The sequence below is a fragment of the Pan troglodytes genome, chromosome 1 (assembly GCF_028858775.2).
Source record: "Pan troglodytes isolate AG18354 chromosome 1, NHGRI_mPanTro3-v2.0_pri, whole genome shotgun sequence".
In the NCBI taxonomy this organism is placed as follows: Eukaryota; Metazoa; Chordata; class Mammalia; order Primates; family Hominidae; genus Pan; species Pan troglodytes.
The window spans coordinates 143795150-144351068 of NC_072398.2; the positions used below are offsets into that span (position 1 = coordinate 143795150).

At 39.8% G+C, this 555919-nt stretch overlaps 3 protein-coding genes, 1 long non-coding RNA gene and 2 pseudogenes across 6 annotated transcripts; 2 read left to right on the forward strand and 4 right to left on the reverse strand.

Moving 5' to 3' along the window:
- Positions 1 to 40956: 40956 nt before the first annotated feature.
- On the reverse strand, positions 40957 to 113510 carry LOC134807758 (uncharacterized). The gene is made up of 4 exons (XR_010148991.1): positions 113188 to 113510; positions 104782 to 104896; positions 56038 to 56313; positions 40957 to 41657 (listed from the first exon to the last, which is right to left on the reverse strand). It is a non-coding gene; the product is annotated as an uncharacterized LOC134807758 (long non-coding RNA).
- Positions 113511 to 207031: 93521 nt separating this feature from the next.
- Positions 207032 to 404840, reverse strand: HS2ST1 (heparan sulfate 2-O-sulfotransferase 1). Of its 3 annotated transcripts, none has more exons than XM_524759.8 (7): positions 404280 to 404840; positions 243922 to 244160; positions 232777 to 232862; positions 224373 to 224511; positions 219125 to 219222; positions 213426 to 213583; positions 207032 to 212548 (listed from the first exon to the last, which is right to left on the reverse strand). In XM_524759.8, the coding sequence occupies exons 1-7, from the start codon at positions 404401 to 404403 to the stop codon at positions 212322 to 212324; spliced, it is 1071 nt and encodes a 356-aa protein (XP_524759.2). In that variant the 5' UTR covers positions 404404 to 404840; the 3' UTR covers positions 207032 to 212321. The 3 variants fall into 3 exon arrangements, with proteins under 3 accessions (XP_524759.2, XP_009422916.1, XP_054540669.1); XM_009424641.5 differs by having other exon boundaries at positions 209199 to 212551; XM_054684694.2 differs by lacking the exon at positions 404280 to 404840 and adding an exon at positions 360898 to 360918 and having other exon boundaries at positions 210794 to 212551.
- Positions 270545 to 273415, reverse strand: LOC129144027 (SUMO-activating enzyme subunit 2-like; annotated as a pseudogene).
- LOC107967200 (SUMO-activating enzyme subunit 2-like) lies at positions 273354 to 274291 on the forward strand (annotated as a pseudogene).
- A 166-nt stretch (positions 404841 to 405006) lies between the features above and the next one.
- On the forward strand, positions 405007 to 454971 carry SELENOF (selenoprotein F). Its single transcript, NM_001145843.2, is given in 5 exon segments — positions 405007 to 405412; positions 415993 to 416160; positions 436747 to 436810; positions 449314 to 449363; positions 453815 to 454971. Coding segments are annotated over 5 exon segments (498 nt in total). The 5' UTR covers positions 405007 to 405328; the 3' UTR covers positions 453947 to 454971.
- Positions 454972 to 532439: 77468 nt separating this feature from the next.
- Positions 532440 to 533054, reverse strand: LOC100611230 (large ribosomal subunit protein uL22-like). Its single transcript, XM_054678281.1, has one exon. The coding sequence runs from the start codon at positions 533016 to 533018 to the stop codon at positions 532464 to 532466; it is 555 nt and encodes a 184-aa protein (XP_054534256.1). The 5' UTR covers positions 533019 to 533054; the 3' UTR covers positions 532440 to 532463.
- Between the last annotated feature and the right edge of the window lie 22865 nt (positions 533055 to 555919).

Sequence of the window (555919 nt, forward strand, 5' to 3'; positions counted from 1 at the left end):
CTAAGCTAGGTTCTTTCCATAGTGCAATTCATTTAATCATAATAACTACCTAATACAATAGGCATCATTGCCATTGCCTCCATTTTAACACTGAAGAAACTCAAATCATAAATGTTAAGTGATTGCCCAAGAATAGCATCAAAGCTGAGGTGCAAAACTTGGAATTCAGCAAAGCTTAATAGATTGAAGAAACCTTCCACAGTCCACTCCTACATGCTAATAAATTAGTCTGTGCAACTTTAGCTTCTAAACCCGTGGTTCTCAACTGGGGATGGTTTTTGCCCCCCAGTGGACATTTGGCAATGTCTAGAGACACTTTTGGTTGTCACACTGGGGAAACGGAGTTGCTACTAGCATCAGTGGGTAGAGGCCAGGGATGCTGCTAAACATCCTGCAAGGCACAAGAAAGCCCCCCACGACAAAGAATTATTCTGTCCCAATTTTTTTTTTTTTTGAGATGAAGTCTCACTCTGTTGCCCAGGCTGGAGTGCGGTGGCATGATCTTGCCTCACTGCAGCCTTTACCTCCTGGGTTCAAGCAATTCTCCTGCCTCAGCCTCCTGAGTAGCTGGGATTACAGGCACCTGCCACCAAGTCCGGCTAATTACTTTGTATTTTTAGTAGAGATGGGGTTTCACCATGTTGGCCAGGCTGGTCTCAAACTCCTGACCTCAGGTGATCCACCCGTCTCAGCCTCCCAGAGTGCTGGGATTACAGGCGTGAGCCACTGCACCCAACCTTCTCTGTCCAAATGTTAAAAGTGCCTAGATTGAGAGCACTGCTCTAAACCATTGTTCCATCATTGGACTGTCATAGTAGAAGTAACATAAGCTATGACACACTTATTAATAATCTTTCATTAAGATCTAAAACTAAGGAACTTTCTATAGTCAGAACAATTTCAGTGTGTTGGTTGGGTTTAAATTTATAGTCATCAAGGGAAGTTGTACCCAGTATGCCCCATGGCACAATGCTGTGTGCTTATATAAGCTCAAGAATACAAAAGCAAAACTCTAAAATGGAAGTTAATAAATATCCAACTAAATGTCTACAAATGGTAGTGAATTAACTTGACAATTGCAATATATTTCGCTTCTTATATAGGCACGCTCAAATTATATTATTATGGGATGTGTTTGATATGATTTGGGCAGATACTCCAAAAGTAAGATTTTTCTAGGCTCCACAGCGTTCTGATAATAGCTCTACAGTCATTGTTTTAAAGAGTGAAATCAGGAACAGGGCAAGGCTGTACCTGAATGAAGTGAGATGCTAAATTGTGCCAAGATTTGACAGAAATGCATTCAGGCAACAAAAACAGCAAATGCAAAGACTCTGGGGTGGAAATAAGTATGGCATGCTTAGTGTTAGCTCATGTTGCTAGAATGGAGTGAGAGGGACAGAGTGTAACAGAAGATACTGGAGAGAGAAACAGAGCCTTTAGATTTTAATCTGAGCATATTGGGAGGCCATTGGAGGGTGTTAAGTGGGGTTGTGCCATAATCTGATTTAGTTTTTAAGAAGTTAACTGGCCTTTGGGGAAGAATTGATTAGAGGGATATGTGGCAGAAATTACTACAAGCTTACCACAGGATTCGTTTTTCCTTAGAAATAGAACCCCAATTTAAACTGTGTATATTGGCATCTGGAATAAAGGGCTGCATTTCCTAAACTTCTCTTGCAGCTCAATAGACCTTGTGACTACCTTTTGGCCAATAAATTCTATGTAAGAGGAAGTGTGGATAGGACTTCTAGGAGTGTGTTTAAAGAGAGCTCATTCAGCTCTCTTCTTCTCTTCTGTTTCTTCCTTCTTTGGGCCTGAAATGTGGACCTAATCACTAAAGCTTCACCATGAGATGGCCTTGAGGATAGAAGTTGCATACTAAGATGATGGAGCAGACAGATGAAACCTTGTACTAAGATGATGGAGCAGACAGATGAAAGATGGAGGCCTTGGTGAAAGGCAGGTCCCTGGCAATACTATGAAGTTGTCAAACCAGCACTGCAATAGTTACTTCCAAACATATGAGACAGAAATAAACATATCTTGCTTACAACTTTTTAAATTTTTTGCAGAGCGTTGAAATTAATTCTGACACAGGAAGCAAAAGTGGAAGTGAGAAACTAATAAAGAGATGACTGCAGTATTCCATGTGAGAGATGAAGTTGATGTGGACCAGAGCAAATGGTGGAAGTGCTGGGAGGTGTAAGATACCAAATATACTTTGAAGGTAATGTTAAGAGCACATGCCAGTGTCCTTTGTGGGGAACTAAAGGGAAAGAACAAAATCAAGGATGACTTCATTTTCTGGGATAAGCAGATGAAAGAGAGCTGTCCTTTTCTGAATGGGAGGCCTGGGAAAGGATTATGGGGTAAATCGAGATTCTGTTTGGGACCTAAGCATAATAAGATTGAGATCCCCATTTAACATCCATGTAGTGAAGTTGAGAAGTCAATTAGATATGTAGGTCTGGAGCTCATGGGATAAGTCTATGCTATAGAAGTAGATCTGGAAATTGTTAATATATAAAAGGTTTCACAACCATGAATAAGACTATAAGAGGCCAATAATTGAGCCCTGGGTTGATCCAACTTTAAAGGTCATGAAGAGGAGGAAGAGAAGTCCAGTACTTGAAAAAGAGGAGGTAACAAAGTTGGAGGAAAACCAGAGGATAAATGAAGAAAATGTTGTAAGAAGAACACTAGTCAAATCTGCAAATGCTGCTAAGAGGCTAAGGTGATGATTGAAAATAGGTCATTGATTTGGGAGGATGGCTTTATTTGGAAGGGAAGTTTCTACCCATTGGACTTCCCTTCCCCTTTATGTCTCACTGGCTAGAACAAGATCATATGCTCAGCCCTAAGCCAATCCTGATTAAATCCCTGGGCCAGCCAAGGAGAAAAACACCTTCTCTTGAATCAACTGATCTCTGCCTTGAAAAAAATCAGGAATTGATTAGCAGAGAAGTGGGGGCAGGGAAATGGCTGATGGTTAGGCAATAAACAGTATCTGCCACAGTGCTTTTTATTGTGACATAAAAATTCCAAGCCTCATCACAGTTAGGGCTGGTAATACATTGGGCACATGTAGTAAAGTGATCTGGTGCTCTTTTCGCTGTTGCCATTGATCTTGTGATGAACTGCTTATCAGGCATTTGTATACTATTAATTGCAAAATAATCACTCCCATCTTCAAGAAAGTCAACACACCAAAGACTTCTAAAACTAAATAAAGATGCTGTCAAGTGAAAAAAAAGAAAGGAATCAACAGCATGGATTTTTTTTCCCTCTAAAATTCTAGAGCCACCTGCTTGTCAGCTTGGAAGAGTAAAAACATGTTTACTTTTTGGTCACGTGCATGAAAACTACAAAGTTATTACTGACCAAGTGTTTAAAAAATGATGCTAGAGATTATTTTTTAAAAAGCATCCAAGAGAATTCTCCATGTTTACCTTAAAATTTGGATCTCTTACTGTCTACTTCTCCATTCTCTGGTAAAATCACCCTTACTTGCCTTGATAAAGTTCCTTAAAGTTAGCATTACATTGTCATTTGTCTCAAAGACTAAGACAGGTTATGGGAACTAGTCTCTCTTACTTCCTCTAACTCTGCTACCGGATATGGAAATTGTGCTTATGAAATGAGGGGGTAGCGCTGGGAAGCAGGGAGTGCTGCCTTATTCACAGCAAATGTGATCCTGTGAGACTGGGCCGGGCCTCATCCTCATAATAATAATAAGCTACACACGTATTACCTGCACCTTAGGAATGCTACGTTGCCTCTCGTAAGAAAATGTGAAGACACCAAAAGCTGCTGGAGCAAAATGAATAAGGAAATAATGACAGAGGGCCCACTATGTCTGAGCAAAGCCCTTCACACAGTGTACAGCACCGAGTAGGCCCTCAATCAATGATAGCTCAATGAACACAAGATACGGCAAAACACACAGAGGGGTCATGTCCTCTGGGCTTTTAAAATCTAGTCTAAGAAGAAAGAGTTAAAGGATAAAGAAACAACTAAAGGCAAGTAGAGAATTTTGGCATGCTGTTTGTATCAGCTGCAAAGAGACAAAGGAGACTACCAGATGGCAGTGAGTAAAGTGGAAAATCTATCAGATTCCAAGGTGAGAAGAGACATTAAGTTTTCTCTGACCCAACTCCTTCATTTCACAATGAAGTCAGGGAAGTGCAGAGGTCCAGGATTCAGTAGCAATCACCTAGCAAGCTAGAGGCAGAGCCTACCCTGGGCCCCAGGTTGCACTCTTCCCACCTCATCAATTGCTGGCTACACCCCCTTCCAATCCCAGGACACGATTCCCTTTATTGACGGGTGATTTATCAAGAGAACAGGTATGAGAGCCACAAAAGATCGAACCCCATGCTCAACTTTGTCTTCTGACTTCATACTTTACATTGACCCTTCACTTTTGACTGGAGGTCATTGAGATAGGTTACTTAGAATAGTAATCTCAAGTGTGTGACAGGCATTGTTGTTTATCTTTCCAGCAAATCATTCACAACCATCCCCTTTCTCCTCTCTAGTGGAAGCTTGGTTTTGTTCAGTTACCAAGCCAAGCGGTTTACCAGAACCTAAAACTTCACAGACTACAGAGGTGAATCATGATTGGTTGAAACCTGGAGCACTCCTTGCCAGTGATTGGTTTAGGAGTAGGCATGTGCTTCCTTTTGACCAGTAAGATGTGAAAAGGTATTTCCAGGAAAGGTATCCTTGCTCTTTATCAGAACAAACCCAGAAAAGTGGGAAGGAAATGGTCCCATATCTTATGCCTTTAGATGGTGTTATGTGAGGACCACATACCTGGACCTCCTGTTATCTGGTGACCATGAAGGGAGTCACCAACGCCATGAGGCAAAGGGAGTAAAAAGATAGTAAGAACTGTGTCTTTAATAATGTTGGTGGGGGCCTGAATTAATCCAACTGGAAACTTGGGATTTCTAACTTCTTGTTACTGAGTAAATAAATACCCCTATTGTTCTAGCCACTTTAATTTTTTATTTTAATTTATTTTTGAAGACTAAGTCTCACTCTGTCGCCCAGGCTGGAGTGCAGTGGTGCAATCTCAGCTCGCTGCAACTTCCGCCTCCCAAGTTCAAGTGATTCTCCTGCCTCAGCGTCGCGAGTAGCTAGGATTACAGGTACATGTCACCACGCCTGCCTAATTTTTGTATTTTTAATAGAGATGGGGTTTCACCGTGTTGGCCAGGCTGGTCTCGAACTCCTAATCTAAGGTGCTCCGCCCACCTTGGCCTCCCAAAGTGCTGGGATTACAGTCTAGACACTTTTAACTGAGTTTTCTGATCATTGCAGCCAAAAGCATCCTAATTATTATAAAGTAAGAACCAATCTTCAGAATTTCTGATAATCCTGAAGAGGTTTATTTTGTTTTCTGAAAACAACAACAATGACAACAAAGAGGGCTGCCTTCAGGATGATGTTTCTGCAAGTAGGCTTTCCCAGTAGCAAGGCCTCCCTGGCGGCCTGATTCCACCACATGCTATCTCCTAACACTCTTGTTTCCAGAATGCCTATTATTTTTAATGTGGGATTTTGGCCTCGGCCAAATCTTGTTTATACCATTAGGATTTAACATGCCTCATGCCTCTGTTGGGTTTCTCTTGTTCCTTACCGCCTGTTTCAGAAGGCTAGGGAGACCTTGAAAAAAACATAGACATTGGGAGAGGAAACAAATTCTCCGTATCAGTCTTATGGGTACTAATATCTATTTCCCACCAGATGGATGAGATTTCAGGGTCTGCTAAATTCATGATGTGTGCATTTGAAATGTATAAAACGTTCCCTTTGTTTCATCTGTTTGAATGGGGGCAGTAATGATATTCCTTCACGGTATATAGTTATTAAGAGTCCTTTGCTTATGTTAAGGGGGCTTATGGAAGGTTTCAGCCAGACACAAAACCACTTATTAGGACAAACAGGGCTTTTAAAAGAATACTATACTCTCATGAATAAACTAGTTTCTGATTGGCTAGAGTTGCAATTTAGCTTTTATCAGTAATTAAGGGCAAGCCATGGAGCAAACTCGTTAGTTGACACCAATTACAATTGGTAGACGAACTAATGAGTCCAAGAAAAAAGTTATTTATTTCTAAACTTTTGAAGCATAATTGTTGTGTAAATCGGATAGCGAGCAAATCTTTTCCATACGTTTAGGTTGGTAATTGAGAAATAAAATGGTTACCAAATGTACTCTTTGTCCAGTTTTGTTCTGCAGCCGGTCTCTCTCGGGACTCTTTAAAGTGTAAGGAAAAGGTGATGTCAACAGCAACGTACTCTGGGCAAACGGAGCCAGGATTAATTAATAGAGATGAAAGGGAAACACTAGACCTTTCTAAACCATCGCCTTACAGTCCCCACAGTTAGATGCTTGCTGTTCTGCAGATGACCAAACACAGTGCCGAGGATGAGGGCCAGGGCCCAGAGACTGCCTTGTATTTAAAAACAAAACAAAACAAGAGAATGGAGAATGAGCCTTGTCTCCATCTCATTTCCAGCATGTAGTCTTAAAAATGAGGAACTCTCAAGAGCTTTTCCCTTTGAAGTTTAATATGTGGGACTTTACATCAGTATAACATTTCAAATGTGTTAAACAAATTAGTCTCTGGTTACAAAAGTTTTGAGACATTTGCAAGTTGCTGTTTAACTAAATTTAATATGTGCCAGCAAAGTTGATCGTGCACTTGTTCATTTAGAAGAATGCACATTTGGAATGATTAATAAATAAACCAGCCTCCCATTGCTTCAACCTCTGTGTTTATTTGAAGGCAATCTACTTTAAAAAGACATTAATATTCTTAGAATTATTATTAGAATAATTGCTTTTACTCTGCTCAGAACACACATTTTTTCTCATTTCCCTTCAGCACAGACAGCTTTTCACTCAGATATAAACTTCCCATTATTATTCCCCACCCCCCAAAAATGAAGAATAGGAATTATACATTTTTCACTAAGGAATAATTAATTTGTCTCAAGTATTAGAACAGAGAATTGTAGAGTGACTTTGAATGGTAGTCTCTGAGGAGTAGCATTGTTTGTTCTCTCCAGTCTTTAATGAGCTTTAGTAAATGGCCAGGAAAAATTACCTTCTTTCTGTAATATGAGAGAGGCGAAGAATGAAGGAAGCTATAGAATCCCTAGGAGAAAAAAGAACACACACACACACACACACACACACGCATATGCACACAAATATACACCTCCTTCACAACAGCACTCTGGTTGGTTAGGAGAACACAGTTCTCCTTTAGACTTATTTGAGGACAAGAGATCTGGTTACTAAGTGCATTAAAACAGAAGCATGTCCCTAATTTGTATTGATTATTGTTATCGTTACCACTGTTGAATCTGCTGGGGAAACCATCCATTCTACAATTCCATGGGGCTGGATATTTGTTACACCCGCCATGTTAAATTTCTTTCCCCTTTAATGACTGAAAGAAAATTAGAACTAGAGCTTTAACATAAATTAGCTTTAAAGAAGCCGCCCCTCCCCCACAGGTCACTGAACTCCATAAAAAGATCCCCCACATTGTAAAGGTCCTACCCTAAAGGAGACTCAGTACAGCCAAAAGACATTTACAAAGAGCTAGATCATTTTTCCCAGGTTGCCATAGACCCCTGGGCTTGCACTCAAGAAATGGAAATATTTTTAGTCCTAAAATTCCTCAAATAAAGGGGAAGTTTTACACTCATTTAAAGGTGGCCTGGAAAGTGGCTACTCAGGAGACTCTGAAGTTCATCCCCTCAAGCTCATGCTGGGATCTAAGGAGACCATGAGACAACACCCCTCTTCTTGCCTGACTGCTGAACCAACTAAGATATAACCCGAAGGGACAAGGCAGGAGGGGCCCAAATATCACCCCCAGACTGAAGGAGCAAGTATCTGCAAAAATGACTTCTATCTGGAGTCCAGTAAGCTTTTTTTTTGGTTGGGGGAGACAGGGTCTTGCTCTGTCACCCAGGCTGGAGTGCAGTGGTGCAATCTTGGTTCACTGAAACCTCCTCCTCCCAGGTTCAAGCGATTCTCCTGCCTCAGTCTCCTGAGTAGCTGGGATTACAGGCCTGTGCCACCACACCTGGCTAATTGTATTTTTGGTAGAGATGGGGTTTTGCCATGTTGCCCAGGCTGGTCTAAAACTCCTGAGCTCAGGCAATCTGCCCACCTCGGCCTTCCAAAATGCTGGGATAATAGGCGTGAGCCACCATGCCCAGCCCCAAGTAAGCTTTATAGTAGCAAATGGCACAATTAGACTGACTTCCCAACATGGTCTCAGCAGCACAGGCCTCTCCAGAGCAGCTGAATGCACAGCAGCAGGCAGGACACAGTTTGGCCCCCCCAGGTGACTTGCTCTTGAGAGTAAAGGGAGAGGAATGCCGGGACTCTCCCCTTTCTCTTTTTAGGCATCTAACATCCCCAAGCCCGGCATGAAGGAGTGTCCACGCCAGTCCAGCTCTGTACTTGCCTCTGTTCCCTGGATTGTGTGCGTCTTCCTTTCCTCATCCCTAGTTACTGATCTCAAGCTTTATTCTAGCAGGATCCTAAGCTGACCCTTTGACAAGTCTTATAAACTGGTTCCCACTAAAATTGTAATGACTGATAGAAGCTTAATATATTAGGTGCTGTCAAGGAGTTGGGATAGAGAGACCCATGGGTTTTGGAATTAAACAAACCTCTGTGAATTTCAGCTTCACTTCTTACTAGTTTTGCACCCTTTGGAAATGTCCTTAATCTCTCTGAGCCACAGAATCCTCATCTATAAAAGGGTTAAAGTCACTGCTGGTGAACTTTGCAGGTCAATGTGCTGGCCCAATGCCTCACATTCAGTAAATGTGCATGTCTTTCCATTCATACTCAGATTTAAGGAGATGGTAATAACAACCATAGTTTCTAATTGTATCAAGCTCAGAGTTTACAAAATGCTTTAATGGAAATATTATGTAAGAACTGTGAGAACTGCATGAATCCTACAATACCTCTCGTAAGGCAGGAATTATCTTTGTTTTGCAGATGAGGAAACTAAAACTCAGAGAATAGAAGTTACTTGTTCAAGATCATTTAATTAGGAATTGGTAGAGTTCATATGTGAATATAACTTATCTGCCTCCAAATCCTACTTTCTGTCTACTCATTGAACTAGGTCTTAATAGTAGGTTTTTGTAACACTGAAAAATTGGAGACAGTATCCCCTAAATCAGAGGAGGAAAACTGGCAACCCAGGAATTTAATCCAGGCACCAAATGTGCTTTGTTCAGCAGACAGAGTTTCTTAGAAGTTTAAATTTTTTGCTAACATTTAAAAATCGGGATAACGTTTGTGAATATTTAGATTTACAGATTCTTTAAAAAACCAAGAGGTCTGAAACTTGCATGTCCATTAGGCCCCATCACCTACTGGTGCTGTGACCTTGAGGAAACTACCTGTTTGTACTTCCTCACGTGTAACATGAGGATAACAAGAGTCCCCCTCTCAGAGGGTGGTTGAGAATTAAATGAGATAAAACATTCAAAATGTTTAGAATATTCCCTGGCTCATAGGTAGATCTCAATCAACTTTAGATGTTATTTTTATTCTTTTTACAACTATTTGCCAGCAAAGTGGAGCCTGGGAATTTTCCTGGAGACCTGCAAACTGTACTTATATTTGAAGAAATGCAAGATGGAAGTGTTGTTTCAGTCTGACATACAAAGCCAAAGTTGGTTCTTAGGCAGAAAGTACAGCTTAACCCGGCATTAATGCTTGAGCTGTTCCAGCTGAGGTTCTGAGAAAAAGATTTGTCATGTCTCACATTTATGATATTTAAAGCAAACAAGAAAAAAAAAAAAGCCTAACTCTTGAGCTGGCATTTTGCATGACTTTGCTAGGAAGGAAAAAAAGAAGAAAGACAAGGAGGAAAAGTGGAGGGGGAAGGAAGAGCTTTTCTTAGTTTTTCTTAAACAAAAGAAAGGAGGGAGGAAGAGAGGAAAGGAAAGAAAAGCAAGGGAAGCGAAGAAGAAAAAAGAGAAGAGAAAGGCAAAGAAGATTGTTCTGAATATCAGGGAAGGTGACTCTTACTGGTGCTGCTAGAATACTTTAGACATGCTATGCCCTCTGGTAGCAACTTGCATTATGCTTTGTTTTGTTTTCAAAAACTTCAAAGTTTCTCCAGGCTTCATCCCCAATTAGAACAAATGTCAGTAACATGCTTGAAGAAAATTTGTTTAGAGATGTGTGTATGGTTGAAAATTGCACATTACACATGCCCCATGCATGATTTTCCACTAAATTTTAACGATGAGCGGAGGTACATGGTTCCAGATAGATGAGTGAATCTGAATGTATATATCTGGTGCTTTGCACGCTGACATAAACACAGCTGCTTTTATACATTTGAGAACATTTGTGTTTATTTGAATGTGTGATGGGGAGGTCATCAAAATGAACACACTCGTTGTGTTTATTTGAATCTCACATCGCTCATAAGAATACATGCTGTGTTTGAACATGCAGTCAAACACCAGCGTCTCTAAAAGGCAAATCAAACCCCAAAAGGCAGTTCAATGCAAAACCCCATTAATGCTGCATTAGAGGTGAAATTCCTTTCACAGAAAGCCAGGGAATTTAGTTAAAGATTTTCAACCGCAAGTTTGTTTCTAATAGCTCCAGAGAAGTACACTGGAGAAAAGTACATGGTTTCTTTCCATTCCTTTATCACAGTACATAGAATTTGTATTTAGTAAGATGAAAAGAAAGATAGACAGAAAGAAACCAAATCCAAGCACTAAAGTACCAAAAATGTTTGCAGGGCACTAAGAAATGACACACAATTGCAATATCAATAACATAGAGAGCACATAAGCTTTGTATTTGGAGGATGCTGCTGGTGGTGTCAGTGAAATGAACAGGACTTAGGTGATGGTTATGGTTATGGTGATAGGGATGGTTTGTATACATGTCTGAGTATCACTTCTACAAGGGTGTTCTGAGCCATTAAAAAAAAAGGGAGTGGGGCAGGTAGGTACAGATATGGTCCATGAGTAGAGGTACTTGTATGTAAGTATGCTTGCTTCAGCCTTTAAACAGAGGCTATTGCCAAACTTAGTAGTCCATGACTTACAATTTTTTGCACACTTCAAGAACAACAACAGCATTATAATACAATCCTGATAAGAATTCCCAGGCTCAAGCAATCCTTCTGCCTCAGCCTCCCAAGTAGTTGGAGCTACAGGTGCACACTACCATGCCTGGCTAATTTTTAAAAAATTTTGTTAGTGACAGGATCTTGCTACGTTGCCCAGGTTGGTCTCCAACTCCTGGCTTCAAGTGATCCTCCCACCTCAGCCTACCAAAGTGCTGGAATTACAGGTGTGAGCCACTGGGCCCAGCCCAACCCTAATACTTTGAAGCAATGCAACCTGCTACATATGACTGAGAATGCTTGAGAATGTGCTGGTTCTCAACTCTTGCTCTAGTTAAAATTAAAGCCCCTCTCTGTTATGCTAGGTTAGCTTTTTAAATTCTTCATCTTTCTTGTGCTGTAATTTAGAAAGAGCAGATAGCCAGGAACTGAGGCATCTGCCATTAAAACCTTCAGGATTAGATTCACAAAACTTGTCACCTATGGTTTTCTTTGGAAAAAAACTTAAAAAGCAAATAAATAAACAGAAAGGAGGAAAGGGGAACACAAAACAGCAAGATGAGGTTCCTCTGGAAATTAAATAGCTGATGCAGACGATTAAACAATAACAAGAAAATGCGTGTGTTTCTCTTCGGCTTATAAGAACTGACAAGATTACAGCCGATGGTGGTTTGGCTGGAGAGTAGGAATTTTATTGTATGGTATTAATTAAAACCAGAGGGAGTGGGATACCAGGAGCAGGAGGTGATCCCGTTTCCACAGAGCCACAGAACACTAGGGTTTGGCCACCAGGCAAGACTTCAAATATGTGAAAAACGTTCAAAATAAAAGACATAAAAAATCTTTAAAGGCCCGTGTTATCATAACAAAACAGGCTTAGAATAACATAATGTCTCCACTGGTTCCCCATTAGAACAATTACAAAATTCAAAATTGCTTAATTGGTTAAATTAGATAAGATCAGATTGATTGAGACCAGAAGCAACATCTACCCCTTTCTTCCATTTCCATTGACAGTAACTACGTCTTTATTTCTCTATCAAGATGCATTTTCATCTACCTAAAATATTATTACTGCATGGCAGTTTGTTACTCCATTAGTTTTAACACTTTTTAAAAATGTTTTAGAAATGACAAATGAAAAGAGGAGACAGAAGTTGCATTTTAAATCAAGCAATTTTCTGAGTTTTATGTGGAAAGCAAGACTATCTCAAAACTCCCCTTTGATGAGGCCCCAAATATACGAAGGGATCAAACTCCATATAGACAAAAGGATTTTCCCCCTGACTTTGGAGTGATATCTTGTTACACTAATGGCTCTTGACAGCTGTCATAAGACCCTTCGTTTACAATCTTCAGAAAAAGGGAAGCTAGAGTCTGCCATTGAAACCTCAGTGTTTCCCAATCAGAAACAAGCAAGCTTGCCTCTTAGAAAGAGACAGGGACTAAGGTAAGGGAAAGTAGAGTAGATTTAAGTGAAATAGGAAGTTTCAAAATCCTATGTTTGGCTGAGCATGGTGGCGGACGCATGTCATCCCAGCACTTTGGGAGGCTGAGGCGGGAGAATCGCTTGAATCCAGGAGTTTAAGACCAGCCTGAGCAACAGAGTGAGACCTTGTCTTTACAGAAAATTAAAAAAATTAGCCAGGTGTGGTGATGAGCACCTGTAGTCTCAGCTACTCGAGAGCCTGAGGCAAGAGGATCGCTTGAGCTCAGGAGGTTGAGGCTGCACTGAGCTGAGATTGAGCCACTGCACTCCAGCCTGAGCAACAGAATGAGACGCTGTCTCCTTAAAACAAACAAAACCAAAAATAACCCCATATATTTGATATGATCTCATTTTCATTTTTGAAAATAAGATATTTGCACATATGTGTATATATGTGTATGTTGAGCATTTTAAATTTGAAAATCCGAAATCTGAAATGCTCCAAAATCCAAAACTTTTTGAGTGCCAGCATGATGCTCAAAGGAAATGCCCATGAGAGTATTTTGGACTTTGGATTTTCAAATTTGGGATGCTGAACTAATAGGTATATATAATGAAAATATTCCAAAATCCAAAAAAATTGGAAATCTGAAACACTTTTTGTTCCAAGCGTTTCAGATAAGGGATATTCAAACTGTATATATAAAAAAGCTTAGAAAGCTTACAGACCAAGGTGTTAATGATGATCCTTCTTTTTCATTAACTATATTTAGTGCTTTTCTCTAATAAAATATGCATTACATTTATAATATGGAAACTTTTAAAAAATATTTTTCAAAAACGGAGATGTTAAAAATTACTGACAGCTTCTGCATCTGTAAAATAGGAGTAATAATAGACCTATCTTATAGGGTTGCGTTGGGGACTAAAGGGGTTAATATACACTAAACACATAGTTCCTGGTCCCTGGTAAGTATACATAGCTTTTGGCTATTATTATTAACTAGGAGGACAATTATCTTATCTGTTTCACTTAAATTAATGAAATTTATTTAAAAATAAAAATAAAAACATGTTTTTAAATTATTGCTACATATTGCAGCTGCTTGAGAGCTCTGAGGATGAGGCCTATCCTCTGTTAAGAAAAAGAACTAAATTATTTTAAAAGTGTTAAAGATACATAGCACCAACCGAGATAGTCTCCTAGAATTAATATGAAGGATTGAAAGTGCTTTAAATGGAATAACTTTCTTATTAAACAAAGCAATATATTTTAATAACTGTGTACATGGAACACCCCAAATCACCTTAACTATAGTGTCCCACCCTTAGGACACATTGATAAACTGTTGGTGCCTAATGTGGAAACTGGACTATGGGACAACATGTGGATTCAAGGACAGGGGTATCAGGTTGGTTAGTCAGATATAGGATACAGGATCTCATTCTTCTGGTTTCAAGCGGCTAAAAATTCAGTCATTTTGGTAAAATCTTGCTCTCTTTGTTGCTGTGGCAAGGTGTGGTGTCCATGTGAGGCAGCTACCCTTTCCCTTTTCCTCAACTTTTTCCTCTTCTTAAATGCCCTCCCTACTTCCCACTGGGCTTCCCACAGGAAAAGGTGAGCCAGATCCCTGCTAGGCACTGCGAGCAAAGTTGCTCTGTCTCTCTGGTTCCTTGTTCTTGTCTGCTGTACAGTGGATCAGCCTTTTCTAGCATCCTAACAGTAAACTCCAAAACTGGTGCATGGGTGCGGAGAAAGAAAAGAGAGCAAACATTCAAGCCTGCTGCCATCTAAGGCTACCCAGAGAGAGAGACACATCAGAGGGGGTCCACCTTCCATGCGGTCCAGCCCAGCCTTCCAGATTTCTCTGCATTGGGATTGAAGGCCAAAACTCTGGCTAATAATAAAGTATAATGTCCATTCATTTCTTGTTCCCCCTCATTTTCCCTCCCTCGGAGTGAGAGTGCCTCATCAGAAAGGATTTCAGGATTCCTGGGTCCCTGAACATAATATCATACAATATCATCCCATGGTTACCCCAGCATTAAATCATGACCTACTGGCTCTCTCAGGGGACTTTCCAGAGCCAATGTGGCTCTGACTGTGGGACCATCAGGCTCAGTGGCAGGTTGTGGGAGGAGACTCTTGAGCACAGGTGGTTAGCCACGATTCGATGGGGTGGCTTCATTCCAGAGTGTGAGCTTGCCGTGCAATTTTGGAGGAAAACTTCCGGAGGAGGCATTTATGGTGGAGTTTTTGCTTTGTTGCCCATTCTGTGACTCAGATGGGAGGACAATCAAAACTAGGACAGACAACAGTCTGACAGAAGTACCCCAGGCACATGCCTGGCCAGCACCTGTCAGGATTAGAGCAGCCTCTCTGGAAGTCTTTTTCAGTGATGTGAAGCCAATGCCATTTTTTGTTTGCTTGTTTTTGTTTGTTTGTTTGTTTGTTTGTTTGTTTTGAGATGGAGTGTTGAGATGGAGTTTGGAGTTGTTGCCCAGGCTGGAGTGCAATGGCGCAATCTCAGCTCACTGCAACCTCCGCCTCCTGGGTTCCAGCGATTCTCCTGCCTCAGCCTCCCAAGTAGCTGAGATTACAGGTGCCTGCCACCATGTCCGGCTAATGTTTGTATTTTAGTAGAGATGGGGTTTCACCATGTTGGTCAAAGTGGTCTTGAACTCCTGACGTCAGGTAATCCACCCACCTCAGCATCCCAAAGTGCTGGAATTACACGTGTGAGCCACTGCGCCTGGCTAACCAATGTGGTGGTTTTTTTTTTAAGTTTTCAAATTGTTTTTTTCTATTCAAAATGAAAATAGCTTCATTGAGTTCTACAAAAATGATACATAGTTTTTCTATATATTATTTATGTATATCAATCTAGGTTATGTTCTTAGAATGTCAATAAAAATATTCGCACTGCTTTTATCAGACACATTTAGAATGACGTGTCTCTGTTGGTTTAAGACATTTTCATGATTTCCAGTTGTTCTTCGGGTGAAGACTAGTATCCATGCTGCGCCTTCCTTTTCATCTTCATCCCTCCCGTGCCCCTTCCCTCTGTGTTGCTGCCACAAATGAAGCCAGGGTTAGTGCATTCCCCTCAGGACAACATCCAGCAAGGCCCCTTTCATCTCCCGGTGTACACTGGTCCAGGTCTCCTTCATGGGCCTCCTCATCCAAGGTTGAAGATCCCCACTCTGCTTGGCAAGGCAGGCAGCGGAGTCCTACAGCCCAAAGCAGCCCAACTGAGGCCAGCTTTCTGGAAGAATCCACAGCCGGGGCGGCACTGCATTCAGATAGCTCTTCTATCAGACTCATTACCAGTGATTCTGGAAAGCTCCTTCCCTGAGTTTTCTCTTCAAATGTCTTTGCCATACCTGAGCTGAAGCTCATCATTAGAAAGACAGGAAGGCTGAAGATGCTCAAGAGGTGGCTTTTTGCCACTCCAGGCACTTCACAGCCAGCATTGTCCCTCTACCTCTCCTTGACCTCCAGGCCAACAAAAGGATGAAGACAGGAGCTGCCGACTTCCACTTGGTCCATACTTTTTTTTTTTTTTTTGAGATGGAGTCTTGCTCTGTCGCCAGGCTGGAGTGCTGTGGCGCAATCTCAGGTCACTGCAACCTCTGCCTTGGTCCATAATTTCACAACAAACATATCTCTTGGGCAAACTGAGAACCTCAAACCCCCACTACCCAGAAATGGAACCCAATCAGTGTCCCCAGTTTACCACAGGGTTGCCTTTTAAAAATCACTCCTTGGGCCACCTGCCCAGCATCTATCTCCTCTCAACCTTCTATGATCTGACTGGTAGACTCAGGGGTCCTGAGAAACTGCATCTCTGAAAGTTTGAAAATCTAATTCGTGCTACTGTTGTTCAATGATGGTAACTCATAACCACTGAATTGGAACTCATTAGCAGGGCAGCATTAAGGAGTTGCTGCCACATTTGAAATCCATTTCTTGGGGGAGTCTGACTGCCTTCAGGGACTTTCTCATGGGGTGATTGAAGTCACTCCCTTTAGAAAACAAAGTATTCTATATAACCACCTCAAGGCCCCAGCCTGCTTTCTTTTAGGAATTTAACAGAGGCTTATATAAGGTCCAATAACTGAATTAATTAAGAGTAAAATGAAGATGGTGACTTCATATTTCTTTGGTCAGTGAAAATTTTAACATTCTCATAACCCTTTTTATTCTCTCTTCTCTTTGTGAATGCTAATAGAAAAATCCTTTTTAAATGGTATTTTGTTAGCAGGGGCTATGCCGACAACTCCACAGTATCTTCCCACAGATCACTGCTCACATCACTCAGATGTTGAAAATTTTAAATGAAATCAATACTGGCCTATTCATGTCAACAGCACTATCCCTGGCGATGTAAAAATATAGAGAGAAACTGCAACCCAGGCTACTTACCCAGCGCTCTTTTCGTTACAGGTCGTCAATTAAATTATTTCTACAATATTGTATCCGTCCACAAAATGTTACGCAATATTCATGCACATTACTTCAGCTACACAGAATCCCTGTAAAATAAATGAGGGCGGGCAAGGAAACTGAAGAGACCTAGTAAAATAGGAAGGCATTTATAGTAAGTCCAGTCACTTGGCCGCCAAAATTGCCCCCACGATGATGCTTTTATTATCACTTGAGAAACAGCAATGTCTTCATTCTTGTGATTCCAAATTATTCCATGCTATAGGAAAGAATATCCTCAGAGAGATTTCTTATAACAGTGAGTGGGAACTGTAACTAGGAACTTGAAAGTCAGCCTCGTTTGCAATGGACCAAGCTAGTGGGCTTTCAGAGAAGCTGGACGTGTCTCTGTTTCCCCGGATTCAGCTGCAGCGCCAGATTCAGAACCAGGAGCCCATTACCAGTCAAATCCTCCAGTCTTCATTGATGATACCCCAGGAGGTTCTGCAGCTCCAATTGCCCCTGGCGCTGAGCAGGGGAAGCCAGTGGACTGTGCTAAGGCTTGGCCCCGGAATTAGTGATCCAGCCAAGATGCATCTCGGCAGGAGGATGAACTGATTGAATCAATAATTTCAATCACTGCCTATTCCTGATAGAAACCAGGGAGGGCAGAGTAGGATGGGGGAAGGGAAAACCCACAAGCCTGGAGCAGAGAGGCCAGGGCTAAGCCCAGCCTGAAAAGAAAACAATGAAAACATCCCCATAAGGAGAAGAGGATTGGAAAGAAGAAAAATGGACCAGGTTCACTGAGTAAGTGCCTAGGAATTATCCTCACCTAAAAGAGCCAACCTGCAAGCAATCTGCCATCTGAAAGCCACCTCCTTCTATGGGGCATAGAATTTTGAGGCTTTTATTCTGAGGATGATGATTACTATGGGTTTGGAAATGGCCCACAAAGCCTGCTGCTCCCAGTGCCTCGCCTGTGACTTCCTCAGCTATGTGGCCATCTCTATATGGCTATGTCAAGCCACATGATCTGCCTAGGCCTATTTCCTCCTGTTAGCTATATGACCTTTTTAGGCCTATTTTCTGCTCTTAAAAGGGAAGCCTGAATCAGATAATGCTTTGAATCCAATCCTTGTGGGACTAACATTGGAGAATTCTGTAGGCCCGAGTTTTAGCTTGCCTGCTGCCATCACTGTCTCTCTGGCTGGTCTGGTCCTGTTTGCAGTGGAACCCAGGCACAGATGGTGAGAGTAGCGGGAGCTGCCTCCTTTAGTAAGACTAGCTGCCTTTTATTGAGTGCTTACCATGGAAGATCTCAGCCAAGTTTAATCCTCCTTGGAACCTCCTGAGGCATTATGTATGTCCCCATTTTATAGATGAGGAAAGTGAGGAACAGAGGAGTTAAGTAACTGTCCTAAGTCACCGAGCTAGTTCCTAGCAGATCCAGAATGAAAACCTGAGTCTGTGAGGCCCCAGAGTCAGAGCTTTTAATGGCCAGAGTATACTGCCTCTCTCCCTCTTTGCTCCTTAATGGAGCAACTTGGGAATTAAGTGCCTTCTTTTGCAGGGTGACCTTCAGCCACCAGCTGGAAATCCAGGAGGGGCCTCAGCCAAGTTTACTCTCGGCACAATAAGGAAGCAGAGGGCTCCCAGAGACGTTCTTCCTCACCACCCATCTTCTCTGTCTTCCATTCCCTATGCCCTGCCTAGGAGTCTCAGCTTCATCCGCCTTATCCATGTCCCGACCATCTTTGCTGACACAATCCTCTCTTCACTCACCCCCAACACCTAGACCTGGAGCTAGCTCCAGGTCCCCATCTTTCTGGGCCTTGTTCTCTGCTATGAAGCTGCCAACAAGTTATGCCACGGGTGTAAGCATCAGGTATAGAGCCTTTGATAGCGTATCCCATGCCCCCATTTGTTTAGAACACTTTGGAAAACAATGCTTTTAATTCAAAATTGCAGGTCAGAATTTTTGGCCTCAGGAAAGGTCATTTGAAGGAGACTTGGGAGAGGAGCAAGTCTGCTACATCTGCCACCAATCCAATCAATGACAGAGGATGTCTTAGTCTCATTGAGTTGCTGTAACAAAATACCATACACTAGTGTCTTATAAACAACAGGAATTTATTTCTCACCGTTCTGGAGACTGGGAAGTCCAAGATCAATGCACCTACAGATTCAGTGTCTGGTGAGGGCCTGGCTCTAGATGTGTCCTCGTGTGCATCAGGGGAGTTCTCTAGAGCCTCTTTTATAAGGGCACTGATCCCATTCACAAGGCTCTGTCCTCATGACCCAATCATCCCCCAAAGCCCCAACTCCTAATACCATCACATTGAGAATTATGTTTCAATGTATGAATTTTGGGGAGACCCAAACACTCAGATCATAGCAGAAGGCTACTCCAATCACTCACAAAACTCACATGACCCACCCCAGGGACTTCTCAGGTCACATTGCAGCAATTGAAACACACCGAGAAAAGAAAGCTTCAGTCAGGAAGGCTGTTGGTGGCTTGAGCAGTAGGAAATAGAGAATAGGAACAGATGACATAGGAGGTGGCCTGGCTCTGTTTCTAAATGCCAGAGTGGGAGTGACCCCCAGACTTCCTGAGAGATCTACTTGGAGCGTGTAGCACATAATTAATGGAGCCCACAATTCCAGCACACTGTTTTTCAATTCAATTCACCAAAAAATTTTTAAGAGCTTGAATGCGTAAGGTCCTGGTCTTGCATCTGGAGACGTGGACATGAATAAGACATGGTCTCTGACCCTAAAAACCTTAGAGTCTAGTGGGAGAGACAGACACACACAGAAGTAACCATGATACAAAGCAAGCGGTGATTACTGCTAAATAGAGATATACACAGAGGACTGTGGGGGCTCAGAGGTTGGCTGATTATACTGTCCACAGAAGGAATTTGCAGAGGAAGGGACCTGAACTGGGCTTTCAAAATAAAAAATACAGAAGCCTTGTGATATGGTTTGGCTGTGTCCCCATCCAAATCTCATCTTGAATTATAGCTCCCATAATTCCCACATGTCATGGGACGGACCCAGTGGGAGGTAATTGAATCATGGGGGCAGGTCTTTCCCATGCTGTTCTCATGATAGTGAATAAGTCTTACAAGATCTGATTATTTTATTTTATTTTTTTGAGATAGAGTCTCACTCTGTCGCCCAGAGTGGAGTGCAGTGGCATGATCTTGGCTCACTGCAACCTCCACTTCCTAAGTTCTAGTGATTCTTGTGCCTCAGCCTCCCAAGTAGCTGGGACTATGGGCATCCACCACCATGCCCAGATAATTTTTGTATTTTTAGTAGAGACAGGGTTTTGCCATGTTGGCCAGGCTGGTCTCAAACTCCTGACCTCAAGCAATCCACCCACCTCAGTCTCCGAAAGTGCTGGGATTACAGCCACCGTCTCAGCCAAGATCTGATGGTTTTATAAACAGGAGTTCCCCTGCACATGCTCTGTCTTGCCTGCTGCCATGTAAGACATCCCTTTGCTCTTCCTTCATCTTCCACCAAGATTGTGAGGCCTCCCCAGTCATGTGGAACTATGAGTCCATTAAAACTCTTTCCTTTATAAATTACCCATTCTCGGGTATGTCTTTTTAGCAGCATGAGAACAGACTAATATACCTTGCCACTCTCTGAGTACTTAATACGTAACCAGCTTTTGATGTGTATCACACCAGAAAACCAACATAGCACTGTGAAGAGGGAATTTGCCCCACTTTGCAAGTGGGGATAGCTGAGGACCAGCCTGGGCAAGAGCCAAACCCAAGCCTATCTGCCTTCAGAACCCAAGAGACCTACACAGCCCAAGAGAACAGAGGTAGCCAAGGGCCCATGGTGGGAAAGTACAGGGTGGGTTTAGAGAAGAGAAGGGGTGCAAATCTTCTGTGGCTGAAGTTCTCACGGTGAGGCATGGGATGGGGCTGGGAGAAGGAAACATGGAGAGGATGAGACAGTGTCAGGTGGGGCTATGAGCAGGGACTCTGCATCCTGCTGGGCACACGCCTCGCTTCTACCCCTTACCAACTGTGGAACAGTGAGTAAGCTGTGTCATCTTCCTATGCCTCAGTTTGCTCATCTATAAAAGGGGAATAATAAATAGCAACCCCCTCAGCCCCTCCTAGCATTGCTGTGAGAATAAATGAGCTAAATAGAGAGTAATAAATATATATTTTCATAGGGCAGTGCTAGGAGCATGGTAAGTGCTATATGTGTTTATTATCGAAAGATCTGGATGGCCTGGTTCAAACCTTGGCTCTATCCCTCAGTAGCTACGTGACCTTAGTCGGCTTACATCAAGGTTTGCACCTCGGTTTCCTCATCTATAAAACAGAAATAACATGCCCGTCTCACAGAGCTGTCGTAAGGCCTCAGTGAGACTCCGTTTGCAAAAATGGGAGGTCCGGCTCCACATGGGAAGTGATTTTCTAAATCATATTCTCACTTCTACCATGTCGGCTTGCTAGTTACGGGCTAAAAACTTTCTTCACAATCAGTTGTGCAAGTGTCCTCGTGGGAAAGTCAATAAAAAGTTCAGCAAAAGAACTGTAAATTCTTAATCGTAGGGGATTAATAAGGCTGTATTATGGTAAATTTACCTCACACATAATTTATTAAGTCAAAACTACATTTTCTAATTAAAAACCTAAGAAATCATGCATGCTGAGTCTTATAACACACAAATTTTAGTCTGAAACAACTAACTCAGGAAACCATAAAAGACAGGGCAGTGTATATAAATCATGGCTTGGGAAGAGGCGAGTTTTAGGAGGCAGGTAGATCTGTTTGGGGATTTATAGCAGGCCCCTCAATGTAGCATCTCAACCCTTTGACATCTGTACTATTCAGCCAACCCTAATATACAGACAACAGATCCGGGGCAGAAGGAAAACAAATGTGCAAATAGTGGCCCGCCCATGTTGACGCCCAGGCTCAGTTTTCAGTTTGGTGCCAGCCTCCCGCCCGCCCACAGCCCCTTGAGCAAAGCCTTCCACACAGATGCTAATTACGTGCCTTCATTTGAACCCACAGATCTGGCATTAATTTGTATTGGAGCTATGAGTCCTTTTTGTTCAAGTGGTAAAAAAGTCAAAATGGTGGTGAACTTCTAGAAGATTCTCAAGGTAACACAGAGTATATTTTGATCAGAAGACTGTGTTGCATAGAGGTTAGACAGACAGATGGACGGACCCAGAGTGGAGGCTGACTCTACTGCTTACCGGCTGGGTGGGACAAACTCCCTCTGCTCTCTGAACTAGACTGCAAAATTAATTTATTCTGCAAAATGAAAGAAATAGTCATAGCTCCTACCTCTTAGGGTTGTTGTGAGAATTAAATAACTGTAAAAGCATCTGCCTGGTACATGGTAAGCATTTAGTATTTATTATTATTATTACTTATTTTAGGGAAAAGGGTCAGGAGGAAGGGGGGATAGAGAAGGGGAGACCCCAAAACCCTCAGCACCCTTTGCCTTGTCCTGAATCACAGAGGCATTTCTTCGCTGAATAAGGGATGCCTTTTTGAGTTAGAAGACAAAGACAATAAGAATTGTAAAATTCAACAAGTTATCCAGTAGTTTTGGTCTTTGGCATAAAAGTTGAGCTTTCACTTAATGTTGTGCCTGACATTTCTCTTCAAAGGAAAGTAAATTGGAAGTTTGTTTCAAAGTTATTTTCAGAAAGAAAAACAAAGCAGAGGGTTAACTGATTTGAAAGCTTTAGTGGTAAGACATCTATGAATTGCATTTCTAATTGTTTTAGTTGTAAATCACATTTAGAAACATATTTATGTGTGTGTGTACATTATGTATATACACACACACACATTTTTATATATCTGTATATCTGGTTTGATGTCACAGAGATTGAAGTTCTTTGTTCATACTAATGCCAATATGTGAACAAGAAGGGAAATCTCTCACTGTAATTGCCCGGAGGTCAGGGTCACGAAACCCCCGTGAGACCTTGTGGCATCCCCCTTGATTTCAGCCCTGGGAACAGCCGTCTCTGGTGGTAGGGGGGTAAATAACTCTCCATTTGTTTGACAAGACTTCCAGCTGGGGTGTCATCAAGTGTCACTTGCTGGGGCATTGCTGTCTCTCTGCACCCCCACCCCCACCACAGTCCCTGCCTTGTCCCCAGAGGAAGGGACTGAAACCAGCCAGGCTCACAGTGGCCCTTCATTCGCTCATTCATTCATTCCTGTCCTCAGAGAGGGGGTCCTGCCTGCCGGCTCCTGCTTCCGTGTCCATTGTCCTCAGAAAGGTGTCTAGGTGTGTCCTCCCCTTCAGCTCTGGGTCCTGGACGGTGGGGAGCAGAATGTCCGGTTCGTCTTGGGAAGATATTGTTCCTCTGCATTGCCAGCAGCATGCATTCTAACAATTAAAATTTCTGTTTTAAGATAAACAGATTTTTTTTTTACCTTTAGGGCATTCTGCAAGCGATTACGTGACACTGATTACGTGAACGGATTCCAATCACGGCCCCAGTTTTGGAGTCTGCCACCGGGAGTTAATGAAATCAGATTAATTTGTAAGTCTGGAGTCTCAGAGAGCTAAAACTTATGAGCAGAAAAAAAGAATAGGGAGCTGACTGTGGTTTCCCGCAGTAGTGTCCTTGCTAAATAAATGCTAGCCTCGTCCATTTTTCTTCATGAAGAGTAGGGAAGTGTTTTCAATAAGAGGGTGGGAAGCCAGTCATTGTCATTAGAGCCATCCGTGAGTGCTGAATGCTTTGATTTAAAATTCAGGCAGAAATACCACACAGGTGTCTCTTGCAGAGTTGACACACAGCGTCCTGTCCACCCTCCCCACCTCACACGCCCACCCCCACTCATAAATGTGCGCCCCTTCTGGCCTTGAACATTTGTTGGGGTTTGGATAGGAATCCGGCTACTCTTTCCAATTGCCATAATTATGTTGGTCAAGGCCTGTGTTCTTGACAAAGAAAACATTCCTCTAACTCAACCTGAGTAATCCTTAATGAGTCCTTGTATCTTGTGATAAATTTCATAATTATTCAGCCCCTACCACTAACACCGAAATTCATCAGTCAAAGCAAATTAGCCGAGATTCATTAGAATAAGACATCTAGTAGGCACATGTACTTTATTAGCCTCTTACACCAATAGTTTTAATTAGGTACATATTTCACAGCTCTCGAGCTACTCCAGTGAAGGGCTGCCTTTATCTCTTTTATTTACAGTAACAAGCTATCAAACACACACCACCATAATTAAACTTGGATATAAAAAACTTGTTTTATTAATGGCAGCCTATTCTGGCCTTGGATTTCTGAAACCTGCACTAGACAGATATTTTTATTAATTAAATAAATATTATTCAATTAAACTGAAAAGATGGGGTGACGTGAGAGGGGCGAAGAGCTCGGTTTAAAAGTGAGATTCTCTTTTTTCTTCCTTGCTGATGGTTTCCTCTGTCTCATCTTCAGCAGGGGAACAAACATCTCTTCATCAGATATTTTAGTGATGAGAAAAGTGATTAAAATCCAGAACATTTTTAAATTATTAATAAGGAATTTAAATGATGTTATAAAAAAGGAAATACAAGAGAAAATGTTACACATTCATAGAATTTTGGCTCATGCATAATAAACAGTAGAAAACACTTTACTTATAATACTATCCAAATTAAAGAGGCAAGAAGCCCCCTGCTTTAGCCGTGGGTAGTAGCGTCAATAAATGACAAATGGCGCCATCTGCTGGTACTTAGATTAAACACTTAATTCAGAGCACAATTGTCAGAGCAATCAGTTCTTGGGTTGTCAAAACAAAAAAGTGATAAAACTCTGTGCCTCCTGATATTTTCATATGGTTAGACAAGGTATAACTCTGTAAGAAAGACAAAGTTAGACCTTAACATCCAGAGGCTTCAGGCAAGACACTGCAGGGAGATCTCTAGCCTTCCTGGTCTCTTGAGCTCTCTTTGAGCTCTCCTTGAGGTATATGCAGAAGGATCACAGCCAGGTCCTTAAAAGACAACATGCATGCAAAAAAAAAAATAATAAAAAAAAAATTAAAAACCCTGCAAATCACACACTCATTTGAGGGGCTGCCCTTGAACCCTGAATTCCTCGGTTGCTGTACCACAGAGCACACAGGACTCTAGGAAGCTACCTTGTGCTGTCTCTCACAGATTCTGTGACACCATAACCACCATTCCCTAGTCCTTCTCTGGAATGGCTTTTCTTCACTTCCCCTCCCACCTTTCTCTTAGTTGTTTGTGTCTCTGGTGCATGAATAAGAGATTCCTCACTCTTTAGACCTCTCAGGGGCTGGTGTGAAACCAATGAAATAACATTATTTTAATATAAATGATCATATTGATTGACTGAACCCATTTACACAACTCATTGAACAAAAATATATGTGCAATAACTTTAAATAACATCTTTTAAAATTCAAATCCTCAAAAAGAAAAAAAAACTTTATCCATTATCCCACCTTCTTCAAAGAGTCTCTTTAAGCCTGACCAATGAAGTCAGTCCTTCTGAGGCCACCAGCGCTCACAAATTGAAAATCTGCATTTTCAGACACCACAGTCACTGGGATCTTTCTTCCTGGCCACATTTTGGCATAAAATGTGAAATTAGATCATTTTTAAGATTCCTTTATTGTTGTTATAATATTTTTCATAAGTAACAGATGACAGAAAAAATAATTTACATTTTTATAGGATATTATTTAGAGGTTATTGGAATAAAAATATTAACAAAATCTGAGTAAACTTGTATTGCTTCTGCCCTTTCTGTGAGGTAGGACTGAGCTAGGCTTTTCCAATGGGACCTCCATGAGTACATAAGGTGGGGTAACTCCAGCTATAGGCTGCATGATATGTGGATGATAATGTGGGTTACTCACATTGTGTGTGTGTGTGTGTGTGTGTGTGTGTGTGTGTGTGTGTGTGTGTGTGAATTACTCCAAGTCCCAAGTCCACCTGTTCAGGCTTATATCTCCTATGAAAATAGAAAACAGCATAGGAAAAACTTCCTGCTAGGGAGAATCTCCTACCCTTGAAATCCTCCTTATTGTGGGCAAATAGTCCCTTTCAGTTCCACAGTTTTCCTGCCAGGATACTGCCTTCCTGAATGGCCCTCTGCCTTGAATAGGGGTCCATAACTACAGGCCACTGGTGGCCCACTGTTTGGCAGCACTGGCTCCATCCCCAGCCCTCAGGTCTCTGCTTTTCTCAGCCCACCCTTTCAGAGTCACAGATCATTCACCGACCCCGGGACTCCAATCCTCAATCAGCAAGATTCCTATACCCGTTTTCTGTCTCCCCTATGCCTCCTTGCTGCTTACTGACCCCTCATGCCACCCTTAATTTTAACTTTTATAGGAGCAAGAGGCTGACTTAAGATCTAGCCCCTGCCCAGACACTTCAAGGTGGCCCTCCCTCTTCTCAAACTCAAAAGAATGAACAGAAATGTGGTCATTGGTCATACCTGATATGAAAGGAATGGAAAAGAAAGAGGCTGGGATGCATTGAATGCCTGTGGTGTGTCAGGCTCTGGATTAGAGCTTTATTAATGTCTCAGTGAAGTCTCACAACAATCTTACATAAATGGGATACCATCTGCATTTTATAGATTTGGAGACTGAGACTCAGAGAGGTGGAGAGACTTGCCAAACATCTCCCAAGCACTACAGGGCAGAGGTGGAGTCTGACTTCATGGCACTGCACTACCTCCCCAAGGCAAGGTTGAGCAAAAACTGCTTCTCACCTGGCACCTGCTTAGAGACCTCTGAAGTGCCCTGTCCAGCCTCACTTGAATGGCCTCACCATTGCTTTTGACAGGGTTGAACACTGCCTCCTTGTAACATTCCGTGCCTCCTTCCTAACTCTCTGCCTCTTCCTTCTTTATCTCTTGGGTGGACTCCTCTTTCATCAAAAAACAGTTTCGTTGAACACCGATGTTGTAGAGTTCCCTTCTGTCCCTGCTCTTCTCTACAGACTCACTCAGAGTTGTCTAATTCACCCCCAAGGCTCTAAAGGCCAGACAACACCTCTCAGACCTTCATCTCTAGCTCTGATCTTTCATCTGATCTTCTAACTCATTTACGCAAATTTCTGCTAAGCATCTTGATTTGAGCATCCCCCAGGCACCTCAAACTTAACGTGTTCAGAATAGTTCATTTTTCCATCAAACTACACCTCCCTACATATTGCTTATCTTAGCCAATGTCATCACCAACCCCAGACCTCAAGGCCATAAAGATGGGATCATTTTGCTATTTCTTGAGTGCCCAGCCCAATCAGCCACACAGTTCTGGGCCTCCCATTTCCTAAATATGCATTAAACCCCATCCCCTTCTCCCTGTCCCTGCTGGCACTGTCCCACTTGATATCACAGCCATCTCTGCCTCTGTCTATTGTAATAGCTTCATAACTGTATCTCTGCCTCCAGATTTGCTTTCTCAAATCTTCTCTTCCCAGAATCATCAATATATCTTTTAAAAATGCAAATCTTTATATATCAATCTGAGTTTTTCAGGACTCTTGACTGCTAGTGTCAGAAACTAATTTCAAACTGACATATGCAAAAGAGAAAATGTATTGGTTCTTGTAACTTGGAAAGTAGACCCAGGTGTTCAGATGAAGACAGCAGTCCATCTATCTTCAACTCTCACTCTGCTGTCCTCTGGGTTTAAGGTTGGTTTATTCTCAGGAAGGCTCTCCTTGTAGTGACAAGATGGTGATTAGCAGCTCCAGGTGTAAATTCTAGCTGCTTAGCAACCTCAGCAGAGAGAATGCTGTTCTCAAGCGTTCCAATATAGTACCAAAGTGGTTCTAATATGGTCCATCTTGGCTCACATGTTAGCCTCTGAGCCAATCACTGTGGCCCAGAGGATGAAATATTGATGGTTCAGGTGCATAGTACATGTCCACCACCCCTGTACTTCACTGATCCACAATATCACAATATCCAAAAGATGGGAGCAATGCAAATGTTCATCAATGGGTGAATGGAGAAACAAAATGTGGTGTATACATTATTCAGCCTTAAAAAGGAAGAAAATTCTGATCCATGCTACAACATGAATGACCCTTGAAACATGACGCTAAGTGAAATAAGCCAGGACAAGTATTGTATGATTCCCCTTTTATATGGTCCATACAATAGTCAAATTCATTGAGAAAGAAAGTAGAAGAGTGGTTACCAGGCGCTGGGGGAGAGGTGAATGGAAAGTTATCATTTGAGGTCTACAGAGTTTCAGTTTGTGATGATGGAAGTGTTCTGGAGATGGATAGTGGCAATGTTGCACAACAATGTGGATGTATTTAATGCCACTGAATTTACACTTAATAAAGGTTAAAATGGTAAATTTTATGAATGTATTTTATTATAATTTCAAAAACCTTTCAATAGCTCCCCATCAATTTCTGGATCAAGTCTGAGCTCCCAAGCATGCTGCACAAAGTCCTTTTTGATCCAACCCCACTCACTTTTCCAGCTTGTGCTGCCCTTCGTACCTCACCCTGAAAGCGCACTGTCCAGCAGATCTTTCTGTAATGATGGGGAAAATGTGCTGCATCCGTTCTGTCCTATTTAGAAGCCACTAGCTCTATGTGGCCACTGGTCACTTGAAATGTGGCTAGTATGACTAAGGAACTGAATTTTAAATCTTAGTTAATTTAAATGTCAATACCCACGTGTGATTAGTGGTTACTCTATTAGACAGCAGAGTTCTAAAACATAGCGTTATATCAGGTTACTTTATAATCATGTGCCTTTGCTAATTCTCTTCTTTTGTCTTTGGTGTCCTCCCCTCCCCTTTTTATTCCCAAACTCTCAACTATTCAAGAAAACCTCAGGAAGATGAGGCTGGGAAGGACTCCCAGACACTTCGTGTCGTGATAATCTCTCTCATCCTGGTTTTCTTTCAAGCATTGATTTATTCATTCCTACAGCTCCTTGTTAGGCACTGGAGATGGAAAGATAAATCCAGCTGTTACTATAGAGCTCACAGCCAATTCCTCTTCCAACAATCCAATCACTCCTATGCTACCCATTAGCCAGGTCCTAACTTCCTTTTCTTATAAGGACACTAGTAATATTGGCTTAGGGCCCAGCCTAATGACCTCAATTTCTCTTAATTACCTCGTTAAATACCCTGTTTCTAAATACAATTACATTCTGAAGTATTAGAAGTTAGGACTTCAACATCGGAATTTTTTTTTTTGAGACGGGGTCTCTGTCGCCCAGACTAGAGTGCAATAGCATGATCTCTCTCCTCACTGCAACCTCTGCCTCCTGGGTTCAAGCAATTCTCCTGCCTCAGCCTCTCTAGTAGCTGGGATTACAGGTGCATACCACCACACCTGGCTGTTTTGTATTTTAGTAAAGACATAGTTTCACCATGTTGGCCAGGCTGGTCTGGACCTCCTGACCTCAGATGATCCACCCACCTCGGCCTCCCAAAGTGTCGGGATTACAGGCGTGAGCCACCGTGCCTGGCCAACATATGAATTTTAAGGGAGACACAATTTAGCCCATAGCAGCACTCTGCTTTAAGGACTAATACAATTCTTCCTTGCCCAAAGTCCATAGCGACCTTACATGCACAAATTTAACCTCACGTCAGGGAATACCAGCACACTATTCTAACTAAATCTTTCTCAAAAAATCTCTTCTGCTCTTCGTTCAAAAGCACAGCAAAAGACTCATTCAATTTAAATAACTAAGTAGAACATCGCATTATCTGCCAAGAGATTTCAAATGTCCTCAGGGCTTACTGAAAGGATAATGGGTGGAACTTGCCTTACATTTCTACAAAAGAACCAATCTTAGAAGAAGTCAGAGAATCAAACAGCTACCAAACAACATCCAACTACCCATGGCTGCATCTTTACAAACATTTTAATGGTAATAATATAACACACACACAAAAAAAAACCCTTCTCTAAAACTAGCCAGAAGATTCTGGTGTATTTTCTTTCTTTCTTTTTTTTTTTTTTTTTTTTTTTGAGATGGAGTCTTGCTCTTGTCACCCAGGCTGGAGTGTGGTGGCGCGATCTTGGCTCACTTCAACCTCCGCCTCCCGGGTTCAAGTGATTCTCCTTCCACAGCCTCCCAAGTAGCTGGGATTACAGGCACCTGTCAGCACGCCCAGCTAATTTTTTGTGTATTTTTAGTAGAGATAGGGTTTCACCATGTTGGCCAGGCTGGTCTCAAACTCCTGACCTCAGGTGATCCACCCACCTCGGCCTCCCAAAGTGCTGGGATTACAGGCGTGAGCCACCGCGCCCGGCTTATTTTCTTTTTAAAAATCAATGTCATTCCTTGGAGTCATCCCTTACTCATATGTACACACTTGCAAGAATACACATGCCCTGTGCACACTGTGTTAGGACAAAGTTCTTCAGGGAGTAGCAGAAAACTCAAGACTGTGAAGCTTACACAAGGTAGAAATTTTTTTCTATCTCAGGTAAAATACAGTCACAACATTCAGGGTTTCAATGGATTGCCACAGGGTCAGGGACCAAGTCCTTATCTTAGTGCACCACTATGTGGCTTCCATTCCTAAGGTCATTTCTTTTCCACCATGACTACTCCAGTTCTAGCTTCAATCCTACATTTCAGCAAACAAGTGAGAAGAAAAGAAAGAAGTTGTACATGTGACCCTTGCTCACATCCCATTGGCTAGAACTTTATCACATGGTCACACCTAGCTGCAAGGGACTTTGGGAAATGTAGTCTTATTTATGACAGCTATATATTCTGCTAAAAACTAGAGAGTGGTCATAAAAGAAAGGAGCATCAAAATAAATTGAAGTAGTATTGGATTATAACCCAAAGTATAAAACAAATATCTATGAGACCGGCTGATAGAAATAAATGATTGCATAAGTAAATAGAGGGGAATAGACAAATCTCCTATGCAGAAAAATTCCAAGCACTGTAATTTATTTACATATTCTACCCTTAAAGAGAGGAAGCATAATTCTCCACTCTTTTTTTTTTTGAGATGAAGTCTCACTCTGTCGCCCAGCCTGGAGTGCAGTGGTGCGATCTAGGCTTACCGCAAGCTCCGCCTCCTGGGTTTACTTATGCCATTCTCCTGCCTCAGCCTCCCGAGTAGCTGGGACTACAGGCAACAGCCACCACGCCCGGCTAATTTTTTGTATTTTTAGTAGAAACGGGGTTTCACCGTGTTAGCCGGGTTGATCTCAATCTCCTGACCTCGTGATATGCCTGCCTCGGCCTCCCAAAGTGCTGGGATTACAGGCGTGAGCCACCACGCCCGGCCAATTATCCACTTTTAAGTGTGGGCTACATGTAGTGACTTTCTTCCAAAAGTACAGTTTGGAAAAGGAGGAAAAAAAAAAAGAAACTTTACAGTGGAGAAACCTGACAAATACTACCTGAAGCCAGGTAATCAAGGTTAACATCAACAGTGATAAATCATGTTGATAGTATGTACCCTTGATATAATATGGTTAGAATGGCATTTTACCTCTGTGGTCCTCTTCCCCAAAACACATTACTTCAGTCTAATTATAAAAAAACATCAAACAAATCCCAGTTGAGGGTCATTTTACAAAATACCTGACCAGTCGGTATTCCTCACAACTGTCAAGGTCATCAAAAACAAGGACAGTCTGAGAAACTGTCACAGCCAAGAGTAGTCTAAGGAGACCCGACTAATAAATGTCATGTGGCATGTTGGATGCGATCCTGGAACAACAGCAACAACAACAAAGGACATTAGGGGAAAACTGAGGAAAACAGAACAAAGCATGGACTTCAGTTAATAAGAATGTATCAATACTGGATACTGGTTGATTAACATTATTTTTATTATATTATTTTGAGACAGAGTTTCGCTGTTGTTGCCCAGACTGGAGGGCAATGGTGCCATCTCGGATCACTGCAAATTCTGCCTCCCGAGTTCAAGCGATTCTCCTGCCTCAGCCTCCCAAGTAGCTGGGATTACAGGCATGCACCACCAAGCCCAGCTAATTTTGTATTTTTAGTAGAGACAGGGTTTTGCCATGTTGGTCAGGCTGGTCTCGAACTCCTGACCTCAGGTGATCCACCTGCCTCAGCCTCCCAAAGTGCTGGGATTACAGGCGTGAGCCACTGCACCCGGCCCTGGATACTGGTTTATTAATAGTGACAAATGTGCTGTACCAATATAAGGTATTCATATGGGAAGCTTGGCATTGGATATATGGGAAACTTTTGTACTATCCTTTCAATAATTCTGTAAATCTAAAACCATCCCAAGACTAAGTTTATTTTTAAAAATAAAGGTAGACTCAAAATTGGAGGACAACTAGCAATTAATTAGTTGTCCCACCCCACCTAGAAGCCATATCTTTCTCTGTGCACCTACAAATCCAAGAGATGTTCATGCTAGAGAGGACTTTCAAGGCCATTTGACTTATCTCTCAAGATGAAGAACAGAAAGCCTAAAGGTCCCATAGAAAGAGCTTGCGTCTTGCTGCCCAGCCAGCTGATGGGTAGAACCAGAAGCTAGATGGCTTGACAAGGGGCCAAGTGTTCTCTCCACCCCTCCACATTGCCTCCCAGTTTTCCAAATTCCATAGAAGATAGAAGTGGACTGGGGAGATATCTGTTAACTGCCTGGTGAAGGAGAAACCTCCACATAGTGGAAAGTGCTCTACCATTAACTGTCCTTTTAACAATAACGAGTCACTCCATCTCTCTGAGCAATAATTTCTTCACCTTGAAAATGGAGATAGCGCTAACTGCCCTGCTTATCTTCACGGGACTGCTGTGAGACACGAACCCTATGTAAACGTCTGGCATTCCTATGTTGTAACAGACCAGCAGGGGCCTTTTGACATACTGAAGTTTTGTGACACAGTCCATCAGAATGGACCCAAATGCCATGTGTAGGCAGTATTATCTGTCTTTCAAAAATGGAATACAGAATCTGGTCATGGCACTTTTACTGTTTCTAATTCATTGCCGGAGGCTCTTTATTAGTAGGATGCTCCAGCGTCTCTCGGACACTGTCCTGCTCACTGACCAACTGTTCAGGAGGTCCTTGCAGCCTCGTGTATCAGATCAGGAAAAATACGGAAGCCTGTTCAGTCCTCCATTGTTGCTTGGCTTCTTGTACCATACAGTGTTTCGACTGAGTGGCAGTGCTGCGTCATCTGTCACGTGAAAGTGATTCCCTAGGGAAAACTGCCTCACAGGTCCAGATCTCTGCACAGGCCTGGCAGGCTTCTCCATGAAAGGATGGTGCCATTTCCTCAGTGCTGGCTGCAGCCAAGAATATCCCACTTCTCTGCTCCCACCATGCAGCTCCCAACGCCCAGCTCTTCCCACTGGCATCCCTGGGTACTCATTAGCTGCAGAGGCACTGAGCTGGTGTTGGTTCCACTGTGTACTACCTCTGGGATCCAGAGCCACCTTCTCCCTTCCTTCGCAGGGCTCTACGTTTGCAGTTCAGTTGCTTTGTTTTTTTTTTTTCTCTTAAAGCTTAAACATCCAAAGTACTCTGCCCCCTTTTCTAGATGTTGAAGCTATTCACTTTCCCTATGATAGGCTGAGTTCCATACCTCTAGGGCACCTTATACCCACTCTTCGGAGAGAAACCACCTTCAGCGACTCCAAGACATTTTAGCCATCTAAGACAGACTCCCCTACCCTTTGAGGGAGGTGGTGCTACTCTCAGTGATTTCCAGTGATTGAGGGTGTAACCCCTCAATGAAGAAAAGTGAGGAGAAGCTGATTGTACTATCCGGCAAGACATTTTGCTATAAACAAATAAAAAATAAAATTGAGTGCCTACAATGTCCCAGGTATTGTGTTTGGCATAGGTAATCAATCAGAAATCAATGAAATTTCTAGAAATTGTTCATAGAGATTGATAACACACTGTCCCTGTCCTCAGAGAAGTTCGGAAACAGCTTAGGAGAGAAAGCAGACAGACGAGCACCATGCTCTTCACAAATATTATAAGAGGCAACTAGAGGACATGATGCCAACACAAAGGAGAAGCTCCAACCTGTCTTGCAGAAAACAGTCACCCACAACTAGTTTAGGTCTTCAAGGACCTCCTCGTGCCATGCCTTGGCATGGATAACCATCTGAGTATCAAGTAGAGGCACAGAAGGTGTGCACATCTCAATACTAACATCATGGAGAATAAACTTAATATGAAATCAGATAAGAAACACAAAGAAGGCAAGACTCTTATATTAGTCTGGATTCTTTTGGTTGTAAGTGACAGAAACTTGATTCAAACTAGTTTAGGCCACACTGGGATTTAGAATGATACTGGACCATAATCAGGAATAAGAGCAGGGACCCAGAAGCAACTTGAAAGTGAAGCTTAAACACCACCATGACTCTCTGTCATTCTTCACAGAGGAAGGCTTCGCTGTCTTCCACAGACTGACTGCCTTCATGTGGTGGGGATCACAGCTCAGAAAGCCCCTGAATCCGGCATGCAGGGGCTGCTGCCATCAGAGGGAGAGAGGCAATCTTCTCTTGGTTCCAATTCAGAAAACCCCAGGGAAAGATTCTGATTGGCCTGTTTTTGATGGGTGTCCATCCTTAGACAAATAAACCATAGGCAGGGTTTGGGGAGAAGATAGGGTTGCGCTGCTTGGAAAAAGCCATGGCAACCCTTGTTGGTGTCAGTCCCAGAGATGGGGGAACTCTGAACCAAGAGCCACCCCAGCAGATATCTACTAATTCAATGCTCAGAACACTCGGGAGTGAAAGGTATCATTACTAAGAAATTGCACCCAGTTTTTTTTTTTAATCATTTCACAATTAAAACCTTAAACTAGCCCTAAAATACTGGCATAAATAGGCTAAATCTGTGTAACTACAAGCATATGGTAATACTTTCCTAATTATTTTCTAATCACCAGGAAGTTGACTAGGGTAAATAAATATGAACTGCTTATGTGTGTCCAATATTTCGCTGAGCATTAAGGGGATCGTGTGGGAACAGGAGTTGGAAAAAGTAAGTTTCAATGCCTGCCTCAAGGAGCTTACCCACTATGGAAGTTACCTGGGACCAGAAGTAGATCATGGAGATCATCTAGTCCACAGATATTTCCCTGAAAGTTCCTGAGAAGCCACCAAAGAGTTGGGGGAGGGGAGCTGGAGTGGTGGGGAGGACGGATCATAATAGGTTGAGCTGATGAGTTCTGAGCTCCCGGTTCTTCTTCCAGAATGTCTCCTGCTACATCTGCTCTGTATAGAGGCATATCACAAAAAATAGTGTTTGTAAAAAAGGTTTTTACTCCTTTAAAAGTGTTTGAACACTACAGATATAGTCCAGCTTCCTTATGTTGCTCCTGCAGATTTCAATGCCCAGATCTGCCTCTTACATGCATTTAATTGCCACATTTAAATAAGAACTGGCTGGCTAAGGCAGGCGTGGGTCTAGAGCCCTCTCCTCCTGACACCAGGCCACCACTGTTCTACCACCAAGCCTCACTTCACTTACATGAACAGCCAGATAAAACCATTGTCAAGAGCTCTCATGCAGAAATTCAAAGAAGAAAGATCCTTCTCCTGAGTCCTTCACTATTCTACAGGGTAGTGAGTAGTATTGTATTAGGGTTCTCTAGAGGGACAGAACTAATAAGATAGGTGTATATATGAAGAGGAGTTTATTAAGGAGAATTGACTCAAAATCACAAGGTGAAGTCCCACGATAGGCCTTCTGCAAGCTGAGGAGCAAGAAAGCCAGTCGTGGCTCAGTCCCAATTCCAAAACCTTGAAAGTAGGGAAGCTGACAGTACAGCCTTCAGTCTGTGGCCGAAGGCCCAAGAGCCATTGCTGTAAGTCCCAAAGTCCAAGAGCCACAGTTTTGGAGTCTGATGTTCGAGGGCAGGAAGCATCCAGCATGGGAGAAAGATGAAGGCCAGAAGACTCAGCAAGTCGGCATCTCCCACCTTCTGCCTGCTTTATCCTAGCCACACTGGCAGCTGATTGGATGGTTTGCACCCACATTAAGGGTGGGTCTGCCTCTCCCAGTCCACTGACTCAAATGTTCATCTCTTTTGGCAACACCCTCACAGACACACCCAGAAACAATACTTTGCATCCTTCAACCCAATCAAGTTGACGCTTAATATTAACCATCACTGTTATACTTTGTGGAAGGTGGGATAGGGGGAGAAGAGGAGAATAGAAGGGAGAAGAAAGCTGGCACATCTGAGGCCTGCACCATGCAAGGTGTCAGGTGCTTGGCCTGTGTAGAAGAGCATGAAGTGAGACAGGAGCTGACAAGGAAGAATATAAAGGAGAAAGGAGTAGAGGAAAGAAGGATGGGAGAGGCAGGGGCCACACCAGCCAAGAAGTTCCAAGAATCACACTTAAAACAGCTGTTTCTTCCTTTGTTTTTGTGTCACAGGTTTGAAATCCTCAAGTCACCTACTCAACATTTTCTCAGGAATTCATAATCAGACCCTTTAAAATTTGCTCTAACTGCAAATGCTTGTATTCTAACAGCAAATGCTTATTGACAGTCATTGTGTGGCAGGCACTGCGCTCAGGGCCAGATAGAATATGGGCAGCTTGGGTTGACTCACCGTTTGGTGTCACTACAAACCAATATCCTATTGACCAACAGTCGTTGCTGAGGGTGAGAGAAACTGATTTTCTGTTAATATAATTCATATTCATCGATCTTGATGTTCAAAATAAGAGACTTATTTCATGTACTGAAACATTTTGACTTAATTAAAATTGCCTTCCATTTCACTTATTTCACTCTCACAACTGAATAGTGTTCTTTTCAAAGCATTAAGATAACATACTGATAGAGTTGTAAAATCTTGTTCAAATTTTGCTTAAAAATCTAATTTCTCTGACTTTCATGTTGACAGAATGTTTCCCGTGTTTTTGTTCTTGTTTTCTGTTATGATTCTTTAAAAGCAGACAACCCCGTTTGGGAAGCCTGGTATCAGGATTCTAATTTAGATAATAGCATAATTCTCCAGAATACAGCCATAAGCCCGGCATCATTTGGTTTTAGATTTTCAGCTGGCTATGACTTCCAGCTTCAGGCTGGGTGGTGGCAGAACCTGCATGTGTCCCATGCAACTCAGCCACACTGGCCAATCAGGATAGTTTTTTTCTCTATTCCAAGGGGCTGTCTATTCTGGCAGGACAGAGCCAATTCCATTTCGCCAGGATGACGTGTAGACACCTGAGTTACTGGCACCATGTTTATCATTTATTCCTGGGGTATTTGGTCTCCCTTCAGCATGGACCCATAGACCCTCAGGCAGCTGCCCTGATGGCCAGCTCTTAATCTGGCTTTGACTGTGCCAACTGTTCACATGCATTTAATCCTCACAACAATGGTAAGAAAATAAGTATTATTATACCCATTTTACAGATTAATAAATTGAAGCTGAGAGTGATTAAGTAACAAACTAACTGGAAAACAGTAGAGTCAGGGTTTGAACCAGAATATGTCATTTCAAAGCTCATGCTCTTACAGTATACACCACTCTATACTGACACCTCTTGGTAAGTTAAGTACATCTTTCACTTATATTCCTATTTTAGAGTTTCTGCCAAAATTGCTGTTTTTAACTTGAGACCTACAAAGTCAACAGCATTGACTTTGGGTCACTAGCTCTGTCAGTTCTACCAAGACAGCAGTGTGTGGTGTAGTAGTAGTAAGAGCCCAGGACTAGGAGGCCTAGTCTATGGGTCACAAGGCCTAACACATAGTAGGTGCTTTGTGTAGAATTATGAAGCACAAGTCACCTGTGTACATTTGATTATGACTTTCTTCTGAGTATTTAAGAGACCACTTTAATTAAAGATCCTGCAGTTTATACCTGCATCACAAGGGTTGTAAAACACTGTAGTGTAGCATCAAAAACTACCACCATTTACTGAAAACGTATTAAACTTCCTACATAGTACAGGAACTGAGGAGCAAGGAGAGTGTAGGAGACTTTTGCTCAAAGTAGCCTCTGCCTCTAACTGCTATTTTATTCAACTTGTCTTCCCTTCTAACTTTGTCCCAGAAAAATCTCTAGGGAAATGAAATTAAGCTGTTTCCCAGATTTACTTTTCAAAATTAGTCCTGGGCTGGCCTTCAACACTGCAAACACATTCTGTGTAGTCACAAGGGAGGACTGCATTGAATTCTTGGACCAACTATGAAGCTTTGGGGGCCAGACAAGCTGAACAGGCTCAAGAAAAACACAGAGTGGGTGTTTTGTGCTAATTACTGCCCACCACGCTGGTCTGTCCAGGGGCGGAAGCCTCTTTCCTGTGCCCTTTTGTTTGTCCTTGCCCTTTCCTGCTATTAGAAATAATATCTGTTTTCTGCCTGTGCTTGGGTTTTGGGCTGGGTAACTGTTACCCACAGTAACTAAATCAGGCCATAGTTTTGCACAAATACCCAGGGACCATCATCAGAATTAGGGCAGTTTCCCAATCTAAATGGTCCTTCTTCACGGAGGTGGGAGGTGGCATGGTTTTTCTTGACACATGGGCTGCCTGCTGTGGTTAGTCACCCTGTCTGAGGGCCCATCTGTAAAAGCTAGACATCGTCAAGGACTTGGCTTCATCATTTTCTTGGGACGAAGAAATTCAATTTTAAATCTGCATATTCATCATTCTGGAGAAATAAACACAGTGTGAAACTAACTAAAATATTTAATAGTCAACATTTAATAATTCCCCAATCATATGTGGAATGAGATTTCATTCTCAGGAATTGTAACACTCATACATATGTAATTATACAGGCAGTATTCAAGAAAGCTATCTTTCTTTCCCATAATAGATTTTCTTTCATTCTATGTGAGTTTTCAACAGATTGGCCCCAAGAGGAAAATACCGCCTACTCTGTCCTTTCCTTACAGTGCTGAGGTCATGGTGTTTTAAGCATTACTGGAATTTCCTTTGTATCCAAGTCTTTCTTATCTTCTCATCCTTAAAGTTATCTTTTCACTGACATTCTCTCTCAAAACAAACAAAGCAACAACAACAATTTTTTAGCAGAAAATATCTACATAAATTCGGATTTTGTTCAGGTAAGAATTACTCCAGAGGGAAGTCCTCATCTGACACCAGTCCTCTGCTTTTTCTTAGCCATAGAAAGATGCTCAGCTCTGGGCAAATGTAATCTCCTGGTGCCCATGGTGAGGAGGTGTTGAGGGAGCAAATTTTAGGAGTCTGATATCAGTGACCGTTTTGCCAGTAAAATTGTGGATTTCAACACATCTTCTTTTATAAATGTTTAACACAGGGGAGATTTAGAGGGACTGTTTGTGGTCAACTTTGGTAGAGTCTATCCATAAATGCCATTTATTTTTCATCACACAAGAAATTAACAAAATCTAAACCAATCCCTCTTGCAAAGACATTATTCAGTGGTAACAAGTCCCAATATGAAAAATTTGGGTTTCCTTCTGTCTAATCATATGGCCATTTTCCCAACTGTTTCACACATGCTAATGGAGTGTGACAAGTAAAACACATTTGGCTCAGTGTAGGGTCCAACATGAGATGGCTTCACAATGACAAAGCTTCTAATCATTTTTCCCCTAATCTACCACTGCTTTGGGGAGTTGGTGTCTTCCCTGTCATGAGTGATTTCAGTGCACTGATCAGGGTAGACTTGACAGATTCTTTATCAATGTCAAATGCCTTTTGTGGTTAAGTCCAGTAACGCTAAAACAAAACGCCTCATAGATATTAGATATATGGTGGCATTACGGAATTCTCTTGCAGGCAATATTTTTTGGTCAACCTATGAAAAGAAAAATGGAGCGCAAGCTAAAAAGCAAAGGAAGATGCAGTAGAAGTCCTGACAGTTATTTCCATGGAAAACAGACAATGTGAATGACGTGGGGCCAATCGCCCTTCCCCTCTTTTATTCATGTTAAAATAGAACAAAGAGAAATTGCCAACAAAGAAAGCAATGATCTAGGAGGAGGGGACTGAATCTCATCCACTCTCCCAATATTTAACTTTAGTGCAAACTGCCTTAGAAAAAGTAGAATCCAAGAATCTCTGAGCAAAATTGTCTGGGAGATATTGAGTGGTGTTTTCTTTTGGCAAGAAGGGTTTGCAATGCCATCCCTGTGCCTTTCTAGCAGTACGGCCATGACAATTGTATTATGGAGAATACTCTCTTCTTCAGTTCATAACAATGGTTATTCCATGGGCAGATTATTAAGGAATCCCTCACAGGTGCACACTGTGAGGCCTACATGTATATGTGAGAAAGATACCAACCACCCCTGCACTCCCCATCCAAAATAAATAAAATATCCCAACCACTTGCTGAATCTGAATTGTGCTAATCTAAAATTTCAGATTGCCACTCTCAGAATAACATGGACTCCAGGAAGCTTCATTTGCCTTTTTAGAAACCCCAAAGCCAAGGACAACAAAATTCTCATCAAAGCCACAAATGAACAGTGGAAAGAATTACTCCAAGTGCTGGGTGCTAACCTGAAATTGTTATGTGTTACACTATCAAACTGGTAAATTAATATGAACAAACAAGCCATACCGCACACCCTGAGTCCTCAGCCTTCAGATGCTCTTCTGTTTTATACAGTTAAAGGCTGAAGCTATTTCAATATTTTATATGATTTTTTCTTTTTTTTGTACTAATTTAGAAAGTTGGTACTTTAATGTAATTGAACTCACTGAAGCTAAAAATGTCCAGACCTTCTTAATAAGGTAGCTTTCAATATTAAACTTTGGGGTCTGTTTTCCTCCCAAGCAGGCACTTAATTCCCATTAGCACTAATGGCAAGTGTGCACAAACATTGAGTAGGAAATATATATCTCTTTGTCTCTTTGTACTGAGGTCCAAGAAGGGAAAAAAAGAAAGCAAGAAAAAAAACCAACAACTTTGAGATTGGATAAAAGAAGTAGAGCTGTAGATTCATTTACAAAGATGAAATTAATGCCTAGCACCCCCAAATTTCAGGGAGAACACATCTTTAATAAGCAAGATGAGGAGAAAATTTCTAAATCATTTCAAATAATACCCAAGCCATGCTTTTCTGAGAAGCCTGTTTCCCCTCCATCCCCAGCATATACATTAAACCCATTTTGCCCTTGTTATGTACATAATGATTCTGGACAACATAAGAAGATTTCATGATTTTTTCTTATCATTTTTACTTATCTACCAGTGAGCCAATTTATGCAGCTTAAACCATTGCTAAACAAGATGCATCAAAAATTGTCTGTAATCATTACAAATAATAGCACAGAATGTTCACAAGAAGCTGTTTTCTTATCATATTTTCATTAAAACATCTTTTCACCTGCTTTGCTTTTCCCACGTCTGGAACCTGTGTTGTAATCAGTCTTATTAACTGGGAACATAAATATGATTTATTATGGTCTGATAATGGAAGCTACGCGGACCCAGAGAAGGGCTATATTGTCCTTTGATAAAATGGCTCTTTTCTCTCAAATGGAGAACTCTATCATGAGAACATGCAGAATGTAGTGAGTGATTATTTCCTCAGGGTGAGTGATGGAAAAGCCCGACAGAAAATCTTCTTGTTGACCACGACAGCCTCAGAGGGTCCCCAAACCTCTCTGAGTTTGACAACCTGCAGACACTTTTGATGAACTGTATTCTTCTGTCAGAGACAGCCTGTCTGGGAGGAGAAAAGAGACCTTTATCGTCTGATCGGCTATTATTGTCTTGATCTTTTATAAGCAATCTCTAATGCACATGAATATAATATCCTTTCACACAAGTGCCAAGCATAATAGAAATGTAGTTAAAGGACTCTCTCCCTGGTTATGTAAATGTCCTTACACCAAAATTAAGAGAGATGGTTTGTGACTGATAGAAGAAGGAAAGAGTAATCAAGCTGTTTTAGCATTCTCTTCCTATATTAAAGACTTCAACCCAGGATAAACAGCATTTACGGTAGATATAAGGAACCAGGTTATTTTGAAGGCTTTGCCTAAAAGGAAAAAATAGTTTTGAATATGATATTAGTGTTATATTTTTATTAAACATGCAAATGGAAGCTGGTTTTTAGCCAAGAGAGATTACTATGCTGATATAACTTAGAAGAAAATGAGTATGTTTCTCAAAATCCTTGTCTGTGGCTTACAGCGAAAACAAAGACCTATTAATAAGGAATGGACTTGCACAAATAGGTCCTCAAGTCCAAATAAAGTTCTCCAATAAATTTCCCTCTTATCCATTTCCAGGAGCCTAAATATAGCAAAAATATATATATTTTTTCAATTAACAAATATATTTACAGGCAAAATGCCTGCAATTATTGGGCAATTAAATTCACTTTTTACATGGCCCCTGGGAACCATCTCCATTTCTGAACTGTGAAGGATAGTTCTAGATGGTATTTGTTTGGATCTGGTGGCAAAACTTTTCTGACCTTCCAGATAAAGCCCAACCAGCTCATGGAGGACAATAGCTTTGATGTTCAATCTCAGTTGCTGGCAGAAAGAAGAAAAAGACATCATCACCCCTCCTAAAATTTTTAATCCCCTCCAGCAAAATGCAATACTTAATTTTTCATTAGCCTTCTGACATCTGGACTTGGAATATCCCCACAGTAATCACTAATGGGTTTTGCATTACCAATTAGTGGAGAAAAGCCTCCAGTGCTGGTGCCAAAGGGTTAATCATTAGTTTCACACCACTGGGTGGTCAGAGTTGGAAGAGCAGCCCTTGAACCCAAAGGGGCGGAGAGCAGGGGCCCCAGGCTGGGGAGAGCTCTCATTATTAAGAAACGTGCAACTCACAGGCACTGACCTCCATACCCGCTCCTGGCATCTTGCCTTGAGGTGGATTTGAATATTACACACGGGCACGTGCACATGCGCACTCACACGTTTATGTACATGTCTGGGCCTAGAACAAATCACCAACTTAGCCAAACTTTATTGAACCTGTCCCATCAAAGGTAGCTCAGACCAGAGGAATTCCCTTTCTCTCAGCACCTCTGTCTACTTGCTTCTCTAAGCAATGACTTTCCCATGGGAATGAAAAAATTTGCCATTTCAGAGGGAGTTGGGTTTTGAGAAGTGTTTGATCTCCCTTAAGAGATACTTCTCTGAAGTTCTGCCAACCCTCGATTATCTGTACAAATGAGGCTTAAAGAAAGTATGGGTAGATTGATTCACAGATAATCTTCAAGCTCCAGTTTGGTCTATATTTTCGTTTCTTTCTGAATAAATTGTACTAGTGCAATTAACAAGCAAAACTGATTGGATGTTTCCTTCCTTTTATGGTCAATTTTGTGGATGTCAGCAGAGTAAGCAAACTATCAAAAAAGCTGGCAAACAAAAGAGAGGAAAGGGAAGAAACAAAATACCCAGATAATCTGCAAACTGATCATCTGCTCCTGAATAATTGAAAAGAATCTAATTTCAAAGATAATGCAAAAAAGGGGCCTGGTGAGCAATTCCATCTTGAAAATGCACAACCCCTTCCCCTAACCCCCAAACAGCTAGTAGAAAAACAAATCATCAACAACAACAACAACAAAAAACCCACAAGAAAAATTCCAACCTACTGTCCTCATCCACATTTTCCCTGATCTGATCTATATGTGTTCTAAGTAAAATTTTATTCTAAGGAGGATCAGAGCACGGAAGAGGAGAAGAAAGCGTCATAAACATTTCTTATTTCTGATCTGCCTAGCCTGTGCTGATAGCAACAGGGTTGCTTTCAAAACCGTGCTGGCCTAAAACTTCAGCAATCAATCCACCTCATTTCTAATTTTTTTTAAAAGGAAAACCAATATCCAAGAAAGGGACAACAATGACTCAGTACTTTATTTTCTTTTTTTCCTTTTTTTGGTCCCAAATGTGTGATTCCTTATTAAAAATAAAAAAAATGCTCAAGTACATTTGAGACCGAAATGAGAAACTGTTATGCTTGATTCTCCACGGTGCTTCCACTCAAGGTCAACACTTAGAGCTTTTCAGTTAAGAGAAGAAACGCTCCTAATGAGCCTATGCATGCACAGATTTTGGCCAGTCATTGACTGACTGCACTTATTTAGTTTTGCTTTAGAAATTAAAATCTAATAAAGTAACTGGCAGTTTAAATGTCACCGAAATTTTCTCCAACTTCCCAACTGGAATTGTGAAAACAGTCTCGAATTCCTCTAATCTCCCTGTCTTTCACCTTCAAATGCCACACTTCTGAGGTGAATCATTTCCTAAGAAATAGCAGAACTAGGCTGGGTTCAGAGGTCAGGGGCACAAGGTGGGGAGAGGAAGACTCTTTCTTCGAGTTGGAGGGGATTTGCTTTTTTCCCCACACCAAGGCAAGAAGGACAGGAATCTTGAGGCTGGGAATGTTCTGCCTCTTGCAAAGGAATTCAAAAGAGCCATTGTGTTTGATACTTTGCTTCCCAATTGGCCTCTGATAGCAACATCAGAAGCAACAGATACTTCAGTTCTACATCTGGAAAGAGGCTTTTTTTTGTTTTTTTTTTTTTTCTGGGTAAAAAAAAAAAAAAAACCCACACACACTCCTGAAAACATTGAAGCCTAATTACTCTACATCCCATAGTCTGAAAGATTGGGATCTCTCTGATAGTTGGTGATAACCCCTTGAGGAACAGGAGCGGGTCCATTAGAAACTCAGATAACATTTCTATACTTTACCCTCAATAAAACTGAGAGCCAAAATAGGCATATTGGCTGGGTGCTTTCATTCCCCTGGCCATTGAATTGTAATGATCATTATGCAAGACACAACAATATCATTCATTAAGCTATCAAATGGAAAATACATTCTTCACTAAAATGTAGAAGGTATTTAGGATGTCCAGGGCTAAATGACCAAGGAATTGGTTTAGGTTAACTATTGTCTTCCTTGCTTTTCTAGAAGTTATATAAATCAAGTCCTCATATACATGGTAGGAACTTTAAAGTTCTGAATGGTCTGAATCTTAGCATTATGAATACATTATAAGAGAATAGAAAGTATTCTATGCAGCACAGTAATTATATTCATGGAAGTTGGAACTGCTATACAATATCTCCTGGGAGAAGTTTACCCCATTTCTACTGCTACTGGGACACAAACGGAGATGAGCCACAAGCAGGAAAAGAGAAGAGAGAAAGAATAGGAGTAGCAATCCAGGAAGCATTGAGGGAGACTGAGGGTAGAGGCTGAAGCAGGAGAGAAGCCATTACTTAGTGGAGAGGGGTTTATGAAACCATTAGCAAGCATGGTAAGGAGGCAAAGAAAGCCAGCCACCAAGACAGAATGCATTCCTCACATTGTAGCCAAAGATAAAGAATCTTAGGCCATTTTAGTTGTTCTGCCAGCTAAGTCAAATCTCGAGCCTCTCTGAAGCCATTGAAAATGTCTCAGGTTTTCTCATTCTGCTATTTTGATAGAAATTAAACTTTGTAAGTCAAGAAGAACAGAATCAACTCTATATACATGCACTCCTTCTTTATACCCTATTCCTACCTACCTGATTTCATGCCCAAATGATTTAAGACTCCCAAATGCAAGTGAAAATTTTGAAGTTGGAGATATGCTTGTAAAACCACCTAAATGTAGGTCTAAGTTTCCTACTAAAAGTATATTTTAAAAAGATATGGAGAATAATTGTACAGTACTCTTGTACAAAAAAGAAAAATGGAGGCATACCCGTGAAAGGCTCATGAAATAGTCCTTGAAAGTGCTTGAAGTGATGGACAAGTGCGTCCTATGGGAATCTGCTGAGTCTTGTATAGACATAAACAACATTAGTGAACTTTTCTTGTCCAACTTGCCCTTGCGCATCATTGGCTGGTTCCCCTCCCCATCTACCTTCCCTCTGGGCATCTTTTATTTAAAAAATTGTTTCTTTACTCATGTCATCTGCTATCCTCTCCTCTAGATTTTGACCATCCATTACTTGGACACAACATTAAAGAAGTTCTCCAACTGAAGAAAGATGTTGATTCCCCTTATAGAAACAGCCACTCTCAGCTACCTTGTCACTCCACCAATTGAGATTTTCAACATCTGGAGCAAGATTAAGAGATGTATATCCATTGTTGACCTGTTCCAGATGCAGAAATGATGGTAGTTGCTGAGAAACCATAAAACAAATACTAAACAAAATGAAAGGATAACATTCTGAGCAAAGCTCAGAACCAACAATTAGATACTTGAACCCTGACTCTGAGACCCCAGGGGCACCCAGGGCAACCATATTTCTGAAAAGACTCCAGTCTAGTTCTTGAATTTTTAACTCTATGCCTTTAGCTACTGAAAAACTAGGCCAAATTTGGTGCAATTTCAGTTCCTAGAGACTTTGCAGTCACTTATTCTTTTGAACACTTCTTTGGGGCTTTGTCAACATCCTGCATTTTCATTCATTCCATCATAAAAGCTTCTTTTTAGCTATAAAGAAGACTTATGCCAATTAACATTGTATTTTGTCATCCTCTTAGAGGCTTAGCCTTTGCAGAGAGGATTGACAATGACTTCACCCTGAGTGGTGAGTGGTCTCTCTCAGCCATAATCACAGGCTCAACAGTGCATCATTCCCAATGCCACCTTTTCTTTTGTATAAGTGTTAAAATATTAAATATGTAAGGAAAATGTTCTATAATGCAGCATCATCTCATGCTAGTCATCAGGTTTAAAGTTAAGAAGATAGAAACTTCATATATTTGACAAAGATAAAACAAAAGAATGAAAGGGGGAAAGTATGAGCAGGGGTATTTCTTTCCTGGGATTGTTATTCAGATACAGTTAGACAACTCCTGCTGATTCTGCCAATGGAGGAGGCATTAGACTGATAAAGCCAACCCTTTAGTTTCAACTTCTCTATAATTCTAACATTACTGGGACTATTGAGAGATGTCAAGCAGCTGGGGTCATGTCCCAATACAGAGATCAATGTCTCCTAATATACTCACAGAATACATACAGACATACTCATGGAATTCTCACAAATTAGGTAGGCACTAGAGAGAAGAAAATAAAAATCACAAATAAGGTACTCCACACTGGAGAGTCCAACAGTGACGGCAACATAAAACCCAATTCGAAGCACATAAATACAAAACAGAAATCTACTGGCCCTGTAACTGAGAAGTTCAAGGCATGGTCTAGCTTCAGGCATGGCTCACTCAGGTGCTCAAACAATGTGGTCAGAAATCTATTTCTTTCCCACCATCTCTTTTCTCTATTTTACTCTGTGTTGGTTTTAGCTTTAGGCAAGATTTTTCTATTGGGTGGTAAAGAAAGGTACAGCAGCTCCAAGCTTACACTTTTACCAAGGACATTTTACCAGGGATCCTACAAAAAAAATATGTCTATTTCCCAGAAATTATATCAAATCCCCAAAAGGACTCTTAAGAGTGCTGCTTGGAACTCTTGCTGATTGGGCAGCCTGACCATCTGATTGACAGCCCTACCTGAGTCACAGAGAATTTAGGAAGGGTGAATCCAAAAGGAAGGAAAAGAACCTATCATCAGAAGGAAGGATAATGGAGGCTGGAAGGTCAAAGGCAAATGTCCTCCAGGCAGTGCCATTCCAGTCACTTTGAACCTAAATCATTTGCAGGGACCTTTGGAACTTATTAGCATCCCCTGGCTCAATGGCAAGATGGTACCTCACCTTTGCTCCAAGTTGCTACAATGTTTTTTCATATCTGAGTAGAGAACAGACCTCAGTGCCTTACGTACCTTACTACATGGATGAATAAGATCTACTCAGTAGCTTGCAATGGTTCTTTGACTGCCATTACTGACTATGATGTAAATAAGTAGTCACTGACTTAAGAACTCACTATTTACTCAATAACTCTTCATGGGAACTGTGATCCCCTTACACACTATTACAGAAGTACATAATTATAGACCTTTCAAAACGGTTATTTCTTTCAGGCATTTGCCTGTAATAGCTCCTTCAAAGCTGTTAAGCTTTTATCATGTGAAGACCCAAGTAGAAAATATTTGGTTCACTCCTCATTGACCTAATAGAGAAAAAATTCATCTTTAAGATGGTGTTAGCTTCCTGGCAAGAACACATGGTCAGCCTTGTCTGGCTTGGGCTATATGAGAAGGAAATCAAATTGCTATTAGATCATGCTCACCTCATTTAGTAATTAAATATTGACACCAAATGATCATTGGTCACTATTTCCTCAGTCTCCTCCGAAGGAAATCTTGTCACAGCCATTTGTCCTGACTCTATTACAATCTATCTAGCAAGGGTTCTATAAAAGTAAAATGCCAGGTAGGTCTGCTGGCTTCAACATATCTCATTGCTGAAGCATGGGGCACAATTCTTACTTTAATGAGAAAAAGTTTTTATGCATAGTAAATACATTGGTCTCACAGAGGAAACCACAGCTAGGATCAGGAGATTGATAGATGCCTGGCTCTGCCTTGAGCTCAAGAAAATCATGTAATATATGATGCAATGAACTGTATACAGTTTAGTCTGTTTGGGCTGCTATAACAAAATACCTTAGATTGGGTAATTTATAAACAACAGAAATTTATTGCTCACAGTTCCAGAGGCTGGGAAGTCCAAGATCAAGGTGCCAACAGATCTGGTGTCTGGTGACAGCCCATTACTCATAGATGGCCCCTTCTTTGTGTCCTTACAAGGCAGAAGGTGAAAAGGGCTTTCCCAAGCCTCTTTCATAAATGCACTAATCCTATTGATGGGGGCAGAGCCCTGATAATCTAATCACATCCTGAGTACCCCACCTCTTAATATTATCATATTGGGGTTTAAGTGCCAATATATGAATCATAAGGGGACCCAAACATTCAGACTATAGCAGTATATATCTGACACAATCATTATATGTGATGTGTATCACATTACAAAAATTATTGCTCTACCATGTTTGAAAGGTTGTCAAGATATATAGAAAAATGTGTTTAATTTGCTCAGTTCAAGTCAAGAAACTGGTGAGTATTTATAACCCTGTTAAAGGGACTAGGTTAAGTGAGGAAGATGCAAATATAAAAATAAAGTTTGCTTTCTTGCTTGCTCACCCACATCAGGACTCTATTTTTACTGCCCCATTTCCTACCATTCCCACTGACTCCCTCTCTAGGCTTCACTACTTACAACTTTCTCCCCAAGTCTCAGGTAAGCACGACTCCTTTTCAGCTTCCTGCTGTTACACGTGCTGCTTTTTCTCTTTTCTTCTGCCTAGACCTTACTAAAACATCACCTCTTCAATAAAGCACCTGCTGATTCATGTGGGCAGAGCTAGCCACACACTATCTCTGTTTCTGAGGCACATATAAGCATCTGTATTGTACCATCAGCATTTCTTCATGTGTTTTCTCCCCCATTATACTGTGAGCTCCCTAAAGGTCAAGATTATGTCTGATTCATGGCTATCTCCTCAGGGCCCTTGCACAGTACTTGGCACAAACAAGTCCCTAGTAAGATGTCGAGTAACTGTAATTTACTTGGCCTCATTCCTTCTGCACAGAAAACTACTTTGCTCTCCTTGCATTTCTACTGTCAGGCCTCATAGGTGACTAGAAGAGAGACACATGTGCATGAGCCAGGATCACAGAAACTGAAGTCAATGTTGTAATGGAAATTCAAACAAGCAATGAGTGGGAGGGGACTTAGAGGTACGGAGAATAGAAGGAGGAAGAGAGGAAGAAAAGGAGAGACAGAGCAAAAGGATGGAGGTAAGAGCATCTCAGGAGGAGGAGGCGGTATGAGCAGTGGCTCTGGTTGGGGAGGGGAAGGTGAATGGAACATGAAGAAAGGAGAAACACAGGCTCTTGATATGGGAGGAACAGGGGATAGCATGGGAGAATTGCAGGGTAACAAACCAGGATGTCATGTTAGAAGGGTCAGTTGAGGTAGGACTGACCATCCAAGATTTGCATTGCCAGGCTGAGGAATTTGCATTTTTGGACTCTGCAACGGTGGAGATTTGTGGAGGGGAAAGAGTAACAATGGAGGCATTTGATCCCATATGGAGGTTGGTAACCCAATGGGGAAATTATGAAGATTGGGGTTCTAATGCTCAGAACCAAAACACTCAGACTGTACTTTTCAAGAATTCAACCTCTCAGCCAACTTTAGTGAAACACAGGCCTTCCTGCACATATCAAATGAGAGAACAAATTGCAGGTGATTGGCCCTGATATTTCTTAGCCTTTAGATTCTCAAGCATGCCAGCAATTTGCAGATTCCTCTGCCTGGGACTCATGACCCCCAGGCATTCTCATGGCTGCCTCTCCTTTATCATTTTTACAGAGGTCCCTGCTCAAATATCATTTTTACAGAGAGACCCTTTCCTAACCACTGTGTCGAAAAAAAGCACCCCCAGTATTTTATCCTTTTATCCTGTCTTACTTTTCTTCAAAGCACTTATGTCTAATTGACATCATATTATATGTCTATATATTTACTTTCTTAATATTCATACCCTCCAATATGAGGATCATCAAGCTTTTTCTATGAACACCATAAAGACCCAGATGGTAAATATTTTAGGATTTGCAGACCATAAAGTCTGTTGTAACTACTAAACTCTGCCATTGTGGCACCTAAGCAGCTATAAACAATGCATAAATAAATGGACACAGTTGTGCCACAATAAATCTTTGTTGACAAAAATAAGCTATGGGCCATAATTTGCCAACCCCTGCTCCTGTAGAAAGCTCCATGAGGTCAGCAATACTGTCTTGCTCACTCTTGGGTCTCTAAGGGTTGACACGAAGTAGGCACTCAATTAGGAATTTTTAAAGAATAAATGAAGTCCTACGGGAAGCAGACAGGTGTAGGAATACTACACCCATGTGAATATATACATTTGCTTTGTGATGGCTAACCTTATGTGTCAACTTGACTGGTCATGATGCCCAGATATGTGTAAAACATTCTTCTGGATGTTTTTGGTGGAGATTATCATTTAAACTGGTAGACTTTGAGTAAAGCAGATTGTCCTCCATGCTGTAGGTGCTCCTTATTCAATCACTTGAGGGCGGGAATAGAACAGAAGGTTGGCACACACACTGCCCCCAAGTCATCCCTCAGCAAGCAGAATGCTGCCAGTAGATGGCCTCTGGATGTGAACTGCAGCACTGGCTCCTCTCCTGACTTCAGTCTGCCAGCCCACCCTGCAGATTTTGGATTTGCTAGCCTCCATAATCTTGTTAGCCAATTGCCTAAAATCAATCAGTCAATAAATAGACAAACAAATAAATCTCCTGTTGGTTCTGTTTCTCTGGAGAGCCTTGACTAATAAACACATAAGTACACCACAGATTTATTCCATTAGCAAAGCAGGAAACCAGTTGGCTCTGTAGAATTGGAAGCCTTACTTTCGGGCATGTGCAAATCCCCATCACAGCAGCTTTCAAAGATGCCCTGTGGTCTTCAGGGAAACATTCAAATGTTTCTTAGCACTAAAGTGACTTCTAAGCCTGGCTTCCACCCACCTTGACCTCTACATCCAGTCAGCATCAGTGTACGGTGTGCACAAGAGCCGTGCAGTGCTTCTCACTGCTCACTGCTTCCCGGAGGGCAAGATCTTGCAAGTTTCCATACCTTTGCACACACTGTAGCCTCTGCCTAGAGTGACACACCACCCCTGGTCACCTGGCTAATTCCTAGTCATTCTTCAAAACTTCCCCTGAGAACTCCCAGAGGACAGGGTTAGCTAGGTGCCCCTGTTACCAATCATTACCCAGTTACAAGTGACCCTGCATGATAGATGTTGGTTTCCTTCTGTCTCCCCCATAAAGCTTCTACCTCCTTGAGCACAGGGACTCCCTGTTTATCTCCCTACTTACCTCCTTCCACCTTCTCAGTCCCCATGTCTCTACCTAACATGCAACGAAGACATTAGTGGGCAGTTATATTAATAAACAAAATATTTCAAGAAATTAAACCATGTGTAAAATGGTGTCACTTATTTGCAATCTGTGAAAATAGAGCTTAGAATCACCCAAGGAAGATGCAAAGCCAAATCCCGGGGGTATTAACAATCTGCTCTGGGGGCCTCCGACTGGACAGAACCCCTCCTGACCTTAAGAAATATTGTCCAGAGTGAGCACCAAAAGTGAGAAAGCACTGCCCATGCCCTCTCCACTCTGCATCATGTTTTTTCCCCAACTTCTCAAAACACTACTGGGATGGGAGTAAGGTGGGAAGTGGAGAGGTCAAAAAACAACCAGAGCCTGGGCAACCACATTCGGTTCTCCCATATCAAAAACATTCAGCTCTAGGTATGGGAAGAATCTGGGGGTCCATATCGCTGATTTTTCAATAGAAATTAATAGGAAAATGGGATTTACTTTACAGGAATAAACAGACAACTGAGCTGAAACATCTGGTGGATAAAGGCAGGCTCTCCTGGGTGAGGGGAACTCACTAGCAGCAGTGTTTTCAGTGGATGGCTCCTAACCAGATTTTCCTTAGTGGATAGCAGCTAACCAGATTATAAGGCTCTAGGCTTCCTGTTTCTATCACTGACTTGCTCTGGAACTTTTATGCCTCATGCTTTTATTTCTCAGTGCCTCAGTTTCTGCATCTGTAAAACAGGAAGAATAATGTTTGCCACCTGCCACACAGGAGGGTAATGCTGATGAATGAGCCAGCATCTGTAAAGCGCTTCATGTTCCCATTCCTTCCTCTCTACGGATCTGAAGTTGTATTATTATTACTTCTGAAAATGTTAGCTATCATCCAAATGGGTTATTTCAATCAAAAGGCTTTCTTCAGGAAGACTTCATAAAGAAAAAGTGAAAGCATGCACATTCTCCTTGGAACCATCATAATTAGTCCCAGTAACAGTTGGGCCATTTTTTTTCAGTTCATTTATAGTCAGATTCGGCAAAATTGAAAACATCCAACATCTGGGCTGAAAAACTTATACAAAGACAGAAAGCCCCCCAAATGGGCACGTGTGGGCTTCAGTGGCAGAGGAGCCAGATGTACTTTTTGCCTCAACTACTCTTTTCAACCTTAAGAATGACTAAAATAATAATTAAATTTTCATGCTTACAAAAACCTTTGGTTTTCATCCCTAATTTTTTTAAAGTATCTTTTTGGACTAGTTGTAAATTTAAGATTCTCTCAAATAATCAGAAATTTCTACAAAAGGAAATCTTATAATAACATACAAAAGCATTCTGGGGTGCAGTTGTAACCATGTAAAATTTTACAGGGACAAATAATAGTTAACACGTATTGTCCCTAAACTATGGGCAAGCTGTCTTTTAAGCACCTTACAGGTATTATTTCACTTAATCTTTGCATTCAATTCATGAAATTGGTACTACTATTTTTTCTATTTTATAGGTAAGGAATCCAAGGAATAGATCAATTAAGTAACTTGCCCGAAGCACCATTAAGACAGAAAAAAGAAAAATGTTTTGGTTGATGTTTAAAGAAAAATTTCACTTAATTCAACCTTAATACAGCAAGAATCCAAGACAATCTTTGGTATAATAAGGTTATCCCAACCAGATTAAGCCACACCCTCTCCTGGGAAGAGCTGCAGAGCCTTTAATACAGCTTCCTGAGATCATAGTGTTTGGGCTTCAGGAAACAAGCCCAACTAGAGAGTATGTCCCAGTTCCTGCCATCTTCTTTAATGCTCTGGGGGAAGAAAAAACCCCACACATTCACAGTAACTTATTTCAGCTATTTGCTGAAGAAAAGCTGTCTTCAATTCCTGTTGTTTTCAGCATGCCACCCAACAGCATCTAGAAGCTTCCTCAGGGAAAGAGGGGAATTTGCTAGGTTGCCAAACATCCTTAGAAAATCTGCTGGGGAACTCCACAGAAGGGCTTTGTGAACAAGGATAAAGAGGGCACATTAGCGTTGACTTGTTTCATAAAAAAAGGGAACACACACAACAAAACTTGATTACAAAATCTCATTTTAGGAACTCTAGGTAAGATGAACCACCCTGGGACAATGGCATAGTCCCCACAGGTTGCTCTGCTGTGTGCTTTCTGAGTGAAGACCTGATTCGACTCCAAGGGCTGGGTTAGATAAAACCAGAAGGGTTTATGTGCACAGCATTTGACTTTAAACATTTCTTCATGGAAATTTACAATGCACATAATTTACATATTCAATACCAGTGACAATTTACTTCTCCCATCTGAACAGGGCTTTCAACTATGCCACTTGAACTAAATTAATAAACAGTAATTACAGAATGTTGTGTGAGCTAGCTGTTGATGTTGAGCAGATTCTAATCAACACCTTCTTTTAAGGGCCAATTAGAGCCGAATGTATGCAATATAAACATCTTTGAGTATTTAGACATGAACCACAGAACAAGGTAAAAAAAAAAAAATTAAAATCTCAACAATTAGACTGGGGATGAGCCAGTCAAAGCTGGAGCCATAGACCCTTTTCAGCCAGTCTCTAAAGTCAAGTTAATTCCTTTAAATCATGAGATTTTTTGTGAAATGGGGAGGGGCTCCAAGGACTTGTTAGGCCAAACCCCATCCGTTTAGAGATTTCTCCAACATCTTGTATTATTTTCCATATGCTTTAAGTTTCATGGCATTTCTTTTTAAATTGCCTCAAACACTTTTCTCCTTAATTCATGTGCATCTCAGCGAAAACTTAATCTCCATATTTCTGACTCATTTATGTATAAATCATCTACATGTTATTTGGTGTCTAAGAAACCTTTCCCTAGGCCCTATCTTTGGCTATCCAGGCGCTACACAAAGCTGGGAGTGCATCCCAGGCCCTACTATGAGGGTTTGCATCCCAAATAAGTAGAGGACACAAATCACTGAGGAACCAGATTAGAAGCTATAGGAAGGAGAAATCAAACAGCCTCTCAATCATTGGTTGTCCTCAGAACCTTGCCTCAGTTTCTTACCATGGCAGCATCCTGGCAGGCTTCATGACCTTGGGAAAGGGAGTGAAGAGGAGGCATTCCAGTAATAGTAAAAGTTCTAGGAAATGGACAGAACTGTGCTAGTTACCAATATGCATGCAGTGAATGGTTTTTTCCAATGCCTGAGAGATGTTGGTAACCACGTTTCTTTCAAAATACACATCTCAAGAGGATGGCTTGGGACTGAGTTGCCTGTTTGTAAGGGACAGATGATGGCCTCCCCAGGATGACCATGAGAAGTCTAGGATGAGCCTGGTCCAAGTGAATGTGTGAAGACACATTTATAGTCCGTGACCTGTAACCCTCCCTTCCTCTTTCTACCTTAGACCCCAAGGATGTACCTGGACAGTTCCCTGCTAACCTCAGGCTAATTGGCTCCCCTTCTTACAACACACCTGGACTATCTTTGCCTTCTCTTTTCCACTCAGACCTTCTCTCCCTCCTGGAATTGGCCTCATCTCTGACTGTCCAAATCCTACCCAATCTCAAGGCCAGCTTCAAGCTCATTCCTTTCTCTCATTCCTTCTCATTCTTCTCTTTCTTGCTCTCACTCTCAATGTCTGTCTGTCTGTCTCTCTCACCTCTATCCTTCTGTAATCTACACTTTCCAAGACTTAGCCATAAATCGCTTTGAAATAACTCTCAAAAAAGTTGATTTTGATCAAGTACCTCCTCCATTGATATTTACCTCTACATGTATGCTCACCTCCTCCTTATCTGGATTACAGACAGCCTGGGGACAGAGATTTTGTACCTACCTGGCTTCACCATTGTACCTAGCAGAGGGCTGTTTATGTGAGCAAGTGATAAATGAATATTTGTTGGATGAATATGAATAATGCTTCTTTTAAAGTCAACAAAATGAAAATCTCTCTTTGGCTTCAAATATTTTCTCAATAAAATTTGGAAGTATAATGATAGACTCTGGGCCAGAAATCAAAATTTCAAGATAGTTCTTAATTACTAGTCACATATTAAAGTGGGAGAATTATGGAGCCAAGGGGCTGGGAGGGACCACTGGAAATAATTTTATTCCACAGTTCTGCCTCTGGAGAAGTCTACACCAAATAGACTCTTGAAAAATAGCCACTTATTTTTGCTCTGTCCATGATCATAATAGCCACATTATTATGTGACAATGGCAGTGATCATTTATTGAGTACTCACTGTAGGAAGGCAAGGGCCCTCACTGTTCTCACTCAAGCATGGCTGGAAGCCAACTTTCTGTGGGTACAAGCCAGGTGTCCCGTGGACAAGAGCCACTGGGGAAGATGTCCCGGGCCCATCCATCTCTTATCTTCGATCCGTTTGACGAGTTCCTTTCTTGCCTTCCTTCTGTTCATACTCCACATGGTTCCCTGGACAAACTCATCTGTTTCCCATAGCATCATCCAACACTTCTGGAGTAAGAAGAAGGGAGTTCTAGAGCAGAAGCCTTTGTGCCTGTTAAAGAAAAAGGGCACAGAGGTTCACTTCTCTTCCTTTTCTTTCTAAGTGGTATCAGTACTCACTCTCTTGCCTTTACCAAAGCTGAGCTTTGTCTTTGACAACATGCTGTGGAGCAAAGAGCAGGGGATTTGGAGTCTGACAAGACTGGATTTGAAATTTGTTTCAACCATCAACTAGCAGTTCTGTGATTTTGAATAATTTTCTTAGCTTCTCTGAGTATGTTTTCTCATCTGAAAATATAAATATGCTAACAGAGCTATCACATATTAGGCCTTCAGGAAATGTTCATTTCCTTTCTTTCCTTCTCTCTTCTCTTCTCTCCCTTCCCACTTCCCTCCCTGTCACCAGCAGCAGCCACTGCTGCATCCTCCTCACCCTCCTATTCCTCCTGCTCCTCTTCCTCTGCTCTCTCTCTCTTTCTCTCTTTCCCTGTCGCTCTCCCTCCCCTTCCCACAACAAATCAGTCACCAAGCCTTATCAATCATGCTTCCTAAAGAACTGCCTTTTCCTCTCCATCCCTACTCTCCTCATCATCTCTCCTGCAATAGCTCCCAACCCAGTTTTACTGCCTGTTTCCTCCTCTAGTCTGTCCTGTTCTCTGCTACCAGTTGTCTGAAGACATAACTCCCTTATATAAACTCTACAATTGTTCCCAGTTGATTACAAGAGAAAAACCAAACTCTTTGACAATATATTCAAGGACCTTCATAGTCTACCGTCAGATTACTTTTCCAGTCTCATCTCAACTAGTTCCTGAAGCTCCTCCTGGTTTTCAGCTGGGTTCTTGCCATTGCCTGGCTATGCTATATTCTTCAGTACCATTAGTTTGTCATGCATGCTATTTCTTCTACCCAGAATCTCTTCTATCTCACCCAACACTCACACACCCGGTAAACCTCTGCAGAACTTCCCTGACATTGTCAAAATGTGAGATCCTCTTGAAAACCTTCCCTGGCTTCCTCTGAGCTTTCAAGGGCACTAATTAATTATGGTGTCTTGGCCTCCTTCCACTCCCATTGTCCCCTGGGTCTTGGCTTTGCCTTGTGTATTCTTATATCCCCATAGGTGACATCTTCCCTGAATCCAAATTTCTTCCATCCTGTCATTCTCTGTCTAATAATAAGCCCATGCCACAGTAATTCCCTCCTGTGACTGCAGAGTATTAACTTTCTAATCTGGGCTCTGGCAATAGAAAATCCAAATTTCTAGTCTCAGCTTCACTGTATACTAATTATATGATCTTGAAGAACATGCTCAAACTTCCTGAGCCTTTAAATTACTAGATACTAACCTTCGTCACATAGTTCCTATAAAGACTAAGGCACTGGCATTGGATAGACATACAGGTCAAAGGACTAGAATTGAGAGTCCAGAAATAAAACCTTGCCTTTTTTATGGTCAATTGATTTTCTATAAGGATGCTGAGACAATTCAACAAAGCATGCTGAGATAACTAAATATCAACCTGCTTTGAAAAGAAATAACTTAGACCCGCACTTCACATTATATACAAAAATTAACTCAAAGTGAGTCGTAGGCCTAAATATAAGAGCTAAACTATAAAACTTTTAAAAGAAGACATAGGAGTAAACAGTGACAACCTTGGATTGGACAATGATTTCTTAGACATGACATAAAAAGCACTAGTGACAAAATAAGAAATAGTTAAATTGGATTTCATCAAAATTAAAGAATTTTGTGCTTCAAAAGACACCACCAAGGTGAAAAACAAAATGTAAGAAAATATTTGCAAAGTATTTATCTAATAAGGGATTTGTATCCAGCATATACAAAGAACACTTACAATTTAAAAATTTTAAAAACCAATTACGAAATAGGCAAAGGCTTAGAATAGACAATTGTCCAAAAAGAAAACCCACAGATGGCCAATAGCACATGAAAGGATGTTCAACATTATTGGTATTAGGAAAATGCAAGTCAAAACCACAGTGAAATACCACTTCACACCCACTAAGGGAAAGGATGCCCTATTCAATAAATGGTACTGGCAGCAAAAGAAATAATCAGCAGAGTAAACAGAAAACCCACAGAGTGGGAGAAAATATTCATAAACTATGCATCTGACAAAGGACTAATATCCAAAATCTACAAGGAATTCAAACAAATCAGCAAGAAAAAAACAAATAGTTCTATCAAAAAGTGGGCAAAGGACATGAATAAATAATTCTCAAAAGAAGATACACAAATGGCCAATGAACATATGCAAAAATGTTCAACATCACTAATTATCAGGGCAATGCAAATTATAATCACAATGAGATACCATTTTTTCTTGCAAGAATGGCCATAAATAAAAAGTCAAAAATTAGCCGGGCATGGTGGCAGGTGCCTGTAATCCCAGCTACCAGGGAGGCTGAGGTAAAAGAATTGCTTGAACCCAAGAGGCAGAAGTTGCAGTGAGTCAAGAATGCACCAGTGTACTCCAGCCTGGGCAACAAGAGTGAAAGTCCATCTCAAAAAAAAAAAAAAAAACAAAAAACAACCTGTGTTGGCATAAATATACTGAAAAGGGAACACTTTTACACTGCTGGTGGGAATGTAAACTAGTAGAACCACTATGGAAAACAGTATGGAGAGTCTTTAAGGAACTAAAAGTAGAACTACCATTCAATCCAGCAATCCCACTACTGGATATCTACCCACAGGAACACAAGTCATTATATGAAAAAGGCACATGCACAGCCATGTTTATAGCAGCACAATTCGCAATTGCAAAAATATGGAACCAACCTAAGTGCCCATTAACCAACGAGTGGATAAAGAAAATGTGGTATGTATCTACCATGGAATACTACTCAGCCATAAAAAGGAAGGAAATAATGCCTTTTGCAGCAACTTGGGTGGAGCTGGAGGCTATTATTCTAAGTGAAGTAACTCAGGAATGGAAAACCAAATATCACATGTTCTCACTTCTAAGTTGAAGCTAAGGTATGAGGATGAAAAGGCATAAGAATGATATAATGGAGTTTGAGGTCTCAGGAGGGAAGGTTGGGTGGTGGGTGAGGGATAAAAGACTACTTATTGGGTATAGCATACACCTGCCCCAGTGATGGGTGCACTAAAATCTCAGAAAGCACTACTAAAGAACTTATTCATGTAACCAAAAACCACTAAAATGCCCATCAATGGACAAAGAAACAAAGCATGGCATATCCATACAATGAAATATTATAAGTACCAATACATACTACAACATGGATGAATCTTGAAAACACGCTAAGTAAAATAAATCAGACACAGACATAAATGGTTCCATTTACATGAAATGCTTCAAACAGGCAAATCCATAAAGACAGAAAGTAGACTGGTGATTGTCAAGTACAGGAAGACAGGAGAAATAGGGAGTGACTGCTGATAGATAGGTGATGAAAATGTTCTGGAATTAAATAGTGGTGATGGTTGCCCAAATCTGTGAGTACACTAAAAACACTGAATTATACATATTAAAGTGGTGAATTTTATGGTATGTGAATTATATTTCAATAAAGCTGTCATAAAAATAATTAAAACTAATTTAAAATGTTAAAAGATTTAGATAAGTACACAATAAATGCCAGTTACTCTTATAACGTGTACCTCTGTTGTTGCTGTATTGATCTTATCCTGTCATAATTCCAGATTGGTTTAGTTTTCTGTTTCCCACACTAGAACATGAGCTTCCTGAAGATAGGGACGATGCTTTGCTTAGAACCTATACCATGTTTATTTCTCTTTCCCCAGTCCTTAGAGAGATATTTGGCACAGAGAATACTGTACATAACATAACTGTGCATAAATTAAAATGAATGAGTGAGTGAGTAAGCAAGTGGGGTTTTCCCAGACATACTTAGCACCTCTATATTACAATTTGCAGGGTTTGGGTTTAGACATCTGCAGGAAAATGTAGACTAGTCTACAGGGATGCTTACTGTTCCAGAGACCCTCCATAACTGTTTGCAGCCCTGAGTTTGGAAGGAAAGAGAGAAGGGAGAAAACAGCAATGGATGAATCCTAGTGGTTATCCTTGAGGTCTCACTTGGTCTAACTTTCATGGAGTTTCTGTCTGTTCTCCTGGGTTAAAGTTCTTCAGAAATTAACAAATTCAAACCTTGGAACATAGAAGAGTTTAGTGCTAATCAAAAGCCAGGATCTTTAATTATTTTGATTCTAAATCACAACTTTCTTACAAAAAAACTGCCAACAGCTACTCCTGAGCTCTACTGAGATAGCATAAATTGTAATTTTGTTATTCTGTTACCATTTTATATAGGACTATACTCTCCCTTCTTGCCTCTATAAAGAGATTGGTAATCAGTCATAGCACATTTCCCACTAATCTTGGGTATTGCCTAAAAGTCTTTCTCAATACAGTGTTCCAAGAAGCCACCACCAACCTGTTTGACTTATCCTTGTGGCATAACAAACCATCCCAAAAATCTAGTGACTTAAACCAACCATTTTATATTTATATTTTTATTTTTTATTATACTTTAAGTTCTAGGGTATATGTGCACACCGTGCAGGTTTGTTACATATGTATACATGTGCCATAGCAACCGTTTTATTATCTCTCACAATCCAAGGGGTTGACTGGAATCAGCTAGATGGTTTTTCTACACCATGTAATGACACCTGGGCTGCAGATATCTGGGGGGTCAGCTAGGCTACAGTGTCCAAGATGGTTCACTCACATGGCTGATAGTTGATGCTGGCTTTTGGTTGGGAGCTTAATCTGAGCTGTCCACTGGAGAGCCTCAGTTCTTCTCCACCTGGTCTCCCTGTTTCACTTGGGCTTATCACAGCATGATGGCTAGACTTCAAGGGAGAGAAAGTGGAAGCTGCCAGTCCCAGACTTCACTTCCACCACATTCTTCTGATGAAAGTGAGTCACAACTGCAGTCCAGATTCAAGAGGAAGAGAAATAATCTCCACCTCTCGATGTGAAGAGCAGCTTGTGCATACTGAGAAGAGGAATTGTTAAGAGACAACTTTTGAGAGCTACCACAATCTGCTCTCTGACCAGAGAAATTCACATTCTTCTCAAGTGCAAAATATACTCTCTCTCCTACCCGAGATCCCCTAAAAGCCCCATCCTTTTAGCACTAGCTCAAAGTCTAAAATCTTATTAGCTAAATCTCAGGCATAATTATAGATGGTACTCTTAATGTGTGGCCCCATTTGCGCAGCTACTCAGGTATGGTTTCTCAAGTACAAGGACTGTGAACTAAAAAGATAAGTTCAGTGCTCCCCACACATGCAATGCACAACAGTGAGAAAGAGATAGAATAACTGCAATAGACATTTCCATTCATAAATGGAAGAGGGGTATAAAAGACATATAAAAGCACTGGTCCATTGCAATTTTGAAATCCTCCAATTCCAAAGTCAGGGAATGTTCCTGGAGTAAGATTCGGTTTGTAACAAAAGCCCGCTGAGAGCAGAATGGCTTTTGTTACAACGATGGCTATTGTGTCTGCCCTCTGAGCTCTTGGCTTCATCCTCTCTGAGTCATTCTTTTTCATTAGAAATGCTTTATGATTACAACTAAGTAGCTTTTTCAACTTTCTTGACCATAGGAAGTTAGGTCCTCAGAGACTTCTTTTCATTTTATCTATCCCTTTTAATCCAAGCTGAAATAATTCATTTAATTTTTTAGGCTTACTATATATAAAAGTATCCTGCAATCCATTAAAAACATTTCACACTCATAAATCTTTCAAAAATAAGACCCTTTCTACCTTTGGCTGAAAATAAGGGTGCTGTGAAAACAAATGCTATTATACTCTTAGAAATTATGTTTTTCTAGCAGAGGGAGTATAGGAAACAGTCCTCCAAGAGTCCTAAAATCCTACTGTCTATCTCGGAGGATTGATAAGACTCAAACTTAAATCTTATTGAGGTTTCCACAACAGGTCTTACAGCCAAAACCTTGATCTGATCTAGACCTCCAAGGCCATGTTTTCCTAGCAGTGACATGGAATTAATCTCTTCCCCCAGGTTTTTATTTACTTTGAGAATATTTTGTAGGCTGGGGAGGCCAAGAATGAGAACTGTTTTATTTTGTAACTCAGCAAATCCTGGATTAGGAATGTTGCTTCTTGATTATTCTTGAAAACTGAACAGTCCCTTCTTTCATTTATCTCTTTTTTTAATCTCTGTACTTTATCAGGCACAATTAAAAGCTATCACATGCCCTTTCAACATTCTGCCTGATAATCTCAGGAAAATCCACAAGTTCATTAGACATATATTTTATATTATTGCATTGCCGCTAACCACCATTTCATAATTAGAATCACCTTTTTCTCCAGCCTCCAACACAGTTCTCCTACAGTCATTTTAGTTTCTGTGAACAACCTCCTCAAAAACCTTCTGAATTTCACTCATTGCCTGGTCCCAAAACCAGTGCCACAGATTTAGGTTTTTATTACAGCAGTGCCCCACTTCTAGGTAAAAGTTACTGTTTTAGTAGTCCATTACTATTAAAAACTTAGTAGCTTAAGGAGGCATCATGCTACTGGACTCCAAACTATACTACAAGGCTATGATAACCAAAACATCATGGTACTGGTACAAAAACAGACACATAGACCCATGGAACAGAATAGAGAACTCAGAAACAAGACCACACATCTACAACCATCTGATCCTCGACAAACCTGACAAAAAACAAGCAATGGAGAAAGGATACCTTATTTAATAAATGATGCTGGAAGAACTGGCTAGCTATATGCAGAAAATTGAAATGGGACTCCTTCCTTACACCTTATACAAAAATTAACTCAAGATAGATTAAAGACTTAAATGTAAAACTATAAAAACCCTAGAAGAAAATCTAGGCAATACCATTCAGGACATAGACATGGGAAAAGATTTTATGACAAAATTGCCAAAAGCAATTGCAACAAAGCTAAAATTGACAAATGAGATCTAATTAAACTAAAGAGCTTCTGCACAGCAAAAGAAACTATCACCAGAGCAAACAGGCAACCTACAGAGTGGGAGAAAATTCTTGCAATCTATCTATCTGACAAAGGTCTAATATCCAGAATCTACAAAGAACTTAAATAAATTTACAAAAAAAAAACCCATTAAAAAGTGGGCAACGGACACGAATGGCACTTCTCAAAAGAAGACATTCATGCAGCCAACAAACATATAAAAAAAGCTTAACATCACTGATCATTAGAGAAATGCTAATCAAACCCACAATGAGATACCATCTCACATCAGTCAGAATGTCGATTATTACAAAGTCAAGAAACAACAGATGCTGGTGAGGTTACACTGTTGGTGGGAATGTAAATTAATTCAACCATTGTGGAAGACAGTATGGCAATTCCTCAAAGATCTAGAACCGGAAATACTACTTAACCCAGCAATCCCATTACTGGGTATACACCCAAAGGAATATAAATCATTCTACTACAAAGATGCATGCACGCATATGTTTATTGCAGCACTATTCACAATAGCAAAGACATGCAATCAACCCAAATGTCCATCAATGATAGATTAGATAAAGAAAATGTAGTGTATACATACCATGGAATACTGTGCAGCCGTAAAAAGGAATGAGATCATGTCCTTTGCAAGGACATGGATGGAGCTGGAAGCCATTATCCTCAGCAAACTAACACAGGAATAGAAAACCAAACACAGCATGTTCTCACTTATAAGTGGGAACTAAACTATGAGAATGCATGGACATGGACATAGGGAGGACAATAATACACACTGGGGCCTGTCAGGAGGGACAGGGAGGGAGAGCATCAGGATAAATAGGTAATGCATGCTGGGCTTAATTCCTAGGTGATGCATTGATAGGTGCAACAAACCACCATGGCACACGTTTACCTATGTAACAAACTTGCACATCCTGCACATGAACTCTGGAACTTAAATATAAAAATTAAACTTAGTAGCTTAAAACAACAACCACGTTTATTGTTTCTCACAACTCTGTGGGTCAGTAATTCAATAGAGCGCAGCAGAGATTGCTCATCTCTTCTTCTCATGTCTTCTGCTGGGACTAGATCATCCAAAATGGCTTCTTCACTTACATGTCTGATGGTGCTTCAGGTGAGATGGCTCAAAGGGCTAGGCGGTGGCTGGAATGACTTGCCTGCGGTCCTGTGTCTGGATCCTCAGTTCTCATTGGTGGCTGGATCTTCAGTTCTCCTTCATGGAGTCACAGGTTCCCTCCCTCTCCACATGGCCTCTCCACATGGTCGCTGTAGCACAGCAAACAGATTTCTTCTGTGGCAGCTCAGGGCTCCCAAGAGCAGAAAGCAGACTTCCAGGGCCTCTTAAAGTTTAGGCCAGAACTGGCACAACTCCACTTCTTCCACCTTCTACTGGTTAAAGCAAATCAGAGGAACAGCCCAGCTTCAAGGGGAGGTGGTTACACAATGGTGTCAATACCAGGAGAGTTGATCCACGGGGGGAAATTGATATAGCAGACTGCAATACAGACTACTGGAATTGGTAAGGAAGATGGATTCTATTTGCTATTCTTGACCTTTTGCTACACCTATTTGCTCAATTCTGAAGCATACACAGCTTGCAAACAGATGTGCCACATCATACAGTAACATTGCCACATGTTGGCTCTGAGGCATCATGCACTCATGAGTGTCCTCTTCATCCCCTTCCTTTACCACTAACCCCCTTGTTGCCCTTGACAGACTTATGTAAACCATTTGTGTTTGGTTTGGTTCCCTCATTCATGTTGCCTATAGAGCATTTGGAGAAAACTGCTTCAGATTGTCTCAGCCAAACATTTGCTATTTATAGCTATTCCCATTTCTGGAAGGCCAACTGCTTTCACCAAAAATGTAGAACATAGACACCAGATAACCCCTACCCACAGATGGGAGCACTTGTATCTTGTCTTCTCTGGGGTAAAAGGCAACTGAAAGCTCAATTCCAATATAAGATGTAAGGGACACAGAAAACTTATCTACCAGAAGTAGTCTTGCACAGAATTAACTGAGGGGCTGCAGGAGTCTGTGAGCCTTCAAAATAAAATCACAAGCCAAATTTTAGATGTTTGTGCACTTTGTGGAGGAAAGATTCATTAGCTTTCATCAGATTATTAAAGTGATTCTATGGACTCAGAAAAAAACTAAGAACCTGGTCTCACACAGAATTACGTCATATACTTTTCCCATTACTCAAAGGCCAACTTGCAACTTTTATTGTCTTAAGTCACATCTTCCTTCCTCAGTATGAAGAAATGTAGGCTTGATCGATCATAAATATCAAAGGAAATAGAAATGAAGCTCTATTATTCTCCACTGAAGGATCCTTTTTGGCTCCTATTTTTTTCTGTCCTCCATGTGTCCTTATTTTATTTATCTTTCCATATCCTCCCATTCCAGCTCACCTCCTGTGTATTCTATTTTTCCAGTGTTCCAGCCATATCCCTGGACATGACTTGACCTATTTCTAACATTCAATGACTTGTAATAGATTAGACTTTATAGCTGGAAGAAAGTAGATTACCCAACACCATGGAGTGACTTAATCTGAGATGAGAACTAGTAGATTATAATAAAACACTGGTGCATATTTCCAAATGCACTTTGTCTCACTTGGAGATAAACTTTTCCCTTAACAACCACAGAAGTTGAGTTGACATATGTTGTAGTATATTATTTTGATTAAATTCCAGTGAATTCCAGCAACATCATGTGTAGAACTGTAAAAAAATTCCCTATAATTTTCAATTTTCTGTTTCTTGTGTATATCTCATGAGACAGAGAGAGGAGAAAGAATTGATTGTCCCACTGTCATGGAAAAGTGGAGTTTCTTTATATAGATACATCCATTGACAAGTATCATCTGTTCTTGCCAATTTAATTCATTAAGCATCAAATGAACCAGGCACCCACTTAGGTCCAGTGGTGGATATAAAAGGAGTAAAACTGATTGTCTGCCCTCAAGTTGCTTATGGTTTAATGGGAGAGAATAATAAAAACAGATACAAAGAGCAGGAAGCAGTGGAGAATTAGATCAGAGATCTAACATTCTCAGAGAGAAAAGAGAAACAAAGAATTAATTCTTATCTCCCACATTTGCCTTCACTTCCTTCTAGCACTCTCTTGACATTTCTCCCTTGTTGCTTTTCTTTCTTTCTTCTTCTTCTTCTTTTTTTTTTGTTTTTTGTTTTTTGTTTTGTTTTGTTTTTTTTGGAGTCTTGCTCTGTTGCCCTGGATGGAGTACAGTGGCGCGATCTTGGTGCACTGCAACCTCCACCTCCTGGGTTCAAGCGATTCTCTTGCCTCAGCCTCCTGAGTAGCTGGGACTACAGGTGTGCACCACCACGCCTGGCTAACCTTTGTATTTTTCATACTGATGGGGTTTCACCATGTTGGTCAGGCTAGTCTCGAACTCCTAGCCTCAGGTGTTCCGCCCACCTCAGTCTCCCAAAATGCTGGGATTACAGGCGTGAGCCACTGTGCCTGGCCCCCTTGTTGCTTTTCTTAAATAAAGAAACAAAAACAACAAAAAGTGAAAGTAGAACTTCTCAGTCCAGCTTTTTGTCCTTCCCTCTTTCCTTCCAAGCATTTGTCTTCCTTTTTCTGCTCTTTGGCCAGGCAATGGACTCTGGCAAGTTAGCTTCTCTCGCTCTGGTTTCTTCCACTCCAGCACATTTTCCTTCTCTGCCACGCCATCTCCTAGGCACCTTTCACCCAACGAATATGGGTGGAGCAGCTCACACGTCCAAGCTCTGTGCTGGGCCCTGGAGACACAAAGGCATATCCAACCTCTGTGTAGAGAAAGCTTGTTTACAAAACTCTCCATCTCCTGGGGGTCTATCTTTCCTCCATATTATGTTCCTTTTTTATTTCTTCCACTGTCCTCAGACTATTTTTATTTCCATCTTGACTGCTGTTAGAGGTCTCCTATGAGAAGGAAATTATCTATAATGGAACAGGAACATTAAAAGCCTCAGTTTCCTTGGTAATTATTGAACTCATGAGGGGTTCACATTGGGTTTTGAATTTTAAGAACTAAGTTAGAAGAAACTTTGTTTTTCTAACTAGATTATTGTAACACTTGCCCTTTCTAGTTCTTCAGATATTGGTTTATAAACCTCAGACTGAGAATTTTCTGTAAGCTCCAGTCAATGCCAGTTTATGAAGAAATGCCTTTCCAAATTCCTAAACCTGAACTAAATATGTCAAAGGTAGGAAGCCTGGAAGCAACTGGTACCTGCATCTCTGTATGAGCAAGCTTGAATGCGTTTAGTCAACAAGGTATTGCCGAGATGACTCAGCTAGTCTGAGTCATCTGCTGGTGTGCCACTCAAGTTAAGGGGAACACTAGTAATAATTATCAATTTTTGATCATTTATTTATTTGTTAATTCACAAAAATATAAACACCTATGATACAGTAAGCATTAAACTGAGAGTTGGGATTACACCGAGACAGACATAGTTTCTCCTCTGATTGAGTTTTCATTGTGGCTGGGATTATGAACATGTACAGTAATTCTAATACAGTGTCCTGCATGTTATGACAACACCCACTATGTGCCAGGCATGTGCTAGCTGTGCCATATTCTTATCTCATTTAACGTATGCAACATCTATATCTGGTAAGCACTATTAATCTCTCCACTTTACCTGTGAGGAAACTCAGACTTAAAGATGTTAAGTAACTTGCCCCAAATCACAGATTCTGAACTGAGGTCTGCTCGACTCCATCACTGGAGTCCTTCCCCACCACACTACAGCATTTCTCACAAAGCTGAAATGTGGTGCCGTGCTTGACATCGTAAACTGACTGTCAGGACTGAGAAACAGTAACATGAAGCAGCGGTGGCAGTGTCTCAAGCTACTCATCTGCAGGAAGCTCGCTTATGAGAATTAGGAATAAAATAACAACATGCTTTTAAAAGGTCATTCTCTATGACCCAAACCATTTTCTAATTCCAGGGGTAGAAAAATCTCTGCAAAATGATAGAAGAATTTTTTTTAATCTCACCAATTTCCACAAAGATCATATTCATATTTCAAGTGCTTTGTCTTGAAAGGCCAGAAAGGGGAAAAAGTAAAGACTAGCTCCCCTTCTTAAGAGAGAAAAAAAGAATACAGAGAAGAAGTGATGATACATAAAAGCACAGTTAAAAGGTCTGTCTGCATCCAAGGTCAGCAGGCTGCCCAGATTCAGACAATTCCAAATGCAACCCAAAGTTGGTAAATGCCCCATACCTCACTCCCTGGGGCCTGATGGGACATATTCCTAACAGCTGTTATTACCATTTAGCAGGTCAGAGGAAAGATGATATTCTTTGGTTTTACCTGGAAAGATTTTCTTTTATCAGCAGAAAAGGATAAAAACTTAATTCTTGCAAAGGAAGAGGTTTCAATAAAGTGAATCTAAAAAATAATCCACTCTGGCAAAACATGCCTCATTAAAGAATTTTCTGCTACATATCGATTTGCAGTTTGTACATGATATCTTCAGATAACTGGTGCATGGTCTGTGAATTGGAATGTTCAGATTTTTGTTCCAGCTTTGGAATAACGAACATGGTGACTTTTTGCAAGTCATTTTACCTCCCTGGGGCTTGATTTCCTTTTCTATAAAATGATAGCATTTGGACTTTATAGCTCTCCTTTCAGTTCTAATAATCTGTGACTGTATTCCGTGGACCCTAACTAGATAGTTACTTATCAGGATCAGCATCTCCATGGGAAACCAGACTCCCCAAGCATTTATAGCAAGCCCTATTTATGTCTCTAAGGAGGTGGGCCACCCAGCCCTAATGGCCTTTCCTATGCCAGGAGAAGTTTGAAATAGGGAAAAACTAAAGAGAATATTAGAGTTAAAAACGGTTTGTTAACTTCCTGATCTGGGAAAACAATGAGGCTCAACCAACAGAATCTAAAGGGAAGGAAACTGATATGATTTGGCTCTGTGTCCCCACCCAAATCTCATCTCAAACTGTAATCCCCACAAGTCGAAGGAGCAACCTGGTGTGAGGTGATTTGGTCATGGAGGTGGTTTTCCCCATGCTGTTGTCATGATAATGAGTGAGTTCTCATGAGATCTCATGGTTTAAAAGTGTTTGACAGTTCCCCGCCTCATTCTCTCTCTCTCTCCTGCTGCCATGTAAGATATGCCTTGCTTTCCCTTCACCTTCTGCCATGATTATAAGTTTCCTGAGGCCTCCCCAGCCATGTGGAACTGTAAGTCAATTAAATCTCTTTTGCTTATAAATTACCCAGTCTCAGGTAGTTCTGTATAGCACTGTGAAAACAGACTAATACAGAAACTAAATATAATGATCTTTGTAACGGGGATAATATTCTTAAAATATTAATTCTTTGTGTATTTATTACCTCTTCTTCTAAATTATGTCTCACAGCAGCCACTCCACATTTTGAGCCCAAAGAAACAGAGTGAGTAAATGCCACTTTGGGCATCAGGAGTAAGTGATGATGTGTGTGTGACTGGGGACAGCAGGAGGGGTCCTCCCATCAGACTGAAGGAGGAAAATGCAAGTGTGCTCTTCTACCCCCCAGCAGGTTGTGAGAAGTGTAAAAGAGCTGGAGGAGGAGAAATAATGGACATGCATGCCTCCGACTCTCTCTCAGCCAAAGTTCATTGCTGCATAACAAGTTAGCAGCTTGTTATTTAAACCACAAATTTAGCAGCTTAAAACAATGGACATTTATTATCTTACAGTTTCTGTGGATCAGGATTAGCTGGATCCTCTGCTTAGGGTCACACAAGACTACAACCAAGATGGCAGCTGGGCTGCATTCTCATGTGGAGGCATGACTGGAGAAGAATCCATCTCCAAGCTCACTCAGGTTATTGGTAGTTTTCATTTCCTTGTGGTTGTAAAACTGGGGATCCTGGCTTCTTACTGGCTGGTGGCTGTCTTCAGGTCCTAGAGGCCACCCACAGTTCCTAGGGGTAACCAAAACCTACAGTTCCTCACCACATTGGCTTTCCCTAAACGGCCACTCCATCAAGTCAGCAAGCAAAGTCTCTTGCAAGTCAGCTAGCAAGATGAAATTTTTTATATAATGTAACATAATCACCAGAGTGATGTTGTATCCATTTTTTATATTTTATTGGTTAGAAGCAATCACAGGTCCCACCCCCACAACTCAAGAGGAGGGGATTATACAAAGGTATGTGCACCAGGATGTGAGGATCATAAGGAATCACCTTAGAGCCTGTCTGCCACAAAACCAAAAGCAAAGAGGCCCTTGTCCTTCTCTGAGTCTCTGAGAAGAAACCTTGCAGGGTACTGTCCCCACCCCCACACCCAACACGTGGTGGCCGTATCAGAGCAAAGTCATGATTAGGCTGAAAGCAGGCCTGAGTCGGTTTGCTGGAGTCTCCATCCTTGTATGGAAAATACTCAGAAATTCCTGGATGCTCTTTAGGAGGAATGAGAAAGTAACTGACTTGCTGAACAGTCAGCTCGCCAGAGTGGTCACCATGGGGGAGCAAAATGACCCTGTGGCCAAGGGCAGCCAAGGCCAGAGAGCAAGTGGTAGTCACAGCCAGGCCTCAGAAGGACACACAGCACCAGCTGGCTCAAAAGAGAAGCCCACCAAGCCCTTTCTAAGCTGAGAAAAGAAGAGCTCTCAAGTTTCCAGCAGCAGCTGCCACATGGGCAAGCACTAACAGTACAGGGAAAGGACACAACCCAGCAGGACCAGTGAGGACTCCGAGAGCAGCCAGAGGCCTGCACAAAGACTTCTGGGGCCACCTCTGGGCTACAGAGTAAACTCACCCATTGACCCTCTTGAGGGTGAGGATTCTGAAAGCCTGAGCAGTTACCTGAAAGGAACTATTTTAAACCAAAAGGAGACTGACATATTGTTAATTGGCTCATTTAAAGTTCACATTTGTTTCCCTGCTACCCCAGGGCTGGAGGATCTTGAAGAAAATTCAATCAGTTATAGAGAAATAAAGGAGTACATTTTCTTTGCACAACTGGATTGTGTGAGTGAATTTGTAATCTTGCTACACCTGCTATGTAACAGACATTATATACATATGTTTTCATAGAGTTCTCCCACCATCCTATGAGGTAAGTGTTATTATATTCCCATTTTACAAATGAAGTTGAAACTCTGAGAGGGTAAGTAATTTGTGCAAGGTCACCCAGCTGGTAAGTGGAAAAGTTTGTATAGAACCCAGAATTGTCTGATTCTAATACTTAGGCTCTTATTCACTGTGCCTCTGTATTAGTAAGGTAGGCTAAATTCTGTAATTAGCATTCCTCAAATCTCAACAGCTTCACACAAAAAAATTGGTTATTGCTTATTTCACAGCCAAGTGCAGGTCTTACTCTACAAACTCTTTGCTCATTTAGAGATCTACACTCTTTCTCTCCTCTGGGTCCACTATACTCCAAATCTACAGAGTCCTCTCCATTCAACCAGTGAATACAGGAGGAGAGACCATGGAGGGTTGCATAGGGTGATTTTGTGGGCCAGGCCTGGAAATGGTACACATTGCTTCTGGCAACATCTATTGGCCAGAACTCATTGACATGATGCCACCTAGTCACAAAAAACGCTTGGAGGTATAGTCTGGGTATGTGCCTAAAAGGCAAAGCGATAGGAATTGGCGGACACATAGTATTCTTTGCCACCATTCCATACTCATAACCTAAAAGACGTACACGTATGTCATCTTTTTCACCTTTCTTACTCCAGAGGAATCAGATTTTCCTTCCACTAAATATGAAGATCAAAATTCAAAACATTGGTCTGATAATACAGTGGCAAAGATAACAGATACATCCAGAAAACTTTTTAGATTTGGCTTCATGGTACTCTACATCTTGCTATGAGTTGTCTATCATTCATTTTAGTTTCATACCTGGGTGTCAGCAGCTAAAGTCCATGGCTAGCATGTGCCCTGGACTGTCTATAGGAAGAAAGTAAGCCATGGCTTACTCTAGTTGCTTAGGTGAAATCATAATGTGACCTGCCTTAGTGTTGTGTCTATGGTTTGGATGTTGGAGTTCCTGTGGGAAGAGAAATCCAACACATGATTGTTTTGCTATAATCTTAGAGAGGACCTAATTGCCTGGGCTTAAGCCATTCAGAAAACTGAGAATAATAATAATCATGATCATCATCTCATGACTTTGAAGTTACCATGTCATACTGAGATTTGTTTCCCCAGGGCTGGCAGGCACTAGACAAGTGTTTATGGATTTGATCTGACCAATATGTTTCTTTTAATGGTAATTATAGGAAGATGGGCTTAGAAAATATATTTTTGGCTGGAATGAGGACAAAACGTTGCTGCTGTTGTTGTTGTTGTTGTTGTTGTTGTTGTTGTTTTAACCATAGATGTCTTGGAATAATGTTATACTTGATAAATGCAAAAATGGAATAAACAACTATCCACCTAGTGAAGGTTGGTATGTGTTCCTGACTTAAGATGAGGTTAACTGATATTACAGCTGTGCTTTCAGGTGTCCTTCAGGGTTTGATGGAGGAACTGCAGAAACCATGGCTCATGGGAGGTAGAGCAGGGGCACAAGAGGGCACAGGTCCCTTATTGTGAATTCAACGAGAGTAGCTCGGTCTCGATCTCTCGTACCATGTAAAATGTGAAGAAAGGATGATAAAGACATTGGGAAGCCACTGGAGTAAACCAATGGATTTGTTTGGATGTCATATGTGACGTAGTTAATCCTACATCATTCTCTCCATGCCTAAGAAAGGAAAAACTGGTGAGGTGATAGCGGGAAACTCAGAGTCTATCTTCCTCAAAGGCAATTTGGAGAGTGGAAAAAGCATGGGCTTTGGAGGCAGGCAAGCCTGAGGTCAAAGCATGGATCTTATTAGGTCTGCACAGCAAAACACTGCCCTTGCGGGATACCTGTGAACAATAGGAAAGGCCACAGGCTTAAAAGAAGGACAATATATTGTAGTGATTAAGAGTAGGGCTTGGGAGTTGGACTGCCTGATTCAAGACTGCCATTTACTAGCTTAGTAACCTTGGGCAAGTTAAAATTAATTTCACTAATCTTCAGTCTCCACATCTGTAAAATGGGTTTATTAATAGTATTCGTGTCATAAGCTTGTTATAAGACTTAAATGAATCTATGTCTGCAAAGCACTTAGCACTGCTGGACACATAGTAAGTGTACAGTGATGACAATTGTTACAAATAATTATTAGTTCTAAGCACAGACCCAGACACACAGAAGACATTTAATAAATTATAGCTATAATAACTTTCATCCAAGATCTCCTCTCAGAAAAAGAAAATACTAAAGTGAAGAAGGAACAGGAAGGGGTCATGGGTTAATAATACAGAATGAAAGAGTGAGTTTCTTAAAGTATTGAATATGAGTAGAAAAACTGCATGAGTAGCAAAGAAAAAGATTAGGGGATGTTTATGGGCTTGGGAACCATGGTAGTGACCAGATAGACAAACATGGGGCCAATTTCATGCTCAGAGATAAGGCATTACCGTGAAAGAAGAAAAGCTAAACAGTCTGGCATGACTCAGTAGGCCTCATTCAAAAGCAAGGCACTATCTTCAGACAGGCTCCAATAAAATGTACATGGAACACAGAAGCCAGCTAACACAGATCATTTTCTCAACTTTCCAAACCCATACCTTATGTCCTGTGGGGTGGCCATCCTGCTCAGGGCCAGATTCAGGCAGGCAGTGGGACAAAGAAAGCCAGGAGAGATGTTTAGAATGAAGAATGGGGGTAACTCTCCAGCTCCCACATATCATTAACAGGCAAATGTGTGGTGCCCAGTCGTGCAAGGCTTTGCATTAAATAATAGACAAAGGGAATTGTCTATATGTAGCTCCTGCCCTCATGCACCTCAGGATCCAATATCCATCAGAGACTCCTTTTCCTAGGTGGCCCACCAGGCAATAAGATCAGATGGCAACTTTGCTAACTCATGTTTTATCTTCTTAACATAAAAGCTGATTCCCTCAAATTATCCATTAGAGGCAAAAGAAGAAGAAAAACATCACCCAACAGTAACCCTTAAAATCCAAACTGATTAATTTCTCAAATGAATAATTTAGATCTGAGACATGAGATCATTTGGAAAAGAGCTTCTACTTTAAGTCATTTCATTCTACACCTTTCAACAGCAATGGACGCCACTATTTCACAAAACTTAATGCTGGTCTCATCTGCAAAATGACTTCCAATATAACCAGTCAAAGGGAGAAAGCAGTGCCTAACAGCAGGGCAGGATTCCCTTCCAATTCTGAAGAGGAAAGGGCAGGACAAGGGTGAGCTATAGCCAGGTCAATCCCGTCCACTTAAGCAAATAGCTCCTTCTGGATGAATGGCCAGGAATTGAGATATTAATCTGCAAATGTTATCTGGAAACTAGATGGATGACCGATCCCCAAAATACTTGAATACAATAGAATAAATCTCCCAACAAAGACACAGTGTTATGTTTAATCTGTCTTTAGTGATCAAGGGCATCATATTACACATAAATTGTCATTATGTGGTAGTTGTGTGGAAGTACATGTCAATAATAGGCACGTTGGATATACATATAGCACAGAGGTTCAAATCCTACTCCATAGGTTTAAATCCTGGTTCCACCATTTACCAACTGTGTGACCTTGACTCATCTTTGTGCCTCAGTTTACAAATCTATAAAATGGGAATAATATTGCTTATCTCATAGAGTTTGACAAAGACTCTCTCCTTTGACTGAAACTTTAGTCAGGCTCCTCTGAGTCCTCAGCTTGACTGGGCCTGAACTTGGGCTTCCCTCTCTGTCTTTGTAGAATCCATTTTGAACAAGAATCCTACTAACAAAAATCCTCAGCCAGGCGCTGTGGCTCATTCCTGTAATCCCAGCACTTTGGGAGGCTGAGGCGGGCAGATCACCTGAGGTCAGGAGTTTGAGACCAGCCTGGTCAATATGGTGAACTGTCTCTACTAAAATTACGAAAATTAGCCGGGCATGGTGGTGGGTGTCTGTAATCCCAGCTACTCAGGAAGCTGAGGCAGGAGAATCGCTTAAACCCAGGAAGTGGAGGTTGCAGTGAGCCCAGATCGCGCTGTTGCATTCCAGCCTGGGCAACAAGAGCAAAACCCTGTCAAAAAAAAAAAAAAAAAAAAAAATCCTCTGCCCTTGGTATCTGATCACCCTGGCCTGCCTTCAACAATAAACCCATCAAGTTGGTTTAGCCAGAAACCCCCTTATTCTCAATGTTCACTCTTAGTAATTTTCTATCCACTGACCCCCACCCTACTCCATGGTTGTATACCCCTTGTCCTTGTTTTTGTTTTTGTTTTCCAGACAGATTCTTGTTCTGTCACCCAGGCTGGAGTGCAGTGGTGCAATCTCAGCTCACTGCAACTTCTGCCTCTCACGCTCAAGCGATTCTTCTGCCTCAGCCTCCCCAGTAGCTGAGATTACAGGTGTGCGCCACCATGCTTGGCTAATTTTTTTTGTATTTTTAGTAGAGACAGGGTTTCACCATGTTGGCCAGGCTGGTCTCAAACTCCCGACTTCAAGTGATCTGCCTGCCTCGGTCTCCTAAAGTGAAGAAAAGTTTTTATATGAGCTGCTGTGAGTTACTTCTCTAAGACTCAGAATCTAGAATCCAGCAGACTTGGTCTCAAGTTCCAGTTATGCCCATTATGAGCTGTGTGGCCTTGGGCAAGATGCACAACCTTATTAAGTCTCAGTTTTCTCATCTGTAAAGTAGGGATAATAGTAATAACTATTCAGAAAGAACTTGTGAGGATTAAATGAATTTATGTACTACAGACACTCAGCATAGTCAACACCATTATTAATATTAATACCATTAGAGTAAATCTCTCTGGCTTCAGGATCCTTTTCTCTAAAATAAAAAGAGTTAAATTATCTCTAAGATCCCTCTCAGGACTAACATTTTAAAAATTTCTGAATCTATTGCCACTTTACAGATGCAAAAACTGAGTCACATTTCACAAATAACAAAAGCCATGGTTTCCTAGACCATTACCCTCATAAGCAGACCCTAAATACTTTATTCTGTTTTAATTTACAGGCCTACCAAAAGCCCGGGCCTTTTGAATATTCAGCTGGAATGTTAATTATGGGAAATTCCAGAATCCGTGGCTTAGAGACAAGTTCTCATTTACTCTGTTCCCTGGCACTGGGATCCCTCCTGCCTTGCCTTCAGAACACCAACTTACTTTCCAAAGCCCACGCAACCAAAGCCAGATGGCAGTGCCACTCGGTCCCTGCTGCCCCAGGCCTCCATCCCTGCCAGCCCTCAGAGCTCCATCCACTGGCCTGGGTCTCCCGTTCTTACCCCTCCTCTACTTGCCCAGGTCTCAAAGGTGGCCCTAAAGAAAGGCTTCATTTATAACACTTCCAGAAACACATTCTAAGCCTTTTTCTGGGCCTGAGTCACAACAAACCAGGAAGAACCACAGGTTCACTTGTTCCTTATCAGATTTAAACACCATCCACTTATTGGAAAGAAATCATTTCTTTAGTTACGGAGCTTTTGTTTTTCCTTTGCTTGTTTTACTGGTGGTGGTGGCATTTTGCACACCGTAAAGGGCCATTTCACCAGCTGACTCAATGATAAGCTTGTTGGACTCCTTGTCCCATAACAGAGAAGCACAGGAAGGTTCCAGGAGATCTCAAAGCCTGGGGTTCCTGGAGGGAGCTTTGCACTGGCTGACCTGGGTCCCCATTTTGCCTGTTCTGCTGTCTGACTTCATGACAGTTTAACATGATGCGCAGAAAGGCCAGGCTTATTCCCTGGCGGGAGGCTCTAAACATCTGCTCTGCGGTAGGAGGTTTTAGGAAGACTGGGGTGGTGGGTATTCATAGAAGACTGAGGGAGTTTGGTGAAAAGAATCTAAAATCCTCAGTGTAGTCACAAGATAGGGGGGAAAAAAATCTCAGTTATTTCAACTCCCTGACTCACCATATTCTTCCAGGCAATGATCTTCATGTCCCAAGGCTAATCTTGAGGGGTGGGATCATCTTCAAGGGCAGAGACACTAATTAGCCATGGTGGGTGGATGGATGGTGTGACAGGCATCAGGCAGATCGTCCTCAGTTCCTTCAAGTGAAGGGAGGCTGAGGAGACAGATGGGGCATGTCTCTTGCCCCTGAATGAACTGAGTGATTTATGTCTTAAGAAACCCCATGGCCTTGTAGTGTCTTGAACAGTGCATGACTCTTGGCTTTTGACTTTCACAAATGCTTTCAGTTGACCCTCAATTTACAGAAAAAGAAGAAAAAGTAGCCTTTCAGGGATCAAGGAATTTTCTTTAGGTTATGTGGCCAGCTAAGCATAAGAAAGGACAACACCGCTGGCTCCTGACCCCTACCCAAGTCTTCTCCCCACGAGGTCACTCTGCATGCTTGGTGCAGGGTCAGGGCTCTGGGCATTGGCCTGAGATGCTCAGATGGGCCTGGCTTCCCTCCCTTCCCACAGGGAACCAGCCACCTCGACAACGGAAGATGAGTCTTGCTAGGACAACAGCCAGAGTCTTGGAAACCTTCATTTTTCTCCTCCAAGTACTCAACTCCCAGAGAGTCAAGCAATCTGCCTACTGTAGCAGAAAACCATGTCCATTTTTATTTGGAGCTATTTAATACGTATTAACCACATGCCAAGCACTGTTCCGTGATCCCCGAGAGCCTTCCTCCCCACTTTGAATTGATTTATGCTAAAACAATTACACACCCTGGAGCTTCATTCCTGAAGTCGGCTGGAGGGGACCCCCATGGGACCTCATGATAGTAAAAGTGTTACAGCAGCCATCCCCTTGGCATTTCTAAGGCAAGGCACCCCAGATGTACTCTCGGGCAGACCAGCTCTATGTCCAGTTTGCATGACATGCCTCTGCGTTGGCCAAGGTTTCAGTGCATTGTGATAAAAGGTGCTAGTGGAATGCTAGAAGCTCTCTGAACTCAGGATTAACCAGCTCTCTGGAGGACACACAACTGAGGCCCTCGGCACATGCAACCATCTAAAAGAAGAGGTCTCTCTACTTAGCCTGTGTGTTTGTGCTCCCACAGCCTCAATTATGTTCTGATCAAGAGGTAGTTGTGATGGTTCTCAAATTCCTCATTCCAAATGTCCTTGTTATCATAATTACATAATTTTGATCAATATTATGTAACCTGATGAAATATGAGTTCGGGGAAAAAAAGGACTGTTTGCATGAAAACTAAGTAGAATGATTTGAAAAGAATTGGTAAAGGCTATTGCTAAAAAAAAAAATATTGCCTAATGGTGTATGAGAAAGACAACTGTACAGGATTGGGGAAAACATAAAAGCCCGAAATGGTTCTGCATTCAGATTGCTTCACAGGTTTATTTATGTTTGCCTTCTGCATTAAAAGAACCTAAGCTGGAAATCATAAAATCATAGCTATTGAGTTACAGGTGTGGTTTATTCAAAACGAGGTAGGGGAGCTTCCTTCAGTGGGTGCTTACTCAAAGGAAAAGTCTTAGCCCTAGGTAATAATAAAAATAATAGAGATGGTGAATTAAAGTATATTTATTTAAGATAAATTAAAAACATTTAAGGTGTAAACCCATACTTTTCCATGGCTTACCTCTTCAACTAAATTTTTTCCACATAACCAACCCTAGACTGAAGAGGGGGCTTCTACTGTACTAAGAGGTAAATATACCAATGCACCCAGACAGTGAATTAGACAAAAGAATGTGCTGCCACCAACATGAAGGCTTTTGCTCCTTGATTGCTCACTGGGTCTTGTTCTTTCATTTGTTCATTTATGGAGTTCATCAATATCCTTGAGCCTCCTGAGAAAGGCATTGTGCCAAGGACTAGCAGTGTGGCAAGGAGCAAAGTTGATGGCAGCACCAGTGCTCATTTTCCTGGTGCCCCCATTCTCCCGTCCACCTAGCAGCCAACCAGATGCCACTCCTATCCAGCTTCCCTGCCCCCATGCTGTGGCAACCCCATGACTTGGCCTCTGCTGTGTCCTTTGCCTGGAATTCTCTACCCACTCCCAGCCTGCCCAAAGCCTTCCATCCCATATGCCACCTCCTCCATGGAGTCTGCCATGATCTCTCCAGGCAGAAATGATCTCTTCCCACCCTATCTCCCATGGAACTTTGTTTGTTTCTCTTTTATAAAATTTGTCATGTATTAACATTTATTACAAGTTTCTTGCCTTAGATTTAACCCCTTTCCTAAATTGGAAGGCCACCTACGTCAATGACCAAGACTTGTTCATTCTGGCATCTCCATGCTACCTGGTCCAGGGTCTTGTTCATAAATTCCAAACGTTGCTTTGAGTATTAAAATACTGCATATAGAGTTCGAGACCAGCCTGACCAACATGGAGAAATCCCATCTCTATTAAAAACACAAAATTAGCTGGAAGTGGTGGCACATGCCTGTAATCCCAGCTACTTGAGAGTCTGAGGCAGGAGAATCGCTTGAACCTGGGAGGCGGAGGTTGCGGTGAGCCGAGATCGTGCCATTGCACTCCAGCCTGGGCAACAAGAGCGAAACTCTGTCTCAAAAAAAAAAAAAATACTATATATATAAAGATTAACTAACATAGAAGATACCAAGAAAAAAATACTTGTTGATAGATTATGTGTCTTTTTATCTCTAAGAAACATTTTTGATTGACTATGCAAACTTCAAAGCTTCTCTTATTCACCAGCTAGTTTGCAAGTAATACCATGTGATCTGCTAAAAGGAGGATTCTTTTGGAAGTTTTATTTGTTTGGGAACCTCGCATTCTATGGAGATTTTCTTTCCTGCTGGAAAACATCTGGACGTAAAATGAAAGAAATTAAGTTTTTCCTCATATTTCTAGAAATATTATTCTGCCAGGGTTTATGTTTATTCTCACATGCCCAGAATGGAGAGCAAAGGGACGATGAAGAACATGATACCTCTGGAAATTTCAGAATGCTAAAAGTTTCATTCTCCCAACTTGCACTTTAAGAGTTGTGAATCTGACTCGTCATAATGTAAGCAACGGTAAATGAGGATGACTTAAGCAATTACCCAAGATGGCCATGATTCCACTTTCCAGGAGCCCAGAATTGCATGTTTCTGAAAAATAATCATTTCCAAAGAAAATAATTACTACTCAATAATGCTCTTTATGTTGCTAATGAGACTTGGTTGGTCACCACACTGATCCAGGCTATGTCTGCACAGCTTTGGCAAATGTCTATTACTGGGTGCACAACTGAAGTAGATTATGCCTAGGAGGAAGTAAATTCATCCGCCTTTTAAAGGACTTGGAGGGAAGCAGGATCCCATAGTGGAAAGATGGTGGGACAGGAGGTCAGCCATCCCAGGCTAGCATCCGGTTCTGTTCCTCATAAGCTGTGTGGCTTAAACTGGCAGAGCCTTATTCTCCTCCCCTGCTAAATGGGGAAAAGAATATGTGGTGAGAAATAAGTGAGATATTGAAAGTAAAATGTCTGTGCCTAGATCACTATGGAGGAAATAGTGATCCTCACTTTGATTCATTCTTGTTGTTTATAAAGCATTTGCACACTCAGCTCATTTGAGTCTCTTAAACTCCCTGTGAGAGAAGTAAGATAAGTACAGGTTGAACTTTCTGAAAAGGCTAATGTTTGGCTACTTAGACCTATTAGAATAGACTATGGATCCACCTGACATTATCCCCATTTTATAGATAAGGAAACTGCGGAACCCAGTAATTTTGACTCTCAGGCCAGTATGTCTGTCACCAAAAGTTTGTTCAAAATGAAAAAGGTGAACATACCAAAAAAACATAAGCACAGTCCTTTATGAGTAGACATCTAGCAGAAGAAACACAAATGGCTAATAAATGCAAAAAAATGGGCAAACCCACCAGAAATCAACGTATATAAATTAAAACAAAAGCCAGGTACTTTTTTTCCATTATCAAACTATCAATTTTTAAATGTTACTACTGTGGGAAAAGGTGAGGGAAATGTATATGCTCATTCATACTTGTGAGAAGTGTAAAGTGGTATAAATTCTCTGACATGAACTTAAATATGTATAAAAATCCTAGAACAGCTCAGGAGTCAATGTCCAGGAATTTATCTAAAATCACAATCAAAGATTTGAAAAATGAAAGATGCATATTACAGTATTATTTACAATACAAAATCATAAACAACCTAAATGTCCAAAAGAGAATTAAATACATTTAGCAACACTTACATATTATGAACTCTGCACCCATTAAAAATTATGCTTTAGAAGATTATTTAATGAATGAAAATATTTCATGCTAAATCAAGAACAGGTTTAAATGAGGTATATATATATATATATCTTATGGTTTTAATTTTATAATTAGTTACACATACATATACACACATCACACATTTAAAAATCAAACACAATTTTAATATTATTCTCACTGGGATGAGAAATTGTAGTTTTTTTCTTTTTGTATTCTTTTGTATTTTCTGGATTTTCTTTAATAAACATGTATTTATCATCAGAAAAAAGTTGCGCAAAATATTAATATTTTTACATTGAAGGCTTAATTCAAGCAAAAGAAATCATATTCCTAAACAACAAAAAAAGTACTCATAATCCTCATACATCATCTTAGATGAAACACTGATGTGCTAACATATTCAAAAATCAAACTCACCCTTACACCAAAAACAGAGGTACCAACCCTGGTTTTGTGCACATTCAGGACACAATTAAACCTGACCTACAATCAGCAATGGGATGTGGCAGATGGAGAAAGCTCAGGATGTGGAATTTAACTCAGCCACCGAACCAACAATCAGTGTTATCATGGCATTGAACACAGGCACCTGAGTTCCACAAGGAACCCTAGAGGTAGTGAAGATGAGAAGACCAGGCGGTTGGGAAGCTTCAAGTACAGGATTTAAAAACGACCATCTATTGAGCATATTTGTGTAACAAAAAGGGCAAAAGCTCTCTATTCCACACAGTCTGGTTGTTTCAGATTGCTTCTATTGTGGACATTTATTTTTTATTTTCCCTTCTTTTCATCTGTTACCCGTTCTATAACAACATGGCTCAATCTGTTCAGTTCAGGTAGGGCTGACATACCCACAAGTTGTGCCCCGCAAAATACACAGAAGGACTTTTGTGTTGCCTTACGCCTAGTTGATAGACTCCTCCGCCCTTCTAGCCATGGTGACAGGTGCAGAAGTGGGTTTACAACTCAATCAGACTAATCAGCCTTTCCTGGTATTTTACCAGAGTTCTTGAGACATATAATTATTTGGGGCTGCCAGCAGTCATCTTACCTATTCGTGAAGAGAAACTACTTGAAGATTAAGCCAAGCAGAGGCATAGAGATGAGAGAGTTTAGAGATAGAGATAGAGATGGAAAGAGGGAGAAACCTTATTTGAAGCACTAGGTCCAACTGTTCCTAAAGTTGGCTGTCTCTCATGAACTTCCCAGGTACCTGAGCAAATTAATATCCTTTTTAAAAATAAAGTTATGACCTAACCCTCTATCACCTGTAACTGCAATATTCCTAATTAATACAGCTTTTTCTCCTCTCCTCTGTCTTTTCAGTATTATGGCAGCTGCAATTAGACAGGATTTGGTCCCCTCCCACTTGAAAGTAGCCCCTATCCCTGAAAGAACTAGCAGGTATAGGAAAGAGGTCTTATGATTCATTTCTCCTTTAGCCATTAGCATAGTATTACCTGGAAGACTAAACAGGCATGCATAGCAGTAGAGGAAAAGGGCTTGGGTTTAAGCTTATAGGTCAAAACTAGTCTTTGTTCTTCCACGAGCTCCATCCCAGTTCACCAAGTGAGCAAACCAGATAGTAATTAAAGCCATACCCTAGCTATTAATGAAATATCTATTCCTTGGGAAAATATTCATAGTTACAAAAAAAAGGGTGTGGAGGGGACCCTAGTACCCCCACTATCCCCTTTCTCCTCTTATTCTCAGACATACAGCTAAACTACATTTTACAATCTCTCCTGCAATCAGATGGAGTGTTATGACTAGATCCAGCCAATACAATGTGAACAGAAATGCACTGTATTGATTTACTCTACAGTTGTTTCTGAGCAGGTAAAATAGAGCTCAAGGTGAAAACTAGGTCTTTCTTTAAAAAAAAAAAAAAAGGTAAAGGACCAATTTTCAGGATACAAGGGATAGAGCTGGCATTATTTTGACTCAAAGCTGATGGAAAGAAGTTTCTTCTATCACTTCTGCCATGGTCAACAATGTTCCTCAACCCTGATGGTGGAAGTACAGGTACAAGTCAGCAGATGCTGCTGGAGGGGCCTCAGGAGAGGGAGAAAATGGTTGCAAATGTCAGGAGCCAGACATGGTCTGACAAATGTGAGCAGGAGCTATGCCTACAATCTTTGCTGGTTAGTAGCCACCGCCTGTATCATTAGTCAGTTCTACTGACGAACCAAGCATGCACTCATTCACATAGTACCAAGCACTGAGGAGCTGCTGGCACCACAGAGAGGAGGAAGACAGTCTCTTCCCCTGTAATAAAGTTACACACAAGCTCCTCTAATACCCCAGGGTAGGGCCTGAAACTTCCAGAAAGTGTTTACAAAAGAAAAGTTATTTGGGTCGACTCCACAGTAGAAGTCCACATCAGACAAAGGAGTGGAGAGCACTCCAGGGAAAGGGAACAAGGGCAGAAGTCTGGAGTGCAAAAGAGCATGGCAAGTGCAGGAAATGGCCAGAACGTCTGTGTGACTGGAACCTAAGTTAACTCCATAGGGTGATGGGGAGGAAGGGCTGTATGATATGTGAGAAATGACATGCTATCCATTATATGAGCAGATATTGTAGGAAATCAGGCCAGAAGGATTAGAAGAGGAGAGAACTAAAAAAGCATCCACATGGATAGGACCAGCAGATATTCACTCACTCAACAAAGGTTTCTCAAGCTCCTGCTCTATGCCAAGGACTGTTTTAGATGTCTGGAATACATCAGTGAGCAAATCAAAGATACCTGCCCTTAAGGAGCCTACATGCTAATGCAGAGAGGCAAGCAGCAATAAACATAATAAATAAGCAAACTATATAATAAGGCCGACAATAAACTAAAAAACAGTACAGGAGGTAAGGGGGTCAGGAGTTGGGGGAGGGAGTGTTGCAATTCTAACTAGGGTGGCCAAGGCAGGCCCCAATGAGAAGTGAGATTTGAACAAAGACTCAAAGGAGGTAAGGGAGTCAGCCAAGCAGATACCTCGGAGAAGAGCATCTTAGACAGAAAAAAAAAAGTCCTAAGGTTGGAAGACCAACAAGGAGACCAGGGAGCCTGAAGGGAAAGGAGCAAGGAGAGAGAATCAGGAGGTGAGGTCAGAGAGAGTCTATGGGGCAGTTGGATTGCGAAGGGCCATATAGGCCACTGTGAGGACTTTGGCTTTTACTCTGAGGGCAAGGGAGCTGAGGTGACAGGAATGCTGCAGTAGAGAGTAAGACATTGCAAATGTCAGAAGGGAGAGGTGCTTGTGATGGTTAATACTGAGTGTCAATGTGATTACATTGAATGATACAAAGTATGGATCCTGGGTGTGTCTGTGAGGGTGTTGCCAAAAGAGATTTAACATTTGAGTCAGTGGGCTGGGGAAGGCAGATCCACCCTTAACCTGGTGGGCACAATCTAATAAGCTGCCAGTGAATATAAAGCAGGCAGAAACATGTGAAAAGGAGAGACAGGCCTAGCCTCCCAGCCTACATCTTTCTCCTGTGCTGGATGCTTCCTGCCCTAGAACATCGGACTCCAAGTTCTTCAGTTTTGGGACTCGAATTGGCTCTCCTTGCTCCTCAGCTTGCAGAAAACATATTGTGGGACATTGTGATCGTGTAAGTTAATACTTAATAAATTCCCATATATATACATATATATGTGTATATATGTGTGTGTATATATGTGTGTGTGTGTGTGTGTATATATATATACACACACACATACATGCTATTGGTTCTGTCCCTCTAGAGAACCCTGACTAATACAGTGCTGTAGCAATATCCTTGAGTAGAAGAGGGAGGCATGGCATACTGCACGGGCAGACGGACTGGCTTCAGAAGGGAGCACAGACAGATCATCTGTAAAAACAGGCTGCAAGGTGGAGTCTGTGGATACAGATGGTAGTAGGTAGGGGGAAGTAGGGCAGGAGTCTGTGGACTTTCTCTTCTGCCTGCTTCAGTTTTCTCAGTGAAGTACGAAGCAGGGTCATTAGCTGAGAGTGGGTATGGGGAGAGGAAATTAGTTAACTGGGAGAATGAAAGGACCAGGAACTAACAGAATGATTGCCTGGCAGCATTAAGGACCCACTTAGGGTTCATGGTCATGAATTTAAAGTGAGACCAGTCCGTGTGGCTGTGTTTTTCTCTAGTCATATTCAGCTGCATGGATGCGGGAGGAAGCGAGTTGGATTTAACCAAGATTGTGGTTTCACTAAATAAGTTTGAGGAAATGAGAAAGGGGCAAGAGGGGTCAACAAGATATAGCAGGATGTGACTATGAGGATTGAGCCTGAGATTTAAGCTCAGTAAGAAGAATGGGGACACCAAAGGGGTGAGGGACAGGGAAAAAGTGGAAATACCAATCGAGTATGGTCCTCGTGGCCAAGGGCATCATTCAGCATGGGTACTAAAGAGAATGAGCTGGAGGCCAGGCACAATGGCTCATGCTTGTAATCCCCACACTTTGGGAGGCCGAGGCAGGTGGATCATGAGGTCAGGAGATCGAGACCATCCTGGCCAACATGGTGATACCCTGTCTCTACTAAAATACAAAAAAATTAGCCAGGCATGGTGGCACATGCCCATAGTCCCAGCTACTCAGGAGACTGAAGCAGGGGAAGCACTCGAACCCGGGAGGCGGAGGTTGCAGTGAGCCAAGATCAGGCCATTGCACTCCAGCCTGGCAACAGAGCAAGATTCCATCTCAAGAAAAAAAAAAAAAAAAAGAATGAGCTGGAAAGATAGGAGCTGGGGGCCAAGAGTGGGGCAGTAATTTGAGAGTATAGAACAGCTGCCAGGGTTGGTAATGGAAGGGCACAGGAGTAAGTGGCTGGGGTAGGGTCAGACAGTTGAGAAACCCATCTGGGCGAGCCATGCTAGAGGTAAAGATTCACAGGTCCCGGGTGTTTGAAACCTTGTTGTTCTTGTGAGTTGCAGAGAGAGAGTACAGAGGGAGGAGAGAGAAGGGTTGAGCTCAGAGCCCTGGGAGGACAATGTTGGACAGAGGGGAGGCCCAGCAGGGAGGAGGTGAATAGGCAAAAATGCACACCACTGTCCTGGTAGTCAACAGAGAAACAGTCTGAAAAAGGAAATGCATGGCGGGCAGAGTCAGAGTCCTCAGAAAGGTCAGATCAGGTAAGGACCAAACATTGTCTATCAGATTTGGCAATTAACACTTCATTAGTGGATTCAGGAGCAGCTGGTGGAGTGAGGCGTGAAGGAGAGGTGAAGAAATGGAGCCAGCAAGTGTGGACCTCATTCTCTCTGAAGCAGCTCAGAAGCAAGTCCAGACAGTAGTGAAACTACATCTGATAGTTAGTCCCCTGTGGCTATAAGCTGAGCCTACTGACAGAACCTTTCCTGGAAATGCAAAATGAAAAGAGAAAATACAAAAATGACTTCATTGCTTTAAATCATGCAGATCTGTATGCACACATCTGTAAAACACTGTTGTCAAGACAACTGACAAACCCTGGAAAACCAATCCCTCACTTCATTCATCCATCACCTTGTTCTGTGCCGGTGGTGCCTGCCTTTTTCTCTGTTGCCATAGATAACCTTAATTTAGATGAGAACCTGCTCATTTAAGACACAGTGAAACCATGATCATTTTTGGATTGGATTATTGCCCATTTGAGAAAGTGGTTACTGAAGAGGACCTGTGATCGTGCATGAAATGCAGGGATGACAATGACCCTACATATCAGATAGCCAAGCCGCAGTGCTAACTGGGACACAGAGGACCTGAAGATCTCAGCCATTCATTAAAGCAAACATCCTATAAAGCCCTACTAGTCGCTTACTAGAGAAAATTGGAGTGAAAGTATGAACCACCTACTTCACAGGATTGTTGGAGAATATATTGTGAAGAGCTACAAAGTATCCTAAGGGAAATCAAGGCCTTATACATGATATTTTAGTTATTCTAGCTGTTATGAAACCTTCCTGGGTACTGGCTGGGTTTAAACTATAAATAAAGAAAACATCATATTTCACTTAAGTTACTGACAAGGCATATAGTAATAGGGTGACTTCAAGATATCCAGTGGAATAACCCTCTGAGTTTATGTTATAATAAACACAATCATTAATGTTAGACCTAAGTCTTGGATAGACAAGGACCCCTAAAAACTGAAGTAGTTAAAAACTAACACAGGAATAGAAAGCCAAACACTGCATGCTCTCACGCTTAAGTGGGAGCTGAATAATGAGAACACATGGACACAGGGAGGGGAACAACACACACCAGGGCCTATCAGGGGGCGGGGGAGGGAGAGCATCAGGGTAAATAGCTAACGCATGCTGGGCTTAATACCTAGGTGATGGCTTGATAAATGCAGCAAACCACCATGGCACACGTTTACCTATGTAACAAACCTGCATGTCCTGCACATATATCCTGAAACTTTAAATTAAATTAAAAAAAAAGAAAGAAAGAAACTACCTCAGTATCCCAGGTCAGCTCTACAAGGTCTTCAGATGTGCTCTAGCAGCAATTCCTTTTTTTGGTGGGGGGGTGGGTGGAGAACAAAGGCATTATCTGACCATTCTGGGGGCCAGAAGTTCAAGATGCCTCTTTTAATCAAGGAAGCTTTGCCTGTCCCTGCCCCCAATTAAGAAAATACCTCCCTGATCACTGATTCCTTTTTACCCCCCTTTTTTTTTTCCAAGCAACACAGAATCTTGGGCTCCTGAGGACTGGTGAACTCCTCTGGAGACATCTGAAGCCATAGCCTGGCTGCTGTGCCAGATTAAACCTTGGGAAACCTTCCCCTCAGCCAGGCTTGGGCACTGGGCATCCTGTGGCAAGGCTGTACCTCAGCCCCAGTGTCTACCCTCTTCCCATCTCTTTCTCCTCTCCCTCTACCATCACTGTCATCTGCCCTATCCTGGAGCACCTCTAACTTTCACTGATCCCCTCATTGCTCAGGATTCATATTGTTAAAAAGAGCGACCATCATGAGTGTCCTTCAAGAACATTGTTAACTCACATGTATATAGTGCATTATAATTAATAGCAAGCACTCCCATAAATTGTTTCATTTGAACCTCAGAGCAAACCCATGAGAGGGAAAGGATTAGTAGTAATACCTCCATGCTACAGTTGGGGGGACCGAGGCTTAGTGAGGCCAAAGTCACACATTATTCTATATTAGTTTCCCCTGGCTGTTGTAACAAATTACCACCAACTTGGTGGCTTAAAACAACACAAACTTATTCTTGTATAGTGAGGGGTTACCTTTTTTCCCTGTATCATCATCACACGGCCTTCTTCCTCTTCTGTAGTCAAATCTCTGCCACACTCGTGATTTCATTTAGAACCTACCTGATCACTCAAGACAATCTCCCCCATCTCAAGATCCCTGACTTAAACACATCTGCAAAGCCTCTTTTACCATATAAGATTCCAGAGATTAGAAGTTAATGTGTCTGGGGACCATTATTCAGGTTACCACACGCGTCAAATTTGTAGCAAGAGTTCTACATTCCCTGTTGAAGCATTTCCACTCATTTTCTTTCTCTTTGGAATTTGCAGTCATCACAAAGTTGCTACTTTTTCAGTTAAGTTCCTGGTCAAGGGCTGAGCAAGTGGCCCCTCCAAGCATGCTTCTGCAGTCAGATCACCAAATCATGCGGACAAAGTGAGCCTCATGGTGACCGGCATCACCCTGAAGTGGCCCCATAGGCTGCACAGTGCTTTCACGGTTCTACATCTTAGCCTTCAGTCCCCTCTGCCCAGGCACATCTTTCTCTTTTGTCTTTTCTCCCATTGAGTCTCATGCCCTTTTCTACCCCCAATCCTCCTCAACTGGACCCTATGGGCTGCTTCTCCATTTCACCAGGGCGGACACATTTAGTATCCTCTGCAGTTGTCACTGACATTCTGTTTACTCCCTGCAAGGCCTAGTTATTAATGGCACTTTCACCCTTTCATTGCAAATTGCAAAGACCTTCCCCAGGCCCCCAGATGGCCCCTCAGAGAAGACGCTCTGATTCACAACAACAAAATAAAGCAAGACCCAGCTCTTCTTTGGGAAGCTAACTTAAAATCCCCTTGTTCCTCTTTAGCCCCTATTAGTTTTTCTTTCATATAACCACCAAGATTAAAATATAAAGTATATTTTGCTGAGAATCCAACTGTCTCAGGTGGGGGCAGGACCATGCCTGCTGGCTGAAAGGGGCTGCTCCAGGAGCTCTGTGAGACAGCTGGCAGAGGTGGCCTCAGACTGCCGAGCTGTTCCCACAAGGGTCCTCCAGCAGGCAACCTACTCAGCACCCTCCATATCCTTCCAGGGCCACCCATCACCTAGTACCGGGCCCATCCATGGGGAGGGGACATTGTCTCTATTGGATAGATGAGAAGATAGTAGAAACGGTCCAATATCACACCCCTGTAAGTGCCAGAACCAGGGCCAGAAGCTAAATCCATTTAACTCCAGTGACAACAGTGAGTAAAATCTGGAGGCAAATTCCGTGAATATGTGTCTTCTCCAACCACCATTGCAGAGATCTACTTTTGGGATTTGATGCATTCCCAAACAGAGACATGAGTTAACCAGAATAGGTGAGCAAGAAATAAAACTAGACATGAAGAAGATATTCACAGTCTGCCTCCTCTTATCTCAAGTGTTCATTTTATACAATTACACTTGTTACCTGATAAATTTAGGTTATACACATTTTAAAAATCCTCCTCTTTCCCTTCATCCTGAACCTGCACCTCCCAACCCTTCAAAAATTTGTCTTAGGTTGAAAATATGGATTTCTTTTTTTTTTTTTTTAATTTGTTTTCCACTCAGGTCTTGGGCCACAAGTTAGATTGGAACCTAGTCATAGAAGGCTTCCCAGCTGTGTGTACACATTGCTTCCATCTTTTTTTTCCTTTTTACCTTTGGACACGTGCTTCAGAAAGCCCATCTGGGTCTTTGTGCTCACCTGGGTTCATATTTGTGGACCGTTTCCACGGCTTTGTCAATTTTCTGTGAACACCAGAGTTTTGTGCATAAGAGCAATGGGTCATTAGTCCAATTAAGTCTGCAGCCATTTCAATGGCTTCTGTAGGAGAAGATGGAACACAATATGTAATTTCAGCTTTTCTTGTGATGGTTTTCAATCCTTCCATGAACTAAATCATTATATCAGTTTTTTTTTTTTTTTTTACATGTCCCATTAAACTACAGAACTGGAACATACTTGTGAATGGTTTCTTTCTGCTTTAACTCAAGGAGTTCCTGACATAACAAAAACTGGTAATTAACTTGCTCAGAGACTTTTACAATAGCCTCTTTAAATAAGTTCCAGCATGCAGCCTCGCCATCCCACTCCACACTGCTGACAGCGCCGCAACGCACCCTCTATTAAACCAGCTATCACTGCTGCCATCAGCTCCCTCACTCTCCGCCACGCTGTTGTTCTGCCTGGAAATGCCCACCTCTCTCCAGTTTCCCTCCTTAGTGAAGTCATCCCTTGATGTGGGACTCCTCCCTCTCTGTTCTCAGCCAGGCCCTTTCTTCGCTCCCTGAGAATTCAACCTCAATAGCATCAGCATCACAGGGCCAGGGCTTCTGAGGTTCATTTTAAATGTAGATGACGCAAGGATTCGGTCCAGAAGAATGTCCAGAGGAATGTCACCCTGGCTCTCAGCCACACGCTGTGAACCCTGATCTGCTACTCCACTTCCGCTTTCTACTACCAGCCTCGGCAAGGAAAGCCCCAGTTTCTTTCTGGAAATAATCCAGTCAGTTCAACAGATTACCACAAAAGCCCCTTCCTGATCTTCCTGCTCCCAAACTTGCCCACCCCACCTACAGCTCCTTTTCCACAAAGCAGCCGTAGTGCTCTTTGAAAATGCAGCATTTCTCCCTAAGGTTTTCATTGCCCTTGGAATAAACCTAATTCCTTACCAGGGCCAGGGTCATCTCTGAACACTCTCCTCATGCTCACTGTGTTCCTACCTCCCTTCTGCTCCTCAAAGCCAAGCCAGCGTAGCTCTGGGGCCTTTGCATCAGCTGCACCCTGGGTCTGCAGTGCCAATTTGCATATGTCTGGTTCCCTCTTGCCTCAGGTCTCCACTCAGCAGTCATCTCCTCTGGGAGCCCTTCCTTCACCACCACCACCACACACACACACACATACACACACACACACACACACACACACCACAAACCACTGTATCCCTGTATTCTATTATTTACTTTTATTTTTAATAACAATCTCACTCTACAATTATTGCTACAATCCTTTGCCTATCTGTACCTGTGTTTCACCCATAGAATGTAAGCCCCTTGAGAGCAGAGACCATTTGTCTTGCTTGTGTCACATCTGCATCTGCATTTGGCACACAATAGATGCTCAGGAAATATTCCTCGAATGAAGGGTTTTGTAACAGGAGCTGTACGAAGCGCAGAAACTCCACCAATGACCAAGACCCCCCAACCTTGGGCTCCACAGCCTAGAGGGGTAAGCAGATAAGAAAATATTATCTGAACTCAAGTACACTTTAGAAGTGCAATGGGGATGCACTGTGGTGGTGAGCTGTACAGGGCCTTGGGGGAGCAGAGCTCTGCCCTTATGTTAAACCACCAAGGTGTGTGTAGATCAAAGATAGGTGATCTTTGGCAGAGGTTTGGTACTGAAACAAAGTGACTGAAGTTAAACACCAAACACCAAACTGAAATGAAGGCAGTTCCTGGTTAAATACACCAACTCTGTTACTAACTCACCCTGCTGTGCAAATTTATTAAAGCAGTCTCCAAATAAACAAGTCCTAAAACTAATCAGGAAGTGGAAAAACATAAAAATAATCCCCAGCCCACAACACACAACCATGAAAACAAGAAATAAAGAAAAATGTTCTATATAAAACCCGCGGGGCCAAACTCTGTCCTCAATTAGTGGTGCCGGCTGCCAGCTGAAGTCAATGGAGGTTTTCAGTCTAATAATAGAGGCAAGATTCGGGGCCCACGATGCATTTCATTTACTTTTAGGTAATAAATCAGTAATGTCAAGTAGATGTGCGTGGGCTTCGATGACGTGAAACTTAAACCTAACAGCACTATCCTCCATGTTGAGATCCACTGGAGCTCAGGGCAGCCAAGGAGGTTCTACAGTGTTTGTGAAGAGACACCTTGCGTGGGTTGTGCTAGGCATCACTAGGAGGAGGGAACTCGTCCGGCCAGGCCTACACCCTGCCCAGGACTGGCTGCATAATTTGTGGGCCCCAGTGCAAAATGAAAATAACTCCTTGTTCAAAAATAATTAAGAAGTTCAAGATGTTAACAACAGAACATTAAACCAAGTCCAAGGCCGTTCTGAGCACAGAGTCCTATACAGTTGCATAGTTTGTACACCTATGGAGCCAGCCCTGAGTAGGAAAAATTCTGGAACACAAGCTTGGGCTCAGATTTAGAGCTCTCCATCAGTGTCACAGCTGACAATTTTTAAGCACTTCCTATGTTACCAGGAACTGTTCTAAGTGCTTTACCCATATTAACTCACTGATGCCTCACAGCAAGCCCATGCAAAAAGAAGTCCAAGTAGCCCCATTATATATTGAACAAATTGAGCTGCCCAAGGTCGTACAGCTTGTAAGTGGCTGAGCCAAGATTCAAACCCACATGATCTAGCTGTTAGCCACCTTCTACTGCTTGTTAGCAGTAGTCATGTTAACTATGTTAGTCACTCGACACGTCATTGTGTTTCTCTCATTCTAACAAGCCTCTTACTCATATCTCATGAGATTCATTTCCATCACAACCAAGGACTGTCTGAATTAAATTATCCACTTTGTGGCTTGCTACTTGTGTGACTTTGAATCAGTTCTTTGGCCACTCTAAGTTCAAATTTCCTCATCTGAATAAAAGAGATTAAAATAGTACTGATCTCATGATTGAGTTTGTTGAAGGAAAATGCCAGGTGAATAGGCAGTACTCAATAAAATGTTAGCTCCTGCTATTGCTATTATTGTTTGCAAACCTTAAATAGATCTTAAGCTGACTGTAATAAAATAATAGTTACCATGTATTGAAACTTATCATATACCAAGAAATTTACATAGATCATATCATATATTACTACAAACCTAATGAAGGACACCAAGATAACTAAATAGGGAAAGAATATTCTTTTTAACAAATGATGCCAGGACAATGACATATCCATATATGTACAAAATAATAAAGGTAGACCCCTTCCTCACACCATATACAAAAATTCAAAATGGATTATAGACCTAAATGTAAGAATCAAACTATAAAACTCTTAGAGAAAAACATAGGACTGAATCTTTATAATCTTGGGCTAGGCAATGGTTTCTTATATAGGGCACAAAAAGTACAAGCTACAAAAGGAAAAAACAGAAAAATTGAACTTCAACAAAATTTTGAAATTTTGGGCAACAGAGGACATCATTAGGAAAGTGAAGAGAACCCATAAAATAGGAGGAAATACTTGCAAATCATATATTTGATGAGGAAATTGTATCCAGAATATAAATAATTCTTATAACTCAACAATAAAAAGACAACCCAATTAAAAATCAGCAAAGAATTTTAATAGACATTTCTCCAAAGAAAATATACAAATGGCCAATAAGCACGCAAAAGATCTTCAATATCATTTGTTGTTAAAGAAATGCAAATAAAAATCATAATGTGATACCACTTCACACCAAGATGGCTAAAATCAAAAGGACAGAATATAACAAATTTTGTCAAGGATGTGAAGAAATGGAAACTCTTATTTATTGTTGGCAGGACTATAAATGGTACAACTGCTTTGGAAAATAATTAGGTTCTCAAAAAGTTAAACATAGAATTACCTTCAGTTCCAGCAATTCCACTTTTAGGCATATACTCAAGAGATATGAAGATAGATAATTCAATACAAAAGCTTGTATACAAATGTTCATGGCAGCATTATCCATAATTGCCAAAGAAAACCCAAATGTCCATACACTGATGAATAGATAAACAAAATATGGTATATTCATACAATGAAATATTACTCAGCAATAAAAAGGAATGAAGTACTGATACATGTAAAAGATTGGATGAATCTTAAAAACATTATGTTAAGTAAAAGAAGCCAGTCACAAAAAACCACATACTGTATGGTTTCTTTTACATGAAATGTCTAGCATAGACAAATCCACAGAAACTGAAATAAGTGGTTGCTGGGAGGGATAGGTGAAAGGAGGAATGGAGAGTGACTATTAATGGGTATGAGTTTCTTATGGGGGTGATGAAAATATTCTGGAATTAGATAGTGGCAATTGTTGCATGACTCTAAATATACTAAAAAATCACTGACTGAAATCACTTTAAAAGGGTGAAATGTTATAGTATGTAAATTATATCTCGAAGAAGCTGTTATGAACAACAAAACCCCCAAATCCTAATAAGGTAGGTCTCATTTTCCCTGTTTGGTAGACAACGAACTGGGATTCAAAGTGGATAAGAAACTTTCTTAAGGTCAAAGAGCAAGGCAATAGGAGCTACTATTGAAACCTACATGCATCTCATTTCCACATCTACGCCCTTGATTAAACTGCTTCCAAAGCTCTGATAACGACAACAACAACAACAACAACAAATCCTTCTCAAAACAAGAAAGAGGTTCCAGCCACATTTGGTTTAGATCTGAGGTCACTTAATTCAAGCCTCATTTTCTCAAGTCCTTTACCACCAGCTTGATCCTAGGCCCCGGGCAGATGGGTGTGTGGTGAGACACATGGGAAGCCTATGAAAGGTCATAAACCTATGTCAGTCTGGCCACTGACCCAGACTGTGGCCTACTGGCTCTGATGGAGAAGTCTATCCCAAAAATCAATAGTGATGGCAGTGGCTCAATTCAATTGCTCACAAATCCCCATCCATCATTAGGACAGCAGAATGGCAATGCTGGCCTTGCTAGGACCTAGTCTTTCACATTTACAGGCTTCATGCAAGGAGATGGCCCTTTCACCCTTAATGATTCCCTATGTCAGAGCACTGACACGTCTCCTAAAGCAATACTCAATGTTTACTCCTATTATTATACATTGTATTTACTATGACCTGTATATGATAATTATCCACTGACCTGTCTTCTTCTACTCCCTCTTCAGTGAGATTCTTAAAGAAAGGACTGTGTTTCATTCATTTAAAATTTTTCCACACCATAGAAACTTCCCATCACGTATTAACAAAAGTTCTAGTACCATTTCCTATGTGTATACTGTATACTTGCTGAGTGTCAGGCTCTAGCCTAAAGTTTTATGACAGTGATCATATTTGATTCTCCCAACAACTCTATGAGGTAGAGACTATGACAATCCCGATTTTACAGCTAGTAAATGGCAGCCCAATAAATCTCCTTAAACTTCTGTGAACCATATTCTTGGTCAGTATAAACGCTATTCTTTCTGCGTCACTCCATAAAGACATGGGATATGTTTTCATTGATTCAGATCTTGCTGTATATGTACACCCTTAGCAAACATAGATGCTGGGCAGGGTGGTACCGACTGGGACATGACAGGCAAACAGCCCTGTCTTGGATCTGATCATAAACATCACGCCAGGGATCAGCTGCCTTAATTCCAATCTTTCCATTCAGAAGGCAAGTTTATACAATTGCATACTTGAGAATTACCTCCATTAGAATTTGTTACTACACTAACGCAAAGTGAGAAATGGTATTGTGTTTTTAAAGTACGAGTAATTTTGTTGAATGCCTTTATTCCCATTTTGGAGAGATTGGAATGTTTTCCCACCATGTGGGGCTATTTTACTGACTAAGGGCTGTGGCACCCACAGTCTGACGGTTTGTAACAATTTTCTGGGGTTTAGGAAATCACCTTCAGTGACTAAGGCAAGCCATTAAAAAATGGGACTATTCCTCTATTCACAATTGGCTGAAGAATTTGAGGTGTTTTACTCACATCCCAAGCATTCATAATGTCAGTGTTTAAAACCAGCTTTTCCAGTTCAAAACCCTCAGCCAGGACTTGAAAGGGGATCTCAAGTTCTCTCTTTGTGATGTCAGCCATTGCAGGATTCTCACACCTTTATCAACTCTCCACAGCACTCTTAAAGGCCCTTTTTAATGGGCCTTCTGCTTCAACTTCACACTCAGGGACAGAATTTAAGACATGGGTTCTCACTAGGTGTACCTGTGAACACTGAATAAGGCATGAAATATCCCTGTGGCCACCTTCTGCTGTCTTGGCCTAAAACTCCATCTTAGCTCATCGTTTGTGCCACGTGCAATGAGGTCACCCACACTTTGCTGTTGTTGCCTGTTCTCCCTTTACCTTACCACCGGAAAGTGGGGTTTTCTTGTTGTGGTGATGGTTTTTTTGGCAGGGGGGATCAGTTTTTTTGTCAGTTTTGACTTGGGACATGTATTTGTTTTGCTTTCTTTCATATGGTAGAGGGAGGGCTATGAAATGGAGCTTCTGCTTTCTTTACTGATTCTCCCTTTTCTTGGACCCTGTCTCTCTTCCACTGCCTGGTGCTCCATCTTTCCTTACCAGCATTCTCATACTACCAGCTGGTTCTCTTACGCCTACACACACTGCCCAGGTAGACACGTGGGGAGAAGGAGCAAGAGAATATTTGAGCCAGTCAAGACCAGAGCAGGCTGGTAGTTAGTTTGGAGAAGCTGTAGCTGTTGAGGGTAACACAGATGCCAGCCAGAGGCTCCCCAGCTCTTTGTGGGTATGAAGAAAATTGACCAGAACTTACCTCCCACCCATTCTGTGGCCTTTGGAAACCCAAAGCTCTCCTCCAGATTGCTGCCACTTCCAAGGGGCCTCTTCTCAAGGTTTTTAGCTCCAATTTCTGAACCAGCTACCTTTGTCCCACACATATCAATCCCAGTGTGGAATCCGGTACTTTCTTCCTTTTCTGCAATCAAATGAAAAAATCCTTCACCCAGCTCTTGCTCAGTTTTATAAACTTTACTGAACCACCCCAGGCAGGTTTCTGCTCTCTCCCTCCACTTCCTGTCTTCACTTCTAGATTCCATTCATCCACTTATCATGCCCAGCAGCTGCCTTTGCCCCAGGGGCCTGGGTGCCAGTCCAGGCTCCTCTCCCCAAGCACCCATCAGTCATCTCTTGGAACCAAAGACTCTTTTCCCTTAAAGAAACTCTGTTGTCAATTATTATAAAATTTTCTCTATCTTGTTACCCTGGAAAACCTTGGGACTGTTCAGAACACGGGAAGAGGGAGTGTTCTGCTGAGACGTCACTGGGAGCAAACGAAGTTACGTAAGAGGGAGGGAGGGCAAGCAGGAACTGAACAGGCAGATTAAGACATGGGCTGCACAGATGGCCAAATAAGAAAGGGAAAAGGAAGAGAGAGATTTCAAGGAGAGGAAAAACCAGTCTTTGGGGGTCTGCAGGAAAACCCCTCTGAAAAAGACATCAAGGCAAGGGCAGCAAGAAAATCTTTCACCAGAGCTAAGCCAGCAGAACTATTTCTCAGCACTGTGGAAACTCACAAGCACTCACTACCAGTGTTGCTGGGAATCTAGGCCTCCTAGGATGCTGGCATCTTATCTGACACTCTTCACAGGCAGAAATGAGGCGAAGCTCAGCCTCCAAACTTTGAGATCCTTGAGTCTTGCAAGAAGCATTGATGGTTTTTAGTTTCCCTCAGCATCATCCCCTCCCTGCAACCTCATGAGCTGATCTCAGCAACATTGTTTTCACTCAATGCAGGTGGGGAGTGTTGGGTTCTAGTTCTGATTGAACAATTAGCTACCTGTGTGGCCACAGGCAATTTTTTGACTTTCAGTTTGAGTCTCTGTTTCTTTACCTGTCAAATGTAGACAATAACACTGGCCTCTTAGGGCTGTTATGAGGACTACAGACAATCTATAACAGGTATAACAGGTACAGGGTCTGACACATAGTAGGGGCTCAGTAAAGGGCAGCTGGTTCTGCATACAAATGGATATGAATCATTCATGTTTAATTATTACTGCAAACAATAACAAATGTAATATGTCCCATTAATTTTATTGTAAGTTTTATTTCACTGTGATCAGTGATGTGTTGATAAATATATACTAACAATTATAGTTAAATCACAACTAGATCCCTGATTTGTATCATTTGCTGATTTCCATGATGTCAATACTACCACCCTGGCCGATTTCTAACTACCAATGTGATGGTAGTTAGAACTCTGGGCACAGAGTTGGGAAGAGAATGGAGCAATCAAGAGTCATGTGACAGGCCCAGGGCGCCTCTGACAGTAGTCTCAAATCTGCTCAGATGTATTCAGATGTCACATATTGGTGCTTACAAATTAAGTCATGCACTTACAACTAAAAAAAAAGGAAATATTATACAGCATTCTCACTAAATCAAGAATAGCCTCCTTACAGGAAACAGAGATTGCTCCTTTAGTTCCCCATATGCCCCTAATTCCACATTCTGCCACTCCTTGGTCACCATTTGAGTGTTCGTAATTTTTAAATTAACAAACCCCTGAGGGGTGTGTGTGTGTGTGTGTGTGTACACGTGTGTGCACGGGAACTGAGCTTTTCCCACCTCTTCTCTGACTATCCACATAAGTATGGATTATATTTGAAAATCAGCCTTGACTAAACTCTTATAATAGCTTGTAATATCAATTTAATGATAGATAAAATAAACGAAAATTACATTCTCCTTCATTTAAACACTAAGCCCTTTTAATTGTTTTATTAAAAAACCTCATTTCCCCCTGTAATTGTCAATATATTTCCATCACCCCAGGAAATAAAAAGGCTCCTTTCAGGGGCAATTTTAACACCTGTAAATCCCCCAGATGGTAGAATGAGTCTGTAAGAGCTAGAGAGGAAAAGCGTTTGTTTTATAGTCTGGCAGTTTCTCAGTTTGCTCTTTATTTTTTTAAATCGTTTCATTGCATTTTTGATTAGTGTTGGATAAATAATGTTTGGATTAAAAAATCCTACTGTATGATTGTACTCAGCATTCTTGCTACCAGTTTCCCAGATTCCACATTGAATAATATATCTCTGTCTCCATGTAACACTTTGGATGGTCACATACAGAACTGGAGCGACCCAGAAGATCATCTCACTCCAACTTTTACTTTGCAAATGAGAAAATCGAGGTCCAGAATGATACCATGGTTTGCCCATGTGAGGGCCTGGCCTTTTACAATTCTCCAGGCAGCCACAGCCACCCTTGCCCTCCATGCTTCCACCTCACCCCACCACACACTCACAGTGGGATGTACAGTCACAAAATTCAGCAGAAACTAAAACATCAGCTATGCCCCAGCCAAAAACAAAAAAAAAATCATTTATCTATTCAATAAATGCTTACTGGGATGGGCTTGGTGGCTCACGCCTGTAATCCCAGCACTTTGGGAGGCCGAGGCAGATGGTTCGCTTGAGGTCAAGAGTTTGAGATCAACCTGGCCAACATGGCAAAACCTTGTCTCTACTAGAAATACAAAAATTAGCCGGGCATGGTGGTGTGTGCCTGTAGTCCCAGCTACTTGGTAGGCTGAGGTGGGAGAATCGCTTGAACCTGGGAGGTCGAGGCTGCAATGAACCGAGATCGCACCACGGCACTCCATCCTGGGTGACGGAGTGAGACTCTGTCTCAAAAAAAAAAAAAAAAAAAAAAAAAATATATATATATATATATATGTATGTATGTATGTATTGGACACTTATTACTGGTTACTGCCATTTTGATGCTACACTTTTTAAGCTTATGATGGATACTCACTTCCTTAAGCTCCTGCATCATCAGTGTAACCCACAGCTCTCTCACATGGAAATAAACCTTGTTAAAGAAAACTTTTAGATATTTGCCTGTTATGTTCACCAGAAACTTGACAAAACCTTGATATTGTGCTCTGTGTTGTTTGTTTAACTCTAGACTTTATACAGACAACAAAGGATTTATTGAACTGATCAAATCCTTAGTGTGGAAGAACACTCTATGGTTTACTAAACCGTTCATTTAAACATAACTATGTGCTGTAAATGAGGTTCTCCTCCAAACCCCAAGTCATGCCACCAATGGAAAGAGGGTGGTTTTTTAAATAGACAGTTCTAGAAACATACCCAGCTCCAGCATGTGCTGGGTGAACTTCATCAAGTTACTCCATTCCTCTGGGACTCAGTTTCCTCATCTGAAAAAATAGGAATACTACTACTTAGCTCAAAGGTTTGTCAGGCGCTAAAACCTGATCACATCTATAAAGCTTCTAGCACAGCACCCCACAGGACGATCGCCTTGCACACATGAGCTCCCTTTCCTGTGTCTCCCCTACTCAGGAGATGGAAGGGGAGTTGACAGGAAAAAGAAAAATTAGGCGGATGCACAGGAGAAGGGGATGGATGCAAAAGGAAATGTGTGGTGGGGGAGAAGGGGAGAGAGAATGGAAAAAGAATGGCTTAGACATGGGGCCCAAAGAACAGGAAAGGAAGAGGCTGCTGCTGAAGAGCAAGTGGGACTCTGCCTAAGAGCCCTTCTTATGCAACGTTAATCACAGTTTCAGAGAAGGCAGCCTTGGCACAGAGTGAGAAGGTAAAAAGGCCTTCTTCTCAGTCAGAAAAGAACTATCATCCCCCACAGATTCCGCATTGGAAAAACAAATGCTAATCCACTCACAAAAATATTTCTACTAAAATGCTCTGCATTCTGAAGGAGTCATTTCCATATGGGCTCCTCATAGTTGGCACCCTTATTTGCAAAGCCTGCTGTCCTTCAGTGGTCATCCAAATTTGGTGAAACTCCAAACAGTCCTGAACTCAGAAAATAATTCTCTAATCCAACTGTTTTCTAGCAATTGAATCTTTAGGCTCTGAGCCTGGTATTTTTACCTATGCCATTTAAAAAATCTGATTAATTCATATAGACCGTACTATGGGGCATAAAGAACTTTCATGAGTGTTGTCATGGATCATGTAAAAATATTGGTTCCACACCAAGCCAGTTCTACTGACTAGAAAGCAAGATAGGAAATCATGCATGAAATGAACCCAATTCCTTACTAAAGGGCATGTTAATAAGGGGGCAATGGTGATGCAGGCCAAAGTCAGCTTATTTCCTAATACAGGATAAAATGTCTATTTTTGGTTTTATTTTTGTGTTTTAAATGATGTACAGGATTTGAATGGAATTAAATATGAGTAGTAAGAAACATTCCAGTCTCCATCCTGTGTAACAAACTACCTTAGAACTTACTGACTTAAAACAATGACCATTTTATTGTATTTCATGAATTGTCAGGTCAGGAATCAAACAGGGCTCAGCTGGGTGATTCATCTGCTCCTCATGAAGTCAACTGAGGTTACTGAGTGGTACTTAGTTGGCATAAGGGTAGGTAGTTTCAAGATGACTTTACTCACATGTCTGGTACCTTAAGGATAGCTAGAAGGCTGGGCTCCATTGTGGTTGCTGACCAGAACACCTACACCTGGCCTCTCCTGCATGGTGGTCTCAGGGCAGCCGGACCAGTTACATGACATTGACTTCTCCTAGAAAAAGTGTCTCAAGAGAATCTATGAGGAGCTTTATGGCCTTCTCTGACCTAATCTTGGAAGTCATGTGGTGTCACTTCCACTTCATTCTATTGAGTCTAAGCAAGTCATAAGGTCAACCCAGATTCGAAGGAGGGATATTAGGTTCCTCTCAAATAGCAAAGTGCAAAGTCACACTTTAGAAGATATGTAGGATGGGGATATTACTGCAAAATAAAATCTGTAACTGGGGACTGGGGACAAAAATCTCTGATTGCCTTCCCATGGCATGGTATCTAAAATATCCAATATCAGCTTTAAGGCCAAAAGTGGCTTTGTCTTCATCGACAGATTCTTTGCCCTGATCTGAAGTTGTTTGTTCACACAGTGCAATCCTATAATACCTACTTCCTGCCATCCCACTCAAAGACTTAGTGGATGTGGCTCTGGCAGGGCCAGCAAGGTAGTGACTTGGGGCATCAATCTATATAGGGTGCTAAATTAACACTTAGACCTAAAATAAAATTACCGGAAGTAAAATAATATGGAGAAAATTGAACACATCAGAAGTCCTCTAAGGCAGCATGCAGTGTATCATTGGAACGAATGGCTTGATAGACTCTCAGAGGTAGGAAGTGAGACTCAAAAGGAGGCATGCTTAAGTAACAGCAGAGGGTCACTGAAGTACATTCTCAGGAGAGTAGATCCAGGCAACTCAGAACTTTTGCCTTCCTGGATAGATTATGCAAGTCTGGGACCAGAGATGAATTGTTTGTAAAAGTAGAAAGCAGGCAGAGCGCTACCACCATCCCATCATCTCTGCACATCCCTCAAGTCAACCTCAACTTCTCTAAAGAAACATTAAACAAATAATTAAAGAGTGGCATTTCACTATCTGGCCCTGGACTCTAGACCCATTATTCTAGGCATCAAATCTCCCACCCAAGTAACCTTGGTTCAAGGTTGAGTGATGGACACAATGCTGAAGCAATGGGCTTGAGACTCAGGCTTTGATCTCTGACATTTACACTGCACTCTGGAAGCTTTTGTCTCAATTATGATCAATTTTTTGATTTGTAAAATAGGAACAATGATAATACTTACCTCCATAGCATTGTTGTATGAACAGTTTAGATAATGCCTGATAGCAACCAGTGAATGCTGGAAATCACATTATTGTTGTGTTATTGTTTTTGGTGCCATGGTGGGGGTAGTGTCTTTATCCTTCTTCCTAAACACTTGCTTGGCCACAGTACAATTTCAAAATGACATAAGTTTGGCCGGTGTCACCTTCCCCATTACTGACTTCTTGTTTATACAGAGTTTGGCGAATGGCTCTCAAATTAAATAAAATACAAAAGATAATCTACCATCTTGGAACACACAGTACTTGATATTGCAGAGCAAGGAGCCTGCATTCTCCTGGAGCTATTCTTTTTACCTTGGCAGCAGAGTAATTTTCAAATAAATATAAGTTCCAATAGGGACAGTGCCAAGATCCAGTTGTGACAAAGCGACCAGCCAAACGAATAGAGTTATTAGGGATGATCTCCTAAGAAGAGAACTAAATGTTGATTGAATGTGAAAACTATATAATGCTCGACCTTCACTTCAACAGCATGGTATTTTTTAGGATTTGGGGCCAGCCACCTAATTTCCAAATGCCTGGATGTATTCAGAAATCAAACCATCCTGATTTCTCTGAGAAAGATGAGCTAGACCAACAGACTCCCCTAACGATGATTCAGAGGAGATGCCTCCACTTCCCTATCTCTCTTGCTTCTTCTCCCTTTTGCAGATGTAAACATGCCACAAAACAGGGCAAGACATTTGCGAACCAGCTTTGCAGCTGCTTCATTACTCTACTAATATCAATATTAATTTTTGCAGGCTTCCTTTCTCAGCACATCAGGCTAGAGGTGCAACTTGTACGCATCCTGGTGTTTGGCAAGGGGATTTGTGAGCCTGCTCTAAAGGGCACCTCCTCTGCCACTTCTCCTGTGGCACCGTGCAAAAATCTCGTTCAAGCCCAAGACAGCAGGGAGAGAGCAGGGGAGGCAAAGTCAAGTCTCACAGGCCAGATCACAAAAGCTGAAAAACAAGTACCTGGGTATTATGTGCCTGCCTCTCTGGTGTTTTCGCCGCCAATTTCCTACTTGGACACATGTGCATGTTTAATTAATGTTCTGCTCATCACCTCCTGCAAGTCATTAATAATGATGCTCTGTAGACGCCGGCCCATCTCAGAGCCTGCCAGAAGCACGCCGCTGGCCACCAGCTCCCAGTCACTCCACGGCCGCCCACCGGCTGCTCACGTGGCCTTCCAGCCAGCTTTCAATACAGGAGACAGCTCAGAACCAGCCCCGTTGAATTCATCTTTCAAGTGAGATTTCTGGATGCATCCATTTCATTTCCTTCACCCACTAATGTTGTGGATTTTTTTTTAATTCTATTAAAAAATGCAATTAAATTTGTCTCATGGAATTTGCTCTTTAAAAATCCAGACAGCTGCTTGCTCATGGTGGCATTATGCTCTTGATTCTTACACATTTTTTTCCTCATCTCCATTCCATTACTTTACTGAGGATTAAAGACAGGCTTACCAGATGGCAAATGCCAGGATCTCTTCCCACCCCCACCTCCCGTTCGGAAGACTAGTATCATATCGGCCATAATACACAGCCCAGGTTCCTCTATGCAGCTTTTGGAAGACATGAGCAATTGCTTCATTTAAATTCATTAGTCAATGCCTAAAACACAATTAAAGGGCAGGAGGTTAGGAAGAAGAAAACCTGAGTACTGCTGGGAATGCCATGTCCGGGTCTCTCTCTGTGTGCCTCAGTTTCTTCATCTCTTCAGTCTCACTCGCTTCCTCCATCATTTCTCAGCCATAAAGCATTCATTAGGCTGTGAAGCAAATGAGGTAATGTCTGTGGTGAGATGGTTTGTGCGTTTCCAAAGAAAGACACCATATAAAAAGCATTCTGATTGCTAACAGTCAGGGATGCTGAGGATTGGGCCTGGCTGGCTTTATAAACTATTTAACTGCCTGCTTCTTGCAAAAACTATTTTTATCAGTTAATTACACATTTTTCTTATTAAATAACAATGTGAAAGCATTTCTTGCTCATTTTCCTGTCATGATTAATTTAATCTGCCTCCCTTTATTGAAAGTCCAGTTTTCTTCCCCTCATCTTATCCACCCTGATAGGCTAGTAAAAGCCCCACAACTCTTCAGCCCCTTTGATTAACATTAACCCATTCTACTTCCTTCTTTTTCTTATCCAGAGTCCCTGAAAGAGTTTCTTTTTCTCCCCAAACTGTGTGCCTGGTGCCTAAGGAAGCACCGGACGTTAAAGAATGGACCTTGCCCTCACAGATGACTTCCTTCCTCCTTTCCTTTCTTGTGCCCTCTCTCAACAGGCAAATTCCCAGAGGCAGAAAAGATTGAAACTCAGCCTCCAGCCATGTCCTGCAAGGGAAGGAGGCCAGAGAGTCAGCGAAGGGAAGAAGGCCAGAGAGTCAATCGAACTGGTCATGTTCGATTTCAAAACAGACACACATGTGATGTGAACGGGATTGGACAGGAGTGAGAGGGAACGTGCCAACACCACAGGTACTCACTGCCCTGTGGTACTCTTTTCTAAATTATTGGTTATTATTAACTAAAATTACTAATTATAATAAGCAATAATACCATTATTCCATGCTTAAGCCCCTGACATGGAAAGGGGACATGAGGCAGGCCCTCATACTATTGCTAAATGCACAGAAAGAGACTGAGCTTCAAGAAGATAAATCACAATTTTTGAAGCAAAATAGCCAACCATGACAATGACAGAAATGGTAACAGAAAAAGTAACTGCATGTTTTTTTCATCTGTTGCTTGTTGGGGGTAGAATACCGTACAAGTGATGGGATGGCCCTTCTGAGGTTGGGCTGCAGAAAGGCTGTGGCTTCTCTTCTGGATGCCTTCTCTAACCTGCTGGCTCACACCAAGGAAAGCAGCTGCCACAGGGTAAGTTGTCCCATGATGAGGCCCAGGTGGCAAGAACCTAAGGAACAGCCAATGAAACACGGAGGCCCTTTGTCCTAGAGGAACAGAACCCTCTGTCCATGAGGAACAGAATCCCACCAATAACCACACAAGTGGGCATGGAAGCAGATCCTTCCCCCAGCTGAGGATACAGAAAAGGACGCAGCCCCAGCCCCAAATTGATTGCCACCACATAACCAATTTTGAGACAGAAGCACTCAGCTAATCCATGTCTCTATTTCCACATCCCACAGAGACTGTGAGATAGTAAATACCTGTTTTTCTTAAGCTGCTAAATTTGTTACTCAGTAGTAGATAACTATTACACCATCCCTCCCACAGTCAAGATAATCCAGAAAGACCTGCCTCATGGCATACTACAGTCATGAGGAAAAGTACACTGCTGCCCTACCTCACGCCCACGAACTTGTTAATCAACCAAAACCCTCTTTCTTTTTGGATGTGGTCTTACAACCCTTCCCAACACAACTCTCCAAGCAGGCACCCCCAGTCAGTTGTTCGGAGATGAAAGAAAACTCTTGCTGTCCCTAGAACAATTCAAAGAGAAGAAAACTCCAAGTTAGAAGACCTGATTTCTACTTACAAGCCAACAGGCTTTGGGCAGGTCATTTATACTCTCTCAACTTCATTTTCCTCATTGATAAAGTAGAGATAATCTATTTGGATGCTCTGAGGTAAAAGGAACAGAATACTCAACTTAAAAAATCTAAAGAGAATTTTGTCTTTTCCTAGTCTGCCACCTTCTATGTGTTGGCATCTCCCCTTATGGCCACAGGACGGTTGTAGCAGCTCCAAGCCTCATGCCTTCCCAAAATAATGCCCCTGGGCACGAAAAGGAAGCATTCTTGTCTCCTGGTCTATGGGTATGAAAAAATTTCCCCAAAAGGTCCCCCAGCAGAATTCCCCAGGTGTCATCTTGGCCAGAACCAGCTTACATGCCTACCCCTAAAATCATCACTGGCTGAGTGGATCGAGATTATCCTGATTGTCTGAGACAACCCACATTTCACCCCTGAGGCTGGGAGAGGCCTGGCTTCCCCTGGAGCCAATGGCCATCCAGAGAAGAGCTGGCAAAATTTGAAGTTCTGTGCACGTGAAATGAAGAGGGGCAAGTTGCCGTTGGGTAAGTGTGTTAGTTTGCACAGGCTAGGCCATGCTGGAGTATAACATACATGATGATTAACCCAATAGAAACTTATATCTTGCCCGCACTACATGCCCAGCACAAGTCAGTGAAGGGCTCTTTCTTTTTGCACAGAGTGACTCAAGATCAGACTCACAGAGGCTCCATCCTATCAGCACAAGGCCTCAGGTTTACTCCAGCAGCAGAGGGAGAAGCTGGAGACGTCACTTTCCCTTATATTTCTTTGGACAGAACCAGTGAGTGACCCTACCCAACTGAAAGTGTAGTCTCCCATGTACTGGAAAGAGGAGAATGAAGCAGGAATTGTTCTGACCCTATTAGGCAAACAACAATGTCTGCAATAAAGTCTTATTTCCTCAGCAGGTTTTTGTGACATTCAAATAAGATAATGTATTAATTCATTTTTCAAACAATCATTAAGCACATAAGATCTACCAAGCACTGGACTGGATACAAGGATATAGATACAAGGATCAATAAGCCACAGTTGCCACCCTCCTGGCAGATATAACCACTCAGAAGACACCAAACTTATCAGAATAACATTCAAAGTTTGTTTGCCCTTTTCTTCCCCTTCCAGGCCCTGAGTGCTCACCTCACAAATTTTATCTCCCTATTGTTGGCTTAAAAGCTTTTGCAATGGTTTCAAGAGGGGTCATTGCCAGAAAAGACAGAGGACTAATCGAGAGTGGCACAGCATCCAGGGACTGTAGTAGAAGATGGTGAGATACTTACAGATGTCATCTTTTCCTTAATCTCTCTTGTCTCACAGAGTGTTAAAACAAATGAGTTTTTACATGGTTTCTTTCCAAAATCCTTTTTGTGTGGTTCATGAGAGAGAAGAGATTCCTGCCTGAGTCAGTTCTAACAGTCCACTCCCCTACTTCCCCAAGCCTGTCTCCTTTAGCCAGCATTATCAGCAACTCGGTGTTTGATGGCTTCACTCCTTTCGTGAGTGTGATCTTCCTCAAGAAGAGGTCATGATGCTGTTAGGATTGACTAACCTGCACTTACAGATAGACCCTGAAATTGCAGTGGCTTAATATAAAGTGCTCAGCAGGATCACCTGGTCAGTTCAGGGCTGAAGGGAGGGTTTTCTCCATATCGTCTTCAGACACCCAGGCTGATGGTGGTTTTCCATTTTCAACCATGGTTTCTAAGGTTGCCCTAGGCATTGAGAGCCCCACCAACCGGAGAGAAAAGATCACGGGCAGTGCGTGTGGGAGGTTTTCAGTGGGCTGGGCCTGAAAATAGTACCCAGCACCTCTGCCCACAAACCACTGGAGAGAACTCAGTCATGTGACCACACTTAACTGCTAGGGGGGCTGGGATATATCATTTAATCGTGTGCCCAGGAAGAAAGAACAGATTTTAGTGGACAGCTAGCAGTCTCCCCCACACTCACCCACACAACTTCCTATTTTTCAACTTGGCAAAAGCTGAGTCCAGGGAGTATTTCTATACAGCAATGTACTCTTTGGCCTGCCAAGAGGCCACATTTTTTATGTGAGAAGTTTCACAAATATCTTGGTGCGATTAATGGGCAAAGACCTGACTCCACCCATTTTTCCTGTGGTATCACTACACCTAGATTCTTGGTTAAGTCCTCCAATACTAGACATAAAACCTTAAGGATGTGAAGTGATCCAGGCATTTCCAACCTAAGGAGAAATCAAAGGATGCTTCCCATGTAAAATTCATCTTTTTCCAAATAGTAACCAAAAAGATAAAGGCTTATGTGACAATAAATTCAGCAGCCATAAGACTTGAGGAAGGGGGCTTCCTAGACACCTTCCATGCATTCACCCCCTGAACACATGTTTACTGAACATCCGGTGTGTGCCAGGCACTGTGTTAGGCACAAGAGATACACTGATGAACCAGAATGATGTGTCTTGTGGACCTCAGAGACTAGATCGAAGAAAGAAAGTACACAAGAATATAAATGAAACACATATCATGATAATTATAAGAAAAAAATCAGGCCAAGGCAGAGCATAACAACAGGAATGGGGAAGGGTGATGTGTAAATGAAGACCCTAAGGATAAGGTGTTAGCCACGCAAAGGGAGTGAGCGAGGAGGTGGGCACTGCAAGTAGAGGACACAGCGTGTGCAGGGGCTGGGAAAGGGAGAGTGCAGTGTGACCGAGGAACAGAGAGTTGCCAGTGTGGCTGAAGATGAGGAAGGAAGCATGAGTGGGAGATGAAACTCGAGAAGCCAGCCAGAACCAGATCATGAAGAGTTTTATATGTCATGATGGGAGGCATTTGAATTTGAATCTGAATGAAACAAGAAGCCATCAGGGCCTTTATGATGTGAAGGGACATGATTCCAACTGTATTAGTTAGCTAGGGCGGCCATAACAAAGCACCACAGGCTGAGTGACTTAAACAGCAGAAATTTACTGTCTCATCGTTCTGGAGGCTAGAAATCCAAGAGCCAGGTGTTGGCCGTGTCATTTCCTCCTGTAGGCTCTGAGGGAAGATCAGTTGCAGGTCCCTCTCCTAGCTTTCGGTGGTTGGCTGGCAATCTTTGGCACTACTTGTAGACGGTGCTTAACTGTGCCTTCTCAACATCTTTTCTCTGTACAAGGCTCTTTCTCTCCAAGCGGCATTCTTTTTATAAGGACAACAGTCATATTGGGTAGGAGCCCACTCTAATTCCGCATGACTTCATCTTAACTAACTATATCTGCAATGACCCTATTTCCAAATATGGTCACATTCTAAGGTACTGGGGTTACAACTTCGTATAATTTTGGGGTGGGGACACAAGTCAATCCATAAAACCCACATTTTAAGATTAGTCTCTGCTAAGTATGAATGGGAAGAAGGGGTGATTGGAGTGGAGGTGCAGAGGCAAGATCTGGGAGACTAGGGTCACTGCTGCCAAGGTGAAAGTTGATGTGGGCCTGGGCTTGGTGTCCCAGGAGATATTTTGTTGCTAAAACCAGCATGACTGCTGATAGACTGTATTTCACTGGTGACGGAAAGGGGTGAAGCAAAAATAACACTTCAGTTTCTGGCTTGAGCAAGGAGGAAGATGTTGATGCAATTGAGGAGATGAAAAGGAATTGGGGGATAGAGACATGTTTTGGGGTAGACTCCCATGGTTTTATTTGGGTAATGTTAAGTTTGAGATATGTATGAACCAGCCAAGTAGTTATACCAAGTAGACAGTTGCATATAAGGATCTGGAACTCCAAGGAGAGGTGTGCTCTAGAGATTTAAATGTGGAGTCACAAGTGTAGAGAGGAATTAAAGTCACCAAGAACAACTGAGGTGCAGAGCCATTGTTGCTCCTTCTCAGGGTTGGTCATTCTTCTCAGAGGGCTGAGATCCTGACTGTCAAACAAGCCAACCCCTGACTGTTCCATCTCAGGCTTCACACAGATTCTCTGGGTCCTTGGTTTCTAGAGAACATGAAGAGAGTGCTCCAAATTCTCTCCCAGGTTTATACAAACTATTCATCATCTACCTCCAAGAACACCCACACAGCCCAAGGTACACAGCTACCTACATCGTATGAACATTGGTGAACACACAGATGCACGCCCCGTCCCTTCAACAGAAATGACCTAAACTTTGTGAGGTTCACATGTCCCTAGAGATGATCTCATTTGCCTGCTTCAAAAGCGCTTTGGTCTGCACAGCCTGTAGCAGCAAATTTACACTTCAAAAAGCAGACAGCTTTTTCCACATCTTATTCACTTAATGGGTGAGAATGTAAAATTAGTTCCGTTGCTGATGAGGACCTTGAGCCAAATGAAAAGTGTTCATTTGTCAGCACAGACTTACAGCCTGAGACATGATTATATAGCTAATCCAATAATGGGTTTTGATGCTGAGCATTTATTTATATACAGTATGTCTTGTTATCTGTTGATAATCAGGACCTACAATTTACTCTTTCTTGTGCGTGTAGTGTGAAATAGCAACATCTTCCAGACATATTGCATTTAAGTACCAACATGCAAACACATACAAAAAGCGCCATCATCAGCAAAATATTTTATTTGCTTTCTTTAAGAAAGAGAGAGAGAGCCAATGCATGTATTCAGGCTTTTATATTTTTGGATATAATAGTAAATAACATATGAAGTCTCTTTCAAGGCTATATAAGGGTTAAAAAAGAACACTGAAAACAAAATTTCCTTTATCATTTTGATCCACCCAAATCAAGTGATTTCTTCCTCTTGCTCTCTAAAAATTCTATCTGCAGGTCAAATCCTACACATATTTTTACATATAATGGTATAAACCAAAAAGATACCTGGCGAAAATCTTCACAGTGCCACCAACTGACTCTCTGACTACCTGAATCTTTCAGATACTCTGCTTGTTGCAAAGGTGCGCATTATCACCATGTGAGCATGGGAACTGTAATAATTATCTCAGGCAAAATCTTTCTTTAAAAAATAGTAACTTAAAATTAAATATAAAACCACCACATTTCTACAAACTCTTGCAGAGACTACATACTGCTACATTATATTGTTTCTTACCCTGTGGATGAGCGTAAATGTCTGTCACTAAAATATAGGGACACTCTCATCCTAATATAAATATAAAATGCATAAAATCCAACATTTAAAACAAGCAGGCATTTTTATAGGTATGATGCCTTGTCACATATTCCAGCTATAATAAAGCCTACGGGAAGGGAAAGGCACGTCAGGATTAAGTATTCTGTTCATTGCAAATGTGTAGCACACCTGTAAAATCTGTGAAAAATCCCACATTTTGGAAAAGTCACTGCAAGTTCCTTTCCATGCTACCATCTCTTGGATAGGCCTAGAAAAATCCAGAACAAATGCAGCGAAGCATCAGAGAGCTGTTATCTCCAGCTGCCACTTTTCCCCACTTAGTGATCCCCAGCCCAAAGGAAGCTGAGAGGACTGGTCACTCTATGATATATGAGAATGAAGGGGGGCAAGCACGCTTTTTTAAACTGAAATTTATTCCACAATAAATACTTCAATGTTGGTGGGACATGATGTTTTATTGGATTACACTCGTTTGCTAGAGAAATCACACTGGGAATAGCAAAGCTTGCGGTTTTGTGGGTAATGCATTTGTAGATGTGAGGGTTTTACACTGGAAGTGTGTTGAAGAAGGATAACAAGCCAAATTAGGAAATAGCCAAATACATGCAAATCTATATTAGGGCAATACTTGGCCGCGTTAAGTCCAAGAGCTTTCTGCGGCAGTTGCTTTACCTAGGCCGGATAATTCATTAGGTTTTGACTCTGGTAAAGATTAAATGAATATAGCATACATTACATTCTTACTTTCGTCGCAGAAACAAATCTTCCTTGTACCAGCCAGTGTAATCTTCAGAGTTTTCGTTATATAAAACACCTCAAGAAAAATGCACCTCAGTAAGATTTACACTTTATTACTCTAATGATTCTACAAACACTACCACAATGTGATGAAAGACAGAGTAGTCCCGGACTGATTGAGAGCTAATAAAAATCAGTACTGAAAACTGAAAAGAGCACCCTTATCATCTTTCTTTCATTTAGAGCTGATTACTAGGGGATTATAATGCAATCACAGCTATGTGTGAGAGGTAGCTATGGGAACCAGTTTTAACTGTTTATCTAGCCAAAGATCTTAATTTAAGTTTGAACACTCTGATTCATTTATATGTAAGACACCAAGGAGACAAAATGCAGAAGAAACAGATGCGCACTTGTTCTTTCCATTTAACTTCGTAAGCTACCAGCCAATTTGTCTTTCAGGGACAAAATTAATTTCTGATGACAATGTGAGCAAGTAATAAACTAGAAGTTCCTGTCCTGGGAAACTTGTTAATGCCATGTAATGTTCTGGAGTTATTTAGGAGGGGAAGAAAGAGATTTGCTCCTGGAGTTACGGGGACGTCTGTAACAGACTTGCCTTTGTCCCAGCTCTTAGTCACCCCTGCAGAGGTTTATGACACCCTTTCTAGAAGTTGAATTGGGAAAGTTTAAAAGAAACCATGTTACTTACCATTTCTTTCCTATGGAGTATTTTTAAACTTCTCATTTTCCTTCATATTCTCCACATGATTCAGAATTGCTCAGAGCACAAACCTCTGGCCCATTGCTTCCCAGCCTTGGCATACAGGCAAGGCGAGTAATGATGAGATGAAAAATGAATCATAAGGCTTCCTTCGTGGGTCCCATGTTGCTGTACAACACAGCCCTTTGCAGACAAGTGCACTCAACCTGAGGGGCTCGAGGCCATGGCAAACACTTCACAGAGGGGCCCAGGATGTGTGCCAGGACATCTCAGGGATGGGATTCAGTGTGCTAATCCGCTGCCAGCCAGAGAGAAGGGTGCCAGTCAGCTAAATGAAAGGCATGCACATATTTACTTGGATGGGAATTGAGACTGGCCACCTCCTTGAAAGCTATCTATGATGCTACCTATTTCCTCATGTCAGCGAGAATAACCATAATGATAATAATAAAAGCTAGCACTTACTGAACATTTACTGTATACCAGAGAATAAGATGGACACTCTACATACATTACTTCGTTTAATTAGCTCAAAACTCTATGAAGAAGTCATTTTTATGGCCATTTTTTGGGCAAGGAAACTGAGTCACACAAAACCTAACTTGTCCAATGTCATGGCTAGCAAATGCAAAAGTCAGCGTCTGAACTCCATCTGTCAGACTACAAAACTGATGTTTTCTAGCGCTCTGAAAGGGAAACCTTGACAGCGTTCTTTATCTTGGCCATTAATGTTTTCCCATCTTATTACAGTAGTCACCTCTTATCTGCAGAGGTTGTGCTTCAAGACCCCCAGTGGATACCTGAAACTGAGAGTAGTACTGAACCCCATGCAGACTATGTTCCCACCTATACATACATACCTATGATAAATTTTGATTTCTAAATTAGGCACAGTGAAAAATTAACAACAATAACTAATAAAATAGAACAATTATAACAATATGCTGTAATAAGTCATGTGAATGTTCATTCTCTCTCTCTCTCTGCCTCTCTCTCTCTTTCTCTCTCTCTCCCCTCCTTCTCTCTCTCAAAATATCTTACTGTACTGTACTCACCTATTTTCAGACTCAGTTGACCACGGGTAACCGAAACTGTGAAAAGCGAAACCACAGATAAGGGGACTAACGTACATACCCAGTTTTTTCTGTCTCTAAATTGTGTTCGTCTGTTAACCCATAGGCTCTGTGCTCCGCTCCCCACTCACTCCCACCCCCGACTTCCCCAGCTCGTATTTTTCTGCTCTCCGGGGGAACTCCCCACGGCATAATGGCTATCCATTAGTGTGTTTTTAAAACCTCGCTTTCTCCTATCCTCTGACAGTTTTCATATGCTCCACATGAAGGATCCTTTTCCAGAAATACTTTTGAAGAAAGTCTAAAGTAAGCTGAAAAGTATTACATTTTTCATCTCAACGGGGAAATGGATTTACGAAAAGGAGAGAAGAGCCTGCAGGTCTTTCAGATTTTAAAAAGCATTCAACACACTGCTGCACTGGCACTGGGAACACATCTATCACAGAAACCAAGAGAGCATCTGCATTTACACACGGAAACGATTCCTTCGTCCTTGATCACGATAATGACTTAGAGTTCCGCTGAGCCTTTCATCCAGAGGGACGCCATGGCCCCTGCAAAAGCCAGCCCAGTGAGAGGCTCCTTCCACCACCAAGGCGCTGCTTCCTCCAAGGTGAAAGGAGGAAACGGCTCTATTAGGGGAAAATTGAAAATGACAAGCAAGCACTGTAAATTCTGTTTCCAAAGGCAGCTAAAATAACCCGACTGTCCGTCTTTAATTGCCCCATCTAGAACTTGGGCATAACAATGTGGTCCCGAAGAAACCATCTACAGAGCATTAATAGCAAGACATACATAAAAGAAGGGAGTTGCTTTCTGGGCCTAGAGAAAGCCATGATCTGTGAGCACTAGGACATTTTACTAATTGCCTTATTTCCGGTTTTTAAACCTAGGTCAGGCAACTGGGGGACATTCCCTAAACAATTTCCGCATGCTTCCCCTTGACCTCAGGAGTCCGGTGGGATGAGTGCAATGACAGACACAGGCTAGTTTACTGTTTGGGGCAGAGCAGAGCTGCTTCCCTGGCTGATTGTAAACGATTGGATGAAACATAACCAGCGTCACCGGCTATTGTTCTGCAGGTCCTGGAACCCAGGGTGAAAGTCAGATTCACGCTCAGCAAGGCACAACTCAGAAGTTGCCGTTCCAGCCAGGTGGCGGGTGGGCCCTGGGCTAGCCACACAGCCTTAACTAATCAGCAGGTGGCAACTTGCCTCTGTCAGGAGGCGCCGCTTGTCCTCTGCCTGGAATTCCTCTCTCCTATTTCCATCCTTATCCACCGCCAATACTCCACTCAGGTGTCATCTTCTCCAGGTAGCCTTTCTAGAACTCCTTAAAGTTGGGCTAACTGTGCCCCCTCTGTGTTTCCATAGCATCATGCACATACCTCAGGAACGCCATCGCCCACATTGTATGATAAATAGGCATCATTTTATTGAAGACACACGTGCCACTCACCATGCTAAGCACTTCACACATAAATATCTCTTTTCACCCGAGGTACTATCATCCCCATTTTACAGGTGAGGAAGTTGAAGGTCAACAAGATTGAAGTCCTGCAACTAGTAAATGGCAGAATTGGGATTTGAAATTAGGACTTTCTGCCCCCACAAGGCACACTTGCCCCCAATGATTTCAGCACCCTGAGGCTGGAATCCTATTGTATCCATTTCAGTAGCCCCAGCACTAGCACTTGCCAGGCACTTATAGGCCCTCAGCGCACACTTATTGTACTGACACCACAGGGGGAAGCCTATGGGGAGCTAACTGACCTATGTTAAGATAGCAAGTGAGCTGGCCTCGGTAGCCTGGCATGCTACCAAACTATTCTGATTTGTCTGGGTAACAATAGAGCTGTTTTTTGTTTGTTTGTTTTTGTTTTGTTTTTAAAAAAAAAAAGAAAGAAAGAAAGTTGAAACGTTTAGGCAGGGTCCTTGGTGTCATGCTGACACTTCAGAAAATGTGTTGTCTTCCTGAATTCAGGTGTTCTTTTCACTGAATTCAGTCAAACCGGTTCTGCAGATTGACACAGGAGGTGTAACCTATAGCAATTCAATTGTTATGCATCGCTGCATAATCACTTCTGTCCTCCATCCCTGTCCTTCGGCAAGGCTGCTGCCGCCACTGTGGGAGCAGCTGCATATTTCCCCAGAGACTGAGTGTGGTGGAGCACCCCGCGTGGCGTGCAGGGATCATGGTGGCAGAGCCCATCTCCGTGGGATAACAAGAGGCTATGCTGTCTGACAGGTGCGCAGCCCTGCTCATCCTTCTCCTTTCTTTTCCACATCCCAGAACTCAAGTCCATCCCTTCTTTTGTCTTCATAAGGGTCTCCCTTCCATCCTTTCTTATTGTCCCTGCTACTGCCCTGGCACAGGCCATAAGCAAATTGCCACTGGCCTCCTGACTATAGTTGGCCCAGGTCACTCTGCATGCTGCTGTCATGTCATCCCTACCCTGACCCACTGAATACCTCATCCTGCCTGATCTTCAAAAGCTAGTTTTGATTGCCTTCAGCATAAAGTCTACAGTCTCTTGATGCCCAAGCCCTCCACCAGCTACCATTCCAAGCTTATTTTCTACTATTCCCCAACTTAACCCTGCTGAGCTTTTAGCTGTTGTCCTCACTGGTCCCCAAACCAGCTCTGCTCTGCACTGGACCCCACATCCATACACACCCTGCGCTTTACTCAGGCCAGCCCAGTGCTTGCTCCTCTCTGGAATCATCAATGATGGTTGTCTTCTTTGAATTCTCGTAGCTCCTGTCCACTTTACAGTCAGTGATCTGGTATATCATCTTAGGTAAATGTATGTTGTTGTTTAACTTTGTAGATATTTGTGTACAATATTCCTAGGGAAATCATAGGTTCCTTGTGGGTGGAGACCATCTTTCTCACCTATCTCTGCCCCATGAGGACCTAGAACAGGCAGTGTTTTAGTGATTGTTCAATGCCATTTAGCTAGACTGTGCACAATCCATTCCAGGCATCCCAGAGTCCCTGTAATACCACAAATGTACCACTTTATCTCTTATTTCCAGGTATTTGCATGAGATGTTCCTTTTACCTGGAACTCTTCAACTTTCACACTCCCCACTCCTCCAGCTCTGGTTTTCCTGGAAAGCTACTTGGCCTCAGCTTAGATATCACTGCTTTCAGTGAGTCCTCCCTTACCTCCATGAGACCAGATGAGGGTTGGATCCTCCAGCAGCTATGTTAACTCCAATCAGTGATAGTTATACTATGTGTTCGTTAAGACCCTTTTGATTATGTGTGATGGAGAAGCAACTCAAGCTAAGAAAAGTAGGTAATCTATTGGCTCAGGTATCTGCAATGGCCAGGGCAAAGCTGGACTCAAAGTATGTGGCCAGTTTACATTCTCTCTTGGTTTCTCCTCATTCTCTTTCACTTTTTCTCTACCTAGTGGTTCTGCTTCTTATCCTCTATGCAGCAGAAACTAGAAGGGGGAAGAGAGTGCTAGAGGACAGTCTGACTTTGAGGATACTGGGTTTAATCATCACAACAGCCTCCAAGGAAATGGAGCTGCCTTCTCCCAGCAGCCACACAGTAAACCCCGGGAACTACTCTCATTGAGCTTGCTTCAGTTTGCAGGTTTATTCCTGGGCTAATCACTGTGGCCGCAGGTATGGAGATGAAGTCTGTAACCTGTCCCCCACCACAGTGTCATGAGGAGTAGAGATGAACTACTATGATTGCCACCCTTCCCAAAGCCACTTGGAATTGAAAAAGAGAAGTTCTCCATAGGAAAGAGAATCTTATTACCAAAAAAAAAAGATAGTAGATAAACAAAAACAATATATATTCACTATACGACATGTCTGCCTCTTGCATCTGCTGAAAGCTACTTGTGGATATAACTGAGCTTTGGTCATTATCTGTCCTTGGTACCTGGCACATGGGAATGCCCAATGAATATTTGTTAAATATATGAATGAATGAATTCTCTGAGTGCCAATCAAATACCCTAAGTTCTAGACAAGGGAACACAATGTCCTGTTTTAAAAAGCCTAAGAGTTCATACAGTGTCCACTGGCCACTGCTGTTTTGCTTTCCCAGCCAATGCAGTAGTGGCTACCAGTGGGTTTTTGGAGAACCCACGTTGACTGCTCAACAAATCCATAAAGTGTCCAAAGAAGGACCCTAAATTTACCTTAGATCTGGCAAGATGTGAGCCTAAGGTCACTCACCTACCTCCTTAGGCCTGAATCAATCCAATGCTGTGATTGCAAAAATATACAAAGCAGGACTCTATCAAGGCAGAGGACAACAGGAGAGATGCTTCAGAAAATCAACAAGATGCCTGTGTTTCTCACCAGATGGAAGTAAAGAAATATGGTAAGTGAGTTGCTTTATTTGACCATTCGGTTAGTATATGCTAACAACCTAAGAATATTCCACTCTGAGATTATAACAAAATTTGGCTTCTATGCCCCTACTCAATGGCAAGCTCTTAGAGCACAAGGACCCTATCTTTAACTACTTTGTTATTCCCAAAGTGATTGGCACAACAAAGATGCACAGAGAGGCTGGAACTAAAGTACCTCAATCTATCTGGAGTTTTTATAAATCTAATTCTGCAAACCCAAATCTGATATGCTACTGAATTTCAGAGACAGTGCCATCACCTTGATTGTCTCGTTGCTTCCAGAAGAACTTTATTTATAATGATGGAGTTCTTGTATTTCTTCTTAGGCCCTATCATTAACATAAACAAAAATGCTTTTAAAATCTATTTTAAAAGGTGCGTCTTACCCATTTTCTTGTCATCTGCCAAATGCCTGTAGTTTTTCTAATGAATTAGGCACCACAACATACAATAAATGTGGTGCTCATACCCACTGGTCCATCTTTACATAATTTTGGCCAAATGCATGTGTGTGCGCACACACACACACATACACACACACACACACATCTTTAAATAATAAGTTCCTTTGGAATCCCTATGGGGTATGATATGAGAAAGCTATATTCCTTAGTCTCAGGATGCCCAGGCATTACAAAAAATTTTGGAACAAACTTTAAGAAGGCTTATTTTAAACCTTAAATTCATTAAAATTTTTGGTTTATTACTGTATTAGTGTGTTTTTACACTGCTGATAAAGACATACTCAAGACTGGGCAATTTACAAAAGAAAGAGGTTTAGTGGGCTTACAGTTCCACATGGCTGGGGAGGCCTCATAATCACGGCAGAAGGCAAGGAGGAGCAAGTCACATTTTATGGGGATGGTGTCAGGCAAAAAGAGAGAGAGCTTGTGCATGGAAACTCCTGTTTTTAAAACCATCAGATCTTGTGAGACTTATTCACTATCACAAGCACAGCATGGGAAAGGCCCATCCCCATGATTCAGTTATCGCCCACCAGGTCCCTCCCACAACATGTGGGAATTATAGAAGCTACAAGATAAGATTTGGGTGGAGACACATAGCCAAACCCTATCAATTAATAAGTACACCTTGGTGTAAAACAATTGGTGATATTGTCATCTAATTTATTTTCCAAAGACTTCTGTTAACTTTATAACAAAAAATGGTAACTTTTTAATAAATACCAAAGATATAATTAACTAATAATCTTCTATCTGGTCTTTGCACCATCATTCTTTCTTCCTCCTTCACAACTTGGATTCACAAACGCTTCTTAAACACATTGTAGCCTCTTAAGGAGAACTCTAATTATGTATTTATTCTCCTAATCTCCTGGCAAGTCTATAATTCAACTATCTTGGCTGGTATTCCAGAACTTCCCTAAGCTCCCAGCTCTCTTGCTAACTGACCACTTCCTGCACTGTTACCACATGGACACTCTGCACTTGGCTTTCCGACTCACCCACCAAACACTGAATACAGCAGGCTCTGCCTCTTGGCCATAATATACTCTTGGCCATAATATATTCTTTGCCTCAATTATTTGGCCTCTCTTATTCACCAGTCAAAATTCTATTTTTTCTTCAAAGGACAAATTATGTCCTACAGACATAAGAAGGCTTCCTTGAGCCCCTAATCCTAGAGTTCCCAACCTGTGAATTCATGACTCTGAAGGTCTGGCCTCTGACCTGGCACTTAGGTACTGACATCTACCTTATCTCTGTTTTCCCCTAATTTTCCCTGCATATATTTGCAACTCCATTGGGTAATTAACATAATGAGCACAGAAATTAGTTTGTTATACTTCCCTTTGTTACTCAGCCCAACATTGTAATAGTCTCTCAACAAATGTTTAATTAAAAAAAAAAAATTCTGGCTGTTTTCTGATATACCCAAAGAACATTAGAAGAAAAAAGTCTTCTATTTTAAACCACTTAACTATTCCTTCTTGAATACAGGATAAGTATGAGCTAAAAAGACAGTTAACTAAAAAGTGAGTGGAGTTCTAATTAAGAAAGGTGTCTCCTGAGAATTGACTTCCTCATAGAGTATAGGGTTAGGAATTTATTTAGGAAAGGGGAGGACAGACTATAAGGCGGGAGTCTCCTGCATGGGTCTTTCCTGCTGTTTACTTTGAGGTAGTGCATACACCCAGGAGAGCAGATACATCCATATTCAGAGACAAATTCAAAATTATAGAACAAAGAGCTCTGGTTCATGATGATGTTCTGAGCACAGATATCTGCCTTCCCTTCCTCCAAAGATCCTATAGAAATTATAGAAAAGATGTCTTTGAAAATAATGAAACCAAAACTGTTCCAGAAAAGTAGAATGCAACGTAGCCTAGAAATGGAGGAATTCCTGGACAACACAAAGCACATGCCACTAGAATGACAGTGAAATGAGAACTGAGGAAGCTGCAAGGAAGTCCTGGACAAGTTCCAAGCTCAACAAATGCAAAGCTGGAGGGGAAGGGAGAGGTAGCAGGGTGGGGAGTGAGAAACCATGGAGCAATTAATTAAAAGAACTGCATTTGGAACAGCTGAACCAATGAGGCAAATGTTCCCCACACCCCTCGCCCGTGCCTGCAGATCAGTTAACAATTTAGTGGCTTTTGCCTTCCAGTTAAAGCCAGAAGAATTTCTCCCTAGAGAAGGGGAGTATTCTGCCTAGATGGGGGTCCTGTATTGGGGCTGGGCACTGAGGTAGAAGCAGAGTAGAGCTGGAGAGAATTCTGGACTTCTGCAACAGCTGCCAAGAAGAAAACTGTAAAATGTAAGGTGGCTCAGCCTTAAATATTAGATAACCAGTTATCCTGGGTGACTCAGATTGCTCCAGTTTATGTTATAATCTCCACACAATTAACATTTTTCCTTTCACTCTCAGATATATCCTAGCTTGAGTTATAAGTTATGTAGTCACTTTATCCATGAGTGAAAAACAATGAAGCCACATTTTTCAAACCCAAGCCCAGGCACTGTATAAGGATTCGATCCTTCCCAGACTTGTCTGTCTGTTCAAATCATCATCCATACATTGGGTTCTCACATCATTTGTCCAACACAAGACTTGGATGCCATAGTAAACACAAATGCAAATGTGGGTTCTTACATGTTTGTCATATTAGGTACTTCAGAATGTGCAATTGATATTTTAAAAGATTGTCACTAAAATGAAAACCAAATTTTAAGTTCTCTTAAATTTTAGGACTCGTCAACTCCTAAGAATATATAGTAGAGACACATTCCAAGAATTACTAAACATTTAAGGAAATGATGAAAGCAAAGAAGGAGGAACAATTTACCTTATAGGGAACAGAGATTATTCAAAAAATAAAATAACATTGTTTAAAAATTCAATTAATTTCAGAAGAGATTCAAGAAGACAACATATTCAATAACCAAAAACAAGGTGCTGTTTTTCTTAAATTGTTCAGAGAACAAAAAGGAATTATTGGAAATAGAAAAACATAATATCTAAATAAGAAATTTAATGGACAATCTGAATGAATACACTATGGATGACAAATGGAGATCTGGAAAACTCCAAGAAATCTGTCAAAATATGGCACAAACTGACAAGATAGTAAATGTGATAAAAAATAGAGATTATGGAGTCAGTAACTGGCTAATCAGAATTCTAGAAACATAGGACAAAATCTACAGAAGAAAAGAAATAACCAAAGACATAATACAAGAGAAGTTTTTGCTCTGGTGGAAGACACAAGTCTTCAGATTTAAAAGCCAGACCAGATGATGAGCAGTGTGAATTAAAAAAAAGAAAGAAAGAAAGAAAAAGAAAGATCCATTTCAAGATATATCCTGATGAAATTTCAGGAAGCCAAGGATAAAGAGAAAATCTTACACTACCATAGAGAAAAAATAGACTATTCACAATAAAGGGTAGATTGACAGATTTCTTAACAATACTTGATGCTAAAAAGTAAGTAGAGTAGTGCATTCAAAGTCCTAAGAAAAAGTATTTCAAAATTAGAATTCTGTATTCAACTGTGGGAGGGAAAGGTAATATTTTTCTTCACCCATCGCAAGGATCATGGCAGACACTCCTATAACAAAAGACAGGTTAGCAGGAGGAAAACATAACAAATTTATTCAACAAAGTTTTATGTGGTATAGGAGCCTCCAGATTTTCCCTGAATCTTCCCCAAAAATTCAGGGAAAACTGTATTTTTTTATGCTGAGTCTGATAAAAGAAGTGGCTAGTTGTGGAGAAACATGACTGGACAAAAAGGGTATGATCAAATGGTAACAAACTGAGAGAGGAACCCCACAAGGCCTGTTTGTTCAGATTCTTCTTGGCCTGCCTGTGTAGCATTTCTTACCTCCAGGTATGGAGTAGGACATGTGTCACATGAAGGCCTTATGACCTACTTTCAGAAGAGGTACTTTGGAGAGTGATTTTTCTAGGTTTTATGGCTTGCTTTGGGGAAGAGGAATTCTAGTTTCTTATGACCCGTCTCTGGGGAGAATGAGAGAAGGAGAAAAGGGAGTGGGGAGATCAGGAAGGCCTTGCTTCTGAAGTTCTCCTTTCTCTTTCAGTTCAAAGTACTCAGCATGCCACAGCGCCACATTTTGAGATATTGTGTTCTGAGCCCTGAAACAACTAAATGGTGTGTGTGTGCATGTGTGTGTGTGTGAGAGAGAGAGAGTGAGAAATGGGATAAAATAAAGATATCTGAAAAACTGCAAAGGCTAAAAAGTTTGCCATTATCAATTCTATGTGAAAAATTACTCAGAAAAGCAAACAAACAAAGAAGTCAAAGATAGACAACATGAGAGATTTTTTAAAAAGAGTCCAGTTTAGCCAGAAGACATGAATACAGCTAAAAAGGCATTTTAAAAGAATCCCTTTGACCTTAACACTCAGAATTCTCACTTGAGGGAAATACGATGGTGACCCAGGATTCGTTTTCTGTTCTTTAGACCCAAACACAGACTCATGGGTTGTGTAGTGAATAATATTTGCATAACCATAGGACTGTTTTTTAATTTTTTAAGTCAAACTATGAACTCAGTACAGAAAACATATAATCACCAAAAATGTAAATGTAAACTTTAACAATGTGAAAATGACAAAATTAATCAAAATTGGGAGAAAAAGAGAAGAATTACAAGAAAGTGTAAGTAAATTAATCTAACTTCATGTTGCATAGCAAGGAATCAATAGATCTAAAGTTGATAAATTAGTGGGTAGAAGTACACTACTTGAAGTTGTAACAGTAACTATGACAAGAACTAAAGAGTTAAACACTTTTAACAGTTATTACCTATGAGTGGCTTGTTATCTTATAGCACTCCCCACTTTACCATTCTTTACATGCATTTGTATTATTTTTCTAATTTAAAATTAATATCTTTCAAGCTTTGGATTATGTGCCTTCACAATCTCCAAAGACCAAAAGAAATGATTTATTTTGAAATATCTCTTTTTGACAAAAATTGAGCCATCCACCCAATTAGAATTAATCACTGTAGTTCTAAGGAAAACTCATCGTTGACTGGGCAGGCTGTTCTAACTAGGCCATGTGGCAGAATGAAAGGTCTTAGAAGGCCCAGTTGAAAGTAGAAAGGCTACTTTATGTGGCCAGCTTCCACCTAGCATCTTTCCATATTAATTGGTGACAGGGACAGCCACTAGTCACAGGATGGTTCTTATGGCGAGACTCACCCCTTTCAAGTGTGTTGCGTTTTTATGCAGACATTATCTCCCTGGGGTAGGTGTGGACAGAATTATTATTATTTCCACATCATAGATGATCAAATGGGCACACCAAAAAATTAAGTGGAAAAGTCCCAGGACTTAAACCCAGTTACCCTAACTCCCTTATCACACTCAGATAAGAGGACAGGATTTTTACATTGCTGAAGGCAAGGAAATGAAAAGGCTGCAGCTTCTATTTACTCAATGACCATAAGGTTAATGAGAAAGCCATCAACCTTCACCACACACATATTCCCAAACCATCATAAATTCGATTAATCAAAGTTTGGAAGAAACCAATAAAATATCCCTTTTTCTTAGCCTGATAGCTTGATCTGAACTATGAGTTCAAAAACAAAAATACTCTTCTGTAATCTGAAGAGATCTTAAACAATTATCTTTTGTACTCCTTTCTCTACTATGAACAGTTATAAAAACATGCTTTTAGAAATAACCAGTTTACTATTATTTAGTGACCAATTATGTAGTTGGTGCATTATCCAGACCTTTTACAATCTGTTCTTTTACATAATGATTTTAATGTTTCCTTTTGTTTTCCACTCTTTTACTATTCCCAATTTCCTCGATCATCATTACTATACGTCCTGTTAAGAGTTTTGACTGAAAAAAAAAAGTACACTAAGTTTGTGGTATTTGCTGGGAATTTCATCTCTCCATGTTATGCATCCCTCCCACTAGCAGAAGAAAGAATCAATGTTGGAAACAACCTGTTTCATATCAGATTTGAATACCATTGACTTAACTTGAAAATAAATCTTGATCCTTATCAAGGGAATTATTTTTCTTTTGGGGGTATGGGAAAGTTTTCTTTAATATTTTTCTATCAGTTTTATAAAAATGGGGGTGGGAATTGAAAAAATATTATGTATATTCTCCGAAGCAGAAACAGTATCCCTGAACAATTAAAAAAAAAAAAAAAAAGTCAGTGGTTACCAAGTAGACAAGATATGTCCCTGTGCATGCTCTCCCAAAGTCCTCCTCAGCCATGCATCAGAGAAAATCTGCCTGGGGAAAAAAATAAACAAATCATTTGTGGCTTGGTGGGTCATTTTCAACCCCAAGCCTCTTCCATTTCTTCCTCCGTTTCACTCTGGAAAAAAAAAAAAAAATTCTCAGCTTCACAACTGAAGACTTGAGGGCTAGCTGTAAAATGAAGTTTGTCTTCCTTTCCGGTTCTGCAACACTTTGCAAAAATGCACAGATTGTGGAGGGTTTAAAGCTAAGGAAAGAGCAAGAGCAGTTGAGATGACTGATAGTAAACTGATGTGGTTACTGGGTAGAAGGAAGGATAAGCTTTCCTTAGCTTGAGTCTTAAACTGGGCTATCTCTTCCTAAGGCTAATGAAGGGCTACAAGAAGGTATATTCTTTCCCCAAAACCTCTCCTCTCACATCCCAGCCCTCCTCCCTGTCACTGGGCCTGGAATCTGCTGAAAGTTTCAATCCTTGGGAAAAAGATCTGTGCTTTACCAGGCTTTCTCCTAAGTACAGATTGCCCTGAAGCACTAACAAATGAAGCTGTTGTCCGTTATCCTCTGGGATGAGTTTTTCAAGTTGTCTTCCCCAGAATAAATTGTAAAAGGAAATGGGCTGGGCAGGGAGAGGGAAGTTTTTGATGAGTAGTAAAATTGGAAGGATAAGCCCGGAGCTTACAGCCCTGCGCAGGCAAGGGAAAAGGAAGGAAACTGATATTTACTAATGATTATGTTTTCCAGGTGCTGTCTTAGGTACCTTACCTACAGCCTCATAGCAGCGCCTCAAAGTAGAGATAACTGTTTTCATTTTCTAGAGAAGAACATAAAGGCTCAAAGAGGTTGTATAACTTGCCTATTTCAGTTGTCTGTTACTGTATAACAAACTACCCCAGAACTTAGTGGCTTAAAACAATAATTGATTATTTCTTACAATTTTGTGGATTGACTAGGACTCAGCTAGACATTTCTTCCCAACGGTCTCACTTGAATCGCTTAGATGTCACTCACGTGACTGGTGCAAGGGACAGCCACTAGGCTGGGTGCAGCTGGGATGCTGAAGTCCAGGACTTAACTCTCTTTTTATGTAGTTGTAAGGCCCCTCCCTCTCCAGCAGAAAAGCCAGACTTCTTACATGGGGGATCAGGGCTGTGAAGAGAAGGAAGCAGAAGCTGCCAGTCGTCTTAAAGCCTAGTCCTGGAACTGGCATGACAGCACGTCCACCATATTCTATTGGTCAAAGCCAGTCACAAAACCAGCCTAAATGCAACAGCACCTCTGAAAAAAAGAGAGTAACTAGAAACTTGCAACCATCTCTAATCTACCCTGTTGCTTAAGGTCACACAAGGGCAACAGACTCAGAATTTTTGGCAGGACTTAATGCTTCCAGATCTGTGGGTGTGGGACAAGGATAATGCTGCAATGAGGACTCAAGGCTATAAGGGAGTTACGGGTGTGGGGAGGGTTACAAGACAAGGGCAGGGACAATAAACAGCTAGAGGAGGAGGCTAGTGAATGAAGTCCCCAGGAAGGCTCCATACTGTCCTGAATAGATGAATTAAGTGTTATTCATCTGGGCCAAGGCTTCAGTGCAGACTCAGATCTCCAGAGGAGATCATAGAGTCAATGGAACATTGCACAAGCATTTTGAGTAAATAAAAATGCCCATCTCCACTTGAGGAGCCATTTGGCAGGTGAGGCAGAAAGCTATGCAAGTGTGCCTCATCTATTCTGTGAAACCCAAATCACTAAACATAGGCTACAGTCACATTTATTCAACTTATACCTTCAAGGCAATGCCCTTTTCCCCACCTTCAACTCATTCATTTATTTATTTGTTCCCACAACAAAGTACTATTGAACATCTACTAAATCAAACACTGTGCTGAGGGCTGGGGATACAGCAGCAAACAGACTGCAGAGGGTTTAAAGCTGAAGAAAGCAAGAGCAGTTGAGATGACTGATAGTAAACTGATGCGGTTGCTGGGCAGAAGGAAAGATAAGCTTTCCCTTAGCTTGAGAATGGAGTCTTCAGTTGGGCTATGTCTTCCCAAGTCTAACGAGCGGGCTACAAGAAGGCACATTCTTTCCCCAGAACCTCTCCTCTCACATCCTGGCCCTCCTCTCCTTTACCTCCATGGAACTTACATTTTTAAGTGGAGTGATAGGTAATATACAAAACCAGCAAGTAAATAACAAGTATCTTCTGTAGTGATTCCATTGGAGTTTGAGAGTATGTGGTGGCGGGGAATGGGAGGGGGATCAATTTTATTTACAATAGAATGGTCAGAGAAAGCCTCATGGAGAAGGTGGCATTTGAACAAAGACTGCAGGAGGTAAGAGAAAAGAGCTTTCCAGACAGAGGGAAGAGCAAGAGGCAAATACCTGGAGCTGAAGGGCACAAACATTCACCCTTGGATTCATTAATTTAGCAATATTTATTAAGCACCTACTACTCACCAGCATTGTACTCAGCAATGAGTATACAAAGATACATAGAGGGCTCTACCCTCAAGGAGCTGACTATTTAGAAAGGGAGACAGGCAAACAAAAATTCCCCCATGGCATTAAAAAACGTGATAATGGGTGAAAACAATGTCTCAGCAGGCAAGCTGCTCAGCTTAGCTGAAAATTGTTCTCAGTCCATCTGTTGGTGGATCAGAGAGACAAGGGTGGTGCTTTCTACTCGACATATAATCTGCCTATATCCTCAAATATTACAGAATCACAATTTTTATTAAATGCAAGTTTTATTATTGCACTTTAAAGCAAAAGTGCTGGGTAAACTGCATAATATAATCACCATATGACTATCACTTTGAATTAGTATTGCAGATACTTCTAACTACTTAATTATTTATTTTTAAAATATATTCCAATATTTTAATTATGTTCAGTTAAGTGTACTTGAATATTTGCGGCACTCTGCATTATTTATATTAGAGAAAAAGCAGCCTAAATCAACTTGCCCTGGCATTCCATAATTTGTGCTTGCACATCTCTAAAATAGATTTATATATAGCTATCAAATGGTTATTCTGGATATGCTATGATTTAAAATTTTTATCTGAATTTTATTTTAATGTACCACAAAAATAAAATTTATTGGTTTCTTTATACTATTACATGTCTTATCTGATTATTCATATTCAATATTTACAGAATACTAACTAGAGCTGCACACTCTTCAATTAGATACAAATATGTAAATTTCGTGACACTCATCCTAACCCCCACTCCACCCTACCCCTGCCTCATTCCTGGAAATAGTCTAAATTTGGATGAATCAAATTCTCTGGCAGCCCAGGGGTAAAGAGTAAGGGAAACTTTGTCAGCTTCGAACAACACCATTACAACAGGGAGAAGGGAGATATCAGAGACCCCAAGGGCAGTTACTGTCCTGCACCAAGGAGCATAGCATAAGACTGCTTGAAAGGAAGAATCTGGATGGAGAAGCTTACACAGATGTGGTCTCTACTATAACTAGTCTGAAAAATAATGCAGGCTGCTCTGTTCTTTGGTATCTGTCCAATGTCTTTCCTAGTTTCTAAATTCATTTAGAACTCATTTCTATCTACAGGATAAAAAATATTAAAGTTACAGTATTTCAATAACCCTCTTTATGTCATACAAATCCAGTAGACAGACGCCCACTAAAGAGATTACAGCTTGAATACTTAATCCCAATTTGGATGTTTTTAAACAAGGCAAACCTGGCCTTAAATGCAATGTACGCAATTTAGCTAAGTATAAAATATTAATGCACAAACATGGCTTTAAATATAGCCAGAGAATCTGGCAGGAGGAAGCCACCCAACAGCCCCCTCTACACATCACTCTCTCAAATCAAAGGCTGGGTGAATAATGAACATACCCATTTCCAGGTCGAAAGTACAGGTGGATCGTGACAGGCCATCTCAAATCCTGGGAAGGGAGGGCTGCTAAGAATGACAGCCATTTCAGAAAACAGGCCTGGGTTAGCAGTTTTATTCAGACAGAGTTTGGCCTCCTAACCTCTCCTGCTTTCCCTGGACTCTCTTTGAAAAAGGGTGACTATATTCTTTTTTTTTTTTGAAACAGAGTCTCACTCTGTCCCCCAGGCTGGAGTGCAGTGGCGCAATATTGGCCCACTGCAACCTCCACCTCCCAGATTCAAGCGATTCCCCTGCCTCAGCCTCCCGAGTAGCTGCGATTACAGGCACGTGCCACCACAACCAGCTATTTTTTTGTATTTTTAGTAGAGACGGCGTTTTGCCGTGTTGGCCAGGCTGGTCTCAAACTCCTGGGCTCAAGTGATCTGCCCACCTGGGCCTCCCAAAGTTCTGGGATTACAGGCGTGAGCCATGGTGCCTGGCCAGGACCAGTATATTCTTGATGCTTAGAGATGTGGTTTGTACCCAGGGCAACATAGAACAGGGTTACAAGCATGGGCTCAGGTGTCAGATTACCTAGGTTCAAATCTCTCCCTGCAACGCTTGTTAGTTGGGCCAACTGGGCTTAATCTCTCTGTGCCTCCATTTCCTCATGTGTTCATTTGACACATTATAGTAGTAAATCAGACCCATGATATAAAGTCATTATGATAATTAAAATGCACATGGTACAATGCCTCGCCCATGGGAGTAAGATTTAGCTATTGTTATAGAGGTTACTACTAGAAAACCAGAGAGCAGGGCTTCTTGCACTGCGCTGCACAGTGGTAGTTTGCAGGGCGGAAAAGGTTATCATCCATTTCCCATTCCACCCCTTCATCTGCCCTCATCTCCTTTATTCACCTTGTGCTTTGCCTTCCTCTTTAATCACTGTACAGAATATTTGAGTCCAGTAAATATCTGTTGCGTGAGTGAACTCCCAGGCTACTAACCCCCAGCAACACTTCCTGCTGTGAAACACCCACCATATCCCCGAAAGGCAACATGAGTGAAATGCTCATAGCTACTCCTAGCACCAGCCTGGCACATTTTGGGTGAAGAAAATCATACTGGATAAGATACATAAAGAAGAAATAGAAGAAAAAAGAAAGGAGAGAGGGAGGAAGGAACGAGAAAAAGGGAGAGAGCAGGAACATAGGGTCCTATCATTGAGGAAGCTAGAAACTATACTCGCAGTATTGTGATAAAAAGGTGGTACTTCTTAAAATAACATACTATCCTTTCCTTCACTCACAATCAAGATTTACTTGCATTTTATACTGAATATGGCAATACAATTATAAATTTCATATTGTAAAATGCCTTGTTACAGGAACCTCACAATAATAAACACTTCTATTCTTCTCATCCATAAGTGGAAGTAAAACCCACACAAGAACTAGAAATGCCAGTTAAATAACTCCCAAGGGTTGTCTTTCCTTCTCTGAAAACTTCAATCATTTCATCAAAAATTAGTTCTATTAAAATATCACAGTTTTATCTTCACAAAGATAAAACTGATTCTTCCCACCTTGAGTTCCTCAGCTAACTCCGACAGTGGCCAATCCAAGCTTGGAAACTTGAAGGCGTGCCTGGTTCTTCCCTCTCCCCGCAGTGAGGGAATTGAACAGTCTGTCACAAAACAGGAAGCCAGAACAGCTAAGCTCTGGTCCCAACTCTATTCTTCCCTGAGCTCCTTAACAAGTTTCCTTAATTATAAAATAGAAATAATTTCTGCTTCATCAGTTGTTGCAAAAATTAGGTAAGGTAGGAACATATTGGTGAAGCAACTGGTATATAATAAGTGTTCACAAATGTTAATATCATTATCATTATTCGTATTTTTATTAAGCAGGGAGGTGAGTTCGGACAAGTCATTTAATTTCACTTAGTCTTGTCTTCTTGATCCATAAAGCCAGAGTTCTGACAAAATTCTCTCTAATATCATTTCTGGCTATAAAATGATACATTTTTAAAGAGCTTTATATTTTTAAAAAGCATTTTTGTGTACATTCATTCATTTTCACTGCTTTTGGGGGTAGGTATGGTTTCCATTTAAAAGTTAGGACATGGAGACTAAAAATAGCTAAGGAAATGATTCAAAATAATTTATGTCAACTGGTAGAAAAGTGAGGACTCAAATCCTGGTTTTCTGACACCAAAACCACATTCCTTCCTGTGCACAGCACTGATCATCTTCCCAAAGCTGCATGCAACCATCTCATCCTTCACGTTCCTAGTGTCACCGTCACTGATCCAACCCTCAGTCAGCCATCCATTCATTTGCTCATTCAGCAGATATGTATTGATTGGGAGGCTGAAGCAGGTGGATCACTTGAGGTCAGGAGTTTGAGACCAGCCTGACCAACATGGTGAAACCCCATCTGTACTAAAAATACAAAAATTAGCCAGGCATGGTGGCACACACCTGTAGTCCCAGCTACTCCAGAGTCTGAGGCAGGAGAATCACTTGAACCTGGGAGGTAGAGGTTGCAGTAAACTGAGATCACACCACAGCACTCCAGCCTTGGCGACACAGCAAGACTTCATCTAAAAAAAAAAGGGTATGTATTGAGTGTCAGGCAGATATATATACTGAGAATACAATGGTAAGCTAAAAAGATTTATTTCTTCCCTCATAGAGTTTATAGTCCAGTAGAGGAGGCAGATGTTAATTAGATAATCATGGAAATAAATATTAGATTTAAAGAATGGTAATAAGATACATGTAGGATTCTGAACACACATAACAGAAATCAGGCTAAATTGGAGAAGTCAGTGAATGTTTCCCTGAGGAAATGACTGTTAGGAAAGTTTCAAAGAATGAGGTGGAGGGAGAGTCTGCCACACAGAATGAACAGTGTGTGCAAAGGCCCTGAGGTGGGCGGAAGTGTGGCACATTTAGAAGACTCAGAGACGGTCATTACAATTGAAACTACAAAAGCAAGGGGTAACGTGATTCAACATCAAGCTGCTTTGTTTTTATCATAAGAACAATGAGAAGCAGAAGGGTGACATGATCAGATGTTAATTTTGCAAATGACATTCCAACTGCAGTGTCTGAAAGATGGATGGGGGAAGGGCAAGGGTGGATGCCAATGGTCTGGTTAGGAAACGTTTGCAGTTTGCGGGTGAGAGAAAACTAACAAAGCTAGGTTGGCAGTAGTGATGGAGAGACGCTGGTGCAACCTGGAGGTATATGAGAGGATAAACTAAAAGGATATAGTAGTGGATTCGATGTGGGATTATTTTGACAGGCTCCCAACTGTTCTTCCACTGTCTGCTCTTTCCAGTCTATGAGCCATTCCATGCGTCACTGCAAAACAATTGCTCCTTCAATACTGATTTTCCTCCAGATATTATTCATTGCCCATTTTTCCTCTTTTTTTTTTTTAACAGTCTCACTCTATTACCTAGGCTAGAGTGCAGTGGCATCATCTCGGCTCACTGCAACCTCTGCCTCCAAGGCTCAAGTGATCCTCCCATCTCAGCTTCCCAAGCAGCTGGAACCATAGGCATGTGCCACAACACCTGGCTAATTTTTCTTCTTCTTTTTTTTTTTTTTTTTTTAGATATGGGTTTTCACCATGTTGCCCAGGCTGGTCTTGAACTACTGAGATCTAGTGTCCACTCACCCCAGCCTCCCAAAGTGCTGGGATTACTATTTTTCTATATATGGTTTTCTCTTACTACTTAGATTCCCTCCCCTCTATTCTCCACATATACAAAGTATATCCATCTTTCAATGCTTAAGTCTTTCCTCATTCATTAAACAATCATCAAATGTTTATTGAGCGCCTATTTTACTCCACAAATTGTTTTAGGTGATAAGGATATGGGAGTGAGTAAAAAAATTCCCTGACCTCATGGAACTTATATTCTAGATCTCTCCTGATCCCTCATCTCTTCTGAACACACGCCAAACATATAGATTATATCTCACAAGTTCCTGATGTTTTTATACTTTTTCTATTTTTCCTACATCCTTAGGTAAAACTGAACTTCCTTGAAAGCAAAGACCAATGTTTTCGTTGCCTTCCAAATTTCCTACAACATCATCTGTAACATACAAATGACGTAAATGAAGCAAAAGATCAGTGATAGTAATATAGAAGACTAGGATTTGTAGAATTACAAAGTGCTTTCACATTCATTGTATCATTAGGACGATCTCCAAAGTATAAAGCACTATTGGAAATGCATAGTTGTCATTGTTAATATTGTTGTTGTTGTTGTTACCATTCTTTGTATTGTGAACCAATAACAGAAGCATCAACAACACTTACGTACTAGGTCTATTCCCAGTCCTGTTTCTGGCGAGTTGTAAATAATAATTATGCTTATAATGGAGAATTACATGTAAGACAATATTACTTTGAAAATCCAGTATCCATCATTGAAGAACAATGGACATCCACTGATAGTATTCAAAAATAACAGAGGTTGAAGGTATATAATTGTTTATTTACTGCTCCATTCAGCTACATACAGCAAGGCTAAGTTCCAAAAGAAAACCTCTCAATAGATGATCCCATCTCACCTTTTATTACAGCCCTTCTATTTGTGAAAGTATCATTTTCACTAGTTGGGAGATTGTCCAAACATCTCCAAGCACACTGCGATTCGAGGCCACAGACCCAGAAGGCTTTGTGATATCCTATCCGCAATTGTTAATATACACTCAGTCCCCCAACCTCCAGAGAACAAAGATTAAAACTGCCATCTTTTAGACAGGGATTACACTTTGTGGGAATCCATAGAATAACAGATTTGGAAAGAAAATGAAAACATAATTTGTGGACAAAGACATACTGTTTTCCTTTAAAAATTAGCTGAAAGTCAGTGTGTCAATAAAGTCCTTGTGTTGTCTTCTATCACAACCAATATCGCGCAGTGACCTGGCTTGAAGGTTTTCCATGAATTTTTAAGTGAGAGCTTTAACAAACAGTTCTAAGAATACCAGACACCCACAGTTACCACGCTTCATATAAAATAAGTAATATAGGCCTTAGGTGGCGTATTACTTCATATATTTCTAGAAAAATGTTAAGAAGTGATTATCAAGGACTTAAAGATCAACACAAAGAACCACATTAAAAATTATAAGGACCCCCAAATGCCTGTGAAAATTAACTTTAGAGGCACATGTTTTAATAAAATTTATTGTTATATGTGGTTACAAAAATCATTGTTTAATATATATAGCTTAGCCATTTGAACTCATCTCCAATTTGGCATTTAAATTACTCTCCAATTAGGTAATCATCCTGGTCACATTTGGGAGGTGCCAGTTCTTGCCCTGTTCTCTGGGAATTTCTGTTACTCCCCCAGGCTACAGATGATTAATCCAGAGCTGGACACTTGACCCCAGCTGGGCCAACCAAATTCTCTACTGGGTATTTAGAGTGGCAATCAAGGGAGCATTTATCAGACTCTGTAGAAGCCAAGACATGTAACATATAGTCTCTTCCTGTTATCTGAGAAGCAGAGAAACCCATAAGGAGAGAGAGGAGAGGAGAGGAAAGAAAGGAGAGAAAAAATAAAAAGGAGGAGGAGGAAAAGGCAGATGAATAAATCAGAGCAGAAATGAGAAATCAGATCCTTGCTTTTTAGGGAGTTTTCAGGTCCATTCTCATCCTACATCCTGGCTAAATTCCTAACCTTGGGCTCCATGAGATGTCCTGGAATTCTTATAATAACCTTCCTCCTTTTTGCATAATCAAGTTTGTTTCTGTTGCTTGCAACCCAAGAGCCTTATCCAAAATACTTTTTAGAAATGTAGCTTGGTCTCAAAGGCCATGCATTCATTTATTTCACAATCATTTGCCAAACCAGGCACTAAAAACACAGACGTGACTTAGTCAAAATCTTTAACTCCAAAACCTTATGTTTAATGGGGCAGACAGAAATACATTTGAAAAACACACACAATGTAGGTAAATACCCCAAGTAGGCAGCAGATGCAACGATAAAGGAATGCATAGTGAACAGAGGAGTTACAAAGCCAGGGTGGTGAGCCTCACCTGGGGAAATCAAGGAAGGCTGCTGAAAGGAGATCTCAGAAGATGGCTAGCACAGCCGAGGGGGAAGCTTATCCCACAGAAGGACAAGCACACACAGACATGAGCAGGATGGAACAATCTGGCATGCTTAGGGAGCTATAAAGATTCCATGTGCTGAAGCACCTGGTTCAGCAAGGGCACAAGGAGATGAGACAGGAGTAGGGAGGAGCAGAAGGGCAGTGTGGCATTCAACATGATGTTAGGCTCAGGGCACTCATCCCCATGGAGAAAAAGCTCAGAGCCTTTGTTGCCCCCTTGTTAGCCCTCTCATTTCCATGAGGATGTGGAGGTGGCACATACCTCCCTTTTCAGACAAGAAAAATGAGCCACTTGACAGACTTGTGGGACTTGTTCCTGTGATCATCTGGGAACTCTGGACCAAGAGCTCCAAAGCACAGTGAACGATGTTGATTCTTGCTCAGTCACAGATTCAAATGAGGATATAACCTGCGAAAGTAGCCCCAAAGCTCTGGAGTCTGGGGAAGTAACAGGATAGAAATTACAAATTGGGTTTCTTGGATATAGGCACACAATTATAAAAAATTACATCAGGATATAGATCTCAATAGAAGTGCCTTTTTGGACATTTTAATAAATGCTTTTCAGATATATCTGTGGGTCTGAGACTAATGGGAAAGAAAAACAGGGAAAGATTTTGGGAGGAGTATTAGATGAAGAGAACCCCAAAGTATCACAGGCTGAAACAGGAAGAAAGAAATAAAGGAGAAATCCAGAGACAGGAGAAATGTAGACAAAATAGTGAAAACAAAGTTCAGGGGAAGAAAGCAGTAAATTTTGAAGGAAGCACTACATTAGGATGAAATGAGGTAGAATCAGATACCCAAAGCAAGATGTAGAAATAAAACTAATTTCCCTAGTTGAATTCTCCACTCAAAGTTGTTGGGAAAAAATACTTTCAGGAGGGAAACAAAACAGGTGGGACCAAGAGTTTCCATTCTTAACTATTCTAAAACAGTGATTGACAATTGCTTCCTCTGAATTAAATTATTTCATCTTAGTGAACCAGATGGTCTAAGCTAGTCTTTTATTTGGAGGATTTAGTGAAGTTCAAACAAACTTTGCCACCACACAAAAGTTTAATAAAGTCAGAAGGAACAACTAGTACTTTCTCTTAGGCTGTGTTAGGAGCTCTAATCCAACAGCTCTGGCAGGCTGGCCTTGGTGCCTGGCCTGCTGTCTTTTTATGTTGGTCCTTGATTGCAAAATAGCTCCAGCTGTTGAAGGACTTATTAACTGTGTTCCGTTAGAACCATGCAAGAGAAGCAAAGGGTTCCTCTGGGCCCGCTCAGTAACTGGATCAACTAAATCCAATAGTAGGTGTTCTGCACCCAGGAACACTCAATCTGATTCCTGAAACCCATTGGCCAATGCAGTTTCCTCCTTCCAAAGTTGTTCTCGAACTTTACTGTGCATGTTAATAACCTGGAGATGGTGCCTGGAGGGGGCCTGAGACTCTGCATTTCTAACAAGAGCTACTGTGATCTTGGTGCTGTGGACAAGGCTTTGCATAGTGAAGTCTCAGGGGATTCCCAAGGACGAGCATCTGAGCACTCATTTAACAGACTTCAAACATGCATCTGGTTAGGACAGGTGAGTCTGAAGCAGACATAGCCATAAGATGAAAGCAGACATAGCCATAAGATGCAGGAACTTCTGTAAAGCTTTCATATCAGCTGCTGCAACAGTATCCCCAAAACAGTGACTTTCACAACGTGCCAGCTGGAGGTTGAGATAATCACAGGACTTCAGACATGGACTTTATTGCCAGGACAGATAATCATACCAAAAAGGGGAAGAGAGCCAGAAGGCATTCAAATCTCCGGGCAAATATGACTTGCAATTTATTATCATGTGAAAAGCCTAAGTGGCAGAAGCATTGTGATTTTTTTTCAGGATATTTGATAGCATCGGAGCTGAGCTATCTCCTGCCAGTCCCCCTCCCGATGCAGTCCCATTCTCTGAAGACCTGGAGGGCCTTCCTCTTCTTCGTCTATCAAGGGGGTCATGTGTGGTTACCCAAGTTAGACAGAAAGATTGCAAAAGAAGCGTGACAAGGAATGCACTCTTTGCACCACAAATAGAACGTTTGGAACAACAGACAGTTATCCCAGAGGTAGTGCTGCATCTGGGGTTCCTCCATTCCTGTTTAGGGAAGGAAAAGTCACAGTAATGATGACATAGAAACAGATTCCAGGGGAGAGGCTGGGATCGTGAGGCCTGGGTCTTCTTGCCTTCACATTGATTGCCCCTATCCCTTCAGCATCCCGGAGAGCTCTCCTTTACCAAGAAAGGTGTCCTGGCTCATATCATTAAGAGGCCTTGGCTGTCTTTAGGCAATCGCTCAGAATTTTTTTTTTTTAACCTTATTACCAATCTGCCTTTCTTAGCAAAGGTCATGATATGGGCAGGGGACGTCTCATCTTCCTTATAATCCACTGTTAGAAACATTTCAATTAAGCTTCAGATCAGGCCCCAGAACTGAGGCTGTTTTAACGAGGGGAAGTAATGACCTTCTGTTGCAGGTGGTTTCTGGCACACCATCAGTTTTAATTCTTCTTGATCTTTCTGCACCCTTTGATAGCCAGGATCAAGGGTTCTCTTTATATGCTTCAAGCACATTGGAGGACTTTTAGGGACTGTACTGACAAGGTTTTCATCCCTGCAGTCTCAGCCGAGCTGGTTGTCACCTGCAAGTTCTCCACGCTTGTTCAATTTACCAAAGATTAAAAGACAGCTGAAAAGACAGGGCCCATGTGCTAAACTGTGAGTATCTGCATGTGTTCCCAAAGCAAGTGAACATCAGGAGGATTCCGCTGAGGTAGTGCGATAACCCCTTTGATGCGTGCTCCCCGGGAGGAAGGAAGCCTCGCGGGAGGACGCAAGGGCAGCAGTGTAGGCTTGGTGGGTTTAATGGGACGCACACAGGGGTGTGCATGCGTGTGCATCTGGAGGCAAGACTTCTGAAAGTTGCACTGGTTTCATATTGGAAGGTCCTGGCTCTTGTGGAATTTCATTTTCTTAACCGAAACATGGATATTTTAAGGAAAGTAATCCTTTTGAAGAAGATTTATCTCTTTTCTCATCCTGGATAAAGGGCAGGAAAGATAGATAAAATACCTTCTTTTCCTTTCAGTATGGAAGAATTTCATTCATTTTACTTTTCTTTAACAATTCGTGAATCCTACTGTGTGCCAGGCTCATTATTGGGCTGTCACTGGAGGGATAGCAATGAATAAGACAAATGATCTCTGTCCCCAGCAGTTTATAGTCTATTTTGAAGGACTTCTATTTTTAAAAAATTATGCAAATGATTGTTTAGGGTAAAACTTGAACGCACTGTGCAGCTTCCTATGTGAATGTGTGCTGGGAAAACCAGCCGGGTTGGCACAGTCTTGTTTTGGTGCCTGCTCCTGGGGGAAGGGCGGAGTTGTCAGCTGGCACCATGGGGGTAAGGCAGGGCTTGGAAGCAACTAAAGGCATCCTCAAGAAAAGGGTGTCAGCAACAAACAGCCTTATGAGCTGCCAACATTTACTCCAACAGTTAAGTACCCATATGTTTCTGTTGCCCACAAGGTAGACTAGCTTACCAACTGTAAGCTCAGACTTTGGACCCACTCTTAGCTTGATCACTCACTAACCGTGCAATTTCGGGTGAGTTACTTAGCCTCTGTGTGTCTCCATTTCCTCAACTGTAAAGTAGGACTAATAGGAATACTGACCTCGTGAGGTTTATCTGTGGATTAAATGAATTAACAAGCATAAGGTGCTTACAACTGTGCATGTGAGTGTTTGCTATCATCATGAAGGTCACACACACTCTGTTCCTGTTGGGAGCCAGGATTGTTCTCGCCCTTCACGCTGCTTCTCACGCCTCTCCTTACCAGCAGTGCTCAGCCTTGTCCGACCTGCACCTGAGTAGAGTTTAGAATAGAGCCTTTCCCTGGCCAGAGGCATGTCCTGCCACAGATCTGCTTCCTGCTTTCCAGCATGTTCCCATCTTCTGCAGTGACGACTGTCCTCCCGCCAGGACACTGGAAATGGATCATTTGAAAGAAATGGCTCCCGGTGCCTTTTCATTCCTTAAGCTGTTCTCACTTGCAACCAGATGGTTTATCAGGAAGGGTATCAGCAAATACTGTGTGCTTTACTGCCATTAGACGGCACTGGCATTGAATTGAAAAAGCCTTAAAAATGGCCATCAATCATTTGATATACGTAGGCAGTGATCTATATTGATATGGCTCCAGCTACCATCTGAAATGGTTTGTCTTTCATTTTACCCTTTATATGAGGGTTATTACAGTGCACACCACTTACAACAGACATGGTTATTATGGACAATTGGTTATAGTGGACAAAAACTGATTTCCCAAACCAAACATATTAAATCCAATACATTTTTCATAGCTTATAACCAACAGAAACCTTGGTTTCAGCTGACATTTTCCAGAGGCTTTAATGACCTTACTATAGGACTCCAAAGAGGGAAAGGAGGGATGGCAGGTAGCGAAATGAGCCCAGGGAACACCAGAGGTTTCATTTCCAACAAAATAATTATCCAAAGGTGGGAAACTGTTTTGGAGTTAACCCCCAGAGTGCTCCTGCTCAGGTGGCAAGATGTCTGTTAGCAGTTTCTCTGCACACACACACCGTCCTAGCCGTGGGCCCCACAATGTGTGTCTCAGTGGTAAATCAATGGAATGGGATGCCTAAACAACACAGGCCTCCTTTCCAGAAGACAAGTGGGCTACAATTGGTCATGTCTTATCCATGAAGGTCATTGAACCAATGAGCCTTTTTTGTTCTTAATACACTCAGGCCAACAGATCTCTTAAAAGAGTATTTAAAAAGTTGAACAAGGGCAGGAGGACAGATTAAATGACTTTGGGAATCCATGCCTTATTCTCTGCTTCTTCCTAAACCTAACATCACAGGAAATGCATGGAAACCACCATCAGATTGTTTAATACAACCCAGCATGCAGTTAGTTCTCTTTTCTAGGACTCTGCCTGCCCCTCAGAGATTTGGGCTCAAGGATCTGCAGAGTTTACTAGCTCTTTGTCAGAGTTCAAGGTGAATTCCATTCTGCAATGTATCTGCTCAGCATTTGCCTGAAGCTCACTCCTATTCTCCCCTTTTTACTCCCTACACCCACCATCACATTTGCATGGACAAGGGAGAAAACAGGGCATAGTCTTGGTCTTAGCCCATTTTGTGTAGCTATAACAGAATACCAGAGACTGGGTAATTAACAAAGAAAGGTTTATTTGGCTCACAATTCTGGAGGCTGGGAAATCCAAGAAGCACGACATTGGCACCTGGTCAATTTCTGATAAGAGCCTCGTGCTGCATCCTACATGGTGGAGAAGCAGAAGAGGAAGCAGGTGCACGTGAAACAGGGAAGTAGGAGACGCAGCCTCACTTTGTAATAACACATTCTCTCAGGAACTAATCCAGTCCCTGGAAAACTAACCTAGTATCATGAGAAAGACATTAATCTATCTTAACCTAATCACCTCTTTAAGGTCCTATTTCCCAGCACCATTATATGGGCAATTAACTTTCAATCTGAGTTTTGGTAGAAACAAGCCACATCCGAACTGTAAGTACTCATAGGTAGAACAGATGAAAATGACATGGCCCTTTGATCACTCAAAATGTGGACATCTCAAACAATGTGAGCTTCAACATCAGTCAAATGTGTGTTTGAATCTTTCCTCTACCCCTTAAACCATGTCGCCTTGAGCAAGTTTCTCAACCTTGTTGAGCCTCAGTTTCACTTCTGAAAAATTGCATGATGATGTGAGACTCCTCTGAGGTACCATAGACAATGGCATCTAGAAAGTTCTGGCTAAGCGTTGGCCACATAGGAATTTGCTGCCCCTCCCCTGTGCCCCCACTGCACTCCCAGAGTGTTTCTCTAGGTGAGCCCTCATTAGTCTTTGTCAGAACTTATTTACATGTCTGTCTACCCACCCACTCTTACCAGGAGTTCCTTAAGGACAAGATGTATCTAATTCATCTCAGTGTCCCTGTTGCCAGGGGCACAGTGGTTGCTTATTAAAGGTTTGTCAAATGAATGTATGAGTGTTCGTTTCCTTTCCCACTTATGTTCCTCGCTTTGCTGGTGGTTAAAAATCTCGGCTTTAGGGAATCTATCTTGAGGATTTTATATGCAGGGCTTTCTACATAGTGTTTCCCAATAAAAAATGAAGTTACTACCTCTCTGTTTTGAATTCTTTCTTCATTGGTCCTATTCTCCCTCCCCAGGTCCACTCGGAAAAGGCTGGTCATATTTATCCTCTGGAGTTTCAGCCCTCATCAAGTTTGAACTCCCCATTTACGCACCTCCAGGCCCTTCTTGTCAGCAGTGAGAAAAGGACCTCTGTAAGCAAGGTGCAATGTCTCTGCAAGGGCAGGCACCAGGAGGCAGAGTGCCAGACCTGAACCCAACAGTGAGACCTTAGCCCGTTGACTTAAACTCACCAACTTCAGTTTCCTTATCTGTAAAATGCCCGGATCTCCCTGCTGAATCTGCAGATCTAGTGATAGGGTACATGGGAAACTGCATTGAAAACTATAAAATACTCCACAAAGGTTTGAAGACAAAATTACACTTGCCCTTTAAGAATGCTATTTGAATCCTTCACTGCTCAAGTGACTCTTAGAGCAAATGATTTATCAAGATCATGCTTCTATGATTGAACACTGAGCAGCAGAGTGCCAGTCGCTCATTACCAGAACCTGGTACTCTTATGAGCCCCATTGGCTAGTACCATCCATCCAAATCACCGTAGACATCACAAGCTACATCCTGGAGAAGACATGCTCAGACATGCTCAGCTGTACATCCAGGTCCACCCCTTCTGCATCAACAAATTCCACAAAATGCCTTGCCTAAATAATTCACTCCCACCCTCCATGCCTGAAAGAGGCTTCCACTGTGGGCAAAGAAAATTAGTTCACCATTGCTAGAAAGGTGCCCCACTAGCACCTCCTCCACAGAGATTTCTTCCTCCTCCTCTCCTTGTCCCTCTACCTGCTTCTCCAGACCTCCCCACCCACCCTCCGCAGCTCTGTTAAGTCAGCAGAAGCAAGAAGTCATGAGTTGAAAATGATCTTTTCACCTCCAGAGCAATACCTGTAGCAATTTAAATATTTTCCAAGGTTGGTCACTATTAAACATGTTTTGATTTGTGTGAGTTTTGCAAACCCATTCCAAAGAAATTTAAGCACTGCGTTCTTAGACATTTTCCTGGCTTTTCCTGCTTCTGTGTCATTTCCCATGAGAAGCAGTAGACTAAAATTAAAAGTGAAGGGGGACTCAGGAGCAAGAGTCCGGGTTCTAGTCCCAGCTCTGCCACACACTGGCAGGGTAAGCTTGGGCAAGCTACATACCTCCCTGTGACTTGGTTTCTTCATCTGGAAAATGGGAATAATAAAAATAGTAGGAGTAGTACACTCTTCATCGAGTTGTGACTATTAAAATATTTAATCCATTAAAGCACTTAGAACAGTGCCTGACACACAGTAAATTCTTAATAAAGTTAGGATTTGCTTTTAGGGAAAAATAATCATTCCTCCCTTATTGGGTCCTGGTGAAAGCTAAATGAGCTAGATACATATAAAGTACTTAGCATAATTTTGGCTAAAAGTAGGTGTCTGGCAAATGTAAGCTCTTTCCCCTGTCTGAAATGCCCTACCCTCAATGCTCTCTATCAGATTGCTCCAAGTCCCAACTTGAATCCCACCTTCCCCTTCCATGAAGCTTTCCCAGATCACTCCAGCTGAAAGAGAGCTTTCTCTCTCCCGACTTCTCAAAAGCCTTATATCACAGGTTGCTCACACGTGGAATTTATTATCCTCTTTCATGTAATAGAATTTGTGCACATAGCAGCTTTCCAATTTAACTAGAAACTCATAGAGGACAGTCAGGATTAAAATTACATGACCCTTACTCATCATAAACCCTGGATAGATATTTGTAAATTTATTAATAAATAAAAGTTCTGATGAAATGTAAATTCAATAATTTAATGAAAAAATAATCTTTAAGGGTGGAACTTTTAAAAATTCATTTCTTTCAAGCTTCTGTCTGTTTTCAAGTAGCTATTTTGGCGGGGGGAGCCGGGTTGCTAACAGCTGGTCCGTGATCCAGCCTTAGCTTTGTGTATGTGCATCTTCCCAGCCAGGCCCACTGAAGCCTTTCTTGGCCATGCTATGCAGCAGAATGAAACCAGCAAATCTCAAGTCCATTCAGCTCACAGACGGTAATTATGGTCCAAGTTTTGGGGGAGAATGGGTTTGAGTGAAGCTATTGGCTGAAATCAAGTTTAGGGATTTTCTGTGGATGTCACTTAGTCCAGTTATCACTCTTCTTCTCTTTCTGTCTCCCTCACACCATCCCCCTGCAGTCACCGTGACGTGAGAAATTTTAGTTTACCAAATGTGTCCTTTGAACCTGATTACCTTGAGCATTTTCCATTACAAACTGCTGGCCTTTCTGGGATCCCATTTTTTCAGATGAGATCTTCCCAGAAAGAGGCCCAGAACATTGGGTTCTTATCTAGCTTTTTTCCAGGCACTTGTGGAAATCGGCCCTCTAGGTAATTCCTTGTATTTTCTACTCAGAGACAATTTTACATTCAATGTTTTTGTGTTTTTAATGTGCATCTTGGATATAGTAGCCCTTCACATGAATACTGCGAAATGTTTGATGAAAGAACAAATGATTGTCCTCCTAAAATCACAACTCTTCCCAAATTACAGAGGCTATGTTCTGGTTGGATTATTAGTTTCCCCACTGCTCCCGGGTTAAGCTCAGCCCCCAGAGGGCCCTCATCTCACAGGTCCCCCATTTGCAGGGGACGGATTTTCTCACGCAGCTCCAGCCCTCTCATCCAGAGGACTCAAGGCCCAAAGGGCCACCCGGCATGTATCAAAGCCACCCCTGCCCGAGTCCATCTTCAACCACCTCCAAATGCTTCTCTGTTGTCCTGGGGTATAGGTGTCTGCTGAAATGGGCATAGGTGGAGAGAAACTGAGGCAGAGAGAGGGCTGGGCTAGCTGATGCATATAAGTACTTTATATGCATCTAGCTCATTTAGCTTTCACCAGGACCCAATAAGTGAGCGGCAGAGTCTAATAACAGAAATCCTCTTTTCTCTAAGTATTGGACTGTATTTCCTCCCAAACGACTTTCAGCCGCTGCACCTTCTGCCCCAGCTCTGGTCCAGGAATTCCAGCCCCGGAGTTTAGCACATAAATTCCCTGGGGCCTCAGCATAGACCCCCCCAGTATGCTGGAAAAGCAGAGTGATAATTACTTAGTGGAATAGATCAGACTCGCATTAAAAATTTTGTCAATTGACAAGCATGTGAATGATCTACCTTCATGGAGTTGTACTTACTAACTTATTAATCCATTATTTAAGTGTTCCATAATTTAAAAACTTTCTTGCTTTGTAAGTGGTAAGACTTTCCAGTTAAAGACAATTACTGTAGTCCCAACACCCACTATGTTCCTGATTAGCTCTGTAATTAAATTACCAATTAAAGGGAACTGAAAAAACTCTTCATTGGATAAAGTAAAATGTCCTTAATTATGATGTTGTATTCTCCATGAACAGAAGTAGAAATATATATACATACACACTCACATACAAGAAATTAAATATATATGTACCCATCTATAAATGTCATCTTTCATAAACTTTTCCCTACCCGCACTTCACACTCAAGTTTCACGTCAAAGTTGTGACTCTCCTTAGTTTTTCTTTTTGTTTTTTTTAAGAGGGTGGGTGGGAGGGAAGAGGGACAAAGCCAGACAACTTTATTGGTTTAAACTTGCCTCATGAAAATAATGATATTGATCAAATTTATAGGGCTTGATTCAAAATGGAATTGTTCAAGCTACTTCCAAATGAGAGCAATATGATTTTTTAAAAGCACATAAAATGCACTGTTGTCATCTAAAGGGCTAACTTTTGCTACCTATGAACCCTGCTTTTTCTCACACAAAAGCAGTTAGGATAGTCTACAAGATAGAACAGTGATCTAGAGGAATCCTGGGGTATTGTGCCTTATGAGTCTGAGGGTTGGACTCTCTAAAGCTTCATGTGGCTTTCACGTTCTTCTAATGCATAATACAAGAGAGGGAATAAAAACAGCTACGATCAGGACAGAAAGGACTTCCCTTTTGTTTCTGTAGTTACACTTTACAAAATTTACCATTTTTCCCTGAGGGTGCAGAATCACTAGTGTGTTAATTAAGTTCACAACAGCACACAGCAAATCAGGAAATAACAACAACAACAACAAAGCCAAAACTTCTTGCAGCAAAACTGAGTCTCTGAAGTTGCCCATGGCATATGAGGAAGTCATACCCTACCCTCCCGTACAAGCATTCCAAATACTTAATGTGCCAAGTAAATCATTTCTTAATTATTGGGAAGTTTTAATTCATTTCCCCAAATCTCCTCTGCTTTCCCCCTCTCCAGTCTCCTCCCAAGTTACTCTATAAATCTGTGCCTTTCAGTGTATTCAAGTCTTTAAGCTAGATTTTGTGTTGTATACTTCAATCAGGGAGAAAGGAATTTAACACAAACATTCCAAAGGAAATTCTAGTAGGACGATGAAATTTAGTGTGGAAATTTCTATCTCAAAGGAGACATGGATTGGGGAAAGTTCTTATTAAGCAGCAATTTTCCATGGACAAAAACTGAACTCTCATCACTGCTACTATAAGCATAATCACAGGCACATTTGTAAATGGCCTTTGTATACCCGTTTATAGCTTTTAATGAAACCTAGAAACAGAATCCTGAGGTCTATCATTGGGCACTTGCTACTTTAACGCTCGTACATAACAGATGACAAAGTGCAAATGGATTGCCCTTCTTTTCTATTCAAAGAAAAAAAAACTTAGCAGGTATGTCTTGGCTTTTTCCTGGTAAAACTGAAAAAAAAAATCCAAAAGAGAATATAGAACAGTACACCCATAGTTTGTAGCTGAAGCTCTGACCCACAGTTTCTAGTGGCCAGCACTTTCCTCCTTTCAGTTCTTCCATTTTATAAATGCGGAAATTTAGACCATCAGCAGCTTCCACAAACAGTCACAGAAAATGCTGTGCTGTCAGGCCAAACCCAAAAATCAGAGCAAAACTAAGGTCTAAATGCCCAAACCTGATCATCTTGACTCTGAGAAACTTGTTAAAGCCATTCAGGCAACCGTTTGCTCAAATTTCTTTAGAAAGTCAGCCTCTCATCACATAGGAGGGATGATTCGTCTTCCCATAGCATGTGATGTTCTGTTTTTGGCTGAGGAAGCTATACCCTGCGTCACATAGCTCTGCAGCAGGACCTCTCTCTACTAAACACGCTCGCTTCCCACACGAGCTGCCATATGTCTTACCCTTCAGAAGAAGTTGGGTGTGAATCCATTTTTATTTTAGCAAGGACTCTGATTCTGTTCATCATTAATCTTCCCCCTTTGTCTCATCCCTCATCTCTTGCCAAATGACTTTTCAAGTACTCACTGAACTTATTTTAAAGGACAAAGCATTTCTATACTCCCTCTGTTAAGAGATACCATGAGAAATGAAGAAAATGGCTGGAGGACTTTTTTTATTTAATGAGGGATTAATAGACATTTTTGTAAATGCCTTTCAATAAAGGAAACCCATTAAAGAAACTTAGTGAAAGTTACTCTCGTGATCTCTAAGTAGACATGGGGGCAGTGATTCTCAAACTTTCACATCCTCACAGAATCCTAGGAGATTTGTTGAAAAGGCACACTCCTGGGCCCTACTGCTATCTGACCCAGTAATTCCTGGGGCCCAGAAACCTATATTTTTGAAAGCTCAGCAAGCAATTCTGATGCAGGTGGTCCCAGGACCACACCTTGAAAAACACTGACCCAGTGAATGTTTATCCACATGGCAGAGATAATTTGCAGCCCTGGTTTGGGGAGAGCCTGGCTTCAGGATATTGGAATGTTAAGAGGTCAGGAACGAAGGGCTTGGGTGGAGACATGGGGGCCTGAGATGTCAAAGGTCACCTGCCCACTTCTTTTCTGAGTCTGACACATAACTTAGATTGTCTTGTTTGCATGAGTTCCAAACTCAACCATTAGGAAATAAAGAATGGCCTGTTCAAATTCTTTCTGTGAATCTTTCCCAGGTTCCTTTGGAGCAAAAGGCCTGTGTTCCCTCCAAGGAGTTGGCTGTGCTCTTTGTATAGCTGTGTGTTTTCTTCTTCCACTCAACTGTCAGTACTCAGCCAATACAAAGCAGTTTCCTTGTTCTGAATCACATTTTCAATGTAGACCATAACTAATCTGGACTTTGAAAATCAAAATGGGGAGCACAACATGTGACCTGAATGTGATTTTTTTTCCATAACCGGAGCTCTTAATATTTAGTTTTGCTTAATGACCTAAGACATGGATCCACACGGATTACTCTTTCTGCCCCATTCAATTCACACACAGAGTAGAATTCACATAACCAGGCATTAATTTTTCTCATATAAATAATTAATTCTACATTTAAAAACATGTTAAGATGTTTTATTTCTTAATCAGCTAATTTGACTGGGAAACAAAGATGCCTTTTATTCACATTTTCTTTGAGTCGTGTTACTGTAGTAAAAGTTCCCCACAAGATTTGGCCTTTGCTCACAAGTTTTGCGGCTGCCAATTAGTTTCCAGAGTCGCTATTTTACAAAAATGCTTCTCACTTTTAAAAAATGTAATTGAATGTCTGTTCATCAGAGTTTCTTGTGTTCAAGCCCAGGGTGTTAAACATTTTTCGGGTTGACTTGGGTCAGCTTTGAAAAATTTCAGACAGTGAAACTTGAGAAGGGACCGTATGCTATAGTGTGTTCCTCACATCCTGTTAAGTATTAAGTGGATATTTAAAATGGAGTTGTTATACCTCTTGACTGACTTAAAGTGAGCCATATAGTTTACAAGACTATTAATTAAATGAGAAGATTGCATGGGATGCACATGTATTTTCATAATCATTCACATTGGCCCAGAGTTGCCCTTTAATTTTCAGACTAATTAAAGTAACACATTCAACTGCAAAGGGTGGATGGCTGCGTTTCTGCATAGATGCTAACACTGATGAAAGTGAAATGGGGAATTTTTCTTTTTTAAAGGAAAAGGAGTGGGAGAAGAAAGAATCCGCCTGAGTGGACCTGACTCCATTCCATTCATGGCTCCCTATTTGTTCCACTCCTGGATCAAGTTTTTAATTTAACAAGACTGCATTTTGGGGGGAGTTTTCAACCCCATCTGTTTGGGGCCAGAGTGTGCCCCACCTGGTGGTGCAATTGATTTCTGAATTAACCGGGCTTTATTTCAGTACAATAGAGCGATTGTTTAGTTGCTTTTAAGCACTAGGATTCTTGGAATCTGATGGGCAAAAAAATAAATCAGACTGCAACGTGCGGTTCTCTGGGCTGCTAATTGCATCTGACCCATTATCCTCCACAGTCCTGGTTCAAACTTTGACACGGCTGACTTGGAGTTTGAAACGTAAATGGAAGGGCTGCTTTTGCAGGTCATCATACTGCAAAAAGTCCATTTCTGGAACACTTTCCAAGGCCTGGAAAGGAGAAGAAACAGATATTAGCAATTATAGCAGGACTGTGCAGCTGCTGGCATTTGGGACTGGCAGACACAGCCACAGGTCCCTCTCCCTCCAGCACCACCCAGTGTGAGGAGCAGAGATGGAGGGGGTCAGGCTGTCCCATGGAGTGGTGGCAGAGGTGTCAAAGGACCATGAGTTCATTGCATCCAGGGAAAGAGCGGCTGAGGGGAAGCTCCCCACCTCCTCCCACACCCCACCCTTAAAAAGTATGCTGTACTGGCATATAGTTAGCAACTCTTTTTCCTGCCTCTATAGCTTTATCCTTGCCACCCATAAAGCCTCCTTGAAAAAAGTCCAAGGTTTATAAAGATCCTCTCTTTCTTTACAAAGAAAAGTTCCTCCACTCCTAGGAGGCACATCCAAAAGAAATAGCTTGTGCTGCTCCCCAGCCTGGGTCTAATACAAGGATACAAGTGTTTGCCTTCAGCTCTGCTCCCCTGTAACCACGGCTCTCTCTCTGAGGGGGTCGGTCCTAAGTTTATTTAACAGTGACTTTTAAAATGTAGCCCAGACAGTGCTTTTAAGGGATGGAGCTGGGCCCTGAGAGGAAAGGAGAGGGCTGGAGAGCGCTGCTGGGGGAAAGGGCGATTCCAATTCAGGAGGGGTTCTGGGGGCTCAGAGGCAAATTGCAGCTGGGAAAGGGAATTGGATCCAATTCCTCAATCTGGAGAGAAAACAGGTCCTGGAAAGAGAGAGGAAGGAAGACGCCCAGGGAGCAGGGCTGCCGACAGCACAGAGCCACCTGTGCAGGGACAGGCCTCCATTGCTGGAGTCTGCAGTCACACTGGGAGCTGCACCCAAGGCGGTGGGCTAGACAGGGGCTTCATTCAGGGTGACCAGGCAGTTCAAACCCCAGCTTTGCTACTCACCAGCTGTATGACCTTGGCCAAGTTACATTATCCTTCTGTCTCAGTTTACAAAATGCTCAAATGGAACAGTGATAAATAATAACTACAAAATAGCACTGTTTTGGGAATTTGATGCTAAATTGGTACATAGTAAGTGGTACATCATACGTGTTTGATAAACTCCAGGTAATATGATCACTAGAACCAAGGCCTGGCCTCATCTCTTTGTTTGCTGAAGAAAGTTCAAGGTCTCCCAAAGAAGACCACAAGTCCACACACCCATCAGCAATATCAATATGGCACATATGTAGGGAGGCTTGGCTCCTGACAGACTGAGCTCCTGGCTTTCCAGAGATTACCAGCCATTGGAGGAGACAGAGGCAGCTACACCCATAAGAGAGCAAAGGCACTGGCATCCAGTGCCCCTTAAAGCCCCACAGACCTTCTTTAGTCCAACCTTGCAGAGCATTCCATACTGCCCCTATGGGATTCCTGTCCCACTCTGTAGCAAGGAGACAATGCCTTGATATGCTCCAGATCAGGCTGGGGTGAGTTCACTGACTTGGAGCATTCCATTCTCAAGATCGGGAGTCCAACCTAATCTTGCCATTTGCTCGTGTGATGGTTAACCAAATGTGTCAACTTGATTGGCCTAAGGGATGCCCAGGTGGCTGGGAAAACATTATCTCTGGGCTTATCTGTGTGTTTCTGGAAGAGCATAGCATTTAAATTGGTAGGCTGAGTAAAGAAGTGCTCCCAGGTTGAGGGTGGTGGCTCATGCCTATAATCCCAGCATTTTAGGAGGCCAAGGGGGGAAGATTGCTTGAGGCCAGAAGTTTAAGACGAGCCTGAGCAATATACAAAGACCCCATGTCTACAGAAAATAAAATAAATTTGCTTGAGCGTAGTGGCAGACGTTGGTATTCCCAACTACTTGGGAAGCTGTGGTGGGACGATTCTTTGAGCCCAGGGGTTCAGGGCTGCAGTGAGCTGTGACTGCACTACTGCACTCCAGCCTGGGCAACAGAGCCAGACCCTGTCTGAAAAAAACAAAACAAAACAAAAAAACTCCCTCACTCCCTCACCACCTTACCAACACAGGTGGGCACATCATTCAATCTGTTGGGTGATCAGATCAACAAAAAGGCAGAATGGTGAATTCCCTTGTTCTGCTTGAGCTGTGACATCCACATTCTCCTGAGCTTGGACATTGGAACTCCTGGTGTTTAGGCCTTCAGACTTGAACCAGGACTTACATCATTGGCTCCCCCGGTTTTCAGGCTTTTGGGTTTGGAATGGAACTGCACCACCAGCTTTCTTGTGCCTCCAGCTTGCAGACAGCAGATTGCGGGACTTCTCAGCCTCATAACAAATCTCATTCTATAGAGCTATATATATATATATCCTATTGGTTCTGTTTCTCTGGAGAACCCTGACTAATACAGCTGGACTTGACCCTGGTTTCTTATCTAAGTGGGTAATAAGAAGATGATGCTGTTGTGAGAGTTTAAGTGTAGCTCCTGGGTGTATTTTTTAAGTGTGTATGGCACTGACTTCGGCAGTATTGGAACAGAGTCATCCCAGACATGCTACTTGGCTCAGAGATGAAGAAATGTACTGTATTTGGGGACAGGTCTATACTGCACCTGGATTCCTATATTTGCTAGTAAATAGCAGCACATGGAGTTATTAATTAGCACTTATGAGTTCATTAGCATTTATAAATAATGTCAACAGAAGCTGATGAACTAAGCTAGGTTGTTTGGGAAGGGGACATGAAGGAGAAAACTTCTCCCTCCACTTGGATTTATATCAATGTTACTTCCCTAGAATCGACCGTCACCAAGGAGTCAGTAAAAATAAACACAAACACAAAGGGCAAGACAGTAAATTCCCTGTATATGAGGGTGGCCTCTCCCGAGTTTCTGGTTCCCATTACTAATCTACCTCATATTGAATGGATTTGAGACTTGGTTTAAAGAAAACATAACAGTAGCAATATAACCAGCCGGGGGGCCATATGTGATTCTTTTTCATAAAATTTTCAAGTTGAAAGGAAACTTGGAGATCATTGTATCATCCCTCCATGCTTCAGGTAAGGAAACCCAGGTCCTAAAGTTAATAACAATTGGGTCTAGAAACTTCACATCTTTATCTCGGTTTCAATGACTCAAAAATGGATGAAACTGACACATCAAATTTGGGGCTAGAAAGTCCATTTGGATCCAATGTTATCACTTCCTTGAAACAGTCCTTCTCTCCACCAAGAAAGCTTGCTTCTTCTACTCTCTCTATTGTCTTTTGGGAACCAAGCATCACTCACTTCCCTTTCAGTCAATCTTTCAGCCCAGCTCAACAAGAATCAATGGCAGTTGATGTCTATACTTCAGTCTCTTCTAGGCAGAGCAACCAAGTGAAACACTGTGGGAACCTCTGGGCTTCTAATGGAAACAGGATGAAAACTATACTGGGCTTAAAGAATTCAACTTACTAGCGACTGAAAGGAGCTTTAGCGACAGGAGAAGGAAGGGGAGGAGCAATTGATTGAAGGAGGGGAAAGAGACATGGTTAGAAAACTAGAAACTCCTAGAGGACTATCAATCCTCAGTTCTTCCATCCATTTGGAAATATGACCATTTTATGCAGATCTAAAACATTTAAATTAAATTTAACAGTTGCTTTAATAGGTTTAAAAAAAAACTTTTAAAAGCTTTTCTCACATTCAATCTATACCAGGTGTTTTGCTCACAAAAACTACTCACAAAAGGCTGGCCCCACAATTTTGGTTGTAGCATTCACCTTTTGTTGTTGTCTTATACAGTCTTTGCTACATTAAGCTTTTATCAAATTTCTAAAGGGCACTCTCTATCATCAATTATGATGTCTGGTTTCAAACTTGATTTTCAGTAGCAAAGCCTCACTCTGAGTCTCTGTGTGCAGTATGTAGGTTGACACCTTGGGCTATGCTGGAACAACATCTGGCATTTATGTCTATGTGGACTAGATGGGAAATGAGGGAAGACCAAGTACTAACCCGGGATACAAATGGTTCCGTTTTTAGAGATTTTTATGGATCTCTAATTTAGAACAGTTGCCCAAGTAGGACATCCTGCTGACATTATAATTTTTCAAAAATATCACATTTCTGCAAACAAACATGGTTTCTATCCCAGTAGACTGGCTGTAGTTCTCAAATTCATTGCCGATTATTCTAACCAACCAATATGTGTTCTGTATGGTTATTAGCAAAGAAAACAACCAAGAAACCAAAGGTTTCTACCTCATATTTAAGTTCATCTACAGGGAATACTGGATTCACCCTGTGATTCAATGTTGACCTTTAACTTGGTCAGGAGCTTATTGCGGAAATAGCTACCAAGTCTCCTTGTCTCCTAATACATAATGGTCTTTCCTGACTGTTTTTCCTTCCATGCCCCTCAGGTCATCACTAGATAACATATTGTCTGATCATCAGAGTTCATTGCCTGCTTTAAGCTCCCTTGGGATGCTGACATCTCAGGTTTTGTGGCTAGGATGATGTGACGATCTTGTATGGAGTCTCTGTCTTCAGAACTATCATCAGTGAATGTTAATGACTTAGCAAAGTAGCTCATGCCAACATGAGGCCTTTCAGAGCACTATCAAAGTGCAGGAGCTTCTGGATGACGATGTCAAAAAACCAGTGTTCTTTGGGAGCTCTGGGCCCATAATCAGTCACGACTTCCCCTGCTGTGCCTTTGAGCACTGCCATTTTAAATAACTTGCGGGAAAAGGGGCAATTTTCAGCAATATAGAAAAGCTGAAAAGGCATCAGCAACTCTGATGCTGAAGACCCTACCAATAGGTAGTGACCTTAAGGATGTCTTTTCAGCAGCCAGATTTGCTTGCTATCTGCCAGAACTGAGATTTGCTGTTAGTGTAAACACGTCATCCCCACATGCTTCAGGTAGGGCTTTTGTAAGATGCCACAGACAATGACTAAAAGACACTCAAGCAGAGGTGACTGCAAGCAGGAAGCTGAAGAAAATAGACTGAAGGACACTCGAGAACCACACTCCCCACTGAACATCTGTCAATGGCTCCACATCATCCACACAGTGAAGTTTATGCTCATTAGCATGGGCTATAAGAGCCTTCATTACCTGACCCTTCAGTATCTCTGACCTTGTCCTCTATGCTACAGAAACACTCATCCATGCCATTTTTCATCCTGTACCTTTGCTCTGCCTAGAATATTCTCCTGCCATATCTTGAGCTCTTTTTTTATTCTGCAAGGCTAAGCTCAGGTATCAACTCCTCCTAGAAACTTGCCTTTACCATCCTTCTCCAACTACATAAGGCATCACTCCTCTATGCTCAGCTCTACCACTGCATTCACCATAATGTTTACAGTAGTTAATTATCTTTTGCTCCACTTGACCGCAAGGCCCTTAAGGGCAAGGGCTATTTCTTATTTCTCTTTGTCATTTTCATATTCCCTGTACCAAGCACAAAGCCTGTCACACAGTAGATGCTTAATAAATGTTCACTGGATGAAAAATCGTCTTCAAACAATATGAAAAGGCTGTGGGAAAATGGTAACTACCATCCAACACATCTAATGTGGTATATCAGAAATGGGAGGCCTATTTTTGAAACAAATCATTGTGTAGACTGGAAGGTAAGGAACTTGAGTCACTAAGAGTAGCAATATATATCCCCACCAGCTCCAGCTGTGCAGACACAGCCCCTACTACTGTGGCTGGGGCAAACTACATCTGCTGGTCTCAATATTGCAATAGATATCATTGTCTCTCTCTTCTAATAAAAATTTTAGATTCTCTTCACCCTCAGCTGGCATCTCTTTTGTCTGTGCGCCTTAACTGGTGGAGTGACCCAGACCCTCATCCTTGAGGGATCTGAGACTCTCAGCCTCTTCTCAGGCCATGGTTGCAGCATTTGTCCATTTACCTTCAAAAACTGGGCAAGGGACCATCCAAAGAGAACATCCAAATGGCTCATCTGGGTGGTAAAAATAGGTCTTCCTGCTTCCATTGTGTAAGAGCAGCCCTCCTCTTCTTGATCAGGATCAAATAGTGCTGCTAAGAGGGTGGTTCCTCAGCACATGGAATCTGAAGTGCCCCACCAGTAACCATAGCTTAGAGTTCAATGGGACCCTGCTGTGTCCCCTGGTGGAAGCTTTCTCCCTTTGGAAGCCAAGACCTCTAAGCCTGCAAAACCTAGAATTGTAGGAAAGGAAAGTATAAATTCCCCAAGTGTGTTACCAGGAGTGATGGTAAGCAGAGCCACAGTGACTTTCACTCCTTGGTTCCTGAACTCATGTGTTCCGCCTATTGGCAAACAGCTCCAGGTAATGGTCATTGATTTAAAGTGTACACTGCATTCTGGAGAATAGTGCCTGATCCTTGCAGATACCATCTTCAAGCTGGTCCCTCCACTGTGCCTTCAACAGGCCATTCACTCCAGCAGACCAGATTCTTCTATGTGGTGCTATATGAGATAGGATCATTGGCTGTATTTCTTCTGGTGCACCCCCTTTGCCATAAAGTGAGTCCTGTGGTATGATACAATGTGATGTGGGATCCCTATTGATATATCAAATACTCTAAGCTCTTAGATGGTGGCGCAGGCTGAGGCTCTGCAGCAGGGAAAGGCAATCCCATTGTGAAATATCATTTTTTCAAGTTAAAATGAATCGGTGCTCCTTCTAGCCACGTAGCTAATTTGCCACCAAGTGGCTTCTTTTTGACCTCAAAAGATAGTATCATGTTGGTAATTGTTCTCTGCTGCTGACAATCAGACATTGAGCAGCAGCAAGAGCTATATTAATTTGGTGAGTATGAGCCATGCTGTGGACCCATATATCACCTCCAACCCTACCACTCTGGCTACTCTGCTTATGCACCCATTGTGCCAGCACTGCTGTGACCCATGGCAGAGGCTGGCTTACGTCAACTGGCCTGGTCATTCTATCTTTGTGTTCAATGCTTTCTGGTGGGTGTTAGTTAACATGTGATACAAAACTCTTCACACTTCATGCCCACTCCTGTATGTGTACCCGTTCCCTAAATCCCCTTGTCTTTTTCCTTCCAGTCCTCTGACCATTTGACTAAGCCATTTTCCACTGCCCATGAGCTTAGACATATTCTCTTTCCACACAAAGTGGATGAGCAGGTACACCACTTAAAGCTATGCCCATTGGGATGATTTCTACTAATTAGTGACTTCAAGGTCACCCTGAGTAGGGCTAAAGTGCAGCAGCAGTTCATTTTCAGCTTGTACCCACATACCAAGCCAACCTTCTCATAAACCAAGCTCAACCTTTCACATGTTCCATCAGCTGGCCATAAGGGACCCCCATGTGGCCACAGGTGTGCACTGAGGCAGAGGTATGTGATGGTGGTGGATGAAAACTTGGCAGTCTGAGCCACTGGATCCTGCAACTTACTGCTGACCTCTGGCCCTGCTCGTGTCCAGTCCCAAATGTACCCTTTTCGTCTTATAAGAATTACTTCTGGTCACCCACCAACCTTATAATGTATTTGGTCTGACAGTAAGAAGTTCATGATGGGCAGTTCTGGCTTCATCACCATTGGATGACTAACAGGTACAGTCCCAAAGCATACCAAGAGTTGCTTTTCAAAATGTGTGTAACCTCTGCTTTGAACCGTCTCACTGAACATAGTCATTTGGTGGGTTTTCTGGCCCATCCTGCCATGCCCATTTCTCTGAGCTTTTTTGTCCTTTCTCCCACCAACTGTCACAGTAATTCATTTCTACTTCCTTTTATGTGAGCTCTTACTTTCTCCAAGCTTCTGAGAGCCATCCTAGCAGTACATTAGCAGGATCCCAGGATCTTTGCCAGATGCTAAATCCTGTAGCCCAAGAGAGTGATCCCATATTGATAAATTTTCCCTTATATAACTTTACATTCCATCTACCTTGATCCAGTACTCTCAGAACCCAGTCCTTAAATAATGTTTGATATTCTGCCAGTGCCTGTTAGCTACATCCTGCAGTTCCTGCAGTACCTTTCCTTTGCTAGTGGGCCCAGCACTTCCCCAGCCAGGCAATGCTGTGATTTAACCCTATTTATTAGTCTGGCTGCCAAGAAAGGGACCGTGGGGGCAGATCTTAAAGTGGGAAGGACACATTTGTCTTCTAAGGCAGAGGCCCCTGCAAATTCTTCAAGCAAGAGAGGAGTAATGCTAGCCTTTAGCAGACAGGAGTAGGCCACTTCTGCAGGCCCAGAGAGTTTAAGGGAATCTGGAGACTCAAGATATTTAAGTGCATCAAGTCAGATGTCACCATCTAATATCTCAAGGGCTTGTTCTTTCCCAATCAGAACCTTGCCTGGCACAGCGCACATGCCTAGGTTGAGAATTCAACCTTCCCAGGAATTCTCTCAATCTTATGTTTAAGTCCTAGCCCTGATATCAACTTTTTCTGGCTTCTAACTACAGGATATGAGACTTACTTGATATCCAGTAGTGACGCCCCGTGGTTTACATACTAATTGCTTATGAATTACCTTCTTATCCAATGCATTAATTGCCTCCAGTAATATCCAACCGTTGTCATTGCTCTTATCATTACTATTTCCCCGTATTTCTCCAGTGCCTGGTACATTCACCTACTAGTGCATCCCCTTTCACCAGCATACCATTCCACATCATCACTGCAACCCTGTGCCAGGATCTACTCTGCTCCACCCACTCCTGCTCCCAGAGATGAGGTCCTCACTATCAGTAGCCAGCAGGTGATCTAGCTCCAGAATCCCATCTTAGCATTGCCTTTCTCGGACCACTCCTTGTACCAACTGTTTAGGTTGGGTTCCTTGAGAAGCAGACTTTGAATCAGGGATTTGCATAGGAAGTTTATCAGTGCCTGCCCTTGGAAATCACCATTCATAGAAGTGAAAGCACAGGGAAAGAAACAGGACTGGGTCAAGGGAGCAGTTGGGCTGTGATACAGTCACAAAGAAGGCATCAGTTAACCTCACAGAGAGCTCAGAAGCTGATTTGCACTTAGGAGTTTTCTGAAGTTGTGGTGAGGTGGAGAGACCTTTATAGCCCTGCAATATAAGGTTTTGGACACAGGCTAACCCAGGAAAGGGGTTATTACCTTGAGTGAAGAGGCTCACTTACATAGAGGGCAATGAGCAGAGAGGGAGACAGCTGAGGGCTGTCAGCCAATGGTACTCTCAGCAGCTGGAGGAGTAAGGCTTCAATCCTGAAGGGGGATCTGGGTGGTAGCAAATAGTGACTTCCATAGAACCTAGCTCTAGCTCTTACTAACTTTATGACCTTGGGCAAGTCAGTCATATTCTCTGGGCCTTAGTTTCCTGATCTGTAAAATGGAAATGACAAAAATGTCTACCTCATAGGGTTGTCATGGAGATTAAATGAAATAATAATGCAATACACATTAATCAGAGCCTGGCACATAATAAGGAACACTGTAGCTTCTAGATAGAAGAAGCCTGGGGCCTATATGAGAAGCTACTAAATTATGAGATGCAACAAAAGGGGTTGCTAAACTGTGGGCACTGGGAGCTTAGAAGAGGTAAAGATCAAGGAAGTAAATAAAAGCAATTTCAAAGAGCAGACAGTCAATTGATACATGGACTTTAGAAAGGTGTAACAGAAGAAGACAGCTTCCAGATGAGATATTAACAAGAGCAAAGGCCCAACAAACATGGTATTTGCAGAGCAATGATGAAGTCGGCCTGGCCGCTGCAGTGTTTCTTGCCCAGAAGTAGACTAGGAGGTGGGTGGATTATGGAAAGCTTAGACATCCAAGCAGAAACAGCAGCTCTGGACTTCCCAACAGACCATAGTTTAGTTGGACTCGAAAGTGGCTTGAGGGGCATTCCGGAGAAATGGAATGTCTTGGCAGGAGAGGGAAAGGAAGGAAGATGGAGGGAGACAGCGAAGAGAGAGGAATGAGGAGCAGAGAGACATGTGGAGGAGAGAGAAGGCTGGAAACAAATTGGGTATTAAAAGCCAATCCAGAGAGTGCAAAAGAAAATCAGAAGTGAAGAAAGTGAAGAGAAAATGTAGAGTAAATAGAGTTTTAAGAAATAATGGTCTTCCAATTTCAGAAGTTCCAATTCAAAGAGTCGGACTGTTCAGCTATGTTACCTCCTTGAGAAACAATACAAATACACTTATTAAGAAGCCAGAGCTTTGCTATATTATAAATAGTTCTGAATTAAGGTCCCTTCCCAAAATGCCTACTCTTCCAACAGGTGCAATATTACACCATCTGCCCAACAAAAGAATCTAAATGTCACTAACTTCAGAAGAAAATGTAATTGACTGCCTAGGACCCTAGTTTATTATGATATTTAATAACTTGTACTTATATAGCATGTAGGGGCATAAAAGGTGTTATAAATGTTAACCCTCTAATTCACACAATAACTCCTTAGAAAGAGAGAAAGCGTGACACTCCCTTTTTAACAGATCCATTCATTCAACAAACATTTATTGGGTTCCTACATGCTAAGCATTGTAATGATGTAGAAATTTGGCTACATGGAGTTTGATTCAGGCTGTTGGGTGCCTGCCTGCTCCCCCAGACACAATGAGAGCCTCCCAAGAGCAGGAACCATGACTTTTTCTCTCTGAAGTCTTAGAGCCCAAAACTGCACCTGGAAAGAAGTTTTATTCCATAAATATTTATAGATTTTTTAAATTAAATACCCAGCATTACCTATAAGTCTCTGCTACCATTATTAAAAAACATAAACCCCAAAACTCTTGACTTCTGAGGCATTGCTAGCCACTGGACCTTATTTCCTGTGGAACCCCATAATCTCCTCTTTGAGATGGTAAAACATTCACTCATCCTCTGAACACTGTGAATTGTGTGCAATTTCCACAGCCCTTTGCATTTACTGGTTACAAGGTACAGGCTGAGACGGGCCCCACACTAAGAGCTGCTCTTTTCTTAAAGACTTTTGGCTTCTATGAAGATTTTTATATTGGAAGGAAAAATAGAACTCTGGATCTAGAAATCACTCCAAGTCAATATCCTCTTGGTAGTCTGGGTTGGGTGTGGGAAAGTTCCACTTGGCGGCTCTGAGGTCCCAACTACTATCAAATGGCTAGCACAAAAGAGAAACAAATTGGATATTGAGCATCTCTCTGACTCAGGTCTTGGGGTCTCACTGTGTTGGTGAGATCATGCTCTAGTGAGATGCTTCACAGGTATCTGGTAATTTAACCAACTTGTACAGGGTCCAAAACAAAGCCATCTTGTGCCATAGCAAAGTCCCGGTGAACTGGGGAAGGAGACACTTACGAGTGTGTGCCTAAATTGTTCACCTTCTACCCCGCCCACATCCCAATGTGGATGCCATTAAAAATCTCAATTGCTAATATCTGGAAGGTATCCTGCGCTCTCAGAACTAAGGCCAGGGTGTCATCTGTCTCTAATCATGAAAGCAGACTCTCTCCAAGCCTGAAGACTGAAGTGGCACCAAAAGTCTCAGGGGCTCCAGCCCAAGCCTGGTGCTATCACCCTTGGGACAGTCACAGCAGATGGTCCATTTTCACAAATGTCAAAAATCAGGCTCCAGACACTCACGAGGCCAGAGTACACCCTAAATTAGCTGTCGGCCACTTAAATCATACAGGTTACACTTTCTCTTTACCTTTTGCTCCCTAACGTTGCTCAGTGAATGACTGTATGAACTGCCGCTCTCCAAAGAGCTTCAAACGAACTCCATGTAAACAGTGCATCTGAAGAGGCCCGCAGAACTTGAAAGAAGAGGACTTGGCTTCCCTCGTTCTTTGAAAAATATATCCTGTATCTCTTGGCTGGATCATACAGAAAAAGAAATCTGAGTTTCTTTCTTCTGCTCTTCCGGGGAGGAGGGTGGCACAGTCTGTCTATGGCTGAGCCCACAGTTGTACATGAAAGTTAATATTTCCAGGGCCCTGCGTGGGATACCTTTCCCAGAATTCATGTTCTCCATGGGAAACTGAAATAGCGCGTGAGAGTTGCCCTAAGTAGATTTAAATAATTAAATTCAAAAATTCTCAAACCACTTGCTGTTTCAAATTTATTTCTTTAATAACAGCTCAGACTCAGCAACAGACTGGATTAAGGTTTCATTTATTGGAAATTTAAGGTATATCCAGCTCTGGGTGTTGTTTTTAAGTATTTAAGGGGAAATTTGTGCTGGGTGAAAATGAAGAGACTGCAGCATTATAAATTCATTTCCTCTATTAGAAGCAGGGCTGCGCCTGCACGCTGCAGCTGTTCCAGGAGGCAGTCCCGACAGGCTGGAGGGCGAGCCGGGAGCAGACGACCCTTTGTTTCCCCAGTAGGGGAGATTTGGCCAGTCCAACACCCTCGGCAAGAACTATTTCCTCAGTGGCGCCAGGCAGTTGGGCAGGATCATCTGGGGTGGTTTTCATGTGGCAAAGTAAAGCATCCTTTGGGATTCCAGGGAAACTTCTAAGGGATCCATTTGCATCTGTGACCTCAAACCATGCCTTGCACCAGGCCCCAAAGATGGGAGGCTGCCATGGCCTGAGCCTAGTTTGCTGACCTCTGAAATAACCCATCCTGAGACATTCAGCAAAGCCTCAGAAAACAGGTGTTACATTGCAGGTAACAGCCCCACGGTACTTACTATTCATGCTAACAATTTTACAAACAAGTGAGTTTCTTATACATTCATCGCCACCCCCAGGCATTCATATTCTTTTTAAGTACAGAAACCTTAATTAGATTTTGACCACAGACCCGGATTTGACTTACCCTGACAGGGTTTCCATTAGTGTAATCTGTGGGGGAATTCGCTGTTTTAACATCTGTGTGCCTGAGGCCTATCTCACATTTACTGCAAAACTCTGAAAAGCCTCCCTTGTATGGCTGTATGTTTCCTCATGCTCCCAATTTCACAGAAGTCATTTCAGCACCAAACGGTAATTAGCAAAGGGATGGGCCTCAGCTGACATGAATGCAATTTATTGTTTTCCACGAGGCCCTGAACCAAGCAAACAAAGAACACAGTCTAGCTGTCTGGCATTTTATTAACTTGTATTGTGCGGTGCACCTTACTGAAGGGAGATCTTCAAGAGAAATTCAGCAGTTTGTGTGTGGCAACACACAGACTTTGGAAGAATATTAATTTCAGTTCAATTAGGCAAGTTTTGTGGTACCTCAGCCTGTAATAGAGGACAGCCACTTTTATAATTATCTTCCATATTAACTTTATCATCACCAGACTTTTGCATAAATTCAACCTTTCATCTTTAAAATGCCAACACTTCTTCAATTTTGGCAACCGTACAGCACTGCTAATTATTTGCTCATTATGTGTGGTTAACTGATGAATCATTAATAAATGAATGAATGGCTAATATATTTTTATGGTAATTGGAGATATAACTGATTGCAGACTTCCTTAGCTTCTCAAAACGGCATTGAATGAGCAGTGGCTGCCTAATTGTTTACAGATGATATTTATGCCCCCACCCAGCGTTTCCCACAGTTGTGGTTTATCCCTGGCATATTCTCATCAGTCCAGGGTGGCGGCTTGAACCAGTCTGGGCAGAGGGGAGTGGGCGGCAGCATAACCGAGCTTCCTTTATTGTGTTTTTGTCACCTCGTTTGTTTCAGCTCAGCTGACACGTAACCACGTACGAGCCGCATGACCATTTGCTAGCAATTCAAACAGTGCTTGTGGACTCTATTTGCCTAGCCATTGGCAGGGCCACAGCTATGACACTGCTGTGGTTACCCCTAGTCACAAACACATAAAGACTCAGATGCTGACACACAAAGACTCGGGCCATCCAACTGCCACTTGTCTTGCCTGGCACACCCAAAGGAGCAGTGGCCAGTGGCCACCCAGCGTGGTGTCTCTGTGGTCGAAGAGTTAAAGGGGACCCTTTGCAAAGTTTGACTGGGAGCCTGGAGTCCAATTTGCACCACTGACTAAAGTCCAGAAAATAAAATCAACCAGAGATCCTTTAACTCCATTCACTGACTCACCATTCCACAGCTGGTTAACGTGTTTGGAGATTAACTGCTGAATTACAAAAATTATATTTATCATGCTGCAAATCAGTCAGCACCTATAGGTTAAAAACAAAGAGTACGTATTTGTTGACAATTCTTGTGAAAATGAAAGATAGAATACTTGCCAAATAAGGCTTGTTTAGCTTCACACAAACAGACGGAAGATCAAGTTAAAAATGCAAAGGAGATTACCAATTCTTAATTATAATTATTTAACCAGGTGGGTAGTTTCTCCTAATGAACATTTCCATGAAAACAGAATAACTAATGACAGTCTTAAAGAAGCCTTTGTCTTTCCATGTACTAATGATCACATTTATAAATATGCAGCAAGGCCCCCGTGTACATTGCTAATGATAAGTAATTAAGTACCAGGCGTGGGAAGCCAGTGAAAAGGGTCATGTTAATGCAGGAGAGGAAATTAAAAATGCAATAAAATAAGTTGCCTAGAAAAGATTAAATAAACTTCTGGCTTCTCCTTCTTCCAGAAGTAAAAGAACAGTTTCCCCATTCTTGTAGTGAAGCCATGGCAGGCCAGTCAACAGCTGGTTATCAAGTCAGACAGTACCAAGTGATCCACTTGCTTTCTACCTCCATCCCCATTTTATCCTGCAGGATTTCAGGCAGAGGGTGTGGCTCAAAGTAAAAGGCATTTTGGGTCACCAAAGGAGAAGATGAGCCCCTTGGAAAAAGGAAACAGTTGGCCATCACAGATGGATACCTTCCACTGGCTAATTAAATAGGACTTTGGTTGCTGTTGCTAAAGTACCACTTGTTTATAAAACTGTGTTGACCAATCTGGGTTTTTTTCTTCCTTCTGGAAGAAAAAGAGAGGACAAGATCAGTGCCTTTTCCAGTAGAGCAGAATAACCTTCTCATGTTGTTGGCTTCCCCAGCAGACTGCAAACTCCTGGAGGGTGAGACCACGACTCTGTGTTATTAGACATTGTAGCCCTCACACCTAGCCCTGCACAGAGGCCGTGAATGCTTAATAAACACTGGTTGAATAAGTGAATGAATGAATGTTCAGAATAAACCATCCCTAAGCCAAGGAGCAGTTTGTCCAAGAGCCCTGTCACATCGCTCCCCATCCAAGCAGCCCTGCCACCCAAACGCTGGCCCACTCGAAAGATATAAGGGCTTTCTGTCATTCACTTACTGAGAAAGGCACTGATTCCTTCTTCAACATATCATCATCAAAAGGAACAGAAATTTGAAGCTTTAAGGAAAAAAAAAGGTCTTTGCAAAAAAAATCATATAGTTGGTTGTCAGACTCCTGTTTAGGAATTGACTAGGAATCCCAGCATCTCTTTTGAGCATTAAAGACACACAAAATGAATAAGGGCCTTCTTGGCAAAAGAAAAGGGACTTATATTTGGATCTCCAAAGCTCTTAAATAAGAGCAATTTTGATTTTTTTTTAAAGTATCTTAGTGAAGCTCTCAAACCACTGAAGATTTTTTTCTTTCAAACGTTTCGAACTCGTTGATCTCAAGTCTCTCCAGACCTCCACATTCCCTAACTGTTCTATGTGGTTAATCCCTGAGTGGGGGGAATCTAATTTTCTGCGGCTGCAGTCTCGGGTTAACAAGAAGGCAACCTTGATCTGAAGAAAATAGCAACCCACGAAAATCTAAACCTTGGTTGGCGATTTGGGGTAGCTTTTCTTGTTTAAATTTTCTCCCCTTTTTTCTTTAACAAGTTTAAGAAACAAGTCATAAGGCAGAAAATCTAGGGTTTGGCTGTCTCTGCCCTGTTTTAAGGCTCCTTCTGAATTCAAATGAATCATTTCCTTTTACATAAAATCTTCAACGAGGCCACACTTCTTTTGTTATCAGAGTGTTGTCATCGGCAAGCCTGCTCGACTCTCATAAAGGCAATTTAGTACCTGACATTCGAGCAACGTGTGCGCGGGCCTGGATTTGCCTTACAAATAAGGGCTGCCAAGGAAACCTCTGGGGAGGCCGGCGGCCCTGCTCGGGGACACCTAAGGTGCATCTTTCATCAACTTCTCCGACAGGCCTTTGCTTCCCAGGGCGTGCTGTTCTGTACACAGCCGCCTTCCCCTCCCGAGAAAGTTCAGGACCGCGGCGGGGCCACTCTGCAAGCTTATCCTGACCCCCAGCGGTCGACCCTGTCATCGGGCCCGCACCGGGTCCCTCTCTCGCTGCCGGGCAGAGGCGAGCACCGCCCTGAGGTTCCCTGGATCCCAGGGACCCAAGCACCATTCGCTTTAATTGACAATTAAAACAAACTTCGGTTCTCACAAGAATCAACCGAGTGAAATTTCACAACTGCAAGTTTCACAATTCAATTCCCTTGAAGCAAAACCAACAGTTTCCCTGAGGTTTCACTCCACACCTCTCCATTTGTTGTTTAACTTCCCCCTCAAGTTTCTCTTCCCACACACAATTTTATTTTCAAGTCAGTCATGGAAACAGTTTAATTATGTTTCTGGGGGTCCCCGCATCCTCCCTGCCCCGGTGCTGAGTCAGCGCTTCCGCGAGCCCCAGGATGAGGACTCCAGCGAGCGTATGTTTATTAACAGAGCAGCGTGGCGCTCCCAGCGACCAGGGGGGCCCCCGAGGTGGCTATTTATGGCTTCTGCCCACCGGCCTGCCTGTTCAAGCTGTTTCATATTGTCAGCCACCGGAATCAAACAACCTGAAATAAGGCCTCCGCGGCCACGAATAGAATGCAGTCAGCAAACAACGTCCGACCCCGGCGGTAGAGTCGCCGGATTTAGCAAGTAAAAATACAAGATGCCCAGTTAAGATTGAATTCAGATAAACCACAAATACGTTTTTAGTATAAGTATGTCCCAAATATTGCAAGGGATATGTTTGTACTAAAACATATTTGTGGTCTATCTGAAATTCACATTTAACTCGGGGCCTTCTATTTTATCTGGCAATCCTACCCAGTAGAGAAAGGAGAGGTTCTGTTTTATGGTTTTACAGCTCAGCTTCTGAGCAGATCGGGATAGTTCAGGGGGCCTGGGCCTCTCCTAAGAGTTAGGTGAGACTTATTTTTAAACGGTAGGAAAATAGTCCGAATGTGGATTCTCGGAGCCTCTCTGGAGGCTCAGACCTCCCTGGACATTGCCCCCCTTCTCAGTCCTACCGTCTTCTCTCCCTCCCTGTCTCTCCACTGTGGAGGCATGACCCTGTCCTGAAGGGTCCCGTTCCCACAGTCAACCTTCCCAATCAGCCTCAGGTGTCCTAGCTCGCAGATGTTGAAGCAAAAGTCAAAACCAAGGTAACTCTTTTTAGGGGGTAATAGATTAAACTGCAGCTGGGTCTTCAAGGGACAGGAGTAGCCATATTCTGAACTGCTATTTGTATCTACTGAAATGTAAACATTAAAAAATTTAAAAAAAAAACAAGTTTGAATTACTATCTTCCTTTAAAAAAAAAAGGCTACGGCCTTGGGAATACTGTACATATCTGTTACCGACAATTCTGAAAACCACCTCTGCAAGCCTGTCAGTTAAACCAAATGTTAAATGGAAAATATTTGGCGGGATTTAAAATTAGACCCGCACACATTACTTACAGATGTTTCCATGCAAAACACTTGAAACTGAACCACACCAAGTCATAAACCCCACAATGGTGTATTTTTTATACCCCAAGTTAATTTTTATTATATAAGTAGCCATATGAAGAAGGTATTGCATACAGCTTAAATTAAATACGGAGGAATGAAATCAGCAGTATCCCTTTACAGCATATGGCCCAGCAAATCAAATTACAAAGCTTTCCACATCTCATTAACTGCAATGAGTACAGTGAGTTTTCTAATAAGTCACATCTTTTTCATGTGAGTGGTGAGCAGTGACTTATTGTAAGAATTCACAGGATGACCCTTGTGCTGAAATTAAGAACTAATCTAAAATGGGCAGGGTCATCTGGTCAAGACTGATCATAACATTTCCTCATTATTGTTTTAGTTGGCATTGAAGCATATGTTTTCCTGGTGCCCCAGCTGAAAAATGCCTTTGATAATTTCACTGACAGCAAATAACCCACACACTGCCATTTAATGAGTTTGGGCAGGATTAGCTGACAATAAAGAATATAGTATAAATGTTTTTATTAGAACAGATTTATTTTTTAGCTGGGAAAAAAAAAGAAGTCACATGGAAATGCTGAGCTGATTTCTACCCTTGTGATAGCGATCGCCCTGTTAGTGATGCAGGTGAAGAGGCAGAAGCTGCACGAAGCCCAGGGCTGGCCAAGACAGTGCCTTCAGGCTACAAATGGTGAAAGGCAAATTCCAGCTGGAACCTATACTCAGATGTCTGGTTCCTCCTTTGCACAACAAGAAAAAAAATACTTCTACAATTGCTCATCATGTGGCCTTTGGTTGAGATGAATTACCAATTTACAACCTCTTGTGTTTGGAGAGAAGCAAACTGTGCTCTTTTGAGGCAAGAATCAGGAACCTAAAATCATTTAAGCCTTCTTGTTTATAAGGCCAGAGTGAGGCCAAAAATCCATTTTCCTCTGTGCTCTAAGCCCTTTCAATGACGAGTTTCTCACCATCTGCACTAATAAATATGGACTGGTGTGTGTATAACCATACACTGAGGAGAAGGGAAGAGTGAAAGGATTTTAAATGATTGCAAATTGCTCTCCTGCTGAGATAACAGCAGTTTGCATGTGAGCCTCAGTTGTCACACATTAAGAATGGGCATTTGGCTTCTTTTCACACAGCTGCGAGAGAGAAGGGGTAAGTTTCAGAACAACTAGAGAGAAAAGCGGTCTGTTGTTCTTAGGGAGGCAGGCTTTCTAGTGGCATCTTGCCCAGAAGCTCTTGCTTCGCAGCTCCAACCATGGGGACTGGAGACAGGATAAGCAGACCAGTCCCCAGAGCTGGGAGCAAGGGGAATCACTGAAGCCCTGAAACAGGATCATAAGCCTCAAGGCTCAGCAGAGATCAAAGGGATCAAGAATGGAAACAAGGCCAGAGGATTGAAGTAGCCTGGTGTGTAACAAAGTGATCCTTGAGTTAAGGTCAGTTTCTTGGGAAGACTTGGAGGCTTAAGACTCGTCCTTAGTCACAAGTGGTCACAGGGAAAACTCTGTCTTGGGAAGATGCAAACAGCAGTCTAAGAAGGTGGTGTAGGTTAGCAGAGGCGGACAGTGAGTGTGCCATAGGAAGAGTAAGGCCACCGAGGCAAAAGCCAGTCATCCAGGGACCCTGGAGCCTGACTAGACTCAGAGGTCTCCTCCCAGCCAGAGAGAAGTGACTCCCTGTTCCTAGCAAAATGTAATGGGCAACTGTGGAAGCTTCAAAGAGACTGTCCAGTGAAATAGGGAAGTGTCTCAACAGTAGAACAGCAGCCACAGTGAAAGTGGAGTGCCCACGCCATCAGAAAGTGCACTTTAGGAAATGCTGAGGAGCGTGAGAAGACCCCTTGGTCAGAACACTTCCAAATACATCCTCCAACAGAAGGACCTCCAACCTGCCCCAAGGTGGGGCTGTGAAACCCAGTCACCTACCTCTCCTCTCAAGTAATCAACATGGGAGAGGAAGGGACCCTGGGAAGCAAGGGGGAGTAGGAAGTATCAAGTCAAGGGAGCAGAAGGAAAGTGGGAACTGAAATGGAGCAAAGCATCAGCCGTTGAGCCCAGGCAAGGCAGTGGGATGAGCCAGGAAGACAGGCTGGAAAAGTCACCTGAGGAGGTGAGACTCTTAAGAAATACCTGTGGCTGAGCCCATGGGAGGAGAAGGCACTGTTAAGGGTGCCAAGCTTTTAGGACACCCAGGGGAAAATGTGGGGAAGCGGGGAAGGTAGGGGAAGGGAGGGCTGCCATTAAATACATGACCAATCCCTGGTGAGAAGGAATTGCTAGCTACCACCCAAAGCAACTGTTCAGGATTGTGAACTCATACAGGGTTCACTCTTAGTGTTGTCTTAGGTCCTCAACACAAAACCTATATTAAAGCCTTTATCACCTAATTTCACCCTTCAGTTGTAATTGAAGCTTCCAAGCCTAACACAGGCCCTGGTTACTTAAACTGGAACCAAACAAGGAAAATCCCCGAGTATTGCTAGGTAACAATAACAAGTAATATTTGCACCGCTTTACAGTTTACAAAGTGTTGTCATCATTTTTCTCATTTGCTCTTCATTACCAGGCTGTGAAGAAGGCAACTTACCTGTAGCTAGGAAGTAAAAATGGCCAGATCGCAGACCAAAGTCTTCAGATTCCAAGCCCAGTGTAACTTTTATTACAGCAAATATCTCTTATATACTGGTCAAATAACACTCTAAAATGCTCTGGCAGTCTGAGGAAATATCCATGTTGTACTCCTGGGGGAATGTATTCAGGGATTAAACCAAAGTTCTCCAGAAGAGACCATCCTTCCCTTACACCTTAGAATATCTCCAGATCTAAAGTGTGTGTTGGAGGCATTCTGCCTCCATTCCTCCCTGACTGGTGCAGATGGAATAACGTTGCCAAGATGACATTCTTCAGAAACATGCTTTCTAGGACCCTCTTGGTAGCTGCTCATTGACTATACTTGGAATAAGAGCCATAGTTGTTTTTTTGGCAAAGGAAGAAAATGAGGAAAGAAATCACATACAGACTTGAGCGACATCAACATGGCTTTCGAAGCAGCATCAGCCAGGGGAGCATCTAGCTCAAAGGAACTGGAGCTACCAAGTGCTATGTACCTTCCCCTTCCCCTCAAACCTTCTCTCTCTCTCTCTCCTATTTCTTCCTCTTTTTCCTCTCTCCATTACTAGATGATGCCCATGATATAGTCACTGTCTAAGAGGAAATAAGAAACTCTTTTATTTCTGCATTCTTCTTCCCCACCCCCCCACCCCCAACCCCACCCCCGCCAACTCTAGCAGGTGAATGGGGCCAAACTAAAGAGTGGTCTTGTTGAAGATATAAAGGCTTCAGGTGAATGTGAAAGGCTGGTTGTGCAAGTAGATTATACAAATTCTGGGCTGGACCCAGTGGCTCATGCTTGTAATTCTAGTACTTTGGGAGGCAGTGGCAGGAAGATCGCTTGAGGCCAGGAGTTTGAAACTAGCCTGGGCAACAGAGCAAGACCCTATCTCTACAGAAAAAAAAATTTTTTTTTTAATTAGCCAGGTGTGGTGGCATATGCCTGTAGTCTCAGCTATTAGGGAGGCTGAGGTGGAAGGATTGCTTGAGCCCAGGAGTTCAGTGTTGCAGTGAGCTATGAGTGGGTCACCACACTCTAGCCTGGGTGACCAAGCAAGATCCTGTCTCTAAGAAGAAGAGGAAGAAGAAAAGGAAGAGGAAGAAGGAGGAGAAGGAGAAGAAAAAGGAGAAGGAGGACGAGGAGGAAGAGGAAGAATTACCCTGCTCCCATGTGGGAGGCTTTGAAGGCCTCATCCTCTACCACCTGAACTTGTAATTAAACACTTCCCTTCCATTTTCCCAAAGCAACCGAAACCAGCACAGAAACCTTTTGTCAATTACTTGCGCAAGTGTCCCTTGGGTATGTTGATAAACAAGACAAAGTTTTAAACCTAGGGAAACATTCTTTCTGTCCTTATCTCCTCTGCTTTCCCAAACCTCCCCAATACTACCACTGGCCCTACAGCATTTCTTGCAGCCCTCCTTCATTCCAGCCAAGTCTAGCTTTGTGTGGCCCCACAGTTCTCCTTCATGTTACTTCCAAGCTCCCACCCAAGATACCCCCAAATGCTGGGAGCATCTCCTTCTTGTTTCCTGTGCTGCTTTCCTCTCTTCCTTGGAAGTTCCTCTCATTGACTCTAGGAAGGCTTCCTTTAGTACTGAATTCCCAAATATACAGCTTGTTAAAGCCTCTAACATGTACATTGAGTATCGGAAAATTCAACAATCACTTCCAAGTTAAGATTTCTATGTCTTGGGGCTGAAAGGGACTTTTGAATCAGAATTGGTCCATTTTCAAATATTCCTCTAGCTTATGACAACTTTCTAAGCTTCAGTTTTTTCATCTGTAAAATGAGGGTCTTCATTCTAAGGTTCTAGAAGTCCAAGGCTTGGTCAAGGTTACACAGCTAGAGGTATGACAATGCAGGCTAGAAGTGGAGCCTGCTCCCATCTGAAGGCCACACTCTCCACTCCATCAAGCTCTGTGTGCACATACAAGCACAAGCCAATTCATCTGCCTGAACTCCTCTGTTAAATACGTACCAAAACTAACAATGGAACTACCATGTGATCCAGCAATCTCACTTCTGGGTATATCCAAAGGAATTAAAATCAGTATGTTGGAGAGATGTCTGCACTGCCATGTTAATTGCAGTACTATTCACAACAGCCAAAAGGCGGAATTAACCAAAGTGTCTATCAATGAATGAATGGATTTTTTAAAATGTGGTATATATACACAATGGAATACTATTCAGCCTTAAAAAAGAATGAAATTCTGTCATTTGTGACAAAGTGGATAAATCTAGAGAATATTAAATTGAGAAGTAAAATAAACCAGGCACAGAGAGGCAAATACAGCATGATTTCATTTATATGTGGAATCTGAACTCTGAAAAGTAGAGAGTAGACTAGTGGTTACCAGAGGCTGGGGAGGAGGGAGTGGGTAATGGAGAGATGTTGGCCAAAGAGTCCAAGGTTTTAGTCAGACAAGAGAAACAAGTTCTGGTGTTCCATTGCACAGCAAGGTGGCTATAGTTAATAAGAACGTATTGTATATTTCTAAATTTCTAAAAGTTTGAATTTTAAATGTTCTTACCACAAAGAAATGATAAGTATGTGAGGTGATGAATATATTTGCATAATTTTATCATTTTATAATTTTATATATATATTTAAAATATATCAATTTGAGACTAAGGAGCAATTCTTTATTTTTATATCCTTAAATTCTTAATACAGTATTGCCTACTGAATTATGTCTCAAATGTAAACACCCTATGTTACCCAACTCTATAGCCATCTACCACCAACCACCACCCACTCCCTTGATCTTTGCACATCAAAGATGCCTACTAATAAATGCTTTTGAATGAACAAAGGCACTAACTGAATGAAGGACCTCCCATTTTTCATTGTTTCCATGAGTACTGCTCACCAATTGACTGAAACTGGACTCCCAAACTCCCAGGCAAAGCTAACCCTCCCCGATGTGTTCTGCTGGCTCCACTGTTAAATAGCTGTGTCACTCAGCATTTCTATAACCTTGATGTGCCTCCATTTCTTCATCTGTAAAATGGGAATAAAATAGTACCTACCTCATGGGGTAGCTATCAGGATTAAATGAATGAGTCCACTAAAAGCACTGAGAATAGTGCCTAGCAATATGTGTTAGGGTTCTCCAGAGGGACACAACTAATAGGATACATGTATATATGAAAGGGAGCTTATTGAGGAGAATTAGCTCACATGGTCACAAGGCAAAGTCCCATGATAGGCTGCCTGCAAGCAGAGGAAGAAGAAGCCAGTAATGGCTCAGTCTGAGACCAAAAGCCTCAAAAGTGGGGAAGCCGACAGTGCAGCCTTCAGTCTGTGGTCGAAGGCCCGAGAACCCTCGGGAAACCACTAGTGTATGTCCAAGAGTCCAAAGGCTGAAGAACCTGGAGTCTGATGTCCAAGGGCAGGAGGAGCAGACAGATGCATCCAGCACAAGAGAAAGAGGAATGCCAGAAGCCTCAGCAAGCCAGCTTATCCTTCTTCCTCCTGCTTTGTTCCAGCTGGGCTGGCAGCCGATTGCATGGTGCCCACCCACGAGGGTGGGTCTTCCTCTCCCAGTCCACTGACTCAACTGTCAATCTCCTCTGGCAACACCCTCACAGACACACCCAGAACCAAGACTTTACCAGCTATCTAGGCATCCCTCAATCCAGTAAAGTTGACACCTAATATTAACCATCACACAATACATAGCAAAATGCTCAGTAAATATTAGCTGTTGTTATTCTATACTTTCATCTAGCATAATCCTCATCACACATCACCGTGATGCCTATTTAATTTGTTAACTTTCCAGAATGAGTGGAAGCTCTATGAGGTCAGGGACCATGTCTGCCTTGGTCTTACTCCCAGCATGGTGGTCTGGCAGGTGGTAAGTAATCAATAAATTTCTGAATGCACCCATGCAAGAATGCAAAAATGCAAAGCTAATTCCCTGGGCTATGTGGATTGGTTGCTGATACTTTGTAACTAACAGAAAATTTTCTAACCTTTGAATACTGTAGGTAATTGTTCTGAGTTGCTCTCCTCTTTATTTAAGAATAGAGGAAATGAGAGGCACCATTGCAAAGTGGTTAAGAGCACAGAGAGCAAAGCCAGAGTGCATGGATTTGAAACCTGGTTCTACCACTTACCAAAATGTGACCTTATGTGACTTCAATAGAAATAATAAAGTACCTACCTCAGGTGGGTCTTATGGAGATTAAATGAGTTAACAGATGAAATGTGCATAGTGCCTAATATTACATAGCGTTAGCTACTATTATTATCATCACCATCACCATCATCGTCATCATCATCCTGAATTGTGAATAAGGATATGATACAAAGACCTGAGAGTGAAAACAGATGTGTGGTTGTAGGAAAATATTTTGTCACCAATACAGAGACATCATGGATGGCTAAAAGGCAGCATTCAATATAACCATGTTGTTGTGTTATGACAGTTTAGCTGTCATCAATATACTGTTGGAATGTTTTAGGTTCATGCAGTTTAGGCCACACTTGAGGGCAGGGAGTTACGGGAGGAAGGTTTGCAGAAGAGTGTCTACTTTGTACAGTATAAATGCTGCTGTGCCCACCAGCTCCCACCACAAGCCCTGCACTCCAATGAGGTGGGCACACATCTGTGGCCCAGCACCACCCCGAGTCCTGCTGTGGCCAGAAGGCCACTCTTCCCTCCTTGCCATCTTCTCCTGACACAGATTTTCTCATCACATTTTAGTTCAAGGACCCTCCAGAAACCTAAGGCACCATTCTGTTCTCTGATGCTGTGTCTTCAAAGTCATGGGCAGTGCAGAAGCCCAGCTGCCAGGACACCAGCTGTCCCCTCCCTGGGCCTCGCTGTGGCTGAACTGCAGGTCCCCTAGGATGTCCAGAAAGGTAGCAAACTGGGCTTCCCCCAAGTTGCTGAGCCACCAGCAGCCGGAAGCAGGGGAGCAGCTTCACCCGCTGTGTGAGGAGGGCGGCAGGACCCAGCTCTGAGAAGATGTAGAACACACTGTAGCTTCAGGAAAAGGAATCTTAAGTCCCAGAGCAATTAAAGAACAGGGATCGAATTGAAGCAAGAAATGAGGAAAGCTTTACATCTCCTGTTTCTTACTCTATTTCACCACAATGGCTTTTCCCCTCCACAGCCCAAAGCTGTGAAGCGATTTGAAATCACTACATTTAGCCACAAATGATTGATTTTAAAATTATTCATGAGTAGCCATCTCACCACTATCTACCTACCTCAAGATTAGATGCTGCCACTATCTTACAATTCTCTTATAAGGGGTTGAAATCAAAATCTCCTCATGAATGGAATTTATCTCACCAGCGGTGAATATACACTGTGATTTGTTATCATGGAGTTCTTTATCCTATTTGCTGAAGCTACCTTAAGTTTATAACATGCATTAATTTTTATATTGCAAATTCTGCATATATGCAGAAAAAAGAATTACAATAGCACCTGCCATAGTTCTATTGAATCAGTACTTTATATATTGCATGTATTACATAGCATGACCTTTTGATGTTTAATACCCAACCCTACCCCTGCCCCACCTTACACACACATACCAGCTAAAATGGTTCTCTGAAGTTACCTCATGTGTCAAATTTGCTCAAGATTCATGGCTCTTACCTGAAGAACTGGGGTGCCTATTTAAATAATTTTAAGAAGAGGTCAATATTATGAATACTATCTCCTTGAAGTAGCCACACTATGGCATCAGGATTGCAACATGAATGCTGACACTTGTGCCTGGCAGCCCACAGAAGTTAGGGAACTTGACACCAGGAAGTGTCCCAGAAAGGACCCAGGACATGGTCCACTTGGATCCTCACTCAACAGAGGAACATGGAAAGCGCCACTCCCTCATTTGTCTAATCATATACTCATTGCCTGACCCTGGGTGGGTGGAGTCCTTCCATGTAACATACAATTTTTAATTTTAAGGGCCGATATCCATCTTTAAATTAGCTAAGTAATGATACAACGACTGAAATCAAAATTCATCGTGGCCTTCCCATGAATGGCCTCACACCATTTGGTGAGAGAGGTAAAGAAAGGGTGGAAAGCTGGGTGCTGTGATGTGCTGGGTTTGCAATGACGCTTCCCTGGAATACAAGACAGGCTCAAACCTCTTGAAGCCAGTCGGAGTCCAAGGTAAACTGCTTCACAAACACTCAGCCAATAATAAAATGTTTTGAAAAGCACTTAAGCTTAATAGGTTGAGGTGTTAACTCAGTGGAAGCTTCTGTTACTATGGAGAGAGACTGCGAGAGCAGAGCAATGCCACGGGGTGGGAAAAGGAACGCCATTCGAAGGAGTCATGCCACACACAGCAGACATACAATTAGGCCTCCTGTATGCGATGGGCAGCCACATGGGGCCCAGGATGATGACGCTGGTCCAGGGGAGTACTGATTGGTATGGGTATGGTCTTCAGATCCCTCAATGCACTTGGTTTGAATCTTCCTCTTGATCCACCACTCTCCCCAGGCCTACTGTAGAGCAGACCTTCTAAGTCCAACTCCTCCACTTATTCTTCCACCCTCTCTTGGCCATCAGCTCAGAAGCCAAGGGCCATCCCCAGACATTCCAGAGTGAATAGACTGGAGTGTGCTCTACACCTCTGGTATTACAGGTTTTCATGTTACATTCCTGCAGACTCTCTGACACATGACAGGCCACAGAGGTATCATCAGGTCCAGGAATTTGTGCTGCAAGAATAATGATTTTAGTTCTCCATGACTACTAACTCAGTGGTCTTGATTAGTCTTATTGTAATGTTGTTTCCTATCAAGTGAAACATTGTCTTTAAAAGGATTTCAGTCTCCACACTTCCTTCACACAATGAATGCTCATGCCCTAGCACCCGGAGCCATCTGGCAGCCATTCTAGTTCCCTGGGGCTGTGCACCAAGGAAGAAAACTGGTTCATCCTAACACCATTCAACACATGCATTACTGATGGTCTTCTATGGTGTAAGCCATTGGGAGGGGCTGAGTTGCCAGTAAATGCCTTTCTGACCTGTACAGTTGAGTCATCTGATCAGCATTCAGAACCATTGCTGTTGGCACGACAACAATGTAACACCTAGAAATTTATTCTTTATCAGGGGTATCCAGTCTCCTAGCCTGAGATTTATGAGATTCATTGAAAGAGATAATATATTTTTTAAATGAAAGAGCAAAACGACATAATTACATATCTACAGAATAAACTGACCTCTGCCAACCCAGGTGGAGATGAAGAGTACAGGGTTTGATTCCTCTAATTACACACAGCTTTTGGATAGGGGTGGATGAAAGGACACTTTATTATTCTCCGTCTAGTCATAGTGCTCTGTTGAAGCTAATCAAACTCTAATTCATTAGAAACTGGGACAAGAAACAGAAAATATAAATAAATAATTGCTTCCACTGGCCCTTAAAGCCCAAGCGAAACTTCTGATTAAATCTGGCACCTGGGCCCTGCTAGAATGTGCACTCCATGAGAGCGGAAGCCTTGCCTAGCTTGTTCAGCACCTAGACGAATGCCCAGCACCTTGTGCTCCCCTCATAAGTACTTGTTGAGTGAAGCAATGAATAAATAAATGAATGAACAAACAAACAAGGCAGACTCATCTAGAGAAGCAGAGGAGTCATGGTAGATTGAATGTGCCATCAAAATCAAATGACTTGGGCTGATCCCAAGTCTTCTGACCAGAGGAGTTTGAGTGAATTACCTCACTTATTTCAGCTATTTCCCCCCAATAAGATGGAAATAACAATAATATGTTTTGCAGATTAAGTGATAAAATTTATGTAAAAGTGATAAAATTATGTAAAAGTATTTCATAAAGTACCAGTTACCCATATGAGAACCCTGTAAGTGACCCTGTATCCCACGGCCTCACTCACCCCTGCTACGTCCTGTTTGCCTCTTAATCCTACAGCTTCTACCTCCTAATATCTCCCTTCATTGCTTCCTCTCCATTCTCACCACCAGTATCTTCACTGTGGTTCTCAGCACTCATTACCAGATAGCTCTAGCCCCTTCCTGGTGAGTTCCCTGCCTTAAGCCTAGCTCTGCTACAGTTGCCTTGCTGCCAATGGGCTTCATGAAGGGTGAGTGATTCCTGTAGTCACAAAGCACAGGGATCCATGCTCAGAAGGGCCCATGCTTGAGGGCAAATGCTCTCTGGTTGCCATCTTGAAATTCTTAATGATTTACCGTTTTGGAAGTGAAGTCCATGGCACATGAACGTGGGCCGGGGGCTTAGGGTCTTGGCTCTCATGTGCAGCATCTCTTACCACCTCCCTGCCTCCCAGGACAGGTACTCGGCTACCCATTTCACTGCCCCTGGCACCCTGGGCCCTGCCCAACCTCCCCCACAACGTGTCCCAGTGACACTGTCCACTCCACTTCAGTGGAGGGTTGGGCGCAGGGTGGAGAGGGGCAGGGTTGGTGAGCGTGCTTCACAGTATCTTGCAAGGGGTGTGGCAGTGGCCATCCTCACCCCAGGCTGTCAGTGCTACCATGCACTTAGCAGGCAACTTGGTACAGGAAGCCTCAGGCTCAACCTTAACCAAGATGCCCAGTACATCTTGACAGGGAAGTTGCAATACCCTTGGGGGTTACCTGCTTACCAAGGGTGACAGCACCAGGCCTCCGGGAAGGAGAGACACCTGGCTGCATCTTCCTACCCCTAGCTGAAGCATGACACATCAGTCCCATGGCTATGGAGAGGAGGAGCCAGCTGCCAGTGGACCACATGTGTCCCAAGTCTTAGGGAGGGCTCCAGCTCCCGTGAAAGTCTGTACTTGTCCCACAAGTGTCCTGCCATGAGGACCGGAGGGATGTGACATTAAAGAGGATAAAAAAATGCCACGACAGATTGAGAGGCTGCAGAATGAAGGGAAATGCTCTGTATTTTAATGCCTTTAACAGCACCTTTTTTTCCTGGTTTTTGAATAAATGGCCCCACATTTTCATTTTGCACAGGGACCCCAGGATCCAGTCCTGGCTGTAAACATGACCCTTCTAAATTCTGACCCTGACACACTGCTTACCTGTGACACTCCTTCAGTGCTTTCCCCTTTCCTGTAACTCAGAGCAGAAAGTTCGAGCCTCCTGGCTAGGCCCCCTTGTCTGGCACGTGCTGATTTCCTCAGCCCCATCCCCTTCTGCTCACCCACACTCACCCTCCGCCTTGGCCATCTTGAAGCATTAGCAGCTTTTTGAACATGTCTTGCTGCTTTATGTCACTGCTCGTCACGTATTCTTCCCTCTGTTACCATTGTCTACCCCTACCTTTATCTGACTGTGTCTACTCAAGCCTCACTTCCTTCCATGGCCTTCCCTGACTACCTCAGCCCCCACCAGGCTCCCTCCCAGGAGAACTGTGTCATGGCCCCGATCACGTGTCCTAGAATCACAGATGTTCCTACCTGGCTTCACGGTCATATGTATGCAACATGATCCTGATGACAGGGACCATATGATCTTCTATTCCTAGCTCCAGCAGAGGGTCTGACACTTTCAGGGAGCATTGAATTCAACACTAAGCTGGACATGCTAGTTCTCTCTGCAATTCCCTTCTTTGCCTGCTTAGTGAGATGATCTGAATCAAACAAATCAGTCCCACTGGCCACTTTCTCCTGAGAGAGGAGGCTTTTCAATCACCAAGATGGCCAAGGCACCATTTTAAACCTATTTTATAGGCCTACCACTTTCTGATCATGTCACCTGCAATGATCCCATGGGTTTCCATTCTTGCTTATCACCAAACCTCAGCCACAGAAATTAGAGATCAAAAGCACTGGACTCATTTTTCTTATGAGAGAAAATCATTTTTCCCCTTCAACACATTCATAAAGCTTTAACAATGCAATCCTAGTACATGGACCTTGCCTCCCCCACTTTCCTATGGCGATCAATGCCCCATACAATGGGTTTCATGACCTTAGACCCGGAATCTAAAGATAGGCTATTCAATCATCTGGTCCAGATCCCTCATCTTACCACTGCGGACACTGGATGCAGGGGCCAGGGGTTGTCTCCATCCCAACCCAAGCCCATGCTCATCCCGCTGTTCCATGCAGTCTCTGTGAACTGGGAGTTATTGCCAGGCTCCTGATTCACCCTTCACTTCTCTGAGAGGATACAAGGTCATCCTTGCTTGTAGGTTTCCTTTCTTCAAGATCTCTAGACTATAATATTATCCCATCAATTGTCCAGTAACTCAAAACCTACCAGCCATACTAAACTAACCCATGATTATGGCATTCTCTGTTGCCACTTTTCACTGGTGCTTTATTTTCCTCCTGAATGTTCATCAGGAAGTTTGTTAAAAATTGGGAAGGGGCAGGAATGAGGTTATTGAGCTGTCAGTGATCAGACAATACAATTTACCTCACAGCAACAGTTTCCTTCACTAAATTGTGGGGGAGCCAGTGAGAAAGGAATGATCCTGGTTGATGCGCAGTATTGACACAGTAGCCACACAAACCACATTCAATATCTCTGTAAGCCAGCTGCTGGCTTGTTTTGGGGGCAGTGTAACTGCTGCTGCCATCATTTCATGAACGGTCCCCTCTTCATCCCACCACCATTCATGGATTAGTTAGTAAACTGGCAGGACTGTTTCAGACAGAGAGCAATCTGCAAATCAGAAGCTTTCCAACTAGACTGGAATGGGTGGCTTTATTAGACACATTCCCAGTCACCTTGCTAACAGCCCTCAGGTTTCAGAAATGTCATTAAATATTCCATTCAAGAAACACAGGAAACCCTAAATGCGATCTACCTCATCCCCATCCCCACCGCCTCCCCCACACCATCTCCACCCTTCAGGCACATTCTAAACTTACAGAAATGTGGCCAGGAGAGAGTTAGACTATTTTGTGTGATGCAATACAGCCTGTTCAACTTTTGCATAGCAATTCAGCAAACACAGTTTTAAGCATTCAATTCTACTTCTACAGCTTCTTAAAATTCCCTGCAATATAATTATACTGATGGGAATGCAGAAAGATAATTGCTTTTAGAGGAAAGTTTCTCCTTTGTTCCATGTTCATCTGGCTTCCAGAAATGGAACAAGAGCCCTTGAACAGCAGAAATACGCATCCATGTGTCTCTAGTTATCATTTATTTACAAAGATAGACCTTGACAAATGTAATTTGTTCAATAAAATTAAAAGGATGCACGATAATTCACTTAGACAAAGAGACTTGAAAGGGGACGTCATCGGCAGCAGTGCCGTCCATCATTCCAAATGATCAGCTGACTTTGAAGAAGTGGCAGGTGTTCCCCTTTTGGAATGCAGCATTGAAATAGTATTTAGAAGGGGGAAAGAAAGAAAGAGAGCTAGGAATTGGAGCAATTTTTTATTCAGGCAATAATTATACAAATTAGATCTATGAAAGCCAGAGAATGACTGTGCCTTGAACCCTGTCTGTGTGCATAGAACAATGGGGAAATTAATAATTAAATCTATTACATATGCTCATAATTCAATACAAAAGATACCTCAGTAGTTCAAACACTCCTGTATTTTCATTTGAATAAGGCTTTCACACATGCTCATTATATATGTATTATATTTTAAATTTAACAGCTTATTTTGTTGCCTTTATGTTTGAATTAATAAGGGCGCACTTTAATGCACTAATGGGGAATTGCATTAGCTGGCTTTGCAGACATAACTTTGAAAATCTCCCTGGTTTCCCAAGGGTGAAATCAATTTGCCCCATAACGTGTTGTCTCACAGACACATCTGGAATCTTGGAAGAATAGCTCCCCTCTACAAGCTTCTGATTTGGGCCTCCATATTTAAAAGAGGATCCCCTAGTAGAGACCCTTGCTAAATTGAACAGATACATCGAGATCATCTTCTGGATTTTGCAATCTTTTAGCCAGCTGACATGCTTTTTATGCCTGGCCCATGTTATTTTTCCAGAGAGCAAAAATAATTTTTCTGCAAAAAAGTAAAGGTTTATTTTTAATCCAATAATTCATTTCCTCCCTTTTTAAAATTTTTCTTTCTCACTCCCTCTCTCCCTCTGGCTTTCTTTATATTCCTATTTTTAACTCTTCATACTACCTCTGGCTCCATGGAGAGTGAAGAAGACAAGAAAATTAGAAAATAGAGAGAGAGAGAAAGAAAAGTATATACTATGGTGGGCAATGATGGAAAGGCCACCACAATTGTTGAGGAACCAAGTAATAGCAGCAGAAGTACTGGAGTTCAGGACAGCGGGATTGGTGGTTGAACTACAGCACTGAAATCCCAGAGAGCACAGTGAGTTCACAAAGTGAGAGTCTCAGTTTTCTAAAAAAAAAACAGGGTGACTCCACTGGAGGGTCAAATGCTAAAGTAATAATCAATGGAAAATATCCATCCCTCTGCAACCCAGAAAAGAGACAAAGAAGTCAGTATCTGTGAGAAAGAAAGAGAGGAAGCCTAACCAACTGCTCACATCTCAGTGCAAAGCGGCTGCCAGCATACCCGGACAGCCCGGCACATGCGGAGGCACTTGCCGCTGCTGCCACTGCGCTATGACAAGGAGTTTTGTGCCTTCGGAGGAGCGCCAAATCCAATGACGCTAATTGCATTGCAGATTTCTAGCATCATTAGCAATTCTTAAAATTACATTTGCCCTGCTTAAGTTCTCTATTTCCAGCCTGGTATACGAAGGGGGCAAGTCTCTAAAGGGGATATGGGTTACAGAGAAATTTGATTGGACATGCTGGCTTCAGGTGTGCAGGTGGAGGCTGGCCGGGGGGATTCACAGCCCAGGAAAAAATGCTTGTCTTATTTTAAATGCTGATTGCCGGGAGAATAAACAAAACCCGCAGCTAAATGGGCCTTAAAGGAACACTGGGAATTTTGGAAAGAAAAAAGCCTTACCGAATAACAGTTGGAACTAGCCCTGTGGGTCCTATGGTGACAAGCACCATCCAACCACCCCGAGCGATGGAGTAACTTGCATTTGAAATAGTTGGTGCAGAAATAACCACTCTCCTTTTGTTTGTTTGTATTTAAAACAAATGAATAAAATCCAGATGAATTGGTGTTTTTGCTTTGTTTGTTTCCTTAAAGAGAACATATTTGCTCATTAGGAAAGCTAGACAGCCAGCTCAAGAAACAAAAGCCCCAAGTCTGTGTCTCTCCTGAGCTTTGGCAAACACTTTGCCACAACATTTCCCGGCCCAAGTATCTCAACCCTGCTGGGAAGGGAAAGGCTATCCCAAGAGCAGAGCAGAGGTCAGGATCCGCCTCTCCCGAGGCTGCTGGCTCCTGAAACTGGGGCAGGGCTCTGTGCAGTTGGGACTTCCATTGCAGAGTCATTGAGAGATCACCAACACCAGCCTCTCCCAGAGTGGAGGGGTGGCCTCTACTCCGAATCTAGCAACAGAAAGGGGACCAGCTCCTGGGTATTTTTTCCAACAATTTATCCCATGTAATGAAATTGCTAAGCCTATATATTTATAGACACATACATACACACATATATATACACACTTACAAATATGTATTATATATACAGCTCTATGTATAAACACTCACATAGAGGGAGTGTATAGCTTTTAATTGGGCCGTCTTCTCAAAATAATTAAGCCAGTTTTAATGAAATACTGTTTAAGGCTGCTGGCAAGCAAAGAAGCCATCTTTAGCAGAGCATTAATAAACTGAGTCATTCGCACGAGGGAATGGCTAGCTGTATCAGTCACATTCATGGTGCTAATAAAAGAGCTCAGTTCTCTGTGGCAGGCCAAGGATTGGAGGGCCGGGAGGGAGCACAGAGCCCAGTCATCTCGGGCTCACTGTCACAGACAGTCCTTACGGCTGCAGTGGAGTTCACAGTCCAAGCTGGAAGAAGGGTCTGCTTGCCCTCAAAGGATCCCAGCAGGAATCTCTGTCCATAGAAGAGTGAGGTGACCAATCCCAGGGGCTGGTGAGGTCTCTAGAGCTCCTTACCATCTGTGGGTAACAATGGACCAGGATTGGGAACAGGGTGCAAGGGTGGCCAGAGTTTCTCCTTTTGGTGTCCCAGTTCCTCGTCTACAGTGACCTGCCAACCCCGTGATATCAATGAGATAAACATGTTGGGAGGGTTTTTCAGAGGTGTTAATGGGGGTAATGTTTAACTCATAAAATGAGGATAGTCATTCTCTAAACCAGGAATTTAGATAGGACTTCCCTTATCAATACCTCCTGCTGCTTTTTAGCTGCTGCTTTTTAGCAGCGGGAGGTACTGATAGGTAAAGGAATATCTGGTTTGGTTTTTAGTCAAAGGGATGGTTTAGCCATACTCACAATGAGAATCTTTACAAACTGGACTGACTTTCACCAAAAGCGATGAGATGGACTTGCTGCCACATATAGGTCCATGCCAATGAGATGGTGTAGCAGTATCTGGTGCTGGAAAGAAAGGGGCCTGTATAAGAGTCCCATTGTACCAACAAGGAAACTGACCTGCCCCAGTGTTACACCGTTTATCCCCAGTGGCACAGCCACATCCTGAATCCTTCTTCAAGAGTCCTGGGAGAAGAAAATAAGCCCCGTTACCCTCTCTTCCTTTCTGTCTTGGAGAGAAGAGGCCTATAAAACACTAATAGTGCAGGGGAAGTTTTTTCTAATTCCAAACAAGGTGGGAAAAGCAGGAACCTTTTGATTTCTGTAAGATCAATTTGGTGAAGGGCTAGCACGGAAGTTTAGACTGGACCATGATAACAGTTATCCTTTACTGAGCCTTTTCACTTGCCAGGAGGACACTGTAGATGCATAATAGTTCATAATCCTCACCACAACTCTGTGAGCTAGGAAGTTGTATTCCCACTTGACAGAACAGGAAACTGAGGCTCAAAAAGTTAACCAACTTACCCATAGTGCTAGAGCTCACAAACAGCAAAGGCAGGATTCAGACACCTCAAGGCAGTGAACAGGGGGCCCCTGGTTCTGGTCCTCCCTCTCCCGTTCTCCTCTACCCAGGCTTGATGCTGGGTCCATCCTCCCTTTGGCCTCACCATTAAAGCTAATGCTGACATTTCCATCAACTTCCCAGTCTCACACTCCCAGGAGTAGCAACATGTATCAAGCCCTGGCGCAGACATAGTCCTTACAAAAGGCAACTTCTGGGGAAGAAAAAGAAACTCCTTGTTCTCCGCTCACTTTCAGAACTGATGCCCTGGCAGACATGAAGCGTGCTTTCAGCACGAAGGAGGAAGAAGAGGAACGCGCAGGGCTTGATTCCCGGTTCTCCAGAATCCGGAAGTGGAAGAAGCCTGGGAGTGACAAGGGACCCCAGATCCGGCCTAAACCAGCGCCCTGGGGTCAAGCCCCTGCGTAGTCCTGGACAAAGGAGCCGCGACCTGGAGGGGGGACCGGGAGAAGGGAACGGAGACCCCAGTGGAGCCAAGGAGCCTGGATGGGCAAAGGAAATGGGCGACGGGTAAATGGAGATGCAGCCGGGGATGGGAGAGGACGACCATCGACTGGGAAGCGGAAACCCCCTTGCGGTTTGAGGGCCCTGAGGAGGGGAAGCGCCCCGCACCCGCCCCCCAGCCCGCCTCCAGGGGTGAAGGACGGCAGGGCCTCCCGAGGCCGCCGCGCCGGGACAGCCTGACCGAGCAGCACCGAGACGAGGCCGGCGCCCACCGCCCCTGCCCGGCCCCCACCGCCCCTGCCCGGCCCCCGTCCGCTCCTCGGGCTAGCACTAGGCCCCACCGTGCAAGCGCACTGTGCATCGCGCCTGCAGCCTTTCGAAAATAGAAAAATAGGGAGTATATGTAGTACCCCACACCCTTGTAATGATGCCGCTCCAAGCAAATGAGTCCTTAATAACAACACGGTGCTGGGGGCAGCGACCGATGGGGAGCAAACAGCCTGGCCCTGTGGTGTAGAACTCGCGGCACTGGAGACTCCCGACACTCCATGTGGCACAAGTCCCAGGTCCCGGCGGGCCAACACCCGGCCTTCCCCGGCGAGGAGCCGGGCTTCTGACGGGAGGGCAGGGTGGCGAGAGGGCGCCAGCAGGACGCCTGACCTTGCGTGAAAAACCAGAGAATTCCACAGCACCGCGGCGAGTGCTCCCCAGCTGCGACCGCGCCTCGGGCCGCGAGGATGTTCCTATGGCGCCACCTAGTGTCGGAGGTGCAGACAACGCTCTGGCGAGGGCTGCAAGGACGGCCTGCGACCAGCCCTGGGACCTCAGACTTAGGCTGGGACCTTGGGATGGGTCATCCCAGGGGCCCCAGCTGTGGACGAGTGATGCCCTTCCACCAGGCAAAAAGCCCCCCAGACGTCTCTCTCTTCCTGCTGCAACCAAAGCTAAAAAGAAAATTTGCCAGAATGAATGGAATAACTGACGGTCCCCTTCAATGAGACGTCCATGAGGTGATGTCTGGTTTTTCCTAAATACAATGGCCAGTCGATTATTAGTTCATCCAGAAAAAATATAGATGCTGTCATCGTATAAACATGAGTCTCCACATAGAACTGAGCCTCAGACCCACTGGAGGTGCTCTGTCTGGGAAACACTGAACTAGAATTTTGGGTGGAACGAAGTAGAAGCTTTACTTTTTATTTAACAGTAGCCTGAAGACCTCCTGCAGAATAATGGAAAGGATGAAGACCTGGGAGCCAGGATACTAAGGTTCTGGCATTAGCTCTGCCCCCCCAGTTGTCTGTTTGACCTCGACCAGAGGGAAACAGTTTTACTACCTCTCACAATACTGTGCAGTCTGGATTGGTATCTCCATGTAATCAATAAGGAAATAGGGGCTCCAGGAGTTTACCCAAGGCCGGGCAGCAGATCAGTGGCCAGACCAAGCTTCAGCTGCACGTCTGCCCGACTCTGAAGAGCACGTTGCCTTCACAAGCCATCAAATCCCTTCGTGCTTTGGCCTCTTCATCTACCGCTTGAAGGGGCTGTACCAAGTGGTCATGGTTCCTTCCAGATACAGCAAACCGTGATTCTAAGCTTTCACTGATCCCTTAAAACCCAGTTTTAGTGCTCACAAACGGCATGGTGATAACAAAAGAGCCTTTAAAAAGGATTTATCCACCTATAAAACCCATTAGATTTTATTTGGGGCTGTGGGCAAAGAACACCAAAGCAAACGTGTTGGAACATCAAACCTCCTTTAAAATTTAGGGCAGCAGGGACAGAGGAGAAAATCTGCACAGGGCAAGGAGGGACAACTTACAGATTCCATGGCTGGAACCAGACTGCAGGACACTGTTTATCTGCCATTGGCTTCCTGGGGGATAATTGCCTCCTGACAATTGTTTAGACTTGATAAATACATGAAATGGGACCGCCAACAGTTTATCTGGCTACCAGTTCAGATCCGGACAGAACCAGATGAAGAAGTCAGGCATATTTGCAATAACCTCAAAGATAAAACCTTCCTATCAGAGGCAGCTTATCTCCTCCTCTGGATCATGCTGCCCAGTAACTGCCACCTCCAAAAGAAGGAAGGGGAGAGCACTTCTAGCAGGGGGTTCACAGTGGGCCTTGCTTGCCTTGAACTCCCCTTCCTGCTCACACGACAGGCCACCTGTCTGGCAGCAAGGGAGTGGTACTGTGCCCTGATCTGGAAGACTTAGGAAAGATGTTGGCAAGGAAAGTGGAAGTAATGAGCAACTAGATCCCAAAGCCAAGGTCACCTAACTCTGAGATGAATGCGTTCCTCGTGGGCTCTTCCTCTGTTTCATATGGACAAGCTAAAGGAACTTCAGGCCTCCCCAGCAAAGATAACACCATGAATCGCAGCTCACAGGAGCTGGGACCCTGCTGGGCTACATACTCACCCCATGACCAAAGGCAAGTGGGACCTCTGGGCCTCAGTTTCCTCACCTCTCAGGGGTTTGAGCTAAATAATCCCTAAGATCCTACTGAGCCATTTTATGGACTGGAATCAAACCAGCCAGACCTCTTTATGGTTTAAAAGAGGCCAGAGGTTTCATCGAAGAACCATCTCCCTCCCTTACATTTTTCCTCAGCCCACTTGCTTTTCTCTTCTCCCTCCCCGACACCTCTCATTTGCCGGCCACAAACCTCCATCCTCCAACTCCTTTCCAACGTCAGTAGCTGGCTCCACCAGGCTGGCTAAGGAGCGAGGAGACCATCACCTCAGAAAGCAGCCCCGCTGGGAGGTCCACGGAGCAGTTCGCCGAGCTGTGCACAGGCCCTTTATTTTCCATCTGTCAAGAAAGGAAGCTGCCTGTTGCTTATTTCCTCCTCCCACTCTTCTCCCTTCCCGCCAGCAGACTCTTCCACTTTCAAAATATTCTGATGGGGGATCACAGGAGTTTTCCTCAAACAAGATCACTTGAGGTCAACTACTGAGCAACTCCCAGCCTCAGCCCCACCCATTTCCTCACCCTCCAGCTTGAGCAATAGCTCCAGTTAGTAAAGCAGTTGGATCAACAGGACAACAACCAAAAGTGACCTTCTACGTCCTAAAGCCCTTGCCTGACACCACCTCTTTTTTTTTTTTTTTAATTATTCGGGGGCCTTTTGGGGACCCCCTGTTGAGCTGTATTCTGCAGAAAGAACTTCCAAACGAAAGGAATAAGGCATTGTTTTACCAAGAGCCTTTTCTCCCTCAAGAAACACAATGTAAACTAGGAAACTTGCACTTTCTTTTCCCTTTGGGTAGATGAGCAGAAGGGAAGAGTTACTACCCAGGGTGAGGTCATTCCTCCATGGTGGTAGAATATCTGGTTCTTTCAGTTTCCCCATGGTGCTGGCCTCCCAATAGGTGTTCATGAGGTGCAGGCTAATTGGGTGAGTGGATGCAGTGCTCTGATGGATTTATTCAGTGTACAAGATTGCAAAGCCATGTGCCAGCAAAGGCTTAACCACCCCACCCTACCCTTCAGACCAGCTCCATAGCTTTCCATGTCCCTGTCTGCCCAGCCTCAGGCCAAAGCAAAGGCAGGGATCTGAGCTGTACCCACTGTGAACGCCCATCTCCTGACCCCTGTGCTAGTGTCTTGTCCCTGCATGCCTCGGCTGTCTTCTCTCTGGACTATGATTCATGGCAGATATTAAAAAGGAAACAGCATCCTTCAATTCTTTCTACCATTTCTCTTATCTTTAAAGGGTTCTTATTAAGCAGTATCTTCAAACTTATTTATGTGATGTCATGCTAGGAAGCAGCGTTGTCAATGTGCCACTTTCCATGAGCACTGAATTCAGTAAAAATAAAAGCCAAATAAATGATATATTGTCTCCATGCAGAATCTTCTCTAGTCATGACTAGCTATCCAGATAGTAGGGAATCCCTAAAGATAATCAGATAATGGTGACTTTTGCTTACTGAGGCAAGCTCCCCTTTGCTCTGCGCTTCTGGAGTGATTGATCCAGAGAGGCCAGCTTCTTGCTGGGGCACAGCTGCAATCCGCTGTAAGAAGCCAGCCCAGAAGCAGGGACACAAAATCATGGGGAGCCGACCATGGCCAAAGCATCATGCTATTACCCTTCACTTCACATTTTTTAGCTCTTTTTTGAATGTTATGAAAGATACACAGATGTATATATTTTATGTTTTCATATTACAAATGAAAGGGCAGGAGGAAGTGAGGAAGGGGAAGAAAGTAGCATTCAAACGCCAAGCATCATGCTGGGAACTTGGAGTTCTCAAGCCCTCCAGTCTTGGTCACTGGGGAAGGGAATGGGTATCACCCGCTTAGTTCATATTTGAATAACTGCTCATACTTGAAACTGTCTTCAACTGCAACAACATGAAGTGGGGAGCCCCCACAGGATCTCCACGTCTTCCCTGAGAGCTCTTGGACCATGCTCCTTCATCCTCCATGATTTTGATCTTGCAGTTCTGTTTACCTTCAGTGCCTTCTCACTCTTTACACCCTCATCCCAACCCCTTCCACTTTTCAAGACTCATTTAGACATCATCCCCAAGAAAGCTTCTGATTCCCCACTGTCCAGTCCCATCTGGGTGGGTACCCATAGAGATGTCCTGTACACCTTGTCCCCACGTGTTAGAATACTCTCTATATCTGTCTGCTTCCTCAAGGTACTGTGAGCTCTTTGAATGAGAGTCTTGTTCAGGTTTGCATCCCCAGTATCTACTGGTTCAGTTCTAGGCTACCACTTGCCCAAACAACACCTCTGTGTTCTAAGAAAAAGAAGAATGCAGCCCCATCCCTCCCACTCACGCCATACACACACTGTCAGCCTCCAAGCAAGGCCATGTGACTCCCTTGTTCAAGTCAGAAAAAGGTTCTCCCTCCTCATAGTGGGTGCAGCTCTACAGCAAGGAGCAAGGCGTGGTGAGTAGGAGATGAGCTGGATGTCAGCACCCACTGGGCCCAGGCTCCAGGTAACCTGCACAACTGTATTGGTTGGCTCTGGTTGGATCAATCACTCCATCCAGAGAGCAGTGACCCACTTCTCCTGACCTCTGGCTCAACTTCCAAGACACTAGGCTGCTTTTCTGCTCTACTACCAGCTACTCCCTCTAACTACAGCTGCTCCATGAGGTAGATAAGCCCCTGTGTCTCTTAACGGCACAGTGCCCCATGCAACCCAAACACAGACCCCAGGAGAGAGAAGCCGGGGAGGTCCTGTTTCTTCCAGGCCCATTGCCAGCCTCTGTCCGGGTCTGGGCACATGGGCTCATTTACATGGCTGGTTTGGAGCCTTTGGCAGATGAAAGTGTGCGGATGGTTTTATATGTGTTGCTCATCATTAAACCTCCCCTTCAGGGTTTCTTGCCGCCTTTGGTTTGTGTCTCAATCTGGAGCAAATTTAAGCAACGGTTTAGGCCTCTGCATTTCCTTGGTTTAATTAATAATTCATAATAAAAATTTAATCAAGGCATAAGCTTTTGTGGAAGGTTATAAAACACTTTTATTTGCCCTGGAGATCAGAATGACCACTTTCTAAATCTGCGAAATGATGGGTTTTTTTCCCAAATGAGGAAATTTTACTCTCAACTGTAAATTTCAGCTGTTTGCCATATGTAACCACAGAGAATCTGTTTATTGACTTAGTATATTAGGAGTAGTTAGGCAGGAAGAAAAATAAACCCAAACTCCAGACAGGAGAAAGTGTGGGGAAGGAATGAAGAGTTGAAGTTAGAGTCTAGCAAACCTCTAGCCTCAGAGAATAACGAGAAGAGATAAATGGTAGAACCCATCTCCCAAAGGAGATGATCATGATAGTAACCAGATTGAGAGACAAAGAAATGGCAGGACAGTCATCACAAGCCATTCAAGATCTTTGGAGACATAAGCAGAGAATGCAAAGGGAAGAGTAGAGCCGTGAGAGGATATTAGACACTATGTGAACTCTGCAGCAAGGTGTGGAGTCCTGCTTAGTGAAAACTGTAAACACGGGATGGGTTTTTACCTGCCTGAAATAGCAGAAAAGAGTTCTTGGTAAATAGCAGAGAGAGGGTCTAGACCAGGGGTAGCTCAAACGTGCGTCTATAGACAAAGCCAAACCACCAGGAAAGCCACCTAAAAATACGGAGTCCTCGGCCTCCACTTTAAATGCCTTTTAAAGCTCTGCAGGTGACTTTGATGTCAGCCAGCTTTGGGAACCATGGTCCAGATGACCTTTTAAAGTCCTTCAGCATTAATTCTCTGAGATTTGTAAAAATTAAGTCAAGAGAGGAAGCACAAAGTTGCTGCAAAGAGCTGGATTCAGGGGATAATGTCTAATAATCAGTTTTCTCCATAATAATTATTGTAAAAACAACATGTTATTAACTTTGTGGTTACTCCCTTACTCTGACAACAACTCTTAAAGAAGGGTATTATCATCCCTCTTTTAGAGCAGGAAATGGAGTTTCAGAGACGTGAATCAGTTAGCCCAAAGCCATGCTGCTAGTGAATGGCAGGGACAGGTTTTGAGTCTCCTGACTGCAAACACGGTACTCAACCCTCATGGCCTGCACGGACCAGTCCTCCTTAAAGTTAGCTAAGTGGGCTGGGCGTGGTGGCTCATGCCTGTAATCCCAGCACTTTGGGAGGCCGAGCTAGGCGGATCATGAGGTCAGGAGTTCGAGAGCAGCCTGGCCAACATGGTGAAATGCCGTCTCTACTGAAAATACAAAAATTAGCAGGGTGTGGTGGTGGGCACCTGTAATCCCAGCTACTCGGGAGGCTGAGGCAGGAGAATCGCTTGAACCTGGGGGGCAGAGGTTGCAGTGAGCTGAGATTATGCCACTGCACTCCAGCCTGGGCAACAAGAGCAAAACTCTGCCTCAAAAAAATAATAATAATAAAATAAAGTTAGCTAAGTGTAACAACAGGGTTTGCCAGGTGGTAAAGGTTATGAAGGAGAAGCCCCTGGAAGGCCCAGTGGCAGACCCCACCCAGCACTAGTTCAGGCTTAAGTGGTCACTCAAGGATGAGCAAAAAGAAACGGACTCCTCAGGGCCTAATGGTCACAAACAATTCTCCAGTGTGGAAAAATAACTCCAAGGAAAAGCACTCAGATCCTGGCTTGGTAGTATTGGCTTTAAATAAGAAGTCCTCATCTTTCAAGCCAGATCCCTCACCTCCAAGCCCAGCCTCAGCCCCAATCTCACCCGTGAAAGCCCACTGGTCAGAGTGGCTAACCCATTCCTGGATGCCAGGAACTTCCAAGAGAAAGTGTTTACTGGGGTCCCTAAAAGACCAAGGTGGTGGCGGCAAGACACAGAACACTTTTAGAAACCCACTAGCTTAGACCAGTACATTTAGTTATAAGAAAAGTTCCTGGGCTTCTAATTTGTAATCTGAATTCATTGACTTTGGAGCAGAGGGGGTCAGCATGGAAGAAGAGATTAGTGAGAGCAGCCCCACTGCCTGCACCTGCAACAGGAGGTGCCGTCCAGGGGCAAGGATGGGTGCAATTGGTTGGATGAGCCTCACATCGGCTGTGAGAACCCACTTCACTACGTGCTTGACCCAATCCCCTAAATCCCTCCATCAACTACTTGTTAATACAGACTGAGTATCCCAAATTCGGGTATCCCAAATCCAAACTGCTCCAAAGTCCAAAACTTTTTGAGTGCCATCAAAATGCTCAAAGGAAATGCTCACTGGAGCATTTCAGAGTCAGATTTTATAATGCAAACATTCCAAAATCCCCAACAATTTTCTAAATCTGAAATATTCCTGGTCCCAAGCATTTTGGATAGGGGCTACTCAACCTGTATTTTTAAATGTACATTCTTCTTCATTACAAAGAGGATTAAAGATGCCTTCTATAAAGAACTATTTAATAAATCACAGATGGGTCAGCAATTTTTAAAAAAACACAAGACTATAAATAAAAAATGGAATAAAGGATGAAGCTACATCAAAAATTTCTAGCACATATGCTTATTTTGGATCAGGCAGAGATTTGGCTTTGTTTTCTAGCTGCCATGGCAAAGCAAAAAATGGGGGAGGAGAGACATCTGATTTGTTAGAGAATTCAGTGATCATAACAAACCAGAACCATGAAATAAGCCAGTCACAAAAAGACAAATACTGTCTGATTCCTCTTAGAGGAGGTACCCAGAGGAGTCAAATTCACAGAGAGAGAAAGTAGAATGCTGGCTGCCAGGAAGTGTAGAGAAGGGGAATGGGGAGTTATTGTATAACGGGTACAAGGTTTCCATTTGGGAAGACGAAAAGAGTTCAGGAAATAGATGGTGGTGATGGTGGCACAGCAGTGTAGGCACTGACTGCTACTGAACTACACACATAAAAACGGTTAAGATGGTAAATTTTATGTCGTGTGCATTTTACCGCAATTCTAAAAAGTTATGACTTAAAAAAGAAAAGAAAAGAAAAAAAAAAAAGCCAGGCCCTGAGGAGCTGAACTACTTCTCCTTCTGATACGAAGATGAGGGAGAAGTTCTCTAATTAGAGTTCCACCAAAAGGAGACGTTTAAGGTTGCAAATGGCAGCTTCAACAACATGCTTACAGGAGACGCATTTCTCAGCCTTCAGTGGAGGTTGATGGCTTCATGCTAAAATGCAGTTCAGAGAAAGCACTATGGTGGGGCAGGGGGATATAATGGCGTCCAGGTAACCAAACGGGATGGTTCATGGAGGCAGGAGAGGACATCTGCTCACGTGACTGTGGGAGAGCAGCCTGCCTGGCCTTCTGCAGAGGCTCCAGCAGGAGGGAACTTGTGATAGCACCACTGCTGCCCAGTTTGAAAGTGAGACATGCAAATATGGCCACTTGGCCACCCACCAGAGTTAACACTGATGTGATACTCATGTCCCCAAGTTCTTCAGCCTTCAAGACTCGACTCTTCCCTTAACATGCAAACAGCTACAACCTTAGCTCCTATCCCAGGAGGCTGCAGGAAAGCCAGTCTTTAGTGAGCTTCTCCTACCCTAGTTGTTTCTAAGAATCACCCAGGAATGCATCCACATTCCAAAGATCAGGCCTGTTTGCCACATCAGGTTGCCCTGGATGGACAAGTTTTCCACTGCCTCTAAGTCACCCTTGGCTTCTCCAGGTCACTGGCTCCCCCAGTGCATACACCCATACCCCTCCTTTAGTCTCCCAGAACATAAGACCAAACTATAATATTGATCGAAATTTTCTGAAAGCTCAAAGATAGCAGAAGGGAATTACAAAATAGAAACAGAAAGGTTAAACCTCAGAGATAGGAAGTCCTAACTATCTTCGTCCTTAACTCCTAATTTGTCCCACATTTCAGGGGCCAGCCTGCTTTTCCCCAAATGCTTTGACCATGTTCCTTCTACCTAGAATCTGGCTTCCCTGATACATTTTGGGGTCCAAAAAAGAGAGAAATCTCCCAGAGGGTCCTCCAAGTCCAATGAAATAATTATCTCTGAGATGCAACTCTGCATATAGAGAAGACAACCCGTCATAGTATTTTACAGAGTTACTTGGCTCCTCTTTGTCTCAAATACCTCCATTCCAAATAGAGTTTGCTTGAACACGACCAAATACACATTAAAGTGCTGCTTTTCTTTTTTTTTTTTTTTTTTGAGACGGAGTCTGGCTCTTTCGCCAGGCTGGAGTGCAGTGGAATGATCTCGGCTCATGGTAACCTCCTACTCCCTGGTCCAAGCGATTCTCCTGCCTCAGCCCCGCCAGTAGCTAGGATTACAGGTATGCGCCACCACACCCAGCTAATTTTTGTATTTTTAGTAGAGACGGGGTTTCACCATGTTGGCCAGGATGGTCTCCATCTCCTGACCTCATGATCTGCCCTCCTGGGCCTCTCAAAGTGGTGGGATTACAGGCGTGAGCCACTGCGCTTCTTTCAAAACAAAGCGCCATTTCCCTCAATGTTGAATCATAAAGTTGCAGTGAGTTTGTCCCCATCCCTGGTTACCATGTTTCCAAAACTGTGGGATGCCATCTCAGTTCAAGCATCACTCCTATAACTCACTTTTACTGTGGTGGAGCAGTAGGGGGCCAGCCTCATTGGTTCTGCCAGGCATACTCCTTCTGGCAGTGGGCAGGATGGTTTTAAATGCTTGTGGCTTGGTAATTTGTGGACTCATTTGCAAGGCAAATGCAAGCTATCTAAAATTAAGGTTCAGTGAAATGGGGCACTAGCTAAGGATTTCTTTTGTTTCATTTTAAAACCACACTCTTGCTCTATGAGATTGTTACCACAGATCTAGCAAGAGGCCTGATTGCTTTCATTCACTGTATAAAATCTATTCCACCCTTCCCACTGAAGCTTGGATGAAAGAGTTGTAAGGGACGGGCCTATTGAGGTCGGTGGTGGCTAGTTGCAGCCGAATGTCAGTGCCATAAGGAAAAGGGCCAGGCTGGGAAGTTGGCCTGGCCTAGGATCTGGTCTCTGTATTCGTGTTATTGGTCACAGTCCCCAAGGGGGAGGCTTTGCGCTCTGATTCCTCTTGGTGAAATGTAGGGTAGAGTGTTTGGTCAACTTCAAAGCCCAGTGCAACTTCCTCAGCTCTTTGTCAGATTCTACCCAAGTCTGATCCAATCCTGGGGGGTGGAGGCGGGGAGGGGCGGTGCAGTATTCGACTTAGTTTACTCTTGGCAAAACAGATCTTCCTGAGTCTCAGGGAGGAAAACGAGCAGCTTAGACAGATGTAAACAGGCTCTGAGGCCCTTTGGACATCAAATAACACTAACAAAACAACGTTTAGATGAGTTAAGTGTAAATCAATCAGAAACATATGGACTACATTTAACTGAAAATACACAGGGGTTTACAAATTACAGGCACAGGGGCTTGGCAAAATGCAATTCAAGTTTTGCCAAACCTAAAATGTTTGGAGAAGATTAAAAGAAAGTAGTCTGACCCCAAATGCCTTCAACCCTGCCCATCTCTGACACTGATAATATCCCACATGACCATAAACATTTAAGGGCATGGATTTTAAGAGATTTATATGCTGAATAAACTTAACTACACAACGAGCTGAGGTTCTTTTCCAGAAGAATGTTCATAGAAAGCTGAAACTGCCAAGTGACTGTATTAAAAGGGAGAAAACATCTACCTTTTGAGTTGGGCCAAAGAGATACACCTACATGTTTTCACTTGCAACAGAGTGGGATATTCTAAGCTTAGATGCCCGTGATTGCAGATTCATGGAGCACAGGCTCTGCTTTTTCCTGGTGTGGGTAGTCTTTGCACAGCGAGTGGCAGGCAGCATCTTGCACCCATTTGCCACATATGGGGACAATGCAGAGACATATTCACTAGTGTCACTGTTGTGTTGTGACCCTCCCACATGTGGCATTTCTAGGTCAAAGAAAAGTTGTCCCAGTGGAACTAAAGCACCCAAGATCCAACTGTTTGAGTTTTGAGATTCAAAAGTGAAGTCTGTCTAAGATATAAAAGATTTGGTGTATCCACCCCACTTGCCACCCAAGATGAGATGGAGTCTCCAAAGGAGAGCAGAAGGAAAGAGAGGACTCCTCAGTGGGGTCCCTGAGAAAGAGCTGCATTACTGCTGCCCCCTGGAGGATGGAGGGGAATAAGAGAACAACAAAAGAGGTTGTGGGATGGAAGAGCAAAGACACCACTGTCTGTTTCCTGGGTGCCCAGCATGGACAGGAGCAGCAGAGTAGAAAGTGATTCCTGGTGTGCCCAGATCGAGAGGCCTGTGACAGCCCCATAGAATTCCCACAGCCCTAGAGTAGTTGTGTGGGGTATGGGGCGGAGGCATAGCAGAATTCCCTACAGGCCCTCAAAAGGGGGCACAGAAGTAGTTAAGAAAGAGTCAAATCTGCACAGACCTTGCAGTGGGGGGTGAGAGAGGGCAGCCACAAACCTGTGGGTATCAGTGATCAAGGGTGGGATGGGTTGATACAGACCTGGGAGGCTGGTGTGGATGGACAACCTGGGTCAGAGGGCCCCTCTGTGCATGCATGGACACACACACACACACACAGGCTGTTGTGATAGTAATAAGCCACCTACAATGGAGACACAACCCCCAGCGAGAGAAAGACTATCCAGCAGTAACTGAAATTGCCAATCAGCAAGCCAAATGGGGACTTGTAACGGATTCACTAAAACAAAACATAATGTTTCTGGCACACTTCAGCTGTTGAGATTCTTGCCTTCTCCTCATGTGGATAAGGTCACAAAGTTGGTCAGGGTGGTGTGACTGTTAGATTGTTTTGGATATTCCCTGAACTCTAAGAAGCAGACAAAGCTTCACCCCACTTCATTTCACCCTAAGGAAACTTGATCTGAGTCATCAGGGATGAGCTGAGGCTGTGAGAGGAGGTGGGAGTGGGTGCAGACTTCAGTTGAAGGAGCAAAGGGGTCATCAATGGAAGTGGCAAGAGGGCAACCCACCAGGGGCAGGTGAGGGAGACAAGTGTGTTGAACCCTCAGGGGTCAGGAGGCCGTCAAAGGCAGAGCAGTGTTCCATTGCTCCTCCAACACAAACCGTTTTCTAGGATATGCTCAGGCAGGCCAGCCAGCTTACCACATCCTCTTGCTCTGGAGGGACTAAGGGAAGGGCTGGGAGGCATAGAGGAGCTCCAAGATGGTTGGTCGGCTAGAACCAGGGCTCTGCATGGAGAGGGAGCTGCTGAAGCCAGAGGAGGGGCCTAGAGACACAGTAATTTTGAGGAAGGGAGGAACTTGGAATTGTTCATACTTGTGCCATTGGCTTTGTGGGGTAACCTACAAGTGGGAAGTTAACCAGAAGAAAGCAGTCATTGTCATTAGAGGAAATTCTACGTCTTCTCCTGTGTGGCACACAGGATGATTCAAGGGCCAACCCACAATATTTCTGTTTTCCCCTGCATCTCGCCTGTTGGTTAGAATGTGGTTCTAGACACATGGGGCCTGTAGCAATTGAATATGAATTTGCATCCATGTTTACAAAAACAATCAGAGATTTTACACGGGCCTCCTCAGCATGAAATATGCAGTGAAGCTGCAATAACCCCTGCTACCACCCACCTCCCTACTACCAGATTTGTTTTCTATGGCTGCTATAACAAATTACCAGAAATTTAGTGCCTCACAGCAAAACGAATGTATAACCTTACAGTTCTTGAGATCAGAAGTCCAAATGGGTCTCACTAGGCTGGTGTCACTTCCATCTTCAAAGCCAGCACTGAACAGGCCAGTCTTTTTCACATGGCATCACTTGACACTGATTTTTCTTCCTCTTCCATCTTTTAAGGACCTTTGTGATTACACTAGATAATCCAGGCCCACCTGGATAATCTAGGAAAATCTTTCTGTTTTAAAGTCAGGTGATTAGCAAACTTAATTCCATCTGCAACCTTAATTTCCCCTTGCCATGTAACATAGCATATGTGAAGGTTCTGGGAATTAGGAATGTGGACATCTTTGGGAGATTGTTCCAAGCACTGGCTGTTATGCATACATGCATGTACACACACACACACACACACACACACACACACACACCTGAGAGACTCCCAAAGAGGAAAGTTGAACAATGAGCTCACTCATTTCTAGAAGCTCCTGCATCTGCCAAATATCGTCCCGCTTCTAAATAAGGCTGGGCTTTACTTTTTCAGATGTCAGCGGTCTACCACTTGCTTTCAATCTTACATTAAGTTAAAAATGCTTTAGCCGGCAGGGCGCAGTGGCCCATGCCTGTAATACCAGCACTTTGGGGGGCCAAGGCAGGTGGATCACCTGAGGTCAGGAGTTCAAGACCAGGCTGGCCAACATGGCAAAACTCCGTCTCTACTAAAAAAATACAAAAACATTAGCTGGGCTTGGTGGCACGTACGTGTAATCCCAGTTACTTGGGAGGCTGAGGCAGGAGAATCGCTTGAACCCAGTTGGTGGAGGTTGCAATGAGCTGAGCTTGCACCACTGCACTCTAGCCTGGGTGACACAGTGAGACTCCACCTCAAAAAAATTAAAAAAAATAAATGGGCCAGGCACGGTGGCTTACACCTGTAAACCCAGCACTTTGGGAGGCTGAGGTGGGCAGATCATGGGGTCAAGAAATCGAGACCATCCTGGCCAATATGGTGAAACCCCATCTCTGTTAAAAATACAAAAATTAGCTGGGCGTGGTGGCACGTGCCTGTAGTCCCAGCTACTTGGGAGGCTGAGGCAGAAGAATCGCTTGAACCCGGGAGGCAGAAGTTGCAGTAAGCTGAGATCGTTCCACTGCACTCCAGCCTGGTGACAGAGCATGACTCTGTCTCAAAAAAAAAAAAAAAAAAAAAAGCTTTAGCCCAATTAGGAACAGCAAGTTGCATTTAGATGTGATGGGCATCAGCTGAACAGCCATTTTCTACCTGCACACTCCTGGAGCTGTGCTCGTGAGGGCCCGGCCTCTGCAGAACATGCAGTTGTTTTTCAGAGCGACTTCCTAGCAGTGGAAGTGTTAACTGCAGGATTAAAGATGATGAGAAGAAAGAAATATTTTATATTTTTAAAACCCCAGAGTTATCGATTTTTATTATAAAAAACATATGTGCTTCCTCCTCTGTAGTAGAAGTGTTCCTGACTGGTTATATGTAAATCAAATTCTTTATAGATTGAGTCATATTTTAGATGCACCAGGGGAGCTGGCTATTTAAAGGGACCCTGCTGTGAATCTTTCTGTCAAACCAAGAGGCTGTTTGCGATGCTAATTTTCACCCCTTAATTTGTCTGTTTTGTAGGTTCAGATTTTTATAAAATCTCCAAAATTCACCTACCAAAGCAAGGCACACCTGTATCCTACATTTCAAGGGTATCTTTTTCATAAGAGCTCAAAGAGCTGTCAGGTGGATTATCTCATTTATCTTCCCAACATTCTTCCAAAGGAGTTTGGGGCAGTCATTATTATCCTCAAAGTAGCTGTAACTGTCTCCCAAACAGCATCGCAGGGGGCCCCATGAAAGGCAAAGACATGCTCAGCTGAGAACTATTTATTTTCCAATTAACAATAGGCTCCGTCCTGGGAGGACGGGAGCATATGGGGAGTTTTTCTTTAGAGCCCAGAATGTTCTTTTTTGCTATTCTTTTTCACTACTGTCCAGATAGAGAAACTGAGGAACTGAGAAATTAAGTGCTTTCAATGTTGTAAATGTTTAGTGAGTGTCCCTATACAAGACATGGTGTTGGAGTTGGATGGGGTCAACATCAAGAGCCAGAAAAGGCCCTCACCTGGAGTTTGCCACCTAAGGGGAAGAAGTGCAGGTGGACAATACCAAGAACAAAATGTTAGGGAACGCTGACGCCTTCAGCTCACCCACAATGTTCTTCTCCCAAGGATTTTAGAGCTATGACCTCATTCAATTCTTACAACACATAAGGTGAAGTTGGCTTTGGTTTTACTTTTGGTAGAACAAGGAAACTTAGAGATTAGTGATTTTCCAAAAGGCACATGACAGGTGAGCGAGCCAGGACTTAAATTCACGTCTGTCTTATTCAAAAAGCATGTGCTTCCCATGTCACTATTATTGAACATAGGAACAAGCAATGGGCTTTGTGAGTGTAGTGACAAACAGTAAATTCTGACTTTCAGGATCAAAGAACCTGTCCCAGAGAGATGCTGTTTGAGCTAGGTCTTGAACGGTGAGAAAGATTTCCATAGAGAACTGGGAGAAGAACAGGGAGAAAGGTATGAAAGCAGGCATAAGTGATCTGGTTGGTCCAGGCTACCAGAGAGCTGTGGTGATAAACAAGGCTGAAAGGGAAGTTAGGGACCTAGCATAGAAGGTCTTGAATGCTACCTTAAAGGAGCCGCACCTCTTCCCACAGTGGGTGGGAAGCCACTGAGACTTTCTGAGGGAAGAAGCAACATGAACTTTCTCTCTGGAAGACAGAAACTTTCTTTCTGGCATCAGTGTGAAAATGAGTTTGAATCAGGAGATCAGATCTTAATACTTAAAGTTAGATAGCATTTTCTCCTCCAACAGAAAGAAAGCAACCTGGTGGACATTGAGGGAATGCCAGGTGAGAAAAGGTGCAGTCAGAACGGGAAGCTATGTTGCTTGGCATCAAGATGAATTCTCTTTCCCTTACATTAAACAAGGTGGCTGGACCCTTGAAAGGAGGGCACATCCTGGCCAAGCCCAACCCTGGTGCTTCTTCCCTTCCTCTGCACCCAGCAGTGCCAGGCATAGAGGAGTGGGCCATGATCTGTATTTCTCTTTGCACTCTGAGATCTTCACAGGTGCTAAGGATAGGGGTGTGTAGCCAAACCTAATGCTTGCCTTTTAAGCTGACTCCATCCTTCAAGGTTCCTTGTTGTCTGTCCTAAACCACGCAATGACAAGCTGAGCTCAGTGAGCATCTGTTGGGCCCATAACCTCTGGGGGTATGAGAGCCAAACATCTTCATATTGAACCTTATCTCTTCTTCTAAGATACCAGTTTATTAGACTCATCCAGATGTAGTTTCAAGGTCTTTGAGCTGCAAAACCAACGAAAGATAAGATGGTGAAACTGGTGGGGCCTCAGGCAATAAGAAAGCCTATCTCCTTTATCCACCCCACTCACCCACCAAAGCTTATGAATCTTTAAAGATCCATCCTTCAAAGCAACTATGTAAGGCCATGAAGGAGTAGACTTGGAATAAGGAATGTATTTTCCTTCAGTTTCTATTTTTTGGACAGTAGTGTAATTCTTGCATTTGTTAAAGACCTTGGGGTTCCTGGAAGAAAGGAGATTTAAGTATAAAAGCCATTATAATAGCATTACTATTAGCAGTAGTGAGTTTGGCATGACGCCTAGGCCACCCGGACTCCAGAGTCCTAAGTTGCTAAATGGGAGGCTCAGTGTGACTCAGATGGATCTGATCTGTTAGCCAGGGAGGTGCTAGGAAATGTTTTGTGCTAAACACAAAAGGAATGTTGTGGTGAGGGACTGAGGAGGAGGAGGGAGACAGGAAGAGGCAAGAACAGAGGGTAAAACCAAATTCAGGGATATCTGGAGAGCTCAGAGCAGGTGCCACTTATGAAGTGAGATTTCTGGAGTCAAGAGGCTGTCCTACCCACCTGCCACCCCTCCTGCCTAAGCATGCCTGGACTCCCATGAGGCAGAGGTTTTACTCCTTTGGCTTCAGGCCTTGTATCCACTGTAAAACTTCTGCTCTGCCCTCCCACCCTGAAAAGGTTAGACTGGCTGGTCATGGATATCTCTGAACCCCTCTTTGCAGAAAGGCCCTCAGGCATGTGGAGGGAGAGAGCTGTAAGCAGCATGCCACAGTGGGAAGTGAGGGGATGGCTGGGAGGGCTGCAGGGACACCAGGAGACAACCAGCCTTTGCTGGGTGCCCATGTGGGATCTGGGCCAAGCCTGCTCCATACAGCACTTAGGAGGAAGCATCAACTTCTCAGCACCTTTCACCTCCCCAGAACAGCTTGGTCAACCTCCTGCCATGGTGGCTCTTGTGCAAAGGCAAGGTTTGCACATGGAGACCCTGCTAAAACCAGAGAGCCCTGGGAGAATTCACAAGACACTCTGGCTGAACCGCTGGGAACTGATGACTTGAACTTGGCCTGTACTCACTCCCCAGCACATTGAAAAGTGGACTCAAGGTGGTTTTCCCAACATTGAATCTGGGAATCCTGTTAGTCTTTAGACATCACCACTACCACCACGAATAACTAACTGCCATTTATTGACCTGGGACTGAATTTAGGGACTAGGAGGAAGCATTTCAAGAAAACAAAATGGCCTAAATTTGCCCCTCCAAACTCCCAGTCCTCGTCGTTGGAGGCCGCACTGAGTTGCAGCCATAGCTGTAGCCCACATGGGTGACTGCCATAGCCCTAGGTCATGCTTTTCCTGTTGCCAAGCCCTGTGGGGCTGTGTAAAAGAGGCAGAAAAGACATGGCAAGACTTTTTTTTTAGACGGAGTCTCACTCTGTCACCCATGTTGGAGTGCAGTGGCGTGATCTCGGCTCACAACAGCCTCCATCTCCTGGGTTCAAGCAATTATCCTGCCTCAGCCTCCTGAATAGCTGGGATTACAGGCGCACACCACCACACCTGGCTAATTTTTGTATTTTTAGTAGAGACAGGGTTTCACCATGTTGGCCAGGCTGGTCTCGAACTCCTGACCTCAGGTTTCACCATGTTGGCCAGGCTGGTCTCGAACTCCTGATCTCAGGTGATCCCCCCACCTGGGCCTCCCAAAGTGCTGGGATTACGGGTGTGAGCCACTGCACCCAGCCTATGGCAAGACTTTCAAAACAACCCCCCACTACTGCCTGTCACAGCTGTCAGAGCCTATGCAACAGGATGGTTAAGAGCAGAAAATTTGTAGCTAGACTTGGATTTGAATCCTGCTCCACCACTTTCTAGCTGTGTGACTGTAAGAAAGCATCTGAACTTCTAATTTATTCTCATCTGTAAAATGGGGCTGCTAGTAGTACCTTCCTCAGAGGATTAAGAGGATGAAATGAGGCCAGCCATGGGGGCTCAAGCGTGCTATCTTAGCACTTTGGGAGGCTGAGACTTGAGCCCATGAGTTCGAGGCTGCAGTGAGCCATGGTTGTGCCACTGCACTCCAGCATGGGTGACAGAGTGAGATCCTCTTTCTCTTAAAAAAAAAGGGGGGATGAAATGAGTGTTAACAAATGCATAGCACTTGGTACAGTGCCGGCACATAAGAAGTACACTATACATGGGCAACAATCTTCCTCTTTCAAAAAGAATGTGTTGAGGAAATGCATTGCACCCGAAGGCTCAGTCCACTGCCCTGCTGATCTCTCAGTGTGTGTGGAAGGAAGCCTATAAGCATTGCTATGCACGAAGATCAGTTCTGATTTCCCTGGAAGTCCCTTGAGCTATCAACTAACCGTTGGTCTGGGCTCTTGCTTCTAGGAGAAAAAAAAATGCAGGTAGAATTTGTGAGAAACAAGTGGGCACTTCTGTTTAAGCTGCATGACTGGAAGAGTTCACATGTGACCACAGACTAAGAATCTCGGCTGGGAAGCACTGCCAATGATGACAGCAACAGGGATTTCCAAGTAGCCACAAGTATTCCCACACTACGTCAACCCATGGCTCCACAGATATTGCCAAGCCAGGGCAAGGAGCCCTCTTGCCATTAAATCCATCACAGTAAACTATTAAGTATGACCAAAGAACACTGGGACCAGAAAGTCCAGATGAAATGCACTTAGTTTGGGTAGCCATTTTGTTGGATTCTCGGCTCTGTCCCTGAATTTCCTGAGCACACTAGTAGCCACGCTGAGGTTTAGCCCCCACGTTCACCTCACACAGAAAACAGAAACTCATTAGAAGGGGTGGCATTGTTTGCCTTACTCCAGAAGAGCACATTGGGACTTTTTTCTTCTTATTGACCTGCTCTGTGGTCCCCCAAAACGATATTTCAGAGAGGAATTTACCAATAATGAAATATATAAGATACACTATAGTTTATAACGCAGTCCAATGTAGAAAACAGATGGTGTTGGAGCCAGACTGACCGGGGTTCACATCCTAGTTCATAACTTTTGTTATGAGAAGCCTTAGGTTACTTAACCAGCTAGGTTAAGCTCAACTAGAGCTTCAGTCGTCTCATCTGTAAACTGGTGCTCTAGACCAGTGGTTCTTAACTTTAGTCTTGGTCAGAACCACCTGAAAGCTTATTAATAAACATAGTGCTAGGTCCTACTCAGAAGGCTAGGGCCTAAGAATCTGCCTTTCAACAAGTTCCTAGGGGATGCTGACACTATTGGTCCAGAGATGGGATTATAGCCTAAGAACCACTGCAATTGTTTAATCTGTATTACAGCCCTTGCTCACTTTGAGAGACAGGCACATAGCAGGAAGGGCATCAGGGTTTGATGGACTAGGAATCTTGAGGGCTGGGGAGCCCATCTTCCACCTCCTAGCTATGTCAGTTTCAACTGTAAAACGAGGATAATGGTATCTACCCTTCCACGTGAGAATCTAATGAGAGGATAAATGTGAAATGAAAGCGCCTTGTAAATTATAAAGTTCTAAACAGTTGTAAAGGATTGAATATGAGGATTACTGAAAGGTTAAAGCTCATGGTGCAGAGAGAGCCTGTAGTGCAGTGCCTGGCAAACAGTGGGGGCTCAATAAATACTAAATGTAGAAAAAAAAACCCACAAAAGTAAAATTTGCCACTGACTCCATGCCAGAGATTTCAGTCTTTGTCATATATTAAAATAAGAAAAGGTAATAAAGTTGTAACACATGAAGTTCACATTCCAATCGTGGGTGGCAAGGACCTCCTTCCTGGATTCTGATCCAATATTATTCAAATCTCCACTACTTAATGTGGAACCACTGTGGATCTTGATAAGAGGAAAAGGCTGGGCTCTGTTTCCACTTTGCTCTTGGCAGTCCTCAGGCCTCCAGTATAACTTTCTTAGAAAATGAATAGGGCTGGCTCCCAGAGAGACTAATCTAATCTCATCTTGTCCACTCAGAAGATCCGTATCAAACATTACAGACTGTCTGACTGCAGGACTACAGCAGGAAGGAGCATCTAATTCCATCTGGATTTGGATCAGTGATTAAACGATCAAGTAGAGAGCCATTAGCATGGTAGAAATAGAAAAGCAAAATATAACTGGCCTATTTCTTAAACATTGTTCTCATCTAAGGTGTTATTCAAAGAGCCCCCACATGAAACAAAGAGCAAGCCTGCGAGAGAGGAGTTTAAAGTCCACAGCCTCCTTTAAAAACAGACATGAATGGATCAACATGCTGCATTTTCACTGTTTATGGGCATGACAGTCTGATCAGATAACCATGCTATGCCAAGGGACCTAATTAGTAATCCTCTGGCGAATTTTAAATTACTTTTAAAGGAAAAAAATATGTCTCTGGTAACTCTTGGTTGAATAAAATGTCACTCATTTCTGATCAGCCATTTTCAGAAAGGCTCTGCCCGCTTCAAATGGAATTACTGGTGAGTTCAGTTACGCAGAAAAGGTATATTTCAGCTAATCAATTTTGAGAGATCCAACAGTTTCAAACACCTAAGACTGAAACCTCTACATTGTTTTTTGTTTTTACAGCACAACGTGGCTGCCTTATCAAGAGGGCACCCAGAATCATCAAAATGGGTACAAATGAAATGTTATTGCCACAGGCACTTTAAATACATCTCTCAAGATGCTACATGAAATACCTAGATTTAGGTCAAATTGGCTCACATTTGTGAAAGCAAAACAAAGTTCAGAAGCCAGATCACTTGGGGACTGTAAGTCTACTCTTTGCCAGATTTTAATATTTAATTAGATACAGGTTAAAGCTTTGATAGTTTAAGGCGGCACATGCTTAAAAAATAACAAATTAGCAAGTTTGACAGTTCTTTGATGTTAAATTTCTACTAAGAGACTGAGTGATTTTAAACTGGAAAGAAAGGAGAGCGGAGGGAGAGGGAGAAAGAAAAGAATGAACTGATTCTAGAATCCCAGAATAATCACTCTTCGATCTGCTGCTCAGGGACAGAAATTTCTTAACATTCTTACAGTTCAAAATACTTATGTTGTCTGTTTCATGGAGGGCGTATTTAGCAAGAAAACCTAGACAGGGGTCAGTTACTGCACTTACAGCTCATCCTCTTCCTTTTCCAGCATCACCGATAGACAGGCTGAAGGCTCTAGAAATCTAGTTGCCCACACCCTTGATCTAAAAGAAAATTAATCCATATACGTTTTCTCTATTTCCCTGTAAACGCTGTCAGTGCTAATGATGTGAAACATTTCCAGGCATGACTTTCATTTTTAAACTTCAGGTTTAGAGAAGTAGAGGTAGAGGCTTAGAGTTGATGTGTTTTATTAGAAGCCTTCATCATCAAACCAGAGAACATCAGAAAAGTTTCTAGGGGGTTCTTTCTAAACTCTAACCCAGGTCACAAAATCTGGAAGAGCAAAAGAGGCAAGGAAGCCAAACATCTGATAGGGAGACAGTGAATTCCTTCTTTGTGATCCTATGTTCTTTGGGAAAACACTAGTCTGTTTTATAAGCTTTGACACAGGAAGTAATCATCATTGCCTAATCGAGGCAAAAGCAAGGGGTGCTGAAAATTTGCACAGATGCATTGTGTTACAAACCCAAGTTAATGCCTTCATTCCCCATTTATTGATTATATCCCACCTGTCACCAAATGTTGGCGTTTCTGGCTCTGAGATCTGTCTGCTTCTCCCCAACCTTATCTCTACTTTTCTTGACAACTGCAGTCAGGTCCTCAGAGGTTTTCATGTTCTCAGTTTTTAGCTTGAGAGCCTATTCCTTACACTGCTGCTGTCCTTTCTGTTCAAAGAGTGCAAATCATTTCACTCCTGTGATCCTGAATTTTATGTGTGTACTATTTAGCAGTCCTTACTGTTCAAATATACTAAGATATGAACTCAGTCATTTCTGGAATAAGCAAGTCCTATCTTCTTTAGAACAGTCAGCGTTTCCCCCCTTTAATCTGTACAAATGAGTGATTTGTATGTGGAAAGAACAGCAAGAATCAGAACCAGGAATATTTATGCTACAGGTACATAAGTGAGGCGGTATTAAGATAATCAGTAAAAAGTACAGTCATTCAAAAATATTTATAAAAATATCATTTATGAAATGACAAAACCAGTATTCTGCAGGGTGAGAACGGCACATCAGCTTGGTAACAATATTCCAGCACAGCATATAAATGCCATCAGTTATTAGTCTACCCTGGCCAGTACTTTGCATACATCATGCCCAACCTTTACAACAATCCTGTTATGTCCATTTACTGACATCACATTGCTAAATGCAGATCCCTTTGATTCTCAAGCCATGCTCTTTGTTCAGCCACTGCAAGTACAAACCAAATTCTGTTAAAAAAAACTCATCATTGAACTGGTATTTTATCAACCCAATATCATATAATATAAATAGAATCAATCAAGCATTGCTCAAAGCAATGAGCCAGTGGCTAAGAATTGAAAATCAATGGAATTGAGACTTTCTTCTTTAAGGGTAAAAAAAAAAATCAGAAACGTGTGTTCCCAAAAAAAATTATGGATATGTCCAAACTGTGCCATAAATGTTAGATTAAGTTACTTTCAAATTTTTTTATTCTAATAGCCCTTTCTCTATTTTTTTCTTCTAATTAAGTATATATTTTGTAAGTTTTCCATCTGAAATTTTATTACCAGCAATGAAGTACAAAGCAAAAGCAGTAGAGGCATGTCAGTCCAGATAAAATATTGTCACAAGCCATAAAATCATTAGAAACCAATGATGTTGCATGCTTTCTTGATGGCAACACTATCTGAGAGTTAAGTTGACACTGAACACTGAGTCAGCTTGGAAAATGTCCATCAGTGTCAAGGCTACAAAAGAAAATATTAAAACAGGACACCAATTTTTCCCCTTCCCACTGTTTATTTTATAGCTTTTGCATCAGGTAGTCAACTGAAACACTTCAACATCAGAAAGCTGGCAGAATGTTAAGGAAAAGGAGTGATTATCTCTCCAACAGATGTGACAAAATGGTTTCAAGTTGGAAACAGAATTTGCATAAATGAATCAACTGAATGGAGTGGGGGAGGGCAGGGAGAGAGAAGAGAGAAAGTAGTGAGCATCTTCCAACAGGACTGTGAGGAAAAAAAAAGGCACTGTTGAGCTGTGTATTTATAAAATAAAAGTCAAAATACACAATCCATGTTTCCGAAAATTACATTCAACACTGCTTCAGAGATGCTCACATACCTGACTCTCAATAGAAAGCTACAAAAACTGTCTAAAAAATGAGATAGCATCAATGTCTCAACACAGGCTTAACAGTAATGCGTTCTAAAGAGTTCATCACCATCAGGGTCCATTTTATAAATAGTACTGCAAAGGCCACAAAGCTGCATGAAATTACAGGATAAATCTGACTAAATGATCATTCATTTCAATCTCTAAAATTCCTGCTCCAAGAAATCAGAAAGCTCCACTCCAGAGGAGCTGAATTGGCAGTGGATTTGAAACAGGGTTGCTTTTCTCCTCAGAAGGCTGCCTAAAGAGCAGTTTAGTTGGCATCATACAGCAACTTTGCATAGGGTAAACGGATGCAAAAACTAACAGCAACTTCTCTGCTTCCTCTGAAAGTAAACAGCACTAATTTATGAAGAGGCCAACTCAAATCATAAAGGAGAAGCACCTGGGCCTCTTAAAGGCAAACCACATAAAAGGTTACAGGGTGCTTCTCTTAAGGATTCTAGGACCATAGGTGTGTTTGGGAATGACCAATGGGAAAATCCAGTTAGATGATTTACACAGATGTTCTCTATGTAGATTTGAATTTAAATTAAAATGCCAGCTATGCATTTGGGAACCAGCTTTTAGTTAAATTCTCTAGCGCTTTTAGAATTATTTGATTTTATTAAAAAAGAATCATTGTCTACAAACTGTTTTCTAACAATGCAAATACAGTAAGCAAGTCATCTGCAATATCAAAATATTCTTTGTAAATCACTGATGGCACCAACGATTTGAGGAATTTCCAATAGGACACATATTGAGAAAAAGCAACAGATTATAGGCATTAACCAAATTTTAAGATCAGAAAATTATAAAAATCATTAAGTTTAAATTATCCAATTTTCAATAGCTTAAATCCAATCATCAGGAATTCAGAAGCACCCAATATATTTGAAGTTGCACAAATGCATATGGATGATAGGAAAGTAATCCCCATGCAATATCTTAAGTGTTGCTCTCAGATATATTTAAGTGCTACTTTACAGATTAAGCTGGGTAAAATCAAAATATATTTTACTTCCCATTAGATTTTAAAACAATCACAATAATTTATCAACAGTTGCCATTTCACAGCAATTAGAAAACAGGAGTTGATACAAGTTGAACAGAAAGGTATCTTTTCTTCTTTTAGGAAATAAACATATATATATATATGTATATATATTTCACATACACACATAACATTATCTTTAAAATTCCAAGTGGTTAATTTACTTTTGTATTATAAAAAAATTATCTCCCTATGGTCAAAATACTGAAAAAGCGCAAAGGCTGAAAAAAGAAAACCACATTTGCCACTTTAAAAAAATACATTATTGTCTCAGTGGTTCTATTTATTTAATTGATTATAAAGTATTATGACTCCTAGTACTGTACTGGACCTGATGGAATTAAATACACCCCTTTCTCAGTCTCCAGAAAGGATACTCCTAACCCACCCTAAAATATGATAAAATAAATGCCCCTATTCTGAACTGTTAAACTGGGAAATAAACCATGCCCACCTGGAAAAAATATAAGTCATAAAAGTTTATGAATCTGTGGGAGAGACTACACGAATCAGAAAGCAATTCTTTGAATATAAGTTAGGAGCTTTTAGAAGTATATAAACTCTTTTAGGCATCTAGAGTACAGACACAAAGATGATTTCTCCATAAATAATGATTTAGCCAGTGCAATGGTTGGTTGCCCATGGTCTGCATCTGGGATGTCATCTGTTTTTGTAAATAAAGTTTTATTGGAACATAACTGTGCTCATTTGTTTACATAATGTCTATTGCTGCTTTTGTGGTACAATGGCAGGGTTGACTAGCTGTGACAGAGACCGTATGGGCTGCAGAGCCTAAAATATTTACTCTCTGGCCCTTCCACAGAAAGTTTACTGACCTCCTGATCTAGTTCACCAAGTACTGCTCTAGTTACCTAAAAGAGTTAGTGCACCTCAAGAAGATATGAGCATGTGGTGCAAGAATAACTTGCATACTGGGGTTTGTTCATTAGCAGGTAATGTCAAACCACACCTTGAAGTGGTGCTTTATTTTGGGCGAGGAAATAATTTGTATACACTTTCAGGAAACACCTATAGAAGTCAATTTGAAAAAAGGAAAGAAAAAAGCCAAATTTAAAAAAAGCCTGCCAATGTTCTTTTAATATTTTTATATTATTGTGAGGAAAGGGTGCTAAGATGATTGTTCTGTCATTCTTTTAGTTTTTCTTTAGTTTATAAATGTTTCTTTTGTTTATAAATGTTTTCTCATAAGAAGTGTTCCCTCATGCCCTCCCATAACCTTTAAGGCAATCTACCTAAAATGCTTACAGTATGGTGAAGCCTTATTCAGCAATATTTACTTAAACCATAGGTATAGAATAGCTACCATTTCTGAATAGTAATGTAAAATAAAAACAGAAACAGCTTTCAAATTTGAAGAGCAAAGTTTCCCTGACCCTAGTCAGCTAACAAAGCCTATTTCTAACAGTGAACTTCCTGAACTCAAGCAGCTGCTCATGAAGCTTTAAGAGTTCACAGGCATTTCATATTTCAATAGTTGTTGAAAAATGGAAGATAAAACACTGAGAGGATATTTATCAAACACAAATTTATATCAAGATTAACTTTTTCAACCAGCTTACAAGCAGACTTTTCCCTTTCTTTGTTAAAAAATGAATGGTATGAAACTATATGTTAAAGATGTTTCTATAATACCTTACATTTATATAGCGCTTTACAATTTTCAAAGTGCTTTCACATGCCATCTCATTTAATCCTCACAACAGCCCTGTGAGGTAGGTACAGCAGGTATTATTATCCTCATTTCAAGATGAGGAAATTGAGGCAAAGAGAGGTTAAGTGACTTGCCCAAGATCACACAGCTGTAAGTGGTAGAGCTAGGACCTGAAATCAAGTTTTTTGACTCCTTGTCCAGTACTCATTCCACTGTAATTACTGCCTCAAGTTATGAATAATGAACTGTGTATCAAAATTGAAAGCTTACTGAAGTTCATTTCAGTGATGTCTTAACAGTAAAGTTAAATGAGAAATACAAGAACAGTAGGTCTGATGGTTTTACTTGACATAAAATTGGTGCAAAACCACTTTTGTCTAATTACTTGTAATCTTTTGGTCCAAATACATAAAATATGCAATATTTACAGCATTTTCCTTTTTTTGTAAATGCAATGCTTTAAAACACATTATAAAGCACCTTAGTAAAAATAGTCTACAGGTAAAAGTACAGAAGAAGTAGGAAAATCCTACCCACACCACAGCTCACTAATGGAGTCATAATACGGAGTCACCGATATCTCAGTTTACAGCTTTACAAATAACCCATGGAGAAACAAATACTAAACTTACTTTTTTGATATTAATGTGTGAAAATCTTAACTAAAACTTCAGACAATCTCAATATTCTTTGAAGTATCTTCCCAATATTAGATATTGAGGAGGCAGGAATGAGAAATACTGCTTTGATGCTTTATCTTTTTACCATTATTAGTCATGATTTAAATTGATTTTTAACACTAATCACCATTTAAAAAATTAAAACCACCTACATAAATATGGGCAAATCCAACTACAGCAGAAACATTTCTTAGCAAATATGATTAAACATTCCAATAAATTTCATGAGACATGACTCACGAAAACAAAGTACACACTGCCAAACAGTTATTAACACAATTCAGTAGAGGTGTATAACCCAAACCCTCAGTGAAGGCAGAAGAGGCAAATGGACTCATCTTCATTCATGGTTAGTTGAAAAAACGCTTTATCAAAAACAAGAGTATCAGAACCTTTTCTGAAATTGTATTTAGCCTTTTGATTAGACCTGCCATAAGTTCATTTTAGGTGATGTATATTTTCTCCCAGGCAGGAGGTTATAACTTTCACCAACATTTATAGCCAGGAAAAATAAAAATGCCTGAAACTTAGAACACTGACAATGCCAGCCAGTATCTACTTCCTTGACGTTACTGTCTCTTTCCTAATTTGGCTCCATACAAATTGTCATATACACCTACTGTCAGCAATCCAGACTGTGGAGCTGAGAACAAAGGTGAAGACAGGGTCAAATTTTAGTTCAAGAATCCAATAGTCACACCTTATACTCAGTTCGACTTAGGGTAAATCTTTTCATAGAAAAAGTTTTGTGCGAGGATGTAGAGGTCTCCATCTTTTTCTCGAACGGCATGGGCTCTGATGAATTGGAACTGCTCTAGTGCAAATTCATAGAACTCATTCTCCATTTTCCAAATATCAGATTGCTGTAGTTTTGCAATGGTTTGTTTAGTGGGGAGTTTCTTCTCTGTGGTTTTCCTAAGATGAGATTTCTTTCCTACTTACAAAGGGGGAAAAAAAGGAAAGGTAAATAATTCTTGGAGAACACACAAAAGATCAATGCCTCTTTATTTGAAGAGGTGGTTAATATGACACATTAAGAACAGGTAACATAATTGTCTTATATAATTCAGGTAAAAACGGAGCCTTGATCAAACTAGAGCCACGATTCAGTCCTTTAGAATGTTAATCCTTAACCTAGTAAAGACTTAATGAAATGTCAAATAGTCAATGTAAGGATTGGCACACAGTAAAGTGTAGGCTGTCACCTCACACACTATATTCTCAAGTGCTTGGTGCTCTGAGACTAGTTTATTTTTGATAAAATATCTATTGTCAAACTGTATTCTATTTTCTCATAATCTGTATTCTCTAACATTATGTGTTAGAAGCTAGGGCATATGCATCCTCAAGGAAAAGAGTTCCTATGACTGCATCTTATCAAGCAACAGCAAAAAACGAAACAAAACAAAAACACAATTAGCTTATCACTTTCAGACACATGATACGGCTGAGGCTGCTAAAACATGGCTTAGGCATACTTCAGTTCCCCTATCACACCTCTACTTCAAAATGGTAGTAGGCAGGACTTATACACAGGCCTAATGTTTGATATCTGGCATTACTGAATACTATACATTTCTATGGCTGGTTCTGTACTTTGTATCATTCCACTATTTCTACAGTGCCTTCTAATTTTCACCTAATTCACAGTTACTCAATTGAAAATAGTGAGCAGAAACCGACAAGATACCTGCCTTTCTGGAGCTATCTGTTGTGTTTCACTGAAGAAACTTCAAATCACATATTTATAAGTTGCAAACCAAAAAACCAAACCAAAGAAAGCTTTAAAAAGAAACCCTTCCTTTATATACCTGTGCGATAGAGTTCAGTAGCACCCCTGAAAAACCGGGGCAATGCTGCCTCCAATAACATGATAAAATCTTCAAGTTCTTCAGTAACTCCCACCAGAAAATATTCATTAATTAGGTTATACTTGGCTTGATCCATAGCCCACCTGCTTCCCACATTCCTGAAACCAAAGAAAAGGAATTAAAACCTGGTTGTGAAATCTGCTGAGTGTTTCTGGTGCCTTTGACACCATATATTACAGAGAAAATAGATAAACACATGTATATCCAAAGCCTCAATGCCTTTTTATTACCATCCTGTGGGAGGCACACCTGTTTCCAATTTCATTTGCTTCCATTTACAGTTTCTGCTCAACTATGAGTGCTAATTCAGAGTTTACCAGAGGACTCTTAACATGAGCAATTTAGTTTAAGGGCACTTTAAAAATGTATATGGATATAAGAAACATATACCCCTCCCATATGATTTAATGTGTGTTTTAACTTTTTTAAACTACTCTAAATTCTGTTAAGAGCTCTCTAGCAAAGTGTAAACAATCTGTGTTTACTGCTTATTGTGTGAGTTTCGGGTTTTTGTGAGCTGTGTTTTCTGAAATTTCTGAGGAACAGAAAATAGATAATGGCTCTGCTAAGAATCTTTTATTTTTATTTTAATTTACATTGTCAGCTAATGCTATTAACAGAGATTTGATCCAAAATAAACTATACTTTTGGGTTCTTTTTAGCACGAATATTCCTTAATCCAAATTCTAGCTCTGCATTTAAGTAGCAGTATGATCTTGAGCTGGTGGCTTCACCTTTCTCAATTTTGTTTTCTCAAACTATTAAAAAAAACAAAGAGGGGGAGGGGAACAGTGATTAATTGGTTTCTAAGAACCCTCCCAGTTCTGTGAATCTATGAAACATACTAAAGAAATACAATTAACTTCTCCTCAAAAATGCCCAATAGAGCAATAGTCTTTATTGTTCTAAGGCAGGGATTGGCAAACTTTTTATATAAAAGGCCAGAGGATAAATATTTTAGGTTTTGCAGACTACATAGTGATATGGTTTGGATATTTGTTCCCTCTAACTCTCATTCTGAAATGTGATTCCCAGTGTTGGAGGCTGGGCTTGGTGGGAGGTAACTGGATCATGGGAGCAGGTCCCTTGTGAATGGTTTAGCACCATCCCCTTGGTGATAACTGAGTTCTTGGCTCAGTTAGTTCATTAGAGATCTAGTTATTTAAAAGACTGGGGGCCTGGTGTGGTGGCTCACACCTGTAATCCCAGCACTTTGGGAGGCCAAGGTGGGCGGGTCACCTCAGGTTGGGAGTTCAAGACCAGCCCGACCAACATGGAGAAACCCCATCTCTACTAAAAATACAAAATTAGCTGGGCATGGTGGTGCATGCCTATACTCCCAGCTACTCAGGAGGCTGAGGCAGGAGAATTGCTTGAACCCGGGAGGTGGAGGTTTGCGGTGAGCCAAGATCACACCATTGCACTCCAGCCTGGGCGACAAGAGCAAAACTTTGTCTCAAAAAATAATAATAATAATAATAATAATAATAATAATAATAAACAACGACTGGGACCTCCCCCTTCACTCTCTTTCTCCCACTCCTGCCATATGATGTGCCTGCTCCCACTTCACTTTCTGCCATGATTGTAAGCTTCCTGAGGCCTGCATCATAAGCCAAACAGATGTTGGTGCCATGCTTGCACAGCCTGCAGAACCATGAGCCAAGTAAACCTTTTTTCATTATAAATTACCATCTCAGGTATTCCTTCACAGTAATGTAAGAATGGCCTAATAGAGAAAATTGGTACTAAGGAGTTCGGTATTGCTATAAAGATACCTGAAAATGGGAAAGTGGCTTTGGAACTGGGTAATGGGCAGAGGTTGGAAGAATTTGAAGCGCTCAGAAGAAGACAGGAAGAAGAGGGAAACTTTGAAATTTCTTAAGTCGAGACTGGTTTAATGATTGTGACAAAAATGCTGACAGAAATATGGACAGAAGTCCAGGCTGATGAGGTCTCAGAGGGAAATGAAGAAGTTACTGAGAACTGGAGTAAAGGTCACCTGTGTTATGCCTTAGCAAAGAACTTGGCTATGTGGTGTCCAAGTTCTAGAGATCTATGGAAGTTTGAACTTAAAGAGTGATGACTGGTCAGATGCGGTGGCTCACACCTGTAATCCCAGCACTTTGGGAGGCCGAGACAGGCGGATTACCTGAGGTCTGGAGTTCGAGACCAGCCTGGCCAACATAGTGAAACCCCATCTTTACTAAAAATACAAAAATTAGCTGGGCATGGTGGCACACGCCTGTAATCCCAGCTACTCAGGAGGCTGAGGCAGGAGAATTGCTTGAGCCCAGGAGGCGGAGGTTGCAATGAACCGAGATCGTGCCACTGCACTCCAGCCTGGCTGACAGAGTGAGACTGCCTCAAAAAAAAAAAAACAAAAAAACAAAAAAACACACACACACACACAAAAGTGATGACTTAGGACATCTGGCAGAATAAATTTCTAAGCAGCAAAGCATTTAAGATGTGGCCTGGCTGTGTCTAAGAGGCTACAATCAAATGCAAGAGCAAAGGAATGACTTAAAGTTGGAACTTACATTTTAAAGGGAGGCAGAGCATAAACATTTGGAAAATTCACAGCCTGGCCATGTGGTAGAGAAGGAAAGCCCCCTCTTTTTGTTGTTTTTTGTTTTAAAGACAGGGTCTTGCTCTGTTACCCAGGCTGGATCTTGGCTCACTGCAGCCTTAACCTCCCGGACTCACGTGTTCTTCCTACCTTAGCCTCCCAAGTAGCTGGGACTATGGGCATATGCCACCACACCTGGCTAACTTTATGTTTTGTAGAGATGAGGTTGCCCAGGCTAGTCTCAAATTTCTGGGCTCAAGTGATCCTCCCACTTTGGTCTTCCAAAGTGCTGGAATTACAGGCATGAGCAACCACTCCCACTGGAAAGCCTATTTTCCAGGGAATAGGGCAGGGAATAGGGAAGGAATTTAATAACACTGTGGAGCAATCACTTATTAAGGAGGTTAGCATGACTAAAAGGGAGCCAACTGCTAATATCCAAGACAACGGGAAAAAGGCCTCAAAGGCATTTCAGAGATCTTCCAGGCTGCCCCTCCCATCACAGGCCCAGAAGCCTTTGGGGGGAAGAATGATCTAAGGGGGCAGGCCCAGGGTCCTGCTGCCCTGAGAAGCCTTGGGACATTGCTCCCCACATCCCGGCCACTCCAGTTCCAGCCTCGGCTCAAAGGAGTCCAGGTATAGCTTGGGCCACCACTCTGGGGGAGCATAAACTGTAAACATTGGTGGTTTCCAGGTGGTGTTAAGTCTGCAGATGCTCAGAATGCAAGCATGAAGGAGCTTGCATTCCACCTAGATTGCACCTAGATCGCAGGTTCCACCTAGATTTCAGAAGTGGGTTGCACTGCAGCCCTCACCCCACACAAAGACCCAAACAGGGAACTGCCTAGTGGAGCTGTGGGAAGGTGATTATGCCCTCCAGACCCCAGAATGGTTGGCTCACCATCGGCTTGCACGCTTTGCCTGGAAAAACTGCAGGTACACTCAATTCCAACCCATGAGAGCAGCCATGTGGGCTGTACCCTGCAAAGCCATGGGGGCAGGGCTGCTCAAGGCCTTGGGAGCCCAACCCTTGCACCAGGATGCAGGAGATGAAGTCAAGGATTATGTTGGAGCTTTAAGATTTAATGACTGCCCTGCTGGGTTTCAGACTTGTGTGGGGCCTACTGCGCCTTTCTTTTGGCCAATTTCTCCCTTTTGGAAGGGAAATGTTTATCCAATGCCTATACCACCATTGTTACTGGGAATAAATAACTTGTTTTTTATCTCACAGGCTCATAGGTAGAAGGAACTCATCTCCAGATGAGATTTTGGACTTGGGACTTTTGAGTTAATGCTGGAATAAGACTTTGGGACTACTGTGAAGGGATGAATATATTTTGAAATATAAGAAAGACATGAGATTTGGTGAGCCAGGGGCAGAATAATATGGTTTGGATGTTTGTTCCCTCCAAATCTCATGTTGAAATGTGATTCCCAATGCCGGAGGTAGGGCCTGGTGGGAGGTGATTGGCTCGTGGGAGGTGATTGGCTCATGGGAGCAGATCTGTCATGAACAGTTTAGTGCCATCCCCTTGGTGATAACTGAGCTCTCGCTCAGTTCACGTAAGATCTGGTTGTTTGAAAGTCTGGGAACCATACCCCCACCCCTATTGCCCACTTTCTTGCTCCCACCATGTGATATGCCTGTTCCTGCGTCACCTTCTGCCACGAGTGTAAGCTTCCTGAGGCCCTTGTTGGTGCCATGCTTGTACATCCTGCAGAACAGTGAGCCAATTAAACCTCTTTTCTTTATAAATTACCCAGTCTCAGGTAGTACTTTATAGTAATGCAAGAACAGCTAATACACATGGTTTAGGTTACAATTACTCAACTCTGCTGCTGCAGTGTGAAAACAGCCACAAGCAATAAGTAAAAAATGTATGTGGCTGTGTTTCAATAAAACTTTATTTATAAAACAGGTGACACAGCTGGGCACGGTGGCTCATGCCTGTAATCCCAGCACTTTGGGAGGCCGAGGCAGGTGGATCCCTTGAGGTCAGGAGTTCGAGACCAGCCTGGCCAACATGGTGAAACCCCATCTCTACTAAAAATACAAAAATTAGCCAGGGTAGTGCAGGCACCTGTAGTCCCAGCTATTCAGGAGGCTGAGACAGAAGAATTGTGAACCCAGAAGGCGGAGGTTGCAGTGAGCCAAGATTGTGCCCCTGCACTCCAGCTTGGGTGATAGAGTGAGATTCTGTCTCAAAAAAATAAAAAATAAAACAGGTGAAAGGCCAAATTGGGTCTGCAGGATACAACCTGTAGTTTGCCAATCCCTGTTCTAAAGCAATGGTTAAAAATTGAGAAGGCATTCTTTATAGGCTTCCAATTCTTATACTATTATGAGGCTTTGATGTAATCTAATGAGTAGGACCTTAAACTCCACAGCAATCTAATAATATTATCTCAAATAATGAAGACATTCCTTGTATTTCTCATTATGGTTTATGGAAGAAACTTTGAATATGTTCCTTTTTTCTCCTACTTTTCCTATTAAAATGATTGAATAGAACAAATAAATACGTAAAATTATTTTTAAAAACTGAAAACTCAACACATTCTGAGGAAATACAGTTTTTATTAAAGTATCTTTATTTTCCACTTGATATTTACTAGCAAACTAAACCACAGCCATAACCTTGGCTTCTCTTAAAGTCAAAATCAGTTTGACAGTAAAACCAGGTGAATTTTAACCCACTAAGCCTTTTCTTAATTTAACATGAATAGCTAAAACAGTAAGCTTTGGACAAAATAAGATTTATGACCCTCACCCCCACCCCCGGTCTCTAAGAGCTCTGCTGGAATACAGCAAAACATAACACCAAAAATAAGAAATATTAAAAACCAGCATCTCAGAAAACAATGCAAGGATATTAGGATATCACTCTACATGAGGAATCTTTTAAATGCATTTAAAAGTAACTGCAAAACTAGATATTACTGAATTACATGTTATTTTCAGTCTAGTCTTTCACCGATTTCCCTATATCTAGCCCTTGTGAAATGAAACACAGATTATAGAGATAATAAGGATGATAATCAATCTGAGCCAACTTTATCTCCCTACCAGCATTCGGAGCTATGGCCACAGAAGAACGGGATTTGAAGCCAGAGCTTCTCTGGAGCACAGTCTGAGCCACCTTCTGCTACACATTCATCAAAGGTCTAGAACAAAGACAAAGCAGCACGGGTAAGCCATAAATCCAAGTCTCACCTATCAAATATCTAATGTGGTAAATTATTAAATAAATGGGCCAGAGTAGGTGGGATGAGGCACTCTTATTTTTTTGGAGTCATGTAAATTAATCACAGTTGGGCATGGTGGCTCACACCTGTAATCTCAGCACTTTGGGAGGCCGAGGCGGGCGGATCGCGAGGTCAAGAGATCGAGACCATCCTAGTTAACATGGTGAAACCCCGTCTCTACTAAAAATAGAAAAGTTAGCTGGGCGTGGTAGCGCGCGCCTGTAGTCCCAGCTACTCAGGAGGCTGAGGCGGGAGAATTGCTTGAACCCAGGAGGTGGAAGCTGCAGTGAGCCGAGATCGAGCCACTGCACTCCAGCCTGGCGACAGAGCAAGACTCTGTCTCAAAACAAAAACAAAAACAAAACAAAACAAAATCACATACTGCCTTGTAACAGGTAGCTCTTAGGATCTGGTTTAGAATCTTAGGATAGGTTGATCTGTCTGTCTATATCTTTATCTACATAACTTGTTTCATATGCTTTTTAAATGTGTTATGTGTTATGTTCTGTCTTTCCAACTACAGTGAAAACTTCCTGAAGTAGCATTTGTGGATCAAGCAGTAGCATTTGTGTCCTCCAGAGCATATAGAATAGTGCTATATAAACCACCTGCACTATTAATATTTGTAAATGACTACTGAAAAGACTGCACCTTGGGGATTTACATGGGTATTAAAGGCATAGCTCTAGTGGAGGTGAAGACAGAGGAAATAAAATATTTTCATGAGGCATTTGATATTATTTCTGAATTTTTCTAGATGGTCTTAGATTTGCCAGCCTAGGCCATTTTCTAAAAAGTGGTTTTATTATCATTTGTGCCAGATTTTGTAGCTCATAAGAAGAAATAAGAAATAAAACCTTATATATCCATGCATCTACCATATCCCAAACTATAGCTATTTGAATTTGAGCATTTGGTGATATTTTCTCAAAATGAATAAATTATGCCTGTCACTTGAAGGAACAACTGACAGTGTTGATATCCCACGGGTTCTCAGCTGGAAGCTATTCTGACCCTCAGGTGATATTTGGCAATGTTTGAAGACAATTCTCGTTCTCACAGCTGAGGTATGGGGGATGCTACCAGGTAGAAGTAAGAGATGCTGGTAAACATCCTACAATGTATAAGAAGCCCCCCACAACAAAGAATTATCTGGCCCAAAACAACAATAATGTTGAGGTTGAGAAATCCTGTGATAGGCCAATGATAAAAATTAAGCTTTCAAGCAAAAAATAAAATTTTGGAAAACTTGTATCTGCCACCATAAGCTTGCCAGTCTCCCAATACTTAAAGACTTTTCTGATGAGATTAGTGGTGATATTAATGAATATGAGTTTTTAACGCTGTATAACAAAATATGTTAACATTTGAAAAGTCCACATAACTCAGTGAACCAGTATGTTCCAAATGACCAATGTATGATGTTTCAAAATTATGCTTGGTTAAAAGATTCATTCAAAGTGTAAAACATATCAATAGATTTTAATGTAGCAAAGTATAAAAAGTTCACTGCTATGGTTTCAGATTCTACATTGCAACTAACTTTTGAAACTACCACTTGTCAAGTTTTAGTGTTTATTAAAGAATAGCCGCAATTTTTTGAAAAGCTATTAAAATCCTCTCTTTTCCAATTATATATCTGTGTGAAGCTGGATTTCCTCAATTCAACCAAAAGAACATTTTGAACAAATTGAATTCAGGAGCAAATATGAAAATCAGCTGTCTAGCTTCTCAGGGTTCAAAACAAAACAAAACAAAAAAGCAGAAAATGAAAAAAAAAAAAATCGGTTGTCTATAGTAAGCCAGATGATAAAAAGATTTGCAAAAATGTAAACCGATGCCACTCTTTTCATTTTTTTGTCGGAGGAGAAATAGTTATGTGCATTAAAATATAATTTATGTTAACATGATGGCTTTACTATTGTTTTAATATTTTAAAATTTTTTCAGTAAATGGCAAATTTACTGATATTGGTAAATATCAATAGATATAACCCAAAACAAAACAAAACAAAAGCTCTTTGGGCAATCCTTAATAATTTTTAAGAGTATAAAAGGAGTTCCTATATCAAAAAGTTTGAGAACCACTGATTTGATTGATATAGTTATTCAATGCTCATCTTTGGATTACTTAATATCCCTATTTTCCCAGGTACTGGGCAAAGGTTAAGTAAAGTAAAACTCTAGTTCTAAAATGTGCAAATTTGAAATCTCCCAAATCAAAAGCCTTCCATTCTTTACAAGATCAAGTGAAAGCTATCCTAGTGCAGGTGCACATGTATCTAAAATGTGTTTGAAGTGTAACCACGGAGCAGTTCAGATTACTAGAGTACGTCAGTTTAAAACATAATAGTTGCCATAAGTGCTGAACTGAATACTGTTTAATACACCTCAAAATATCACTTGAGGTGCAAATCATCTAGAATTTTATAGAAATAAAGCTATCTACACATTTTTTAGAATAAGTGCCATTGCAAGGTATTTCCAACATAATCATGGCCACCCTTTAACACCCAGTATCTTTCTAAAACCTGTCCAGCTTTAGAAATGTTATATGTATGCAGTCTTATCAACTTTACAGATGAGTTTAATGAAAACTCCTGCTAGTTAAAGATATTGAGGAGTTATTTGCAATAAACACCACTTAACTCATTAGGGTATCAGCATTAGGTTACCAACATGTGTATCACAAGAAACAAGCCAAATTACTAAAAACGTCTAATCACCAATATGTCTCAAGACTGAAAAGGTACATTCTGTCTAGCACAAAACAAAGTAATTTCTTATTTTTATAAATCAATTATTTACAGACAGCCCTGTCCTCGTAAGAAGACAATGCAATAGTATTTTGCTGATGTTATCAACACTACATCTAAATAAGCAGGCATATTAATGTGTATTTTATAATGAAGTTAAAAAATAAAAAACAAAACAAAACCCCAGGCCTTATTATAGTCAGGGTGAAGAACAGATAAAGCTCCAGGATGGCCTATCTACCTAAAACTTTCAAACATGAAAGGGAGATGATGTTAAAATGCTGCCTGGATTTTTTTGTGAATATTGAATATGCAACTTTGGATCACGTTTCACAGAAAAATGTCGAGTGACATGTTGCATTTCTTCTCTTCTTTTCAAAGGATGTAAGATGTATGGGCTCTGGAATTAGAGTGCTTGGTTTTAAATTCCAGCTCTACCATTTACTAGCTGAATGACACCCTGCAAAATACTTAGCCTTTCTGTGCCCCCCAGTTTCCTTTTCTGTAAAATGAGGACAATAACAGCAACCACCCCATAAAATTGTTGTGCAAGCTACCTGAAAAAATACATATAAAATAACTTAAAATACTGCTTGGTATGGTGTACAGTAAATGTGAGCTATTATTACTGTTAATAATTATTATTAGTTATTATTACCCAATCCCCCAAACTACACAGGCTAGGAACCACAAAACCATGCTATCCAGGGCTGACAATGATAAATGATGGATATAGGGGCCTACATGACTGCAATCTTTTCCTTTCCAACACTGATGCTAATATTACTTTGGTCAAAGGAGGGAGACAGATACTAACATTTACTGAGTCAAGAGTTAGTGTAAGTAGGGCTAAAATAAAAAATAAAAAGAAAGCGCACAAGTGAATTTAGAAATAAATATCAATAAATTCTAAAGTAGTAAGTCATAAGAGTTATACTAATAGATTTTATAAAACTTCGCAGAATCTCCACAATAAATATTTCTAGAAGATTAAATAATGCTGAGAGATAGCATTATTTAAGAAAACAGATTTGGTTAGTTATCTGTGTTTGGATCAGTATCTTCTGCCTAAAGCTTTGAGACTAAAGAAACAGCAATTTCTAGAAATCATTAAAAAGGAAAACAAAACAAAAAACTACTGCCCCCGTCATGTGACACAGAGGGTATAACTAACTTAGAAAAAAATACTGTTGGATGTTAATTATCATTAACATACCAAGTATCTGGCATCACTACTGTGTAATAGTTTAGGTTTAAAATGTGCAGAATTCACACATTCAACCATTTGTTAAGCACTTACGGGTAACCTAGGTATGATGCTAAATTCTGAGGAAACGAAGATGAATTAAATATATGCTTCAGGAAATTCACCACATTTTGGAAAAGACATAGGTAAACTGGTAATCCAAATATCACAAAATAAATGCTTAAAAGAGAGCTTTGAATGAAGTGCTTTGGGAGCCCTGAAAGAGATATGACTCACTGCCTGGAGGCATCAGAAAAGACTTTACGGAAGTGGTCATGTTTGAGCTAGATCTTAAAGGTGGATAAAGAGTTTTCCAGAGTAAAGGAAAGGCATTCTCAATATAGGGAATAATACATGTGTAAAAAAGTATGAAGCATTAATAACTTAAGCAATAAGTTCAGAGGATGGTGACATTTCATGTGGCCGAAGCACTGGGTACCTAAAGGAAAATCAGACAGGAGAGCTAGGTCTGAGATCGTGTCCAGTTGTGTCTCCTATGTCTTAATCCATGAGCATGAAGTCCCAGTAAAGGTTTTCCACCAGAGAAGTGACAAATCAGTTTGATTTCTTAGAAATGTAACTCTGGTGATACTCTAGAAAATGCAATGAAATGGAAGACAACCCAAATTTGAGCCTGTTAAGAACTTTGTTGAGCCATTATTCTCTTCTTGCCAGAAAAAAATAGCTGCTTCAGCAAAATAGTGTCCTTAAACTGATGATCACAAATATAAACTGCCATCAATACTTAGAGAACCAAAAAATACACAAAAATATATCATATTAGTGAATAATTACAATAATCGCACAGAAAATTGTTAACAGAACCATAAAGAAAACACGATTCCGCCCTGGAAAAGAAATATTTTTAAAAATCACAAAAAAATGTACATTACAATATATCAGCTATATAATTGTCTTCATTTTGTTTCTTTACATTTTGGGTTCTCTTCAAAATTTCCACAATAAGCAAGTAATAAATTTATAATTAACAACAAATTTTAAAAGCACATTGCTCACTGCAGTTCATAAACAATTATCTTTATAAAAATCTTAAAACTAAAATATTACCTTTTTGTCTCCTTGTTTTCGTCTCCGTAACCCTGGTCTATAATCATCTCCAAATCTCAGAAAGTAATAATAAGAAACTAGCCTCTCAATAGGATCCCTTATGACATTAATGTAAATTGGTTTCTTCTTCACACCAAATCTGAAATACAACAAAATTTCAAAGGTGAAATCAACATTTTCAATCTGTTTAGGAGTGCCCTGAAATTATATGTTTAAGTCTGAAGTACTGGTCCTATAAGGAAAAAAGAACATGAATTAATTTAAATAATTTGTATATGTGGCGATTGGGAACTATTTCATGATTATTCATGTCAGAATAAAGTAAACAAGAAATATGAATTTAAAAATTATGTCTGAAGATAAAGGAGATAAAAATGAATGAAAAATAATTTTAAACTTTACCAGCAAGAATTATATAAAACATTTTATTTCTATGCCTTCATTATACTTTAAGTCCAAGTAGAAAATCCCCTCTCAAATTAGTACCCACATATTACTAGGAAAGAATTTAATATTTATAATTTTTAAACAAACTTATTTTAAAAATTGCTTTATTACATTCCTGAATAAATCATCTGGTGCTACAGAAAGTTTCAAATCTGCATTAACTATGTAGCAATGATTTCTCACTTCTGGCTCATCACACTAGCCAGATTTGATAGTGTTTTTTGAACACCATCAATGGATACAGCATTAGTGAACACAAGTGTGAACATGTCAATCTACCTTCTGTTGCTGATTTTAAAGACAAGATAGAGGTGAAAGACACTAGGTTTTCAGCATTATTTCCTTAGGGAATGATAAAGAGTTGATGGAACACTGAAGACTTTTACTTTAGCAACCCTTGCAGACCCTAGAACTGTACAACTGGCTCCCTGTTTTATTATACTCCCTTGTCCCAGTCTTAAAATGTTACAGCTATCTTGATCCTTACTTTTCCATTATTCTTCATTTAATAAAATTTCAAAGTCATTTTGATTGTTTTGTAAGCTTTCTCGCAGATGTGACCTGTCTTCATCATTCTTTCTCTTTACCACTTCCCTTTTTCTCAGTGCTTGCTTAGATTACTGCAAGAATATAGTTTTCTAACATTCAATTTCTCTCCCTTTCAATCTATCTTCCATACCAATTCTCAAAGGATGTTCCTAAACATCATTTGTTAAATCACTCTTCTTAGGAATCTGAAATAACTCTACTGATTTATCGCTATGAAACCCAAACTCCTTTGCTGGTTGTCTTAGGATTCTTTTACCTTATGTCTTAGGTACCAGCTTATTGATCTAACTTTTTCTTTAACTCTCCTCAAACAAGAAACCATTTATCTGTTATAGTTAGGTTGCCCTCTTTTATCTCCTCCCATATCAATACTTATTCTATTTCTCTTTATATATCTTTGCTTATTCTGTCTTCCTTGAGTGCCGCTCTCATTTTTCTTTTCTTTTTCTACATTAATTCCTTCAAAAATACTTTTTGTATGAACCCAATATTGCCAGATATAATACTATTCTAGGTACTAGGAATACAGCAATGAACAAAAAGACTAAATTTCTTGTCCTTCTAGAGCTAACATTCTACTTGGGACAGATAGGCAATAAACAAATAAGCATATACAACAGATGGTAAAAAGTGCAAAGGAGAAAAATAATTCAGTGAAAGGGAATAAGGAGTGCTAGGGAGGTGAGGGAGAATACAATTCGAAATAGTGTTTTTTGGGAAGACATCACTAGTCTTATGTAATGAGGAAGGTACCATGCAAACATCTGTGAGAAAGTGTTCTGGAAAGATGGGATTTCCAAGTAAGAGGTGCTTGAGGCAGCTAAGTGCCAGGTGTTTTGAGGAACAGCAAGGAGATCAAGCTGCCTGTAGAATCAAAAAGGGAATACCATGGAAGATAAGAGAGGTGGGGGTGAGGTGGAGTGAGTGCAGACTGTGTGGGTCTTCTATACTGTTACAAGCATTACTTTATACAGAGTCAGGAGGGAGGCCACTGAAAGATTTAAACAGAGAATTACCATGACACATCTCATATTAAAAGGTCATTGGCTGCTGTTTTGGAATAAACAGAGGGGCTACAACAAAATCTTGTGACCTCTCTTCCTGATGACTCTAGCATACAGTTCTACTTGCTTTCATTTGACACATCCTGCACCTAAGAGCTATCAAGCAACTTAACTCTTAGCTTATCCTACTAGTGTTTCTCCTGTAAGTCTTTCTCCCCAACAGCATTATAAGTCACCTGAGGGTAGGCATAGTACCAATAGTGCAGTAAAATTTTCTTTCACAGTTTTTTTTAAAAGAAGGAAACAATACTGTTGCAAATACATAGCACTGTCATATTCGGTATTAGAGTAGAAGTTCCACCGGGGCAGGGACCATTTCTCTCTTATTCATGGCTTTATCACTAATGCTCAGCACTGTGCCCAACACACAGGTGCTGAATATTAATAGAATTAGGTTGAGGAGACCGTTGTGAATTAGCCACTAACAAAAGCCTTCCTGCCAGAGAGTACACTGAGTAGTAAGAAAGTAAGGAGGCAACAGCAATATATTGCTGCTCCCTTAGCTCACAGAGCTGAGAGGTTTTTAATAGGAAACTACAAGGAGAGATTATAGGACAACGGGTTAGTGATTCCATTCTTAAGACTGAGATTCCTGGGAATCCTCTCTATCCTCTCCATTATTAGCCACTGCTCCAACCTGAGCCATTCCTTTGAGAATAATCTCCTCGCAGAAGAACATCTCCTACCAATGTTTCCTCCTTTCCCCTAGTCCCTGACATGTGGAGCAGACAGCAATTACCAGGCAGCAGTAAAAGGGAATATGGCATTTTACAAAACTCTTTTTGCTGTCCAGGAAAATGACTATCTATGTGTGGAATGGCTTTGGGTGGCATTTATTAGGAAGTATGATTTTAATGAGATATAATCTGTGAACTCATTTTGAAAATGGATATGAACTATTATATGTAACTTAGGGAACAGTTATATAGACACGAAGGGCTGGAGGCAAGGGATTATAACAGATAATGGGCATGATTAAAAATAGCAACTGGACCACACAGCTCAGCCAGTTAGAAAACAAGAGCTAACGAGGTTTGTTGGTTTTACTCTTTTGCCAACCAGCTAGTTTCTATAGGAGCTAGTTTATATAGGAAGTCTGTGGTCAGACCTCATCTTTAACTCTGGTCAATCATTTCAGCTATTTCTCAAAAAAGCTCAGGTAGAAGAATAAAAACCCATTTCTACTAGCAGAAAATAAACTACTGTTGACCTGTTAGAACACGATCTTCCTGGGAAAAGAAGAGCATATTTGGTAGGAATCTGCAGATGAAAATCAGAAACGAAAAGATATAATCTGAGCAGCAGGTTGGTAAAAAGATATTTTAGGAATTTCATTCTTGCCATGTCAGCATACGAAGTGTGACAAAGCAAGAACATAAACTAGGCTCATTTTTTTACAATTACATTCTATCAATAGCCTATCAAGTGAACAGTATCAATATGCAAATGAACAACAATAATGGTTAAAAGATCAACTGCACACTCAGAATATTTGTAAGGAACCTTGTCAACTGGCTGGAAAAAGTCAAAAAAGGAGGTGATGAACCTGAAAGTGGGCTGAATGGCCTTTGGGAATCATTATGTTTTGAAATTTTTCTGCTTCATACTAAATTTAACTTCTCTACTTAGGCAACAATCTTGCTGGAGACATTGTACATAGTTATTCTGGACTCTCTCAGCCCTAAAGCTTCATAGAAACTTTCTAATCCTAGTGGCAAGGTCCCACTGTCCTGTATACAAAAAAGTGAATGACCTGTTGATATTTGTTGGTCTCACTGATGATACTGTAAATAAATATTTTTAAAGTAATTTATGTCTTAAAAGGGGCATTCATCAACTGTGCGCCTATTAGAATGGCTCACATTTTGTAATAAAAAGCAAGTCTAACAATTTCAAATGCTAGTTCCAACAGCTGGAACTCTTAAAACACTGTTGGTTTGGTGGCAAAATGATACAATCACTTGGGAAAACAGTTTGGCAGTTTCTTATTGAGTTACCATACAATCCAGCCATCCCACTTTGAGGTTTTTATCCAAGAGAAGTTAAGACATAAGTCCGCACAAAACCTGCATGCAAATGTTTTGACAGCTTTATTCATAATCACCAAAAGCCATAAACAACCTCAATATACAGAAACTGGTGAATGGATCAATCGAAGTACACCCATACATGAAGTACTACTTAGCAAGGAACTAATTACTGATATGTGCATCAAATTAGATGAATGTCAAAAGCATCATGTTAAATGAAAGAAGACACTCAAAAGACTTGATGACTGATAAGATATAGGTGGTGATAAAAAAAAGTTGTCCAAGATTACTTGAAAGTTGCTTGTTTGGGTGTCATGACAGATAAAAATGTGTAAACCTTCCAAAAGAGAATAATGGAGGCTAAGAGTCTTATACAATGCCCAATTAAGAGTTGGAAATAAGGACCAGCAGAGATTCAGACAAGGAGAAGAAAACACCAGTTAAGACAATATGGTAACTGAAAGAAGACAGAATTTTAAAAGGAATCACCATACTGCTCTGTGTGAGGCACAGAACTAAGTGCTCCATCTACATTATCACATTTAATCCTCACCACCACCCCATGAAGTAATTACTTTAATTATTCTCAAATTAAAAATAGGACACTGAAGCTCAAAGATCTGAAACAATGTGGGTGAGATCACACAGCTAGCAAGGAGTCTAAGTGGATTTCATGGCAGATCTATCTGACTTTAGAGACAGACTTCAGAGATTGCTTCTTAGCAGTCTACAGGATCAATGCTGTAGAAAGAGCTAGTAGTACAAGGTTAATAAAAACGCAACTCCCACATATTGTCTGGAATGATTAAAATAATTTTCTAAAGTATCTACAATGTTGTGACATATTTGTTAAAAGTTGTAGAAAATGGGGCAAACGTCATCTGGTTTAGCAGAGAAGTATTAGGTAGAAAGGACAATCTCACATGACTCTATATATTAATTAATTCTATTTAGGCCTAAAATGTTGTCGCTTGATTACTGTTTAGAATTTCAGACCTAATGAAGCATTTAGTTGTTTCTTGTCATGACATAGCTGCTTCTTTACTGATTCACCTCACTTGTTCTGAAAATGATGCTAGCGGCAATATGGAGGAACCAAAATGACAGCAATGAAAACTCATTCTCATTTCTAGGGACAACTACAAAGGTACATACCTGATACGTGCCTGAATAAAACTGTTATATCAAAAATAATTTTCAAATACCTCTCAAGACAGATGTCATGTGTCAGTGTCAGTGACAGATGTCAGTGTCATGTGACACTGAGGTAGCTAGATCATAAGAAACTTAGCAGAGTCTGACAGAAAGTACAGCATTAAAAGTGTTCTTTTAGCTATTATTCATTATAAATGAAAATGTTTATTGCTGAAGAAGTGTTTTTGAAAGAGACTTCTAACATTTTAATTTTCTAAAGTTTGAAGAAAATCAAAATGGGCTAATAGATGCTATTAAAAAATAAATAGTACACATTTAAAAGGGGAGGAATATTTAATATTTTTACTGTTTATAATAAAACTTCATGAACTGATAATTACAGAAAAAAAGATTTCAGTGAACTCATTAAGGTCAAGAACTGCAACTTACTCAACTTTATATTTCCTGCATACTATGACATTTTGAAAATGTTCAACCTATATACAATTTTAAACTGGAAAATTTTCAAATTTATAATAATAATTTATATCTACATTATCTTAAAATTGTATCATTCACCAATTAAAAAGAAAACAAAACATAACCTAACGTTAAAGGGAAAAATGGAAAGGAAGAAGAACTAGGAAATATACTTTAAAAAAATCAAAGAATAAGATTCAGACAAAAAGGAGCAAGATGGGATAGGAATGCAAAAATGTAAAAAAGATATTTTTGTTATTATTCTAAAGTTCAGTAAAAAACAAATATATGTAATCAAAACATGGCTTGAGTAGAGAAGCTTGCAAATATAATGTGTATTTCTTCGTGGTCAGGCTAAACTAGAAAGGAGCTTTCATTTTTTATTTCTCTATCTTATTTCCTAGGTTTCTTGGGGCTTACATTCGTTTTAATGTCTCTGATAAGGTAAGTTTAAAAAAACTATGTGTTAAATAAGTATTTTGCCAAATTCACCACTTTCTCCTGAAAGCAAGTATTTTACTGGACTCCACAAAGTACTATGCCAGTCAAGAATATTGTTTTGAAGAGTAAAGCACAATTGACCCTTGAACAACACGAGTCTGAACTGTGCAGGCCCATGCATACATAGATTTTTTTCAACCACACACAGATACAGTACTTGAGAGATGTGAAACCCGTGTACAAGGGGTGACTTTCAAATTCGTGGGTTTCACAGGGCCAACGGAGGGACTTGAGTATGCGATTTTTATATACTCAGGCAGTCCGAGAACCAATACCCTGGACATACCCCAGGAACGTCTGTAATTTAAAAAATTGGTAAGGCGATGTTTCTTTCCTTTTCCTTCCCCATTTATGGAGCATATGGCTATTAAGCTAAAAGATATTTGAGGATACTAGTTACATCTACAACAGTTCTTGACTACATAGATACATCAAAATACATTTCACCTAGGCTGATTTTGTTTAGGTATTTAAAATCTTGGAAAAATCTATGAAAATTTTTCACAATACTTTTCCCTTCAAATAACATAAGACTCACTATGAAAATATTCAAACCCTTAAAAATTCATGTCAGCATTTAATAAATGAGATTAATCTCTTCAAAAAGCCTTATTTTTTCAACTACAAGAACCTCAGCATATATCAGAGCTTTGTTCTAAGTATAAGACTTTGCCAAAAGCAAAAGCATTCAATTTATAATTTTAATAATGAAAACCTAGACTATTAGAAACCAAGCTGTGTGTGGAAAGAATAAATCATTTAGGTGAAAGGGTAACAAACATTCAATTCAAGGATAATGCAGCCCTGAGGGAAAATATGCACATGAACGAAGCTTATGAAATTGGTTCAATGCCTATGCAAACAAAAAAAAAAGTTTATTTTAAAGCTGCCTATAAAATATTTTCAATATTGCAGTATGAATTATTTATAGAAAAACATACATCTAACTTTAGAGCTACAATTTTATTGAAAGATCTTGAGTACTATGAGAGGAACTAGAAATAGGAACATATCACTTTATGTATGTAATATTTGGGTGATTCTTTTTTAATTACATGATTTCCCAAAAAGTTAAGATTATCAGTTTGAATCAGTAATACTTCATTCTACTTTTTCTTTTCAAAATTAAGTAAAACTGAGAGTGGGATATCACTTTTATTTTAAATTTTATAAAAAATGCCTTTTAAAGTTGACCAATATATCAAGGTGTGTTACTCTGAAATCATAATAGCTAATTTAAAAACTGAATAAACACGTCTAAGCGAAATAATAAAAAAAATTTTTTTTAGTGTTTTTGAAGTTAATGCAGAATCTTAGGGAAAACATTTGGATTTGAGGTTTACTACAATGGTACTACGTGTACTACCAAAAAAGTTCAAATGTATCCATAAGACTGTTATGTTTGGAATATTAAGTTTAATTAATTTTCTGATTAATAATGTGGCACAGACTGTACAGAAAGCCACATAGTGCTTGAATACTGTGAGTAGGCATATAGTTTTCTGAACCCTTCTTGAGAGAACTATTAATATGACAGAGGCCGGGCACAGTGGCTCATGCCTATAATCCCAGCACTTTGGGAGGCTGAGGCAGGAGGATCACCTGAGTCCAGGAGTGAGTGAGTGAGTGAGTGAGTGAGTGACAGGGAGGGAGAGAGAGCAAGAGAGAAGGAGAGAGGGAGAGAGGGAGAAGGAGAGAGGGGGAGAGAGAGGAAATCATTAATTTTTTTTAAAAAAGCCTCGTAAGACATCATAATTTTAAAGCTAAAATAAGGTAGCCCAAGGGAAAGTGTACACTTCACTATGTCTTGGGTGAGAAGCAGACACATTGGAGCACCAATAACTTAGTGAGAGCTTTTTTGCTTTCTCAATGATGTGTTAAGTCATAATCTGGCCTCTAGGTTATAACTTGAGCTCTCCTGAAGTAGTGTCATTCTGGTTGTACAAGGCATATACACACAATAATAATAAACTTTAAAGAGTAATAACTAATATGTAATTAATATAAGAATTGCCAATTTATGAACACTAGAGGGCAGTAAAACACTAAGAAGGTATATTTAAATTACAGATCTAAAACTGGCAAAGGCAAGACAGTACATTCTTTTATTAGAAAATCATAACAATTTAATGAATTTATTCCTTTTTAGGTTACTAGAGTACAAAGCATTCTTTAGCGTGTCATTTCGGTGTAACTTACTTTGCAAAATCCAAGTAAGAAACGTGTCCATGATAAAATCCTGGTTTCATCTCTTTCCAGGAAGTTATATTCTTTACAAAGCGCACCTAAAAAGGGAGAACACACTCATTATATACAATTTAAAGAAAATGAAATTTGATGATAGCAAAATATTTCCAAGATAGGAATTTAAAAACCTAAAACCACTTTTACAGAGCTTGAAACACAGGTTTGGACTAAGGAAAGTATACTGTAATCTGTAACTATTAAAATTCATCACAGAGACAGCTACTATCATTATACTCACAAAAGAGTGAAAGATGATTCTGAAAACAAAATGGCACAATGAAATCCTTTACAATGCTGTAGAGCGAGTACATTTACATAGGGTGGGAGGAGGGTCGTTGTGGGGGTATATGTATCTACACCCTGCCAACACACATGCTAAAGCAGGCAATACAGGAACATTCCAGCATATCAAATGTTTTCTTCTCAGAGGCTTGCTGTTCATAAAAGTTTATTTTTATTAATGACTCAACAAATAAAAAGTAATATTTAAAACCAAAATGATTTTTAAAAAGGTGATGGTTATCAGAAGATATTTAAGAGTTAAGAGCAGATATCACAAGCTTGTTGATAAAAAGATTAATAAAATTAGAGATGTAATACAGGTCAAAATATTTAAAATTTCTAAATATTTAACTTATTGGAATTAACGTACACAAAAATTAATATGAAAAATTATATAAGTATATTTTAAAATGTCTAATAACTGGTTAACATAGAATTTGATAAACCTAAGTATCACTAGCTGCAAAGCAGTGATATACAATTTCTCAATGGAAAATGGTATACATTTTTGATAAGCAAATCTTTGCATGATAAATAGCAAGTGGTTAAGAATCTCTTTTAGAACCTAGATAGAGTGCAGAAAGTGGGGGCAGTGAGGTCCACCAACCTATACCGCACCGAAACCATCTGCAAGCTGTGACTTCAGCCTCTCAAACACAGAACTGTCAATTGCATAATTCTGACAACTTATCAATCTTTCACTTACATCATAGAATAGGGATAGTCACATGGAGATATTCTGGAACACTTCATACTACACTACACTCAATAATATCAATGAATGATGATAGCTGCCTCCTGTTAAAGGCCTATTGGTAGGTGAGGGAGGGGAAACAGTGCAGATATAGCTATATGTCAGAGAATGTGAACTAGAGAAAAATGGAAGAGTTCTGGGATAATTTATCTTTAGGGGAAGCATTAATAACTCACATACTAAGAGAAATTATGAAGCTTTTAGAATGGAAATGGTTATATGCCTTACTTGGCCTCTCAATACACATATACATCCTTAAATTAAAATCTGAAAAATGAATTGCAGATAAAAATTAGTTTCCATTAGAAAGTATACAATGTCATTTTAGCAGATATTTTCAATTTTTTTCCCCACTGAAACTGAAAGAGCCAAATAAATGTGATTTGAGGTTTTCATGTTCTTTCCAATTCTTCAACTAAGGCACCAAACAGAATGAAAATACCAAATTGCAAATGAAACAGAAACAAAATATAAAATTAAATAATCCAGAGCCTGCATCTTTAACATACTTTACATGCTGAATATGAAAAGTCTTTATAACTGCCACTTAATGGTAGATTATTTCCTATAAACCTTTGGTTCTATGAAAATCAGTTCTAGTATTTCAGCCAAAAATGAGAGGAAAAAAGAAGGCAAAGAGAATAAGGCATTGAAGATGGTGGCTAAAGTGAGCTTAAGATATATTTAGCAACTCACCTCTGTTTTCCAGAAGCTGAGATTTAATGTGGACATGGTGATGTAGGAGGGAAATGAAAGATGCTACATTGAGGTCTGAAAAAATAGTGTTATATAAACTAAACAGCAGGGAAGATCATATAGTACAAGCTTGGAGTATACTGTGGTGAAAGACGTGGGCAGAAATAAGAGTCAAGTACAAATTCAAGTATTCTTTTTCCTCCAACAAAGCTTCCTAAGGATGGTCAATATTAAACTAAACCCTCTCCTGAGGATGAATGATATCCTATCAAATGTGTATCCTTCAACACAAAGTGAAAAAAGCCCAGGAAGCTGGATAATGTCTACACTACTGCAAGGCTTCTCATTTCTTCTAGGTTTTCCAATTTACTGGCATATAGTTGCTCATAGTAGCCTCTAATGATCCTTTGAATTTCTGTGGTATTAGTTGTAAGGTCTCCCTTTTTATCCTGGGCTAAAAGTTTCTTGATTTTGTTTATCTCTTCAAAAAAACCTTCTTTTTTTTTTCTTTTTTTTTCTTTTTTTTTTTGAGACGGAGTCTTGCTCTATCGCCAGGCTGGAATGTAGTGACACGATCTCAGCTCACTGCAACCTCCGCCTTCCAGGTTCAAGTGATTCTCCTGCCTCAGCCTCCTGAGTAGCTGGGACTAGAGCACCCAGATAATTTTTGTATTTTTAGTAGAGACGGGGTTTCACCATGTTGGCCAGGACGGTCTCGATCTCTTGACCTCGTGATCTGCCCGCCTCGGCCTCCCAAAATGCTGAGACTACTGATCTTTTTGTATTTTTTTGTTTCAATTTCATTTATTTCTGTTCTGATCAACATTATTTCTTCTATTCATTTTGGATTTGGTTTGCTCTTGCTTTTCTAGCTCTTTAAGATGCAACACTAGGTTGTTTATTTGAAGTTTGTCTACTTTTTTGATATAGGCACTGATTGCTATAAACTTTCCTGTTAGCACAGATTTTGCTGTATCCCATACATTTTGGAAGGTTGTATTTCCATTTTCATTTCTTTCAAGAAATTGTTTAATTTCCTTATTAATTTATTGACCCACTGGTCACTCAGGAGCACGTTGTTTAATTTCCATGTGTCTTGCTATTGGTTTCTAGTTTTATTCCACTGTGATCAGAGAATATATTTGATATAATTTCAATTTTTTTTGAACTTTTAAAGACTTGTTTTGTGACTTAACATATGGTCTATCCTTGACAATGACCCAGATGCTGAGGAGAAGAATGTGTATTCTGCAGTCATTGCATGAAATGTTCTGTAAATATCTATTAGGTCCATTTGGTGTAAGCTGCAGATTAAGTATGATATTTCTTTGTGGTTTTTCTGTCTGGGTGTTCTGTCCAGTGCTGAAAGAAGGGTCTTCAAGTCTCTAGCTATTATTGTATTGGGGTCTATCTATCTCTTTAGCTCTAGTAATATTTGCTTTATATATCTGGATGCTCCAGTGTTGGATAGATGTATGTTTAAAAATTTTATATTCTCTTGCTGAATTGACTCCTTTATCGTTATTTAGGACCCCCAAGCACTTTAGCCCATGGTGGCAGGGGCTGCTGGAACTGAGATACCAACTGCTGAGATGGAAGATTAACCTCTGGCTAGAGCTGTCTAAATGTTCCTTCTGTGAGCACCAGCTGAGCTCTGCCCCTTGTTACTTTCTGATGTGACAGGGCAGCACCATATTCAAACGCAAAGTCCCGCAATCACTGTGCTCTCCCCCTACCCAGGGTGCAGATTCTCTTTCTGCGCCATGTGGCAGCTACCAGCGGGAATGGAGGAGGGGTGGTATAGGAGATATAAGACTGTGTTTCCTATCCTCTTCAGTGCCTCTTTCCTTAATATGTTAAAACTAGGTACTATGATTGCTCACCTGATTTTTGGTTCTTATGGGAGTGCTTTTTTGTGTGGATAGTTTTTCAATTTGATGTTCCTGCTGGGGGACAATTGCTGAAGGCTTCTATTTGGCCATATTACTCTGTCTTCCTCCCCCATATCATGATTCTGCTTTAACAAATTGGACGCTGAAAATCTCAACTTTTATCCACTACTAAGGCAATCCCTCAGATCCAGTCGTTCAAAACTACTCCATCTCTCCAACATCTCAAAGCTCTGTTGATATAACTCTCTCAATTGTTTATTTCCTTATGAATTCATTCATCAACTTTATTGTCACATCAACTTCCAATTCACCCTGATTACTACTCTCTTTACCGGACAACCATTTTAACAATAACCCTTGACATTTGTTCCCTTGTCTTTTTATTATCTTGGGTAACCACTGGGATTGCTGAGTACTCCTGGTTGAAACCAAGAGACTACGTCTAAATATCTATGTAGGATTTTGAATTTTACTTCCTAAATCCATGCTATCTGAGGTAAATTCAGGTGATTATTATTGCTTTAAAATTCTCTAGAATCTATTTGTTTTTTCTTTCTTGAGACAGAATCTCATTCTGTCACTCATGCCGGACAGCATAGTGGCATGATCATAACTCACTGTAACCTCTAACTCCTGGGCTCAAGTGGTCCTCCCACCTCAGCCTCCCAAGTAGCCAGCACTGCAGGAGTACACCACCATGCCAAGCCAAGATTTAAAGAAAAAAAAAAATTTTTTTTTTTTTTGTAGAGTTGTTACCAGGGCTGTTCTTAAACTCCTGGGCTCAAGTGATCCTCCCACCTCAGCCTCCCAGAATCCCAAAGTGCTCACAGGCCTGAGCCACCGTGCCTGGCCTCTACTATTGTTAAAGTCCTCAAAACACACAGAATCTCTTTCTAAGCTCAAACTAAAAGCATACTAAAGGCTACACACGTAATATATCTGGCATACGTATTTTTCTTTCATCTCATCAGCATTTAACTAAGGCAATATATTAAAGTTTCATTAACATAGCTGTGGCCAATTTAAAATTTACAATGAATCAAAAGATGCTGAACTGAGGTTTACCTTCTCTTAATGACGAAGAAAAAAGTGTGAAGCAAATAAATGATGTCAGTATGGCTAACATGGTTCACACTAATCTAGAAAACAGTCTGAGCATTTGAAAGTGTTGGCCAGGTGCAGTGGCTCATGCCTATAATCCTAGCACTTTGGAAAGCCGAGGCGGGTGGACTTCCTGAGCTCAGGGGTTTGAGACCAGCCAAGGCAACATGGTAAAACCCCGTCCCTACTAAAATACAAAAAATTAGCCAGGCGTGGTGGCTCATGCCTGTAATCCTAGCTACACGGGAGGCTGAGACAGGAGAATCGCTTGGACCCGGGAGGTGGAGGTTGCAGTGAGCCTAGATCGCGCCACTGCACTCCAGCCTGGTCCAGCCTGGGCGACCGAGCAAGGCTGTGTCTCAAAAAAAAAAAAAAAAAAAAAAAAAAGTATCATTTACATACTGCTGAAATTCCATATTATCTTTATCTCCTCTTCAAAACTGTTCTCCAAGGAAATAATATGAGTAACTCCCTTTGAAAAACAGTACTTTTAAAAGTTTTATTTTTAAAGTATTAATTCGGCCACTTCTCCTTTTACAGTTTAATATTTATACTTAGTTCTCCAGAACTTTCCTGGTCTCTACTCTTTCACCTTCATCTTTTCTCTCTCATCAGTCTAGTCCCAGTTCTGCTCTATCATGATCTGCCTTCTCACCTCCCTGCACCACTTGCTTTGTCTTTCAGTTTGTTTTCTTCTGGTATTTTTCTTGGGCATGCTGCCTAAGACCTTGAGACAAGGTTTGAAAATACAGAGGAGTAAGAAGAGGACACTGAGATTAGGTAAGCAAACTTCTACTCAGTTCACTTTATGGATTCTTACTAACTATACTTGGCACAAATGAAAGGTAAAGTGATAGGCCAAAAAAGGAGCAAAACTTAATAGTATCAATTGAAGTTAAGGAGACTGAAGACACTGAAAACTCTGGCTTGGGGAGAAGAAATAAGGCCACTATAGTGACTTTAGTCATAGAAAATTTTCATACTCTGATTGAAATATGCTACCAAGAAGAATGTTTCAGATGTAGTAGTCAGATAGAGTACATGAAACGCAGCTAGCCTGAAGCAGAGTGTAAACCGTGATTTTTGTTGGATTTGATGACTCAAGTCAGGCTAGCAAGTAATAAGAAGAGACCTTAAGGAAAAACACAAACAATATAGGTAATGGGGTTGGGGTTTTTTGTTAGTTGAATCAGACCTAAACTGATGTTACAGGAAAAAGCTAAGACGCACCCTTCTCACTAACAGTAGTGTCTTGACCTATATTCTTAATAGATCAACCTCAATATTATGATTATCTGTGATCACAAAAGCATTTGTTTTCACTATCTAAAAGAGCAGGAATGTCATCCTGAACATTCTGGCCAAATTCCAACTCTGTAATTACTATCTGTTGAATGAATGCTACTATTAACTTGAGTAATTACTATATACCGAACTCCTACTCATGCATTTACTTAAACATTTCTTGTATGGCTGTGGGTACTTTTATGAGACTAAGCCAGTGAGAAAGTTTTCTACACTCACAGGAAAACAAAGTAGTGGTTGGATAAAAATATAAGAAAAGTTTGCAGTAATTGAACATATCTTCACTGAAGTTCAGAGCTGTGCTGCTCAACCTGTTTTAGGAGTGTAGGGCAGGGGGCTGGTTCCCAATCCACCTGAGAGATAAGAATAGATCATACTGCTGTCAATCAGAGGTGCTCACTCTGCCAGTAATTATTATCATCTACTGCTATGAAAATCTATGTTGGTCCATTTGTTCATTCATTCATCATTTATTTAACAAAAAATGTATAGTTTCTACTATGTCTCAGGCACTATTCTAAACATAAGGGATATAGTAGTGAACAAGACAGACAAGGTTCCTATCCTTAAAGATCTTATAATAGAGGAAAAGACAGGCAGTAAACAAACCAATATATAAGATAAGTTAGTAAGCTGATTAGTACCAGAGAAGACACAACAAGAGTGATACAGTACACAGTAACTTAGAAGAGGTAATTAATATGTAGGATGGCCAGGCATGGTTTTTCTAAGAGGATGTCATTAAACCTTAAATGGAAAACATGAAGCCAACTCTGGAAGAAGCCAGGAGAAGTGCATTCTAAGAGGAAAGGATAAGTGCGGAGGCCTTAAAATGGGAAAGGCTTGGCGTATTCAATGAAACACAAGGCCAGTGTGGCTAGTGGGTAAGAAGTTGGTGCACACAAGGGCTAGATTAAAAAGGGCCTCTTGGTCTATGTAAGAAATGTGGATTTTGTAGGGGAGGTAGGAATAACAATTTAAAGATAAGTACCCTACCATCCTGGGAAGACTAAAGTATTCATCTTCCCATATCCCTACTGAGAATCATCATCTGTATCTTTGTTACTCAAACTGCAGTTTAAAGACCAGTGGCATTAATTTTGGCATCCAGTGGGAGTTGTTTAAAAATTGAAAACTGGGCTCCATCTTGGTCCTTCTGAATCTGAATCTGCATTTTAACCAGTGATTAGCATACACATTATAGGTGGAGAAAATTCATCTAAAGTGCTGCTCTGAAAAGTATCTGCAACTCCTGGTGAACTGTGGGCTCTAACGGAGATAACCTAAAGTTGGCTTGAGAGTGAATTTCAAATAGAAAAAAATTCATGTTGTTCTTCAGAGAATACAAATTCTAGGTATTTCCAATGTTTTAACAAAAGGGGTTAAATATAATCATAGACCTAAACATATGAGAGCAAAAAAGAATTCTTTTTTTGAAAAATCATAAAAGATGTGGCTAATCACATATATGGTATGGCTACTTTAAAGACATGATGTTCTCTAATGTAAAGATATTCACATGACAGCAAAGCAAACTCCATTTTTCAACTAGAAGAGTTGATTGATTACCTATCTCTTGCCAATTCCTCTCTATTAACTAAGTAAAGCCCATCTCAAAAATGTATCTTTAATGACTCAGTCCACATCTTATCCTAATTGCTTAGTTTCTCATACCTTATATTCTCAAATGTTTATCTTTTAATATCCTTCTTTTAACTTTTCAACTTTTTTATTTAAAAAAATTTCTAAACTACAGAAAAGATGAAAAAATAAGACAGTGAACATCTCTATACTCTTCACCTAGATTCACTAATTATTAACATTTTGTCACTTTTATCTTTTTTCTCTATGTATGCACATACATACTCAATTTTTTCTGACCTATTTGAAAGCAAATAGTTGTCATTCATATTTAACCCCTAATTACCTCAGCATGTACTATGTCTATGAACAAAGATATCATTTTTGATCAAGGATCTGATCACAGACCATACATTACATTTGGTTTCCATGTCTCTCTAGTCTAGAGAAGCCTCCCTCCAACTTTTTTGGTTGTTATGATACTGACACTTTAGAAGTCAGTTGTTCTGTAGAATATTCTACATTAATTTGTTTTCTCGGGATTAGGCCCAAATCAAACATTTTGGTAGGGAACACTTTTGGTTAAATATTTCAGTGAGATCACCACAAATTGATGTTTTATTTTAACTGTTTTCATAGCCCCTGTGTTTATGTTTTATGTTCCCAAGTAAATTTTAAATAAGCTCCTTCAAGGATGTGGCCATGCTTTCTATTTCTTTGTTATTTCCCCAAAGAATGTAGTACAACCTTTGTGTATATTACATACACAACAAATAAATGAAAAACTCAAAAGCAGAGCTGACAACTATTTCTAAGGATAGCAGAATATACATAACTATTATACATTGAGTGGTTTCATACCAGACTAAAAATATTTGGGCTTTGCCTCTAAAATTTTTGAGAGAAATAATTAAGCAGGTAAACAGTTTAGAACAATACCTAATATAGTATGTACAAAAAATGTCTAGGAAAGCTGGGGCTAAAGGCAGATATCAAGCAGACTGAACTAAGATTGGAAGGTGAGGGAATAAAGAGGATGGTCAGGTAACATATCTCAAAATATTTTTATGAGTAAACTGAGCTTTACACGGAAGCTGGAGACAACAGATTTAAGAAAGATCTCATCTTTTAAGTTGTACTTGATTAGAAACTATTTCTTAGAGAAGAAAAAAAGAGGAAAATAGTTCATTTAATTCTTATTTAAGCAGCTGAGAGGCCAGGCGCCTGTAATCTCAGCACTTTGGGAGGCCTAGGTGGGCGGATCACCTGAGGTCAGGAGTTTGTGACCAGCCTGACTAACACGGTGAGACTCTGTCTCTACTAAAAATACAAAAATTAGCTGGGCATGGTGGCGCATGCCTATAATCCTCGCTACTTGGGAGGCTGAGGCAGAATTGCTTGAACGTGGGAGGCAGAGGTTGCAGTGAGCCGAGATCGCACCATTGCACTCCAGCCTGGGCAGCAAGAGCAAAACTCTGTCTCCAAAAAAAAAAAAAAAGGTAGCTGAGAACAGTACACAGAGACAACAAAATATGATATTATTAAAATAAAAGTGTGTTATATCAGATGGGGTTCAGGAAATATTTAAAAATTATTTTTAAGAAATACAGTACAATTTTTAATTTACATTTAGATGAAGCTTACTAGATTAAAAGTGAAGTAAACATGAAAACATGTCACACAAAAGAAAGGGAAGCAGTAAATATAACTTGTTTGAAGAACTGCGTCTACATAGAACAAGAGATCACAAAACTGGAGATAGGGTATATAAAGAACATTTGTTAAGTAAGTCACTCTTAATTAAGATCAGGTTTTGGACTACCAGCTGATAATTTTGAAGTATGTCAGCTAATGATTAAGACTATTCTTTTACGCTGCCCCACACAAACATTTTTTAAGTGTTGGTCATTATGCAATCCAATTGCTTTTAAGATAGCATTTATGCTTCTCTCCTGCTGTTTTTTTTTCCTATATATAACCAACAAGTTATTAAAAGAAAAACAGAAGCTTTATCTCATCCAAATGCAACTGGGAAAATATACTACTACATGATGCCTATAAATGTCATATGTGGTGAGCTCCTCCAGATTTATATTTCATGAAAATAATGGTTAATGTCATTGCCAGACATCTTGCAGTTACCAGGACTTTGTAATGCTGAACAAACAAATTAACATTATTTTTCTAAAAAGTACTACTGAATAAATCTGAAATTATTATCTAAGCATAAATACATATTCCTTTTAAACCAAAGCATATTTTGAAAAGCAGTAATGCAAAAAGATTTAAAACCTACTACACACTGTATAAAAACAGAATATTTAGGATACTTGCCCTTGAGATACACAATATTACATAATGAATAGTTTTTATGACACACATAGCTAAAAACAACTCATGTTTCTTCTCATTCATAGAAGAGTTATTTGGTTTGGCCGACAGATGTGGAATTTTGGTTCCACGAAAAAGAATACTCCAGGATTCTGCAAAAAGCCAAAAATTACATGGGCAGATGACATACCATAAACTACTAGCCTTTACAAACAGCTCTCTAGCAAGAAAGCCAACCTTAGTGTTGTGTATCAATGCAATTCTCTTGTTTAAGTGTAAGGATTATAGTTATGCTAAATAGTGAGATGACAATCAATTCTGTAACAAGTTCACTGCTTTCAAACAGATAAATATCATTGTAACTACAGGACCATCACAAATATCTTTCTAATAAGCCTACTCCAATTTGGTATTTGATCCTAAGTAGTATTTGCAAACATTATCTTTCCTTCTCATGGGGTGGAATTCCCATGGCCTTCCATATTTATAGAGAGAACTTTATTTATAATTGCAGTCAAAATTCCAGGTGTGGGAGAAATGTATGCTACTACTATTAAAGAGATGAGCAAATTTTATTTCATAAGATAATTTCCTCTACTTTTCTTAAAACCATTTCACAAAATTATTTATTCATCTGTTTATCTAAAACTTCGTGAGAATTTAAAAGGTAAGATTATGTTGAAGAAGCCACAACTAAACTATATACACATTTATAAGCAATGTATATATAAACTCTCTCTGTATCTATCTCTATCTCTATCTAGTAAAGAGGGGCTGGTCACAAAATTGAATACAAGTATCCATCAAATATTTCTCCATCATAAGTTGAGACAATAATTTTTATTGCAGGGTATCATGCCAAAATTATATTTTTAAAAGGATACTATGCTCAGGAACATCAGTTTTCTCAAAAATTCAAGCTATTCATTAATTCATTTACTTCACAAATATTTGAGTACATACTATATGCAAGGAAATGTGTCAAATACTGTCAAGTAAAATTATACAAAAGTTAGCTGGCCCTCTCCCCTAAAAGGCTTATGATCCATTGAGATCAGCACTCACATCCCTTTAAAATACTTTATCCCCTTGAGCTAGAAAATTTGAGTAAGGAAGTATTAGAAAATATTTGGGCATTCCTTAAGTGGTAATTACCTGATCTTGCAATGACATCACTGGATTATTTTTGGTAGTGTTGATATGAAGGACATGGTATTTATTCTTTGCACACAGGTCATAGGCGATATTGGTAAATGAAGTGCTTGCCGTTTTGGGAACTCTGTTATAAATGATCACCATGTCCTCTTCCTCATCTAAAGTGGCATCTTGCCGAGGGCCATCCATTGTATGTCGCTGCTCAATTTCTCGGACTTCATGTCTTGCAATAGCCCTTTCTGCAAAGAAAAACAGATACGAACTAAGTTTTTAAGGACACTATAAGGAAGTTATGAACACTGAACTTTGGACCATGATTAGAAAAGATACAAAAAAGAAAACAAAAAACAAAAGCAAAGAACCAAGGGATATGGAAAACATGGGTAAATTGCTTGGGTTTCTAAGAGGATCTAGTTGATTCTAAAACAGCTGTACAGCCTGGAACATAATCTTCCTATTCAAGAACTAGGTAAGAGCTGTTGAAGAAATGTTTTGAGGACCAAAGCTTCAGAATTCCTTATGAAGGATAATACATATGTATATCAAGAACAAAGGAATAAAGAGTCAACAAATGCAGAATAGCACAGACCACAGAGTACTTCAGTGCAGTTCAAAAGTCACTTTACATTCTAATAGAATTCCTACAGCCTGAATTAATTCTCAAACACACAAAGATTGCATGGAATACTAAACTTCACGGTATAAAAATGCACTTAGAAGAGAAATTACTTAAAATTTAAGAAAAGGTTTTGAAATTTATTACCCGATTTAGTTATTCTCTGGTTTATAAAAATGTAGCAGGACAGTGATTATAAAGTGATTATAAATTATAAATTATAAAACTGTAGCAGGACAGTGATTATAAAGTGATTATAAATGCTAATATGACTTAACAAGAGTAGAAACAATATGACTTACAAGGGTAGAAACAATACTACCATAAATCCTTTTTCTCTTTGGTATTGCATTAGAAACTATGTTTAGCACATGGCTATGCTTTTCACTTAAATTTCATGGTTCCTCTAAAATCACCTATTTGCTATGTGGTTTCAAAAGCAGTTACATTTTGCTTTCTAGTATTCTCTATTTAATGCAAACTTCAGCTTCAAATATATATATTCAAATATCTATACATTCTAATATATATTCAAATATATATTTTTTCTTTTATAAATATATATGAATAAGGATGCAAGAAAAGGAGAGGAAAGAAGGAAATGAGGAGCGTGAAATCTCTAGCAAGATTGCAAATACTTTGCACGGGGATAGTTACACATATAGCACGTACTCTCTTAACCCCCAAGTCTTTGTGCAAGCTATCTCACCTATCTTGAACAATCTTCCATTTCCCCACCCAATCTTTACATTTCAACTCAATTGCTTCCCAGGGAAGCATCTGATAGCTCTGACTAGGTCAAATCATCTTTTTTTTTTTTCGGAGACGGAGTCTCGCTTTGTCACCCAGGCTGGAGTACAGTGGTTCGAACTTGGCTCACTGCAACCTCTGCCTCCTGGGTTCAAGCAATTCTCTGCCTCAGCCTACTGAGTAGTTGGGATTACAGGCGCCCGACACCACACCCAGCTAATTTTTGTATTTTTAGTAGAGACACGGTTTCACCATCTTGGCCAGGCTGGTCTTGAACTCCTGACCTTGTGATCCACCCGCCTCGGCCTCCCAAAGTGCTGGGATTACAGGCATGAGCCCCCACGCCCGGCTATCTTTTAAAAAATATACATTCATCTATCTTATACTACATGTCTCATTATATTTATCATAATTGCAGTTTTACATTGTATGTGTGGTTATTAGTGTCCCCTATGATGCTGACAACTTAATAAAGTAAGATGAAAAGCATGTGGTATAATTACAGCAACAAGTGCAGACTTCAAATATTGTCAGAGCATGCATCTTTGATTTTGGTTGAAAAGATATGGACACCATGTTATATAGAATACACTCTTTGAGCTGAGGATTTGCATTCAAAAAACCAGAATTAAAAATTCCAGGCCTGCTGCTTACTAGCAGTGGGCCTTCCAAAACAGAAGTACATATATGAGAGATATACGTATGTGTTATATATTTATATGCAAATATACATACTCTTTTATTCTGGGGGAAGGTATGAACTGAAAATGGAGAGAGAAAGACATAATGAGCTTAATATTGAATACACTGTTGGATAGCCTGGGTCATCCAGGAGATATAAGATAATTGGGTTTATAGGTGTACAGTTGAGAATAAAGGTTCAAGTAGCAGATAGAAAGCTGCCTAGACAATATACAGTATGTAGCACAGACAGAGACCCTAGGATAGAATCTTAGATAATACCAATATTTAAAAGGCAAGTAGGAAAAGATAATCCATAAAATAAACTAAGAATAAGAAAGAAAAAAGAGCCAGGAGAGACTTTAAAGAAGCACATACCATACTATTTTTTAAATCAATAGTGCTTTATAAATAAACCTACAAATCAAGGTAACATACGATAAGCATCCATACAAGATTTGGAAGTTGTCTTAGATTAAATTCAACTAATTTGTATTGAGAACCTATGAACATTATTATTTTTTTGAGACAGGGTCTCACTCTGTCACCCAGGCTGGAGTGCAGTGGTGTGACCATGGCTCACTGCAGCCTCGACCTCCCCAGGCTTAGGTTATCCTCCCACATCAGCCTCCCAAGTAGCTGGGACTACAGGTGCACATGATCACATCTGGCTAATTTTTGTATTTTTTGTAGAGACGGCGTTTCACCATGTTGCCCAGGCTGGTCTTGAACTCCCAGGCTCAAGTGATCCTCCCTCCTCAGCCTCCCAAGGTGTTGGGATTGTAGGTGTGAGCCACTGTACCTGGCCTGAACATTATTATATTCAACAATTTTAAAGGAACATTATCTTCTAAACAGTTCAAAACTATTATGGTAATGTTACGTCCAAACACCCTCCCCTTTTCTACTAAGGGAAATACAACAGTGGTGTTGGCATTTAAGCGCTGACAGAAGCGTGAGAGGTTTCCTCTAGCAACACAGACATATGTGAAATTGCCTTTAAAAGATTCACCTACTCACACAAGTAGGAGTTTGCGCTAAAGAAAAAAAAGATTCACTTACAATCAACAATGCTGAATTTACTCACACTAGTTTTTTCTTCAAATCAAATACTTAGAAAAAAAGATTTTTTGTGTTATTTCATAAGCAGGTAACTATTTTATCTATAAAAAACATGAGACAAACTGCAAAATTGTTTTAAAATTACCTCATCAACTTTGCTACACCTCCAGCAGGGCCATGAAACAAACATGTTTTTAAAAAGTAATTATTATTCTTGGTTCATTATGTGTATTAAATCATATAAACTGTGTATTTCATACAATTTTAGAAATGTCTTAAATTATGAGAAGGTAGAAATATTGGAATCACTACTTTCCTCATTCAAATAGTATTTACATGCATTCTCTATTTTTCAAGTGTTTTTACTTTGCTTAAATATATAAGACAATTATTAATATAATGTTGGGCCTAAAACTACATAAAAAGATAAAATTGTATGGAAAATTAAGAACAATTTTGTTAGTAATATTAAATACTGCTGTCAGTTGAACAGCAGTAACTATTATTGATGATAAATTACTATCTTTCTTCTGTGGCAATACTTAAAATCAATAAGAGTGTTTTCAATACAGTCATTTTCTTTATTTACTAAGTAAGTATTAGATAGTTATAATTCTTTTTTTTAGCAAAGATGCTCTACATCTAGTTAGTACAGCCTCTTGTGAGGCTTTCTTAAATCACTGAAGAAAGTTAACTAGTTACGCCACATTTGCAGTGCACTTAGAATGTAGGCAGTATATTCAAAATACTTAGGATACATTTTGTCGTAATGTTTTCTTCATCTTTGAGTAATAAATTGCAGTTCACCCTTGAACAACATGGATTTGAACTGCACGAGTCCAATACGTGGATTCTTTTTCAATAAAATTTACACTGAGTGTGCCCGCTTCTCCTGCCTCCTACCTCCTTTATCTCTTCTGCCTCTGGCATCCATGAGACAGCAAGACTAGGCCCACCTCTTCCTCCTCAGCCTGCTCAGTGTGAAGATGACGAGGATGAAGATGTTTGTGATAATCTATTTCCACTTAACAAATAGAAAACTTAACATATTTTCTCAGAGCCTGGCCTGGTGGCATGCACCTGTAGTCCCAGCTACTGCTACTCAGGAGTTGAGGGAGAAGGATTGCTTAAGCCGAGGAGTTTGAGACAAGCCTGGGCAATGCAGCTAGACCCCCATCTCTTAAAAAGAATTTTTAAATAAAAAAATAAAAAATACATATTTTCTATTTCTTGTATGTTAAATAACATTTTCTTTTCCCTAGTTTACTTTATTGTAAGAATATAGTACATAGTGTTACAAGAATACAGCATGTAATATACAATATGTGTTAATCAACTGTTTATTGATTGGCCAGGCTTCTGGCCAACAGTAAGCTATTAATAGTTAAGTTTAAAGGTGTTGGGAAGTCCTTTGACAACCGGTGCAAGACAAAGATGCCCTCTCTCACCACTCCTATTCAACATAGTATTGGAAGTTCTGGCCAGGGCAATCAGGCAGGAGAAAGAAATAAAGGGTATTCAATTAGAAAAAGAGGAAGTCATATTGTCTCTGTTTGCAGATGACATGATTGTATATTTAGAAAACCCCATCGTCTCAGCCCAAAATCTCCTTAAGCTGATAAGCAACTTCAGCAAAGTCTCAAGATACAAAATCAATGTGCAAAAATCACAAGCATTCCTATACACCAATAATAGAGAGCCAAATCATGAGTGAACTCCCATTCACAATTGCTACAAAGAGAATAAAATACCTAGGAATCCAACTTACAAGGGATGTGAAGGACCTCTTCGAGGAGAACTATAAACTTTGCTCAAGGAAATAAGAGAGGACACAAATAAATGGAAAAACACTCCATGCTCATGGATAGGAAGAATCAGTATCATGAAAATGGCCATACTGCCCAAGGTAATTTATAGATTCAATGCTATCCCCATCAAGCTACCACTGACTTTCTTCACAGAATTGGAAAAAACTACCTTAAATTTCATATGGAACCAAAAAAGACCCCGCATAGCCAAGACAATCCTAAACAAAAAGAACAAAGCTGAAGGCATCATGCTACCGACTTCAAACTATATTACAAGGCTACACTACCAAAACAGCATGGTACTGGTATCAAAACATAAATACAGACAAAAGGAACAGAACAGAGGCCTCAGAAATAACACCACACATCTAGAACCATCTGATCTTTGACAAACCTGACAAAAACAAGCAATGGGGAAAGGATTCCCTATTTAATAAGCGGTGTTGGGAAAACTGGCTAGCCATATACAGAGAACTGAAACTGGACCCCTTCCTTACACCTTACACAAAAGTTAACTCAAGATGGATTAGAGACTTAAACATAAGACTTAAAACCATAAAAACCCTACAAGAAAACCTAGGCAACACCATTCAGGACATAGGCATGGGCAAAGACTTCATGACTAAAACACCAAAAGCAATGGCAACAAAAGCCAAAATTGACAAATGGGATCTAATTAAACTAAAGAGCTTCTGCACAGCCAAAGAAACTATCATCAGAGTGAACAGGCAACCTACAGAATGGGAGAAAATTTTTGCAATCTACCCATCTGACAAAGGGCTAATACCCAGAATCTACAAAGAACTTAAACAAATTTACAAAAACAACCCCATCAAAAAGTGGGTGAAGGACATGAACAGACACTTCTCAAAAGAAGACATTTATGCAGCCAACAAACATATGAAAAAAAGCTCATCATCACTGGTCATTAGAGAAATGCAAATCAAAACCACAACAAGATACCATCTTACGCCAGTTAGAATGGCAATCATTAAAAAGTCAGGAAACAAGAGATGCTGGAGAGGACGTGGAGAAATAGGAATGCTTTTACACTGTTGATGGGAGTGTAAATTAGTTCAACCATTGTGGAAAACAATGTGGCGATTCCTCAAGGATCTAGAACCAGAAATACCATTTGACCCAGCAATCCCATTACTGGGTATATACCCAAAGGATTATAAATTATTCTACTATAAAGACACATGCACACGTATGTTTACTGTGGCACTGTTTACAATAGTAAAGATGTGGAACCAACCCAAATCCCCATCAATGATAGACTGGATAAAGAAAATGTGGCACATATACACCATGGAATACTATGCAGCCATAAAAAGGATGAGTCCATGTCCTTTGCAGGGACATGGATAAAGCTGGAAACCATCATTCTCAGCAAACTAACATAAGAACAGAAAACCAAACACCACATGTTCTCACTCATAAGTGGGAGTTGAACAATGAGAACACATGGACACAGGGAGGGGAACATCACATACCGGGGCCTGTTGGGGGATGGGGGCTAGGGGAGGGATAGCATTAAGAGAAATACCTAATGCAGATGATGGGTTGATGGGTGCAGCGAACCACCATGGCACAGGTATACCTATGTAACAAACCTGCATGTTCTGCACACGTACCCCAGAACTTAAAGTATAATAATAAAAAAAATTTTTTAAGATAAAATTTTTTAAAAAAAGTTGTTGGGAAGTCAAAAGTTATATGCAGATTTGATGGCACAGGGGTGGGGAGTGGTGCCCTAGCTCCCACATTGTTCAAGATCCAAATGTATAGAAAATCTGCTATGCAAGCTATCTCAGGTTCACCATGAAATGTATAGCCTACAGATCACACGGGGTGCAATCTAGGAGTCATGAAATTGCAGGCAGGCCAGGCACCAATGGCACTATTATTTCCAACTGAAGATGGACACTTAGTTCCATGGCAATTCTAGTTTTTCCAGGCTCCTGATGAAGGCAGCACATATCTGAGCTTGATGCTTTTCCACGTGTCAGATTAGCAACAAACTCAATTCTTTTAAAAGGTAACAGTAATATTTACCTATTTCCATACTGACAGGCCCTTAAAGACTTTATTTATTAACAGAATAAAATGATTAGTTAAGTATAAAACATTACATTAAACTAAAATCTACACAGCATTAAAATGACAAGGATGTATTCTGTATCAGACTGCAGGATAACTGAAGAAAAGAGAACTGAAAACGTGCAATAGTTCTATATTATGGGTAACATTTTAGGACGAGAGGGATATAAGAAACAGCAAAGAGAAAGAGCAATAAATTGTCTTGTCCTCAAATACTGAGACTTCTAGTGTTAAAATAAAAAAGAAATACATTGATAACAAGTAGATAAGTAATAAATCCAAAGCAAAAAATATTAACAAAAAAGACCAAATTTTCATATCTTTATAGTAAGAAAACACAGAAATCAGCAATAATAACACTTCAGTAATGACAAGCTAAGGTGATTTATAAGAGACTGAACTATATATGCATAACAGAGCAGAGCAACACTACACATTAGTGGCTCATAATGATTTTGGTATCATGGACTCCTTTGAGAATATGATGAGAAAATTATGCTCTCTTACAAGGTTGGCTTGTGCATTTCAGGGCTTCCTCTTAGACCCCAACCACAGGCAAGGGGGTCTATGACCCTAGATTAACTACCCTTAAAAATAAAACAGCTCCTAGGACAATGAGGCCTGATGATAACCTACCAAAAGACACTGGTAAGTATGCAGAAAAAATAGGTTACTCCTAAGTAAAGATCAAAGGCAAGTAGAAATCAAAGGGGAAACCAGCAGTGTCTACCCAAGAATTGTCTATGGGTGGAGGAGCCTTGGCATATCAATTTGTCTAGTCAGATCCTCCTGGCAAGTATGCCTATTGTAGAGCTAGATAAGCTAGGCTCTAAAAGCTCAGTGCCATTAAATGTCTGAATTAAATTGGATCCTTTGCATTTTCTAGGAATGAATCTTGAGCTGTGTGCATCTCCAATAACTGCTCTGACGTGTAACTCATTCCCCATAAAATGAATACACAATGAGGAATAGGGAGCAATACAGATGCACCAAAAGAAAGCTGTTGTGAGGCTATTTAACTGATTCTTGCTTCAGCATCACTTACTGTGAGCTGACTGCCCAGCCAAACACCATCTGATCCTCATGGAAGTAATGTTTTCTAATCACTGAGAATTAAGTAAATTGACTGTCTGACTGTATACACTATTTTCTTAAGAGTATTGTTAGCCTGGCCAGGTGCGGTAGCTCATGTCTGTAATCCCAGCACTTCGGGAAGCCAAGGCAGGAAGATCACTTACTTGAGCTGAGGAGTTCAAGACCAGCCTGAGCAACACGGCAACACCTTGTCTCTACTAAAAATTTTTAAAAATTAGCTGAGTGTGGTGGTGCATGCCTGTAGTCCCAGCTACTCGGGAAGCTGAGGTGCGTAGATTGCCTGAGCCCAGGAGTTTGAGGCTGCAGTGAGCCATGTTCATGCCACTGCGCTCCAGCCTGGATGACAGAGCAAGCCCCTGTCTCAAAAAGAGTATTATTAGCTTGAATCAGTCTCCCTGAGCACAATCACCATGGGGGACTAACAAAATAAATTTCTATATGCAAGGTAGAGAGGTTCTGAACACTGACAAATGCTTTCTTGTGTGATTTCCAGATAGTCAACAGGGATGCATATGGTACCATTAAAACTTACAAGTTATGGTTATATGAATCATCCTATAAAAAAGAGCTAACAGTGACTTCCACTTTAAGGGAAGATGGAGTAGACTTATGTTTCACTGTTGCCCCTTCTGAGTACACCTAAAAACCTGGCACACAATACATGAAACAAATGTAAGACTCTAAAAGAGAAGACAGTAGACTACTGGAACCCCTGGGACCTAAGGACAATAAAGTGCTGAGTTGCCCTAAGTTTTATTTATGCCTCATATATTCCAGACTTGGAGCTATAGAAGCTGGCAATCTAGAAACAGGTACAGACAAAAGAATCCCTACAAAAACCTATTCTCTGTAGCCAAAGAACCAGGAAAGGAACAGCATAGCAAGATAGAAAGCTTAGATAATAACCACTCTACAGTAGCCAATTTCATAGGAAAAACCGGCCCCCCCACCAACTGTACAGGACAAGTAGGGAGCTTAGACTTCCACCCTCACAATGCCCAATATCCCTGATGGGGTGATGTCAGAGAAGGCCAAGTACAGGGTCAGGACTTTCATCTCAGACAGCAGGTAACAAGGCACCTCTGCAGTATCAGTGGAGTCCAAGCAAGGAAACAGAAGATTATAATTAGACCCAGAGTCTTATAATACAAAAATGCTCAGGTTTCTATAAAATACTTATTCATCATACCAAGAACCAGCGGGATCTCAAACTCAACGAATAAAGACAATCAAGAAATGACCAACACCAAAATAACAGGAATGTTAAAATTTATCAAAGACTTAAAGCAGCCATGATAAAAAATCTTTAATGAGCAATTATGAACATGCTTGAACCAAACGAAAAAAATGGAAAGCCCCAGCAAATACAATCTCAGTAGAGAAAATGAAGATACAAAAAAAGAACCAGGCCGGGCATGGTGGCTCACGCTTGTAAACCCAGCATTTAGGGAAGCCGAGGTGGGTGGATCATGAGGTCAGGAGTTCAAGACCAGCCTGGCCAACATAGTGAAACCTTGTCTCTACCAAAAATACAAAAATTAGCCAGGCGTGGTGGTGCATGCCTGTAGTCTCAGCTACTCAGGAGGATGAGGCAGGAGAATCACTTGAACCTGGGAAGCAGAGGCTGCGGTGAGCGGAAGTCACGCCATTGCACTCCAGCCTGGGCAACAGAGCGAGACTTTGTCTCAAAAAAGAACCAAATGGAAATACGCGAACTAAAATAAAAAGCTCAGTGAATGAGTTCAATAGCAGAATGGAAGAGATGAAGAAAAGTTTAATGAACTGAAAGAAAAAACAAAAGAAATTACTGAACCTAACAGCAGTGGGAAAACAGACCAAGAAAAGGAGAAACAAAAACAAACAAGAGCTCAAGAAACTGTGGTCTAGAACAAAAGATCTAACATTGGTGTCACAGAGTCTTAAAAGAATAGGAGAAAGAAAGCAGGGTTGAAAAGTGCTCAAAGAAATTATGGCTGACAACTTTACACACTTAAAAAGAGACATAAACATTTAGATAGAGAAGCTGAACAAACTCCAAATAAGGTAAACCCAAAGATATCCATGTCAAGACATATCATAATCAAACTTCTGAAAACAAAAGACAAAAAAAGTCTTGAATGCACCTATATGAAGCCTACAAGAGAAAACTGGATTAACAGCAGATTTCTTATCACGAACCATGGAGCCAATAGGAAGTGGCACAATGTTTTTCAAGTGCTGAAATAAAATAATTGTATACCTAGAGAAAATAATTTTCAGGAATGAAAGGGAAAGTAACTCACATGAAAGAAAATTAGCATTTATTGCCAGTAGACCTACCCTAAAAGACTGGCTAAAAAAACTCTATAAATAAACAAAAAGGAAAAGATAAAAGAAGAAATCTTAAAACATCAGAAAGAACAAACAAAAAATGGAGAGTAAAAATATGTGTAAATACAATAAACTTTCCCTTTCCTCTTGAGTTTTCAAAAGCAAGTTTGACAGAGAAAGCAAAATTATTACGGCATTCTGTGATGTGGCTCTAAATGAAGGCAGAGCAAATATTTAAAACAATTACATCGTAAGTGAGGGAGAATAAAAAGACATAAGTGGAGGTAAGGTTTCTATACTTCACCTGAATTGGTAAAATGATACCAGTGAACTGACAGGTGACATTTATATAATAAAATATGTAAAACAAGCATGAAAAAGACTATATAAAGACATTAAACTCAAATCAAAATACAATTCTAAAAAAAAATATAAGTAACCCACAGGAATGCAGAAAGAGAAAACAGAAGTGAAAAAAATGGAACAGAAGACAAATAAATAGAAATGTCAAGGGAAATTTTAAAAATACATTGACATGAATGAAAATGAAAATAAGCAAATCAAAATTTGTGGGACATAGTTAAGGCAGGACTGAGAGGGAAATTTACAGCACTGTATGCAGACTTTAGAAAAGAACAGTCTCTAATCAATAATCAAAGAAGATATACAAATGACTAACAAACATGAACAGATGTTCAACATCATTAGTCACTGGGACATGCAAATCAAAACCACAACAAAGAACCACTTCATACACACTAGGATGGCTATAATTAAAAACAGATAAACCAAAAACTTAAAAAAAAAAGAGAAAAGAATAGGAAAATAACAAATGTTAGTGAGGAAGTGACAAATTGTAACCCTCATACATTGCTGGAGGGGATGTAACATGGTGAAGTCATGATGAAAAACAGTTTGGCAGTTTCTCAAAAAAGTTAAACAGAATTTCCAAATACCTCAGTAATTCTACTCCAAGGTATATACCACCCCAGAGAACTGAAAACAGGTACTCAAATATTTATAAATGTTTAAAGCACTAACTCACTATAGCCAAAAGGTAGAAACAATCCAAATGTCCATCAACAGATGAATGAACAAATAAATTGTGGTACTATATACAGAGCAATAGAATATTATGCAACCATAAAAAGGAATGAAGTACTCATATATGTTAGTAATGCAATATAGATGAACATCAAAAATATGCTAAGAAGCCAGATACCAAAGGTCATATATAATTAGATTAATATGAAATATCCAGAATAGGTAAAAATGAAACAGTATATATTAATATATTGGTGGTTGCCCGGGAATGGGGGAGGGAGAAATGGAAAGCACCTGATTAACGGTGATGGGGTTTCCTTTGGAGTAATGTTTTGGAACTAGATAGAGATGGTGCTTGTACAATATTGTGAATGTTCCAAATGCCAGTGAAGTGTTCCCTGTAAAATGGCTAACTTATGTTTGTTTCACTTCAAAAAAAATTACCAAATATTGAGATCTTATAATACAGGTTCATTTTAATAATAACATTAAAAACAAATTATAAAACATTTAACTGTTTATAAATTAGTCATTTATTCTCAATTTAACAATATTTATTATCTTCATGTACAATAAATTTTTGTAGGCCCTTATTAGACACATCTTTTAAACAAACATAATGCTTCCACATTAAATATATGTTAATCCTTAACATTCTGAAAATACATTACAAAACAAATATCAAATTTTCTTTCACAACTTCATCTGTGATAAGGTTCTCACTAAAAATATATTGGAGTTAATGCTCCTGAGATGATCTATTAGATAAAAACATTAAAGTAATTGTTAAATACCCCATCAATCCAAAAAACACCAATTCTTTTCTTTTTGTGTTATTGCTAAGGTTACTACGTTAAAGGAATATGAGTTATATTTTACTAAATGTACTTGCCAAGCTTGGCTATACTTTTCTACAGTTATATTAATTTAACAATGTGAAATCCTTATAAGTTATAACCTTCCTTTATTATCAATCTGAGAAATACACTAATCACCTACATGAAAAAATAGTATTGGTAATAGCTAACATTGAATTCTCACTATGCTTTAAGTGTTTTATGTATATCATCTGTTATACCCATGCTCTCTGTTGTGGTTTATCTACATCATGTCATGATTCTTAAAGCAAACCTAAGAGGCAGAATTATTATCCACATTTAAATAAGAAAACTGAGTCTCTTTAAGTGATCACCAGCTGTTTACTGATGTCAGGATACCATTACAGGTCAATGTGACTCTAGAACTCGTGTTCCACATTATACTGATTGTCTGAGATTTTGTCTATTTCTATTATAGGAAGAGGTAGAGCCTCATAGTTAAATACAGCATTACAATATTATAGAACTACCATTTTTTTGCAAATGCCTTTTAAAATTATTTGATATATTTTATTTTGGGATTGCAAAAGCATTTTGCAATTGCTTCCTGCAACATTCCTTTGAAATAGGCATGGTAAATAAGTGAAACAGAGGGACAGAAGATGGTTGTCTTCTAGGTGCTAAAAAGAAAAACATGCTGTACTATCTTTGCAACTTCCTGTGAATATATAATTATCTCAAAATTTAAAAAGTTGTAAAAAACCACAACCAAAGCCAAAAACAACATAATTCTTGATATCATTCCCCAAATTAGTAATTGTATAATATTCTAGGTATCATTCTTGAATAGGGAAAAAAATCACAACATACTAAGTTTTATTTATTTATGGGTTACTATATGGATTGTAAGGTCTGAAGTAGGTCCAATATAGGGCCTAAGTTTTTCTTTAAATATACCAGAATAAGTATAGAGATGAGACCTATTATTCAAATTATAAGTAGAATCCTCTCCCAATTCACAGTTTAGAAAAACACCAATTTGCCTTGATTGTACTGACCAGAGTCAGATTTACCTGCATCCATCTTTTGGGAATGAAACTGCCAGAGCATTTTTGGGAAAAAAATTCTTTTACCAGACGTCCATAGCCTGTTCACCCTAGCCTCTTACTTCTGTCTGCCAATAATGCCTGCACCAAGTATCTATTTTTAAAATACAAAATATCATAGTTAAAAATCATAGGTGAGCTGACTTCAAGGCTTCTTTCTTTACTCATTTCAGTCACTTGAAATAAGTACGCTGATACAAAATGGGGAGTCCAACTATATATGCTTTTCCTTTTTCTTGAGCTTTATTAAGACATTAATCTCATCATCCCTCATCTCTTTATAAATTTCTCAAGTGAACTGTTCCTATTTTCATAGTCTATCTTGTACAAAATTGAACAAATGCCACTGTAACAAATGCCATAAGTAAGAACAAAATACTTCTGGATCCAAGAATTGGAGAAAAACCTTCTGGAAAATACACTAAGTTCAGCCTTAAAAGGACAGAGCTGGCTTTCAAGATGTGGGGATGGCTAATTGGAGAAGGCATAAAAGCCTGAGTAGTAGCACAAGCTGATAAACAACAAATATACTAGCATAATGATTATAATATTAACAGTAATGTGAAGCCGCTGCAAAAACACATATGGCAATTTTAGGCTGTGCCAATAGGTATATAATTATCAGTGTAACAAGTGCTTCTACTTTGAGCCTTTACTGTGAGCCAGGAACAATGCTTCATATTTTATTTATTTTTTATTTTTTTGAGACGGAGTCTCGCTCTGTTGCCCAGGCTGGAGTGCAGTGGTGCGATCTCGGCTCACTGCAAGTTCTGCCTCCTGGGTTCACGCCATTCTCCTGCCTCAACCTCCCGAGTAGCTGGGACTACAGGCACCTGCCACCACGCCTGGCTAATTTTTTGTATTTTTAGTAGAGATGGAGTTTCACCATGTTAGCCAGGATGGTTTGATCTCCTGATCTCGTGATTCCCCGCCTCGGCCTCCCAAAGTGCCGGGATTACAGTCATGAGCCACTGCACCCAGCCAATGGTTCATGTTTAAATGTACATTACTTCACCTAATTCTTGCAATAATCCTATATGGTAACATTATGGAATTTAGACTCAGAGATATGAATTACAGGGGAACAAAGTCAGAATTCACACCCTCATCTGTCTGATACCAAAGCTTATACTCCTAACCAAAACACAGTAATTACTGTTTCAAGTCACAGGAAGGAACAGTTCCTAAGAAATTTGTATTTAGTCACACAGGGCTATTATGTGTCATTTCAGGCACACGTTAAAAGCTAGAGTACTCCAGAATGGGAATGAGCTGGATGGATCATGCCACATAAAAAACTTAAAAAAACAAAACAAAACAGTGCACTTAGCTAAGAGAAAATCCATAAAAATGACTAACAGTCTCTTGAAATACTTGAAAAGTTATTGTGAAAAAGAGGCAGAATCCTTTTTGTAGCATTACTCCAGAAAAAAAGATATGACTGTGGCTCAAGAGAGAACGGGCTTTCAAATAATTAGTAGTGCAAAGTAAAGACACAGGCAGTTTAGGGGGTGGTAAGTTATTAGTCTCCGGAGATACTCATATAGAGGTTGCATGAGGACCTGTCAAAGAATGATGGAAAAAGGATTCCTGCACTGATGAGAGCTGAAATCAGGGGACCTCTGGATTGCATAACCCTGAGATAAGTTCCATAAAGCTATGCTATCAATTTCTCCTCTACAGTACAGATGTGTTTTTGGACTCCCTCCACCCACTCACCCCGAGGCTAAAACAAAATCGAAAGAAGCAGAAATAGAGAGAGAAGCAGGCCAGTAACAACTGGGTGGGAAGGGAGTAGGATGCTTACTTATTCTCCCACAATCCTATTTTATTCAGTTTCACCCAGATGTATTTGTTTAGCTTAAGACAAAAAATACAGTTTTTTTTTTTCTCTCTCTTTTTCTTCTTTTGAGACAGAGTCTCCCTCTGTCACCCAGGCTGGAGTGCAGTGGCGTGATCTCAGCTCACTGCAAGCTCCGCCTCCCGGGTTCACGCCATTCTCCTGCCTCAGCCTCCTGAGTAGCTGGGACTACAGGCACCTGCCACCACGCCTGGCTAATTTTTTGTATTTTTAGTAGAGATGGGGTTTCACCGTGTTAGCCAGGATGGTTTCAATCTCCTGACCTCGTGATCCACCTGCCTCGGCCTCCCAGAGTGCTGGGAGTGAGACTTTGTCTTTAAAAAAAAAAAAAAAAAAGTGCCTTCTGGGTGACAAAGAGACCTTCCAGGCAAAGGGAAGAAGCATGAGCAAAGTCCTTGGAGGCACAACACTGTAGAGTGCATATAGGCCCTAAAAGTGGTTCTTAATAAGCTTAGAAGATACGAGAAAAATTAAGGGCAAGGTAAAACATAAGGCAGAAAAGTGGGCAGAAGCCAGATCACAGTGTCTTAATCACCATATTAGGAATATGAACCATATCCTATAAGCCAGCATTCTGAAACTTGCTGGTCTCAGAACCTTTTATACACTTAAAGATTGTTAAGGACACCAAAGAGCTTTGGTTTATGTGGGTTACATCTAGCAACAGCACACTAGTAATTAAAATTGAGAAACATTTATTAACTCACTTTAAAATAACAATATAACATGTCAGCATAAATGACATGATTTTGTGAAAAAATTTTCCAAAACCAAAAAAATTTAGTGTAACATATTTTTGCAAATCTTATAAAGTGTCTGGCTTAATAGAAGACAACTGGATTTTCATATCTGCTTCTCCATTCAAAATATTACCATATATTATTTGGGTTGGAGTCAATGAAGAAAGTCAGACTCATATAGATACAGTTGGAAAAGGAGTACTTTAGTAGCCTTTTCAAATAATTGGAAATGTTCTTTTTCAATTCTACACTAAAACCTAGTGTTAATTTCTTAAAAGTTAACTGCAATGTGATAGAAAACCATATTAATGAATATACACTATTCATGTTCATATCAGTGAATATATACTGTTATATTGATATACTTTGCACTGTCATTTGAAAAATATTGGTATACGGAGTTATGCAGATCCTCCAAATATTAATACATTAGAATTGTATAATAAAAATTATACAATTTAAAAAATCACATTCATTATAACACCACCAATCTCAGAGAAGTCTAAGTATTGGGAAACTGTTATGTTCATAGTGGCAGATACAAGTTTTTTTGAATTTTATAATTGGCAACTAATACTGTCAACTATTTTCCTTACAGCGACAAGTTCACTTCATTCATTTTTGAGAAAATATCTCCCAACTACACAAGTCTGAATAAACATAGTTTGTGTGTTGATCATTCTTTCAAGTAAAAACAGTGTTCTATTTAAAAAATTGCCTTGTTGAGCTTGCAACTTGTCTTAATCTATTTTCTGTTGCTATGACAGAGACCAGGTAGTTTATAAAGAAGTTTCTTTAGCTCCTGGTTCTTTAGGCTGGCAAGTTCAAGACTGGGCAGCCACATCTGTTGTCTTCTGGTAAGGGCTTCATGCTGTATCAAAAAATGATGGAGGAATAGAAGAGAAACTGACATATGCAGAAAATAGCGCAAACACGAGAGGCAACCTTGCTTCATAACAACCTGATCTCATTGTAACTAACGTAGTCCTCAGAGAGTAAGGACTCACTAACTCCCTCAAGACTGCACTGATTCTTTCATGAGAGCAGATTCCTCATGATCCAAACGCCTCTTAAAGGTCCCACCACCTCTCAACACCATTACAATGGGGACCAAGCCTCAACATGAGTTTTGGTAGAGACAAACCATATTCAAACCACAGCACAACTCAATCACACAAGTGCTTTACCTCAAGACAACCTCTGTACTCTGGTATGCAGAAGTGCTTGATGTACTTTATATATTGTGACAGAATATTAAGGACATACACAAAATAGTCAATATTTAATAAAGTTATTGCTTTCTGATGGACATTCTTATGTGAAAATGGCTTTTGAGGGTTTGGGCTGTTAGAGAAAGGCAGCAAAAAACACAATGCCTACTAGTACAGTTTGGTACCACCAATGCTTTTTACCATAAGGACAAATGTCAACTAGTGAAAAAGGCAACTAACATCTTAGAATTATTATGAAAATGATTGTGAACTATTTTGTGAAAGCCCTAAAGGAGTCTTAAGCATCCCTAAGGTACATGGACTGCACTTTCAGAACAACTTCTATAAGCGATAAAGAGCCATTTTTTTAAAGAGTTTTAAGTAACCCATGTGGGACTTCTACAATGCAAGATTTTATAGAGTGATAACGCTTACAGTTGAGTATCAATGGCCTGAAGACATAGTGAGGATTAAGACTTGAAGGAAAGCAACTGCAATAAGGAAGAAGCATGGGGACTGGAAGGAGATAGGTTAATGGGTTAGAGGCTTAGGTGACAAGAGTAGAAGATGGAATTGGAAGTGGCTAAGGTGCTGTCTCTAGGCTTCTTTACTGAGGAGGAAGATGGTACCATTCAGTGAATTTGAGAATTGGGGAAGGAAGAACAAATGGGGATGAAGAAAGGAATTCAGGATAGTTTGTAGTCTACACTGAAGCTCAAACTGAGAAATCAAGTATGTAGCTGGTCTGTGGAAGAGCCCATTTTCATAAGGCTTTATTTCAAGCTTGTGTAAGAACAATATCCAAGCCTAACAGGTCTAGGGAATAGGATGGGGAGGGCACAATGGCAGAAAAGTTCTGGATTAGAATGTAATATGGCATCTGTTCCCTCCCAGCCCTATGAATTTCCAGATATTTATGTGTTTGAGTTTTTAGAGAAAGGGAATGCAGGGAAATGATTAAGGAGCTGTTTCAAAGAAGGGCTTTGTAATATAAAGGGGGCACTGTATTAATTAGGGAAACATCAGCTGTTGTAACGAAATCTCGATTGTTTACTACACGAGAAGTTTAGTTCTTGCTCAAGTACCAATATGAGTGTTCCTGGTTGACAGACGGCCTTTTATGCAGTAATTCAAGGAATTATGCTCCTTTCCTCTTCTGACTTTGCCATTCTCCACAGTACCTTGAAGTCTTTTGATCCAGCTGGCCGATAGAGTGCAGAAAGCACAACCATTTCTTAATTATCTTGGCAAACACTAGTCATATGGCCCTACCTAGATGCAGGGGTTGTGGTGAGAAATTTAATCCTTGGTGGGCAGTTGCTTCCTAGCAATAAAAACATACTAGAGGAAGAAATGCATGAATAGCTGGTATATAGTTTGCCATTTCTTCACACAGGCACATAAAGCAGGTTCACAAGTGATAAAGTATGACATTACTGAGGACATAAGAGAACTTTCTCCATTTCTACATGAAATGTGACATCAATCTTAGCACCATGAAGCCTCCCATACTTTCTGGCATTTCCTCTTGGGGAAGCAGCAGAGATGATGATGCTTGATTAGAGATAGTTGTTCTATGGACAAGCAGGTAACCAAGCAGATTCTTATGGGTAGAGGGGAGTCTGCTTTTTAAAAAACAAACAAAAAAACCCACATGAGATATCTCTAGAAGAGTTTCAGAAATATTAGAAAGGAATTTCAATGGAGAATGAAGCCCTGTGCAAACATCTAGGGTAATGGCCAAAATAGGCTATTTGACCTATTATAATAATGAAAAATAGGCTATTAATGTAACTCTGATTCCGTATGTATTTACAGGGTTAGTATGAGGGAGAGACTTGGATTATCAGTTTCAGACACAGTGAGTTTCATGTGCCCATGGAACATCCAGGTAGTAATATGTAGGTTACAGAAGATATACATCTCAGGAGAAAGTTCTGAACTAAAGATAGAAATTAAGAGTCACAACACAAAGGCATCAGCTGATGTAAAAGGAGTAAATGAGATCATGAAGGTACACAGTTAAAAAAAAAGAGAATTTTATTTTTCACTTTATGTTTATTTTTAAACATCAAAAGAGAATTTTGAATTCATCAGTTTTGGTTCTAAATATCTGTATTACCAACACTACCTACAACATATGTGCAATACAACCAAAAACAAATCTGCACTATCACTGCAAGATCATGTACTAATCTATTAACAAACATTTTAAGTGCTTTTGACCACGTTGTCCACTTGTAAATACTCAAAGTATACTGCAGCAGATAAATGCTAGCTTCATGTCTTACTGACATGCCTTTAAAATGTTTTTTGAAGGACTCATGAGTTTTGCAACTCACAAAGCACACAGCTGGACCTTACTACTAAGAATGCATTTAACTAAAATCTCTGCTAGCATTTTTTTCCAAAGTAAAACTAAACATAATATTGTAGAAGATGTGAAAAAGGTTGAAAGTAAATTATTCAGGAAGACATTAAAAAATTTTTAATGCATATACTGGTGGAAAAATAAAATAGGAGTAAATTATATATAAGCTTTGTAATTCAGCTAAAATATTAATTTTGATATTAAACTGGTAGGAATATTCAGAGATTTCCTTAAATTCTTAGCACAAGTCCATACTGCCATTAAAATAGATGTGCTTTGATTGTTGAAATATCATACCAAGAAGATTAAAGCATTTTCAAAATCAAGAAATGCCAGAACTGTCTACAAAGCTAAATTATTTTCACACTTCAACAACTGCACCTGGTGCTCCACTCACTAGTAAGTAAAAAGAATAAGAAGTAACTAGGATTCAACTCCAGCTGGGTTTGGGTATCATTAACGAAAACCTAATGCAGCAGCTGTTGAAAATTAGAATTAGCAATGCTGAAAACTTGCTATTATTTTACTGGAGTTTGATATGCATCATATTCTAGAGCAGTGGTTCTCAAACTGAGCATGCATCAGAATTACTTGGAGCATTTGTTAAAATACAAATTCCTGCCTTCCCACATTCCCTAGCTACTAATTCCAAGGACTAAGAATTTGCCAATCCAGTTCCCAATGCTGATATGATGGTCCAGGAACACTTTGAGAATCGGTGTTCTAGAGGGCATTTCTGTTGGCTTATTAAGAAGACAGATATAGAATATTATCTTTTCCATGTAACTAATTAATTGTACCCCATTAATTGGAATTTTAGATATACCTTAGATCTGTGAAAAACAACGTAATGGTATAAACTAGTTGTGAGGGTATTCTGGTCATCACATCCATTACCCTTTAACTCATGGCACTGATTCTACTGGACTAACTGGATTTCCCATCTTCCTCACTGCTCGCCACCAGCCACTATGTCTCCTAAGGCTAGTCAGTTCCTCTTTAAAGCATGCTGTAACCATCGTTATGGAAAGCACAAGTGAAATGTTTACATTGTTCTTGAGCATAAACTGTTACAAAACCCTGTGAAAATGCAACATTAATTAATTCTGAATCATGGTCATTGCCCCACACCCTTTTAAACTGAAACCATTTTTGGGGTACAACCAAGAATTCAAGAACCATGTTAAAGATATTCATCTAGGAACATTCACGTATATATGAAGAAATTCTGATTAAACTACAAGTTCCAGTCCTGGCTTACTAGTTAAAAACTGAAGTTCAAGTAGATTGTACACTACCCATTGTTAAGACTAAAAAAGTGAGTTAAAAAAAAATTTTTTTTGAGACAGGGTCTCGCTCTGTCACCTAGCCTGCAGTGCAGTGGCATGATTAGGGCTCACTGCAGCCTCGACCTCCCAGGCTCAAGTGATCCTCTCACCTCAGCTTCCGGAGTAGCTGGGACTACAGGTGTGCGCTACCATGCCTGGCTAATTTTTGTATTTTTTGTAGATACAGGGTTTCAGCATGTTGCCCAGGCTGATCTCAAACTCCTAGGCTCAAGCGATTAGCCCACCTCAGCCTCCCAAGATGCTGGGATTACAGGTCTAAACCATTGCACCTGGCCTAAAACTTTTTATATTTTACAGCTTTGTATCTTCTGAGAAACTGTTATAGCTTTTCAATTGAATTTGTATTTTTAATGAATCTTCAAAAATTAGTCACAGGTATTAATATTCTAAAGATGTTCTTTTTTAAACATCGATTTCCAAAAACTGTCTTCCTTTGCATTTGTCTTGTGTAACAAAAAAGAACCATTATTCAGGATCCTGTAAACTATAATTCTTTACTAGTGACACTTCAACATGCCCACAATGCAATGATAATTGATATTCTCAATAATGACCAGTAAAAAGCTGGACAGTTGTTATCAATCGACAAAAACTAATGCTTGACCATAATTTGAGTTTTAATTGTGTTTTACTGAATTTTAATCATATGAAACAAGTGTAAGAAAAAAATTCTCAAGTAGAATATTCTTTATTTTGCAGACTACTGAACATTTACTATACAATAGACATTTTAATATCTACTTTAAAATAATTTGTTGATCTTTACATACCCTATATATTAGCTTTTTAAATCCACTAATATTTTTGGCTTATTTTCCTATGCCAGAAATAAAATTATGATCATTATGAAAAGGTATGGGTTGATAAAATTAATGGGGATAAGGCAAAGTAACTCAAAACTGTTTGTTCTATTTTGAGTTACTCTGCCTCATCCCCATTAATCTATTTGAATTAGGCAACATAAATTTAAGTACATTCTAACTGAACACTGGAACCAATCAAACCACGAAAACTGAAAAAAAAAAAAAAAACATGTAGAATTAACGTGACTTTTTGGGGGAGGAGAGCATAACTTGTTTAAAAGCTACTTCTTTCTCTGAAAGAAAGGTGATGACCATTATTACCCAGTATACAGCAGACACACAAATTTGCTTAATAAAAATAATATAGCATACTAAATTAAACCATATGGGAGACAGAGTTCTTCACTCCACAATCTAAGAAATGTTAAAAGGAAGTGAAGGATAATGTTAAAAGTGAAGGTTTCAGGTGATTTGATCTCTACTAACCTAATGTTACATATAGCACAGTCAAAGCTAAAGCTCCGTACATGTCAAGACTGTTTAGTATAATATTCTAGGTATATCACACCTGACTAATCCTCAGAGGTTTTTTCCTGTAATGGTGCCAAGACTCTGTAGGAGAAAGTGATAGTGGCAGAAAAGTCAGAGATTAAAGTGGTCAGATAACTAGGGCAGGACCATGATTTCTGACCCTAGAGTAATCTAAGAATCACATGGAAAGTTACATTACCTTAAAATAGATTACAGGGTATAACAAATTCCATGGGACTGGGGAATCTGTATTTCTTAAAAGCTCCCAAGGTGATATAAGAGCAAGTAGTCTAAAATCAATAACAAACAGAAGATATTAGAAAGCAACACTGGAGTCAACATTTGTTGACTCTGGTTTGTGACCCTGTGGGTACCATTCTCCATTTTACCCTTTTATAGCTAAAATTTTACAGGAGTCTCTGTAGCATAATCTCTCATATTTGGAGGCCATTTTATTTCTAATGTAGTCCCAGTTTATTTCCCAATTTTGGCTTTTTTTTGGTGGCCTAAGATAACCTAGAAATAATAAGTCTAAATAAAACAAAGTTCGAAAAATAAAGAAAATAGAAATTTTAGGAATAAGATTACTTGATGGGATCTATCAAATTATTCAAATTCTTAAATCTTAATTTATAATTACTAACATTTATATTTGCACATTAAAAGATAATGTACTAATTATCAGGATCCATACACACCATAGAAAAGGCTGAGATTGTCAGACTAGATAAAAAAGCAAGATTCAACTATATCCTGACCACAAGAAAACCACTTTAAATGAGAGAAACATTAAATAACTTAAAAGCAAAAGGATGAGAAAAGATATATTACATTATCACAAATCAAAAAAAGCTGGTGTAGCCATATTAATGACAAATGGATTTCAGAGTAAAGAATACTGGCAAAGATAAAAAGGATCATTTCATAATGATAAAGGGGTCAATTTATCAAAAAGACATAACAATCCTAAACAATTTTGTACCTTTATAAGAGAGTTTTAAAAACATATGAATTAAAAGCTCACAGGAAAAACAGACAAATCTGCAAGTATAATTAAAGATTTCACCATCATGCTCACAACAATTGATAGTAAACAGAAAATCACTAAGATACAGCAAATTTGAACAATATCATCAACTAATTAGCCAATTGGCATTTAGAGACCACTCCATCCAGAATGCAGATACACATTCTTTCCAAGTGTACATGGAACATTTGATAAGATAGACCATATTCTCAGTCATAAAACAAGGTTCAAAATATTTGAAAGTACTCAAATCATACACAATATGTTCTCTGACTAAAACAGAATTAAATTTAAAATAACAGAAAAGACATTTGAAATGTCCACAAATACTTGGACTAAATAACACACTTCAAGTAACCCACAGGACAAAGAAAAAAACAAAAAGGAAAGTAGAAAAGTATTTTGAACCTAATAAAACAAAAACATCAAAATTGTAAGATGTAACTGAAGCAGTGCTTTTAGGGAAACATACAGCACTACACGATCATATTAGAAAAGAAGGCAGTTCTAACACCAGTGACCTAAACCACAGCTAGTTCTTTGTGCCAAAAATAAATAAATAAATAAAAATAAAACTGATAAACTTCTAGCCAGACTAATAAGAAAAAAAAGGGAAGATACAAATTATTAATATCAGAAATGACAAAGGAGAGAATACTACAGACAATAAAAGAATATTATAAGCAACTGTAGCCAATAAACTTGATAAATTGCTAAATTCCTTGAAACACAAAAATTAACAAAGCTCACAGATAGCTAAACAGAATAACCTTTTAAATCTATTAAATGTATAGATAAAAAACCTTCGCAAAAAAATGAAAACAAATCTTTCTCACAGATAAACAAAAGGCCCAAATGGCTTTAGAAAATTCTACCAAACAAAAAAAATACCAATACCAAAAATACCAACATAAGAAAACATCAACACAAACTCTTGAAGAAAACTGAAAAAGAGAAAATGCTTTCCAGTTGAGTCTCTGAAGCCAGCCTTTGATACCAAAATCAGACATGAAATCCCTTATAGAGGCAAAAATTAACAAAATTTAGTGAAATGAAAGGACAATTATCATACCTATGTAGTTTATCCCAAGGATACAGATTGGTTTAACATGCAAAAGTCAATGTAACTTACCTTATTAAACAAGCTAAAGACCATGTATTCATCTTAATACATGCACATAAACAAAATCCAACATCAATTCATGATAAAAATCTCAGCAAACTGGGACTAGAAGCATGATAAAAATCTCAGCAAACTGGGACTAGAAGCATGATAAAAATCTCAGCAAACTGGGACTAGAAGCATGATAAAAATCTCAGCAAACTGGGAATAGAAGGGAACTTCCTCAAACTAATAAAAGGATATCTGTAAAAATGTTCAGCTGGTATCATACTTTACTGAAAGACAGACTGGATACTTTCACCCTAAAACCATGAATGAGGCAAGGATGTCCACCCTCATCAGTTTTACACAACACTGTCTTGGAGGCTCTAGCCTGTGCAATAAGGCAAGAAAAAGAAAGGCACACAGATTAGAGAGCAAGAAGTAAAACTGTCTTTTGTCACAGACAGCATGACTGAATGCGTAGAAATTCCAAAAGAATCTAATAAAAAAGCTACGAGAATTAATGAGTTTAGCAAGGTTGCAGGATATAAAAATCAATATACCTAAATCAATTGTATATTACTAATAACAGATAATCAGAAATTCACATTAAAAAATACCATGTAAAATAGCACAAAAATATAAATAAATTTGCAATAAGATGTATAAGACCATACAGTAAAAATTATAAAACTCTGCTGAGAAAAATTAAATAAGATCTAAATAGATATGCCACATTCATGATTGAAAGACTACTGTTAAGATGTCAATTCTCCAAAAATTTATATACAGATGCCATGCAATCCCAATCAAAATCCCGGGACACTTTTTGGTATGAATTGACCAACTAATATGGAAATGTAAATAATTTGGAATAGGCAAAACAAATTGAAAAATAAAAAAATTGAAGGATTTACACTACCTTATCTCAAGACTTGTTATCAAGTTACAGTAATCCAGACAGTATAGTACTGGCATGAAGACAGACATCCAGATCAATGGAACAGAATAGTGAATCCAGAAATATAACTATACAAATATGATCAATTGATTTTAGAAAAACTTGGATACAAATATGATCAATTGATTTTAGAAAAACTTGGTAAGATAGTTCAATGAAGAAAATGATCACCTCTTCAACAAATAGTATGGGAACAACTGGATAGCCATTTTTTTAAGGGAATCTTCATTCTTTCTTCATTCTTCACATCATATACAAAAATGAATTTAAAATGAATCACAGACCTAAATATAAGAGCTAAAATTATAAAACTTATAGAAGAAACAATCCTAGTAATTTTAGGTTTGGCAAAGATTTCTTAAATATGACACAGTAAACAAGAACTACAAAAACAAACATCAATATAGTGGACTTCACTGAAATTAAAAGATACAGAAATGAAAAGGAAAGCCACACAAAGGAAAAAATATTTGTGAAATGTATAGCCAACAAAAGATTTGTATCATATCAACAAAAAATGTGTATCTTACAACCTAATGAGAAAATAGCCAGTCCATTTTTTAAAATGAACTAAAGATTTGGACACTTCCCCAAAAAAGAGACATGCAGATAAGAAGATGAAAGACGTTTGTCATCAGAGAAAATAAAAGGAAAACTACAATGAGATAACACAAAAATTTGTAAGAATGGCTAAAACTGAAGACCGGTCATACCAAGACTTGTCAAGAATGTGGAGTAACTGGAATTCTCATGAACTGCTGGTGGGAATATAAAATGAGACAACCATTGTGGAAAACAGTTGGACAATTTCTTAAAAAGTTAAACATATAGGCTGGGCGCGGTGGCTTGTGCCTGTAATCCCAGCACTTTGGGAGGCCAAGGCGGGTGGATCACCTGAGGTCAGGAGTTCGAGACCAGCCTGGACAACATGGTGAAAGCCCGTCTCTACTAAAAATACAAAAATCAGCTGGGCGTGGTGGGTGCCTATAATCCCAGCTACTTGGGAGGCTGAGTCAGGAGAATTGCTTGAACCCAGGAGGCGGAGGTTGCAGTGAGCCAAGATCGCACCATTGCACTCTAGCCTGTGTGACAAGAGCAAAACTCCGTCTCAAAAAAAAAAGTTAAACATATAACTAACCATATAACCCAGCCATTCCACTCCTATTTATCTAAGAGAAAGAAAAGCATATATCCATACAGAGTCTTCCGCCAAAATGTTCATCGGCTTTTATTTTCAATATGCCCAAATGGGAAACAACATGTGGATGGACATGTGGGTTGTTTCCCATTTGGGCATATTGAAAATAAAAGCCGATGAACATTTTGGTGTAAGACTCTGTATGGATATATGCTTTTCTTTCTCTTGGATAAATACGAGTGGAATGGCTGGGTTATATGGTTAGATATATATATATTTTTTGAAACAAATGGTAACATATCCATACAATGGATTACTGCCCAACAGTATCTATTATCAAAGAACTACTGATATGTACACCATGGATCTCAAAATCATCATGCTGAGTTAAAGCCCAGATCCCACCTCCCACAAAAAGGATACATACTAAGGTATACACAGTAATGAACAACTTAGTTGATAGTTTCATAAAGTTCTCATTTTAGTTGGCTGTTTATTCCCAAACTAGTTTATGGCAGTTTTCTCTGTTACTGTAACTGCAAAAATCAATGCATATGAGTGTGAAATGAAAGAGGACTATTGCTTCCATGAAAATCAAACTGAATACTCCAGAAAGACCTAGGAAACACTGCTCTTAGGACAGACATTGACAAAGAAATTGCAAAAGACTTGAGGGAAAAATCTGGAGATCTAAGTTGTTTTGCAAAGGTCTTAAATTTTTTGGTTACATGTTAAAGCAGTCCAAAATGGAAAATATAGACTACGTATTATAGGTTTGCTTTATAAAACAAAGATAATGTGGAACTCTCATAAGTAGACCCATACTCAAGGAAAAAAATACTCTTATATTTTTGACATGTGCACCAATGAGTGTACACTTACATATTCTGACTTAAAATAGTTAAGGTATAATTTCTACATGTATCAACTAATAAAACAGGGACTTAATCCCAATGACTAAAAAGAGTTTCTAAGGTGTTCTCAGTTTTTTCCTGCCACAAAAGCAAATACACTCCCAAAAAGAAATGGCCAAAACCAGAAAGAAAGGGGAAAATAAACAATCTCACCATCCAAATACAACCACTGTTATATCTTTGGCAACATCTCTTTACTGTTTTTTTCTTATGCTTTTATTAAACATCAGTTAATAACACATAAACTCGTTTGAATCTTATCTTTTCCTCTTAACTTGACAAACAAGCTAGTTCCCCCATATTATTGAAAACATTGTTCTTTTAAATAGTTGCATCTGGCACAGGCTTTTAAAGTTACTGAATCCGTGCATACACGTACCAATGTCTACCTATAATGAGGTACAAAGAGTCATTCATTTCTCACTCTTCTTGAATTGACACATAGGAATTAAAGATAATATGGATTAAGAAGAGTTTAAAACTGGATTCTCAATTTAGATGTCATAGGCAATGAACTACTTCTTTACTTAAAAAAGAAAAAAGTCCTGGCCAAATATTTGTCCCCTTTATTCTCATCTATTACCTGTTTATTCAAATCTATAAGAGCAGCTTCTTCGAAAAACTACTGACCAGAAAATTGCTATTAACTCAACAACCTGTGGCAGTTATCAAAACACTTCTCACTTCAAAGGTGAACAGTAAAAGCAATTACCTATGTGGAGTTTTAAAAAGGGGTTTTAAAAACATCCCTCACTTATGTGTGAAGGCAGAAATATACACTGACATTTCATGCCTAGTTGTCTAGTTGCTGTCTTCCTATGTTCCTATGTCTTCCTAGGGAATCGATAAAATAAAAATAATGAAGATAGAAATGGTAATGGTAGGCCGGGTGCGATGGCTCACGCCTGTAATCTGAGCAATTTGGGAGGCCGAGGCGCATGGACTGCCTGAGGTCAGGAGTTCGAGACCAGCCTGGTCAACATGGCGAAACCCTGTCTCTACTAAAAATACAAAAATCAGCTGGGCGTGGTGGTGGGCACCTGTAATCCCAGCTACTTGGGAGGCTGAGGCAGGAGAATCACTTGAACCTGCGAGGCAGAGGTTGCAGTGAGCCGAGATCGCACCATTGCACTCCAGCCTGGGCAAGAGAGCTACACTCCATCTCAAAAATAAATAAAATCGACGTGCACAGCTTTTTACATCTAGAACCTGCTGGTCTTTCAGGCCTAACTGGGGTTCATTCTGTTGATCTGATGCATTCGTTTCTTCTCCTTGACTTTGTACTTCAGCCCAGTCCAACAGAACTGGAGGTTTCCTTTTCCGCCATAGTTTGTCCATTATCAACAGATACCTGACGTCATCTTTAAAAACCTTGGTAAAAAGTTTAACTGGATTATATCCAGTTGATTTAGCCCATTCCTTAGTGGAAATACGTTTAACGTCACCTTCTTTATTAGAATGTTCTAGCTCTGGCTTTGGCTTCTGTTGGTTCCCAGGCAGCTTCAGGGTCAGCTCTGTCAGGAGATACTTCTTAAGTACTTTGCCCAAAAGATGCAATGTATAGGTTCTGAAGGTGTGTTACAAATTGTACAGTCAGGAGAGGTTCTCTGGGTTGGCTTAGGATGACATTCGTAACACTTGGTCACACCCTCTTTGATAGTAGTTACTTGTCCAAGATACCCAGCAGTTCCACTTTCAATAAGAGGAACAACAGCTGCCAGGCACACACTATTAACACGGTTTTGGGCAGCTCTGTTATCTAAAGCATTCATAACCAATATAAACTGTCAAAAATATTCCACATTATAGTCAGGGTTCATGATGCTGTCATGGTAGGCAACCATATTAGCTTTCAGGTAAAACTGCAGTGCACTTTCCCTGGCAACCTGTGCCTTTGATCTTCCAACATGTTTCTTTTGAAACAAAAACTGTTGAGGTTGCTGACATCAATAGTAACCAGATCAATCAGTTCGATGTGGGAGAAGCCGGTGAGCACAAGGTTCTTGAGGAGCTCACAGCACTGAGACTCTGAGAGTTCATTTAGCAGAAAAGGGGGATGGAGCTGAGCTCACATGGGATAAGGATGACCCATATGCAATGGATTTTGTTACCTCTGCTACAAACCTCAGGATGCATATTTTCAGTATGAATATGAAGAGTAGATTTGATATCAAATCAATGGCAGGGAATATTATTCCTGCTATTGCTACTACTAATGCAGTGATTGCTGGGTTGACGGTATTGGAAAGATTGAAGATCTTATCAGGAAAAATAGACCACTGCAGAACAATTGTTTTGAATAAACAAGCAAATCCAAGAAAGAAGTTTCTTGTGCCTTGTGCACTGGATCCTCCCAACCCCAATTGTTACATATGTGCCAGCAAGCCAGAGGTGACTGTACGGCTGAATGTCCATAAAGTGACTGTTCTCACCTTACGAGACAAGGTAGTGAAAGAAAAATTTGCTATGGTAGCACCAGATGTCCAAATTGAAGATGGGAAAGGAACAATCCTAATATCTTCCGAAAAGGGAGAGACAGAAGCTAATAATCACAAGAAGTTGTCAGAATTTGGAATGAGAAATTGCAGCTGGCTTCAAGCAGATTACTTCCTCCAGGACTATACTTTATTGATCAACATCCTTCATAGTGAAGACCTAGGAAAGGATGTTGAATTTGAAGTGTTGGTGATGCCCCAGAAAAAGTGGGGCCAAAACAAGCTGAAGATGCTGCCAAAAGCGTAACCAATGGCAGTAATGATGGAGGTCAGCCTTCCACCTCCACAGCTCAAGAGCAAGATGATGTTCTCACAGTTGATTCGGATGAAGAAGATTCTTCAGAGAATGCTGACGTCAGTGAAGAAGAGAGAAGCCGCAAGAGGAAATCACACGAGAAAGAGAATCTCAGTGCAAAGAGGTCACGTATAGAACAGAAGGAAGAGCTGGATGATGTCATAGCATTAGATTGAACAGAAATGCCTCTAAACAGAGCCCTCTTACTACTTAGTTTATCTAGGCAGAACCAGATTATTTGTTATGTCCTTTGTTCCAAAGGGAAAAAATTGACACCAGTGACTTGAAAATGATTCTGCTCCCTCTGAAAGCATTCATTTTGCTAGAACTGTTAAGACACACTGCAGTATGCTATACTGAAAGTAGGAATATAGCTTTAAAAACCCTTTGAACAAAGTATGTGCATAACCAGTCCTGAGATAAAACAACACAATGCATGTTGCCGTTTTAATGTAAATACCCTAAGGTATCATTAACAGTTTCAAAATATTGTGGTTAAGTTGATACCTGGTTATAAATATCATGCCTTTATTTTTGGCTAGAAAAATTAATTTTAGCCTAGATCTACATTTTCATACTCTGACTGAAACAGATTCAAAGAAGTATCAAATGCTATGTATTGAAACTTGTTTTTAAATGTTAAATGGCACTATGTATATTAATGTAAAACAATGTTAATTTACTCACGTTTTCAGTTTGTACTGCCTGGTATGTCTGTGTATGAAGCCAATTTTTGTGTATTGTTATAGTTTCAGGTTATTTATAGTTGATGTTTTGTAAAACTCAATGGCTATACTTATGGACCAAATAAATGGCATCTGCATTCTTGTTACAAAATTAAATAAATAAATAAATAGTAATGGTGTCAACTAGAAAGCTAAGAACTAGTAGAGCTGTAATGTCCAAAAATGTCGGTACTGTCTGTTACTGCTATTTATTTAATGATTTTCATTTTCCTATTTTCTAGTTCTACATAACAAAAATAATGCCGCATTTCAAAATTATGTGACTAAATAGTGCTAGTATTTACTACCACAGAACCTTTCTCCTCCCCAGTGTCTTGGCCTGCTGAACTGAAATATAGATTATCAAAGATTTGTTGTGAGCCTAACATTTCAATGGTTATATAAATTTTACAGCATTTTACCTTACTTGCACTGAGACTTCAAATACAAAAGCATTTTTCTAAATTGTCTAAAATAAACATTACTATTATAATCCAAAGAAAATTTATTCTCACAAAATATGGTACAAATATAGTCACCCAACTAAATTTTAATATTTATTTCTATACATATATTTCATAGCTTCCTGTATATATTTATTGATAAATACTAAAGCTGATATATGGAAAGGCTTGATATATTTAGTAAGGTCATGTTTCAGAAGCATTGTTAATGCACATAAGACATATACATCCACATTTTTCAACAAGAAAGATGTTATTTCAGTTCCAAACAACCACACTTAAGGCAGGGCGCAGACATACATAGAATATAAGACAGGACTGTAACAATAAAGTCTTCAGTTACTTTTCACTTCTGACTACATGAATATAGTAAACAAGATACCTCCAGCAGTTGATTCTTGGGGATAAAAAATCCAATTACTATCTTGCTTTACAATAAATTTAGAATAAAATGTTTTGTTGATTATTAAATCAGGTAAAGCATAAGGTACTTTAAACTGATTATTTGGTCTCATAAAATGATTCAATCTAAAGGCTTAATTTAGAGCCACCTACAAAATGACCCTGTATTCTACATTGTTAATCTTAAAAGCTTAATAGTTCTTAAACTTACATAATTTATTATTTTTTACCCAGAATAATCAATGTAGGACTAATTCTGATGAAATAAATCTAGATTATTTCCCCTCTCCATCAGCCCATCTCCCAATCAAACAGTACTTAAAATTATCACAAAGAACCTTTCTAATCACATTTATTTAACTTTGTAGTATATTTTGAATTAGAAGGCACAATTAATAAAACGGTTCTCTACATAGAAAGATTTGTTATAAGTGTCCCCTATACCAGATGTGTCTGTTATTTCTCTGGCAAAATCTAATCTTGAAAGGGCTGGGGGAAAGGAAGAATAATAGCATGGCTCCTCTTCAGCTTCACTTTAAATGGCAACCATGATTAGAGAGGGCTGGGTTTCAGACATGCTTTATAGGAAGCATGTAGTCATTTAACTTTTTCATGTGGTGTAAAGCTCGTAAACAAAAAGTCAGAAAAGTAAATTCCTATGAGTCGTATACTTTTTACAAAGTATTTCAGTTAACATATTCCCAGACATACAGAATTACAAAATATCGCCAATTATAATTATCCAATGATGACTGTGGAAATGTATAATTTCCAGTGATAATTTATCATCTTGATATTCTGGAAACACTAAATAATACAGGATCTTTTCATCAGGAAGTCAATTTTTTCTGAAAGAAAAGGGCCTTTATGTTTAGTTATGCCTCGCAGGCATTGCAAAAGAGTACTTCCTCTCTCTAGTTAGCACAGTGAAGGTATATCTACCCAAAAAATATCAAGAGGAGGTATATATAAAAAGGAGATGGGTTTTTCATTTTTATTTTTAAAATAATGGCTTCCTTAAAAAGCAATACCAACTAAAAATGGATTAAGGACTGAAACAAAGGACCTAGAACTGTAAAATTCCTAGAACATAGGGGGAAATTTTTATTACATGGGTCTTGGCAACGATTTGTTGGCTATGACATCAAAAGCACAGTCAAAAGAAGAAAAAACAGACAAGGAGCATGACTGTATCAAACTAAAAAGTTTCTGCATAGCAAAGGAAACAATGAAATGGCAACCTACAAGATCGGAGAATATATTTGCTAACCACATATCTGATAAGGGGTTAATAGCTGTAACATATAAGAAACTGCTATAACTCAATAGCAAAAAACTCCAAATATCTCAATTAAAAAATGGGCAAAGGACCTGAATTGACACTTCTCCAAAGAAGACACACAAATGACTAACAGGTATAGGAAGATGCTGGACATCACTAATCATCAGGGAAATGCATATCCAAACAATAATAAGGTAAATGCTTTTAAAAAAAATTAAACACAAAACTAACATATGATCTACCAATCCCACTTCTGGGATATGGTAGTTCTGTGTTTAATTTTTCAAAAGAACTGAAGTCAGAATCTTTAAGAGATAGTGGCACTCCCATATGTACAATGAAGCATTGTACACAACAGCCAATATGTAAAAACAACTTTAATGTCCATCAACAGATGAATGGATAAAATGGATTTACTGTGTGATATACACACAGTAAAATATTATTCAGCCTTTTAAAAGAATGAAATTCCAACGTATGCAACAACACAGATGAACCTTGAGAACATTATGCCAAGTGAAATAAGCCAGTCACAGAAGGACAAATACTGCATGCCTCCACTGATGAAGTGTCTAAAGTAGTCAAACTCATAGATGCAGAAAGTAGAATGATGGTTGCCAGGAACTGAGGTGGGGAAGCAGTTGCTGTTAATGTGTATAAAGTGTCAGTTATGCAAGATGAAGTTCCAGAGGTCTGCTGTACAACACTGTGCTTAATGTTGTGTTAACAATAATGTCCTATACACTTAAAATTTTGTTAAGGGTGGGGGAAGGTTCACAATATTTTACATTTAATTTTTAAAATTTAATTTATTTCTTCTTTTTTTAAATTTATATATACTTTTTGAGACAGGATCTCATTCTGTAACCCACACTGGAGTGCAGCGGCATGATCAGAGCTCACTGCAGCATCAAAAACCTGGCTCAAGCAATCCTCCCACCTCATCCTCTGGAGTAGCTAGGAGTACAGGTGCCCACTTTTTTTTTTTTTTTTTTTTTTTTTTAAGTAGAGACAAGGTCTCGCTATTTTTCCCAGATTGTATTGCTTCTTTTATTTGGGAATTTAATGTGGTCTTCCTTTCCTCTCCCCTTTTCTCCTTCTCCCCTTTAAAAAGTAAACAACAATCAGAATGATGCTAAATAAAACACTGATGTAAAAACTGTCCAATGGATAAAAGGTAAAAAATGAATCTAATTTGAAAAATTATTCAATCTTTAAGACAGAGGAGAGCTTAGTGGTTATTGACATCAAAATGAATCTGATGGGTAAATTCCTTCAATAACCCTGAAAAGTGGTTGCCCTTCTTTTTCCTTCAGTAACGCCAATGGTGGGGAACTCACTCTCCTTGAAGAGCTAACTAATTCTTGGAAATTGTACTACTTTCCACCTTTTACAGTTTTTTGAGGTGTCACAGAACATGCCTACTGGCTTTTTTCCCCCTGAGACACAGATATTCTGTGCTACCAAGTCTTCCTTTTTAAGGTTAATATTCCGGACTTTTTTACTTAACTCTTGCCTATGTGCCTAATTACAGAAATCATGCTCTACTACTGCTAACATTCTATAAGCAGAAGGCTTGGATCTGCCAAGGTATTCTTGAGGTTCTGAAAGGGCCATAGAACATTATTCTTCTCACTTCCTTCTAGTACCTGTCCTCACCTGGATAAGTTATGCCTAGCCTGCAAAGCACCTTGGCTGAGTCAATGCCCCATGCCCCATGCACCACAAGCTCCCTGCAAAGCCCAGTCAGAAGAGTCTTCAGACTGGTGAATACAGGCATCATTTAGAGATATAGGTACTTCAAAGACGGGCAGAATGGGCATATTAGAAGGAAAATGGATACTTCTAAAAATATCACAGGAACAGAATGAGAAAAGAATACAGGTCCTATATCAAGCAAAAATCCTCAGACTGAGACCTTGAAAGGCAAAATCTCTCTGTTCAGGGAGCGGGGAGGAGGAGACAGAGATGGAAATTCAGTCCTCAATTCTTGCTCAATTATATTAGAATAAGGAGGTATTGTTTCTAATTTTCCACAAACATGAGACTCTTATATTTCTTAAAATCTCTAAACTGTCCTCTGTGGGGAAAAATGCTTTTCAAGCATTTGCCTATGAACTTTCCATTATTTTTCATTCCAAAGAAATCTGCTTGTTTTCCATTAATGGATCTATTAAAAGGAAACTACTTTTGTTCCTTCTTAATCTTCTTTTCTAATATAGTAAGAAGAACAACATTCAATCCCTCAGATTTTTTTAAAGCCTACAATGGGATTTTAAAATGCCACTAATTAGACTACACAAATATAGACACTACTTGCATTGAATACTGTCACTCCATACACCATCAAAAACTGTAAGAAACTTCCTTTTTCAGCTACCATCTCTTGAGCGACTCCTATGCTTTGGCACCTAGTCTAGAAACTTTACGTATGGTATCTTCCACCTACCTGTTTAATTAGTTACTATTGGTCAAACTTTAAAGATGAAGCAACTGAAGCTCTGTGAGGATAAAACCATAGCCAGTGCCACAGAGCCAGTAAGTGGTAAAATCAGGATGTCACCCAGTTCTGATATTCACTGAATAGATTATTGAACTGATATAAGGATAAATGGATGACACCTGTCCTGGATATTTAATGACAGATAATAAAAATCCAGAAATTCATTAAGCAAGTAATAATAATGAATAAGGTTGTTATACTTCAACCTCTTCTGCATTCAGAGATGGATGTGTTAGATGCTCATTCCTATTCTTTTGCAGTGGGGCTGGAATGCACCACGACAGAACTCAATAGCTGAGGATCCCAATGAAACTGAGAGGAAGAAAAGATAAGCAGAGGCACATCAGGAAGCAAACTAACAGTCCAGAATAGCAAAGATACCTATGGTCCACACCCCGCCCTGACCGGTTCTTAGTGAACAACTGGTTATTGGTAATATTGCTGAGGTAGCATTGGCTGGTGGTTTAGATGATCTCTTTCCAGAACTGCCAAGATACTTTAACTTTTAGCAAGCCCTGTATTTCTGTCATCCAACTGGCCAGAAATTCACCACAGGAAGAGGCTGTGGAAAGTCATGAACTGCCATTTTGAAAACTAGAACCCTTACAATTACCAAAGGAGAGGTGCTTTATTACTAACCCACGTATCATTATTACCTTCCATATCAGTACAGGGTTCAGCCAAAGTTGTCATTTGGCTCATGATTGTTTTTACTAATTTATTTTTTCCATATACATGGGAAATTTAAAAATACTTTTCAATTGTATACAATAGAAATTATATTAAAATTATAGATTACTTTTTTAAAAAAAAACGGCAATATACTCAAAGCTTCAAATGTGAAAAGGTATTTTTAAAAAGGTATGTAAAAAGTTTCTCTGTCAGAATCCTTTTTTTTTTTTTAGTTTCTCTCTTGTTCTGTATCTATCTGCCCAATTCCCAACCTTCACAACACATAATCACTATTATTAGTTTTTGGTTCAGAGATCACTTCATGTATATGTAAGTTAAAACAAACACTTCATTTTTACACAAATATTAGGACAATATGTACTTTGCTTTGTCTTGCCTTTATGTAACTTAAATAGATCTTCAAGATCTTTCTACATCAAAACATAAATACCTTCCCTGTTCCTTTTTAAAGCAGTACAGTAATTCACAATATGGATGTAAATTCTAATTTTTGCAGGACTTTCCAGAATAACTTCTGTTACATACAACATGCTTAGCTTTAGTTTTATAATCCTTAATTTTATTGAATTTGAATTTCCATTTGACATTTAATTTTGAAAATGTTTTACAACAGTACCCTAAATGTACTTGTTGGAATAATATACAACAGTTTAATTATTTACATGTATATTCAGTTTCTAGGATGGCATCCCCAAACTCAAAATAAAATGTATTGACACAGTTAAATATGGCATGTACTTAAAATAATTATTTCAGTGGTAGTGATAGACTTTGCCCATCTGTGCATCCATCCATTTATTTCACTGCTTTCCTCAGTAGTTATAAGATTATGAGATAACTGCTGATTGTTAAGAACACAGCATATTGTCATAGAACAGACCAAATCCACCTTAATAAAACAGATGGTTGTGACCTAACTAAATAAAATTTGACAAGTTTTAAAAACTATAATATTAAGTAAGAGTCTACAGTCATTTATGACTAAAAAACTATTGGTTAAAGTACATTAATCATTAACAATATAAAGATTTTCACTGTCATATGCCATGCAATTTTATTTCTAGGCACCTACTAGAAAAACATTTGCTTGAATGTATAAGAAAATATGAAGAAAAATGTTCACAGATGAACTGCTCATAACTGCAGACAATCTAAAATCTGTTAGAGATATATTATAGATATATGCTACATAGCAGTTAAAAGAATGAACTACGTCTGGAAGTATCAAGATGGCTAGATATCAGAATTATTGAGTGAAAAAATGCAAGTTGTAGAATACATTCACTATGATAACCATCTCTGCAAATAAAAAATTTAAAAATGTATGGTTACACAAATGAGTAAAAATACCAAAAAAGTACTAGGAACATACATACCCAATTTATAATAGGTTACTTTATACAAGACAGAGGATCAGAATTGGAGATGGTGGTAAAAAAAAAAAAATTCAACTTTATTTGAAATATTCTATTTTTAAAGACATATTATTGATATAATTTTAGAAGGATGGCTAAATATGCAAAAATATTAATGTTTGATAATTCTGACATAACCTTTGGACTTTTCTGTAATCTTTTAATTTCTAAAAATTAAAAAATATATATTAAAAGGCCATTTATTATACAGATTTATTGGGCCATATAATTTTATAACTACAACCAAGTAGAATAAATGAAAACATTTTAACTTATGCTTTTCAACAGCAAGATACACTGAGTAATTATAATAGTTATCCAACTCATAAACTCACCAAACTTCAATGGCTGTTTCACATCACAGGGAAATATTTTTTCACTTTTTTAGCAAAACAGAACAAGATATGCAGAATTCACAGTATTATAGAATTACATATTAAACATTCACATACTACTTTCACCACCAGAAGAAAAGCATATTTCAATGACGATAAAGCAAAAGTTGGGAGCAGATTAAAAAAAAAAGTCAGCACCCATGAATGTGATAAATCAGCAAAACAAATGAATTGATTTATAATATTCACTTCATTAGAACAGGAAAAAGAACCCTAGCACTTTATTACCTAAGGTTTAATTTAACAAATACTATTGGGAAATGTAGTGATATATGCAAGTGAATGTTGCAGATATTTGGAGCTTATCCTTTTAAGCATCAAAACCTTTCAGTTATCCATGTTGATGACAATCTCTCAGAAAGGACATACTTCCCTCAGTTTTAAAATACATGTATTGAACATAACCAAGGTTTTCCTTGAAAATGTATGGGTCAGCATTCATTCATTCATTCAGCAAATGAGAACTGTCTTCAAAGAGTGTGCAATGTTGACATTGTCATCTTGATATCAGTTTGGTCAAGGTAATTTTACAATTAGTACACCAACTGAATTAAAAATAAAATTCTACAAAATTGGAAATATCTAAACACCTTTTCACTTCATTCCAGCATATCTTTTATTTTTTCCTTACACAAATATTCTAGCCAAACTGTTAGATTCCTATAACCTAGTCCATGTTTTCTCATCTTTGAGTCTTTGCTCAGTATTCATTTCACTTGGAATATCCTCCCTCCAATTGCTGTCAAAAAACCTATTCATCCTTCAAAGCCCATCTCAAATCTCAACTATAATGTGAATAGTATTTCTTATCTTCCCAATTAAATTAACAGTGCTTTAAAGTCTTTTGGTCTCCCAGTGTGGCAATTCCTCAAGGATCTAGACCCAGAAATACCATCTGACCCAGCAATCCCATTACTGGGTATATACCCAATGGATTATAAATCATGTGCTATAAAGACACATGCACATGTATGTTTATTGCAGCACTGCTCACAATAGCAAAGACTTGGAACCAACCCAAATGCCCATCAATGATAGACTGGATAAAGAAACTGTGGCACATATACACCATGATGTGGCCATAAAACAGGATGAATTCATGTCTTTTGCAGGGACATGGATGAAGCTGGAAACCATTCTCAGCAAACTAACAGGAATAGAAAACCAATGTTTTCACTCATAAGTGGGAGTTGAACAATGAGAACACATGGACACAGGGAGGGGAACATCACACATCGGGGCCTGTCAGGGGGTGGAAGACTAGAAAAGGGATAGCATTAGGAGAAATACCTATTGTAGATGATGGGTTGATGGATGCAGCAAACCACCATGGCACGTGTATACTTAACGTAACAAACCTGCACGTTTTGCACATGTATCCCAGAACTTAGAGTATAGTAATAATTAAAAAAAAAAAAAGTATTTCGTCTTCTCTGAACAACCTGTTTTAATTCCTAAACAACAGTACTGGGAGGTAAAGATTTACACAACAAATACTAATTTATTTCAAACTAATGGGTCATACTTAGGATACTTTCTTATAAAATAAAAATAATACCAAACTTGCAAGGTTATTGTGGAATGTATTATGTACAGAAGATGTCTATATCAATGCTGGATACATAGTAGATGCATAAGAAATTGATAAATATTATGGTCTACACTATAAGTGAAAAATCAAGTCAAGAGGCTGCATACTAAAAATTATTATGATAACATTCTCTCATGGGCATGTACAAACATCAGAAAATCTTCTAGGCCATGAACTCAATTATGTGATATCTCCAAGGGAAAAAAGTAACTTAGAACAGGACTCATTTATTCTCCCTGAGTACATGAAAAGTCTGAATCCTAAAGAAGAATAAGTTTTTCAAAGAAAGATGTATTTAAAAGAATAATTAGAAGTACTGCTTATAATACCGATAGGTTAAAAATTGTTCATAGGTTAATTAGTTCCTACTGCTGCTGTAACAAATGACCACAAAATGACTAGTTCATAGGAAAACAAATTTATTATCTTAAGAGTTCTAAAGGTCGGAAGTCCTAAAATCAAGGTGTCAGCTAGGTTATGTTCCTTCTGGAGGATCCAGAAGAAAATCCATTCCCTAGAATCCTTTTCTAGCTCCTGGGAGCCACCTGCATTCATTCCTTGGCTCATGGACTGAGCCTCCATCCTCCAGCTGCACAGCATCTTAAAATCTCTCTCTCACTGACTAAGACTCCTGCTTCTGTCATTACATTTCTTTTTTAGGACTCTGATTCTCTTGCCTCCCTCTTATAAGGATACTTGAAATTACATTGAGACTATCTACATAATCCAGGATAATCGCCCCATCTCAAGATCCTTAATTTAATCACATCTACAAAGTCCTTTTTGCCATATAAAGTGACATAATCACAGGTTCTGGGGATTAAGATATGGACATATTTAAGGAACCATTATTTAGCTGAAAACAATAGGCATATCTGGCTCTTTAATTTTATAAAGATTACTAATCCTATTACTCTTCAATTCAAAACTATTTTTTATTGTCTTTTAAAAGGGAAAGCTTCGTACATATACTTTACACTGTAACAGTTTCTCAACTGAGAGAATTTGAAAGGCTTTGAAACCTCAAGATTCTTTCAAAATGTGATTCTGATTTCCTAGAGCTCATTGTACTAGCTAGAGTACAATATTTGCATTTTCAAAAGTAGTTCGTTGAATGGTTCCATATTTACAAAACAAGGGTAATTTTAGTGAATTATGTAAAATCTCACAGTGAAAAGAATTACTATAGCTTGAACAATAAAGTTATCAATCCGTTGTTAATTTATTTTCTCCCCTCCAGAATCTGGGAAAACCACTTATAATAGTTACTCTGGAGACCAGAGATCACAAAAAATTGAAGTGTGGTGTTGGGGAGACTTCAACTGCTTTAGAATGATTCTCCAAGTGTATACTGTAAATTTGCTATTCTCTTGTAATATTATATTTGCAATGTAAAAGAATTTACATTTTTGTTTGTCATGAAATAATAATTTACTGTGACCTTCCTCACTGGTATTTCATCAAAGCCATTCTCACCATTGATTCTATTTTTGTTTTGACACGTTGAAACAAATAAAAGGGTAGATGGTCTACTTATTTTTTAGCCAAAGAACTATTACTACATCTTTATATTTAAAAATTAATAATCCTCAATATTTGCAAAATATTACTCATTAGACAATATGTTAGCTACTGTGCCTGAACTTCTAAACCAGTAAAACTGTAATTTTTCCATTCCTGTCCCTCATTAAGCTCGTCATTGCTCACTGTGGTGGTATACTGTTATTCACTATAAGGAATTATAAGTCAACAAAAGTCAAAGTATTATGCAAACTAAAAAATTTACCACTTTAAGGCCGGGGGCGGTGGCTCACGCCTGTAATCCCAGCACTCTGGGAGGCCGAGGAGGGTGGATCACCTAAGGTCAGGAGTTCGAGACCAGTCTGGCCAACATAGTGAAAACCCTGTCTCTACTAAAAATACAAAAATTAGCTGGACGTGGTGGCAGGCGCCTGTAATCCAGCTACTGGGGAGGCTGAAGCAGGAGAATTGCTTGAACCCGGAAGGCGGAGGTTGCAGTGAGCTAAGATCTTGCCATTGCACTCCAGCCTGGGTGACAAGAGTGAAACTCAAGTTTAAAAAACAAACAAAAAAACAAAAAAAACACCACTTTAAAAATTTATATAGAAGAATTAGAGAAAGAAGATAATTTCAGGTTCTTACTATGGAGCTGCTGTGAAGGCATTTCACACACTGCATAGAATCTAAGTAATGTAGTTATTATGTGACATGGTCTTTGAACTCTAACAGAAATTCTGTATTTCTTTCTAGCAAAGATCCCTCATTACCTAATGGGGTTCTTGGAGCTCATCCATTCTAGTTCACCAACTATGTTTTGATAATTCCCTTGAGGAATATTTATGAATTAATGGAATCATGTCTAAAATATACTGCAGTGGGGAAAGGTACAGATGGAAAAAGATTAGACATGGGACAGTAATTTCTGTAGCCTCGTGATAAATACGTAGGGATCTATTTTACTATTCTACTTATGTATATTTTGAAAATATCCATAACAATTCATAAATATATATAATCTCAGGTTCTACAATTTATTAAAACATTTAAACAATGGCATTTATCATTATTATTTTTTAATCTGGAGGTTCATCATGATTGGAAGATGGGGTTTACAACACACTAAATGAATTAGGAAAAACCAAAGACTAAGAATGAGTCAGATGAAAGGGAAGAAAACTATTTTTTGCAAAGGACAGTAATCACACATGGTCTAACTGAGTCAGCTGTTTACCCAGAAAATCTGTGGAGTCAACCCATCATATAGCCTATTCAAAACTTTTAATTATACTGGGGTTCCATATATACATTTCATAGTTTTTTTAGGCCAACGATATCTGTTATTAGACTTACCTTCACTGTCCAAATAATTGAAAAAAGAACAATGCATTTTTACTAAGAACAAGAACTCAAGGTAGATAATAAGCAGGACTATGAATAAGGAGAATCCTGATTACATTGTAAATTAATCTCTGATAGTAAAGAGCTGTAACTGCTGATCTGGAACAATCTGTGAATACTTGTCCTGAGGTACTTTTTAAAGCAAATAATTTCCTATAATATTCTATAAATGAAATAATAATAAAAAAGGGAGTTTCAAACGTATTGAGAGAAATCAAAATTGACCTTATTTTGACAGTGGGGGTTCAGAATGAACTTTGTATTAAATCAGCACTATAATATTCAGGTCTCTTTTTCGTCCTTTAACAAATAAAGTTATACAAGGCTGGGAAAGAGACCTGACACAACACATATCCAAAATAGATTAATTCTCACCCAACACTGTTTTTAATACTACTGTCTTCAAATATAAAGAAGGTTACAAGTTAAAAGTTTCACATCATACCATGAATTTTAAATGTTTTTCTATAATAGTCAAAACTTTCTCGTGAGCCTGGTATTATCAGTCTACTCATAAACAATCCTTTCCATATGAATTATTTGCAGAACAGTGTTTACTGATTAACTGATATATTTAAGAGTAATTATTTTCTTAATTTTCTTCAGCTACCACTATTGAAGTCCTATTAAATATCACATGGAATTTTTTACATTTTAAAACTGCCCTGCAATCATTTTTAATAATTAGCCATGTGTAATTCAATTATCTCTTGCAACAATAAAGAAAGAATGGTGCACTGAACCAGTAAATTATGCCATAAAATATTAGTCATAATATGGTGGTTGAATGAAACATTTTTCCATTTTAGAAGACTGGCACCTAAACATTTCATTTTTTCTTTAAAAAATTGTCACCAACATTTTTAACCTTCCAAATTCTTCCATTTCCATTATCTAAATAACAACCTTCTGTTTATTATAATGTTCAGTAGTATTGCAATAACACTGTAGATCAACAAATTTTAAACAACCATATATTATATATTCAGTCGCAGAATTTAAGAACTAGGAAAGAACTCAAAGAAGTGCTACTCCAACTGCTGGTCTGAAACCAAATAAGGAGCTTGTACCAAAGTGTAAATTAAATTTACTATTTCCTTAATCAATAGTATTGCTACCAAAAAAAGAATGCCAACCAAACTAAATAGCACACTAGTGCTTTAGCTGATTTACATTTTGGCACAAGCTAGCTGCACATGTACTTGAGGACTGGCAATAAACAGTTGGTATATTGGCAGCCAGTCTGTGGACCACACTCTGAGTAGAATGAATCTTATAAATAATCTAGTTCAGTGGTTCTCAACGATGACTCCCAACATGAGAATCATCCAGAAAACTTTAGAAAACATGTATATCTGAGTTTTGCCTCTAGAGACTCTGTTTTAGTTGGTCTGGAATAGGGCTGCAGCAGCAGTATTTCCACGGATATAGGCCTATCCCATTTTGGAGATAAGAACACTGAGACTTAGCCAGGTGACGTGGCACATGCCTGAAATCCCAGCACTTTGGGAGGCTGAGGCGGGCAGATTGCTTGAGGCCAGGAGCTCAAGACTAGCCTGGGAAACATGGCAAAACCCTGTCACCACAAAAAAATACAAAAATTAGCCGGGTGTGGGGGCGTGAGTCTATGGTCCCAGCTACTCAGGAGGCTGAGGTGAAAGGATCGCTTAACCTCAGGAGATCAAGGCTTCGGTGAGCTGAGATCAGGCCACTGTACTCCAGCCTGGGCAACAGAGCAAGACTCCATCTCAAAATGAAACACAAAACAATACTGAGAGTTAAAGAACCAAACAACTTAGTCTCAGTTTACAGAACCTGAGAATAAAACAACTGACTCTCAGTATAGTTTTGCTTTACATAATACCCCATACATAAGATTAGCTAAAATTCTTACAGTCCCACTCTGTATTCAGGACACTGGAAGAACAGAAATATTTGTCTGTGAAATTTTTTCTTTCTTATTATTCGAGTAAGAGACAAAGTAGAAAGAAAGCATTACATGGCTAAACTTAGATTAACTGAAGGATTAATCATATCACAATATACAAATAAATTTCTTTGTTACTTAGAAAAAATCCGGAAAGAAATATTACTAAGTCAAATACTCTGATTTCTTCAACATACTGAATTAACTTATTTTTATTTCAAGTGGAGAGGCATGTGTGTGTGTGTGTGTGTGTGTGTGTGCATGTCTGTGTATATGAATGAATGAGACAGGGTCTCACTCTGTCACCCAGGTTGGAGTGCAGAGGCATGATCATATCTCACTGTAACCTTGAACTCTTGGGCTCAAGCGATCCTCCTGCTTCAGCCTCCCAAGTATCTAGGACTACAAGCACAAACCACCACACCTGACTAATTTTTACACTTTTTGTAGAGATAGGGTCTCCTATGTTGCCCAGGCTGGTCTTGAACTCCTGGCCCAAGATATCCTCCAGTGGATAGGTAATTTTATTTTTACAATTTGAAAAGATTCTGTGCACATAAAAGCCAAATGAACTTGTATAACTTTTTCTCCTAATTTAACGCACATGGTAAAACAGTCAACCAGCATATCCTGGTCAGTAACAAGAATGTGTTGGTTAGCTAAGGACCCCAGGGCTGTGTAATTTTTTTTAGCAAGTCCTACAAACTGGCAAAAACACAGACAAGAGCAAGCTGAAATTAATATCTGTAAGTGCTAGCGTGTTTTGCTTCTTCTGCGTTTGAAAGGAAAACTGTAAACTGTATACAAATTTGCTTTCCTTTTTACCGAAATACCTTTCTTCTGGGCAAGAAACCAAAATAAGTAGTAAGCATACTATAGAGTCATACTCAATTCTACTCCTAAGACCAACACACTTAAACTTCGACTTTATCCATTTGTAAATGTCCTTGAATATGTTTATTCACCTTCTGAAGCTTTGACTTCCTCATCTGGATAAATTTTTCTAGTCATTTTCCCTACCATCATCCTCCTGTCCTGCTCTAGCTAAATTAGGTACCTCTTCTTTTTGTTCTTGTATGAAAAGTATTTATTCCTGTAGATTTCACATAAGTCAAAACTCAGTATTGAGTATTAATTTTCGCATAGGAAAAAGAAACTGTACATGACATGGTGTGAGAGCACATAAATCTATAATCGCTGCAACATTTTTGTTTTACTGTTGCCTTTTCTCAGCTTTATCACTAATATTTTGTACAATTTTGTCTCTCATTTAACATCAATTTGTTTGGTTTTCTTCACTACATTTTACCATAATTAACTTTTTCCCCAAAGTTACTGATTTCTGGGACAATATTTTTCAGAATTACTATTGACGCCCTGCTGAATGACATTAAGAAAAGATATAAAGACTTAAAATCAAACAAATGTTTAGAATAACAGTACAATAGTAACAGAAACCATGTGTAGAAATTCTAATGCAAAAAAAGAATAATTCACATGACACTATTAAAAGAAGGTGGTTATTTTTGACTGTTAAAACATTGCACCTATGTGGCAAAAGTGCCCATACACGGTTTATGACTCACATAATATTTTCTTTAGTCTGCTAAGCTACTAAATTATATTAGGTATAATTCCTAATACTAAACCATCCCTGCATTCCAGGGATAAATGCTACTTGGTCCAGATTTATTATTTTAAAACACTGCTGGATTAGATTTGCTAATATTTATATAACTATTTATTAAAATATTAAGATAAAAAGATAACACGTGTGAAAGTTTGTTCCTCATGTCTAAAACTAAGTACATCTGGTTATTTCAACCAGGAATAGAACACTAGGGCAAATTTTGTTTCGCTACCTTTGTATAAAGTAGGCTCTGATTTCAGTAGAGATTAAAAACAAAAATCAGAAACTATACTTTTTAGAAGAAACTTATTTTTAGTACAAATATAATAACAGAACAGTGGCAGTAAATTTCAAAAATATCAGCTTTTCCGTTTTTACACTAGTCATTTCCTGTAATTCTTTTCAACTATCCAGTACCTGCTCTTTAGAAATTCCTTTAGGAATATGTTGCTATTCTCCCAAAATTTAGAGTTTGCAAAAACGTGTGTGTATACATGTATCTAACATATGGTATATACCCACTGTTAAAATATCCAAAATAAGGTTTTAATCCACTTTCTAATTTTCTACAGTTTATTCACAGCCTGGTAAATAAAACAATGTTGTCAGTCTCATGTGGGAAAACAGTGAGAAAAGTTCTTTTAAAAAAACAGAATGTCCTCAACTGGCTATGCCAGCCACAAGAAAGAAAACGGTGCTATTTGTTGGGATACTCTTCAATGGGTACCCAAATTATTTTTTTTAAGACAGTAAAACTATTTTCTTCTCCCAGTAAAGTCTTTTGAAAACTAAGTAAAAAACATAAATTATTTGAAGGGTGATTGGAAGACCAGCAGGCTTCTCCCCTGGCTCTGAGTTGGCCTTGAGTCACCTTTGTGAGGATTTGAGTTTCTTGGCACACAGTTTAGAAATTGTGGCCCAGATGTACCTTAGATGGGAGTCTCAATTTGGAGTTCTCCTGACATGAAAATCACTTGTCTAGTAGTGTATGTGAAATTGTCTACTTAAAGTAGTTACCCTCTATTGTTAGGCTAGAACTTGGTTTAAACTTTAAAATAAATCTTATGACAGACCTGTGAGACAGGGAAGGGAGGCAACAATTAATACCAGAAGATATCCAGATACAATCGAAGGTAGCATTTCTTAACATTTTAAAACTCTATGTCCCAGCCGGGCGTGGTGGCTCATGCCTGTAATCCCAGCACTTTGGGAGGCCGAGGCGGGCAGATCACGAGGTCAGGAGATCAAGACCATCCTGGCTAACACGGTGAAACCCCGTCTCTACTAAAAATACAAAAAATTAGCCGGGCGTGGTAGCGGGCGCCTGTAGTCCCAGCTACTCGGGAGGCTGAGGCAGGAGAATGGCGTGAACCCGGGAGGCGGAGCTTGCAGTGAGCCGAGATCGCGCCACTGCACTCTAGCCTGGGCAACAGAGCGAGACTCCGTCTCAAAAAAAAAAAAAAAAAAAATACAAAAATCAGCCAGGTGTGGTGGCCCATTCCTGTTGTCCCAGCTACTAGGGAGGCTGAGGCACAAGAATCTCTTGAACTTAGGAGGCAGAGGTTGGCAGTAAGCCAAGATCGTGCCACTGCATTCCAGTCTGGGTGACAGAGTGAGACCCTGTCTCAAAAAAAGAAAAAACATCTATGTCCCATTCTGATAAATATAAAAGCCTTTTTTTTGCCACCCTTCTCAGTTGAGAATCTGTAACTACTCACTCCCACCAGTTATCAAACCTTACTCATGTGGACTGTATTACAAAACATCATCTTTTTTATTTTCATTTTTCCAGTATAAAATTATGTGATAATGTTAAATATGCTTTTTCAAACTATACCACCACCTATTTTGATCTGCTGCTAGTTGAGGAAGAATAATTTGAGCTCTACATGCTATGAGTTCTCATTCAGATTTCTAAAATCATGCATTCCTCCTTTCTATGATTTTAAAACATGTTGTCCACTGTATGCTTCCTTCCCACTAATTGTTGGTAAAATGACTTTAATTATAGTGCTTATCTTATGAACCTCAAAGACAGTGAATAAGTTAGGGCATGAAATCACAGTAGTTTCATTATGCAATTATCCTTATTTGATAAAAAGAAAGTGGATACCAAATAGGGTGTGGAAGCCTCTCACAAGAAAAAGTAACAGTTGGACAAAGAAGGGAATAACACAGGAAGCTGCACAGTGCTTAAAAAGTGACACTGCTATTCTAATGGTATTTCAAAACCAAAAATCTGTACTACTCTCAACTATTGTTAACTTACTCATATTTTCAGGTAGTTAAAAATATGAAGAAATTGTTTCTATACATACAACAGTCTGCTTCAGACTATTACCAACATGTATTACAATGTTATGGAGGGTTAATTATGATTAACATAAATTAGAAAAACAAGTTGACTTTAAATTTCACTATTATAATCAATACCTTAATGAATGGGTCCCCTTACAATTCAGGATATTTTAATCAAGTTTTTTTTTTCTTCCCATCAATAGTGCTTATAATCAAGTTATCTGATATTTATATTTAATATCTTCTTTTTTTAAGCTGGTAATCGAAGACCCTAGTTTTATGTTGCCATTCATCCAGAGGCTGTAGTACAGGCTTCACACATCTAAAGTTGGAAAATAGCAGCAAAAAGTCTACCTGTGAAATGCCAATGAACTTAGGGCATAGAATTTAAACCTTGTAACTAATGAGATGAAAGGAAACATCAAAAAGAACTCCTATTAAGAAACTCTGCCAATATATCCCGTTTTTTATATAATTAGATATTTCCTATTTAACAAAAACTATAACCAAAGTATAAATGTTGAATAATTTTATAAAATGCTCAGAATATTTTCATAATGTAAAACCTTACCTCCCAAAATATTTTAAAGGTATTAAGATTACTTACGAACATTTATTTAACTTCTATAAATCACTGCAGTGCTGTGTGTGACACAATTTACCTAATGCCTGCACTCAGACAAAAGAAAAGATGTTTTAAAAGTATGATCCTACCATATTTTTACCAAGGTTGCATGCTAAAGCATGCTCTTAGAATAATTACAAGTATTTCTCATCAGAACCCATGAACGTATCTCAGTGAAGGAAGGGGCCAATAAACATTGGTGACTTCACTGGGAACTGTATAACTACCAAAATCGAATGAACATATCTAGTTGTAACAGCGGTGTGGGGATGTCTTAGTTATGTCTGCACATTTGCTGTGAATACTAGTATCTTTTAAAAAAATAATTTGCAAAAATACCAAACTATATTTAATCAAAAATACAGTTGCAATCTATTGGCTCACTTTAGCAAAGAAGAATAAGAGTATATTTTTTAACACAGTATCTTTTAAATCATAGAAACAGCCTTAGCTCTACAAGTCCACCCTGCTTTAACTGCAAGAAACTGAAGCCACACTAGCAATTTTACTCAGTAACAATAAACATATGACTGCAAATATTTCAAATTTAATTTTTAATTCATGTTACATTCTGCAAATCTTAATTCCTGGAAGAATCACATGCAATAAAGAAGGAAAAGGTTTCCTAGAGATTCATGAGGGTTTATATCAAATTTTCAGCAAGAGTTGGGGGTTGTGGGGAGAAAAGCAAATTATGTGGAATTCTTAGTGAACTCAGTCATCCTTTCTGAAAGGAACACATCTTAAATTATTGATGGAAAGTATATGTACAGGCAAATTCCTTCTAGACAAAAACATTTTTAAATGCAAATTTTCTATATGAAAAACATATAAATTTGGTGTTAAAATATGAGATATTCTACACAGATGTCTCTGTGCATTTGTCAAGCTATTGTGTCTAATTCCAAATTTACCCTTTTCTACTCTGCTTTGTGATCCTAGGGCTGAGGATCTGAGAACTGTATTTCCCATTTGCCATCTGGCTTCCTGCTAGGTTCTGCCAATAAGGAACACTAGAGGGAGACTAGAAAGCATGACAAATGTGTTCTCTGTTTACTTGATATTGCTGTAGGTGTCCTATAAGCAACAATGCTTTGCACTTGGCCACAACTGTTGGGTTCCAGGTTCAAGTTTCATACTAATTCTTTACAGGTAGCAACAGCCGCCAGGCAGCACCATCTCCTCAGGTCTTTGAGTCCCAGTCTGCAGGTCCCCTGTTCTTCTTTACTTCTCCAGTTCCAGAAGTGTTAGCTGCTTTCAGCAGTTATTATCACTCAGTTACCTCAGAGCTCTCACTTTTGCTCATTCGATCCTCTGACACCTATGTAATCAATTCTCTATGTTATAGTCCCTCATTGAAATGCATAGTGAATTTCTGTTTTACTGAAGGAACCATGGCTGTTACAGTCTCTACTGTGGTAGTCGACCTTAGATAATTAAATGCAAATCATCTCTTAATAATTAAAACATACATTAAGCATGATTGTTATATAGGCATTTAATAAACAATTTCTCACAATTCAGAAATTATATTTTTGGTATAATACAATTGAAACACAGATGTATAAATGTTTCTTACTTAAAATAGGTAAAATAAAACTTAGGAAATATCAGGTTGAAAAAGGACCTTAGAAACCAAATACCATATACCTTCTACCTAAAAAAGTATTCCTATTTCAATGGCAATTGTCACCATTTATTGAGGGCTTAACATAACATGAAGTAGGGTACTTTACCTTTTCTCAATCCTCATAGCAATCCCATGAGATACATTTAATTATCCCTATTTCATAGTTAAGGAAATTTAAAAGGTTATGTTTCTTGCTCAAGGTCACAATAGTCCCTAAGTGGCAGAGCACTCAAACCTAATCTGCCTGATCCTTTCTTTTCCTGTTTTTTTTTTTTTTTCTTTGAGACGGAGTCTCACTCTGTCACCCAGGCTGAAGTGCAATGGCACAATCTCGGCTCACTGAAGCCTCCACCTCCTGGGTTCAAGAGATTCTCCTGCCTCAGCCTCCTGATTAGCTGGGATTACAGTCGTGCACCACCACGCCATCTAATTTTTGTATTTTTAGTAGAGACGGGGTTTCACCATATTTATCAGGCTGGTCTTGAACTCCTGACCTCATGATCTGCCTGCCTTGGCCTCCCAAAGTGCCTGGGATTATAGGCGTGAGCCACTGCGCCCAGCCAGATCTGCCTGATTCTTAAAAATGACTACTGATCTCTCAATTTCACCATGCTTCCTCCTTCCATTAATCCTGATAGCAATCTCTACATAACCACCACCAAAAGTCTTTAAGACACTGCTCTTTAAATTGTTAATACCTATTGGTATGCTCTTATATTAAGCTGAAATCTGTCTCCCTATATCTTCTACATCCATTAGTCCTATTTTTGTCCTTTGGAGAAACACAGAACTTAAATAATGCCTCCTAATGCCAACTCTGCTCTTTGTCCTGTTAGCCCTTTCTCCAATGGCTCTTCATCAGTTGTTTTCTACTATGGATATGTCCCAGTGGCGGCATGACCTCAAAAGATATATTTAAATTAAAATCTGAAAATGCAGTAATGTTCTAAGCATAAGTCATTGCTTGAAAAAAAATAGTAACACAAACGATACCTTAGAATAATCCTCAATTTTACATTTAGAATTGTGTTTATCATATTTTCTGAGACATGAATGTTAAGACACATTCATCTATCCCATACAATATATCCTTATCATGCACCTAATATGAGCTAGGCACTATGCTACCTGTTGAAGAGAGAGTGATAAATAAGATACAGTTCTTGTCCTTAAGGAACTCAAAGTCTGGCATATCAAGATACTAGCATATGCCTCAGTGTTAATCTGTTCATAGAGATACACAAGGATATATTATATTTTTGTGCCAGTTATAGCATGTTATACATACTATTCTAAACCCTACTTTTTTTTTTTTTTAACATATCTTGAAGAACATTACACATCAGTTTGTATAAGTGGTTTTCTTTAACAGCAGCACGGTAATTCTCAGAATGCATGAACCAGAACTTATTTTACCACTCATCTATGAATAGACATTTAGGATGCTTATGATCTTTTTTTATGACAAAAAAAAACTGCTGCAATGAATATCCTTGTAAATATATCATTTTGCATAAGTCGTTATTTATCTTTAGGATAACTAGAGTTTGCAGATTTTTAAAAGGGCATGTACATTTAAAATTTTGTATATTTTTTCCAAATTATTCTCCATAAAAGTTATACCAACTCATTAGTTCTGCTATTACACTAACTTTGAAATTTGAATTTGTTACAACACAATTGACATATTGGGAACAATTTGGACATAACACAAATTTTGTATTTGTTTATGCTTGATTTTATCCTCAAGAAACCAGATAAATGTAGAAAACTGTACCTAGCTAAACAGAGCAGGGTAGGCATATACAAATCATACATACCTCCTACATCCACCTCAGCTTACAGAGGTATGAGCTCACATGTGTCACAAGCCACAACCATTCACATTCATTGTTACAAGTTTCCAACCCATTTTGAATAACCTTTCTCTACCACTTTCCAATATGGAAGATTTTGAGTTGCATATGCCTGACTTTGAGTTCCTGGAGGACAAGAACTATCTCTTCTTTATTATAGCACAACTGACTATTCCTTTATAATGGTATATGAATATGTCTGTTTTCCCATAACTATGAAAACACTGTGTTGGCAGCTTTTTAAATCTTATTAATATGATAGGTAAGAAAGGTACCTTATTAACTCTTCTAGGGCCCACTTCCACAAGCAAAGTTCAGGTCTTTTTCAAGGTAAAGTACCATGTTTATTTTATTTAGCCATTCATGTACTTAGCCATTTAACATGTATTTAAAAAACTGTGCCACAATTTTTATTAGGGTCTTAAATTTTGTGTCACTGATGAAGTTTTTGAGTGTTGTGCTCCTAATCTCATTTTTCTTACAAGCTCTGTGTTTTTTATGGTGCAATTTTGCCTAACACAGCCAAGGAACATATATGTTGAACTATGGCAGAACTGACTGTATTCGCTCATAACAATATATGAGTATGTCTGTTTCCCATAACTGTGAAAATGGTGTGTTGGCAGCTTTGTAAATCTTATTAATATGACAGGTAAGAAAGCTACCTTATTAAGGGTCACTTTGCATTTTACTTGAATTTTTTAATGTAATGAAAAATTATCTTTAAAAAATGAAAGGATCCACATTTTTTCCACTTAATAATACCAGCCGACTGTTTTTTTCAAATTAAAATAATCTCTGTCAACACAGACCTGCTGACTTCACCCATTCTACTAATTTTCCTTTCTAATCTCTCAAAACAATTTTGGGAATTCTGGGTCAAAACAGTATACCTGATGCCTCCATACATATAAATTATCTCAAAGTACAATACTGTGTTACTTTCAGATTCTTCTGTGATCTTGCAAACTACATAAGAAGTAGGAAATAATTTTCTAATTTGGCATAAAATAAATGAGAACAAAACTTTTGGTTGAAATGTATAGTCAGAGTTGATGGATCTCTGAAGTATCATCGGTGGTATGAAATAACACTGTCAGCTTGGCTTGGTGGCTCATGCCTATAATCTCAGCACTTTGGGAGGCCAAGGCAGAAGGATCACTTGAGGCCAGGAGTTTGAGACCAGTCTATGCAACAAAGTGAGACTATGTCTCCATAAAAAATTAAACAATTAGCTGGGTGTGGTGGTATGCACCTTGTAGTTCCAGCTACTCAGGAGACTGAGGTGGGAGGATCCCTTGAGCCCGGAAACTCGAGGTTGTAGTGAGTAGTGATTGTGCCATTGTACTCCACCCTGGATGACAGAGTGAAATCTTGTCTCAAAATAAATAAATAACACCACCACCACCAATAATATTGTCAACTACCAACTATCAGATAAGCCTTATTTAATTTTTGTTTGGAAAATATGAATTTGACAAGCAAGCTGAGTAGCTGGTTTAAAAGGCTATACTTCATTATCTCAAGAAGGGATTTATGGAAGAACATGGAATGTTTGTAGGGCCTACAAATATTGACTAGAGGGGGGAACTAATGAATACTGTATGGATTCTGAACAAGGTCTAAACTGCATACTTCTTACAAATTCAAAATATATTCTGGGAGTGAGAAACACACCTGAAGGACAAGTGGAGTCAACATGTATTCTGGGAGTGAGAAACACACCTGAAGGACAAGGCCTGCTGGTAATTTTTTTGTATGTAATGGAAGAACATGATTTAAGGCAAATCAGTGAAAATCTTAAGGTAGACACCCTGCACTAAATTCCTTAAGTTACCTCTTGACTAACTTCCCAGCCAATGTCTGGAATAGGATAAAGGTCATCTTAAATGGGAAAAGAGGAGTAGCTGGGGTACTAAGGAACTTGATAACCAAAGGTAGAGAAGAAAACTGATGTACCTATAGAATGAGGCTCAGAACTGTTTATGGTCATGGTTCATTTAGATGAGGGCTAAAGATCTTGTTATGTCCTGAATTGTTTCCCTGACCCCCAATTCATATGTTGAAGTCTTAACCCCCAGTACCTCCGAATGTAACTGTATTTAAAGACAAGGTCTTTAAAGAGGTAATTATGTCCTCACAGGAGAGGAGATTAAAACACAGACATGCAAAGAGACTATGTGAGGACACAGTGAGAAGATGATCTACAAGCCAAGGGAAGGGGCCTCAAATAAATCAACCCTGCCAACACCTTGATCTCCTTGATCTCAAACTCCTAGCCTCCAAAACCGCCAGATGTTTAAGCCATCCAGTCTGTCATACTTTGTTACGGCAGCCCTCACAAACTAATACAGACCTAAAGAGAAAGGGCCATAAAATAATTAATTAAATTAAGAATGGTATCTAAAATCCTTTGGAAACTCAAGAAATACAATGCTCCTTTTGAGATAAAAGTGCAGTAGAGCATTCATGTGGGAAAGTGGTTTTTCCCACTCATTTCAGCACTGAATGTACTAGAATAGGAAACAAAAGTGAATGACCAAATAGTAGCTGATCAGACATGAAAGATGCATTTGCATCAGTGTAAGAGAGGCAAATATACACTGTGAGAACTAAAAACCTTGGAATTACTAACACTTGACACTCCAGGAACCATCATTTTAATCTCCTTTCTTGTATCCCTCAACTTTAGAGCCAACAAGATTTGAAATGGCCAGAGTTCCTTGTGATAAAGGGGTTTGTTTTTATTTAGTAAATGTTAATACTCTCAAAATATAATTTAGCAAAAATTTTACTGTCACGTAATAAAAAGGCCAAAATAACATCTCCAGCTCTACTCCCAAAGTCATTTCACAGAAAATAATGAGAGATACTCTCCATGCTAATAGAAACAAAAAATTTTAAGGTTATTCAAATTGATTTATACAATAATCTCCCTGCCCACTTGGCTTCCATTATTAGTACAGATTTGAGCAAACTGATAGATTTCTATGGGAGTCAGAAAAAGTTTTTATTGTTGACAGCACAAACACACTTTGTAGAGCAGATGCTGTCATCAAATTGTAGTATTATTCAGTTACTCTGCTTTGAAATTAAGTGAAGTACTTGTTTAGAAATGTTTTCTTATTAGAATGTACAATGATCATTTAAAATTCTATCTGCTATAATAGGATATTTCTATCACATTGCAATCTGGACTGTGCCATAAACACTATTGTACTTGAACAGATGGAAATCATAAAGTGATATTTAGCTACAGATTTCCTGTCATATAGTTTTGCAAACTGAAAGAGGAAAAATCAACATTTGCAACCAACTAAAAACAAAATACTATCCAGTAAGCTAAAGTGATGCTAATGTGACATAAGAATATAAATGCATTCAATTTAATGTACTGTGACTTTTGGGGAAAAAAGTAAATATTAAAAAGATATTTCACAAATTTATTCAAGTTTATGATGGTGGCAGGGCCCAGAGAAGGAGTGACGTGAAAGACGTCTACAACATACAAACTCTGACATTGCATGTAATAGTTTTAACGGATCAAGCGCTATATGTCCTAGTAAACTCAGTATATGATGGTTAAGAAATATCCAAGGATATTAAGGAATACCGGTTGAACTTTAAAGACTTAATTCCTTCTTACAGAAATGTGATACCTGCAACCTGCTTCATAAAATTACTAAGGAAATTAATAAATGTATGCAAAGTACTATACAGTGATAAGCAATTTTAATTCCAGGGAGAGCTTTTTAACTCATCAACAGATGAATGTCTAATCTATTAGCCACGTAACACCACATTGCTGATTGATAAATCTAAAATTCTAGTTTCTAAACTGACAGTTTTGAAAATCAATACAGTCATCAAAACTAACATTATAGTGAAATATATTCCAGACACATGTGCTCAAGAATGCCTATCTAAAGAAACATCATAATTAGCCATTTATATGCTTAAGATTCCATGCATTTTACAAACATACAATATATCAGTCAAGGTCCAATTAGAAATTAGAAATCACACAGGAGTTTGAACAGGGAAAATTCAACATAAAGAATCATTATTATAACTAAACAGAGTACTGGAATAACCAGAGATTGGCTACTAAGAAGGAGAACTCTAGAACATAATAAGGCGCAACCACCACCCTTAGAACTAAAACGGAATGGCCAAGAAAGAATACCTACTATATCCTCAGACTAAGATCCAGATTTTGTTGGAAAGGTCACAGCTATGGCTCACTGGATGGCACAGAAGATGCTGTAGTGCTGCATAAGCAGAACTTGCTGGAAATCTGTCCTTTAGAGCATCATGAAAAGCTATTCATGGGTGGTGTCTCACTGGAAGCACTCCACTATAAAACCACCCAGAAGATGTTGGCTGCTAGGTGCTGCTGGTTTCCATGCACTGCAGGAGCCAAACGCTATTGCTACAAGCAGCAAAAGCAGCAGTTACTCTGCTACAAAACTGCCTCGTGGGTGGATAGGGTATAGGGTTCTGCAAGAAGCTACAGGCCATTGAGTGCAGATGACCATTTTGCACTTTAGGAGCCAGGGAAGCTGCAAGCACTCAAAAACTAGTAAAGAAGTTCCCTTCCTCCTTTAATGGCATTGTGTCAGTACCCTTAACTGACAAAAGTTAATACTGTGCCAGCTGGCAAAGGAAAAATATTTAAAGGATTCATCTCCATTTTCCCAGGGCAGTAAACGAAGGGTAAATATGTTTTTTCTTTGTGTGTGTGTGTCTGTGTGTGTGTGTGGCTTTTATTTATCTTTGAAGGGTAAATAAAGAGGTGAGAGTTACATTGATGAGTAGGACACTCAGCTAGAATTCCAAACTGCTATGTTATACCTTGGGAAATGGAAAATAAAGATGTAAGCCAATGAGTCAAGGATGAGAAAACCTTAGGTAAAATCAATTCCTTAAACCTCGGTTTTCCTAATTTTAAAAAAGGGGAACAACCATTCATATTCAAGACACTTTTGTGGGGGATAGATGGATAAAATACAAAATTTGAATATTCTGATTTGGGGCCTGTTTTCCCTCGGAAACATAGGCTAAGCCAGAAGAAAGGACACAGATATCAAAAATCAAAAATAAAAAAGCATCAAATATGTAAATAACTGGGGGGTTTTCTTCAGCCAATTGTTTTTAACAAGTTTACTCTTGTTGAAACAAAAGACGAATGACTGTGCCCGCTGTCTTCTCTTACTATGCCTATCAAGCATGATTAGCTAATACTTAGAACATTTCTCCTTGCTATGTATATATAACATATGGTTATAATGGCTAGACTATGGCATATGATAAATATGAAGAAAATGGTAATTTTAAAAAGAGAGAGGCCGGGTGCGGTGGCTTATGCCTGTAATCCCAGCACTTTGGGAGGCCGAGGCAGGCAGATCACCTGAGGTCAGGAGTTCAAGACCAGCCTGGTCAACATGGTAAAACCCCCTCTCTACTAAAAATACAAAAATTAGCTGGACAGGGTGGTGAATCCCCCTCTCTACTAAAAATACAAAAATTAGCTGGACATGGTGGTGAATCCCTGTAGCCCCAGCTACTCGGGAGGTTGAGACAGGAGAATCGCTTGAACCTGGGAGGCGGAGGTTGCAGTGAGCCGAGATGGCACCACTGCACTACAGCCTGGGTGACAGAGTGAGATTCCGTCTCAAAAAAGAAAGGAGAGAGAGAGAAAAAGGCTGCTACACTAGACACAAATTTTGTTCTTCATTCCCTGCACTCTTAATTTTATAGCCTCAGCCTAGAAACCTCATTCAGTCCCATGTTAACACCTAAATCTTCATTTCCAAGCTAATCTTGGAAATTAGCTTGGAATTTCCAAGCTAATCTTGGAAATTAGCTTGGAATTTCCAAGCTAATCTTGGAAATTAGCTTGGAATTTCCAAGCTAATCTTGGAAATTAGCTTGGAATTTCCAAGCTAATCTTGGAAATTAGCTTGGAATTTCCAAGCTAATCTTGGAAATTAGCTTGGAATTTCCAAGCTTTAAGGTGCCTAAGGCACCCTACAGATAACATATCATATGTAACAACCAAGTTCCTTTTAAAATGTCATAAAAATTGACCCCAAAAAGAAAGTGAAAACCTAAAAAAAAAACAAACCCAATAACCATTAAAGAAACTGACGGTCAAAAATCTCCACCATCCTATAGCAACTCACTCTGTTCCAACAGGTATCAGGTCCAGAGGATACAGCTGAACAGAGCCAAAAGGTAGAATGGGGGCAGGGGTGAATGGGACACAGGCACTTGGTTGCTACATTCAATTTAGTGTGTTTTATGTATAGCTGCTGCAACTTGGAAGTCCTGGGAATTATTATTGTAAACCAACTTCACTTCTATACTATATTGATGCTATTCCCTTATTTACCAGTTACATATAACCCAAATTATTTTCTGAAATAAACAATGTAATAAAATAGATTGTGTTATTTCTGTGTAATTTTATTTGAGAAAGAATTCTACTGAAAGGAGGGAAGCCAGGAGAGAGAGAGAAAGGAATGGAGGGAGAGAGGATAGAAAGAGAGCAAGAAAGGGTAAAGAATTAATTAATTCACTGACTGATTGATTAACCTGGAAAAAAACTGCATTAGACTATCTTCTCCAAAACTGATGTCTCCCATCCAGGTTTCTAATGGGAGGTGAAGAGGTAATGAGCTCAAGGTTAAATATCCTGATGATAAACCAAGATTCATGGAAGATAAGTCACTCTGCTTTTAACTGGGTCTATCCAGGGTGGATTAGCACCTTTGACTTTAAATTCTGAGTTAAATAAAGATATAATAACCAAAACCAAACAAGCAAACACACAACAACACAAAAACCCCTTCATTCTCATTAAGAAAAAGAGCTAAGGCTGGGCACAGCGGCTCACACCTGTAATCCCAGCACTTTGGGAGGCCGAGGTTGGCGGATCATGAGGTCAGGAGATCGGCATCATCCTGGCCAACATGGTGAAACCCTGTCTCTACTAAAAATATAAAAATTATCAGGGCGTGGTGGTGCGTGCCTGTAATCCCAGCTATCCAGGAGGCTGAGGCAGGAGAATCGATTAAACCCAGGAGCTGGAGGTTGCAGTGAGCCTAGATGGCACCACTGTACTCTAGCCTGGTGACAGAGATAGACTCCATCTCAAAAAATAAAAATAAAAAAAAAAAAGGACAGAAAAAGAGCTACATTGCTTTTCATTGGCTATAATTTTCAATTCTATGGTAGAAATTCAAAATAATATCACTAAACCAGAAATGTAAAGTAAGATGGGCCACCTTATGGCATTTTCTTCCACATGCCCTTCAAGGAAACACTCAACATAAAAAATAACAGGGCTTGCCGGGCGCAGTGGCTCACACCTGTAATCCCAGCACTTTGGGAGGCCGAGGCGGGCAGATCACGAGGTCAGGAAATCGAGACCATCTTGGCTAACACGGTGAAACCCTGTCTCCACTAAAAATACGAAAAATTAGCTGGGCGTGGTGGGGCACCTGTAGTCCCAGCTACTAGGAGGCTGAGGCAGGAGAATGGCGTGAACCTGGGAAGCAGAGCTTGCAGTGAGCCGAGATTGCGCCACCGCATTCCAGCCTGGGCCACAGAACGAGACTCTGTCTCAAAAAAAAAAAAAAGGGCCAGGCACGTTGGTTCACGCCTGTAATCCCAGCACTTTGGGAGGCCGAGGCAAGCAGATCGTGAGGTCAAGAGATCGAGACCATCCTGGCTGACATGGTGAAACCCGTCTCTATTAAAAATATAAACAATAGCTGGGCTTAGTGGGGCGTGTCTGTAGTCCCAGCTACTCGGGAGGCTGAAGCAGGAGAATCACTTGAACCCAGAAGTCGGAGGTTGCAGTGAGCTGAGATCACGCCACTGCACTCCAGCTTGGTGACAGAGCGACACTCTGTCTCAAACAAACAAACAAACAAACAAAAAACTAAAAAACCCCACAAAGTTACTGCTAAGTAAAGGCATGTTACTGTCAACCTTAATAACAAACTGAGAAAGGTTCTCTAAAAAGAAAGATATTTATTTGGAAAGAGCATTTTCATGAGAATACCTGTGTCATAGTAAACAATGTGTGTATTTATGGAAGTTAGGAAGATAATAGTTTTTAAAGGAAAAGTGAGGAGGATAAGATAAATGTTTTAAAATGATTATCCTTGGCTATAAAGATCAATAACAAGAGTGACACGAGTCAAAGGTTGGACAGCCAGTTGCTGGGCAGATGTGTTGGGTAGAAGTATTTATTGAGTAAAGTTGTGATGGCCTTTGTACATGGTTGTGGTTTTTGTGGAGTCTTTTATGATAGTTTTTATCAAGCGTGCAAGCATGAGAACCCTCTCTTCACAGCCTCCTCCAGCTCTATTTGTCAGGGTTTTTTGTTTGTTTAACATTAGTGATTCCATTTTGACTTTGACAACTTTTACACTATATAGCTGTTCTAAAATTTCATTTTGCAAAATGAATACTGATATGGTTTGGCTGTGTGCCAATCACATCTCAAATTGCAGCTCCCATAATTCCCATGTGTCATGGGAGGGAACCAGTGGGAGGTAACTGAATCATGGGGGCAGGTCTTTCCCATGCTGTTCTTGTACTATTAAATAAGTCCCACAAGATCTAATGGTTTTATAAAGGGGAGTTCCCCTGCACTAGCTGTCTTGTTTGCCGCCAAGTAATACATGTCTTGCTTCACCTTCACCTTCCACCATGATTGTGAGGCCTCCCCAGCCATGTGGAACTGTGGGTCCATTAAACCTCTTTCCTTTATAAATGACCAGTCTCGGGTATGTCTTTATTAGCAGCATGAGAACAGACTAATACAGTAAATTGTTACTGAGGTAGTGGGGTGCTGTTGTAAAGATACCCACAAATGTGGAAGCTACTTTGAAAGTGGGTAATAGGCAGAGGTTGGAACAGTTTGGAGGGCTCAGAAGACAGAAAGATGTGGGAAAGTTTGGAACTTCCTGGAGACTTGTTGAATGGCTTTGATCAACTGCTGCTCATCTCAGATAGAGATGAGAAACTTCTGGGAACTAAAATAAAGGTGACTCTTACTATGTTTTAGCAAAGAAACTGGTGGCATTGTGCCCCTGCCCTGGAGACCTGTGGAACTTTGAACTTGAGATAAATAACTTAGGGTATCTGGTGGAAGAAATTTCTAAGCAGCAAAGTGTTCAAGAGGTGACTTGGGTGCTGTTAAATGCATTCAGCTTTACGTACTTACAAAGATATGGTTTGGAATCAGAACTTATGTTTAAAAAAGAAGCAGAGCATAAAAGTTCAGAAAATCAGCAGCCTGACAATGCAATAGAAAAGAAAAACCCATTTCCTGAGGAGAAATTCAAGCCAGCTGTAGAAATTTGCATAAGTAACAAGGAGCCAAATGTTAATCACCAAGACAATGAGGAAAATGTCTCCACGGCATGACATGTCTTCATGGCAGCCCCTCCCATCACAGGCCCAGAGGCCTAGGAGGAAAAAATGGTTTCCTGGGCCAGGCCCAGAGCCTTGCTGTTTTGTGTAGTCTCAGGACTTGGTGCCCTGCTTCCTAGCCATGGCTAAAAGGGGCCAAGGTACAGCTCATGCAGTGGCTTCAAAGGGTGCAAGCCCCAAGCCTTGGTGGCTTACAAGGGATGTTGGGCCTGTGGGTGCACAGAAGTCAGAAATTGAGGTTTGGGAACCTCCACCTAGATTTCAGAGGTTGTATGGAAATGCCTGGATATCTCCAGGCAGAGGTGTGCTACAGTCGTGGGGCCCTCATAGAGAACCTCTGCTAGGGCACTGTGGAAGGGAAATGCTCTGTGGGAGCCCCTATACAGAGTCCCCACTGGGGAACTGCCTACTGGAGCTGTGAGAAGAGGGGCACTGTACTCCAGACCCTAGAATGGTACACAGCTTGCATTGTGCACCTGGAAAAGCTGCAGACGCTCAAAGCTAGCTCGTGAACACAGTCACAAGGGATGCTGCAAAGCCATAGAGGCAGAGCTGTCCAAGACCATGGGGAAGCCCACCTCCTGCATCACCGTGACCTGGATGTGAGACATGGAGTCAAAAAAGATCATTTTGGAGCTTTAAGATTTGACTGCCCCACTGGATTTCGGATTTGCAGGGGCCTGTAGCCCCTTTGTTTTGGCCTATTTCTCCCATTTGGAATGGCTGTATTTGCCCAATGCCTATACTGCCACTGTATCTAGGAATTAACTAACTTGCTTTTGATTTTTCAGGCTCATAGGCAGAGGGGACTTGCCTTGTCCCGGATGAAACATTGAACTGTAGACTTCTGAGTTAATGCTGAATGAGTTAAGACTTTGGGAAGGCATGATTCATTTTGGAATGTGAGGACATGAGATTTGGGAGGGGCCGGGGCAGAATGATATGGTTTGGCTGTGTCCTCACCCAAATCTCATCTTGAATTGTAGCTCCCATAATTCCCATGTGTTGTGAAAGGGACACAGTGGGAGGCAACTGAATCATGGGGGTGGATCTTTCCTCTGCTGTTCTCATGATAGTGTATAAGTCTCACGAGATCTGATTGTTTTATTCATGATAGTGAGTAAGTCTCATGAGAGCTTGTCCCCTGCACAAGCTCTCTTGCTTGCTACCATGTAAGACATGTCTTGCTTCCCCTTCACCTTCCCCCATAATTGTCAGGCCTCCCCAGCTACGTGTAACTGTGGGTTCATTAAACCTCTTTCCTTTATAAATTACCAGTCTCAGGTATGTCTTTATTAGCAGTGTGAGAACAGACTAATACAAATATTGACAGTGATAGAAAAATCTATGATTTGGATAAAAGTGCTAGAAAAAGGTGAAATGCTGATGGGGAAGTAACCCTAAAATGAAGAAAAAAAAAGTAGAACACTTTAAGCATTAGTGGACATTTCTATCCTCTGAAAGCACTGGAAGACAATATTGTGGAAAGGGGAATCAATTAATTATGAATCAATGCATTGCATGCATACTGAAGGAGAACTGATAATTACGTTACTATGCAAATACAAAAAATAAATTGAACAAGATTTCATGTTAACCTTCCTTAGCCACTAAACAATATAAATAAAACCGTATGTCCTAGCTATGCTACTTCCATCTCCAAAATCATGCATAAAGAAGAAAGTTACAATATCAATTCCTGAAGGTACATATCTTAGACCTAAATCTGTCACTTTGACAAAGTACTTTTGGCTTTGGACTGTAGTGCTACCAAATAAGAAAAATTCTTGTCTACCCTAATAGAGGTGCTCAATATGACATTAAGATTTAAATTATGCTGATTTTGTTAGGTAAGACAGATGGCTGTCCTATAAAATAACAATATACAATGCCCTAATTCTATTATTGATGAGTTAATTAAAGAATGAAAAGAAAAGTGAACCCATTTATAAAATCAATCATTCAAGTGGCATTAAGAATACTGGGGAACAGCTAGGCACAGTGGCTCATGCCTGTAATCTCAGCACTTTGGGAGGCTGAGGCTCAAGATCACTTGAGCCCAGGAGTTCCAGACCACCTTGGAAAACATAGTGAGACCCTGTCACTACAAAAAAATTAAAAAATTAGCTTGGTGTGGTGGTGTGCACCTGTGGTCCCAGCTGTTGGGAGGCAGAGGCAGAATTGCTTGAGCCCAAGAGTTCAAGGCTGCAGTGAGCTATGATCATGCCACTGCACTCCACCCTGGGCAAAATTTAAAAAATAATAATAAAAAGAATGCCAGAGGAAAAAATTTTGGTAAAAAGTAAAAGGAATTATAACTGAACAAAAACATAATGGAACTGACGGCTTTTTGATTTGACAGGAAGGAAATTCAGAATCTCAATTTTTATGTTCAGAATTATTTGCTACTCATTCATAGGAATATTTTTCTATAAGAAATGTGAAGAGGCCAGGCACAGTGGCTCATGCCTATAATCCCAGCACTTTGGGAGGCTGAGGTGGGCCGATCACCTGAGGCCAGTAGTTCAAGACCAGCCTGGCCAACATGGTGAAACCCCATCTCTACTAAAAATACAAAAGTTAGCTGGGCATGGCAGCACACACCTGTAGTCCCAGCTACTCAGGAGGCTGAGGCAGGAGAATCGCTTGAACCCGGGAAGTGGAAGCTGCAGTGAGCCGAGATCATGCCACTGCACTCCAGCCTGAACAACAGAGACTCTGTCTCAAAAAAAAAACAAAAAACAAAAACAAAACAGTAAAATCTATTTGTGTCTTTATACGCTTTTATTGTGTTTTAAATAAATAAGAAATATTACTTTAAAACCTTTGGTACTTCAAAATATTTCAAATTTATAGCCAAATGAATATAAGAGCAGAACATCTAGTATTAGTCTACACATGAAAATATCTAACATGAAAAATAAAAATGTTTAATTTGTTACTCCAAATTTCTCTACTGGCTCCTTTACCAGAATGGTACTCTATACAAAAAAAAACAAGGAGGGAATAATATTTTTTTCCTACATTATTGCCAATTTATTTTTGCAGTAAGAAGTTACCAGTATGGATATAAATGACATAATACGTTTTGTAAACTAATCTCTCTACATTCACCAGTGTCACTGATTTTACTGTTATTTCCTAATTACATTCTATAATATGTAAATAGTAATTAAGAAGAAAATCAAGAATCATGTAAAAGCTAAAAAAAAAAAAATTGTGCTCTGCCATAAACAGTAGGGATGGGGCAGTGGTTGGTGCAGTTGGGAGATATAAATATTAACTCCTATGTGACAAACAGTATTACAGTCCTAATATGAGTTGCCTTTCCCTTACTGAGCCTGTTCCTATAGAAGGCTTACATTTCTTGCTTTCATTTGACCTGCTTTACTAATGAAATGTGAAAGTGCTATGTGCCAGTTTCAAGCAGAAGTTTGTTTTTGTTTTTGTTTTGTTTTGTTTTGTTTTTTGAGACGGAGTCTCCCTTTGTCGCCCAGGCTGGAGTGCGGTGGCGCGATCTTGGCTCACTGCAAGCTCTGCCTCCCTGGTTCACGCCATTCTCCTGCCTCAGCCTCCCGAGTAGCTGGGGCTACAGGTGCCCGCCACCAGGCCCAGCTAATTTTTTTGTATTTTTAGTAGAGACGGGGTTTCACTGTGTTAGCCAGGATGGTCTCGATCTCCTGACCTCGTGATCCACCCGCCTCGGCCTCCCAAAGTGCTGAGATTACAGGCATAAGCCACCGCACCTGGCCTCAAGCAGAAGTTTTAAGAGCCATGACACAGGTCCTGCTATCACACCTTCCTCTCTCCTTTAGCCTAGGTTATCAGAATAAGCGGGCACAGAGCAGAACACAGCAGATTCACACAGTACACAAGAACAAATAAGCCACTAAAATTTTGGAGTTGTTTGCTATCACGGTTTACCAAAAGCTGACTAATAAACCATGATATGTGGGGAGTGAGAGAGATGTCCAATATCGTAAGCAATACAGATGTTAAAAACAGTCAAATGGTATATACCTATGGCAACTACTCAACATGAAGTCCATTTCTGTGTTTGTTAGTACTGGCTAACTGGCTAATTGTATGTCAGGGAACTACCATAAATAACAAGACCAGTTGCTCCCATTTTCTTGGAAATCTCTTCAACGTCTGAGATTGCATTTAATTTGAGCCTGTTCACCTTTCCTACTTCTTTCCAAAGATTACTGGAAAGAAGGTTAATTATCACACTTACTGTTTTATACACAGTTTAAAGGGATGGGGAAAGGTAAACACATAATACACATTGTACATAACAGAGGTAATAGTGACAAGATAGGAATTCGCAATATTGTCCACAGTAATTTTCTAATTTCAAACTCCTTCTGGGCCAGTATGGGGTGGCTCATGCCTACAATCTGGGAGGCCGAGGTGGGCGATCGCTTGAGCTCAGGAGTTTGAGACCAGCTTGGACAACATGGTAAAATCTCATCTCTAGAAAAACTACAAAAATCAGCAGGGTGTGGTGGCATGCACCTGTGGTCCCAGCTACTTGGGAGGCTGAGGCAGGGGGATCACTTGAGTCCAGGAGGTCGAGGCTGCAGTGAGCCATGATTGCACCACTGCACTCTAGCCTGGGTGACAGAGTGAGACCCTGTCTCGAATAAATAAATAAAACAAAACAACACAACACAACTCCTTCTGAATTTTGTAGCTTGGTAGCTAGAGAATTAGCAAGTCGATTTTAATATTTTAAAATACTGCTTATGAGGAATTTTTACTGTAATGGGGCTTGTGAAACCTTCTTGAGCCAGTCAAACACAAACAGTTGTACCCACTCCAAGTCTTTTCAATTTTATCCTGCATTGTTTCCTAATAAATTTACCTACTTGCCATTTTAAATGGCTGTCAAAACATTAATTTATGAGCTGGACTAAAAGGTTACTTGCTACTGAATTTAGAAAGTTCGCTTAAGAACTGCCTTGGAGTTTCTGGATAACTGATACTGAAGCAAATGCAATTAAGTAAAACATTCATGTCATTGTTGCTCAGTAATTATGTTTCAAAATATTACAGTGTATAAATGTTTTGTCAATACATGACACAAGCAATCAGTCTTCATTTCTGCTTCAGTGTTAGATATAATTTAATTATCAAACTCTAAATATGAGTCATTAACTGATGGTATATGTTATACATTATTTCGCCCTAAGAACGAGTTGTGAAAAGTAATGAGACTAATTTCTGTATAACCTACTGGACTTTTCTTATTTTTAAGTCACTCTACATATTGATTATATCTCAATATAATTTCAGGTAAATTGACTTTGCTTCTCTGAGATTTAATACAGGAAACATTCTACCTAAATTATTTGTCAGGAAGACTAGACCAAAAGCAGTGTCCAAGATGCCCAATGTAAGTAATTTTCTATTAAAATATTATTTCTTTCCTCACAATTCCGAAATCTGAGTACCTTTCTTAGTTATATGCTACAATTTAAAATTATTTTATACCCACTATGTACCCACAAAAATTACAAATAAAATTTTTTAAAAAAATAATTTTTAATTTGCAAATAAGAAGATAGATTTTTACCATTTTATTTTACTGAAAACTAAGATTACACAGTTGAGACTGTTGACAGATTTAAAAATAGATGCACAGGAATATACAGAAAATAATAAACACAGCACTTCAAGGAGAATTTGATGCTATTATTTTTAATGAAAGACAGACAAGGACACAAGCATTGAAATGGTATTCTGCATGAGCATTGTGCATAAATGATAAACTATGTCACACTGCAGATACTGTAAAGTCAAGTGTCATGAAGTAGCCTTAGAATGAAAAAAATACTGTAAAGATGTGAATTACTGGAGAAATGTCACAGGAGTGCAAAGTATTTTGAGATGAAAAAAAAATGAGTAGAAAGTAATAGGTATGAAGTGAAACAGGAGGTGGTTTCTCCTATCACATTTTAACCAGCCTTGCTATGCTGGGAGTGTATAATTACCAATATAATGCTCTCACAGTGCTTCAGTGTATGTCCTTCTATGCATTCTCTATAATAACTTAGGGGCCATGCCTCTAGGTATTCCCACCATTGTAGAAATGGTGGCAGGAGCTACAAATTAAATATTTGGTAGATATTTTTACTCATATGTTAGGAAGCCAAGCATCACAAAATATAAAGATAAATAGAAAATGCATGTACACATATACATGGATCTCTTAGGATGTTATATGAATATGTGTGTGTGTGAAAGTACGTGTATGAAACTATATTCTAGAATATAAACTTTTTAAAAAAACTAGAACAAGTAGTATCATAAACTGATAAATCTGAGTTTCTAAATGATTTTCATTTGCTTCCGGTATGACTGCAGGGCTTAAGAAAAGAAATTAAGAGGTTATTTAGGTATAATCTATACAGAACTTGCTGACCAAAAAATCTTTACGCTATTGTAAGAAAAAAAATTGACCCTTCTTCCTACTGCAATGGACAGCATTACTCACTTAGTCTAAAATATCTTCTCTTTTATAAGATTGCTATTTCACTCATTCCATTCTGTAGAGAAAAAAAGTACTAGCAGCCGTATAATGAAAGGACTAGAAGAATTCTACAACACAACGTTAACAATGACTTGTCCTTATCGCTCTAACTCAGCAGCTGCTAGTGAACAAAAATTATTGCTAATAAAGGGATTAAGCTATTATCTTATGTTAGCAAATATTTAGAAATAAATTTTAGATTAATCATAGCATGTTAATATTATGAGAAGAATTGACTAAAATGATTCAAACTTTAGTTAGAATACTCATAGCATGATTTACCTTTACATGGCAATCTTAAGCTTTAATAATTTCATGTATAATGGATCAATATAAAGAAATGATTCAATTTATTTCATTCAGAATTTTCATCTTAACCATTCTAATTAACTAAAATCTATAACCATTTGGCTATTAATCATCTGTGCACAGAATTACTAAGTGTTGCCTTCAATAAAAATACAATCTCATGATAATAGGCTTCATCAATCAGTAGACAGGCATTGCCTATATATGCAAACCAAGTCCTGTTGACTAGTAAGTGCTCTGTGTGCATTATCTACCTCAATGCCCTTTATTTAAGGATATCTTGCATGTCTGGGTTGTGCTGTAATAATAAACTAGCTCACCAACTCCCATGGCTCACAGCATTACCAAATGTCTTCTTTTGAACCTTTTGGCAGCAAAAAATAAGCTGAGTGGGTCATGTCAATGCTAAATTGTTTCATTAATTCACTACTATCCTTGGGCAATACTAGTGCATTTTAAGGTAATGGAAAACATTACAAGGAAAACAGTAAGCATTTCCCCAAATTGCACTGGAATGCTAAACAGCCTATACAAAACTTACCAGTGTATTTCAAGATTTTCACAAAAATTTTTTAATTAATGTTTTGTTTTCATAACAGATTAGACAAGAATTTCTCTTATTCTACCTAATATTTAGAAAGTTATGAAAACCTTAATTTTATACAAAAACATGGCTCTAGAAATAAATCTTTCTTTTCACTCAAAAATGTAATGAGGATATTTTCTTCACATGGAAGAAGTAGAGACAACAGTAACGTAATCTTCCATTTCTCACAAAATACTAACAGAAATCCACTGTTTTCTTCCATCACACTGATGCTTAAAAAAATTCTAAAAAGTTATTTTATCATAGGCAAATCCTTCAAAGTACACCAAATTTTGGTAATATGACTGAGGAGAACAAGGATTGGCATGTGAGGTCTTTCACTATGTAATTATAATTTAGGAGCATCTCAGTTCACCTAGTAAAAGAGAATCTCTTAAACATGCCACGAAGGCCAACTGAATACTTAGGTATCCAACAAGTGATGATATATAAAGGAAGAGCATTCAAAATGTATACATGCATTTAATCATTAATTATTGAATCCACAATTGCTACAGAGATCATGTTTACAGTGTTATTATTTTGCCAACAATGTAAATCACTGATGTTTATTTATACACTAAATGTTTAATGTCACTCAATTTTGTCTTTTATTGTAGTTAATTTTTTCACTGGCTATACCTTAATATTTACTTTATAATTTAATATAATGATTTAAGAGTCAATTAGTTAAAATAACAAAAATAGATTAAATATTTTATTTGCTTAAAAAGGTATCAGGATTGATTTATTTGAAAATTTAGGAAAATTGGAGGATAAGGTACACCAACCTTGAGCTAACAAGACAAAATATTGAAAGCTCAAGAAAAATAACAAAACCAACATGTACAGAAGAGGATTCTGCCTCTGCGTGGGCAAAAGGGTATTCACACTATGATAAGCAACCCTTCTCAATTTGAGATTCATAGCAAAAGATATCAACTTTAAAAGATATTGATACAAAGAAAAAAAAAATCTTACCAGAGGGACATGATAACTATCTTTAAACATGCAACTGCCATCCTGTGGAAAGCTGATTAGGCTTAAACTTTTAACTGCAGAGGTCAAAACTGGGACCATGGAATGGAAAATAACAGGCACTTTTTGTTCAACTAATTATTCAAACTATTATTTCCAAGGATGACCTAATTAAAAATGAAATAGATTGTCCTTTACTAATGTTACCATTTGTAGAAATTTTAAGTAGGGGACTGATGCTGGCCTATCAAAAACGATATGGCCTGGATTTCTATATTGGTTGAGAATATGCACTGTATGGCTCCTAAGTCTCCTTGTAACTCTTAATATTCTTCGAAAAACTTGAAGCTCTATAGCACCTTTAGTGTTAGTGTTCACCATGAGTGCACTGTGAATATTTCTAGAAAGGATATTTTGTCTTTTATATTCTCGTATCAAACTATGGATGGAATTAGTTCAGGGAATACACTCAAACTGGCACAAAAAATTTTACTTTGTCATTCTTCAGATGACAGTGACTCTAATACAGAGTAAATATTTCTCTGCTTATAAACAGTACTTGCTGTATGATGCATTCCTCTAACAGCCCCTTAACAATGTTATATATAAATATATATGTCAAAAGGGTAAGGAAAAAAATAGACTTTTGTGTAAAAAAACCAAACTACATAGTGATTGAGATACACAGGCTTATACATATATTTGTTCGTTTGTTTTGAGACAGAGTCTCCCTCCATCGCCCAGGCTGGAGCACAGTGGCGTGATCTCGGCTCGCTGCAACCTCCACCTCCCAGGTTCAAACAATTCTACTGTCTCAGCCTCCCAAGTAGCTGGGATTACAGGTGCCTGCCATCATGCCCACCTAATTTTTCTATTTGTAGTAGAGATGGGGTTTCACCACGTTGGCCAGGCTGGTCTCGAACTTCTGACCTCAGGTGATCCGCCCATCTCAGCCTCCCAAAGTGGTGGGATTACAGGTGTCAGCCACCACAGCCGGCCAGTATTCAGTAAATATTTTTTGAATCAATAAATGAACAACAAAAAAGATTCAGAAGCTATGTTTGGTGGCATAAACATTTTCCTTAGCCACATATTGAGAATCCTATTGTTAAAAAATGTAACAAGTTAGCTGGGGACTAAAAAACAAACAACTACATAGAGTTGTCTGTCCCTCAGTATCCACAGAAGATTGGTTTTAGGAACTCTGGCAAATACCAAACTTCAGAGGAGATGCTCAAGTCCCTTATATTAAATTGTATAATATCTGCATATAACCTACACACATCCTCCTGTATACTTATATCATCTCTAGGTTGCTTATTACACCTAATACAATGAAAATTTTATGTAAATGGTTGTTATACTGTATTGTTCAGGGAATAATGACAAGAAAAAAAAAAGTCTGTACATCTTCAGTACAGAAGCAACCATCCTTTCTCTGAATATTTTTTATTGTGATTAGTTGAATCCAGGTATGGAACCAATGGGTACAGGGAGCTGACTGTATTTGACAGGGTCTATAAAGGTAAAAGCATCAACAAAATTCAAGAGAGAAGCATAAAAGAAATTACAAAAATTGACGCTTTTTGTTCTAACACAAACCCAGAATACGCAACTCTAAGTGCATCTGATTAAATAGGTTAATGGTAACGTAAGCACTGAACTTTACAATGCTATTCATAAAAACAAAAACTAACTGGTTTTTGTTCATGAATACTGTATACATTCAAAAATTATTTTTTAGCTTTAGTTAACTGCACATAAAATCCCATTTAGTATGAATACTAATGTTTAACAATGTGTAAACATTATTCTATTTTTTTCTCCTGAATCTTAGCCTAAACTAATTTCATACCTAACACAAAACAGATAAAATGCATCTTAAAGAGCTTTTGACTTAATCTTATGTTCTACTTTAATCACAGCCAGTCAAGGGTTTCTTCAAAACTTATGAGGCACCAATACTTTGCTTTCCCTGTTCAAAGATCCTTCTTCACCTGATTCATCACTTATTACAGACGCCATCTTCTAGTCTGGACTGGGATCTGTGGAGCCATCAGGGCGTGGGCCACACGCACCCCTTGCTTATACAAGTAGATAGGGCCCAAATCCAACCTCTGCACCTATTGCTTCAAGAGAAGAGTAGTTCACTTATGTGTTGTACATTTATACATCCTAAGTTTCTATGACAGATTTTAATTAAATAGTTCCACTGCTAAAAAGTTGCAAGAGCCATTGTTCCATATCTACATTCTAGACTAATCAATGATTCCCAAATGGCTTTAGATGACTCCCAAAATGTCCGATCAGGAGTCAAGGATTTTCAGGGTTGTAGGTGACCAAAAAGGGGACCTATACAAGGTAGTCAGCAGGGGGGAAAATTTTTAATTTTTTGGTCAAAAGGGCAAGGAAAAAAATAGACTTTTGTGTAAAAAAACCAAACTACATAGTTAATGAGATACAGAGGTTTAACTCTTTTTTTTTTTTTTGAGACAAAGTCTCCAGGGTCTCACTCTTGTCACCTAGGCTGGAGTACAGTGGTGCAATCACAGCACAGCTCACTGCAGCCTCAACCTCCCAGGCTTGGGTGATCCTCCCACCTCAGCCTCCCAAGTAACAGGGACTACAGGCATACACCACCATGCCCTGCTAATTTTTTTGTAATTTTTGTAAAGACAGGGTGTCACCATATTGCCCAGGCTGGTCTGGAACTCCTGGACTCAAGCAATCTGCAAGGCTTGGCCTCCCAAAGTGATGGGATTACAAGCGTGAGCCATGGCGCCTGGCTAGGTTTAACATTTAACAGTCTAAATAGTAGCTACATACAAAGTTATCTCACCTACCAAAAAATGTAGAAGCAGTTGTTATTTTAAAAATACAATAGTCCGGCCGGGCACGGTGGCTCACGCCTGTAATCCCAGCACTTTGGGAGGCCGAAGCGGGTGGATCACGAGGTCAGGAGATTGAGACCATCCTGGCTAACACGGTGAAACCCCATCTCTACTAAACATACAAAACATTAGCCAGGCGTGGTGGCGGGCACCTGCAGTCCCAGCTACTCGGGTGGCTGAGGTAGGAGAATGGCGTGAACCCTGGAGGCGGATCTTGCAGTGAGCCGAGATCGCGCCACTGCACTACAGCCTGGGCAACAGAGCAAGATTCCATCTCAAAAAAAAAAAAAAAATACTCCTGGCATGGGGGTGCCTCACACCTGTAATCCCAGCACTTTGGGAGGCCGATGTGGACGGATCACATGAGGTCGGGAGTTTGAGACCAGCCTGATCAACATGGAGAAACCTGGTCTCTACTAAATATACAAAATTAGCCAGGCGTGGTGGCACATGCCTGTAATCCCAGCTACTCGGGAGGCTGAGGGAGGAGAATCACTTGAACCCGAGAGGCGGAGATTGCAGTGAGCCAAGATCGTGCCATTGCACTCCCGACTTGGCAAAAAGCGTGAAACTTCGTCTCAAAAAAAACTACAATAGTAATACCACAATAACAACTTTTCATAAATAGTCTTTTTAAAAGTAATACTTTATTTTTAAAGTTCTTTAATTCTGAGCTCTAAAGTTCTAGAAGGCTCTTTCTTTTAATTTTCAGAGGAAAACTGTCTTGGACTTTTAGAAACCATTTAAATATTTGAAGTTTTATTAAATTTAGATTACAAATTTTCTCCTTCGCAGATAGCCCACATAAAAAATGACAGGGCAAGGAAAATTTGGAAAACAACCACTACAACAGACTTTTTTATCCCCCAAAAGGAAATAAAGATTTGAAACTTATAATATTAACAAAATTTAACCCGAAGATTACATGGTTTTTTGGGGAGATAGGAACTTGGTTCAAAAAGATAAGCAATGGATTATGAGGAGTAGCCTGTGTACAGTAAATCCAAAGGTATTCACATACAGCACCTCTCTTCTCCTGATTATCTCCACACAACATTCTGGCATTTTGGAAAAATAAAGATTTTAAAATATTTTTGCTCTCATTTTTCAGCTATTTTTCCTATTTCTCAAAGTGATATACAACATTATCAGGGTTATATCCACTTGTATAAAAACAAAAGCTTTCTTCCATTATACTTAAGATGAAGCTTCTGGATACCTGACCACTACAAAGCAACAAACCCTGGAAACCAATATACTGCAGGCATTAATTTTGATTCTGAGGGACTGGTATCTTAAATATCTCTAGAACAGTAGGCATGTTTGGCTACTCCTCAACAGAAACTGAGGGTAGAACTGGTAAAATTGTTTCAGTAGTTATAACCCAGAAAACAGGGTAGTACTTTCCCAAGTGCAAAATTGTGTATGTTCCCACTGTGCTACATAGCTGAAGCATACAAAAGCTATAAAAGGTAAATGACTGTCATGCCCTATAAAGAAAACAATAGTAGAAAACATGCATAGAATGAAACTGGGCAAAGTCTTACAAGCTTTCAAATGCACAACTCTAGATATCCCCAACAACTGATTAGGGCAAACTACCAACTACATTCTACTCTTTGGATCATTTTTTTGGAACAGGAAGTCTTTTGTGTTAAAACTATTCACATGCAGTCTGATGCCAGACGCCACTTAGTCCAAGTTTTATTCCCTATTTGAAGTGGGCATAATTTGGAAATTTATCATCTTGGAGCTTCTGGACTTTAGACTAAAACTCAAAAGCTGAGAGATATGTTCTACATACTTTTTGGTAAGAAATACTAGAAACAGGCATTTAATTGCTGTGTCAGTTTCCATTACATTAAAATAAGGGGATGATAATCTTCAATGTTCCTTAGTCTTAAAATTGTGTTTTTTAAGTTAGTATTCCATTAGTTTACATTTGTATAATCCAATACAGCTTTAAGAAATGATTACCTGTACATTTGATAAGGTCTCAAGCATAAATTTTAAGTCCACTTCTTATGTACTTAAAGGTAAGACTACTCATTATTTGCTTTATAAGAACTGTACTACTTTTGGGATTTTCATTTAGTTTTTTTTTTAATGAGTCAAGATTTGCTAGGAGTTGGTTACTACATAACCAACCCTGTTAACTGAAAACACAGAAACAAAAAAAATTAATGTTTACATTCAACCAATAGGCAAGGTGTACTTGCTGGCATAACTATTTTCTCCCTTTTTTTGGCATAACTAATCATTTGGAATATTACTGCCATTTACAAAGAGGCATTCCAAGAACATATTTTATCGTCAGAAACTTTATTATCAGAAGTACAAATAACGTGGAAATAGAAAGTTGGGTTAAAGACGTGAATTCCATACCTACTCTAGGGTTACAGGAACAAAGAAAGGAAAAATCACTGTGTATTAGAAAAGCTGTGAAAAGACTCTTGCAGAATATTTGACTTTACTAGGCCTAAAACAGATGTATGATTAACAAAAGTAAGTTGGGGGGGAAAGCATAATTTGAAAAGAATGACGATATATTCTTTTTGGATATGGAAAATGTCAGAAATATAAATTGAGTCAAATGGGAGAGCCAACAGACATTGGTTTTAAAAGTCTACAGAAAAGAGCTGAAACTGAAGATGTGTAGCTAGATTATTAATAGATAAACAAAAAGAAAGGGATATAACAAATGACATGGTAAAACCACTAAGAAGAAAATAAAAGGCCAGGTGCGGTGGCTCACGCCTGTAATCCCAGCACTTTGGGAGGCTGAGGTGGGTGGATCATCTGAAGTCGGGAGTTCGAGACCAGCCTGACCAACATGGAGAAACCCTGCCTCTACTGAAAATACAAAATTAGCCGGGCATGGCGGTGCATGCCTGTAATCCCAGCTACTCGGGAGGCTGAGGCAGGAGAATCGCTTGAACCCAGAAGGCGGAGACCGCGGTGAGCCGAGATCGCACCATTACACTCTAGCCTGGGCAACAACAGTGAAACTCCATCTCAAAAAAAAAAGAAAAAGAAAATAAAAATTATTGTTTCCAAAAAGAACAGATTATATCAGCCTCTAAGATATTCCTAGAAACCTTTTAAAATACCTTGATCTTTCATGCTGTGGTATACATTTTCTAAAACACAGGGCTCTTTCCCTTTGAGGGTTAAGTAGATGAAGTATAAGCACTAGTAAATAAGCTTTTAGATCTGTAGATCTACACTTCTCAAACTTAAATGTGTATATGAATCACCTGAGCTTATTAAAATGCAGATTATGAGTCAGTAAGTGACAGCATGGGGGAGGAGGAGGATTCTGCATTTCTAATAAGCTCCCATGTGATGGCCAAAGAGTGCTAGTCCATGAACCACAGTTTGAGTAGCAAAGTTTTAGATGAATTTCTATAAATCAGCCTTAATATTAAATTTTTGGGAAAGTTGAAAAATATTACATTTATTGAATTTCATTGAAAAGTTCAATAGAAAATGCTTTAAACACAGCAAAAGTAAGATAAATTCTGATTTAAAGGTACTTCAGAAAGCCATATTAAATGTGTACGTGTGTGTATGGAAACAGAAGCCTAAAAAAATTCAAGATCTTGAAACATAATAAAATCTACCTTATTAAAAGCCATGAATAATTCCACTAAGAGAACAGGAATGACTGTTGTGCTTCTGTAGTAAAACCACTGTGAACTGTAAGAAAACTAGAGACATTATGTCACTCGAGACAATAAAAATTCGCTCAGTGTATTGCTTTATTTACTGCCTGGAAACTTTCTAGTGAAATGGACTTATTGACTTAGACAAGCATATTTGAGACAAGCATATTACTTTAAAAAATAATTCTCAGCAGTAGCTCTGTAGAAAATTCAATGACCTATAAAAAACAAGCTCCTGAATGCTGTATGTTCCTGTGGATGTTGAATGTATTTGGTCATGCATTAATTGTACTGGTCAATCCTGAGGACATTTTAGTACTTACATCAAATTTTCCTAAGCATTTAAAAGCTGTTTATATATAAGAACAAAGATATATTGGAAACCCTTAGCAAGATAAAAACAAAGATGACTTAAAGAATTATGTATGGACCAACACAAGGGTATCCTTGACCTCTAAGTAGGTCTTACCTTCTGTAGCAATCTGGTACAGCAAGTGAAAAGTTAGTAAGAATCATATATTGCTTCATTCAGATAGTGGACAATTATGATCAAAGGTGTAATACAGTAGGCCTCCTTCATCTGCAGTTTCATGACCCATGGTTTTAATTATTCACAGTCAACCACAGTCTGAAAATATTAAGTGAAAAATTCCAGAAATAAACAATTCAAAAGTTTTAAATTGCACACTATTGTGAGTAGTGTGATGAAATCTTAAACCACCCTGTCCCACTCAGGACATTATTGTTCCTTTGCCAGTGCATTCATGCTGTATGTGCTACCCTTCCCTCCCCACCCACACAGTCACTTTTAACAGATTAACTGACACTGCACACAGAATTCAGTACTACCTGTGGTTTCAGGCATCTACTGGGGGGTCTTAGAACATATTCCCCATGGATAAGGAGGGGACTACTGTATTTTCTTAATTTAATCTCAAATACCTGAAGCTGTATTTGCATTTGGGACACAGCCTTACTCCTCCATATAAGATAAAGATCACAGAACTTAGCCTATTACTGTATTTCTTTAAACAAATTCTCTTTCATCTTTAGCTTTTAAGAACACAATTTACACAGGTGAATATATCATAAAGGATATACTTTCTAGATAATGGCTTCAGTGTACCAGTTACTAGTTATTTTATGCATTCGAACTCAATCTGTATTTCAAAGTTGCTGAAATTTCTGCTCAGCTCTTAAGCCTCAAAGTCACTGTTATCAGATGGGTTTCCAGAAATCTTGCCCTGGGCCTGGGTAGTGATTAAACTACCATACTTGAAGGAGAACTTATATGCAGATATTATGTGCAGAATATTCAGTTCTCTGCAGTTCTCCTCCCACCCCCAACCCCCACGATTAGGCCTCCGTTACCAGCCTCTCTGGGCTCCTTAGCCATGTAAAACTCCTTCTTTTTGCTTGATCTCCATCTGGCACTGAGAATTAGAAAATTCCCTCAAGGAAAAGACCAGAATAAATATGGAGATCACTTCATGAGCTTCTCTTTTCTCAAGAAATCACAGACCCTCAAGTCGAACCTACACCAGCTGCTCTCCAAGGCTTTCAAATAGCTGTTGTATATATATATGGCCTAACGTTTATAAGGTTTCAGTAGGAGAATTCATTTGATACAAAGTACTCAACACAAAACCAGGCTTATTAAATTTCAGTTACTGGGATTTTCATTTCCAAAAGTTTTGTCTGGTTCCTTTTCAAATCTGCTATGCTGCTTTTTGTGATTTCCTTGGAGATATCTTCATATGTATTATAATTCATAAGCATAGTTATTTTAAATATGTGTCTAATATTTTTAATATCCCAAGTCTATGGAATTCCAATTCTGCTGTCTCTTCTTGCTGGTTCTCCTTCAGTTGTCTGTTTCTCCATATGCTTTGTTATCTTTGACTACTTGCTGGAAAATGTAATTGTAGGGGTTCACTGAGGTCTAGGATAATATGTCTCATCTGTAGAGGCTTACATTTGCTTTGGGGGACAGTATGAGATTGGACCATCTCCAGCCAAGATGGGCTACATGTACCTGCAACACAAATACTTATGAAAGGCAGTCTATGGCCATACTTCTGTTACTTTTTTTTTTTTTTTTTTTTTTGAGACAGAGTTTCACTCTTGTTGCCCAGGCTGGAGTGCAATGGCACGATCTCAACTCACCACAACCTCTGCCTCCCGGGTTCAAGCGATTCTCCTGCCTCAGCCTCCCGAGTAGCTGGGATTACCGGGATGTGCCACCATGCCCAGCTAATTTTGTATTTTTAGTAGAGACGGGGTTTTTCCATGTTGATCAGGCTGGTCTCGAACTCCCAATCTCGAGTGATCCGCCCGCCTTGGCCTCCCAAAGTGCTGGGATTACAGGCATGAGCCACTGTACCCGGCCTTTGGTACTTCTTTTAAAAATCTCTTTCCATTTCGTTTTCCTTTTCTGCACAGCATTAAACCATCCTTATCTACTGTCCCTACCTAGTTACAGGCTATCATTAAAAAAATGGCTATCTTTTTAGAGCTTAAGAGTTTAAAGCATTTAAATATTATATATTTTATCCAATATGTTGATCTAGGTAATTTAATACCTCATTTTAAGAAACCAGCCACCACTTGGTGCTTTCTCATCATCTTAATTATCACCTTTTCAGAGACCTTACCAGAGCACTGAATCTAAAATCACTCCACCAATCATTCTTTATCACTCTACCCTCTGTTATTTCTGGCATAGCACTTACTAGTCAATGAAATTGTCTTGTTTACTTATTTTTTTTTTGCTATCCCTAAAGAGAATATAGGCTCCAATGAAGGCAGAAGCTTGTCTCTCCTGTTTGGTATGTAATGCCAGAATTTATCTACCACTTACTGACATAACTTCCTATAGATATTGAAAGAATGCATTAAGTCAATAAAGAAGATCACAAACCAGAGATCTCCTCACCTACCCCACAAAATTTCATTTCTTATGCATAGAAAAAAGAAAAAAAATTTCATTTCCTCTCTTTAGACAAACATACTATTTCTAACAGCTCAATCCCAAGTGGCGACATCTAATCCCCTTTCTCTCTTACTCTTCATGTCACCTCTATGTTGCCCAGGAATTGCTATGTAGTGACAGAAATAAAACACAATGTTGGTGTTTTTAAGAGTTTTCTAATATCACAGAGTGAAAATAATTCCAGATCAAATCCTGGTAAATTATTAATATTCATCAGAGCTCTTAAACACCAAGGTAATTAAACATGCAATATGGGTAACCATTTTTACACAGATATGTTAATGCTTAGGGTAAATAGCTTACATTAGACTTAAATTTTGACATTTATGTGCATACTTTTGAAAACAAATAGGTCAATTATAAAATCAAGTGTAGATTTTTGCTTTCATTTCCTAATTGAGAAACAAGAAATCCAACAGTTAAATAAACATACAGGTTTAGACTCTTTCATCTCAAAGAGCAATGACAAAACAGTAGAGTTGGGAAAGGAAGAAAAAAATCCTATAACTTTATGAAGTTCCAACTTTTTATTTTTGACACATACAGTACCCCTTATGTTTTTTTAAGCAAGCATTAATGAACTTTATTCTAAAGCAGTGTAATGCTATAAAAAGAGTTTTGTCATAAGAAAAGGATGATTTGAAATTTGAAATATTCACATTCCTACTCTAAGTACCCTTAGTTAACAGATTTCCAGAAAACTTCATTATTTAACAAAAGTATGTACTTTCTGTTAAATGAAGATAGTTGGTTGATGTACTACAAATCAAGAGTGTTAAGCAAAAATGTTTTTTAGTTCATTAAATTCCTTAAGAAACAATATAGCTTTCATTCTGTAATAAGAAGACCCTAAAACATTTTTACTTGTCCCAGAATTGGACTTAACCACTGAGACCCCACTACAAAGCCTCTCTCACTGTTAAAGATTAAATTGTACTTTATACTATCCTGAAACAATCACTATTAATTTGTTTTAAAGAAACAAATTGTTTAATTATCCTCAAAAAAAGGATAGTAACCTCTTTGTGTAACAAATTTCAATCTCATATTACAGCTCTTATCACAAGTAATTTTGTATTCTAGAACTGGCCTACACTCAGAGGTGTTTTAACTATGGGGCCTAGTAAACTGTAACAAAGCCAAGGAATTTTGTTGCCCATAATGAAGTTAAGAGAAACTTCATCTAATTTCTCTACATAGCATACACATACACCCACTAAAGAGCATTGAAAATAAAATGTATAAAACTGCATTATCTGTGGAACATTATCTTGTAGCTATACAAACACAAGTTTATCAAATTGCATCAGGAGGAAATGCAATCATACTGAATGGATTATATAATGATGAAATGATTATATTAAGCTTTCCCTCAGTGTGATTTAGCAAATGTGAATTTACATAAATGTACAATGATGCTTCATAGGTAATATAATTCACATGGAAGCAGGAATAAGGTGTTTTTTTAACATACTCCTTAGAACACTAGATTTATAAACTGTTAAGTATCTGGAGGAAAACAAAATTTTCCTCTCTAAAATACTGGGGATTTTAGTTTAAGTTAAAAGCTTAACAAAACGGGCACACTTTGCCCACCCCTTCTCGCTGCCTTTCTCACCTAAAGCTAGGCCCCTTTTGCAACACTGCTTATCAGCTCAGAGACAGCAGTAGTAAATATGTGTTCCCATATTACCCCACCTTTTGGAAGCCTGAAGATAAATCTTTTTTGTCTTGTCACTATATAGAATTTCTGGCTTTTTGTTAAGATACTATTTAAGCAAGTCCCCCATGCCACTGCCTTGAAAGAGATACACTTTTGAACTGAGGCCTCTCCCAAGTGATAGGTACAGCACACTTTAATAAACTTCTTTTTCTTTTGTTAATCTGACTTTTGTTTTCAAGAGAATGTCTCAACTAAAAATCTAAAAATGGAAAGAAAATAAATTATGTTTTCACCCCTATATATCCATATAGTATTTTTATATGGTACTGGTAATGATACAAGGACACTATCTATATAGAATCTAGCTGAGTCATATAGTAAACATGTATCTTACTGATAAGAATGCACTTACAAAGCCTCTAAGGAGAGGGTAACTAGTCAGCTTTTAAATTATCTATAAATAAAGAAAACAAAAACTTAAAATACTGTGCTTCAGCAGACATGTAAGCAGGAACAACCCCCCGCCCCACCAAAGTCAACACTGCTGTATTTTTCAAAGGGAAACAATTTTGATCAAAGCACTAGATAAACATATGTAATCAGTATGGGGTACCCCCCTGCCAAATCCTATTATCAGTTTTTAGATTTCTAAGTATGGTTGCATACATTACAAACTGTACCTTTTATCCAGGGGATTTAAAAGCTTTTGAAATGAAAGTCAGTTGATGAGGGTTTAGGACATGCTACCCCAAAATACAGTACCTGGCATACTGAATACTTCAAGATGAATGAATTTGATAAACAGCATGTACAGGAAAGACTTGGTGACCTTCCCCTGATGCCAGTCATAAGACTCTTCTGTGAGAGGTACCCTCCCTACACTGGGAGGAAAGGAACATAGACACAGACGCCAAGAAGAATGTGAACAAACAGGCCTTGCTAAGTTTCCCCCAGTTTATTACAGTTAGCTCATACTTTTTATCTTATTAAATTCTTCTACAATCTTCCCCTTCATCAAAACTAGAATAAAAACACTCAGGTTCAGCTACTTCAGGTCTTCATTTCCTTATGAAGGCTCCTGTGTCAAATAAAACTTACGTTAACTAAATTTGTACGGTTTTGTCTTGTGCATCTGTCTTGTAAAGGGCCCCAGCCAATGAATCCAAGACTGGTAAAAGAAAAAGATATTTTTCTTCCCCTATACGGTGCATAAAAGAAACAAAAAATTTGCCAGGTGCGGTGGCTCATGCCTGTAATCCCAGCAATTTGGGAGGCCGAGGCATGCAGATCACCAGAGGTCGGGAGTTAGAGACCAGCCTGACCAACATGGAGAAACCCCGTCTCTAAAATACAAAATTAGCCAGGCGTGGTGGCACATGCCTGTAATCCCAGCTACTCGGGAGGCTGAGGCAGGAGAATCTCTTGGACCCGGGAGGTGGAGGCTGCGGTGAGCCGAGATCGTGCCATTGCACTCCAGGCCTGGGCAGCAAGAGCGAAACTCCATCTCACAAAAAAAAAAAAAAGAAAGAAAGAGAAAATTAAAGTGTTACAAACTCCAAGTAACCCAAATTTTCAGCGCATGAGTTATTCAAGATGAGAATGTTAAAACCTATTCTTTTTAAGGCTTAAATCAGCAGGACCAGTTTCGAGGAAGACAATTTTTTCACAGAATAGGGGTGGAGGAGTGGGGGAATGGGGGGGTGGGGGTAGTGGTGGAATGGGGAGTGGGGGGAGTGGTTTCGGGATGAAACTGTTCTACCTCAGATTAGATTTTCTTAAGGAGTGGAACCTAGATCCCTTAGATGCGCGGTTCACAATAGGGTTAACAGCTCCTGTGAGAATCTAATGCTGCCACTGATCTGACGGGAGGCAGAGCTCAGGCGATAATGCCACTCACCTCCTGCTGTGCAGCCCGGTTCCTAACAGACCACAAACCAGTACCAGTCCGTGGCGCTGGGGTTGGGGACCCTTGGCTTAAAGTATATTTAATCATTCTGATTACTAAAATGTGTCTTCTTTCTTAGAAAGAGCATTTTGTACATACTTTATCCTCTTCTATTAATACGTTAATGTGAGTAGTAAAGAGCCAAACTACACTAAGCATACATTTTCTCATTTAATCCACACAGCAACTCTGTGAGGTACAAGTCTTATCTCCATTTTGCAGATGAGAAAACAGAGCCTTGGAAAGTTTAAGCTTCTTACCAAAGGAAGTGGCACACTTGAGATATAAGCTTAGTATGTTTAACTCAAATATAAGCTCTTTATGTTGTTAAATTAAGCATAGCCTGAAGCTGCCTCCTCACCTATTTTAGGTTCAGCCTAAAGGTTTCTGGATATAGTGAACTATAACCTAAGTAGATGTGTAAATACATTATAACCTACTATTGTACCAATTACAAGGCTTGGCCAATCACAGGAGGCTACCTATTCAATCCCTGTTCACATAAGGCAAACACCAACCTGTAACCAATACAGCACTTTCTGTACCTCACTTCTGTTTTCTGTAGGCATTTTCCTTTTTCTGTCCTTAAATATTATCTGACCATGTGGGAACCCTAGAGTCACCCTCAACCTATCATGTTTCATGTTCAGGGGAGCTACCAGATTTGCAAATCATTCCTTGCTCAATTAAACTCTGTTAAATTCGTCTAAAGTCTTTTTTTGTAACAGATGGCATCAGAGTGGGACATGAAGTGGAGCATCTAGCAAGCCCCAAGAGCAGCCAGTGACCAACAGAAATACCCACTGGGCCCATTCTGTCCATTCCTCTCTCACAACAACCAGAGACTGTGGGTAAGTTCTCTCAGTGGAGCTTCAGAATCCAAGATTTTGCGGTTTTGAGCTATACAGGTTTGAGTAAATTTTTTATCTGAACTTGGTTCAGAAGTCACAACAGAAACTGGACAGGGTCTGGCTGGGCACTCAGGCCTATAATCCCAGCACTTTGGGAGGCCCAGGCAGGCGGATCCCCTGAGGTCAGGAGTTTGAGATCAGCCTGACCAACATGGAGAAACCCCATCTCTACTAAAAAAAAAAAAAAAAATATATATATATATATATATATATATACATATATATATATATATATAATTAGCCAGGCATGGTGGCATATGCCTGTAATCCCAGTTACTCGGGAGGTGAGGCAGGAGAATCGCTTGAACCCGGGAGGTGGAGGTTGCGATGAACCAAGATCACGCCATTGCACTCTAGCCTTGGCAACAAGAGCAAAACTCCGTTTCAAAAAAAAAGAAACTGGACAGGATCCAATAATTATCTGGATTGAATCTGGCTAGAGGCCTTAATTATCTGACTGGGTCAAACAAAAACTGGCGATAAATGGCAATACTACAGGGGGTACAAACTCTAGCTTTTGAAAATTCACAGGGATTTATTTATTCTATCCCCTTTGATCCTTTTTCTTGCATGCTTAGGTAGGAAAAATCATTGGCTAAGCTGATCAAAGAAATCTGAGAGGCAAAACCAAGATTCAACGTAAAAATGTGATGCTTAATTTCTGAAGAACTGAGTACTCTACCTTCTAGCTACATCTACATTTACACATAGAAGGTTTAGGCCCCAGAAGCAGCAAATGTTCACAAAAAATGGCAAAGTCATACAAACAACAATCTTAAATTACTGTGGAATGTTCCAAATAAACAACATTGCATTTTAAGAACTGCATTTAAAAATAAGTTCTCCGAATGCTTTTACACTGTTGATGGGAGTGTAAATTAGTTCAACCATTGTGGAAGACAGTGTGGCAATTCCTGAAGGATCTAGAACCAGAAATATCATTTGACCCAGCAATCTCATTACTGGGCATATACCCAAAGGATTATAATTCATTCTACTATAAAGACACATGCACACGTATGTTTACTGCGGCACTGTTCACAATAGCAAAGACTTGGAACCCACCCAAATGCCCATCAATGACAGACTAGATAAAGAAAATGTGGCACATACACCATGGAATATTATGCAGCCATAAAAAGGATGAGTTCATGTCCTTTGCAGGGACATGGATGAAGCTGGAAACCATCATTCTCAGCAAACTAACACAAAAACAGAAAACCAAACATCACATGTTCTCACTCATAAGTGGGAGCTGAACAACGAGAACACATGGACACAGGGAGGGGAATATCACACACTGGGGCCTGCTGGGGGCTAGGGGGCTAGGCAAGGGATAGCATTAGGAGAAATACCTAATGTAGATGACAAGTTGATGGGTGCTGCAAACCACCATGGCACGTGTATACCTATGTAACAAACCTGTATGTTCTGCACATGTATCCCAGAACTTAAAGTATAATAATAAATAAATAAGTTCTCCTGAATTTGGCTGACCCAAGGATGCCTATTGATGTGCAGAAGCTTCTAAAAATGTTGCAATATTTTTATTGCTTCTTTGAAAGCCTCTTTATAAAAAGCAAATAAAAAGCTTAAGGAACTAGTTGATTTAAAAAAATTGAATCTGCAAATCTTTTGGCTAAATTACTATACTGTCCTGAATGTGAAAATAAAGGTGGATAAAGTGTTTGTTAATAGAAGGTAAGCCCTCAGGTAAAATAGGCTTGCTTCTTTATAAGAGCTATCCATGTGGAGTCCAGGTAGAGAGAATACTTTCTTTGCCCTATTAGTTAATGGGCTTAGCCCTAAGCTCAGTCATTTTAGTTAAAAAACCATAGCTAAGTTATAAAGACTGTCTACTGAACTAAATTGGTCTCTAAAATACACCTTTCTGTCTTTTAGCTGGCTATTTTGAAACATGTTTATAAAAGAAATCTACATCTATAAAGGAAATCTCCATTTTTAAGGGTGTCTGCCTCTGCACCAGAAAGAAAGGGAGGACTGAGTAGTGAAACTCTTACCATTAAGATCACATGCCCAGAAGGTGTCTTTGACCGTTTCCCATGAATGATCAGTCTCGTTATAGGAATACGGGGTGATACAGAAATCCGAAGTATTCCAATCACACTGCATTTGCATGTAATGTTCGAGACTCACTACCCAATCTCCAAGCCAAATAACAGACTGTCTTAAATCATTAATTTGATTAGCCAATTTTTGATCAATGCCTTGTTGAGAATTCCACATTTGGGTGGAATTGGCTTGCCAATCATTAACAAAATGACCCGTTTGAATAGATTGATGTAACGCCATTCCGGCAGTGGCGGCCAGTGCAGTGACTGTAATTAGGCCCATGATCACAGCGATTAAAGTGAAAACAAATCTCTTAGCTCTTTTTAGAATTCGCTGTAACATTTCATTAATTAAATGTATTGAGGAGGAGGATTCCCAAGGTCTGGGCAAAGCTACCGGAATCCAGATTCCTTCTCGAGCTCGAACCAACATTACACTTTTTCTGGAGTCAAAATGGGAGTTAATACAAGTGTATAAATGACAATTAATGCACTGGACAGTTTGTTTGTCAAAATTTTGGTATTTCCCACTAACAGCATGTAAGGAGGCTTAACACAACTCTGTATGGGAACAGTCAGGTTGGAGGTAAGCAAAGCAGAATGTCTGGATCTACGTTGATACTCAGAGAGAGGGACGGTAGCGGGGACAACAGACAGAACAGTGTCCCCTTCCCATACTCGCAGTCCAGACATGGCAATAGCCAATTTCCAAAGTTCTGGGTGTTCTGGGCTCAGTGGTGGCTTAAATTTACATAACAAGTCTTCCTATTGCTACATCTTTCCTTGTTTGAGCAAATGATGGCTCCATCAGTCATCAGAAAGTTTAGAAAAGGCTATTTTTAAAAAAACTTACTTTCCATCTTCTTGATGTAACTGAAAAAGAAAACCCTTTCATTTTCCCACAGATCTTCATCCCCACTGCAAGTGGAGCTGAGGTGAGAGAGACTAGCAACCTTTATTTGGATCAGCATGGACGATGAGTCTCTCTCATCCTGGACATATGAATTGTAATTGAAAAAATGAATGGTGATCCAGTGGCCACAGACAAAAAAGGTAAAAAGGGAAGATTTTCCAAAACAGCCCCAATTTCTTACAATCAGGATTATTTTATCTGGTGTCAGTTCTTACCTTCTAGTTGAATAGAAATGGTTGGTTTCTTTGAATGGTTGCTGTAGATTAAAATTTTAAGTGCCATGAATTACAGGCATGTTCCTGCTACAGAGCCATTTGACTTGTAAACAGCAAGACAATGATGTTCCTAGAACAAAGTGAATAGAGACAGACTAACAGGAGATAAGATCAGAAAGGTAATGGCAGGGTCAGACAGTCTATTGCAGTGTGGACCACTGAAGATTTAGGTCAAGGACGAGGCAAGATAATCTGCAGCCAGATCTCCAAAATGATCTGGAACCTGGGGTAGGAGCTACCTGACTCTGTGGCTTTCAGAACAAAGCATTATTATCACCTCCTTAGGCTGATTCTACAGTATGGTTTTGAGAACCTTTCCTGGAAGCTCAACCTGCTCCTTTAGCCCTCCTAACAATTCTCTATGCTTTAAAATCTTGCTGAAACTAGCTACAGTAGATTCTTCTGCCTGCAAATAAGAACCCTAGTTGGGCCAGGCATGGTGGCTCACACCTGTAATCCCAGCACTTTGGGGGGCTGAGGCATATGGATCACAAAGTCGGGAGTTCGAGACCAGCCTGGCCAACATGGTAAAACCCTGTCTCTACTAAAATACAAAAATTAGCCGGGTGTGGCGGCAGGCAGTGGGCACCTGTCATTCCAGCTACTTGGAGGGCTGAGGCAGGAGAATCACTTTAACCTGGGAGGTGGAGGTTGCAGTGAATCAAGATCATGCCACTGCACTCCAGCCTGGGCAATAGAGTGAGACTCTATCTCAAAAAAAAAAAAAAAAAAAAAAAACCTGGCTAACACAACCTTAATAGTGGCAGAAAGCGTGTAACAGTAGGTCTGAAATCAGGGAGGGAAAAAAGCATCCCAGGCAGAACAGGGAGTATCTACCCAGGCCTATGGTGAGTGACAAAATGCAAAGGTCATGACAGTTAGGTGGTGTTATTATTTTTCTATGACTGTCATAACAAATTACCATAATTTGGTGGCTTAAAGGAAAACAAATTTATTATGTTACTGTTCTGGGGATGAGAAAACTAAAACGAGTCCCACTAGGCAAAAATCAAGATGTCAGCAGGGCTGTTTCATTCTGGAATCTCTAGAGGGAGAATCCATTTTCTTGCCTTAACCAGCTTTTAAATGTTGCCCTAATTCCTTTGTTCATGCTTCCCACTCCTCCATCCTCAACACCAGCAATGGCTAATAAAGTCTTTCTCAAATAGCACTTTTGGTTCCCTCTTCCACAATTTAAAGATCCTAGTGATTACCACTGGGCAATGTAGATAATCCAAAATAATCTTATTTTAAAGATACCTAATTAACAACCTTAATGTCATTTGTTATTTTAATTCTCCTTTGGCACGTAAATTAATATATCCACAAATTCCAGGTATTAGGACACAGACATCTTGCAGGGAGGCGGATTATTCTGCCTACTACAAGTGAGAGAATCGGAAGACTGGCTGGGTAATAGCATGTTTCGATAGAACAATTTTCAAGCAATAAGATACCAACCTAGTGGAACTTAATGCAGCCCTGAAGCTGACAAAGTATAACTAAGAAAATTGTAACAAAACACAGTCCAGAAAAGGCCTTTTCTGTTATAAATTTACATAGATATTTATATAAGAAGTTACTTGAAAATAAAACCCACTGATAAACCTTAAATCACATACTTAAGAAAATCACTTTTAATAAAATAAATTAAGAAGGAGAGTAAAATAATACTTAGCAAATACAGCAGATAAAATAATCCTAATTGTAACAAATTGGGGCTGTTCTGGAAAATGTGGGAGAACTATTTAAAAAAAAAAAAAAGAGGCCAAGCTCATTAATGTATTACTAACAGGTAATGATCACATTAACATGTCAAGCAAAGCTCACACAATTTAGGTGATTTTATAAAAGAATAATAATTTGTGTTTTTTCAAAAAACAAAAACACAGGTGTCAATTCCTACCTTGTAGTTGAACAGAAATTGTTGGTTTCTTTGGCTGGTTGCTGTAGATTAAAATTTTAAGTACCATGAATTAAGGTACAGTAAGGGGGAACAAGCATGTAGTAAAAATATCATAAAAGGTTTAGAAGCTTTGGCCTTTGAAAATTTTTTCTTACAGATGAAATCTCTCTAAACTAAGGAGAGTAAGATTGCCATTTATGCTCCTGCCAGGTATTTTTCAAGCAAACAACATAGGTTGTTGTTATTTTTTAAGGAAATTTAACCTCAAATGTATTCCAAAAATCTATTTTAAATGTATACCAAGATTGAAATTGGGATTCTGTTAGAAGTGTGTGTGTGTGTGTGTATATATATATGTGTATATATACACATATATATATACTTTTTTTTTTTTTTTTTGAGACGAGTCTCGCTGTCTCCCAGGCTGGAGTGCAGTGGCACGATCTCGGCTCACTGCAAGCTCTGCCTCCTGGGTTCACGCCATTCTCCTGCCTCAGCCTCCCAAGTAGCTGGGACTACAGGCGCCTGCCACCACGCCCAGCTAATTTTTTGTATTTTTAGTAGAGACGGGGTTTCACCGTGTTAGCCAGGATGGTGTCCATCTCCTGACCTCGTGATCCGCCCACCTCAGCCTCCCAAAGTGTTGGGATTACAGGCGTGAGCCACCGCGCCTGGCCAAAACAGAATAAATGGATATAAACGTTTAGGGTACTATGGGAGTCTGATATATCTTTTTAATTTCCTATAAATGCTAACAGGATACTTTTTAATGAATAATTCTTCTATTCAATTAGACTCAACTCCTATCTGTAAGAAACGGCATAACTTTTTTTTTTTTTTTTTTTGAGACAGAGATTTCTTCTTGTCACCCAGGCTGGTGTGCAGTGGCGTGATCTGAACTCACTGCAACCTCTGCCTCCTGGGTTCTCCCGCCTCAGCCTCCCTAGTACCTGGGATTACAGGTGCATGCCACCACACCCAGCTAATTTTTTATTTTAGTATTTTAGTTTTTTATTTAGTATTTTATTAGTAGAGACGGGGTTTCACTGTGTTGGCCAAGCTGGTCTCCAACTCCTGACCTCAGGTGATCTGCCCACCTCTGGCCTCCCAAAGTGCTGGGATTACAGGTGCGAACCACTGCATCCAGCCTTACATTTCTTTTAAACATTTAAATCACAAGAAGCTACTTAAATCCCATAAGAAAACACTATTAAGCTCAGCATATCTTAAATAATATCTACTTTTCCTTCCTTTTATTGAATTCTTATACATCCAAACTCTAATTTGTCACCTGACCTCCATTTTCTCTCACTTCAATGCAGGGATTGCTTCTTGAGAAAAGCTTCCTCCTAGAAAGCGTCAAGGAAACCAAATGAATTCCAAGCTAGTTATCTTGTAAACTGGGCAGGTCAGATTACTATGTAGCTAGTAATTCTGAATCAGACATCAGAATCCTATGGAAACATCCATTTCTAGGGCTTATTGGAAATTACCTTCAGGCTCTCTCTTAATAACTGTTTTTTACTCCAAATATACATATTAATTTGTGACTTTGGAAAAATTAACTGACTCTCCTGGGCTTCAATTTTCTCATCTATACTACCTACTTTTACAAGGTTAGAAATACTGCATGCTAATGCCTCATGCAATGTATGATAAATATCAGGCATCTAATAAACGGTTATTACTAAGTTGAAATTTTTTTTTTTTTTTGAGATGGAGCCTTGCTCTGTCACCCAGGCTAAAGTTCAATGGCGCGATCTCAGCTCACCACAACCTTTGCCTCCTGGATTCAAGCGATTCTCCTGCCTCAGCATCCCAAGTAGCTGGGATTAGAGGCGCCCACCACCGTGCCCAGCTAATTTTTGTATTTTTAGTAGAGTCGGAGTTTCACCACCTTGGCCAGCTGGTCTTGAACTCCTGACCTTGTGATCCACCTGCCTCGGCCTCCCAAAGGGCTGGGATTACAGGTGTGAGCCACCGTGCCTTGCCTTGCCAAATTTTTTTTTTTTTTTTAAAGAAGCACCCCGTCCCCTCTCCAGAGCTCCTTCTTGAAGCATTATTCTATTACTAGGCAATATACCGTATTGTTGTGCTAAGATGTACTCTTTCAATCAGATTTTAACATCAATTCACAATTACAGTTATTCAAAATTCAGTACTATTTTAATATGGTTTGGCTTTGTGTCCCCACCCAAATCTCATCTCAAATTGTAATCCCATGTGTCGAGGGAGGCAGGTGATTGGATCATAAGGGTGGTTTCCCCCATGCTGTTCTCGTGATAGTGAGTGAGTTCTCGCAAGATCTGATAGTTAAAAAGTGGCAGTTTCCCCTGCACTCTCTCTCCTACCACCATGTAAGACATGCCTTACAGTTTCCCCTTCACCTTCTGCCATGATTTTAATTTTCCTGAGATCTCCCCCGCCATGTGGAACTGAGAGACAATTAACCCTCTTTCCTTTATAAATTATCCAGTCTCAGGTATTCTTTACAGCAGTGTAAAAACAGACTGATACAGAAAATTGTTACCAGGAGTAGGGCACTGCTATAGAGATCATGTAAAAGTGAAATCATTTTTGCTTCCGGAAAATGTGGAAGTGATGTTGGAACTGGGTAACAGACAGAGGCCGGGACAGTTTGGTGGGCTCAGGAAAAGACAGGAAGAGGGAAAGTTTGGAACCTCCTAGAGACTTGTTGAATGGCTGTGACCAAAAGGCTGATAGTGATATGGACAATGGGGTCCAGGCTGAGGTGGTCTCAGATGCAGACAAGTAATTTATTGGATATTGAAGCAAAGGTCCCTCTTGCTATGCTTTAGCAAAGAGACTGGTGGCATTTTCGTCTGCCCTAGAGATCTGCAGAACTTTGAACTTGAGAGAGACGATTTAGGTTATCTGACAGAATAAATTTCTAAGCAGCAAAGCATTCAAGAGGTGACATGGCAGCCAGGCGCAGTGGCTCAAGCCTGTAATCCCAGCACTTTGGGAGGCCGAGGTGGGAGGATCACGAGGTCAGGAGATTGAGACTATCCTGGCTAACAGGGTGAAATCCCATCTCTAACAAAAATACAAAAAATTAGCCGGGCATGGTGGTGGGCGCTTGTAGTCCCAGCTACTAGGGAGGCTGAGGCAGAAGAATGGCGTGAACCTGGGAGGCGGAGCTTGCAGTGAGCTGAGATGGCGCCACTGCACTCCAGCCTGGGCGACACAGCAAGACTCCATCTCAAAAAAAACAAAAATGGGGTGACATGGCTTTTTCTGAAAGCGTTCAGCCATATTGTTCACAAAGAAATTGAAATTGCAACTTTTGTTTAAAAGGGAAGCAGAGTCTAAAGGTTTGGAAAATCTGCAGCCTGACTTGTGGTAGAAAAGAAAAAGTCATTTTCTGGGGAGGAATTCAAGCCAGCTGCAGAAGTGTGTGTAAGTAATAAGGAGCCAAATTTAATGGCCAAGACAATGGAGAAAATGTCTCTAGAGCATGTCAGAGATCTTCATGGCAGCCCCTCCCATCATAGGCCCAGAGGCCTAAGAAGGAACAATGGTATCATCAGCTGGGCCTCTGCTGCTCTGTGCAGCGCCAGGAGAGCACCCTGCATTCCAGCTGCTCCAGCTCCAGCTGTGGCTAAAAGGGGCCAAGGTACAGCTTAGGCCGTTGCTTCAGAGGGTGCACGCCCCCAAGCACTGGCAGCTTCCATGTGGTGTTGGGCCTGTGGGTGCATAGAAGACAAGAACTGATGTTTGGGAACCTCTGCCTAGATTTCACAGCATGTATGGAAACACTTGGATGGCCAGGCAGAAGTGTGCTGCAGGGGCAGAGCTCTCATGGAGAACCTCTGCTAGGACAGTGTGGAAAGGAAATGTGGGGTTGGAGCCCCAACAGAGTGTCCCCACTGGGGCACTGCCTAGTTGAACTGTGAGAAAAGGGCCACCGTCCTCCAGACCCCAGAAAGGTAGGTCCACCAATAGCTTGCACTGGGTACCTGGAAACGCTGCAGGCACTCAATGCCAGCCCAGGAAAGCAGCCACAAGGGCCATACCCTGCAGAGCCACAAGGGCAGAGTGCCCAAGGCCGTGGGAGCCTATCCCTTGCATCAGTGTGTCCTGGATGTGAGACATGGAATCAAATGAGATTTTGGAGCTTTAAGATTTAATGACTGCCTGGCCGGGTTTCTGACTTGCATGGAGCCTATGGCCCCTTTGTTTTGGCCAATTTCTCCAAGTTGCAATGGGAACATTTACCCAATGCCTGTACCCCCACTGTATCTTGGAAGTAACTAACTTGTTTGTCATTTTACAGGCTCACAGGTAGAAGGGACTTGTCTTGTGTCAGATGAGACTTTGGACTTAGACTTTTGGGTTAATGTTAGAATGAGTTAAGACTTTGGGGTACTGTTGGGAAGGTATGATTGTGTTTTGAAATGTGAGAAGGACATGAGATTTGGGAGGGGTCTGGGGTGGAATATGGTTTGGCTTTGCATCCCAACCCAAATCTCATCTCAAATTGTAATTCCCATGTGTTGAGGGAGGGACCTGTAATCCCCACATGTTGAGGGAGCAAGGGAGGTGATTGAATCATGGAGGCAGGTTCTCCCATGCTGTTCTCGTGACAGTGAGTTCTCACATGATCTGATAGTTAAAAAGTGGTAGTTCCCCACCCCTCTCCTGCTGCCTTGTAAGACCATACCTTGCTTTCCTCCCCTTTGCCTTCCACCATGATTGTAAGTTTCCTGAGGCCTCCCTAGCCATGTGGAACTGTATGTCAATTAAACCTCTTTCTTTTATAAATTATCCAGTCTCAGGTGTTTTTTATAGCAGTGTGAAAACAGACTAATTCATATTTTATATACTCATATATTACACACTTTTTAGCCAGAAAGAACTATAGTGAATTTTCCACTATTTCTTTTTTATAAAAATGACAATTTTCCATTAATAAATACTGAGCAGTTTTTAAAATCATACCTTCCATTTTGTCCCCGATATCCTAATAGTATTGCAAACTGACCAAAAATAAGAACTACCTTCCTAGAGCTAAAATTAACATTCAATCATAAAAAACCTTGGATTTACTTGGTATAAATCACAATAAGCCCTGGATTTACTTGGCATAATTAAGGTAGATAAAATGTTCAATAATACTTAGCACTTTTTGGTCACCACTGGCAACAGGAAAGTCAAATTAAACATCATCCCTAAATTATTAATTTATTGTTTATGTAATTGCAATTTCTAAATTAACAACATATGCACACTGAAGAAATTTTAGTTAAGAAAAAAAAATCAATGAATTGGATCATCCTAGAACCACTGTTAGCATTTTCTTGACATTGTTTTCTTTCACAAGCATTTTTTAAAATGAGGTTATAGTTGGTATAAATACAATCTTGCAATATATAATCTTTATTTAATATTACTATTTTCACTGAATATTGTATACATTGTCTTTGAAGGCACAATGTCGGATAAATTTCATGACAGTTATATTTTAATTTTGTATTCATTAATTTGTCATATGTCTCTCCCACTACAATGCAAGTTCCCTCAAAGCAGGGGCCATGATTTTCTCATTTATCACTGTATACTCAATGCTTAGCACATTGCCCAACATAGAGTGAGCAGGCATTCAATACACATTTTTGAATGAATGAATGAACTTATTTAGCAATTCTCTTGTTAGAGATAATTCCTCCTTAATGTAACAAATACATTGAGCTTTTTCTCGCCATACCTCATCTAAGTAATTTGTCTTTTATATTGAGCAAGATTTTCCAAAGAAGAAATAGCATATCCAGTGAAGACAGGGTAATCTTATGCAGAAGTAAAAACAAATAAGAATATACTTCATGACCTTTAGGATGGCTACTAAAAAAAGAAAGAAAATAACAAGTGTTAGCAAGGATGTGAATTAACTGGAATCCTTGTGCATTACTGGTGGAAATGTAAAACTATGCAGCTGCCATGGAAAATGGTACGATGATTCCTCAAAAAGTGAAAGATAGAATTACCGTATGACTGAGCAATTCCACTTCTGGGTCTACAGTCAAAAGAAGTAAAGGCAGGCACTCAAACAGATATTTGTACACCCAGGTTCATGGCAGCACTAGTCACAAAAAGCCAAAAGGTAGAAGCAATCCAAGTGTCCGTGAATAGATGAATGGATTAACAAAATGTGTATACATTCAATGTAATAGTACTCAGCCTTAAAAATGAAATTCCACACGCTATATAACATGAATAAACATTGAAGACATTATGTTAAGTGAAAAAAGACACAACAATACGAACACAAAATGCAGTGCTATATGACTATTTACATGAGATATCTGTAATAGTCAAATTCACATACAGAGATAGAACAGTGGTTACCCAGGGGCTGGGGGAAGGAGAAAATGGAAAGTTATTGTTTAATGGGTATAGAGTTTGAGTTTGACATGATGATAAAGTTCTGTAAATAGATAGTGATAATGGTTGCACAACTCTATGAACGTAATGTTTAATGAACTATATACGCTTAAAAATTGTTTTAAATGACAAGTTTTATGTATATTTTATTACAATGAAAAATAATTGAAAAGCAAATAAGAATAAAGATTCACAGCCAGCAGCAGTGGCTCACGCCTATAATCCTAGCATTTTAGGGGGCTGAGGCAGGCGGATTGCTTAAGCTCAGGAGTTCAAGACTAGCCTGGGCAACATGGCAAAACCCCATCTCTACAAAAAAAAATTAACCAGGTGTGGTGGCGCGTGCCTGTAATCCCAGCTACTTGGGGTGCTGAGGTGGGAGGATCGCTTGAGTCCAGGTAGAGGCTGCAGTGAGCCAAGATCACGCCACTGCACTCCAGCCTGGGTGACAAAGTGAGGGCCTGTCTCAAAAAAAAAAAAAAAAAAAAAAAGATTCACAAGTAAAAACCCTTAGGAATCAGGAATCAGTATTTTTCAAATAAAATATTTCTCCTTTTAGACAAAAGGGACTGAGATACAGTCCTGCATCTATTTTACCACTATCAATATATTATATTCTTAATTTTTAAAATTCCATTTCTATTATATATATATGTAATTATTCAGTTGGAATGTAATTATGAACTATATATTCTCAATGTTCAGATCTTCTGCAACATGCCAAATTATACAACCACAAACTTACTAAATGTTTAACCACAGTATCATCTGATAATTTAGATGCTATATATGGATATGAGGATTCAAGAAAAAGGACATTTATTAAGGATTTCAAAACTGGTATTCCAGACTTACTAAATAGAAAACTGCCTCTTTAAAAATTTCTCATGAGTATTCCCTTTTTGAGTAAAACTTACCTAGCAGAGATATATCTGAATTTGTCTCTGAGACACTGCCCAATATTTAAGTGATTAAAACATGCATAATACATGATAAATTCTTAAAATTCACTTAAAACTTACAAATATTTAGGGTTCTCTAAGATTTTTATTAGCTTTTATATGTGTACAGTTATGCATCTCCTAATGACAGATAGATGTTCTGAAAACCACCTTTATTCAGTGATTTCATCATTGTGCAAACATCAGAGTGCATTTACACAAACCTGTTAATAGATGCTATAGCCTATTGCTTATAGGCTACAAACCTATACAGCATGTTACTGTACTAAATTTAGGCAATTGTAACACAATGGTACTTGTGTATCTAGGCATAGAAAAGATCATGTGTTGCAATACAAGTTATGACAGGTATGATGTCATTAGGAGATAGGAATTTTTTAGCTTTACTAAAATTTTATGGGACCACCATTGTATATGCAGTTGTTTGTTGATTAAAACATCCTTATGTGGTACATGACTGTACTGAAACCACAAAATCAATGACCCAAACTTTCCTTTAGTTGCTTTTTAACTTCTCATGTTCTCCGTATCTTTATATTTCTGCATCTCTGAAAAACAAAATAAGTGTTACCTTCAGCTAATGTACTCATTTCTCTCAAGTAGTTAGCCATAAAAGCATTACCAAATAGCCAGTAGAATAGAAAGAAGACCTGATAAATTTGACACTGCCTTGCTTTCTCTTGGGCTTGAGGTTAAAAGTCCTTTCCTATTTGAAAAGCTGCTTAGGTATTAAGTGAGTATCTTCCTTTTAAGTACAAGACTTGATACTTTATTAGATGGTCTTCCGTATGCTCAGATGACCAAGGAATCATAATTTTGTCTCAGTAAATGTCACAATAGTCACATTATTTTAGCATATGACATTACAAATATGCAGTATGCCTTAAAGCTGCCAAGCCAATATAATACAAAATATCTCAAGTTAATCAAAGACATGTCAGCCTTACAATATACAACTACTGGTGCAAATCTTCTCACTCCCTTGTGCGTGCCTCTGAAAGTCAAATTCTTTTAGTCGGGAGGACTTTGTTGGCAAATGACAATTTGCCACTTGCCAATCACCCTCAATTTGTGTGGCTTTGACTACTAGTGTATACATTGTCTGATGACATAAACAAATAAAAAAATTAAGCTTTAGTATGGGGTTAATATCCATCATGTAGGTAATTATTAGCCTGAAAAGAACTGCACTAATATTCTTCCTTTTAAGAAATTTAATGTAATCAAAGTAAATATGAAACACAAAATCATTTATACCAAATCAGATTATGATGCCATGGTTTTTGTTGTTGTTGTTGTTTTGTTTTTTGAGACAAGGTTTCTCTCTGTTGCCCAGGCTGGAACACAGTGGTGTGAACATAGCTCATGTATCCTTGAAAAACCAGGCTCAAAGATCCTCCCACCTCAGCCTCTCAAGTAGCTAGGACTACAAGGCACATTTTTTATTTCTGGTAGAGACAGAGTCTCACTATGCTGCCCAGGCTGGACTGGAACTTCTGGCCTCAAGGGGTCCTCTGGCCTTGGCCTCCCATAGTGCTGGTATTACAAGTATGAGCCGTCACACCCAGCCCACTGCCATGGTTTTCAAGAGAACAAGTAAAAAAAAATGGGCAGCAGGATACACTGGGCATTTAAAAAAAAAATATATATATATATATATATACACAATTTTATAAAGAAAAGATGGATTTACAAAGTGTTTCATGCTATAGAAATAATAGACTCATTCAAAGAAATTCTTTTTCACAGCATTTAATTTGAATATGTTATTCATTGAATTTGTCAAAAGTAGTGTTAAATTAAGCTCATATTTTTCTTCTTAAAAAATGTTTTAGCTTTATCTTGCCTGTTTTTAATTGAGAAAAAAATCAATTCTAATTATACCTAACCAAAGCCATGGTTTCTGAAAGCTTTAGTCTTTCTAACTTATATCCCATTAGGAAGCATTCAGCATTGTCCTAATATAAGCTTTCCAACAGAACAGTTCATACTCCCTACTCCTGGGAATAAGCAGCCAGATAGATCACTTCAATGGCAGATAAAAAGATGAAATAGCAAGTTACTTTGCCATGGCAACAACTTTAAAAATTCTAAACAGATCACTTTCTCCTATTTAAATATAAATGTGGTCTAAAGCAGCTGCTACAATGACTGACAAGTTCTCAATCAAAATCTATTACCATGAGGGTTTCCAACTTAGAATGTGTTAACATCTGCCACTGAACAGAAACAGAAACTTTAAATCTATTATTCCAAACTATGTTTCTGCTATAAATACGTAAATTGCAGCAATTCAGTCTAATAATCATAATGCATTTAATAAATGTACACTTTGGTTTTATTCTAGATAATTAGGACAAAAAATACCAAAGATACATTTGCCATGGCACTTTAAATTTGGATTTGTAAAGCTGAACCTCATGAGAACTATTTAAATCCTCCAAAGTATTTGGCCAAAATTTACAGCCTGTAGAAATAGCCAGTAGAAAGGTCATGATTTTTAGTTACTAGCCCCTGTACTTCACCCTTAAAATAGGTTCTCACAGTTGTATAACCAGAGAACAAAATTTATAAACTTTTCCAATTGATAATGCTTTTAAATACATATAAAGATTTACTAAATGCCATCAGTTACATTTAAAAGCATATCATAGCATTTGGTAAAAGGTATAAAATAAACAATGCCTTAAACTGTAAAAATTACCTCAGATTTAAATTGAACACATATTTAGAATTTATCCAACAGTTTAATGCCATCTTGATATCAACAAAATTTTATTAACTACACTAACTACATGTGAGTCAAAAGCTCTGCCATTCCCTTTAAGCAGTCTCATTTAGATTATCTACAGATTCAGAATTTCTATTTACATATATTAGTAGCTACATAGCTATATGTCATCATTTCAGCTTCCTCCCCTCAGCCTTTGGTCTTTCTAAGAGCTACCGAATAATTTTATCTCAATCAGAGAAAAGAAAAATTAAGGTGCCTTTTTTTATGCAGCCAATTAGCATTTTGAGCACTATAAATTACAACAGTACTTCTTCCTTTGCCTACCACCAAAATAGGAAAAGCTTAAAAAAAAAAAAGAAAAAGCTATAATTTTAAAACACTGATCTCTTTTCCACAGAAAATGACTTTTAGATCACATGGAAAGTAACATGATTTTAAAATATGTGTATAAAACTTTTTTCTCTACTAAAGTCCTTGAGTACTTTGGAAGAGAATAAATTAAATGTCAGGTTCATGTAGATACATAAGGGTATGCCAACCAAACAGATCTTAAAAACTACAGATTACCAAATAATAACTTTCAGGAGCTCACCAGAATCCAGCCAGTTCTGTGGTTGCAAAGGGAAGAATAAAATTCTGTACTCAAAGGAGTCCCAAGAAGTTGACTTCAGTCAATTTGAATCTCTAGGTAATCAAACTCCATAGATAATCAATTTAAAAGATTCTAAAGAGACCAAAAGAGATCAGAAAGATCCTGAGTTTGGAATCTACTTAAGAAAAAGAATAACTTGAGAGTCTCAGACCTAAAGACATGCCAAAATGCGATGACTACTAAAGGAAAACATTGTTTTTCTCCTATACTCACACAGAAACACCAGTGGGTCTTAATGTGTGGGTTTTCCATACCAAGCAATTCTCCAATTCTCTGCAGTCACCAACTGACTGTCCTACAATTTAACCCAATTCTGCTCAGAGTTAGTGCAGAACCCACAGCTTAAAGGTTCAGTCCCACAAGACTGCTCCCACTTCAGATGCCCATTCCAAGTAGGGGTCTCCTCAGGTTATTCACAAACTTCTGTTTGGCTTGGTTATAAATCAGAGGTTTCCATGACATCCTCCATTTGGTTTGATAATTTACTATGACAATTCACAAAACTCAGGAAAGCACTTTAGTTACATTTACCAGTTTATTATAATGAATGCAACTCAGAAACAGCCAAATGGAAGAGATGTGTAAGGCAAGGTAGAGGAGGTGCACAGAACTCCCATGGCCTCTCTGGACTCATTTCAATGCAACCTAGAAGCTCTCCAAATCCCATAGTTTAATAATTTTTAGCATTCATCATGTAGGTATAATCGATTATTAATTCAATCTCCAGTCCCTCTCCCCTTTCCAGAAGATGGGAGTGGGGCTGAAATTTCCAAGGTTCTAATTATGGTGTGGACTTTCTGGTGACCAGCCCCCATTCTGAAGCTATGCAGGGGCCCAAGTGTCACCCCATTAGAACAAAAGACTCTACTATCACCCCAAAAATTTAAAGGGATTTAGGAGTTCTGAGACAGGAACCAGGGTCAATGACCAAATATTAAAACAGAATATAGGACAGTACTCCTAAAACTCAGGAAATTATAAGGGCTTTCATGTTATCTGTGTCAGGAACTGGGGGTAGGACCAAAAATATATTTCTTACTCTGTCACAACTATAGACTTAAACTCTTAAATTGCTCTGCAAATGCTAAATTGTCACAAGACTCCTCTGGATAAGGGAGAGCTAGATGACTGATTTCTAAAACCTTAAGACTTATGAATTCTACATATCATATTTTATCCCATTAAATGGAAAACTGGGTTCAAGGAGAACCACCTTGGTTTTCAAATCAATTTCATTAAAATATAATTTGCCTACAATAAAATATACTCACTTCAAATGTACACTATAAGGTTTTGGGGAAAAAATTAAGATAGAAGATATTTCCTTCATCCCAAAAGGTTCCTCAGCTCCCTTTGGGTCAACTTCCCACTCTTAGCCCAAGGCAATCAACAATGTACTGGCATTGTAGACTAGTTTTGCCTTTCTAGAATTTCATATTTATCCCTTACTAATAATTCTGTGAGGTAATTTGAGGCCCAACAAAGGTAAGCAACTTGCACAACTTCACAGGACTCCAAGATTAGAATTTAGGGTTTGAAATCAGATCTGTCTAATGCCAAGGCCTACTATTAGGTGATACTACAAGATTTACATCTTGTTCATTTTCGCATCCCTAGCGTTGTTCATTTTAGCATACTTGATCATTGAATGATAAAATGAATTTAAGGAAACTGATCTAAACTTGATCCAAAAAAAAGGAAAGATTGATTTTGAATGATAAATCCATAGATCTTGGTAATTAGTTAGATTTAAAAAAAAAAGACCATAAATTTACACAAATTAAAAAAAAATTTTAAGAACAAAGAAAGATCCTTAGATTGTATCTGCATAGTCTCAAAGTGTCTCCCAAGAAATTTATTAACTGCAAATGGAAAGATAGCTTTACAGTGGAGAAACCCAGCAGAAACCACCTTAACAAGTAATCAATGTCGCTATCACCAGTAAAGAAGACATACATCATGAACCCCATGACAAAAGACATATTGTTTCTGTGATATTGTTGTCAAATATGCATAACTCTGGCCCAATCATGAAAGCACATTGTACAAACTCAAAGTGTAGCCATAGAAGACAAAAAGTCTGCAGAACTATTATAGACTGCAGAATAAAGACAACTAAATCTAATGTGCAATCCTGGATTATATCCTGATCAGAAGAAAGGCATTAGAAGAAAAACACGTGGAATTCAAATAAGGCCTGCAGTTAATAACATGTATGTCAACCTCCTAGTTTGAATAACTGTCCCATGGTTATGCAAAATGTTAACATTAGATGAAACTGTGTAAGGAACACAGTAGTCTCAGCACCCTATCCCCAGGGGATGCGCCCCAAGACCCCCAGTGGATGCTTGAAACTGCAAACAATATTGAACACTACATATGTACTAAGTTTTATCCTATACATACCTATGATTAAGTTTAATTTAAAAATTAGGCACAATAAGAGATTAACAGCAACAATAATAAAATAGCCAGGTGTGGTGGTTCTTGGCTGTAATCCCAGCTACTTGGGGCTGAGCCAGGAGGATGGCTTGAGCCCTAGAGTTCAAGGCTACAGTGAGCTATGATTACACCACTGCACTCCAGCCTGGGCGATAGAATGAGACCTCCATCTCTTAAAAAAAAAAAAATTATTAAATAGATTATAATAACATTGTAATACAAGTCATGTGAATGTTCTCTCTCTCCCTCTCAAAATATTTTATTATACTGTACTCATCAATTTTCAGACCAAGGTTGACCTTGGCTAACTGAAACTAGAGAAAGTGAAACCTAGGATGAAGGAGGTATGTATATATGTAAACACAAAACGTTTTTTAAAAGGGGTCCTTAAAAATTTTTCTGAAACACTAACAACTCATAACCTTGCAACTGCAATAATGAATGCACTTAAACCAATCTTATGATGAAACTCTATGGTTAATTGTTGTAAAATTTAAATCATGCCAACTTTTACTGAACATCTTCTCTATGTAAATCAGTATAGAATGTGGTGACATAGTGACTCATTTAATAAACAAGTTATGACAAGTATAAAAAGTTGAAGGTTAAACTATTGAAAGAGCCAGTTCAAAACACAAAGCCAGTAATTCTGAAGAGTGATAGTTTTCATATCTTCTGAGATCAGAATACTTTTGCATTTTTTTTTCTTTCAAGAATGAAGACTTCAACCTCGGTCAGAATATTAATACGTATTAACATTATAACCTCTTGTTGCACAAAATTCCTACAAATTCTTGATCAAAAACATGATGCAATGAAATAAAATTTTCAAGTCCTAACCAAACATAATGCAGTATATATGATAGATATACACTACAATGGACTCTGTTTTGTTCAGAACAAAACTTTCTGCTGTGAAATGCTCATTTCCCTACTCTAAGATTGGACTTGTAAAGAAGCTATCATTTTTATTCAAATTCCACATCTTCATAGCCAATCTGTTAGATATAAGACTAGACATCTAACCATCTGACCTAAGCTGAGTCCATAATAAAACCCCACCCTAGGTCCAATTTATATATTGGTTAGGGTTTTTTGGCTTAAAACAAATTTAAGAAATTAAAAATAAGAGTAAGAAGGAGGTGGTCCGTTTTATTGGAAAGACTGGAAGGATGCTTGGGTAGCTCACAGAACTGAAGAAATAACTAAACCGCCAAGGTTATTTTTTTTTTTTTAAATAATGACAGGAATCAGAGGAGTTCTACAGGCCTTAACAGCACAAATGTATAGACCTTCCCTCTTGGATGCCACTATTTCCATGTCTAGCCAATTTAATTTCTTTGTTTGAGCAGAAACTTTATCTGAATTTTCCATCATTGTATCTCTAGCAACCAAACATGTAACAGGCCTTCAATAAATACTTGCTGACTGAATGAACTAATAAAATTAGTCAATAAAGTAATTCCTGAGTGAGAAAATCAAATTGGCCTAGCTTATTTCAGATATCTATCCCTAGATAATCAACTGATCTGGCATCAGTAGAAGACATTTTGGGGCCTTTTCCGTAAAAGAGAAACTTGTCAATTGTGCTAACTGGCATCTATTATATATATAAATATTAAAATATTTGACCTGTAAATTATTCTGTCATATCAAATGGAGTTTTCATGTACATTTTAAGTCCTCTAGATTTGCATTTCTGTACCACCCTTAAATTATTTCTATAATTTTTTCTCATAAATAATAAACAAAGGCCATGTGTGAACCAAAATAACTTTAAATGTGGACATTCACTCATGCCATCACCGGAAAAATTAAATAAAAATTACAGGCAGGGCACAGTGGCTCATGCCTGTAATCCCAGCACTTTGGGAGGCCAAGGAGGGTGGATCACTTGAGGTCAGGTGTTCGAGACCAGCCTGGCCAACATGGTGAAACCCCATTTCAAAACAAAAATTTGCCAAGCATGGTGGTGCATGCCTGTAGTCCCAGCAACTTGGGAGGCTGAGGCACAACAATCACTTGAACCCGGGAGGTGGAGGCTGCAGTGATCTGAGATCATGCCACTGCACTCCAGCCTGGGCAACTGAGCAAGACTCTGTCTCAAAAAAAAAATTATAAATTAAAATTATGCTTAAAATCTTTTAGTTTATATTTCATTAAGCAGATTTTTCATTCAGTTTTTTTATTCACAACTGACCTATACTTCTTGTGGATTCTTCCCAGCACTGTTATGGCTTACAGAGGAAACTATTTTAATCATGTTTATTTGCATTAATACATTATTACTTGTAAAATGTGCATTGTTAGGATGAATAACCAAAACAAAATAAAATCATTCTGTTATAAAATGTTAAAGTTGTCTCTTTAACTAAATACTCATTTTTTTTTTTTTGAGATGGAGTTTCGCTCTTGTTGCCCAGGCTGGAGTGCAATGGCGCAATCTTGACTCACCGCAATCTATGCCTCCCAGGTTCAAGTGATTCTCCTGCCTCAGCCCCCCGAGTAGCTGGGATTACAGGCATGTGCCACCACGCCTGGCTAATTTTGTATATTTAGTAGAGACGAGGTTTCTCCACGTTGGTCAGGCTGGTCTCGAACTCCTGACTTCAGGTGATCCACCTGCCTCCGCCTCCCAAAGTGCTGGGATTACAGGCGTGAGCCACCGCACCCGGCCCCAACTAAATACTCTTAATTAAAATATTTTATATAACTCAGTCTTGTCAGTAAACAAGTTACTGCTAAAAGTAAAAAGCCAACTCTTAAGATATTTTATGTAACTTAATTAAAATATTTAATTAAATTATTTTATACTTAATTAAAATATTTTATATAACTCAGTCTTGTCAGTAAACAAGTTACAGCTAAAAGTAAAAAGCCAACTCCAAATTGTTTTTATAAATTTGTAAAATTAACTCTTCTACTTCATATGATCATAATTCTAAATTTCAGTAACATCTATACAAGTAACTGTGTTTATGTGTTTTAATGTGTAACATTATTATGAAAGTCTAGCTCTTAGAAAACCATTAGATCATTCCAACCTTCACGCTGAAATGAATTACATGAAATTAGCTGAGAAGGAATGACTTCTGCTGCAATTCCACACAGGCACGTGCGCGCGCGCACACACACACACACACGTTTATAAAGCTACTTCCATAAGTCAGAAGTAGAGAAAAAGGCTCAATAAACAAGTTAAAAATGTGTGCTTCAGAAAGAAAAGGGCATAGAAAGAAAATGTATCCTTAAATCCAAATTGAGGTTTCAGAAGAACCCTAACCAGGGACTTATAACTGAGTTTAGAACTAAGAAGTAAAATTTTAAACCTGAAAGGCAATTTTAAGCCTGAAAGATTAATGTAATTTTAAGAACAGGCTTTTAAGTGAAAACCTCTGTAGGTAAAGTATTAAGATAAAGTATTAAGTATGAAAAGTAACACTTTATATTTAGTATGTACTTCGACATGCATATATGTCAAGAAATCATATATTTGTAGCAACCTTACTTACATGGAATTTGTACAAAGAATAACTTCATGAAAATATTTTTATTCAATTCTTTCAGCAAAGAAAAACAATTCCGTTTTCTACACTACTCAGCTGAATGGTACTAATGATTCATCTTATGTCTCCACACAAATAAGAGAGAATAAAATTAGTTTACAACATTCATTTTTAACAGAGTTAAATTCCCAAAAATATGATTTCTTGGCATCTTAAATCTAGCAGCATGAAGCTTTTTTTTTTTTTAAAACAAATGATTAAAGTAAAGACGTTTAAACCGTCTACAATAATAGAGAAAGTTAGAGGAACCACTTATGAGGACTGGAGACTGGGTGTGCTGGCTCATGCCTGTAATCCACCACTTAGGAAGGCGGAGGTAGGAGGAATGCTTGAGGCCAGGAGTCCCGAGACCAGCCTGGGCAATATAGTGAGACCTCATTTCTACAAAAAGTCAAAAAAACAGCTGGGCCTGGTGGCATACACCTGTAGTCCCAGCTACTCGGGAGGCTGAGGTGGGAGAATCACTTGAGCCTGGAGGGTTCAACTGTGCCACTGCACTCTAGCCTGGGTAACAGAGTGAGACCTCGCTCAAAAAAAAAAAGGATTGGAGAAATAAGTAATCCAAAGATTACCTAAGCCAAAACCACACAAAACTCAAGACTTCAAAAACTGTGTTACCAAATACATATATATGCTTTGGATATCATGCAAAGCCTACATCTAAATAAATAAATCCCACATCAAAGGAAATATAGTGCAAATCAGCAAAACAAATAATCATCAGAATGTACAGACAACCCACAGAATGGGAGAAAATAATTGCCAACTATGTATCTGACAAAGTACTAGTATCCACAATCTCCAAGGAACTCAAAGAAATCAGTAAGAAGAAAACAAATAATCCCATCAATAAGTGGGCAAACGACATTTTTCAAAAGAAGATATACAAATGGCCAAAAAACATATGAAACGCTGCTCAACATCACTAACCATCAGGGAAATGAAAATTAACACCGCAATGAGATATCACCTTATTCCTGAAGGAATGGCCATTAAAAAGTCATAAAACAATACATGTTGGCATGGATGTGGTGAAAACAGAAACTTACACCCTGCTGGTGCAGATGTTAATTAGTGCAGCCTCTATGGAAAACAGTATGGAGATTCCTTAAAGAACTAAAAGTAGGTCTACCATTCAATCCAGCAATCCCACTACTGGATATCTACCTAAAGGAAAAGAAGTCGTTATATGAAAAAGACACATGCACATAAATGTTTGTTGCAGCACAATTCACAACTGCAAAGGTATGGAACCAACCTAAGTGCCCAATGACCAATGAGTGGATAAACAAAATGTGGTATATATACACCATGGAATGCTACTCAGCCATAAAATGGAACAGAATAACGTCTTCTGCAGCAACTTGGATGGAACTGGAAGCCATTATTCTAAGTGAAGTAACTCAGGAATGGACAACCAAATACCCTATGTTCTCGCTTATAAGTAGGAGCTACATTATGAGTATGCAAAACCAATCAGGGTGACGTAATGGACTTTGGAGACTCAGTAGGGGGAGAAGGGGAGGGGAATGTGGAATAAAAGACTACATATTGGGTACAATGTACACTACTTTGGTGAGAGGTAAACTAAAATCTCAGAATTCACCACGATATAATCCATCCATGTAACCAAAAACCACCTGTACCCCAAAAGCTCTTGAAATTTTTAAAAATTAAAAAATAAGAAATATAGTACAAATGATTACATAATAAAGAGCTAGTTAATACGCCACTTTTAAAAACTAAAGATCCTAATACTCCTTCAAAGACTAAATAAGCCGGGCACGGTGGCTGTAATCCCACCTGTAATCCCAGCACTTTGGGAGGCCAAGGTGGGCGGATCACCTGAGGTCAGGAGTTCGAGACCAGCCTGACCAACATGGAGAAACCCCATCTCTACTAAAAATGCAAAACTGGCTGGGCATGGTGGCATATGCCTGTAATCCCAGCTACTCAGGAGGCTGATGCAGGAGAATCGCTTAAACCTGGGAGGCAGAGGTTGCAGTGAGCTGAGATCGCACCATTGCACTCCAGCCTGGGCAACAAGAGCGAAATTCCGCCTCAAAAAAAAAAAGGAATGCACTCTATTATTTTTTTAAATGACCCAAACTAAAGTTTAGTAAGAGAGACTTGTATCATGGGTCAAAATGTTAAAAGCAAAGTAGCTGCAACAGTATTCTTAACAAAATAATTAACAAACAAAAAGCATTATTAAAAAGATGATAAATTGGGCATGGTAGCATGTGCTGGTAATCTACCAGCTACTCAAGAGGTTTCAATGGTTAGGATCATTTGAGCCCAAGAGTTCAAGATCAGCCTGGGCTGTAAGACCTCTACCTCAAACAAACAAACAAAAAACAAAAACAAGCAAACAAAACAGGATGATTACAAATTGTATCTACTAACAAACTGTATTCAACAAGTTCATATTAAAGTTTTATTTCCCATCACGTTTCTAATCCAACTAAGAAATAATATCGTATGAATGCTTTACAAGTTTCAGAAAGTAAAAAAGTAAAACTTAGAAAGAACATTCCATAAAATTAGAGACTCCAATTTAAGAGCAATGCCCCCTAACCCTAACTGTTATAAATATTGTTCAGAATTCAGGTGGCTATCACCGGAGTAGGAAAAGTACCAAAGAACAGATAGGAGGAAAGGTAGAAACACAGAAGAGAGGAAAGAGAAGCATATTGTAGTATTTACAGGGTACATCAAATAGGAGTCCAATCAAGAAAACAGAAACCTCTCCATATATTTAATAGAAGACATAGCTACTAATACAGGAAATTTTCCAGCACACATTTGGACCATGGAAGGAGGAGCTCTCTGATAAGAGCTAAAGTCACAAAGGACAAGAAGCCCCTACCAGAGAAATAGCCTTTACCAGACATGACAACCAAAAAATACCCTGGCTTCTCCCTTCTACCTGTCCTCCAATCTTCCGCTAGTATCTGTCAATGGCCAAACTCATGCAGAAGCCTGTGGCTTGGCCCTTAAAACAGAAACAGAGGAAATGAAAATTGAGAAATAGAAAACCAAACAGGCAAATGATAACACAAAGTATCTTCCCAAAATCTCTTCTGGTATTAGTAGACACTACAAAGACCTTAGATCCTATTGCTTATTCATATCATTCCTTGTATAAACTATTCTTTTCCTGAGAGGGTAGAAATACTCCTGTATTTCTAACTTTAATGCTATTTTTTAAAAATCCATTATGATATCTAAAAATGTGAGGACTATATCTAAGTAGCACAAGCCCTTCAGGATTCCAAGGGTCATTTATCCTAGTGGTTAGATCTTAATCACTGGCTAGAGATTTTAATCCCCTAAAAAAAAAACCAGCCTCCTACCTCCACCCCAAGACCAATTAAATCAGAACCTCCAAAAGTGGGGCCCACACAGTGGTAGTTTTCTTAGAACTCCCCAGAGTGATTCTAATACGCAGCCAGGCTTGAGAACCACTGGTTTATCCAAAATATTGCTGGAATTAAAAGGATTAAAAACCAAAATTTGCTCAACAACACCCTAAGGTCTCAGCCAGAAGAGGGCAGCAAGGAACTATTCTGGAAGGCCACAAAAGAAAAAATAAGGTGCCCTAGTACCTTAGTCCCTTAGGAGCTGTGCAGAGGGGGGAAAAGCCCACTGAGGTTCAAGAATTCTGGGATAAATGCCATACCTCAAGTGGGAACTAATGAATGAATGGTAAGGAACCAAGCAGAGATAAGCCCCCAAGCAGGGTAAGGTGAAGGAACAAGAGAGAGCCAGTAGATGGTCAGAAAAGTACCAGGCACAAAATGCCACTCAATTGTGCTCATTTTCCAGTCATCCTGATTTCCTTAGCTAATTACTTTGTCTTACTCTATTACTGAAAGATGCATAAAATCCTTTTTGAAACAAGTCTGAAATTAAGGGGATCACTTAAAATATGACCCAGACACACCTTATCTTGGCTAGCAGATCAGTCATTTACACACATTATCAGTAATACTACAAATGTATAATGTTTAAAGGAGATCTAGAATGAGTAAACTAGTGCAAATCTACCATGACTACTAGAAAAATAGCTCTAAGCACACGGGACATCATCAGTCTTCACATATGAAGACAGTATATCTACTATTACTAACATTATTGCTGCTAATCACAAAACAATAAAAACAAATAAATTGAACTGTGTAACCTTTAGGAACTCAGATTGGCACTGAATCACCTGTCACTTATTCATGATAAATAAATATACATGTGTGTCTGTGTGTAGAAAGAAAGCAATTACTAAAGAATATTCTTAAAGATATTTAGCTTTAAGATTTAATAAACACAGCTCTCCCTCTCCCCACGGTCTCCCTCTCTTTCCAAGGTCTCCCTCTGATGCCGAGCCGAAGCTGGACTGTACTGCTGCCATCTTGGCTCACTGCAACCTCCCTGCCTGATTCTCCTGCCTCAGCCTGCCGAGTGCCTGCGATTGCAGGCGCGCGCCGCCACGCCTGACTGGTTTTCGTATTTTTTTGGTGGAGACGGGGTTTCGCTCTGTTGGCCGGGCTGGTCTCCAGCTCCTAACCGCGAGTGATCCGCCAGCCTCGGCCTCCCGAGGTGCCGGGATTGCAGACGGAGTCTCGTTCACTCAGTGCTCAATGTTGCCCAGGCTGGAGTGCGGTGGCGTGATCTCGGCTAGCTACAACCTCCACCTCCCAGCTGCCTGCCTTGGCCTCCCAAAGTGCCGAGATTGCAGCCTCTGCCCGGCTGCCACCCCGTCTGGGAAGTGAGGAGCATCTCTGCCTGGCCACCCATCGTCTGGGATGTGAGGAGCCCCTCTGCCCGGCTGCCCAGTCTGGGAAGTGAGGAGCGCCTCTTCCCGGCTGCCATCCCGTCTAGGAAGTGAGGAGCGTCTCTGCCCGGCCACCCATCGTCTGAGATGTGGGGAGCGCCTCTGCCCTGCCGCCCTGTCTGGGATGTGAAGAGTGCCTCTGCCCGGCCGCAACCCCGTCTGGGAGGTGAGGAGAGTCTCTGCCCGGCCGCCCCGTCTGAGAAGTGAGGAGCCCCTCCGCCCGGCAGCCGACCCATCTGGGAAGTGAGGAGCGTCTCCGCCCGGCAGCTGCCCCATCCGGGAGGTGGGGGGCAGCCCCCACCCGGCCAGCCGCCCCGCCCGTGAGGGAGATGGGGGGCAGCCCCCGCCCGGCCAGCCGCCCCGCCCGTGAGGGAGGTGCGGGGCAGCCCCCGCCCGGCCAGCCGCCCCGTCCGGGGGGGAGGTGGGGGGCAGCCCCTGCCCGGCCAGCCGCCCCGTCCAGGAGGTGGGGGGCACCTCCGCCCGGCCGACGCCCCATCCAGGAGGTGGGGGGGCGCCTCTGCCCGGCCGCCCCTTCTGGGAAGTGAGGAGCCCCTCTGCCTGGCCGTCACCCCATCTGGGAGGTGTACCCAACAGCTCATGGAGAACGGGCCATGATGACGATGGCAGTTTTGTCGAATAGAAAAGGGGGAAATGTGGGGAAAAGACAAAGAAATCAGATTATTGCTGTGTCTGTGTAGAAAGAAGTAGACATAGGAGACTCCATTTTGTTCTGTACTAAGAAAAATTCTTCTGCCTTGGGATGCTGTTGATCTATGACCTTACCCCCAACCCGGTGCTCTCTGAAACATGTGCTGTGTCCACTCAGGGTTAAATGGATTAAGGGCGGTGCAAGATGTGCTTTGTTAAACAGATGCTTGAAGGCAGCATGCTCGTTAAGAGTCATCACCACTCCCTAATCTCAAGTACCCAGGGACACAAACACTGCGGTAGGCCGCAGGGTCCTCTGCCTAGGAAAACCAGAGACCTTTGTTCACTTGTTTATCTGCTGACCTTCCCTCCACTATTGTCCTATGACCCTGCCAAATCCCCCTATGCGAGAAACACCCAAGAATGATCAATAAAAAACAAAAAAATTTCAAAAAAAAAGATTTAATAAACACAATTTTTCTGTACCTTCTGACAGAAAAATATGAAAAAAAATTCGAACTTTCTCAGGACTTTTTGTTTTTAGCTACTAACAGAGAATTAGCCCCCTGCTTTTAGCTTATCCAAAAATAAATACAGCAATACCACCTCTTTCTATACTACCACCTTTTTCTAGGGGTTGAAGACTAGAGGAGAATCACTACCTTGGAAGAGAAGAAATCAATTATCAATTGAAGAAATCAATTATTTTCACTTATGGAACTTACTGACTTTAGGCAATGGATATATGACTTCATATCTTTTAGAGAATGCTTGGGAAAAAAATAAAACTGTATGTTCCAATCCAAAAACTTATCTACAACTACCTATAACCTATATTTACTTTGAAAAAAAAATCTCTTATTGTACAGACTAGCCTCTCTTTTCAATGATCATTAGGAATCTCAGAGCTGTAGTTTTGTTTTGTTGTTGTTGTTGGTTTTTGTAATTCACCTGTAAATCACAGCTGTCTAGCTGAACACAGCATCCAGGCAAGCCAAGTATCTTACCCAATCATGTGTCCAAACTTCATATTTTATAATTATCTGCATTATCTCAATTTGTATTACCTTAAAACTACTTCAAGGGGAGGCTCAATTCTACAATGAAGCTCTAAAATGTGCAATGTTAGGTTACTGTTTTTGTAATTCCACAGTAAAATTCCATATATACCCTTGAGGGTAAGGATTATGCTTAATCATGATCATGCTTAAGGATCCAAGTATCTTATCCGTGTACAAACTTCATATTTTATAATTATCTGTGTTATCTCAATTTGTATTACCTTAAAACTACTTCAAGGGGGAGCCTTAATTCTACAATGATGCTCTAAAATATGCAATGTTAGATTACTGTTTTTGTAATTCCACAACAAAATTCCGTACATACCCTTGAGGGTAAGGATCATGCTTAATTTATCTTTGTGTCTGTCAATATTTAGCAACATGCCACTATTGGTAATGCACACGGTCCCAACAAGATGTTTTTCCTTCTTATTTTTTTCACAATATGTATCTTACATATATTGCAATACATGAAACTAGATGTATAGAACATTTATGGCAGCATTACTTATAATACTCGAAATATGAAAATAAACCAGATGTCCATCAGTGATAAGTGGGTGAACAGCTACATACATATAATGAAATATTAGTCATAAAAAATACTCAAATATACTATAACTTGGATGAATCTTGAGACCATTATGTTAAACGAAAGAAGCCACCCAAAAAAGGTCACATATTGTATGATTCCTTTTTATGATACATTCAGGACAGGCACATCCATATAGAGAAAAAGCAGATTAAAAGTTATGAGGGGACCTGTTTAGGGGCAGGTTAGGGAATGATTACCTAATGGAGTATAGGGTGTTTCTGGAGTGTGATGAAAAAATTTTGAAACTAGAAAGAGCTGTTAGTTTTGGTTGCACATTATGAATACACTAAATAACACAGAAAAGTACATTTGACAATGATTATTTGACTGTGAAGTGATTTTCACCTCAATTAGAAGAATGTATTTGAAGAAAAATATGTACAATTTAAAGACTTAGAAAATGAGTACTTAAATAACACACCACCATGATGATGGGAAATAAAACTCTTCCGCCACCCTCAGAAATCTCTCAAGTGTTCCTTCTTGATTCTCCCTTCCACAGAGATAAAAACTATCCTTCCGGTAATCATTTCTTAGCTTTTCTTATCAACAATATATCCTTATTCAAACAATATTAAACAATATAGTAAAATTTCATCATAGTGTATGTTTTCCCTTGATTTCTTGTACTCACCACTGTATTTGTAATATTCATCACATCTGTAGTTCATTTTATTGCTTCTATAGATCACGGAATTTTTTTTTTTTTAATGGACAGAGTCTCACTCTGTTCATCCAGGCTGGGGTACAGTGGTGTGGTCATAGCTCACTGTAACCTCAATCTCCAAGGAGATTTTTTTTTTTTATTAAATAGACTCTGTGCATGTCTTTTCATGGCCTGATAACTCATTTCTTTTTATGGCTAGATAATATTGCATCGTCTGGATGTACCACAGTTTGTTTCTCCATTAACCTACTGAAGGACATCTTGGTTGCTTCCAAGTTTGGGCAATTACAAATAAAGTTGCTACAAACATGTATGGGCAGATTTTTATGTGGACTTAGTTTTCAGTTCATTTGGATAAACACCAAGGAACATGACTGCTGGATCATATGGTAAGAATAAGTTTAGCTTTTAAAGAAACTGCCCAAGTGTCTCTTGAAGGTTATTATTTTGCATTCCCACCAGCAATGAATGAGAATTCCCATTACTCCACATACTCACCAGCATGTGGTATTGTCAGTGTTTGGAGTTTTCATCACTCTAATAGGTGTATAGTATCTCACTGTGGTTTAAATTTGCATGTTCTCTAATGATATGTGGAAACATCTTTTGAAATGCTTGCTTGCCATCTGTATATCTTCTCCAAGGAGGTTCAGATTTTTTTGTCCATTTAATTGTGTTGTTCATTTATTATTGAGTTATAAGGGTTCTCTGAATATTTTTGGATGCCAGTTCTTTTTCAGGTATGTATTTTCCAAAGATTTTCTCCCAGTCTGTGACTTATCTCTTTAGTCCCTAAACAGTATCTTTCACAAAACGTACATATTTTATTTTAACGAAGTCCAACTTAACAACGTCTTTCTTTCATGGAGTATGCTTTTGGTGTTTTGTCTAAAAAGTTATCACCAAACCTAAGGTCACCAGATTTTCTCCTTTATTATCTTCTAGGAGTTTTACATTTTTGTGCTTAACATTAAAGGCTACAATTCACTCTGAGGTAGTTTTTGTGAAAGGTATAAAGTCTGTGTCAAGATTTTTTTTTTTTTTTTTTTTTTTTTTGGTGGCGTGGAAGGGAATGAGATATCCTGTTACTCCAGTGCCACTTGTGGAAAAAATTACCATTTTTCCTTGTCTCTGCTCCTTTGTCAAGGATCAATTTACTATATTCGTGTAGGTCTACCTATGCGCTATTTTGCTTCAATGATCTATTTATTCTTTCAACAATACCACAATGTCTTGATTACTGTGGCTTCATAAGTCTTTAAGTACAATAGTGTCAGTCTGACTTTGTTCTCCTACAATATTGTGTTGCCTAGTCTAGGTCTCTGACCAATATAAACTTTAGAATAACTTTGCTGATAGCCACAAAATAACCTGCTGCGATTCTGAATTAAATTACACTGAATCTATAGATCATGTTGGGAAGAACTTGACATCTTAACAATATTGAGTCTGCCTAAGCATGAACATGGAATATCTGTTTATTTAGATCTTCGATTTTTTATTTTTGTCATTTTCCTCATATAGATCTTGTACTTATGTTGCAAGATTTATATCTAAGGACTTTAATTTTTTTGTGCTAATATAAATGGTATTGCAACACTGCTATAGTCTTTTTTTTTTTTTTTGGGGACAAAGTCTTGCTCTGTCACCCAGGCTGGAGAGCAGTGGCGTGATCTCAGCTCTCTGCAACATCCACCTCCCAGGTTCAAGCGATTCTCCTGCCTCAGCCTCCCGAGTAGCTGGGACTACAGACGTGCGCCACCACGCCCAGCTGATTTTTGTATTTTTAGTAGAGACGGGGTTTCACCATGTTAGCCAGGCTGGTCTCAAACTCCTGACCTCAGGCAATCCGCCCACCTCTGCCTCCCAAAGTGCTGGGATTACAGGCGTGAGCCACTGCACCCAACCTGCTATAATCACTTATTAGTTCCAGAGCACTTGTGATTTGTTGGGACTTTCTACATATACCAACATGTCATTTGTGAATTAAGTTTTATTTCTTCCTTCTCAATCTGTATACCTTTTATTTTCTTTTCCTGTCTTATTGCATTAACCAGGACTTCCAGGATGATGCTGAAGAGTAGTGAGAGGGGACGTATTTGCCTTTTCCCTAATCATAACAGAAAAGGATCTATGTTCTCATTAGTAAATATGATGTTAGCTGTAAGTTTTTTGTAGATTTTCTTTATCAAGTTGAGGAATTTTCCCCCATTCCTAGTTTCCTGAGAGATTTTAATCAAGAATGGATGTTGGATTTTATCAAATGCTTTTTCTGCATCTACTGATATGACCATATGATTTTTCTTATTTAGACTGTGGATGTGATCGATTACATGAATTGATTTCCACATGCTGAACCAGCCTTGCATACCTGGAATAAATCCCACTTAGCTATAGTATGTAATTCTTTTTATACATTTTTGGATTTGATTTGCTAATATTCGGTTGAGGATTTTTACATTTATATTCACAAAAGATTTTGGTCTGTAGTTTAGTTTTCCTTTCTTGTATGGTCTTCGGTATTAGGTACTCTTTGGTATTAAGAGTAATGCTGAGTTAAGAAGTATTCCCTCTGTTTCTATTTTCTGGAACAGACTGTAGAGAACTGGTATAATTTCTTCCTTAAATGCATAGTAGAATCAGGGAGATTTTTTAAAATAAAACATTTAGCTTTTAAAGTAGAAATGTAGGTAATAATATGCATAATGTTAATTACAAAATAACACTGTAGTTGACCCTTGAACAACATGGGTTTGAACTGCACAGGTCCACTTACACAAGAATTTTCTTCCACCTTTGCCACTCCTGACACAGCAAGACCAACTCCTCCTCTTCCTCCTCAACCTATTCAATGTGAACACAGCAAGGATGAAGACCTTTATGATGATTCACTCCTATTTAATAAACAGGAATACATTTTCTATTCCTTGTGATTTTCTTAATAACCTTTTCTCTAGCTACTTTATTGTAACAATACAGTACAGAATACACATAACATACACACAAAATATGTGTTAAGTGGCTGTTAATGTTATCGGTGAGTCTTCCAGTCAACAGTAGGCTATCAGTAGTTAAGTTTTTTAGAAAGTCAAAAGTTACATGTGGATTTCCCACTGTGCAGCAGAGGCGCTGATGCCCCTGATTCTCTCATTGTTGAAGGGTCAACTGTAGCTACCTATATATAAACCCCTTAGCTGGGTGTGATGGCTCATGCCTGTAATCCCAGCACTTTGGGAGGCCGAGGCGGGTGGATCACCGAGGTCAGGAGTTCGAGAACAGCCTGGCCAACATGGTGAAACCCCGTCTTTACTAAAAATACAAAAATCAGCTGGATGTGGTGATGCATGCCTGTAATCCCAGCTACTCAGGAGGCTAGGCAGGAGAAACATTGAACCCGGGAGGCAGAGTTTGCAGTGAGCTGAGAGCACGCCATTGCACTCCAGCCTGGGTGACTAGAATGAAACTCCATCTCAAAAAAAAAAAAAAAATCCAAAAAAACCTTTAATATCTTCCAGGTAATGATTTCAATACTTTAAAAATTATGCCTGTGTACTATTCACAACAAAACATTATGTTTTTAACTCCCTTATTAGTACATTATTACATTTTTTTTTAAGTGAGCTCAAATGAAGTAACTTGCCATGTAGCTATGAATAAATAAAAGATCTGGTCTTTCAATCCAAGTATATTTAACTGTAGCAGTTCTATTTCCTCTAGATTTTATTATTAAAACAAGCAAAAACTGGGGATTAGGAAGTAAAAAGAGAAGTAAAATAAAAGAGCAGAGACCTTAGTAATTCAGTCTTAGGAGAGAGCTGAGACATCACATGTTGCAATTGTGTTTATTCTACACATTTTGAGAAGCGCAGCAAAGTGGTTAAGCATAAGACTGCTGGAGTTTAAATCTGGTTTCCATCACTTGCTAAACATGTGATGGGCCATTTGTCCTATGAGAGTCATGTTTCTTCCTCTGTAAAATGGGATGATTAACATTACTTACCCATGTAAGAATTAAATTGTCAAATTAAATAATTCATGTAAAAATTTAAATTCAGAAATTCTTTTTCAATCATTTATCCTTGCTCTTTAAAATGACAAAATTTATTCAAGAAACTTAGACTATAAATGTCCTGAAACTTAGACTATAAATGTCTAGAAACTTCATTACCTAAAAATTCACTTGACAACTTGAAGCCCACAACTCACTTGCTAATTGTGATTAATATAACCCTCTTCATAATATAAGGTACAAAATATGACAGGTCTTTTCATGGCATTACCATCTGGAATTTCAAACCACTAAATTGTGAATGATTTCAATGTTATATAATATATTTTTACTGTCCAAAGATTCAAGGGTGAGGAAAGGTCTGTTTTGCAATTACTGAATATATGCTACTAACTCCTTAAATTCAACTAGCAAGAACATGTTACTCAAAGTGTAAAGAGAAAACCATGTAGAAGTATAAACCTCTCTAAATGCAGGGTAAGTTACAACAGAGATGCATTGAGCACCATAGGGTAATATATTTTTTCTGGTGAAAAGTATTCTTGGTGGCAACCTATAAAGAAGTCAATCCTCCCCTAACTAAGCTACAGGTTTTCTAATAACATAAAATCAAGGTAGCAGAGCCAAAAAAGTCAGATCACAGAAAGTGATTTAGGGTAGGCATCACAAAGAATTTATAGAAGAAAAAAAGTACCTCTTACCATCAGTTCCTTCTGGGCAGGTTCACACTGCTGAAAATCAGATTTTCATGGGAGCAGTACTGTTATTTTTCTACAGCCATAGTGACCAAGTGGAAACATTTGTTTTAAGCTATCTTTCCAACTAAAAGGATCTAGGCCATGCTCTGTTTTAAAGAACTTTGAGGACTTAACTGATTCCTTTTCAGGCATTGAATCAAACACAGAATTGTTCCTTCAGAAAAATCCTGGCTTTGCCTGCAGGTTCTCTATTACTCTTTCCTCTGAATGTGGGACAATCTTGGAATCAAAAGGAAATCTTTTTTTAATGTGGAATTTTCAGAAAAGGAGTCAATATTATCACTTGCTTACTTATTCCTTAAAGCAGCAGATCCACCCCTAGTAAATAACCCCAAAAAATTGTTGCTGAAGTCCTTTCCATGCCTAATTCTTAACAAATATGTTCAAAGAAATTACACGTGTGCATACATTCACTTATGTATATATACACACATATATGTATAAAGAGACAGCTATTTAGCTATTTTATTTACAGAATATGCAGATCAACTATTTCTCCTTTTTTTATTTTATCTTTTTTGAAACAGGTCTCACTCTGCAACCCAGGCTGGAGTACAGTGGCAGGATCACAGCTCAGTTCAACCTCCACCCCTCCAGGACTCCAGTGATCCTCCCACCTCAGCTTCCTGAGTTGCTGGGACCACAGGCGTGCACCACCCATGCACGTATAATTTTTTGTATTTTTGGTAGAGAGGGGGTTTTGCTATGTTGCCTAGGCTGGTCCCAAACTCCTGGACTCAGGCAATCCGCCCACCTTGGCCTCCCAAAGCGCTGGGATTACAGGTGTAAGCCACTGTACTAGCCATTTTTTTTTGTTTTTGTTTTATTTCGATTACAAGGAAACCAAAAGAAGCCAAAAAGTGTCCAATTTCTTTATATACTCTAGGTTTGATTTTTGGATGAAGATTATTTATTTAGCTCCCCACCCTTCACCCCCATTAAAAATTGCACCTCAGCTTCATGACCTGAGATTTCACTTGGTATACTGTAAAAACCTTTTTGGCACGAGGGACGGGTTTTGTGGAAGACAATTTTTCTACAGGGGGTGGGTGGGAATGGTTTCGGAATAAAAACTGTTCCACCTGGGATTAGATTTTCTTAAGGAGCACCACCTAGATCCCTCCTCGCAAGCGCAATTCACAGTAGAGTTCACGTTCCCATGAGAATCTAATGCCACTGCCAGGTGCTAATGCTGGCCTGCACCTCACGTGCGGCCCAGTCAGTGGCCCCAGGGTTGGGGACTCCTACACTACATGACTCAATATTCCCTATATTGAGGTCTCATTCAAAAATTTTATTTCAGAAATAAGCACTAAGAAAAGTTTAATCTCCTCTAAGAAATTATTTTTGTCTTTAGACACAGAAATGCAGAACCAAATTCATAGCTCAAATTTATCAAGCTGTACACTTAGGATTTGTACATTTCACTCTAGATAAATAAAAAATTTCACCTCACGATCACGGCTCACTGCAGCCTCGATCTCCCCAGTTCAAGTGATTCGCCCACCTCAGCCTCCTGAGTAGCTGGGACTACAGGCATGAGCCACCACACCTGGCTAATTTTTTCTATTTTTTGTAGAGATGATGTCTCACTATGTTGCATAGGCTGGTCTCAAACTCCTGGGCTCAAGTGGATTTCAGACTCTTGAGATAGCATATGTACTCTAATGTTCCTATCATCTGGCCTTTCTATTCTGATATATATTTTGTCCTGATGCTAAAAAACTTGACTCTTTTCTCATTGAATATATATTTTATACTGATCCTATTTTTCCCCACTGAGATTCAGAAGAAACCTGAAAATGCCCTGTAACATACATGAGAAGAAAGTGGAACAAAACAGACTGGTGCTTTGACTTAGCCAATTCTAACCAATGAATCATTATCAACAATTTCCCAGAGGAAAGGAATTAATGGTTCAAATAAAATTCACACTGGTTACTGATCCTATACAGGATATTTATAATTAGTTGAACAATGTATAATTAAACAATTTGGTAAGCCTATTACAATGTGTTCATATTGAGCATGGATAAGTTATTCTCAAATCAACGTCTTTTTTATCATAAATCTTAATTCAAGAACCTAAACCAAATATTACAGACATAGATTTTATTGCACTTCACGTCAATGCACTTCACAGATACTGCCTTTTTTTTTTGGAGACAGAGTCTTGCTCTGTCACCCAGGCTGGAGTGCAATGGCACGATCTTGGCTCACTGCAACCTCTGCCTCCCGGGTTCAAGTGATTCTCCTGCCTCAGCCTCCCAAGTAGCTAGGACTACAGGCGTGTGCCACCAGGCCAGGCTGATTTTTGTATTTTTAGAGAGACTGGGTTTTACCATGTTGGCCAGGCTGGTCTCAAACTCCTGACCTCGTGACCTGCCCGCCTCAACCTCCCAAAGTGCTGGGATTAGAGGCGTGAGCCACCAAGCCCGGCCTTTTTTTTTTTTTTTTTTTTAAACAGTGAAGTTTGTTATTACTATTGCAATTGTTTTGGGGTGTCACAAACCATGCCCACATAAAACAGTGAACTTAATACAAGTTGTGTGTTTTCTGACTGTTCCGCAGACCAGCCATTCCCCATTTTTCCCCCCTCTGCTCAGGCTTCCCTATTCCTGGGTATAAAACAATATTGAAATTAGGCCTAATAATAACCCTTATAATGGCCTCTAAGTGCTCAAGTGAAAGGAAGAGTCCCACGTTATTCACTTTATTTTTAAATTTTTTTATTTTTTGAGACGGGAGTCTCACTCTGTCACCCAGGATGGAGTACAGTGGTGCAATCTCAGCTCACTGCAACCTCCGTCTCCCAGGTTCAAGCGATTCTCCTGCCTCAGCCACCCGAGTAGCTGGATTACAGGCACCCACCACCATGCCCAGCTAATTTTTGTATTTTTAGTAGAGACAGGGTTTCACCATGTTGGCCAGGCTGGTCACAAACTCCTGACCTCAAGTGATCCGCTGCCTGCCTTGGCTTCCCAAAGTGCTGGGATTACAGGCATGAGCCATCACTCCCTCATCACTCACTTTAAATCAAAGGCATGCTGAAAGCCAAGACAGGCTGAAAGCTAGGACTCTTGTGCCAAAGAGTCAAGTCGAGAATGCAAAGGAAGAGTTCTTGAAGGAAATTAAAAGTGCCACTCCAGTGAACACACCATGATAAGAAAACGAAACTGCCTTATTGCTGAAATGGAGAAAGTTTAAGTGACCTTGATAGATCAAACTGGCCACAACATTCCCTTAAGTCAAAGCCTAACCCAGAGCAAATGCTTAACTCTCTTCAATTCCAAGAAGGCTGAGAGAAGTGAGGAAGCTGCAGAAGTAAAGTATGAAGCTAGTACAGGTTTAAAGAATCATGCCATCTTCATAATATAAAAGTGCAAGGTAAAGCAACAAGTGCAGATGCAGAAGCTGTAGGAAGTTATCCCCGTCTAGCTAGGATACCTGATGAAGGTGGCTACAATAAACTATAGATTTTCCATGTAGATGACACAGCATTGTACTGGAAGAAGATGGCATCTAGGACTTTCATAGCTATAGAGAAGTCAATGCCTGCCTTCGAAGAACAAGCTGACTCTTACCAGGAATTAAAGAAAGCTAGTGACTTTAAGTTGAAGCCAATGCTCATTTACCATATGAAAATTCCTAGGGCCTTTAAGAATTATGCTAAATCGTCTCTGCCTGTGATCTATAAATGGGACAACAAAGACTAGCTAGCTGATAGCACCTCAGTTTACCACCCGGTTTACTGAATATTTTAAGCCCACTGTTGAGACCTATTGCTCAGGAAAAAAGATTCCTCTCAAAATGTTACTGCTCATTGACAACACACCTAGTTACCCAATAACTCTGATGGAGAATACAATGAGATTAAAGTTGTTTTCATAACTGCTAACACAACATTTATTCTGCAACCCATGCATCAGGGAGTAATTTTGACTTTCAAGTTTTATTATTTGGCTGGGCATGCTGGCTCATGCCTGTTATCCCAGCAGTTTGGGAGACCAGGGCAGGCAGATCACTTGAGACCAGGAGTTCAAGACCAGCCTGGCCAACATGGTGAAACCCCATCTCTACTAAAAACATAAAAATTTGCCGGGCGTGGTGGTACGTGCCTGTAATCCCAGCTACTCAGGAGACTGAGGCAGGAGAATCACTTGAGCCCAGGAGGCAAAGGCTGCAGTGAGCCGAGATCATACCACAGGACTCCAGCCTGGACAACATAGTGAGATTCTATCTCAAAAAAAGTATTCACTATTTAAGAAAAACATTTTGTAAGGCTATAGCTGCCACGGACAGTGATTCCTCTGATGGATCTGGGCAAAGTAAACTGAAAACGTTCTAGAAAGGATTCACCATTCTAGATGCCATTCAGAACATTCATGATTCATGGAAGGATTTCAAAATATCAATATTAAGTTTGGAAGAATTCTAACTCTCATGAATGACTTTGTGGGGTTCAAGACTCCGATGGAGGAAGTCACTACACGTGGTGGGATTAGCAACAGTACTAGAGTTAGAAGCGGGGACTGAAAATGTGACTGAATTCCTGCAATTTCATGACAAAACTTGAACAAATGAGGAGTTGCTTCTTAGGGACGAGCAAAGAAAATGGTTTGAGATGAAATCTATGCCTGGTGAAGATGCTGTGAACATGTTGAAATGACAACAAAGGACACAGAATATCCCATAAACATAGTTGATAAAGCAGCAACAGGGTTTGAGATTGACTCCAATTTTGAAGGAATTTCTACTGTGGGTAAAATGCTATCAAACAGCACTCCGGCTACAGAGAAATCTAAACCTCATTGTTGTCTTATTTGAAGAAATTGCCACAGTCACCCCCACCTCCAGCCACCACTCTGATTAGTCAGCAGTCATTTAAATCAATGCAAGGTCCTCCTATCAGCAAAAAATTTACAACTCACTAAAGGCTCAGATGATTGTTAGCATTTTTTTTTAGCAATAAAGTACATTTTAATTTAGATACGTGCATTGTTTCTTTAGACATAATGCTACTGCACACTTAGACTACAGCATAGTGTAAACATAACTTTTACATGCACTGAGAAGTCAAAATATTCGTGTCACTTGCTTTATTGCACTATTTGCCTTATTTCGGTGCTCTGGAATTGAACCCATAATATTTCTGAGATACGCCTGTTTTTATAACAAATATCTGAATCCAGGTGGTCACCAGAATGTTAAGAAGGCAGAAACAGGCAGTCTCCAATTGAGTCTACCTATAGTTGCCTAGCTTTAAGACATTGAGACTATGCATGGGGGGGGGGGGATGAGGGAGAGTGCTCCTAGAGAACTGATATGTAAATGTTTTTCATACGCATTCCCAATTTGCCATTAAAAGGAAAGAATAAATCTGAAGCATGTATTGCTAATAAATTCTGGCTGAAACAAATATTGAAACTTACAAACTACTAAGATGTTTTACTTATGTGTTTCCTTGCCTTAAATGCCTGCTTTCCTACTAATCCAACTGAACACTCTATCAGAGGTTCAGCTCCACATCAATTTCTCTGGAAAGGACTGTAGAAACTTGACAGATCCATTCTACTGCAATCAGGTAGCCGGAAAGAGGGAGGGGCTTTTCCTGGAACTGTCTGCTAAGCAGACAGAATAAAGAGGTCATTTCTTTTACCCACTTTTTATGCTGAAAACTTCAGACCTACTAAAAGGCCGTAAAAAAATACAATGAAGTACATTCTTCCTTCTTCATCTAAATTATTCAGTCTCTGACCAATTGTTAACATTTTGCCACATTTCCTTTCTCTCTTTACACATACTTGCACAGACACAATTTTTCTTTGGTTAACAATTTGAATGTTACTTGCAGCATCATGACATTTCACTCCTAAATATGTCAACATGTACCCCATTAAGAAGAAGAGTATTTTCCTATGTAATCAGAATAAATTATCACTCAGAAAACTTAATATTCATATTACACCATTCAAATCCATTCTACAATTTCTCCAGTCACCCTAATAATGTCCTTTAGATCTGTTTTGTCCTCCAGTCCAAGACCCAATGCAGGATCCACTGCACAACACAGTTAATTTCCATGTCTCGCCTTTAACTTTCTGTCTGTCTGTCTATCTACCTACCTACCTACCTATCTATCTACCCATGTATCTATCTAGTCTTTCATGATACCAACTACTAGCATTTTTGAAGGGCCCAAGACATGGAGATTTCCTATTTAGAACTGACTTATTATTTCTTCAATAAGTTCTGGCGAAAAGAAAAAAATGGCATTAAGTACCACACAGGTGAAGTTGTACTCTTCTCAGCGCACCACATCAAGGAATACGTAACGTCAGTTTGTCCCATAATGTTGATGTTAAGTTTGATCATTAAGTTAAACTGGTCAGATTTCTCCAAATCCAATCCCAACCATCTTTCACCAAATGGTTTCAGCATCTTATCTTAATCAAATGTTTCTATAGTGCTTTTTCTATTTATGGATTTTCTATAATTCCTTCTACATTTATTAGTTGTTTAAAACAAAGAACAAATGGCCAACTAGGGTCCTAAAAGCCCTGTGTTCTGAAGGCCATGGGGAGGTTAAATGAAGTAGATTTTGCATCTCCTGAAAAGCACAACTGCATCTCACTACCTTTTTATATGGTATTCTATTTAAAATATTATGATAATAGGAGTCTAATTATTGGGGGTAAAACTGAAAACATAGCTTAGAACAACAGTGTCCAATGTAAGTTTCTGGAAAGATGAAAATGTTCTGCACCGTCCACAGGAACCACTAGCCACATGGCTATTTGAGCACTTGAAACGTGGTTAGTAGAACCAAAGAACAGAATTTTTAATTTACTTTAAACAACCACATACAGCTAGTAGCTACTGTATCGGACAGGGTAAGCTTAGAGAATCTTTTTTTCTCTTTTCTGAGATGGAGTCTCGCTCTGTCACCCAGGGTGGAGTGCAGTGGCTCTATCTCGGCTCACTGCAACCTCTGCCTTTTGGGCTCAAGTGATTCTCCTGCTTAAGCCTCTATTTCTGTAGAGATGTATGGCCAAAAAATATAAAAAATTTAAAGTGAAGATTCTTGGGTGGGCATGGTGGCTCACACCTGTAATCTCAGCACTTTGGGAGGCCAAGGCCGGCAGATCACTTGAGGTCAGGAGTTTGAGACCAGCCTGGCCAACATGGTGAAACCCTGTCTCTACTAAAAATACAAAAATTAGACGGACATGGTGGTATGCGCCTGTAATCCCATCTATTTGGGAGGCTGAGGTGAGAGAATCACTTGAACCCAGGAGGCAGAGGTTGTAGTGAGCTGAGATCACAGCATTGCACTCCGGCCTGAGCGAAAGAGCAAGACTCCATCTTAAAATAAATAAATAAAATAAAATAAATTTTTTATCATTTTTTAAGGAAAGTTTCCTACCTAAATGCAAACACATGTAACAGAAACTTAATCAGCTTTTTAAAATAATAATACGGTAAAAGAAGTAGTAACTATTACTTTGAGAACTTTCTGTAGGCCAAATTTTATAACAGGTACTTTACACAGACTCTCATTTAAGCCTTGCTATGACTCTAAACAAACCTTTTTAAGAAATTTTTCATAATGAAATCACCCTTGTAATTAATTATAGCAGAGCTCTCTTGAACAAAGTACATTTAGAAAAACAAGGGCCACTTAAAATGTTAATGTAATCTACATTTTTATGTGCTAAAAATTTTAATAACAGATCCTAAAACTGTTAAGTTAGAGGGAACCAATAGTTAATGGAAACTTCTAATTGTTAGACTATTTTTTGAATGTAGCAACATCTTTACTATTCTAATTAAAAATAAATGGCACATTAATTTCTAATGTCACTGGACAGTTTAAGAATATAGACCATATTGTGACTGGAAGAAGTGATCAATTTTTCAGGTGAAAAACAAACCACAATTCTGGTCATTAAGTAAAAAAGGCCTGGTTAAATAAATCTACTTTGAAAATTTCATTACTAACAGTTGTTAGTAATGAATGAACGCTATGCTTTAAACAGCAAACTTGGCAGGCGCAGTGGTACAGGCGTGTAGGCCCAGCTAGACTCGGGCCGAAGTGGGAGGTTTACTAGAGCCCAGAAATTCCAGGCTGCTGTACACTATGATTATGCCCATGAACAGCCACTGCAGTCCTGCTTCAGCAACATAGCAAGACCTAGTCTCTATACAAATAAACGTAACTAATGAAAAAAGCCCCAGCAAACTCATATGCAGTCTCCTCAAAAAATATACTTCTTATACTGTAGCATTCTAAACCTAAAAGATATATAGTGAGATGTTTCTCCCCCTGCACTCCCAAAGAAGAGTTGAGAAGTCTTTTTTGTTTTGTTTTGCTTCTGGAGCTTTGAGAAGTCTTCATGGAAAGCTTCATGTATGGTAAGCACAACCAGAGATCCATGAAATCCAAACTTCACTCCCTGATACAGTATACTTTGCAAGAACCTCAACAGTTTAAATTTGGAAGTTCAGTTTTAAAAATAGGTTAATATCAGTATCATGAAGTACTCACAACCTACATTGTTTCTCTCTTCTGAATGTTCCATATATATTGCTCTTCTTCTTGGGATGTGCTTTTCTGCCTATCCAATCTTCTCCAAACCCTTTGCACATACTATTTGCTCTCCCAGGAACATCATTCTAATATTTAGCCTACCTTGTGTCTCCTTCCCTCAAACGGCACACATTTGGTGAGAGGATTAAATAAATATAAACACACCCAGCATATAATAACTCTGAATAAATGAATGCACAAACTTTCTTATCTATACACCTGGCTAGCATTCAGAATTTGGCCTATGATAGGCACACTGTTAAGTATTTGCTGAAATTAAAACATGGAGGATAAATGTTTTCACTTTAAAAAAAAAAAAAAAAGGAGAAGGGACAAAGGAACAGGGTATGTCCATTTGGCATAAAGGAATTTAAATATTTAAAAATAAAATCCAATTAACCAGAACACCCTTCATCAAAACTAAAGCAAGTTAACTTTCATGTTACTATACTAAACAAGGGCAAGTAATACGCAAACAACAGATATTTTTCTGGAATTAAAAACAAAGTGCACAGAGGTCACATTCGTAACACACTAAGAATTTCTGAACATATTTCATTTACATTGAGAATAAATAATGGTCTCATTGGTCTAATATAATATAATGCCTATTAGGAGACAATTCTCCATTGGTCTCTCACATTTCTGCCTGTCCTGCAAGCTGCAAACATGCTCTTTGCTTCAGACTATCTTTTCAAGGGTGGTCACTTAGCAAAAACCTTGGAAGATAAAGAAAGTATGTCTCCCTCTGGAGCAAAAATGTGGGCTCCCTCAACTTAAGGTTCCTGTCTGCATCCCATGCATGTGCAGATATCATCCAGCCCACTTCATGTCATTCTATGGTAGCCAGAGCTCAGGAAACTGGTGCAAAACATGCTGATACTCATGTCTTTTTACCTTCAGTTATCCATAATTACTATCCTGTAGTAGGCTAATTTATTAGCCTGCAATAAAATCTCAGACCCTTCACAATTCTTGACAAGGAGAATTTGTACATCCATAAAAATAATAATATGAAAAAATAAGAGGTCTCACAAGTCTAAGTTTTTTACTAATAGTTTTTCAGAACATATATGGTAACTGAGTCAAATGTCTTTTGTTAGTGAACAGTGGAAAGGATAGCTTTATGGTACACATCTGCAATGCTATGTGCATTAATTAGGTTACTAAGCTACATATTTTCTAGACACCTATTTCCAAAGCACAAGAATATTTTGCCTATTTTTGTTGCCAGGGGGCCTATGCTTACTGATTAAAGATGCTCTTAATCTGACAGTCTCTTCAGCCAAGTGGATTTCAAAGAGGGGTTGGTATATGTATTTTGTAAAAAGAATCCTAAGAGATTCTGTTATGTGACCATCTATATCTTACCCAGCTAAGACCATTACTTTAGGCAAGCCAGCCTCATAACCAGTAACATAATCATGTACTGTTATGGTGGTGATCTACATATACCCTCTTATAAACACTGGAAGTAGTGTAGTTTGGTAAAAAGAGTTCTAATCCTAGAACAGCATAATTGAGTAACTGGAGCCACATTCATCTAATTCAAAAGTGCTTCATTTGCCTTATCTGTACAGCAAGAAGACTTCACTGGACAATCACTAAGATCCTTTCAACTCTAAAATTCTTTAATTTACATGCTACCAGTTGCAGTAAATGTTGCAGTTCAATGGAAAACATTATTATCCTACCAAACTAAACAATAACAACAAAAATACGTCAGTCTGGCATTCTTTTAAGGTATAAACAATGCTACGTTTGGATTAAAAAAATTTTTAACACATAAAAACCAACTTCTAAATTTAAGGTGCCAAAATAGGCAACCATATTATTAGTAAAACCCAATGTTTATTTCGCCCAGACCTAAACTGTCAAATACTTAAGACTTAGAAAGAGCGATGAAGACCTCTTTGAACATACAGCTTTCAGTATTTGTTTTGGAGACGTGAATTTTGTTTTAAAGAGCCTCGGATAAAGGTTATTTTATTTTTATTTTTGTAGAGACCAGGTTTTGCCATGCTGCCCAGGGTGGTCTCAAACTCCTGGGCTCAATCCATCCACCTGCCTCGCCCTTCCAAAGTGCTGAGATTACAGGCATGAGCCACTGCACCTGGCCAAGAAATTATTTTGTTATCCAAAATAAATGCAGTCTTTTTCAGGCCATCAGTTCATATTCCCGTAGTAGATTTATATTTGAAGTTCTTCCGATGCCTGGCATATTCATAATCATGGTTCTTCCCTGTTAAAGTAATCACCTAGTCTATAAGTACAAGTTCAAGATTGTCGCAAATTTCTTCTTGTATAGAATCTAGAGATCACTGCAAAGCAATTAATTAAAGAGGCTTATGATGGCAGCATATTTTAAAAGAGATGCGGAATCAAATCTAATTTATTAGCTCCATGAGTCTTATAACCTATTTAGTCTGTCTAAATCCCAATTTCTTCAGAGAATAATATCTGCCACACAAAACTGTTGTCATAATTAAATTAGATTTTTCATAAAGAGCCTAACACAGTTGGATATGCAGTAAGCATTCAATAAATGACAGACATTACTAAATGACCAGAAACTCATTTCGATGATCTTTTCTCCAACTTCCCAATGATATCCCCTACTATATCCCAATAATATTCTATATTTCTACCATATCACATCTCTTATGTTGAGCACTCCATTTTCACACCTTAGATCATGCCATCCTCTCTGCATGAATTTTCCTCATCAAATTCCTATCCATTCTTAAAATCCTTAATAAAATCCCATGTTCCTTCAAGAGAACTTCAAATATCTGCTACTTTCAGAGTCAGTCTGACCCCCAAAGCTTGCTGGTGGTGATCAAAGGGAAACATACTATTAACCGTCAAGAAAATTTAAAGGGATATAAGAGATAATACACACTAGTTTCATAGAAAGTAGAATATAGCAGGTTGCAAATTAGAAATAAGCCAAAGGAATGAATCTTATGTTTGAAGCTAAACGTACAATGGAAGTGGGGTAAAAACAGCGGAGTATCTAGTATACACAGGAGGTGCTTCATGACAATTTCAGTTGACTTAATGAACATAAGCAAAAAGGCCTAGGAAGTTAAAAATCATATTTTTCATGGTTCTATGCAGATTTAGGAACGGGGATAGTTTAGTAGAGAAAAAGGCACACCACAGCATTTTCTTCAAGCAAATATGCTTTTACCATTAAAAATAAAATTTCCTAAATAGCAAGACACCATTCAGAAAAGCATGTCAATTTTGGCAGGGCGCAGTGGCTCACGCCTGTAATCTCAGCACTATGGGAGGCCAAGGTGGTGGATCACTTGAGGTCAGGAGTTCGAGACCAGCCTGGCCAACATGGTGAAACCCCATCTCTACTAAAAATACAAAAATGAGCCGGGCATGGTGGTGCACACCTGTAATTCCAGCTACTCGGGAGGCTGAGGCATGAAAACTCCTAGAACCCAGAAGGGGGAGGTTGCAGTAAGTCAAGATCACGCCACTGCACTCCAGCCTGGGCAACAGTATGAGACTGTCTCAAAAAAATAAAAAAGAAAAACATGTCAATTTTTTAAAATCACTAGGCCAAAAAACGTTTATGTCATTCTGGCATTTAACATTTTCTAAGTTATCTACTCAAATTTATCACCCACTCTACCTCAAAAGTTATACCCTCAGCAGTTCCCTGTCTTCAAAACTGTCTATGCTTCCTATTAATTCCCCTGGACATCTTCCACTATCGAATAATTTTTTTCTTAATTTTAGGGTATTTGCATAAGACCAACCTATACATTATCTCTTTTTGCAATTTATCACCCCCTACCCACCATGAAGGAAATAAACAACATTAAATGTTTCAAGGTGACTTTTAAAAGAATTTTTTTTTTTTTTTTTGAGACGGAGTTTCACTCGTTACCCAGGGAGTGCAATGGCACAGTCTTGGCTCACTGCAAACCTCCACCTCCTGGGTTCAAGAGATTCTCCTGCCTCAGCCTCCCAAGTAGCTGGGATTACAGGCACCCGCCACCACGCCCAGCTAATTTTTGTATTTTTAGTAGAGATGGGGTTTCACCATGTTGGCCAGGCTGGTCTCAAACTCCTGATCTCAGGTAATCCACCTGCCTCAGCCATCCAAAGTGCTGGGATTACAGGTGTGAGCTACCCTGCCTGGCCAGAATTTTTTTTTTCTTTTTTTTTCTGAGATAGGGTCTAGTTCTGCCTAGGCTGGAGTGCAGTGGTGTAATCACTGCTCACTGTACTCTCAATCTCCCAGGGCTCAGATCCTCCCACTTCAGCTTCACAAATAGCTGGAACCACAGGTGCCTGCCACCATACCTGGCTAATTTTTGTACTTTTTGTAGAGACAACGTTTTGCCATGTTGCCCAGGCTGGTCTCAAACTTCTAGGCTCAAGTGATCCACCAGCCTCAACCTCAGCCTCCAAAGTGCTGGGATTAAAGGCGTGGGGCACTGCACCCGGACTAAAAAGAATGTTAATTCAAAATTTTTATTTATTTTGGGATTAAGTTCTCTCAGTGTCAGTATCTGAAGGGTCCAAGTTGCCTAGATGCTGGTTAAGATATAACAATAATTTCTTCTCATTTCAATTGGAATCCAAAGTTTTTCTCCATAATAAGATTCAAAGCTCAGTATAAGACATTTAAATAATAATAAATACCCAATGATTTATTTGTAATACTAAGACTTTACACTTAGTACAAAGTTCTAAATATCTTACTCTTAATTTTTAGGATCCTTTTAGTTAGGAGAATCTAATCTTAAACCAATACTTTTTAAAAAAGTTATTAACATTCTTTCAATAAGCCTTTAAATTTTACATTTCAACATTTAATTTTAGATCTTAAAGGTCATAATATTTTAAAGCTGAAAGAAACTACTAACATATCATGTTTGTTATGAAACGTAAAGCTTAAAGCAAGCCCCAAGGAGACAGAGCCAGAAAGTTTGATGATTGTAGATAAGGGGGAAAAAAAAAATCAAGGATGACTCCTAGTTTTCAAGCCTAAGAGATATAAAAAAAGTAGAGTTCAGACACAAAGCTAATTTGGGGGAAGAGTTGAGATGCTAGTGGTGGTGGTGTTTTAAATAAACAGTATAAAACTAACTTTACCTTATCAATGAAGAAAAGCTTATTTCTTCTTAAGGAGATTGGAGTAGGGGCAAGGAGTTATTCATTGCCTCAGCTTCAAATATGAAATCTCTGTCTCTACCCCAATACCTTTCTCATTTGCCAAAAACAGCTAAACAGTGCTGCAGAAAAAGTACCCCCCAAAAAGCTGATTTTCCTCAGAAATAATACAAAATATTTTCATTATTTCTGAAATAATTTTATTTAGATTTAGAACTCCAAAAATGTTTATGTTCTCTGTTCCACCCTCTCAAAAATGTTTATGCTCTTGTTCCACCCTCTTCAGCATTCCTTTAGCACTTTTAATCTAAACGAAATAGAACAGAAGAACAAAGATAATCTAAGATAGCCTATTTTAACTGCACTGTTAACTAACATCTAAATGAATTCTGTTCATTATCTAAATTTTAAAGAGACTGATAACTTATTTGACAAAGTATTTACTAAAGATGAAAGAGTTGGCTGGTTTGAGTGATGCTGGCAGTAGTTAAGTGTGCCTGCCAACAATCTAGTTCTATAAACACTGAATTCTGTTCATCCAATGGTTCCTTGTCGACAAGCCATAATCACATTTCAACACACATTAGTAGATTTTAACAAAGTAGAATTAATCCTTTGTGTCTCCTTATAGCCTAGGTTTGCAAGCATTTTCAAATGTTTATTAGGAAAGTCTTTAAACAATTAGCTCTGAATAGTCAAACACAGAAGGATGAAAACAATCCAGACGCAGAACTGGTTTTATCAACTATCTATAACCTCTAAGTACAGTATTAAGCTTCTGCTCATAAACATTTCCCTCCTAAATTTCACTCATTTTGATTTATTACTTAAAAGATTGACTTGGTTTCTGAAAATGTTTCTGAAAAAGATAAACTCTACTTGGCAGTTACCTGTGAGCAGAACAGAGGAAAACAGGTTCAGTAGCAGGTACCAGGGGCTTTGATATAGCTGTAGTTTTTTTGTTTTGTTTTTTTGAGATGGATTCTTGCTCTGTTGCCCAGTGAGCAATCTCGGCTCACTGCAACCTCCGTCTCCCGGGTTCAAGCCCACTCTCCTGCCTTAGCCTCCTGAGTAGCTGGGATTACAGACATCCGCCACAATGCCCGGCTAATTTTTTTGTATTTTCAGTAGAGACAGGGTTTCACCATGTTGGCCAGGCTGGTCTTCAACTCCTGACCTCAACTGATCCACCCGCCTCAGCCTCCCAAAGTGCTGGGATTACAGGTGTGAGCCACCGTGCCCAGCTGTAATTTTTTTTTTATAAATGTAGAAGTATATTAATATTTAATAAAGCCAAGTAGTAGGTACACAGATTTATGGTTAAGTAAATAATTGGGGAGAAAATGGTATAACTGCTTTGTCTCTCAACCTGGCAGCCCCTCCCCAAGAATAAAAACTCCATGGGTAAGAAAAGATTTTGGTCAAAGGAGAAGAAAAAATGGAGGAATATTATATAATTTATAGGAAGACAAATCCAGATACTTCAGAGAAGAATGAAAGGGAAAGTGTCACAGCACTAGGGACAGAGTAGGAGGGTCTCCAGAAAACAGGCAAGGACCAAATACAAACCAATGACATAATTTTGCCAAGAACTGGCCTACATCAGTAACTATTCATGAAGATGCTTCTAAAATTATCCTTAATATCATTTTGTTCCAGTTCTACAGCATATTACAGATGTTTGGGCTACATGTCACTTAGATGGCTCATGAGTAGCTTTTCTACTTCCCAATGTGTTTTTTCTTTTTTTGAGACAGGGTCTTGTTCTGTCACCCATGCTGGAGTGCAGTGGCACCATCTTACCCGACTGCACCTCCCAGGCTCAAGTGATCCTGACACCTCAGCCCCTCAAGTAGCTGGGACCACAAGCACATGCCACCACACACGGTAAATTTCTGTATATTTTGTAGAGATGGGGTCTTGCTATGTTGCCCAGGCTGGTCTTGAACTCCTTGCCTAAGCAATCCTACTGCCCCAGCCTCCCAAAGGGCTACCTAGGATTACAGGTGTAAGCCACTGTGCCCAGTAGCCAGTGTGTTTTCAATAGTCATTTCCAAAGTCATATGAGAATTTTAGTTTAATTAATTTTCCCATATCCAAATATGCTGAAATAAGAATATAGCCATCAGCCTCTCTTCAGGTGACATAAATTATTCTGAGTAGAACAAGTATCAGTTTAAATCTAACTGGACTTCCTACCATAGCCTAATGAATATGACAATAATATATGTGAAGTCACCTAAAGAAACCCTTAAACATGCAGCTTTAGTAAATAGTAACTAAATATTCAAATGATGAATCTTTTTTAATAACGTTTATACATGCAACTTTGATCATCTGTTTCAGGTTTCTGTTTTTCTTTTTTAATAGGGACTTGCTCTGTTGCCCAGGCTGGAGTGCAGTGGCGAGACCACAGCTCACTGCAGACTTTACCTCCTGGACTCAAATTATCTTCTCACCTCAGCCTCCTGAGTAACTGGGTCTATAGGCACACGCCACCATGCCTGGCTAATTTTTTTATTTTTTGTAGAGACGGGGAATCTCACTTTGTTGTCCAGGCTGGTCTTGAACTTTTGAACTCCTGACCTCACACAGTCCTCCCACCTTGGCCTCCCAAAATGCTGGCATTATAGGCATGAGCCACTGTACCAAGCCTATTTCAGTTTTGAGAGTAAGAGAAAAAAAACCTAGAAGGCACACTGTGGATTTACAAAAACAGCTTACAAAAAAATATTGTTAACAGTAAATAGTTTAACTGGAATCTTATCCATCCCCTTGAAATATACATTATTAGGCTAACTAAGAAAACATTATTTCTCTACCTGCTTTGTTACTTTAGGCAGTTAATTGCTGAGCTTTTTGGTCTTTTGGCCAAATGTGGTAAACACCTCTCAAAATATGTGTAGTATTATTAACACTGCTCATTTTAGAAGACCATGGCAAACTCAAGAATATCATTTTACACATTCATGATATATTAATCTTATGACTATATGACAATTTTTAGGAGCCAATTTTAACACATGTTATTGTGCATGAGTCTCTAGAGGCTCTTAACCTTAGTGCACATAGGAACTGAGGCACAGGCCACACCCCAAGGCAATCAATCAATCTTCCAAGGGTGGGACACATGCACCAGCATTTTTTAAATCTTCCAACATGATTCCTACATGTAGCCAAGAGCGAAAACCACTATTCTAAGATCCTAAGAGTGTAAACTTGATTCAGTATTCCACAAGGTGAAAACATAAGTACATCCATGACATGGAGTAAAAAAGGTTAAGTAGTATCTACTTTTTTTGTGGGACAACAAACAGTAATTTTTTGCTAAGTAATCCTGACACACTTCAGCTCAAATTAATTTTCCCACTACAAAAACAAATCCACAGCAAATTGAATAAGACAAGAGAAATAAGCCAAAAGAACAATGGAAGAATGGAAACACCTTTTTACAACTGATTATTGTACACAGCTACAACTAAGCTTTACTCTAAAGTAAGTGTGATATGAAACATTTGTTTTTCTTCAGGACTTACATTTAACTCCTGTCCTTAAATATAATAAAAGTCCAAACAATAATGATGAAAATGGTTCATCGCTATCTGAGAAAAAAACAAGACTGAAAGTAACCTCAGTAAGTCCTTCTACACATTTTACATGACAAGAAATTTAAATTGAATTTATTTGCATAACCACTTCACAACTGTATTTCTAAAAAAACAACACTTGAGCTTTACATATGTTCAAGTACTAATTAGTATTCAGAATGAAAGACCATATAGAAAACCAAATCTAGTCTGTCCCTTAAAGTTTCTTCTACCAGTTGAATTACTTATTTTTCAAGGTAACTTTTACTTTGTTGTAATAGCAGTTTGAATGTATACTGTTCTGACATTTCCTAGACTCTCTAAGAATCAATTAATCCATCCAACACCACTGCTAGTTGGATACTAATCAGTTACCCACATTATTATTTGAAACTCCTTATTTTCTGAGACTGTGAAAAACTTAATCATAAGCAGTTACTTAACTGTGCCACGGTGAATGACACAACAGAAAAAATCTCTGAACACCTGCCAACATTCACTGACTTATTCATTTTTTCTTTTTACTCATCCACCCCATCCCAGCCAAAAAAGAGAAGTTATAACATCTGAACATCTATCCCACTGTTTTCCATAACTATCACAAAAGTTATGTAGAGAGTCCTAGCCAAAAAAAAAAAAAAAAAAAAGGCTGTCAAAAGAGATCAAAAATTCAAAACTCAACTTGGAAAAATAAAAAAGCTGAAGAAAAAATGGGCAGGAGGAATTATTCACAGCAACTTAATTGAAAGTACTGACATTGTAAGTATTGGGAAAGAAGGTTCTCATTAAAAAATTAAACAACAGTACTTTAATCAAGTCTAGAAAATTCCACCATTCCCATATAGAAAAGACTATGTATACTTTACTTCCAAAACTTCAAGCTGTGTACCTCAGCAAGAAAATAAGTTCACCCAATTTCTCATTAATTTAAAACAGAACTTCTGGGCGAAAAAGAGATGTTTCTAAATACAGTCCATCTCCAAACACAAAACAGAAAACCATGTTCAACCAATGAATCTTTCCTTAAATAAGAAGAAATCAACATATAATCTTACTGTTTCCTTCCAGAGGATTTCAGAATATGAATGTTACAGTGATAGAACAGTGCTAGGTATTCATGCTAAACACATGCTCTAGTTAAATATCAGACAATGATTATTGTCTGAGTACACATGTAATAAAGGTCAATGACAAAAATATAATGCATTTTTAAAGTTTTATTATATAGTTAAGATCTGTAAGCGCAAGTGTGATTTTTACAAATTTTACCTCATCTAAATTACTGAAATAAGAGTAGGACAGGTGGAAGAGAAGGTACCAACGAATGCCAATGCAGAAGATAAAGGTACCTAAAGAAATCAATATAGCTACCAGAAAAAAAAAAAAAAAAGACTGATTAGCTCAGATTAGAAAGGGATTTTATATATATATAAGATAGAAGGAAAGGCAATCTGAAAAGAATAAATATTTTAAGAAAACTGTTAAAGACTGCAGCTAGGAATAAAAAATTAAACCTTTTCTCCCAAATAAGATGCTGAAAAAATGTAGGAGAGGAAGGCATTCCCACAATGGGAAGAAAGCTGAGTAAAACCAAGGCCTCTTTCAAATAAATGATTCTACTGTTTTATAATTTACTCACTCTTAAGTCACAGTGAAACTGACATCATCTTAAAGTTATCACAAATAAGAAAGAATGCATACAACTTGCATGATAGAAAAGTTAATATTTGATGTTCTTCAAAAAGCTAACTATACATTGTTCTTCATATTTAAATATAAAATATTAATTTCCTTGTATTCCCACACTTAATTCCATATCCACCTAAGTAAATTTAGACATATTTAGGTTCTCAATAGGGGCTATACTTAATTAATACCTCTGGAAGGAAGGAGGGAGGAAGGTGCAGGCTCAGTATTTTGATCCTTTAAAACACAAACATACAATTTTGATAAGTCTATTTAAATTCGGGAATATCAGTTTGCAAATAGTGTTTAACCTGAATTTTCTTTATGAAATTAATTCACTCCATTCTTTTTGTTTTTTTTTTTGGAGACACAGTCTTGCTCTGTTGCCCAGGCTGGAGTGCAGTAGCGTGATCTCAGCTTACTGCAACCTCCACCTCCTGGGTTCAAGCGATTGTCCTGCCTCAGCCTACCAAGTAGCTGGGACTACAGGCATGCAACACCATGCCCGGCTAATTTTTTTTTTTTTTTTTAGTAGAGACGGGGTTTCACCATGTTGGCCAGGCTGGCCTCAAGCTCCTGACCTCAGGTGATCCGCCCACCTCAGCCTCCCAAAGTGCTGGGATTACAGGCCTGAGCCACCATGCCCTAATTCACTCCATTCTGGAATGCCAGTTCCATGGAATAAACGTATGCTGTAGAATGAAATTCATCTGAATAGTTTACAATTGATCTTTTCTATTGCAATAGAAGAGAATATAAAAGAACGGTTAAATGCAAAATGAGTAAGAAACCTAAAACTCAGGTTTGAGCTTCTTACCTAAACTATGTGACCTTGAACAAATAAATTATTTAACCCAACTGAATTTACTCACCTGTAAACAGGAATAATATTGACACCTATCTTAGGAGGTTGTAAGGGTTAAATTACATGATTTATTTGAAAGGATTATAACTCCTGAAACTTGGTAAAGCATTCATTGCATATCAGTGATTAATTTTAATGTCAGATATTAGATAAATCAACTAATAGTGTACACAGTAGCTAATTTTTCTCTTAAAGGGAAACTCGAAGACTATTATACAAAAATTAGGCACAAAAAGTATAATTTGGAAATCTAGCCTAGCCAATGCAATGACATGTTTTAGAAACAAAAATAACATTTTTAGCAAATGAGAAAATTACATCCCTAAAAATTCAATGATCAGTACCTTTGAAAAGTAGAGAAAAAATTTAAAAATAATTTAAAAATTTAAAAAACATTCAATGAAAGCAACTAAAAACTCAGAATTTAAAATCTATTAGCAAAGCAGCTTCTGAAAATTAACACCATTTTTACTCTTCAGAAGGCAGGGAAGGAGGCAAAGAGACAGAGAGAGAGAGAGAGAGAGAGAGAGAGAGAGAGAGAGAGAGAGAGAAATGTAGTAGAAAGCCATTGCAATAATAATAGCAAAACTATACATATGACAAAAAAAAGTACAGGTAAAAACTGGTAAAATCTAAATAAGGTCTATAGTTTAATTAATAGTATCATACCACCATCAATTTCCTGTGTTTGATAATTGTATTACGGTTTCATAAGCTGTCATGATGGGGAAAACTGGGTGAAGGATACACATGAACTCTGTACTATCTGCGCAACTTTCATGTGAATTAAAGATTATTTCAAAATAAAAGGGCTTTAAAAATGCAGAAAATACACCTCACAAGAAACTTCTGTAAATGAGACAAAGAAAATTATGAGGCCGTGTGTGGTGGCTCACGCCTGTAATTCCAGTACTTTAGGAGGCCGAGGTGCGCAGTTGACTTGAGGCCAGGAGTTTGAGACTAGCCTGGTCAACACGGCAAAACCCCATCTCTACTAAACATATAAAAAATAAGCTGGGAGTGGTGGTGCACGCCTGAAATCTCAGCTACTCAAGAGGCTGAGACACGAGAATCGCTTACACCCTGGAGACAGCGGTTGCAGTGAGCCGAGATTGTGCCACTGCACACTAGCCTGGGCAACAGAGCAAGCCTCTATCTCCAAAAAAAAAAAAAAAAAAAAAAGGAGAAAAAGAAAATTACAAAACCTCCAAAACATAAAAGAAGATCTGAGTCAACAAAGAGAAATAAATTTCCAGAGAAGTCCAAACATCATAACACTATCATTCTAATTATATTACTAATTTTAAGCAGTTCTATTTATAATTCTACTTCCTTTTTTTAATGACTTGACAAAACAATTCTGAGGTTCACATGCAACAATAAATAGGAAAGTAAAGCAAGATTAGCCCTACCAGATACTAAAGAATTTAATGCTATAAAAATTTTAAATAGTATAATCCTAACACAAGAACTATTAGACAAAGTAGCATAATCAGATGGTCTAGACACATATCCTATTCCCTGCATCCCTACACAGCTAAATTCCAGATAGACTAAAGAACGAAACAGTCAAAAAGGTACAGAAAAGGAAATATCATTAAGGATTTCTGGTCTGACGTGGACAGAGCTTGGAAGTCATCACTCCCATCCTCACGACCAGAAAGCCGAACAAACTGAAAATCAGTAACTCTTCTTGTTTTTTGTTTTTTTTTTTTTTTTTTTTTTTTTTTTTTTTGAGATGGAGTCTGGCTTTGTCGCCCAGGCAGGAATGCAGTGGCAGGATCTCGGCTCACTGCAAGCTCCGCCTCCCAGGTTCACGCCATTCTACTGGCTCTGTCTCCCAAGTAGCTGGGACTACAGGTGCCCGCCACCACGCCCAGCTAATTTTTTTGTATTTTTAGTAGAGACAGTGTTTCACCATGTTAGCCAGGATGGTCTGGATCTCCTGACCTCGTGATCCGCCCACCTCGGCCTCCCAAAGTGCTGGGATTACTGGCGTGAGCCACCGTGCCCGGCCGAAAATCTTCTTAGACCCAATAGAGAATTGAGGTTCAGGGCAAACTGCTGCTCCCAAAACTGGAGAGAGATGTGACTATAGAAAACCACAGCTACGGGTATCACAAACCCCAGCAAGAGAAACACACAGCTGGAGCCAGTATCCATAGGAACACTGTAATGTAAATTGCTGGAGGTTCAACGTGGACTAGCTTGAGAATTAAAAGCTCAGGGGATGGGCAGTCTGGCTGGGGGAGAGAGAGAGGAAACTTTCCTGAGTTTTACCTCCAGGTGCCCCATCAGAGATTCACAAGTGAAGATCAAAGAAAAATTCCCTCTAGCTTCCAATAGGAGAGAAAAAATAACCATTCTGAAATTGCCCAGCGAGCTCTGTTCTCAATAACAAAGACCTGTCCTCAAAAGAAACTACAGTAGCCTCCCCTCATCCGAGGTTTCACATTCCAGTTTGTTATCCACCAACTAACCAACTTGTGGGAAGAGAAATACAAAACTCCAGCCGCCTCCCAGCCTTCCTACTTTCTCACTTAAGTATTGGGAGGTAAAGGTTGCAGGAGCTAAAAAGCACTCATGAAGGTCACAGTCCAAAGACACAGGCTCACTAAGAGCTAATCATAAGATTATAGAACACTTTTACACACACACACACCACATCAATAGGGCTCCTGTGTAATAACAGAGGCTTACAGCTTAAATAACTACAAGCCTCGGAACCTACTTATGAAGGAGTTATTAGGGAAACCCAAAGACAACAAAGGAGACAAAAGCAGTTACACGAGAAGAAATTTTAATCTCTGACACCAAAGCTACAGCAAACAGTAAACACAGCCTAACTCCTAGCCAGATAGGCCTCTAGGCCACACTAAAGGCCTATTTATCTCAGTTCTTTTTACCCCTTATGTCACATCCAGCTTATCAAAAAAAAAAAAAAAAATTACAAGGCATGCTAAAGGCAAAAAACAGAGTCTGAAAAGACAACGCGGGCGTCCAAACCAGACTCATATATAGCAGAGATTTTGGAATCATCACTGTGAGAATTCAGTAACTATAATTAATGTGCTAAGGGCTTTAATGGAAAAAACTACACGACATTCAAAAACTGATGCCCACTGTAGGCAGAGACATGGAAACTCTAAGACAAACTGAAATGGAAATAACAAAAATCAGTAACAGAAATGAAGAATGCCTTTGATGGATTCAACAGCAGACTAGACACAGCAGAGAAAACAATCAGTGAACTTGAAGATACGTTGATAGAAACTTCCCAAACTGAAAGGCAAAAAGAATTTTTTTAAAAAGTAACAGAATATTTAAGAACTGTTGGACAATTACAAAAGGTGTAACTATGGATAATGAGAATATCAGGAGAAAAGAAACAGAAGAAATATGTGAATAATGGTGGTTAATTCTCCAAAACTGACAGACACCAAACTACAGATCCATGAAGCTCAAAGAACTCAAGAGGGATAAACACCAAAAAATCTACACCTGAGTAGATTAAAATAAGTTTTATCTAAAGAATCCATATGAAAAAACTTTGCAAAGAACAATGGTTTTATTAGTATGTGAAAAAAGCATTACTTTTCATGTTCTCTAAATATTCTATAATTACTTTTACAATTTAAAAATTTTAATTATAATTTTAATCTATGGCTACAAAAATGATCTTGCACAGTTTTAAAAGGTTCTGAAACCAATTTCATAAAGAATTTCAAAATATTTTTAGCAATTATATTTTCTAATGTATAACTTCCTCAAGGTAACTACTTTGAAGAATATTTTTTTGCCCCATTATTTTACGAGCACATTATAATTATGTTACCTTCTTCAGAACTGTGCTCAGAAGCTTCTGAGAAAGACAGGTTTACCACAATAACCTAACCTGGATTGCTGTACTTCTCCTGCCTTCTTCTGTCTCCTCCCCTTGAAAACAGATTCCACTTCTTATTTCTGACACTGCATGTGCTTTTAGTGACTATCCTGCTTGCTTCCTATTACTAATGCTGTTCTAATACAGACAGAGGAAAAGACAGGTACCACTATTTATTAAATCAGTAATTTTAATTTTACATATAACAAATCAATGTATTTGATCATGACCCTAGCCTAAAATGAAAGTTATATGATTTATGTATCACTTTATTTATTCAGAAATATTTTTATCCCCTGGCAAGACTTAGGCTGCTGTTGCTTTGCCTATAAAATAAGAGGGTATATTACATGAATTATATGAAATGGTACATGGTATATCATGAACAACCAGGAGAATTATAACATTAAATTTATTCCGTCTGCATGTTTGTACCCTTTAACCCACTTCTCTTCATTCTCCCCAACACTCACCTTTCCCAGTCTCTTATCTTTTTACTCTCTACTCTCATGTGATCAAATTTTTTTAGCTCTCACATATGTGAGAACATGTGATATCGCCCCAAATTTGTCTTTAATACGTGCTTTGGTAATTTCACTGTAGCCCTTAATGTTAATCTAACAATATTTATTTTAAATCATATTTGAAAACCGTAACTTATAATAGTCAACTTAATCCATATTTCTCTTAGCTATCTAGCTGTGCACAGTGGCTCATGCTTGTAATCCCAACACTTTGGGAGGCTAAGATGGGAGGATCATTAAAGGGCGGGAGTTCAAGACCAGCTTAGGCAAGAAAGCAAGACCTTGTCTCTTCAAAAAGAAGAAAGAAAAGTTATAAACTACTTTATCAGATTTTCTTAAATTAAAAACCACCAAGAAATATCACTTCAATGCACCGTGTTATTTTTAATCCTCTCAGAAACAAAATATACTTGATAGAAAAAATAAAAAGATTACTGGTATTAAGCATTTTTTTCTAAATAAGCAACAACATGATGTTAAATTATGTCAAAATGTGCTCAACAATCATTATATAAGGTTCCACACTGATGGATTCTGCATTGAAAACTACTTGAACTTACAATCAAAGCCTTTAGTATCACAGTAAGAAAAGCTTTATCATAAATCATGTATGGCACAAAATCCTAACTCAATTCTTATCACTAGATGCCTCATCTTCCCAAACTATCCTTGTTATTATTTAATAAAACTTTCACTTTTATTCTGTGACCAAAATGCAAGTATGAAATCTGCTTTCCTGGCTCCTTAAATAAAAGGCTGCAAAAATGCTATCACTCCAAATTACCTCAGAATCTGAAGTAAGGGTTACATATAGAGATCTTTTTGGTACTTTAATACCTCACTACCCACAAAAACAAAACAAAAAAAATGGGCTACAAAATTAAAATAAGTTATTTAATATCCATACAAATACTTTACTTTGACTTATTTTCCTACCTCATTTGCCTTTTTACCCATTCCGCATTACACAAACACATCTGTGTACCTCTTCAACTCTTTTTCAGGACAAGGTAGAATTAAACTGAATAATAAATGTGAAATAATGTATAATACAATTCAATTTAAAAATTACATTGCCAACTTTTGACTACATTCAACGTCATGTACATAGTCAAAACTCTCAAAACCTACTATATTTCATGTCACATACTACAACATCATTTTTGTGAGACTGTAACTAAAATAACCTACCATTCTTATTTAAGTAACTTTTAAAACTACTTCTCATTTCAAAGAACATTCTTTTTAAAGGTAGAAATGTTATTTTCCCCCACTAACTGGTCATTTTCAAAAAGTGCTCACACAACATACTATAAATGCCCAAAATTTAATCACTTATTTTAAAGACTCCTTTCTTCACCTCTCTGCCTCATCTCTTAATTTCTCCTGTAAGTGCCAACATTACTACAAGCACCTAGATGAAGAGCACATAAAACAAATACTCAACTTTTCATGCTTTGAAGATTTGTTCATTTATGTGAGGACAATGCAAAATCTTGCATACTTGGATAGGTGGGAAATTCAAAGTTTTCAAATTAAACTGGTAACTCAGGGTGGGAGGAATAGGGGAGGATGGTGTCATATGACATTGGTTAAATTTTTTTAAAAGCCCACTTTTCCAATGCAATTATAAATTTAGGATAAAATCTACTTAGAAAATGGTAAGGTCCTTTAATAATCTTATTCTACAAGACAACTCCCAAAAGCCCAGACTAACGTATGCTTAAGTTTTTGGAAACAAAATAAAATTTAAGACAGTTTCCACCTATGGGGTATTACGCTTCATGTGGGGATAGAGGAAGGTTAGGTGAAATGTAAAAGGTTCATGTTGTTTCTCCACTCTGTCTTTCTCAATTCTAGATTGGTAAAGTCATTAAGAAATGAATTTTTTAAAGTTTTAAAGGTATAGCTAAAATGCAAGCTGAGCTTCCAACAAATCCAGCATTTCTTTCAAAATGTTTTCACTGCTAATTAGGAAAAATTTTAAAGATATCCATAAACATAAAACATTATAATATGCAAATGAAATCACTGCTCTACTCTTCAAATTGTACACAACAGCTACATGTTAAATTCAACAGTAAGGCTGACCTGTACTTAAGAATAATGCTATAATTCCTGAAAAAAAGTAGCAGCAATATATATGATAAAACAGGTGATCACAACACAGTTTACCTCTTATAGTCCACCATTTCAGTCTACCAAAATTTCTGATTGTAGAATGGCAAGTAACTATTTACCTGAGTTAATAGTGTTTGAAGCTGTGTAAGATTCAAGAATTTTGTCTTTTCTAAAGTCATCCTCAAAATCTTGGCAATAAATATTAATGTACAGCCTATGCTGTTCTGTATTTGAGTGAAAAAGGTAAGAAAAACTGAACTTTCCTAATTTAAATAAAGGATACAGAACATATTCCTCTATTTGAGATATGACAATGAATCACCATGGGAAAACTGACAATATAATAAAGCAACTATCACACAAAACTTTTTCTAAAATGGAGAAATAGGCTTAGGTTCTTTCTTCTTTCATTAATTTGACTATCATTAATTCTTTAAAAATTTAGAGACCAAAGAGTTATTTTATACACGTATACGCACATAAACACATACATATACACATGCAAAAACTCCATCACAATTTAAATTTAATTTTCATTTTATAAATCTGTCTTTAAATTGTCAATTTCACAGGTATTAATAGGAAAGAGTGAAGAGAGTCCAGTAACATCAAAAAGCCATAGCTTTTCTAGAATTTATATGAAAACAAATAGATTTCTACTTTAAGGAGGCAAATAACAATATGAATTGCCAGTGATTATTACTTCTTCCTAAGGAAGGAAAGAATAAAAAGCTAATCTGAATGTCAAATCTATAACTCATGTAACATCATGTGATTTATCTGAGGACTTATCAGACAAGTGTCATCCTATGAGATGAGGCACTGGGAAAAACTACAGCACCAAAAAATGTAGGCTGTAGACGATATTAAACCTTAAAGACAACAATGGCAAAGAGAAAGTAGTTAGATATTATTGTCATTATTAATAACAATTTATAACTACAGTGTTTGTACAAACATTCATTATCTCATTTGAACATCATTTAACTTCACAGCAATTCTCTGAAGAAAGCAAAAACAAGTATCATTTACATTAAATGAAACTATACACATAAAACACTTATAAACACACAGTAAGTACTCCATAACTGTTAGTTACTAAGTGAAGGTTCAGAGGTCATGATGGCTTACTAATTAAACACAAAGTTCCAACCTAGGGTAAAAGAAAAAGGGCACACGATGGCATCTTATCTATAAGACAAACCTGAAAAGGTACATATCAAGTCAGAGAGTATCACTGACAAATCCCAGGTGAGGTGCAAAAGTCATACATATCCCTTATTTTAATGGCTGAGAAATCCATTTCAAGACACTAAAATATCATCACACAACTTTGTTTGCTTTTTTGTTTTAACCTTCAAAGTAGGAAGGAAAGATAAGAAATTTATGTCCTAGAAGACAATGATGAATGTTTTCTTCTATTTTATTTTTAAAAATGCAGAAACTATCTATTAAAATACATTAAAATCATGTTAAGCCAGTCTTTCTAATCAGCCCTTCTATTGAGGAAACAACTGAGTTTTTCTGCCAGAGGTGTATAACATTCCGGGAACATCCAACAGTTAATAAGAGGTGGGTGTGTTGAAAAGCAATAAGACTGTGTTGAAATAAAAATACTGGCAATTGGAGGCACTTTCTTAACACCCAAATACAGAATATAAATCAAGAATCTTAAATACAGATCAAATCTAAATATAGATAAAGAATCTTAGTGTCAAACCTCACTGCTGAGCCAGTTTCAGTTTGTCATGGACAAAACTTGAACAAGTTAATCAAATGCAAGGTTGAAGAAGGATTTTATTGATTTTAATCCAGTAATTCAATTTTACTCAAAGCTCTAATATTCCTGCCTATATTTAAAATAGTATATTTTTTATCACTGAAAACTTAAGATAATGTCCTTTTACATCACACCTTAGAAACTGAAAGACGCAGATAGCCCTAATCATCAAAGTCTTAGAACAAAAATAGGGCAGAATTTACAACTCTACTGAATACACTATAAAAATTCAGGTTTGCAGCAAGATTTTAGTTCGAATGTTTATGCTGTGCAGTTAGTTTCTTCTAAAGATTTCAATTTTTAACTTACTATTAACAAAGACATACTGTAATAAAGCATTATTTTGAAAGCATGATAGTAACAGAGTACTTGATATACAATTCATTGTCTGAAGACAAGCTATGGAGACTCAGACTACCAACTTACGCAGCAGAAAAAAATAAAACTAGTTTGATTAGCCCATTTCCTATAGTGTTTTGCTTCACAGCATACAGGGACTACATAGCAGAAGCTTATCAATGAACCAATAACATCTCTAAATTACATTCATTAAGCCCAACTCAAAAGTAGTTTATAATTAGAAATAAATATGCCGAGAGTTAGTCTGCACTTGCATAGCCACTTAACCTCAAATCCTTAACCATACCAAGCAAAAATCTAAGGGTTTTCAACACAACTCTCCTTTCCCAACTGACATCATCTGATCACTCTTTATAGTCATTTCTGAGTGCTTACCTGTACAAATCACTTATTTCTAGCTATGTCACGAATTTAAAAATAAATAATGGAAAAACATAAGGTGATACTAATGGATTATTCCTAACTTGTGCTGGAATTTAGGAAAGTGGACATTACTTTCCCTCTAAATCCAGTTTTAAGTTGCTATATAAGCAGCAAATCAATTCACCATTTTCAAATCACTACCTTCCCACAGGAGAAGCCAAGAGTTACAATTTAAAAGACTTCTCCTTGACACTTTAGAGTACTCACAGGTTCAGCACAACCTAACTACCTTTAGCAAGAATTGTACCATGCCACGTTGAAGATCTGAGGACTATAATGATAATATTCACCATAGGGCAAACTATATGCATTTTCTATACATGCAACATATTGAATATAACTACTATTAGCACTACCATCCCTCTGATTCTCTTCCCCATTACTTAGCTTGGTATAAAGGTATTCTGGAAGGAATACAGGAAAGAAGCCTCTGAACAGAACTATTTATCCAGCCACACCCAGCAAGAATGTGACCAGTTAGCTCAAGAACCATACTAACAGGAAAAGCAAAAACCTCTTCTGGAGCCAGATGGTTCATCAGCCAGTCTGAAAGAGTCTTCCTCTTAGACTCAGCTGTATCTAAAGGGATACAAAAGGCCTGGTTTCTTAAAATCAGAATAAAATTGATAACACTTCAAAGAATTAACTAACATACACTTGAAACTTCTAAAAGGAAGGAGGAAGGTGGGACTATCATGGATAAGTCTCGCCTAACTTTCAGTTAACAACTTGCTAAGGCCTGTGCTCAATACCATGCTGGAGATTATGAAGAAATCAAGAGGCATAATAAAACCATGATTCTTTCCCTGAATTTACAATATTAGTTTTAATTACTAAGTATAATTCAAATGATCCAACTTCACTACTTTCCCCTCAGTCAATTTGGGGACACACAATCAAAGATTCACCCAGTTTCTACCGCTAGCCAAGATGAAGTAAAAGAGACTGAATTTACCCTCTTACCTGAAACAACAAAACAAAATGATAAAATAGAAAACAACAATTTTCAGACTTTGGACATTAAACAGGAAATCCGCATAGTATGAGGATTCCTGAGAAAAAGGAAATGAAGTGAGTCTTATGACTGCCTGAGAGAGTTTCTAGGCTATAGCACAGGGAGGGAGAACTCAGTCTAATTCAGGGATCCAACATTCTCCTTGAATTAAGGAGCGAGAATCAAGGTTTTAGGAAAGACAAGGTGGCTGAAGTTTGCTGGGCAGTGCACTGAAGAGGACAGAGCTAAAAACAGAATTTTCAGCAGAGCACCTCTCAGTGTATATGTGTTAAGAAACTGAGGCCAAAAAAGAACCATTCAAAATGGGCAGGTGGAACAATTTTGGGGATTCACTCAACCAGTGTTCCCTTCAGCCAAAGTGGCAAAACCTTGTAATACACAGGGCACTGGGTGGAATACTCTGAAGGGCACTACAAGGGACTGCCAGTAATGGAGCAAAATTAGTCCTAGGCTAAAGGCTTTGTGATGCCATCAAACAAACTTAAAAGCAAGCCTCAAAAAGACAAAACTGTCTCTAGATAACTTAAGTATGTCCCAAAACAAAGTTTGAAAGTATTTATAGGAATATGGAAATATCCAGTACCTAGCAAGGTAAAATAATGTCTGCCATCCAGTTAAAAATTACCAGATATGTAAAGAAGAAAATATGGCCCATAATGTAGAGAAAAGCAAATCAATAGAAAGCAACCCAGAAATGACCCAGATGATAGAATTAGTAGACAACAACATCAGAAAGAGTTATTATAACAATATTCCACTTGTTCAAAAAAAATTAGGAAAAGCATGTGATATGGTTTGGCTGTGTCCCCACCCAAATCTCATGTTGAATTCACATGTGTTGTAGGAGGGAACTGGTAGGAGGTAATTGAATCATGGGGGCAAGTCTTTCCCATTCTGTTCTCATGATAGTGAATAAGTCTCATGAGATCTGATGGTTTTAAAAAGAGGCGTTCCCCTGAACAAGCTTTCTCATTTTTTGCCTGCCACCATCCACATAAGATGTGACTTACCCCTCCTTGCTTTCCACCATGATTGTGAGGTTTCCCCACCCATGTAGAACTATTAAACGTCTTTTAGTTAATTGTTGTCTTGGGCATGTCTTTATCAGCAGCATGAAAACGGACTAAAACAGTAAACTGGTATCATAGAGTGGGGCATTGCTGAAAAGATACCCAAAAATGTGGAAGCTACTTTGGGACTGGGTAATAGGCAGAGGTTAGAACAGTTTTGAGGGCTCAGAACAAGACAGGAAAATGTGGGAAAGTTTGGGAACTTCCTAGAGACTTGCTGAATTGCTGATAGTGATATGAACAATAAGGTCCAGTCTAAGGTGGTCTCAGATGGAGACAAGGAATTTGTTGGGAACTGGAGCAAAGGTGGCTCTTGTTATGTTTTAGAAAAGAGACTGGCGGCATTTTGCCCCTGCCCTAGAGATCTGTGGAACTTTGAACTTGAGAGAGATGATTTAGGGTTTCTGGTGAAAGAAATTTCTAAGCAGCAAAGCATTCAAGAGATGACTTGGGTGCCGTTAAAAGCATTCAATTTTAAAAGGGAAACAGAGCATCAAAGTTAGGAAAATTTTAAGACTGACAATGCAATAGAAAAGAAAATTTCATTTTCTCAGGAGAAATCCAAGCCCACTGAAGAAATTGCATAAGTAACAAGGAGCTGAATGTTAATCCCCTAGACAATGGGGAAAATGTCTCCAAGGCATGTCAGAGGTCTCCACGGCAGTGCTCCCCCATCACAGGCCCAGAGGTTTAGAAGGAAAAAATGGTTTCGTGGGCCAGGCCCAGGGTCCCCGTGCTATGTGCAACCTAGGGACTTGGCACCCTTTGTCCCAGACCTCCTGCCATGGCTGAAAAGGGCCAACGTAGAGCTCGGGCCATGCCTTCAGAGGGTGCAATCCCCAAGCCTTGGCAGCTTCCACATGGTGTTGAGCCTGCGAGTGCACAGAAGTCAAGAACCGAGGTTTGAGAACCTCAGCCTAGATTTCAGAAGATGTATGGAAACACCTGGATACCCAAGCAGAAGTTTGCTGTGGGGTGGGGCCCTCATGGAGAACCTCTGGTAGGGCAGTGTGGAAGGGAAATGTGGGGTTGCAGCCCCCACACAGATTCCCTACTGGGGCACCACCTAGTGGCACTGTGAGAAGAGGGCCACTGTTCTCTAGACCTCAGAATGGTAGATCCACTGACAGTTTGCACCGTGCACCTGGAAAAGCCACAGACACTCAATGCCAGCCTGTGAAAGTAGCCAGGAGTGGGGGGCTATATCATGCAAAGCCAAAGGGGTGGAGCTGCCCAAGGCCGTGGGAGCCCAACTCTTGCATCAGCGTGACCTGGATGTGAGACATGGAGTCAAAGGATATCATTTTGAAGGTTTAAGATTTGACTGCCCCGCTGGATTTCCGACTTGCATGGGCCTGTAACACCTTTGTTTTGGCCAATTTCTCCCACTTGGTATGGCTGTATTTACCCAATATATCTAGGAAGTAACTAACTTGCTTTTGATTTTACAGGCTCATAGGCAGAAGGGACTTGCCTTGTCTCAGATGAGACTTTGGACTGTGGACTTTTGAGTTAATGTTGAAATGAGTTAAGACTTTGGGGGACTGTGGGAAGGCATGATTGGTTTTGAAATGTGAGGACATGAGATTTGGGAGGGGCCAGGAGTGGAATGATATGGATTGGCTGTGTCCCCACACAAATCCCATCTTGAATTCCCCTGTGTTGTGGGAGGGACCTGGTGGGAGGTAACTGAATCATGGGGGCAAGTCTTTCCCATGCTGTTCCCATGATAGTGAGTAAGTCTCAAAATATCTGATGGTTTTAAAAAGAGGCATTCCCGCCAGGCGAAGTGGCTCACACCTGTAATCCCAGCACTTTGGGAGGCCAAGGTGGGTGGATCACGAGGTCAGGAGATCAAGACCAGCCTGGCTAACACAGTGAAACCCCATCTCTACTAAAAATACAAAATATTGGCCAGGCGTGGTGGCAGGCACCTGTAGTCCCAGCTACTCGGGAGGCTGAGGCAGGAGAATGGCGTGAACCCAGGAGGCGGAGCTTGCAGTGAGCCGAGATTGCGCCACTGCACTCCAGCCTGGGCGACAGAGTAAGACTCTGTCTCAAAAAAAAAAAAAAAAAAAAAAAAAGGCGTTCCCCTGCATAAGCTTTCTCATTTTTTGCCTGCCACCATAAGATGTGACTTGCTTCTCCTTGCCTTCTGCCACAGTTGTGAGGCTTCCCCAGCCATGTGAACTGTAAGTCCAATTAAGCCTCTTTCTTTTGTAAGTTACTCAGTCTCGGGCGTCAAAACGGGCTAATACAGGATGTTAAGGAAAGAAATGATACATAATTTTTTAAAGACCTATATTGAACTTCTAGAAGGGCAGGGGGAGGGGTGGGAGGCAATGCCTGAGATAAAAAATAAACTGGGTAATATTAAAAGTGGATTACATACTGCAGAAGAATTGGTGAATTAAAGACCTAGCAGTAAAAACTATCTAAAACAACACACACACACAAAAAGACTGAGAATGACAAACAGAACATCACTGAACTGTAGAACAATTTCATGTGGTCTAATGTAAGTGTATTTTGAGTTCCTGAGAGGAGAAGCAGCATAGAAAAACTAACATGTGAAGAAATAATAGCCAAAAATGTTTAAATGTAATAAAAACTGTAAACTCACAGATCCAAGAAGCTCAACAAACCCCAGGCACAAGAAACATAATACAAGGGCCATTATAATTAAATAATTAAAAACCTAGTGAAACTCTTAAAAGTAGGCAAAAGAGGAAAAATAAAAGACACGCTAAATATAGTTGAACAAAGAATGATGGCAACCTTCTCATCAGAAACAATGCAAGCCAGGAGACAATGAAGCAACATCTTTAAAGTACTGAAACAACAAAAATGTCAGCTTAGAATTCTATACCCAACAAAAATATCCTTCAAACACTATAGCAAATAAAGACTTCTTCAGACACACAAAATGAAAAGAATTCATCACCAGTATATTTTTAAGTGTAAGTAATGTTAAAAGAAATTCTTCAGAGTGAAAAAAATGGTACCACATGAAAATCTGCATATACATACACACACACACACACACACACACACACACACACAAAATGAAGAACACTGGGAATGGTAAATATGTCAGCAAATTTTAAAAAAATTTTTAAACATTTTATATATTTTTAAAATATAACTAAGTTAAAGCAAAAATAATAATGTATTGTAGGACTCATGTATAGAAGTAAAATGTATAATGACGATAGCAAGAACCCAGAAAAAAGTGGTAATATATTAAGGTTCTTATACTACACATGAAATTCTAACATGTATACCATAAACCCTTAAGCAACCACTAAAAAAAAAAAACAACAACAAAGAGCACTGCTAGTAAGTCATCAAATTAAAAAATGGAATTTAAAAATACCCCTTTAATCCTAAAGACAACAGAAAAAAAGGAATCACAGAACAGTTAAGACAAACAGAAAACAAATAGCAACTCATGAATTTAAACCCAACCACATCAATAATCACATTAAGTGTTCTAAACATTCCATTAACAAAAGAGATTGTGAAATTAGATGAAAGATTAGATGCTGTCTACCAAAAATCCACTTTAAATATAAATACACAAGTAGGTTAATATTAACAGGATGGGAAAAGATATACCACCTGACACTAATCAAAAGAAAACTGAAGTGTCTGTATTAGTATTAGACAAAGTAAGTATCATAGTCCATTGTGTGGTACTATAACAAAATACCTGAGACTGGGTAATTTATAGAAAACAGAAATGTATTCCTTCACAGTTCTGGAAACTGAGAAGTCCAAAATCAAGACACCAGCATCTGTTGAGGGACTTCTTCTGGCATCCTCACATGGTTGGGGGTAGAAATGGCAAAAGGGGGACAAATGCTGTCTTCTTACGTAGAAAAAAGAGAACACACTGCGACAAGCTCTTTTATAACAGTATTAATACAGTTATGAGGGGAGAGCCCTCATCACCTAAACACCCTCCACCCCCCGCCCCAATACTGTTGCATCAGAGATTAAATTTCCAACACGTGAATTTTGGGGGAGACATTAACACCACAGCAGTAGGTTTCAGAGCAAAGAATATTACCAAGGATAAAGATGGTATCTTGTATAAAAAAAAGGGTTGGTCCATCAAGAAGACATGACAGCCTAAATGTGCATATACTTAATCACAGCACTTCAAAATACATGAAGCAAAAAGTGACATAAAACTACAAGAAAAACAGACAAATCCACAATTATCAAAGATTTCAAAACCCCTCTCCATGACTGATGAAGAGGCAGAAAAAAATCAAGAATACAAAACACCATAACAATACTACCAACCAACTGACATCTACAGCATACTTCAGCCAATAACAACAGAATACATATTTTTCACATTCACCTGGAACATTTACCAAGATAGTTTTTTTTTATTTGTAATTGACAAAACTGTATATATTTATCATGTACATGTTTTAAAACATGTATATATCATGGATGGCTAAATCAAGCTAATTAAGACAACATGCATTACCTCACATACTTTTTTGTGGTATGGTGAAAACACTTAAAATCCACTCTCTTAGCAATTTTCAAGAATACATTGTGACAGGAGAATGAGGGAAAGCTTCGGGAACCATGTCTTTAGGAAAGTGAGGCATCAGAATCGGGTGCACAAATGACTCAACAGGAGCACTGACAGTTACCATCTATTGTTAACAGGCAGAAAGGCAGAATACGTAAGTACAGGTACTGGTAGGTGGGTAGATCTTAAAAATAACTAGGCTATAGTGAACCATGATTATGAAGTTCATCTATAAGTACATCCTTCAAAAATGGTCTTTCTGGAGAGCAATGTTTGAACATTCATTATTATTTCAATTTCTCTAAGTGCCAAAAAGCTATTAGAAGGCCTACCAGAGTGGTGGACAGACATCCTGGAATTATCTTAATTGAGATCAACTATTTCAGGTGACTACTCCATTGGCACTAGACATCCTATTCAAGACTAATAAGTGAGGCACCAATTACCAATTCTAGAATAACTGTATTCCTATTAACCCAAAGTCCTCAACACAGTAGCTACTATGAGGTTTTCCAAATGATTTCAGAAGTGAGGAAATCTAGCATTCTCTGGAACATCTTACAGGTATTGCTGCATGGTTTCAGGAACTTACTTGTAAAAACTACCAAATTCCAAAAAGCAGTCTCAACCTTGGCCCTGGAATTAGTTGTTTAGTCTAGTAGAGTTTTAAGAACATAATGACTAACATTAATTCTCACCAATGGATGATTACATAATCCATTCTCAATTATTTTCCCCATGTAAAAGATTATTCCTAATGTGCTCATAAATCCATATAGGGATGTAAGAACACAGTCAACAAATATTATTTACAATGCTAAAACCCTATAGAAAATAAAGTTACCAAGCACATAGTTCTATCACTTATGTGAAAAAATATTTCACTGCACTGTTCGACCAGTCAATATTAGCAACAAGTGCGCTCTTGAAATTCGGGAAGAACTACTTTTTACCAGTCACAAATTCTGACATTTTATAGTAACGAGTCACAGTTAAATAGTTTTCATTTGGATTCCCTGTCCTTTTCCATTTCTCACTAGAAAATTCAGTCTACATTTTAATACAATGAAGTATTAACTTCATTTGAAGTTGGAAAAACTTCTCTTTTTCACAGGTAATAAGCTTATCTCCTAAATTTAACTCACAATCTGCATGTTATGTTACTAAAAACAAAAAAAAGTCCACTAAATATGAAACATCTACTATAAATCTGTGATCCTTGCCATTAAAGGAATCACATACTCCTTTGCAAATCTGATGAAAGTTATGTATATAATTTCAGGGAATTCGCTGATAGCTTGAAGCCTATTTATGGGTCCCCGAGGTTTAAAGAATCTCTGATTAATGGAAAATAGCATCCAAAATTGATCCAAGAACATATGAAAACTTAGTATGTGATTAAAAGAAGGAATGTTAACATACAGTTGGAAAAAATGATTTACTGAGAAAATCATGATAAATCTCTGTAAACATACAAATGGTTTAAAGAGCCAAATGTAATAAACTATAAAATACTATAATAAAATACAGAAAATGTACACAATCCTGGCTCTGGCTAAGTCTTCCTAAGCAACATATGAAAACGACTTCCCTAAATTGATAGATTTAACTGTGTGTATTTTAAAACTTCTATATGAGCAAAACACACCATAAAGTCAAGAAACAAATGGCAAACTTGGACAAAAACAAATGCAAGAGGCCGGGTGCAGTGGCTCATGCCTGTAATCCCAGCATTTTGGAAGGCAGAGGGGGGCAGATCACTTGAGGTCAGGAGTTCAAGACCAGCCTGGCCAACATGGTGAAATCCTGTCTCTACTAAAAATACAAAAATTACCTGGGCGTGGTGGCACGTACCTGTAATCCCCACTACTTGGGAGGCTGAGGCAGGAGTGAGCCGAAATCGTGCCACTGCACTCCAGCCTGGGTGACAGAGCAAGGCTCATCTCAAAAAAATAAATAAATAAATAAATAAATAAATAAATAAAAATAAAAAAAATTTTAAAAAGACATATGACAGATAAAGGATTACTAATTCTAACATTTAAAAAAAAAGTAAACCACCCAATAGAAAAACAGAAAAAATTAACAAATAAAAGGGCAATAAACATATGTAAAGATGTTCAACCTACCTAGAAATTAGAAGGTAAATTAATTGAATATATCATTTCACAGCCTCACACTGGCAAAAATTAAAAGCTGATTATCTTCTAGTGCTAATGAATGTGTGCTGGCAGTGTAGATTACTACATCTTTTGAAAAACAAAAAAATGTTGAAAAGTAGATTTTTAAATCTGTTAAATTATAAAATATGTATATTCTTTGTCCCAGCAATCTCACATACAGAATTCATCCTAGCACAAAATGACATCAACATGAGTTAAACGGACATATAAGGATGTTTCCTGTAATTGTTTATAATACCAAGAAAGAAAAGAAACACTCAAAAAAATTATATATATATGTATATATACACACGCACACACGCGACAGATGGGAGACAAACTGAATGTCCGTTACTAGTATAATGGCTTAATAATTAATGATACATGCATACTTTGGAATATTATACAGCTATTATTAATAGAATGAGTAAGTCACATCTATATGTACTGACCTGGAAAGATGTGTATAACATTCAAGGCAAAAAAAGCAAGCTGCATTGTAATATGTGGACTACAATGCCATATTTGTTTTTAAAAAATAAAAATAAAAAGCTGTATTACTGAATTTTTTTTTTTTAGGAATTCCTAATTAGTGAATTTCCCAAGTAGTCAATGAGTACACCTCAGTTTTGAATACATCTATTGCTCTATTAGAAGTCTCACCATCAAAATACTGTACTCTCAAATCAAGGTATATTAAAGCCACTATCAGACAATACTATCCTTTGGAATCTTCTACAATGAAAATGATAATAACTACTTTTAAGGACAAAATGTTTAATAGGTTTTTTATGCCAAAATAAAAATGCTTTCTTAACATTGTGATTTTGCACGTATGGAAAACAGCTAGATTTTTCTTTCCTATAGTAAAAATAAGCTATCTAATTCAGTTGTTTCATTGGGTAACATAATTATGTTCATTACATGAATATAAACAAGGGGCAGACGTTACATTAAACCAATTCCTTTGTATCAGAAATTCAATTTTCTCTGAATGATATTCATTCTTAGCAATAAATGCAATTAAACACTGATATTACAATTTTAAAACTCTATTCAAATACCTAAATCTCAGCGTAATGTCAATATAAAGTCTTAAGCAGCCGGACATAATTAAAGGAGCACTTGATTTGGAATCATACATACCTGGGTTGCAATCCTGGCTCTGCCACTTAAATGCGATGTAGTCTTGGGCAAGTTATATAACCTCTCTAAGCCTGTTCCTGCATCTGCAAAAATGGCTTTCTGTTGTTTTTTGGTTTTTTTTTTTTTTTTTGAGACTGAGTCTCACTCTATTGCCCAGGCTGGAGCGCAGTGGTGTGATCTTGGCTCACTGCAATCTCTGCCTCCCAGGTTCAAGCGGTTCTCATGCCTTAGCCTCCTGAGTAGGTGGGATTACAGGCGCCCGCCACCCCGCCCGACTAATTTTTGTATTTTTAGTAGAGATAGGGTTTCACCATGTTGGCGAGGCTGGTCTCGAACTCCTGACCTCAAATGATCCGCCGGCCTCGGCCTCCCAAAGTGCTGGGATTACAGGCGTGAGCCACCGTGTCTGGTCAAAAATGGCTTTAAACGGTGTTCTTACTTTAAACACGAGTATCTACGATGAAAAGTGCCTAGTACAGAATCTGGTTGTCAAAATATGGTTTCCTCTGCTAGGCATGGTAACACCCACCTGTAGTCCCAGATATACCCATCTACAGTCCCAGGAGGATTTTGATGCATATTTACTACTTTTTATGAAATTTTCTTTCTTGTATCACAAGAAAGCACTTTATATTTTAACTGTGGCATTATACATCTTCAGGTAACTTTCTTTTAAAAATCATTCAGATTGTGTCTATGGAAGCAATTTTCAAGTATATGGGGAAAGAAATGTTAGGAAAGGAGGAAAATCAAAAACTTAAGTCATTCTAACCCACTGTAACGTGTCTAAGAAATCAACTCCAGAGAATTCCAAATAGTAACAAAACAAAAAATAAGCACAAATTTTAATTTTAATATAACTTTCCACTTCAAGAGGAGTCTTTTTTTCTGTAGAGCTGGATCATTAATAACGCCAGAATATGACCCTGAATGTCGCTAAATGGATCCAAAAGAAAAGAAAAACCATACTGGATAACCTTCAATATTTAAAGTGGACATTTTTTCCCACCACACAAGATATATATTAATAAAAGAATTCGTAAATAAACTGAGTATCTCTTCAAATTTTACTCTAGAATTGAGGACTGGAAGTATCTCTAGTTTTCCTCCAACTTTAGTTGCACTTCACTCAGATTTACTTGATGGTTTTTCTTTCAAGGCTCTTTAAAATGTCAAGGCTTTTGCAAAGCCTTGTACCAAAATAGCTACTATACATAATATTACAATTATTTTCTGGTACATTTTTCCTAAAAATTAATCATCCACTCACAGTAACATCTATTTCTTAGTCTAAATTACACTGCTGAGGGTTTTTTGTTTTTGTTTTTGCTGGCTTCTCAAAAGGTATTTAAAATGATTTTGAGGTGAGAGTATGCAAAAAACACTTCACATTACTTTTCCATATTCAGATTACATCCTCTTGAGCTGATTTTTAAGTGCCATGTACATTTTTAAATCAAAATTTATCACTGTCATTCTTTTAACTCTCGCTCTCCATGCTGAGCTCTTCCAAATGCCAAAGTGCCCTATTAATCCGAAAGTACCTATTATCTGTGCTTTTTTCTGGCCTGTCTTTCACAACTTCACACCAACTTTTTGTACTTTAGACCCCCTCACCCATGAAAGCACCTGTTAACCCTTTAAGGTATTTAACCATATGGTTAGCTTTCCGCATAATCCTACTTTTCCTTTAACAAACACAAACTTCACTACATAATTCCCCTTCAGCGTTCCCTCCTCTTCGAAATTCACATCAACACTGCCCCGAAGCAACATACATAGGCATCCCTATTCTCAAGTCCCAATTCATCAGTTTAGCGCCACTAAAGAATTTAAATCTCCGGACCCTCATTTCCGTAGTCCGATGAAGCTTTTCACTCGCGTTCCTGCACTACCCGGCCAGCCTCCCTCAGCTGGCAATTACAAGGTCCCTTGCTGCCCGGAGCACAAGAGTGCAACTCGCTACAGTGTTCACATGTTGCTCTCCGTCATCCCAGCATCTCCTTCCATTTCTGCGCACCTATCCCTTCATGAGCTCCCAAAAGAATTCGTATCCAGATGCCCATAGCTCAAATTAGAATACCCCTCGTCTGACATTGCCAGGGCTTCCTGTACGACTTCCAAGAGAACACGCGATGCTAAGCGCTTCTGTCTCCGGAGACCAGCAACACACGCTCCCCACTGAGTTCGGTCTTCTCTCTCGCTCTCTCTCCGCGGAATGCCTACTTCGGGGCTACCCTTTGGCTAGGGAAGCCCAACCTTGCAACCTCTGCCCCGTGACCTCGCGAGCCCAGCACGCCGCTCAAGCTTAATTCAACCCATTCTTAGAGCTCTTGCTCTCGCTGCCCCTCGTTCCCGGTTCCCTTTGAAACCGCTTTCAACCCCCGAGCCAGACCCCAGGTTAGATGAACGCCCACTTGCTCCGGCGGCAGCGCCTCCTCGGCCCCTTCTACAGCACTCAGCCCGGGGCAGTTCAGTTCCTCACCTAGCTTCGAGCGGGACTCCTCCAGTTTCTGGATCTGGTTTTCCAAGAAGAGCATCGCCACCGCGAAGGCCACCACCGCCAGCAGCTGCAACTTGGGCGGCATCATAATCCTGAGGAGCCCCATGAAACCCGCTGCTCGGGATCAAGACATACCGCGGGGGGCGGGGAGCGGGGCCCCGGAGGCGAGAGAGACGCCGGGAGGAGCCCGCCGAGCCGGGAGCGAGGCAAAGAGAGCGCGACAGCGAGAGAACCACCGCAGCGACCCCCCTTCTCGCCTCTCCAGTCCCCCTCCCCCAGGCGCTGTCACCAACGCCGCTGGTGTCCCCTTCTCCTCAGCCGACTCAACGGCCGCCCCCTCCAAAAGCCCGCGCAGCAAACAGCGCGAAGCTGCTGCCGGGCTCTCGCCTCCCTCTACTGCCTCAGTCCCCGACCCCCGCGCCCGCCTGCTTGCCCGCCTCCCTCTCTTCCTTCCTTCCCTCCCTCCTTTGCTCGCGGCCGCGCGCCCCTCCACCAGCGCTGCGGCTGCGCCGCCCTCATCCCCGCCCCCGCCCATCCCCCTCCGCCACCACGCGCACGCATCCGCGTACGCTGCTCGGCAACCAGAAGCCCCGCCCCTCCTCCCGTTCGGGTCCGCTTATTGGACGGAAGAGCCCCTGCGCTTCGCTCCTGGTTCGGTTTACGGTTGGTTTCCTCTGCCACAGAGCTCAATCAAGACGACATTCAATTGGGTAAACTTGGAGAAGAAGGCGGGGCTAAAACTGGCGAAGGCGTGGCTTCTTGGCTGCTTGACGAAGTGTCGTGAATGAAAGAAAGGAGACCGCAGAAGTAAAGAAGTGGGGAGTTTAGGAAAGTGCCTGATTTGGGTAATCGAAAGCACCCAGTGATTGTATTTGATGACTTTTAAGCTTTCATATGCCATTATTTAATACCTGTCACTTCCAAATGAGAGATGTAAGGGCAACGGCCGTTAGCGTTCTGTTTTGGATCAGGCTCTGGAGTGGACGCCCCTAGCTTAGGGGTCCTTCTAGGCAGCCAGAAACCTGCGGAAAATGGTAGCGATGGCGGCTGGGCCAAGTGGGTGTCTGGTGCCGGCGTTTGGGCTACGGTTGTTGTTGGCGACTGTGCTTCAAGCGGTGAGTGTAGATCACCTTCGCAGCTGCCACAGGGAGAGTAGGAGAGATTGCAGCTGAGGAAGACGCAACATTCGGTCCTGGTTGAAAAGGGTGGGGAGGACTGCGCTTCCTTAATGACTGCTGCGGCCAGAATGCAACGTGGCTTAATTTCTCGGTTGATCCTTTTCCTTCCCCGCCTTGGGTTTCTAGCAGCAGTTTTCTCTTGACTTCAGATTGTCTTGGGTACTTAGCTTCTCTTATACGGCTCTTGCCAAAAACAATCTGTAAACCACACCAGGTGGGAGGGGGGAATAATAAAGCTTGGCAAGAAGTGGAGGTTGTTTTTAAATGGACAGAAATGCAAGAGACTCATGACGAGACTTCCAACTCTTAGAGGCAAGTCTTCAAGTCGTTGGTCCAGGCGAACAGTTTCTGTTTACCTCTCTCGCGCGCGTGCTCTTTCATTTTCACTACTTCTGTTAGTCTCTTAACTTCCGTTCTCCTCTGCTATTCATATACGGCTGGCTGCGCTTGAGTGCGATTTGTGCTTTTAAACAATGTTGTTGGAGTAAAAGGAGCTATCTATACCAAAGTATAATTCATTTTTGAAGTTAGTTTTTTAAATGATGTTCGTTGTCTTCTTTAAAATAAGGCAGCGTTTTTTATTTCATTTTGCTCTATTGGCAGAATAGTTGGGTGACCTTTGAATGGGAAAAGTGTACTTTTAACTTATTTCTTCTCATATCCATGTTCTGCTGTGTGAATAGTAAAATTTTAGGCACAGTGCTGAAAGCTTTTACGTTTTTTTATCCTAGCTTAATTCTTCGGGTAGTCTCTAATAAGGAGACCTGGTTTAATTTACTTATCCAAGGTCGAGGGTGTTAGGGACTACACCGGAGTCCTCTATGAACACCTGTACTTACCTTTCTCAAAGAGCTTGAAAGCATCCTGGCTGTTTGCTTTGGCTACTTTAACCAAAAGGTGGATTCTTAACTTCTGTAATTAACATTCCAATTATCTTGTTATTCAGGCATTTGGTGCTAGGAATTACTGGATCACCTCTCCCTAAACTTTCTACTGTTTAAGGGTTTTTGCACATCTTTAGGTCATTCGAGATAACATTTCAGGTTGTCTTTTTTTGATCTCCCTCTGTCTTTGACTGTCGGTTGTCTATAGCTGTGTAACCGCCCTAAAACCTAGTAGCTTAAAACAGCAATGATTTCTCATAATTCTGGGTCAGTGGAGTAGAACTACTCCACCTATGTTGGTTTTCCCCTGGCCTCATTTATGCTTTTTGTTGACCTAGTAGGTCAGCTAAACCGAAAGGTTCCAGGATTACCACTGTTTATAGTTGGTGCTGTCAGCTCGAGGACTTGGTTCTGTTCCGTGTGACCTCTCATCCTCCAGTCGGCTAGACCAACTTCTTTTCATGGCACTCTCAGGGCAGCACTCCAAAAGAGCAAAAGCTACAATGCCTTTCTAAAGCCTTGCCTTGGAAATCACATATATTACTTCCATCACATATTTCTCAAAGCAAGTCACAAGACTAGTTCACATTTCAGGGATGGAGAAATAGATTTCATCTCTACATGGGAGGAATGACAGAGTCACTTTGCAAAGTGTGCATACCAGGATAGGAGGTATTTATGGAATTAACTAATTCCATATGTAATAATGATAGGAATTAATTAAACAGCGTACCACAGTGACTGTGCACAGAATCCAAACCAGAAATTTGAATGTCATATTTGACTCCTTTCCTTACATATCTCATATCCAGGGAATTGCTGAAACTTACTGATTTTAATTCCTAAATATCTCAAATCCATCCACTTATTGTTAATCACTCAGGCCATAAACATCTCTCTCCTCAGAAATAACAGCGTCTTGGCTCACCGTTTGAATTATCCCTGGCTGTATTCAGAATCTAAATGGTTGGCTTTGCCTTTGTCAGCTTCCCAATTGCCCAAGCCAAAAATTAGTCATTTTTGGCCAGTTCTGGTGGCTCATTCCAGTGCACTTTGGGAGGCCGAGGTGGGCAAATCACCTGAGGTCAGGAGTTCAAGACTAGTCTGGCCAACACGGTGAAACCCCGTCTCTAGTAAAAATATAAAAATTAGCTGGGCGTGGTGGCGCATGCCTACTCGGGAGGCTGAGGCAGGAGAATCACTTGAACCCAGGAGGTGGAGGTTGCACTGAGCTGAGATTGCACCATTGCACTCCAGTCTGGGTAACAGAGCAGGACTCTGTCTCAAAAAAAAAAAAAATAGTCATTTTAAATTCTCTTTCCTTTCACTGTCTGAATTCAATTAGTCGTTAAAGCCTTAAAAATCTCTAAGCCAGTCCACTTAATAATTTTGTTTCCACAGTTAGTACTTATATTCAGGCTACTATCTTTGCCTAGAATTACAACAGCTTCCTTAACTAGTCTCCCATCTCATTATTTCATTTCCAGTCTCTACAGTGCATCAAGTGATCTGCCTGAAATTTTAATCTGTCATGATTAAAACTCTTCAGTGGCTGCTTATTGTTTTTAAGGTGAAGTCTGTCTTCCTCAATGTTCCTTAAGGAGGCACTTGTTTGTCTATCCAGGCTTATTCCCCAACATTTACTTCTATTAGGAGAGCAGAAAGGTACAAGTGGAGAATTGGCATCACTTGTTTAGCTTATTTCACATACTGTATTCTCCCTCACCAGACCTTTGAGCATGGTGTTTTCATTACCTAGAAGCTGCTTCCCAGCTTCTCATCCTTTCCTCCCTTTCTCCTACCCTACAACAAAAATGGCTGTCTTCTACTTACTCTCTTTCTGTTCTTAGCAGAAAAATCACTTCCTCCAACAAAGCTTCGCTATACCTCAAGTTTGGATTAAGAGTCTTTCTATGTGCTCCAGTGGTGATCAATATTTGTTCTCTGAGATACGTTCCATAGTTTTCTTTAATAATTTCTTGTTCTTTGGCATTCTCCTACCCACTCCCAAAGGGAAGTACCCTGTCTTTCCTGTTGACTGTTTTATCTCTAGTGACACATATACAGAGTAGTACTGTACTTGATGTATAAGTGAAATGTTTGATGAATGAGTTAGAGAATCCACAAGCAAAGGCCTGAAAACCTGAAAGTATGAAATCTGTTTGGAAACTATTAAAATCAGCTTCAGTTACCTTCATAGAGCTCTATTATCAGTGATCCCAACTGGAGGTGTGTAGATGAAAATTGTTGGGAGGAGGAGAGGTTAAAAAATACACGTGCTTGGACTCTGCCTTAGATATGATTCAAAAATTTGTGGTAGCTGTGCAACTCTAGCTGGTAAGTACATGTTAGACTGAAACCTTTTTTTTTTTTTTTTTTTTTTGAGATGGAGTCTTGCTCTGTTGCCAGGCTGGAGTGCGGTGGCATTATCTCGGCTTACTGCAACCTCTGCCTCCCGGGATCAAGCCAGTCTCCTGCCTCAGCCTCCCAAGTAGCTGGGATTACAGGTGCACGCCACCACGCCCAGCTAATTTTTGTATTTTTAGTAGAGACGGGGTTTCACCATGTTGGCCAGGATGGTCTTGATCTCTTGACCTCATGATCTGCCTGCCTCAGCCTCCCAAAGTGCTGGGATTACAGGCGTGAGCCACCGCACCCAGCCAGACTGAAACCTTTTGAGGCAGGAATCAACTTACCCATTTTTTTGTGAATGTGACCCCCACAGGATGGAACATCCTAACTTACCATCAAATAAAACTACTGGGTTATCAGCCACAGCCACACCATTCCGCCAAATATTCCCAAAGACAGCCATCATACACAGCCTTTTTCTCTCAAACTCTGCCTATTGAATTCATACTCATGACGTATAATTTAGTGGGAAGTACACTACTTTAACGAAATGTATTTTTTAGTTTTAACTTCTAATAACTGACTAAGGCAAATTAATTTACTCTTGGCCTTTGTTTCTTTATCTCTTTCTCCCTGAACTAAGATGTTTCAATAGAATGCAAAGCTTAACTCACATTCCACTTCCAGACTTGCAAAGTTAGATGTAATTTCTCCCTTGCGTATTGTATCATCATACTTTTTTTTTTTTTTTTGAGACGAAGTCTCGCACTGTCACCCGGGATGAAGTGCGGTGGTGCAATCTCCGCCTCTCGGGTTCAAGCGACTCTCCTGCATCAGCCTCCCAAGTAGCTATGATTACAGGCACGCGCCCCCATGCCCAGCTAATTTTTTGTATCTTTAGTGGAGACGGGGTTTCACCATGTTGGCCAGGCTGGTCTTGAACTCCTGACCCTGTGATCCACCCGCGTCAGCCTCCCAAGGTGCTGGGATTACAGGCTTGAGCCACCACCCCGGCCTTGTATCATCATACTTTATACTGTATTACACAAATCCACATGGTCTTAACCAAATCATAGCTCTGTGTGTGTGTATGTTAGTATCCCTCCACTCCTCCCGTCCCCGTGCCAATTAGAATGTAGCCAAAGAGAATACAGGGACCATTTTTATTTTATATTCCCTTCGTTGTGTCTCATATGTATTTGTACATTTAAATCCCTCTGAAGCGTAAATGGCCCCAGTTCATTTGTGTTGTTGCTCCATGCCATCAAAGTCATCAGGATATTTGCAATTTGTGTAGAGCAGTGAGGAAGCCCAGCCACTCTCAAAAATACAAAAATGACTCAGAAAAGAGAGAGTACTGGACAATTCACCCTTATTGAACTGTTATAACTTCCCTAAGGTTTATTCATGTCTCTTCTGTAGTAACTAGTGCTTTTAAGAAAAGAAAGCAAGAAAAACCTTGAAAATGAAAAGGAGTATAGATAATTGTTGAAAAAGCAGTAAGAAGTTGGAAACTGCATGTCACAGTTAGCCCAAGGGGAAAAAAAGATCAGGTGGCATAAGTAGTTGGCAGTAGTGAAATCTTTGGAAACTTCCATAGGAATTAAAGGGGGATGAGGGAACAATTTCTTGACACTTTGAGATTGAGATACTGCTATGGATAAAACTGTCATTGGGACTGCACTCGTGTTTTGTTAATTGATACCTCTGAGTTTCTTATACTTGACAAGTTGAGTTTTTATCACTGTCTACTCCTCTGAATAGCTTTAATTTCAAGTTAATAACTGCATATTTGTCAATATTTCAGTGAGGTAACAACTGGATATCAAGTTATTTAATCTGAAAATACATTGAGTATGCTTAAATAAGCAATAGAAAAGTGATATTTTAGTACAGTCTTAGGGAGCTGTTTATTAACGCTCCCCAGAACTAAGTGATGATATTCAATCCTTCCTTCAGATCATGTGTAATGTTTTCTCATTCAAAAAGGCACTACACTAAAAAGCAGTATAGAATGATAATTGTGTATCATTCTTTCTGAGATGCCCCCCACTCCATTTCTTCACAGGTTAATATCTCACTGGGCCTTACGGATCACACAGTTAAAATTGTTAGTGCTTTTGTTATTAGTGGTACATATGATAATGGTGTATCATGGGTTCTGTGAAATATGGTAGTCAGTAACAGTGGTTAGGGGCATAGAGAGCAGGCCAGAATTAGAATCTTGTTGCTGTCATCTCTTGTTTCCTGTGTGGTCTTAGACAAATTACCTTAACTATCCTAAACCTGTTTCTTTCTTTATAAAATGGTGATAACAATACCTTTTTCACAAGATGGTTAAGATTAGATGGAATAATAATGTAAAGTACTTAACAAACTATCTGCTGGTTTATAAGAGCTTGCTGTAATGGCCATGTTTCTGGTATTCATTTTCATGGAGTTCATTCTGTAATCCCATCTATTTGCTTTTGTCTCAGATTTGGAGTTTGCTCAGAATTACATGAGAAACCTCTGAGTTTCCTGAAAGTTATAAAGACCAGTGAAGAGACAACGAATATGTAGGTGTAAGTGTAACAAAATATATAGCTAGATCAGATTTTTAAGGTAATGGTATAGTACAGTTAACCCAGTTTCTCTGCTGCCAACTCTCATCTAGAAGGAACTCATTAATACTGGAAAAATAAAACAGTGAGTAATGCATGGAGAAGGAGGGAATAGAGCCTTTTTTTTTTTTTTTTTGAGATGGCGATTCACACTTACCGCCCAGGCTGGAGTGCAATGGTGCAATCTCAGCTTACTGCAATCTCCGCCTCCCGGGTTCAAGCGATTCTCCTGCCTCAGCCTCCTGAGTAACTCAGATTACAGGTGTGCACCACCACCCCGGCTAATTTTTTTGTATTATTAGTAGAGACGGGGTTTCACCATGTTGGCCAGGCTGGTCTCAAACTCCTGACCTTAGGTGATCCACCCACCTTGGCCTACCAAAGCGCTGAGATTATAGACGTGAGCCACCACATCCAGCTGAACCTCTTAATTTGTCAATTTTGCTTTGAAATAGAGAAAGCTAAATGGTTATCCTAGCCAGGAACCCTGTCCTTAGAAGCTTTGTCTTTCTTACAAGTGTGGCTAATTAATCTAAAATTTAATATTTGATCTTAATGTGCAAATTTAAATGCCAATCAGTTACTTTTGGCAATTAAAGGATGGCAGGAATAATATCAAACTCTCATATATTAGCATTTATCTGTCAGGTACTTAAAAATACTTTCTGATGTCCTTAAATTCAAAGCCTTAAGTCTGCAAAACCAGTGATAGAACAGCCAGAAAAAAGTAGTTTACCTAAGAAACTCGATACCTTGTATCTCCCCTATACTTATCTTTTATCCCATGTCTAGTATAGTGATAAAAACATTTATATAGTGTTTTGTGATTTTTAAGTGTGCTTTCACAGTGGAAGGTGAGCCTAATACCAACATGTATTCAGTACCTACTGTGTACTGGGCGGGATGCTAGATGCTTTCTGTGCACTTGCTTCTTTAATCCTCAAAACTCCACGAGATAAATGATAATACTCCCTGTTTAGAAATAAGGTTGCTCTGTGATGGCATTTGAATCTAGATGTGTGTTAAGACTTTGAAATACGTGATGTTTTGCATAGTCATGCTACCTGTCAGTAGGTGCTCCATAAATGCCAGAATAAAACCAAATAGTATAATTGCATGATTATTCATTTGAGGTTCTTATTTTGTTGTTTAAAAGGTTTTGGTAACAGTTTTATACGTTTGTTAAGGAGTTCACAGTTTCCAAAGTGATTTCATTCTTATTGCCTCTTTCAGTAACTATGGCTGCAAAACAGAATTACCCTAAAATTTAGTGACATAAAACAATTGGTTATTTTGCTTTCAAATCTTGTGAGTTAGCAATTCTGACAGGGCACAGCAGGGATGGCTTGTCTGTTCTATGATGTCTCAGACCTCAGTTGAAACACTAGGGCCTGAAATCTGAAGGTGGTTTACTCACATGTCTAGTAGCTGATACTGGTTGTCAGCTGGAGTTTTCAGTTGCTCTCTACATGGGCCCTTCCATGTTGTCTCTCTTGTATAGACTTCTTTACAGCAGGTTGGCTAAGTTCCAAAGTTGATGTTCCTAGAAAGAAAGAATACTAGCCAGGCAGAGGCTGTTTGCTCTTTTACGACCTACCCTCAGAATCACATAACTTCCTTTAAACTCTGTTGTTCAGAACAGTCATGGCCCGTGCCCAGATTCAAGGGGAGGGAACATAGACCCCACTTCTCAGTGGAGGACTAACATTGTAAGAACATGTGAAATGATATGTACACATTGATGCAGCCTTTGATACATATTGATTGTCTTGTTTTTGGAAAACACAATCTGCTCATTGTTATATTTGATTTTCAAATTATCCTGTGAAATAAATGAGGCAGATCACTTTACTGATGGAGAAATTACCCAAAGTACTAGGATGGTAGCAAGTGTTTTATAGTTAAACTAGAGAGATCAAACACACAAATTAACCAATAAAGTCACAGTTCCCTCCCACTAGGCTGGGATGTCTCATCTGTTTTGAAAAATTATACATATGACATTATTACAGAGATAGGATTAAAGATGTATAAAATATCAAATCAGCATTTTGGGTGAATATGCCAACAAGTACTTAAATTTTCTTTTCATTGGGAAATGCCACTGGATATTAATCTACCTGGTGAGTTTAGAAAAGGATTGACACACTGCAGCTGGTAGGCCAAATTCAGTCAACCCGGTTTTTGTAGAACAAATTAACATAAGTAACAAAATGAAGCAAAGTTTCATTGGAACACAGACACACTCATTCATTCATTCATGTGTTATCTGTGACTAGTTTTTGCACTGCCATAGCTGAGTTAAATAGTTGTACAGAAACCATATGGCCACAAAAGCCTAACAAAATTATCTGGCCCTTCACATAAAGTTTGCATACCCTTAGTCTAGAAGATCAGTCAGTTGCAGTTAATCTGAAATTTCCCCTACCTGAAGCTATGGCTTTGTCCAATTTATTTATCCAACAGATATATGAAAACTGTCACAAGTGAGGGAAAGACAGAGAAACAACTTAATGCTTGCCTTCAGAAGAGTTCATAGTATTGTTGAGGAGTCAGATTTACATAGTACAGTGTCACAAACGGTACTGTTTTACAACTGTGCACAACTTTCTCGGAGAAGAAAAGTACTCTGGCTAAAGATTGAGATCTGATTTTTTTGGTCAGTGAAAGCTTCCTAAAAGACTAATACTGATTAGATTCTTGAAAATAAGTAGGATGTTACAAGGTGAAGAAGTGGAAACAGAACCTTAAATATAGGGGAGACTGTGAGCAAAAGTGTGTTTGAGTAGGGCTTTTATACTTCAAGGTACTATAGGAATTCCTTATAGCAGGAGGAATTGAGGAAGTAATGAGAAGTAGCCTTGGCAGTGAGCATTTAAGCCACTGAGGCAGGAAAAGACTTGAGAGCTTTTTAAGAGAATTATGAAAATATATTAATTGGTTGTGAGAATGGTGAAGAATATGGAGTGTGGGTCAGTAGGATGACTGATCTGGGCAACTAGCTTGTCAGAGAAATGATGCCATTTTACTAAGATACTGAATACCTTAGGAAGAATAGATTTAAGAAAAATATAAGTTTCACTGTTGCAGATTTTGAACTTGCAATGCATATTCAACACCTAAATGTGATATTGAGTGGACTGTTGGCTTTGGAAGCCTGACATTCAAGAAAAATACTTGAGAGTTTTCAATAAATGCATATCTGAAGCCATGGATAAATATGCAGTAATAAATAGAAGGCATGTAAAGCTAAGAGAGAACCAAAAACAGAACTGTGGGAAACAATAGCATTTAAGAGATGCATAGAAGAGAAAAGTAAAGGAGGACAGGCCTTTGGACGGGGTAGTTGAAGCAGAACAGTTTTGAATGCCTTTGCATTTGGTAATTTTGGGCAAATTTTGTGGAGTAGTAGGAGCAGAAACCAGGCTATATTAATGAGTTTGGGATGTTAGGAAAAAATAAAGATAATAGAAACCAAGTTATAGTAACAATTCAGAAATGACAGAATGTGGGAAGAGCAGTTAGGACCATAGGGCTTAAATATAGCTAAAGGTTGAAGTATTGATGAAATGAAGTATCTGTTAAGATAGAATCCAAAGAGGAAGTAGAGGGATTGGCCTTAGACAAATGGAGGTATACCACATTCACTGATAGGTAAAAAAGAATGGATGAGGGAAGGGAATATTGTTGAAAGCCTGCTTTTGTCAGCCATTCTGATTGATTAAATCATCTCTGATTAAATGTAACGATTTATGTAAAGTAACCATAGCAATCTGTTTTATGTAGGAAGTATTGCCCCTTAATTTATGAGTGAGGAAATTAAAGCTTAGGGAGGATAGTTTGCCCAGGGTCACGAATCTTGTAAGTGGTGGCACTATTACCTAAAACCAAAAGTTTGAATTCTGGCGTGCTCTTGTCTGCACCATCCCCTTTCCCGTCCTTCTTCTGCTGGATGTGACTGTAGATAAACCCTACAGTTAATCTTACTCCATAGACCCATATGAACAGATGTTGAGTTCTTAAAATGAAACAAAAATTATTTTTTCTTATAAGAAAATTCCTTTTTAAAACAAATCTTTAAGAAAATATTTCTGTGATAAACATCATGAACAATGATATGTCTTTTCTTGTTAATCCATATTTTAGCTAAGCTGAAAGATGATGGATGTTTAAGAAAAAAAGCTTGTAGGGGAGGTGGGAGAAACCAGACTATTACATAAGGTTACAGAGTTTAAAAAAGAATTTATTGCTGGGCGAGGTGGCTCATGCCTGTAATCCCAACACTTTGGGAAGCCAAGGTGGGCGGATCACGAGGTCAGGAGATCAAGACCATCATGGCCCCCGTCTCTATTAAAAATACAAAAATTAGCTGGGCGTGGTGGCGTGCGCCTGTAATCCCAGCTACTAGGGAGGCTGAGGCAGGAGAATCACTTGAACCCAGGTGGCAGAGGTTGCAGTGAGCCGAGATTGCACCACTGCCCTCCAGCCTGGCGACAGCAAGACTCCGTCTCAAAAAAAAATAAAATTAAATTAAAATTTAAAAGAATTTATCTCCAAATGAAACATTTCAGTAACTTGTCTTCAATGTGTTAGTTTTTGACAACCCCGTGTTCTCTTTTTGGAAAGCTTTGTAATATAAATATGGAATTGTGTTTTATTTCCCATTTTTTATTTTCAGGTGTCTGCTTTTGGGGCAGAGTTTTCATCGGAGGCATGCAGAGAGTTAGGCTTTTCTAGCAACTTGCTCTGCAGCTCTTGTGATCTTCTCGGACAGTTCAACCTGCTTCAGCTGGATCCTGATTGCAGAGGATGCTGTCAGGAGGAAGCACAATTTGAAACCAAAAAGGTACTGTTTTCTAGTATATTCCTTCCATTGGATGGTTTAGTTGAGATAAGGTAAAAATGTAAGTTGCTTAATCAATTTAAGTGTAAAAAAGCCTCTAAGCTTTTACATTTTTTAGTAAAACTCAACTGATTTCTTGTCTGGCCTATTAGTTCAATCAAAGCAAATATGAAGGAGAAGTATGGTTGCATACCAGGATCCCATTCCACCATGATTGTCAAGCAAAGGGGAAGTAGAATCCCTATAACATGCTTTGATCCTATAGTTCTCCAGTCTTCCTAACTTCTGGCCAAATGAAGCCAAAAAATAATAGGTGCTTTTGTTCATTTATAGTAAGAACCCAGTGTTGGATGAAACTTGAAATGAAAGTAAAGCACATAATACCTGGCACTTAATTGTCTACAATAAATTGTAACATGAAATCTGGTTTAAAAGAATATGGACTGTTAGTTTACACACCTATTGCTAGTAATTTGAGACACCTAACCTCACCTTTAACATCTGAAAACAGAGCCAAGGATAGGTAGTTCAGTCTCTCCAGGTAAACCTACTATGTTTTAAAACCTGCTGTTCAAACAGATTAATAGTGAACTTGCTCGTCTTTTAAATATTTTCATCAAAACTCTTAGATCTATTTAAATTATAAAGTAGACTGGAAAGATCATTTGAGTTATCCAGTTAAAACTAAATTAGTAAGATACCTGTGTTTGTGGTGAGAAAAAAATGTTAGCATATTTCTGTTGTTTCCTTCCAGTACTGTCTTTGACTTGTACATGCTGAATTCTGTTTGAAGTATTATGGTTTGTAAAGCTTTCAGGCATAATGATGTGTTATTATTATTGGTAGTAAAGGTTTGTTTTTAACAGTAAGTACATTTTCGGAGTTCTAAAAGAAAAACAAGCAGGCAAGCTTTGAAATGTTAGTATTCAGCCAAAATTTAACCCTTGATTTCTCTGTATCTGAACCTGAAATTCCAAGTATCTCAAAAATGGCTTGCAAAGCCTTACATGTTTTTCACTTTACTGGTTCACATATACCAGTAAAACATTTTAATGTTTAGAAGATTTCTTTACATGTAAGTTATTCTTTTTCTTGCATGTAAATAAAATCTAAACAAGTTTTTAAAACTTGATTTTAAATAGATTTAAGACATACAACTTAACTAGTTTAGTAGACCTTTTGCTGCCCCTCTGTTCTTTTTGCTGAGGTATTCACATGGGACAAATTGCTGAATAAATCTGTATGAGCCATCCTCTTCTTATCTTTAAGCTGTTCTATGGGCTGTACTACTACTCAACCAACATCCTTTTTCACTGAAACACCAAACTCAGAAGGACTGAAGAACAAGGGGCATTTTATAATAAACAGTGTTTACCACACACACCCCCTTGTGATTAGGGTAAATTGAGAGGTCTGCTATTTGACAACAGATCTGCCAAAACTGTAAACCAAATGCATGTAAAAGCTATTTTTACTTACTGCCTTTTCTTAGTAGTTCTTCATAATACCCCAGTTTTTTGGTATAGTTTTAGTAGAACCAAACTTGCACCACAAACTTCTAAAATTAATTATATTCCTATTCAGTTTTCATTATTAATGGAGCTATATGTTGTATCTTGACACATTTCAGCAGTTGCAGCTCAGCAGTAAAAGTAGATCTGCCAATTAATATATGCCCAGCTAATTACAAGCTGGAGTGATTATCGTATCTAAGTACAAGTAAGCCTGTCTTAATGCATCTTTTACACTGAATCCAGTGTTTTTAACTTTGCTCCTAGCCCCTAATCTCTAAGATGTACTTTTTATTAGCATTGACTAGCACTCTTTGCACAAAACTGGTGAATTTTTTTTTTTTTTTTTTTAGTCAGACTAGTGAAACCAAAACATAGCAAAAAACACTTAAAAATATTACTGGAAATATAAAAGTATGGTATGTTGGGCAATCCTCCCATTTAGATGCAAACCACATGCAAGTATAGAAATAGTGCTAGATTTAATCTATGCAATATTGTTCTCTGGATTTTTGGTACATGATCATGGATAACACAATATATATAATATACTTTTCTGTGTCACTCAACTCTGGCTTAAGGCTTAATTTAAAATCACAGTTTAATTTAGTTGTCAATAAAAGTAAAAGTCTAATATGTAGACTAGTGCCTTACATTAAAAATATTTAAGTCTGGGCAACGTGGTGAAACCCCGTCTCTACAAAAAATACAAAAATTAGCCAAGTGTGGTGGTATACACCTATATTACCAGCTACTCAGGAGCCTGAGGTGGAGGGATAGCTTGAGCCTGGGAGGCAGAGGTTGCAGTGAGCTGAGATCATGCCACTGCACTCCAGCCTGAGCAGCAGAGAGAGACCCTGTCTCAAAAAAGATACATATATTTAAACATAGCTCTGTGTGTGTGGAATCATCGTGAGTATAAATTCTTTAAAAATCAGCTCGGGTATGGTGGCTCACCCCTGTAATCCCAGCACTTTGGGAGGCCAAGGCGGGCAGATCACGAGGTCAGGAGATTGAGACCATCCTGGCTAATATGGTGAAACCCCATCTCTACTAAAAATACAAAAAATTAGCTGGGTGTGGTGGCACACACCTGTAGTCCCAGCTACTTGGGAGGCTGAGGCAGGAGAATCGCTTGAACCCGTGAAGCAGAGGTTGCTGTGAGCCGAGATCGCACCACTGCACTCCAACCTGGGCGACAGAGCAAGATTCTGTCTCAAAAAAAAAGAAGAGGAGAAAGTCAGAGTTTATGTAGAATGCTTTAGCTATTTGTACATAATAAAAAAATGTTACCAGGACATTCATTTTTGGTTCTTAATTAGTTGGATGCTTTATATAGGTCTATCTAAGGATGAGACTCATTTTTAGTAATGGTCACTTTTTCAACAAACTGAATTTAGCCTTTGGTAGCCGGAAGCATAAAATTTTTGTTAGAAATTATTCCCAAAAAAGCAGAAAATGTCTTTGAAACCCCTTGTCATTCTGCTGATTGATATTCCACTATTTTTATTTGGTCTCCCTCCCTTCCAGTTTTGATCATAAAAGACCTACTCAGCGTCTCAAATACAAGCTAGAATAAGATTTTTGATCAGTTATTTTACTACTGTTTTAAATGGCTTTGCTCACAACCCGGGTATAATTTACAGACATTATTGGTAAGGATGTTGACTTATTGTAAAAATCATAACTAATTTGTAGCTTGAAGAAAATGTAAACTAATGAAACAAAACGTACTTAAATTTTAGTACTGTTTTTGTACAGTTAGTATTTACTAAGGAATATAAGTGACTTCAGCTTTATATATTGAATCTTTAGAAGGGTAAAGATACCCAGTCCAGTTGAGTATAACTCTTCCCATTGATCTTGTATATGAACTTCCTTGTCCAACCATTTTAGCTGGTTTAAGGAAAGTAGTTAATCTTTTGACTCATGGACTCCACAGTTGAGCAGCAACCTGGGAGGAAGGAGCAGCTAAAAATCGGAGACTGACAGGCTCTTGCAGCCTCTTTTTTGCTTTTGCATATTCTTTGTCTCACTACTGACTGGCTTTCAAAAAATTTTTTTGAAATTTTTGACAAGGATGGTTGTTTGTCCTAGTTGGATCACTAACCACTTATTAGCTAGGGTTGTGGAATAATGCAAGAACCTGTTAGCTGCATAGTAGCTGTGTAGAATGGTGTATTGGAAAGCAGACAGATGAAGCAGTTCTCAGGTAAAGAGCAGAGCTAGGTACTAGGTAAGCAGTCCCCTAGATATTTTATATCTTTATTCCTCAATTACTAGAGTAAACCACTTCTACTTTAGATGATTTAGAAGATTTAGCTCAGCTTCCCATCTTCTTAGACTTCTCCCCAACCTTACACACCACCAGTATCACTCCCAGGTTATGTTAGCTACACTTTTGTATTCCCAAAGCACTTAGGGATACTTTGATTTATACTATATTATATCTATTGTTTTGCTTTTCTTTCTCTCCCAAGAAATAATGCTGTTGGATTTTTTTCCACCCCACCACCAAGACGGAGTTTCACTCTTGTTGCCCAGGCTGGAGTGCAATGGTGCCATCTCGGCTCACTGCAACCTCCACCCTCTGGGTTCAAGAGATTCTCCTGCCTCAGCCTCCCACCAGCCACCACGCCCAGCTAATTTTTTGTATTTTTAGTAGAGACAGGGTTTCATCATGTTGGCCAGGCTGGTCTCAAACTCCTGACCTCAGGTGATCCACCCAACTCGGCCTCCCAAAGTGCTAGAATTACAGGCGTGAGCCACCGTGCCCGGCCTGCTCTTTGATTTTTTTTTAAATGTTTATGAATCTCCAGCCTTTAGCACACAGTATTTCATAAGTTCTTGCCCTTGAATAAGGCTGTTTTTACTAAGAACAAGTTGGAAAAGGTGATTTTTTTAAAAGCTATGTTGAAAATATACATAACTTTATAGCTACTTGATAAATATCTTTTTCATATATTTCACTTATATCCTGAAATATATTTTTAAAAACTGAAAGAATAAGGAAACTTGTCTCCATGTTGGCAGTTAGCCATTGGTAACACTCTTTGGTTATAATTATCTAACTACAAATATAGATCTCCCATTTCTACATTTTACTTACAAGGATGCCATAAGCATCCCAAATCTATCTAAAAAGAGATAATGTTAATTATTTAGCACAACTTTTTAGTGATTCCAATTTGACCACTCACCTTAATAGGTATTTTTTCAAAGTGTACATGACCATCAGATTAAAATTGTTTCCTGGGATTTTCTTGGGATACATATAAATATTTTTTTTGTTAGAATTTTTGAACTATTCACTATTTTCTAAGATGTATAAGATTAAGTGTAGTATTTTAGTGGGTTAAATAAGTGGGTTATTTTTCTCATCTTTTTATAATCTTGCAAATTCTGTGCACTTGAACTTGCTTATGGCTGCTGGATGCTTTTTTTCATTATTTCCTTAATCAAGGTTCTTAATAATGATTTCAGCTGCTTTCAGATGTTATTTTAGAACTTTTTTTTCCCTAACTATATCCGCCCCTCCCCCTCCCCCCTCTTTGTTTTGAGACAAAGTTTTGCTCTTGTTGCCCAGGCTGCAGTGCAATGGCAGGATCTCAGCTCACTGCAACCTCCCAGGTTCAAGCAGTTCTCCTGCAGGTTCAAGCAATTCTCCTGCCTCAGCCTCGCAAGCAGCTGGGATTCCAGGCACCTGCCAACACACCCGGCTAGTTTTTGTATTTTTAGTAGAGACGGGGTTTCACCATGTTGGACAGGCTGGTCTCAAACTACTGACCTCAGGTGTTCCACTCCCCTCGGCCTCCCAAAGTGCTGGGATTACAGGCGTGAGCCACCGTGCCTGGCCTATATCCAGAAATACTATTTCTTTAGTTAGTACCTTTTCTTTTTTAGATCTTGGTTTCCCAAGGTCCTTGTAGTTTCTTTCTTCCTCCTTCAAAATATTTTGATATAATTGGTTTTAGCATTTTTAGTCTTTTGCATTTACACTTGCCTTATTTCTGAACTACTATTCTGAAGGTCAAGCTGGTACCAAACCAGAGCACCTCTGGAGATAAGAATTCACTTAGCTGAATTACTTATCTGTGTGAAATAATAAACAAATTATTTCAGCCTAATTTATTGTTCAGTTTTGATTAAAAACAAAGAAATTTAGACTAATGGTTAAGATAGACTATAGAACCAGACTGCCTAGATTCAGATATTCTCTGCTACTCAGCGAGTGTTCTTGGACAAATTACCTGATTACTGTGTGTCTGTTTTTATAACTATAAATTGGGGATAATTATAGTTCCTGTCTCATAGAGTGATTATGAGGATTAAATAAGTTAATATGCATACACTGCTTAAAATTGTGTCTAGCATATAACAAGTAGTAGGTAAATACTTGCTGCAGGTGGCGATGACAGCAGCAGCAGTAATAGTAGTAGTAGTAATCTGGTTTGCTGATGATAAAAGCCAGAAAGAACAGAAAATTTGGAGAACTCAGAATAGCATGATAATAATTGCTATTGACAAAGTAGGGTAAAAGAAAATAGATATGAAATATAAACTATCAGATTTGCCAGTGATAAAATTTGGAGGAATATTTTCTGTTATTCCACTTTCAAGTTCCTGGATTAGTCGAATCAAGAGGAAATATATTCTTCCAGAATTAGTATGAAAATTTTTACTATTTATAACTACTTGTATGAAACATAATACAGAAATAAATTATGTCAAACACAATCCTACTTTCAGATTTTTAAGTTCTTTCAACTGACACATTTTAAAAAGGAAAATACTACAAATTTTCCACTTTATAAATGTGTGCCGTTTTGATCACTTGAAAATGTATGAAAGATTGCATTTGGAGGAAAAAAGGTTGTGCTAATAAAAAATGTCTCAAGACCAATGTTAAAGTGGAGCTTAATTTTCTTTGGTTTTTTGTTTGTTTGTTGTTGTTGTTGTTGTTGTTGTTGTTTTAGAGATAGGGTTTCCCTCTGTCACCCAAGCTGGAATGTAGTGGTGCAGTCATAGCTCACAGCAGCCTCCAACTCCAGGGCTCAGGTGATGCTCCTGCCTCAGCCTCCCAGGTAGCTGGGATTATTGACATGCGTCATCACCCCCAGCTAATTTTCTATTTTTGTAGAGACAGGGTCTCACCATGTTGCCCAAACTGGTCTTGAACTCCTGGCCTCAAGCTATCCTCTCCCTGGGCCTCCCAAGTCACTGGGATTACAAGCATAAGCCAACACACCCAGTTGTCAAGGTAGAGCTCAATTTTCTATGACAAACCTAGTCAGAAAATTGAAGGAGACTCATATTTTAAAGTCAGTTTAGAATAAAATATATTATTTATTGGTTTTTACTATTCAGATGACAGATCAGGAGGAAACCATGATATTTTTAAAATTAGAAGTAACATTATAGCAGAAAATAAATTGAGCTATATGTTTGTAATATAAAAATAATTATTTCATAAAAAAACAAAGCAAGCTATCAAACGAATCGCAATTATTTCAAATTTTTCTACTAATATTCTTCTCTTATTTATATGTGTAACCTATCACCTGGTAACAGATTTCAAAGGCTTAAGAAAAATTGGGAAGAGAAAAGCTTAAAAGTAATATTTAAAAAAAAAAAAAAAAAACCTCCAGGTTGAGAAGAGATTTATCTGAGTTTTAGAACATCTTGGTCCCCTTCACAAAATACCAGTAGAAGCGTAGGCTGCAGATCACCAAATCATGCCATTACTTTTTCTGGCAAATAATTCAACAGGTCAGGGATTTGATAAAAGCCTTTTGTTTTCACTTAAAGATCTACTTTCCAGATAATAGGAAAATAATAAAAATACTTATCTTCGATATTAATCTTATTATACTAGAATTGAATAAGTGGACCTAAGCAGTGTATAACATAAATTTATGAATGTAATTGGATGCCCTCCACTTCCCACTCCCATTTCCTAGTTGGAACTAGACTAATTTAAGTCACCTGCTTTATATAGTAGCATTATCATTTTTTTATATGTATTACACTCTGCCTTGATATTTGCATGCACTCCAACAGGCCAGAGACAGTACAGAAGTAATATTAATTAACATGTATACCTCATTAGAAGCTTATCTCTTCTCTCTTTTTATAAGAATTGTTGAGAGAGTTTAATTTTCTATTTATTTATTTGTTTGTTTATTTATTTATTTATGAGACAGAGTCTTGCTCTGTCACCAGGCTGGAGTACAGTGGTGCAATCTTGGCTTACTGCAACCTCTGCCTCCCGGTTTCAAGCAATTCCCCAGCCTCAGCCTCCTGAGTAGCTGGGACTACCGGTGTGCGCCACCACGCCCGGCTATTTTTTTTTTTTTTTTTTTGTATTTTAGTAGAGATGGGGTTTCACCATGTTGGCCAGGGTGGTCTCCATCTCCTGACTTCGTGATCCGCCCACCTTGGCCTCCCAAAGTGCTGGGATTACAGGCGTGAGCCACCATATCCTAGCCGAGAGTTTAATTTTCATCTCAGCTTCTTACTGACTTTGTGATTGAGCTAGCAAATTACTCCAGGATCTTCAATTTTGTCATAATTACATTACCTTACATTAGTGTTTATTTTACACTGGTTATACGCTAAGTGTTTTACCTACATTATCTATTTAATCCTCACAACAACCCTATAATGTAAATACTATTATCCCTATTTAATAGAAGAGGAAACTAGGGTATAATCTGCCTACCGTTAGCTGGCGATTAGATGCCAAAACCTGGTTTTATCTCAGGTCTATTTGATTCTAGAGCCCCCAGGTTTTTAAACCTCTGTGCTATTTTACCTTTTATTTTGAAAATGTTAATAGTAAGACCTGCTTCAGAGTTACTTTAAGAAGTTGAATGAGTTCAATATAAAACACTGGGCTGGCTTTCTGAAGGCCCCTTTTGCCATTTGTACTTAACAATATTAATAATAGAATTTCGTTACTAGTTTTTATTTAAAATTACCAAATCCTTATTTCTCAGTTTACCACAGACTTTAATGGCTCCTGTCACTTGGTGTTTTTCAAGAATATGTTCCCAAATTGGGCTTTATTTAAGGCCCAGCCAGATAATATTTTATATAAATCATGTAATTTTTCTTAATTCGGTAAAAGAGCATCAAAACATTTAGTTGTTTTCAGTTTGCGTGGCTATTGTGTAGCCAGTTGCAGTTACTCATAAGTCAGCTTAAACAGCATTATTCAAGACAATGGCAACTTTTAAGCTTCAGGCTGTCAGAAAGAGAATGCTACTGATGTGTAAAACATAGAAGGATGAAATGGAGGTTAAGCTAACTGTGCGTGAAATTGTAGTCACTAAAGAAATTTCACAGTTGCTTAAAATAGCTTCACTTTTGTCGTGTGTCTGTAAGCATCAGTACATGGACTGGTATCTTCAAAGCAAAAATCTAAATGTCTTTAACATATTCTAATTATAATATAAAAGCATTATTCACAAAGAAGGTTTTTTAAAACATATGAATAATGTTTGGCAACAGTTCACATTCAATGTAAGAATCGCTAAGACTCCTGAGTAGCAGTAATACTAAATAATAACATAGGCCGGGGGCGGTGGCTCACACCTGTAATCCCAGCACTTTGGGAGGCCACGTGCAGGGGGGTGGATCATGCGGTCAGGAGATCGAGACCATCCTGGCTAACATGGTGAAACCTCGTCTCTACTAAAAATACAAAAAAAATTAACTGGGCATGGTGGTGGGCTCCTGTAATCTCAGCTACTCCAGAGGCTGAGGCAGGAGAATCGCTTGAACCTGGGAGGCAGAGGTTGCATTGAACCGAGATCACGCCACTGCACTCCAGCCTGGGCAACAGAGCGAGACTTCATCTCAAGAAAAAAAAAAACTAAATAATAACTAAGTGTTTATTTAATAATAACCACTAACATTCATTAAGTTGTTATCTGAAGGTACTGTTCCAACCACTTTAAATGAATTTGTAGAACCTCACAACAACTCGGTAAATTCCATTATTATCTTTATTTCGTAGTTGAGTCTTAGGCATAGAGATCTTACCTAAGATCATAGAGTGAATTAAGTATCAATATATGTTTCATGTATTTGTATAACAGAATTTTAAGTTTATTTTATGAAGTTATTTAATTGAACCCAAAATATTATTTAAAATTTTTTTATATCTGCTTTTAATATGAAATATAAATACAGTCAGTTCTTTTACATAATTACAAATTAGGATCAGATTCTATCTAAACATATTACAACTTTCTGCCACATTTGCAGACTGCAATGCTCAGAACAAAAATAAACCCTCAAAGTAATTCAAACTGCCTTACAACTGCATTTCCTAGACATACCCACCTCAGAATCAAAATAAACTTTCCATTTATACACTAAATATTTCTTCCTGGGTTAAGATCAAAGAAAAATAAGACTCCTTGTCTTCAAGGAGTAGAAAAAATAGGCATGGAAGCCAGGTGTGGTGACTCACACCTGTAATCCCACCACTTTGGGAGGCTGAGGTAGGCGGATCACCTGAGGTCGGGAGTTTGAGACCAGCCTGACCAACATGGAGAAACCCCATCTCTACTAAAAATACAAAATTAGCCAGGCGTGGTGGCACATGCCTGTAACCTCAGCTACTCGGGAGGCTGAAGCAGGAGAATCGCTTGAACCCAGGGGTAGAGGTTGCAGTGAGCTGAGATCTTGCCATTGCACTCCAGCCTGGGCAACAAGAATGAAACTCCGTCTAAAAAAAAAAAAGAAAGAAAGAAAAAATAGGCATGGAAACTGGACTGCCAGAATACTGTTGATATGATATTCTGTTTGTTGGACGAAAATATAATATCTAATGTTACAAAGGTAACCACTAAAAGAATTAAATTAAATAAAAGTTGGAAGGAAAGGGGAACTAATAGAGCTGTTAAAGTTGGTATCTCATGAGCTATAGATACAACCATATTAATCTTTATGGAAGTGACCAACAGAACTAAAAACAGTTTAAATATTAATGCGTAGGCCAGGCATGATGGCTCACGCCTGTAATCCCACCCAACACTTTGGAAGACGAAGGCGAGAGGATCACTTGAGGCCAGGAGTTTGAGACCAGCCTGGGCAAAATGGCAAGACCAAGACCTCCATCTCTACAAAAAATTAAAAAAAAAAAAAAAAAAGCTGGGTGTCATGACACACACCTGTGGTCCTAGCTATTTGGGAGGCTGAGGCTACCGGAGGATCACTCTAGCCTAGGAGGTCGAGGCTACAGTGATCCATGGTCACACCACTTCACTCCAGCTTGGGTAACAGAGCGAGCTCTGTCTCCAAATTAAAAAAGAAAAAAAGAGTTATTAAGTGGAGGGTAGAAGGCAGAGGAAATGTTTACTTCTTATTTTATAGCCCTTTTATACTGTTTTTTATTATGTCCACATGCATTGATTTTTTTAAAAGAATTCAATGAGATATGTGCTATAAACAAAACATACATGTATGCAATGAAAGCTCTTAGAAGGAGGGCATAACCACTTGGCAGGTCAGGTAAATATCACCACTTGCTTATGTAGGAGTTAATGCTTATAGTAAGTAGGCAAATGGTTGAGAGAAGGCCTTTTCTCTCGCAAAAGGGAAAGTTAGTGGAAAGGCACAGAGGCATGAGAGTATGGCCATCTAAGATAAATCAGATAGCTGGGTTATGATGAGAGAAGATGATGATTAGGTAAGCAGGGGCCAAATAATAGAGGGCCTTATATACCTTCATAAGAAGTTGAACTTTATTCTATATGCAGGGGACAAAATTAAAGGATTATAAAGAGTAAACTGGTATCAGATTTGTATTTTAATAACTTTTGTTGGTGTGAACAGTAGTTGATAAGGCAGAGGGGAATACTTATGCCAGAAAAATAATTTGCCGTTTTCCAGAGGCAAGATACAAGGGCTTAAACCAACACATTGGCTGTGAAAATGAAAAAGGGACAGATTTGAAATCAGTTTAGGCAATAAATTTATTTATTTGGATTTATTAGACTGAATTGGAGAGAAAAGGGGTAAGTGGGGTTGCTTCCCAGTGTTCTTACTGGAGAAACTGGTAACCCTAACACAGGAGAGAGACCAGCTAGTTACAAGATGGCCCATTAAGGCAATAATGGATGGGAGAAGGGGCAGCAACAGAATAACTTTTAATAAAGCATACCCCTTAGCTGTAAATAGTTTTTTTGTTGTTGTTGTTTTGTTTGTTTGTTTTTGAGATGGAGTCTTGCTCTGTCGCCCAGACTGGAGTGCAGTGATGCGATCTCAGCTCACTACTACCTCCACCTCCTAGGTTCAAGTGATTCTCCTGTCTCAGCCTCCCCAGTGGCTGGGATTACAGGCATGTGCCACCACACCCAGCTGATTTTCATATTTTTAGTAGAAACAGGGTTTCACCATCTTGGCCAGGCTTTTCTTGAACTCCTGACCTCATGATCCACTCAGCTCCGCCTCCCAAAATGCTGGGATTACAGACCTGAGCCACCGCGCCCAGCCAACAGTTTTATTTTTGAAGAAAAATTTATTTTGAAGAAAAACGTTTTTGAAGAAAAAAGTTTTAATTTAAAAGGCCATGAATTTTATTTGGCTGCCATAATGAATTCTAAAATAGTATATTGACAGAGTAAAGCAAAAATTTTAAATGTGTGGAATGGCCTCGTTTCTTTTTTTTCTAGTTTTATATTGCTGCTCTTAAATTTTGTATAATATTGAAACTCTTGGATTATTATAGCTTTATTTTTGTATCTTTTTAAAGTTCAAATGTATTAGGTGATTACTATCTATAGGGAGATACCATAATTTAATTTGTTTTAGTAGCTTTGTTTCTTATTGTTTTCAGATATTTATAATCTTTCTTAAAGATGATCATAACTGGCCAGGCACGCCTGTAATCCTAGCACTTTGGGAGGCCAGGGCAGGTGGATCACCTGAGGTCAGGATTTCAAGACTAGCCTGGCCAACATGGCAAAAATACAAAAATTAGCCAGGCGTGGTGGTGCACGCCTGTAATCCCAGCTACTTGGGAGGCTGAGGAAGGAGAATCGCTTGAACCTGGGAGGTGGGGGTTGCAGTGAGCCGAGATCGCACCACTGCACTCTAGCTTGCGCGACAGGAGTGAGACTCCGTCTCAAAAAAAAAAAAAATATGTTGATCATAACTATTCTTTTTATGACAAATAGTGGTTGTTCAGTATTGGAGGGATAATATCAGCAGTGATGCAAAGAAATTATTTCTTCTGCCAGGGCACGGTGGCTCACACCTGTAATCCTAACACTTGGGGAGAACAAGGCAGGAAGATCACTTTGTCCAGGAGTTTGAGACCAACCTGGGCAACATAGCAAGACCCCATCTCTACAAAAAGTTAAAAAAAAAAGATTTCTTCTGAAAGGCATCCTTGCTTCCATATATTATTAGGACCTTCATTTTCAGTTTTCCATTTTCTAAAATACTTTTAGTATTACCAAGGGGCTAGTTGGTTTCATTTAAAAACACTTACTATGGTATTCAAGCTTTGAGTCTGTTTTGGGTTTTTTGTTGTTGTTGTTGTTGTTGTTTTTGAGATGGAGTCTCACTCTGTTGCCCAGGCTGGAGGAATGTAGTGGGGTGATCTCAGCTCACTGCAACCTCCACCTCCCGGGTCCAAGTGATTCTCCCACCTCAGCCTGCCCAGTAGCTGGGATTACAGGCACCCGCCATCATGCCTGGCTAATTTTTGTATTTTTATGGAGACAGGGTTTCACCATGTTGGCCAGGCTGGTCTGGAACTCCTGACCTCAGGTGATCCGCCCACCTCGGCCTCCCAAAGTGCTGGGATTACAAGTGTGAGCCACCGCGCCTGGCCGCTTTGAGTCATTTTTACCAATTCTTTGGATATTGGATCTCAGAAAATATAGTGGTCACATTCTTATTTCCTCAAGTTACTTTTTTTTTTCATCATGTGATATTTCCTAAGTATTGGCAGAACTGAATGCATTGTTCCCAAGTGATGACCCTGGATCATTCATACTTGTAGCTAAAGTATACATAGGGTTGGGGACTGGGGATGTATTTTTTTTCCTAATGAGAGTCTCATCATTACAGTCTTACCCCTTGTTTTAGGTGTATATGTAAATTCTATAGGTGTATATAGAACTCCTGTTTGTCATCACAGTATTGAAAGAAACCTAATCCTTTTTTCTCTCAGGTTTCATAGTTAGAATGGTCTAATCTAGAATGCATTGATATCATTTTCATTTTTAGGGGTTTTTTTTGTATATTTTCATTGAGCTTTTTAGTTCAACATTGTATCTTTATGGAAAGATTCCTCCAATGTATTCTTAGCATCTGTAGAGCCTAGTTTAAATCAAGGTAGATGTTACTTGCTTGTTTTATAACTTTTCTTCTCAGTTTCAAGGCAGAAACTAAAGATACAAAAAGGAATAACACTTTAATGGTATAGTAAAATAAGTTTTAAACTTAGTGAGTTTCCTTAGGCATAAACTCATTGCTTTGTATTTTTTCAGAATTTAGTAAAAAGCACTCCAAGATGAGTAGTAATTTAATCTCAGGTATAGTATTGGAGAATTATATTTGCCAGCTTTGTTTGTTAAAATTATAACGCTGATTTTTTTTCCCCTAATCCTCAGTATTCATCCATTGTTTCTAAGCAAGAATGCCATCACTCAAAGTGAGTATGAAAGTGTCATTAATCAGAAAGTATGGGGAAGACTTGAAGATGAACAGCAAATTTAAAACACCAGTAGATCACTAAACATGGTTTAGGTGATAATATTTTCCCTGAGAATTCGCTGACCAAATTTTGCTAAAAATAGTTTCTGTGTGATGTATTTTTCTGCTGTATGAAAGGAATAAAGTTGATTTTTTAAAATTATACTGGATACTATTAGTGTTTGGAAAAGTGACTCATTTATATTTGAGTGTATCATAATTGATTTTTCATTGGAATATCTAAATAATACAGTGCTCAGCTTTTATCATACTATAGCCATGCTTCCTTATTTTAAAATCCCTTCATTTTATTTAAAGGCAAACCTTCAATAGACCTATAAAATACAGTTATTCCTCAGATATGAATTCTCTTCAGCAGTAAAAATTTTTGCTTTTGTTCAACTAACAGCATTTTCTTCATATTGCTACATAGCATTTATAATTATTATGCTAATGGTTATATTAACTTGGTTTGAAAAACTTCTTTTAATATAAACAAAACTAGCACTTTAGGAGGATAAAAACCAAGTTTAATTACCGTTTTTAAAATATCTTAGTTTTTTTCTGTTGGTACTGTGGAATTGCTTTAATACTAACCTTTCGATTTTAAATAGTTTCCAAAATGAGAATCTATAGCTACAAGCAGTACCTCATAAGGAAAGGGGAAAAAAAAACGTACTGTAACATTTGTCTTGCTTCAGTCAATGTTTATGGTTTACCTTTTCAGATTAATGCAGTTAATCTGTTGAACAAAAAGCCTACTGTTTTACCATTTTGCAATTTTTGCCCTATTAATATAACATAGTATAAGGCAGTATTCCTCATCCCTGCCTGCCCATTACAATCATTTGAGTAGTAATTAAAAATACTGATGCATGGATCTCACCCCTAGATATCCTAATTTAGTTTATCTGGGGTAGGTTTTAGGGATCAGTAATGTTCAAAATATTTCCAGGTGATTCTAGTGTACTGTCAGGGTTGAGAACTCTGCTCTAAGGTAGTTTGAATTTGAAAGCTTGAGAAAATTTGGAGTGGCCATTTTCATTACAGACGAACAATGAGTAATATCCCTGAATAGTCCCTGAACTGAAAATTCTATTAAGTAGACATGATAATGGCCTCATGTACACAACTTGAACTTAACCAATACTGTGGAAGTATTAATGTTATAATAAAAGATGTTATATATTGAGCATCTAAAAAATCCAGGCTTTTCGCTTTTTTTGGTGACTTCTTATAGCAATTCTGGAAGGTAGGTAAATAACCCTTTTGTTGAGACAGTAAACTGAAGCTCAGTGAATGACTTACCCAAGGGGGCATACTGCTTGTAAGTGGCAGAGCCAGAACTGGACTACATACAACTTTGATTTGACAACTTGGATTCTTTTTACTATACCATGCCGTGTGAAAATTTGATATTTAGTTTGACTCAACTTAAATAATTAGTTTATCAAGGTTTTCTTAAGGTCATGTTTCTTTAGAGCCGTGGTTATTGTTACCAACAAAAATACTTTAAGTGCTTCGTATTGGAAAGTAGTAGAGTATTTCTGACTTGGACAGGTTTATAAATGTGTAATGGTGCTGGTGGTGGTGGTAGTGGTATGATGATGGCACAAGAGTTAACAAATACTGCACTTTTAAAAAAAATTCAGAAAATGTGTGTAATTCTCAAGTGTCACCTTTGTTCAGTATTATAAATGAACTTATTCTGGAATCTAGCTATCTGGTGAGAAACAGCATAGACCAGCTTTTTGAACATTTTTGTGGCGACTAGTTGGACCTTAATTATAACAAAGATAGCTACAAAAATAGTGTGGCCTTTTTCTACATGTGAAACCTCACTTAACCCCTTACTAATCTCAGTACAGTTTGAGTAGCTCTTATCTGGAATTATTGGGACTAGAAGTGTTTTGGATTTCAGATTTTTTTCAGATTTGGGATGCTGAACCTGTAGTACCTGTAGTACTTAAAATATTTAAACTGGGAAAACATCAACTAACCACAAAGCTGGAATTTATCCGAAGACTAATGAATAAAAATCACCTTTTTAAATGGGAAATTCGCATATTTTAAAATCCTGTTACAACTAAGGCACATTAGTGATAGAGCTGAGGTAGTTAGATATTTCTACTTCCCCCACCCAGAGAACCATATCAGAAGTTTAGAAAAATCTGACGGTCATAAGTTACATGGAAATAGAGACTCCAAAGGGAAAAGATGCAGTTTGTGTATCGTTCTCATATTTTCCTAATGATTTCTTACATTTCCCTAGTCCTAATACAATAATGGGCTAGAGTTAGATTGTCTGTACGAGTAAGACTCCTCTAATTCGTATTTTTAAAAAGGCCTACCAACTTGCTGTTAGAAGTTATATGACTTTCTTCTTTGATTTTTCTCTTGTAATGGTATTTTTCCCTAAATGTTTGAAGATTAAAAATTTTGTATGCTAGTCACTTTAAAAAGTAAAAATACTGAGGTTGGAACTTGGTTAAATCAGGGAATTAACTTTATTTGTCATTTCTTCATGCACTAGAGAATTTCTACTATTTATAAGTAGCATATATTTCATTGTGTGTGAATTTGTATGTAGTGCCAAAGATACTTAGGATTATATGGCATTTTAAATTTACTACAATCTGTAGTTAAGTTATTTATTCACCATGGAAAACAAATATTTTCCAGTGAACACCACAAATCATATATATATATGTGTGTGCGTGTATATATATGTATGTGTGTGTGTGTGTGTGTGTGTGTATGTGCGCCCGCTAACAACACAGATTAATGCTTTTAGAGTTTGACTTTTAATAATGTTCTGCAACTTTGAGTTCCATCCATTTTCTTTTGTTTACCCTGGACTGGAACTACTCTACAAACTTTGTCAAAGGAACTTGAAATATTTTTGAAGTTTTGTCATGAAAAAAGAGGCATTTAATTTTGTTATATGAATAGTTCTCTCCCTTCAGCACACCTATATTGAGAAGCTTTGTGTCTGATTCTGGGGGAAATTAAGATGTTTCCTGTCTGCTGTCAAGTTACAGGCTATTTGATGCACATTATGATGAGAACAAAGTTCTGTGAAAGTTTACTAGGAAAATCCTTACCTGAGACGAGGAAATCAACAAAAGTTTTTTTGAAAAAGGTCACATCTGAGCTGCCTGCTCATTAAAGGATATGTTTCTAATATTTTTGGTTAATCAGTTGATATTTTGTGGTGCAGAGACAAGCTTCCCATGAGTGGGTTATGGGTGTGGTAAGATACTGAGTCCTTGAGCCCTTGAGACAACAAAGTGCGGCCTGAGGTAAGCAGGGCTCCCAGGCTAGTCTTGCCCATTTAAAAGCTGCTTCATCCTTTTACTGCAGTGCTCCGTACAATCATTATCATTTCCCACATGTATCATGATATAAAGAAACAGTGGTGTAGAGAAATATTATTAGGTAAGGTAGTGGAATCTCCACCAAGAGTTTCTAAAGGCTTATAAACAAAAGATAAATCTAATAACCAAATCTAAATATGGCCTTATATGCTTTTAATTGTAGTAAAATGTACACTATTCACTATTTTAACTATACACTATGTATGTACACTATACACTAGTGTACGTACACTATACACTAGTGTACGTACACTATACACTATTTAGTGTAAAATGTACACTAAAATTCACTATTTTAACCATTTTTAAGTGTAGAGTGCTATGGCATTAAGTACATTCGCATTGTTGTACAACTGTGTTAACCATCTTTCTCCGGAGTCTTCCCAAACTGAAACTTACACCCATGAAACAATAACTCCCTATTCCTTGCCCCCACTGACAACTACCATTGTGAATTTTTGACTACTTTAGTTACCTCATTTAAACATTTGTCCTTTGGTGACTGCCTTATTTTACTTAGCAAGATGTCATTAATGTTGTAATAAGATTCGTTTATATTGTAATATGTGTCCGAATTTTTTTTTTTTTTTTGAGAGAAGTCTCGCTCTTGTCCCCCAGGTTTGAGTGCAATGGCTTTATCTCAGCTCACTGCAACCTCCGCTTCCTGGGTTCAAACAATTCTCCTGCCTCTGCCTCCCAAGCAGCTGGGATTAAGGCGCCTGCCACCACACCCAGCTAATTTTTGTATTTTTTAGTAGAGACAGGGTTTCACCATGTTGGCCAGGCTGGTCTCGAACTCCTGACCTCAGATGATCCGCCCACCTCAGCGTCCCAAAGTGCTGGAATTACAGGCGTGAGCCACTGCACCCAGTCAGAATTTGCTTCCTTTTAAAAGCTGGATAATCCTCTGTTGTATGTATATACCATATTTTGTTTTTCCATTCATCTGTTAATGAACACATGAGTTTTTTCCCACCTTTTGGCTATTGTGAATAATGTTGCTGTGAACATGGGTGTATAAATATCTGTTTGAGGCCTTGCTTTCACTTCTTTTGAGTATATACCCAGAAGTAGAATTGCAGATCATATGGTAATTCTATTTTTAATTTTTTGAAAAACTGCAATTCCATTTTCTATAGCCACTGGACCACTTCTCATTCCCAACAGCAGTGTACAAGGGTTCCAATTTCTCCATATCCTCATCTCTTTTTTTTTTTTTAATAATAGCTATCCCAGTGATGTGAAGTGGGATCTCATTGTGGTTTTGATATGCATTTCCCTAATCTCTAGTAATGTTGACCATCACTTCATTAGCTTATTGGTAATATGGCCTTATATTTTTCAAGATTTTTTTTCTGGAGTTGTCTAACCAAGATTAGCCATATCTTTTTGAAAAGCAACTTATTGCATAAAATTAATTTAACCTATTCTTTCTTTCTTTTTTTTTTTTTTTTTTTTTTTTTTTGAGACAGAGTCTTGCTCTGTTGCCAGGCTGGAGTGCAGTGGCGTGATCTCGGCTCACTGCAACCTTCGGCTCACTGCAACCTCCGCCTCCCGGGTTCAAGCGATTCTTCTGCCTCAGCCCCACGAGTAGCTGGGATTACAGGCATGCGCCACCACGCCCAGCTAATTTTTGTGTTTTTAGTAGTGACAGGGTTTCACCATGTTGGCCAGGATGGTCTCTATCTCTTGACCTCGTGATCCGCCCACCTCAGCCTCCCTAAGAGCTGCAATTACAGGCATGAGCCACCATGCCTGGCCAAATTAACCTATTCTTAAAGTTTTATTGCTGCAGTGACCCTTAGAGATCATCAGAATTCTTAATCTGAAATCCGTCATTGGTTTCAGAGTCCATGAACAGCCTGCATTAAAGCAAAATTCTATCAGATTCTCAGAAGGGTCAGTGACTCCCCAAAAACGTAAGAATTGATCCAGCCCAAAGTCATCAAACTGTTAAGAATCATTGTCTTTTTAGGTCACATTAAGGTAGTTTTTTAATCACTACTTTATGCCTTTCTGTATTTTCCAAACTATTTTAAATAAACATGCATAGGGCATGTGTTGTTGTTGTTGTTGTTTTTAATTAAGTAAATGCTGTTTTAGAACCTGAAAAAGTAAAGTCCATCTTTCTTGAACCTCCATAAAAAACAAATCTAAAAACCAAGAAGAAATGAAATGCATATGATACGTTCTTAAAATTGCCAGCCTTCTCTTATGGTCACAGCATTTCCAAGTATATTCCTGCCCTATAAAAAGAATAGTCAGGCTCTGCAACTACAAAAAAAGTGATGTTTACCATTGAATCCATTTCAGCTGAATTCATTGCAATAAAATATTTGCATTTGAGTTTTTTATAATGAGCTTTTACTATAAAGAGAATGTGCAGGTTCTATAGCTAGGAAAGAGATACTTACCATTGAATCCATTTCAGCTAAATTTCATTAAAGGAAAATATTTGCATTTGAGTTCTTTATATAAGAGATTTTACTGCTTTTCTTATAATATCTCCACATAGTACTTTCTGTAACGATTGTTTTAATTTTAAAACTTTGATCACTTAATATTAAAAGCAACCAGAAAGAATTTTTATTAAGTAACTATCTTGGATAGATGATATATACCATATTCAGTTTATCACCCTAAAAAAAAGGTAGGAAACCTTTAATATTTTGTAGAGCTTCCTAGGACATCTTACCTATTTAAAGTTTATTGTCAAATATCCTTATCTCCTTCGGTCTTTTTGGCTAGGTTTAAGAATAATTGAAGTAGGTTGGAAGTTTCTCTACCATTTATTATACTTGGGCCTCCATCTTCTCTTCCATTAGACTGGAACTACATGGTCCTGTCTGGCTAACCAGCTTTGACATTTCTTTGATCTATATATCTGCTAACTGTAATGTTTATACTGTGAAAATTTATATTTATTTTATAAGTACATTTTTAATTTATACCAGTTTTTTAAATTCCTGTTTTTCCTTTTGTAGCTGTATGCAGGAGCTATTCTTGAAGTTTGTGGATGAAAATTGGGAAGGTTCCCTCAAGTCCAAGGTATATAAAATTTACTCCAGTAAACTGTTCAGTCATTTAAAATCAACATTTTATGTGAATCGTTTTCACTATATATTCCCAGGAATAAGAATTTTTAGGATTATACTTTCTTAACAATATATGCTTTTTTTTCCAATTTGTTTTCATGGAGGTGGTTTGTTAAAGTAATTGGTGAATGCTATGTTACTTTAAAAAAACACAATATATGAAATTTAGAGGCCAGGCGTTGTGGGTCACACTCAGCTCATGCCTGTAATCCCAGCACTTTGGGAGGCCAAGGTGGGTGGATCACGAGGTCAGGAGTTCGAGACCAGCCTGGCCAAGATGCTGAAACCCCATCTCTACTAAAAATACAAAAATTAGCTGGGCGCGATGGCGGGTGCCTATAATCCCAGCTACTTGGGAGGCGGAGGCAGGAGAATCACTTGAACCTGGGAGGCAGAGGTTGCAGTGAGCCGAGATCACGCCACTGCACTCCAGCCTGGGCGACAGAATGGGACTCTGTCTCAAAAAAAAAAAAAGAAATTCAGATTTAAAATACAACACATGAAGGGGTTATTTTCTTAAAAGAAGAGCCTTTCCTTTGCCGGGTCGGAATTTTGCAGGAGCCTTTCCTTTACAAGATGTAAGTGTAATTTCTTTAAGTAGCACACCACTGTAGTTTATTTTAAATGTGAATTGATTTATGTGGAACAATTGCATTAAGAGTAGACCTGTACAAAATAACAAATCACCAAGGAAAGAACTAATTGCCGAAGAATTTGAAATACAAAAGAGAGAAAGTCATATGTATATATCTTCACAGGGAATTTTAAGGGTAAACATGTTAAAGGATAATTGTGAAGGTATATTCTTTGGGTTGACATCCAATAGTAATGAGGAGCTTTGCATTGCCAAGAAAGGCTTGAACTAAGGCTTTTGTCTTCTGTCCTTGCATGTCACTTTGAAAATCAGTTTTATGAAACTGAACTTGTCTGAAGGTAATAACGCTTTCTCTTTTTTTTTTTAACCGAAATACATAAGTATTCCATTTATATACCTCATTCTACCTCGATTTTTGCTGACATTCCCGTGATTTCTTGCCTTATTTAGTTAATGGCAAGAGAATTTTTTGGATTTAATATTTTATAACATTGCCTGTATTAGCACATGCTTTTTATTGCTGACCTAGAATTGTTTATAATAAAATATTGATCATTTGGCACAGAAATGTAATATAGTAGTTTGACTTGGGATACTTAATGAGGCCCAAAGCAGATACATATCTAATCAAAAACAGTCTTTGTTAGAATAACACATTCTGATATAGCAAAGAAGATATTTACTTTTGCTTGGGAAAAAAATTTCTTACTCTGATTTATTTATTTATTTATTTTGCCTCAAACACTTAAACTCAGAATTGTACCACAGTTGTTTTGGCTTTTTTATATCCATTCTCTGAATGATAGTGTGAGCATTCTTATTTCTAGAAAGTTTTAGCAATTGATTTTTAGCTGCATTGATTATTTATACTTACTTGTTTTATTAAAAACAACATTTTATAACTTAGATTTTCATGAGAATCAAGAGTAGCTTAGATACTGTGATTAGCCCTCCTAGTTATGATATCAGATTTTATTATCTACAGTAATATATATTTCTTATGTAAATTATCGAACCTTGGGGTATATATATCATACTGTCTTTTCCTTTTGAAAACAATTGAATTTTAATGCTTTGTGTAAATATTTATCTACTTGCTTAAAAATTATTAATTCCATAATGTGTAACTGTATTTAATATTGTTATGTATAATACCAGTATTTTCTGAGCCCATGAAAAGTTGTTATAATTGTGATAAAACCATTATTAAATTCCCACCCTCAGAATTTCCATCTTAAAGATATTCTGAAATAGAACATGGAGAGTTGTTGATTTATACAGTAATTACAAATACCAAACTAACTTTCATGTCATCACTGCTTCATATTCTTTTCTCTCTTTTTTTTTGAGACAGAGTCTCACTGTCGCCCACACTGGAGTGCCGTGGCGCAATTTCAGCTCACCGCAACCTCTGCCTCCCAGGTTCAAGTGATTCTCCTGCCTCAGTCTCCTGAGTAGCTGGGACTACAGGCGCACGCCACCACACCCAGCTAATTTATTTTTATTTTTAGTAGAGGCGGGGTTTTGCCATGTTGGCCAGGCTGGTCTCGAACTCCTGACATCAGGTGATCCGCCTGCCTTGGCCTCCCAATGCCGGGATGACAGGCATGAGCCACCACACCCAGCCACTGCTTCATATTCTTTATCTTCAACATCAAGTAGCTTCTGGGATTATCATGATAACCTTCATTATACTCTAGCTTATAATACATTGTCAGTTTTTAAGGTCACTTAATTTAAATTAACCATTTCATGAAACAAGAGTAAATTAATGTTAAATTATTTCAGGAGGAAGGATTTAAATTTTGGTATGTTTTACCCACATTAAACCACTCACAGTTGTGTAAAAAAAAAATCTCAGATCATATTTCTTAGTCAATTCCAAATATGCCTTCTAAAATACCTTTTTTTCCTTATTCTAGTTGTTTAAATATAGAAGGCTGTCTATAATAATTTCTCATAGTAGATTTTGTCTAGTATTCTTTCACTTCACTTGTGACATCCTAAGTAATCATGTTTTTTTTCTCTCTCTTGAGTCTTCTGTGTTAAGAATGTGGCTGTCTCTCAGAAAGTAATGTGGTTTGTCCCTAATTTTGTATGGGCTTGGCAAACTTTCTATAAAGGACTAGATAGTAAAAGTTTTCAGCTTTATAGGCAACATGGGCTCTGTCATAACTATCGAACTCTGCTATTATAGCATGGAAGCAGCCATAGACAGTTCTTAAACGAATGCACGTCACTGTGTTCCTGTAGAACTTTATTAACAAAAGCAAGCAGGACAGATTTGGCCCGTGGGCCTCAGTTTGGCAACCTCTGTATTAGAATCATAAACGTTCAGACGCAAAAAGGAGTTTTGAAATAATGTAGTACAAATTGAGCATCCTCATAATTCAAAAATCTGAAATCTAGAATGCTCCAAAGTCTGAAACTTTAAAAATACTGCATAAAATTACCTTCAGGCTATATGTATAAGGTACATACGAAACATAAGTGAACTTCAGGTTTATATTTGGGTCCTATCCCCAAGATATGTCATTCTATATATGCAAGTATTTCCAAATCTAAAAAATAAAACATTTATGGTCCCATGCATTTCAGTTAAGGATACTCAACCTGCTTCTCATGCCAACTATGATTGATTGGTAGACATGCTTAAGGTTACAGTGCTTCATTGGAGTTTTGCTGGAAAGAATACTGATCCATTAGCATTATCTTCATTGATTTTCTTGTTTATAAAATGGGTTACAGATGAGGTATAATAGGTTAAATATCTACCTTATAGGGCTGTTCTGAGGATTAATGAGATAACATGTAAGTCACTTAGTATGTGTCTGGCACCACCAAAAACAGAGTAAATCATTCCATAATTCTATAAATATGTATTGATGCTTACTGTATGACAATCACTATTCCAGTAATGAAGATGTTAAATGGTATTGTTATTGTATCTTATATTTGCTCCTTGGTTAATAATAAGTTTCAATTATGAACCATCAAACATTTATATACTCATATATTGGCCATCTTTAAAAAACATTCAAGTCAATATGTATTATAACCGCAGCCTTTCTCATATGCAATGTTCTGAATATTGACCTCTAGCCATTTTTCAAAGTACGCTAATAGGGCTTCTCTTTCTACTGTTTTACCTCCTGACTACTAAATCTTACTTGGCCCTAGCCTTTGAAACTGTCTTCACTTGTGTGACTTCATTATCTCCTAGCTTTCTGCTACTTTCAACATATCTTTCTCTTCTGTTCTGGCATCTCTTCTACTGCCTGCACTTCAAACGTTGTTGTTAGTCAGGGTCTATTATCTTCAGATTTTCTTCTCTTCTGACTCTACCGAATGGTGTCCCACTCCCTCAGTTTCAATTACAGTACTTATCTGATGACTCCCAATCTATATCTTTACATAAAGTTTTGTTAGAAATTGTATTTCTTATTTTTTTTTACTTCCATGGGACATTTCCATTTAGATGATTTCATAGGTACCTTAAACCAATATACATATAAGAATCACCTGGAGATCTTCTTAAAATACAGAGTATAATTCTATAAATTTGGGATGGGTCCTGAGAGTCTATATTTCTTACAGTCCTACAGACTGTGGTCCACATTTTTAATATAAAGGCTTTAAACACAGCATGTCCAAAAACTGTATTAATCCTCTTCTCTGTTAAAAGTATACCATCTTCCCTGTTTCTATAAATGGCATTATGATCAGGCAAAGGCATAAGCATGAAACACAAGAATCATGATTGATCTTTCACACTTTATATCCAGTTAGTCACCATGTTATGTCTCTTCTCCCTCAGTAATAACCTTCATAGTCCCTTTCTCTTTTCTGTATTTTCAATCAGGACCCTAACATCTTTATCCAAAAGGATTAGGTACTTGTTATCTAGTCTGCCTCTTTTCCCTTTTCTTACTTCATTACCTCTTCAACACAACAACCAAAAGAGACCCTTTTCATAAAACAAATCTGATTGTGTCTCTCTCTTGCTTAAAATCCTTTATGTTCTCTGTCACATACAAAATCAAATACAAGACCCGCCATGACATGGTTTCTCTTTTCTAGATTCACATCTCTAGTTTATGCAAAACTATGTGCAACTCTCTGAGCTCTGACTTCTGTGTGTTTGCACACACTGAATATTCTTGCTAACTTGTGCTCCTTCCTAATTCTTGTGGCAAATTCCAGTTCATTCAAAATTTAGCTCCAGCATTGTTTTTGGGTGGTGTTTAAACAGTGTTTTACTTTTCTCTTTATGTTCCATAACACCTCCTACATAAGATTATATTTGGCATACTGGTCTTTTGCCTCTATCAAACTAGGAAGTCTTCAGAACTCAAAGTTTGTGTTCTGTTTTTTGTTTTTTAATCATTGATATACCCAAAATCTATGTAACATTGCACCTGGTATTAAGAGGAATTGAAATATTTATGGAATGAATGCACTGATTTATTAAATTTATCTAATTCAAGGGATGCCCCCACTTTTGACAAGTGAGAATCTGGTGAAAAGCCTGTGTTTCCATTTGTTATATGCCCTTGATGAATTTATAGGATTCAAACGTTTATAAAAAGTTCTCATCTTTTCCTAAAAGTCATAATTTTTTTAGTTTGTCTTGTCTTCATTTTGTACCTCCAGTCTTCCTACATTCTCTTAAGTCGCCCTTCTCTGTTTTCAAGTGCTTCTAAATTGTCCTAATGGGATGACACAATTTTGCAGTCCAGATGTATATAATAGTAAATTTTCTTTTCTTTTTTGTTTTTTTTCGAGACGGAGTCTCACTTTGTCTCCCAGGCTGGAGTGCAGTGGCGTGATCTCGGCTCACTGCAACCTCCACCTCCCAGGTTCCAGCAATTCTCCTGCCTCAGCCTCCCGAGTAGCTGGGATTACAGGCATGCGCCACCACACCCAGCTAACTTTTTTGTGTGTGTATTTTGGTAGAGATGGAGTTTCACCATGTTGGCCACGCTGGTCTGGAACTCCTGACCTCGGGTGATCTGCCCATCTTGGCCTCCCAGAGTGCTGGCATTGCAGGCGTGAGCCACCATGCCCAGCCGATTTTCTGTTTTAGAAATACTTTTTTGATTACCGAATAGCTTTTGTTGAACGCAGTTGAGAATTAGGTTGTCTATTGTTGCCATTCTCTATATTGATGTTTCTGGATATGGTATGACATTGTTATTTAGAGTATGTTCTAATTCAAATATACTTATTTCTAATCAACAGGATTATATTTTGTCTGAGTATATTTTGTCTCTTTTTTCATTTATATTTTCACGTGTTTGTGATTTTGAAAATAACATAATTCAAACATTTTTCTTTAACCTCAGAACATATACTTCCTTGTTATCCCCCCATTTCCACATATACCCTCTTTCTAGAACAAGGAGGAGGACAGATGTGGGTTTGGGTTTTGGGGTTTTTTTTTTTTAATACTCCTTAATACTTTTTTAAAAAATACTCCTTTTTAATACTCCTTAAAGTTAGCTCTAAATCCCTTGACTTTCTGAGCAGTGTGTATAGCAAAACTTAGCTCTTCTAGGGGGCAGCGTGAATGACTTGCTAACAGTCCTAAGGGAAAAACTGAAACATTTAATCTGTCTTTAAATCATTTCTGTTTGTTTGATCACTCTGAGTGTTATTTACAAAATTGCCTTTATTAGTGACAAATAATTAAATTGACATAGGAACATTTTCTGGAAATTAGAGTGATTGGATTTTCTTTAGAAATCTCCAAATTGGTGGCTGGGCAAGGTGGCTCACGCCTGTAATCCCACCACTTTGGGAGGCCGAGGCAGGCAGATCACGAGGTCAGGCGTTCGAGACCAGCCTGACTAGCATGGTGAAACCCCGTCTCTACTAAATATACAAAAAAAAAAAAAAGCAGGGAATCATTCTTTGATTTTTTAATTGTGTGACCCACATAGTATGACACCATTTCTGTAGTCTTTTTTTTTTTAAGCTTTCATTGAACACATTTGAGAATTTGGAATTTTTTGCTTTCTGCCCATAATGGTCGAGAAGAAAATTGAGAGAAACGCTTCTAATGATTAAATGGATCAGAAAATGAATGCAAAGAGATAAAATAACACTTTAGACCTGGAGTGACCAACTAGCCAAACATGGCTGTTTTAAATAATTTTTTTTTTTTTTTTGAGACGGAGTTTCACTCCTGTTGTTCAGGCTGGAGTGCGATGGCACAATCTTGGCTCACCACAACTTCCACCTTCTGGGTTCAAGTGATTTTCCTACCTCAGCCTCCCAAGTAGCTGGGATTACAGGCATGCACCACCACGCCCAGCTAATTTTTTGTATTTTTTGTAGAGACGGGGTTTCTCCATGGTGGTCAGGCTGGTCTCGAACTCTCGACCTCAGGTGATCTGCCTGCCTCAGCCTCCCAAAGTGCTGGAATTATAGGCATGAGCCACCATGCCCAGCCTAATTTTTTAAAATTATATAAAATTAAACATTCAGTTCCTTAGACACACTAGCTACATTTCAGATGGTCAGTAACCACCATACCAAAAAGAACAGATGAAGAATATTTCCTTTATCTCAGAAAGGTCTATTAGAAAGTCCTATTCTAGACTCTAATGATAGTAAAATTGATCATAGGAGCAGAAGCTCAGACTCTGAAACCTCATTTGACAATATCCTGAATGAATTTTCTCAGAAATCAAGAGTGAGTAAACAATATATTACCAAGGTCAGAAAGGAAATAATAGTTTTGTTTGTTTTGTTTTGTTTCTTTGAGACGGAGCCTCGCTGTGTTGTCCAGGCTGGAGTGCAGTGGTGGGATCTCGGCTCACTGCAACCTCTGCCTCCCAGGTTCAAACAATCCTCCTACCTTAGTCTCCCAAGTAGCTGGGAATACAGGCATGCACCACCGTGCCTGGCTAATTTATTTATTTATTTTTTCATTTATTTATTTATTTATTTATTTATTTATTTATTTTAGACGGAGTCACACTGTCGCCCAGGCTGGAGTGCAGTGGCGCGATTTTGGCACACTGCAAGCTCCGCCTCCCAGGTTCACGCCATTCTCCTGCCTCAGCCTCCGGAGTAGCCGCGCTACAGGCGCCTGCCACCACGCCAGCTAATTTTTTGTATTTTTAGTAGAGACGGGGTTTCACCGTGTTAGCCAGGATGGTCTCGATCTCCTGACCTCGTGATCCACCTGCCTTGGCCTCCCAAAGTGCTGGGATTACAGGCGTGAGCCACCACGCCGGGCCCATGCCTGGCTAATTTTTGTATTGAGACGGGGTTTCACCATGTTGGCCAGGCTGGTCTGTAACTCGACCTCAGGTGATCTGCCCGCATTCGTGGCTCACGGCTATAATCCCAGCACTTTGGAAGGCCGACACGGGTGGATCACCTGAGGTTGGGAATTCGAGACCAGCCTGACCAACATGGAGAAACCTCGTCTTTACTAAAAATACAAAAAAAAAAAAAAAACATTAGCTGGGCGTTGTGGCGCATGCCTGTAATCCCAGCTGCTCGGGAGGCTGAGGCAGGAGAATCGCCTGAACCCGAGAGGCGGAGGTTGCGGTAAGCCAAGATCGTGCAATTGCATTCCAGCCTGGGCAACAAGAGCGAAACTATGCCTCAAATAAAAAACAAAACAAAACAAAAAAAGAGCCAGAGTAAAAAGTTACAGCCTATTAGAAATGTATTTGGAATCTGGAATCAGTATTTACAGCTTGGCTGTGTTCCCATTTCATGCATGATAGTCAATGAGCAGTTAGTTGCATTCAAAGCACATTGCTCATTTTGGTTATATTTACCTTCAAAATCGGGAAAATACGGAATAAATATTTGCGTTTATGTGGTTAATACTCACTAAACTTTCGAATAGATTTGTTTTTCACTATCCCTTTCTGTTGTAAAATTATTCATAAAATCATTTAAAAATACAAAAATAAACAGAGTTCACTGAACCCAGATGGTAAATGGTGGTGATGACTATTTTTTCTTGTATACCGAAAGTTATTAATAAAATATTCCAGCTGCCCTCCTCCAGAATCTTTTAAAAGAAAAAAAAAGTCTCTTTAAGTTTGCCATAAGCTCCATTATTTCTTTTCTTGGACTTTATTTGCTATTTGCATATTTAATGACTCATGCAGCTATAGAGCACATGAGGTGATTACAATGTGATCAAGTCAGAAGAATACAACAAATAATATTATGTATTCAAATACCAATCTTTTTATACAATTTTAAAATTCACCATCGTTATTTTGCTTATAATTTGTAAAACATCTTGAGTTTTTTTTCTCATTCATAAATGAGCCATGATGTATGTTTACATTGAGAAATACAGTGGTAGGTTTAGTAATAAAATAGAGGCCAAAATCTTTGAACTTGAGGAACTGTAGTTTTTCCTGACTGGCTGAAGATCCACCAGCACAGTTGCCTTTCTTAGCATACATTTTTATCATACTTTTTCAGTTTACTTTCTTCAGTAAAACATTTGAAGTTGACTTTGGGGCTATTTTGACTATTAAGAAATATCAAATTTTAGGAGTATTTTGAAGTAGTAAGAGAAAATTCTTTTGAATCCTTTATAATTATGTCAAAAGAAGGACTGTTTTATGTTCAAGTGAACATAAATTCTCAGTTCTTACTTTGTTTCTTGTTTCTTTATGACTCTAACATACTAAGATCTCCTTGCTCTGAACTTAGAGTACTTATTGTCAATTGTTAATGACATTGTTTTTATTATCACCTTATCTTTTTATTTGTTGCAGATCTGTTTAAGCAGACTGTAGATGTATTGACATTAAAGAACTCAGTTTCCTCATATTCTCATGTAGCTTATCGAATGCCATGTATATATAATGAGTACTCAAATATTTGTTAAAAGATTTATTTACTGCCTGTAAAATGTGATTTGCTGCTACAAGGTATTTAACAGATATTCTCATTCAAAATTAGGAAGCTATGGATCTACGTTTAGCAGAGAGAGAAAAGGAAAGAACTGATGAAAAATAGTAATTAGTGACTCGTCTTAGTATTCCTTTTACATTTGTTCACTTATTGCAGTCTGTTAAAAAAAAAAAAAAATCTTTTTAGCTGGCCGGGCACAGTGGCTCACGCCTGTAATCCCAGCACTTTGGGAGGCCGAGGTGGGCAGATCACGAGGTCAGGAGATCGAGACCATCCTGGCTAACACGGTGAAACCCCGTCTCTACTAAAAATACAAAAAAATTAGCCAGGCGTGGTGGCGGGTGCCTGTAGTACCAGCTGTTGGGGAGGCTGAGGCAGGAGAATGGCGTGAACCCAGGAAGGCGGAGCTTGCAGTGAACCGAGATCACGCCACTGCACTCCAGCCTGGGCGACAGAGCAAGACTCCGTCTCAAAAAATATATATATTTTTAATAAGTGAACTATTTATTAAGTATGCTAAGCTCTGTTATGGATCCAAAAATATATGTATAAAAATAGTCCTTTTACCAGAAGGTTTCGTATGTAGTAGAGAAGGCATGTAGACACAGTTACTGCGTGTTACATAGTATTTTGCACAGACATGCAAATAGCATTTGCCAGAGGAACAGCATAAAAGGCAATAAAAATCATAAGATCATTTTTGTTTGGGGATTCAGGAGTTTGCAGAATATGTGGAAAAATCCTAAAGGATAAAGTTAATAGAAATGATATTTTAATAAGCCAGAATAGCATAATTGGTTTCGTTTTGAAATAAATTTTGTAGGGGAGGATTAGGTGAGATATTTGAGTCAAATGTGTGAAGACGTTCATAATGAAGCAAATCTATAGTGCTATTGCTATCTAATTCTAAAGTAAAAATAAGTTCTCAAAAGCATGTGTGTCACTATAAAATCTAAGATGAGAATTATGCAAATGATCAATAACTGGTATTAACGATCAAGTATCTAAATGAAACAATTGTTTTTATTTTAGAAAAATGTATTACAGGCTGGGTACAGTGGCTCACGCCTATAATCCCAGCGCTTTGGGAGGCCAAGGCAGGCGGATCACAAGGTCAGGAGATCGAGACCATCCTGGCTAACATGGTGAAACCCCATCTCTACTAAAAATAAAAAAATTAGCCAGGTGTGGTGGCATGCGTCTGTAGTCCCTGCTGCTTGGGAGGCTGAGGCAGGAGAATCACTTGAACCCGGGAAGCAGAGGTTGCAGTGAGCCGAGATTGTGCCACTGCACTCCAGCCTGGGCAAGACTGAGGCTGACCCCACACTCAGCCGAGTGAGACCCCGTCTCAAAAAAAGAAAGAAAGAAAAATGTATTACACACCTTTTAATTTGAATTAATTAGGCATGATCATTATTGAAAATTGGTATAGATTGATAACAACCAAAACAGGGGAAAATATTCATTTAAAACTTTCCCAAATAAATGCCCCATGTATAGGCCTCTATTAAAATAATAACAGTAAACATTTTTTGAAACGCTTTATATATTTTAAGATTTGTTTAGAGCTTTTTCATTTGCACGTGAAAATATTCGCCTTTTTAAAACAACAGTAGGAAACAAATTGAAAAAGAAAGGAAAAATCCTTGCTTTTTACACATAAAAGTTTTCTTTGTCACTAAATATAGATCATAATTTTTCAATGATTATGTGGTACATATTAATTTGTTTAACCAATATCGTTTTACACATTTAGATTATTTCCAAATTTTCAGACTTGGTTTAGCGAGACTTTTTATAAGTTATTTCCTCAGAATAAAGTCCTAGAAGTGTACTTGCAGGTTTACAAAGTACGTACATTTTAAGACTCTTGGTTGATTTTGCTAAATACCCTTCAGGAAGGATGTGCCTATTTATATTCCTCCCATAGCTCATTCCCAGCAAAATCCCTGTCCCTGTTCCCTCTCTAACCTTTAGTATTCTTTGTAATCTTTGTAATTCCGAATGTGAGTACCTCATTGTTAAGGCATTTCTTCAATTATATGTGAAGTTGAACATTTATTTCAAATGTTTATTGACCATTTGTATATTTGTACATATTGCTATACATAGTGTTTTTTTCTTAATTATTTGTAAGACCCCTTTTATATATTAGATGTTAGAGATAATTTTCTTCAGTTTATCATTTTTATTTAATTTGCTTATGGTGGTGTTTTGCTGTCCTGATGTTTCCATTTTTACATAGGCATATCTATAAAACATTTCCTTTTGGGTCATGCTTAGGAGTAGATTTTTGTGTTCCATATTTATGTAAGTTCTCTGTGCTGTAGGCTTTGATAGTATTTTTAACCTCTCCTTTTTAGCAGTTATCATGACTCATTAGTTCTGTGATTTTTTTTTTTCTATAAACAGTTTGGCAGTTTTCTCAGAAGTGTTTATTGAGTAACTCATACACACTGCCAGACAAACATATATCTCTTTTTCCCTCTCCCCTTCCCCTCTCCCTCTCTCTGATTTGATAGCTTTAGCACATTAAAAAATTCTTACAGACATTTTTATCTCTTTTAATTTCCTATTCTATTATTTTATTTGTTCTGGTATCAGTATCACATAGTATATTAATAACAATGGAACAAATTCTCTCTCCATATCTTTTTAAAAACTGCCCTGACTATTCTTATACATTACTCTTAAAATTGAGCTGTACTGTCTGTCACTTTTGTCAAACCTTAAAATCCTATTGGAATTTGGGATTTCTATTAATTTGAAACAATTAGTGTCTTAAAATATTGGAGAATATGGTATGTCTCTCCATTTATCCACAGATGTTTAAATTTTCTTAGTTTTTTCATATAGGATATAATGTTTGATTTGTTGTTTATTTCCACTTTTATATTAATCTTTTTAGCTAGCTTGGATTTGGAAGTGAACTACTGAATCTTTTTTTCTTTTTTTATAAGCTTTTGTTAGGAGTGATAAACCCAAACTGTTCAGAGGACTGCAAATCAAGGTAAGGTGATTGTAGTGGAAATCTTTTTCCAGCCTTAATTTCTTTATTTTATAATTAAAGTAAATATTTGAATAAATGGTTTCCCCCATAAACATGTACAAATATTATGTATCAATTTAAATTTTTAATTTCACTGAAAAATAATTTTTTAAATTAATAGAATTTATTTTTTAGAGCACTTTTAGGTTTATGAAAATTTGAATGCAAAGGAAAGAGTATTCCCATATACTCCCTGGCCCCCACCCCCACCCTCAGTTTTCCTGTTGTAACATCTTGCATTGGTGTGGTACATTTGTTACAATTGATGAATCAATATTGATATATTAATTAAATTTAATAGTTCGCATTAGCATTCATTCTTTGTGTTGTATAATTATAGGAGTTTTGCCAAATGCATAATATTACATATCTACCATTACAGTATCATACAGAATAGTTTCACTGCCCTAAGAAATCTCCAATCCTCACACGTTCAGGTCATTTCTCTCCCTCTTCCCCACCCCCTGGCAACCACTGATTTGTTGTTGTTGTTGTTGTTGTTGTTGTTGTTGTTGTTGTTGTTGCTGTTGTTGTTGCTGTTGTTGTTGAGATGGAGTCTTGCTCTGTTGCCCAGGCTGGAGTGCAGTGGCACCATCTTGGTTCACTGCAACCTCCGCCTCCTGGGTTCAAGCAATTCTCATGTCTCAGCTTCCTGAGCAGCTTTATTACAGGAGCACGCCACCATGCCCAGCTAGTTTTTTTGTATTTTTAGTAGAGATGGGGTTTTGCCACATTGGTCAGGCTGGTCTCAAACTCCTGACCTCAGGTGATCCACCTGCCCCAGCCTCCCAAAGTGCTGGGTAATATTACAGGTGTGAGCCACTGCGCCTGGCCACCAATGATTTTTTTTATTCTCTCTGTAATTTTGCCTTTTCCAGAATGTTATATATTTGGAACCATACAATATGTAGCCTTTTCAGGTTGGCTTCTTGTTACTGAATATTACTCGTTATTACCAGTTTTGTCATTCACCTGTGGAAGGACATCTTGATTGCTTCCAATTTGGGGCAATTTTGAGTAAAGCTAATATAAATATTTTTGTGTAATTTCTGTGTACACATAAGTTTTCAACTCATTAAGATAAATAACTGAGTGCAATTGCTGGGTCATACAGTTAAGATTGTTTAACTTTGTAAGAAACTGCAAAACTGTCTTCCAAAGTGATGACATCATGTTGCATTTGCCCTAGCAGTGATTAAGAGGTCCTATTGCTCCACATCCTCACCAGCTTTAGGTATTGTTACTGTTTTGGATTTTGGTTGTTCTAATAAGTATGTGATGATATTTCATTGTTGTTTTAATTTGCAATTCCCTAATGATACATGATTTGAATATCTTTTCATGTGTTTATTTGCCATCTGTGTGTCTTTGGTGAGATGTCTGTTCAGATCTTTTGCCCTCTTTTTTTAAATTGTGGTAAAAAATATTAAATGTACAATCTTAACCAATTTTAAGTGTACTACAGTCCAGTATTGAGTATTTTCACATTGTTCTGTAACAGTTCTCTATAACTTTTTCATCTTGTGAAACTGAAACTCTACGCCCATTAAACACTTAATTTTATCTTTCTGTGCCCACCACCACCCCCGCCCTCCTGCCAGCCCGTGACAACTACCTGTTTTCTGTTTCTATAGTTTTGACTACTTCAGATACTTACTATGAGTGGAATCATATAGTATTTGTCCTTGTGACTGATTTACTTGGATCAGGGTTCATCCATGTTGTATTGTGTGACAGGATTTCCTTCCTTTTTAAGAATGCATAGTATTCCACTACACACACACACACACACACACACACACACACACAGAGATACACACTTTTTTTTTTTTTTCTGGACAAGGTCTTACTCTGTCACCCAGGCTGGAAGGCAGTGATGTGATCACAGCTCACTGCATCCTCACCCTCTAAGGCTCAAGCAATCCCACCACCTCAGCCTCCCAAGATTCTGGGACCACAGGTACACACCAACATGACCAGCTAATTTTCTTTATTTTTTTATAGAGATAGGGTCTTGCTATGTTGCCTAAGCTGGTCTTGTATTCCTGGGCTCAGGCGATCCTCCTGCCTCAGCCTTCCAAAGAACGGGGATTTACAGGCATGAGCCACTGTGCCCAGCTCCCATTTTCTTTACCCATGCATCCATCAGTGGACATTTGAGTTGCTTCCATCCCTTGGCTATTGTAAATAATGCTTTTATGACATTTGGGTGTGCAAATACCTCTTCAAGGCCCTTTTCTTAGTTCTTTTGAGTCTATATTCCAAGAAGTGGAATTGCTGGATCATATGGTAATTCTATTTTTAATTTTTTGAGGAACCTATATACTGTTTTCCATAATGACTTCACCATTTTACAGTCCCACCAACAGGGCACAAGTGTTCCAGTATCTATATCCTCGTCAACACTTGTTATTTTCTGGTTTTTGGTAGTAGCCATCCTAATAGGTATGAGGTACTGTCTCACTGTGGCTTTGATTTGCATTTCTCTTAAAATAAATGGTGTTGAACATTTTGTTGACCATTTGTTTATCTTCTTTAGAACATTGTTTATTCAAGTCCTTTGCCCATTTTATAATTGGGATTTTTTGTTGTTGTTAAGTTGTGGAGGTTCCATCTATTCTGGATATTAAACCTTTATCAGATATATATGATTTGCAGATATTTTCTCCCCTTCTCTGGGTTGTCTTTTCATTCTGTTCATTGTTTCATTTGATGCACTGAAGTTTATAAGTTTGAGTGGTCCTGTTACTGTTTTTGTTTTTTTGCCTACTTTTAAATTGAGGTTTTTTGTTTGTTTGTTTGTTTGGTAAGCTGAGCTTTAAGAGTTCTTTGTATATTTTGAATACAAGTTCTTTATCAGATAGGTGTTTTGCAACTGATTGTGGCATATAATTCCTTATACACATTGCTGGATTTGACTGCTAATATTTTGTTGAGGATTTTTACAACTATATTATATCTAATTTCTTATTTCCTTTTGGGATTATAATAAGTTTTTTAATAAATAAACATTTTTAAATATTGGGATCTCAAATCCAAGCAAAAAAGAAAAAAGAAAATCCTTAACTTAAGAGGTAACCTGACCGGCTGGGTGCGGTGGCTCCCACCTATGTAATCCCAGCACTTTGGGAGGCCGAGGTGGGCAGATAACCTGAGGTCAGGAGTTCGAGACCAACCTGGCCAACATGGTGAAACCCCATCTCTACTAAAAATACAAAATGCCGGGTGTGGTAGCAGGGGCCTGTAATCCCAGCTACTCGGGAGGCTGAGGGAGAATTGCTTGAACCCAGGAGGCAGAGGTGGCAGTGAACCAAGATCACGCCATTGCACTCTAGCCTGGGCAACAAGCGAAACTCCGTCCCAGAAAAAAAAAAAAAAAAGTAACCTGACCAAAAATGGTTAAGTAGTAATGTTATTATTGATTCATTAGCCTGGATGGCCTATTTTTCTAAACTCCACAAATGGGTTGGGAATATACCAAGTGTTAATAATCACATCTGAGCTAGTCTCCATCTTTGGAGTTCACAACCCCAGAATACCCTAGATAAACTGAAGCATGATTCTGGAAGAAGTTCTAAGAACTCTGTCATCACTGCCGAACTACATAACTACATTTTTAGTTATCCAATGCTACTTAATTTAAAATTGGATATTTGATCTCTTAATGAATGGCTGTTGTCACATTTACCCAGAATTAGAATTTCTCAGAGCTCTCTGGAGAAATATTGGACCCAACTAATGGATTTGAAGTTTCAGGAACCCAGCCTAATTCTAAACTGATTACAAATAAAATCATTAGATTTCTTAAGCCAAGAAAAATATATGATCCAGTGTGTGATTGATTCTGTGTCTGCAAATTTATATGCACAGCCTATTTTAAAACATTGCTCTTATACCATCATTTTCTCAACTATTTTGAACTTGTCTGCCTCCATTCAATTTTAAGTTCATTTGAGAGTATCATGTGGGCATTACGTATTTGTTAATTTCAATAATAAGCTCAAATCCCCAATAAACTGTCTTGCTACTAATAGATATTTTTCTCTTTAAAAGTAAAGTAATTTCACTTGCCTCTAGTCCCAGGGAGGCTGAGGTGGGAGGATCACTTGAAATCGGGAGGTGGAGGTTGCAGTGAGCTGAGATTGTGCCACTACACTGCAGCCTGGGTGACAGAGCAAGACCCTTTCGAATGAATGAATGAATGAATGAATGATTTTTTTAATTCTCCTTTTTTTCTGAAATCCTGTAAAACTCTTCTCCTTAAAGATTTCCTTTAAGACTTGTTTATTGTCATGTCTAAAAGCCTTTTTTTAATTACTAAATTTAAACTGGATTGAATTGCTTTGTCTTAGATGAGGCTGAGAAGGCTGTTTCTGAACAGAAAGTAATGATGATGTCCCTCTTTTTTGTAGTATGTCCGTGGTTCAGACCCTGTATTAAAGCTTTTGGACGACAATGGGAACATTGCTGAAGAACTAAGCATTCTCAAATGGAACACAGACAGTGTAGAAGAATTCCTGAGTGAAAAGTTGGAACGCATATAAATCTTGCTTAAATTTTGTCCTATCCTTTTGTTACCTTATCAAATGAAATATTACAGCACCTAGAAAATAATTTAGTTTTGCTTGCTTCCATTGATCAGTCTTTTACTTGAGGCATTAAATATCTAATTAAATCATGAAATGGCAGTATAATCCATGATATCTAAGGAGTTGGCAAGCTTAACAAAACCCATTTTTTATAAATTTCCATCCTCCTGCATTTGTTGATACCACTAACAAAATGCTTTGTAACAGACTTGCGGTTAATTATGCAAATGATAGTTTGCGATAATTGGTCCAGTTTTACGAACAACAGATTTTTAAATTAGAGAGGTTAACAAGACAGATGATTACTATGCCTCATGTGCTGTGTGCTCTTTGAAAGGAATGACAGCAGACTACAAAGCAAATAAGATATACTGAGCCTCAACAGATTGCCTGCTCCTCAGAGTCTCTCCTATTTTTGTATTACCCAGCTTTCTTTTTAATACAAATGTTATTTATAGTTTATAATGAATGCACTGCATAAAAACTTTGTAGCTTCATTATTGTAAAACATATTCAAGATCCTACAGTAAGAGTGAAACATTCACAAAGATTTGCGTTAATGAAGACTACACAGAAAACCTTTCTAAGGATTTGTGTGGATCAGATACATACTTGGCAAATTTTTGAGTTTTACATTCTTACAGAAAAGTCCATTTAAAAGTGATCATTTGTAAGACCAAAATATAAATAAAGTTTCAAAAATCTATCTGAATTTGGAATTCTTCTGGTTTGTTCTTTCATGTTTAAAAATGATGTTTTTCAATGCATTTTTTTCATATAAGCCCTTTTTTTAGCCAAAATATAAAAATGGCTGTAATATTTAAAACTTATAACACCTTATTGTTGGTAATAGTGCTTTATATTTGTCTGATTTTATTTTTCAAAGTTTTTTCATTTATGAACACATTTTCATTGGTATATTATTTAAGGAATATCTCGATATAGAATTTTTATATTAAAAATGATTTTTCTTTGCTTAACCTTCTGTGTGGTTCAAAGTGACTTCTTCATAAGATGTATCAAATTGGTCTAATATTCTATTATGTCGGCTTTACCTCAGGATAAATTCTTCATAATCTAGAAACTTCGCTAACCGTTGATTTTGAATTAAATTATTTTAATGAAGGATAGTTGGAAATCTATAAAGGCAGCTCTATCAGAGAATGTTTATAAAGTATGTATGTATGTATGTATGTATTTATTTATTGAGACAGAGTTTTGTTCTTGTTTCCCAGGCCTGGAGTGCAATGGCGTGATCTCAGCTCGCGGCAACCTCTGCCTCCCGGGTTCAAGCAATTCTCCTGCCTTAGCCTCCAGAGTAGCTGGGATTACAGGCATGCGCCACCACGCCCAGCTAATTTTGTATTTTTAGTATAGACGGGGTTTCTCCAGGTTGGTCAGGCTAGTCTTGAACTCCCGACTTCAGGTGATCTGCCCACCTCGACCTCCCAAAGTGCTGGGATTACAGGCATGAGCCACCACACCTGGCCTATAAAGCATTTATTTTGAATAGAGATGAGTTACTAATCTTTACTAGCAGTTTGTGTTATGTAATATTTAAAATTAAGAAATATATTTTTAAAGCCAGCAAGATAATGAATATAAACCCTGAGTAATTTGGCTAATCAAAATAAAATAAGAAATCCTGGCAGACTGTGGTCTACTTTTAATCACCCATAGCAATGGAGAGGGCCATCATTTTGATAGTACAAGGCCCTGGTTAAATGTGCCACTAATCCCCACTGGTTATTACTAGTTTAGAACAAGAGGAAGAATAAGCTAGTTACAGACAGTGGAAAAAACAGCAAGAGAGGAGTTGCCACTACATACAAAAGAATAGTGGGACTGAAGAATGAAACTTCAAAACTTCTGTGATTAGCATAGAGAACTAATTGGACTGGTTTCTAGGCAGGAAGAGCTGGTTGAATGAGTATCTGGCATTGAGTTTGTTTTGTTTTTTTTTTTAAGTGAAGAGAGGCCTAAAAAGTCTATTGTATTCAAGTTATTATGAGAGATCAAAGAGGCTGAAGAGCCCCACAGTATCTTAGTGCTTCCAAGTTCTCAAGCTGATGAATAAAAGTGTCTACCAAAGCCCCACTGTTTTAATTGGGAATTTCAAATTAACCAGCCAATTCCAATTGTATTTCACCAATTATAATCAAAGAACATCTTTTTAAAGAAACAAAACTGCTGATTACCAATAAAGGGGTATAAATACTGATCCAAAAAGTACCATTTTGTAGCCAAAATCAGACATTTGATTAAGCTTATTCATAATCACAAACATGATGTGTAATAGTCATTTGATATTTATGACTGCTCCCCCTGCCAAAATTATGTTACTTATAACCTAATGCAGTTAATTTATCTCTAAATTTCTGAATTTGGCAAAAACCTCTTACAGGGAGCTATGAGCAAGAACTGACATTTTCTGTTTTAAGAGGAGTTGAGGCTTGAAAGCCATTCTAAAATTAATAAAAATTTTGAAACCAAATACTGCAAATAACTTTAGACATTAAAATTGGCAGTAGCTAGTATATGAAAACATGTACAAATACATGGGAAGTAAGAGTACAGATTCCAGATATGAGCAACTTATTACAGATATATATAGTCCAGATACAAGTATACTTACATATCAGATGTAAGTATTTCTTTTATTTGAAAATTAAAGTGCCTTTTAATTAAATCCTGTTGTGGCAGAGGACTCTTTATGGGGAGGATAGGTCCTGCATTTGTGATCAAAAATTCAAAATAGACTTTTGCTGATGAAATACAAACAACACTTTAACCTTTGAACTGTCCCTTGACTCAGGAATCAGCCTGAAACATGGTTATGAAGAAATACTGAAAGAATAAAACTAAGGATTAAAGTCTCTAAAACAGACTTTTCCTTTTAACCAGTCCTGAACATGTATCTCAAATACTGTATTTTATCTATCCAGCCGTATGAAGAGGTTGAAGTTTAGACCTTGAAATTCAGAACTTGAAAAAAAAATTTTTTTTGATAGAAATGGTTTTTATCATATACTTTATCGTCATTTTTCACAGATTCCCTTTTTGAATTCACCGGTTTGCTAAAATGTCTTTGTAACCCCGTAATACAGCACTTCCATAGTCATTCACAGTATGCACAGAGCATCCAAATATTTGAGTGCCCAACCTACATGTTCCCAGCTGAGGTCGAACAAGGTGACACCATTGTTTCAACTCTCATACTACAAATGAGTGTCCTTTTAACAGTATTTAGTGCCACATATTTCACATTTTTCTCCTTTTTGTTGGGGTTTTACTGTTTAAAATGACCCCAAGCTTAGTAATAAAGTGCTATCTGGCATTCTGAGTACAAGAAGACCTCCCAGAAAAAATAAGTGTTTCAGATAGCTTTATTCAGGCATGAGTTACAGTGCTATTGGCCATTCAATTTTAATATATTAATATAAAATAATATATCTTTAAACAGAAACAACGTAAAAACAATGTTACATGTTGATTGACTGACGGAAGTCAGTGGTGAGAGTCTCCCAGGAACCTCTCTCTTTTTCCTGGAAGCAGTGGTTCAGCATTCACTAATTCAATGGCTCCAAGGACTTTACCATAGGTAACAAGAGTCATCTGTCACTTTTTTAATTTTTTTTTTTTTTTTTTTTTGAGACGAAGTCTCGCTCTTGTTCCCCAGGCTGGAGTGCGATGGCGCAATCTCAGCTCACTGTAACCTCCGCCTCCTGGGTTCAAACGATTCCCCTGCCTCAGCCTCCCGAATAGCTGGGATTACAGATGCCTGCCACCGTGCCTGGCTAATTTTTGTATTTTTAGTAGAGACGGGGTTTCACCATGTTGGCCAGGCTGGTCTCCAACTCCTGACCTCAGGTGATCTGCCTGCCTTGGCCTCCCATAATGCTGGAATTACAGGCGTGAGCCACCGCACCTGGCCATCTTTTTAAACATTTTTATTGAGATATAATTCACATAAAAACCTGACCCATTTGGAGTGTACAATGACTTTTTAAGACAGGTTGAGTATCCCTGATCCGAAATGCTTGGGACAGAAGTGTTTTGAATTTCAGATTTGGAGATACGTGTATTACCAGTTGAACATTCCTAATCCAAAAATCTGAAATGCTGTAGTGAGCATTTCCCTTGAGTGTCATGTCGATGCCCAAAAAGTTTCAGATTTAGGAGCTTTTTGGATTTCAAATTTTCAGATTAGGAATGCTCAACCTGATATTCAGAATTGTGGAACTATCACCACAATTTAAATTTAGAACATTTTATCCCCCCCAAAAAACCCTATATCTATTAATGGTCACCCTCACACCTACTTCCCCAGCACTGGGCAACCACTAATCTACTTTCTGTCTCTAGATGTCCCTATTATGCACAGTTTGTATAAATGAATTATCACTTGGGCCTTTTGTCTGGCATCTTTCACTTAGCATGTCTTCACGGCTCATCCTTAGTATAGCGTATACTTTATTCCTTTTTATAGTTGAACAACATTCCCTTGTATGGATATACCACATTTTATTTATTATTTGGTAGACATTTGGGGATTTTTTTGTTTTTGTTTTTGCTATTATGAATGCAGCTGTACTCTTTCATGTACAACTTTTGTGTGCAAATGTTTTCATTTCTGTTAGATACCTAGGAGTGGAATTATTGAGTCATGCTGTTTAGCTTTTTGAGGAACTACCAAACTTTTCCAAAGCGGCTACACCATTTTGCATTCCCACCAGCAAGGTATGAGGGCTCCAATTCTGCACATCCTAGAGCTTCTTGATCGCTCATGAAGAGAAGACTCAATCTGGGACCATTTAGATGTATTAAAGCACTTTGCCCTCCCCCCAAAAGTTGTGAGACTGCAATTCTTTGAAAGGTGTTTTTAATTCTCTCAATTTGCCTCTTCTGCCTTCTCTCACTTTATTGGATTTTAACTCATTTTCCTGTGCCCGAGCTTCAGTCATGAAAAAATCCATAATGTCCTCCCATCTGGTAGAGGGCACATTGTAATGGGAGTGGCCACCACTGAACACCTAAAGTGCAAATACACAATTACAGTTACATGAAAAGCAATGAAGAAAAGTTACTAGGAGAGAATTACAAAGGGGGCATAAATGCATTTAGGGATGTCTAAGGGTGTAACATTTAAACAGGCCTAAAAGATGAACAGAAGCCATCCAGGGAAAGAGTAAACTGAAATGCCTTCCAGTCAGGGAAAAGCCTGTGCAATGACCTGACTTAGGAGAAAGTCTAGCAGTTCCACATACCTGAAAGAAGGGCAACATGTCTGGAACCTAGTGAGCCAGGGGCAAGAGTGGTAGGGAAATGAGATTGAAAAGGTAAGCAAAGAGGATACAGTTCATCCCATCTTGAGAATTTAGCTGTATTCTAAGTTACTTTTAGAATAAAACCAGAATGGAAAAAACCTTAAACAATGGAATGACAGAATCTAATAAGATCAACTCTAAAGGTCTTGAACAATCAGCAGATATTCAGTTATGCCTACGTAAACACAAAGTGCCTTATCTAGTGCTTTCATTAATGACCACTAACCTTTTTAGGAGTTTCTAGTATACAATTTGCTTTTCATTTTTATGGGTACACAGTAGGTGTATATATATTTATGGATTACATGAGCTATTTTGATAGAGGCATGCAATTACATCAGGTTAAATAGGGTGTCCATCACCTTAAGCATTTATCCTTTGTGATACAAACAACCCAATTATGCTCTTAGTTATTTCTAAATGTACAGTAATTATTTTTGGCTAGGTGCAGTGGCTCACGACTGTAATCCCAGCACTTTGGGAGGCCGAGGCAGGCGGATCACGAGGTCAGGAGATCGAGATCATCCTGGCTAACACGGTGAAACCCCGTCTCTACTAAAATACAAAAAATTAGCCAGGTGTGGTGGGGGGTGCCTGTAGTCCCAGCTACTCGGGAGGCTAAGGCAGGAAAATGGTGTGAACCTGGGAGGTGGAGATTGCAGTGAGCCGAGATTGGCCACTGCACTCCAGCCTGGGCGACAGAGCAAGACTCTGTCTCAAAAAAAAAAAAAATTATTTTTTACTATAGTCACCCTGCAGTGCTAGCAAATACTAGGTCTTATTCTATTTTTTTCATACCTGTTAACTCTCCCCAATTCCCCAACCACCACTTCCCCGCTACCCTTTCCAGCTACGACTTGCCTTTTTATTTTATTTTTTTATTTTTTTTGAGATGGAGTCTCGCTCTGTCGCCCATGCTGGAGTGCAGTGGCATATCTCGGCTCACTGCAACCTCCACCTCCCGGGTTCAAGCAATTCTCCTGCCTCAGCCTCTTGAGTAGCTGGGACTACAGGGGCGTGCCACCATGCCTGGCTAGTTTTTGTATTTTTAGTAGAGACGGGGTTTCACCATGTTGGTCAGGCTGGTCTCGAACTCAGCCTCTTGCGCCTCGGCCTCCCAAAGTGCTGGGATTACAGGCATGAGCCACCGTGCCCGGCCTACAATTTTCTTTTTAAAACTACACATCAGTTTACTTTGAGAACAAAAAAAGACAAACCTAAGTATAAATGTTAAATTTTTTGAGATCCCAATGTTCATTTTAATATTCTCAAATACGCTTAAAGGATCTTTATTCCCTAGTTATGTTAACTAATGGTAAGTGCCTATTAGTTCACACCATACTTGGTCATTGATTCTACCACTATCCCCCACCCCCATCTTTGAGCTAAATACTAATCTCAATTCTAGGCCCAATGAAAGACCATGGAGCTCCATTCTTGGAATAATTTGATCCTTATCTAAGATCTTCACTTTCTGTCCCCATCCCCACTGTAACTAATACAAAGGGTTCTTGGGGCTGGTTTTACCTCCTCCTGCATTCAGACTTTCCACCTAAGTCCCTGATTCCTGTTGCCTGATCTCCCAGATCATGAATCCTCATGTGCCCATCATGTAGACTACCCTATTTGCCATAACAGATTTTTAAAATCTATTCTGGCCTGAATTGTGTTTCTACTTTTAACATGAACATCTGGATACTGACCTATAGCTCAAACTGATGTGATTTCTACATTTTCCTGCCTAACCTTCTCCTATGAACAATGAGTAACTCGTCTTTTTTTTTTTTTTTTTTTTTTTTTTTAAGACAGAGTCTTGCTCTGTCGTTGCCAGACTGGAGTGCAACGACGCGATCTCGGCTTACTGCAATCTCCACCTCCTGGGTTCAAGCAATTCTTCTGCCTCAGCCTCCCAAGTAGCTGGGATTACAGGCGCCTGCCACCATGCCTGGCTAATTTTTTGTATTTTTAGTAGAAACGGGGTTTTGCCATGCTGGCCAAGCCGGTCTCAAACTCCCGACCTCAGGTGATCCACCCACCTCAGCAAACCAAAGTGCTGGGATTGTTACAGGTGTGAGCCACCACACCCATCCTAACTTGTCTTCTTTAAGTCCATATCTCTTCATTTTAGCCCAACAATATAGGATTCAGTTCTTCTCCACGTGGAATGAAATCTTGTCCAGCTCTGTCCCTTGCCTATCCACTCTATCAACATTTTACCCTGCACAGGCACAGCCCAGAGCCCAGTTAAGCCTCTTCTGGTCTAGTTTCTATTGCTGCATTAAAAAACACCCTTAAACCTAACGGTTTAAAACAAGCTTGTGGCCGGGCGCAGTGGCTCATACCTATAATCCTAGCACTTTGGGAGGCTGAGGTGGGCGGATCACCTGAGGTCGGGAGTTCGAGACCACCCTGGCCAACATGGTGAAACCCCGTCTCAACTAAAAATACAAAAATTAGCCAGGTATGGTGGTGCCTGCCTGTAATGCCAGCTACTTGGGAGGCTGAGGCAGGAGAATCACTGGGACCTGGGAGGTGGAGGTTGCAGTGAGCCAAGATCATTCCATTGCACTCCAGCCTAGGTGACAAGAGTGAAACTCCATCTCAAATAAATAAATAAATAAATAAAACAAGTTTGTCCAAACTGTGGCCCAAGATGACTTTGAATGCAACCTAACATAAATTCATAGTTTCTTAAAACATTATGAGTTTTTTTGCAATTTTTTTTTAAAAGAATTTTTTTTTTTTTTTTTTTTTTTTTTGAGAGAGTCTTGCTCTGTCACCCAGACTGGAGTGCAGTGGCGTGATCTTGGCTCACTGCAAGCTCCATCTCCTGGGTTCACACCATTCTCCTGCCTCAGCCTCCCAAGTAGCTGGGACTACAGGTGCCCGCCACCACACCCAGCTAATTTTTTGTATTTTTTAGTAGAGATGGGGTTTCACCGTGTTAGCCAGGATGGTCTCGATCTCCTGACCTCGTGATCCACCCACCTTGGACTCCCAAAGTGCTGGGATTACAGGCATGAGTCACCATGCCCAGCCTTTGCAATTTTTTTTTTTTTTTAGCTCATTAACTATTTTTAGACTATTTTATGTATTAGACATATTTTATGTGTGGTCCGAGACAGTTCTTCAAATGTGGCCCAGAGAAGCCGAAAGGTTGAACATCCCTGGTTTAAAACATCAGGTTTGCATTGGCTCATACCTGTAATCCCAGCACTTTGGGAGAGGCCAAGGTGAGAGGATTGCTTGAGCCCAGGAATTCAAGACTAGCCTGGGCAACATAGTGAGACCCCCTCCTCTACAAAAAATAAAAAATTAGCTGGTTGTGTTGTTGCATGCCTGTAGTCCCAGCTACTCAGGAGGCTCAGGTGGGAGGATCACTTGAACCCAGAAGGTTGAGGCTGCAGTGAGCCATGAGCACACAACTGCACTCCAGACTGTGCGACACAACGAGACTCTGTCTCAAAAATTTAAAAAGCAATTATCTATTTGTGTTACAAATCTAATTTGGGCAGGGCTCAGTGAGGAGCCCTTATCTGTGATCTACAAGGTATTGGCTGGAGTAGCTCAACTGGGGCTAGCATATGCCTGTCCAAGATGGATTACTCACACAGCTGACACTGACACTGACACTGGCAGTCAGTTCCTTTTCATTAAGCAGCTTGGGCTTCCTCACAGCATGGTGATTGGGTTCCAAAAGTAAGCATCCTGAGAGGCAGAAAGTGAAAACTGCCAGTTTCTTGAGGCCTAGGCCCAGAAATGGCACAGTGTCATTTCTACCATCTTCTATGGGTCAAGCAGTCCCAAAGGCCAGATTCAGGAGAAGGGGACATAGACTGAATGTAGGGGTGTCAAAAAAATCTTAGAGCCGTGTTTGAAAACTTCCACACCTACTCACCTACAGCTCAATGCATTTGGGTGATTTTTATATATATTTAATATATGTTTATTTTGCCTTAAGGGGTATTTTTCTCACTTCAGACTTGTTTTTAGGACTGTTTGAGAAATTCTGAGTGACATCCATTGGTCAGGCACATCAATGATTTAACTGGAAATGAGAATTTGCCTCCTAGATTTCTTTTTTTTTTTTTTGCCTCCTAGATTTCTAATTAGAGCAAAGCAACTTCATCAGCTTTGTAAGGTACTTTCCAGGCCGGGCGCGGTGGCTCACTCCTGTAATCCCAGCACTTTGGGAGGCCGAGGCGGGCGGATCACCTGAAGTCAGGAGTTCGAGACCAACCTGCCCAATGTGGTGAAACCGTGTCTCTACTAAAAATACAAAAAAATTAGCTGGGCATGGTGGCAGGTGCTTGAAATCCCAGCTACTGGGGAGGCTGACGCAGGAGAATCGCTTGAACCCAGGAAGCAGAGGTTGCAGTGAGCCGAGATCGTGCCACTGCACTCCATCCTGGGAGACGAGCAAAACTTTGTCTTGAAAAAAAAAATGCCAATGCTATATAAACATCTCTAAGTTATCTTCACACAAGACCCTCTCAACCTTAAAGTAGAACTAGTATAGGACACCTGCCCACTCCCCCCCTACACAAGTCAATAATTCTGTATATCTGGTCTCCTTATCTGTAGGTGGTGTACATGAGCATCATATTCATGAGTCCAGTGATTTGTTTTAAATAGTTTGACATTCCCTCTTGTGATGTGTTACCATGGCTAGGCTATGGTACCCAACTGTTGGTCAAACACTAGTGTAGATGTTGCTGTGAAGGTAATTTTTAGACACGATTAACATTTATAAAAGCAGATTACCACTATAATGTAGGTGACCTCATCCAATCAGTTGAAGACCTTAAGAATAAAGACTGAGCTTTCCCAAAGTAGAAAGAATTCTGCCTCAGGACTACAACATAGAAACCCTGCTTGAGCTTCCTGCTTGCTGGCCCTCCCTACAGGTTTCAGACTCAAAGCTGCTACATCAGCTCCTAACTGCATTTCCGGCCTGCTGGACTATAGTACAGATTTCAGACTTCCCAATCCCCACAATTGCATAAACCAATTATTTAAAATAGAAAAAAAATCTTAAAATATATTTAGATACAGAAAGAAATGAGAGATTCTATTGGCTCTGTTTCTCTAGAGAGCATGAACTCACCTTTTGTAATATTCTGTGCGTTAATGATTAACTTGAACTTATAAAGATTTGCAAGGAAAAAATCAACGTAAATCTAGACTGTTAGAGGCTCTGTATACAACCTATGTTCAGAGGCTATCAGTGATAGGGTTTGGGACTTAGTCCCCACCCAAATCTCATGTTCCATTGTAATCCCCAATGTTGGAGATGGGGCGTGATGGGAGGTGATTAGATCATGGGGACGAATTCTCATGAATGGTTTAGCACCATCCCCTTGGTGCTATTATCACGAGACTGAGTGAGTTATCATGAGATCTGGTTGTTTAAAAGTACATAGCAGCCGGGCATGGTGGCACACGCCCATAATCCCAGCATTTTTGGAGGCAGTGGCAGGTGGATTGCCTGAGTCCAGGAGTTCGAGACCAGCCTGGGCAACACGGCAAAGCCTCATCTCTACCAAAAATACAAAAAAATAGCCGGACGTTGTGGTGCAAGACTGTGGTCCCAGCTACTCTGGAGGCTCAGATGAAAGGATCTCTTGAGCCCAGATGTCAAGGCTGCAGTGAACCGAGACTGTACCACTTCCACTCCAGCCTGGGCAACAGAGCAAAGACCCTGGCTCAAGAAAAAAAAAAAAAGGCATGTAGCATCTCCCCCGTCTCTCCTTTCCTCCTGCTCCTGGCCATTCGAAGTGCCCCCTCCTGCTTCATCTTCCACCATGATTATAAGTTTCTGAAAGCCTGCCCAGAAGCCAAGCAGATGCCAGAATCATGCTTCCTGTACAGCCTGCAGAACCATGAGCCAATTAAACTTCTTTATAAATTACCCAGTCTCAGGTACTTCTTTGTAGCAACTCGAGAATGGACTAACACAATCAGTCTGTGATACTGGACAAAATTTTGACAGTCTCCTCCTCATAGCCACCTAGCCAAAGTGCCATTGCCAACATGGTGATGGTTTCCTCATTTGCAGTAATGTATGGGATTATGTTTACATTTAGCTGTACATAGTATATACCCTCAAAGCTGATTAAATGAGTCACTCAGCATTGTTTACAAGAAAAGACTTAACAGATGAAAAAAAAACCTGTATCTTTTGAGTATAAACAGTGATGTTGACTGGTTCAGAAGTTTCTGAAAGGCAGAACAAGAGTGGGGAAAATATGTTTTGTAATTGATTTGCAAACAGAAGTGGAAAAGTTATCAAGTAATAAACCAGCATAGCTCTGGAAGAAATACCTCTTGTCAAATTAATGTAATTTTTTTCAACAGAGTTATTTGTCTGTTGGAACGGGAGGAAGTGATGGATGTCATTTGTCCTCAATGTAGCCAGGTATTTTATCCTGTCTGACATTACTTAGTTACTTGTAAACTAGGGAAAAAAAACATAATCTAACACCTCAGTTCTTAAGTGGGTGTATTTGAGAATGCTAAAGGATTTGTTCTCAGTTGTTTGTTTGTTTTTGTTTTTGTTTTGTTTTGAGACGGAGTTTTGCTCTTGTTGCCCAGGCTGGAGTGCAATGGTGTGTTCTCGGCTCACTATAACCTCCGCCTCCTGGGTTCATTTTCAATAGATCACTACCAAGAGCAAAGCAAGTGGCATCTTCAGGTTTCCATTGTGATATGACTGTGCCTAGAACTATGGTACTTGGCGGTAAGTAGCCATGAGTAGGAGAAAAGGGTACCAACAATTGGGGATTCTTTTAATTCCGTGTCGTTTTTTCCATTGGCGATTGACTTTTATTTCTTCCCTCCCTGTGCCTTGTCCTGGAATAGGATATAAATTTGCCTCTACATCTTACACTTCATAGTGCCAGTCATCTGTAAAGGTTGACCCTCTGTGCTTTCTTTTTAATATTTGGCATTTTGTTGATTTTTCTCACGGAGCACATTGGAGCTGTGAGCTCTTGTCCAGGGGAAGCCCTCTAAGATTTCTACAAGTATGAGTTAAAAATTTATTCGGATTTTGACCTTCTCAATGTACCCTTCTTCCACTGCTATGAATTATCAGCTGTTGGTATTAGAGTCTGTCCCACGTAAAGATCATATCACCCGCACTTTCTAAAAAATGTTAAAAGAACTACATTTTTAAGGGATTCTTTATAGAGTAACACATCACATATTTTCTTTACAAGACAAAATTTAATATGTTTAAACTATGGCTTAAATTTAACAAGGAATTCGCAGGAACTCATCAATGCATATTAAGAAGCTTGGGCTTTACTCTATAGATCAGTGGGTCTCAAAGTTTAGAGTATATTAGTATTCCCTACGAAAATTACTAAAAAGTACAGAATCTAAGGCCCTAATCCCAGAGCTTCTAGTTCAGCAAGTCTGGGTTGGACACAGTAATCTGCATTTGTCCAAGCACCATAGGTAATTGCGATATAGAAAGTCCTTAGACCGGCCGGGCGCGGCGGCTTACACCTGTAATCCCAGCACTTTGGGAGGCCAAGACAGGCGGATCACGAGGTCAGGAGATCGAGACCATTCCTGGCTGACACGGTAAAACCCCGTCTCTACTAAAAATACAAAAAAAATAGCCGGGCGTGATGGCGGGCGCCTCTAGTCCCAGCTACTCTGGGGACTGTGGCAGGAAAATGGCGTGAAACCGGGAGGCGGAGCTTGCCGTGAGCCGAGATCGCTCCACTGCACTCCAGTCTGGGCGACAGAGCGAGGCTCCGTCTCAAAAAAAAAAAAAAAAAAAAAAAAAGTCCTTAGACCGTACTTTGAAAAACACCATTGTAGGAAGAGAGATACTGAAGGCTCCCAAGCAAGTGTGTGGTACTGTGGCATGATCAGACATGTATTTTAAATGGGTTTTGCTGCAGATGAACTGGAAGAAGGACCAGTTTGGAGGCTATTTCAGTAACCCAAGAAAGCAATGATGGAGATGGGGCAGGATATTAGTAAGGACTGAAAGGAGAAGATAAATATGAAAGTATATTGGGAGTTCTAAATTAAAATGCCTATAGGAGCTAGTCAGGTAACATAAACAAGTGCAGAGACTCAAGAAAAGACTGTAAGTAGTGACAGATGTACAGGGCATGCCCCCATCTAAAGAAGACAGCTGCAGCTGGGTATGGTGGCTCACGCCTTTAATCCTAGCAGTTTGGAAGCCAAGGCAGGTGGACCACTTGAGGTCAGGAGTTTGAGACCAACTGGCCAACATGGTGAAACCCCATCTCTACTAAAACATACAAAAATTAGCCGGGTATGGTGGCACACGCCTGTAGTCCCAGCAACCTGGGAGGCTGAGGTGGGAGAATAGCTTGAACCCGGGAGGTGGAGTTTGCAGTGAGCCGAGATCGCACCACTGCACTCCAGCCTGGGTGACAAAGCGAAACTCCATCTCAAAAAAAAAAAAAAAAAAAAAAACAGCTGCCTTTCTCTTCTGGCTGATCTTGGCTATACTGGAGTATGGCTCCAATGTTACCAAAGACTCTAGTTTTTCAAAAGAATCTAGAATTTGGCATTTAAAATGCAAAACATCCTCACTTTTAAATAGTGGCAACAAATTTAAATTCTTTCAATGGAAGCCAAACACGATGGCCCACAGATCCATTTGCAACCTCTTTTTTTCGATGAAGAGGAAAAGGGAAACATCATGGATGACTTAACTGACTCATGGATGCTCACACTGAGAATTCAGGACAAAGGGCCATTAAGGGAAAAATGAAGGCATCTTTTTTGAATTTGAGCTTAAGAAGTCTGAGATTTCCAAGGCGAGACGTTCAGGTAGAAGTTGCTGTTATGTGTCTGAAGCTCAGAAGAAAGGTCTGAGAGAGAGAGGTTTAGGATAAGCAAGTATGCCAGTACAATGTACATCATCACATGTACATTTAACCTGTGCAAATTCAATCAAACACAGATGGCAAAATGGAGAGAGAGAAAAACAAACTAAACAGAATAATTTCCCCACTCAGCATATGCACCAAAGTGAGTTTGCAATGGAAAATGAGAGTCTCTTCCCTCATTTCATCTCAGTTCCTCACATCACTAACAGGTAAGCCACTTTGTTGTACTATGTCTAATTCTAAGTACTTTGCTAAGGAATTTTCAAGGGTAAATTTACATGCAATATTTTTGCCTTACACACTAATTTTAGAGCCTCCCTTCCAATTTCTGAGTCCGCTATATTAAAACCATAAGAAAGAATGAGATCATCCTAGAGAAGAATGTAATGAAAAGAGCAGTGGTGTAGCACTGGATCCAGGAGAACATCAATGTCTGAGAAGGAAAGAAGAACCCATGGAAAAGAAAGGAAACAAATAAAAGGCCATGAAGAAGCCCAAAAGAGTATCAGGGACACCAATACATTGGTCTTTTATGTCATATACAGAAGAAAATTCCAGTAGAATAAGGACTGAAAATATGTTCATTAGATTTTTACAATTGGAAGGTCATTGGTGACCTTAGTAAGAACTCTTTCAAACTGCCTGGATAAGTTTGCCAGTGCTGCCGTAACAAAGTATCACAGACTGGGTGGCTTAAACAACAGGAATTTACATTCTCGCAGTTCTGGAGGCTAGACATCAGAGATTAAGGTGTCAGCAGGGTTGGTTTCTTCTGAGGCCTCTCTCCTTGACATGCAGGTAACTGTCTTCTCTCAGTGTCTTCACATGGCCTTACACAGTTGTCCATCTGTGCATGTATCTGTGTCCTAATTGCTTCTTATAAGGACACCAGTCATATTGGATTAGGGCCTACCCTTGTGAACTCATTTTGACTTCATTACCTCTTTAAAGACCCTATCTCGCTGGGGCGCAGTGGCTTATGCCTGTAATCCCAACACTTTGGGAGCCCAAGGAGGGTAGATCACAAGGTCAAGAGATCAAGACCAGCCTGGCCAACATGGTGAAACCCTGTCTCTACTAAAAATACAAAAATTAGCTGGGCGTGGTGGCACACGCTTGTAGTCCCAGCTACTTGCGAGGCTGAGGCAGGAGAATCGCTTGAATCCCGGGGGCGGAGGTTGCAGTGAGCTGAGATTGTGCCACTGCACTCCACCCTGGTGACAGAGCGAGACTCTGTCTCAAAATAAAATAAAATAAAATAAAAAAGACCCTATCTCCAAATACAGTCACATTCTGAGGTGTTGGAAATTAGGACTTCAACATATAATTTTGGGATGGGGGTGGAGGGACACACTTCAGAAGAAACCAGATTTCAGGGTAGTGGGGAGATAAGTGAATTGAAGAGAAATGGGGAGGTGGGAAGTAGAAACAACTGGAGAAATTTGAATAAGACAGGGAACAGCTAGATTGGCTTTGACAATCAAAGGAAGAGCTTTTTAACCTGGGAAAAACTCAAGATGTTGATAAGCTGAGGGGAAGATACCAGTTAAGAAGGAGAAATAAAAGTGTGTGGGAGGCCAGGCACAGTGGGTCCCACCTGTAATCCCAGCACTTTGGGAGGCTGAGGTGAGCGGATCACGAGGTCAGGAGTTCAAGACCAGCCTGGCCAACATGGTGAAACCCCGTCTCAACTAAAAATACAAAAATTAGCCAGGTGCAGTGGTGTGTGCCTGTAGTCCCAGCTACTTGGGAGGCTGAGGCAGGAGAATTGCTTGAATCCGGGAGGCGGAGGTTGCAGTGAGCCGAGATTGCGCCACTGCACTCTAGCCTGGGTGACAGGGAGAGACTACATCTCAAAAAAAAAAAAAAAAGGTGTGTGGGAGAGGCAATGGGTCAAACACATGGGTGCTTGGCTTCACAGGGAAGGAAGAGAGCCTGGGGGAAAAGAGATGAGGATGGGTAGGAATGCACACAATCAGATAACACAAAAAGGAAAGGATCTCAGCTTTCTCAGCCAAGTGGGACACAAGGCCATTCATCAGGATTTGAGAGAGCAGCTAAGTGTTGCGTGATGGGCTTGTAAGGAAGGTTTGGAATTGTTGCTGAGGAAGGTAGGAGAGGGAGTAGATGGAGGACAAATCTGGAGTGACACTGATCCTATTTGAATTCTAACCCTGGATCTTCACTGGTTTACCATGTGACTTTAGCTAAATTGTCTAATTATTCCTTTTCATGTTATTCGCCTATATGAAGTAGGGTTAATAATAACTACTATGAACACATTATTGGGAACATTAAATAATAAAATGGGTGCATTTTCAGTGACATTATGAGTATCATTCTGCTTCTTTCATTACCCAATGCTAGCAAGCTAGTTCTAACTTTCGTCTTATTTTTCTTTATTCAAGCTTCACCTGGACCATTTTTCAATGGCTGAGTGGTCTGACTGTAGATATGATGACGCCACTCCATGTCCATTCAAAAGTTAAGTGAGGAGGTGTTACCTTACCTATTTAGTCACAATGGTTTTCAGAACATTCCAAATGAAGCCTGCTTTTTCTCAAAGAAAATAAAATATACATATACCAAAACATTTTCAAATTAAAATAGGCACTGAACAGACATATTGATGCCAGGAAAAATCTAAGCTCTACTCAAAGCTGGTTTGTAGGATTGTAAATTGAGACCAGCCTTTGCTTCTTACCCTATAGGGGCAGTGAGTCAGGATTTCCTGAAATTAAGCAATCATGTAAAATGCATTAGTGGCTTCCAGAACACCTCGGGCTTCCTTGTGCCAAGAAATTAACATGTTTTCTACTTCGCATCTCATTTATATTCCCCAGTGACCCCATTAAGATCCTTCTATCAACCTGAGTCAGTATGATAATGTAGCTAAGATTCATCACTGAAAGTTTATTTTTTCTGGAAATGCATTAGCTTGGTGATGATTGCTACGTATCAGTGGGAGGGTTGGATTCCAAGTCTGAATCGTGACTTTATAGTCAAAGTTACACTAGTTATTAGTCATATTTGAACCTCTCACATTGCTTAACATGATTGCAATCTGGTTTTTGTCCCAACTGTACCACTGAAACTTTGCTTCACTACCAGTAATCTCCTAATTGCCAACGCTTTGTTCTTATTCTATTTGAACGTTCTTTTAGTTGTTGTTGCTTTTTGTTTTGTTTTTATTTAAGACGGAGTCTCGCTCTTGTTGCCCAGGATGGAGTGCAATGACGTGATCTCGGCTCACCGCAACCTCCACCTCCCAGATTGAAGCGATTTTCCTGCCTCAGCCTCCCGAGTAGCTGGGATTACAGGCATGTGCCACCACACCCGGCTAATTTTTTGTATTTTTAGTAGAGATGGGGCTTCACCATGTTGGGCAGGCTGGCCTCAACCTCCTGACCTCAGGTGATCCACCCACCTCAGCCTCCTGAAGTGCTGGGATTACAGGAATGAGCCACTGTGCCCGGCCTCTATTTGAAGTTTCTGTACCAAATTCACCTCTGTATTGAAAGACCTTTTGTTTCCAAAACAGCATTTTTTTCCTAGTGACCTTCTATCTTTCTTCACTGATTACTTCTTACTCCGTACCTACCCCCAGAATGCTGCAGTTGTCCCAGGGTTAATGTCATTGTCCCTCCTCCTGTCAAGTGTCAGAAATTCAAATGGTAGCAGGGACTAGGCCAGGTAGGTAAAATGAAAGTCAGATATAATTAATAGGTAGCGTGGGGACTCTGGCAAAGAGAAGATGCATACCCCATATGAAGGCACCTACAACTGAAAGCTTTTTAAATACCATCGTGGCCAAAAAACTTTATAGACTAAGCCGTATGGCTTTTTAATAACACAGCTGTTCTCAGAAACCAGGTCTTCTTGTCCAAGACTCTAAGGACAGGACCCATTTATAGGGTGTTTTGTGTACCACTTAACCTCTGCAGAATACATCAGTAATCATTCCTGAATTTGAGTTCCGGGTCCTAAGTCAGCCAACATGATATCCTTTTTTTTTTTTTTTTTTTTTTTTTTGAGAAGGAGTCTCGCTCTGTTGCCCAAGCTGGAGTGCAGTGGCACCATCTTGGCTCACTGCAACCTCCGCCTCTAGGGTTCAAGTGATTCTCCCGCTTCAGCCTCCCAAGTAGCTGCGACTACAGGCACCCACCATTATGCCCAGCTAATTTTTGTATTTTTGTAGAGAGGGAGTTTCACCATGTTGGCCAAGCTGGTTTCAAACTCCTGACCTCAGGTGATCTGCCCACCTCAGCCTCCAAAGTACTGGGATTACAGGCGTGAGCCACTGTACCCGGCGCATGACTTACTTTTAATATGTAAAACAGGCTACCCCAGAAGTTCACTTATACATTTGTTTCTAAATACGATGCAAACATTTTACTCTTAGTGATATCATTTTTATCTTAAAAGTTTTCCGAAGGGCCTTCTGTTTTTCTAACTTAGAAGTGTCACCTTCCTGCATTCTGAGGTTCTTTCCCATCTGTGATACCCACCAAGAGTTTACTTACACTGTTATATCTGACATTTATGCAGAGTTCATAAGTGATCACCATGGCTTATAAGAAGGGAAGAACTCACCTTCTTCATCCAGAAATCTTATTTCTTTATGCTCTGCCGGTGCAATGCTGAAAGATTATTTTCTTAGGTTTAGCAACCAGAAATATGTATTTATTTAACATCTTTTCTCACTAAAGTTCAACTTTCCTATGAGAAAATTTGATTTAATAAAGAATCTGCATGAAAACACAACATCTGAAGGTGCTTTTTCTTGCACAGAGTAAACAATATAAAAAAAATCAGAAAGTATTTGCTTGAGAACGTTCTCGAAATGATGCACAACCTCACACAGTACTTTTCATGTTTGCAAAAGCTGTTATGAAGACACCAGAGGAATTTCTCTTGGAGCAAAGACTAATGAGGACTAAGCTCTGATTTTTAAAATCTTGCCCAAATTCCTATCTAAGGGGTCTGGGGAGTCATGCCGTGCAAACCACAAATTCTCATGAGATGGGTTTTATTTAACCCTATATGTCATGACTTACTTTCCAATCTGACTCTGGTATAACATTATGGGACAAAGAAGAAAATCAAAATACTTTACCTGAAAACATGTTTATTTGCCAGATTTTGAAATGGCTCTGCAAAGCCATCCTTTGTGGGGAAAAATTGCATCTGTAAAGAATCTCTATTAACATAGCTAGATCTTTTTCTTCCAGGCCCTCCAATCCTGAAGAGATTAACTGAGAGTCTATCACCTTTTAAAAGTTCTGAATAGGAAATATTTGTCATCTATTGTCTCTAAGGGCAGCCACAATGAGACTTCAAAAAAACCTTCGTCTCCACAATTTTTTGTTTTAACCTGAACATTTCCTTTCTATTGATCCCAGGTCTTTAGACAAACTCAACCAATTGTCAACCAGAAAATGTTTAAATCTACCTATAGCCTGGAAACCTCCCCACTAACAACCCACCCATACACCCCACCCCCACCACCCCTGCCACCCCGCTTTGAATTGTCCTGCCTTTCTGGATCAAACCAATGTACTTCTCAAATGTATTTGATTGATGTCTCATGCCTTCCTAAAATGTGTAAAACCAAGCTGAACACTGACTGCCTTGGGCACATGTTCTCAGGACCTCCTGAGGGCTGTGTCACGGGCCATGGTTACTCATATTTGCCTCAGAATAAATCTCTTTAAATATTTTACAGAGTTTGACTCTTTTCATTGACACTAAAAAGGTATCACTCTTCTTCTTCCTCATGATGTGTAATCGTCAGCTCAGCAGAGGCAGTTCAGCTTGGCTCAAGAACCAATGTCCCTCATTTTGCAGGGTTCTAAACATGTGAAACAGTCTTGCCTTAAGCTGACTAAATAAAAGAGGACTCGGCCGGGTGCAGTGGCTCACGCCTTTAATCCCAGCACTTTGGGAGGCCGAGGAGGGCCGATCACCTGAGGTCGGGAGTTCGAGAACAGCCTGACCAACATGGAGAAACCCTCTCTCTACTAAAAATACAAAATTAGCCAGGTGTGGTGGCACATGCCTGTAATCCCAGCTACTCGGGAGGCTGAGGCAGGAGAATCGCTTGAACCTGGGAGGCGGAGGTTGCAGTGAGCCGAGATTGGGCCATTGCACTCCAGCCTGGGCAACAAGAGTGAAACTCCATCTCAAAAATTAATTAATTAATTAATTAATAAAAGAGGACTCAGGTTGTAGGAGTACCAGATAAAAACAGACACAGAAGGAAGCACAAGGCCTGAGTTCAGGCTTTCCTGCCACACTCCCACACTCATGTTGGTCTCCATTCCTCCACTTGCCCCTACCTCAAGCTCCCCTGTATACCACAGATAAAAATACCATGCATTCCCATCAAGTGCTCCCTGGAAGCAGTCGCGTCATATCCATCCTCCCCCAATTCACTGGCCTGCCCTTTCCCTCCAACTAGCCTTTAACACTTAACACAAATATATTCCATCTCCTCCTCTGATGTTCCGTGTATACCCCACTAACCTGTAAGTGCTGCAGGGGCAGAGACCATATTTCTCTTATTACCATTGTATTCACGGGGCTAAGTCCAGTGTCTGGCACAAAGGAGCTGCTTCATAAATACTTGTTAAATTATTTATTTATTTATTTATTTTTTGAGACGGAGTCTCGCTTTGTCGCCCAGGCTGGAGTGCAGTGGCATGATCTTGGCTCACTGCAAGCTCTGCCTCCCGGGTTCACACCATTCTCCTGCCTCAGCCTCCCGAGTAGCTGGGACTACAGGCGCCTGCCACCACACCCAGCTAACTTTTTTTTTTTTTTTGAGACGGAGTCTCGCTCTGTCACCCAGGCTGGAGTGCAGTGGCATGATCTCGGCTCACTGCAAGCTCTGCCTCCCGGGTTCACACCATTCTCCTGCCTCAGCCTCCCGAGTAGCTGGGACTACAGGCACCCGCCATTACGCCGGGCTAATTTTTTTGTATTTTTAGTAGAGATGGGGTTTCACCCTGTTAGCCAGGATGGTCTCGATCTCCTGACCTCGTGATCCACCCACCTTGGCCTCCCAAAGTGCTGAGATTACAGGCGTGAGCCACCTCACCTGGCCCAACTTTTTGTATTTTTAGTAGAGACGGGGTTTCACTGTGTTAGCCAGGATGATCTCGATCTCCTGACCTCGTGATCCACCCGCCTTGGCCTCCCAAAGTGCTGAGATTACAGGCGTGAGCCACCGTGCCTGGTCAATACTTGTTAAATTTTTTTTAAATTTAAAACTTGTTTATACAATTTTTATTTTTTAAATTCCTAATTATTTTTCTTTTAAATATTAGAGACAGGGTCTCACTATTTGCCCAGGCTGGTTTTGAACTTCTGGGCTCAAGCAATCCTGCCTCGGCCTCCCAAAGTGCTGGAATTACAGGCATGAACTACCGTGGCTGGCCAATATTTGTTAAATTAAATGAAATCCTCATTCACAGTTCTGGGTCTTTGTCCTAATAATTCTCTCTACCTGGAATGTCCTTCTGAGGCCCTCCTCAAATTCTCTAACCCACACTAATCTACTCTTTTAATGGGGATGGCATTTCAAGTTTGTGTTATAGAATTTAGCCTATGATTATATCCCCCATTGGCGATATTCTTTCGATGTTCAGGTAAAGATGCTGTTGACTGTTAGGATCTTTGCTGCTCCTAGCACCTATGGTTGCTCAGTGGATACCAAAATTCCTTATAATTAGACACTTAGATATAATATCTAACACCTTTCCAGCAGGAGCTCCACACATGTTTTAAAGATCAGGATTGCAGTGTTCAGCTTTCAAATAAATCAGCTTTATTCCAGGAAAGTCTGAGTAACTGCAAGAAATTAGTCAGAAAGAATAGAACAAGCAGCCCTGATCCAAGGAACATGAGATCTCCCATATAGCAAAGTCATTTCCTAATAAGGGTGATAAATTCCCTTGACAGGAACATTTGGGCCTGTCTTTCCTAAAGAGCCCATCCTTCCCTTCCACACAACACACCCTTGCCCTGTTTTTACATGAATTAAATAAGAACTCTTCTACGGGGTTCTTAAATATTTGAGGATGACAGCCTCTGGGGTCATTTTGTCCTGCAGAGATTCAAATGAGTATTTTGGTCTCTTATTGAACTGCTTGCTCTAAGGCAAAGACTTACGGAGGTACTTGTTTTTCCTTTGTTGCAAGAAGGAGATAAATGCCAGTTAAACTTCAACTTTTGTGGCAGCAACATATGACCCCAAATAACTAGCAATTGCAGAATGGACTTAGGGGAAAAGGGGGGGCTTCCCCCTCCACCAGGATTTTTTTTTTATTTTTTGAGACAGAGTTTCGCTCTTGTTGCCCGGGCTGGAGTGCAATGGTGCAATCTCAGCTCACTGCAACCTCTAACTCCTGGGTTCAAGTGATTCTCCTGACTCAGCCTCCCAAGTAGCTGGGACTACAGGCATGCGCCACCATACCCGGGTAATTTTTATATTTTTAGTAGAGACAGGGTTTCACCATGTTGGCCAGACTGGTCTTGAACTCCTGACCTCAAGTTATCCACCCATCTCAGCCTCCCAAAGTGCTGGGATTACAGGCGACAGCCACCGCGCCCAGCCCAGAATTTTTATTTGATGACAGGAATTACCAATTTCTCAACCATTAGTCAATCTATGACATACTGGACTAGTTAAGGCCATATTTTATCAAATGGAGGCTTGCATCAGTACTCTTTCCAATGTAATGATCTAACTCAAACCAACCCAAGCTAAAAATGAAATTTAATAGTAAACCTAACCGAAAAGTCCCAGAGTTTTCTGGCTTTGGGCATGGCCTGGGACAGGAATTGGCAAACAACAGCCCATTGCCTGATTTTGTAAATAAAGTGCTGTTGGCACACAGCCATGCTCATTTTTTTTAAAAAACATATTATCTAAGGCTGCTTTGAAGCTACAAAGGTAGGGCTGAGTCCTTGCAAGAGAGCCCTCATAGCTGACAAAACCTAAAATATTTACTGGCTGGCTCTTTTCAGAAAAAGTTTGCCAGCTGCTGGTCAAGGGGCTCAGATGATGTCATCAGTATTCTCTGGCCATCTCTTGGCTGTGATCTTTCTTTGAGATGGCTTCACTTTCAGGCTTTACATGGTCCACAGCAGCCCCATGTTGATATTCCTTTCTGCTAACAATCCCAGGTGAAAAAGACCAGTTCTTTTCTGGTGACTCTTGCAAAAGTCCTTGCATTTACTCTAAACTGACAACTTCAGTGAGGTACCTATCTTTGATTTGATGTCTTGTGGCAAGGAGAATGGAGTCACACTGATTGGCTTGGCCTACGTCACAACGCCTTCCCTGGTGCTAGGGTTGGGTCAGCCAAGCCAAGTCACATGGACTGAGAATCAGGGAGAGGTTCTCCAAGGGGAAGGATGTTAGCAAGCCAAAACAACAAATGCCCATTATAAAAACTTTCCCTCCACTTCTTGGTTGGTCACATTCTGATCTTGGACATTTCTTAAAGCATATCAGTGAGATCTTTGTGTGATTTCAGACCCTTAAATCAGTTACTATTAATAACAATGACCAGTTTTTGATGATGTTCAGTGCCAGACACTATGCTAAGCACTTACTAAACATTATCTTGTTTATCCTCCCAACAACTCTAAAAACTGGGCATTTTTATTTGCATTTTACTAATGAGGTAACTAAGAATGAGTTTAATAAAAACTTGCCCTAAAGGTCCCAGAGTCAGGATTGGAAGCTAGTTCTGCCTAACTCCAAACTTGAGCAATGCTGTCTTGCCTCTCCAACCTAGTAGAGCTTCACGTTTCTGAGAATGTCCCGCCACACTCTCACCATCTGAATAATGCATGAGCACGGAACTGGGGACCAAGAGGCCTGAGTTCCAGTGAACAGCTCTGTCACTAACTTATTGGATGACTTTTAACAAGTTATTTACTCAATTTATGCAGTATCAGTTTCCTCATCTGTAAAATGAACAGATTAATCTGGAGTGATTTTCAAACTATGCTCTATAGAGTGTAGCAACTGCTGTAGCAGTGCCTTAGAGTCTGCCATAGGGAGCAAGGGAACACCCCAAAATTGCTCCCTCACATTTATTTTATTTATTTATTTATTTTTGAGATGGAGTCTTGCTATGTTGCCAGGCTGGAGTGCAGTGGCATGATCTTGGCTCACTGCAACCTCCGCCTCCCGGGTTCAAGCAATTCTCCCGCCTCAGCCTCCCCAGTAGCTGGGACTACAGGTGCACACCACCACGCCCAGCTAATTTTTGTATTTTTAGTAGAGACGGGGTTTCACCATGTTGGCCAGGATGATCTCAATCTCTTGATCTAGTGATCTGCATGCATCAGCCTCCCAAAGTGCTGGGATTACAGGCGTGAGCCACCGCACCCGGCTTTCACATTTATTTTATCATATCATTGCTATTGCTTTCTACTGGGCTGCTTCTCTTTTTTTTGAGACGGAGTCTTGCTCAGTTGTGCAGTGGCGCAATCTCGGCTCACTGCAAGCTCCTCCTCCCGGGTTCATGACATTCTCCTGCCTCAGCCTCCTGAGTAGCTGAGACTACAGGTGCCCGCCACTATGCCCAGCTAATAATTTTTGTATTTTTAGTAGAGACGGGGTTTCACCATGTTAGCCAGGATGGTCTCGATCTCCTGACCTCATGATCCACCCGCCTCGGCCTCCCAAAGTGCTGGGATTACAGGTGTGAGCCACCATGCTTGGCTTCTACTGGGCTTCTTCTTATGTCTAATATATAAAAAATAAAGGTGCCTGCAAAAAAAATTTTTTTTTAACCATGAGACTAGAAGATCTTCAAGATCTCTGTCAATATTCTTTGCTTGCTCTTGCAAAACCCATCCTCCCTTTTCTCCATCCTGTTCTGTGCCTTGGGTGGCTGACCTGTATGGACTCCGCATCAACAGCTTCCCTGTACTATGGCTTCCCATTGTAGGTTAGAGCAGCAGCAAAACAAAGGGCAAAAGGAGAGAAATGTTAGGTATTAATTTCCCTGGCTGTGTGGCTGAGTTCAAAGACCCCAACTCATGTTCACTGGCCCTCCTTTTCAGCTCTTTCTTAGTTTGGGGAACTGCTCCATTCTCTGGTCCCACCTGATTTGGGGATGACAATGGCTCACTACTGTTGGTAGCCCTTGGGTGCATCACCATCCTTTGCTTTGTTGTTGCAATGAAAATGTGCCCCATTGGCCGGGCGCGGTGGCTCACACCTGTAATCCCAGCACTTTGGGAGGCCGAGGCAGGCGGATCACCTGAGGTCAGGAGTTTGAGACCAGCCTGGCCAACTTGGTGAAACCCTGTCTCTACTAAAAATACAAAAATTAGCCAGGCGTGGTGGCAGGTACCTGTAATCCCAGCTACTCGGGAGGCTGAGGCAGGAGAATCGCCTGAATTCGGGAGGCAGAAGTTGTAGTGAGCCAAGATTGCACCATTGCACTCCAGCCTGGGGGACAAAAGCAAGACTTTGTCTCAAAAAAAAAAAAAAAAAAAAAAGAAAAGAAAAAGAAAAAGAAAATGTGCTCAATTTCTGTTTATACCCTTGTAAATAGTTTCTTCCTTAAATACTCCTCATCCACCCATTTTAAGTGGACCATCAGAACCTTGACTGTATAATCTGTTAGGACTTCAGGATTTATGGTTTTATGCATAGTAAAAGTCACCTATCCTTCTTTTATATCCATTCTCACACCACTTTAGTGTCTGCTAACTGCCAGGAACAGTAGGCAGTGGATATTTCCTTTAGCACTAGCATTCTTTCAACCTATGACCTAAAACCCTTCATTGGAAATTATTTTAGTGCTCCCTTTTCAGCAGAAGCGGGCAAAAGACAGCAAAATAAACTGACATCTGGAGATTGTTTTTCAAAACATCTAAAAGGATAAACACATAAACACATACTTTTCTCAATCATTGTTGCTTTTATTCCTTCATTCCTTCATTTAACAAACATTTATGGAGTGCCTGAAATATTCTAAGCACTGTGTTTGGCTGTAGTGATATAAGTCCAGCATATGTGTGAAGGATTTTACAGTCCCATGAGGGAAAGACAAATAACTGAGGAATTTACCTATTGCACTCACTCAAGGAGGAATACCCATTTCCAGAATGATTCACTTTTAGACACTGAGCTATCTTACAGCATTAAAGATTGCCCAGTGTCAAATATTTCATTAAGGGTTGCAATGGAAATGTGGTGCTTAACTTCAGTTAATCTGAAAATAAATTTTACTGTTAAAATGTAATCTGTCTCTAGTTATAGTAAATTCTCATTCATTTGGAGTCTACTGATGTAGATTTTAAGGAACTCACTAAGGTATTCATCTTTGCTATTGATTAAAATTTCTAAATATAATTGTTTCCTCTGTAGATTATAAGCATCTTCTTCATTAACATAAGGAATCTAACTCAAAATTTAGGATTATTTATATTTATATAAATAACTAAAATATAATGGGAAGATAAGAGAACTGTGAGAGGTGTTCATACTCAGAGAAAGAAGGGATTATATCCATTGGAAATAAGGAGATAGTATTTAAATTGTGAAGGCCAGAGAGGATTGTTTGGGAAATATTGGAAGGGGGAGATCAAGTGTTCCAAGAGAACAATGTGTACTAATCAAGAGAAGAATGTGACCAACAGCCTGCCAGAAGGAAAGTAGAGAATGTGCCTCAGACACTACAAAATAGTTCAGTTTGGTTAGAATGTAGGTGTGGGAGACATCTGCTGTTTTTGTCATCCAACCACCACAATCATTCATTCTTTGAGTAGAAAGATGCCCCAAATTGTATTTGGAGAATAACCCCTCCCTGCTGTTAAATCTCATCAGGTGTGAGAGAGGTTGACAATCTTCAGCTTCAAGGGTAGGCCCTAATTGGCCAAAGTGATTGGTTCAGTGATGAGCAGGTGACCCAATTTTGACCAATGAGAATCAGACCCAAGACTTGTGTTTGAATGTGGCAAAGATTGAGTTAGAACTCAGCTGCGAGAATTCTCTTTCTAATGGACTGCGAATGGAGCCAGCACAGAAGAAAGGCATCCAATGATAGAATGAGAGAGAAATTCGTTCCTAATGAAGACATTTCTGAAGCTGAAGTATTCCTTGAGTATTTCATCAATCAACGAATTATTACTTTAACCAATACATTCCCTTTGTTTGCTGTGCCAGTTTTGATAGGGATTTCTGTGTCTACTTTAAAATACGTTGCTCAGGACAGGCGCGGCAGCTCACGTGGGTAATCCCAGCAGTTTGGGAGGCCAAGGCAGGCAGATCACCTGAGGCTGGGAGTTCAAGACCAGCCTGACCAACATGGAGAAACCTCGTCTCTATTAAAAATACAAAATTAGCCGGATGAGGTGGCACATGCCTGTAATCCTAGCTAACTCAGGAGGCTGAGGCAGGAGAATCACTTGAACCCAGGAGGCAGAGGTTGCGGTGAGCCGAGATTGCACCATTGCACGCCAGCCTGGGCAACAAGAGCAAAGCTCTGTCTCAAAAAAAAAAAAAAGTTGCTCAAAGAGTTGAATCTGAAGATCTCAGAGGATCTTTACTACCAAGATATCTTTTTGATTGCATGACTTGCCTGGGTTGGACTTTGATGTAACTTGTGGACAGAATGAGGATGATGCTGGTGCAGATCCTTTCTTACCCTAGGAAGCATCTAGAGTGTGTTGCCATGGAAAGAGCATGGACTTCAAATACATAACGTATTTGTGCTTGCTCCTTAGTGGCATGGTCTTTGGGCAAGTCACTGAATATCTCCTCACATGTATATGGTGGTGACAATAATTCTTATTTCATTGGGTTGGGGAATATGTAAACTACATAGTATGTAAAGTTCCTGGCACACAATGGGTATTCCATAAAAGTTCACTTTTTTTTTGAGACAGAGTCTCGCTCTGTCACCAGGCTGAAGTGCAATGGCACAATCTTGGCTCACCGCAACCTCCAACTCCTTGGTTCAAGTGATTCTCCTGCCTCAGCCTCCTGAGTAGCTGAGATTAGAGGCACATGCCACCATGCTCAGCTAATTTTTGTATTTTTAGCGGAGACAGGGTTTCACCATGTTGGCCAGGATGGTCTCGATCTTCTGACCTCGTTATCTGCCCACCTCGGCCTCCCAAAGTGCTGGGATTACAGGCGTGAGCCACCGCGCCTGGCCAATTCACTCTTTTTATTATGGAAGGCAGCCAAAGAGGAGCAAGGCTTTTGCATTAGAGAGACCTGGATTTAAATTCTGACTGTACTCTGGCTAGCTATATGACCCTCAACTAGACAGATGGTTGTTACAGGAGGACAGGGACCATGTCTGTCCTTATTCCTACTGAATGCACAGTGTCCCTAATAGGCATTCGGTACATGTGTAAATTATTTAAATTTTCTGAGTCTGAAATTTTTTAATTGAGTTAATAAAATATATAGTACAAAAGACTGCTGTAAGGAATAAATAATATAACATACATAAAACACTTAACTGAATGCCTGAGCCACAGTAAGTGTTCAGTAAATAATAATAATTGCAGGTAATTTTTATTAAGTACTGACCACATGCCAGTCACTATTCTAAACTCTCTGCAGCCTGGATGACAGAGTGAGACCCTGTTTCAAAAAAATAAATATTAAAAAACTCTGCATATATTGACTCATCTGATTTGCAAAATACTCTGTTCCCATTTTACAGGTAAATAAACTGAGGCTCTATTTTTATTATCATTGTCAGAAATACTTTTTTTTTTTTTTTTTTTTTTTTGAGACGGAGTCTTGCTCTGTCTCCCAGGCTGGAGTGCAGTGGCGTGACCTTGGCTCACTGCAAGCTCCAACTCCCGGGTTCACGCCATTCTCCTGTCTCAGCCTCCCGAGTAGCTGGGACTACAGGCACTCGCCACCACGCCCAGCTAATTTTTTTTGTATTTTTAGTAGAGACGAGGTTTCACCGTGTTAGCCAGGATAGTCTCGATCTCCTGACCTTGTGATCCGCCCACCTCGGCCTCCCAAAGTGCTGGGATTACAGGCGTGAGCCACCGCGCCCGGCCTCAGAAATACTTGATGACATTTTGGGCCCCATGACTCGTGAATCCAGCTCTTTCTGTTCTTAATGTTTGGGTCTCTCGACGCATCTAATTCAGGTTCCATTAAATGATGTCTTATCTTTTTCTTTTTTATATTACTAGGAAAAAGTAAGCGTTTCTTTCTTTAAAACACAATGAAGACATTTCTCTCAGTCCTCCTCTTTCCACCATGATGTCCAGGGGGTGAGGTTGGGCCGTCAGAGGTTCTGTTGCCTGGCAGGAACCCTTTAATTCAAAGATGGCCAACAACTCAATGAGCCAGCCAGCCTTTGCTCTCTCCTGGCTGAGCTGAAGCAGCAACCACGGGCCTCCCATCTCCAGGTCTGTCGCTCTTGTTCTTTCCCTGAGTTGCCTGCTGCCATCTGCTGGCCATATTAAGTTAAAATAATCATCACGTTGATGTTTTCCAAGTTTCTAAATGAGGCTCTGACTGCGCAGGGACTCAGGCAAAGGCGGCTCCAGCCTAAATTCCATTCAGGAACAAGGGCCTCACCTGTCAAATCAGAAACACTCTCAGGCCATTATCTCCATCCTACAAATGTGCTATCTTGTCCAGCCTCACGTTTCATACCCCCCGCCCATCTCCCACCAATCCTCTGACATCCTTTATCCATTAGGCTTGCGCAAGACTCGTATTACCATGACAATCATCCACTTAAAATTTTTTTTGGAAACAGTTCTACATAGAAAAATTATAAGAATAGTACAAAGAATTCCCCTTGATCCGTCTCCCAGTATCAATTTAAATTTTTTCAGTTGCCTCAGTAGCTCCTTTGTAGCAAAGAATCAGTCCAGGGTCATACATTGCTCCAGTTGTCATTTTTTTTGTTTGTTTTTAGTATCTTTCAATCTGTAAATTGCCACCTTATCCTTGACCTTCATAACTTTGACATTTTAAAAAGTTACATGCCAGGCATTTTGTAAAATGTCTCTCAATTTGGGCTTGTCTGATGTTGTCTTATGCCTCAGTTTACTCATTTTTTGGTTAAAATATAACAGATGCTGTGTCTTTTCATTACGCATTTTTTGGTTAAAATATAACAGATGCTGTGTCTTTTCATTGCATACAATAAGATTGTACTATCTTATCTGGTAGTACACCTTTATTGGCCTGTTTCTGATGGTGTTAATTTTGGTTACTTTCACTAAGATAGTATCTGTCAAGATTTCTCCACTGTAAACTTACTTTTTTTCTTTTGTAATGGTGTTAGTTTCCTATTGTTTCTGCAACAAATTACCACAAACTTAGTGATTTAAAACAACACAATTTTAATAATCTTACAGTTCTGAAGGTCATAAGTCTGAAAGGAGTCCCACTGGGCTACAAGCAAGGTGTCAGCAGGGCTGCGTTCCTTCTGGAGGCTCTAGAAGAGAATCTGTTTCCTTGTTTCCTCCAGCTTCTATTCCTTGGCCCCTTCCTCCATCCTCAAAGCCAGCAGTGTTGCATCTTCAAGTCTTTCTCAGACTCTGACTCCTGTTTTCATCATCTCATCTCTTTCTCTGATTCTGTTGCTGCTGTCTTTCACTCACAAGGACCCCTGTGATTACATCAGACCCACCTGAACAACCTCCCCATCTCCAGATCATTAATTTACTCACACCTGCAAAGTCTCTCTTGTCCTGTTCACAGGTTCTGGGGATTTGAATGGAGACATCTTTGAGGGGCTATGATTCTGCTCCTCAGCAACTTTGAGACTGTGGAAATTCCTGTTACTTACCCCACTTTCACACGTAAGTTTTAGCATCCTTTGATGCTTCCTGCCTAATTGTTGCTATAATTATTACTGATGCCAAATGGTGATTTTCTAACTCTATAACTCCTTTTACATTTATTAGTAGGCTTTCTAATACACAAAGGAAGTTTCTCTCCTCCCCCTTTACTGAATAATTCATTTATTTATACCAATGTGGACTCATGGGTTTCTTATTTAGTTCAATAGATTATGCTTTATTACTACTGGCATTTTTTGATGTATGAATTGTTGCAGATTTGACCAGTGGGAGCCCCTTCAAGCTGCCTTTTGTGTCCTTTTAACATGTCCTCATCTTGCTTGAACACCTCCTTATTTTTGGCCATAAAAAGATAGATAGTCTAGACTCATCTTGTAATTTCCCTGCCCCAATCCTGGAATCAGCCATTTCTCCAAGGAGGCCTGGTTCCTTTTGGTGGAGAGAGGGGTTTGCAAACCAACATCTGGGTAGTAGGTGTACTCATTGCTCCCAGTTCCTTTCAGTTGACAGAGCTGGAAAATACATGCATGTATATGCACACACATTTACATCTCTATTTCTCTATTTGTATATATTGAAAACCAAGAACTTCAATACCTCCAATTTCAATTCAATACCCAAGGGTTTGTTCAAGTTTTCTTCTTTCCATATTTATGCTTCCCTTGTGAGATATCGGGCTTAGATTAACCTTTGATATATTTACGTATGTGTCCAATCTTCCTGTATGTAGCCTATCTTCTCTGTCTCTCTCTTTCTCTTTTTTTTTTTTTTTTTTTTGAGACAAAGTCTCACTCTGTTGCTCAGGCTGGAGTGCAGTGGCATGATCTCAACTCACTGCAACCTCTGCCTCCTGGGTTCTAGTGATTCTCCTGCCTCAGCCTCCCAAGTAGCTGGGGACTACAGGTGCACACCACCATGCCTGGCTAATTTTTGTACTTTTTGGTGGAGACAGGTTTTCACCATTTTGGCCAGGCTGGTCTCAAACTCCTGACTTCAAGTGATCTGCCCGCCTCGGCCTCCCGAAGTGTTGGAATTATAGGCATGAACCACTGCGCCTGGCCTCTAGCTGATCTCTTTGGCCCTGCTGGACTGCCGCTCCTTCTTGTATAGGCTATCCTGGCTCAGGCCTGTCTCCTCCACTCTGCCTGCCTTGTTTGGGCCTACCTAATGGCTTTTTGAGGAATGAAGGAAGGGAGGAAGGGAGAGAGGGAGGGAGAAGGAGAAAGGGAGACAATAGTTTTTTTCTAAGGGAAGGAAAGGAAAGAGATGATCATGTACTTCTGTAGTTTTTACTTTCTTTCTTTTTTTTTTCTTGAGACGGAGTCTTGCTCTGTCACTCAGGCTGGAGTGCAGTGGCACGATCTCGGCTCACTGCAACCTCCGCTTCCCAGGTTCAAGTGATTCTCCTGCCTCAGCCTCCTGAGAAGCTGGGACTACAGGCACCCGCCACCATGTCCGGCTAATTTTTGTACTTTTAGTAGAGACGGGGCTTCACCATGTTGGCCAGGCTGGTCTTGAACTCTTGACCTCATGACCCGCCCACCTCGGCCTAGAATCCAAAGTGCTGGGATTCCAGGCATGAGCCACCACACCTGGCCTAGTTTTTACTTTCTTAGAGTTTTAGAGATGGGGTCTTGCTCTGTCACCCAGGCTGGGGTACCGTGGTGTGATCATAGCTCATTGCAGCCTCAAACTCCTGAGCTCAAGTGGTCCTTCCACCTCAGCCTCCCAAGCAGCTGGGATTACAGGCATGAGCCATTGCACTTGGCCAATCACATAGTTTTTTTTTTTTTTTTGAGATGGAGTCTTGCCCTGCCACCCAGGCTGGAGTGCAATGGCACAATCTCGGCTCACTGCAACCTCCATCTCCCGTGTTCAAGCGATTCTCCTGCCTCAGCCTCCTGAGTCGCTGGGATTACAGGTGCGCACCACAACGCCCAGCTAATTTTTGTATTTTTGGTAGAGACAGCGTTTCACAATGTTTGCCAGGATGGTCTCAATCTCCTGACCTCATGATCCGTCCACCTCGGCCTCCCAAAGTGTTGGGATTACAGGTGTGAGGCATCACACCCAGCCCAGTCACGTACATTTTTAATGGACCTCTTACCACTATCATAATAAATTCTTTGTTTGATGGTTATTTTCTCCACTAAAAGAAAAACTCCATGAAGGTAACAACCATGCCTGCTTTGCTCATTTATGGATTGAAACCCAGGGCCTAACACGGTGGCTCTTTACGCCTAGCACATTGTAAATACTTGAGGTTTTGGATAAATGATTAAGTTGTGTAAAACAGCAATAGCAAAATTACAACTATTAAACAGTTTATAACACAACAGACATAAACAATTACTAGTATTTACATAGTCCAAATAGTCTGTGAGCTTTCCAAACTAGAAACCAAACTATGACACCTTTTTATGTTCTCTAAGGCTGAGTGCCCTGGGGTAAAGAGATCTTACTTACTGAGCTATTGTTGTTATTAAATATTTCTTTGGTTTTGGAGTTTCATATTGTTTAAAATAGATTTTTTTGAACTAAGAATTTCAATACAAAGCTGTATTTCAAGACAATTTCAAATATTACTGTCCTGTAGCATTTGGTAGAATTGATGTTGGCTAATGTTTTAGTCCACTCATGTTGCTATAACAAAAGATGCCCTAGACTGAGCCGTTTATAAACAGTAAAATGTATTGCTTACAGTTCTAGAGGCTAAGTCCACAATCAAGTTTCTAGCAGATATGCTGTCTGGTGAGGTTTCTCTGCTCCACAGTTTGTGCTTTCTATTAATAGTTGTGTCCTTACATGGCAGGAAGGACACACAAGCTCCCTCAGGCCTCTTTCACAAGGCACCAATCCCACTGGTGAGGACTCGCCCTTATGACCTAATCACCTCCCACATACCCCACCTCTTAATACTACCACACTGGGGACTAGGTTTCAACATACAAATTTGGGGAGGTCACCAGCATTCAGACCATTAACAGTCACATAAGCAAGACAATGGTATGTTCCAGAGTTTCGTTGTTAGAAATCACTGTTATCATACTTAGCAGCATGGCAACAAAATGGGCATATTCAGTTGCTTCCAGGCCTGTCCCATCACTCTCCTACAAATTTTTGTTAAATAGCTGTAATCATTTGCCCCCAACTTCTACCAGCAAATGTCAGAGCCAGTCTTTACACTACATGTGTTTCCCCTTTCCTCTCTCTTTTTCTCTCTTAGACACAAAGTCCTAATGCATTTGTGCTTTCCCCAAGTAAAAGGCGTCCGTTTCAGTGACTGATGGAAATAAACAGCTAGACTCTTTCAGAGGACACATTAGGAAGTAATGGAACGTGCCGAAACACAGCTCTCACAAGGGCTGAAAGTGGTTGCTCAGCACAAAGGCTACAACTTCAGGCATAAAGAGCCATGCCTTTTTGCTTCTTGTCAAGGTTTTTTTTTTTTTTCTTTGAGATGGAGTCTCGCTCTGTCGCCCAGGCTGGAGTGCAGTGGTGCAATCTTGGCTCACTGCAACCTCCACCTGCCGGGTTCAAGCAATTCTTCTGCCTCAGCCACCTGAGTAGCTGGGACTACAGGCACGCGCCACCACACCTGGCTAATTTTTGTATTTTTAGTAGAGATGGAGTTTCACCCTGTTGGCCAGGCTGGTCTCGAACTCCTGACTTTGTGATCTACCTGCCTCAGCCTCCCAAAGTGCTGGGATTACAAGTGTGAACCACCTCACCCGGCCTGTCAAGGTTTTTTTTAAAAAACATTAGTGACTCCATTTTTATTGTGATTACTTTCACACTGTCCCATCTGCAACTAGACTTCCTAATCCAATCGTTCTCAACCCTGACTGCCTTAGGAATGATCTAGAATCATTTCTTTAAAATACCAGTGCCCAGAAACTATGAGCAAAGATTCTGATCTCATTGGTTTAGGAGGGGCCCAGGCCTAAGTCCATTTTAAAGAGTCCTGATGATTCCTCTGTGCAGCCAGGGCCCACCCCACACCTCCCAACTCCCCCTTGATCCTTGTCCAGGTGTGTGAGAGTACAACCAAGAATACCCTGGAACCTGAGCTTTCCCTTGAGCCACACTGATTCTCAACCTGGGTACACATTAGAATCGTCTAGGGATCTTTCCAAATCCCAGTGCCAGGCTGCTTCCCAGATGAATTACGTCATACTCTCCAGGGGTGGAACCCAGGATCTGTATAAGTTCCTCAGGATATGAAAACAGGTAGCCAAGTTTGAGAGCTACTGAGCTAGCATGTTTCCATAGGGTCTTCTGAGACACTCAAACTACCAGTGGTAAAGGACCAGCTTTGGTTTTGTTTTGTTTTTGTGTGTGTGTGTGTGTGTGTGTGTGTGTGTGTGTGTGGTCGTTATTGCTTTTAACTTTCAATCCTTTGTATTTTACAAAAATGTCAGTTAGCAAAGAAATAGCTCACTAGAAAGATAAGATGAAAAAGTAGACACAACATACAAACCTAGATTTTTTATTAGATTCAAAGACACAAAATTGCTATTAAAATTTTCTAAACAGTCTCAATTTCTGTACTTACCTTGTCATAGACTATAATAGTTTGCACACTGAAGCTGGTCTTTGGGCTACACTTTAAGTAACACCATTCTGAGAAATACATTTACAAGGGATATAAATAGGTGTTGTGTGGTGGTGTGGGGGGATGGGGCTAAAATAGATTTGATAAATACAGCAAGTGATATTCTGTTTAGGACATCAAAGGCCCTAGGCTATTAATGACTCTGAGAAGTTCTGAGATAACAAAAACTGTTTAGCTTCATTTAATTCAGTGTTTCCCAATCTTACAGGATGGGGACACTTCCCTGACCCCAGCCCAGCAATACCATTAACACATTTATGAAGTATCTTAGTATGTTTGGGCTACTATGACAAAAATACTATAAATTAGGTGGCTTATAAACAACAGAAGTTTATTTCTCACAGTTCTGGAGGCTGGGAAGTCCAAAATCAAGGCTCTAGCGGATTTGGTGTCTGATGAGGGCCCACCTCTTTATCGATGGCACCTTCTCATTGTATTCTTACATGGTGGAAGGGGCCAGCAAGCTCCCTTGGGCCTCTTTTATAAGGGCACTAATCCCATTCATGAAGACTCCACTCTCATGAGCTAAACTCCTCCTAAAGATCCCACCTCTTAATAATGTCAGTCATTTTTGCATGGGGGATTACATTTCAACATATGAATTTTGGGGTAATACAAACTTTCAGAATATAGCATGAAGTGTAATCTGTTTAATGATTTATTCTCAGTCATATAAAGCATGCTCACTCACTAAAAAGAGAGATACATCTTTATCAAACTGTTCCCACATTGCCCTCTACCCAGCTGTGCCTCATTCATCTGTGGCTTGACTCTCAGTGACTGGCATTAGCAGCAACCCAGTGACCAAACTAGAGTTCTCCCTCTTTCTCATCCTGATATCCTGACAGTCACCTAGCCTGGCCAGTTCTTCCACTAAATGTGTCTGAGTCTGTTCACTCATATCCACTGGTGCTACCTGGTTCAGGCACACCTAAACATCACGGTTTCTCTCTCAGGTAGTTGAAACATCTTTTTTACTAGTCTCCCTGTCTTTTGTGCCCAGCCTCCCTTTCTCTGCCCTTCACACCGGAACCAGAATGATTTTTCTAAAATTCAAATCTGATCATGTCACTCCCCTGTCCTTTGACTTCAGTGTCTTCACCCTGACAAAGAATGCTTATTAGGATCTGCCTCTGCCTACCCCTCCAGCCTCAACTTTCATCACTTCCCACTTTACTGAACTGTTAGCAGTCCCCTAAATACATGGGAGCTTCCTCCAGCTGTTCCCACCTCCCTCTCTGACCCTGTCCTCTCTGGCTAATTCAGCATTCAGGGTCAGTATAGAGGTCCCTTCCTTGAGAAGCTCTCCTTACCCACCCAGACTAGTGTTGTGTCCCTCTTCTGTGATCCCTCAGGACCACTCATCATACATACTGTGTTGTGATTGGCTGTTGACCCTATTTGAGGAATCATCTAGTTGAGCTCCTTCAGGACAGGGTTTGTGTTTTTTTGATTGTTCTAGCCTTAGCACCTGGCCCCCTGCCTAGCACAGACAAGATAATTCAGTACATACATGTTGGAGCCAGGCATGGTGGTACACACTTAAAAATCCCAGCTTCTCAGGAGGCTGAGGTGGGAGGATTGCTTGGAGCCTAGGAGTTCAAGTCCAGCCTGGGCAACATAGTGAGACCCCAACCCCCATCTCAATTTTAAAAATTACATACTTGTTGAATTAAGTAATTAATTAATGAGCAAATGAATTGCATACCATTCTATTCCTGAACCACAGAGTCCCTGGAAGAGCTCTGACGAATGCACTTTAGTGTCTCAGAAAGTCCCCAGTCCCAGCCCCATACTTGTATTCCAAACGTCATCATCAATCACTAGTTACTTGAGGGTTCTGCATTATCCTTTTCCCAGAATTCTATCTCTACGCAGCTCCTTCAGCCTGACACCTCTTTTGGATCATCTGCCTGGTTTGTAATTTAGGTTTTGCTTTTTTGAAGCTGCCTCTCAGATCATTCTTAGAGCCATAGTTCACATCCCAAGGTATATCTGAGATCTCCATTTCCCAACCTAAGATCAGCAATTTGGGTTCTCACTTTTCCTGGGAGGAGTTAGGGCATCTATTGCTGAGCCATTGCACCTATTTAACACATTCCTCCAGGCCAGGATGACCAGGCCAGTGTAGCAGACTCTCTGAGACTTTCAGAATCATAAATCTGCCAGGCTGGTTACTCTCTGTGCCTACTCTCCCTCCCTTCTCTGCCCTGCCCTGTGCAGCACGCTGACTTCCACATACTATGGTTTTCTGATGGATTTAACTAGCGAGATACCAGCAGTGATTAGTGGTCAGAGGAGAGACAAATCTGGAATATATTCCTTTGCTTTTGCCTGCTGGGCTAGGGTTTTTGTACTGCCTGAATTCCTCCATAACTACAGCTCTTGTGGGCTGGCTCTCTTCCAGGGCTCCAACTCTCACCAGCTTCTAGTAACACCATTCCCTACCCTTGTTCCTTTCAGGTGGGGATCAAGGGTGGCAATGGCTCCTTGCTGATGTGAATCCCTGGATGCTTCATGGTCTCCCTTAACCCTGTCCACACCTCTGTGCATAATCTCTTGATTACACTCCTTTTAATTCACCCATTAAGTTCACCATCTGTGTCTTACTGGGACCCTGTCTGGTGAGATCCTCACCTAGTACAGTAGCTTCACTTCACAGCACAGAGGTTGAGCAAGTAGAACTGAGGTCTCCTGGACAAGTCCATGATCTTTTCCTCCCCACCATCATCACCTCGCTTGTTCCAGAATCTAGAATAGAAATATTAAGCATATAATAATAATAATTAATAGCTATCATTTGAATTCTTAAAAAATATGCCACAAGTTGTGACAAGTGTTCTACATAAATGATTTCATTTAATTCTCACAGCAAGCCTGTGACACAATGCTGTGAGGCAGGTTTTATTTATTATTTTTATTTTTTAAATGAAAAACTTGAGTCTTAGAGAGATTAAGTAATTTGGCACAAGTCATGCAGCATAGAAATGGCAGAGCAGGGATTTTTGTCTGACTGCTTGACTCCAAAGCAGGTACTTTTATAACTAGTAGGTTATTTGCTCTTGGGATCACCCCATCACACTGACTTTTTTTTTCTTTTCCCCCGAGACAGAGTCTCGCTCTGTCACCCAGACTGGAGTGCGGTGGCATGATCTCAGCTCACTGCAACCTCCACCTCCCAGGTTCAAGTGATTCTTCTGCCTCAGCCTCCCGAGTAGCTGGGACTACAGGTGTGCACCACCATGTCTGGCTAATTTTTGTATTTTTAGTAGAGACAGGGTTTCACTATGTTGGCCAGGCTGGTCTTGAACTCCTGACCTCGTGATCTGCCCACCTCAGCCCCCCAAAGTGCTGGGATTACAGGCATGGGCCACTGCGCCCAGCCTTACACTGACTTTGAACTCACTGTCAGTGTAAACTCCATCAAATGATAGATGTGGTCTGGCTGTAGCCTGCTGGGAAATCAGGAAGACTGGAAAGCCAGCCTAGGAAACAGCACTGGAATAAGAAGCACTTGAACAAAGGAGCTGGCAGAGATTCAGAGTTTAAAAGGAGATGATGGCATGTTAGAAAAAGAAAGGGTGGAACAGGTTTCAGGTAGAAATGCTGCAGGTAATTTACATCATTCTCTCAAAAGTGACCACCCTCAGTGCCCATTAGGTTAAGTAACAAGAGCCCCCCGAGTTCCCAAAATGAAGTCAGTCTTGTTCTTCAATCTTAAACAGTGGGAGAGCAGATTTGGCCACTGTATCTGCTGGGAGCTATTGCAGGGTGTCTAGGGCAGAGTTAAAATAAACATCTGTTAATCCCTGCTATCTCCAGGTGAAGGAAAAGTAAACATGAGCCTTTGAATTAGGAAAGACCAAATATCTCTCTCCTACAATCCTCTGTTCTCACATAACCCAAAATGGATCACTTTATTTTGTCACTTATTTGTTCCCCAGTAAGAGTCAGAAAGCTGAGTTCTATACTTTTTTCGGCTTCCTTATATATGTCACTTGAAAACAATTGTTATTTTCTGCTATTTATAAAAATACATTTTTGTGGAAATTTAAAAAAATACAGAGAGAAAAAATGAAAGAAAGATTAATTTCATCATCTAAAGAAAACCATTGATTGCATGTTGACATATAATATGGTTTTTAAACTGTGCTCCAGAGAACTTGGGATATGGAAGTGTCTGGCCCACACCCAAGAGAACACATGGACAGCGTTTCAGGTCCCCTTCTTGGATTACAGCAAAGCCGTTCTCTTTACTTTCCTCTGTGATTTTGGGTTCTGCAGAAGATTTTTAGCTGGTTTAAAAAGGCGTGAAAACTGCTTATCTGCATCTTCCTTTTGAATGGCTTCCTACTATGTAGCTAGTTGATAATTTGTTAAACCATCCATCCAAAATTGGACAAGCTCTATCTTCAGAGAGGTATCTGGGAGAGGACAACAAGAGGTAATCAGTGTGAGAAGGTTTTAAACACTCTCCCAATCAACCACCATGGCATTTATTTCACTAGAGTTGAATTCAAACCCTCCAGTTCCCAGACTCCTTCAAACTGTCAGCCTGAAATACCGCAGTTTCCTTTTCCATCAAATATTTGAGTAAATTCACGTCCATGAAGAATAACCATTTGAGGAAAGAAAAATTATGACATTAACAAATATCTGTAATTTTTGCCCCTCACAATGAGTTCAGAACTGTGAATAAACCCTATGTTCCTTCCTAAAATGCTTTCCTAAGAAATACAGATAGTTGGGATTTTTTTTCTATTCTAAATTACAGAATGAAGTTCTTGGTGTCAGCAGTATTTCCACACCATAGAATTAGCTGCAGATGAAGAAAATGGACACCCTGTGTTATAACCATGCTCTCAAGCCCACTTTATAATATGTTCCCTGGTGGGTGAAGTTATTATCAAGTACGGACCATCATGAGTACTTTTCAGTGGAGAAATATGACTTCAAAAGCACTATGTTGAAGAGGTATTGATTTTGGAAAACTATTAAATGTATGATGATGGAGCCATCACACCTGTGAGAAGCAGTGAATGTGCTCAACAGAAATTGCATGTCTAGAAGGAAGAGCACAGCTGGAGTCAGGGGAGGAGAAAGAGAAAGAGGAAGCCATGGTACCAGTCACGATGCTGTTGCCTTCCCTCTGCCAGACCACAGTGCCTGTTAGGAGGCTCGGGCTGCACATCCTATCAATGCCTACCCTTAAGGCTTAGACCCCTGCCTTCTGGGCCCATCCCCATTAAGAGCATTTTGTTTGCAGAAGGATAACTTTCAGATTTTTCCTTTTCTTTTTGGAAGTGACAATTTCCCAATTTATCACTCCAGTTTTAACAGTTTTGCCTCTACCCATAATTGCGTGGAGACATTTTAGAGATTTAATTCATTTTGCAATACTAAATAGTTCCCCTTTAATCATTCATGTCAGACACTATTCACATTTCTTAAAAATTTATAAGATGATTCTGATCTGTCAGAAAAAAAGCCTCTTTAAAATTCAGATTATTAACTTGCTGCTTGTTCTCCATGTTAATGTGTTTTCCATCAATCACTGCTGTCACAAAACTATTTGTACAAGGCTTAATATGCAGAAAGTCGTTTTATAGTTTTACATGTGAGAAATGTTTTTCTACACTCCCCCAATCTTAAAAATGCTGTCTGTCAACCTCTTCTATTTGTTATGCTATCCTTTATCTTTGATCCTCCTTAGTCTCTTTCTTCTTAAGAGGCTGCTGACCACTGCTGTGGGAAATGAGGCAGCAGTATATGCAGTGGTTAAGAGCATGACTTTGGAATCAGACCTGGTCTGTGCCTCAGTGTGACCTCTTCCTAGCTATGTGACCTTGAGCAAGTCAAAATCATCTGAGCTTCAGTTTCCCCAACTACTAAATGGAGCAACAGTACTTACCCCTGAGGCAACATCAAGGTGAAGCCCCTAGGATGGCTGATACTAACTGCTTTTTAAGTTCTAGCTACACACACATACACATGCACACACACACACACAGAGAATATATGTCATTGACATAGTGGCAAAACTACTGTTTGTCCATTATTTTCAGGGAAGAATGAGTTAAGAGCCATTTCTATTACTCCCAGGTACAACTGAAATAAAAGCTTAAAAGAAGATGGAGATTGGAGATGGAAGTTTATCTTCATCTATGGAACTGGAAATACACTAGCTTTGTAGAAATTATGGGTATTGAATAAAAATTTATCAAGACAAGTAAATAATATGACATGAGTTACAAGATATCATTGGACATTTTTATGGACTGAGTGTTTGTATCCTCCCCAAATTTATATCTTAAAACCTAATCACTGGCCGGGCGTGGTGGCTCACGCCTGTAATCCCAGCACTTTGGGAGGCCAAAGTGGGTGGATCATGAGGTCAGGAGATCAAGACCATCCTGGCTAACATGGTGAAACCCCATCTCTACTAAAAATACAAAAAATTAGCTGGGCATGGTGGCACATGCCTGTAGTCCCAGCTACCCGGGAGGCTGAGGAGGGAGAATCGCTTGAACTTGGGAGGTGGAGGTTGCAGTGAGCCAAGATCGCACCACTGCACTCCAGCCTGGGCAACAGAGCAAGACTCCGTCTTAAAAAACCAAAACATGGCCAGGTGCGGTGGCTCATGCCTGTAATCCCAGCACTTTGGGAGGCTGAGGCGGGTGGATCAAGAGTTCAGGAGTTCAAGACTAGCATGACCAACATGGGGAAACCCTGTCTCTACTAAAAAATACAAAAATTAGCCAGGTGTGGTGTCACGTGCCTGTAGTCCCAGCTACTCAGGAGGCTGAGGCAGGAGAATCTCTTGAACCCAGGAGGTGGAGGTTGCAGTGAGCTGAGATTGCACCATTGCATTCCAGCCTGGGCAACAGAGTGAGACTCTGTCTCAAAAAACAAAAACAAAACAAAACAAAACAACCAAACCTAATCACCAGTGTGATAATATTAGGAGGCAGGGCTTTGGGAGGTAATTAGGTCATGAGGGTGAAACCCTCATGAGTGGGATCAGTGCCTTTCTAAGCAGAGATGCAAGAGCTTGGCTCCCACCTACTTCTGCCATGTGAGGATATGATGAGAAGGTGGCCATCTGCAAACCAGGAAGAGAGCCCCTTGATGCCAGTGACTTGATCTTAGACTTCCCAGCCTCCAGAACTGTGAGAAAAAAAGTTTGTTGTTTAAGCCACCCAGTGTATGGTATGCTGTTATAGTAGCCTGAACTGTCTAAGATAGACATTTTAAAAATTATTTATCATGCTCTTCCACTTATAAATACTCTTAGTTAATTTCTTTTTTTTTTTTTATACTTTAAGTTTTAGGGTACATGTGCAGAATGTGCGGGTTTGTTACATATGTATACATGTGCCATGTTGGTGTGCTACACCCATTAACTGGTCATTTAACATTAGGTATATCTCCTAATGCTATCCCTCCCCCCCTCCACCCCATAACAAGCCCTGGTGTGTGATGTTCCCCTTCTTGTGTCCATGTGTTCTCATTGTTCAATTCCCACCTATAAGTAAGAACATGCGGTGTTTGGTTTTTTGTCCTTGCGATAGTTTGCTGAGAATGATGGTTTCCAGGTTCATCCATGTCCCTACAAAGGACATGAACTCATCATTTTTTATGGCTGCATAGTATTCCATGGTGTATATATGCCACATTTTCTTAATCCAGTCTATCATTGTTGGACGTTTGGGTTGGTTCCTAGTCTTTGCTCTTGTGAATAGTGCCACAATAAACATACATGTGCATGTGTCTTTATAGCAGCATGATTTATAATCCTTTGGGTATATACCCAGTAATGGGATGGCTGGGTCAAATGGTACTTCTAGTTCTAGATCCCTGAGGAATCACCACACTGACTTCCACAATGGTTGAACTAGTTTACAGTCCCACCAACAGTGTAAAAGTTTTCCTATTTCTCCACATCCTCTCCAGCAGCTGTTGTTTCCTGACTTTTTAATGACCACCAGTCTAACTGGTGTGAGATGGTATCTCATTGTGGTTTTGATTTGCATTTCTCTGATGGCCAGTGATGATGAGCATTTTTTCATGTGTCTTTTGGCTGCATAAATGTCTTTTTTTTGAGAAGTGTCTGTCCATATCCTTCGCCCACTTATTGATGGGGTTGTTTGTTTTTTTCTTGTAAATTTGTTTGAGTTCTTTGTAGATTCGGGATATTAGCCCTTTGTCAGATGCGTAGATTGCAAAAATTTTCTCCCATTCTGTAGGTTGCCTGTTCACTCTGATGGTAGTTTCTTTTTCTGTGCAGAAGCTCTTTAGTTTAATTAGATCCCATTTGTCAATTTTGGCTTTTGTTGGCATTGCTTTTGGTGTTTTAGACATGAAGTCCTTGCCCATGCCTATGTCCTGAATGGTATTGCCTAGGTTTTCTTCTAGGGTTTTTATGGTTTTAGGTCTAACATTTAAGTCTTTAACCCATTCTGAATTAATTTTTGTATAAAGTGTAAGGAAGGGATCCAGTTTCAGCTTTCTACATATGGCTAGCCAGTTTTCCCAGCACCATTTATTAAATAGGGAATCCTTTCCCCATTGCTTGTTTTTCTCAGGTTTGTCAAAGATCAGATAGTTGTAGATATGTGGCTTTATCTCTGAGGACTCCGTTCTGTTCTGTTGGTCTATATCTCTGTTTTGGTACCAGTACCATGCTGTTTTGGTTACTGTAGCCTTGTAGTATAGTTTGAAGTCAGGTTGCGTGATGCCTCCAGCTTTGTTCTTTTGGCTTAGGATTGACTTGGCAATGTAGGCTCTTTTTTGGTTCCATATGAACTTTAAAGTAGTTTTTTCCAATTCTGTGAAGAAAGTCATTGGTAGCTTGATGGGGATGGCATTGAATCTATAAATTACCTTGGGCAGTATGGCCATTTTCGCGATATTGATTCTTCCTACCCATGAGCATGGAATGTTCTTCCATTTGTTTGTATCCTCTTTTATTTTGTTGAGCAGTGGTGTGTAGTTCTCCTTAAAGAGGTCCTTCACATCCCTTGTAAGTTGGATTCCTAGGTATTTTATTCTCTTTGAAGCCATTGTGAATGGGATTTCCCTCATGATTTGGCTCTCTGTTTGTCTGTTATTGGTGTATAAGAATGCTTGTGATTTTTGCGCATTGATTTTGTATCCTGAGACTTTGCTGAACTTGCTTATCAGCTTAAGGAGATTTTGGGCTGAGATGATGGGGTTTTCTAGATATACAATCATGTCATCTGCAAACAGGGACAATTTGATTTCCTCTTTTCCTAATTGAATACGCTTTATTTCCTTCTCCTGCCTGATTGCCCTGGCCAGAACTTCCAACACCGTGTTGAATAGGAGTGGTGAGAGAGGGCATCCCTGTCTTGTGCCAGTTTTCAAAGAGAGTGCTTCCAGTTTTTGCCCATTCAGTATGATATTGGCTGTGGGTTTGTCATAGATAGCTCTTATTATTTTGAGATACGTCCCATCAATACCTAATTTATTGAGAGTTTTTAGCATGAAAGGCTGTTGAATTTTGTCAAAGGCCTTTTCTGCATCTATTGAGATAATCATGTGATTGTTGTCATTGGTTCTGTTTATATGCTGGATTACATTTATTGATTTGCATATGTTGAACCAGCCTTGCATCCCAGGGATGAAGCCTACTTGATCATGGTGGATAAGCTTTTTGATGTGCTGCTGGATTCGGTTTGCTGTATTTTATTGAGGATTTTTGCATCGATGTTCATCAGGGATATTGGTCTAAAATTCTATTTTTTTATTGTGTCTCTGCCAGGCTTTGGTATCAGGATGATACTGGCCTCATAAAATGAGTTAGGGAGGATTCCCTCTTTTTCTATTGATTGGAATAGTTTCAGAAGGAATGGTACCAGCTCCTCCTTGTACCTCTGGTAGAATTCAGCTGTGAATCCATCTGGTATTTTTTTCGTTGGTAAGCTATTAATTATTGCCTCAATTTTTTTTGTTGAGACATCGCCTCACCCGGGAAGTGCAAGGGGTCAGGGAATTCCCTTTCCCAGTCAAGGAAAGGGGTGAGAGATGGCACCTGGAAAATCAGGTCACTCCCACCCTAATACTGCGCTTTCCAATGGTCTTAGCAAATAGCATACCAGGAGATTACCCTCCAGCACCTGGCTCAGAGGGTCCTACGCCCACAGAGCCTTGCTCATTGCTAGCACAGCAGTCTGAGATCAAACTGCAAGGCAGCAGTGAGGCTGGGGGAGGAGTGCCCGCCATTGTTGAGGCTTGAGTAGGTGAATAGAGCAATTAGGAAGCTCAAACTGGGTGGAGCCCACCACAGCTCAAGGAGCCTGCCTGCCTGCCTCTGTAGACTCCACTCTGGGGGCAGGGCATAGCAAACAAAAGGCAGCAGAAACCTCTGCAGACTTTTTTAGCATGAAGGGCTGTTCAATTTTGTCAAAGGCCTTTTCTGCATCTGTTGAGATAATCATGTGGTTTTTGTCATTGGTAAGCTATTAATTATTGGACTTGTTTTCATTGGTAAGCTATTAATTATTGCCTCAATTTCAGAGCCTGTTATTGGTGTATTCAGAGATTCAACTTCTTCCTCGTTTAGTCTTCAGAGGCTGTATGTGCCCAGGAATTTATCCATTTCTTCTTGATTTTCTAGTTTATTTGCATAGAGGTGTTTATAGTATTCTCTGATGGTAATTTGCATTTCTGTGGGATCGGTGTTGATATCCCCTTTATCATTTTTTATTGCGTGTATTTGATTCTTCTCTCTTTTCTTCTTTATTAGTCTTGCTAGCGGTCTATCAATTTTGTTGATCTTTTCAAAAAACCAGTTCCTGGATTCATTGATTTTTTGAAGAGTTTTTTGTGTCTCTATTTCCTTCAGTTCTGCTCTGATCTTAGTTATTTCTTGCCTTCTGCTAGCTTTTGAATGTGTTTGCTCTTGCTTCTCTAGTTCTTTTAGTTATGATGTTAGGGTGCCAATTTTAGATCTTTCCTGCTTCCTCTTGTGGGCATTTAGTGCTATAAATTTCCCTCTACACACTGCTTTGAATGTGTCCCAGAGATTCTGGTATGTTGTGTCTTTGTTCTCATTGGTTTCAAAGAACATCTTTATTTCTGCCTTCATTTTGTTGTGTACCCAGTAGTCATTCAGGAACAGGTTGTTCAGTTTCCATGTAGTTGAGCAGTTTTGAGTGTGTTTCTTAATCCTGAGTTCTAGTTTGATTGCACTGTGGTCTGAGAGACAGTTTGTTATAATTTCTGTTCTTTTACATTTGCTGAGGAGTGCTTTACTTCCAACTATGTGGTCAATTTTGGAATAGTTGTGGTGTGGTGTTGAAAAGAATGTATATTCTGTTGATTTGGGGTGGAGAGTTCTGTAGATGTCTATTAGGTCTGCTTGGTGCAGAGCTGAGTTCAATTCCTGGATATCCTTTTTAACTTTCTGTCGCGTTGATCTGTCTAATGTTGACAGTGGGGTGTTAAAGTCTCCCATTATTATTGTGTGGGAATCTAACTCTCTTTGTAGGTCTCTAAGGACTTGCTTTATGAATCTGGGTGTTCCTGTATTTGGTGCATATATATTTAGGATAGTTAGCTCTTCTTGCTGAATTGATCCCTTTACCATTATGTAATGGCCTTCTTTGTCTCTTTTGATCTTTGTTGGTTTAAAGTCTGTTTTATCAGAGACTAGGATTGCAACCCCTGCCTTTTGTTGTTTTCCATTTGCTTGGCAGATCTTCCTCCATCCCTTTATTTTGAGCCTATGTATGTCTCTGCACATGAGATGGGTTTCCTGAATACAGCACACTGATGGGTCTTGACTCTTCATCCAATTTGCCAGTCTGTGTCTTTTAATGGGAGCATTTAGCCCATTTACATTTAAAGTTAATATTGTTATGTGTGAATTTGATCCTGTCATTATGATGTTAGCTGGTTATTTTGCTCATTAGTTGAGGCAGTTTCTTCCTAGCCTCGATGGTCTTTACAATTTGGCATGTTTTTGCAGTGGCTGGTACCGGTTGTTCCTTTCCATGTTTAGTGCTTCCTTCAGGAGCTCTTTTAGGGCAGGCCTGATGGTGACAAAATCTCTCAGCATTTGCTTGTCTGTAAAGTATTTTATTTCTCCTTCACTTATGAAGCTTAGTTTGGCTAGATATGACATTCTGGGTTGAAAATTCTTTTCTTTAAGAATGTTGAATATTGGCCCCCACTCTCTTCTGGCTTGTAGAGTTTCTGCTGAGAGATCCGCTGTTAGTCTGATAGGCTTCCCTTTGTAGGTAACCCGACCTTTCTCTCTGGCTGCCCTTAACACTTTTTCCTTCATTTCAACTTTGGTGAATCTGACACTTATGTGTTTTGGAGTTGCTCTTCTCGAGGAGTATCTTTGTGGCGTTCTCTGTGTTTCCTGAATTTGAATGTTGGCCTGCCTTGCTAGATTGGGGAAGTTCTCCTGGATAATATCCTGCAGAGTGTTTTCCAACTTGGTTCCATTCTCCCCGTCACTTTCAGGTACACCAATCAGACGTAGATTTGGTCTTTTCACATAGTCCCATATTTCTTGGAGGCTTTGTTCATTTCTTTTTATTCTTTTTTCTCTAAATTTCTCTTCTCACTTCATTTCATTCATTTGATCTTCCATCACTGATACCCTTTCTTCCAGTTGATCGAATCGGCTACTAAGGCTTGTGCATGTGTCACGTAGATCTCGTGCTGTGGTTTTCAGCTCCATCAGGTCCTTTAAGGACTTCTCAGCATTGGTTATTCTAGTTATCCATTTGTCTAATCTTTTTTCAAGGTTTTTAACTTCTTTGCCATGGGTTCGAAACTCCTCCTTTAGCTCGGAGAAGTGTGATCATCTGAAGCCTCCTTCTCTCAACTCGTCAAAGTCATTCTCCATCCAGCTTTGTTCCATTGCTTGTGAGGAGCTGCATTCCTTTGGAGGAGGAGAGATGCTCTGATTTTTAGAATTTTCAGTTTTTCTGCTCTGTTTTTCCCCCCATCTTTGTTGTTTTGTCTACCTTTGGTCTTTGATGATGGTGACGTACAGATGGGGTTTTGGTGTGGATGTCCTTTTTGTTTGTTAGTTTTCCTTCTAACAGTCAGGACCCTCAGCTGAAAGTCTGTTGGAGTTTTCTGGAGGTCCACTCCAGACCCTGTTTGCCTGGGTATCAGCAGCGGAGGCTGCAGAACAGAGAATATTGGTGAACAGCAAATGTAGCTGCCTGATCATTCCTCTGGGGAGTACCCGGCTGTGTGAGGTGTCAGTCTGCCCCTACTGGGGGGTGCCTCCCAGTTAGGCTACTTGGGGGTCAGGGACCCACTTGAGGAGGCAGTCTGTCCGTTCTCAGATCTCAAACTGCGTGCTGGGAGAACCACTACTCTCTTCAAAGCTGTCAGGGACACTTAAGTCTGCAGAGGTTTCTGCTGCCTTTTGTTTGCTATGCCCTGCCCCCAGAGGTGGAGTCTACAGAGGCAGGGGGGCCTCCTTGAGCTGTGGTGGGCTCCACCCAGTTTGAGCTTCCTAGTTGCTCTGTTTACCTACTCAAGCCTCAGCAATGGTGGGCACCCCTCCCCCAGCCTCACTGCTGCCTTGCAGTTTGATCTCAGACTGCTGTGCTAGCAATGAGCAAGGCTCTGTGGGCGTAGGACCCTCTGAGTCAGGTGCGCTGGAGGGTAATCTCCTAGTATGCCGTTTGCTAAGACCATTGGAAAGCGCAGTATTAGGGTGGGAGTGACCTGATTTTCCAGGTGCCATCTGTCACCCCTTTCCTTGACTAGGAAAGGGAATTCCCTGACCCCTTGTGCTTCCCAGGTGAGGCAATGCCTCGCCCTACTTCGGCTCATGCTCGGTGCACTGCCCCCACTGTCCTGCACCCGCTGTCTGACACTCCCCAGTGAGATGAACCTGGTACCTCAGTTGGAAATGCAGAAGTCATTCTTCTGCGTCACTCACGCTGGGAGCTGTAGACTGGAGCTGTTCCTATTTGGCCATCTTGGCTAGAGTCCCCTCTACTCTTAGTTAATTTCAAATCAGATTTCAGATAGACATGGAAAACATGAAGTTAATAAGCGGTGAGCTGGTAAGGTGGTTTGTGCCTTTAATCCCAGCTAATTGGAAGGCTGAGGCAGGAGGACTGCTTGAAGCCAGGAGTTGGAGACCAGCCTGGGCAACAGAGAGACTTGTTTTTTTTGTTTGTTTGTTTTTAAATTTTTAAATGGTTCTTTATTCATAAACCTGATGCAGGTTTACAAAATTTACTATAACATATCCAAATAAATCTGTGATGAAAAATAAAATCCAAAAAACAAAGCATGCCAAATGTGCAGCTATCAATCTCTTTGCCATCAGGATATTAAAGAATTCAATAATGTATTCAAGATTTAGCTTTAGGTTTAAGGAACTTTAATGCTTTAAAGAATTCTGCCTTGTTACTTGTTATCTGAGCAACCGGCAATCAGAACTTTATACAAATGTAACCAAGTGAACAAGAATACCAGAAATTAAAAAAATAAATAAATTAGCTGGGTGTGGTGGCGTGCACATGCAATCTTAGCTATTTGGGAGGCTGAGGTGGAAGGACTGCTTGAGCCCCGGGGAGTTTGAGGTTGCAGTGAGCTATGATCCCACCACTGCACTCCAGCCTGCACCGCAGAGTGTGACCCCGTCTCTAAAAAAAATTAAAAACTAAAAAGTACTGTTAAAAAAATCAGTGACTATTACTCCAAACCTAATACATGCTGACAGGAATGTAACAAATACAAGATAATGCCTGCTGGTGTAGCAGAGAGGGGGCCCTGGAGGTTGGGTAAGGATCCTGGCTCTACACCTATTTGCTGTCGGGTCTTGGGTGAACAATTTGAACTTTCCTCATCTGTAAAATATGGGTAGGTGTAAGTATCTCACAGAAGTGGATGTAAAAGTACCTGCCCCCAGGCCTGGCCCATGGAGTGCTCAAAAACGTTAGCCCCTCCCTTCCAAGAGTGTACAGGTTTTGTGAAGAGAAATATTAAAAGTAATTGCAAAAACTGCATTACTTTTTTTACCAACCTAATAATTAGAAAATGTAGTTCAGCTGCTAGGATGCTAAATGCAATGGAGGGCAAAGAGGGAGAAATGGGCACTTCCAGAACAATGAGTGAAGGCTCTGGGAGGGGGCGTCAAACACAGTAAAGTGGTGGTGATGGGAACAGTATCACCAATCCCCCCCCCCAACCCAGACACACACACACAAAATCCAATTTTCTACCTTAAGTGAAGGAGGGCCTATGTTTGGGCACTAGGACTTCCTAAAGAGCATGACGTCATCCAGAACCCTGTCATTGTTTGCTTTAAGATGGAATGCTTTGGCTTGTGAATCCTAAGCAGCAGACTGACTGGTGCAAAATGCCTCAGTTTCCCCTTCTAAAAAGCCAATGAGCTGAATATGCTGAGGACAAAGAAGGAAGGCCCCATCTCGTTGCTTTCCACACTGTGAAAAGGGATGAGCCCTGCCTTCTGTTGCTCGGTGTTAGAACTAGCACCTCGTTGGTTGGATGCGGTGGCTCACACCTGTAATCCCAGCATTTTGGGAGGCCGAGGCAGGTGGATCATGAGGTCAGGAGTTCGAGACCAGCCTGGCCAAGGTGGCGAAACCCCGTCTCTACTAAAAATACAAAAATTAGCTGGGCACCTGTAACCCCAGCTACTCGGGTGGCTGAGGCAGGAAAATCACTTGAATCTGGGAGGTGGAGGTTGCAGTGAGCTGAGGTCACACCACTGCACTCTAGCCTGGGTGACAGAGCAAGATTCCATCTCAAAAACAGACAAAAAGAACTAGCACCTCATTCTTGTCTTCAACAGTTGTATTTCAGTTTTTAAAAAGCAAAAGATTGAGGGTGCTTCAAACAAAACACACCTCCTCTGCTGTCTCCTTTAGTCTGATAACTCCCATTCTCTCCTCTTCTTACCTGCTTTGGAACCCAAAATAAGTTCAGCTTCCAGCAACGGAATCTCATTGGCAAATCAATAGCGGCCCTGAGGCACCGCACACAGCTGCCCCCTCTCCTGGTGAACTTCGCTTTCCCTGCACTGCATGGCACTCTGAGGCTATGCTTTTACTTTTTCTCTTCTCTGCCACTGCAGCCAAGGAAACGCTCATGGGAGGAGAAACAATCCTGAGAAGCTAACTGAGGGCCAAATTGGGCTTTTGTATCTAAGCAGTGTGTGTTAACACTTATGCCCTCTGCAAATGGCTTCTGAAGCCACAAAAGGCTTTCTTTCCTTAGATTACTCTCTGTAGCAGCTAGACATTTCTATCTGTTCCAGGGTGTCAACAAAATAAAGAACTGTGGTCGCATCTTCCCTTTTCTCCAGAGAGCAAGAAACCGAGTTAGAGGGAAAAATACTTACAGATATGCTTCTGAAAGCTCGACACTTGCCAGCCCTGGTGTGTTGCAGTAGGAAGATCAGCAGCCTCAGACAGGGCCTCATGGGCCGCCGCAGTGAGAAACAACTGTCCCTGCTCCCTACAAGAACTGGGCCCAGAGCAGTGGGAGTAGGCAGGGTCATCAAGGAAGCTCATTCTATTGGGAGCTCCCAATTTTCCCAACATTAGGGCTTCCTGGGGGCTTCTGTGCAATAAACAGGTGGTAAAAGAGTGTGAACCCTGCCACTTGGAACCACTGAAGGAAAGCAGGATAGCCATGCTCCAATGCAAAAAGCATCCTCATGGAGAAGAGATTAGGCTTATTCTAAGTGAACTTGGACCTACCACTAGGGTCTAGATTCAGATATTAGTATTCTAAAAGACTGAATTGTTCAAAGAAAAGGATTATTCTAGGAGGTAGAAGCACTATAAGAGAGGCTGTACTGACCAACTTTCAAAGCCTCTGCCAATCCTGAGGTTCTATGTCCCGCTTCTCAACCACTTCCATTTTGGTTTGAACACCACACATTATTCTAGGAGCACATTCTATGTGGCCCACCAGGTGTCTTGGGCTAAACCGATGAACTCATCTCTCTCTCTCTCTCTTTCTCTCTCTCTCTGACACACACACACACACGCACACACACGCAGAGTTATGGTGATTGATTCAGTAATTACTGGGCATATCCTTTAAAGTAAATCATAATAATTTGCTAGGAATACTGAAACTGGTGTCCTCTTTTTTTTTTTTTTTTTTTTTTTTGAGATGGAGTCTCCCTCTTGTTGCCCAGGCTGGAGTGCAATGGCGCAATATTGGCTCACTGCAACCTCTGCCTCCCAGGTTCAAGTGATTCTTCTGCCTCAGCCTCCCGAGTAGCTAGGATTACAGGCATGCGCCACCACACCCAGCTAATTTTGTATTTTTAGTTGAGACAGGGTTTCTCCATGTTGGTCAGGCTGGTCTTGAACTCTCGATGTCAGGTGATCCACCTGCCTCAGCCTCCCAAAGTGCTGGGATTACAGGAGTGAGCCACCATGCCCGGCCAGTTCTCTTTCTTTTATGCTAAATAAGAGTAAGGAAGAAAAGGGTCTTTATTGCTGTTGGCAGATATTTTTGGAGGACCACTCCAAAAGCCATCTTTCAGAGGAAGGCAGAAATAGGGGAAGAAAGGAAACAAGGTCCTTGGTGATATGAAGTCATGAATCAATCCTTACCTTAGGCTAGATCTACCTTTGGACCTTTTAGTGCAAACATCTATAAAATCTCTTGATTATCTGAATCAGTCTTAGTTGGTGTTTTTGTTATTTGCAAATAAAAGCACCTTAACCAATGTAAGGGCAATAGTGAGACGTGTACATCTCAGCCTCTGACCTCAAAGAAAGAGCTTCCAATATAGCTAGGAAGATGAGACATTTTTATAGGATAAGTAGAGCAGCACAGAAGAAGAATATAGATATTAGACATTGAGAGGTGAAGCTAGCTGGGCTTCTGGGTCAGGTGGGGACTCGGAGAATTTTTCTGTCTAGCTAAAGGATTGTAAATGCACCAGTCAGCACTCTGTGTCTAGCTAATCGGGTGGGGACTTGGAGAACTTTTGTGTCTAGCTAAAGGATTGTAAATGCACCAATCAGCACTCTGTGTCTAGCTAAAGGTTTGTAAATGCACCAATCAGCACTCTGTCAAAACAGACCAATCAGCTCTCTGTAAAATGGACCAATCTGCTCTGTAAAATGGACCAATCAGCAGGATGTAGGTGGGGCCAAATAAGAGAATAAAAGCAGGCCACCTGAGCCAGCAATGGCAACCCACTCAGGTCCCCTTCCATGCTGTGGAAGCTTTGTTCTTTCGCTCTTTGCAATAAATCTTGCTGCTGCTCACTCTTTGGGTCCACACTACCTTTATGAGCTGTAACATTCACTGTGAAGGTCTGCAGCTTCACTCCTGAAGCCAGCGAGACCACGAACCCACCAGAAGGAAGAAACTCTGGACACATCTGAACATCAGAAGGAACAAACTCCGGACACACCATCTATAAGAACTGTAACACTCACCATGAGGGTCCGTGGCTTCATTCTTGAAGTCAGTGAGACCAAGAACCCACCAATTCTCCAATTCTGGACACATTTTGGTGACCATGAAGAGAACATCGCTTATCGCCAAGCAGTGAGACTATCACCTATTGCCAAGTGGTGAGTACCATTGAACCCCTTTCACTTGCTATTCTGTCCTATTTTTCCTTAGAATCTGGGGGCTAAATACCAGGCACCTGTTGGCCAGTTAAAGGCGACTAGTGCAGCTGCCGGACTAAAGTCATGGTTGTCAGGCTTTCTGGCAAAGGGCTCTCTAACAATCCCCGACTCTTCGGAGTTGGGAGTGTTGGTTTGCCTGGAACCAGCTTCTGCTTTTCCTGTACTTCTGGGCTGAGCTGAGGGTTGACAGAGGGGAAAGCCATTCAGCTCCGGGGTCCCAACAAGTTGGTTGGACCTGTGGCCATGAGTGGAACTCTCAAAGGCATGTTGCCCAAGCGAGACTCACCCATCTCTCCTATCTATCCTGACCCTTGCTGCCTGGGTCCTAACGCCTGCCAGACAAACTTCATCTCACCTCTCTTCTCCAAGGCTAGTCCCGCTTCTAAAAAACCACTCCCTGTCTCTTGGGCTTTTCTAGTTTCTCCTATAAGAATGATTTCTAGTATAAACTCCAGGATTCTGTTACCTTCTTTGGGCACCCGGGCTCACCAATCAGAAAGACATAATTTTTGCCCAAAGCCCCATCACAGGGGGGACTATCTGGAATTTTAGGATCCCTCCTCAGACTAGCAGGCCTAACAAAAGCTATTCCTGAAGCTAGGATATGGGGAGCCTCAGAAATTGTATCCTTCCTATTCATATAAGTGGGGACAAAAGGCATCACTCTTCCAACTCTGGAGAGCCGTTCCTTCCCTCAGGGTATGGCCCTGCATTTCATTTTTGGGGCATAACATCTTTATAGGACATGGGTAAGGTCCCAATACTAACAGGAGAATGCTTAGGACTCTAACAGGTTTTCGAGAATGCATCAGTAAGGGCCACTAAATCTGATTTTTCTCAGTCCTCTTTGTGATCTAGGGGGACAGGAAAGGGTGCAGGTTTTTGAGAATGCATTGGTAAGAGCCACAAAATCTGACCTTCCTCGGTCTTCCTTGTGGTCTGGGAGGAAAATTAATGTTTCTGTTGCTGCGTCGGTGAGCACAACTATTCTGACCAGCAGGGTCCAGGGACCGTTGTGGGTTCTTGGGCAGGGGTTGTTTCTGCTACTGCATTGGTGAGTGCAACTATTCTAATCAGCAGGGTCCAGGGACCCGTTGCGGGTTCTTGGGCAGGGGGAGAAACAAAACAAACCAAAACCGTGGGTGGTTTTGTCTTTCAGATGGGAAACACTCCGGCATCAACAGGCTCCCCCTTGAAATGCATTGTAAGACATTGGGACCAATTTGACCCACAAACCCTGAAAAAGAGGCAGCTCACTTTTTTCTGCACTATGGCCTGGCCCCAATATTCTCTCTTTGATGGGGAAAAATGGCCACCTGAGGGAAGTAGTTGGGGGTTGTTAGAGAGCCATTTGCCAGAGAGCCTGACACCTGTGTCTTTAGTCTGGCAGCCATGCTAGTTGCTTTTAACTGGCTGACAGGTGCCCGGTATTTAGCCCCCAAATTCTACGGAAAAATAGGACAGAATAGCAAGCTAAAGGGGTTCAATGGTACTCACCGCTTGGTGATAGGTGATAGGTGATAGTCTCACCACTTGGTGATAAGCGATGGTCCCTTTGTGGTCGCCAAAATGTGTCCAGAATTGGTGGGTTCTTGGTCTCACTGACTTCAAGAATGAAGCCACGGACTCTTGTGGTGAGTGTTACAGTTCTTAAAGATGGTGTGTCCAGAGTTTGTTCCTTCTGATGTGCGGATGTGTCCAGGGTTTCTTCCTTCTGTTGGGCTCGTGGTCTCGCTGACTTCAGGAGTGAAGCTGCAGACCTTCACGGTGAGTGTTACAGCTCATAAAGGCGGCACTTCCAGAGTTGTTCGTTCCTCCCAGTGGGTTCATGGTCTTGCTGGCTTCAGGAGTGAAGCTGCAGACCTTCACGGTGAATGTTACAGCTCATAAAGGTAGTGTGGACCCAAAGAGTGAGCAGCAGCAAGATTTATTGTGAAGAGCGAAAGAACAAAGCTTCCACAGCATGGAACAGGACCCGAGTGGGTTGCCACTGCTGGCTCAGGTGGCCTGCTTTTATTCCCTTATTTGGCCCCACCTACATCCTGCTGATTGGTCCATTTTACAGAGAGCTGATTGGTCCATTTTACAGAGAGCTGATTGGGGGTCCCTTTTACAGAGAGCTGATTGGTCCATTTTGACAGAGTGCTGATTGGTGCATTTACAAACCTTTAGCTAGACACAGAGTGCTAATTGGTGTATTTACAATCCTTTAGCTAGACACAAAAGTTCTCCATATCCCCTTTTCCCTCTCTGATTTAAAGCAGATCAAGGCAGACCTGGGGAAGTTTTCAGATGATCCTGATAGGTACATAGATGTCCTACAGGGTCTAGGGCAAACATTCGATCTCACTTGGAGAGATGTCATGCTATTGTTAGATCAAACCCTAGGCTTTATTGAAAAGAATGCAGCTTTAGCTGCAGCCCGAGAGTTTGGAGATACCTGGTATCTTAGTCAAGTAAATGATAGATTGACAGCCGAAGAAAGGGACAAATTCCCTACTGGTCAGCAAGCCATCCCCACTATGGATCCCCACTGGGACTTTGACTCAGATCATGGGGACTGGAGTCATAAACATCTGTTGACCTGTGTTCTAGAAGGACTAAAGGGAATTAGGAAAAAGCCCATGAATTATTCAATGATGTCCACTATAACTCAGGGACAAGAAGAAAAGCCTTCTGCCTTCCTCGAGCGGCTAGGAGAGGCCTTAAGAAAATATACTCCCCTGTCACCCGAATCACTCGAGGGTCAATTGATTCTAAAAGATAAGTTTATTACCCAGTCAGCTGCAGATATCAGGAGACAGCTCCAAAAGCAAGCCCTGGGCCCTGAACAAAATCTGCAGGAATTATTAAACCTGGCAACCTTGGTGTTCTATAACAGGGACCAAGAGGAACAGGCCCAAAAGGAAAAGCGAGATCAGAGAAAGGCTGCAGCCTTAGTCAGGGCCCTCAGACAAACAAACCTTGGTGGTTCAGAGAGGACAGAATATGGAGCAGGCCAATCACCCAGTAGGGCTTGTTATCAGTGTGGTTTACAAGGACACTTTAAAAAAGATTGTGCAATGAGAAACAAGCTGCCCCCTCGTCCATGTCCACTATGCTGATGCAATCACTGGAAGGCACACTGCCCCAGACTGCAAAGGTTCTCTGGGTCAGAAGCCCCCAACCAGATGATCCAACAACAGGACTGAGTGTGTGCGGGGCAGGCACCAGCCCATATCATCACCCTCGCTGAGCCCTGGGTACATTTAACCACTGAGGGCCAGGAAATTGACTTCCTCCTGGACACTGGCATAGCCTTCTCAGTATTAATCTCCTGTCCTGGATGACTGTCTTCAAGGTCCATTACCATCCAAGGAATCCTGGGACAGCCTGTAACCAGGTATTTCTCCCACCTCCTCAGTTGTAATTGGGAGACTTTGCTCTTTTCACATGCCTTTCTTGTTATGCCTCAAAGTCCCACACCCTTATTAGGGAGGGATATATTAGCCAAAGCTGGAGCTATTATCTACATGAATATGGGGAACAAGTTACCCATTTGTTGTCCCCTACTTGAGGAGGGAATCAACCCTGAAGTCTGGGCATTGGAAAGACAATTTGGAAGGGCAAAAAATGCCCGCCCAGTCCAAATCAGGCTAAAAGACCCCACCACTTTTCCTTATCAAAGGCAATATCCCTTAAGGCCTGAAGCTCATAAAGCATTACAGGATATTGTAAAACATTTAAAAGCTCAAGGCTTAGTAAGGAAATGCAGCAGTCCCTGCAACACCCCAGTTCTAGGAGTACAAAAACCAAATGGTCAGTGGAGATTAGTGCAAGATCTTAGACTCATCAATGAGGCATTAATTCCTGTATATCTAGTTGTACCAAACCCCTATACCCTGCTCTCTCAAATACCAGAGGAAGCAGAATGGTTTATGGTTCTGGACCTCAAGGATGCCTTCTTCTCTATTCCCCTGCACTCTGGCTCCCAGTTTCTCTTTGCCTTTGAGGATCCCACAGACCACATGTCCCAACTTATGTGGATGGTCTTGCCCCAAGGGTTTAGGGATAGCCCTCATCTGTTTGGTGAGGCACTGGCCCAAGATCTAGGCCACTTCTCAAGTCCAGGCACTCTGGTCGTTCAGTATATGGATGATTTACTTTTGGCTACCAGTTCAGAAGCCTCATGCCAGCAGGCTACTCTTGAACTTTCTAGCTAATCAAGGGTAAAAGGCATCTAGGTCGAAGGCCCAGCTTTGCCCACAGCAGGTCAAATTTCTAGGCCTAACCTTAGCCAGAGGAACCAGGGCCCTTAGCAAGGAACAAATACAGCCTATACTGGCTTATCCTCACCCTAAGACATTAAAACAGTTGTGGGGGTTCCTTGGAATCACCGGCTTTTGCTGACTATGGATCCCTGGATACAGCGAGATAGCCAGGCCCCTCTATACTCTAATCAAGGAGACCCAGAGAGCAAATACTCATCTAGTAGAATGGGAACCAGTGGCAGAAACAGCCTTCAAAACCTTAAAGCAGGCCCTAGTACAAGCTCCAGCTTTAAGTCTTCCCACAGGAAAAAACTTCTCTTTATATGTCACAGAGAGAGCAGGAATAGCTCTTGGGGTCCTTACTCAGACTTGTGGGACAACCCCACAACCAGTGGCATACCTAAGTAAGGAAACTGATGTAGTAGTAAAAGGCTAACCTCACTGTTTAAGGGTAGTTGCGGCGGTGGCTGTCTTAGTGTCAGAGGCTATCAAAATAATACAAGGAAAGGATCACACTGTCTGGACTACTCATGATGTATATGGCATACTAGGTGCCAAAGGAAGTTTATGCCTATCAGACAACTGCCTACTTAGATACCAGGCACTACTCCTTGAGGGACCAGTGCTTCAAATACGTACATGCATGGCCCTCAACTGTGCCACTTTTCTCCCAGAGGATGGGGAACCAGTCGAGCATGACTGCCAACAAATTATAGTCCAGATTTATGCCACCTGAGATCATCTCTTAGAAGTCCCCTTAGCTAATCCTGACCTTAACCTATATACTGATGGAAGTTCATTTGTGGAGAATGGGATACGAAGGGCAGGTTATGCTATAGTTAGTGATGTAAACATACTTGAAAGTAAGCCTCTTCCCCCAGGGACCAGCATCCAGTTAGCAGAACTAGTGGCACTTACCTGAGCCTTAGAACTGGGAAATGGAAGAAGAATAAATGTGTATACAGATAGCAAGTATGCTTATCTAATCCTAGATGCCCATGCTGCAATATGGAAAGAAAGGGAGTTCCTAACCTCTGGAGGACCCCCATTAAATACCACAAGGAAATCACAGAGTTATTGCACACAGTGCAAAAACCCAAGGATTTGGCAGTCTTACACTGCCAAAGCCATCAAAAAGGGGAAGGAGAAGGGAGAACAGCAGCATAAGCAGCTAGCAGAGTGAGGGAAAGACCAGCAGAAAGGAAAGAGAGAAAGAGACAGAAAGAGAAAGAGAGAGAGAGGAAGAAACAGAGAGACAAAGAGAAGGAGTCAAAGAGAGAGACAGAGAAAGCGAGAGAAAGACATAGAAAGTCAAAGAAAGAGAGGAAGAGACAGACAAAGAGGGAGTGAGAAAGTGAAAGATAAGTCAAAGAGAAAGAAAGGGAGATGGAAGTAGTAAAGAAAAAACAGTATACCGTATTCCTTTAAAAGCCAGGGTAAATTTAAAACCTATAATTGATAATTGAAGGTCTTCTCTGTGACCCTATAACACTCCAATACCACCTTGTTAGTGTAAACAAGGGGGTAGCCCGAAAGCACTGAGGCCACTGACAACCTGTAGCCTTCCTATCAAAAATCCTTAACCCAGCAGGTTTCCTAACAGGGGATCTAAATCTGAAGGTCCGACCAGACAGAGGAGGAACTCCCTTTAGGACAGGAGGATAGATGGTTCCTCCTGGGCGATTAAGGAAAAAAGACACAATGGGTATTCAGTAAATGTTAAGGAAACTCTTGTAGAAGCAGAGTTAGGAAAATTGCCTAATAATTGGTCTGCTCAAATGTGCGAGTTGTTTGCACTAAACCAAATCTTAAAGTACTTACAGAATCAGGAAGGAGACATCTATACCAATTCTAAGTTAATATGGACTGAATGAGGTTTTATTAATAGCAAAGAAAAATTAAAATTCCAAACTTACAAGGTTTTCTACTAAAGTAGAGTTTGCTAAAAGTTAACAGTGTAACATGCATTATCTTACTACCACACACTCTCAAAGGCTTTCTCAGACAGTTTGCAAGAAATAATGAAATCTATCCTTACTCTACAATCCCAAATAGATTCTTTGGCAGCAGTGACTCTCCAAAACCATTGAGGCCTAGACCTCCTCACTGCTGAGAAAGGAGGACTCTGAACCTTCTTAGGGGAAGAGTGTTCTTTTTACATTAACCAGTCAGGGATAGTATGAGATGCTGCCCAGCAATTACAGGAAAAGGCTTCTGAAATCAGAAAACACCTTTCACAATTCTTATACCAACCTCTGGAGTTGGGCAACATGGCTTCTCCCCTTTCTAGGTCCCGTGGTAGCCATCTTGCTATTACTTGCCTTCAGGCCCTGTGTTTTTAACCTCCTTGTCAAATTTGTTTCCCCTAGAATTAAGGCCATCAAGCTACAGATGGTCTTACAAATGGAACCCCAAATGAGTTCAACTAACAACTTCTACTGAGGACCCCTGGACCAACCCGCTGGCCCTTCCACTGGCTTAAAGAGTTCCCCTCTGGAGGACACTACAACTGCAGGGCCCCTTCTTCACCCCTATCCAGCAGGAAGTAGCTAGAGCGGTCATCAGCCAAATTCCCAACAGCAGTTGGGGTGTCCTGTTTAGGGGGGGATTAAGAGGTGAAGCTGGCTGGGCTTCTGGGTCAAGTGGGGACTTGGAGAACATTTCTGTCTAGCTAAAGGATTGTAAACACACCAATCAGCACTCTGTGTCTAGCTAGTTGGGTGGGGACTTGGAGAACTTTTGTGTCTAGCTAAAGGTTTGTAAATGCACCAATCAGCACTCTGTGTCTAGCTAAAGGTTTGTAAATGCACCAATCAGCACTCTGTCAAAACAGACCAATCAGCTCTCTGTAAAATGGACCAATCAGCAGGGTGTAGGGATGTAGGTGGGGCCAAATAAGGGAATAAAAGCAGGTCACCCTAGCCAGCAGCAGCAACCCACTCGGGTCCCCTTCCACGCTGTGTAAGTTTTGTTCTTTCACTCTTTGCAATAAATCTTGCTGGTGCTCACTCTTTGGGTCCACACTACCTTTATGAGCTGTAACACTCACTGTGAAGGTCTGCAGCTTCACTCCTGAAGCCAGCAAGACCATGAACCCACCAGGAGGAACAAACAACTCCAGACGGGCCACCTTTAAGGGCAGTAACACTCACCGTGAAGGTCTGCAGATTCAGTCCTGAAGTCAGTGAGACCACGAACCCACCAGAAGGAAAAAACTCCAGACACACCATCTTTAAGAACTGTAACACTCACTGTGAGGATCCACGGCTTCATTCTTGAAGTCAGCGAGACCAAGAACCCACCAATTCTAGACACAACATGACTGCATAAGATACAGTACCAAATGGGTGTCATGAAACCATGAAAACCATAGGAAAGATAGAAAAGAATGCTATAAGCTACTCTGGGAAAGGCACTGTGTCCTGCATCCCTTCTCTCTTATTTCTGTTAAGCAGGGCGAGGCCTCCTTAAGAGCATGGTCTCTGGAGTCAGATTGCATAGACTTAATTCCCAGCTTGTCTTAAATCCCACTTAAATTGCATAGACTTAAATTCCATTTGCTAGTTTTGTGGTCTTGGGCTAGTAACTTTTCTGCACCTTAATTTTCTGATCTGTAAAGTAAGTATAAAAAGACAGTAATTAGTGCTGGGCACTGTGGCTCATGCCTGTAATCCTAGCACTTTGGGAGGCCGAGGCAGGTGGATCACGAGGTCAGGAGTTCAAGACAAGCCTGGCCAGGATGGTGAAACCTTGTCTCTACTAAAAATACAAAAATTAGCTGGGCGTGGTGGCACATGCCTGTAATCCCAGCTACTCAGGAGGCTGAGGCAGAGAATTGCTTGAACCTGGGAGGCGGAGGTTTCAGTGAGCCAAGATGGCGCCACTGCACTCCAGCCTGGGTGATAGAGTGAGAGTCCATCAGCAAAACAAAACAAAACAGTAATTACTTTTTCTTCTTGTGAGAATTGAATGAGTGAATACAATAGTGCCTGGTACATAATCAGTATGCAGTAAGTATTCACTATGACCTTGATTCAATAAACAATTTTTGAATACCTATGATGTACCAAACACTGTGTTTGAGATACAACAATAGCGAATAAAACATAATCTTTGTCCTTAAGGAGGTTACAACTTTCAATGAAAGATACAAACTAGTGAACAGGCCATTGAAGCATGTGGTAAATGAGCACAAGAAGGATGTATTAGTTAAGACTTTGGCTTAGAGAAACAAAAAACAACTGAGCTCTCTTAAACAAAAGAGAGGAGTTAAAAAAAATAAAAATGTAGCAGTATGTCAAATAGGACTATTATAGAACCAGGAACTGGAGAGCCACTGGGAGCCCCAGAAGTAGTCTTTCTCTGCTGGTGGGCTGCACTTTTCTCTGCAGCCTGGCCTCATGCTTCTTTGTCTCCACAGAGGGATATGACCATCCCACAGCTCATTCCTGGGTTTACATGTTGAAGCCTGACCAGGAGGCTGGATGGCCTGCCCCTATGCCAAATTCTTGGGGAGGGGAATCTAATTTGTCCCCCTTCAATGAAGGGTTTAACCCTTGTCTAATTGGCAAGGTCATAGTAAAAACATGGCTCTGGGGCCAGTGACTGTAAATTGGGGGAGTGGGCAAGTGAGGCTCAGTTCTTAAAGAAGGAGGTGTGGCTCATGGGCTAATTAGATACTTCCAAAGGTGTCAACTCCAGGAGGGACTCTAACCCAGCCTTGAGTCAGAGGACGCTTCCTACAGGAATTCATGCCTAGGCTAAGACTTTGAAGACTAATGAGAATTAACAGATGAAGGGATGAGAAGAGCGTATTCCTGTAATTGTGAGAAGCATGAGTAGAGAGAAGGGGGCATCTCTGGACATCTCCAGGGAGGCCAGGGACAAGAGATGAGCCTGGAAAAATGAGCAGAAGGTAGATCACAAAGGGTCTTTTAAGCTTTACCATGTTAGGACTTTGCTGTGAGTTCTGAGGGAATGTATTAAAGACTTTAAAAGATAACTTGCTTTTCTTTACAACATTGACACCATCAAATGTTTTGTTGGACAAATTATTCTGGGAACCATATGAGAATATGTTGGGGTTGGGGAAAATGGAGGCATCGAGGTAATTTAGGTGAGAGGGAGTGTTGGTGGTCTGAACTAAGGTAGTAATAGTAAGAAGAAGAAAAAAGTTATGTTGATCTTAGGACACCCACATTACACAGTGCCTGATTTATATTAGGATTTTTGTTGAGTGATAGCAACTTAGAAATCAGATAAACTGGAGTGGCTCCCTCTAGTTCAGATATTTCTTGTTGCTTTGGTGATCAATGGCACTAGAACAGAGGAAGGGCTGGTAAATTCTGGCTGCAGGTCAGCACCGCTGAAAGATGTATTAAAGCCTCTTTCTCCCACTGCCATTTGTAACTCTTTGCATCCCTCGATGTGCCAGGAAACTTCAGCTCTGTAACTCAGGAAGGAGAGAAGAGTTATGGTTGAGGGCCAGGTTGAGAGGAGCAGGAGAAAGAAAGAGAGGAGGTGGGAGAGAAAAAAAAAGGAGCAGAAGGAGAAGAAGCGGGAGGAGGAGTGTTGAATGGTATAGATGGTATAGATCTCCTTCCCATCTTGGTCTCTTTGGTTAGAAGAAACTAAAGGAATTATTTTCTAGTGATTCTCTGTGAAACTTGGGAGGGGGTGAGGCTGATGACAGCTACTCACAGAAAATGGTGTGGGAGCCAGGCAGAAGAACAGGGTAGCTGCTGTGGGCACCTGCAGCTGACAGTGTTGCCTGGGCCTACATGGAGTTCCCATTTCAGAAATACCTGGGGAGAGAGGAAGGGGACTTAAGGGGAAATCCTGAGTTCTGGTTGCAGTGTATGTGTTTGCATATGTGCATGTAGTAATGCAAAGAAGGTGGCGTGGGAGATCATGCCCTTGTGATTTGGGTAGAACTCTGAGGAACCCTCATTTTCTAGTTATAGGCTGGAGGCTTGGTTTTTGACCCAGATAATCTGGTGTTCAGGAAACAAATAGAGAACATCCTGAGCAAGAATTTGAGTTGAAGTAGTTTTAATTTTGTGCCCATGTCACTTGAGGGGAGGTATTTTTGCTCACTCTCTGAGTGCACAGGACATACTACCATGCCGATGTGGCCTCAGTGTGGATCTTCAGAGGCCTCAGAGCAGCACAGCTGAGCTGGACCATTCATAAAGTTCCCCCAGGCTCACAATGGGGCTTTTTAGCAACCCAGGAACATGGAAGTTTCTCTTTTATAAATCTGATGGTGTGGTCCATAGTCTTCCTTCTTTTTTGGTATCTAGAAGTCCTCCTTTTTTTTTTTTTTTTTGAGATGGAATCTTGCTCTGTTGCCCAGGCTGGAGTGCAGTGGCACAATCTCGAGTCACTGAGTTCAAGCAATTCTCCTGCCTCATAGTCTTCCTTCCTTTTCTTTTTTTGGGTATCTAGAAGTCCTCCTTTTTTTTTTAGATGAAATCTCGCTCTGTTGCCCAGGCTGGAGTGCAGTGGCAAGATCTCCGCCCCTGGGTTCAAGCAATTCTCCTGCCTCAGCCTCTCGAGTAGCTGAGATTACAGGCATCCGCCACCATGCCTAGCTAATTTTTCTTTTTTGTTTTTCTGGGACAGAGTCTTGCTCTGTCGCCAGGCCAGAGTGCAGTGGCGCGATCTCGGCTCATTGCAACCTCCGCCTCCCAGGTTCAAGCAATTCTCCTGCCTCAGCATCCCGAGTAGCTGGGATTACAGGCGCCCACCACCACGCCCAGCTAATTTTTGTATTTTTAGTAGAGACGGGTTTTCACCATGTTGGCCAGGATGGTCTCAATCTCTTGACCTCGTGATCTGCCCGCCTCGGCCTCCCAAAGTGCTGGGATTACAGGCGTGAGCCGTGGTACCAGGCCAAGAAATCCTCTTGTAAGGTGAAAAAAATATATATATATTTTATTATATATATTATATATTTATTATACATATCATATATTATATATATTTTATTATACATATTATATATTATATATTTTATCATATATTATATATTATATATAATATATTATATTATATATATTTTATTATATATATTATATATTATATTATATATTATATAATTTATTATATATTATATAATATATATTTTATTATATATTATATATTATATTATATATTATATATATTTTATTATATATATTATATTATATATTATATATATTTTATTATATATTATATTATATATTATATATATTTTATTATATATATTATATATATTTTATTATATATATTATGTTATATATATTTTATTATATATTATGTTATATATATTTTATTATATATATTATATATTATATATTTTATTATATATTATATATTTTATTATATATTATATATTATATGTATTTTATTATATATTATATATTATGTATTTTATTATATATTATATATTATATATATTTTATTATATATATTATATATTATATATATTTATTATATATTATATATATTTTATTATATTTATTATATATTATATATATTTATTATATATTATATATATTTATTATATATTATATATTTATTATATATATTATATATTTTTTATTATATAGTATATATTATATATATTTTATTATATAGTATATATTATATATATTTTATTATATATATTATATATTATATATTTTTATTATATATAATATATATTATATATATTATATATTATATATTATATATTATATATATTATATATTATATATAATATATATTATATATAATATATATTATATAGTATATATTATATATTATATATTATATATATTATATATATTATATACTATATAATATATATTATATATTATATATATTATATATTATGTATATTATATACTATATATTATATATATTATATACTATATATTATATATATTATATACTGTATGTTATATATATTATATACTATATGTTATATATTATATATATTATATTATATATATTATATATTATATATATTATATATAATATATTATATATTATATATATTATATATTATATATATTATATATTATATATTTTATATTATACATTATATATTATATATATTTTATATTATATAATATATATATATTTTTGAGACGAAGTCTCGCTCTTGTCCCCCAGGCTAGAGTGCGATGGTGCGATCTAGGCTCATTGCAACCTCCGCATCCTGGGTTCAAGCAATTCTCCTGCCTCTGCCCTCTGAGTAGCTGGGATTACAGGTGCCTGCCACCACGCCTGGCTAGTTTTTTGTATTTTTAGTAGAGATGGGGTTTTACCATGTTGGCCAGGCTGGTCTCGAATTCCTGACCTCAGGTGATCCACCTGCCTCAGCCTCCCAAGGTGCTGGGATTAGAGGTGTGAGTCACCGTGCCAGGCCATTTTTTTTTTAAACCATGTTAAATCAATACTTTTGAAAATAATTTAGGATTTAGGCCAATACTTTGTAAAGGCTTCTATTTAATTATAAAAAGTTCTAAATGTACCTTAAAGAAGACACAATGAAATATTTGACCAATAATTTCCATTCATGTTGCAAAAAGATCATTTACCATCTTATATAGTTAATACATTTACTTCTGATGGCAAATGTACTACTCAAGACCCCTCAAGTGTCTGGAAATAGAGATTTCTTTTAGAAAAGCAGCTGCCTTGTGCTCTGAGTACTTTGCAGTTGACTAATCGTGAGGAAAGGTCCTTTGATGAAGAATCAAATCTGGATATTTTATCATAGAAAAAAGAGTTAAAAAAGAGTTCCTAGGCTGGGCGTGGTGACTCATGCCTGTAATCCCAGCACTCTGGGAGGCTGAGGCAGATGGATCACCTGAGGTTGGGAGTTCGAGACCAGCCTGACCAACTTGGAGAAACCCTGTCTATATTAAAAATACAAAAATTAGCCGGGCGTGGTAGTGCATGCCTGTAATCCCAGCTACTCGGGAGGTTGAAGCAGGAGAATCGCTTGCAACTGGGAGGTGAAGGTTGCAGTGAGCCGAGATTATGCCATTGCACTGCAGCCTGGGCAACAAGAGTGAAATTCCATCAAAAAAAAAAAAAGAGTTATTTTGTTTCATGAGGAAGTTGATGCATTGAACTTGGGTTCTGTGACCTTGAGTATAACATTATTTCCCACTAAATGCGAATGTTTTATTTTGTTTGTTTTTTTAAAAAGGTCTTGAGTATCCTGTCTATATCCCTTGGATGCTACCATTTCAGTAAACGCCAAGATTTCCCGTGGCTTATGTCTGTCTCTTCATGCACAAGAACTTTCTCCAGCACTGAGAAAAGTTGCCATGTAGGTGGCAGGAAGTGCTGGGGAATTGATACTACCCAGGAGCAGTCTTCAATTAATACTTATAGGAATTGGTGTATAAATATCCCAGCTCCCCCAGTTTTGAGTGGGATAATTCTGACACACATATTTTCTACTCTGTCTTGCAGTTTCCCTGTGGATTGAGCTGCATCGCTGCCCAGGATGGTAGCAGGCTTAATGACCACCCTTTGGTGGCTGCCTGCTATTCCCTCTGTCATTTCCTTACTTCCCTTCTAGTAGTCCCTGCACCTCTAAAATAAGCTATTCTACTCAAATCTATGTCCTAGGGTTTACTTCTTGGGAAACCAAACTAAGACAGACTCATTTGTTTAAAATGGGATGATTCTGCTATTTCATATTCTGTTACATGCTGATAGAGTATCAAGGCATAATTTCCAAACTGCTATAAAGATAATTCTCATACAAATAGATGCATGTGTCAAGGCTTTATTCAATTCATTTATGAGGGAACTGGCAGGATAAGAAAGCTGATTCAATGTGTATAGTCAGTGAAAAAAGGAATGCTGAAATAAGACTGCTATATTAGATGTAAAACTGCTTAATGTCCTACAGGGGAATTACATCATAACCTTTGAGTTATGTTATTACTTAGAGGAACAAATATCATTATAACTTACAGAGATGAACTCTACAGAGATGAACTCTAATTTTATAGACTAGAATGGGTCTGGGTCACTGATTAATTAGTACTAGTAAGTCAAACAATGTTAGACCCTACTCACATTAGATGGGACTTAGCATGATCAAAGGTCACCCAGTTATCTTTTTTACTTATTTCCAAGTTTGGAATCATTTTTGGAGCAACAGGAGACTTTTTTTTTGGAGACTGAGTCTCACTCTTTTGCCCAGGCTGGAGTGCAGTGGCACGATCCCCGCTCACCGTAATCTCTGCCTTCCGGGTTCAAGTGATTCTCCTGCCTCAGTCTCTGAGGCTGGGATTACAGGCGCGCACCACCACGCCTAGCTAATTTTGTATATTTAGTAGAGATGGGGTTTCACCATGTTAGCCAGGCTGATCTTAAATTCGCGACCTCTGGTGATCCGCCCGCCTCGGCCTCCCAAAATGCTGGGTTTACAGGCGTGAGCCACCGTGCCCGGCCAACAGGAGACTTTTATGGTGGCTTATAAGTAATCTGTGGGCTAATGAATGTGACGTTCTTAGTGGCAGATCAGTAAGTTGTGAAATGTGTGTGTGTTTGTATATGTTTTGAAACACTCATTTCACTTGTTTGGAACAACAAAATACGTTTTAAAGACACTTTAAAAATTATAAATGCAGCACATTTTGATATTGAATAAAACATGTAACATAAATTATCAAAACAAAGTGTCTCTATCATGTAGGAGTTTTGTTTTCTGTTTTAGTTTTTATTAAGTGTATCTAGTATTTTGATGAAATTATTTGGAAATTCTGGATCTGGAAACTGGTTACAGATGTCCAGATTTTCCTTACTGGGAAAGAATCTTTAGGAAAACATCTGTTATACTAGAATCTTTTTTTTGGCGGGGTGGGGGTAGGGGAGATGGGACAGAGCCTTGATCTTTTGCCCAGGCTGGAGTTAAGTGATGTGATCTTGGCTCACTGCAACCTCCGCCCCCCGGTTACGAGTGATTCTCCTGTCTCAGCCTCCTGAGAGCTGGGATTACAGGCGCCCACCACCACATCCAGTTAATTATTGTATTTTTAATAGAGATGGGGTTTCACCATGTTGGCCAGGCTGGTCTCAAACTCCTGGTCTCAGGTGATCCACCTGCCTCGGCTTTCCAAAGTGCTAGGATTACAGGCGTGAGCCACCGTGCCCGGCCGATTCATTTGTTTTTTTGTTTGTTTGTTTGTTTGTTTTTGAGGCAGAGTTTCATTCTTGTTGCCCAGGCTGGAGTGCAGTGGCGTGATCTCCGCCGGCTCACTGCAAACTCCGCCTCCCGGGTTCAAATGATTGTCCTGCCTCAGCCTCCGGAGTAGCTGCGTTTACAAGCGCCTATCACCACGCCGGGCTAATTTTTTTATTTTCAGTAGAGGCAGGTTTCGCCATGTTGGCCAGACTTGTCTCAAACTCCTGACCTCAAGTGATCCACTCGCCCTGGCCTCCCAAAGTGCTGGGATTATAGGTGTGAGCCACCGTGCCCGGCCCTCATTTGGATATTTAAAAAATTGCCGATTATTGGTTGTTTTAACTAGCCCTACAGTGGTCTTAAAAAGGAAAGAAAAAGAAAGAAGAGAAAGAAAGAAAGAAAGAAAGAAGAAAGAAAGAAAGAAAGAAAGAAAGGAAGAAGGAAGAAAGAAAGAAAGAAAGAGAAAGAAAAAGAAAGACAGACACAGGACATAGATCACTGTCCTCTGAAAAAATGTACTTTTTTTTTTTTTTCTGAAAAGAATCTCAATGGACATCTTTAAGACCACACTACTTTTTTCTTCCCCACTTCAAATTTTGATCAGTGGTGTCAAAAGATGAAGATAATCCATTTCTTCCATCCTCTTGCATTTAGAGGGCCTGAAGGACTATTCCATTATCAGCTAATAAGACCTACCTCCTCACTGCCACATCTGGTTAAACACTCATTTTGAAAAATCAGCAAAGATAAGCTGCTCTCTGACATGAGGACATTTGGGGTGGAATTTCTTTGCATATTATGAGGAATTAAGTGGAGGTAGTTTCAGAGACCATCTCAAAGCCTGGGTTCAAATAGGCTCTTCTTGCCCTTGATCTCTTTGAAAGCCAGCAGCCCCTGAATGCTGGCAGCAGAAGGGAGCATTCTCTCTTTGTAAATTGAATGACCTGATTTTTATCTCTAGTTGGATTCCAGGAGGAAGCATGATGTCATTTCAACCACTGGCCAGAAAACTTCTTGCTTAATGAACACTTTGAGCTTACTGGCAGCCAAGAAGGCCTTTGTTTACTGTGCTTAGAAATCAGGGTCAAAGATTCTTTCTCTGCCTCTTAGGAACAAAAGGACAGGCTTGCTAACCAGCCCTTGTCTGTGAGCAAGTCTCAGCCATGGCAGACAGATAAATACAACTGGCTCCCGAAAGATTACAAAGTCTAAGAGGTCAATAGGACAGGAGAGAGAAGGAGCTGAACTGCCATCAAAGATGAGTTTTTGTGTGTGTTAAGTCCTCCCTTCCTGTACCCAGGGCTGTGTGTCAGCCAGGTGTCCTGTGGCAGGTGCGTGCCACTCTACCTGCCTGCGGCTCTCACTGGCTCCGGCCTGGCCCCACTCTCCACCCTAAAGCTTCCCTCAGCTGTTTGAACAGTTGCCATGGGGCTTGGGTAGCCTCCATCCACTGGCAGCTGCTGAGATGTATTATGAGGGTGGAAACAGATTTCTAGAACTGTAGTTACCAACTGCTGAGGGCAATACCAGAAATATAAAGAAGAGAAAAATATGCAATGAGTTTATTTCTATTTGTGGTGCATAGTAAATTAGACATTAGGTAAAAGAGGCTGAATATTAAGGAAAACACAGTGAAGCCCATTCTCCAATTGAAATAGTGTAAGCCCTCTGATAATTTTTCTTCTTAAAACCAGCTTTATTGAGGCGTAATTGCCATATAATGAATTGCACATGGTTAAAGTATACAATTGGAGAAGCTTTGACATATGTATACACTTGTAAAAAGTCCATCACCATAATGACGTGTCCACCTAGGGTTATCAGTTGTAAGCAACGCACCGCTCTGGTGGGGGGAGATTAATAGTCCGGCAGGATACGCATGTGTGTGTGCTGGTGGTGTGGGAAATCTCTCTACCTTCCTCTCAATTTTGCTGTGAACACAAAATTGTTCTAAAAAGAAAGTCTATTTAAAAAAAGATTTACAAAAAAGAGTGCATCACCACAATCAGAATTATCAACCCCAAAAGTTTCCTTCTAACCCTTTGTAATCATTTCTCTCCAGGGCCAGTCCTTCCCACACTCACTTTTCCCATCCCCAGGGGACTACTGATTGGCTTTCTGTTACTAAAGATTAGTGATGTTTTCTAGAGTTTTATATAAATGAAATATACATTCTGTACTCTTTTTTTGTTTGACTTCTTTTAGAAGATGTTGTTGTACTTATCAATAGTTTATTCTTTTTATTGCTGAATAATATTCCATTTGTGGAATACAAATGCCATATAATGAATTGCACGTGGTTAAAGTATACAATTTGAAAAGTTTTGACATATGTATACACTTCTACACCATAATGATGTGTCAATGTAGGGTTATGGCTATACCACAATTTGTCTATTCATCTATTAATAGGCATTGTGTTGTTTGGGTTTTTGATTATTGTAAGTAAAGTTAATATAAACCTTCATGTACAAGTCTCTGTATGGACATACACTTTCAGATCTCTGGAGTAAATACCCAGGAATGAGTGGCTGGATCATGTGGTAGGAATATATAATAATTATTATTTTTTTACAGAGACAGGGTCTCACTCTGTCACCTAGGCTGAAGTGTAGTGGCACAATCTTGGCTGACTGCAACGTCCGCCTCCCAGGTTCAAGCCATTCTTGTGCCTCAGCCTCCCAAGTAGCTGGGACTACAGGTGTGCACCACCACGCCCGGCTAATTTTTGTAATTTTTGTAGAGATGGGGTTTTGCCGTGTTGGCCAGGCTGGTCTCAAACTCCTGGCCTCAAGTGATCCACCTGCCTCTGCCTCCAAAAGTGCTGGGACTATGGGCATGAGCCACTGCACCTGGCCCAGAATATATTACATTTTTAAAGAAATGGCCAAACTGCTTTCCAAAGGGGTTGTACTATTTTATATTCTCACTGGCAGTGTATGAGGCTTACAATTTACCTCCTCATCAACAGTTGATATTGTTACTCTTTTTAATTTTGGACATTCTAATAGATGTGTAGTAGTAGCACATTGGGTTTTAATTTGAATTTTTCTAATGATTACAGATGATGACCATATTTTCCTATGCTTATTTGCCATTTGTGTGTGTGTGTATATTTGTATACATTTGTGTATATTTTGTGTGTGTGTGTATATATATGTGTGTGTATATATATATGTGTGTGTGTATATATATATATATATGAAGTGCCTGTTCAAATCTTTTGCCCATGTTAAAAACTGGGTTGTTTATTTTTACAAGTGTTTTGTATATTCTGAATACAAGTCCTCTATCAGATACAGTATGCTATGCAAATATTTCACGCTGTGTCTTATTTTTTCATTCTCTTCATAGTCTTTTGAAGACCAGAAATTCTTAGTTTTGATGAAGTCCAACTTGTTAGTTTTTCTGATAAAGTTTCTAAAAGATGAGAGCACCATTTAGGCAATGTGATGGACCTGACATAATTTTAAGTGCCTTCTCGGATCTGTGATTGTTAAAATCCTTTTATTTTTTTTTTTGAGATGAAGTCTAGCTCTTGTCACCTAGGCTGGAGTGCAATGGCACGATCTCAGCTCACTGCAACCTCCGCCTCTCGGGATTCTCCTGCCTCAGCCTCCCGAGTAGCTGGGATTACAGGTTTGCACCACCATGCCCAGTTAATTTTTGTAATTTTAGTAGAGACGGGGTTTCACCATGTTGGCCAGGCTAGTCACCAACTCCGGACCCCAGGCGATCTGCCCACCTCAGCCTCCCAAAGTGCTGGGATTACAGGCGTGAGCCACTGATCCCGGCCTAAAATTCTTTTAGAAAATAGTTTATTTGCTTTCTTTTCTCCACACCATGATTCCGTAACATCTGTGATTTTTAAATATGGCCTAGTGAGTTCTTTTCTGGTCAAACCTCATTACCAGAACAATCAAATAGCTAAAAGATATCCAGGTTCTGGTGCATGTCTACTTATTTCAAGCAAAATTTGATAAAACAAAATTACAGTACCACAAGGAAATCTGGACTAAATTAGAATACTATGGTGGTGAGATTTTTGTAAATGCAACTCCAGGGGAGAATAAAGCCACTGAATTGGGTTTCTGGGGTGTATGGGGAAAGTAATTTTGTCTTCAACCACAGGGGATAATAAAGACCAGCAAATTAAGCCCAAATCATCCATGAATCAAGGATAAAATGACTCAAATTCTGCCATTGGGGAATTCTGCCATGGCTCTCTACACAGGCGTTGGCTGCCTCTGCATTTTAGCAGGAGAAATTCTCCAGCTGCCCCCATAGGAAGTCAGATCCTTACTACTATATTTTAAATTACATATAAATTAAAGATTATGTCTAGATTGGGCCCACACCTATACTCCCAGCATTTTGGGAGGCCAAGGTGGGAGGATCACTTGAGCCTGGGAGTTCGAGACCTGGTGTGGTCCTGTAGTCCCAGCTAATTGAGAGGCTGAGGTGGGAGCATTGCTTGGGCACAGAAGGATGAGGCTGCAGTGAGCCGGGGTTGCACCACTGTACTCCAGCCTGGTTGACAAGAAAAAAAAAAAGACTATGTCTATACCCAAATAATGAAAAGATCAACTAACATTGCTAGTGCTCATGCTTGCTGGGGGAAAGTGTTTTATCATAAAACCTCATGTAACCCCCACAACAACTGTGAGTGGGTACCATTATTGTCTCATTTTACGGATGAGGAAACTGAAGCACAGAAAGGTTGAGAGAGCAGTAAAGTTGGACAGTTCAGTTGACTTCAGGTTCTGTGCTCTTCCTTCCCATTCTCTATTGCCAATTTTCATGGCACCTACATAATTCAACTCTTTCACTTCTGTGAGTGGTCTTTTAGCTAACTGGATATTATTTATTTTAGTCTATTTCCTACTTGAGTCTATTTACTTAAATAGGGGATAGAAAGAAGTCACACAAGGACCAAATCTTAGCACAGTGGTGTGAATGATGCTTTTTGACTTGGGCACAAACCTTTCCTGTGTCCCCCGCCCCGGTACCACAGCTCCGTGCCGTGCACACGGAACTGCCCTCAGCATTGCACTCCTCTATGAGGGCCGGCTTGGAAGCCTGTCTCCCTCATGAGACTGCAAGCTTCTGGAGTAAAGACCATGTCTTAGTGCCAGCGCCTGGTCAGTTCTTGTAATGTTGGCTGATTGAGGGAATGAAGAAATCTCCTTTTCTAGCCCTGATGAAGTCTTTGATTCTAAATTTAGATGGCTAAGAAAGACTGATTGCTTCATGTTAAAAAAATTACTCAGCATTCAGATAAATGAGGACATTACTAGATCAATTATTCCCATAGGGAAGTGGTCAGACTAACTCCAAAGATAGTTCAGAGATCTTTATTCTGGGAACATGCTGTTATCTTGTTACCGGAATGATTCAGAGCCTCTATGCACAGACTAAAAACTAGGGACTTTGACAGATCCAACCACAAGATTGTGGGCAGTTCTCCTGAGAAGACTGTACCACAGTGACAGAAGAAAAGAAATAAGGAGTTTTGCACAGGGAAGGCCGTTCAAAAAAAATAATCATCACTATAACAGCTGTCTCTTATTGCATGGTTGACTGCCACTGTACTGTTCTTTCCCTTTATTAACTCACTGAATCCTAAAAATAAGCTAAATAAACAATGAATCACCAATAACAGGGTAAACTGGCATCATGTGATTTCTGATGTGGTTCAAAGGGAAGTACACATCACCCATGCAGTATTTCTTTTTCATGATGGTAAGCAACACATGACACAAATTTACCATCTCAACCACTCCCAAGTGTACAGTACAATAGCATTAACTGTATGTACATTGTTGTGCAACAGATCTGTAGAACTTTTTTATCTTGCAAAACCAACCTGTATATTTACAAACAACTTCCCTCTTTTCCCTCTCCTCAACCTTTAGCAATCGCTATTCTACTTTTTGTTTGTAAGAGCTTGACTGCTCTAGATACCCCACCTAAGTGGAACCATCAGTATCTATCCTGAAATTGGCCTACTTCACCCAGCATAATGTCCCAAGGTTCATCCATGCTGCAGCATATGATAAAATCACCTTCCTTTTTAAGGTTGAATAATTTTCCATTCTATGTATATACCACATTTTTTTTATTCATTAATCTGTCAGTGATGGGCGTTTAGATTGCTCCCACCTCTTGGCTATTATGAATAATGCTGTCATGAACACATATGTGCAAATAACTCTTTGACATCCCATTTTTAATTCTTTTTGATATATACTCAGAAGTGGAATTACCAGATCATATAGTAATTCTATTTTCAACTTTGTGATGAACCTCCATACTGTTTCCCATAACAGTTGCACATTTTCAATTCCCACCAGCAGTGCACAAGTGCTCCAATTTCTCCACATCCTTGCCAACACATTATTTCCTGTTTTTGTAATGGTGACCATTCTAATGGGTGTGAGATATCTCACTGTAATTTTGATTTGCATTTTCCTGATGATTAGTAATACTGAGCATCTCTTCATATGCTTCTTGGCCATTTGTGTATCTTTTTGGAAAAATATCTATTCAAGTCCTTTGTCCATCTTAAGATTGAATTATTTGTTTTGGTTGCTGTTGCTGAGTTGAAGGAGTGCTTTATACATTCTAGCTACTAACCCCTGTCCAATATATGGTTTGAAAATATTTTCTTCCATTCTGTTGGTTGCCTTTTCACTTTGTTGATTGTTTTCTTTGCTCCCAGAAGTTTTAAAGTTTGATGTAGTTCCATTTATCTATTCTTACTTTTGTTGCTTATGCTTTTGGTGTCACATCCAAGAAATTTTTATCAAATCCAATGTCATAAATCTTTTTCCTTATTTTTTTTTCTTCCTGGAGTTTTATAGTTTCAGATCTTACATGTAGGTCTCTAATACATTTTGAGTTAATTTTTATCTATAGTATAAATTGTATTAGTTCATTTTGTGTTACTATAAAGGAATACCTAAGGCTGGGTAATTTATAAAGAAAAGAAATTTATTGGCTCATGGTTCTGCTGACCATACAGGAAGAAGTGTGGTGCTGGCATCTGCTTCTGGTTAGGGCCTCAGAAAGCTTATAATCATGGTGGAAGGCAAAGGAGGAGCAGGCAGTGTCACATGGCAAAAGCAGGAGTGACAGAGTGGGGAGGTGCCACATGCATTTTTTTTTTTTTTGAGATGGAGTCTCACTCTGTCACCCAGGCTGGAGTGCAGTGGTGTGATCTCAGCTCACTGCAAGCTCTGCATCCCAGGTTCACACCATTCTCCTGCCTCAGCCTCCCGAGTAGCTGGGACTACAAGGCCACATGCTTTTAAACAACCATATCTCGTGTGAGGTCAGAGAACTCATTCATCACCAAGGGGATGGTGCTAAGCCATTCATGAAGGATCTGCCTTCATTATCCAAACACCTCCCACCAGGCCCTACCTCCAACACTGGGGATTACATTTCAACATGAGATTTGGAGGGGACAAACATCCAAACCATACCATAAGGTAAGAGTACAAATTCATCCTTTTGCAATTGGATATCCAGTTTTCCCAGCATCATTTGCTAAAGAGACTATCCTTTCCTAATTATGTACACTTGGCACCCTTGTCAAAGATCATTTGACCATATATGTTAGGGTTTATTTCTGGGTTCTCTATTCTGTTCCATTGTTCATCATGTCTGTCTTTATGTCAGTATCATACTGTTTTGATTTTTGTAGCTTAATAATATGTTTTGAAATCAGAAACTGTGAGGCCTCCAGCTTTGTTTTTCTTTTTCAGTATTGTTTTGGCTGTGGAGTCCTTTGAGATTCCATATGAGTTTGAGAACTCTTTTTTATTTCTGGAAAAAAAATGCCATGGGGATTTTGATAGAGATTACATTGAATCTGTAGAATGCTCTAGGTAGCATGGACATTTTAATATTGTTAACATTATTGTTTTAGCAATATTAAAATGTCCATGCTACCCAGAACAATCTACAGATTCAGTGTATTCTTCTATCCCATGTAGACAGCATGTCTTTCAATTTATATGTGTCTTTAATTTCTTTCAGTAATGTTTTGTAGTTTTCAGTGTACAAATCTTTCACCTCCCTGGTTAAGTTCATTCCTAAGCATTTTATTGCTGTTGACGCTATCATAGATGATATTCGTTTCTTAATTTACTTTTCAGATTGTTCATCGGTAGTATATAGAAACACAATTTATTTTGGTGTGTTGATTTTGTATCCTATAACTTTACTGAATTAGTTTAATAGTTTTAGCAGTTTTTTCTTGGTGAAATCTTGGTGAAATTAGGGTTTTCTGCAGACAAAATCTGTCTCCTATGAACAGAAATAATTTCACTTCTTTTTTTTCCAATTCATGTGCTTCATAATTCTTTTTCTTGCCTGATTTCTCTGGCTAGGACTTGTACTACTATGTTGGCTAGAAGTGACAAGAGTGGGCATCCTTGCCTTAATCCTGATCTTAGTGAGAAAGATTTCATTTATTCACCTTTGAATGCAATGTTAATTGTGGGCTTTTCATATATGGTTTTTATTATGTTGAGCTATATTTCCTTCAATTCCTAGTTTTTGAGTAGTTTTTAATCATGAAAGGTATTGAATTTTGTCAAATGCTTTTCCTGCATCAATTGAGACGATCGTGTGGTTTTTGCTCTTCATTCTGTTAATATGGTGTATTATACTGATGATTTTCATATGTTGAACCATCTTTTTTTTTTTTTCCTTTTAATTACATTTATTTTAATGCTGAATTTACTTCCGGGCCATAAGTTTTTGTTTCTTCAGTTTCTTCTGGGATATCTTTTTCTTCTGGGCAACCTCCTCTTCTGGTTTAGGAACAATCTGTTCCTTTTCAGTAAGGATCATCTCAATGTGCCAGGGAGAGCTCATGTATGAGTTCATCCGACCATGAGCTCTGTAGGTCCGGCGGAGCATCTTAGGTGCTTTGTTCACTTGGATATACTCAATGACCAGAGAATCTACATCTAAACCCTTAAGTTCAGTATTACCCTCTGCGTTTTTAAACATGTGCAGCAAAAATTCAGCACTCTTTTTGGGCCACCGACCTTGTGTCCAGCCCCACTGCTTGGCCTGCGCACACTTGCCAACTCCACCATTGTAACGTCGGAATGGTATGCACTGTTTCTGTAAAGTGACATCTTTAAGATACTTCGTGGCTTTTCGTATATGCATACCCTTGATGGCCTGAGCAGTTTCACGAGTGTTCTTAAAGTGAACACGAAGATTGGAACCTCTTGATTTGCATGATTTCGTGGGGTTCTCCGGGTCAAGTGAATAGCGAACCATTTTCACAGATTACTTCAGGCTGCTTAGGGAAAGAGCTGAACCATCTTTATATTCCACAAATCACTCTTGGTCATGATGTGTAATACTTTCAATGTGTTACTGGATTTAGTTTGCAAGTATTTTGTTGATGATTTTTGCATTAATATTCATTGTGCATATTTGTAGTTTTCCTTTCTTTTAGTATCTTTGTCTGATTTTGGTATCAAGTAATATTGGCCTGATAAAATGAATTTGAAAATGTTCCTTTCTCTTCCGAGATCACGCCACTGCACTCCAGGCTGGGTGGAAGAGCAAGATTCTGTCTCAAAAAAAAAAAAAATTAATAAAATAAAAAGACAAAATGAAAAAGAAAATGTTCCCTCCTCTTTAATTTGTCGGAAGAGTTTGGAAAGAATTGATGTTAACTTTCCCTTAAATGTTTGTTGCTTCTCCAGTAAAGCCATCTATCTGATCCTGGGCTTTTCTTTGTTTAGAGGTTTTTGACTGCTAAGTCAACCTTATTAATAGTGACAGGTCTGTTCAGCTTTTTATTTCTTTATCATTCAATCTTGGTAGATCATATGTTCCTAGAAATTCATCTATTTTTTCTAGGTTATTCCATTTGTTGGCATACAATTGTTCATAGTAGTGTCTTATGATCTGTTTTATTTCTGTGGCATTAGATGTAACATCTCATTTTTCATTTCTGATTTTTGTTATTTGAGTCTTCTGTATTTTTTTGTAGTTATTCTAGTTAAGGGTTTGTCAATTTTGTATTTTTTCCAAAAAAACCAACTCTTAGTTTTATTGACTTTTTTTCTGATGTTTCCTATTTCCTGTTTTGTTATTTATGCTCTAATCTTTATTTATTTCCTTCCTTTGGGTAACTTTGTGTTTAGTTTGCTCTTTTCTTAGTCCCTTGAGTTGTAAAGTTAGGTTGTTGATTTGTGATCTTTCTTTTTTAAATGTAGGCATTTACCACTATAAACTTCCCTCTTGGTACTATTTTTGCTGCATCCCTTAAGTTGTGGCATGTTGTGTTTTCATTTTTATTTATCTCAAGGTATTTTCTAATTTCCCTTGGGAGGTATTCTTTGATTCATTGGTTGTTCAAGTGTGTGTTGCTTAATTTCCATATATTTATATAATTTCCAGTTTTCCTTCTGCTATTAATTTCTAGTTTCATTTCATTGTGGTTAGAAAAAATATTTGGTTGAAAAAAATTTGGTATTAAATTTCTTTATACTTGTTTTGTGGCCTAATATGCAATCTATCCTAAAAAATGTTATATATGTTTCTGAGAAGACTGTGTATTCTGCTGTTGTTGGTTAGAGCATTTGGTATATGTCTGTCACATCCCATTGGTCTTTAGCGTTGGTCAAGTCATCCGTTTTCTTTCTTTTTTTTTTTTTGAGACGGAGTCTCGCTCTGTCGCCCAGGCTGGAGTACAGTGGCACAATCTCGGCTCACTGCAAGCTCCGCCTCTCAGGTTCACGCCATTCTGCTGCCTCAGCCTCCCGAGTAGCTGGGACTATAGGCGCCCATGTCCGGCTAATTTTTTGTATTTTTAGTAGAGATGGTATTTCACCGTGTTAGCCAGGATGGTCTCAATCTCCTGATCTCGTGATCCGCCCGCCTTGGCCTCCTAAAGTGCTGGGATTACAGGCGTGAAGGTCATCTGTTTGCCTACTGATCTTCTGTCTGGTTGATTTAATCCATTATTGAAAGTGGGATATTGAAATATACTGATATTGTTTTACTTTGTATATCTCTCTTCAATTCTGTCAATGTTTGCTTTATATATTTGTGTGCTCTGTGGTTAGGTGCATTTATAATTGTTATATCTTTCTGGTGAAATCACCCTTTTATCCTTACATAATATTTTTTTGTTTATGAAATTATATTTTGCCTGATAAAAGTATGTCCACTTCTGCTCTCTTTTCATCAACATTTGACCAAAAGGATTATCATCTTTATATTTTCCTATTCTTATGTTGCTGTCTAGTGCTCTTTCATTTTAACTTGAGGGATTCCCTTTAGCAATTTTTGTAAGGCATATCTAACGGTGATGAACTCCTTCAGCTTTTGTTTATCTGGGAAAATACTTATTTCTCCTTAATTTTTGAAGGACAGTTTCTTGGGAATATAGTATCCTTGGCTGGTAGTTTTTTTTTTTCTTTCAGCACTTTTTTTTTGAGACAAGGTCTTGCTTGCTCTGTTGCTCACTTGCTGGATTGCAGTGGTGTAAACATGGCTCACTGCAGCCTTGACCTCTGGGCTCAAATGATCCTCCCACCTTAGCTTCTTCAGTAGCTAGGACCACAAGCATGACCAACATGCCCAGCAATTTTTTAAAATTTTTTGTAGAGATGGGATCTCACCATGTTGTCTAGGTTGGTCTCAGACTCCTGGGCTCAAGCAATTCTGCCTTGGCCTCCCAAAGTGCTGGGATTATAGGCATGAGACACCATGCCCAGCCTGTTTCAGCACTTTGAATATATTATTTCACTCACTTCTGGCTTGTAATGTTTTTGCTGATAAAGTTGCTGAAAATTTTATGAGCGGTAACTTGTATTTGACCAGTGGCTTTTCTCTTGCTGCTTTGAAGAGTCTCTCTTTGACTCTGACTTTTGACAATTTGATTACAATGTCACTTAGTGTGGGCCTCTTTATATTCTTCTTATTTGAAATTCTTTGAGCTGCTTGAATTTGCATGTCTATTTCCTTCCTCAGATTTGGGAAGTTTTTGGCAATTATTTCTTCAAATAAGCTCTCCACCTTTTTCTCTCTTTTTCTGAGACTCTCATAATATGTATATTAGTCCACTTAATGGTGTTATATAAGCTATTTAGGCTTTCTTCACTTTTTTCCATTCATTTTTCTTTTTGTTCCTCTGACTTGATAGTTTCAAGTGATCTGTGAGTTCATTGATTCTTCTTTCTGCTCGATCGAGTCATCTATTGATTGAATTTTCAACTCTATTATTTTATTTTTCAGCACCAGAATGTTTGTTTGGTTCTTGTTTATAGTTTCTCTTTGTTGATTTTCTCATTTTGTTCACGGGTAGTTTTCCTGATTTTATTTAGTTGTCTTATCTGTGTTCTCTTGAGCACTGAGCTTCTTAAAGATTATTTTGAATTATTTGTCAGGTAACTTGTAAATCTCCATTTCTTTAGGTTCAGTTTCTGGAGATTTTCGTGTGTGTGTGTGTGTGTGTGTGTGTGTGTGTATTGCACCATGTTCCCTGTTTCTTTGTGTGCCTTTTTTTGGAGTGGGGGCTGGCAGGGGTGCAGGGAATTGCGACTCGGGCAATTGAAAACTCAGCCACCTCTCTTGGTCTTATAGACTGGTTTCATGCAAGGGAAGAACCTTAGCAATCATCCTGGCTAGCAATTCTGGGGTCTCTGAAACCTTTTGTGGGGTTATATCTTCTCTCAGTTTGTGTATATAATTTTACAATTAGAGACATTTGCTCCCTTTTTTTTTTAGATGGTGTTTTGCTCTTGTTGCCCAGGCTGGAGTGCAATGGCACGATCTCGGCTCATAGCAAGCTCCACCTCCCAGGTTCAAGGGATTCTCCTGCCTCAGCCTCCTGAGTAGCTGGGATCACAGGCGCTCACCACTGTGCCCGGCTAATCTTTTTTTTTTTTTTTTTTTTTGGTACTTTTGGTAGAGACGGGGTTTCACCATATTGGCCAGGCTGGTCTCAAGCTCCTGACCTAGTGATCTGCATGCCTCGGCCTCCCAAAGTGCTGGGATTACAGGCGTGAGTCACTGCTCCCTGCCTGCTCACTTTTTAAAAAGGAGTTTGTAATATCTTGTTCCCTCTGGTGTTTGTCTGGAATATTGCAGACTGTCTGGCATTGTATCAAGCTGATGATCTCTCCTTTGTTCTCTGTGGCCCTCAGGTATCCAACACATGCTTATTTGGTTAGTACTCTGGGTCAGGTAGATAGATAGAAATCAGATCGTAGGCCAGCCATCTAGACAGCCAGAATGTTGGACACATTTTCCAATCTTCTCTTTCTCTCCCAAGGGAGAAGGTGTAAGCTGGATACTTTTTCCCAGTTGCAATACGCTTTGCAAATTGGGGGAAAGGCTGATGCAACTGAAATGAAATGGTTCTTCTTAACCATTTGGATGTGGTGTTTTTGGTTTTGAGCTTGCCTGGGATATTGCAACTTCTGAACTGTTTCTGAAGTTTTCATAAAGGCTTTGGACAGTATGTTGTTGTTAAATCAATGTCTCCATGGAGGAATAAAGTTTGGGGCTTCCCATTCTACCATCTTGCTGCTGTAACTCCATCACCTATGCAGTCTTTTTGCCAAGAACATTTTACCTAAATCTAATAATGAGGGAATAATCATATAAATCTGGGGACAATTAAAGACAACTAGAATAAATCCTTAAAAAATAACAATGTCATGAACCGCCACCTCCCACCAAAAAAAAAAAAAAAGGGAGAGTGTTAAAAGAGACAAAAGAGATATAATAGGTAATAGATCCATGAAGCTTGATTAGATTCTGAGTTTTTAAAAATGCCATAAAAGTCATTTTGAAGATAATTGAGTAACTTTGGATATATGTCGCTTATTAGATGGTATTTTTAAATAATGGTAAATGTTTTAGGTGTGATAATGGTATGGTAGATATGTAGAAGAATTTCCTTGTTCTTAGGAAATTTATCTTGGAATGTTTACAGCGGAAATGTCACAATGTCACAACACACACATACATGTACAGGGGATGAACAAATATATGACAAAATGTCAACAGTTGGTGAATCTATATGAAGGTTATAAAGGTATTCTTTAAATTTTTATAAAATTATTTTTCAAAATAAAAAGTTGGGGAGATAAGCCCTAGGAGACATTATTCTTATCATTCCCATTTTACAGATGAGAAAAATGAGGTTCAGAATGGTTAAGTAGCTTACTCTAGGTCACACAATAACAAAGTTGATAATTCAACCTGAGTAGGTTTGTGCAACTTTCATATTTTATGAGCACTTGAAGGAAGAATTGTTGTTACCACTTTTTACAGAGAAGGAATCTGAGACCTAGAGAAGACATGGAATGCCCAGGGTCATGGGTGTAGGAAACGGAGCCAGAGCATCAGTCCAGTGTTACCTTTGGAGTTTGGGGCTTTTCCCATTGTATGTTGCTGAGAAAGCGAGAGGGAGAAGGAGCAGGAGACGTTGAGATAAGACAGAGGCTAAAAGCCTTAAGTTTTCTCTTTCTGATAAACTTCCCACCTTTACCCTGACAAGTGTTTTAGTAAGATCTGGGAATGGAGCCAGCCCTGAGATGTAGCAACTATGGGCTCAATTTACAGTCTGATGGATCCTATGCACGCGCTGTTCTCTGCCAGCTCTTTCTTCCACCCTGCACTTGCCTCCACACCTCTCAACATTCTCTCTCTCACATGCACTCAGCCTCCGCAGACCTTACTCCTCCTCATCCTTCAGGCCTCAGATTAGACTGCATTGATTTCAGGAAAACTTTCTTAAACCTCAGCAATCCCTACCCCATCCGCATTCCCTTAGGGTAAGAGACCCCATTTCTTTCAGAGCTTCCTGTTATCACGGCTACTGTTGGGCACCAATTATGAGTGCTAACACGTATTAACTCATTTGGTCCTCAAAACCTGTAAGATTGATAGTAATATTATATCCCCATGAAGAAGTTAAGACATAGAAAACCTAATTAACTTCCTTAAGATAAAATAAAATAGTATAAATTCAAACACAGGCATCTTGTTCAGAACCTAAACTTTTAACCACTATGTGATAATTGCTCTTCTCAGCATGTGTTTATTTACTCTCTGTTTTCCCTGTGTAAGTGAAAGTTCTATTGCTTGTTCACTAGTATATCCTGGAACTTGGCCTGGGGCCTGGCATCATCAGGGCCCAATAAATACTTGTTTAATAGATAGCAATGTGGGTAGTGCAACGGGAAGAACAAGGCATCAGGAGTCAAACATACCAGAGTTTGTTACATGGCCACTTACCAATTAGGTGATTTTGGGTAGGTCAATTGACTTTGTAGTGCAGCCATTTTTGTAACTGAAAAATGGAAGTTATTGTGGGAATTCATTGCAAAAGTGTGTTATAAACTGCACTTGGTATAAATGTGAGTCATGATGGTTTCTTATCTCTGGAAGGTAACCAGAACATGATTCTTTCTACTTCCAAAAGAAAAATAAGGTAGAGGCTGCGATCAGAAAAAAATCACTCCCTGCCTATGCTGACTAGGCCTCCAGGTTAGGCCTGAAATTCTGTTAGGTCACGAGACTCTTTGGCTGCCCAAAGAGGCCTGACTTAAGTGCCTAAGTCTGTGCCTGCCTTTGGGAGCTCTGCTTAGGGTGTGAGACTCAGTGTGTCCATGGGGAGCTAATGGGCTGAATCCAGGGATGAAGCCAAGCACTGGGATAGCTCTGCAGCAGAATCAGAAAATGGAAGTGAGAGAATTGTGAAACCACTGTCTGCACTCATCCCTACGGCCACCTAACCCCAGGAGAGGTCTCTGCAGAACAAGGTGCTGTGGGTTCTCTTCTCTCCATCCATCATATTTTAACTGCCTGTGTGCCACTGCCTCCTGCTCAGACATGGGGGCAAGCCCAGGATGAGCACGTAACTGTAAGGAATGACAGGATTAGGTCCACCCTGAATCACGTTAGGAAAAGCAAGAAAACAAATCCCAGAAAAACATGGTTTCAATCTTGTAAAGCCTAGAAGTAAGGCTAGTTCTTCAAACTATTTCTGGACTATGTCTACAGGTATTAAGCTACTTATAAGCTTGGCGAGATTAAAAAATAGATGTTTTGTGAAAATTAAGAAAAGAAAGTGGCACCTCTCTGAGCCAGAAAGAACATGGTAGGAATTAGTAATGCTTTTACCAAAAATGTTGGTTGCCCAGTTAGAGACCATGGGAAGTTGCAGACCCAGGAGGTCTGGCTTTCAGAGAGTTAGACGGCACTTCCTGAAGGACATGGAGAGAGAAATGTAGCTGGATACAACTGTCTGCCAGGCCTTGGGTTGATCGAAATATTAAGCTACATAAGCCCAGTTCTTGTCCTCAAGGAGCCCTTAATTTAGTGGATTTTTATTTAGATTAATTCTAAGAAGTAAAAAAAGCAAAACAAAACAGAAGTGTATGGATTAAGGAATAGTTAACTGGGGTCCTGTTTCTAGTAAAATGCTATTCAATCTTAAAAAACAATCAATGGTAAGGAAACACAGCGAAGGCATGACAGTCAAATTTTTAGGTGACAAAAATCTTGGAGGACTAACTCAAATTTGAATGTCTGAATCAATACTTTAAATATGTTTTGACAGAATCAATTAAGTCCAAGTTGAACGTAACTTAAGTTCAAAATAATTAATTAGGTGAGTAGACTGTTAAGCAAATTTGGGCTTAAATTACACTTTAAAAAAGTAATGTCGGCCGGGGGTAGTGGCTCACACCTATAATCCCAGCACTTAGGGAGGCCGAGGTGGGCAGATCACCTGAGGTCAGGAGTTCAAGACCAGCCTGGCCAACATGATAAAACTCTGTTTCTACTAAAAATGTAAAAATTAGCTGGGTGTGGTGGCACGTGCCTGTAATCCCAGCTACTCAAGAGGTTGAGGCACGAGAATTGCTTGAACCTAGGAGGTGGAGGTGTGAGTTGAGGTCATACCAGTGCACTCCAGCCTGGGTGACAAAGCGAGACTCTGTCTCAAAAAAAAAAAAAAAAAAAAAAAAAAGCAGTAATGTTGCTTTAGTCAGCCACAGACTTAATATGAGCCAGAATGAGTTTGCCACAAACATGAGTGCAACCCAAGGATGGAATAATAGAATAATAGAAGTAGCGTGTCCAGGACAAGTGGTGTACCACCACTATTGTCTGTTTTGGTCCATTCTTGGTCTAGAGTCTTTTTTTTTTTTTTTTTTTTTTTTTTTTTTTTGAGACAGAGTCTCACTCTGTCACCCAGGCTGGAGTGTAGTGGTGCGATCTTGGCTTACTGCAATCTCCACCTCCTGGGTTCAAGTGATTCTCTTGCCTCAGCCTCCTGAGTAGCTGGAATTACAGGCACGCACCACCATGCCTGGGCCTAAAAAGTCTTTATATGACTCATTTTAAAAAGGATGTTTGGCCAGTCGTGGTGGCTTACGCCTGTAATCCCAACACTTTGGGAAGCTGATGTGGGTGGGTTGCTTGAGCTTAGGAGTTCGAGACCAGCCTGGACAACATGGTGTAACCCCGTCTCTACAAAAACTAGTGGTGCCTGGTGGTTCATGCTTGTAGTCCCAGCTATGTGGGGGCCTGAGGCGAAAGGAATGCTTGAGTCTCAGAGGTTGAAACTGCAGTGAGCCATGAACATGCCACCACCCTCCAGCCTAGATGACAGAGTGAGACCCTGTCTCAAAAAACAAAAAAAAAAAAAAAAAAGAAAGAAGAAAGGGAAAAGGATATATTCATAAGTTCTCTTTCCCTTCACAAAATTTGTCTTCCATTTTTGTAAGACTGTTGAAAATGCATTGAGAATTTTTATGGTCATCCAACTAGAAGAGCTTTAAACCATGACCCAAATTTAAGGTCTAGAAGCCAAAATAATCATGCATAATGTATTAGTCTTTTATTTCCTGGACCTTGTTATGACATTCCATAGATTTCACCATACTGTTCTTGAATTAGATGCATGATACAATGTCGTCTTTCTTCAGTCTTTTCTTTAGCTCATGATCTCTGCAGCCCTGTAATTGTGTATATTCCTTTGGATATTGTTATCAGCCTCTTTCTCTTCATTTTCTCCTTGAAAATTCATCTACTCCTGTGGTTTACAACTTCTTCCTTCTTGGATAACCTAGAAACCTGTAGTTGCACCTTGGGTTGCAACTTGGACTCCAGTGTTGTATTCCAACTATTTAGGGAAAAGGAATACAAGATAAGGGAGCTAAATTTTGTTAAGAGCATTTTACCTAATTCCCACAATAACCCTGTTTGGTTTGGGCATTAGCACTTTTCAGATGTGGACACTGGGTCACAGAGAGCCCAAAGTCAGAGTTTCATAAGTTGATGATTTGCACCCTGATCTTCTGGCTCCTATTTCAGGGCTCTGTCCACCATGGCTGCCTCTCTTTTGTATCTTATGGTCTGTATTTGGCATTTATTATTCACTCCATCCATTTACTTATGGAGAAATATTGCATGCCTACCATATTTCAGGAACTATGCTAGGGATGGGGGAATAAGGAAATGAGCAGGACACTGTCCTTTCTTTTAGAAGATAACAGGCTGGCAGAGGAGGTTGAAAAGACAGATGACTGCACAAGGTGATAAAGGCCCTGATCTTCTATGGAATGCACTGTTTGCCAAGACAGCTGGGGAGGCAGTCAGGGAGAGATATTTCATGAGGTTTTGAATGAGGAGTAGAAATTTGGCTTCCCATTCCAATAGGGCTGTGCCTTTTATTTCACTTTTCAGGTTTATATGTCTTGTCTTCCTCCCTACCACAAGTACAGGCATAGTAGCCCCTCATACTGTTGAATGACAGCTACAAACAGGACTGAGGCTATAATGCAACAAAATATCCATACTTAATTCTTAGGTAAAAATCACAATATATCAAACAGATTTCCTATCAGAACACTTATCAGCATGAGATAGTTCCTCCCTACTTTGTAAGGGAAGAAATTATATAGTGGTGAGATTTAATGGCTCACTTAAGGTCACACAGCATTTAGTGTCAAAATCTTGAGCAGGGTCTGCTCCTCGGACTCCCTGTCTTGTACCTTTCAACATCTGAATGTGACCGACTCTTCCAGAATAGCTGGAGACAGAGCCTGAGCAAGAACAGAACAGTGTTTCATCGCTGCTGGTCAGAGGAAGAGTCCACTAAAGTACATCCAGTATAGAGATGCTAATGGCCTATTAGGATCTTACAATTCTGACAATTTCTTACCACCCGGACATTAATGACTACAATTAATTATTCACCTCGATCAGACTCTGGGAAAACCTGCCAGGTGCTGTCCTACCCTATGAGAAACCACCTTACTGCCAAAGAGGAAAATGTTGTTTTTTTTGTCCCTGAATTCACAGAGGGGGAAGCGGTTCTTTTTAATAGGTCTGGAATCTGAACTTTCATAAAAGGCACTTTATCTCCTGACTTTCTCATATGTCTTCATCTGTTCTATTGACTCTCTTTGATGGAATATACCAGCCGGCGCTACAAAGTGCTTTTTAATACTTTGGTAAACAGTTGAGAGAGAATCCTCATTACAGATAAAGTGAGAAGTGAAGTTGGACAGCCCATTTATCTTACTCAAGATGAAGTAAGGGCTGTTGCTCAATTAGGCTAAAATAAAATCTCTCATGTTTCCTTCCTAATGTCTTGTTTGGGGGCAGGGGTATGGGGGCGGGGGAAGTGAGTGGCAGGATGAGTCAGCTTCTGAAATATTGCCCAAGAATGTGACAGGCATCGGGGGAGGGAAATGAGCTTCAGCAGCTGCTCCTACAGCAGTCACTTTGCATTGCTTTCTGCCAGCAGGAAGCGGGGGCATGAGATAGCTAGGAGTCAATCAGAGACAGCCAGCTCAAGTCCTTCTTCAGTCCTGGCCACCCCACTTTCATTAGCAGCCTCAGAAAGGAAAGGGGAGGAGGGGCAGATGGCAAAGGATTATCGGTGGGGCTTTAGGAAGAGGAATTGAGAAGAGTGAATTTGATCCAAATCTAAAATGTATAAAGATTGTACACCTGCTCTTATTCTTTAGTCATTAATCATAGCAGTTTGTTGCTGTTTTTTAATGGGGATGGAGGGGGACAGAGGGAGTGCAGGGGTTGGGAAAGGATGGTGGCAGTGAAGGAGAATGAGAAAACGTGTCTTGTTGCCCTGAGCTTGCACCTGGCTCTTCCTCAGTGTGCTGTGCTGGTTGATAGAATGTTTTCATTTTCTTTTCCCCTCAGAGACACATGTTTATTCTCTTAAAATGGGGAAAATCCCATTTTTCCTTTCAGACTGTTTAATCTGAAAGGAGAAGATCTCGGCCAGGAGATACCTTGTTTCCAGTTTGAATCAGATCAAGTTTACCCTGAGAAGTCTGAGATATGTTTTACAAAGGCAGATAGAATGAAGGCCAAAGTTCTGACTCATTAATTTGATATTTTAGATGTTGTAAGTACAAATACTCCCTCCTAAGCTCAGGTACTAACCTTGTTTTGTATATGATATCCATGGTCATTAGGACTTGTAGTCTACTCTTTGTACTGTGACTTCAGAAAATGTTTATTTAGATAGAAAGTACAAACTACCCTTTCCTTCAAAACTTTTTTGTGAGCCTTAGAGAATCATGTACTGAGGTATTGCCAAATGGTGTTTTGATTCAGCTCCTCTGATTAGGTCATTAAAATAAGAAGATTTCACTTCCTCTCCTTCAAGGATAACCAAGAGCCCCAGGTTGGAAGGAGAGCAACATCCCTGTCAGCTGGCCTGTAGCTCAGTGAAGAACACAGCTATCACCACTACATCAAAACCAAAGTCTGAGAGCACCTGCCTGCCCCAGAAGATTCGGAATCGTGCCCCAAATCTGCCTCTCTCAAGAAAGAGATAAAATGCTCAAAGATCACTTAGAATACTTTACCCATCGTATATAGTAGAGCAGGATGAAAAATCTGGGTTGATTTATGGAGTGGTAAATAGTCCCTTGTTGACAGGATAAATTTGTTTAGAATTTTGATTTACCAGGAATGTGCCATGAAGCTAAGCTAAGAGGCAACTGGGAAGTTCTTCAAGCAGGTATTAGATTTGGAAGTGAGAATTTAGCTTGGATGCTTGTCGTTGTGGCTAGAGTTGGGCAAGACCCAGAGAGGGGAGCCAAGTGATCAACTCCTAATACCTCTTTTAGCCACTTTTTATGTTAGGAGATTTTACAGTCCTTTTCTAAGACTTTCAGCAGCCTAAATCACTAGGAAGGTGGTTAGCCTGGCAACCATCATAACTGAGATTGTATGTGTATATACCCTGGATTTACCTGTAATCTGTGAGCTCTTCGAAGGCAGAAATACTGTGTTTTTCTTTTGTTTAGTAGGTGCACAAAGTGTAATAACTGTGGCTGAACTGAACTCAATGGACTGCTTGGTGTCCTACTGCTGTAGACTAGAGCAGATACAGCATTTTCCAAGTTTCCAGCAAGTCTAGTAGGACTTCATAAAATGGCAGGCTGAAAATCAACCTGCAACTAGAAGCATATTTTACTAAAAATACTCCTGTCTCTATAGAGGGGTGTGTGGTCTTTGTGGGGGCAGGAAAAGTTACTAAGATGTTTCCACAGGTTTATGTAAGACTATCCAACTCCAAATCCAGTTTCTGTGTTCACCAACCCACCTGAAACTACCAAGGTGGTTATCTAGACACCTTTCAACCAGGAAAAAGATGCCCAGGCCAGGAATTTTTCTGAGAGAGAAAGAGGAGAGAAGCTAAAATAAGTTTTCACAGTCTCTTCATTCAAGAAATTGAGGTTAAATAGAAGGCATAAGTTCTAGTATTTGATAGCCATTCACAGTAGTGTTCACAGTAGGGTGATTATAGTTAATGATAATTTATTGTATATTTCAAAATAGCTAGAAGAGACTTAAATGTTCCCAACACAAAGAAAGGATAAATGTTTGAGGTGATGGATATCCTAAATACCCGAATTTAATCATTATACATTGTATGCATGTATCAAAATATCACATGCACCTCATAAATATATACAATCATGTATCAATAAGAAATTTTAACTAAAAACGATTACATAAACTAAACTACAATTACATAACCACAGAAAACTAGCATGAAAGTGGTTATTTACTTTGAAAAAAAAGAGAGAAATTTAGAACTTTATAAAGGAAATAAAATGAAAATAGGCCACAATGAACAGTTGACACAAAGCTGAGAGGAATTGAGTACATGACCTCGAAGGAGTCTCCTAAAACTAAGAGGTGGGCCAGAAAGCTGGCAAGCTCTAATGCTTAGACTCACACAAGTCCATGTGTGAAATTAGACTTTTGACCTCCGGGCAGTGGTCTTCAACCCAACGGGAATGCCCACCCTTGGGAGGAGAGCAAATGACTTTCCATGAGGCCCTTACATTTCTTGTAAGGAAATTAATTTTTATATTCTCAATTTCCAACTGTACTTTTTCCTAAGATTGATCTGCCAAGTCTGTGATTGGTTGGCTCTTCCCACCTCCTTTTAAAATTCCCTTTTTTATTAATGACAAACAAACCTCTCATCCATTCTAAATCCTATTAATGTGGATTTCCCAGGGCACTAAGCGAAGGGACAATTCCAGGATGCCTTGCTCCTGAGGGGAGTCCCATGGGTGCCAGAAGGAAATGTTGAAGGGAACTTTTTATTCTTATCCAAGAGGGAAACTCTTGGCAAGGCTCTGAGGGCTCATTCATCCATTCTTCCATCCATCCATCCATCCATCCATCCATCCATCCATCCATCTATCCACTCATCCATCTTTCAATTAGAATTTGAAAGTGAGATGTTTGCCCCAGGGATGAGCATAAATATGCTTATTTGAATTGAAAAATGAAGTAAGACTTTTTCTGACAGAAAGTAAGTCTGATTTAGATGACTGGTTTGACAATGACTAGGTTTGCCAAGTTCTATGGTGGATGTTGCCTATAAATTGATCTTAGTATACAGTTCCAAGATTTTGACAAAAAAATATATTCAGAGCCTGTATGCATCATAGAACATGTTGGGAATTAAGCTTATAATTAACATTTTTTTTAGTTTAAAATTGTGTAGAGTGCACATAGATTATTTTTCAAAAACATTTAAGGAAATATACAAGAAAATTTGACAACTGCATTAGGGATTCTTAGAGGGCTAGTCTAGGCTGGAGCAATTTGAGGAGGTTTCTTGAAGTGCTAGAACTGAGCTGGGTTTTAGAGGATGGTAAGATAGTTCAAAGTGAAAAGGCAGAGAAATGCTGTCTGGTTATTTATTTAGTGTCAACAGGATAATGTGTTTGGTACAACTTGAGGTTGTACCAAACATGAGTGGAGAGATGGTCATGTGACCAGCTTAGTCTCAGGACAACAACCATTGGAATGGTAGGAACAATAACGCTGGTCACCTGTCTTAGCCTAAAAAGATTTAATATCTCACTTGCTGGGGAGTAGAAAGAGGGCAGATTGAATAGGTGAATGGGCAATAAGGCAAGTTAGAAAAAGCTTTAAAAGCCCCATAAAGAAATCTAGATTTTAAGCCACACGAACAAAGCAGAGTTTAATCAATGTTAATCTCTCTCATCTTCTCTCAGGGTGTGTTGTTCTTCCTCCGAATCTCCATAAAGTCATTTCCATTCTTTTGCTATAGGATTGCCATGTCATGGCAATCATTTGTTTACATGTTGATCTCCTCTATTAGTCTGTAAACGTTTCCAGAACATGGATTATGTCTTATTTGTCTTTGTAGCCCCAGGGCCTAGCACATTTCCCCTCAAGCAATGGGATCTTAATAAACTTTTTATTAATGAATGAAAAAATGAACAAAAGAAATCCAAAAGAAAGGTGAAGAGGGACAAACTAGGAAAAAAGGACTAATACTGCTAAGTAGTTTTAGGTACCAAGGACTTTTAGTCATCAAGCTAATTCTCACCTGTGGGATAGGAAACACTGTTGTAGTCTGAAAGCTGAGGAGATGATGCCTAAATTTGTATAAGTGGTGAGTTGTGAAGTCATTTCTGAAGCGAGTTTAGTTCTAAAGTATATAGGAATTTTACTTTGTTGTCTATCGAACTGTAGGTCACAACTTGTTAGTGGCTTATAATTAAGGCATGTCCAGATAGCTGGCAAAGCATTGTTTCTGTGTATGTCTGTAAGGGTGTTTCTGGAAGAGACTGGCATTTGAATCAGTGGACTGAGTAAGGAAGATCCACCCTCATCCAATCAGCTGATGGTCCAGATAGAACGAAAAGGTAGTGGAAAGGTGAATTTGCTCTCTCTCACTTTCTCTTTTCTGGAACGGAAACATCCTTCTCCTGATTTTGGACATCAGAACTTCAGGTTCTCTGGCCTTTGGACTCTGGAACTTGCACCAGAATGGCCCCCTAGGTTCTTAGGCCTTCGGCCTCAAACTGTCAGTTACACCTTGGCTTCCTCGGTTCTGAGGCCTTCAGACTTGGCCTGAGCCATGCTACCAGCTTCCCTGGTTCTCCAGTTTGCAGATGGCCTATCACAGAACTTCTCAGCCTCCATAATCACATGAGCCAATTTCTCTAATCAATCCCTCTTGTCTGTCTATCTATCTATCTATCTATCTATCTATCTATCTATCTATCATCTATCTATCCCTCCGTCTCTCCATCCATTCATCCATCCATCCTATTGGTTCTGTCTCTCTGGAGAACTCTAATACATGAATCATAACCAGCATTATAAAAAGAGAATAGAACAGAATAAGAGTAACTTTACTAACTTTTCAGTTAAGTGTGTGTGTGTGCGTGCGTGTACGTGTGTGTTTGTACTTGGTCTCAATGTAAAATGCATTTCTTACTATGGATCATAGTGAAAAAGTTTGGAAAATGAAGTACTGTATACTTTTATGCCTGAACTAAGTAGTGATAGTGCTAGTAGAAAATAAAGGATTGATGGGAGAGACGCTTTGAAGCAAGAGTGGACATGACATGACATTTTTGTCTCTTTCTTTCTTTTTTCTCTTTTTCTCCCTTTCTTTCATTCTCTTTCCCTCCCTCCCTCCCTCCCTCCCTCCCTTCCTTCCTTCCTTCCTTCCTTCCTTCCTTCCTTCCTTCCTTCCTTCCTTCCTTCCTTCCTTCTTTCCCTCCCTCCCTCCCTCCCTCTTTCTTTCCTTCCTTTCTTGGAGTCTTGCTATGTTGCCCAGGTTGAAGTGCAGTTCCTGGCCTCAAAGGATCCTCTTGTCTCAGCCTCCTGAGTAGCCAGGACTACAGGTGTGTGCCATCATGCCTGGACAGGACTTAACATTTGATTGGCTATAAGAGTCAGTTAAAAATCTCACCAAGGCTTGGAACCCCAGACATTGGAAGAATATGGGTACCATTCATATAAAAATTAAAGTAGGGGGTTGTAGCATCATTAATGCTGCTCACACATTTCTAGCTCTTTGCCTGTGTGTACATGATAAGCTTATACTTCTTGGACCTTTCATGTGGGTAGAGTCATGTGAAGAGTTCAAGGTAATAAGATGTGGGTAGAATTGATGTGTGTAACTTCCAGGCTGGGGCATATAATAGCTGGTGTGAGACCCTCCAGAACTTTCATTCCCTCTGCTGTGGCACCTGGTGATGTTTGAAATAGTGGCTGCTCTATCAGTCTGGGATCTGGAGTGAGGAGATTTGGAGCAGAGTTTGTTGGTCAACCTGTGGTGGACATGTTGCATCAGTAAGAAATAAACTTTGGCTATCTTAAGCAACTGAGAATTGGAGACTATTTATTATCACAGAAAAATTTAACCTATTCTAATTGACAGAGGGGTAGTGCTGGTGGAGGGAACGCTTCTTCTTTGTATTACTGAGCTGGAAAGGGGAAGCACACAGGTCACATATGGTTTCTGAGGAAGCTCTAGGCTAAACAATAAGATCTACGGGATGAAGGGAACATGAATTGAAAGTGTAGAAAATTCCATTATCAAAAACTCTAGACCCAGAAGTATCACATATGTAGAAATTTTACCTCCATCTCCTTCCACACTCTTTAATCCCTCTGCTGGGCCAGTTCTTGAGCCAGCTGCTCTCCTTCTTGTGGTAGATAGAATAGTGGCCCCCAAAGATGTCCATGTCTAATCCACCTTGTGAATATGTTATCTTACAATTGTAAAGGCAATTTCGCAGCTGTCATTAAGGTTAAGGATTTGAGATGGGACAATTACACTGGATTGTGCAGGACTCAATCTAATCACACAAGTCCTTAGAAACAGAGAACCAGAGAGAGCAACAGGAAAAGCATTCAATTCACTGTTGCTGGTTTTGAAGAAGTAGGAAGGGGGCCACAAGCCAAGGAATGCAAGCAGTCTTTAAAACCTAGAAAAGTCAAAGAAATTGATTCTCCTTCAGAGCCTCCAGAAAGAATGTGGCCTTGCCAGCACCTTGATTTTAGCTCAGTGTGACCCAAGTCAGATTTCTGACCTACAGAACTGTAATACAAAATATTCGTATTCTTTAAGCCACCAAGTTTGTGGCAATTTGTTAGCACAGTAATAGAAAACTAACACACTTCCCTACTCCTACACAGAAACATTCCTTTGCTTTCTTCCTTGTGCTTCTTGCTTCCGTCATCCCAGCAGGATGAAATGCTTGCCAATCCTGCTGATATCAGCTTAAACTCCACCTCTTCAATGGAGACATCCCCCAATCCCTCCAGCTGAAAGTAAATACTTTCTTTTCTGTCCGCTATCATGCTTTGCCCGTAGCTTTGCACTTTCGATCTGGTGTATAATCCCTTACTTATTTGTCACTGATTTCCACTGTGCTGTTAGGTGCATGAAGTCTGATATATAAATCACACATAAATGATATGCAGTAATTAAAAAGCAACACTTCAAAGAAACAACTAGGTTTTTTTTTTTCTTCTTTTAACCACTGGGCCACTGCAGATGGCAGACAACATCTGAAAAAGCAGTCCAGAGATAATAATAGAGATTTTTTTTTTATATTCAGTATTGAATGTGGTCAACATTAAAGTTGTTATCTTTACCCTAAAAGTCTGTACTGTCTATTAAATCTTTCACGATGCATACTAATTGCATAGTCAGTCCATGCCTTGCTTCCCAGCCAAGAGAACCCTCATTTTCTTTTCAGGTATCTACCTTTTCCTCATATGATTTAGGAGACTTCATCCCCAGTTCCTAGGATAGAGTCAAAAAGTCTAAGCTAATTATAGTAATCCCATTCCTGTTGCTATTAATTGGTTTAGAAATGACCAGAGAAAGTTGAAACAGAATTGTCCTTATAAAATGACACTGCAGGAGGCATCAGACTACCCAAGTTCAAACTGTACTCTAAAGCTACAATAAACAAAACAGCATTCTACTGGTACAAGAACAGACACATAGACCAATGGAACAGAATAGGGAACCCAGAAATAAAGCTGCACATCTACCACTATCTGATCTTCAACAAAGTTGACAAAAATAAGCAATGGGGAAAGAACTCCCTATTCAATAAATGGTGCTGGGGATAGCTGGCTAGTTATGCAGAGAATGAAACTGGACACTTTCCTTTCACCATATACAAACATTAACTCAAGATGGATTAAAGATTTAAATATAAGACCTCAATCTATATTTTATAGATTCTATATTCTAGAATTCTAGAAGGAAACCTAGGAAACACCATTCTGGACATCAGCCTTGGGAAAGAATTTCTGACTAAGGTCTCAAAAATAATTGCAACAAAACAAAAAATTGACAAGTGGGACCTAGTTAAACAAAAGAGGTTTTGAACAACAAAATAAATTATCAACAGAGTAAATAGATAACTTATAGAATGGGAGAAAATATTCATAAACTGTGCAGCCAACAAAGGTCCATATCCAGAATCTATAAGGAATTTACACAATTCAACAGGCAAAAAACAAATAACCCCATTAAAAAGTGGACAAAAGACATGAACAAACACTTCTGTAAAGAAGGCATACAAATATGAAAAAATGGTCAACATCACTAGTCATTATAGAAATGCAAATCAAAACCACAATGAGATTTCATCTCACACCTGTTGGAATGGCTATTACTAAAAAGTCAAGAAAACAATAGATACTGGTAAGGCTATTGAGAAAAAGGAATGCTTATACACTGTTGGTGCGAGTGTAAATTAGTTCAACCACTGTGGAAAGCAGTTTGGAGATTTCTTGAAGAACTGAAAACAGAACTACCATTCAACCCAGGAATCCCATTACTGAGTTTATATCCAAAAGAAAACAAATAATTCTACCAAAAGACACATGCCCTCGTATGTTCATCACAGCGCTATTCACAACAGCAGAGACGGAACCAACCTAGATGCCCATCAACAGTGGATTGAATATAGAAAATGTGATATGTATACACCATGGAATACTATGTAGCCATAGAAAAGGATGAGATCATGTCCTTTGCAGCAACATGGATGGAGCTGGAGGCCATTATCCTAAGTAAATTAATGCCAGAACAGAAAATCAAATGTCACATGTTCTTACTTATTAGTGGGAGCTAAATATTGAGTACATAAAGATGGCAATAATAGACACTGGAGACTAATATAGGGGGAGGGAGGGAGCAAAGCCTGAAAAACTAACTGTTGGGTATTATGTTCAGTATCTGGGTGACAGGATCATTTGTATCACAGACCTCAGCATCACATGATATACCCATGTAACACACTTGCACGTGTGCCCCCATATCTAAGATAAAAGTGGAAACTATTTAAAAAAGAAATAAAATAACACTGCAGAGAGTACTGAATCTCCTTAGGCTAAATATAATTTTAATGGAAAGGAGGAGATTCTCTTTATGGCCATGAGCATACATTAGGTAAAAGCAGAGTTGTTTTTTTTTCTTTAGTCAGTGAGGTCAGCAGGGATCTTAATTTACTTCTCATGCTTTGCTTAGACAAGATAATGTACTTAGTACTGCTTGGTTGGTCTCAAATGCTTGGCTGCCTTTCAAAAAGCTTTTGATTTGGGGAAGGGATAGGACAGGGCGTTCCCAGGCAGCCTTATCAGTACCAGACAGTACTCAGACTGCAGCCTCAATTGTGGGAGTGTTCTTCTGTGAAACCTTTAAAAGGCTGGATCTGCTTACAGAGCCATTAACTGTGGGGTCCTAAAAGTCACCGTACAGGGATGGTTGAGCATCACTAAGTGCACACTGGTCATTAAGCAGGAGCCTTTCACTCTTAACCATTTCCAATCCAAGACATATTTAATAGATGCAGGGAGAGTTACAACATCATGTGGTTGGGATGATCAGAGGAGGTTACTTGGAAGAAGTAGGTCTTTTTACCCATTAATTTGCTCATGAACTCAGGCTTTCTCAACAATGGTTCCTCACCTGAACCATAGCACACAGAAATTGATTTGGATGACTATCTTCTCGATTCTTCCAAAAATGGTACATAGCTAGTGCCATTCATGAAGCATAGTAGAAAAGTTAATTCACATAGTGAATAATTGGGACATTAAGGCTTAATTCTTTCATGGACTCTAGTTCATTTATTCAATATATTTACTGAGTGCCTACTTTCTGGCAGGCATTCTTATTGGTACTGGTTATACAGTTGTAAAACAATGAAGTACCTGCCTTCATGGAGCTTACATTTTAGTGAAGAATTCAGATTCAGAATAAACATAATATATATGTTATATACCTGGATCTTGAAGAAAAGATTTGCATAGTAGAAGGGAAGGGGAGGTCATTTAACATGGTCTGGGAAGGCCAGGCCATATGGAAATGGATCTTGGACCTGGCTGCTTTCCACTGCTTCCTGCAATGAGAAGGGCTGAAAGGGCAGGCTCTTACCAGCTCTGACCACTGAAGTGCATAATCCCTAAGCACATGACTTTTTGTTCATGGGGTCATGGTCAGGCTGTACTTTTAGGGACAGATAGTCCTGAAGTTAGGTGTCACCTCAGATGGGACTAGGGATTTGGTGACAAGGCTGAGGATCTTGACCCACAGGAAGAGTGGATACCTACCTACATGGTGTGAGTTAGGGCTCCTGAAGGGGTTCTTTGGCCCATAGATTATTTTCCCAAGGCTTTTTATGGTGCTGCAAATGCTACCCTTACTGACTCTTTTGGTCTAAGGTAGAAGTTCCCAAACTTGTCCAGGCGCAGTGCCTCACACCTGTAATCCAAGCAGTTTGGAATGCTGAAGTGGGAGGATCGCTTGAGCCTAGGAGTTTGAGATTGGTCTGGGGAATATAGGCAAGACCCCATCTCTCGAAAAAATAAAAATACAAAATTAGCCAGGCATGGTGGTGCACGCCTGTAGTCCAAGCTACTTGGGAGGCTGAGGTGGAAGGATCACTTGAGCCTGGGAGGTGGAGGCTGCAGTGAGCTATGATTGTGCCACTGCACTCCAGCCTGGGCAGCAGAGCGAGATCCTATCACATTTAAAAAAAAGAGAAAGAAATAAAGAAAGAAAGAAAGAAAAGAAGTTCCCAAACTTTTTTATTTTACAGCACATTTAGTGTCTCAACACTTTTTTCATGAAAAAAGCCAAAAGAAATATCTAACACTTCTGTTTATTAAGTAAGTCCAAATAACTTAATAGTAGTATTTGTTTAGGGTCTGACAGATGTGTCTGGGCTTCCCCTGAAAAAATTTAAAATGTTCCACAGTGCCCCCGTGAGTTCACTATGGAACACTTAGTATATGTTTGTCATTATGAACTTAAGGCATAGAAAGTCCCTAAGATACGGCCGGGTGCGGTGGCTCATACCTGTAATCCCAGCACTTTGGGAGGCCAAGGCGGGTGGATCATGAGGTCAGGAGATCGAGACCATCCTGGCTAACACAGTGAAACCCCGTCTCTTCTAAAAATACAAAAAATTAGCCGGGCATGGTGGTGGGTGCCTGTAGTCCCAGCTACTCAGGTGGCTGAGGCAGGAGAATGGTGTGAACCCGGGAGGTGGAGCTTGCAGTGAGCCGAGATTATGCCACTGTACTCCAGCTTGGGCGCCAGAGTGAGACTCCGTCTCAAAAAAAAAAAAAAAAAAAAAAATCCCTAAGATATAAAGGTTCTTCACAGGGATAACTCATTATCAACCCTGAATGCCAGATGCATCCATCGGGTTTGTTATAGAGTGGTCTTAGCCTAAACAGATGGGACCCAGAGTGACTAAGTGCTGATGGAAGAAAAAAGTTATAAAGGCCAGGCTCCAAAGTGCTTGTGGTCGTCAGATAAACCTGTGAGGCGAAAAGACTGCAAACAGGAGGAGAAAGAGAAAGGCACTGGGAGCCCTGTGTGGGGAGCTCTCAGAGCCATATGAAGTGAGAAAAAAGGGTAGGCGATGAAGCGAATGCAAGTTAGCTATGCCCTGTGGGGTTTGTAGCCCCCAGCATGTATCCATTCAAGTGAGAGCCCCTCCCCAGTGTGAGAGGCCGTACCGACGGGCTGGCTCACTCTCTTTAGTTGGACCAGCACATTGATATTCCTGATGTTCCAAAGTTACCCCCCGTTCTTTGCCCTACCTGTTCCACCTCCTATGTGAGCTTCCGGGATGGGCAGGACAGACCACCTCGGCATCCCACTCACTTTGTTTCTGTACACAAACATTTGCAAGACTCTGCCTTGAGCCAGGTGCTCAGGTGCTAAGGATGAATGAAACGCAGTCTCTGTTGATTTGCTTGGAGTGGAATCTCAACATCTACCTGCATGACCTTTAGACTCTCCCAGTCTCTTTCCCTCTTGGCTGGGGGATTTTCAGGTTTATCATGTTTTAGGGAAATATGGGTCTCTTGACTAGCTCTGTTCCACGTATTGCCTTCGTACTTTGACAATTCATTTCCTTTCCCTGACTCACGGGGTAGGAAGAAACTGAGTGAGAACTGTAAAATACCTAAGACTCTAAAATGACAATGATTGCAAGATGCATCCAATATTTATATATCCCCAATAAACAAAAAAAACCTGCCAATTATAGTTGTAAGATATCACTGATTTTAAGGTATATCTTGTTTTTAGAAATGTTGAAATGTGAAAGACAGGGTGTGTCTTAGAATAGATAAACTATGGTAACATTGAGTAAGCATCTATGATGGTTAGGCATTAGGGGCTAGGCACTATTTATGTTATCTCAGTTAACCTCTACCTTCTGTACCTATCCCTAATGATCAATATCTGCATAACTAAGACATATTCAATTTTTTGCTACATCACCAATAGACTGACCTCTTAGTTTAGGTTTCTCCTAAAGCAG

Excerpts from the sequence above, each read along its gene's own strand:
- HS2ST1 (XM_009424641.5), bottom strand. The coding sequence starts at position 404,403 with ATGGGGCTCCTCAGGATTATGATGCCGCCCAAGTTGCAGCTGCTGGCG. Across the intron at positions 219,223-224,372 it reads GAAAACAAGGAGACAAAAAG|ACCTTTGATGAATGTGTAGC; the intron begins GTAATATTTTAG and ends TCTTTGTTCTAG. Across the intron at positions 212,552-213,425 it reads TACTGAACTCTATCGCACAG|TAGGAAAGAAATCTCATCTT; the intron begins GTATATAAAGGA and ends CCCCTTTGTAAG.
- LOC100611230 (XM_054678281.1), bottom strand. The coding sequence starts at position 533,018 with ATGGTTCGCTATTCACTTGACCCGGAGAACCCCACGAAATCATGCAAA.